General features: G+C 37.3%; 14 protein-coding genes and 1 pseudogene across 24 annotated transcripts; 5 read left to right on the forward strand and 10 right to left on the reverse strand.

The window, feature by feature from the left end:
- Positions 1 to 9,891: 9,891 nt before the first annotated feature.
- Positions 9,892 to 137,091, reverse strand: LOC129238775 (transmembrane and coiled-coil domains protein 2). Of its 4 annotated transcripts, none has more exons than XM_054873992.1 (14): positions 136,403 to 137,091; positions 53,027 to 53,069; positions 27,184 to 27,535; positions 16,518 to 17,048; positions 16,077 to 16,265; positions 14,424 to 14,488; positions 14,134 to 14,303; positions 13,887 to 14,014; positions 13,534 to 13,717; positions 13,189 to 13,309; positions 12,602 to 12,706; positions 12,410 to 12,523; positions 11,925 to 12,100; positions 9,892 to 10,142 (listed from the first exon to the last, which is right to left on the reverse strand). In XM_054873992.1, the coding sequence occupies exons 3-14, from the start codon at positions 27,377 to 27,379 to the stop codon at positions 10,016 to 10,018; spliced, it is 2,106 nt and encodes a 701-aa protein (XP_054729967.1). In that variant the 5' UTR covers positions 27,380 to 27,535; positions 53,027 to 53,069; positions 136,403 to 137,091; the 3' UTR covers positions 9,892 to 10,015. The 4 variants fall into 4 exon arrangements, with proteins under 4 accessions (XP_054729967.1, XP_054730195.1, XP_054730118.1 ...); XM_054874069.1 differs by lacking the exon at positions 9,892 to 10,142 and adding an exon at positions 10,468 to 10,664; XM_054874220.1 differs by lacking the exon at positions 16,518 to 17,048.
- A 1,376-nt stretch (positions 137,092 to 138,467) lies between these two features.
- LOC129253175 (histone-lysine N-methyltransferase, H3 lysine-79 specific) lies at positions 138,468 to 348,170 on the forward strand. Its single transcript, XM_054891448.1, has 11 exons — positions 138,468 to 139,738; positions 139,823 to 140,598; positions 236,737 to 236,862; positions 309,140 to 309,966; positions 310,891 to 312,327; positions 314,550 to 315,133; positions 319,279 to 319,454; positions 320,117 to 324,538; positions 329,214 to 329,486; positions 329,565 to 330,026; positions 342,788 to 348,170. Exons 5-11 carry the CDS (start codon positions 312,049 to 312,051, stop codon positions 344,218 to 344,220), a joined length of 7,629 nt encoding a protein of 2,542 aa, XP_054747423.1. The 5' UTR covers positions 138,468 to 139,738; positions 139,823 to 140,598; positions 236,737 to 236,862; positions 309,140 to 309,966; positions 310,891 to 312,048; the 3' UTR covers positions 344,221 to 348,170.
- A 14,104-nt stretch (positions 348,171 to 362,274) lies between these two features.
- Positions 362,275 to 446,763, forward strand: LOC129247133 (trissin-like). Of its 3 annotated transcripts, XM_054886086.1 has the most exons (4): positions 362,275 to 362,619; positions 373,166 to 373,283; positions 446,044 to 446,230; positions 446,307 to 446,763. In XM_054886086.1, the coding sequence occupies exons 2-4, from the start codon at positions 373,229 to 373,231 to the stop codon at positions 446,578 to 446,580; spliced, it is 516 nt and encodes a 171-aa protein (XP_054742061.1). In that variant the 5' UTR covers positions 362,275 to 362,619; positions 373,166 to 373,228; the 3' UTR covers positions 446,581 to 446,763. The 3 variants fall into 3 exon arrangements, with proteins under 3 accessions (XP_054742061.1, XP_054742076.1, XP_054742068.1); XM_054886101.1 differs by lacking the exon at positions 373,166 to 373,283 and having other exon boundaries at positions 362,276 to 362,619; positions 446,307 to 446,761; XM_054886093.1 differs by lacking the exons at positions 362,275 to 362,619; positions 373,166 to 373,283 and adding an exon at positions 443,795 to 444,110 and having other exon boundaries at positions 446,307 to 446,761.
- Positions 372,615 to 386,862, reverse strand: LOC129247102 (uncharacterized). The gene is made up of 5 exons (XM_054886032.1): positions 385,050 to 386,862; positions 384,871 to 384,980; positions 384,324 to 384,456; positions 383,794 to 384,259; positions 372,615 to 383,739 (listed from the first exon to the last, which is right to left on the reverse strand). The coding sequence occupies exons 1-5, from the start codon at positions 385,997 to 385,999 to the stop codon at positions 380,323 to 380,325; spliced, it is 5,076 nt and encodes a 1,691-aa protein (XP_054742007.1). The 5' UTR covers positions 386,000 to 386,862; the 3' UTR covers positions 372,615 to 380,322.
- Positions 388,001 to 390,552, reverse strand: LOC129247127 (translocating chain-associated membrane protein 1-like 1). The gene has a single exon (XM_054886075.1). It carries the CDS (start codon positions 390,380 to 390,382, stop codon positions 389,282 to 389,284), a length of 1,101 nt encoding a protein of 366 aa, XP_054742050.1. The 5' UTR covers positions 390,383 to 390,552; the 3' UTR covers positions 388,001 to 389,281.
- Positions 393,332 to 409,499, reverse strand: LOC129247094 (activating signal cointegrator 1 complex subunit 3). Its single transcript, XM_054886020.1, has 10 exons — positions 409,252 to 409,499; positions 407,485 to 409,154; positions 405,669 to 406,367; positions 404,919 to 405,607; positions 403,562 to 404,110; positions 402,619 to 403,495; positions 400,020 to 401,028; positions 394,294 to 394,744; positions 394,095 to 394,226; positions 393,332 to 393,983 (listed from the first exon to the last, which is right to left on the reverse strand). The coding sequence occupies exons 1-10, from the start codon at positions 409,362 to 409,364 to the stop codon at positions 393,651 to 393,653; spliced, it is 6,522 nt and encodes a 2,173-aa protein (XP_054741995.1). The 5' UTR covers positions 409,365 to 409,499; the 3' UTR covers positions 393,332 to 393,650.
- On the reverse strand, positions 420,823 to 426,684 carry LOC129245144 (serine protease snake-like). Its single transcript, XM_054883161.1, has 2 exons — positions 426,650 to 426,684; positions 420,823 to 421,491 (listed from the first exon to the last, which is right to left on the reverse strand). Exons 1-2 carry the CDS (start codon positions 426,682 to 426,684, stop codon positions 420,888 to 420,890), a joined length of 639 nt encoding a protein of 212 aa, XP_054739136.1. The 3' UTR covers positions 420,823 to 420,887.
- On the reverse strand, positions 429,906 to 438,729 carry LOC129247110 (serine protease snake-like). Of its 3 annotated transcripts, none has more exons than XM_054886063.1 (5): positions 438,576 to 438,729; positions 438,325 to 438,507; positions 434,353 to 434,535; positions 430,447 to 430,629; positions 429,906 to 430,386 (listed from the first exon to the last, which is right to left on the reverse strand). In XM_054886063.1, the coding sequence occupies exons 1-5, from the start codon at positions 438,667 to 438,669 to the stop codon at positions 430,181 to 430,183; spliced, it is 849 nt and encodes a 282-aa protein (XP_054742038.1). In that variant the 5' UTR covers positions 438,670 to 438,729; the 3' UTR covers positions 429,906 to 430,180. The 3 variants fall into 3 exon arrangements, with proteins under 3 accessions (XP_054742038.1, XP_054742020.1, XP_054742029.1); XM_054886045.1 differs by lacking the exons at positions 429,906 to 430,386; positions 430,447 to 430,629 and adding exons at positions 432,141 to 432,815; positions 434,091 to 434,292 and having other exon boundaries at positions 438,576 to 438,721; XM_054886054.1 differs by lacking the exons at positions 429,906 to 430,386; positions 430,447 to 430,629; positions 434,353 to 434,535 and adding exons at positions 432,141 to 432,815; positions 438,063 to 438,264 and having other exon boundaries at positions 438,576 to 438,716.
- A 24,880-nt stretch (positions 446,764 to 471,643) lies between the features above and the next one.
- LOC129235664 (uncharacterized) lies at positions 471,644 to 473,633 on the reverse strand. Its single transcript, XM_054869626.1, has 3 exons — positions 473,265 to 473,633; positions 472,309 to 473,189; positions 471,644 to 472,244 (listed from the first exon to the last, which is right to left on the reverse strand). The coding sequence occupies exons 1-2, from the start codon at positions 473,631 to 473,633 to the stop codon at positions 472,449 to 472,451; spliced, it is 1,110 nt and encodes a 369-aa protein (XP_054725601.1). The 3' UTR covers positions 471,644 to 472,244; positions 472,309 to 472,448.
- Positions 473,634 to 475,739: 2,106 nt separating this feature from the next.
- On the reverse strand, positions 475,740 to 481,295 carry LOC129247150 (serine protease persephone-like). The gene is made up of 6 exons (XM_054886114.1): positions 481,102 to 481,295; positions 480,851 to 481,033; positions 480,686 to 480,790; positions 477,963 to 478,145; positions 477,701 to 477,902; positions 475,740 to 476,418 (listed from the first exon to the last, which is right to left on the reverse strand). The coding sequence occupies exons 1-6, from the start codon at positions 481,193 to 481,195 to the stop codon at positions 475,800 to 475,802; spliced, it is 1,386 nt and encodes a 461-aa protein (XP_054742089.1). The 5' UTR covers positions 481,196 to 481,295; the 3' UTR covers positions 475,740 to 475,799.
- Positions 481,296 to 484,093: 2,798 nt separating this feature from the next.
- On the forward strand, positions 484,094 to 486,926 carry LOC129247159 (trissin-like). Its single transcript, XM_054886127.1, has 3 exons — positions 484,094 to 484,302; positions 486,239 to 486,420; positions 486,497 to 486,926. The coding sequence occupies exons 2-3, from the start codon at positions 486,314 to 486,316 to the stop codon at positions 486,768 to 486,770; spliced, it is 381 nt and encodes a 126-aa protein (XP_054742102.1). The 5' UTR covers positions 484,094 to 484,302; positions 486,239 to 486,313; the 3' UTR covers positions 486,771 to 486,926.
- A 31,039-nt stretch (positions 486,927 to 517,965) lies between these two features.
- LOC129236518 (U2 spliceosomal RNA) lies at positions 517,966 to 518,149 on the forward strand (annotated as a pseudogene).
- Positions 518,150 to 523,572: 5,423 nt separating this feature from the next.
- On the reverse strand, positions 523,573 to 528,130 carry LOC129247164 (serine protease snake-like). Of its 4 annotated transcripts, XM_054886141.1 has the most exons (5): positions 527,995 to 528,122; positions 527,744 to 527,926; positions 525,807 to 525,989; positions 525,545 to 525,746; positions 523,573 to 524,251 (listed from the first exon to the last, which is right to left on the reverse strand). In XM_054886141.1, the coding sequence occupies exons 1-5, from the start codon at positions 528,086 to 528,088 to the stop codon at positions 523,633 to 523,635; spliced, it is 1,281 nt and encodes a 426-aa protein (XP_054742116.1). In that variant the 5' UTR covers positions 528,089 to 528,122; the 3' UTR covers positions 523,573 to 523,632. The 4 variants fall into 4 exon arrangements, with proteins under 4 accessions (XP_054742116.1, XP_054742143.1, XP_054742134.1 ...); XM_054886168.1 differs by lacking the exons at positions 525,545 to 525,746; positions 525,807 to 525,989 and adding an exon at positions 527,482 to 527,683 and having other exon boundaries at positions 527,995 to 528,130; XM_054886159.1 differs by lacking the exon at positions 527,744 to 527,926 and having other exon boundaries at positions 527,995 to 528,120.
- Positions 528,131 to 537,051: 8,921 nt separating this feature from the next.
- Positions 537,052 to 545,834, forward strand: LOC129235685 (uncharacterized). Its single transcript, XM_054869670.1, is given in 5 exon segments — positions 537,052 to 537,085; positions 537,279 to 537,362; positions 539,236 to 539,311; positions 539,313 to 539,416; positions 545,548 to 545,834. Coding segments are annotated over 5 exon segments (573 nt in total). The 3' UTR covers positions 545,823 to 545,834.
- A 3,686-nt stretch (positions 545,835 to 549,520) lies between these two features.
- Positions 549,521 to 552,148, reverse strand: LOC129242822 (opsin Rh6). Its single transcript, XM_054879683.1, has 3 exons — positions 551,177 to 552,148; positions 550,380 to 550,660; positions 549,521 to 550,300 (listed from the first exon to the last, which is right to left on the reverse strand). Exons 1-3 carry the CDS (start codon positions 551,900 to 551,902, stop codon positions 550,180 to 550,182), a joined length of 1,128 nt encoding a protein of 375 aa, XP_054735658.1. The 5' UTR covers positions 551,903 to 552,148; the 3' UTR covers positions 549,521 to 550,179.
- Between the last annotated feature and the right edge of the window lie 24,568 nt (positions 552,149 to 576,716).

A 576,716-nucleotide genomic window follows, 5' to 3' on the forward strand; every position in this document is an offset into this window, starting at 1 on the left:
AACAATTTGAAGACAAAAATCCTTTAATTCGAATCATTAAAACGGTCTGGTCCGAAATTTCATTAGACTATTTGAGAATTCGTACAAATCCGTTCATCAACGTTTTCTTCCGTAAAAATTATTGCCTCTAATCATGTAAATCGGACTGTATTTAAATAATATGCCAAAATATATTATAGCATTTGATTTTTTCTTTCAAGAAAATTAATATTCACACACGAATTTATATGAAACTTCAAATATGAATAAAAATAATGAAAAAGTTGTATATTTTTACCATGATTCAATTATACAAGGTTAAGTAAAGTTTGACAACTGATTTCGGATGCTACTTAATCCATTGATGCAATTTGGAAGCAATGGAAAAAAGGGCATAAGTTTATCCCCTTTCTGAAAATGTAGTAAAAAATTGAAAAAGGTCGTTGTAAGCCATAGAATAATTTTATGTTATTTTATAAGTGGTACTTAATTATTTATATTTTTAACTTAACTATTCCCATGGATTTGTGTCATATATATACAGCTGTTGACAGCTAATTAGAAACGACACTTATTTCAGAATAAATTTTCCATTTTCCTTTTAAACACGTATTTTCATAACTTTTTGCCAATTTTATTTAAACATATGATAAACTTAAAAACTAGTGGAAAACAATTTAATCGCAATTCTTTATTAAATATATATATATTTTTTTATATTAAAGCATGTGAAATGCCCGATTTGGATAGGGCAACTAATTAGAGACAGTAATGTATTATCAGATCAACATAAAGATTATGTTAGTATTTGGTTCCATAACCCTTTTGCTTCAACACTGCCTCACATCGATTGCGCATTGATGGAATGAGATTCTGACAGCGCGCCACAGGTATTGCTTGCCATGCCGTTTTTACTTCGGCAAAAAGGACATCCATATTTGGGATATTTTTTGCACTCACGGCTTTTTTAATGTCACCCCAGAGATGCTCTATTGGGTTTAAGTCCGGACTGGATGATGGCCATTCCAAAACATTGATGGAATTTTCGTCGAAAAACTGTTTCGTCAACTTTGCCGTGTGCTTTGGATCATTATCCTTTGAAATTTCCATATAACAGGCAAATGTTCCTCAACCCACGGCAACATTACATTTTTTAGTATATCGACGTATTTCTCCTTATTTAAAATTCCATCAATCCTATGGATTGGGCCAACACCATTCCACCATCCCCACACCATGATTGATCCTCCACAATGCTTCACTACCCTTGTGAAACGTAGCGAGGATTGAATTCTTGGTTGCTTGGCCGTCGAACATACCTTTTACCATCTGGGCCTATGCGATTTATCTTGGTTTCATCGCTCCAAACGATATATTTCCATTGATTTGGAGTCCATGACCAATGGGAAGGGGCTTCTTGCGTGCTGCCTGCCATGCAGTCCAGATTCGACCAGACGCCGAGCAATTGTCCTCTTGGATATTTCGAAATTATATTGATCCTGAATTTCCCGTTGGATGTCAGTGAAAGTTTTTTTTGGGTCTCTTTTGGAGATGATTGCTATCTTGCGGTCAATTTCTGCTGAAGTTTTCCGGGGCCTTTTCTTACGTTGAACATTGTCAACAGTCTTAAAAAGTTGGATATGCTTTAAGGCGTTAAAAACCATTTTTTTGGGCATTTGACTTGTTTAGAAATTTCACTGTACGACTTTCCAGCTTTACGAAGGTCAAAAATGGAGCTGCGCAGGGCAGGTGTACAGCTGCTGCTTTTTCCCATTACACATCTTGAAGACGAATATTTTAGTTGCTTTTAAACAACCAATTTAAAATATATACACACCAAAAAGTCGATTATATTGCTTTAAAATAACACAACTTGCCGAATATGCTTCCATTGAACAACTGTTTCTAATTACTTGTCTCAGTTTATTTACCTTGAACTAAGAACCCATGCACTGCGTTGGATAATATTAACGGTACTTCAATTTCACAACTACAAAACTAGGCGCATTGGGTAGTAAATAGAGTAACAAAAGCAATGCAAATGATTTTAAGAGAAAAAATAACGGTAAATTTAAACAGTTTAATATTATGCTCATCAAGCGTTTATCAAAAGGGAGCGTTTCTAATTAGCTGACAACAGCTGTAAGATAGCAAACAATTATATATATATATATATAATTGGCGCGTACACCCTTTTTGGGTGTTTGGCCGAGCTCCTCCTCCTATTTGTGGTGTGCGTCTTGAGGGACCTACAGTTTCAAGCCGGCTCCGAACGGCAGATATTTTTATGAGGAACTTTTTCATGGCAGAAATACACTCGGAGGTTGCCATTGCCTGCCGAGGGGCGACCGCTATTAGAAAAATGTTTTTATTAATTTTGCTTTCACCGAGATTCGAACCAACGTTCTCTCTGTGAATTCCGAATGGTAAACGCGCACCAACCCATTCGGCTACGGCGGCATGCAAACAATTAGTTGAATAGTTGAATTTTTTTTTTTTTATTTAAAATATCCTCGTATACATATTTGGATTTCATGTAATCAATAATACAATACTTACAATTTCATATATAAGGACGTACGCACAAAAATAAAATATTAGCAGCAGCAAAATCAAAACACAAAATTAATTCCCAATCATCCTAGTTATTCATCTTCCTACAAAACAAATATTACTCGGAAGCGCAGTCGTGGACTATTCTTATGTATGTTATAATACGAACATGAACTGTTTACATAATTGACTAACTGGGTCTTTTTTGTTGTATTAAACGCAGCAACGGGCTCTAATCACACCTGTGTATATAAATTTTAAGCAGTTATTAAAATAAAAATCAGATTGATAATCTGCAACAAAAGACTTACCTAAATGTGGCTATATGGTAGCTATTTATCACAATGAAAAGCACAATTGTAATGTAATTTTCACAGAACTTTCAATAGAATTGAAAGATGCGAAAGTCTAAGCAAAATGGAATAGGCAAAACAGTATTGCCTGCTAACTTTTTCAGCAAAAATTTTAACTTCTACGCTTTTGAGTACTTTTTCTTTAGAATTTGCTCTGAAATAAAAAGTAGCTTTTCCAAGAGGACAACACGGATTTATTAAGTAGCTTCAAGATGGCTAACACAGGGTGAAAATTGGCTACTTACATCACCTTTAATTATTGCTTCATGTATTTTTACGTTTTACTCCGTTATCGTATTTTGAAAATGAATCACACGCACTGCAATTCTGCTTTTTCACCCAACTGGGCAAAAGTGAGGGTGAAAAAGCAGAATTGCAGTGCGAGTGATTAATTTCCAAAATACGATAACGGAGTAAAACGTAAAAATATACAACTTTTCACTATTTTTCTTTTAATGTGTCTTTTAAAGCTATTTCTACCATGAAACAAACAAATTTCCACCAAAAATATAAAAGCAAAGCTGGCAAGTGAATTTCAGTATCATGGGTACATTTTTTACGTTTTATTATTGCTAAATATATATTTTACGGATTAAAATAGTTTGAACTATTTTATAATACCAAGATTGACCTGGTTAGCTGAAAGCCATCACATATACCTATTGGTCCTTAGTGTTACCAAGTCTAGCTAGACCTTCACGTCTCTTTGTGGTAGACATCTTGTAATACGTCTGCGTCTTTTGCGAATCTAAGTAAACTCTGAAGCTCTAACCCCGAGACGCATTCTAACTTCTCATGTTGTACAGCTCCTAAACATTTCAATCTGGTTCTAGCGAAATCAGGGCAAGAACATAGAAGGTGTTATAATTATAATACTTACATAATTTGGAAATAAAATTGAGTCAAAACTGGATTACCATATAAGGGCTCTTGTGTGCTAAAGGGTTAAAAAGGTTAGAGTAGAAATTAAAAAAAATCGATGTTTTTGACAATAAAAAGTGGACAAGCGTAAAGCGATTCTCATTTCCTTCCACTTTTCTGCGCGTAAACCAGCTCCTTCTTCTTAATTGGCGCGGTAAACGCTTACGCGCTTTTGGCCGAGTTCAACAAAGCGCACCAGTCGTTTCTTTCTCGTGCTAACCGGCGCCAGTTGGAAACACCGAGTCATTCTCCGCCTGATCTTTCCAACGCAGAGGAGGCCTTCCACTTCCTCTGCTATCACCAGCTGGCACCACATCGAATACTTTTAGAGCCGGAACGTTTGTATCCATTCGGACGACATCACCCAGCCAACGTAGCCGCTGGATCTTTATTTGCTGCACTATGTCTACGTCATCGTAAAGCTCAGACAGCTCATTGTTCCGTCGCCTGGTATACTCGCCGTCTCCAACTTACAAAGGACCAAAAATCTTCCACAGAATCTTTCTCTCAAACACTCCAAGGGACGCCTCATCGGATATTGTCATCGTCCAAGCTTCTGCGCCATACTTGATGAGAGCCTGTTGGTTGTTAGTTTTGTTCGACGAAAGAGGATTGTATTACTTCACTGCCTACTTAGTCCAAAGTAGCACTTGTTGGCAAGAGAGATTCTTCGTTGCATTTCAAGGCTGACATTGTTATCGCAGCGTAAACCAACTGTCAGCATTAAAATAATGCATATTTTAAAAAGGAACCAGTTATGTGCTCACCCTTTACTGATTTTACTTACCGTAACAATTCACGTTCATCCTCTAATTGCAGTCGAAGCGCTATTTATAATCAAAATCAATAATATTCCATTGTATGTACGTTGTGTATGTATATTATTTTATCAGTTTATTTAGATTTATATATTTATTTAATATAAATTTCATAATTTTACTTCTCTCAACTTTTTTTTTTCATTCTTAACTATTTTATGTAATACAAAGAGTAATAAAAAATAATAATAAAAATGTATGCATATACATATTTTAGCGTGTAATCAAAGTCGGTATGCGATCTAGGTAGTATGGTAGATAGGTAAGATAAATCTTGTATTAAAGAGCACACATACGCATATTTTTAACATTTGCATTTAAGTTTTCGAAAATCTTAAGTTTATTTTTATTACAAAAAAAAAAAAAAAAAAGAAAAAGCCGCACTACAAATGCATTAAAAGGAATATTGCATAAAAATTTCAATTATAATACAATACGATTTTACTGTGGGCCACTTGCTTCGAAATCCAAAAATTCAAAAAAAATTTACAGTATTTCAATCCCTTAGCACACTTCACGCTTAAATACCACATACCAACGTACGTTCGCAATTTCTAGTTCGTCCCCTTAGTATAACAATAGCCTATGTGCTCATAGGCTATTATTTCTTTATTGAATTTTTGGATTCTCCATCGTCGATTTTATATGTGGTCAAAATTTTGTCAAATTCTAGTTCCACAAAGTGGGTCAAAACGTCAGTCAAAAAATAATAAATATTTACAGACATAACGAGATTTGAGTGAGAGCTACAGTCAATGTCAAAAGAAAGTGTACAAACGTGAAATGTAATAATAAGGCTTTCTTTATATGTTTGCTGGGTAATTTTAAAAAACATTTTATATTTTTTTTAAATGATATTTCATACCATAAGAATTTATGGAAAAACAAAAACAAAATTCTTACAACAAAAAAAGTTGTGAACTAAAAATCGAAAATACTTCATATATTAGGTGCCAAAAGAAAGTGTACAAATCATCGACCACGTGTTTGCCAGATAACGGACTTGGAAAAGAACCGTTACATAGTTGCGTCTACTGTGAGAGTCATCGTATACGATTCATTTAAAGTCTTTGCTTAGTCGCAATCGGTAGTTGCTTTGAAAAAAAAAAAAAAAATCGCAATGAAAAAACAAACGACTTTGGATATTCGGGAGCTTGTGATAAAATATCACAAGGAAGACAAAACCTTGCGCGAAATCGGTGGTGTTATTAACAGAAGCCATAATACTGTAAAAAAAATTATTGACAAGAAACAAAAGTATGGCAAGCTGGAAAATCGTCCAAAATCCGGCAGACCAAGGCGACTAAATGTTGCTGAAATAAGATCGGTTGTGAGAAGTGTGAAAATAAATCCGTCCGAAAGTGCTATAAAATTGTCCAAAAATATTTCACAAACGTCTGGAAAGCCGGTTAGTGCTAGCACAATTCGTCGAGCATTGTATGCGAACGGTCTCTATGGGCGAGTTCCGCGGAAAAAACCTCATATCTCGAAAACCAATCAAATAAAGCGATTAAACTTTGCTAAAAAGTACCAGTATAACGGCGTTTCATTCTGAAATAACGTACTATTTAGCGACGAGAGCAAATTTGAGGTGTTCGGCAAGAAAAAAGCAACAAAAATTTGGCGAACCAGAAATACGGCACTTGCAGAAGGTAATGTAGTATCCACTGTGAAGCATGGGGGTGGCTCGGTGATGGTGTGGGGGTGTATGGCCGCTGGCGGGGTAGGTAATTTGACATTCATAGAAAGTACTATGAATAAAATAGACTATCTCAACATATTGAAGAATAACCTGCGCCCTAGTGTCGAAAAATTGAGCTTGGATCGGTCTTGGGTATTTCAACAAGACAACGACCCTAAGCACACTGCGAAAGTTGTCAAAGAATGGATGCTATATCACGTACCCAAGCAATTAGATCACCCTCCCCAGTCACCGGACCTCAACCCCATTGAGCATCTGTGGGAGCACCTAGACAGACAAATCCGAAAAAAAACCATTACTAGTAAGGATATGCTCAAAGCCGCGATTTCTGAAGAATGGCAGAAAATTGCACCAGAAGTGACTGCAAACCTTGTTAATTCTATGCCACGACGTTTGCAAGCAGTGATAAAGGCAAATGGAAAGCATACAAAATACTGAATATGCATCCTGCTCTTCTGTACACTTTCATTTGACGCCTAAACTATGAAGTATATACGATTTTTCGTTCATAACTTTTTTCGTTGTAATAATTTTGTTTATGTTTTTGTATAAACTCGAATAGTATTAAATATGAATTAAAAAAATATAATAATATATGTCTCTTTGTATCACCCATCAAAGTATTGAATAAAGCTAATATTAATACATTCCAAGTTTGTACACTTTCTTTTGACATTGACTGTACTTTCGACAAAAAGTTTGAAATTCATTTTCTCAAAACATCAACAAGTTTATAGGCTATTTTAATACTAAGGGGACGATTTTATGCTGGTATTTAGTTTGCTTACGCTGAAAATCATGCTACAGTATTTAATCTTAACTCAATTACGCACAACTACGTCATGTCTATTACTAACCGCTATAGGCTATAGGCTATACGCTATCGGCTAAAACTATGAAAACTGCACTATTTCTGTTTTGCCTATGTAGTTGTAATTATTTAAATGTATGCATATAATAAAATAGAGTCTAATACCGCTAATTGGCGCACATTTTTCATAATTATTTATTTTCAAGGAATTTTTTCAATTAGTTATTTGCTTTTTTTTGTTTTTGCTTTAAACAGTAGCTAGTATTGTATGTATGTATGTACTCGGTATATATAAAAAAGGGAGTAAACTTATGCATTAACCTTGCCTTAAATTTGTATGTATGTATAATTTATCCCATTCTATCCATTCTTGCGTATGTGTGTGCGCGCGCGTCTTTGCGTTGAACATTCGCTGCTTCTAAGGTTTTAGCTTTAAATAAATTGTATAGCTTTACTTCCAGTTATTCTCAACAAAAATAAGCTTTTCTGTATCAGAACATTTTTATTTTTCTAATGTGAAAAAGCTTTAAAGCTTTAAGTTCCTCAATGATTTGATATAGCATTTGTGAGATATCAACTTGAGGGGCGCATTTTTCAAAGGCAAAAAGTAAATTTTCTGAAGTTTGTTGGGTTTTATGTATTTGTGTGTGTATGAGTGTTTTAAATTGATGAATTGAAGACGGTAGTTCAGCAAAAACATACTTAAAGCTTTGAAAATCTTTCGACATTAATATTTGAAAATCGAAATGGTTTCAATTGTCAATATGAGAGCTAATTTGTAAAAAATTGTATTCGAACCAACAAAAAAGGACTCTGATCTGGTATCGCTATGGACTAAAATGATCTCTGCGTGGCTTCGGCCAGCCAGTATAACTTAACCTAACCTCACTTGCTTGTGAAACGAAATGTGTAGATGAAAAGTAATTGACACGAAAATGTGTACGATAAAAAAACTGTTTATATTCATTTGTACAATAAAAAAATATAGTCAGGTCCACAAAACAATTTTGAAATCCAAAGTTCAAAGAAATACCGATTGATTTTTGAATACATGCCGCACGGCATTCCATTTGCAATGCTACATTTGATAATTCATGCTTGATTTTCTGCGGGATTGTACATTGTTTAAGCAAATGTGAGGAATTGGAGAAGCTCTAATAATAATTTGGAAATACGTTCCACATAATAAGTACATACTTTGAAATCCACATTTGCTAATAAACCTTAGCAGCACATTTTAAATGCAATTTTTACTGTTTTGACGAGTTCAAGGGACAGTTTGATTTTTATTTACGTTCCACACACAAAATTCTAATGAGGAAGCTTCAATATTATTTTTTAAAGAAAGCATTTTAATCGTGGAGCAACTTCTATCTATGTACACATTTTTTAACACGTTCCATATGAGAAATTTTCAATCCACAGTTGATAACAACCTTTCAAAGTGCCGCGAAAATTCATTTTTTCATTCGATATAAAAAAGAGATGGAGAGTTTAAAGAAAGGTTTATGTTTTCATTACATTTAAATTATGTGTATGTATGTGTGTCCTACAAAAAATCAATCTCGCACTTCATATAAAATTTTGCATTTTTCATGCTTGAGTTTAAAATACTGCGTATTTGAATTTGATTATGTTCCATTTACAAATTTTTAAAGTATTTGATAAATGACCGCTGATTTCATTTCTGAATATAAATTTTTTGAGTGCTGAAGCAGCTGCTATAAAAAATGTTAAATACTTTCGACAGAAGATCTTTGAAATCCACAATTGATAATAAACTTTAACAATTAAAATTTATTCTTCCGTAAAAAAATTAATTTGCATGTTCATAGAAAGTCTTGTACACTCTTTTAATTCAAATACATGAATGGTTCACAAAAACAAACAAAAAAAAAAAAACTCAATAGCTAAATCTCTCTCTAGTCCCTTAGGTGTGTTAAAAATTATGAATTTCGTTAGTGATTGAATCACATGAATTATACTCAAACAAGTAGGCGAAATTATACTTTCAGAATGAGTTCATGTTTTAAAAATTTAAATTGATTGGTAACGTTTAAAGTAAGTATTTTTTTTGGTGTAGGAAAACCAAGTACGCTTTATAAAATATTTCCGAGGTCTATATAACTTTTTTTGGTTGAAATATACAAATGTAAGTTCGAAAATTCTTTAAGTAAGTCTCTGATCATCCTTTAAGGGCATCTAAGAAGACATTTGCTTCTGTTAAAATTATTGCATAATCAATACCAAAGTTGTCAGCTCAGACTCAAATATATACATACATATGTACATATCCGCTGTAGGTATAAAGTAAGCAACTGAGGTATACCGTAAGCAGCATAACGCATGTGTCAGCGGCTAATCTAAAATTTCCACACAAAAGCTGAAGTCGATGAACATTAATGAAAAATTTCTTTTCGACTCAAACAAATCCAAAATCGAAATAAGCGCCGTGTATGCACAAATATGTCTACTACGCTCAAACGTGTATGCATGTACATACATACATATGTATGCGAATATTTGCCAGACGCGCACTCACATTTGCCAGTCCTAACAGTGCATCTGTACAAGACGGGTGCTTTTAAGGCTAAATGCTGGATTACTACTATTATTATTATAATTATTATTTTTTAACATTGTAATCTGTTTGTTTACTTTTCACATTTTCCTAACGCCACTAACAGCTAATAAAAAATAACAAAATTTATATAACTAATTGCTGCTACATTCACACGCATATATTATATTTCTGCTATTTATTTCTATGCATTACTGCTTCCTCTTCCAGTGTGTTTATTGCATGTATGCACGTGTGTGTCTGTATGTGTGTTTGTGTATGTTTTTGTCTCTTGTTTACAAGCGCCATTTATGTACTTCATTTAACAACCAATGATTCCTTTAAATGTCGCATAAGTCCAGCACCGATGTCCTGCACATCAGGCCATTGTCGTATCACAAATATAATGAAGAATATGAACAAGAATGTCGTCAGCACGCGCACTCTAAAAAAGGCAAATGAAAGTAAAAAAAAATATTAACAAATGCAGGAAAACATACATATATGTACATATAATATTAGGATGACCCAACATTTTTTTTTCTATCAGATTTAAAATCAATATTTATCTTATCACCCTAATGTTTAAATACATCCAGCTGGAAATATGCCTACTATCTGCATTATAGTTTACTAAAAACTTTAATAGTTCTTATGTTGAAAGAATAAACGGGCTTTTTATTTTATAAGAACTCACATAATAAAAAAATTTTTACGTAAACTAAAGCGTGTTTTTAACTGCATGAGGACTATCGATATCGATAATTATGGTTTAACAGCTAAGAATAGCAAACTGTGTTGACATTTCCGTTCAGTAAGGTAAAATCATGAATCATTTAACGCCGTAACAACAACAAAAAACTGCTCGCGAAGTGCATAGAGCACTGGCGGCATCATCGGCCCTTATTTCTTACGAAATGAGGAATAAGCTGCAGTGACGGTGAATGGCGAGCGGAGGGACAGATGCCTGTAAAATTTCGAAAGAACAATTTTTTTTTATAAAATGTTGATATAATCCTTTAAGAATCTGTCAAAAAAATTTTAGAACATAAATTTAAGTATTTCTTATATTATAGATCTTCAACCGTGACGACTCTATTCTTTGCGTTCGAGCGCTGGGAGAGGAGTTTTCATGTATTCAAACTTTAGACGCGATTTTCTCAAAACCATATTTTTCGAATTGGCGTACACGATAACTCGAAAAGTTATTGACGGATCTCCCTGAAATTTTGCACACATCTTTTCTATGATATTACTTTCTATGTGAAATTACAAAAATAATTTTTTCGAAGTAAAAATAGTAGGAAAATTCGCCCCAATATTCATTTTGCTTTTGTTTTTTTTTTAAGCATTTTATTCCGCGATTTGTTTTTTCAGTTTTGTTTAATTCATATAGAAATTATGACATTAATAAATAAAAAAAGTTTTGGTTTTTTGTATTCAGGTCCCTGACGCCGGTGCTACAATGCCCGCCGATTGAAAAGCCCCGCTGCGACCTTCCTGGAAGAATTGAGTGTACATCCGCCATTTTAAATGAATAAAATTAAAAAAAAATTTGTATAATTTTAATGTATAAATAAATTGTATGACAATTTTGAAAAAAATTTATTGACTTCTTCATTTTAAATAATTTTAATGAAAATCAGGGAAAATATGGCCGTTTACAGGTATCTGCTCCCTTAAATAATGAATTGAAAAGTCTTGATCGGTCTAGGCCACGGAAGAGGCAGCCTGCGACAGTTGTTTGCTTTCTGTCCAAGTTATAAATTTTATATAATAAAAAAATTCGAAAATTTCCTGTCATCACAGTTCTACGGTTTTTAATTAGAATTTCTAGAAACATTTTTGGTATGCAATTTTACAACTTAGTAAATTTCAGTGCGTATTAAAATTCAAATAAAGTGTAAGTTTGAAGTTGCTGAAAGTTCCCGTTGATTTTTTATAATTTTTCCCCCTGACATTGTTGCGCATTTTGTCCATTTGAAATTTAAACAACATTTACCCTACTTTGTTAGCCCTTCTTTTCATTAATACATCTTTAACTGTGGACTTCTGTGCAAGTATGTGAAACCTGTAAGGTTTAATATCACCACAAAAAATATAATGAACATTTTTCTTATTTTTGTCTTTGTAATTTCGCCACATTTTCATGATTCGATAAATTTACATACATTTTATAATAATATTTTTTTCCTCAAAGATTCCAAACATTTTATATTTAACTCACCTTGTTTTCAGGAACGGCATTATAATACCCGCGGCCGTCGCCACCAATAACAATACCACTTGTAACACCGTTAAGACGACATTAATGAGCTTGACGACGAGCGCACGTGCATTCGAATTGTCTATACCCTCGACGGTCACGTATTGCTGCTGTGATAAATGTTCCATTTTCGAAATCTAGATTAGAAAAATGCACAAATTAGCAAATTGGATTGGCAATGGAGTTAAGAGAAGAGTGAATATATATGTATGTATCTGTGTACACATCTACATGCATATATTGGTCGTTTTAGCACAAATTATGAATAAAAAAGTTATTTTCACACTTCACAACACAGCCATAGCCACATTGGGTTGGCAAAAATGACGCAATAATTAGCGCATGCAAAATGCTAAATTAGTTTATTTATGCGTGTATGTATATTTAAAAACTGCTAACACGCGTTTTCTTTAGTTAATTTAAGGCATCAAACTCGTTACACTCACCCGCGTTTGGCAATTCTCCAGTACTTCGTTAACGTCGCGCAGACGCTCATCACTTTGATATTGCACCTTTTCCTCCATATCGGCAATTGTTTGTTTCAGATTTTCAATTTCATTCTATAGCAGTAACAATAAGAAAAGTATACCATTTACAGCTAAGAATGTAAACATCCTTTTTCTGTCGTTTTTACAAACCTGATGCAGTTCGGTTAAATCGTTAATTTGCTCCTCTAAACTTTCAGCGCGGTAGCGTTCACCTTCCAGTGTTGCAGTTAAGTTATTGAATTCCTTTTGTGCAGTCTGGAGAAATATTTTAATGCAATTAAAAAAAAATGGTACTCTACTAAATTTATCAAAAAACATGTTTTTGAATGCCTAATTTCCGAAGGATCGGAAATTTATATTCCTAGCGCAGGGTTTGGGAGAAGTATATTTATGACAGCTGTCTATAAAAACAAGATATGTATATATCGGGTGTTTTTTGAGAGCTTGATAACTTAAAATGATAATATTTTGTAGTTAAGAGCCATATTTTGAATAAAAATAGTAAATCGTGAAAGAATCTAAATTTCTACATTTTTTATTTTAAAACATCTAAGCGTCACTTTTGAAATACCCTTTATAATAAGACTCATGAGTTAGATCAATCTGTAATTCCAAAAAAATAGATGAGGAAGTTGGAAACTCGGGATTGCTCCTTTTGGCAGTCAAATCGGATTGTTTTTTACATGAAAACAGACCTCGAATTAAATTGAGATAACTTCTTTAATTTCTCAACTCACCTCTAATCGTTCAACACGCTCTTTCAGTTTTTCGATTTCATCTTTACGTTCAGTCAATTCAGTTAAGAGCGATTTGAGCACAAGATGATATTGGCTCGCACCCGATTGACTCTTGCCAGAGCTGTGCATACACACACACATACACAAAGAAAACAGAAAAAATACGCCAAGTATTAAAGTAATGTAATAAATTTGTAATTAATTTGCAGACACATGTTTTAAAATACAAGTTTTTGCTTAACAAAGTAAGACAGAGAAATACCGATAAATATAGGAACATACATATAAGTATGTAGGAGTGGTTGTGCACTGTCCACTTACAATATGAAAGTACGTGGGACTTACCCTGCTGGTATACTCTCGCTGGTAACGCTGCTGCACTCACTGCCGTTATCGCTGTTAAATTTACCGCTACCCGCACCACCCGTATTACCCGAACCGGTGGAGGTGGCCGCAATGTTATTATTCGGCGTCGAACTACCAATCAATTCAGCATTGACTGGCATGTTAATGTTGTTGATTTCAGTTTCTAATGAACACAAAATATATTATTAATTAATTTGACAGACTAAAAGTACTAAACCGAAAGAAAAAAATACTAAACAATATATTTATAAAAAAATTATAAAAGTAAAGCAAATAAAAACTCATATGCGCCTAAAAGCAGACCAACTTATATGCAATACTTTCATACTCACCTGACATTTGGTTAATATTGTCAGCGCTACCGAATTTATTTTTAATTAAATGTGCGAATTCGCGCGGCTTGGACATCACCGAACCGGAAAACCCGGTTATGCCATCGCGTATATTGCCACCGACATTTCTGCACAACGAATGGTTGGGTGTGAACGAAAGCGGAAATGGAATATATGTAAGTACCAATGTTAATTGCAAATATTAAATACTTCTTTATTTAAAATTTTTATTTTTGATAGCGCTTACCTTAGCCCCTGGCCCACATCGCGCAGTACTTCTCGTGGCTGCCGATGTTGGCTCTTATTCGCAAATTGATGATTAGACAAATCTTTCGCGCGTTTCGTATAATTGTCCAGCTTTTTTTGGAGCTGCGAAATGCTGTGTGCGCTTTTCTGGTTTTTCTTCTCGAAAACAGCCTACAACAAAGGCGCAATTAGCTGTCAGTTTTTTATTTTTTTTTTATATCAAATTTTACTATTCGTCACCAATACAACACCTGTGCCGCCGTGTTTGAGTGATGAATTTACTCCACTTACCTTTATTCGCTGCAGTTGCTGCTTATCAGCACTCGCCGCCAATTTCAAATATTCATTCACGTTATCTATAAAAAAAAAAAACAAAATAAAAAAATTAAAAAAGGGGTAATGATGAAACAATACAATAACTGCGCGACTACTTTCTGTTGTTAAAGCGTAATTGGTAATCTTTTCATGCTAATTGCCATTTTTATTAATTTATTTGATATTTGATTCATCGCGTCAAGTTCATTCCCGCTGCGCTTTTAGTTTTTGACAATACTGGAATAGGCAACCTATGGAATATTTCTGTATACCTAAAATACAATTCATCAACAATATTCGATGTGAAATATTAAAATTTACTGATTTCATGGATATCAAGTAACAAATTAACTAGTAATGAAGGTCTTTAGAAAGGGACTCCTAGATGTCCGTAGTGCATAATTCATAGGCGGTACCTGGTTTTACAACGCGTTAAAATAATTCAAACTTATTATTAAAATGGTCGATCTTTAAGAGCAATTTACCGTACGAATGAGTCGACAGTTCAAAGGTTGATTAAAAGATTTCAAGAAACTGGTTCTGTCGAGAATAAAAAAACGACTGGCAGACCAAACTGAGATTTTTTGAAAAGTAAAGTTTATGTGAATAACTACGAGTTCAGAGCTGAAACACAACATTCAGAGCGAGATTGCTGGACTCAATGCGTTGATGTGAGCGCGAGACCTTGAAATTTTTAATTCTCATATGACAGACCCTATGCTCCCCTAGAAACCACGGAGAAAAAAATATGTATATATGAAGATAAGACAGCTCCAGACAAGAAGTGGCTTTTTCCATAACTGAACAAATTTCTTTGTGGAAGGAAATATAAGCAACTCAGAAAAACTTAGTTAAGAAGCTTTGAAAATTTCAAAAAAAAAAGGTGAAATCGGATGAACAAAACTTTCTGAGCTTAGTTAAGACCATCCCATGGAGTAAAACCATTAATGTGTAATGTTCTCATCCACACGGATGACAATTATTTCTGGACGACTGCCGTAACTAACATATGTGGATTTGTGCGCGGCCTCCAATCGGTGTGCTCAGCTTCAAAGCCTATTTTGGGCATGCAACATAAAATTGTATAAAAAGTTCATCTAATGCCGGTCGTTCCTCGGAGGGCAATGACAAACTTCCGATGGTATTTCTGTCATGGAAAAGCCTTTCATAAACTATCTGCTTCTGAGAGTCAGCATACAAATGTAGGCCCCTTTTTGTAGGATCAAATCAAGGCTTACAAAAAAAAATTATAAAAAGTAAACTAATTCATGCAAACTTCTTTCGAATTTATGTCAACAGTGCTGGTTACCATAGTTTTATAACATAGATCATAGAGAAGTAATTTGAAATCTACTACAGTTGTAAGCCGAAATGGCAGAAATACCTTATGGGTTTGCAATTGCATGCTGAAGGGCGACCGCTATTAGACAAAAAATTTTGGTCATTTTGGTGTTTCATTCACGGAGATTCGAACCTACGCACTCGCGAAATGTAGTCACGCACGTACCCATTCGGCTACAGCGGCCGCCTAGTTATAAAATATTTTACATCAGTTAAGAGTTCGAGAGAGAGAGAGCACACAATTTATGATTTCAAAGAAGGGAATCAAGTTAAAAATATTTCTCTCACCATCTCTGGCAGTTTGTTCCTTTCGTATGGATTCCTTTGTACATTGAATTTTCGTATTAAGCCGATCGAGCGCTTGCAAACTGGAGGTACGTTCATGGCGACGATGGTGTTTCTTGTTACCATCAACACCCACATGAGAGCCATCTTGTTCGTCGGAAGCGAACGATTGATAGCAGAGATCCTCGGTGCCTGTGCAAAGACAAGAGAAAAAATGTGATTAATAAAATGGTACTTAATATTCAAAAATATGGAAAAAATAATGAGTAATAATGAAAAATAGGAGGCTGAAAATATTAGCTACATTTTTGCTTTAAGTTACAAATACGTATTATAACTTCACACAAAAATTGTCCTTTAGAATCAACCACTTTTATCCAACATTTCCAAAAATTGCTTCTTGGAATGAAAATTAATCAAGACACTCAAATTTGTTAGTCCTACCTGATAAACGCGAATCCTCGACGCCAACACCACCCATACTCTCCATTGTGCTACCATCACCACTGCCCACAATGAAGCCACCTATGCCGCCGCTAATGCCACCGCCACTAACGCCAACTCCACCAACACCACCACCGCCACTGATGCCACCGGCGCTTAAATTACTCAGACCACTGTAGGCCAACAGTCCGCCCTGATCGGAACCATGTGTGCGCTGAAATTCACGGCGGCTGCGTTCCCGACTGCGTCGACTCGATGGCGAATGGCTGCGGAAACCGCGAAATGTGGCAACGGTGGCACCACTGCTGCCGCTCCCAATGCAACCGGTCATCGTGCTGCTACCGTAACTGCTGATACCGCCCGTCGATGTGGTTGTCGCGAGGGAGGTGCCCGATGCGCCGGCGCCACCCAGTGTGCCGATGGTGCCCACCGCCGCCGAGGCGACTGTCGCAGACGTCACTGCTGTTGCTGTTCTCTCGGCGTGACTCGCCGAGTCGGTGCTGTCACCGCGATGATTACGTTCACGTGACACTGTGGAGACAGCAATGATTTGCATTCACGCACACGCGTCCGCACGCAGACAGAAAGCGACGTCGAAGTGATGACAAGCGAAATGCAGCGGAGCGGGAGAGAGAGTAGAAGTGAAGATTCCAATTAACACGCGTAGATGTGTATTGTTGTTTTGTTGCGTAACGTTTCAAGTTTTTGTTGTAGTCGATTTGGAGAAGAATGTTTGAATTAGATTTAGATTCGAGCTGATTTGCTTTGTATGTCTATTTGCTCGTTTTGCTCAATTGACAGCTGACAGCTGACATGTGACAACAATAGATAAAACAACAATAACAATAACAATAATACTAACAACTATGACGACGAACAAGCTTGCAGTTTAAAAATATTAATATTTAATTGATGGATCATGTGTTGTTGCTTGTTCATTTTCGACGAATTCTCTATCGCTGAAATCTCGGCTAAGCAACACTCAGCGCTTTCTAGTTTTTTGTTGTAATTGAGAGTTGTTATTATCCTTGTCTCAAATGATTATTGTTGATGGTAGATTTGGCGTTGCGAAGCTAAAAAGCAAGCGAAAGGCGTGCAGGCGCATATGCTTGCGAGTGTTTTGCTGATTATTTATATTAATTGTTTATTTTCAGATTGCGTGTGTGCGTGTGAATGCGTGCGTATACTTGAGAGCGTATTTGAATGTTTTTTTTTTTAATTTTGTTGCGTATTGCCCAAAACAATATAATGAGAAGAATACAATCGAGAACGAGAAGAAGAAGCACAGTGTGTTAAAACTTACAGCAATGTACATACAAATTAAAATTTTCAAGTATTGTTTGTGTTTTTCTTTTTACTTTAAATAATTGCACATAAAAGCGGTCCAATTTTGTAGTTTTCTTAAATATTTTCATTTAATTAAAAATGCGCGAATGTGCTTTCAGAAGCTTTCAAGTAAGAGTTAAATATAACAAAGAAAAAAATTTGTGTGGAAAAATAAATTAGTAACAGGTGAACGGGCGGCCGCCGTAGCCGAATGGGTTGGTGCGTGATCACCGTTCGGAATTCACTGAGAGGTCGTTGGTTCGAATCTCGGTGAAAGCAAAATTAATAAAAACATTTTTCTAATAGCGGTCGCCCCTCGGCAGGCAATGGCAAACCTCCGAGTGTATTTCTGAAATGAAAAAGCTCCTCATAAAAATATCTGCCGTTCGGAGTCGGCTTGAAACTGTAGGCCCCTCCATTTGTGGAACAACACCAAGACGCACACCACAAATAGGAGGAGGAGCTCGGCCAAACACCTAACAGAAGTGTACGCGCCAATTATTTATTTTTTTTTTATTTTAACAGGTGAATTAAAAAAAACAATAAAATTTGTACACATGTACAAGGTGGCATAAAATTAATCATCGTTTTTGAATAACTTTTTACGGCATAAAAAAAAAACTTATTTTGAGTGATGGAAATCTTTGTTTTGCCCATTGCCGCTCGTCTGATTGATACCTTAGCTGTTTAGTTCATAAATCTATACTAATATTATAAAGAGGAAAACTTTGTTTGTTTGTTTGTAACGAATAGGCTTTTTTCACCATTCGAAAACTACATTATCCAAGAGTAAAATGGATTACATTTTATTTTGGAAAAAAATAGGGTTCCGTAAGATATTTGGATTTTTCGGACACAAACTGAAAAAAATCTTATATATAAAATAAAGTCAACTTTTTGTGTGTGTTCGCTAACCGGCCGTGTCTGCACCGAATTAAACCAAACTTACACACATTGCTAAGAAGGTATTGAAGATGGCTCGAGATATAGGTCAAAACGTGGACCCGGGTAACCTTCGGATGTGTATGTACAATATGGGTATCAAATGGAAGCTGTTGGTGAATGCTTTAGTTCAGAGTATTTTTCACGCCGCTCCGTGAGTAGGGTCTCGAGATAGAGACCAAAACGTGGACCCTAGAATGTGTTTGTACAATATGGATATCAAATTGAAGCTGTTGGTGAATGCTTTAGTACAGAGTATTTTTCATGCCGCTCCGTGACTGGGGTCTCGAGATATAGGTCAAAACGTGGACCCGGGTAACCTTTGGTTGTGTATGTACAATATGGGTATCAAATGAAAGCTGTTGATAAGTGCTTTAATACGGGGTAATTTTCATACCTATTGATGACTAGGGTCTGGAAATATATGCCAAAACGTGGACCCGCCGTGTCTTTGCACCGAATTAAACCAAACTTACACACATTGTTAAGGAGGTATTGAAGATGGTTTCCGTATAGTTTGGATACCTATTGGTAGATAGGGTCTCGAGATATAGGTCAAAACGTGGACCCGGGTAACCTTCGGATGTGTATGTACAATATGGGTATCAAATGGAAGCTGTTGGTGAATGCTTTAGTTCAGAGTATTTCCATCCGCTCCGTGACTAGGGTCTCGAGATAGAGACCAAAACGTGGACCCTAGAATGTGTTTGTACAATATGGATATCAAATGAAAGCTGTTGATAAGTGCTTTAATACGGGGTAATTTTCATGCCTATTGATGACTAGGGTCTCGAAATATATGCCAAAACGTGGACCCGCCGTGTGTTTGAACCGAATTAAACCAAACTTACACACATTGTTAAGTAGGTATTGAAGATGATTTCCGTATAGTTTGAATACCTATTGGTAGATAGGGTCTCGAGATATAGGTCAAAACGTGGACCCGGGTAACCTTCGGATGTGTTTGTACAATATGGATATCAAATAGAAGCTGTTGGTGAATGCTTTAGTACAGAGTATTTTCCATGCCGCTCGGTGACTGGGGTCTCGAGATATAGGTCAAAACGTGGACACGGGTAACCTTTGGTTGTGTATCAAATGAAAGCTGTTGATAAGTGCTTTAATACGGGGTAATTTTCATACCTATTGATGACTAGGGTCTCGAAAAGTTTGGTTGTAATTGGGAGCAGTGGCAACGGGTACAGCGTTCTTTTGAGCCAGCCATAATGTCGTTTACTTTTTTAACGCTTGGGGCGGAACTGAACTGTCAAATTGACAGTGTGAGTTACAATGTGTCAATATTTCTTTCTGATTTGGATGCCATAAGGAAAAAACGTAAGTGCAACATGTAAAAATTGTTTGTGAATTTTTTTGGAGTGGATTTTGGAACAGTGAATAATTTCTTACGAAATTTGAGAATTTAATGTGAAATCCGAATGAAATTATGTGTTCGTGGAAAAAACAATTTTTTTCGTTTTTTTTTTTTGAAAAATATAAATGGATAATGGTTAAAAAAACTCCAATGCTTAATAAAACATATAAATTGAAACGAAAAATTCATGGATGATCAGGAAAAAAGACGTTGTTTATTCATATGCGTTGATTTGAAATTTAAAAACAATCTTCTTTTCTCCTGATTTTCAATTTATATTTTATATTTACTCAAAAACAAATAGAAAAACAAAAAATATTGTTTATGCCAAAGCGCTTGAATAAAGAATAAAGAAATAAATAATATGAAAACCATATATTTTCTGTTCTAAACCATATCTATTCTATTTTAGTGTGCCCAGCGAAGGGGGCCGGGTTTGCTAGTGTCAAATATGATTGACATACGACACAATTGACAAAAATTATAAATCTTCCGATAGGGTGATTAATTTGGCGCCATCTTGTATGAGCCTATGTGTAAATAAAAAATAGTTAAAAAAAACTAAAAAACACGCTTTTATTGCTAATCGAACTAAAAAGTATAAAATATAATAAATTTTAATGACAAAGAGACCTATAATGAAGTAATAGCAAATCGAACGATCAGTCATAGTCAACTACCTCAGAACAGAATTATAACAAAATTTGAGATACAAATAGAATAATTCAAATTAGAGTTAAAAGCGTGGGATGCATTTTGCTTCACTTTCATGACCTTCTGTACATAGGTAGCTGCCAATAGAATGATTGTAATATTTACTATATCAAGCATCCCATTAAAAAATAAAAAATAATAATAAATAATATGAACATTGAATAGAGTAAATTTGTGGGTATGAGACTTGTGGTATCTACGCATGTGTAAAGACTATACAAAGTGAGAATGCAACTACCCTGAAAACTTTTTAGCCTTCTATTCGTACTGCAGTGCCGCGTGCCCGAGCAAGTTCGAATTCGAAAGAGTAAGTCGTAGACTCCCGAAATCAGTAAGAGTAACTCGGAGAGTGCAGGCATGTGCAGACCGCGCGTTAGCTCTGTCTTTCTTACTCTTTTACAGAAGATCTACTACTGTGGGCAAAAAGTAAGGTGAATTTATTTGTCAAATTTCGCGGTTATTTTTTTCTTGAGTTGGCAACACTGTTAATAACATCTGGGCCAACTTTCATGTGAATGTCATTATCAGTAATATATTTACGCTTGTGTTTACCAAACGACCAAGAGTGCATTTTTCGATTTTTACAATGTCTGATTTGATTGAGCAGAGAAGTGCCATCAAATTTTGTTTGCGGAATGAAATTTCGGCTGCGGAAACGTTTAGCATGCAGAAGGCATTTGGTGATTCGACCATGTCGCAGAAAAATGTTTATAAGTGGTACAAAGACTTCAAAGAGGGTCGAGAACGTGTTGATGACTTGGAGCGCTCCGGACGACCATCGACGTCAACAGATGACCAACACGTCAATAAAGTGAAGGAGTTAGTGCTCAAAAATTGTCGGTTGACTGTTAAAGACCTTACTGATATGATCGGAATATCAGAAGGATCTGTGAAAACCATTTGGGCCTACGAAAAGTCAAATCTCGTTTGGTACCGAAAACTCTCAATTTCTTGGAAAAAAGTCGGTCGCGTTGATGTGTATGAAACAATGTTTTCAGACTATCAGGACAAGCTCAAATGCATCATTACGGGAGATGAGACTTGGATGTATGCTTACGACCCTGAAACAACCGACCAATCAAGCGAATATCGTGCTAAAGGCGAGGCCAGACCGAAAAGAGCACGTCAAAGTCGTTCAAAAATAAAGGTCATGATGACAGTTTTTGTGGTGGGGTGCACTATGAATTCCTTCCACCTGGCCAAGCTGTTAATAAGGAATATTATTTGAACGTTATGCTTCGTTTACGTGAAGCAATTCGTCTAAAAAGACCAACATCATAGGCCAACAACTCTTGGTTTCTGCATCACGATAATGCACCGTCTCACACTGCACTCGTTCTTCGTGACCATTTCGCCAAAAATTCCACGCATATCGTTCCGCAACCACCGTATTCGCCTGATTTGGCTCCGGGTGACTTCTGGCTATTCCCAAAACTCAAGAGACCACTCCGGGGAACGCGTTTCGAGTCGATTGAGGAGATAAAAGCTGAGTCAAAGAAGGTGCTGATGGCTATACCGGAAATGGACTATTTGGCATGTTTCAGGGATTGGAAAAATCGTTGGCATAAGTGTATTTCATCGAGAGGGGATTATTTTGAAGGGGATAAAATTGATTTACAAGAATAAATAAAGATTTTTCATTTTACAATCAAATTCACCTTACTTTGCCCACAGGTAAAAAAAGAAAATATTAATCCTGGCAATCCTAATAAGGATAATGGAAAACTTTTATCAAATTATTGCATTGTCATCGGTCCTTGATAGGTGTGCAAAATTCCAAGTCGATCAGATTTTTAGAAGCCAGTGAAAATTAAGCTCAAAGATTCCGTTACATACATACATACAACCCGAGCTAATAAAAGTCTATTAAAAATTATGGCTTTAGAAAATGTGCAGCCCATTACGAAGTTAGTAGTTGATGTAGTGGATACCAAAATACTAAATATGTTTTAATATAAGACTGATTGTCAAAAATCTCCGATCGGAAATGCCTCATATTAAGCTTGGGTATTCTCTAAGATACCACAGCGCCATTTTGTGCTGGATCCGAGGACAAAATGGTAGTTCGGGAATCGAGAAAGGATTTTCCAAAGTGGGGTGGGGTCAATAAGCAAGCTGCAATATATCTCTCTATACTAACTGAACTAACACTAAGATTAACTGGAAAACAGAAAGATTTAATTCTGATCAAACTCTTTGGTTATGCAGGGTATCTTCCCTGGGGGAGTGGTAAATACATATACAAATGCAGTGCGGCATATAAAGCCTTTAGAAATAGGATTACTATTGGCATCCAACATCTCGTAGTTGTGAAGGACTTTGTCTACCTTGGAACTAGCATCAACAACAAAAATGACGTCAGGAAATCAAACGGAGAATAACTCTTGCCCACAGGTGTTGCTTTGAGAAGAATGGACGATGTCAACAGCAAAGAAAGTTTTGGGAGCCTTCGAGAGAAAAATTCTCCATAAGATCTATGGCTCCCTTCGCGTTAGTGAAGAGTTCCGTGTACGGTGGAACAGCTAACTGTATGAGTTATATAGATGGACATAGTTAAGCGTGGAAAAATACAGCGGCTATGCTAGCTTGACAATGCCACCCGTACACCCGTATGAAAGGAGACGATCCAAAAAGGCGAGTCTACGACGCGGTATCCCAAAAAGGAAGACGAGGAAGAGGAAGAACTGATCTCAGTTGAAGGATCAAGTTCTGCAGGACCTGTCAGCACTCGAGATTTCTAACTGGCACTAGCCAGGGCAGCACAGAAACCGCAGGTACGCTATTTTCCATTCGGCCGAAACCCACACACGGTGGCAGCGTCACTTAACTAAGTAATAGGATTACTAGCATAAATAGAGAAATAATATATTCTCATAGCCAGGCGATGCCATTAAATTGTCTAAAGCAGTGCCTAATTAAATTATGATCAACGTCTCAGCCAAAGATCACATCTCTTGTACAGGCGACACTAAAATGTCCTCTCAGCGTGGAGAGTCTAAAGAGAAATTTAACACTTTCTCTTACATAGAAGAGAAGGTTGCCAGGCATTGAAACTGTGGCTTAATTATAACCTAAGGAATCATGCTGCAGTATAAAACTTGCCGTAGCTGTCACCACGATCCTACCAATATCTCCTACCCGAACAGGACGTGATGTGATACGAAAACTAACGAATTTATAGCGTCTCAAAACGCTAATTGACTATGGAGTAGTCACTAAAGTTAACACACCGTTTAACTTAAAACAAGTACCACAGTTATAGAAAATTCATTCGGTGGACAGAGAACCCGAAACTTACTAAGGCTCATAAAAACCAATGCACAGCTTCTCTTAGGGTACTAAACTATTTGTTATGGGATCCGAGTTTCGTATAACGATTTCTGCAGGAGCTATAGGGCAGAGGAAGAGATTATTCTTTTTCTTCTTGATTGGCCCGATAACCGTTTAAGCGAATTTGGACGAGTTTAACAAAGCGCGCCAGTCGTTTCTTTCTCGTGTTAACCGGCGGCAGTGGGAAACACTAAGTCAAGCCAAGTCCTTCTCCTCTACGATAAGGCTTCAGATTTTTGGGGAACAGGAGACCTCTATGACCACCGAAGTCATCGCATAAATCTTACGAAAAGGTCAAAAATGAATTCGTGGATCGTCTCAAAAACGAGGAGCGTTTTCCGCACAGAATCTATTTGCTACCGGAAAACTGAGAAAAATGTGTGGCTAATGGGACAATATTTTCAAGAGGAGGTATATAAAGACTTACGAGAGGCTCGACTTCTGCACCCAGTATGAAAGCTATTGGCTCCCAGGTATGCTTTATGAGCGGAAAGCGACTACGCGCATTTATGAGACTTAATCTCTTTATGAACTCAAGGACTAATAAGGACTTAACATCAAAGGAAATTCTACTTGCTCTCGCTTTACACAAAATATTTGAAACGAAATTGTACACCCGATAATAAATATGAATAACAGCATACTTCACTACTACTTATCTTAATTGTTGCCTGCCAGGAATTCCTTCATGCAGTTATGTAGAGCACACTCCTATTAAACGGTATACAACAAGGCGGTCATAAATTTCAGAAACAAACATACATAGTTGGGCATGTTTGTACATATACGAGGGTTGCCTTTTATATTTTGGGCCTTTCCAAACTTAGGTACGATGAGTTACTATAATTCGATATTTTTATCGAAAAGTTTGATATTTTTTAGCACAAACTTATAAATAACGGTTCACAAACGAGCTTCATTTGTTCACTTCTTAGTGAGTTGAAAAATTCAGCTCGCCGAGAAGATGGAGTTAACTCGAGAAAATTTTCGTGCGACTCAACTTACATCGACTTTCCAACGCCTGAAGAAGCTGTTGAATCCTTTCAGCAGCCAGTTTTGGAGGCATCCACTTCAGAGTGGCAAAAGTGCTTTGAAAATTGACTCAAACGAATGCAGAAATGGAAGGGCGTAGAGGAAGACCATGCCTCCGAAAGAAGGACCAAGTCGAGGCAGCTCTATCATTGAAGGCGGCCTTAACCCGGTAACGGAGTGTGAACCTTGATCAGGCCATATAAGTAAGTAATAATGCAGAAATGTATTGACTTCCAAAAACCATAAAGCCATTTTCATTACTATTTTATTGTGTTTTCATATAGAGATAGCAACCCACGTAACTAAACCCACTATTTAGTTAAATGAGATATGCACAGCAATAATTTTCATACTCAATACTTTGTATATGCCTGTGTATGTACATATGTATGTGTGCAAGTAGTTGTTCAGATATCTGCGGACACACCTAGTTCTTCGCATACCGAACGGGAGCGGAAATGTCCAATTGACTTGAAGAAAAATGCGCAATAAAAGATAATAAATGGACATTGTGACTTGTGGTTGCAATTTGTGGGAGAGGTGCTCGTCAAATAAACATAATTGCATGACAAATAGGGAAAATCGGAGATGAACTGCTAAAATTAGCAACAATACAAATTTAATCACATTAAAGCGTTGCTTTTGAAAGCAAATGGTAAATTTGGTTTTCACATTAAACATGCAAATAACAAAATATTATATTTACAAAAATATGTATGTATGTACACTTTTAATTAAATACAATTGTCAATAAACAAAGAAACACAATTAAATATTGAAAAAGTAAAATTGAGAAGCAGGATTTTGCATGAAAGCTATAACTGTTCAAATACCTTTGGAGTGCTTACGATATTTAATAGATACAAGTAATAAATTTATAAATACTTAAATGAATACGGTGAATATGAAAAAATAGTATAGTACAATAAAAATACATTGTTAAATACAGGGTGGTTCATCTAGTGTTTGGAATTTAATTTAACTCTGCTATGAATAAAAGACTTATGAGGATCTTTCAAGATTTTTTTTTTTGCATTTCGCATTCAAAAGGCTTTCGTGACTTCCGGCCGCCCATTTTGTCGCCTTAATTCGTAGTACATTTTCGCGAGCTTCCGCATTCATCTCACAAGTGGCAACTTCGATTTCATGTTTAAATGCTTGAATCATCACCGGAAGGTTGGCGAAACATTCACATATAAATTTATCTTTAAAGGCGAACACAAAAAATATGTAGTTTAATAGAGGCAAATCACAGCTTCTAGGCGACCAATTAACATTACCGTTTCTGAATATTACCCGATTTTTGATAGCAGTGCGCTTAACACATTGCTGACCGGCCACGAGTTAATTCGTGTTTTTGTGGCCAAGCGTTGGTTACCAGTCACAAGTAAATTCGTGATAAACAACAGCCATCGAATCCATCTGATATGGCTCGCTGCAATTTTTTTCGGTTTGATCGACCCGAAAACCACTCCGGGAACCCGTTTTAACAGCCGAAAGGAAATAATGGGAAAAATCGAAAACGGCTCTGTGGGCTATACCGAAAATAGAGTTCCAGAAATGTTTCGAGAGCTGGATCAAACGCTGGCATAAGTGCGTTGCGGTTGAGGGGGAGTCCTTTGAAGGCGATAGTATCAGTTTGAGGAATAAAGTTATGTTTTGCATTTTCTGGATTTATTACGGGCACTTTTTGTATCAAGGCAACGAAAAATTTATAAACATGACGCGGTAACGCGCGCCATTAACATGACCGCGTTTTCGTGCTCACCTGCCAGAGCCACAAAAAATAGTTACCTCACATTCCAAATGCTAAATGAACCATTGCGTACGTGTACATAGAGCCAACAACTACAATACAACAAGTATGTACTTAAGTAATCCATCCCTAGTTACCTTCAAACACATACATAAACACAGAGTATTTAATAAAAGTTCATCCAATTTACGTACTTTGTTCGGAACTGCGTGCGTCCGATGGAGATCTACTTTTGCGCAACTGTCCGCTTCCTTCACTTTGACTTAACAACAACAGATTATGATGATCTTTGGCGGGCGACGTTGCGGCTATATTGGCTGTTGTCGAGAGTAATGACGATAATTGTGTACCACTACCACCAGCAGTACTCGTCACGTGTAATGAGTCCATACCTTTGTCAATTCATAGTCAAGTCGCTTGTTGCGTCTGCTGTTGTTGTTTTTGTGCTGGTGATTTGAGTGGCTGTTTATCCGGTAATACTTATGTGGTTGCACTTACTACGCTGCTACTGTGCAATCAGTTTCTCTAGCACTCTTGTGCGTGTAACTGTAATTAGAGATAATTTTACGAAATTTGTCTATTATTAAATGCTTTTTATAAAACTTAAGTAGAAGGTGAAGGTTACAACTATTACTATGGGTTTTACTTTTATTCTTAAACGAGATGCAGACATACAGATAAATGCAATGAGTGGATCGAAATGTCATCTTTCAAATGAACGCTGCCTTATTTTCTGCCACATTTGTCAGTTAGTTTCGAGATTCCTGCTTAGGAAATATATGAGTCGATCACTCGTACTTCAGACGAATAACAAAATGAAACGCCCAAGTACTGTCAGCATCGGCGGTTGTCAATGCAATGCAACACTGTTAATGTGTCCGTTGAGTTTCAATGAATAATCGTTATTTGATTAGGCCTTAAGTCCCACGTGCTATAAAAAACGTGATTATATGATTGAGAGTGAAAGTCAAACCGGCTGACCAATCGCGCAAGATATAAAAACCGAGTTCTGTAAAGGCACAAAATCCCCCAAATCCAGATCATTTGGATGGCTGTATAAGAATTGGAGCTCAAAAGTGTGAATTGACAACTCAAGGACTATATGGCTTGTCTACAGAGACCCACACGTCTCAGCGGATGCATGCAAGGCGGCCTTTCAAACCATCTCAATCCTAATAGAAAAATTTAAACATTAATACACACGAAACATCAAATTAAAGAAAATATTTTCAAACTTATTCTTGTAAACAAAAAAGTCTTTCAGTAGATCAGTCTTTGGGACAGCATCACATTAATGCGGCGCTCTTACCTACTCATAAATACTGCTATTGAAATTCGAAAGCTAATTATACAGTTGCGAGAAGACAAAAAAATAATAAAAGAATTTTCAGATATTGTTAAAAGGAGGTATTCAACGGTCCACGATATTATCAAGAAGTTTGAGAATGAAAATAGGGTTCATAATATTAGTAGGTCAGCGAAAAGTTTATACGAATTGTTGGAAAGGATTCATTTCCTTTGTCGGAAAGTTAAAAAGTATATTAGAAAAAGAAAAAGGGAAGAATGTTTCAGTAGAACGATTCGTCGAATCCTCAGAAACTTCGACTTATATGGTAGAGCAGTCGTAAAGAAGCCATACATATCCGACAAGAATAGAAGAAAAGGCTGGAATTCGCAAAATCCCACTTAAATAAGCGCAATGAGTTTTTGGAAAGAGTAAAAGAATTTTTATCTCGTAGTAAATTCGTAGCAAATTCAATTTAAAAGGATCTGATGGGCGCCGTTTCGTATGGCGACGTTCCAACAAACAAAACATACCAGAGCAACACTTAAACACGGTGTTGCTGGATCGGTAATACTTTGCGGATGTGCGCAAGGTATTTGAAACCCGAAAATGTGATGATTTTGTTCTTTAATTAGGTACTAAATTCGTTGTATTCGCGACAATAGAGCCAAAGCAATTAAATTTTATTGCTTTGGCTATCAGCTGTACGGACACATGTTTGCTACACTGTGTATGTGATTTTAAGACTGATTTTAAGACGACACTTGCAGCAGCATTTAGCCTGATTAGAGAAGTTGGGCATATACAGTGGCGATCAAAATTATAGCAGTTAGATGCATTTCAAAGTTTTGACAAATAATTGTTTTTGTTTTGTTTTTTTAAATAGGGTTTATACTGCAACAAATAAATAAAGCTCAAAGTTTCAAACTTTTATTTTTTTATTGTTTTATATTTATTAATTTTTTTGTTATTATTTTCTTTTTTTATTATTTATTAATTTTTTGTTTATTATTATTTTATTTTATTATTTATTAAATGAGGCTGTGTCTGTAAGACTTTTTAGTCTATTATGTCTTATGTCTCTTATGTCTCCATCTAGTAGAATGTTACAAAACTCGAAATCAATTATTTTTATACAATGCAAACTTAAAATTGACAATTTAGACAATGCTATTATTTATTTAAAAAAAAAAAGGAAAAAAAATAAAACTCAAAAAATTTGCATAAAAAATTCGAAATTTTTAGTAGGAATTTTTAGAAATATATACAGGTAGTTAGAAGGATATGCAGTTTTGTAACCCTTTCAATTATGTTGTGCAAGTTTGAAGTGGGTACAAATTTCCATTTCCAACTTTTTATTGGCGGTGTTGCGCATTTTCTTCCATACAAATAAGAAAAATGCAACAACCGTTACAGAAGAAAATGCATAAAGGTGTAAAAAAATTAAAAAAAAAAAGATATTAAAAAAACAAAAAAAAAATTGAATTAAAAAATAAAAGAAATTGCATAACTGAGCCCTTGATTGTGAAAGTCGACTAAGTCAAAATTTTTAAAAATCGAGTTTATCAGCTACTTGTTATCTAATCCTAATGAACTAACATAATCTGAAGAGATTAGCAGTATGCCATGAAAATTAACTCGTAAAATTGAGTGTATTTTTTGGTTGTTAAACAAAATACGGAAACTGTTCATTTTGATAGTCGACTGAGTCAGTTCGTTGAGAAATTTTGGAAAATAAATAATAATTTTGTAATGCCTTCAGATAACGATGCAGGTATGATCAAGTAATCATTTAAATGTAAAAACGTACTATTTATAGTTAATTGTAGACATTGTACTGCGAAGAAGTTTAAGTAATGCTCCCAAGAAATGGAAACGAATAAGAGCAATATCGTCTTCAGATGAATCAACTGATACTGTGAAAGTGAATTCGGAACCCCTACAAATGGAAGAAATCAACATGAAATCAAGAAAGAGGAGCCGAAATCAACTTAATTATGCACAAAATATAAGAAAAATGAAGAGAAATAGTGGAGAGGAATATGAAACAAAAAAGTCTAAGCTTGTGAGTGGTAAACTTTTCGAACATAAAGATTGCCGTTGTTCCAAACAATGTATAAATGAAATTGGATATGCGATAGGAAAGCAAATTTTGATTTTTTTGGAAATTAGCAAGTTTTGAAAAACAGAATTTGTTTCTGCACGGTTTGGTTCGAAAACTATCAATAAAGCAAAGACGACCCAGAAATGAAGAAGGATATATGAGAAAATGTAGTTATAAGTATCATATAAATTTTACGGAATTCAGAAGTTTCCATTTGTAGAACTTTTTTTTTGGATACTTTTAAAATATCTTACGGAAGATTAAACGGTGCCTTAAATGCCAAATCACCTGGAATGGATTTACGTAGCAAAATGCTTGGTTCATCTAGAAAAACAGATGAAGATAAAATTAAAGTGGTACGAGAACATATTCTGAGCTTTCCAGCATGTGAGAGCCATTACACGAGATCACATCACACTTCAGGTCGAAAGTATTTAAGTGCTGACTTAGATATCCGAAAAATGTATGAGCTGTATGTGAAAAAATGTGATGAAAATAATATATCACGTGTGAAGGAGTGGACTTACAGGAAAATTTTCAATACGGAGTTCAACTTAAATTTTCATACTCCTCGTAAAGACACTTGCCAAAAGTGTGATTCACTAAAACTAAAAATAGAAGCATCCAGTAACGAAGACGGGAAGTTGCATCTTATGGAAATTCGTGATTCACATCTTATCAGTGCCGAACAGGCCAGACAAAGTTTAACAGATGACATACAAAAAGCAAAAGATAACCCAAGTGAATTTACTACCCTATATCCCCCCAATTTTTCACAAACACTTTACTTCCCTAAATATGTATTAACAAATAATTTACTTTGTTACAATGAAATGAGTTTGAATAAAATGTTAATTACTAATAAAAATGTTTCCTTGGAATAAGTCATTTATAAAGTCATTCTGTTAATTTTGAAAGTCGACTAAGTCATTTGCAACCTTTCAAAAGCACATATCCAGTTAAAAATGGTTATAAATTTCACAACCATAATAAATTCTTGTTTGTTGGCACTACTTTACTGTCGAAAAATCATTTTCCATAGTGCAAAAATATTTTTTAATCCTTTAAAACGCAAAACTCTAATTATCTCGAAACAAGGAAAATATGACTTAGTCGACTTTCAAAATCAAGGGCTCAACTGTAAAAAAAAATAAATAAATAAAATTAAATTTTTAAACATAGACTACAGTAGCGGTCCAAATAATAGAAGCGCGATATATTACAAAGCTTCAACTATTTATTTATATTAATATTTTTTTTTTAATTTCTTCATAAAAATAGAATCTATAATAGAATAAAAAAACACATAGTACAAAGTTAATTAAAAAAAGTTAACACATATTAATAAAATTGTTTAAATAAAAAAAATATATATGCTATATATATAAGTAAATAAAAAAAGTAAATAAAAAATAAATAATATTTTTTTACAAGTTTTAGTATTTTTCTTTTATGTATTTATTTTCATTTTTTTTAATTTCTTTATGTTTATTTTTTTAATTTCTTTATTTATATTTTTTATTTATTTTTTAATATATTTATTTTTTTATTCATATTTATTATTTTTATTTTTTTATTCATACTTATTTTTATTTTTTTATTAATATTTATAATAAAAAGGGTCTTCTTCTTGTCTTTCTTGTTTTAAGTCTACTTGAGCAAAGACAATTCGCTTTATTTATATAATTCATATTCACGTATGCTTGATGCTACTAAAGCAGGTATGTTATTATTACATGTTTGCTTATTTTAGTATATTTCAACACTTCCCCTGAATGAGCAATCACATAATCCAAAAACAAGAAATTACTTTTCAATAATTACTTTGAATGAACAATCATAAACTAATAGGACTATGTTTAAGTTCGTGCGGTTTTTTTTCGAAATTTGAAACTTTATTGACGTAAAATGGTTACAAATTTAATATTCAAAGTATTGTCCATCGCTTGCTACTACTTTTTCCCATCTTTCTGGCAATTCACGGATTCCCTTTGTGAAAAATTCGGTCGGTTTTGCCGCAATCCACGAATCGATCCATTTTTTGACTTCATCGTAATTACGGAAGTGCTGGTCAGCCAGGCCGTGTTGCATCGATCGGAAGAGATAGTAATCGGATGGCGCAAGGTCTGGACTATATGGCGGGTGGGGTAGGACATCCCATTTGAGCGTTTCTAAGTATGTTTTGACCACTTGTGCAACATGTGGCCGAGCATTGTCATGTTGCAAAATAACTTTGTCGTGTCTACCGGCGTATTGCGGCCGTTTTTCTCGCAGTGCTCGGCTCAAACGCATCAATTGTCGTCGGTAGACATCCCCCGTAATCGTTTCATTCGGTTTCAGTAGCTCATAATACACAACACCCAGCTGGTCCCACCAGATACACAGCATAACCTTCAGGCCATGAATATTCTGCGCCGACGTCGATGTTGAAGCATGGCCAGGGTATCCATACGTTGCCCGACGTTTTGGATTGTCGTAATGGACCCACTTTTCATCGCCAGTCACAATTCGATGCAAAAAACCCTTTCTTTTGTGCCGTTGAAGCAGTTGTTCGCATGCCATAAAACGGCGTTCAACGTCTCTTGGCTTCAATTCATACGGCACCCAATGGCCTACCTTTCGGATCATTCCCATGGCTTTTAAACGTTTGGAAATGGTTGATTGATCAACTCCCAAAGTTTTTGCAACCTCTTCTTGCGTTTGAGCCGGATCTTGATCGAGCAATTCCTCCAATTCGGTATCCATGAACTTTGGCGGCGCACCCTCGCGTTCTTCGTCTTCCAAGCCAAAATCACCACTTTTAAAGCGTGCAAACCACTTCTGGCACGTTCGCTCAGCTAGAGCATGCTCACCATAAACTTCCACCAAGATACGATGACTTTCGGCTGCTTTTTTCTTCATATTAAAAAATTCCCCGCAAAAACACATTATTTGGCACGAAATTCGACATTTTCAAGTGTGGTAAAAATATTGTTGTTTACGCTTCAAATAAAAAACTTATACTGACGTTTGTGCCTTACGACAGTAGCTCTCCAATGAATGTTTGGAAATGTGGATCGATGGAATAATAATCAAGTTACGCCATCTGTTGTAAAACCGCACGAACTTATCGATAGACCTATTAAATAACTTTATCTTCACATTACAATAATATCATTAAGTTTGCAAGTCACTAGAATTCAAGGTATTAAAAAAAAACTTAGCAAAAATTTACACATCATATATAAATTCAATTTACTCCAAGACTTTTTACTAAATTTTCATGTTTTACAATAACAAGAGATTTCGTCAGGATATCAGCAAACATTTCATTTGTAGGACAATAAATAAGTTTTACATCACCACTTTTAATCTTTTCTTTTACAAATTTGCATTTTATGTCTACATGTTTTGTCCTATTAGAATATGCGTTATTACTTGCTACATGAATAGCACTTTTGTTGTCACTATATAAAATCATCGTCTTAGATACTCTTCTGGATAACTCTGCTTCTAATCGCTTAAGCCAAAGAGATTCCTGAATCGCAGCAACAATTGACATGTACTCGGCTTCTGTAGATGATAGTGCAATAGTCTTCTGCCGCTTTGTTTCATGGGCACCATTCTGATCTTCTATCATCAACATTGCTCGCCCAATCAGCATCGCAGTATCCAGCAAGCGCGTCACCATTTTTCTTATATACGATACCTTTATTTATAGTACCCTTTACGTAACGTAGCACTCGCTTAACAGCTTCCCAGTGTACTTTACCAGGATTCTGACTGAATCTGCTTAACATATTTACAGCGAAACAAATATCAGGTCTGGTAACCTGAGCTATGAAAAGTAATGCACCAACTGCTTCAATGTACGGTACATTCGCCATATATTTTTTCTCGACATCATCTTTTGCACACATATCCAGTGTTAACTTTTGATTCGGGTCAGCAGGAGTTTTTACTGGATTACAATCGATCCTACGAAATCGCCTCAGAATGTTTTCAATATACTGCGATTGATCGATTTTTATGTCACCATTCACTTTATTTCTCGTTACATGCATGCCCAAAACTGATGATACTTCGCCAATGTCTTTCATCTTAAACTTTAACTTTGCTCAACTAAAACATTATTAAGAGTTTCGTTCCATATTCTGCTTGATTGTTTTAGACCATAAATTGATTTCAAGAGTCTACATACCTTGCGAGTACCGTCTTCAAACTTACGTGGTTGTACCATATAGACCTCTTCTTCAAGTTTTCCGTTTAAAAATGCGGTGACAGCATCCATTTGGTGTATCATCAACCCATGGTTCGCAGCTAAAGCTAGTAGGAAACGAATCGATGTGTACCTGACTACCGATGAAAACGTTTCTTCATAGTCAATGCCCTTCTTTTGACTATAACCTTTGGCGACTAATCTGGCTTTGCGGCATATCACTTCACCATCAGCATTTATTTTTGTCTTGAAAACCCATTTGGATGAAATTGCCTTTTTGCCGGCTGACAAATCCGTTAATTCCCATGTTTTATTTAACAATAAGGAATCATACTCTTTCCTCATTGCTAGTTTCCACTCGTCAGCATGCACAGATGATAATGCCTGCTCCGGAATATCAGGATCTTCAGTAATTTCCATTTCTTCAACATCACATGCAAAATTCGCTTGTTTATTTCTGGTGGAACGCCGAAGTTCTAATTCTGCTATGGTGACATCTTCTTCAGGAGTATACGTAACATCATTCGCATCATCATAATCACTGATTTCATTATCAGCATTCGTTTCATCTGACTCATTTTAAGCTTCAATTTCTTCTATATTATCTTCATCCTCGTCCACTTCTATAATTGACAATTCTAAGTCTTCTTCCCTTCCTGAATTGTCTATTTTGTTTTCATTTATAACAACATTTGGGAACGATGAAGCATTTTTTTCTTTATTCAAGCACCCTTTCTCATTTTCGAAAAAAATAACATTTCGGCTTATTATTATTTTACTCGTTGCTCTGTCAAGTAAACGATATGCTTTTGATTCTTGACTATAACCCAACATTATACATTCAATCGATTTAGCATCTAATTTCAATCTTTTCTCCTTAGGCACGTGAACCATCGCCTTGCAGCCAAATACTTAAAGATGCTTCAAATTTGGCTTTCGTTTTGTCCAAATTTTTTCAGGACTTTTATTATTTTTTCTACATGGGATACGATTTAACAAATACGCAGCAGTATCAACTGCCTCTGCCCAAAAACTTTATTTAACCCAGCATCAAATAGCATACAACGAACTTTTTCAGAAATAGTGCAATTCATTCGCTCAGCTACTCTGTTTTGTTCTGGTGTGTATGGAGAAGTCTTTTGATGAAGAATACCGTGCTGAGACATATATTCTTGAAACATATTGGTCACGTATTCTTTCCCATTGTCAGTTCTTAGCATTTTGATTTTTTTACCAGTTTGTTTTTCAGCCAAATTCTTGAATTTTAAAAATTGATCAAATACTTCTGACTTTTTCTTAATTGGGAACGCGAAAATTTTCCGCGAATAGTCATCGATGAAAGTTAACAAATATCGTGCACACGAGTACGATTCAACTTCCAATGGTCCCATTACATCCGAGTGAATAAGCTCCAATAATTCACTAGCGCAATGACTACTTTTAGGGAACGGCAAACGCGTTTGTTTCCCTTTTACACATACAATGCATTTCTTATCGGTGATGTTTTTTACATTTTCTAAGCCTTTCGACGAATTTTTAACTGCAATTAAGTTTTCACGGCTTATATGGCCTAACCTTCTATGCCACAGTGCAAAGTCATCATTATATTTACATAGCATTGTACTTTCTTGGTTAATTTTACAATTTAATTGATATAAGCCATTAACCAAATTCGCGTTTGCTATCAATTTATTTTCGTCGTTAAAAATCTTGCACACATCATTTTCGAACAATACTTTATTTCCTCTCTTTGCCATTTCACTCACTGACAATAGGTTTGCACAAATATTTGGTACATAATCTATATTATGTATAGTGACGTTGTTTTTGTTAGGCATAATCACATTAGCGGTACCTGTGTATTAGGGTGGTCCAAAAAACTCAAGTTTTTTTTAGAGACCTAGGGACCCTCTCATTTTGTTACATCTAATAAAATAATAATCTATGCAAAATCTTAGCACCCTAGAACATATAGAAGGCAGTGCTCAACAACGTTTAGTTTTCATAAATTTCTATAAAAAACTCATACTTTCGGGTAATTAACGCCTTTTTTTGTTTCAGGTTTGAACTATATTTCAATCAAAATGACTGCTCTTAAGACGCGTCAGGCGGACAGTGTTTACTTAATTGGTGTTAAGGACTTAGAACCTTTAACAAAGAAGAACCAACTTCCTACAACAAACAGCGTTGAGCACTGCCTTCCAAGTGACTTATGACCTTGAAAATTTAGCTCTTTACTTCTTATATCAAATAGAAAAGAATTGGGGGGTCCCTTGGCTTTTACATCCAACTTGAGTTTTTACCATAGGATCTTGGACCACAGTGTGTATTCAACTTTCAATTTACCATTGTTTGCAAGTGAGATTTCTTTATCGCTCTTTCGCATATTAACTAATATGGTTTTGTTGTTAGTTAAATGCACAGATGCGCCTGAATCAATGTACCAATTACTGTTTGCATTTGAACGGTACTTTTCATTGTCTGCAAAGAGAGATGCAAGAAATCCGCTACCATTAGTATTGTTGTTCTTGTTAGTACTTACGTGCGTTTTTTTATTTGGACAGTTACGACTTACAAGAATAACAGCGAATTTTTTTCTAGTTGTTGTTTTTTTTTTCACATGCATTACATTATTTTCCGTATGCATGTCAAATTTAATATCTTGTAACATCAAATTTTTAACGACGTCGACGCTCAGCTGCGTTTTGGAATTTTCTACAGCTAAAACAAGCGCTCTATATTCATTTGGCAATCCAGCCAACATTAATGATGCGACAATTTCGTCACCTATCTGCAACCCAGCATTATTCACCTTCAATGCCGTCATTACCATTGCGTTGATATAATTCTGCGTAGACTCGAAATCCTCCAACTTTATGTGAACAAGTTGTTTCAGCAATTCCACTTTTCTCGTCAACCCGGTATCCTCATAAGCAGCAACAAAAGCATCCCATGCTTCCTTTGCAGTTGTTGCTGTTGCAATATGGGAAAAATTACACGATTCGATCATCATGGTGATCACCGCCAAAGCTTGCTGATCCCTTTCAATCTCCGCTGCCGTCGCATTGACACCTAGACTTTGTTCGACCGGCTTCCAGCACTTCTTGATGATTAAATGGCCAGCCGCTTCCACGTGTCGAAATTTTCTCGACCACGCAGCTTTTCAAAAACTAAAGCTGGTGCAGCCATTTTATTTAATTTCGTTGCCAAGAGATTAAAAACAAAAACAAAACGCACAAGACTCTAATAAAAGTATTATTAATTTAAAAACGCTTATTTTTTCCGTGTGTAATTTTCGCGTGTCAAGTCGCCCATAACCTAATAAAAAGGGTCTTCTTCTTGTCTTTCTTGTTTTAAGTCTACTTGAGCAAAGACAATTCGCTTTATTTATATAATTCATATTCACGTATGCTTGATGCTACTAAAGCAGGTATGTTATTATTACATGTTTGCTTATTTTAGTATATTTCAACAATTTATTAAATTTTTTATGGTATTGACTATTTTTAGCTTTTTTTTCATTTATTTATTTTTTTAATTTTTTTTTTTTTTTTTTTTGTTAATTTATTAAATTTTTTATTGTAGTATGAACTATATTTTCATAAAGATTCGAAAATAAGTGTAAATAAAAAATAGAGTAAAAATAAATAAAAGTCAAAACTTTGTAATATTTCGCGCTACTACTTTTTGGACCGCCACTGTAGACAAATAACCAAGCAAATCTATGCAGGCACAATACATTAATGCGCTAGCCCGTGCAGCCAGATATTGTAGCAGAAGCGTGTGATATGAGCGCGCGAACGCCTCTGCTCATGCAAATATAGGAGGCCAAGCTGATAAGTGCCATAAATGGCCACTGTGCAACGCAATTAATTTGTTTTTTTATTATTCTAAACTACAGTCTTTAATGTTTTTGCTTTCAGAGTTTGAGCCATACTTATTGGTTCACTTATTTGTTGTTATCATAGAAAGATAATTTTGGATTTGGATTGTATGATAATAGAAAAAGAAGAATTCTTGCCGTGAACAACCACTTTCAAATAAAAGCGGAAAACTCTAAAGGAATTCAAGACAAATTAGATTAAAGCCATGGCATAGACATGTCTGCATTATCATTTATAATTGCTTGTTTTTGTGTAAATGAATTTTATTCTTTGACTCAGTTTGGTACAACGGTACAAAATTTTTACATAGTTCTTTTTGGGAAAAATGTTAATTACTTTTCGGTATAATAAAAAGTATATTTAAAAAAAAGAGTTTGTCTGTAAAGGCGGATTACTGACGATAGTTTAACGTGACAACGTCATAAGAAAATACTGATGTAATTGTTGCAATTTTCAAAACAAAATTTTAATTTTATTTGTTTGATAGATATTTTGTATGGATATAGAGGAAAAGTTAAATGGAATTGCAATGGAATAGGTCAAGTTACATTTACACAAACGTGAAAAATGACGAAACATTTATCAAATTCATGAAAGATATGTTCAATTTCGATTGTGCTTCAAACGTTGATAAGTCAACAACACTAAGAGGCACCATTATCGATTTGCCTTTTTCAAGACACTTTACACTCGAAACACTCCCTTTCATTTCCTATTTTTTCTATCATCGTCCTATTCTCAACAGAGAAATGGTTCATTACCATGCACACAGGAAGAAGGCATATGCAAATACAAATATGTGAATTTATATATATATGCGCATATGCATACATATATAATATATGCTCACTCCAGTAGGAGAGAGCCAGATGTCGAACGTTGCCGAACGCGGGGGCCGATTGTGCTCTTTGTTGTTCGTTCCGCGCTCTCGCTTGCAGTTCAAGCAAGGTAACGACGTGTGAGCAAAATAACGACAGATTTTTTCGTGCGTGCAGCCGTCTAAATCGAATTATAAGACGTTATCACGTCAAAATACTGTATAAGTAGTTACCATACTATGCCTTTAAAATTTTTGTATGTACAAAGTTAGCAATTGAGAACGTTAAGATGGCTGACGATATACTTAGTTACGGAACGTTTACGATTACATTATGCGCTGCGTGGCATGGCATAACCGAACAGAGCCTATTCACCGTTCCGTTCGAGAGCGAGCTAATGTGATAAGGCACCTGGCTGTAGGTATAAAATGTTTTTTTTTTTTTTCAAGGCTGGAAAGAACGTGAATATTTCTGCACGAGGTAATCCATCTTTGGGAATTTCTCCCGTCGAGCAATCGGCTGCTCGGTTATCGGATGTGCAGGTCCGAAACCCACATCCCCTTATGGGCGGAACTGACACCCAAGATAGATTCTCTGCTAACGGAGATGCAGGAACTCGGATTTCATGTCTAATCATATGCGGACGATGTATGTGCGGTAACATCGGATAAATCCCTAACAAGGCTTTGTATAAAAGAAAATTCTAGATAAAATCGATGAGTCGAAGACTAGGTCTTTCCAACAATCCGAGCAAAACTACCTTAGTTTTGTTCACAAGAGAACGGAAATTGGATGGACTTAGTCTTCCAGCACTGAAAAGTGTTACAGTCAGTCTTGTTGACGAAGTTAAATATCTAGGAGAAATCTTGGATAAGAAATTAAAGAGATGTTTAAACAATGCCATATAACATTTAGCAAAATCTGTGGTCCTGTCGAAACTTTTGCTAAAAAAGTTACTAGGCAAATACTAAAATGTTGGCAAAATGGGGCATTTTAATTTAATCATGCCTCAAAAGACAAAATGAAAAGAAAACATTGGGTAAAATAGTGCGGCACTTCATTAAAAGTTGTGTAGTGAAGCCCAAGAATGTCCATCCTTTGGTTGACGTTTCTATGCAAATGAAGTAAATCATTTTTTATTTAAAAAGTGTAGTTTGTGATTGACCCATCTTAAGAAACGACATGTAAAACTGGATAAATTCAAAACCAAAATAAGTTGAAAGATCCAACCAAAACCATTTATTGGAGTTGGGGCGATAGTAGAGAAGGGAGAAATATACTATTTTTGTGAAAAACTTATGGTTTTTAAGATATAATACATGGGATGAAAAGTCCCGGGCCTAACACATACGTGGCACTAGTTTTATTGCATTCACTTCTTTGTCAGTTAATACTAACCTTAAAAAGACAAATGTTGAAATTCCATGGTATTGTATTCATTAGTTCATGAGTTATGGTGCTAAGAGGACGCTACTTTTGTTATTTTCAAAAAGAATTTCGTGTTTTAATTTTACTCTGCTTCTGGATAAGCTCCATCAGAAACAAGAATAAAACGATGGTTTGCTGACCTCAAACTCGGTCGCAGAGATATCGATGATGTACAACGCAGAATACGTCCAAATGAGGCGGTAACACCAGAAAACATCAAAAGAATCCACAAAATCGTTTTGAATGATCGAAAGTGAAATTGCGTGAGTTAGCTGACATCCTAAAGCTATCGAAAGAAAGTGTTGACTTTATATTGCCTGAGCATTTCACTACGATAAAGTTCTTTTCAAAGTGGGTGCCGCATTCGCTCAGTGCTCTCGGTCAAAAGTCAATCAAAACAATGGCAAAACTACATGAATTGAGCCTTGCTCCCGTATTCACCAGATTTGGTTCTTCGCGTCTACTGGCTGTTCGCAGACCTAAAACAGTGCTCGCCGGTAAGTAATTTCGCTCGAATGAAGAGGTTATCGCTGAACCTGAGGTCTGTTTTGAGGCAAAAGATAAATCGTTCTACAAAATTGGTATTGAAATGTTAGAGCGGAGCTGGAATGATTGCGTTGTTCTTGATGGAAATTACGTTGACGAATAAAGTGTTTTCTTTCTTCGGCTCGGGACTTTTCCGCCCATGTGTTAGGGTGTCAAAGTTTTTTTGAAACGTGCCGAAAGTTGCAGAAGTTGTTAATTGGATTTTAATTAATTAAGTTGAACATACTAAGTTTATTCATTATTCAAATTCAAAATGAAAGTATTTATGTGAGCAGCATTTGAATATGGACATCTTTTAAGCACAAAAACAAAGAAAAGATTTATTTAAATTTCTACAGCAACTTAATCCGAACATGGCTGTTGATATGAAAATGTGCCTACTCTCTTTTGAGCTCAAACGACGTGCAGTTCAATAATCGTGCTACTTGAGCTATCGGTCAAGCTAACATATTATAAGGCGAATGGTCGTTTGATCAATTCGCTTAAGCTTAAAGAGTGCAACGGGAAACTATTTATGCGTCGTAGTTGTTAACATTTGCTCAGTTGAAAAATGTAACAGAATGTAAGAAAATTCAATAAAGAGCAAACGAATTCTTTTGTTGATATTTACATATTTGCAACATTTTTTTATTTCCCGTTCTTTCGCACCCTTTCCTTCATACACTTGACTCATTTGACTCATTGAAGCAATAAAAATAAAGGGTATAATTTAATAAGCAAATATTTGTATTCGTCACAAATAAATCTAATTTCCTCTCCGCAATTGCTAATGCGACGGTCTACTGTTTGACTAATCGCGGGTTGATTGTTCAGTTTTTGTTTATATCAGATATGAGTGCACGAGTTGGCGGGTATAGGAGACGCGGTAAGGTTGATAAAAATGACTACACGCGGCAGATAAGTGTGGACATTATTGCAATCGCACTTGAGGAAACGCACAAACACACAAGAATATCGGGATACGTGGATCATATAAATGTTGATGCTTCGGGTTTTGTAAACAAAATTAATATTCTCGCACATAAATACCACCATAGGGTTGATTAATGGTATCAATTTGTGTAAATACGAGTGAGAAATATTGCATTTAAAATTCAATGGAAGTATCTGTACATAAATGCATTTATTGCGGGAATTGGTAATTTGAGTTTTGAGAAAATTCAAGGAAATGAAATGGTAATATAGTTTATTCGTAATTGAAAAATACCCATTTTGTCAAAAGAAAACAAAAAGTTTGTGGCATAAAAATGAGTAAAAAATATAAGCAATGCCTTTTTTCAGCAACGGATCGCTCCTGTCTGCAAAAGCTACTTATGACTACGAGTACTGTTGAGCATACGATTTTGCATACCACAGAAGCAATCGTCGCACGAGCGAGGTGGCTAGCTATTCCAGCCAGTAACCTGCGGTAGGTAGACCTATGTACATAACCAATTTAACGAGCACACAAATACACAATTTCGCAAGCATACATGTGTAAACTTTCACAAGAACGCTTGCGAAGTACCCTGTAGGAAAAACCTGAGTTAGCGAGAAGCAATTGAAAAATAGCTCATGTAATCGATACGATACAAAACGAACTTAGTTTTATTAAAAATGCAGTTTAAATTATCGAAGTTTAATCAATAATCACTGCGTCCATCCTGATTGTCAAGGAGTTTTTGTATTCGATTCGGCATAGGATTGATAATCCTATGGCAGGTTGCTGTGGGAGCAGAATGCCATAGTTCTTTGGTTCTTTTTTTCAATGGTTGCTTCCAGATTCGATTCTTTAAATATCCCCAAATGTTTTCAATGGGGTTTAGGTTGGGTGACTGGCTTGGCCAATCCATAACTTTAATATTAAACCATTCACGTACTAACATTAAGGAGTGGTGCGGGTCATTATCTTGCTTAAAAAGCCACCGAAATGGGATATTCTCATAAAAAATGGTAGCAACACTTCCTACTCCATATCACTGGCAGCATCCCCAAACTATTATGTTTACGTTACCGTGCTTTACAGTGTTTTTTTTGTGAACCGTAGGATGTCTGACATTTCGCCCTGCATCATTTCCAAATAAAATTAATTTTGTTCCAACACTTCAAAGTATATTATAACACTTTTTCATACCAGTCCGGTTTTGAGTAAAACTTTTCCTATTCCTTAAATTTTTTGTTTCAACAGAGGAACTTTACGAGCTATTCTGGCTGGTAGGTTCATGTTGTACAATTGACGCCGTATAGTTCATGCGGATACGAGTACTACGTTGTTGATTTAAGCTGCAATGGCCTTTGATGGCTTAAAAGAATCTCTCTTGGCAAGGTCTTAACTAAATAATCAGTCGTTTTCTTTTTTCCACCATTTCGTTCTGTGAATAAATGCGTGAAAGTTAATGAAAATATACTGTTAACATCGAATGGATTTGTAGTAATATTTTTTTGGGATTTTCGATTCGATTGTTACCTCAACATCGAAAAGAGGATGCATTCGTACAAATCGTTTGGCTACGTCTCGCAATGTCGCGTTTATTTCACTCTTTACCAGGGCTGTACAATTTTCATGTTCTTTTCTTAGCATATCCATATATATTTTTTGTACTCTCACCAAACACAAAAATGTTGAGTGCCAGCAAACGAGAATCAAACACGAAATTTCTGCAAATTAAGCCAAAATGTACACAAAAATATACATTTTTCTATTTATGAATGTGTGTGTGTATTTGCCCAGAATCGTGGAAACACGGAGTGTAATTCACACTATGCAGAGATGTACATATCGCACCCTAAATACAAAAGGGTCACAACTCAAAATTTTCCACACTCGAGCTTGACTTGTTTACAGTAGCACAGAAAACAAACTATGTGACATATCACGCTGAAATTTGCCATGTAAGCTTATAACATTCTTAGCAAAAAACAAAAAAATTATTTTTGCCATATGTCACCCGCGGACCGTTTTATTGATAACGTCTCGTTCATATTTGAGCAGAAGGAACATTTTGAGTTGTGACCCTTTTGTATTTAGGGTGCGATATGTATGTACAGCTGTTGTCAGCTAATTAGAAACGCTCTCTTTTGATAAACGCTTGATGAGCATAATATTAAACTGCTTAAATTTACCGTTATTTTTTCTCTTAAAATCATTTGCATTTTGTTACTCTATTTACCACTGCGCCTGGTTTTGTAGTTGTGTAATTGAAGTACCGTTAAAATTGTCCAATGCAGTGCATGGGTTACTTAGTTCAAGGTAAATAAACTGAGACGAGTAATTAGAAAGAGTTGTTCAATGGGAGCATATTCGGCAAGTTGTGTTATTTTAAAAGTAATATAATCGACTTTTTGGTATGTATGTATATATTTTAAATTGGTTGTTTAAAAGCAACTAAAATATTCGTCTTCAAGATGTGTAATGGGAAAAAGCAGCAGCTGTACACCTGCCCTGCGCACCTCCAATTTTGACCTTCGTAAAGCTGGAAAGTCGTACAGTGAAATTTCTAAGCAAGTCAAATGCTAAAAAAAATGGCTTTTAACGCCTCAAAGTATATCCAACTTTTTAAGACTGTTGACAATGTTCCACGTAAGAAAAGGCCCCGGAAAACTTCAGCAGAAATTGACCGCAAGATAGCAATCATCTCCAAAAGAGACCCAAAAAAGACTTCCACTGACATCCAACGGGAAATTCAGGATCAATATAATTTCGAAATATCCAAGAGGACAATTGCTCATCGTCGAATCTGGACTGCATGGCAGAGCAGCACGCAAGAAGCCCCTTCTAACCAAGATACAAAGGAGACGGCGAGTAGTCTTTGCGAGATCGCATTGGTCATGGACTCCAAATCAATGGAAATATATCGTTTGGAGCGATGAAACCGAGTAAATCGCATAGGCCCAGATGGTAGAAGGTATGTTCGACGGCCAATCAACCAAGAATTCAATCCTCGCTACGTTTCACGGGTAGTGAAGCATTGTGGAGGATCAATCATGGTGTGGGTACGTTTCTGGTGGAATGGTGTTGGCCCAATCCATAGGATTGATGGAATTTTAAATAAGGAGAAATACGTCGATATACTAAAAAATGTAATGCTGCCGTGGGCTAAGGAAAATTTGCCTGTTATATGGAAGTTTCAACAGGGTAATGATCCAAAGCACACGGCAAAGTTGACGAAACAGTTTTTCGACAAAAATTCCATCAATGTTTTGGAATGGCCATCATCCAGTCCGGACTTAAACCCAATCGAGCATCTCTGAGGTGACGTTAAAAAAGCCGTGAGTGTCAAAAATATCCCAAATATGAATGTCCTTTTTGCAGAAGTAAAAACGGCATGGCAAGCAATACCTGTGGCGCGCTGTCAGAATCTCATTACATCAATGCGCAATCGATGTGAGGCAGTGTTGAAGCAAAAGGGTTATGGAACCAAATACTAACATAATCTTTATGTTGATCTGATAATACATACTGTTTCTAATTAGTTGCCCTACCCAAATCGTGCATTTCAAATGCTTTAAAAAAAATATGGTATATATATTTAATAAACAAATGCGATTAAATTGTTTTCCACTAGTTTTTAAGTTTATCATATGTTTAAATAAAATTGGCAAAAAGTTATGAAAATACGTGTTTAAAAGGAAAATGGAAAATTTATTTTGAAATAAGTGTCGTTTCTAATTAGCTGTCAACAGCTGTAACTGTATTAGAATCTGTGTACGCTCATGTATAGATTTCATTACCTATTTTTGTAGACGCCATGAATAAGTATAATGAACTATAGATGTATGCATGTATTTGTGCATATGCGCATGTACCTATGTATTTGTGTACTCTTATGGGGGATTTAATTAATTATTTATGCAAATATTGACCGAGGAATTTTTTTTGACTGACTCATCGCTTTCGAAAATTGTTGATCGGAGGCAAGAGGTACGTACGTGTTGAGTACCGTTAAGGGTGTAATGAAACTACGATTTACCTTTTTTAATAACGTAATTTGAATACACTCAGGTAATAACCTACAATTGATGACGGCGATAATTCACTCAATAATAATTTCAAGAACTGGAGTAATATTTGTGTTGTGTTTGTTCGTGGTGCGTCTTTTTAATTGTCATGAAATTGCGATAACAGATACATACACTGAGCCACATTCAAAATGGTACACTTCATATATAAGAGCTTTTAAGGGGGTAGTATGGTATTTTTTTTTTTTCATTTTTTTTTTTTTAATTATTCTATAACATCTTAAGATTATTGTGTGAAAGTTTGAAGTGCATTGGAGTAAAATTGACAAAGACACAAAGGATTAAGTATCTACCTCTCCAACCGGATTTCACGCTGCCGAAATCTTTAAACGCGTTTTTCTCACACTTGCCTTTTTTACGGTCGGTGTCCACTGTAGATTCATATCTACTGCACCGATTCTTTTCAAATTTGGTTTTTTTGTTTCTTTACTTTATTCACGAGGTAATGACGTCGAGTTTTTTTTTTTTTTTAATTTTGTCATATTTTAAAACAACAAAGTTTTCAAGTTTTTTTTACGAAAAATCGGTGTTTTGACTTCAAAGCGCTTTAAAAAATTAAAAAAAAAAATTCGACGTTGTTACCTGCGAAACTTTATTAGCTGATGAAATCAATTTGGTTTTTTGATTTTAGTTGATCCAGTAATGAGTTCTGAGGGACACCGCAATAAAACTTTTTTATGAGACGTCCGCGAAGATTCGCTGCCACCAACTCATTTCTTCATAAAAATCAATGAAAATTTCACACAATATTCTTTAAATATGACTTTATAATGAAGTAATTTTAAAATTTTGAATAAATCAACTGTGTCGACAAAAAAAATTTCGAAAAATATGCTTGTTTTACACCGAATTAACCATACTACCCCCTTAATTTAAATAAGAATACAAATATTTTTGATTTCAATTTGTTTTTATTTATTCATGTACATTCGCATGTAGGAAGTACAATTCTTAGAATTACCTGCACTTAAATCGAAAACAATCAGAAGAATTCAATTTTGTATTCAATTATTGCCATATATCCTGCTCATAATCAAATTGGGACACCCCGTTTATAACTCGCAAAAGCAACAAATGCATAAGCATTAATATTTTGTCGATTTTCCTTTGAATTTTATTACCTCACGTAATCGCCGTGGCATACATTCAGTGAGTTTTCGGCAATAACTGCGCTCATATTTTTCCCATTCCTTCAATGCTGCTTGTTTTAAATCTGACCCTCCGCTCACGCGTCTTGTAGCAGGTCTTTTTTTGAGTTTTCCCCACAAATGTTCAATGAGGTTCATGTCGGGAGATTGAGCAGGTGTAGCCAGAACCTTTGGACAGTTGTACAGTAACCAATTCCGAGCATTCCACGGCGTGTGCTTAACAAAAAGCTTTTACGCATACCAAGTTTTGCTGCACTGCGGAGAACATTTTGTTTACCATCCAAAAACCCATCAATAACGTGTACTTTTCCATATTATTATTAAGCCGCCACCATGAAATTTGAAATTGAAATTTGAATAGGTCGAGCCAAGGAGCACCAGCAGATTTGGTGGCTCCTAAAACACTCAGGCTAAAAGCCCATTGTATTTAGAGCTCTAGAAAGAGGGTAGATAGTCAAGGAGGGAAGGAGAAAGAGAAGGAAAAAGGGAAAGAATAGATAGTTAGTCCTGTGAGAATTTTCCAGATTCTTTGGCAAATCTGTAAATATCCTCCAGTTTTAGAGAACGAATATTACTCATTCTAACGACCTTGGAACCCAAAACTCGTAGCCTTGCTCTAGCAAAGACAGGATACTCATAGAGAGTGAGTGCTCAGTGCTATCCGCCAAGCAAGACAGGTACATTGGGTCCTCAATGATTCCAATGGTGGTTATATGCTGATCCCATGGGTTGTGTCCTGTAATAATACCGACCATCAACCGAACGTCTTTCTTTCCAAGTTTTAGTAGAAAGTTTGACAGTTTTCTATTCGGACTTTTCACAAAACACTTTGCAGTTCTGCAGCGCTCTAGACTCGATCATCGCTCTTTATGTAAATTGCATACATAATCGCTGATCCAATTCATGATTCTTGCGGGACTGATTCCGATAAATGGCTCTGGCCCTTGAGGGGAACCGCTAATCCACGGTTGGCAAATTCATCGGCAATTTCGTTTCCTTGAACACAGGAGTGTCCTGGAACCCATATAAGTACAAGTCTGTTCTGTCTTGAGACAGAATTAAGCTTCTTCTTACATTCTTAAACAATCTTCGAGTTTTGCTTCGCGTTCTCCAGCGCCTTCAGTGCAGCCTGACTGCCACTGAAAACTCCAATCTGTTTCCCGTTCCATCTCCTCGCGATTATCCATTCGGCTACTTTCCAAAAATTTCCGTTTGGAAAACAGTTGCCATTTCCCCCATAGCATAGTGATACTTATTACTATCGTTTAAATGCCATCCGGCTCCAGACCCTATTTCATTCTCGGACCCATCGGTAAATAAAATATCCGTCAAACCTCCCTGAATGCATTCTGGATTGCTCCATTGCGTTACATCAAATTTCCTTCCAAATGAAATTGTGGGTATCAGGTCGTCTTTAGGTGCCAAAAACAATGGATACTGCACAGATAGCAACTTAAAGATTTCTCTATGTCCCAAAGTTCCGCTTTGGTGCTAGAAACCATATTTATGAAGTCTACACTTTGCTTTTAGTGCGTCCTGTTGTATCTTAAGATCCAAGGGGAGCGAATCAAGCATAGCATTTAGGGCATCGCCAGAGGTTGTACTCATGGCACCCGTAATGCATAAACATACGCTTCTTTGCAGCCTGTATAGTTCCGGGATGGTGGACTTAACCATGCTCACGCAAGAGATGATTGGTCTGATAAGTGATGTGTATATCCATAGAACCACAGCAGGTTTTAGTTTTTTTTTCCTGTCTTCCACCCAGCCGCCACCATACTTTACCGTTTCTGTTTTTAATATTTTTGTCCTCCAATTTTTTCCAGACATTCTCCACGCAAAACACTTGCCGTCTGATCCAAAAATATTAATTTTGTTTTCATCTGTAAATTCTGGTGAGATTTTAAATGCTATATTTTTATTTTTCAATGAATACCTTAGACCAAAAGTCTACATTCTCATGTGGGAACTTCTTTGCGAATTCTAACCTAGGCTTTTGGCTTCTTTCGAAATAAGTGACTTACGTCGAGGCACCCGTGTACAAAATTTGTTTTTTTTAAGTAGTCGGCGAATCATTTCTGTACAAACTTCTAAATTTTTTTCAATGTCGTGCAACTCATGCTTCTATTCAAAGCCACTTGACCGACAATAAAACTACAAATTACATGGCGTCGCCCACAATTTACTATGATAATTACATCTATTATGTACTTTACATACATACATATGCATATAATTACTACTTCATATAGACATATGCTCATACATATGTACTGCGGCTTGGCAGCAATTATCGTGGAATGTCAGTAAATTTTTGTAAAAAAACTTAAAAAATGAATAGAGTGGAGTTCAAAAGTCAAAGCAAATAGCATAAGAGGAAGTAAAGTCTTTAAAAATTCGAAGCGTTTTGTTTTTGTAAACTCATATCGGAAGCAATAAATTACAACAATTCAGTATTGGAATTGCAATTAATGCGATTTTTATTTCACAGCAAAAAAGAAAAAAAATTAAGACAAGAAACACTAAAGCGGCAATAAAAAAACATGCAGTGGCCGTCGATAAATTAGAGGTATTTTTGCAAACTTCAATTCTTTCATGGAGAAAAAAATTGAAAGCATTTAAGGTACTACTACACTTTAGAACTAAACAATTATTGTTTGTTTGCATTTTTCAATTTTTTGGAGTTGCTAAAGTGACCTCCTAAACTTCTTTTGAGAAGTTCGTAAATTAAAATTATGTATAGCTGAAGAAAAATGTGAAAAGCATAGGTTCGAATTTCCGTGCATGAAACACCAAAATGATAGAAACAGTTTTTTCTAATAGCGGTCGCCTCTCTGCAGGCCATGAAAAAGCCATGAAATCATAAAAAACCATCTGCCGTTCGGAGTCAGTTTAAAACTGTAGATCCCTCCATTTGAGGAGCAACGCGAAGACGAACACCACAATAGGAGGAAGAGCTCGGCCAAGCACACAGAAAGGGAGCAAGCTTCAATTAAATCAAATAAAAAAAAGGTCAAATAATAATAGTTTTAGTAATAATAATAATTAAAATAAAAAATAATGAAACCCGGTATTCGTTATATGAAGAAAACGCGTAACACCGCCAAGGCCAAAAATGATCACAAATCAACAAGAATTTCAGCCACTTCAAACTTGCACTTGGTGCACTAAAATTGAATGCTCTATGAAACTGCATACCAAAAAATTTTCTAGAGATGCTACATAAATGCAATTATGATTAATATTTAAAAATGTTGCACAAAGTTCGAAACTTAGTTTATATGGTATTTCTGATATAATGAACTGGAGTTTAAAGTCAAGAATAATAAACAATAAATTAAATTAGGTAAACTGGTCAAAAAGTTGATGGCGTGCCGAGGGCCGACCGCTATTAGAAAAAACTTTTTCTTTATTTTGGTGTTTCACCGAGACTCGAGCCTACGTTCTCTTCGAATTCCGAATGGTAGTCACGCATCAACCCATTCGGCTACGGCCGCCGGATTGCTTCATACAAATTCACAGGCGCATAAGCTCGTAAAAAAATACAGCTAATGCTAATATAACCTACCATATACTGAGATCCAGAATCTTGCGTATACAAACATGCATACATACATACGCGTATATATAATTGAGAGATTCTCAAAAGCATTCAGCGATATCACTTCATGGCATCCATTTCACATCATTTGACTGAGCTCCTATTATTTATTTAGCTTTTTTTTGTTTTGAGTCCACTGACATTTGACAATTGACAGCGCGCTTTATTTATGTGAGAATTTCCATACGTACATATATGTATTGTTTGAATGTGAAGTTACATATTATACATAAATATGGTACCCACTGTCACCAATCACTCACTTGGCTTTCCTCTACTTTTTTCCCAAATGTACTTATATATTAATTTAATTTAAATGTGAGCACTCGTGTATGATATGCATGACTAAGCGACGAAGTAAAAGTATGTGTGTGTGTACGTATACACATATATACAGGGTTGGCCATATTAAACTGACCCATGTGATTATTAAAAAAATATGGAAAAAGAAACATTTTGTTGTGTTTCATTGTGAAAAACATTTAATTTAGTTCAAGGAGATTCGTTTACATCACTTTTTGAATATGATATCGCGCAAGTGGTCGCCCTTAGCACGTATTTGGATATGTACAGGGTTGGCCATCTTAAACTGACCCATGTGATTATTAAAAAAATATGGAAAAAGAAACATTTTTTGTGTTTCATTGTGAAAAACATTTAATTTAGTTCAAGGAGATTCGTTTACATCACTTTTTGAATATGATATCGCGCAAGTGGTCGCCCTTAGCTCGTATAGCGTAATGTGCCCGTTTTTCGGCGTTTTCCATAGTTTTGGCCAGCGTCTCGGCCGATATGGCGGCTATTTCCCGTCGGATATTGGCCTTAAGTGCGCCTAGTGTCTTTGGCTTGTTGACGTAAACCTTAGATTTCAAATTACAGTAAAAAGTTATAGGGTTACTCAATGGGTCAGTTTAATATGGCCAACCCTGTATTTATATCGTATATTAGAATGTTGTATTTTGCTTATAGTAAGCGCAGTATGATCGCCACCTCCTTCATCACTCACTAAATTCCCCCAAAAAATGCTGACTAAAACAACAATAATAAAATGGTTTTTATTTGTCGTTTATTTAAGAGGTGCTAATGTGATTCAATTACTCGGAAACTATGCCCTAAGTCGAATGCGATCACGTAATTATGTCACTTCATATTTTTATAATATTCGCAATATTTTTCACGCTAAATATTTTTCGTAAATTTTTAATACAACTATAATTCATTGTATAAAAAATCTACTTAATTTAAAAAAAATTAATATTATTTATATTATAATTAACTTTTTAATCGGAATTTTATATAAAACTTTTGGGTATGAAATTTTATAAACCATTCAATTTTAGTACAATTAATTGAAAATTTGAACGCGCGCAAAACAATTTTTTTTAATTTGTTCTTAAATTTTTTTATTTATTTTTTATTTTTTTTTTTTTTTATTTGTTATTTTTTTTTATTTATTTGTTTTTTTTTTTGTTTTTTCATTTTTTTATTTTTTTTACTTTTTTTATTACATTATGTTCGTCGCATTTATTGTTAAATTCCACAAAAAAACTTGCGGAGTAATGATTTATTCTTTCTGGAGCGGGTTAGAACGGCTTATGTCTCTTACGCTGCGACACATAGAACTTTGAAAGAATTAAAAAAATCCAATTTATTTCGCTTTTGATTCTTCATCATCTTGCTAATTGTCACCGAATGAATTATATAGACAAGTACGAACTATTATCGTTAAGTATTTTTGTTGTAGTCTGTAAGAAATCATGTATTTCGCGACGTACTAAGATAATTAAATAATAATAATAATCAAGAAAGAATACAACATTTTTTTAATCTTAAATTAATGGACTTTTTTCGATCGATGTGCCCTGTAAACTAGACCTAAGGGGTCTAGTAGTACTCTCATTAGTAAAGCACGCCGCTAACCTAAATGTTTCTTCAAGATGAGCTAAGACTGTGCGATTGAGGAATAAAGTTATCCCTTTTCTTCATAACTATTAAATGTGTGCTTAGCAATAGGGTAGATAACTTACCAAATTCCGTTGTGATACATTCGCTAGTTTACAGTTTTATTGCCTGTAAAAGAAATGAGAAAATACTAAGTGAAAAATAAATAATTGCAATAAAAATGTATGAATAAATACAAAGAAACGATAATAGATTATGCCTGACTTTACTTATAGTTCATATTACAACAAATACCATTTAACGCAAAATTTCAAACTTGCACACAATTTTTCCCAAATTTCATCCAAAAACTCAACATTTAAATAATAAAATAAAATCTTAAAAAAAATTTCTGGGTATACCTATAGTCTTATAGTCCATTGTATTTCAGTAAATTCAGTGAAATGCAAGTTTCAAGTGACTACAAAAAACTACCGTTGATTTTTGACATTATTATTATTATTATTATTATTAAATTTGTATAATAACAAGTTTTACAAATATAAGGAGGCAGCAGCACAAGCAGCATGGGCCATTGGCTGTCTGATAACAAAAAATGCAAATGTACTTTAAATAAGGTGTAATGTTAAGTAATTATCATATTTAAATGCTTATAACTAAATAAAATAAACAAAGGTAAATGTTAGATCCGTCTTAACAAGTCGTTGGCTTTTAGAAATTTGTAGACAGTCAGTATATTACTTGCAGATAGTTCTTTAAGAAAGTCCAGTGCGGGAGAGGATCCAAAGAATTGTTGTCTGGAGGTGTGTAGATTTCGACAAGATTGTATAATAGAATGTGATCTAAGGTTGCGGTTTCGTCACAAAAGGGCCAATCGGCTGGCAGCGTACGTTGAAGGAGGTGTGCATGTGCGAGAATAGTGTGGCCCAGGCGTAGGCGCGAGTACGGTTTGAGAACTTTTAATGGAAGATCGGAAGGAAGTGATATCTTTGATCTAGATGGATTTAAGAAAGCGTAGTGGTGTTGGTAGTTTTTCCAGTTATCTAACATATAAATGCCCCGTTGTTTTGTAATCTCTAGGAGGATGTTACTTTTAGTGTAGCATTTATGAAGTATTGACGGTAGATTAGAAACGCTTCTAGCTGCGGCATCAGTGTTTTCATTGCCGGTAATCCCCGAATGACCTGGAACCCACATTAGCTTAATTTTGTTTGGATAGCTTATGAGAATATTTCTAATTGTATTTATATGAGTTTGATCGTGTGTTGGACAACCGATGGCATTGATGCAAGATTGACTGTCTATATGCATATAATTATTTTGCCTTTAATTTTTTGGCGTAAATGGAGGCTTCCAACAATGCCACTGTTTCTGCTGTAAAAGCAGAGCATATTGGGTGCAAAAAACCATGTTTGATCGTGTCCCCGTTTTCCTTTATGACGGCAAAAGATGTTGATGTTTGGGTTTTTGATCCATCTGTAAATATAAAATTCCATCCCTGTTTGGAGTACTTTTCTTTTTCGGATGTAAACAGTGCTTTGTAAATCTCCTTCGCTGTATGTTCTTTTAGTCGCTGCCGCGTGTTAATAGCAAATGGAATATTGAGTATCGTCCATGGAGGTTGCGTTTCAGCTGTGCAGTAGCGAATGGTACACGGCAGTTCAAGTCTTCTTTGCAAGCTCAAACATTTGGCTACAACCGACGTAATTTTAGGATGCCTTTTTCTTAAAGATGCGTTTCTGAAATCTTTAATAAGATTGACATTGTAGCTGAAAAGTAGTTTTGGTAAAAGTTTATGAGTACTGTCTTCGATCCGATCTGGAATCTTTGGCAAACCTGTTTCCGCAAACAAGTTTCGAAGTGGTGTAGTTGGGAACGCTCTACTGCTCCTGCGCATTGCAGAGTGATAAGGCGATGATATTTGGCTAATTGAGCGTTTATCTGCGTTTCCATATATAGGAAGGCCGTAATCGATTTTTGATAGGATGAGTGCTCTACATGCATGAACAAGTGAAGACGGATGTACAAAAGATTTCTTAGAAGATAGGTATTTAATTATATTTAACCGTGTCATAATACAATCTTTTATGTATTTACAATGTTTTTTAAACTTATACTTAGAGTCTATAATTACACCTAGAATTTTTATTCCTTTTACTGACATTATGGAATGGCCAAAAAATTGTGTAGGCAACCCAGAGCAACTAGATTTTTTGCAAATGTGCAAAGTTTTAGATTTTTCGAAAGAAATTGATGTGCCTGAGGTTGAGGACCATGTCATTATATGCTTTCGAAAATACGCGAGACTGAAAGAAGATTAGCATTTTTCGTGAAAAAGATAACATCGTCTGACTTTACTTATAGTTCATATTACAACAAATACCATTTAACGCAAAATTTCAAACTTGCACACAATTTTTCCCAAATTTCATCCAAAAACTCAACATTTAAATAATAAAATAAAATCTTAAAAAAAATTTCTGGGTATACCTATAGTCTTATAGTCCATTGTATTTCAGTAAATTCAGTGAAATGCAAGTTTCAAGTGACTACAAAAAACTACCGTTGATTTTTGACATTATTATTATTATTATTATTATTAAATTTGTATAATAACAAGTTTTACAAATATAAGGAGGCAGCAGCACAAGCAGCATGGGCCATTGGCTGTCTGATAACAAAAAATGCAAATGTACTTTAAATAAGGTGTAATGTTAAGTAATTATCATATTTAAATGCTTATAACTAAATAAAATAAACAAAGGTAAATGTTAGATCCGTCTTAACAAGTCGTTGGCTTTTAGAAATTTGTAGACAGTCAGTATATTACTTGCAGATAGTTCTTTAAGAAAGTCCAGTGCGGGAGAGGATCCAAAGAATTGTTGTCTGGAGGTGTGTAGATTTCGACAAGATTGTATAATAGAATGTGATCTAAGGTTGCGGTTTCGTCACAAAAGGGCCAATCGGCTGGCAGCGTACGTTGAAGGAGGTGTGCATGTGCGAGAATAGTGTGGCCCAGGCGTAGGCGCGAGTACGGTTTGAGAACTTTTAATGGAAGATCGGAAGGAAGTGATATCTTTGATCTAGATGGATTTAAGAAAGCGTAGTGGTGTTGGTAGTTTTTCCAGTTATCTAACATATAAATGCCCCGTTGTTTTGTAATCTCTAGGAGGATGTTACTTTTAGTGTAGCATTTATGAAGTATTGACGGTAGATTAGAAACGCTTCTAGCTGCGGCATCAGTGTTTTCATTGCCGGTAATCCCCGAATGACCTGGAACCCACATTAGCTTAATTTTGTTTGGATAGCTTATGAGAATATTTCTAATTGTATTTATATGAGTTTGATCGTGTGTTGGACAACCGATGGCATTGATGCAAGATTGACTGTCTATATGCATATAATTATTTTGCCTTTAATTTTTTGGCGTAAATGGAGGCTTCCAACAATGCCACTGTTTCTGCTGTAAAAGCAGAGCATATTGGGTGCAAAAAACCATGTTTGATCGTGTCCCCGTTTTCCTTTATGACGGCAAAAGATGTTGATGTTTGGGTTTTTGATCCATCTGTAAATATAAAATTCCATCCCTGTTTGGAGTACTTTTCTTTTTCGGATGTAAACAGTGCTTTGTAAATCTCCTTCGCTGTATGTTCTTTTAGTCGCTGCCGCGTGTTAATAGCAAATGGAATATTGAGTATCGTCCATGGAGGTTGCGTTTCAGCTGTGCAGTAGCGAATGGTACACGGCAGTTCAAGTCTTCTTTGCAAGCTCAAACATTTGGCTACAACCGACGTAATTTTAGGATGCCTTTTTCTTAAAGATGCGTTTCTGAAATCTTTAATAAGATTGACATTGTAGCTGAAAAGTAGTTTTGGTAAAAGTTTATGAGTACTGTCTTCGATCCGATCTGGAATCTTTGGCAAACCTGTTTCCGCAAACAAGTTTCGAAGTGGTGTAGTTGGGAACGCTCTACTGCTCCTGCGCATTGCAGAGTGATAAGGCGATGATATTTGGCTAATTGAGCGTTTATCTGCGTTTCCATATATAGGAAGGCCGTAATCGATTTTTGATAGGATGAGTGCTCTACATGCATGAACAAGTGAAGACGGATGTACAAAAGATTTCTTAGAAGATAGGTATTTAATTATATTTAACCGTGTCATAATACAATCTTTTATGTATTTACAATGTTTTTTAAACTTATACTTAGAGTCTATAATTACACCTAGAATTTTTATTCCTTTTACTGACATTATGGAATGGCCAAAAAATTGTGTAGGCAACCCAGAGCAACTAGATTTTTTGCAAATGTGCAAAGTTTTAGATTTTTCGAAAGAAATTGATGTGCCTGAGGTTGAGGACCATGTCATTATATGCTTTCGAAAATACGCGAGACTGAAAGAAGATTAGCATTTTTCGTGAAAAAGATAACATCGTCGGCGTAGAGCTGACATTCTATACTGGGATAGTTCGCTGACAGCTTGGCAATTTCATCGAAAGCTATTATTAAAAGAAGCGCGGAGAATGGAGACCCTTGTGGCGTTCCATTCTCTAGATTTACAATAATTGAGGCAAAACCATTTATTCTCACTCTGCATTTTCTGTTAGTGAGAAAACTTTAACAAAGTTTATAATTTTGGAACCAACCTTCAACTTAGTTAATTGTTTCAAAATGATATGCACTCCAATTCGGTCGAAAGCCTTCTCCTAATCGATTGCTAGAAGTGAAACATGGTTTCTTGACGAGAGTGCGTTTGTGACGACATAGTCAAGGTGCAAAAGGGCATCAATTGTGCCACTGCCTTTTTATATGCAACCTGGTTAGAACTAATAACTGTGTTGTTCTTAATATACCACATCAACCTATTTGCAACCAGTTTTTCCATTAGTTTACCCAGGCATGATAACAGAGAGATGGGCCTATAGCTTTCAACAGAAGTAGGAGGTTTATTGGGTTTCAAAATTGGTACGATATAGGAAGTTTTCCACGCTTGAGGGTAAAAGCCGTAGTTAAGAATTTGTTATACAAATTAATTAGTCTGCATTTCATGCAACTGGGTAAATTTTGAATCATAGGATAAGAAATTTGATCAAACCCAGGAGTTTTACCTTTCACGGTAGAGAGCGCGAACTCCAATTCATTAATAGTGATTTTCGATTCGATTCTCCTGGCATTAGGTGATTATTATTATTATTAGAAGGCCATTACGCACTGCGACCAGAGCTGATCTATTGTGAAAGGCCTATTTTGTAACCCTAGAGTTTTAGGCTTTTTAGAAATTTTAGCACAGTTTTGGGTTTGTTGTTCCAAAGGTTGCATGGAGATATTACGATACCATCAAGGTGGTGAAGTTTTTGTCTGCCCAACGCAGGACATTCACAAAGCACATGTTCTGAGCTTTCTATGTCCATTTCGCAAAAGCGGCAGACATTGGTCTCGGATAGACCAATATTATTTAGATGGTACCTCAGGCTGCAGTGACCTGTAAGGTATCCGGTTAAAAGACGCAGATCTACTCTGTTTAGTGAGAGAAGTTTGTCAGATATTCCTTTGTTGGGACTTAGGAATAGTTTGGCTTGACGCTGACCGGCACAGTTTAGCCAGTGTGCGGCAAGTTTTCTTTCTTCCCATTTCCTAAGGAATTCATTAATGTGGCCTTTTGTCAGTCCACCGAAAGGCTCAGGACCAGTAAGTTGCATATTTGCTCCTTGATTTGCAAGGTCGTCAGCCATTTCATTTCCCTCATGTCATTCATGTCCCGGAATCCAACATAGTGTTACTATGTTGAGGTTTCCTAACGTGTTTAGGAGGTTTAGGCAATCATTTACCAATTTAGAGGTGATAGTAGTTGATATAAGGGCTTTTAGAGCCGCTTGGCTATCTGAAAGTATGTAGATGTGCGTACCTCTAATTTTCCTTCTAAGGCATTCTCTCACACATATTTCAATGGCATGTATTTCTGCCTGGAATATTGTTGGGTAGGATCCCATTGGAATCGATTTTTTGAATTTGGGCCCATTGATTCCTGCCCCTGTTCTACCATTTTCCAATTTGGACCCATCAGTAAACCATAGCTGGGAGCCAGGTTTGAAAGTGATAGAGTTTGTTCTCCAGCCTGTTCGTTCATTGATTATAACTTGGAAGTTCCTGAAGAGTATTGGTTTGAGTGATAGTATATCATCCCTATGAAGAATGGGACTATGTAGGAAGTCTTCTAAGATATTAAAATGTCCTTTCATATCCCCACTTTTAAGTTCAGACATTAGGTGATAAATTGTTTGTAATGTTTGCTTGGTCGTTTAGACAGTTCTATTTTGCCGAGCAAAAGTTGCTTGAAAAGCTGGCGTCGTTTGAGTTAGAAGCATAGAAGGAGGCAAAATAATTGGCTATTTCGAGTGGAGAACTGATAACGCCATTTGTGGAGTTCATGTGGGCGAAAGTAGTTTGCTTACCTGAACCAGTGAGCATTTTAATATCATGCCATATTTTTCAGGGCTTAGTGTTAGGATTTATGCTAGCGGTTAACTCTTCGAACTTCTTACGCTTGGCATTTTTGGCGGCGCGCTTAAAAAGAGCATTTGCCTTTTTGTAGCTTACCAAGTTTGAAATAGTGCGAAAGCGTTTGTATTCGTGCCATTTATTCTGTTTGTTTTCACGAAGTTGGGATAATTGAGAGTTCCACCAAGGAATCCGTTTCTTGCTACTTTTTGGTGAAGTTTGTGGTATAGCGTGATGTGCTGCTGTTCGAATAATTTTTGAAATATTGGCTGCCTCTTGGTTGACGTTGCTGGAAGCACGTAAAGTTTCACACAAATTAATACATTTAGTGCTAAATTTCGCCCAATCGGCTGATTCTAGAATAAACTTAGCGTTTGACTTAAATGTGGATTGAGTTTGGGCATTTAGTTGGATGGTGATCGGATAATGATCGCTACCGTGAAGAGAGTTAGAGACTTGCCATTAGCATAGTGGTGCGATCGAAGCAGAACACAAAGTTAGATCGGCAGTAGTGAAGGAATTCCGGGTGGAGAAGTGGTTTTGTGGAAGGTTTGAGGACAATAAAACATCTTTGATACATTCGCCTCTTGAGTTGGTATACGCGGAACCCCAAATTGTACTCCAAGCATTGAAACCCCCGCCCATAATTAAATCAGAAGGAAGTTGTTTTATGTTGCCTAAGATATCACTCGAAACAATGCGATGTGTAGGGTGGATATATAGGCCGACAATACCAATTTTTTTAGACAAGTCAACTTCTAGCGCTATGGAAGATACATTTGATACGATTGATATTTGTGTGTGTGGAATATTGCGCCTTATTAGTATCGCCGTGCTTTGTTTATTTGTATTAATACTGGGCAAATTGTGAAAGTAACCAATATATTTCCTTGGTGTATGTGGTGCGTAATTGTGAGGAAGGTGAGTTTCGCTTAAGAGAATAATTGCAGGTGAGTAAGAATTGATGAGGATTTCAAGGTGAATATAGTTGTTGAAATAGCCATTGATATTTCATTGTATGATTGAGAACATAAGGATAGAAAGAAAGGAAAGTGATCTAAGTAGAGAGGAAGATTAAGCTAGACTTGACTACGTACCAAAGTTCTGCGAGGCAGAGCTGAGCGAGTCGTCTGAGAAGGTTAATCTGAGCTGACGCGTGGTGAAATGTCATTTGTCTTAGTGAGAACTGAGACAGTAGACATTTCGTCATCACAATCTGAGGTGAGCTGTGTCTGAGAAACGGAATCATAGTTGTTAGTATAAATTGGTTTAGTATTAAGAATGTTGAAAACTGTTGAATTTATATTGTTAGAGTTTGGAAATGAATACAAAGGGGGATTACCGCTCTTTGTACTTGTTTTTGCGATGGAATCAGCTGAGAAGCTGGATTTTAGAGGAGGGAGTGTTAAGGGAATGAAAGAGGTAGTAGAAACTATAGAAGTAGAAGAATGGGATGATATTGAATTTTGAGTTGCCAGCGATTCTTGAGGTGTTTGTATAATTGAATTTTTGGTTGAGAGAGCTGTGTTTGCGGTTATTTGAGAATATGTGGGATGGAAGGAATTAGTGGAGGCGGTGGCAAGAGAAGACGGGGTTGTTGTCGAATTATTGGTAGTTGTCAATTCTTTGCTTTGCATGATTGTGCTTTTTGCAGAAGAAGAAGTGTTTGTGATGATTTGAGAGAATGTTGAGGCGGAGGGTTTAGAGGTGGTGGAGGCATTATATTTTTTGCTGCTTCGCGCATACTGCATTTATTTATTGTTTTAATTTTTAGTATTTCTTTAGCTTGTACGAACTGTGGGTAGTTGCTTGCAAATGATGGGTGGTCGCCAGCGCAGTTTGCGCACATTATTCTAGAACATTCGGACCCTACCCACCACATGTAGGGTAAGCTGCATATGGCACAGGTGAGAAGATTTTTGCAGTATTTTAAAGTATGACCAAGTAATTGGCATGACTTACATCGCATTGGGTTTGGATAATATGGACGAACAGAAACTTTCCTCTAGACGACGTCGATTTTTTCTGGCAGAGAGTAGCTGTCGAATGATAGAAGTATTGCGCCAGTTGGAATTAGAGTGTCTTGTGACTTCTTTTGGAATTTGTGTGCAACGATTACGCCATGCCTTTTTAAGCCACCAACGATTTCTGAATCGGCTAGGTTGTTTAAGAACCTTGACCAGTTTAAGTTTGTTTGATAAGTTACATTAATTAAACATATACTGGGAAGAAGTTTTGAAGACATGAATTTCTCATCGATTTTTTTATTCTTAGTAGGCACTAAGAGGCTTCCATCACGCAACTCAGAAATGGAAATTAAGTCCTTGCTGATAGCTAATATAGATTTGTGAACTGCAAAGCAGGAATAATTGGATATTGGTTTTGTTTCTTCACTTGATTTTATCACAATGAGTTTAGGATCGTTCGTTTTCGCAAAAACAATTGGACGTAGTTCGGGGTATGATTCTCGCGTTTTGTTGGGTTTTTTACGCTTGCTATGAACACCAGGGGAAAGTAGAGCGAACCTATTTTCCCTAGGTGGGGATGCCCCAAGGGGCATTGTTTCACACCTATATAATAACACTAAACCCTCGGAGATCACTCGCGTAAGCAACTGTACACGGCCAATTTAAGTTGATTTATTAATGTGTTTACGTAGGTAAACGAATATGAATGCAAAGAGAGTACAACTACTACACAGCGGAAGAGATAGTGACCGCACGCAACGAATGTTAGTCGGTGACTGGTTTTTTACATTTTTTCTCGCGCAGGTGTCACACCTCTTCTTCCGTACAAGGTAAATGCTCGAATTTTTTTAAAAGTATATGGGAGAAAACAACTAGCACTATCAACAACAAAAAATTGCAAAAATGCGAAAAAACAATTTTATAATTCACATTCAAGAACAAAAATTTTTTTTAAATTCTGATTATATTTTGATCTTTGCTTTTATATAGCAGTATGAAAAATATTAAAAAAAAGTGGTGTGTTTATAATTTCGCAATAAGAGTGTACGTAATAATAGTGGTTAGGCCAATTGTATACAAGGTGGCACAAAATTAATCCTTTAATTTTATTTTGGAATAACTTGTCCTAAATACGCGTTGTGCTACTTGCTCAAGCATTACCAAACATGATAATCTATTTATAGCTGCACGTAGGAAAACAGCACATTATTATTTCAAGAAATTTTTTTAAAAACACATTTTTTTTTTAATTTTGTAATGCTTTTTTTATTAAAACAAATTATATTTTTTATACAAAAAATATTTTGTTAAATATAAAATACTATTTTTTACAAAAAAAACCAAAACAAAAAAAGAAATGTTGTATCTTTAGTAATAAATATTTTAGTAATAATTAAAAATCTGTTAATGTTTTTTTATTAAACAAATATTGTTTTATTCAAAAACAAAAAAAAATATTTTTAATATTTTGTTAATTTTTTTAATAACATTTTAGTACTATTATTTTTTAATAATATTTTAGTAAAAAATATTTATATTTAGTAATAAATATATTTTAAAAAACTTTTAATTTTTTTATTAGAAAAACGTGATTATTGTTTATACAAAAAATGAAACAAAAGAAAAATATTTTTAGTATTTTGTTAAGCATAAAATATTATATTTCATAAAAAGAATTTATTACTTTTTATACAAAACAAAAAATATATGTATATACTCGTATGTACATATAACATATAACATATTTTTAGTAAATTTGTTAAACACGGGTCATTTAACTAAGTTATTATAAACGATTAGTCACACTTGATATGTGAGAAGAAATACAATCGCAGACACCCGACGATTCGCCTTGAGTTGGCCAAATGGTTTTTCCTATACATACATTTACTCATTTTCGCCCACTTGGCTGCTCAGCTGTTTAACAGGAGTAATGGACTATTTGAAGTCAAGCATAACAGCTGTGAAGCAGAAAGAAAAGGAAGCACAAAGGCAGAAACATACTCAAATGGGCGTAAAATATGGGTGTCACTTGGCAAAGGATAGTAAATTAAATTGGGCTGGGCAAGCAGCGACCCGTCCAAGCAAGCTGGCGACCCGGCCAAGCAAGCAGGAAATATCGATTATTTGTGGCAAATTGTGCGCGAATGCAATTCAAAACGTCCAAAAAATTAGCAGTAACAGCAAATAGGCAAACAACGTCAAGCAGGCAGGGGAAGTCAGATGTACTCATTGTTTTTGTGAAAGAGCACATGCCTAGTATCCGTCATTTATAGGCCATGGCGCATCCAGTTCAATGCTTTGCAAATTAAATTGGGGTTACGAGTGTAAGATTGTAATATTCATAGGGAATGCTCAAATTTGTATGCAAACATGCTTTAGACTTTGAACTTTTATGCTGCATTTCAAGTATTCACATCAATGAAGTTCTTTTTTTTTCTATTACATTAAAATGCTATTTCTATGTTCAGCAAAATATTGTATCGTTGATTTTATTAGCTGCTAATCGCCATTCATTCTGAGTAGCCGATTTTGATAAAGCCCATCATAAACGCATTATTGGTAATCTGGTTGGTGAATAAATGTGAACTTTGAAACCTCGAAGCTTCCAGTGCCGAGCACAGCAATACAAAGCAATGAAATTAAATATGTTTTGTATCGCTAAATATTTGTTTTTGTTGGAAGCGATAAGCCTTTGATTAAAAAAAAGTTATATATTGTGGGCAATAAATGCTAATCCAATGTATGCAGAATATAAAATTGTACGATTAAATTACTTCAAGTTACGAGGGTCGATCGATAGCTACTCGTGCTAGTTAAGAAGCGGCGAGTTTTTCTAAACTTTTTGTACTTTGTAATTTCTGGGGTGCATAGAGAGTTATGAAGCCCAGGCAGCTGATAGATAAGTTAGAAGGTCTACAATAAGATGGCGAGCTCTTCTTCGCCAAGTGAAACGAAAGAGCTTAGGAATGAAAAGTCTAAATTATCTGTACTAGCATCACATAATGGCACAAGGCTAAGCGAATTATTTCCTGGAAAATTGGTTCTAAAATCCTCTGAAAGAACAAACTGGGGGGCATCAATAATCCTGCATTTTGAATGGCATCGCGGGAAAAACTTCGATTCAGCATAGTTATACATTCGCTATAACTTAATAGAGGGTTGGACCTGGACGAAACATTGGGGGAAAACGCCGGCATAAAGCGAAATTTAACTTTTAAGTAACACTACCAACCTTTTATTCGCTTAATTTTTTAAACGGTTTCATTAGCAAAATCGACCAATTTTCAAGAAATGGACCACCACAAAAGTAATAGTCAGAGACTCCCGAGCGGTACATTTTAAGGCATATCCCACAAATTTTTTTAATAATAGTATCCATATCGGGGTTTTAAAAATAAACTTTAAATTTAGAATCAACGACTTGGAAAATTCTCCAATTAGTTTTATTAATAATTTGATTCACTCTGTTTGGGCGGATAAGAAAAAATAATTGTCAAGCTGAGCTATACATAAACGACCCCAATCATTCCTAAAAAATATGATCTTAAAAACTGCAACAATTTGAAGGGCATCTGTGTGCTTCTTCCGATATCAAAGCTCATAGCCCGGATAATCTTAAACCGGCTAAAGCACCATCTAGAAGCATCAATCAGCTCCATTAATCTTGTACTGACCAAATTAACACACTCAGGATTATCATCGAGTAGTGCGTCGAATTTAATTCAAAACTAACGACTTTGAAAAAGCCTTTGATATCGTGAAGTGGGAGACCATCTGGGCTGCACTGCGTAGAAGAGGTATCCCTGAAAAACTTGTGCTACTTATAAGAGAAAACTACAATGACGTTGGTTGCTATGTCCTTTATAAAGGACCTAGGACTGTCGGATCTTTTACAAGTGCTGAGTGGTGTGTGGCATTCTGTCCTCAATCCTATTTCTCCTCATCATCGAAGACTTTCTGAGTGCGGCTTTCAGCAACAAACATAAACAGAGAGGCACTCAGCGGTAAAAAAAATAATACCTTACTTGAGTTTCTCGAGCCATGCAGGAGAAGGTGAAAACAACAACAACAAAAGTATTACAACCTAATGGCACTGTATCGGGGAGCAGCACGTTGAAAACGTTGATAGATTTTGACCGTGCAGCCAAGCTGTCATCGCAGAGGGTGGTTCTAAAGTGAATGTTGAATGTAGAATTAGCAAAGTCGGGTTTCGGCATCATCGGTTCACAATAATGTCGGTCTTCGCACAGAACACGCACTGCTTCTGTATGGCTGCACCACCTCGAATAACTGCGACGATCACAAAACGACTACAAACATTTGTCAACCGCCGCGAGCAATAACCAAAGTCGATATGTTGAGGAAAGCCTTACAGTTGAATGTAGCAACTGAAATACGATAAAGGAAATGGAAATGGATCGGCAAATCAAAAATGTTTTTAGAAATTCTAATTAATAACCGTAGAACTGTAATGGCAATTTCTGGAATTTTAATTTTTTTATAGCATATGGAAATAATAAATAATAGATATAAATAAATACAAATATGGAATAATAAAATGAAATACTCAAAGTTGAAAAAACAAATGAAAGCTTTCAACAGATGCTCCCAATACAATGAAAAATATGTTTTCCAGAATTAAATCTGATAACATAATAAACGTTCCGCAAATCAAAACAAGAAAGACCACCATTTGCGAAATTAAAAATCAAATAAAACAGCTAAGCGATAAAAAAGCTCCAGGATATGATTTAATAAATGGAAAAATTTTAAAAAAGTTACCTGAAACAGCATTGCAATTCATAAGAAATATATTCAATTGCATGTTAGAGACTGAATACTTCTCACGACTATGGAAAATTGCTCAAATTACCGCCATACCCAAACCAGGAAAAGATGCCACCAAAACTGCCTCATATCGACCCATCAGCCTATTGCCAATTCTTTCAAAAGTGTTTGAAAAAATATTGTTCGACCGACTAGAACCAATTTTGACAGCAAAAAAAGTGATACCAAGCCATCAATTCGGATTTAGACGGCAACACTCAACAATCCAACAAATCCACAGGGTTACTAACAAAATACTTAACGATATGAATGACAAAAAATATTGTGTAGCTGTATACCTAGACATTGCAAAAGCCTTTGATACAGTTTGGCATAAAGGACTTTTGCATAAGCTCAAACGAATCTTTCCACAAAACTACTTTGAACTTTTGAAGAGCTACATAACTGATCGAAAATTTTATATAAGATATGAAGACGAATATTCCGATATTCTACCAATGACAGCTGGAGTACCGCAAGGCAGTGTATTAGGTCCTCTCTTATATCTAATATACACCGCAGATGTGCCAACTCCGACAACAGATAATACAATGATAGCAACGTTCGCGGATGATACTGTATTAATGGCATCAAACAATGACGAAAAACTGGCGACCTTTACACTTCAAAAATTAATAAACAATACAGTAAATTGGTTTGACGAATGGGGTATAGAAGTTAATAAAGACAAAACTATACAAGTTATATATACAAACAAAAAGACATCAAAATATAATCTAACCTTAAAAAACAACAAAATAAAAATCTGCCCAGCAGCAAAATATCTTGGAATAACTATTGACGAAAAACTAACATGGAAGCAGCATATCATTAACAAAAGAAATCAAATCAAGAATAAATACCGGCAATTAAGTTGGCTAATAGGACGAGCATCAAAACTATCACTGTATAATAAGGTGACTATATACAAAACAATTATTACTCCTATCTGGAAATACGGAATAGAAATATGGGGAACGGCTAAAAACACAAATATTCAGCTCATACAGCGAACACAATCCAAAATATTACGAAATATAACAAATGCTGGTTGGTTTATTCCCAATGAAGCCATACATCGTGAAACAATCACAAAATGTAGCACTAAGCATATACAGCGACTGTCAGTCCACCAAAACGAAGAAATGCGGAAAATAGCACCGGCAGAAAATACCAAACGAAGATTAAAGCGACTCACACCGACTGATCTAACTATAAGATTTACAGTGTAATCACAAAAAACAATAATAATAATAACAGATTCTTCCTACATTGGTAAAAGAACTTAATAGACCCTAATTGTACAAAAATTACATATTGTTAATATATAACAGACTGTAATAAATAAAGGGAGATATAAAAAAAAAAAAAAAAAAAAAATGCTTTTCAAATTACGTATCAACCAAGAATGTGACAGGAATCGCTTGAAATTCTTTATTCATGTAAATCGCTGCTGATTCGCGTTAGCAAAGCGCACATAAAAAGCGCACCGGAAGAGAGTACAAAAAATCGTTCCGGAACGACCCGGAATTATATCCGCCTAAGGAATGTTACTCCACTATTTCCCTAATAGGGGGAATATTTACGCTGTTACAGCAACAACCGAGTGCAAACAATTCAGTTAAGTTGTCTCCCCGTTTTCAGAAGAGGAAAAATAAATATGGATGAATTTGAGAGCAGCAGTTAATCCACAAAGATGTTAGAAGAGATATAGCGGCTACGATATTCATACTACGTATGCATTCATGCAAGTACGTATATATGTATGTATAAGTGGAATGACAACAAAAAGCACTTTGGCAACAAAATTACAATCAACAAAAAATAAAGCGAAAAAGTAGGTTATAACGCACACTTAAGATGAGCTAAATATGGATTTGAGAAAATAGAAAATAAAAAGCAAAGAAAACATAAATCATAAAAATATAAAAAATTCAAAAAATATTAAAAAAGGCAGAAAATCGCTAACAGATAAGCAAAAACACAAAAACCTTAAGTTAAGTCTAAGCTAAAGTCTAATAGAAAGTCAAATGCATATAAAAGAGAGGAAAAAAGTATAAAAAAATCCAACAAAGCAGCAAAGTTGCAAAAAGAAACCGAACACAATCCCCTGAAAAAACGCGCACAAAAGAGCGTAAAGCTAGCGATGATAAAAACAAAATCACACAATAACAAAAAATGCAGCCAAGTGCACTAACCCTGAAAAAGCTTCAAAATTACTTGCTGCTCACGAGGCGTGCAGCGTCAGCGACACTTGTGTACATACGTACACACACACATATCCATACATACTTTCGGACAGACGTTCGGTTGACTGTGCTTTGCTCACTCGCATGCTTGCTTCTGTTAGTGGCGGTGCATGCATACTTGAGCTTTCTATTTTTACACCGTCGATACATACAGGCAAACACAAACACACTCAGAGAACAATAGGTTTAACAGTAGAAAACGTAAGAAAAGCGTAGAAAATAGAAAAAATGTGGCGTAAAGGGCGATTGTGGAAAAATGCCAATACAGTGGGTGGCGAAGAGAGGCGAGACGAGGAGAGGTGGTAAAAGGCAGCAGGTAGCAGTGAAGAAAACGTCAAGTTTCGAGTGGAATTAAAAGTGGCAAGCACAAATGCACAAAAAAATATACGAATTCCGTTACACAAACATTAGAACTAGAAGCAGAGGTAAACAATAAACAGATGAGAGAATTCATGCACCGATTTGTATGCGAGCACTTAGAAGGTGATGCTACCTAAGCGACATATTCGTTTTCGAATTGTTATTGACCAAATTATATTGGTAAACAATATTTTGGTAATCTATATATATAAAATTCAAATTATGTATGTATCTATAGATCGACTTGCGTCCTAAACGCATAAACCGATCGTAACCAAGTTTGAAACGCGAACTGGATACCTTACCGGGATGGTCATGGGCTAAAAAATATTTTGATATATATAGAGGGCGTAGCACCTCCCATACAAATGGAATTTTTAATAGTTCGTATTTCTGGAAGTATTTACGTTAGACTACTGAAATTTGGTAAGGGGTTATATGACATTAATCCTTACCACATCCAGAAGAACTGCGTATAACGAAAAAGGGGACGTGGCACCTCCCATACAACTGCAATTTTTTATATAGATCGACTTGCGTCCTAAACGCATAAACCGATCGTAACCAAATTTGAAACACGAACTGGATACCTTACCGGGATGGTCATGGGCTAAAAAATATTTTGATATATATAGGGGGCGTGGCACCTCCCATACAAATGGAATTTTTAACAGTCCGTATTTCTGGAAGTATTTACGTTAGACTACTGAAATTTGGTAAGAGGTTATATGACATTAATCCTTACCACATCCAGAAAAACTGCGTATAACGAAAAAGGGGACGTGGCACCTCCCATACAACTGCAATTTTTTATATAGATCGACTTGCGTCCTAAACGCATAAACCGATCGTAACCAAATTTGAAACACGAACTGGATACCTTACCGGGATGGTCATGGGCTAAAAAATATTTTGATATATATAGGGGGCGTGGCACCCCCCATACAAATGGAATTTTTAACAGTCCGTATTTCTGGAAGTATTACGTTAGACTACTGAAATTTGGTAAGGGGTTATATGACATTAATCCTTACCACATCCAGAAAAACTGCGTATAACGAAAAAGAGGGCGTGGCCCCTCCCATACAACTGGAATTTTTCATAGTCCATATCTCTGGAAGTATTTAGGCTAGACCAATGAAATTTGGGAAGGGGTTATATGAGATTAATCCCTAACACCTCCAAGAAAACTGAGAAAAACAAAAAAGGGGGCTTGGCACCTCCCATATAAATGCAATTTTTCATTGTCCATATCTCCGGAAGTATTTGGGCTAGACAACTGAAATTTGGTAAGAGATTATATAAGGTTAATACCTAACACCTGCATGAAAACTGGTGATAGCTAGAAATGGGGCGTGACACCTCCTATACAAATGGGATTTTTCATACTGCATATCACTGGACGCACTTATGGTAGAACACCAAAAATTGGTAAAAAGTTTAATGAAGTTAGTATTTAGTACTCCTACAAAAAATATGAGCTTAGAGAAAAATGGGGGTTAGACCATTTGATATAGAAACGGATTTATATTATCGAAGATAGAGGTATTGCTGAATTAAACGCATTTTCTTATTGGTAAAGCTTTATCCGTAAGTAAACAGTCCAGCAATCTAACGAACTCATGTTTTACCCATGGCCAATTATATGTAGCCTGCTCCAGAGTTGGCACACCGAAAAACCTTTTTATTTATACTCAAAATAATATAACAAAAAATGTCGTATATTCGATCGTTTTAAATAATACCTAAACTGACTTAAAAAAGTGAAAGTTGTTTTATTTACTATGCATACTTTTTGATAGAAATGTGGGGTGAAACCCACGGGTATAAGCTAGTCAAATATAAAAGTTCAAAGGTTGATACATACAATAAGAGATTAAAAAAATTACGTTTATTAGTACCCTGCAATCAATCCTACAAGTTTTAAACTACTTTATAACCATTTTGCTTGGCAGCTCAACCAGTTCGTCTTCTATTCCTTTTTTATTATTCAAATGTCTTATGAAATGCTAATTATCAGGTTATGCATCAGCAATGTACCAGCTAATTAAACAGTACATAAAAGACAAAAAGAAATTAGTTCCATTTGTGGCGAACATCAACACTTTGGAGAGTTGAAATCTTCTATACATATATATAAAAATTCAGCCGTTTTTCGCGTTGTGATGAACTTTACGGAGAATAGCTCAACCGATTTTAACCAAACTTTGCCACATTGAAGAGACACATGTGGAGAAGGTTTGTGTTTTAAAATTTTAAGAATCGGATACCAGGGTCTCGAGAAATAGGCCAAAACGTGGACCCGAGTAACCCTAGGATGTGTTTGTACAATATGGGTAGCAAATGGAAGCTGTTGATAATTTCTATAGTATAGAGTATTTTTCATACCGTTCCGTGAGTAGGGTCTCGAGATATAGGCCAAAACGTGGACCCGGGTAACCCTAGGATGTGTTTGTACAATATGGGTAGCAAATGGAAGCTGTTGATGATTTCTACAGTATAGAATATTTTCCATACCGTTCCGTTACTAGGGTCTCGAGATATAGGCCAAAACGTGGACCCGGGTAACCCTAGGATGTGTTTGTACAATATGGATATCAAATGGAAGCTGTTTGTGAATGCTTTAGTACAGAGTATTTTTCATGCCGCTCCGTGACTGGGGTCTCGAGATATAGGTCAAAACGTGGACCCGAGTAACCTTTGGTTGTGTATCAAATGAAAGCTGTTGATAAGTGCTTTAATACGGGGTAATTTTCATACCTATTGATGACTAGGATCTCGAAATATGTATATGCCAAAACGTGGACCCGCCGTGTCTTTGCACCGAATTAAACCAAACTTACACACATTGTTAAGTATTGAAAATGGGTTTCGTAAAGTTTGGTTGTAATTCGGAGCACCGGCAACGCGTAAAGCGTTCTTTTGAACCAGCCATAATGTCGTTTACTTTTTTAACGCCTGGGGCGGAACTGAACTGTCAAATTGACAGTGTGTGTTACAATGTGTCAATATTTCTTTCTGATTTGGACGCCATAAGGAGAAGACGTAAGTGCAAAGTGTAAACAGTTTTTGTGAATTTTTTTGGAGTGGATTTTGGAACAGTGAATAATTTCTTACGAAATTTGAGAATTTAATGTGAAATCCGAATGTTCAAATGAAATTATGTTTAGTGGATTTATTTTTTCGGTTCATAAGCTACGATACACCATGAGTGAAAAAAATGTTAAAAAAAAAAATGAAAAAACAAAAGAAATTGTTAAAGGATGCAAAAGAAGAGCACGAAAAATGCGTAACTTTGATGAAAAAATTAATAGTCTTATCATGCAAATTGTCAACAATTTTCAGAAGAAAAGAGATGATTTAAGAATATCACAACAAAATAATATAATCCTAACCATGTGGACTTGGGCTTTTAAACACATATGCATCGAAAATATAATCCAAAAAATTGAAAAAAAAACATGTTTTAAAATCTCAGAATACCATAATTACAATCACGTTTATTACAGTACAAATGCCAAGACAATCACGTAATCATATTGGTCGTTCGACAAATAATAATAGGCGCATGAGAAATGCCCGGAATAACGCGACATCAGAAGAACGTCAAGAACAAAATGAAGTAGTCAAATGATTGATGAATAATGTTATCCAAGCAACTATTTTAATTGGCAAATTCAAGAATGAAGACGTTCTAATACCAAGAATTCCAATGTGCCCATGTTAGATTAGTGTGACCCAATCTAAGGCGAATAAAGCATTTGTTCATGGCTGTGGTTGTAGTGGTTGGGAGTCTGACTGCAGTTCTGTTTGGGTTGTATGACTTGTAAGGGTGAGAATAATTTGCCCATTGTATAGCGCATCGTTGGTATACAAATTTAGAAATTATTTTTGCCACATCTTTCCTCGAAAAAGGCATAAAAGTTACTAATGGGGCTTTTGTAGCTAATTTGGCTGCTTTATCTGCGTGCTCATTTCCTTTAATGCCAGCGTGTCCAGGAATCCACATCGATTTTACTCTTTTGTCTAGTTGGATGATGAGCTCTTTTATGGTAGAAATTGGTTCAGATGAGTTGCTTGCTGATTTAGTGGCTTCAAATACTGAAAGACTGTCTGTGTATACAATGAATTTATCTTTTGATGATTTAACTAGAAGCAGAGCAGATAAAATGCCTTGCACTTCTGCGTCAAAAGCCGTTGCAACTGTGGGTAAGATGCCTTGCGCTAGTAGTTTACCAATGACGTCAACAACTGCGAAAGATGTACCATGAATAGATTTATATCCATCAGTGAATAACATTTGCCAACCTTGCTGTAAAAATGGATCAGTAATTTGACAGTATAATTGCCTATAGAGTACTACGTTAGTGCTTTGTTTCGCATGAAGTGTGAGATCGTTGAGGAAAGATTTGTCTTACATTAACCACGGAGGGTGCTTCCAGGTAGGAGAAGATAAAGGTGCGATGTTTGATTTAGAAACCACATCAAGTATACAAGTCAGAGCGGCTGAGAGTTTCATGCTGCGTTTCCGTCGTTTTAATAAGGTTATCTCTTTGGATAAAATTGAGTTGCTTGTTGAATAGATAACTGGAATTTGACGGCATGTAATGTAATCAATCCGATCTTCAATAGTGAGAAAACCACTTTCCGCCAACAAATTTTCGATGGGTGTAGTCCTGAACGCTCTGAGACTTGATCTTATAGCTGCTTGATAAGGACCTTTGATGAGTGATAAATGTGATTTTACGCAGTTGCCATAAATTGCGAGCCCATAGTCAATTTTTGAAATTAAGGTTAGTTGGGTTATATTGAGGAGGGCATTAGTATGTATCAGGCTTTTGTTAGAGGAAAGGTATTTTATGAGGTTAAGTCTGGCAGCTAGACTACTTCTTAAATAACTGCAATGTTCCTTAAAATTATGCTTAGAATCAAAAAATTAAACCTAGTATTTTAAGATGATTAATATTTTCTATGGAAAAGTTGTTCATGTTTATTGAGATGGGGTCCCAAAAACGTTTCCGACACACGTGTAGATGCCTGCACTTTTCAAGTGAGATTTTCGCTCCAGAGTTATCCGACCAGTTGATTATCGATGATAAAGCTTCTGTAAAGTGCTTAAGTGTATCTTTCGAGTCCCTGCTGTTGCATGTGAGGTATAAATCGTCTGCATAGAAGCAGTGGTTGATATCCTTTTGGGCGCGAAGTATTTTGCTGAGGTCGTCGAAAGCAATCAAGAATAATGTTGTTGAAAGGGGGGAGCCCTGCGGTATACCATTAGAAAGTAGATGGATAGAAGACTGTATATTGTTAACTCGGCTACATATTGACCGTGCCGTTAGAAAAGATTTAATGTAATTGTACATTTTAGGGCCTATTTTGAGTTCAAGCAGCTTATTAAGCACAATGTGTATTCCCACTCTATCGAACGCTTTCTCAAAGTCAATTGACAGTATAGAGAGATGATTTTTAGATGAAAAGTTTTTTGAAATTAAATGATCAATGTAATATAGTGGTCCCATTGTGCTTGACCCTGAACGGAAACCGAATTGATTAGGAGAAAGTGACTTTGTAGAAGTTAAAAACCAAATTAGCCTTTTGGAAACCTTTGGGGTGGAAAGTTATTGATAAATACAATACTACACTAATTAATTGTAGGTTATTGAACGATCAAGTGAAAAAAAAGGAATTTGATATTTGATTCTATGAATAAGTTTAATAATGCGTATAGCACTTAACACACGAGAAAATTATCAACCGCTCGAGCACTTTGGGAACGAGTCCGAACGGAGCGAGTGTTAGTCGATGACTATATGAACATTATATATTTACTCAAAAACAAATAGAAAAACAAAAAATATTGTTTATGCCAAAGCACTTGAATAAAGAAATAAATAATATGAAAACCATATTTTTTCTGTTCTAAACCATATCTATTCTATTTTAGTGTGCCCAGCGAAGCGGGCCGGGTTTGCTAGTATTAAATAAAAATTTATAAAAAAAAAGTTTCAAAAATATTTTATGTTATTACAATGTTGCGCCCTTTTCTGAACTGACCTCTAACTTTACAGGCCACTTCATAGAGACACTAAACGCAGTTACGTGCTCTCAAGCCCAGGGATGATAGATCTACCAGATTTGGCCATTAGCTATGGTGAAAAACAAAATTGTGCGAACAACTTCGACTGAACATCACAGGCAAGGATGATAGATTACCAGATTTGCTGTTTAGCTAAAGTGAAAAACAAAATTGTGAGGGGAACTTTGGCTGCCACGTCACTTGGAAATTCGACAGCCGAGTCCTTCACGATCATTTCACACATATTCACACACTCGTCCAAGCAGTCGTTGTTGAGAAAGCAACGAAGTGATATGAGCGAACGATATGCCGATTCGTACGTCACTAACACAATCTCAGCTTTTTTGTGAAGACACTCCCTATTTCGTCAGCCCAACAGCTGATTCTCAAATTCAAATTCGCTGAGAGCAGGTTAACGGGCATGTTTAAAGGCCAGCTGATTTGTAAGTTTTTTAAAATTTTGCAGCGAGATCCAAGATGAATCATTGCGATTAATGTGTTTTTTTTGCTTTGATTTGTTTATAAACAGCAAATTGTAATTTTCAGATAAACTACTTATGAGTTGCCGTAGTTTCTTAATTAAGTGGTGGATTGTTGAGAAAACGAAAAGAGTCAAAGTGTACTTTAAAGTGAGAGACTATTTATCGTCTCGGTTAGTAAAGAGTACTCTTCCGATAAGATGAGAAAATGGCCCTTAAAATAGTACGTAAAACTGTTTCTCATCTTTAAATTAGCTGAGTTAAAAACATAACAGCAATAAAAATAACAAAGTTCTACATTGGTTTTGCATATAGCTCTAGTGGTCATTTTGCAACTGGAACAATTTTGCTCACTTTGTAACTAGTTGACTTCTTCCTTCAAATACAACCAGTTCATGACTAGTTTGCGTTTTCACTGTATGAAGGATCTCTACTTATACATGAAAAAGTAGAAAATTTCTTGGAAGGAACATCACTAAATGCTAAGTAAATTTTAATATTTTTACTTCATTGGAAAATTTATTGTTTATAGATGGTTTGTGCGTAATACCCTTTTCAGCAGAATACTGTTACCCATTTCCAATTCAAATATAGTATAATACCATAATTTCAATCACTCAAAAACAAAAATAGATATTATTACTTAGGCAAAAGTTTTATTTGCTCTTTATTATTCAAAACAAGTTTAATGAAAAAAACTATTTTTTCAACAGCGTTTTCAATTGGAGTTACCAACTAAGATTTATTGGAAATATATTAAATATTTATTTATTAATATGAATATCATAAGTGTTTAAGAAGACTGAAATTCAAAAATATTTTCGAGTGGCGTTTCCATCTAATTTTTACAGATCTACCAGAAAGATGGGGAAAAGTAGTAGCCAGCGATGGGCAATACTTTCAATGATTCACTTGTAATCATTTTTTCAGAATAAAGTTGTATTTTCATCAAAAAAAAAAAACAAAAACAGCGAGAACTTAGTTGCGCAGCTAATATATTTGCATAATTAAATAACTAAAATAAATGGAGAAAAATGGGATGGGAAATCACTCTTAGTCCATTTTTAACCATAATTGTTTAATCGTTATTCGCACCAAATTTTTGAGAAAAAGGCCCAACGGTTCTTCCGATATCAACCTTTTTTCTGAATTTCCGCGTAATGTTCGCAATAGTTTTGAATAGTCAGGTAAACCGATGTGTTCTTTGCTCAAACTGTTACTTTTCCCAGCTTTTGAGCTTTTTTCTCTTAAGAGGCTCGGTGCTGTCATGATTTTGCAAATGGAAGACTTGTAGCATCCCACTTTTGCACTAATCTAACCTAACTAATATAATATTCAATTTCTTCTTTCACAAGTGAAAATTTACTTTAAGGGGTTATACGCAGTTATGACTTTCAAAAAAATCGATTTTTTTATTGCATTTTTGTAATGTACATATATTCAAAAGTATACGCACGAAATTTGAAGTAGATCTAAGCAATACTTTCGGAGTTATACCTAAATATGTAGAGATGCCTCGGCACGTTTTAAGGTAGGTATTGAAACTTTAAACGTGTTTTTTTTCAAAACGGCATTTTTCATGTCGGTGTACACGATATCTCGAAAACGGCTTGTTTGATCGGTCAACCGTTCTAACTCAATCTTTAAAGATACATTTTCTAGTAATTAATCGTTCCTTTTGTAAATCTGATACTTAAAAAATCGAAATCATTTCTTTTAAAAGCTGCCATTTTGTGAAAATTCACTATTTTGATTAGCCGAACGATTAATTACTAGATAATCTAATATATTAACAAAATTTGTTTGGTTTTTTGATTTCAGATAATCCAATCCTGAGTTACGATGTACACCGTAAATCGTCTTTTTTTAAAGGAGGTTCCAGAAATCGCCTGCAGCGCGCTCTATAATCAACATTTTCATAAATAAAAAATTTTGTTACGTTCTTGAAGGATGCTTTTATAACCGCCAAAAATTTTCAAATTAAAATATTCTGAAGTCTCTTCAGGATAAATCCTTGACAACCCGTCTTTTATTTGCTTCATAACTGCGTATAACCCCTTAAATGTTTAATTTTATGCTTGTGAACTACAATTATCTTTTAAGTGCGTGCCTGCAACTGTGTGTGTGAATGTGTGCAATATCTAGGTAATAAAAAGAATGCACTGACGTGAGTTTAAAGAATTTTCACAAATTTCTCGCGCTTACTTGGCTTCTGTTGAGGTAAAAATTAACAGCGAGTGAAGAGCGACATATAAGGATGCCTGCAAAAAAAGAAAATGGAAAAACGCAAAATTTCTCTGTTTCTGGACGCTAAGATTTCATAGAGTAGCCAATAATAAATTTCATAACACAAATAAATATATAAAAAATTAAAAATAAAAAACGAAAAGAGAATCTGAAATTTTGGTCGATAGTTACTAAATGGCATGATACACGCGATACATTGATGTGTCCACAAGAACTACAGTAAATATGTTTACATTGGAGAGCTCAACCCACTCTCACTCACATACACATATGCCAACATCCATATGAGTATACTCAAGTTAAAGCGTCAGAGTGCCAAAGTTCATGTAATGGGGCATTAATATAAATTGAGCTGCTTTTACTTAAGAATTCGGCGGAATGCGAGGTTTGGGTAATAGAAATATTGGGTAGTCGAAAAAGTCTTTTCGTATTTTGTCAATAGATGTCGTTGGAGTCATCTATCTCCAGTGCTACCAATCACATTGTGTCATATCATATGGTGTTAGAAAGGTGACATTTTAAGCTTCATTTAACGAAAAAAAATTAAATTCGAAGAAGTTCAAAAAAAGTTATAGCTGTTCGAAAATGAGTGAAAATAATGAAGAGCTTCATTTAACAAAAAAAATTTAATTCGAAGAAGTTGAAAAAAAGTTATAGTTGTTCAAAAATGAGTGAAAATAATGAAGAAAAATTCGCTATATTTTGAAATTTTTATATAAAAAAGGGAAGAATGCCACGCAAGCCACGAATGAAGTTTGTGAAGTTTACGGAGACGATGCTGTATCAGTTCGTGTAGCACAACAATGGTTCACTCGCTTCCGTTCTGGAAATTTCGATGTGAAAGATGCACCTCGCTTCGGTCGACCTATCGTTGAAAAAGTCGATGAAATTATGGAAAAGATTCACCAGGACCGTCACATAAGCTGCCATGATATCGCCAAGGCACTAAACATTCATCATCAAACAGTTTTGAACCATTTAAAAAAGGCTGGTTACAAAAAGAAGCTCGATGTTTGGGTACCACATGAATTGTCTGTGAAAATTTTAATGGACCGAATTAACATCTGCGATTCTTTGCTGAAACGAAATAAAATCGAACCATTTCTGAAGCGAATGGTAACAGGAGACGAAAAGTGGATCAAATACGACAATAATGTGCGAAAAATATTATGGTGCAAGGGTGGTGAAGCTCAACAAATAGTCGCAAAGCCAGGATTGACGCCTCGAAAGGTTATGCTGTGTGTTTGGTGGGATTGGGAAAGGAATCATCCACTATGAGCTGCTCCAGCCTGCTCGAACTATTAATTCTACGCTTTACTGTCAACAACTGATGAGATTGAAGCAAGAAATCGAAAAAAACGGCCAGAACTGATCAGCAGAAAGGGCGTCGTCTTCCATCAAGACAACGCTAGGCCACACACATCTTTGATGACTCGGCAAAAACTGGGAGAGCTTGGCTGGGAAGTTTTGATGCATCCACCATATAGCCCTGACCTCCCTTAATGGAGTAAAGTTGACTTCAAGAAGCCTGTGAAAATTACTTGTCGCAGTTTTGGAAGTTTGATTAGAAATACGAAAAGACTTTTTCGACTACTCAATATCAAATTATTGGCGGCGACGACACGCGATTTTTGTATGTCCATTCTTGTAGGTATTTTGGCATATGACACTTTTCATGAGAAATATCAAGGAACTCATAATAAAGATAGTGTTGTAAACAATTTCATGATTAATATTGAATTTTTGAACTCGCACAAAGTGAAAATATGAGTACTAAATGAATAATTGAATCGTTCAATTACCTCTTTAATGGATCTTAGCAATGAAAATAAAAAATTAAAGCTTTAAAATAATTGCAGCTGGCATGGACATACAACAACAACTACGTTTCGGCGACAATCGGTTCTACGTTACTGGAATGACCCGGATTTATATCCGGCCAAGGACTGGCACTCCAACAGCATGCTGCAAACAACAACAGCAACAACAACTAAAGCTTGCGTAACTCCAATAAAGGTAATAAAAACAATAAAAGTCTGCATGATTGTACGTACATCGGTATGTAAATATGGCAGTTTCCGAATGCATATAAATGCACAGGGTGTCCCACAAGTTCTTTACTCTTTTAAAAGATAGATTATAAGTTTACGCCGATTCAAGCAGAAAAACTCGTAACATAATTGTAGATGAGATGTGGAAGGTGGCGCAAAATTATTCACCCTATCGGAAGAGTTATAACTTTTGCAAATGACATTGTACGTCAATCTTACATTTGATACTTGTGAACTAAATAGCCGAAGTATTCAAACAGACACACAATGGAGCGCGTACAGGACAAATACAGATTTCCATCACTCAAAAAAAAAAAATGTTTATTTTATTTACTAAATAAGTTATTGAAAAACAAAAACGAATAATTTGTTTTGGGCCACCTTGTATGAGAAAACTAAGAAGATGGTGTAAAAATAACAATCTTTTGAAGGCAAAAATTAAAAGAATTTAAGGGAGAAGAGATTAGGAAGAAAAATTGTTGATAAAAAAGTTTAAAACAATACTCTACAATTACGTCCACTGAACAACTAATTCTGTCACATTCACTGAGTACCAAGTAGCAGTACAGCGATATGTACAACCCGCTCCCTGTTCCCTCAACAGTGGTTTAATATCAGCTAAAAGTTATAAACAATTTCTAGGACCTTTCAGGAACTTGTGCTGCTTTCATTATAATTTGCGTAAATTTACAATTTACTTTTTGTGACGGAATATCTACGGATATGAGTGCAAAGTTTAAGCTTCTAATTGAGATCAAATTCTTTAGAATTTCAGTAGCGAGTATTTGAAAAAATGAAAATTCAGTGAGGTATGCTTCAAGGCACAATAAACAGGTAGAGCAGCAGTATAGCGAAGGCAACAAGAGGAATGTATGTATTTTACTGTTGCCTTTGGTATCTAGAATGTCAAAATCTATAAACAAAAATCTAGAAACCAAATAAATGGAAAACAAAAAAATTGCAACCCTGCTGTTGCTACCCGTGTAATGTGGTAATGTTAATAGCTCATTATTTTAATAACAAATTATGCCACCCTGTGCGAAAATGTGGCAGATTAACTAAAAAATGGTATTAACAGCTCTATAAAACTAATTTTAACTGAAAAAAAAAAAAAAAAAAACATTCCACACCACAAACTATTTTTTGCGTAACTCATAAAATAATGTTCTACTGCGGACTAAGTGCTAGCTTGTTGTTGTTGTTGTACACTGTACATGTACGAGGAATGTGCTGGAGTGACAGTCCTTGGTCGGATATAAATCCGAGTCCATCCAGTAACGCTGAACCGACTGCTGCGGCAACGACGAAGAGTAAGGTCGTTAGCAATGGCGTCGCATAATTTTCTCCGACTAATCAACTGTTGATCTGTTTCCAAAGCTTAATCAACAAAATATTGTATATAAGAATGAGAAGTAACCTAAAAGAATATAAGGGTCAAGGGTAAAAGGAAGAAGGATATTCGTATTTTTTGCGCAATTTTTGTAAGTGGAAAACTTCGCATAAGCCACTAAAAAAATAAAACATTTTAAATTTGAAGAGCTGCTACTAAAAAACAAAAAAGTAGTAAAAATTATAACAAAAAATACAAATACAAGCATTTCAATTTTACAGACACTCAAATGGTGCAACAAAAAACTGCCGGATCACCCTTTAAGTGCGACACATTCATGGCTTTTCAACTAAACTGACTTTAAGTGGCGTCGTCGCTGGATGACAAAAAGCTGACGCGACTGTGAGCTGGCACCACTAATCAACAACCGAGTTATTGACCCGTATCACGCGCCATAAATTTGCCAACAAATGGGTAATGCAGACAACGAAAAATGAAAAAAAAAAAACAAAAATTATAAAAAGGTATTAATAAAAGACTTTTTTTGTGACTAAACCCACCGGCTGCCAGTTTCGAAAGTGGACTAGTGCGATTGGCCATCAAAACTTTTATTAAAATTGTAGTTACCCAGTTCATTATTAAATTCGTATTACAGCATAACGCACAACATAAACAACAATACAGCGCCATTATGTAATTATAATTAATTTTAAAAAATATGCACATGGGTATGCATGTCGGCATGCCATGCCTTTCATGTACAGCTGACGGCCATACACTTTACAAAATAAAATGTTATGAGTGGGAAAAATTTGAGTAAAGTAAAGTGGTTGGCCAGGCCAAGTCATAAGCCTCTATAAATAAAACGGGAGCGTGCGGTTGTTGCAAGTTTGTTTTTTGTACTTTATGTTATTTTGATTTATGATTTGGCCAAGATAACAGTTATTGTAGCTTTGTTTTTGTATAAAATGGTAGCTTACATAAAATAAAATAAGACATAGAATTACAAAAATAACGAAAAACTTTATGATCGCACAATGTAGGAAAATTTTGATTGGAATTTGAAGAATGATATTATATATGAGAGCTCGAAATATCAGCAAAATTGTTTTAAGTGTTCGTAAGAAGTTGCAGCGAAAACTTTTTTTTGACGCAACAATTTTTTTTTTAATAAACGAGAAAAGTATTCGTATGACGTTTTAGAGAGTATAGCCATTCTTCTCCTTCTTGATTGGCGCGATAACCGCTTACGCTATTTTGGGCGAATTTAACAAAGCGCGCCAGTCGGTTTTTTTTTCTCGTACTAACCAGCGTCAGTTGGACACACCAAGTGAAGCTAAGTCCTTTTCCATCTGATCTTTCCATTGCAGAGACGACCTTCCTCTTTCTCTGCTACCACTTGCTGGTACCGCATCGAATATTTTCAGACCCGAAGCGTGTTTACCTATTCAAACGCCCTGAACCTGCCAACGAAGCCACTGGATCTTTATTCCAGCTTTATTTAAAGCTCATACAGCTCATTCTTCCTTCGCCTACGATACTCACAGGCACCAACGTACAAAGATCTAAAAATCTTCCGCAGAAATTTTCTATCAAACACTCCAAGCGACTTCTCTTGATAAAAGTTTTGTAGAGTGTTAGTTTTACTTGTCGAGAGAGGTTTTTACGCATCCAGTCACTTAAAAACGAAACTTAGAATTTTCAATACCAGCGTAAAATCGGTCCTGCTATATGGATCTGAGACCTGGCTCATCTCTGAGCACATAAGCATACGCCTTCAAGTGTTTATCAACAGTATTTTTTGGCCAAGAGCAGTCTCCACCTGCTGACCTTGTTTTAGATCCCAATAAATCTTGAAATTAGACGATATTGGAACAGGATTAGACAAACTCTCCGTAGAGAAGACGACAATGTTGCTAAAGTGGCTTTTCAATGGAACCCACAAGCCTGCGCAGAGGACGTCCACGACAAACTTGGATGTGCACAATCCTAAATGAGAGCTCTTCCACCGACACCTGGAACGAAATTAGACATATAGCGGCTGGCGGAAATCGCTGGAGAGCCTTTGTTTCCGCCCTATGCTCCGACTAGGAGCGATAATTTATGCCGAGAGAGATATGCTTTTCTTATAGTAATTTCTTAGTTCTTCTTAAAAATGTTATCTAAAAGTATATTTAAGTATGTATTATCCGGGAATATAATATCAAGTAGACCGCCACCCGGAATGGGTTGGTGCGTGACAAAACTTCGGAGGTGCACAGGTTCGAGACTCCGTGCATGAAACACCACAGAAGTTCTTTCTAATAGCCTCTCGGCAGGCAATGGCAAATCTATGAGTGTGTTTCTGCCACGCCCTTCATAAAAAAAACCAGACGGAGACGACATAAAATTGTAAGACACTCCATTCGTTGAAAAGCATCAAAACGCATTAAGAAACGTATTTAGCTTTTGGAGCAAATGAATACAGCTTTGCTCTCGTAATTTCTTAGGTCTTTTTTTTAATTTCCTAATTATTCCTTTATTATATTATAATATTTGTGCAAAATTTTATAAGTTCCAAAGCCAAAGGTGCATAAACGGCACGAATATTTTCATTACTGAGCTTCTGCAACAAAAATTAAGTGAAGAAACAATTAGCCTTTCTTTTCTTAGGTGATTAACTTAATGCCGCTGTCAAATTATAGCCATGTGACTTTCAGAGACTGAAGAAAAGTTACATAACAATAATTAAATAAAAATCACATTGAAAAAATGAGAAAAAATAAAACAAAATACCCACAATTTCTGCGGTAATTATAGCTCCTCAAGTTAACAAGCACTGATACGAGTATGATTGCACCACACGCACAATCGAAAAGGGAGGAGACGAATCATTCTCCAACCCGGCGAGTTCTCACACATCGCCGCAAACAAGTGAATTTTTGAGTATTCAAATTATCGATTTGATGGTACATCCGCCCCCCTGTCTGATTTGGCACCCAATGATTTCTTTCCATTCTCGCAGTTGATGTGTTTAAACCACAATCTTTGGAGTTACCTTATCCGAAGTAGAAATGTCTTGAAATGAAGTTTGTTCAAACACAAAAAAAGTGTATTAATCTTCTTGGACAATATTTTGAAAATGTTTATGGGCCATTTTTGGTTATAAATATTGCGATGACTGATATTCACAAGCATGGCACAACATTTCACCACTCTCCCTGTGCCCAGATTTAACGCCTGCAAATTATCTTTTAATTTCCAAAAAAGAGAACATAGCTTTGAGGAAAACAAAATAATAATGAGGAATAAAAATGCATGCGATTTGGGAAGCGCTTTAGGCTTAAGGCGATTCAATTTTGCACCCCTTTCCATGCATTCTCGAACTTTTGGGCTGCTAATGAAAACACAGCAAAATAATAATGAAAATGGCTTTGTTGTATTTGATTTCCGAACTTTTTGACCACACCTCATACGAGGGTTGCCTTTTACATTTTTCGCCCAAAAATTTAAGTAAAATAATAATGAAAATGACTAGCGTTTTTCAAATTCTTTTCCTTGGAAGTCAATATATTTCTGTATTTGCTTTAATAAATTTTCAAAGCCCTTTTTCCACTCAAAAAGGATAACTTTAAAACGAGCTGTTTAAAAGATTCAACAGCTTCTTTAGTCGTCCAAAAACGCCCAGAAAAAAACCATTAGGTACCAAATCTTTTGAATGATCAAAAACTCTCATGTGTGAGTCGATACGTGAGATCTCGCATTGTCTTCATGATGGACGGATCCTCTTCGGCGGTTCATCATCATCATCATTAGCCTTACAGTCTTGTGCAGACTATTGTTTCTGCAACTACGGCTCTCCACTCCGATCGATCATCCACTACGCCTTTCCAATTTGTGAATTGCAACTTCTGTAGGTCAGCTGTGACCTCATCAATCCAGCGTTTACTTGGCCTCCCTCGTCCTCTTTTTTCATTTTTTGAGCTCTTGAAGCTTTATTGGCCGCGTTTGCTTGCTCGCTTCTTGCTAAAGAAATGTCAGTATTCTTACTATATATATACCTAAATATTTAAACCTATCAACTGTCTCTATGTACTCTTGATTCTTGATTTCAATATGCGCATCATCTTTCAAGGTGCATTTAGCTCGTTTTCTTCGGCGGTTGGTTTTCCTTAATTATTCGAAAACTTCTGGGAAACACATGGTTGTGTACCGCTCAGAAGGGCTGCCCACAAGGCGGTGCACTCTCTCCCCTACTTTGGTGCTTTGTTGTGGACTCTCGACTCTGTTGAGAAGGCCTCTCGAACACTAAAAGTCTTCTGGCATTGTAAGAGAACCTTTGACAAGACATGGGGTCTAAGACCGGCGATAGTACACTGGTTGTACATCGGATCAGATCCATTATCACATACGCCTCCGTAGTCTGCTGGAAAGGTACTATGGTTAATTCCAAAGTAAAACACCTAACCAGACTACAGAGAAGTGTATGGTTGGATATCACAGGTGCTATGAGTACGACATCTGGCGATGTCTTAAATGCCATCTTGCACTTTTAACCCCTAGATCTTGAAATCCGGAAGGAAGCAATGAAGGCGGCGTACAGACTCAAGACAAGCCGAGTCTGAGGAAACGAAGAAAACACTGGCCATTGTCAGATTTGCCACCAGTTGTCGGAGCGGTGGACGCTGTTCTCGATGCCAGCGGACAATCGGGTGCCTTACGTTGGCCTCGGTAGGAAGTATGACATTTTGATCCCAGATAGAGATCAATGGTTAAGTCCAGAGAACCTACTAACGGGCCATCTAACTATGCCATCTTACATGTGGCATACTGGCTAATTGACAAAAAGTGGCGGGGCAACAGTATTGGAATTTGTAGTGACAGTCAAGCCGCACTGAGAGCCTTTACTAAGCCACTCTGCTCTTCGAAATTGGTCGATGAATGTAAGACAAAGCTGAACAGTGTTGCAAAACACAACAAGGTCTGTCTTATTTGGGTGCCTTGACACTGCGGTATTATAGGGAACGAGCTGACTGATAAACTGGCTAATGAAGGCGCTGCAAGCACACCACTGGGCCTTGAACCCTTCCGAGTGGTCAATTCTGCATCGGTTCAATTATGGATTGACGACTTCACGAGGTCTACCCATAGAAGGTGTTGGTCTGAGTTGGGCTCCTGCAGAGTATCTAAGCGCTTTGTGAAAGAACCAAACAGAAAATTAGCGACCTTTTTCGACAAGCAACGTAAAGATCAAAATAAAGATTTCTGTCATTCAAAATCATTTTTTTCTATTTAGTGAAAAAGTTGTTCAAAAGCAAAATTGGTGATGAATTTTGCGTCACCTTGTACAGCTGCATAATTTTGACTTTTAGGAAACATTAATTAACGTGACAGAGACAAAGTACAGCAGTAATTAAAGACTACAAACTCCAACTGTAAACTGCTACAACAACAACTACTACTGCGAACTCCAGCCATCAAAAGAAGCAACAGTACCAGCATAATAACAGAGTTGCAAAAGTAGGAGAACTAAACAAAATTCAACGATGCATCACAGACAGCAGCAATGAGAGTACGGCCATTCGCAGAAGGCCAACAAATAAACTGGCAGATACATAATTGACGAAAACAAATGTCTGACATGCATTCTAAGACAGCAAACGGTAAAGCAAATTACAAATGAAAAGATAGAAAAATAATACAAACTCAATAGATAAAAGTAAAACAATTTCAAATCTTATCTGCGCGCTCGAAGCGGCAAAGGGAATGTTAAACAATACCGATTGTCAGTATTTAAAGTTTTGGAGTGTAAAAGATTTGGTGAAAACACAATTACACTACTTTGTTTATCTCTGCCTGTACGGACAGCAAGGTAAACAAAGTCATACACTACGCAAATTGTTTAAACCCGGCGCATGTGTGTTTGGAAGTGTTAGTCGAACAGGATAGAACAATTATTTGATAATTCAATAAGTTTTGCGGTTCGATAAGAAAAACACAACGAGATTCCAATTTATTCATCACGTTCCATCCGTGAAGTGAGAATCTGGAAGGGCTGCAAGATACGCTTGTGTAGCTGTTTTGACTCCGTCATTTGATGAAAAATGCTTCCCACGCATGAATTCTCTTACGTCTGGAAACTAATGGAAGTCGCTAGGGGCCAAATCTGGTGAATTCGGTGGATTCTCCAACAATTTGGACTGCTTTCTTTGTTGCCTTCAATTGCCTCCTAATAGGAGCTGGGTATCTTTCAACTATCTTTAATTTTAGTGTAATTGTATGGATTTGCTTTTCTGGGTACCGCATTTGCTATACTATACTGACATAAAGCAAGGTCGGGCTTAAATAATTCAGTGAGCAAGCGCAAAAAACGATTTTCAAACGACAGATTTACCCTGAATGCTCTTCTCGCGCCAATATTTGACTAAGCCGGTTTTATATGCTTAACATTTTTTTATACGAAAGCAAGACTTGCTCGAATGCACGAAGCTTTCGAAAGTATAAATAACGACACTTTAACGGAGTTGACTTTAATGTCTTTTATTCGTTATAATATTCATTGTGAAAAGTTAAGTATAAATTATAAGTTATTTTAAAGTTAAATGATTTGGAAATGGCGTGGGTTTTTTATATCTTTACGCACCACGTACGCGTCGGCAACTGAACTCAAAAGACACGCTTCAGTCAATTCAAAGACGTTTGCATTTTAGGCACGGTTGATTTTTGGTAGAAATATAACGAAACCATTTTTCGGCATTCCCATCACTGTTGACAGATAGGCGTTTGAAGTTGTAAGAGACTTTGTTTATCTAGGAACCAGCATTAAGGGGTAACACCACTGTAGAAATTTCAAAAAATTGTTTTTTTTATAAGCTTAAAAAATTCTTTGAACCTTTTAAAATACAGAACAAAAAGTTTTATACGTTACCGAAGTCTATTTCATAAATATTTTAAGCTTTTAACCAAGCGTTAGTGACTGCTACCTAACGACTTCTCCAAATTTCCAAACTTTAAACGCGTTTTTCTCAAAACACGTTTTCTGAAATTGGCACGCAGCATAACTCAAACAATTTTAAATATTTTTAATCAGGTTTTTCACTACGTCTGTATAATAACCTTCTTAAGAGAAGAGCGTAGGAGATTTTCGATAGATTAATTTAAACGATTGTTATAATTATTTAAGTGCCGTTTTTTTAGTCAAAAATAGAGTTTTTTCCTTCAAATGCTTGCTAATTCCACAAAAATAAATATTTTTTAAATCCCCTACGTGTTTCTCTAGCTATTCTTATCTAGATTAAGAAAAAAAATGTTTCTTTGTTCCAGATTAAAATTTGCACCCTCTGTGCTGCGTGCCGCGGAGCTCCTTCAAGAGAAACCACATTACAAAAATGTCCTCAATGCCGCCATTTTGTAAAATTTTTCGATCAAACTTTGTAGTTTTGTATTTTAGTATATAAGTAACTAGCAAACTCGGCCCCCTTCGCTGGGCACACTAAAATAGAATAGAGATGGTTAAGAACAGAAAATATATCATTTTTATATTATTTATTTCTTTATTCTTTATTCAAGCGCTTTGGCATAAACAATATTTTTTGTTTTTCTATTTGTTTTTGAGTAAATATATTATAAAATATAAATTGAAAATCAGGAGAAAAGAAGATTGTTTTTAAATTTCAAATCAACGCATATGAATAAACAACGTCTTTTTTCCTGATCATCCATGAATTTTTCGTTTCAATTTATATGTTTTATTAAGCATTGGAGCTTTTTTAACCATTATCCATTTATATTTTTCAAAAAAAAAAAAACGAAAAAAATTGTTTTTTCCACGAACACATAATTTCATTCGGATTTCACATTAAGTTCTCAAATTTCGTAAGAAATTATTCACTGTTCCAAAATCCACTCCAAAAAAATTCACAAACAATTTTTACATGTTGCACTCACGTTTTTTCCTTATGGCATCCAAATCAGAAAGAAATATTGACACATTGTAACTCACACTGTCAATTTGACAGTTCAGTTCCGCCCCAAGCGTTAAAAAAGTGAGCGACATTATGGCTGGCTCAAAAGAACGCTGTACCCGTTGCCACTGCTCCGAATTACAACCAAACTTTACGAAACCCATTTTCAATACTTACTTAACAATGTGCATAAGTTTGGTTTAATTTGGTGCAAAGACACGGCGGGTCCATGTTTTGGCATATATTTCGAGACCCTAGTCATCAATAGGTATGAAAATTACCCCGTATTAAAGCACTTATCAACAGCTTTCATTTGATACCCATATTGTACATACACAACCAAAGGTTACCCGGGTCCATGTTTTGACCTATATCTCGAGACCCCAGTCACGTAGCGGCATGAAAAATAATCTGTACTAAGGCATTCACCAACAGCTTCAATTTGATATCCATATTGTACAAACACATTCTAGGCTCCACGTTTTGGTCTCTATCTCGAGACCCTAGTCACGGAGCGGCATGAAAAATACTCTGAACTAAAGCATTCACCAACAGCTTCCATTTGATACCCATATTGTACATACACGTCCGAAGGTTACCCGGGTCCACGTTTTGACCTATATCTCGAGACCCTATCTACCAATAGGTATTCAAACTATACGGAAATCATCTTCAATACCTACTTAACAATGTGTGTAAGTTTGGTTTAATTCGGTTCAAAGACACGGCGGGTCCACGTTTTGGCATATATTTCGAGACCCTAGTCATCAATAGGTATGAAAATTACCCCGTATTAAAGCACTTATCAACAGCTTTCATTTGATATCCATATTGTACAAACACATTCTAGGGTCCACGTTTTGGTCTCTATCTCGAGACCCTAGTCACGGAGCGGATGGAAATACTCTGAACTAAAGCATTCACCAACAGCTTCCATTTGATACCCATATTGTACATACACATCCGAAGGTTACCCGGGTCCACGTTTTGACCTATATCTCGAAACCCTATCTACCAATAGGTATCCAAACTATACGGAAAACATCTTCAATACCTCCTTAGCAATGTGTGTAAGTTTGGTTTAATTCGGTGCAAAGACACGGCGGGTCCATGTTTTGGCATATATTTCCAGACCCTAGTCATCAATAGGTATGAAAATTACCCCGTATTAAAGCACTTATCAACAGCTTTCATTTGATACCCATATTGTACATACACAACCAAAGGTTACCCGGGTCCATGTTTTGACCTATATCTCGAGACCCCAGTCACGGAGCGGCATGAAAAATACTCTGTACTAAAGCATTCACCAACAGCTTCAATTTGATACCCATATTGTACATACACATCCGAAGGTTACCCGGGTCCACGTTTTGACCTATATCTCGAGCCCTATCCACCAATAGGTATCCAAGCTATACGGAAACCATCTTCAATACCTTCTTAACAATGTGTGTAAGTTTGGTTTAATTCGGTGCAGACACGGCCGGTTAGCGAACACACACAAAAAGTTGACTTTATTTTATATATAAGATTTTTTTCAGTTTGTGTCCGAAAAATCCAAATATCTTACGGAACCCTATTTTTTTCCAAAATAAAATGTAATCCATGTTACTCGTGGATAATCGAATGGTGAAAGAATTTTTAAAATCGGTCCAGTAGTTTTTGAGCCTATTCGTTACAAACAAACAAACAAACAAACAAACAAACAAACAAACAAACAAACAAACAAACAAACAAAGTTTTCCTCTTTATAATATTAGTATAGATAACTTCCCAAATCAGAGTGATTGTTTCCCCTTTCCTTCTATACAAAAAAAATTCTTTAAAAATCGTGTTTATTTTACGCGTGTACAGTGGTGTTACCCCTTAACATCGTTAACAATGTCAGCCTGGAAATCCAACGTAGAATCTCTCTTGCCAACAAGTGCTACTTTGGACTAAGTCGGCAATTGAGTAGTAAAGTCCTCTCTCGACGAACAAAACTAACACTCTATAAGGCTCTCATCATGCCCGTCCTAACGTATGGCGCAGAAGCTTGCACGATAACAATGTCCGTAAGGCTTCGCTTGGGGTATTTGATGAAAAGATTCTGCGGAAGATTTTTGGACCTTTGCACCTTGGCGACGGTGAGTATCGCAGGCGATGGAACACTGAGCTGTATGAATTTTACGACGGCAGTGGTACCAGCTGCAATTATAAAGAAGATTACTCTCTTCTTCAAGTTTGGGACATGTGCCTACAGTTTTTTCGAAAAGATAAGTATATGTGCAATAACAATTTTAATATAACAGTAATGATTTAATCGGTTTTTAACTTAAATATTGTATAATAATAGAGTAGGGTCTTACCAAATTTGTTAAAAATCTTTAATTCTCAAATTTTACTCAGAACTGTTCGTACGTGACTATAAAATTTTAAACGCATTTTTCTCATAATCTTTTAAACGGTGCAAACAGATTACTTGCAATTCGGTTGAGTTTCAGAAATATCAAGCGTTCCCACAACAATAAAGTCAACTCAAATAGCTGATTTCGTCTTCCATTTGATGTTTGCTGTCAACAGATAATTACGAGAGCTGTTTATATTTTTATGTAAACAGGGCCATCAACAAGTCTCATATTTTTTTGTGTACGAAAATTCTACTACACAATACCTAATCAAATATCTCTCATTTTCGTACAACCGCAACGCTGTTAGGTCAGTAAAGTTGACCATTCGAAGTAAATTTCTTACTGATTATGATTATCTGTAGTGAAGTGTGAACTTCAGTTAAGTCTACAGTCTAAGACTCGATGCTAATGCCATATTAATCGTTGATTTATATTTTTGTAGCCACTCCAAATTACTATTTATAAGAAGTGGCGGCTTGCTGAGTTCTTTCATTTTCAAATTTGATCGCAATTTTATAGGCCAAATGCCATTGCCAGCCTAATTTTAATTTAACATTTTTTTTTTTTTTTCAAATTATCCATCTCTCAGCCAGGCGAGCAGACAAGACTAAATCAATTACTCTCATCATTATCAGAAGACCTACTAGTGCACAAACATATTGCCACATCTATCTCGATACACTTAAACCGTCACAAACAACTGCTATGTGACAAAATCATAATACTCTAGTGCAGTTGTGTGCGCAGGTATAAAAACTGGACTGATTGTGTCAGATGAGTGCGACTGCAGCGCGAAGGGCCTTGAGTATCTAAACAAATTGTTGATGAGTCACTATTGTAAAGCAGGTAAATCTGGTCGTCATATCACAGCTTGAGTTGAGTGAATCACCAGCGTCATACACGAGCACAAATAGCGAGTTAGACACCTTCAACCACAAAGAAAGCAAAGCACACAACAGATGAGCAATAAAAATAAAATATGGAGAAATTAATTAAATAAGTAGGTGTGATGTGAGAAATTTATTGGTATGCATTTCAGTATGAGCCCAAAACCAGTTAAAGCGTTTTTCTTTCATGCAGTAAAATAACCACATTTCAAGCGCAAAGTTTAACGCACGAACTAAACACATGTTTTAATATTCAATGTCAATGTCGCAAAACGTTAAGTAAACATTTAACTAACAAATTTTACCCAGTAAAATGGAATGTAAGCAACCATTTAAGGCTTGGGAAGCCAGATGAGATGTAATAAAATTAAGTCAACTTTTTTATTTTATTTTGTTTTATATAATTTTAACTGATATACATCTACAGAAATATTTCCATCACTCAAAATTATTTTTTGTCTTTTTGTTTAGTAAAAAACGTTATTCAAAAACAAAATTATATTAATTTTGCGCCACCTTGTATTTCAATAAAATGTCAGGAAAAATATCTAGTGGATGTGGTTCAAGTAACTAACTAACCTATAAATCAGATAAACCATAAATGACTCCTACCGAGTGATGTGAAGTGACAGTGACTAATGGCAGCGGTTGATTTTTCGAGCGTTAATGATTCATATAAAAATAAACTGCTAAAGTAGCTGTCAGCTGCCACTGATCAAAGTTAGGTAGTAATTTTTAAGCACTTATTCAACATGAAAAGAGTTGTGGTTGAAAAACAGTTTCCAATCAATTAAAGTTAACTTGGAAATCGATCTTCATTTCGTGAGCACACAGTTTAAGATGGTTTGCAAGCTGCCACCATATATAGACCCAGAACCAAGCGTTCCGTGCGGATGCGTAGTTTTCCAAGCCTCTTTCAAGCTATGTGCAGAGATCAACTTAGATAGGAATTTCCGGAATAAGAGAATGAATTAGATAGGCATCCGGCTAAATTTGGTCCCAACACACAGCTGTATAACGGTTCTAACGAAACGCATAGTCCTTCCCAAGGATAAAATGAGAATGTTCACGGGCATTCTCACAGACCATTTCAGTCTGCGCAGTCTCAGAAAACCCTAATGCACCTTCTCCTTGAATGCAGCGCTATAGCACGGAAAAGATTGAGACATCTCGGCCAATTGCAGTCAGCAGAAAGGCACATACGCTCAGTCGAACACATTTTGAATTTAATAGATGCCACTGTGATGCGTAGAGGGCACAAAAGTCCATGAGGTCGAAGTGCAAATCTCTAATTAATCTAATCTAAGCTACCACTACTACTTTTCAAATCATGCTAAAGTTAACATTACAGTCAATGAATCTCTAATTTATCTAACCATTCTACTGTCCTGATTTAAGATGATGCAGATACCTCATTTTTCTTCAAAAATGAATTATTCACATCCTTGAAGACCTCTGGAAAATACAAACTAGCAGAGCCAGCGAGCAACAGACATAAACTTAATGACTTCATTAATAATATGACTTGACAACCGTTGACACTGCAGTACAAAGTCACGCCGTTTTTGAAAACTACTCTTGATAGGCTTGTTTTCAACAGCTGGCTCGAGTTTCACAATGCAACTAAAAACATGAAATGTTTATCAATTGCAGTGTCATTCGTAACAACAAAAGAGGTCCAACATTTTGTTTCGAAAATATGCAATAACAAATACAACAAAGAATTCTATTAGTAGACAGATTAAGAATGAGCAAGTGCCATATATTAACCCAAGAGAAATTGAGTTCTGCGAAATTTTGAATTGTGCCTTTTTTTGAAGAGGGTGTGCGATATGTGAAACTGTGCGCATCGCGTAACGCGGCTCATCGACTTCCAAAGGAATTATCGTCCTTCGAAAATGTTGTGTTGAGCATTTATACCGTCAAGAATTCATTCGTTTGAAGAGAACATGAAAAACCTTAGCTACGACAGCCGGTTCTACGTTATCGCAACGATTCGGATTTTTAACCTAACATTTATCGGAAAGTTATATGCTGTTACAACTACAATAATAAAACAAAAACAACCACAGTAAAACAACAACAATAAGAAAAATAACCACAATTCCAACAACAACAACAATTCCCTATAACAACAACTCCAACAACAATAATAGTAATACTACCAAAAACAACAACAAATGTTTTGATACTCAAGTTGGAGTTAAGAGAAAAAAAAATTTGATAAAATATTAAAATTTTAATAAATTTTTAAATATAATAATATATAATTATAAATAAAATTATAATGAAAATAGCTTAATTATTAGTTTAATCCCTTTAATCCCAATAATAACAAAAACAACCACAGTAAAACAACAACAATAAGAAAAATAACCACAATTCCAACAACAACAACAATTCCCTATAACAACAACTCCAACAACAATAATAGTAATACTACCAAAAACAACAACAAATGTTTTGATACTCAAGTTGGAGTTAAGAGAAAAAAAAAATTTTATAAAATATTAAAATTTTAATAAATTTTTAAATATAATAATATATAATTATAAATAAAATTATAATGAAAATAGCTTAATTATTAGTTTAATCCCTTTGAATGGCTTGCCAACGATTCGAAATCTTTTTCTACGGTGCCTTCCTTTTATTATTTTATAAATGAATGAAACTCGAATTGGAAACCTCCATTATTTATAAATACCTTTTTTAAAAACTGCAAAGTGAAAGTTTCACGTAAATTAATTTTATTAAAATAGTTGTTCCTAAATTACTGTCTGGCCGTAGCGAAGACTCAAATCAGCGACATCTGTTAGTTTATATTTATGTGATTGCATAAAGTCACAGCAGCAAAATTTATTGCCGCAAAATATTGACATTTTAGAAGAAGACTGTTACCAAAACGAAACAAAGCAAGTCACGTCAACCGATTGAGACCTACCCAAAGATGGCTGTGAATATTTTGCGCACATTCAGTGGAACGCTAACAATAATAAAAGGGGCAGTTACAAACAAAACAAAAACAATGAAAATAACAAATGCACATGCATGAAGAGACCAAACAGCAAACCGGAAAGCGAATACTTAATTAAGTTGTGTTTTAGTTGGACTTGGACTTGTTGGCGTAGCAAAACAATTTTCTATAAATTGCTGACTCCGATTGTTTACATGCACATAGGTGTACATATGTATATGTGTAGCCATTTGCCTAATGCGTAAGACTGTGAGGGATATGTATATTATTACTCGTACACACATTTGAACGTAGTATTAGTCGGTATATCATTGCATGGCAGCGATTCGGTTAGTCATCAGCATGTTGAGTAACTCTTGATGAATTTTACACGCAAAGGCGGCAAGTAATCAAAATATTACACAAAACAATAGAATTTAAAGAGCAGGAAATAAATAGCACACTCAACTGAATTAAAGGAGAATAATGCCAATTTTAGTGTTCTGATACTTCTTGGTAATTTTTTTTTTTGCGAATTGTGGTTTTAATTGCGGCTCTGCGACTTCTGTTTTCCGCTAAAGAGATTGCAATTAATACGTATTTATTTTCAACATGTCCTTAAGATTGAACGTCTCATGTGACGGATGTTTTGTATAATTTTTTGGTTTTTTGTAGTGTTTATGCAAAATAGTACGTTTAAAACAAAAAACATTAACAAAAAAAAAAACATTAACAAAAAAAAAAAAACATTAACAAAAAAAAAATTAACAAAAAACAAAAAGAGAAAAAAAAAATAAAACCAAATTGTTTACAAAAAAAAATTTGTTTAAATAAATAACTCTGCTAAACTGAAATTAAATTACAACCAAGAATTTAATTTGTGGTCCCAGCAGTTTCAAAATGTGTACAAAATTTTTAGCTAGAGAGCTAAATAAATAAACTAAGCTCATCAAAACATGATGGGAATCGAAAATACAGCGTAAGAAACAGTGCATTAGAAGGTTCCTAATATTGAAAAAAGACGACAACTCTGTTACAATATATTCACGAGATATTTTTTTAAATGCCTTTCGAGTTTCACTCATATTGTAAAGTTTCACTGTGAACTTTGATTACAATTTTTGTATTGAATTTGGGTGGCAACCATGGTCAAATTAAATATTTATGACAATCGCTTGACAATGATGTTTTTATGCATTGTTTTAACTTTTGAACGAGTTAATCAAACCGATTGGTCAAATTAATTTATCAAATTAATTTGATTAACAAAAATAGATAGCAATTCTTCTCCAAAATATTTTCACCTGGTGTAGTGACCCGGCTCATGCTTGTGAGTATTATTTGAATGACCGGAACGACCTGGATTTATATACGGCTAAGGAGTCTTTCTCCAAACATTTATGGTGAATGTTTATGCTATTACAACAACAACAACAATACCGTTAAAACACTTTCTGTACTTCCTGCTAATTTCTTAACTCCAAAGAGTTTTATGCTTTTTAAAAATTAAGAACGAAAAATTAGAACAATTTTGGATAAAAAAACGTACGCGCTTAGATTTAGAGGAATATTTATTAGGAGTGGGATTATTTTCGAATAATATTCGAATAAAACGAGTAATACTATTCGTTTCAAATAATTCGAATAGTTCATTATTCGAATACCTTACCTTCTTCTGAATCATCTGTAGCACGGCTGCTCGAAGGTTTCGGTTCATTATCAACTCCATAACTGAGTTTATGCTTAAAGTTATAATGGTTCCATAAACATGTGGTGGATCCCATACGTTTCAGCATATCACCACAATAATTGCAGGAGGCCTCACCGGTATTTTCCACGATTGTAAAATGTTGCCAAACTTTGCTTCTGGGCATTATTATTATTTTTTCTATTTGTCTTGATTGATGATTAGATTGGCTGAACGTTCTTGCTTAAGGTTCTTGATTGTTAATGAGTGATCTAAGCGCGGGATTTAAAAAAATACAAAGGAAATACAGGGTTGGCCATATTAAACTGACCCATTGAGTAACCCTATAACTTTTTACTGTAATTTGAAATCTAAGGTTTACGTCAACAAGCCAAAGACACTAGGCGCACTTAAGGCCAATATCCGACGGGAAATAGCCGCCATATCGGCCGAGACGCTGGCCAAAACTATGGAAAACGCCGAAAAACGGGCACATTACGCTATACGAGCTAAGGGCGACCACTTGCGCGATATCATATTCAAAAAGTGATGTAAACGAATCTCCTTGAACTAAATTAAATGTTTTTCACAATGAAACACAAAAAAATGTTTCTTTTTCCATATTTTTTTAATAATCACATGGGTCAGTTTAAGATGGCCAACCCTGTACATATCCAAATACGTGCTAAGGGCGACCACTTGCGCGATATCATATTCAAAAAGTGATGTAAACGAATCTCCTTGAACTAAATTAAATGTTTTTCACAATGAAACACAAAAAAATGTTTCTTTTTCCATATTTTTTTAAAAATCACATGGGTCAGTTTAATATGGCCAACCCTGTATGTATACATAAGCGATCGAAATTCCCCCAACTAAACTCAACCCAAAGAAAAGTTTGCCTGAAATGTCCATCTATATATTTCTCATCGCCAGTTACCTAAGCGTATCCACGGTCGTAGGACTGTCTGCACTCGTTTATCGGGCTTAGGTCAGTCAGTAGCAGGTAGAGTATATGAGTATATGTATGTGCATATAATAGTACTGCGAAAAGCAAAAAACCTAAAAGAAAATAATTTCACGCCTCAAGCAAGAGTAGTCCGCTAATTTAAGTAAATATTTACCAGAATATGAAACAAAAACAAAGCGCCGACACAATAAAAAGTAGGTAGTATTTTCATTTAATATAAGCCTTTGCGTGGTTTTTGAATTTGCATACATAGCTACATGCACTTGTACAGAAACCGATTACTAGTCCGCTAATCTAAGTAAATATTTACCAAAAATATTCGAATAGTGAGGTATTCAAATAGCATTATTCGAATAAACGAATAAAAAATTCGAATAAATATTATTCGAATTACGAATACCTCTCGAATAAAAGATTTTATTATTCGAATAATTTTTATTCGAATAGTCCCACCACTAATATTTATAAATGGTGATCAAATTGGAGGAACTTTTTTCAATAGGTTTTTTTTGAGAGATCACGCGTGACTACTGTTAAACTAAATACATACTTTTTTCAGTATTCATTGACATTTCATCATGGAAACACGGAAATTGAAGCCTGGGATCTCCACAACAACGCGGCGCTGGTTCCAACAAGACAGCGTAACTTGCCATATAGCCTGCAGCCCGTGAAACAATGGATTTGCTGCGTCGTCGTTTCGATGAACAATTTATCTCTCGTCGCGGACCAGTTGATTGGTAGATTGGCCACGAAGATCGTGTGATATCACACCTTTGGACTTTTATTTGTGAGGGTATGTAAAGTCTAAATGCTTTGTGGATGAACCAACTTCGATTAAGGCATTGGAAGCCAACGTTACTAAAGTTATTCACGAGATACGACCGAAGTCCTACAGAGAGTCATTTAAAATTTGTGTTGTGTGTGTTGCGAACAACATTTGAAAGAGATTATCTTAAAAAAATAAATGTCATGAATAGTTCTACACAAAAATATTAAAGATTGCCCAATCAATTTAAATTTTCGGTGTTTTATTTTAATTTAAAATCCGAAACCTCTAAATTCCTCACCCTTTACAATGTAGCTTTAAATATTGAATAGAACGCATTCGTTCGTTATTATGATCGCTACCTTTGTGATCCCAATTGAAAAACAGGTCTACTGAGAAGGTTTTTACTATCTGGTCCACTCACTGAAAGGAGATAAAAGAAACATTGATTAATTCCATATTCTGTTTATTTAATAATGTATAAAATGTTTTTTCATGCTAAAAAAATTTAATATAGGACAGTAAATTTATATATTTATACGCACAGATCGCCCCACACTTATCATCGAGGACAAAATATCCTGCATATGAAAATATAAAAAATGTATCCACACTTTTAAGTTTCATTGTCAATTTTCCTCGTTTTTCTCGAGAAAAATATATCTGACAAATATTTACGACAAAAATGATATAATTCAGCTGTGTGTGATTCACTTATGAGAATTTACCCATGTAAAGGGTGGTCAAGTTTCAAGGGCCGATGTTGAATGTGAACCACACCTAAACGTCAAGTTTTTTTCTGCATTTCATTTGACATTTTTCAATTTCAGACTAACTCAATTTCAACCAGAATGGTGGCAGAAAATGGCAACAGTATTTCACATTTTCAGACCTAAAATAAAAATAAAAAAAACCAAGGAAAAAACTCTACAACGAGCTTTAGATTCAAACCACAACACGAGCAGGGAAAACTATTTGCGGTTGACACAGAATTATTTGCAAGTGGGCATTCTGATGAATTTATAATTTGGTATGAAAAAAATACTTCCTACGCACTTTTGGGTTTGGTAGGTATTTTCATGTAAACTATACATACTTTGGATATGAATAAAACGGTTATTAAAAATGGAAATGTGGTGGGCAGCTTATCTCACTGAAATGGTGTAAATATAACCATAACGGCCGACAAGCAGTCAGTAGTGGGCTGGTCAGTCTATCATAAAGTAATTTAAAAATGCAAAAGGGCGGACAATAAGTCAATTGGCCATTTCACTAAATAACCAACCAAGCGCGAGCCCAGTCATGCCCTAAATACTGTAGTATTGAGTATGGGAATAAGTTTAAACAAAGAAATAATAGATGATATTATGTGAAGTGTGTGCATTGGAAGCTACAACTTTACTCCATCTTTCAGGCAGCATACGGATTCCTCTGACGAAAAATTCGGGTTCTTTTGACTTATCCATTCATTGAGCCAGTTTCTGATGCTCTCGTAAGAAGTGAACCGCTCTCCAATAAGGGCTGACTGCATTGATCGGAACAAATGGTAATCCGAAGGTGCATTGTCTGGGGAATACGATGGGTGGGGCACGATATCCCAAAGCAGTATCTCTAAATATTTCTGGACCAATTTAGCAACGTGTGGCCTGGCGTAGTCATGCAGCAAAATCAGTCCCACTCCGGGCGCTTTCTTTGAGAGCTCGATTCAAATGCATTAGCTGCAGTCGGTAACGATCGCTGGTAATGGTTTCAGATGGTTTAAAGAGTTCATAATAGATCCCACCTGATGCAGAAAGAAAAACGAATACTTTTTAAAGGAGATATAATTAATAAAGTCAAAAATAGAGCAGATAAGTTAAGATTAAAAGTTCAACTTCGTCCAACTCCGTCAAACTTCCACTTTCATCTTCACTCTGATCATTTGATTTTTGTTAAACATTTTTTTTTTTTATTAAAAATTTGAAAAGTAGTGAATTACAATCACAACGATTTTAAAGCATTAGCGGCTAGGCCATCAGCTTTACGTATCATAAGTATTTATATAAGTATATTAATATTCGTGTATCATTTATATTTCAAAGTACATATTAATTTTGCAAATAAAGTGTATACAACTTTTAATATTTTCTGCGTTTACTTCGGACAGGAGTTCTTCTATTGTGTATATATTTATTTGAAAGTAATAAAAAGTAAATAAAATTCCGTTAACAAAGTGACACAGCTGTTTACAATTTAGATGACCATTCACAAAAAGGATGGTAGATTTACCAGTTTCTTTCAGTTCTTTAATTATGGTGAAAAAGAAAATTGTGAGGGGAACTTTGGCTGCCACGCCACTTGGGGATTCCGCAGCCGATTCTGCACGATCGTTTCACATGTATTCACACACTCGTCCAATCAGTCGTTGTTCAGACAGCAACGAAGTGCCATTGGTTGATTTTTTTCGTATATCACCAACACGATCTTAGTTTATTTGTAAACTCACCCCAAGTGACGACGGTGTATGTTTGATATGCTTCTCGATCGCGTGAAGCGGTTATAGAGTCTGAGGGGAACTATTTTGAATAAAACAAATAAAATTGGCCAAAATCTTTGCGACAAATTTTGAATTCGTAATTTACGTGCGCATGAAAAAAAGTGGGTGCATGTTGTTGCCGTTTTCATTTTTAATGGCTCTAAAGGTAAGCTGTTTTACATATATTTAATTATAAAATTATACTTATAATTACTGTTTTGTATGCTCCAAGCAATCAAAATATAATTTATCACCTCAATTTTCATAGATATTTCTTTCATTTACTATATCGGGGTTATTAATTTGAATTCAACTGACACTCACAACCAACTTAATAGCGGCTGCTTCGAATTGCTCCGCAATGAATATAAAGCACAGTAATCGAAGAACTGCAATATCATAAATAACAACTCCATTTTTATGAAATTCAAAGGTAAGTTCGCAGCCGCTGTTAATAAAAATTCCAAACGCCAATTAAAAAATTGTATAGAATTGATTACATCTCTGGTTTGTTTTTTGTTGCCTATTTCCGCACCCGCTGAGTGAAGTTTCATTAAAATTTTGCTAGCTTCTAAGCGCTTAACTAATAAAAAAATCAACTTGAATTATTGTATGAATATTGAATTAAAAACAAAAAACTTGTCCAATTATTTACGAACTCACGCACTCATACATACATACATATGTACATATATATGCCTTGCGGGGTCAATGGCGTCTCTTCATCTATGTATTAACACTACTTTCTCTCGGCGAATTTGACAGAAGAAGCGACGTCAGTGCAGTGACGAAGTGAATATTTTCATTTTTAAATTAACAAGATAATACAAATGAAGTGCCGCCTATCAAATTGTGAAAACGCGAATGATAACAAAGCCTCCAAATGTAGATTTTATCCTTTCTTTCGCATATTTTTTCTCTTATTTCGTTTGTTGTCTCTTTGTGGGCGTCAGAGCCTGGGATGGCGCTATCTTATATTATATTGTTCATGCTCAGTGTTACTCCGTCTCTAATCATTCATCTCTCAGACTACGAATTAAAAACCAAGTAATTTTTATATTTTCTTTTTTATTTCAAACAAATGAGTGTAATTATTATATTATTTCTATTCAATTATTTATGAAAATTCTGTTATGTGAAATATGTCGAATTCGCACAACTGCAGACGTGCGTAGTCTATTAGACGAATGTTTAGTGATCCAGGGTTAATGAGTGGAAAAAAACACGAGTGTAGGCGCGAGTACTCGATTCGCATGCATGAGCTTAGTGCTTCTCGTTGAAAGAGCTCGTAATACATGAATTTTTCGCGCGATAAGTGTTATTAATCAATAAAACAAGTAACAAAAAGAAAACAAATTAATGGGGGTTATCGGTTATCATTTCAATATGGAATTTTGGAATTACTGTTATCGTAAAGCTACTATAGAAAATGAGGCAACATACAATGCGACAATGTAGAGCATAAGCAGAAAAAATATGTTGATAACCGCCGGGTGATTAACCAGCTATTGTGAAGTGAGCTCGAAAAAGTCAAGTGGAAATGAGGTTATGGAACAAAAAATAAAAAAGGGAGATAATGTGCGATGAAAAAAGTTAACAACAAATATGGGCTTGTGTGGAAATATGTACATTGACAAATAACCCGAAATGAGTAAATGGAGGGCTACTTAGCATTATGAAGAATAGGAAAATGTATACGAAATTAATTGATTTCAACCATCCATAAAACATATGGCCGTTATGTGTTTCTATTGATTAAGAATCAATGTTTAAATAATAAAATGCCCATTTCGAGTTCAAACATCAAATGCGCATTAAGTCCACGAAGACATTTCAAGCTGAATCTATTAAAGGTGGTATCGTTAAACCGGCTGATTTTTTTTTTTTCGTGAAAAAACATGTAACTCAAATACCCTTTAAGTTGAGGGAATGCCGCATTTTGCCCCCGTATAATTCGAAAATCGTACAACTCAAGTACCTTGTATCTCGAGGGATACCTGTATTTATTATATACTATAAGACCATTCAATAAAGTTTTCAATAAGAATAACCTCCTCCATCAGGGTCTGGAAACGATTGCATGCCCGAATCAAATGCTGCTATTCTTATTGACCATAACGGTATTAATTGTAGTGTAGTATGATTATAAGTTGAACATGCCTCATGTAGTATACTCAGTTGTTTTTAATTTAATTAATTCATGCTTCATACTTCAAAGGTTCATTGCATAAGCTGCACAAGCTGACACAAGCATTTTTCGGCATGTGCCTAAATTGTTTGTCCGCACACTCAGTGGAATTACATTTCACTTTGTTGCTAAAATTTGTTAAATAAACGTTAAGTAAACATGTGTTATAGAATATGTAGAAATAAGTATAAAAGCTCGACCATATCTTAATGATCAATCAATAAATATTTGACAATACAACCTGCCGGTTATCCGGCATTGGTTATCAAACAGAAAATTGGCTTTTATTTATTACATGGCGACCCTGCCAGCTTGATTTGTCTAAGCTGTTAAATGCAAGTTTCTTGCACAACCAAAGTGCAAAATGTTGCATGAGTGCTTACCATATCTGCATCAAAATTGCAATATATTTGCAAGTGCCCTAAAAAGCACCAAAAATTCACAAAATATTAAGTCCTGACGTGATCAGCCAAAACGATCCGTCAGCTGCGGAAGGAAGAACCTGGTTAAGCCAATACAACCAGAAGAAAAATAGATGTCCAACCCAGCTCAAGGGCCGCAACCAATCTCCTTGAAGACGGAACGGCCTTAACAAAAAACCAACAGAAGTTTCCATCCCAAAGGTGATCAAACCAAAAAGAAGAGGAGGCTACACCACCAGAATAAAGAGGGAAATAAGCTTACTTATCAGGGAGGTAAACCAGCAACCACCACCATCCTGGGAGAAATCTAGCGCAATCTGAGAGCGCATAACCCAACTAGAATTCCTGCTCCAGCAGAGAAAAATCAAGTCAATGTATATCTTTTAAATAAAACACTGTGCATGATTGAATGCAGACAGTTAGAGCCTGTAAGCGTTTTCCAACAAAATTTTTTCCTATTAATATGGAAACAATTAAAAAAAAAAATTATATAAAATTAAAACTTTCGACATTTGGCAAAGCTAATAATAAATATATCAAAATGTTTTTAAAATAAATTAAATATAAAATAATGAATAAAAATTATTTTTAATTAAATTGTTTATATAATTATATAAGGCTTCCCATAATAATTCATATATGGGTAAAAGACTAAACATTTCGAAATAGTAGTTGACACTATGGAAATTTTTGTATTCTGGACATTCCAATACTAATTTTAAAGACATATCCAAATATGGGACTTTTGGATGTAAAGACAGACTCAACAGCAAACGTTATTAACAAGGTAGACGTTACTTCACCGGACTTAGAAATAATCACAATTTTATTAATTATAATGGAAGCTTTAGTGAGTGCAAACATTTGCATAAAAATTTATAGAATGCACAACAAGTGCTTAAAGAAAAAATATAGTAATAGCATAGCAAACAACTTAGAACAAGTCTAAAAACTATAATATTTAAAAAAAAAAAAAATTAACAGATGGACAAATGGTTAATTATACAAAAAAAATTTACATTTACAAAGGGGCAACTTTAAAAAAGCATATAAATGCATAAGTCAGAATAGATATATTAAGCCAGATACGGTTAGAAAACATTTAGAAATCTAGTTAATACATTAGAATCAATTAGAGAAATTATCCAAGAGAATTATAGCAAATTTACTAATATATTATTCATAAAAAAGAAACACGTGACTTATTTTGGCAATTAAGAGACTTATTGGTAAAAATAATAGCCAATTATAACATTAAACAAGATATATCTCATTCACTAAGTAAACTAATAACACTTAACTTTTTTTGTTAACGACCACATTAGAAGCAGTTTCAGAAGAAACAACAGATTCCGATACAGACATAGATTCTGATCAAGAAGTCGAAATGACAAAAAACAAAAAAAGGAGAATTTCTAAACATAGCCGCAAGGCTAGTGACTGATTTCGACGGAAAGTCAGAAAATTTACGTTCATTTCTAGATGCTCTAGCACTTCTAGATACAATAAAAGGTGAACACGAAACCACAGCTATATCACTTATTAAGACAAAGTTAAAAGGAAACGCGAGAAACCTTATTACAGCGGAAACCACTATTGCAGCAGTTATTGCCATACTTCACAGGACAGTCAATGGTGAATCTGTTGAAGTAATATCGGCCAAAATAATGAATATAAGGCAAAACAGTAAGCCGGCTAACATTTACTGTAACGAGATCGAGACTCTTACAAAATCGTTAGAAAATGCTTATATTACGGATGGATTATCTACTGAATTAGCCAGCAGATATTCTACTCAAATAGCCGTAAAAGCAATGACCAAAAATTGCAGCCTTGAAAAGTGAAATTGATTATGGAAGCAGGTCAATTCAATAACATGAATGAGGCAATAAGTAAATTTATAGGAAGTTGTACCGAAACTACTGGTCAACAAAATACAATATTACATTTTGGCCAAAGACCATTTAATAATTCTAACAATCGATTTCCAAGAAACGCCAGATTTCAGAGAAGAAACAATTTCTCAAATAATCAAAATAGAGCAAAATATAATGGCAACTACAGTAATAACAGTTTTGGCAATAGTAACCAGAACTACGGAAATAGCAATAGAGGTCGCTTCAGACCAAATAGACAAAATCAAAACCGGAACGTAACAAACAATGTCAGATGTACTCAGTCCGAAGAAATTAATCCGGACAATTCAAAATATCAGCCTCAAATACAGTTATAACATTATTAGTAGACACAGGAGCTGATATATCCTTATTAAAATATAATAAATCCACTTTTCAAAAAATCAATACTGGACAAATAACAAACTTAAGCGGTATAGGACAAGGCAAAATTACATCCATTGGTACGATATTTTTTGATTTAAAATTCAGAAACTACCTAATACCTCATGAATTTCACGTTATACATGACAATTTTCCAATACCTTGCGATGGCATAATAGGCATGGATTTTATAAAAAAATTCAATTGCATATTGAACTTTACACAAAACCATGATATCCTAATATTAAGACCGGATAATTTGTGACATAACAAAGAAATACCGATATCAACAACGTATAACGACGAAATAACCATACCATCACGGTCAGAAGTAATACGCAAAATTAATCTTCCATATTCTCTAGAAGACACACTAGTCCCAAACCAAGAACCACAACCGGGTATTTTTATAACAAATACCCTGGTAAAAACAAACAATGCCTATATCCGTGTAATGAATACCACTCGCAACACAATCTCTTTAAAACAGAACGAAATCCTTACAGAAAATGTTTCTGATTACGACATAATAACTGATAGCACAAATGACAGACATAGAAAATCGGAAATTCTTAAAAAATTGACAAAAAATTTTCCAAAACCACATGAGAAACAGTTAACAAAACTTTACTCCGAATACAGCGACATTTTTGGGTTAGACACCGAACCAGTTACAACTAATAATTTTTACAAACAAAAATTAACGGTTAGAGACACACAACCGGGATACATAAAAAATTACCGTATACCCCACACACAAAAGGAGGAGATCGAAAAACATGTGAACAAACTCATAGAAGACAAAATAGTTGAACCATCATTTTCTGAGTACAATAGTCCAATCCTACTAGTACCAAAAAAGTCACTACCAAATTCAGTTGAGAAAAGGTGGAGACTAGTAATCGATTATAGACAAATAAACAAAAAGTTAATAGCAGATAAATTCCCATTACCAAGAATGGACGATATTTTGGATCAACTCGGAAGAGCTAAATACTTTTCCTGTTTAGACTTAATGACCGGATTTCATCAAATAGAACTTGAGACAAAATCTAGGGATATAACATCTTTTTCAACCAACAATGGTTCATATAGATTCACTAGATTACCGTATGGTCTAAAAATAGCCCCTAATTCATTCCAAAGAACGATGACGATTGCTTTCAGCGGTTTAAAACCTCAGCAAGCCTTCTTATATATGGATGATTTAGTAGTCCTTGGTTGCTCTGAACAACATATGCTTTCGAATTTAAAAGACGTTTTCAATTTATGTCGAAAACATAATCTAAAATTACACCCAGAAAAATGTTCATTTTTTATGCACGAAGTAACTTACCTCGGACATAAATGTACAAATAAGGGCATACTTCCAGACGATAACAAGTACTCTGTAATTAAAAATTATCCAACACTCACAGACGGAGATAGTGCAAAAAGATTTGTAGCATTTTGCAATTACTGCCGAAGATTCATTAAAAACTTCGCAGAATATTCAAGACACCTGACAAAATTGTCAAAAAAGGGATTTGTCTTCGAATGGACAAAAGAATGCAATGATGCATTTGAATATCTAAAAAAGGCACTAATAAGTCCTATACTATTGCAATATTGAAAAACCGTTTTGCTTAACAACAGACGCAAGCAAACACGCCTGTGGCGCAGTACTAACTCAGGAGTATGAAGGAAAGCATTTACCAATAGCATATGCCTCCAGAAATTTGACAAAAGGGGAAAGCAACAAATCGACTATAGAACAAGAATTAGCCGCCATACATAGGGCAATAACATATTTCAGACCCTATATCTGCGGTACAAAATTTTTCGTAAGGTCTGATCATAGACCACTGTCTTACCTATTTGCTATGAAAAGTCCAAGTTCTAAATTAACACGAATGAGACTAGACTTAGAAGAGTACGATTTTATAGTTGAGTATCTTAGAGGAAAAGACAATCACATTGCGGACGCTCTGTCGCGCATAACAATAACAGATTTAAAACAAATAAATGAGAACAATAACAAGATATATAAAATAGTGACAAGATCAATGTCTAATAAAAACGCTAGTCCAAATGTTGTGTATAATCATAATAATGATAAGCCCAGTATATATGTTCCTATAAACAACACTGACGTCAGGAAATTTTTTAAATCAAAGATTACTCCCACGAGATGCTACATCAAACGGGGAAAATCTATAAAAGCATATATACCAATTAATGACTTGTTTGTTAACGGAAAAATGTCTTTCACTTGACACTTTTTTCTAGGCTCGATAAAGTTGCCGACATAACTTCTGCTCAAATATGAACAAGACGTTATCAATAAAACGGTCCGCGGATGACATATGGCAAAAATAAATTTTTTGTTTTTTGGTAGGAATTCTCTTTTATGACTTCAATTGTCTCAAAATGTTTTCCACGGAGCGGCAACTTGAGCTTGGGAAACAGGAAAATGTCACATGGAGCCATATCAGGCGAATACGGTGCTTGCGGAACGATATTAACATTATTTTTGTTCAAATAATCGCGAACAAGACGTGATGTGTGAGCTGGTGCATTATCGTGATGCAAGAACCATGACTTGTTGTCCCACAATTCCTTCCTTTTAAGACGAATGTTCTCGCGCAAACGCTTTAAAACATCTAAATAATATTCAGCGTTAACCGATCGGCCTTGCGGAAGGAACTCCGAGTGCACTACACCTTCGTAATCGAAAAAAACAGTCAGCATAACCTTAATTTTTGAGCGATTTTGGAGTGGTTTTTTGGGTTGATGTACGGCCCTCTTTGAACGATTTGTACCACTGGAAAACACGTGCAAGCACAAGGGCAGAGTCCCCATAGGTTGTCTGCAACATTTTTAATGCGTCTGAAGCCGAAATTTTGTTGGAATAACAAAATTTCAAACAAATTCTTTGTTCAACTTGAATTTCCATCGTTAAATTCGAAGAATACACTCGAGCGTGACTTGTTTACAGTAGCACAGAAAACAAACTATGTGACGTATCACGCTGAAATTTGCCATGTAAGCTTATAACAGTCCTACCAAAAAACAAAAAATTTATTTTTGCCATATGTCATCCGCGGACCGTTTTATTGATAACGTCTCGTTCATATTTGAGTAGAAGGTACATGGAAATAAAAATTTGCAAGTGGCACCACGCGAGAAAATTTTCGAATTTATCTCGGTAAATGATTTTAAAAATAAGGGCATTGAAATATTAATTAAAGTAAAAGTAGCGCTACTAAACGAGGTGAACCACATTAAAGACACTAAAGCTGTAAATAATATTCTAAGACAATATCACGACGATCCAATTCTTGGAGGACACTGCGGAATCTTAAGAACAGTCATGAAAATAAAAAGGCATTACTTTTGGAAGGGTATGGCAAAAGATATTACTAAATACGTAAAGACTTGTGACAAATACCAGAAAACAAAAATAACAAAGCACCAAAAAAGTCCAATGACTCTAACACCAACACCGTTAAGTGCATTTGACTCAGTTTTGGTTGACACAATTGGTCCCTTACCTACCTCAATAAATGGAAATGTTTATGCAGTCACGATAATATGCGACAAAGTATTTGGTCACAATACCAATACAAAACAAAAACCCAAAAACGGTTGCAAAAGTAATCTTTGAACATTTTATTCTTACCTACGGTCCAATGAAGACGTTCATTTCAGACATGGGTACAGAATATAAAAATTCAATCCTAACGGAACTGTGCGAACTGCTAAGAATTGACAAATTAACCTCAACCGCATACAGACATCAGTAAATAGGCGTTGTCGAGCTGGTCCATAAAGTGTTCAATTCATACGTAAGATCCTACTTATCAATTGACAAAGACGATTGGGATGAATGGTTACAATATTTCACATACTGTTTCAACACAACACCTTCGACAGTACAAAATTATTGTCCATACGAATTAGTTTTCGGAAAAATACCCAACAGATTTCGTCAATTCAAAGATATAGACAAAATAACACCACTCTATAACATAGACAATTACGGTAAGGAAGTTAAATTTAAATTAGAAATAGCACATAGGAGGGCTAAAATTATGTTAGAACAATCTAAACTTAAGCAAAAAACTAATTATGATAGGAATACATTAGATTACAACTTTAGTATAGGAGACCTAGTTTTACTTAGAAATGAAGCGGCCCATAAACTAGAACCCCAATATGGTGGGCCTTATAAAACTAAAACAATAGATAATAATAATCATAATGTAAGCATAGTTGATAAGAAATCCCTAAAAGAACAAAAAGTTCACAAAAATAGACTTAAGATATACCAACAATAATTATATATACACATAGTACCGCGCGGTCCTCAACAAATAAATAATATAATGTTAATTTTAAAATAATTATAAATCTTTTATAAAAACACTTAAACTTAAATTTGTACATAATATTAATCATTTTTATAAACGAATGTTCATACAATACAGTTGTATGAGCATTCTTCTAAAGAAGGGAGGTGTAGTATGATTATAAGTTGAACATGCCTAATGTAGTATACTCAGTTGTTTTTAATTTAATTAATGCATGCTTCATATTCACACTATTCCACCGGATACCTCCAAAAACCGGATAGGAGTTGAACTATTTCGGGTGACGAAACTCTGAAGTTGCTAGTGGCCACACACTTTCCAAGCAACGAATCATCTAACGTATTAATCAACAATAGTACACAAAGACCAAACTCTGACATTGAAGAAATAATCGCTGAATCCAGGATAACCTGGGCAGAGAACACGTTTAAACCATTTAAATCACCGGGTCCAGATGGATTATTCCCGGCCCAAATACAACATTCACTCAATTAAATCATGGAGTGGTTAACGGCCATATTGAAGGCTGCTCTGAAACTTAAAAGTGTCCCATCAGTATGGAAAGAGGTAAAAGTGGCCTTTATTCCTAAAGCGGGGAAAAGTTCACATACAACACCGATTTCAGGCCAATCAGCCTATCCTCCTTTTTGCTAAAAACATTAGAAATAATTTTAGAAGAGCATATTAGGGCTAACATCAGCCCTAATAAGCTTAGTATCTCACAACATGCCTATTGTAAAGGGAAATCTACTGAAACAGCACTTAACTCACTTGTTACAGAAATCGAGAAGTCAATGCACAATAAAGAATTCACACTGTTAGCTTTTCTAGATATAGAGGGCGCGTTCAACAACATCCTACCGGATACCATAATAAAGGCACTGACGGATTTCGGGATCTCTGGCGCTCTGGTTGAGTTCATCAAAAACATGCTCTTGAGCAGATTTGTGATCGCAACCCTAGGGGCCTCAGAGATCAAGAAAAAAGTTAGCAGAGGAACACCTCAAGGCGGTGTGCTGTCCCCTCTCCTATGGGTGCTGGCACTAAACTCGTTGCTAAAAAACCTAGAGGAGAGAGGACAACACGTCGTAGCATATGCGGACGATGTTCCAATGGTAGTAGGAGGGAAATTTTCCAATACACTTAGAGAAGTCATGCAAGATTTACTAAACATGGTTGAAAACTGGTCAAAAGCAAATGGGCTAAGCGTCAACCCCAATAAAACTGAACTCATACTATTTACCAGGAAACACAAAATTCCAAATATAGCTCCTCCGACTCTACGTGGAACGGCACTGTCATTTAGTGATGAGGCCCGCTACTTAGGTCTAATACTAGACCGAAAGCTAACTTGGAAGGCAAATGTCGAAGATAGAGTAAAAAAGGCGACAATAGCACTATACTCTTGTAAACAGCTGATAGGACTAAGTTGGGGTCTCTCCCCATCTATCGTATACTGGCTTTACACGGCAATTGTCAGACCAATCCTAACATACGGCATATTAGTATGGTGGCCAGCTCTAGATAAATTGTACATTAAAAGAACCATGGCACACGTACAAAGAATGGCCAGTCTTTGCATCTGCGGGGCCCTCAGAACCACACCCACAGATGCACTAAACATTATGCTTAACATTTTACCAATAGAGCAATACGGTAAGCAAACAGCTGCCAAAGCAACTCTCAGACTAAGAGAAATCGGCCTACTCAGAACGAACCAAAGAGGACACTCTTCAATTTTAGAACAATTCCCCTGCATTCCCAGCACAACAGATTTCTGTAAGACCAAGGACATCAATTTTAATAATTCCTTTGCCACAGTATTTCCTTCCAAAGAGGAATGGGATAACGGGCTTATTGTTAAGAAAAATTACTTAAACATCTACACAGATGGCTCAAAACTGGACAACAAAGTAGGTGGAGGGGTCTACTCCGATAAATTCGGAGTATGCCAATCATTTCGCTTACCTGATCATTGCAGTGTATTTCAGGCGGAAGTCACTGCCATAAAAGAGGGACTTGAAGAAATAAAAACGAGAGTATTATTCACAAATGAAACCTCCATTTACTCGGACAGTCAAGCAGCAATAAAAGCGCTTGAATCAAAAACGCACTCGTCAAAAACAGTTCTAGAATGTTTTAAGCTACTAGAGGACGTACCTAAGTGCTACACGGTGCACCTTATCTGGGTACCAGGCCACAGGAACATTGCAGGAAACTGTAAGGCAGATGAACTTGCACGAGCTGGTACAATGCTCGATCTCAAACCGGATAAGGCGCTGATACCCATGCCCATAGCCACTTGTAAATTACTTATAGACAGGGAAACCATCAAAAAGGTAAATACAGTTCTAGAATGTTTTAAGCTACTAGAGGACGTACCTAAGTGCTACACGGTGCACCTTATCTGGGTACCAGGCCACAGGAACATTGCAGGAAACTGTAAGGCAGATGAACTTGCACGAGCTGGTACAATGCTCGATCTCAAACCGGATAAGGCGCTGATACCCATGCCCATAGCCACTTGTAAATTACTTATAGACAGGGAAACCATCAAAAAGGTAAATACAAGCTGGCAAAACCTCACAACATGCGAACTAAGCAGACAGACATGGCCGAACTGGAACAGCGGTCGATCGAAGATCTTGCTAAGATTCAACAGAGAATCTATAAGAAAAATGATAGGTGTATTAACTGATCATTGTTTAATAGGCAGCCACGCTAGAAGGTTAGGACTCCCGTACTTCGATTTCTGTAGAAGCTGTCTTAATACAGAAGAAGAGGAAACAGTCAGACACCTTTTATGTGAGTGTGAAAGCTTAGCTATGAGAAGGCTGTGCACTCTTGATACAGCATTTCTAACCGATGTAGCGGACATAGCCCATCTAAAACTAACGAAGCTCTGCTCGTTTATTAAAGCTACCGGATCGTTTGAAAAGGAACACGTAGAGTAAGGATAAGCGCCAGTGGTATCACAATGGACCTGCGGAAGGTCTAAGTGTGTCTTATGACAACCACCCTACCTACCTACCATGCTTCATATTTCAAAGGTTCATTGCATGAGCTGCACAAGCTGACACAAGCATTTTTCGGCATGTGCCTAAATTGTTTATCCGCACACTCAGTGGAATCAAATTACATTTCTCTTTGTTGCTAAAATTTGTTAAATAAACGTTAAGTAAACATGTGTTATAGAATATGTAGAAATAAGTATAAAAGCTCGACCATACCTTAATGATCAATCAATAAATATTTGACAATACAACCTGCCGGTTATCGGGCATTGGTTATAAAACAGAAAATCGGCTTTTATTTATTACAGTTGTCTTCAGAGAAGAAATGGTGTTATGAGGATGCTTATTGGCTCCACGCTCAACTATGCCCCATACATGGTCATCCAGGGGATTTAAATTTGGAGAGTTAGACGGCCATAAGTCCGATGTTATGTGGTCATGAAAATATGCAGAAATCTAGTCTTGTGTCGCCTTCACTTTGTGTGAAGGAGCAGAGTCTTGCTGTATGATGTATGGGCTGTAACCGCGTACACTATCAGTCCAGGATTTCACTACTCTCTCTAGAGCCTGCTGCAAAATTCGCTCGAAATCCTTGAGAAAAGAAGTGTGGTGGATGACAACAGAAATCTTTATGTGCATGACAACATGAATATCTGTAGGATTGGAACATAGCAATCTGTTATTTCAGCAGTTGGTCTTTTGGTCTTAGTCAACATTTGTTCGTCAGAAAGAAAAATCATTACATCTCAGGCGAGTCAGGGTATTTAATATTGTTTAGAAGGTTTGTTGATGTTGTAGTTGTTTTTATATCAGTATAAACATTCCCCAAACACATGCGGGGATGCTGCTGGAGTTACAGTGCATGCCCGGATATAAATTCGGGTTATTCCGGTAACGTAGAATCGATTATCGTGGTAACCCAGCCGTTCTGATCAGACAACTCACTGCTCATCGCATAAGACCCTCACAAACATTAAGGGTCCTCGTTAACGATCGCTTGCACTTGTTGAATAAGTTCTGCAGATCGCACAGTGACAGCACTTCCTCGTACTGTTTGCAACACTTAAGAAAATTAGAGATTTCTAAATCGGTGTGACTTGCAAATATATAGCAACGATAACTGCATGTCGCTTCATTTATTGAGTTAAGTTGCAGTCCTCTTCAAGAAGTTATAGCCATATATATGCATACTTTATATTAGATAAAAAATGAATGGTACAATGGATCAATATAGCCGTTCTCTGAAACGTTGTTGTAACATAACCTAACCTAATAAAATATTGATTTATTTACGAAATACACATCATTCGCAAAAAAAGAAATACCAATGCAAACAAATTTAAAGACAGTGAGCGCAAGGAATTAGCAATGAGGGAAGCTTGAAGGTAAACCATCAACTGACTACATTAAATGACTATGTTGACAATACATTTAGCTTCAGCTAACAAATGCATAAACAACAGACGGTCGAATGAACGAAGGTGCGTGAATTTAAGTATCAGCAAATTTAAAGAACAAAAAGGAATACTTTGAATAGTTTCAGCGACGCGACGCCGTGCCAGCAGAAAAACATTAAATGCAATTTATTGTTGCTGCATTTTGCTGCATGCCATGAATAGAACAAATAATTTAATTAAGTAAAATGCCATAATATAAGAAAAAAAAAACATCGCGTAGACGAAATCACAGACAATTACAATGCCAAGCACGCGAATTTAACGAGTACGTATCTCACACGAGCATCCGTAATTACGAATGTAAATGAGGCAGGAAGAGAGTGCGCCTAATACATGCACGTCGAAGAAAATTGAGAATGAACAAAAATTGTCAATTAATAACTCGTCTTAGCCGCGCATAAGTATTGCAAGCACACACAACTGAAAACACATATAAGCATACATGCGCACGAAAAGCCACAAGGCGCGGTAGATAATAACGAGCAAAAAAAAAAAAAAACTTACGAAAAACAAAGCGATTGACAAGTACATACATATATGTACGTATGCATATATATGTAATATATTGAGAATAATTTGCGCTGTCAATAAAAAGTGCAAAAAGCAAAGATACTAAGTACTAATTGCAATCGTGACATTACTAAAAAGTGCAAAATAAAAAAGCAGACGACGCTACGCTTTGAGTGCTTATTGTTGCGTCATTTGTGCGACTTTACTTTGAAAACGTGTTGCTTTAATTACCTACTTAAGTAGTTAGTCTGCGGAGTTAGATATCTACATATGTATGTTCAAAATGTAAGTTCTGGTGCCTAATAACTGCTGTTTTAGTGCAAGTGTACCGGCTTTTGGTTGTATGAGACATCGAAGAATTATGCCACAACAAAATAAATATATACAACCAGTGCTATTATAATTTTGAGAAAAGGGGAATAAAGCTAAAGAAAAGACACTTGCAGCATTTAATAAAACTTTTTCGCGTGGCAGCGATTACCGGAAAAGATGGAATAGTGATTCGATAATTCATTATAAAGTAATAACTATCAATTACAAAAAGTGTAGGTTGTTGTTGTTGTTGCTGTTGTTGCAGCAGAAAAATTACTTTTTATTTCTATACAACTTTTGAGGTTATGAACCTGGCGAAAGTCAGCGCTAAATAAATTGAAACCTTAATTCGCCAATACTTTTCTTTCTGTCTTATCTTAGCGTGCATTCGTAAGCATGCGAGTTGTTATCATAGACGATTAGATATTTTGACGCCACTGTGGAGACGGTAGCAACTGTCGTGTGCATATATGTACATATATACAATATGAAGGCGTCACAATAATATACGCAGATACAGATGTATAAAAATATGGATAAATTTATATGATTCTTAATGCTTATGAATGTTTTAGGGTAGGGATTACTTAGGAGTCCAAGTTGACTTAAGTTTTTCACTTTTACTAAGGAAAAATACCAAATTGTGAAATATTGCCGTATATAATGGGGTAGCAGCAGAATTACAAACGAGTGTTAATTATTACTAACTCTTTATATTAAGTAAATATGGTTGAAAAATAAAAATATAAAAATATTTCCAATATTAAAAATACTCGAACAGAGCAGAAATTACATTCCTTGCAGCGATGCATTTATATATGTAGATATATATCGACAGAAGTTTGCACTTCGACTTAATACCGTTTCGTATCTAATTTAAGAATCGGTTGCATATTAACAAACAAATATTTAAGTAAAAAAATTTCATTTGAGGTTCTTACACAGAAGCCGGAAAAAATCTTAACCCTTTGAATAGCGCTACTATAAAATTAAAGCCTGCAAGATTTTAATTTCTTTTCATTAAGAAACTTTAACATTCAAAAATCTTTAAACTGTTTAACCTTTTTTTTGTATTACATAATTTTTTATTATATATACGTTTTGACATAAAAAGACTTTTCTGAAAATGCAGATCTTTGTATCAAATTAATTTCGTTTTGTAACCGATGGAGGACTTCGGTCGGTATCTCGTGAATAATTTTAGAAATTTTGGCTTCCAATGTCTCAATCAAAGCTGGTTTATCCACAAACATTTATACTTTACATAGCCCCACCACAAATAAAAGTCCAAAGGTGTGATATTAAACGATCTTGGTAGGCGATCCGAAACAACGACGCAGTAAAACCATTGTTTCACAGGCTGTATGGCAAGTAGCGCCGTCTTGTTGGAACCAAATGTTGTGGATATCATGAGCATCGATTTCTGGCATCAAAAAGTCGTTTATCATAGCGCGATACCTTTCGCCATTCACTGTTACAATGGCGTTAGCTTCGTTTTTGAAGATGTATGGGCCCATGATTCCCCCAGCTCATAGTAGCAAAAGTACCTCCAATCTGATCATCGTTCAGTAGCAGTAAAGTAGCTGATTTGATTTTTTTTATTTCCTAGATTTCTAAATTGTAACTTTTTTTGTTTAGAGTAAAATCAATTATAGGGTCTCAAAGGGTTAAAGCGATAACTATGCTTTACAACGAAGCCACAGGAAAATCTGCAGAAAAACCATGCCTCGAATGGGAAATTTCTAAAGGTGCTATACAATAGGAAAAATATGGAAATGGCAAAGCGGCACTGAAAAAAAGTTCAATAAATGAATATACAAAAATTTATTATGCATAAAATATCTAGGCAAAAACGTAAGAACTAGAAGCAATACATGCAAAAACTTCAACGGACTTTAAACATTAAACAAAGTACAATCAGCCTGGGCAAAAAATCATAAAACCCGCAAAGCCACAAAAAGTTCATAAACAAAAGTGGTTTATATAAAAACTCACATTTAAAGCAAAGGTATAAAATCCTGGCTACTTCAGATGTGGCGCTAAGAGGGTTTGTCGTTGCTGACGAACAGCAGCAGTAAGTTGCGATCCTATTTCTCATTTTATAGTACAGCTGAACTGAAGCACATACATAAAGAAAAGCATACATATGTACGAGTACAACCAACGACAATTCAATGCCGGGATTTCGGAATGTCAATATGCCAATCACGCTATCCTGGAATTTAGAAATTATTATTTTTTTTTTAAATACTTAACTCGTAAAAAAACACTCAACACTGTTTAAGAAGGTCTCCGTATTGTGCAGGACGAAACCTACACCTTCATTATTTATTGTTCAAAATTTATTTTAGTTATTTATATACATACCTCAAGTGGATGTCCGTTCACTCATTTTAATTTTATTACACCACCCGAATATTAATATTTCAGTCATTGGACGAGTTTATCAGTCAACACCAAAAACCAAGAGTTTTTTTGCTATAAAAAAGCATTTTCTATCTCCTTTTCATATTATAATAAAAAAAAAACGGAATTCCGGAAAGCCGGCTTTGACATCCCTAGTATATACATACATATGCACACAGGTAAAATCGGCTGTGGCATCCAACTTTCTTATTAAATTCGCTCGGTAGATCGTTTCAGTATTGAGAGGAGACGAGCGTTGTGAATGCTTCGTGAAATTGGGTGGCAGTGCAAAATAGTCTAAAAGTATTTATGTATGCACACAGATGCCAGCATGTGTTCATTTTTTGTTTTTCTTTTCAGTTTTTGCATTAGTAGACTTATAGATGTTCGACAAGTGTGGCCATAATCGCTCTGACTCTCAGTGTCAGTGCCAAAGACAAATGCTCGAAAAGAAAAATGTAACATTATGAATTATGCATGCACAAGCAACAGTATTAATGAGTAAAAAATTTTAAGAATGTGGCAGTCTGCGTGTAATATCAATAGTAAATAAGCCGCTTAAAGAGTTGATAGACTACATTATTGGAAGAAAAAGTACTCAGTTGATATTTTTTACCTTAATTGTTAAATGAACGGCATACTTACTTATGTATGCATATGTGTATATACATTTTTTATATTTAATTTTTTTTTTTGTTTATTTATTTAAATATGTATATATGTACATATATATACTTTTTCATTTTATTTATTTATTTATTTAAGTTAGCGTGGAGGGTATATAAATAAAATTACGATTAGATTTGCAGACGAGTCGTCAGCTGAAGCACTACACACATGAATGCCAACATAGCCACTGTCACAGTGGTTAAGACTTTAAAGGTATCTAAATAGTTGGCAAAGCTACAACAACGTCAAAATGTCAACGTCATCACAGTCAGCAGCGTCAATAAAACACATGCATACATACAACTGCCTACCTATTCGAAAAAATTGATATCTGTATGTGCATATTCATATCATGTACATATATATATGTATATATATCCATTCATATATGAACATAAACGTATTCACAAAGCCTTGCAAATTTGTGAGTGAGCAAACAGATATTGGGATGCCCGTAGGTGACAGCAGCGCTCACTAAATAAGCAGCTTAAGTGTGGACGCTTCCGTTGGCAGACTCCATATATACAATGCAAACAGATGTATAAACATAAAAGCATTAGCAACACCAAATGGCAAAATTAAGTAACAGAAAAGTACCTAATGAAAACACTGAAAAATACATAATTTGGGAGGTAATAAAAACACACAAAAACAAAAATTAACGTGAACATTTCATGTCAAAAATCAACAAATGAAATCTATCACCAATTTCATCTTTTCCAATGTTAAATTATTGCTTTATTTCATGCATTTTCTGCATCTTCATGTACAAATATCTGTATGTATTTACTAAAATTATTTAGTGTATTTATTTTATTCGCCAAGCTGTGCTATTTTTGTGTCACCGCCTGCAGGCTTCAACCACCAGCCTGCCAGCTGAATGTTTTCCAACTGCACGCCGCCTGGGGAGAGGAGCAGTACGAGTGCTGTCGCTGCCGTCGACGCCACTGTAACCGCAGCCTCCTCCATTGCTTGTGCTGCGTACGAGCCAGAAGCTGGTGGCTGGTTGCTAGCGGTCATTGTGCGAGTAGAAAAACTCGAGGCGATTGCAGGGGCCGTAATAGCAACAAAAATGTTGATCATAGAAACTGAATGAGTGCAGTGATTTATCGCTTGAAATAAAAAGGAAACAGATACCCAACAAACCAGGCAAACTTGTAAAATTGTTTGCATTGTTGTTTGTATTTGCACTTGTAATTTTCCCCAACTCGTCAGCGTTGAATGTTCAACTTTATATGAGTGATTTGTTGTGTATTCATTTAATTTCGTTTCGCTTTGCAAATTAAAATGAATTTAATTCAATTGCGCCGACCACAGTATAAGCAGCGCGTTGTTGATACCGCCATTCTTAACACCATCACCACTTTTACAGCGCGAAAGTCGTATTGATGGTGACTAGTGAGCTGGAAACTATCGGTTTGCCAGTCAAGCGGCTGTCGTTCAGGCCGGTGCTGAAACTATTCACGTACGGCTGGGCATGATGGGTATTTTTTTAACGGCCAGCATCAACGCCAAGATGCACAAATTACAGAGAGTTGTCTCACTGCTGAAGATAGCGGCGTCTGTTACACATGATTGCCTGTAATTGATTTGGAATTGTAAGCTTTCAACTCGACTTTCTTTTTGTATGCAGCATAAATTGATTTTAATTGAATTTATTATTATATTGTTTATGTATGTTTACTCCTAAAAGCATTTCTTCGTGCATCTGCAGCGCTGAAAACAGAATTAACTTTCATTAACGGCAACACATTGGCCCTTACACACAAATATTTATATGTAAGTATAGTGGAGCGCCTGGGGGTTTTGACCTAGGATCTCATAGGGATTGAATGAATTGCCATGTAACCAACAGGATTTTCTTTTGTATGCTCTAAATTGTAACTTCTACCAATATTATATTGTGCAATTAATTTTTTCATTGTTTAAACAAAAAAATATGAAAAATTAATATATTGGAGCATATTATTTAGTTGGAAATAATTTTTTTTTACTTCTACGCTAAATTTTACTTAAATAGGTAAAGACAAAAAACTTCCCAACGTTCCATTTTATTTGAAGGGTCGAAGAGACCTTGAGCAGGTAGTCAACCTTGTTTGGTATTGCAAGTGATCAGACTATTGAGCAGACTTTAATGAAAGGAATGAGCGTCGAAGGGGGTCCGTTTAAACGAGGTGCCACTGAAAGTGTAGTTTATAAATGGATCAGAGGAGTTATTTATAGTAAAGTTATTATTGAAAGCATAGAAAATTTTTGTGACATATCTTTATTGAAAGACAGTGATTCTACAGATGCTAGAATAGAAAGGGATAGTATCGATGTAAAAAGATTGGTAGACTTTTTCAAAGAACACAGTCCTTTTCCTGATACAGATGCGATTATGTCAATTGCCACTGGAATTACCGGTGATAAAAGTATAAATTGTTACAATGCTTGTGAAGAAGGTTTAAAAGTTATGAAGAAAATCGAAGGGAAAAATGTACGCGAATTGAAGTTATTAAGGAAAGATAAAATAAATTCTTTATTGGCTAAAAATAATAAAATAAAAAAGAGGTTGTCTGCAAAGTCGGTTTACTGACGATAGTTTAACGTGATAACGTCATAAGAAAATACTGATTGAATGGTTGCATTTTTCAAAAGAAAATTTTAATTTTATTTGTTTGATACATATTTTGTATGGATATAGAGAATGAGTTAACATTAACATAACATATACTTTAACATAGCATAACATAACATAACATAACATAACAAATTACCCCGTATTAAAGCACTTATCAACAGCTTTCATTTGATACCCATATTGTACATACAAAACCAAAGGTTACCCGGGTCCACGTTTTGACCTATATCTCGAGACCCCAGTCACGGAGCGGCATGAAAAATACTCTGTACTAAGGCATTCACCAACAGCTTCCATTTGATACCCATATTGTACATACACATCCGAAGGTTACCCGGGTCAACGTTTTGACGTATATCTCGAGACCCTATCTACCAATAGGTATTCAAACTATACGGAAATCATCTTCAATACCTACTTAACAATGTGCGTAAGTTTGGTTTAATTCGGTTCAAAGACACGGCGGGTCCACGTTTTGGCATATATTTCGACACCCTAGTCATCAATAGGTATGAAAATTACCCCGTATTAAAGCACTTATCAACAGCTTTCATTTGATATCCATATTGTATAAACACATTCTAGGGTCCACGTTTTGGTCTCTATCTCGAGACCCTAGTCACGGAGCGGATGGAAATACTCTGAACTAAAGCATTCACCAACAGCTTCCATTTGATACCCATATTGTACATACACATCCGAAGGTTACCCGGGTCCACGTTTTGACCTATATCTCGAGACCATATCTACCAATATGTACCCAAACAATACGGAAACCATCTTCAATACCTCCTTAACAATGTGTGTAAGTTTGGTTTAATTCGGTGCAAAGACACGGCGGGTCCACGTTTTGGCATATATTTCCAGACCCTAGTCATCAATAGGTATGAAAATTACCCCCTATTAAAGCACTTATCAACAGCTTTCATTTGATATCCATATTGTACAAACACATTCTAGGGTCCACGTTTTGGTCTCTATCTCGAGATCCTAGTCAGGGAGCGGATGGAAATACTCTGAACTAAAGCATTCACCAACAGCTTCCATTTGATACCCATATCGTACATACACATCCGAAGGTTACCCGGGTCAACGTTTTGACCTATATCTCGAGATCCTATCTACCAATAGGTATTCAAACTATACGGAAATCATATTCAATACCTACTTAACAATGTGTGTAAGTTTGGTTTAATTCGGTTCAAAGACACGGCGGGCCCATGTTTTGGCATATATTTCGAGACCCTAGTCATCAATAGGTATGAAAATTACCCCGTATTAAAGCACTTATCAACAGCTTTCATTTGATATCCATATTGTACAAACACATTCTAGGGTCCACGTTTTGGTCTCTATCTCGAGACCCTAGTCACGGAGCGGATGGAAATACTCTGAACTAAAGCATTCACCAACAGCTTCCATTTGATACCCATATTGTACATACACATCCGAAGGTTACCCGGGTCAACATTTTGACCTATATCTCGAGACCATATCTACCAATAGGTATTCAAACTATACGGAAATCATCTTCAATACCTACTTAACAATGTGTGTAAGTTTGGTTTAATTCGGTGCAAAGACACGGCGGGTCCACGTTTTGGCATATATTTCCAGACCCTAGTCATCAATAGGTATGAAAATTACCCCGTATTAAAGCACTTATCAACAGCTTTCATTTGATACCCATATTGTACATACACATCCGAAGGTTACCCGGGTCCACGTTTTGACCTATATCTCGAGCCCTATTTCCAAAATAAAATATAATCCATGTTACTCGTGATGTAGCTTTCGAATGGTGAAAGAATTTTTAATAGTTTTTGAGCCTATTCATTACAACCAAACAAACAAAGTTTACCTCTTTATAATATTAGTATAGATATGGTAAATATTACCATACATTTTTTCCTTCAGATATAATAAAAAAAATAATAATAATAACATTAAAACAACAGGTATTATTAACAAACTTGGTTTTATTTTAAATTCTTCAAGTAAATCAAATTAATAATAATCAATAAGAAGGCATATGCCAATACAAATACGTGAATTTATATATGTACATATGCGCATATACATACATATATACGCTCACTTAAGTAGGGGAGAGCAAGATGTCGAACGTTGCCGTTCGTTTGCTTTGTTTGCTTTGTCGTTCCTTCCACGCTTTCGCTTGCAGTTCATTCAATGCAATGAGCAAGGTAACTACATATGAGCAAGGTAACACTAAAGAGCAAGGTAACACTAATGATCAAGGTAACTACATATGAGCAAGGTAACGACACATTTTTTCGTGCGTGCAGCCTGTTAAATCGAATTATAAGACGTTATCACGTCAAAAATTCATAACAATGTTATTCCCGTTGATCCATTGTTGCTGTTTCAACGTATTTGTGTGTTGAAAAAAACAGATGATGAACTAAAAACTTATATGAATTATGAACTGGCACCATATCCACTTGCTCTGTTTGAAGATGGCCAACTGCGAAAGACAAAAAAATCAACTTTCTACGAATTATTCCCAGAAATTCATATTAATTTGAAAAGCTTAGAGAATGTTCATTATGTTATTGATGGAGGCATGTTGTTATATCGTTGGCAATTAAATGAAACATTCAAAATGATATGCGAACATTACGTAAGATATTTGAGGAATAATTATAATAACGCATACGTGGTATTTGATGGATATAAGAAGGACGGTATTAAATCTGCTGAAAGGAATCGTCGCGCACTAAAAAATATAAGTACAGATATTGAATTTGATGAAAATATGCCGTTAAAAATCGCTCAAGATAAATAAATAACGATTAAAAAAAATAAATCTCGGCAAATCGAAATGTTAAGAATAAAATTAGCTGATAACAATATTGTTCAAGTTATTTCTGGCAACACTATGCGTGTCATCTGTCATTACTTTTTATATGTTTCTAATTTTTATTCTTCCTGTTTCTGTGACCGTATCAATATCAACTTATAAATTTCCAAATTAAATTATTCAAATAAATCAACTGCAATCTCAATAGGTTATGAGCCCAGTTACCCAAAATAATTCTGCTGACATAATTTCAATTGCGCGTACTGAGTAAAACCGACGAAAAGGCGATTCCAAAAGAAGATTCCAAAAGAAGAAATTATCCAACAGACACGTGGATCGACTCTTGATACTGCATCTAAGATGGCTGTGAATTTAGTATCTAGCTCATCCAGAATTGAACTTTTGTCCAAGGAGAATTTTGACACTTGGAGTATGCAGGTGGAGGCGTTGCTGATTAAAAATGATTTGTGGGATTATGTCAATGGTACGTGTGCTATGCCAACAGAATGTGATGCTGCTGCTAAAGCCTTGTGGTTGAAAAATGACAAAAAGGCTAAGGCAGATTTAGTTCTTTCAATTCAACCATCAGAATTGAAGCAAGTTCGTGGCTGCGACACTTCGCGGGACGTGTGGCTCAAATTAGAGTCAATTTATGCATCAAAAGGACCGGCGCGCAAGGCAACTCTTTTGAAACAGCTAATGCTACACAAATTAGATGAGGGCGGTAATATTAAAGAGCATATTGCTACGTTCTTCGATGCAGTTGACAAGTTGGAAAGCATGTGTGTGCCAATAAATGGCGATTTATTGTCAATAATGCTGCTGTATAGTTTGCCATCGTCGTACGAAAACTTTCGTTGTGCTATTGAGTCAAGAGACGAACTACCCAAGGCTGATATATTGAAGGTAAAAATTATTGAAGAGAGCGAGGCACGTAAACAAGCTTCGGGAAGTGCGGTTATTGCAATGGCCGCTGGGGAGCGTATGCATGCTCATAAGAAATTTACAAAGTGTAAAGATAAGTTCACTCCTAAGCACAACTTTAAATGTTTTAAGTGTGGTGCATTTGGGCACAAGGCAAGTGCTTGTAAAGCACGAAAAGGTGATAGTGCGAATCGCGGAAAACAACAAGATCAAGAAGTAAACGAATCGTATGCAGCTTGTTATACTGCTGCTGAGCACACTTGGAGAAGTGAGCATAGTTTCAGGTCGAAGCATGATTGGATTCTTGACAGTGGATGTACGGCGCATTTATGTGGCGATATTTCAAATTTTTCGTCTATTGACAAATCAACAAAGGTTAAACTGAATCTCGCTAGTCAAGCTTGTGCAGAAGTCAAAGGCAAGGGTAAAGTTAAGCTGGCAGTTGCTGGTTGTGGTGGCGAACAACTCATTGAGTTCAACAATACATTATTTGTGCCGGACTTGCGCACAAACTTGATATCTGTTGCAAAGATCACCAACAAAGGGCATACAGTAACATTTGTCAAGAATGGAGCATATGTTAGTGATGAGAATGGCAAAACAATTTTAGTCGCTGATCGTAAAGGTGATTTGTTCTTTGTACGTGAAGGCAAGGAATGCGCGACTGCTGAAGTCAGATGCTCTGAGTTATTTAAATGGCATTGTCGTCTAGGTCATCTTAACTCCAAAGACTTAGTAAGATTAGTTAGTCAGGGGGCACTTCCTAAAATGGATGTTAGCGAGAGTAGAGAACTTTCAAACTGTGAAACTTGTTTGAAGAGCAAAATGACGGCTTTATCGTTTGATAAAAGCCGTGAGCATTGCAAAGAATTGCTAAAGATCGTGCACTCCGACGTCGTTGGCCCTTTCAGGGAAGAATCAATTGGCCGTGCCAGGTACTTCGTCACGTTTATAGATGACAGTTCACGTTGGTGTGAAGTTTATTTCTTACGGCAAAAATCAGACGTTTTCACCGCTTTCAAACTTTATCAAACTTGTATCGAGAGGCAGACAGGACAGAAAATAAAGTGTCTACAATCAGACAATGGTCGTGAGTACTGCAATAACATTTTTGATCAGTATCTTTCAGATAACGGTATTTTGAGGAGACTAAGTATTCCCAATACTCCTGAGCAGAATGGGCTCGCCGAAAGGATGAATCGGACATTATTGGACATGTCTAGGTGTCTTTTATCACAATCTGGCTTAGATAAGTCATTTTGGGCGGAAGCTGTTGCAACCTCTGCATATATTCGCAACAGGTGCCCATCGAGTAGTATAAATTGGAAAACACCCTACGAAAAGGTAAATGGCGACCAACCACTGCTCAATCACATGAAAGTATTTGGATCAAAAGTAATGGTGCTCGATAAGAATCCAGGTAAAAATAAACTTGCTCCTAGAGCCATAGAAGGTATATTTGTAGGATACCCACGAGACAGAAAGGGTTATCGTATATGGGTCCCCAATACTCATCAAATAGTCTATGCTCGAGATGTTAAATTTTTAGAGATGAATCTACCACGGTCACCACATACGGTGGTTGTTGATGAGTTGTTGTTGTCTGACAAAGAAGAAAACGTCGATAATGATGAGCGAGGGATCGTTGAATTTTCTCCTCCGAAGATGCAGGGAGATAATTCAGCAAATACTGAAGGCGATTCTGTGAAAAATGTTACCCCTGTGAATGATATTAAACAGGTTGGAAATAGGGCACCTGGAAGGCCACGACTCCTCCGCGGGTATAGAGGGCGTCCACGAAAGTTATTCCATTCTCGAAATTTAGAAGAAGCCTCACAAGATTCCGATCCTCCAGATGTTCACGCTGACGAACTTAGTGATGACGTATTTACTGGAATAGCCGAAATTGAAACTCGAAGTGCTTTGAAAGGTCCCGATCGTGATGAATGGAAAGATGCTATTGAGAGTGAAGTTATTAGTATTCTTAAAAATGACACCTTTAAGATCGTGAAGACCGGCGATAACAAAAACATTATTGGCTGTCGATTTGTGCTTACTAACAAGTATGGAAACGAAGGAAAAATTGAGCGGCGTAAAGCACGACTTGTAGCTAAGGGTTATAGTCAAAAATACCGTGTGAATTACAATGAGACGTTTGCTCCTGTTGCGAGGTTGGAGACAGTCCGACTGATGTTGGCATTGGCCATTCATTTTAACTTTAAAATTTGGCAATTTGACGTCGTTACAGCTTATCTCAATGGCCCTTTAGATGAAGACGTATTCATGAAGGTTCCAGACATGTTACCTGAGATACTGAAGCGTATTGTGTCAAAACGGAGCGATAATTGTCCTATTAGTATATGTGCTGGAAATATGCTCACAAATTTACATAATGATGGTAACGCGTGTAAGCTTAATAAGGCTTTATATGGCCTCAAGCAATCTGGTCGCCAGTGGTATATTAAACTTCGAACAAAGCTATTTGAAATGGGATTGGAGCCATTGAAAAATGAACCCTGTTTGTTTTCTGGTATAATCTGTGATGAGCTTTGCTTGTTATTGGTGTACGTCGACGATTTATTAGTTTCAGCGAAAAGTTTGAAATGCATTGAATACGTAAAGAAGCAGCTCTTGCAGGAATTTGAGATCAAAGATATGGGTCAAGCGAAATATTGTTTGGGACTTGAAATAAGTCAATCTGCAGATTATATCACTTTGCGACAAACAGGTTATGTAATGAATTTGTTGAAGCAATATGGTATGGAAGATTGCAATCCTGTAATGACGCCATCCGAAGTGAATGTTAAGTTTCCAGATTCGAAAAAGCTGTCTGAAATAAATCATTATAGAGAATTAATTGGAAGTTTGATGTATTTGTCAGTGGCAACGAGACCTGACATAGCTAATACTGTATCGCGTTTAGCACAGTATGTAACTAACCCATCTATGTGCCATTGGTTGGCTGCGAAGAGAGTTCTGAGATATCTTGCTGGCTCGGCACATAGGGGATTAGTGTTTCGTAAGACGAATGACCCACTGATTGGCTACGCGGATGCTGATTGGGGAGGTTGTACCGTAGATCGTCGTTCATATACCGGTTATGTATTTTTAATTAGCGGCGCTGCGATTACCTGGAAGTCGCAAAAGCAGCGAACGGTCGCACTATCTTCAACGGAAGCGGAGTATATTAGCTTGGCAGAAGCAGCGAAAGAAGCAATCTATTTACGAAGTTTGTTAACTGAGCTTGGTCTACGAGAGTTTATCGACATAACAATTTTTGTTGATAATAAAGGAGCTCAATGTTTGGCTGGTGATCCTGTTTTTCATGCTCGCACGAAGCACATCGACATTAAACATCATTTCATTCGAGAAACAGTCGCCGCTGGCCATTTGAAGCTACAACACATATCAACGCAAAATATGGTTGCAGATGTTATGACGAAATCACTCTCAAAAGTTAATCACGAAAGATGTCGTACTGGACTTGGTTTAACTACATAGATGATCCGCATATTGAGAGGGCGTGTTCAAGTTATTTCTGGCAACACTATGCGTGTCATCTGTCATTACTTTTTATATGTTTCTAATTTTTATTCTTCCTGTTTCTGTGACCGTATCAATATCAACTTATAAATTTCCAAATTAAATTATTCAAATAAATCAACTGCAATCTCAATAAATATTTTTACATGCCAAGCGGAAAGCGATGCAGATAAATTAATTGTTGATACAGCAATTAGTTTAGAATCTCAAAATATTGTTGTAATTTCTGAAGACATTGACGTCTTGGTTGTGTTAATGGCATTGGCGCCTACTGATCGTGAAATATATTTTTTAAAACCATCCCGAGGCAAAGTTAACCAACAAACATTTTCATCGAAAAGTTTAGAAAAATCTCTACCAGCATGTAAAGAACATGTTCTATTTTTACATACTTTCACGGGCTGTGATACTACTTCTGCGTTTTACAATAAAGGAACAATTAAGTTTATCAAAAATTTTGAGAAGCGGAATGATCTACATGACTCAGCAGCAGTATTTAAAAATGTACATGAAGATGCAAATAATATATTTCAAGCTGGTATTACATGTATTTTGGGATTGTATGGTGCTTCGGCAAAAATGACAGATTTGAATACATTCAGGTTCAATTCTTTCATCAAAGCAACTGCCACATCTGATGTAGCATTTGAACACTTAAAACGCGTTTACCTACAAATCCAGATGTGGTTAGGGAATGATTTAATCATCGAAAATTGGGGATGGAACTATTCCAATAATACCTATCATCCAATATTTACGAATCAATTACCTGCTGCGGAAAATTTATTAAAAATGTTATTTTGCAATCGCAAAAAAGGATGTGGAGCTGCATGCGGATGCCGAAAAAGTGGATTATACTGCAGTGAAGCATGCCTACAGTGCAACGACGACAGCTGTCTAAATGTAGCGCCTATGATTAACATCAGTAAAATTGAAGATGATATTTGAAAAAAAGTAAATTTTTCAATAGACACATTTTTTTGTTAATTATTTTTTTTCTTTTAAATAGTCATAATTTTTTTGTTTTGAATAATTAATTCGATTTTACTTTTATGCTAATATATAATAACAGAAAACAATTTTTTATTTATTTTTTGTATGCATATTATTTAAATAAACAGTTTACATAATATTTTTTTTAACATTTAATTATCCATAATCTATTTATTTTTTCAGTTGCTTCCACTTCTGTTACAAAAAAAATAAATTCTACAACGTTATTTGCTTTATAGCACATAAGTTATTGCAATCATAAATTTTTGCTATTTAAAAATCAAATGTACAACTTTTAAATAGGTAGAGATTATTATTTATGTTATTCACAACACATTTTCGCAAAGATAATTTAATTTCATCTAGTCCCTAAGACAACCTAGGTTTTAATGTTTTTAACGCTCCAGACGCTCCACTAGTATATCGACGACAGATAGAGAGGCATTCGCATAAGGAGAAATGCAAATTTCCATGCTCAGGATAGAATCACTAAGGGGCGTTTATAAATCTTACAAGCATCGAATCCGGTACACCGTTTAATAATCTTATAAACATTTTTTAATAAAATTAAAATTTTAAAAGTCGAGCATTCAATTAAACCGTTCAAATACAACGAGTAGTGTTGGTTGACTTTTGACATATTCCTTTCTCTTTCTCTTTCTTGTGCATTCATACCACAGCTGCAATACTTCACACGGCTTCGTTGGAATTTCACGATTAATTGATGCATGCATAAGTGTTTGCGCGCCGAAGGAATATGCGCGCAAGTACAGAGAACATTATTTGAATATTCGCTGTTAAGAAGGTAAAATCTATAGCGCTCACTTAGTTGACTGGGACAGCCTTTGTTATTGAGAGTTGAATTTTGCTCCTTATAGACAATTAAAAATCTTAAAAATCATTTGTGTGTGTCATAGAAATCTCAGATAGCAGTTAGCGCAGACTTTTATATTTGGAATAACAAAAGTACGTTAAGTTGTGCAAAATACGACATGCAATTCAAAGGCTGCGATGCGAGTACTAGTGTTCTGACTAACCTAATATAGGGGGGCCATGTAAAATTTGCTTTTTGAATCGGCTATAAAAAAAATAATCAATATTTTTTCAAACTTTTTCTTTATTTTGAAGATTGAACATTGCCATTTATGAATGAAAAATAATATCGTTCAAATGACTGCCACGTCTGGCTTTACAGTAGGCCATTCGATCAACCCAATTTTTAAGCACATTTTCGATTGTTTGGGCTCCAATTTCATGAATGGCAACTTCGATTTCGTGTTTTAAAGCATCAATCGTCTCTGGATGGTTCGCATAGCATTTGTCCTTAACGGCTCCCCACAAAAAATAGTCCAACGGGCTTAAATCACAGCTCCGAGGCGGTCAATTGATATCGGAATTTCGGCTGATTATTCGGTTTTCAAAAAGGTAGCCAAAAGTTCGAGTGTAACTTTGGCAGTGTGACAAGTTGCACCGTCCTGTTGAAACCAAATGTCGTCCATGTCATCCTCTTCAATTTTTGGAAACAACTCGTTGAGCATGTCACGGTAACGCTCGCCATTTACTGTAACCGCGGCTCCTCGCTCATTTTCGAAAAAAATGGCCCGATGATGCCGCCAAACCAAAAACAGCATCAAACAGTGACTCGTGGTGGATGCATTTGCTTCTCTACAGTAACGTGTGGATTTTCTGAGCCCCAAATCCGACAATTTTGCTTATTGACGTAGCCACCGATGTGAAAATCAGAAAAGAAGAAGACTCACCACTTTGGAAATAGGTTTTCAATATTTCCCAATTTTGTTCAAGCGTATAGCGTCCCATTTCGTAAATGTCAAACCTTTAAGTAAATTATGAACACATTTGACATGTCATTTGTGTTACCATTCTCAAAAAAATAGGTGGTTCAAAAAGCAAACGCTATATGGCCCACCCTGTAAAAGGAAAACAAAATACGTATAGGCTTTATACAAAACGAAAACCACACGCCAATAATATATCACATATTCAGAAGAGCGAACAATAAAATAATCACATCAAAAACACTTAATGCAAATAATAAACGTTTTGATACATACTACTGTGGGCAAAAAGTAAGGTGAATTTATTTGTCAAACTTCGCGGGATTAAAATTTCGCTCTAGTTATTTTTTTCATGAGTTGGCAGCACTGTGCCAACTTTCATGTGAATGTCATTATCAGTAATATATTTTCGCTTGTGTTTACCAAACGACCAAGAGTGCATTTTTCGATTTTTACAATGTCTGATTTGATTGAGCAGAGAAGTGCCATCAAATTTTGTTTGCGGAATGAAATTTCGGCTGCGGAAATATTTAGAATGTTGCAGAAGGCATTTGATGATTCGACCATGTCGCAGAAAAATGTTTATAAGTGGTACAAAGACTTCAAAGAGGGTCGAGAACGTGTTGATGACTTGGAGCGCTCCGGACGACCATCGACGTCAACAGATGACCAACACGTCAATGAAGTGAAGGAGTTAGTGCTCAAAAATCATCGGTTGACTGTTAAAGACCTTACTGATATGATCGGAATATCAGTAGGATCTGTGAAAACCATTTTGAAAGACCATTTGGGCCTACGAAAAGTCAAATCTCGTTTGGTACCGAAAACTCTCAATTTTTTGGAAAAAAGTCGTCGCGTTGATGTGTGTGAAACAATGCTTTCAGACTATCAGGACAAGCTCAAATGCATCATTACGGGAGATGAGACTTGGATTTATGCTTACGACCCTGAAACAACCGACCAATCAAGCGAATATCGTGCTAGAGGCCAGACCGAAAGGAGCACGTCAAAAATAAAGGTCATGATGACAGTTTTTTTCGATTTTCGTGGTGTGGTGCACTATGAATTCCTTCCACCTGGCCAAACTGTTAATAAGGAATATTATTTGAGCGTTATGCGTCGTTTACGTGAAGCAACTCGTCTAAAACGACCAGTATTATGGGCCAACAACTCTTGGTTTTTGCATCACGATAATGCACCGTTTCACACTCCACTCTTTCTTCGTGACCATTTCGCCAAAAATTCCACGCATATCGTTCTGCAACCACCGTATTCGCCTGATTTGGCTCCGTGTGAGTTCTGGCTATTCCTAAAACTCAAGAGACCACACCGGGGAACGCGTTTCGAGTCGATTGAGGAGATAAAAGCTGAATCGAAGAAGGTGCTGATGGCTATACCGGAAATGCACTATTTGGCATGTTTCGGGGATTGGAAAAATCGTTGACATAAGTGTATTCCATCGAGAGGGGATTATTTTGAAGGGGATGAAATTGATTTACAAGAATAAATAAAGATATTTCATTTTACAACCAAATTCACCTTACTTTTTGCCCACAGTAGTATATTTCAAGCTGCGACAAAATCGAATCCACCCTTACCATTAAAAACTGTTGGTGGTTAACAAATGACACGCAACACTAACTCATACCACCTTTCTAGTCTGACTACCTTCTTTTACTACTTTTAAGCCTTTTATTATAAACAATAATCTATGCATCGTTTTTGTTCCCTTTTTCCCTGCATCAAAGATATAAAATATTTAATAACTTCTAAGTTAAAACAAAATTAATTTCAATACTAAGGAAAAGTTACTCGACACCAGATAATATACGTACTTGAGAGCTCGTCTAGAGACATTGTACGACACATCATTACTATACTAATACTATTGTTTATTGTAGTACTTAATAATATTAGTTGAAAATAAATAAACAAAAAAAAAAAAAACGTTAGTAACAAACAATTTCCAGGATTTCCAAACTATTGTAAAACCAAATTGATTATTGTAAATAAAAGCAGCAGAGACTATCCCTATGCGAGACTAACCATAAGGGGCAAAACAATAGAGGGAGTAAAAAGTTTCAGGAGTATGGCTGAATGCCCAATGGGACCATGATCATGAGATTGGAGGCACAATAGAGATGGCTAGAGCGGCCTTCATGAAGATTAAAAATACATATACCGGCGTGTCAGGACATACCAATTGGGTTAAAATCCAGATTTTTAAAGTGTTATGTATAGTCAACACTCTTATATGGATGCGAGGCCGGAACGTTGAAAACCATAAGCATACATCAACTAGAATTTTTCGAAATGTGGTGCTATAGAAAAATAGAATGCAAACCTCTAGGAACATGCTAACGGACATAAAAAGAAGAAAATTCGCTTATTTCGGACAAATAAGAAAAAAAAAAGCGGAATCGGTAGGAACAAAATGACGTGGCTAGACAACATCAAACAGTGGTCAGGTATCAAAACAATCAAACTATCAGTGGCAGCGAGAAGCAGACAAAAATTTAACGACGTCATTAATAATATGACCTGACAACCGTCCACTAAAATCAGAGTGACGTTTGTATGTAATCGCGAACATCCAGCATGGATACGCCGATTAAGAAGTAGTTTACGAAATAAAACACAAGTAATTTAGAGTGATGGAAAATCACAATCATATTAACACAGGGTGGAGCAAAATTAATCACCCAATTTTGTTTTAAAATAACTTTTTTACTAAAAAAACAAAAATAAAAATATTTTGTGTAATGGAAATCTTTATTTTGAGCCTTACGCGCTCCATTGCGTGTCTGTTTGTATGCTGCAACTGCCATTTGCACAATTATACATCTTCCGATAGGGTGATAATTTTGCGCCACTTTTTTTATGATTTATGACCAGAGTTATTCGTGAAATTCCTCTGAAAAACTCAACCATTGACCATTTGTTTATAAAGATAAATACAACGCAAACACAGATAATTTTTTTTTAATGTGCCCAATTAACTTTTTTTAATACCGGCTGATGAGCGCTAACGTATTATTGACACACCCTTAAACTACAAAAAAAAGCATGTGTGTTTTTTGTTTCTTTTCTTCCTGCTAATTTACCAATATGAATTTACCATAAAATGAAATTAGTTGGTCAGATAATGTAATTAAACAGCCGATTGCTTATGTGGCTGAGCTTTCCTTTTCTACCACGATATATTTGCTTATAATGTCTAAGTTCGTGGACCGAATTTAAAAATTATAACACGCAAATGTAGTCACTATATCAGCCTTTTGATTTATATTACTTTTTATAAATTAAAATTAAGAATTAATAGCAATATTTAACGTTAAAAATGCACCTTTTTTGCATAAGCTTGAAAAAATGCCCTATTACAGACGCTTATTTCACTTAAATACAAACACAGAAAAGTAACGAATTCACTTATAAACACTCTTTATTAATTGAAGAATTGATTTAAAGCTATTTTCACTAAATAATACTACAAATTCTATTAGAATTTTATTATTACAAATGTTCTTCTAAACGTTTGTAATGCCGTGCAGAATAAATGTGAGGAGCGAACTGTCAAACGAACGATGAGAGAGAGAAGAACAAAGCGAAATGAGAAAAACCCAGTCAACATAAAGGGAATAACTCTTATATTATTATCGCGCGATTTTTAGTCCAAATTTTCGCCTGCGGCGCTTTTTTGCTTTCAAATATACATATATATTACAAAAACAAATATTTTTACAAATACTGAAAATTTGGAATAAAAATCGCGCGATTTTTAGTCCAAATTTTCGCCTGCGGCGCTTTTTTGCTTTCAAATATACATATATATTACAAAAACAAATATTTTTACAAACACTGAAAATTTGGAATAAAAATCGCGCGATTTTTAGTCCAAATTTTCGCCTGCGGCGCTTTTTTGCTTTCAAATATACATATATATTACAAAAACAAATATTTTTACAAATACTGAAAATTTGGAATAAAAATCGCGCGATTTTTAGTCCAAATTTTCGCCTGCGGCGCTTTTTTGCTTTCAAATATACATATATATTACAAAAACAAATATTTTTACAAAAGCTGAAAATTTGAAATAAAAATCGCCTAAATTTTCGCCATCGGCACTCATAACTTTTAAGATAAAACAACATTTTCATAAATGCTATGAATTATAAAACCTAAGTTAAATGCTTGCTGGGTTGTCGACTGCTGTATTCTCTTCTCTTCAACTGTATTTCAGTACAAACTGCAAATGTGGTCGGAAAAAACCTAATTTTTAAACTTCTCCTGGGGGTTCTATAGGGACCCTAGGAGGTTGGGACTTTCACAGTTATAATGGTGTGACCTTGTTCTTTCTAATGGGCGTGGTGGGTGGTGCCACGCCCCCTCCCCCTCCGCCCCCCATTCAAATATATCGTGGTAGTAAAGGAAAGTTTTTCCGCTTATGTCGCTAGTGAGTAAACACATCGTTTAGGTTTAAATCATACAATAAATAAATAAATAAAAATACATAATACAATAAACCTCTGCTTCTGGTTTCTAACGTTTTGTAATCACAGACTTAATAAAACAAAATTAAATACAGTGGAAAAGGAGCAACAAATCGGTGGAATGTGTATGCTGCTGCAACAACAACCAAACATTTGCAATTGGAACGCAAAGCGCTGACGTAATCAATTTTTCATTTTTTAATATCCTTTGTTGTTCTTATTGGTTTCCGCTTAATATACCCACTGTGCTGTCTACCTTTGCACTTTGTTTTGAGTTCAAATTCTACATCTCTGCGACAGCGGAAGCAGCAGCAGCAGCGCAAAATGTGAATAGCCGACTGTGGCAGCAGCTAGCGCGACTGTCCTGCGCTTCAATTTATTTACATCACAGCTATGTCTTTTCGTATCCCTTTTAAAGCATAGTTTCCCTTGATGCTTATAAACTACAGGCATTTCTTAAATATAGTTTATGCAATAATTTTTGCTCACTTTCTTACCCTTTTTTGTTTGTCATTTATTCCTTTTTGTTGCGATGCATTTTTGTGTTGCTTTTGTTAACACTTTGTCCCAGCAACATAAGCAGGCACTCCTTTCTAATGGACGCTTCGCTTTTTTGATACTTTACATTTCAACACACCACATAATTCAATTTAATTCAATAATTTGTGTGTATTTCACACTTTTTATACAAACATACACACTTGGCTGGCAAATTTTCGCTAGCTCTCTTTCCTTCTCACGGGTGATGAAAAATAAACTAACCGCTCAATTTTCTTATTTTTTCCTTGCACTATTTTCCGCTTTAACTAAATCATGCATGTTAGTTTTTCGAAGCGCTAACGCCACGCGTTGGATTTCTATTTTAATCTTAACACTGAAAACTGCACAAATCAATCACAAAACTAGGCTGTTGCAAGTTAAACGAAAAAGTGAAATATCTAATAAACGCTGCGGGATACCGAACGCTTATACGAAATGAAGCGAATGAATAAAAATTTAGAAAAAAACTGTGAACGTGGCTCCTGTTTTATAGTTTTAACGCTGCAAGATTTCGCAGTTGATAACATTTGTATTATATTTATTTATACAACACTTTGTTTTATTTTTACTTTGCTAAATTAAATGGCTTTCCAATTCGACACTACGGAAATTTACGCCTCCTAATCGGATTGACTCAACCGCAACTCTGTTCGTACAAATCCACAACAAAATCAAGTTTGCAGCAGTGAACAGTGTTGCTTTGCCCCGTTAAATGTACGCCAAAGAGGGCGTTACCAAATTAAATTGTAAGGGAAGCGCGTTATTGCATTTTAGGATCTCTAAAAGTTTGTAAAAGAATTCAGTAATCGTTTTCAGTATACTTAAGCTATACAAAATATTTATTAAGTGATATTTTTGCATTTTTAATTCATAAGAAACGTATAGCTGTGCCCGTTTGGCGACAAAAAGTAGCAATACTGAAATCGGCTGATGCTGCCATTTCGAATGCAATACGCGTCATCTAGCGGTGAATAGTTTCATTCGGTAATTTTTTACGGGCCCACTGAAAATTGTTCTTCTATTCCAATCAATAGGAAATAACAAGCATAATATTTAAATTCAAAGCGTTTTATCTGAGAGTGCCTCCTCATGCGGACTTATTTCGAAATGAAACCAATGCAATTAAAAATATTAAACTTAGACTATTGAGCTCAGCTATTTTCACAAGGAGGCAAAAATTGTGCAGCATCGCACATTTGTTTTACGAAATTAAAAACGTACGACTGATTTCCACAATATACATACATATATGCATTATAAGTGGAGACTACCGAGCTATTCGGAGTCGGCTTAGAACTATGGGTCCCTCGAATTATGGAACAAAATAAAGACGCACGCCACAACTACGAGAAGGGGCTCGGGCAAATATTTAACATAAGTGTATACGCCAATTATTTTTATTCTAAGAGGATTCCACCAAACTTTTTATATTTAAAAGCAGCTTCGTTCAAATTATTTTTAACGCAATAATTTTAGTTAAAATTCTTATTTAATAAGTTTTAATTTTTATGAAACCTTTGTATGCTACAAACCCATCCGCACAACATCATTCTCATTAATAACAAGAAAACAGCGGTGTGTTATCATTGTTATGAAATGAGAAATATTTACTCTAAACGACGTGTAACTATTTGAGGGTTGTTGTACATATAACGAATTGAACGGTACTTTCCTGCTTTCAGTGTATTATTAAGTAAATGCGGTATTTCTTTCCTATTTAAATAATATTTATTCATTCCTTTTTCTAATTATTTCCCTTTAACAACTTTTTTGCATGTGACAAAATCCCAAAATCATTTGCATTCTACAAAATTCCTCTATGCTTTGCCAACGCCCATAAGAGAAATGCCCATTAAATCCCAACGTTGAACTGAACGTTCGGTAAGTTTATTGTCGTTTTGACAGCAATTTCAAAATGGCCGACACCCAATTCAGCGTCGCCATGACGCCAATTCAGCGCACGGTGGTCAGCATAGGGACGTTGGGAATAGTGAAACAGTCGGGTGGCTGCTGAGAACGTGAAAAAATTCATTTATTCAGTTCCTTCTTCAATTGCCAGTTAGCCAGACGATTAAATTAAAAAGGGGGGAAATGGCGCAAACTGTTAACAGAACGCGTGGAGGATTTAATTAAGCAATAAAATTGACCAAAGCAGTGGAAAATAATTAATTGTAGATAAATTGGAAGTGTTTTAAAAGTGCTCCGCTCGAGAGGGGGAGTTCACAAGCAACAATAAAGTGAAAGGAAGTGCGGTAAAGAAACGAGAAAAGCATCGATTGAAATGGACAGACGAAAAAAAGTATGAATGAAAAATCGAATGTGTTAAGTTAGCAGAATTAGTGAACGGATGATGATCATGATGATGCTAATGAGAAAAGTGTATAAGCAAAAGATGGATAAGATCAAAGTAAAAATTGAATAATATAGGAAAAAATTAAATGTGCAGAGTGTAAGCCAGAAAGAATGAAATAGTATTGAACTGGATAATGGTATGCAATGGAAGAGCAGAAAAGGCGAAAAGTGCAAAACGTATATGAGAAGAATACAAAAGTTGAAAAAAATCAGCAGTCTGAAAAAACAATAATAATAAAAACAACCAACAGCAGTAGAAGCACCAGTTAAAACTAAAAGTAAAAATTCAATCAATTATGTGAAATAACAGCAAACAACAACCGCCATGAAGTCGACGGACGGACTACGGATACGTTGACTGAGAGCACACTGTGCGACAGACGGTGCGACTGGACGCGACAAGAGTAAAGTTGATAGCGGCAGTCTTCCGAAGTACATACAAAAATTGTTGAAGAAGGCTGAAAATAGAATTTTGAATGAGAGAATAGGTGAAATGAGGGAGGAGAAGAAATTTATTTGAAAAGTGCCAGAAGAAGCAGATAAAGTGGAAACAGCGACAAAGCAATCAACCAAGCTGTTTTTTCTATTAATTTTTACACCAAGTTTATTGTGCACATATGATTGTGTATGTACACGTGTGGGAAAAATGAAAAAAAAAGTCATAGAAATAGGAAAACCACAAAAAGCTAGTTGACGGGCGAACGTATGTACATACCTATATGAAATAAATAGACGAAAGGTACTATATTGACAACAACGACGGATGAGGAGTGGAATGTGCATGTGCGATTTGTTATACAATAAATGACGAAAAGAGATTGAGAGCGGAGTGCGTTAATAAGAAATGGCTGTTGTGTGTATACAAAGTGCGATAGAGCGTTTTCATACGTACTATATTTAATTTAGTTTACCATAAAAGAAGATTATGAAGATGAAGTAAGGTTTGTTAAAATTACAGCTTTCGAAATACGATAGTAAATGCGAGATAACATGTAATCATAGTTTTTTTTTTGTAATAAATACAGAGGTTCGCTGTGCAAGTTAAAAGCAATTGTAAAATAGGGGCAAACATAAAGCCGAATAACATGTATGAGTAAAAAACCAAAGTTAATTCAAAGTTGTAAATGAAACGCGAATTCAAGGCGTTTTCTTTGCCTTCGCGAGGCAATTTATGAGTACGTGCGCGAATGCGATGTAATGGAGGAGGGCATTGATAAAGTATAAATGAAAGATAAATGCACGAAAAAAACAAGAAATAGAAATAAAACATACGAATGTGCACAATAAAGTAAAGAGTTAAATTTGACTGTTAAGCATATTGTAGAAAAAGATCATTGTGTTAACTAATAAAAATGGCACCACGAGTTCAGCTGTGTATTAAATTTAACTTAAAATGAATTCGTTCAGTAAATGCCAACGGGATATCTTGGTACGAAAAACTTACGGTTTCATGCAAACGCAAAACTATATATGAAATGGAACAGGAAGTAAATTATATGTATATGTATGTCTTCCCTAAAAACAATAAAACAACCAAAGCTAAAAGCCACGCAATAGTGTATTACTGACACTGACACGCGCATTGCACACGAGACAGCTTGTTTATAGCAACAACGAATAAATATTTAACATTGAAACGAATAATTCTTGCTATTTTTATTGCAAATTAAACATTTATAATTAGAGTGAAAGCGTGTGAAATTGTGTAAACGCCGGTACTGAGCTAAAAAAATACGAACGTGTAAAGTGGGAAAAACGCTAACGCGGTCGTCAAACTGGAAGTTTAAACTAAACAAGCAAGGTGTGCATTAATTATATTATAATCTTTTAATAAGAATGTGTTAATTGGCTTTCTGTTTTTTTTTATACAACTTTTATTTCTTCTTAATAACATTTTAATGAAGTGCTATTTATTCTCTTAAAATTTAGCGTGAATTTCAAGACAATTTTTAGTTGTACTTTAATTTACGCCGGAATAATCTGCCATTTGTAGCAGATTCATTTCAATTATTTATCAGAGGATTTGTGGACTTTATCTATGACCCCATTATAACGTCAATAAATTTTTAATATACCCTATGATCAGAAAGCACCGGGAATGTTTAAATAAAATTGAATTAAGGCAAATTTATTTTATCTCCTTCAAAATATGACCGGTCTGAAACAACACACATGTGCCAACGTTTAACCCAGTCCCCATGCACCCCTGGTAGGGCGACGAAGGGATGGCATTCGTCGCATTCTCTATCGACTGAAATCTCCTTGCACGAAGTGGTAACTTCAAATTGGGAAACAAAAACAAAGCGCATGGGGCTACATCAGGTGAATACTGTGCTTGCCCGATGGTATTTACTTGGTATTAAATAATCTAGCACAATTTGGGCTCAGTGCGATGGTGCGTTATCATCATGCAAAATAAAAGATTTATTTGCCACATTTCCGGCCGTTTGCGACTTACAGCATCTCTCAAACGCTTCATAACGGATAAATAATATTCTTTATTGACTGTCTGGCCCGATGGAAGGTACTCATGGTGCACTACGCCTTGGCAATCGTCAACTTCACGGTACTTTTTGATCATAGGGTGTGCTAAATATTATACTACCTGATTTACTTTTTTTCTTTTGTGTCCACGTTTGGAGCGCCTTAAGTTCTGTGGGCAGTTAAAATCAGCAGATTTCTTGCTAGATATGATATGATGTTCTCTAGACACGACTAGTTTACTGATGCTAGCATTCATTTATTTCATATTATTTATCATATATACTCCTAGATTATATAATATTTCAGCAATTTAGGCAATTAATATTACAAACTGTGTAAGAAACATGACATAAATACATATAATAATAGGCGACTTCAATGCAAAAGTAGGAAAAGAGGAAACAACAAATGGGAAGGAAAATTCGGTCTAGGAGACAGAAATGAAAGAGGAAATAGACTAGTGCAATTTTGTCAAGAAGAGGATTCATAATCGGTAACACGTATTATAAATTACCAGAGAGACGGCTGTACACATGGAAATCACCACAAGATGGAATGAGAAATAAAAACCGTAATCAAATTGACTACATCTTGATTAACAAAAGATTTAAATCATCTATGATACGGCCAAAACACTACCAGGCGCAGACGTTCCTTCTGATCATAACTTATTGCTGGCAACGATGCGATCTCGATTAACATCACGGAAAACAAAACAGAAAAAATCCTATATCGATATATTGTACAAAAACTGGAAAACGACGATATTAGAAATGACGTACAAAACAAGCTAAATGAATTATTAAAAAGTTGCAATACTGGTGAAAATCCGATTGAATGATGGAATAATACTGGTGACAAGATAAGAATACTGAAAACGAATACACTAGGAACAAAAATTAATGTAGCAAAAGAAAAATGGATGAATGGTGAAATTCTGAACTTGATGAATGAGAGAAGGAAATATCGGAACATAAACATTGACGAATATAAACGTAGAAACAAGGAAATCAGAGACAAAGAAAGAAGAGAGAATTCCAAGTCAAAACTTAATATGGAGAAACAGTTTTTGATTTGTGACTAATGTATCTCTCCATATTCCCTACAAGACAGTTGACTATCACATAAGTACTCATAGTGTCATCATCACTAATTACAAAAGTGCTCAACGTTTCAAATACAGTCGGTTCTACGTTACCGAAACGACCCGGATTTATATCCGGCCAAGGACTGTCACTCCACCAGCATTCACCGTATGTAAGTATGGGGAATGTTTATGCTGTTACAACAACAAAAGTGCTCAGTATACTACTAATTTTTGTAGTAGAAATAAAATATATAAATATGCTAATCCTTTTTAGTGACGTGGAATGTACATAATAATTTCTTCAGCACGGAAAAATGACTTAACTATGTATTCTTAAATCTGTTGCCACAAGCTATAACGGCTTAAGCGTTTTAAGCAATAACTGGGCTAGATATTTGCTACATAACAAAATTCCGTATTTATTTTTTTAATGATTAAATCTAAAAAAAAAATATACAAATATGTGTCGGGACAAAGCTAAAGTATTTTTCTTCGATACCATGACTTTCTTAATGTCTTTAAGCTTTGATTGCGAAGATATAATTGGTAAATAAGAGGATTCAAATAAGCAGCGATCAATTTTGAACAATTATCAATTAGAAGCTTTTTGTAAGACCTCCTGAACTGAAGAAAAAATATGGATATATGTGCCATTGTACATATGTATATATAATAATAAATATTCACATATATATTGTATGTGTATGTGTAGTATTTATAACAATCAGTTCGATTCTAAAAAGCAAAGCCGAGCAGAAAACAGCTAAAACCAAGAGCCGTACTAAGTTTCAGCACCAAGTAAATATTGCTAGCACAACAACAACTTTCAACTATAGCAATCATGCAAACAATTTCTGTGTATCTACAGCAGACACAACAGACGGCAGAGTGCAGCACAACTTATTGTTGTGCAGCCAGCGATTGCCGACAGCTGCAGCGAGCGACACATGCTATCTGACTGACTGTGTCTCTCTGTCTGTCTGTCTTCATGTCTGTATGTGTACATGTTCATGCGTCGTCCGTTCGTCCGCCACTTCTAAGCAGTGCAATACAACAAATTTTAGTAGTGAATTTCATTTCAAAGAAATACATATCGCCACAAATGTCTGTGCATTACTGTCTGCCGGTCGCTCCATTTGTCTGTCCGATTACTTCGTTCGCCTCTACGTTATTTTTAAAAAGCTTAATCGTCGTCGTCGTCATCGTCATCGCACGGCCTCTATCACTTTGCTCTGCAACCTCTGCGCTACGTCTCGTGCTGCACACACTCACACAGGCGCAAGAACTTTGCTGCCTTCCTTAACGTTGTGTGCTTGGGCTGTGTGCCCAGTGTAGTTTTTGTTTTCCTTATTGTTTTTGTCTCTTCCGCTGCTCTGTTTGTGCCGACGCCGACACTTTACTTCGTTCATTCGCGTTTTACCTCAATTTCTATAGCTGTTTCTACTTAGCCTCACTATATTTTCGTTTGTACGTCCGTCTGTCCGTCCGTATATATATATTTGTATATTCTCTGCTTTGCTATCTATCTCTGCGTTTTTCTGTCAATTTAAGTTTCCTTTTCGTACAGCATACTTGTCTGTAAATGTTTTTAGATTTTAAACCAGTTTCGTGGCGCAGCTGCCGCCCGCCTCAACTCTCACACTCCTCGTGCTCTACTAACCATTTGCGTTTCCACCTGCCTTTCCACCCGCCTTCGCTCCATCTTCAGTTTTTTCACTGCATGCTGCCAGCTCCAATGTTATTGCTGTAGCTGGAGTTATGCTGCTGCGCTGTTTATCGCTGTAATGCTTTTTGGCTCTTGCCTTCTTGCGTGGCCTGCAGCTGGTCATAACAGTCAGCATTGTTTTTGTTAGTTTTATATTTCTCACTTCTTTTGTCTCCTGCAATTGCCACATTTCTTTTCTCACTTTTCCACTGCTACCATTTACTTACTTTTTTCTAATTTCGGCTGTGCTTTTACACATGCATATGTATGTGTGTATCTGTATGGCTTTGTGTATGCATTCCATTCTTTGTTTCTCTGCTTTTTTCCAGTGTGGAATCACTTGAACTCTTGCGCCAAGTATGAAATGGTAGTTCGTTCGATTTATTAGTCTGATGTTCTTGGTAATAACTCAAAGCCTCTAAATTAGTGCAATTTATTTCCAATATATGTATAAATCCATATTTCGAGAGGAGTTTTACTACTGATATTTGTTATTATCACTTGATACTTCTAATTGGAGATATTTTGTACGCACTTTGTGGAGAAAGTAAATTTTTTGGAATTTTTCAGACACTGAGCTGTTTCAACTCTCATTTTCTAGTGTGTCATTTCAACTGTGCAGGTGCGCTTGCTCTCTCCCAGTTTGCCTTGTACTTCATAGAATGCGCCTCATATTTCTGCGAAATCACCTCTTCATGTACATAGATATATATGTGGTTTTGACACATTGGGTTTTTTATAAAGTAATAAATTGCAAGCCTGCCTACATAGCTTCTAATTGCTTTTCCGTTGAGTGAAGAAACTTTTCTATGCCGTATGTGCATAGAATTTTCTGTAGTTCTTCCAATATTGCAGTTTATAATTCGGCTTTTTTTTTGCCGCTCTTCACACTTCTTTGCCATTCTTCAAAATCTCTGTTACTTTTCAAAAAAATGTTTCTTTTAATTTAATTTTACAAACAAAATCATGACAATTAAATTATTTCTCCTTGTAAAAACACTTAATGATAGACTACAAAATTTGAAAATATACAGTGGCGGTCATACAAATTTTTAAACCTGAAACAAAAACTTTCCCATGAGTTCTGCAGTAGATAAAAAATACTGTTTTTGTTTATAAAGTAATATTAGATTTTGTTTTCTATTATTTTTATTACCAAAAAAATTAAGAATAAAATAAAAAAGTTGCCATTCTGTGGCGATGACACGCGGATAATGCTATTGATGCAGTTCTTCTAATGAAGGAATTATATAATTCTCCAAAATATTATTTGAAACACTACACTGTGTTAGATAAAACATCATTCGAGTGCTTTCTGGCCTAATGCTTTTTTATATGGAATTCTCTGAAACATGTTCTGCTCGTCATGCATGCCGTTCCATCGGTTCCAAACACATTTAATTTTGATTCATCAGAGAAAATTATATTTCAGAAGTCATATGTCTACACTTGAATTCTGCTGTCTTCCTTTAAAGATTCGTGTGCTCAATTTTTCTTCTTCCACAAAATCTCTTCTACAATTCTCCGCAGTTTGCAGTCGTTCTCGTAGCCACATTATTTTTAGCAAGCGATCTTAATAAGTGATGGTCGTTTCCACCACAGCCGGTTTTACGTTAGCGGAATATATATATTATGGGGAATATTTATGCTGTTACAACACCAAAAAAAGATTGACTTTAGCAATTATGCTATGAAGCTGGTCCCCACGATAAAAAGTTCAACGTTAACAGAACTGCTATGATTTTGATCCAACCAAGGACTCTCACTTCAGTAGCAGTCCTCAAAACATTTATGGGGAATGTTTTGTGTTGCTAAAAGTAGCATAAAAAGCCTTTACGTTTTTTGCTTTGTGTACATTTCTTAAACCTACCTTTATTGCTGATATTCCTCAGATTTAAATTTGTCGCACATAGTGTAAGAATGTTCGTCTTACCGCTTTCTGTAATTTGTTTACTGGATTCAATTCGAAATCGAATAGTAAGATCTCTATATGTACATATCTATAACACTAACAGTTAACTTTTTTTATATCCGCCACTGTATTCTTCTCTCTACACAGCACTGTAATTTCCTTATCAATTGCGGGCTTGCCAAAAAAAATATGGTTTAAATGAGACGTACGACGTTGGTGAATTGAGTCATTGCTTTTACAGTATAAAAATAAATATAAATAAATAAATGCGACAAGGAGAGCATAAAGGCCGATTTTTGTAAGAATACATTCGCGTTAAAAATAAAGTCGACACTCTACCGATGATGAATTGGCGCTTAAGCAGCGACAGCAGCACCAGCAATGTAATGTTGCACATCAACGCCTTTGAGCTCTGCAACATCGTTGTGAACTACATGCACACATACATATATATATATGCATATGCAGATATTCATTTATAAATAATGTTGCTAGCGACACGAGCGGGGTGATGCTGCTGCTTGCTGTAATTGTTTTCTTTTTCGATTCTTGTTCTGCTTTTCTTACAACATAGACACCAACAACAACAGCTAAGCAAGAAAAATACAGCGCTTGATGTAATTTGTAAATGTACGCAACTATTTTTGGCAAGGCAACACTGCCACATCATCCTTTAACATTACAATCCGGCTGGTTTCCCGTATTTGTGGATCTATGCAATTTATTGCCGTTTAGATGTTGCATTTTAATGAAAAAAAGCTCAACCCCAAGGGTATTTCTTGAAATTGTTTAAAGTGCGCTAAAATTGGAAAACAAATATGAATTCAAAAACATACATACATATGTGTGTGTTTACTCTGTGGCTACGTTTGTTGTGTGTGTGTTTATGTGCTTACTCTGTACGCCAAAAGAATGCGGACAAATCCAAACAATTTTGTTCATATTATGTTTATTACAATGAAGTAATTGGTAAATTAACAGCCGACGTAGATTCGGTAGGGTTCAGGTCGAAACCCACTAAGCATGAAACACCAACTGATTGAAAAGTTGTTTTCCTAATAGCGTTGAACCCTCAGCAGGCAATGACAAACCTCCGAGTGTATTTCGGTCTTGAAAAAGCTTCTTATAAAAAACCTGTGACGTTCGGAGGCGTCATAGAACTGTAGTTCCTCCCTCAAATTGAAGGGTGAAATCGGCCAAACACCTAATAAATAAGTGAGCAAAAGAGGAGGTTATACTGAAAAATCGCTCATTTGTACATATCAAAGAGATAAACAAAGGCAAGGATTCGCAAGAAAAGCAGTTTTGTTTCATTAAAAGTCGCTTTAAAAGAATTAAAAAAAATTCTCTCTGCTTTCAAAATATTCTATCCTGCATAGAAAACTCGAATGCTACGAATTAAAGATTAGTAAATCAACAATTTAAAGATGAAAAGTCGAGGTTAACTTATTTTTGACGCGCTCAGTGTGTACATTGTAGCCATGCATGGTGCATTGTCGCAGTTGTGAAAAAATCGAAATATAAATTATAAGAAAAAAATGCTAACGTCTTGGCCAAGAACAGACACCGCATTTAAATACTTAGTAAAAAGTAAAAAAAGAAACAGTTAAAGCCTTAAAAGCAAAGTCAATTGCAGCCTCAGCAGCAGCTAAACACACATAAAACGTAAACGTAGCTGTTCTGGTTTGGTTAGCACTGCCTAAAACCCTCTCAACGTCTTCACCTCTTTGTTTTCTTGTTGCCTATGACTTGCTATTGCCATCGTTTCAAATGCTATTTTCTTTTGGCTTCTTGCATTTGTCTTCTTGCCGGACTGGCTGTTGACGATTGCCTCCCTACCTCCGAATTTGCCTGCTGCTTCCCAACGACGATGATGACGACCTACGCCATGACGAATTTAAAATCTGTTTTTGCGTATTTCTGTGGTGTTTCCGTTGTTGTTACTTTTAATTTAATTTTTTTTTTGGCAGTTGAATGAACTCATTCCCTTTTCCAACACACATATATTGCATATGCATGTACATTCTCCTCTCCACACGGTCGGCATGCGCGATTACGAGTATGACGACTACCCAATTCGGCATGTTTAGATACACGAGTCAAGCAACTAACCGGTCGAGTTAGCAGTTTTTCAACTCGTTCATGAATTATTTGATTTTTTTTATTATAATTTTTTTCTTTTTGAATCTCTATCGTATACGTTGGCAGCAGAACATAATAATAGTGTATGTAGCGTTAAGAGATGAGAAGAGCAAGAAGCGGCGGAATACGATGTTTGTGAAGATCGTTGTTGAAGAAGAGATAGATAATCGAATTTCTGTTCGTCGATGTTGCGTGAAATATTGACAACAATGTTGCGATGTTTTTCATTGTCAAACTATTTGCTACGGGGATGAGCACTCGGAATTTCTGTTTTAAAGAATTGGCGCTTATGATAGTTGTAATATTTTTTTATTTTACACGTCTTTCGAATTTTTTTGCTTTCCCATTTAACAGATGTTTAGTAGGAAAGCTATAATTTACTAAAATAAGTTTGATTTCTTCTGAAAATAATTAAAATCACTTACTTGCCCGATGAAAAAAATCAACTTCTCAAATTAATCTCATTTTCATTTGAGTGAGTACGTTAACAAATAAATTACAAGTATTTCGGCATTGGAAATGCTACAGCAACATGTTGAGAACCTTGATTGCTAGAACCGATTGTTATTTCGAGATTTGTTAACATTCATTTTTTGGCCTATTGTTAAAAGTATAGATATTGTCGATGGTTACTTCTGCGAAGAGTCTGTCTGAAATGTTTTGTGCTCAAACAAAATGTTAATGATTGCCTACGGAGACACGACAATATTGAGAACAGAAACACGAAACATGGTAGAGGGTTTAAACCGGGACGCCCTGTGTTTGCTAATTCGTCTGGGTCTGGGTGCTTAGGCACTTTTTTGACTAACGAAAACAATAAAAAATGTAAGAAAGTTTTACTCGAGAATCATCGTGTGAGTATCAGGGCTGCAAACGATATTGGTGTTTCGCTCGGATCAAAGCTGAGTGTTACGGCAAGCATTCTCTGCCCAAATATTCAACGGTTGTTGGGGAAAGGTAATTTTTTTGAAGACCCTCGAAGTATGCCTTGCCTGACAAGGAGCGATCGTTGTTAGACAATACTTTTTGATAATATATACATATATGGCCACAGTGACAATTGAATCCAGTGCGGAATTTCGATGGATGGTTTCGGTATTATTTACATAAAAAATTTGTTTCTGACTTATTTTTGATCTCTGATGTGGACATGGTGGTACCTCGTTAATCAACTTTTTTTGCTCGCACGAGTGTAACAGAGAAATAAGAAATATCAAATTGTATATGTGTGTTTGTTGATAATTTATAAAAGTTTGTATATTTTTTAACTATTTTTAAGTTCATAATTTTAATATTTTTACATATTTAATATTTTTGACAGCGGAAAATGGGTGAATCTTCAAAGATTTTAATAAATTGTCAATTTTGTTTATATACTAAAAGTCAAGCGTTTGCGTTTTAAACACGTGTTTTGAAGCAAAGTCTGCACTTTAACGAGGAAATTAGTTGTAGGTGCATAGAAACGCCTTCCAGCGATCGGACGGTCACGTGTCGGAGTGGATAGGCCTTCCCAATTATTGAACAAGCCATTCAGGCCTTCGACTGGTTTGCAGACTAACCTTTTTAATATTTGGTTGTAAAGTAAAGGGTTACGGTGTGGCCCTTCAGCACTGCGACCATATAGATCTATTGTGCACCCTACGCTGTATATTGACTGTTAAGTATGCTTATAAATTGTACCAGCTCCTTCTGAGGGAGTGATTGAAGGTCTTCATCTGTAAGCATGAACTTGTTTAAAAACCTTTTCCTTCTATGCGTCAACCCCGGACATTCGATAATGAGATGTTCTATAGACTCCTCATCTTCGCAGCAGAATCTGCAGGTGCTGGTGTTAGTTATGCCTAATTTATGTAAGTGTGAAGTGACCCGTGAGGGCGCCTGTGAGAGTGCGAATGCTCTTTTTGTTTAACGTGAGGGCCATGTTAGCTCTTTTAGCGTTGAAACTTAGGAACTTTTTGGATTGCTAAGACCCTCTACATTGTTCCAATGCTAATTTAATAGAGTTTTGGCCCAGTATTTTACTTTTTGTTTTCGGTTGTTTTTGTTGAATCCGAACATAGGACTAGGTCCGATGAAGTTTTCATCTGCCCCTTTTTTGGCTTGAAAGTCTGCCTTTTCGTTGCCGTCATATCCCTCATGTCCCGGCACCCAAATTAATGAAACATTGTTTTTGGATGCCAGATTATTGAGTGCCTTGTGGCATTCTAAGAGGGTTTTTGAGTTGTAGGTATAGCTATCTAAAGCTTTTAGAACTGATTGGCTGTCCGAGAGTATTTTGATCTTTACTCTCTTGTGGTTTCTACGTTGCATGATGTTTACTGCTTCCATTATTGCGTATAGTTCCGCTTGGAAGATAGTGGTGCCCCTGGTGAGAGTGTATGATTTGTGGATTCTGGGCCCCACTACTCCTGCTCCTACACCATAAGGTGTTTTTGATCCATCAGTCTACCATTTTTGTGAATCATCATTCATCCATTTCGGGTTTGTTTTCCACTTGATCCTCTCAGGAAAGGTAACTGTGTATCCTTTTGTGAAACAGAGGGTTGGGTCAATGTGGTCTGAAACTTGAGCCATGCTTATGGTATTTTTGATTTTATTTAGGATATTTAGGTGACCGGTGAGGTTGCCCAATTTGAAATTTTCCTTCATGTGTAGCATGAGTGCTTGCGTAGCTGCTTCCTCTTGGATTGCTATATGAAGTGGTGGGAGATTAAGGAGTGCTTTCATGCCAGCTGTTGGGGTAGTTCTCATAGCCCCTGTGATGCATAGGCAAGCAAGCCTTTGTACTTTTCCCAGTTTGGCTATCGCTGTTTGTTGGATAGATTTGCTCCACCATACTAGTGCCCCATACAGTATGATTGGTCTAACCATTTGGGTGTATATCCAGAGGGCCATACTAGGGCTGAGGCCCCAGGATCTCCCTAGTAATTGTTTGGTTGTCCACAAGGACTTCGTGGCTTTTTTTGTTATATTATTTATATGTGATTCCCAAGTGAGTTTTTTTATCTAAGGTTAAACCTAGATATTTGACCTCTTCCTTTAGTTCTATCACTGTTTCATTTATTTTCAATGCAGGAAACTCTAACTTTCTTTTTCTTGTGAAGGGGATTATTGTGGTTTTGTTAGGGTTGATCGACAGCGCCTCTTTTTTACACCATTCCCATGTTGCGTTCAAGGCATTTTGCATTAAGTCTGTTAGTGTCCTTTCATGGTTGCCTTTTATTATAACAGATATGTCATCTGCATAACCAATGGTTATAAATCCCTTATTGTTTAGGTGCTGCACCAAGTCATCAACTAGTAGGGACCATAGCAGTGGAGAAAGAACTCCTCCTTGCGGACATCCCTTTACTGTTGTGACATTAAGTTCAGCTTGGCCTAACAAGGCTTTAATAATCCTCTGATTAAGCATTTGGCTTATCCAATGTGTTAATATTGGGTTTGCACCTCTTTTTTCGAGTGCTGTTTCCATGGATTTGTAATTTGCGTTGTCGAAGGCTCCCTCTATGTCCATAAAGGAACATAGGGCTGTTTCTTTTTGATTTAGAGCCTTTTCTATATTGACAACGAGTGTGTGCAGTGCTGTGACTGTGGATTTCCCTTTTTGATAAGCAAATTGCAGCTTATGAAGGGGTTTTTTGAAGATTACTTCTTCTCTTAGATGGTATTCGAGTAGTTTTTCCATTGTCTTTAACATGAACGACGATAGACTGATTGGTCTGTAAGAGTTTGGAGAATCAGGGGGTTTGTTACCTCCCTTAGGAATAAATATTACCTTCACTTTCCTCCATATCTTTGGAATGTATTCCAATATTAGACTAGCTCTGAAGATTTTCACCATGACTCGGATCAGTTCCACAGTGCCTTTGGATAGAAGTGCTGGGAATATTCCATCCGGCCCTGGTGATTTAAAGGGTTTAATGGGTCATGACTTTTACAATCTGGGAAGTGAGTCTTTAGAAGAAGCTCTAGTGTTTCTACGAATGTGTTGGTAATAGTTCTGTTTGGACCTTTTAGTGTGCCTATGGGACTTGAGTCACCTTTGGAAAGTGATTTTTGGATTCTAGCTGTTGCTGGAGTATCTTTTAGATCCTCGCAGAAGTTTTTCCAAGAGTTTCGTTTGGATTTCCTTAGTTCTTTGTTATAGTTAGTTAGGGATTTCCTATATTCGTCCCATTTGTTTGTTCTCTTTGCAGTGTTGAATAGTTTTCTCGTTGCTTTCCGAAGTTTGTCAAGTTTGTTGTTCCACCAGGGAACCCTCTTCGTGGAGGATTTCATTTTTAGTGGACAACAGTCTTGATATGAGGCCATGATTGAGTCAGTCATTTCTGTTACTGCCTCTTCTAGTTCCTCTGTTGATGTTATTTTGCTTACGCTGTTATTAAGCTTAGCTGAAAGACATCCATTGTATCTTTTCCAGTTTGCTGTTTTTGGGCTTCTGTAAAATGTGGAGAACTTTATCACCCCATTTAGGTCAAAGAGTATGTGTTTGTGGTCAAACATTGAGTCCTCATCCGAGACTCTCCAGTTACTGATCATATTCAAAGATTTGTTAGTAATTAGAGTTAAATCGAGTACCTCTTGTCGTATTGCGTTTACAAAAGTGGGTTTATTACCCCTGTTTACTATTGTTATATTACTAAGTAATAAAAATTCAAGGAGTGACTCACCTCTGTTGTTTGTATTCGTGCCACATTGTGGGAGTTGGCGTCGCATCCAATTACGAGGGTTAGATTGTGGGTTTGGCAATACTCCACTATGCCTCTGATTTTCTCTGGTGGTACTATGTCGGCGTCTCCGGGGAAATAAGCTGAGGCGATTACGACCTCTCTCTTGCTTCCACCAGACTCCGCTTCGACCAGTATTGTTGATGTGTCGCCATCCATGAATTCTGTGAATGGCAAGAATTTAATATTGGTATCTATGATTATCGCAGCCCTAGGTTTGACAGAGCTTTTGTCATAAATTACATGTGTGTTTTGGACATTGAGGCCTTGAGGACGGCCTCTGTAGATCCAGGGCTCTTGGATCAGCCCTATGTTGATACCTCCGGCAAGTCTTCTGCTAAGCTCAGTGGTAGCAGCCTTAGCATGGTGAAGATTTGCCTGGAGGCACCTCATTTCGTTGGTTGGTTTTCGGAGTCTTTGGGAGGACTTTCATCCTCTTCTTGTAACTCCACTGCCTCCATTTGGTCAACTAACCCTCGGTCGTTATGTTTTCAGATTTCAGCCTGAGGGTCACTTGTATGAAACGGTAGTTTACTGTACCATTGTACTCCTTCAGGCTGGCGGCTGATTTTTGGTCTACCGCTACGACTAGCGTTACGTTGGAGCCTCTTTCGGCTTTTTTAGCAGGCGCCAGGAATCAACATTGAGGCCTTTATTCTGCTCCTGCACAAAGTCCAGTATCTTGGCTGTCTCGACTTTGACTGAGTTGGGAAAGTACCCCAATGCGATCCGAGAGTGAGGAATTTTGGATTCCTCTGTGGCCCACAGTGTTGCACCCTCCCACGGCGACGCATTTGAAATGGCCGCCTTGACCCATTCCGCCGATGTGCTCTCCTTACAATGCAGGACAAGGTATCCTGCTTTGTAAGTAGTGCCCAAGAACGCTGGTTTTGTGGCCATGTTTTTCCCCGCCAGTATTTTGTCTAACAGGAGTTGTTGGATGGAGTCCATTTGTTCGGTTGTCAGTACCGTGTTGGGGTAGTCCCTAGCCAGTACTGCCAACCTGACTCCTGTTGTTACGTCTTTGTATGTGGCAGTGGGCTGCCACTTTTTGCTCTTTAGAGCTGCGTCTTTCGATGTGGACGGACCATCATCTTTAGGCCGCTTTTTTGCTGTTGCTTCGGGTGGTGTGTCCTCAACCGTGTTCCTGTGTTTTTGCTCATGGGCTCCAGCGCCTTAGCATATGCTTCTTCTCTGGTTAGCCCTTTTTTTAGGAAGTGTGCAAGTCTTCTCCTGCCCGCACCACTGAGCATTTTTGGCTGTTCCGTTGTCGGCCCTTCGCCATCGGTGTTTGGAGTCGTCTCACGCCTTCAACTGCGGACCGTTCCTCCTTATTAGTTTGAGGCTTGGTGGCCTCTTCCTGTTGAGGTGTGACCGCTTCTGTTTTTTGAGGTTTTTTGTTAGCCTCTTGGTTGAAGCCTTCTTGGCCGCTTCCGCCATTTTTTTGTTTTTGTTTGCTGGTATTCATTTTTGTTCCCACGAGTAAAGGGGTATATCGGTCACCTGCGCCAGTGCCCCGGTAGCGCAGGAAGGCATTTTTGAAATGGGGCCTCGCCAGGGCGCCCCAAGTCCGCATACTAGCGACTAGATCCCCCTCTAGCCAAGCATCCCTCGGCGTATGCTGTTCCACCTTGGATTGGGGATTTATACTTACCCAAGGAAGTTTACTCTTCCCGCCCGACTGTATTAGCCAGGACCCCAACAGAGACATGACCGTGCTGAGGTAACCTGTTTCCAGTGGCCACCACGGGGAGGAATAGTCGCACTTCTGACAGTCTTGCAGTTACGGCACAAAGTCCACGAAGGCCTTTGCGTTGTTCCCCCTACAAAGACTGCCAGCAATATTTGTTCGTCCACCTGTTTATCTGATCTCCCCCTCTCTGTTTTTGTTTTTTTATTTAAAGCAAGATCGAATCAATATTTGCCTTTCGATAACTCAAAGATAATATTTTCAAAACCAAGAAATTTGATTCTGAGCAAGTTTTGAACTGCACTTGATTCTATATTCCATCATTTTCATGTTACTTTCCCCAGCTACTTCGGGGTAGCACTCGATAAATACAAAAAATGAAAATACTAAGGTCGGTAGTTTTAGATTCGGATGCTCCACACAAAATTTCATAGTCGATTTTTAAACCAGAATAATTTTATAATTTGATATTTTCTAAGAACGCTTCGTTTTCCACTTTCTTTTCTAGTACTGTGCTGAAATCCCAATGCTGAAAACGGAATGATTAAAATAGTTTTACTAAAATTTTCTTCTTATCAAATATTTTATGCATAATATTACTTTTTAAATTCTTACATAAAAAACCTCTGAAGTACACTCCTTCCACCACACACTGCCCGAATGATGTCGCCACATAGGCAAAATTCTCTGCAAGTCACTTAATGGTTTTTACACACAGCATCACTTCTTGTATGAAGCTGATTTGAACTTATTTTTCCACTACACCACTTACCCTGCATCCTCAGTGCACCTCCCATACCTGAAGCAACCTCACTTGTATACCCATTCATGCGATGGTTTCACACAGAAATGCCACGGCACTCAGGCAAATACCACAATATGTATGTATGAAGTAGCAGGTATCAATAGAAGCATGTGTGTGTGTGTGTGCTTGATTCGTCACCGCAGCGAATAATGCAACATTGAGTTCATGTACGTGTGTTCGTAAATATGTATGAAAATGTGTGCGAATAGTTCGCAACATTTTCTAACTAAAACCAAACAGATGCGATGAAAAAAAGCGTATGAAAAACTGAGAATCAGAAAAAAAAACAAATATTCACTTTAATCAGCAGAAACAAAATGCAAAAAAAGATGTGTCCTCATTTCAATTCGCAATACAATGTGAATATGAATACGAATGCGAATGCTGTTGAATGAGTGACTGAGCAAAATGCAAAAGTAAAGGAAAACATATACTATAAATATGTATATGTACGTATGTATGTATGTATTATAAATATATGAACGTGTGCATGAGTGACAAATAGTTGCAGAAAACCAACCAAAACAAAAGCGACAAAATAGAGATGCAAGACGCAAAGTAATGAGCGAATAAAAAGCCGCAATGAAGCACAAAAAAAGTGAGGAAAATTCCGGAAAGGGGGTAAGAGGTGGAGAGCGAGTGCTTTTGGAATGTATGTAATTTAACATAGCTTCTGGATAATATGCACTGGTAGATATGGTGGAGAAAAAGGGTGAGTTAAGGACTTGCAAAACATTAATGTGCATTTAGTATGCCACAGCCGTAGCGGTCCCACGATGCAGAGGTTGCACTGAGCCGAGAAACCTAGCTGCACAAACAACTAATAAAGTAGCCAAGGTAGCAACAAAGCGTAGCGTATTTACACTTTAATTTACGCGCTAGGCTCCAGTTTGCAAGAAATATTTGTTGGTGCATTGGCACAGGCGGCCCAAACACTTGCTTCGCTAACTTTCCACTACATCGCCGTACTCCCCCCAATATATGCTCGGCATAAAAGTGTTATGATGAGCGGTGAAATGAGGAGGAGGCGACTGGTGCGAAAAAAATATGCAACTGAGATCTCGAGGCTTAAGTAAATGTCGCATACTTTTACAGTCGCTTTTTTCACATGCATACACACACACACAGTTGAGCTACACTAATTTGTAGTGGGGTTTGTGTAGTTTTCCATTACTGTTCTAATTTTCCATTTCACCGTTACGCTCGTCGATTCCTGCGTTACAGCAGCTACCAGCAGAGATGGCGAATCTGTCGCGTTGCTGGAAGTTGAGCGGCTCTACGACTACCCACCACCCAAATGCGCCAGTTATACTAGGTTGTCAAACTAAATTCACTGTCTGTTCCGCAGCCGGTCTTCCTCTCCCTCTCTCTCACACACACTGTTATTACTCTATCTCTCGATTTCTCTCTTACTCTGCTACAAACTATCAGTTGGCGTTGTGCTCGTCACTCGGCTGCGTTTCGGTTTCCCTTTTCAAGCATCTGCCTCAGCCTCAGCGCACTTAAATAAAATATTGGAATACAGCGTTGCCTATTCAAGTTTTGAAGGCAGTGGGTGTATTGTGGAGTTCTACCAGGCTTCTTTTATATACAACACCAACTCAGCTGCGAAGTGTCTTTTCAAGAAATCCTCCTTCCACATGACGCCCGCAAGAGATATTAAAAATAGAAAAATGGCGCAAGCGAAATAGTTCACAACAAACTAATATTTTTTCGTTTTTTTTTACTATGGGTCTTGTCACACGAGCGCATCTATGCATTACATACTTACATATTTTATGTGATACGGTGGATGTGGGTACTAGTGTGTCTAAAGGGCTCAAGAACAGACATTTCACCTATAAATCATATAATATTACAACGTCTTTGCGTTCTCACGATAGTCGATTTTACGTTACTTGAAGCAACGGGATTTCTATCGCGCCAAGGACCGCCACTCCAGCAGCATTCCCCAAACATTTATGGGAAATATTTATGCTGTTACAACAACAAGAACAAGGTCTTTGTTAGTAATATGAAGAAATCCGTAAAAGTAGCCACAATTCATGCGCTGCTTCGGAGGGGGAAACTCAAAGGCGCTCAAGAAAAAACAAGCAACCAGAAAAATTATGCATGTATGTACGTTTTAAAATTTAAAATTAAAGGCATTCATCAACAATGTAAACATTTTTTAAGAAATTCAAACAAAATGTTACTTTAATTCTAAAATATTTGTAAATAAAATATGAATATCTTATATATAAAATTCTCGTGTCACGGTGTTCGAACTTGAACTCCTCCGAAACGGCTCGACCGATTTTTGTGATCCTTAGCGTGATTGTCGGCCAGGGTGGAGAATCGGCCAACATCTATTTTTCATCCCCCTAAATGTTAAGGGTAGTCCACCCCTATGTGGGCCCGGGTAACCTTCGGATGTGTATGTACAATATGGGTATCAAATGGAAGCTGTTGGTGAATGCTTTAGTTCAGAGTATTTTTCATGCCGCTCCGTGACTAGGGTCTCGAGATAGAGACCAAAACATGGAGCCTAGAATGTGTTTGTACAATATGGATATCAAACTGAAGCTGTTGGTGAATGCTTTAGTTCAGAGTATTTTTCATGCCGCTCCGTGACTAGGGTCCCGAGATTGAGAGCAACACGTGGACCCTAGAATGTGTTTGTACAATATGGATATCAATTGAAAGCTGTTGGTGAATGCTTTAGTACAGAGTATTTCTCATGCCGCTTCGTGACTGGGGTCTCGAGATATAGGTCAAAACGTGGGCCCGGGTAACCTTCGGATGTGTATATACAATATGGGTATCAAATGGAAGCTGTTGGTGAATGCTTTAGTTCAGAGTATTTTTCATGCCGCTCCGTGACTAGGGTCTCGGGATAGAGAGCAACACGTGGACCCTAGAATGTGTTTGTACAATATGGATATCAATTGAAAGCTGTTGGTGAATGCTTTAGTACAGAGTATTTTTCATGCCGCCCCGTGACTAGGGTCTCGGGATAAAGGTCAAAACGTGGGCCCGGGTAACCTTCGGATGTGTATGTACAATATAGGTATCAAATGAAAGCTGTGTGTGAATGCTTTAGTTCAGAGTATTTTTCGTGCCGCTCCGTAACTAGGGTCTCCAGATAGAGACCAAAACGTGGACCCTAGAATGTGTTTGTACAATATGGATATCAAATGGAAGCTGTTGGTGAATGCTTTAGTTCAGAGTATTTTTCGTGCCGCTCCGTGACTAGGGTCTCCAGATAGAGACCAAAACGTGGACCCCAGAATGTGTTTGTACAATATGGATATCAAATTGAAGCTGTTGGTGAATGCTTTAGTACAGAGTATTTTTCATGCCGCCCCGTGACTAGGGCCTCGAGATATAGGTCAAAACGTGGGCCCGGGTAACCTTCGGATGCGTATGTACAATAGGGTATCAAATGGAAGCTGTTGGTGAATGCTTTAGTTCAGAGTATTTTCAATGCCGCTCCGTGACTAAGGTCTCGAGATAGAAAGCAACACGTGGACCCTAGAATGTGTTTGTACAATATGGATATCAAATGGAAGCTGTTGGTGAATGCTTTAGTTCAGAGTATTTTTCGTGCAGCTCCGTGACTAGGGTCTCCAGATAGAGACCAAAACGTGGACCCTAGAATGTGTTTGTACAATATGGATATCAAATGGAAGCTGTTGGTGAATGCTTTAGTTCAGAGTATTTTTCGTGCCGCTCCGTGACTAGGGTCTCCAGATAGAGACCAAAACGTGGACCCCAGAATGTGTTTGTACAATATGGATAGCAAATTGAAGCTGTTGGTGAATGCTTTAGTACAGAGTATTTTTCATGCCGCCCCGTGACTAGGGTCTCGAGATATAGGTCAAAACGTGGGCCCGGGTAACCTTCGGATGTGTATGTACAATATAGGTATCAAATGGAAGCTGTTAGTGAATGCTTTAGTTCAGAGTATTTTTCGTGCCGCTCCGTGACTGGGGTCTCGAGATAGAGACAAAAACGTGGTATGAATAAAGAAATAAATAATGTGAGAATAAAGACATACATAATATGAAAACCATATCTTTTCTGTTCTAAACCATATCTATTCTATTTAAGTGTGCCCAGCGAAGCGGGCCGGGTTTGCTAGTAATAATATAATATTTCAGTACAGAAACATTGTACAATTAATAAAATATAAAAAATATTAAACATTATGTATGACCGTCTCATAGTTTCTAGATGAAACATACGAGGGGTGCCTTTTATGTGTCGGGATTTGGCAACCCTGGTGTTGCAATCTGGCAACTGACAGCTGTATCGCAAAGTTTGACATTTTTTGGCTTTTACGTACTCAGAACGTTTTGAAATACCAGCGCTATTTGTGTTGTTTACAGTAACTTAAAAGATTCATCTCGGTCCAAAAATGGAATTAAATCGTGAACATTTTCGTGCGATTATTTGTTCCAACTTTCGACGTGGATTAACTCAGCAACATTGCATGGATGAACTTAATTTATTTTTTGGCGATGAAGCTCCATCAAGGACCAGTGTTTATCGATGGTATGGTGAATTCAATCGTGGTCGTAGTTCACTCCAAGATAATTTCGTGAAGGTCGTCCAAAATCAGTTGTTGTTCCGAAAACCATTGATGCTGTGCGCGAACTGATATTGCAAGATCGTCATGTGACCTTTCGTGAGATTGAGACAATCTTAGGCATTAGTGGGACCAGCATACATTCAATATTGCATAAACATTTGACTGTCAAAAAAATTTGTTCGCGTTGGATCCCACAAAATTTGTTAATCGCTCAAAAAAAGGCTCGTGTCGATTGGTCGAAGGAAATGCTCAGAAAATACGATCGCGGGGCTTCGAAACACGTCTATGACATCGTGACAGGTGATGAATCATGGATTTACGCGTATGAGCCCGAAAGTAAACAGCAGTCGACTGTATGGGTGTTTCAAGATGAGCCAAATCCAACAAAAGTTGTTCGCGCACGAAGCACTTCCAAGCAAATGGTCGCCTGTTTTCTCGGAAAAATTGGACATGTCGCAACCGTACCACTAGAACAACGCAGAACAGTAAATTCTGAGTGGTACACAACCATTTGTTTGCCAGTTGTCTTCCAAGAAATTAGGAAAATCAATCGCCAAAGACGGATCACTCTTCACCAGGACAATGCGAGGTCTCACACATCGGCTCAAACAACTGCATTTTTGAGCACCCAAAACATCGAATTAATGTAGGTACCTCATTCAGAGTGGCAAAAGTGCTTCGACAATTGGTTCAAACGCATGCAAAAGTGTATAGATCTTCATGGAGAATATTTTGAAAAACAATAAAGTGATTTTCGATGATTAAATTTTGTTTTTGTTCTCTAATCTCGACATATACAAGGCACCCCTAGTAGACTTTTCAGACTTTTTTTCTGGCATTCTCTTAACAAGATTTTCCAAGATTTTGATACTTATTAAAGAGTCGGTAATATGCATTTTCCTTTGAGCTAACATCTTTCTTTTTAACGTCCATAAATGCTCCATGTTGTCGTCCTGGAGCGCCTGCACACATTTTCCTTGTATGCCCCAAATTTGCTGAGAATAAATTTGTTTTGCACCACAACTACGCGTCGGCTTATTTCAACAGTTTTCAAAGAGTTTCTATGCAAGAGTTTCTGCAAAAAAGGCATTTGGACGTTACCGCACTTATCCTATAGCTCTGATGTTAATTTTTCCTATTTCCCAAGATGAAGTCTCAGCTCAAGGAAACTCATAATCAAGTACCGTAACATCAGTACTGAAAATAAACAAACAAAAGGAGGGAGAGAATAAGCGAAAATCAGTGGAAAGTCAAGAAGATAGAATAATCGTGCATACGTTGGACACAGAGGTTTGTTTATTTTCTGTACTGACGTAACTCAATTGTCGTATTTCCAAAAAAAGAAGCTGTTTTCGGAAGGTGCCATCTTCTTTATTCTTTTCATCCTATCGACTGAAAGGTGGAAAAAAGTCATGGAAGTAATTGTAAGAAAAATCGGTTTAGCTTAAAAAGAGAAAAATAAAAGTCGTAAATACAAAAGCAAAATTACATATACACGATTATATCAGTAGATCTCCTGATTGGTTTTTTCTTGCGATTTGATATTTTGAATGCCAAAGTCATTAGGTGTTTTGTTGTCGTTTTTTTTGTTGTCTACATTCCGACTGAAATTTCGACTTCGAAAATACCAAATTGCAGAAATAAAATAATTCCTCCACCTTGTGTGAACTCATCTTATGCAAATGCAAAACTTCACATCATTTACTCTCTCCCCTCTCTCCCTTCTTTCTCAACGATCAATACATCTCCAACGAAACAATAGAATCGGCACTTTCGACATTCCAATCAGTAAATCGCAAGAAAAAATAAACAAATCAGCTAATTTGCGTTTTGTTGTGAACCGTTCAATACCACGTGCAAGTTTTTCAAGTTTCATCAGTTTTATAAGAGCCTGAGATTTTTCACATGATGAAATTTATCACTTTTCCTCAAAAATAGATTTTGCTTTAGATTATTAGAAATAATGCATAGCTCATTGTCTAACAAAAATCATATAAGTCCAATTTTTATATTTTATGCAAAAATTAGAAAAAATCCACAAGCTTTCATCCCAATTCCACGGCTTTTAATTAGAATTTCGATTCAAAAGTTTGAAATTTTTGAGAAAACTTTCATAATTTTTTAACAAAGTTTGAAAAAGCGATTTATATGGCTTTGTGATGTAATGAGTTAAACTTTTATGAAAAATGAATAGATATTAATAAAAAAAATTAAAATTGCCAAAGACAGTCAAAATGATGCACATTTATATAATTAAACATCTGAGTCCAGTTTTGTTCGCCTTGCAACATCAGCAGTTGTATCCTTCTATTTTCCTTTTTATACATTTTTTTGTTTAATTTAAAATGTTATTTGTTGCGTTTTTTATTCAAAGCACAAAAGTTTTGTGACAATTTTAAAGCACTGTGATATTAAAAGAAAAATAGTTTCTACGTTTCTTTGATTTTTTTTATTTAATTTTTTTTAATTTTTTTTTCGATTTAAATTTTGTTTATATTTTTACGGTTTCAATTTTTTTTAAGTTTTTTTATTTACATTTTTTTGTTTTATTCCTACGTTTTTTCATTAAATTTTTTTATTAATTCTTTTTTATTAATATTTTTTTATTAATGTTTTTTATTAATTTTTTTTTTTATTATAATGTTTTGCTTTTAATTTTAAATGTTCTTTGTTCTTTTGTATTGTTTGTAATTTTTATAAATTGCGTCTTCTATTCAAAGCAAAAAAAAATTGTAACTATTTTAATGATTTGATATATAGTTTTTTAATTTTTCATATATGTATATTAATTGACTAATTTCTATGATTATTAAAAAAAAATTGTTCTTGCGGTCGGACTGCTCCGATGTATTGTGTCTGTAATTTATTGTTTTTAAATTAAATTTTTTTTGTAATTTTTTATGATTTTAAATTTTTATTTATTTTTTATGATTTAAATTTTTTTATTTTACATTTTTTCAACTAATTTTTTTTTTTTGCTTTCATTTGAAGTGTTTTTTATTAATTTGTTATTAATTTTAACGTTTTGTTTTTAATTAAACATTTTTTTTTTATTAATTTTTAATTAAAATTTTTTGTTTGTTTTCAATTAACGGTCGTATATTTTACTGTCGTTTATGTTTTAATTTCCTTTTTTTATTTTTTTATGATTTACATTTTTATTTGTTTATTAGTTACATTTTTGTTTTATTTGCCTGCTATATTTGATACGCCGTTTTGAATCTTGAAAAACCAACTTCAGATTCGTACTAAGCGACCTCAAAAATTGCTCTATGCGAAGTTACCATAAAATCGACCTGTAGTTTGTTATTTTCGCCACTCGTCCCAAGTTGTACTGGATATTTTCCCAATTAAATTAGCTGTAATTTTTTTGTTCTATTTATAGTCCATATATTCTTCAGAAAAAAAACGTGGTTGAATGTATGTATGCACATATGTACGAGTATGTATACCATTTAATTTTAATTAAAATTATATTATATTTAATAGGTAACAAACAAGCAAAAAGATACTGTCGGCCAACTGCAATCTAGTGCTGCATTTAATTTTTAGCAATTGAAAAAGATTTGATTTTAAATTCTTCATTGGACGGATGTGTATGTATGTATGTACATATATACGTATAATTTTAAATTTCAACGATTTATGTTTTCTCTACATTTAGCATTTTTATATGTACATATGTACATATATATACAGTGTTGGAAAAAATGATAGAAACGATGTGAATTTTTCTTTCTTTTGGGTATATTTCTTGCAAAATAATTTTTGCTGTTGAAGTTCATATCTTTTTATAAAGAAACAGTTTTATATATAGAGGTACTCAACTCTTGCTACATTTTTGTAAAAAAGAAATCATGAAGTTCATTTTATTGTCCCTGGAAAAAATAATAGAAACGACGTCCTTAAAGCTAATAAACATATAGTAAGTATTTTTCTTTAAGATAATTAAACAAAACTTTTATATTAAAATTGTAAACAAATTAATATTTGGTTGTTGCAATGACTGCGGTGCAACGCGGGCTCATTGAGTCCACTAACTTGGCACAAACTGATTGGTTTATACTAAACCATTCTGCCTGGACTTTTTCCCACAAATCTGCTTTATTTTTTGCCTTATAGGCGGCAATTCTCTTCTTCAGAATGCCCCAAAGGTGCTCTATTGGATTCAAGTCCGGGGATTGTGAAGGCCATTCTACTAACTTAACATTGTTATCCTGGAACCATTTCTTCGCCAGTTTAGAGGAGTGTTTTGGGTCGTTATCTTGTTGAAACTCTCAAAGCAATGGCATTTCTTCTTTGGCATATGGAAGCAGAACATTATTTAAAATATTTACGTAGTCCGCAGCGCACATCTTATCTTTAATCCAGAATAAAGGACCAACTCCTGCCGACGAAAAACATCCCCAAAGTAGTATATTACCACCTCCATGCTTCACGGTCTTCAACGTGTGCTTTGGATCGTATGCAGAGTTTTTAGGTCGTCTTACATGTACCTTGCCATTAGACCCAAACAAATTAATCTTTGTTTCATCTGACCATAATACGTTTTTCCAATTTGCACGCAGTAGATGTTTCTTTGCAAACGATAATCTGCAGGTTACGTTTTTTCTGCTAAGGTATGGTACTTTTCTTGCACTATAGGCCTTTAATCCCCCAGATATTAATCTATTTCGGATTGTTCGACTGCTTACTGGCGCTTATAAAACATTTTTCAATTTTTCTGAGGATAAAAATGGTTTTTTTTCGATTCTCGTATAAGCAGTTGGCCAAACTTCTTTGATGATGCGCGCTTTCGTCCTCGTTTTTCCTCTGTAATTTTAAAATTAATCGCAGAAAACACCTTTTTTTTGAGCATTTCATTAAATCGGCAATCCGTGACATAGAAAGGCCATCACTTTTTAGTTTTTTTATAATTTCTCTTTCATTAACAGTACAGTGTTTACTACGTCCCATTCTGAATGCAGTATTCATAAGATAAGAAATATTTTATGAACAAGACAATAATAAATATAATTTTTTACATACTTTTCCAACAAAATATCAAACAGTTTAAAAATAACAGTATATTATTAATTTTAACTGTAGCTATTCAAATTTTTCCGAAACGTTTCTATTTTTTTCCAACTAAAACACGCGGTTCTGCACCAAAAAGAATACTGAATTTGCGATTATGCACATAAAAACAAGACAAAATAAAGTACCGTTATCAAACAGTATTACACAGTGTGTATCTGCATAAATAGGTACATACTTACAAACTAAACATTTTATATGAAATATGTAGTGATTGTCGTTTCTATTATTTTTTCCAACACTGTATGTATGTATGTATACTTTTTTACTTAGCAACACGGCACGCACCCTCACATTCGTACACTTTCCAGATCCAATGAATTTATTGAATGCGTTGGCCCAAGTTAAGTGCCGCTATTGTTCTTTTTGACTGGCCATAGTTTTGCTGTAACGAATTGAAATTGTCCAATAAAAAAATAAAATAGCTGAAAATCATGCTATGATGCTTTTATTCCCTTTATGTGAGAGGCGAAAGCAAATTATGGTTGCGGCATTTTTTACACTGTACAACATTTCCTCTCTTTAAAAAGGGCCCGAAACTTGCACCTTGAAATTTTGTCATTTGACTTTAATCTATTACTTTATTTTTTTTAAATGTATTTTGAACTTAAACTTTTATTTTTCTAATTATTATTCTTTTCTTATAATTTCAGGTATGTAATCCTTAGGAGACCCTTTATGTGAAAGGATTATTGCTATGTGTAAGTGCTAAATTTTCAACGCTTTTCATTAATTCGTAGTAGGAGAATGTCGAGCGCCGTCTGAAGTTTTCATTATAAAGTTTCACATACGAGGGGTGCCTTTTATATGTCGGGATTAGAGAACAAAAACAAATTTTAATCATCGAAAATCACTTTATTGTTTTTCAAAATATTCTCCATGAAGATCTATACACTTTTGCATGCGTTTGAACCAATTGTCGAAGCACTTTTGCCACTCTGAATGAGGTACCTCCAAAACATGCATTCTGAATGCCGCAACCGCTTCTTCAGGTGTCGAAAAACGTTAACCTCTCAGTTTGTTTTTTACGTACGGGAATAAAAAGAAGTTATTTGGTGCGAAGTCAGACTATACGATGACCCATTAATTCAATGTTTTGGGTGCTCAAAAATGCAGTTGTTTGAGCCGATGTGTGAGACCTCGCATTGTCCTGGTGAAGAGTGATCCGTCTTTGGCGATTGGTTTTTATAATTTCTTGGAAGACAACTGGCAAACAAATGGTTGTGTACCACTCAGAATTTACTGTTCTGTGTTGTTCTAATGGTATGGTTGCGAAATATCCAGTTTTTCGAGAAAACAGGCGACCATTTGCTTGGAAGTGCTTCGTGCGCGAACAACTTTTGTTGGATTTGGCTCATCTTGAAACACCCATACAGTCGACTGCTGTTTACTTTCGGGCTCATACGCGTAAATCCATGATTCATCACCTGTCACGATGTCATAGACGTGTTTCGAAGCCCCGCGATCGTATTTTCTGAGCATTTCCTTCGACCAATCGACACGAACCTTTTTTTGAGCGATTAACAAATTGTGTGGGATCCAACGCGAACAAATTTTTTTGACAGTCAAATGTTTATGCAATATTGAATGTATGCTGGTCCCACTAATGCCTAAGATTGTCTCAATCTCACGAAAGGTCACATGACGATCTTGCAATATCAGTTCGCGCACAGCATCAATGGTTTTCGGAACAACAACTGATTTTGGACGACCTTCACGAAATTATCTTGGAGTGAACTATGACCACGATTGAATTCACCATACCATCGATAAACACTGGTCCTTGATGGAGCTTCATCGCCAAAAAATAAATTAAGTTCATCCATGCAATGTTGCTGAGTTAATCCACGTCGAAAGTTGTAAAACATAATCGCACGAAAATGTTCACGATTTAATTCCATTTTTGGACCGAGATGAATCTTTTAAGTTACTGTAAACAACACAAATAGCGCTGGTATTTCAAAACGTTCTGAGTACGTAAAAGCCAAAAAATGTCAAACTTTGCGATACAGCTGTCAGTTGCCAGATTGCAACACCAGGGTTGCCAAATCCCGACATATAAAAGGCACCCCTCGTATTTTACCATAAACGCACTCAGGGTGTTATGATGTGTGAGCCACATTAGTGTTGTTGGCAGTGGCTTTAAAAAAAATCATCTCTGGAAGAAAATGGATCTAAATCCTAAACGTTTTCGTGCGATTATTTATCACAATTTTTGAAGTAGGTTAAGAAGACAAGAATGCATTGATGAACTAAAATAATTATACGGCAAGCAAGCACCGTCTTTTATCTCTGAAACTAAATGATACACAGGGACCTGAAAGATTTTTTGGGCGAAACACTGCCATTCTGCACGCAAGAGAACAAAAGCGAGATCCAAAATCTGTGTATGGATGTTTGGACAAACGTTTCTCTACCAACAGCACCTAGAGAGCTAATAAAGTAGGTATAGTGGAAAGAATAATTGAGAATAAGTTGTTGTTACTCGGTAGTAAGTTGTAGTTGTAAGTTACTCGGTAGTTCTGTAGGTCATGTAATGGGCTCAGAGTAAATATAAAAATCCTATTATTCGGAAGCGATCAACAAACTAGGGCGTTGGCCGAAGTTTATAAGAGTAAAAGTAGACTACATATGTCGAAAAATAAAAAAGTTCTACTTCAAACAGTTAAGTAGTTTTTATTTTTCCTCGGATTTTACAAACGACATTCGTATGCAGACCTAAGTTTAACAGGTACATTTTTCGGTCAGAGAGTAAAAGGGTTAACTTTTTTTTGTCATTCCTTGCCTAGATTTCTCTGGTTTATTAAAGATTAAGGTAGGTTTGGAGTGGAGTAAATAAACGAAATCTTCTTTTTCAATTTTTCCCACCTCTCTATTCTCTCTTAGGTCTTAAGTACAATAGGCAAGTATTAGAAAATCGTCTTTTTTTCAGGTCTACTCAAATCCCTTCATCCATTGACCTTTATCGCGTGTAGGGAACACCAGCTTTACAAGTCCAAGGATGATAGATTACCAGGTTTGGCCATCCGCGGCAAAATTGAGAGAGTAACTGCGTTGATTTTTTCTTATATCACCAACAGAATCTCAATTTTGTCAAACAAAGCTCTGACTCCGGTTACGTCAGCAAATCAACTTATTCTTTCAAAATCGCTAAGAGTTGTTGGTCACTCCTCTGCATTCTGTACATCGTGTTACAAGTGTAAGCAGTCTTTTTCTTCAATTTTAATTTCACCCTGTAAATACGAGTCAGTTTTACTCTTCAAAGTTTACATATTTTTAAAGTCGTGTGACTTTCATGAAAGCTCTTGTTCGTGGCCAAAAGCAATCCTTGGCCTGTCTTGACTGTCCAGGCTACAACTCGATCAGAAAAAGCCGAGTTGGTATTTTGGTTTAACCCGCCGTTGGGAACCCGGATCTGGCCAGACTTTGGACGTGAATTTAACCTATTTATAGCAAACGACTTGAGCTTCCAAGGAGCTTCCTAAAATTTAATTTTCTATCGATTTATGGATATCAACTTTTAAAAAGGATCCTCGAACAGGTCGAAAAAAGGCCAGACCATAAACCCCTTCGGCTACGGCTGCATAATTTGCATCAAATAAATTCCATTAAAGTTTCAGACAATTCTGTGCCATTTTCCGTTGCATAACCGCACATCACTTAACGACCCCATTCTTCATGCTCCCATTATACCAAACATTAGTCGCTGACAATTTATTAAATTCCCTTTCGGTATATAATATTTAAATAAAATTATCTAAATTAAGCCACAAATTTAACTAATTTACGAAAATTCGCCTGACCTAACAACAACAATAACAATACTCGCAGCGCAAGTGCTGAACATGAATAAAAATAATAACAACGACCCAAACAACGTTCAACTTGAATGGCCCAGCATTAAAGCATAATTTTCTTTTGCCTTCAATTTAATTTGCTATAAATACTGTGCAGTCAGGCAGCAGGCACACCCAACCAGCAAGGAGATACATAGAGAAAATATCTACACACACACACACATATGCATTTATGTATGCAATTTGTGGAAGTATATAAAACTAAATATATAAAAATGGCGCAGCCAACACTAATAAAAATAAAATGCATGGGCAAAACCTAAGGGAATATAAATAAAATACATAACTAAATAAAACGTGATGAGTGGGGAAAAGGAAGGAAAAGAAAAAATGGAGCTCTGGTGATGAAATAAAAATAGGCACAAAATTACTTTTCAGCGCGGCAGTGCTTAGTTGTTGGCAGCAGCGGTGTAAGATATATAAAAATATATACATGCAAACTCACACACACACACACATGCACAATCCCAAAGTTATGCCGACATTTTTTGTGTTAGTAAGGATCTCCATAGGATAACAAATTTGTTGCAACTGTGTAGTTTTGTTAGTGTTTTAGATGGTTGTGCCGAGGCCTAACTTTGCTGCTACTGCTGTCGGTCGCTGCCACTACCACTTTTGCTGATGCTGGTCTCCGCCAACAGCTGCTGGCTATGGGACAGGGAGGCTGATAAGATGCCTTCCTGTACGTGTTAACTTGTATGGCGTGACGGGTAGGTGGGTATGTTGGTTTTTGCACAAATTATTGTATTTCCATGTTAAAAGGCAGTACTACTGACACATGACGGCGACAACAGCAACGGCAATAATGACAACCATGTCGTCGTTACCGTTGCCAGTATTTGCACTGTTTTCCGTTTCCTGTAATGTTTTCCAAGAAGCACTGCCGCTATCACCACCACCTCTCTCCTACTGGATACAATTCCACCACCCACTTCAAAGTGTACGTCGTCGTCGCCAGCTTTTGCCGCTTCCTTTTCAATGGTTTTTGTTTTTATCTTCTAACTGTTTTCCTCTGCATGTGCTGGTATGTGGCTAGCACACATTCATAAACGCATTCCTTGGTTTTGCTATGTACAGAAATAATTTATATCAAGGTATGTAACAGCTGCATAAATACATGTCAGATAAGCTATGCCATAATGATAATATATATATATATATATATGTGTGTATGTGTATGCGTATGTGTATCTGAGGATATATCTCATGATTATGATTAAAAGTTGCCAGATATGTAGTTAGAACTACGCACAGAAAAAAAGTATGTTGCCATAAAATTAGAGTAGCACAGCATGCGAGTGGCCTCTCTGTAACCAGTTTGGCTAACACAACAAAACTTATCTATTTAGCTGGCCAATAAGTACCGGTTAAAGTTATTTTTGGTGAATTAACTATCACTCTCAAAGATGATAGATCGCAAAGTTTGTCTCTCTGAAGCAAAATTCAGAGAGTAACTTCGGCTGCTACGTCACCAGAATTCTGCCCGTTCATTTCACACGTATTCACACACTCGTCCAATCAGTCGTTGTTCAGATGGCAACGAGATAACACAAGCGTAGATTATAGATAACAGAATCTCGGTTTTTCGTAAAGCAATCGTAAACCCGGTTACGTCAGCCAATCGGCTGATTCCTTCGAAATTGCTGAGAGCCCGTTAACGGTCTGATCTTGGCCACACCTCTAAAACTCTTTTCACCATGAACAAAAACAAAGTCTTGGTATTCAAGTTTTCTCACGAATCCCATCCTTAAACCTTTTCTCTCCTTTGCCCGAACACTGCATCGTTTTTCAGGCTGAAATGGCACGCATCCTTGCAGCTTTAGAGAGTTTTTCTTATTGTTGTAACAGCATAGAAAATTCAACGACCCACTGAGGTTAAAGCTATTGGCCAGACATAAATCCGAATCTTTCCAGCAGGTTAGGCTAACCCGGCTGGCATTAATCCAGGCATATACCTTTTGCTCCCTAGCGATACCAGATGGAGACTGCCTCTATTAAGGTTTAAAGTAAACATCACGTAGGATGTCAACGATTTTAGCAAACCTAAGCAGTGATGGAGGCTCTATTTTTCAAATATCTTCCCGATCCCCAAACTGTGTGGCTCCAAGGTATTCCGAGCGCGTTTTTGATAATCTTTCTGGTAACGTTGAACCGATTTTGGGGGCAATTTTTTCACATTTCGTGATAGTCAAGTCGTAATTAATGTTCTGGGCTCCTTCAGTTTGGCTCCGATCTTATTACGTATTTATTTGTTTCTTTGTTCACTTCGCTCGGGAGCAGAGGGCGACGACAAGAGTCTTCCATCGTGCACACTTCTGGGCTGTTGTTTTTGCGTCGTGCCATGCGATGTCGGTATCTGTTAGCTCGCGCGACATCGACCCTCTCTGTTCCCTTGCGGGTTCCAGTCCAGACATTGTTTACACATTGCATTGTTGTTAATATCCATGTGCACCTTGTGGTGCTTGCATATGTTGTTGCATAAGGTAGGATCAGACACGACCGCAAATACTGAATCGGATAGCATACAGACAGACATTAAACGACATTCATTGGGAGCCGCTTACCACCTTCTTAAATTCTCGACCCCTGAATGCTGTCATGGGAACCCAACAACTACCCATTGTAGACGAAGAGCTTCTGCTGCCTTGTGAGACCGGCGTAACTTTGGCTCCATTATGTGCTGGGTATTATAGCACGTAAAACTCCCACTTTTCCAGAATCGAACCTGATATATCCAACCAATCGATACTGTATGTTTTCTAGGACTACCATTAGATGAGATAGCTCATCTCTTTCTTTACAATCGCTGATAAAAAAACTGCTTCGATAGAGCAAGGAAACTCATTTTTCCATATATTTTCTTTCTGTCCGCCCCTCCACTTTCTGGGTTCCAGTATAAGCAATCGCTCTTCTATTAAACCCTATACAACATGTTACACTATTTATCTGGCCATATACTGTAGGTGTATGGCAGGTGTATATGTAATTACAGCTGTGCTGTTGAATATAAAAATGTTAGGTCTTCTTCTTCCTGTGCAACTTTTGCCGCTTTATGCTATCTAATAATACACAAAATGCTGACAGCAACATTAAAAGCAACAACAAAAAATAAAATAAGACATACAAACATGCAACGACAGACGCCAACAAAAGTAGTAGTGAAAATAAAAATAATAGCTTCAGCAACATTTGCGAGTAATGCAAAATATAAACAACAGTAAAGGCTAGCAAAGTTCCATTAAATACTCTTTGCCGTGCTACCCGCTCGTTCAATGTACATATTCATGCATACATATATAAGTACATAGGTATGTGTGCTTCTCTACTAACGCTTATCCTCACTTGCAACACGCTTCAAATATTCCGACATCGCTGCTGCCGCTGCACAGAAAACCAGAAAATCGATATTAACAGCTATGCTGGCTTTGATATCCATGCGCGTTTGTATGTACTTAAAAATGTATACAGAATGTATGTATGTATGTATGTATGTATGCATGTATGTGGGTATATAAAAGTATATATGTACATGCATAATTTATATGTCTGTCCAGAGCTATGTATTTCAACATTTGGCTGTTTGTGCTCTCATCTAAATTTATTCATGTTCATGCAAACATACATACATTCATACATACATACATACACATATATATGTACATATATACTTGCGCGTTTGTTTATGTCGTCAGCAGTATGTGTATGTACTATGTATGCATATAATACCGTTAGCTATGGCGTACATGCTTTCATTTTTTCGACTCGCACCCGCCCTTCCCTCCACAGTTGTTGTACACCACCAAGCAACATGCATACATACATATGTATACCCCAGCTTTGTCGGTTTATTATTTATTCGTTCGGCTGTTGCCACCCACCGAATCACCGGTGTTAACGGCATGTCAGCCAGTGTTGCCACAACAAAGGTATTCTTTAGAAAGAATTCGATAAGAAAGAATTTGAAAACTTTTTAGACAATATTTTATTTTTCTTTTTGATTTTAATTACTTACATAAAGTTTTCTACCATGCGAGAAATTCCTTTATCAGTTTTGGCGGAACCCTGACCTCTTGAGCCCTTTGTGTTTTAAAATCATATCTCGCGATTTCTGCTTCCGCTATGAGGTATCCTATTCAGTTTCTAGTTTGTCTGCAGGTTCGAATCTTCGTGAAGGGAGCACCAATTGATAGAACAAGTTTCGTCTAATAGCGGTCGCTCCTCGACAGACAATGGCAAACCTCCGAGTGTATTTCTGCCATGAAAAAACTCCTCTCATAAAAAGAATTGTGTGGCGTTCGGACAAATAGGAGGCCTGCAAGCACCAGGTTCTGACAAAACATCATCTGTTTTGCTAGTAGTGGGTGGATGTCAAAAGTTGGTTCAGCTAATACGGCTTATAAGCATGCACGAAGTGACCAAACCTATTATAAATAATATATAAATATATTGGCGCTTACACCCTTTTTGGGTTTTTGGCCGAGCTCCTCCTATTTCTGGTGTGCGTCTAATGGTTTTTTACGAGAAGCTTCTTTATGGTAGAAATACACAGCCTTTGATTAGAGTGCACTTGAAATCGTCTGGCAAGCTCGATACATATGCGATGTTTCTTAGTCCTGTTGAGAATTGGAGTCCAATACTAAGTAAATGAAATTCTAAAGGCACCACAGCGCATTAGTGCCTTCCGATGTCGCCTGAAAACCATCTTCATATAGAGACACTTATGCTTTCCGCTAATGCAGAATATAATGTCCGTTGGGACAATCGAAGCGGTCACCTTCTTTAACTAAAAGGAGAGTTTGAGCAGTACGTATGCTAACCGCTGAAGTCGATGGACTACATAGAGGCAACCAACGACATTAATCGGGAAGCAGTTAAAACCTTGCTCAACTCTCGACCGATTACTGCCTTTCTCGGAGGCGAATCCGTACACGATAAAAAGCTCGAGTAGCCTTGTGAGACCCCCGCAATGCTGTTACAATAACGATTTGAATTTTATACCTTCGCCTAAAATTTGTCGAGAATTCTAAGGGTAGGTTGATCATATCACTGTTAGGCGAACCACCCAACACGCCTGGCACTATAGTTAGATGAGTTAGACGATCACGACTACTCTACCCTGGCAGGGTTTATTAAACTGCTACAACAACATTAATAAATATCGCGTTCCCATGACAGTCGGTTTTACGGGACCGAAACAACCCAGATTTATATCCGGCCAAAGACGCACTCCAGCAGCAGTCGTGGTCCAGATCGCATAATATGTAAAAACTTTGAAATCTGGATTACGATCCGTTGATCAAGCGATAAGTATTGAATGCAGAAAGCGAATTTCTTCAGCCTTCGGTGTGGATGATGACTTACGACCAAATTTAGTTGAAGTATTTTTTTTAGCATTTCCGACTTGGTATGCGTCTGAGACCGGGAACACAACAATGTGTGATATATACCCCAGGTATTTATCAATAACCGATCTCTGGGCATTATCTAACCAAATACTCGTCCGACGGCGAAAGTGGAAATGGATCGACCAACCACATGGAGATATAATAAAAGCAGACCTAGACTGGAACCCGCAAGGCAGTCGGAGATATAGTAGGCTATCTCACACGTGGAGCTTTAACTAACTTGTTTATTGGGGCCCTTGTTCCACCTAGGAACTACGTGAAAATACATATAAATCGCATAATGAATGAAAACTGAAAAAAGAAGCGAAAAATAAAATCTTTACATAAATTATTGTAATCCATTAAAGCGACAACTCTGAATATCTCTGCATGCTCCTACTCACCGCGTTTCGTTCTAAAGCTCTACAAATATTATCATATATCTTCTCAATATAAGCTGCGCTACTCGTTGTTAGTTGGTTCGCCATTACTGTTTTTTTTCTTTTTCTCTTGATTGCCATTCCACCCCACGGCTGACTGTCAGCAGTCAGCAGCCCACATTCCCAGCTTTTTTGCCGTCACCAACATTTGCTTGACGACCCCATTCAGCGGCTTAGCAGCGCAGTTGCAGTCAACGCCGTCGGTTGTTCATTGTTGCGGTAGTGCTTTTGGATGAGCGGCAGCAGCAGCGGTAGCTATATTTATTGCTGCGGGCCTTCCACCTTCATCCGGCGCCTCTCTTGCAAGTATGTAGAAAGTTTTTTACCTCTATAAGCCCGCCACAGTCGTTGAATTGCCAGCATTGTTGCGTCGCTGCTACGGCCGGCATTGTATTGACGCTTCTGCGTCAGGTCAGTGGGTGGTTGATGGGCTGTAGATCTTTTGATGTTGATAACAATGACGTTGCGTGTATGGTGGGCGGATGGGGGAGTAGGGTTGGTTGTTTTAATGTTGCATGCCTCTTATAACACGTACTGCCCCCAGTTGTTCTTCGCCGCCGCCTACTGCCTGCTGGGTCTCTATTATATTATATTTATATGTACATCTACATATCTATGCTGTGCTTGTTTATTTTCCTCGCCTCTACTGCTGGCTTGGCTTGGCTTGCATTGCCTTGTGCTTTTATTCTATGCTTTGCTTTGCTTGCTGCGTCTTGCCTTTCCATCAACTTCTCCACTGTCATACATTTTGTGTTTAACTTGAGCGCTTGTGTGAGAAACCGGGTCGGCGCGGCTCGGGTTGCAGGCTGCGGGTATATGCATAAAAATCAACAGTAGTTGTATATAAATACTAATGTGCATATACTAAGTGCACTCATACATTGTCATATTTTACCTATATATATGTATATATGTGTGTGCTGTTTTTTGCCGCTTGTATCCCCTTTCATACAACCCAACTCCGAATGAACCATTTTCCACCATCACCCCCTTTTGTGCCATTATTACTTTTCACAAAACTTTCGTCGCACTGTCGTTGCTGCTGTTAATTGTATTGAGTTTCAGTGGAAAGCCTCCATTTTCACTGGCATTCATTTCACGCCGCATCACATCACATCGCATTGCATTGCGTCCCATTTCGTTTGTTATGAAGCCAACGAAATATGGTCCCTACCTCATTTTTCATTGTGCCTTAAATTTGAAGCAAAATAATTTCTCGCAAAATGAAACTGTTATTATATTTTGGTTTGTTGCCACCCAGTCGTGAAATTGCTACTGCTGCTGGACTTTAATATTTCAGAAATAAATTCTATCAAATTTAAAACTGGGACGAAATGCATGAAGATGGTTTTGAGAGGGTGTTGTTGTCTGGCAGGTGAAGCCTGATTGAGAATTGCGAAGCTAATGAGTTGCATTTGCGGCCCTTTCTACAAAAATCTCAAAAACTTTTAAAACCTACAACTGAAGCTAAACCTTTTTAATACATGCCTGCATATTTTCTCAGCAATCAATCATTTTTTGAAGGGTCAGATCAGTTAAGAACTTCTCGAAAGGGGTATAAGTATATTGAAGATACTTACAATTTCCATCATACCGTTCCTTGTTCCTTGATAGTTCTTTCTGCAAAATAAAGTAAGTTCTTCAAAAAGAAATTCGTCCGCTAGGCAGGTTAATATAAACTATAAATAATTCTTCAATTTCTTCCTTATTGGCGCGATAACCGTTTACGCGATTTTGGTCGAGTTTAACAAGCGCGCCAGTTGGACACACCAAGTGTAGACTAGTGCTCCTCCACCTGACCTTTCCAATGCAGACGAGGTCTTTCTGCTCCTCTGCTACCAACAGCTGGTACCGTATCGAATAGTCTTCGAACCGGAACGTTTGCATCCATTCGGACGGCTTGACCCAGCCAATGAAATCAGTGGATCTATATTCACTGCGCTTTGGCTTTGTCGTCGTAAAACTCATTGTTCCATCGCCTACGATACTCTCCCTCGCCAACGTGCAAAGCTCAAAAAATCTTCCGCAGAATCTTTCTCGTTCACTCCAAGGATGACCTTGTAGATTTTTAGTTTTGATCGTCGAGAGAGGATTTTACTACTCAATTGCCTACTTAGTCCAAAGTAGCACTTGTTGGCGTGAGAGATTCTATGTAGAATTTCAAAGTTGACATTGTTATTAGTGTTAATGCTGGTTCTTAGACGAAGTCTCTTACAACATCGAAATCATAACTGTCAACAGTGACGTCGGCGGCGATACGCGAGTGCGCCGACTGTTTGTTTGATGACAGGCGGTACTTCGTTTTGCCTCGTTCAGACCCATTTACTTTGCTTCTTCATACATGTTTGGAAAAGGCAGAACTAACAGCGCGGTGTTAACTAACTGAAACTACTCTTATTCCCAGTCGAGTTTAATTGAGATCTGATTTCACCAATCCAGTGAGCCCAAGTTGTGAGTTTGGCCGCTGTTCTGGAATCTCAAAGTAGGCCTCAATAGCTCTGTATGCGTTTAAAAAGATGCTCAGATGCACATGGCGCCTCCTGTGCTATCGACGAGACTTCTGTGACAATTATAGTATAAAGAAAATTTTGTTCCAAGGCCTATATTCTTTCCATTATTACAAAACGGTTACCACGAGGCTCTGCATTCTCGGTAACTGCTGACTCCGCGGCCTTGATTCGAAAATAGAAAAGTTGGTGAAAGGCGGGTATGGTTTTTTTGAAAGTTTGAGTAGGCGGGTATGGTTTTATATTGACGTCGAACTGCTTGTTGATAATTCGGATCTGAGGCACATGAGTTGTGTATTCCTGACACTTCGTAGGCTGCGTCTTGGGTAAAAGACAGCTAAGGGCTCTGAAGGTTACTATCTACGGAAGACCAAAGGGGTTACTCCGGTCTACCAAAGGGGCAATAATGTGATGCAATATCAATGCAGATATTCACGCTAGAGTAGAGATTAATTAATTTCGGGCAGTTTCTCTAAACATGCCTGTTCAACCTAACCTATCCATGTTTTCAGAGATGTAGCTTTTAGTGAAGTGAAACTCTGTTAACGAAATGTGTGCCTAAATTGAACTTTTATGACTATCTGTGGGAGAAATCGATACATTTTGAGAAATAAATGGTCTGCCAGTAACTAAGTTGTGAATATGTCTTCTTGTCTATTATGAATCCATGGAAGAAAGGTCTTTGGGCCATTCCGATAGTCAGTTAGGAGTTGGCTTTTACTCTTTGGTCACTCGTTAAAACATCAAAATCTGTTGTTCAAACAAAGGTGGTTATGTAGCGTCGAGAAACAGCGAACAGCCTTTCGCTTCTCAAGTTTACCATCTCTGTGAGTTGGCCCTCCACCCTCAATGCCAATGTCGAAAGGAATCAACAAACAATCAACAACAATTTTATCGAGAACTTGCTTCGATCTTTTCTACTACTAACGAATGGGAAAGTTCTTAATACTTATCCTAAGAAATTAGTTTTAAATGCAGTAATAAAGTGTGATTCTTTAAATCAGAATGTAATATTGTTTTCTTTGTTTATTTATTCTAATTTAAATTCTATGAAGAAGTCCACGGGCATTCATTGGTCAAGGTCCCATCGGAATTAAGTTAATAAACTAGCGCTTTAGTTCCAATGCGGGCAAAGAAGGGAAATCGTTTAGTCGCTTTCAGCGCCGCGTTCTATTGCCACTAAGAGCGCCAACTCAAAATTCGCATATTTTTTAAGCTGCTTAAGAGAATTGACGAAATGAGGCACTTTGAGTTCATTCGCTTGTGTTCAGAAATCGAAGTGATTTCTCTAATACTAACAAATGAAATGCCACACCCAATCGCAGTTCACTACCGTGGCTGAAAAGTTGGAAACAATTTTTTTTTGCATTCTCGGGTCAAATTAGTTTGCCCCACTTGAAATCTCAGAACTCTTCAAAACTTTGTTGAGTATATCATTTCGCTTTACTTGGTTTGATGATCCATTTGTATATAAACTGCCAACTGCTACATTATTTTCTGCTTTTCCATGTAATTTAATTTCAACATGCAGAATTATTTAAAATTTATTTATATTTACATACACATAAAAACATTGTACGTGAAGTCTGTAACCTTTCATTCTCAGCTTCTCATTACTTTTCTGCTTAAAAGCCATTATTCTCTGCCATTGAGGATGCTCGACGCATGGCGCTCTATCTCACAGGTCTCCAGAGTGCTGCATGTGTGAGTATGAGCGTTTGAGAGCATTTCCATGAGGGTTAGCATGTATGTGTGTATATGTGTGCAGGTCTCTGTCTTGAATAAATTTCGACAAACGTGTCTCGCATACCGAAAATTGAAAATGGCATTCCAGCAGATGAGGATGACAGAAGAGCGTGACGACGGCGCAAGGGGCGTTGAATGATGACACTGTCGTCACTGCCGATGCCACTTTTGCTTTGCATGGAGTCGAAACAAATTTTCGGTTAGGTGGCTTTCAAGTAAGATTGTTAGCTTTATGGCAAAGTTTTTTGGGGTGATGGGCTGGTGGTGGTGTTGGTGGTGTATGAAGGACGGCTGTGGTGACGCGGCAGCAGCGACATTCTGATTTGATTATAATGCTATATTCGTGTGTTTTTGTTGTTGCGGTTACAGCTGCCTACTGTTATTGGTGCTGTTGCTACTTTAATTTCTGCTACTGCTGCTGTGTATTTTTTGCTATTGTTGCGCTCTATATCATCTACTCTTGTGCATAGAGAGCAGACAAGTACATAGCTTTTTACTTAAATGGAAATGCCAACATATCTTCCATTTATATGTATGTAATTTTGTGTTTATATATGCTTGTGTGTCTAATATATTAAAGCTTTGTCTGAAATGTGAAGATATGTATGTATATGCATATGTGTGTGTATCGATGTTTGTGTGCACAGTACGTTTCATAAGTAGAGCATAGGGATTTATAGACAGGTTTTGACAATTTATTTGTTTCTTATTTAATTTTAATAATTCGGTTTTGAAAATATTAGTTACTAAAAAATCATATAAATTAAAGTTTCAAACTTTGTGCGAATTTAAAAATGCAATGCAACAGATTTTCATTCAAATTTAAATTGTTTTGCTGGTGATCTTGTGGATTTTCTTCATTTAAGGGGGTCTCTTATCAGTGGCTTCAAAAAAAGGTGTTTTTTCTCAATTTTTTTTTCGAGGCGAAAAAAGCGACAGACAGGAATAGTCTTTTGCGTTTATTTGAAGGCATGATTGAAGAGTAATAAACAATTTTTTAACATAATAAAAAAAAAAATGGCGGTCATATGAGGGATCTCGCACTGCTTCTCGTTGCGCGCTAGTAAAACGGCGTGTAAGATTGCGGTCGTAGTTTTCACCTAACGCACAAAAGAAAAATATAGTCTTATTCAGCAGGCTTTCCCGCATATAAAGCGTTTTTCAGTAAGAGCGCTTCAACTTTTTTTTTGAATAAAACACAAACGGTTTGACTTTTTTAACTAATTTTTTTTTTATTATAGAGTTTGAACATATACATTTAAGTATGAAATTCGATTTCTTTTGCATGACCACCGCGTGCACGTTTTACGAAGTCCAATCGTTGAACCCAATTTTCGACCACTCTTTTGCATAAATCGGCCGAAATTCCAGCAATTTCGCGTTCAATATTCGCTCTGAGCTCACAAATCGTCGCCGGCTTGTTACTGTAGACCAATGACTTTACATAACCCCAAAGAAAATAGTCTAGAGGCGTCAAATCACACGAGCGCGGCGGCCATTCGACCGGTCCATTTCTGGAAATAATGCGCTCATCGAACTTACTCTTCAACAAATCAATTGTAGCGTGTGCTGTGTGGCTTGTGGCCCCGTCCTGTTGAAACCACATGTCGTCTAAGTCCATACCATTCAATTGCGGCCAAAAATAATCGTTTATCATGTCGCGGTATCGATTTCCATTCACAGTAACGTGGCGATCGTTCTCGTCAACGAAAAAATATGGGCCAATTACACCGCCGGCATGTAAACCACACCAAACAGTGATTTTTTCGGGATGCAACGGTGCCTCATGAATCACGTGTGGATTGCTTTCTGCCCAGTAACGCATATTTTGCTTGTTGACAAAGCCATTGAGCCAAAAATGAGCTTCATCACTGAAGATGATTTTTTGGAAAAAATCTGGATTACAGTAGGACAACAGAACGATTATTTTCATAAAAAATATGCACGATTTGCAATCGTTCCTCAAGTGTGTAGCGTTCCATGATGAAATGTATACTAATGAAGTTTACAAATGACAAGCGAAAAATAAAAAATATTGCGTCGTTCACCCTCCCTATCGGAAAAAAGTTGAACCGCACCTATTGAAAAACGCTGTAATAAATATGAAAAAATGAACACACAATTAATTATTAAAAAAATGTTTTTTTCGCTATTTTTTTCCAAGAAAGGTGTCAAATGACATTAAAAAATGAATTTTTTTTTGTATTTTGTTAGTTAATTAGTTGCGCATTTTAATTATCTTTATATAGATTATCGGTTTGAAACGATAACTTTCGTCGTTTTTTTTTTAATCTTACACGCCATTTTCAAAAACATGGTTTTGAGAAAACGTGTTTCAAAGTTTTCAGAAGGTAGACAGTATACTCACACGAGGCCTGTAACTCCGAAATCACTTTGAATTCCGCTATAAAATTTTGAGGGCATATTCTCCTATAATATTATATATCTATCGATTCCGGTAAAAAAAATTGATGCATTCTCTAAGTGTGACACTTTAGTTAAATAGTTTTGTTGCTGGTGGGTTTGTGCATTTGAATTCTATGACAATTCTATACCAAAAATTCAATGGGCTACAAAACTCCATACTCGAAAATTTTCTAGAAATTCTTTTTAAAAAGTTTGAAATTTTAATGAACATTTATTGATTTTTTTTTAATTTCAAACCTGAACTGATATGATTTTTTGATGCTTTATAATTTAATATTAAGGTTGAAAATAGGTGGAATCGGGAAATAAAAATACGTCTATTTAGTTCCTAATTACAACATTTTTGTAGTAGAACGAACTACATTCAAAAATATTTAAATTGAACGAGAAACAAATAATTTGTCAAAACTTGCCAATAAGTCCCAGTGCTATACTTAGAGAATGCACTGTATATAGTTTGCCTCACTTTAAGCTCGATAATTCATTCGTTGAAATTCTCGTTGTCGTTGTCGCTCATTACAGCACAACAACTGCACAAATTTACATGAGGTACAACATCTGCCGCTTGTATGTGGATGCTATTGCTCGTTTTGCATTATTCACAGTTGCGCGTCAAGTCTCCTTATTTAACTCACTTATGAAATGCGGTCGCTAAGCTCGTCCACCATCCTTACCTCCTTTAATTATTTTCATTATAGCTCTTTTTCGCTCACTTTCTTATTGGCGTATTGATCAAAACTCCCATCAATTTAGTAATTTGTGGTGGGTTTTAGGCTCTGAGATGCTATTTTTAATGCCTAAAGAACATTTTTTTTTTCTTGAGAAGTTCTGGTAGAAGTTTCAGGGTAAAAGGTGGAGAAATTTCTCAGCCTGTAATGGATTTGCCAATAAAGGGTGGCCAAAATAAAAATTATAATTATATGACTTTTACTTTATTTTTATATGAAAAGGATACAAATTCCATTTATTTATATGATCCGCTGTCCCACAACTGGGATGAGGCAACCATCTTAGGGAAGCGCCAGAAAATATATTAGAGGGTTCATGAATTCCTAGACATTATATGCTGCAAATACCCCAGCCGAAAGAGCGCAGGAATCACCCCAGCAGACATTTGCTAGAGCCTGAGCCACCTACCAGGCGAGTCAGTAGGCATCTTTTCGACTACACCGACGCGATTCAGGACCAAACTCGACTGCAACTACTTGATCGGTTAGTATACACACATACATTAAACGACATTCATCGGGAGTCGCTTATCACCTTCTTAGACTCCCGACCTCCTAATTCCGCCATCGGACTAGAATCACCACCCAGGACGAAGAGCTTCAGTGTAACTTTGCCGCAATTATGATATGAATATTGTAGCAGGTTCAACTCCTACTCATAAAGAATCGACCCCGATATGCGAACAGCTATAACTACTACAACAACAATAATAAAGGAGCGTTGAGCTGTAGGAGCCGACTCTCACGGTAGTCTCTGAGCTCTAATGGTTGCAGAAAGCTTATTTCTTGTATCGATCTGCCTTCTGCAGTAAAGAACCTTGGGCTAACAACTCATTGTACCCGAAAAAACTTGTTAATGCCATTGCAAAAGAAGATAAGAAATGAAACCGAATACTCTCAACGTCTTTTGGCATGAAATACAGGTCACGAACAGGAAAAATTACAAGGGAGTTAGAACGACTAGGTATTTAGTATTCTTCTTCTTGATTGGCGCGATAACCGCTGGGATGGGAGTCTCGCACAAATCATTTAGGTTTCAGTGTATTATTTGTTTCTATTTTATTTTTTATATTGCATTCCATATTTTGTTTTTTAGTTTTATTTTTACAATTCCAAATTAATTTTAAAAATTACCACCTTAAAGCTTTAAATAGCACGACTCATGTCTGCCTAACTCAGCGTCTGTATTCATTGTACTCAATGTTGTTGCTGCACTTACATTACTGCGACTGTGGCCGACGTTAAGTAACACTTTTGAGAGAACTTTCACAAAGCCAGCAAAGAAATGAATTCATTGTTTGACATTTCAAATTAATTAAAATGCTACAGTACATTGCAATAACGAAGGAGCGTCACAAAACCAAAGTAAGAACAAATGCAAGAATAGCTATAAAAAAATAAAATAAAACAAAATAATAACGGAAAAATGAAAAAAACTAAAACAAACAAAAACACACCGCCACCCATTCAACGACTCATGACCATGCGCCCACTCGAATTCGGACTATTGTTTGAGTAGTAAAATATTCAAAGAGCAACAAAAAATGCGCCGGTTAAACAGCGAGGCCACCAGACTGCGTGGCACACCCTGGCGCTAATCGCTATGTACTCATACACACATACATACGTATAGCTAGCGGTGGAACGAACGTCATTTCCTCATAAAAATATTTTACAAATATCACTCACTCAGAATAAACACATTTGTGCTCGAGCAACCCAACGGCCATCATGTTCTAAGGCGACGTAGTATGTACATATGTAGGTATGTATATTATGTAGGTAAGACTTGACTGCTTGCATAATGTGCTTATTTAATTTTTTTAATTCAATTTAGTTTCGTTGTTATTGTTTTCATTGCACACTTTCTTATTTTTCGCTTTTTATGCGGCAATCTAAATATGAAATGAGGCAAACAGAAAATATATGAAAAAAGATGAAAGCGAGTAGCTTAATAATGCATGAGAAGGGATAGAAAATACTTTAATTTCATTAAATTACAAATATTGTGCCAACCCCTGCTGCCCCAAATGCTATGCAATGGCCTCTACATCGACGACATACGTGCATATATACTGCCAAATATAAGCCGACCCGAAACACTTATGCAGCTCAGCCCATTTGTTGAAGAAAATATCAAATGGCTGGGAGGCGAAGAGACATGAGATTTATAGACATGGAAAGTAAAATAAATTTCCACTGAATGAAATTGAACAAAAAGGAGGGAATACAGGACTAAAAGCGAGTACATAGCCGGTCGCACATAGAAAGAAATCCTCTTCACCTAAAAAAAGAACAAAAAAAGGACTAATAGGGCGCATCAGTAATGCGAAAAATGAAAAAAAAAATCAGAAACTATCCAACTCAATAAACCAACCAAAGATAAGACCATTAGTTTCCAAAATGATATCATCTCAACTTCTCGTACTGCTCTCAACCAACTAAAGGGTGATCAATTTAGAGGTATCGGATCTTAAATTGAAATAAAACAACGGAAATTCAAATCGATTGAGTAATCTTATTATTTAGTGTAGAACCATTCATGACATTTATGTTTTAAAGATAATCCCTTTCAAATGTTGGCTGCAACTGCGCCTTAATTCGGCCATCCGTAAACACAAATTTTAAATGACTCGCTAGAGGCCTGCGGTAGGTATCTCTTGAATAACTTAGTAATGTTGGCTTGCAATACCTCAATCGAAATTGATTTATCAACGCAGTTTTTAGACTTTACTTACGCCCACAAATAAATATCACATGATTTTGGTGGCCAATCCACCAATCCACTAGGGCGAGACGAGAGATACATTGTTCACCGCAAGGACAACGCATTAAATCCATTATTTCACGGGCTGCCGGCTGTATGTATTGTTTGGAACCAAATGTTGTGGATATCACGTGCTTCAATTTCCGACATAAAAAGTCGTTTATCATGGCACGATAGCGTTCGCCATTCACTGTTACAATGGCGCCAACCTCGTCTTTGAAGAAATATGGGCTCATGATTCCCCCAGCCCAAAGGCCACACGAAACGGTTGTTTTCAATGGAGTTCTTGAATGGCTTCGGGTTGCAATTGGTCGGCAATTTTGATTTTTGACGTAGCCATTAAGCCAAAAATGGGCCTTATCGCTGAATAACTATAAGTTGGCCTGAGCGCGCGGTGATCACTTTTCACAAGGCGTCGATTTTCGTAATAAAATTGTAGGATTTTGTAAACGTTGGTGAGACGTACATATATCTTCACATAATGAAATGTCCCTATTAGAAAAAGTATCCCCAATCTGATCACCCTTTAGCTACAAATTTGTGTGCCACTATTGCTGGAAAAAGGCAATGTAGTGTTGACACAAACTGTACTCCGCTTCCTTGCGTCCAATCAACTACCTTTTTTTTTTACTTTACTTCATCTTCTGTTGCCACTCCTTCGTACACACACTACTTCTTATCGACTAACGGTTCACTTTTGTTCTGATTGTCTTGTATGCTTTTGGCCTCCAACTTGGCCCACTCGTCAAGCCACAACATCCTTACATCGTAAATTCGTTTCCACATCCTTGCGAGTACTCATCTTTTTTTGCCTCGTTGTAGTATCCTATCAGCAGGGAATCCGTCTGCACTGCATTTTTTATGCACACTTTCACAAATCACAATATAACACTTATCAGCCAAAGCATAGTTGACTGTACGTCCATAGTTGACTGCCATTACGCTCGATGTAGTTCGGTAGCAGCTTCAATAACTTTAGCTGAAAGCTGTGCCGTCAGCTGAATGGGTGTAATAACTTTCCCAAATACTTTCATTGCCGCGTTTTATTATTATTTACTTGGGTAGTGGGTGCGTGTGCCTTTTCTTAATTTTGGGTTGCTTGGACTGTTTCACACTACAGTGGGACTTTTTTTGTGTGAGTTTTTTTTTGAACTAGAGCTTAAATTGTCTAAAGCCTAGTTAAATATAAAATGGGTAGAAAAGTCGCCTCTAAGTTTATATTTGGATTACAACAGTAAATCCAAATGTTGTCTGGGAAGGTTGTTTAGATTGCCATCAATGAGAATATGAGAGCTCTGGTACTAAAGGTTCTTCACTCCCTTATCTTGATTTGTCTTACGCCAAAAATGTGGTAATAATCCGTGAGTTTCATCAGCAAAAATTTGGTAGTCAGGAGGTTAGATATTGAAGGTAACAGCTTCTTAATTTGGCCTCGAGCTGACACAACTCAAACTCTCTAGTTAAAATTGGTATAAAAAGTCTAAGTAACGGGTTATTCAATAGGTGCGCTTCAACTTTTTTCCGATAGGGAGGGCGAACGACGCAATATTTTTTATTTTTGGCTTGTCATTTGTAAACTTCATTAGTATACATTTCATCATGGAACGCTACACACTTGAGCAACGATTGCAAATCGTGCAAATTTTTTATGAAAATAATCGTTCTGTTGCTGCTACTTTAAGAGCATTACGGCCATTTTACGGTCCATTTAACAAGCCGTCCCGTTTTGGGGTTATGTGAAGTCATTGGTGTACAGTAACAAGCCGGCGACGATTTGTGAGCTCAGAGCCAATATTGAACGCGAAATTGCTGGAATTTCGGCCGATTTATGCAAAAGAGTGGTCGAAAATTGGGTTCAACGATTGGACTTCGTAAAACGTGCACGCGGTGGTCATGCAAAAGAAATCGAATTTCATACTTAAATGTATATGTTCAAACTCTATAATAAAAAAAAAATTAGTTAAAAAAGTCAAACCGTTTGTGTTTTATTCAAAAAAGTTCAAAAGTTGAAGCGCTCTTACTGAAAAACCCATTACTTCCGAACTAGTCACATCTTTTCCGAGCTCCCGAGTTAATATCCTCACTAGGCACATGCAGATTTTCATGATATATGACCGTTTTCAAAATGTTTCATTGTCAACTTCTCTCTATCGGTTTTCAATCCCCGTTTTCCATCTCGACTAGTTTAAAAACGATTGTTCAGGAAGTTTCTAATGTCAATTTGTTAAAACCCAGCGGTATTTGGCTATTCTTTAGTTCAATTAATCCGAGAATGCATGTATCGGCTTTAAGCCCAAAGGTTAATACTTTTCTTTTATTTGCGGTTTTGTTCTTTATAGCCACGCTCTTAAGTGGTTGTTGTTATAGCAGAATAAAAATTCGCCATTCAATTCAACTGGGAATGCTGGTAGAGTGACAGTCGTTGGCCGGATATAAATCCGGGTCGTTCCGGTTATGTAGAACCTACGTTCTTAAGTGGTATAGGGTGGGCCATGTAAAATTTGCTTTTTGAATCGGCTATAAAAAAAAACTAATCAATATATTTTCAAACTTTTTTTTTTATTTTGAAGATTGAACATTATCATTTATGAATGAAAAATAATATCAACCCAATTTTTAAGCACATTTTCGATTGTTTGGGCTCCAATTTCATGAATGGCAACTTCGATTTCGTGTTTTAAAGCATCAATCGTCTCTGGATGGTTCGCATAGCATTTGTCCTTAACGGCTCCCCACAAAAAATAGTCCAACGGGCTTAAATCACAGCTCCGAGGCGGCCAATTGATATCGGAATTTCGGCTAATTATTCGGTTTTCAAAAACGGTAACCAAAAGTTCGAGTGTAACTTTGGCAGTGACTCGTTGAGCATGTCACGGTAACGCTCGCTTTGCTTATTGACGTAGCCACCGATGTGAAAATCAGAAAAGAAGAAGAAGACTCACCACTTTGGAAATAGGTTTTCAATGTTTCCCAATTTTGTTCAAGCGTATAGCGTCCCATTTCGTAAATGTCAAACCTTGAAGTAAATTATGAACACATTTGACATGTCGCTATATCACCCTGTATTTTGATTTCATGCGGTATATCTTTTATGGACATCCTTTCAATAATTAAATACTTTTCCTCTTATTCGTATTTTTTTCGTCATTTACTTTTGTTGTTATTTCATTGTTATCTTTTCTCACTTTTTCTTTCTTCGAATCCATTAGCATTCTTGATCCTCAGCGGCTGCTGGTTGATATTCTCATTTCCTTTGGTTTCTGTCTTTTACATTCCTTCCATTTCGATCCTTTCACTTGATTTTCCTTAATTTGTTCTTCATTTATTTTTCTTTCCTTTATTTTTTCCTCTCACTTGTTTTTATTTTGTCCTTTTATTATTTTTCCTGTCCTCTTCTTTTTAATTTCCTTTCCCTTCTCCCTCCATTTGTTCTTCCTTTCGTTTCGTTTTTCCCTTTATCTTCATTTCTTCTTTATTTTCATTTCATTTTTATTTACTTTCCTTTCTTTTCCTTCAGCTAAGCTAATTTTTGCTATCATTTTATTCGTATCCTTTCATTTTTTTTTTTCTTCCCGTCCCATTCTGCCCTCCCCTTCCTTTATTTTTAACTTATTTCCTCGGTTTTCTTTCCTGTCCTTTCCTTTCCTTTCCTTTCCTTTCCTTTCCTTTCCTTTCCTTTCCTTTCCTTTCCTTTCCTTTCCTTTCCTTTCCTTTCCTTTCCTTTCCTTTCCTTTCCTTTCCTTTCCTTTCCTTTCCGTTCCTTTCCGTTCCTTTCCTTTCTTTTTATTTTTCTTCCGTTTCTTTCACTTCATTCGTTTCTGGCCACTGGGTAATGGGCCTCCTCTTCGCTAACATCTACATCTATGCTGCAACTAATCCGTTTGTATACATTTTCGGGATTTATTGCCATTAACACTAACATTTCATCCATTCATACTTCCAACTAACCCTTCAAAACTACCTATAGCCACCCTACTCACAACCCATTCACGTTATTGCTGCAGGCACAATCCGACATATCAGACTTTTTCGCATTCAGTTAGGTTACTACCAGCGTTTGAGCCTGAGCATGGGCCAAAACCTTCCTGTCGCAGACTACTCTGAAATTCGCACTGAATGCTCTTCTATATAGGCAGCTAAGTGAACTCGACTTATACACACATCTCATTTTTCTGCACTTGCTTTTCACCATAACACAATAAATAAAAGCACCTCGTGCCAAAGCTACTAACTGAGATCGTCTGCACCGACGGACGCACCCTATCCACTTCTAAGCACAGTCACTATGCGGCCAAAAGAGCCCAAGACAATTTGTGCACTACTTCAGTCAGTGGTGGGCAGTGGAAAAAAACTGGACTCACACCCTTTTGAGTAGCTCCAGCGCCGCTCATGTAATTATTACTGCAAACATTATAGTTGTTATATTTGTTACTTTTGTTGCCTTTGCTTTGCTTTGCATTCATTGTCTGCCCTTGATTTTATCGATTTTCCTCTCTCAAAATACGTAACTTTACTTCCGCTGCTGCCTGTCAGCCCACTGAACGTTCGCACACACTTTCTCACCAACGCACTCTCTCGCGCCAGTATTCTCCCTCGACGGCTACGATACTTGTTTGCAGTTTTTGCCGTTTCGCCAGCAACATATATGACGTTGTATGTGCACCGAAATTCAGTTTCCCCTCACCTTGCCCCTCCCACCCGTCCATTTGTATAATGTTCTTATTTCAGTCGTCAGTTGCAGCATCTGACAACAATTTCTCTGACAGTGTAATGCTCAAAAAAGACCTCCTGAAAACCCCGCGACTCGAACCCGAACCGAAACAACCCGACTGCCGGCCGGTCTTTGTATCAACATTCCATTCTCTATATAAAGCTTAGTATATACCTACTTATTTATTACGGCTCCAAACATTGTGTATAACTATGCTGTACATAAAAGTTTATTTGTTTGTTGTTATATACGCGTACATCGATAGCAGTCACACCCTAACAGACCTTTGGCGCCCAGGATTCGGCTGAGGGTACCGAGGTACCATTAGCAATTTAAGAGTAAATAAGTTTCAATGCACATACAAACTTGCAAAAGCATATATATATGTGTCTGTATACCATGTATTTATGTATTATTGTAGTTGGAGTACATAGTGCTCGGCTATAAAACGCACATTTTGCATTTTCTGTATACCCAATTCGCTTTGATTCGAACCGACTCGACTTCGCTCGCTCCAGTCATTGTTGTTTGTTGTTGGGGGTGTTTGGTTGCTACGGGCATATTTTGGGTGGTTCGAGTTTTACTGTTGCTGTTGCTCCTACTGCTGCTGTTCGCTTTAAGTTATTTTCGATTTAAGCAAAGTGCTGTAAATTTCAGTTTCATTTCTTTAAATTTGGTGTAAGTTTTAAGTTGGCGATTTTTTAGGGCATTTTAGAGTTTTTTAGCTTGAAAGCTATTGGAATGGGCATTTTACTAAAATATTATCAAGCTTAAGATAGTGACGCAATGAGGTAGTCCAAATAATTTTTAAAGACTTTCGCTATGTGTTCCAACCCAACTTTAATGACCTGATGGCGGTTAGAAGAGCCCGTTAAAGGTTCATATTAGAATTTCGTTGCTCATTTAAAAGCAAAAAAGGGGCTTTAAAGGAATTAACTTAGTTTTCTAAGCGATGTGCTCCATTTTATTGTAGTTCTGCATAGAAATGAATTAAATTTGATTATTACAAAAGCGAATATCTTGAATTAGGAAGATTTATTAAACAGAAGTTTCTTCTTCTTCTTGATTGGGGCGATAACCGCTTCCGCGATTTTGGCCCGTTTTTCATTGGCGAAGGATTTTTACGTGGTGGGTCCTAAACCCAACGCATAACGAGATATCCAGGGTTGATTCGCCTTCTCACATTAGCTCGCTCTCAAACGGATGTTCGGAAGAAATTGCCGAGCCAAGAGGCATAAGAGGTACAGCTATAAATGAAGAGGGTTGTAGAGGCTATATTGGAATTACGCTTGCAAGCGTTAGCAATCGCCTCCTGTTTAGCGTGAAACCCTCTAAATTCAAAAGAAGTGCCTCTTGTTTCTGCAAACAAATCAGTATTGGAAAAATGTTAGCCTGTGGAAGTAGTGTCTAAATTCTCACTCTGAGTAACCACAAAAATACAAAAATGACTCATTGAATGTTATTGAAAGTGATCCAAGCCGATTGGAAATGATCATTACATTTTCACTCGAGGAGCTCAACTTCACTAGGAGCCAAAAAAGCTCGAATGAGCAAATCCATATATATGTTTTTCGTAAATCGTGGAACTGTGAACGCTCGCTGTTTTCCTATAGGCCAAAATCCGTCAAAGAATAAAAAGAAAATACTTTGAAATGTGGAGGGACAAGTCCCTGGAAGATCCAAGACAATGCGCCTGATGTATTGGCTTACGACGCATTATCCGGGAAGAGGTTTCTAGCCTCTCACAGGCTCATCAGGTGTTAAACCATCGGCCTTTTCGCCAAGTATTCCACCATACGACTTCAAATCTATTTCTTAAAGTAATATTTGCATTAAAATGGAAAAATGAAGTAGCATATGCCCTGAAGAAGCCGACAGAAGAACTACCCCACTCACCTAACACTCCTATTTCTCCGGACCCAGCCTATCGAAATAGCCCGTTTTCTGGGGTCACAATTAGATGAGTTAGACTATGACGATCAGTGACTGCAGGAGGAATTCATTGCATTTTTAATTTCGATGGTAAAAATTTAGTATGGGTAGTGAAAGCTTGAGGTCTATGACACCTACATGAATGGATACAAGCAGAGCAGTAGCAGATCTTTTCTGTTACTTTTAAGGTTTTCTCTCTTAAGTGAGCCTCTTAAGATTTGTCCTGGCTTGCCAATGCTGATGGATACACCCACTGGAAATACAACCTACTTACTGCTCATGTGAAATTTTATATTAATTGGATTCAAGGTGTAAACCATAAAAGGTCTTGCATTAAAAACTGTTGAACGTGGCTAAGAAATGATGGTAGGTAGGTGAAGTGGTTGAAGTACCAGTCTAGTACTCCTCAAGCAACACTAAACGGCCGTTTTGATACCATTATTAGACCTTCAACGGGCAGATACCTTCAATCAACCAGAGCTATGGACGTAACCGAGACGATGAATGGGACTTAGGTTGGAGCACTGCCCCAGGCTGTCTAAGAAAGGAACACGCAGTGGCTTTGATCGTTTAGCTGCCAAACACGAACATTTACAGAGAAAGTGCTCAACAGTCTCCTTCTCTGAAAGGTCCCCATAGCTTCTGCAATGGGCCGATAGGCCAATGACAGCTACGAGTTTGGAAAGCTACGAGCGGGGAACCCCCTAACCTTTCTGCGTCTTGCGTCTGTTGTACTGGCACCCAAGGGTTTTCGAAATAGCACCCGATGAAATGAAACTCCTCCAAGAATTTAACCACAGTTAAAAGCTCTATTAGGTTTCAGCTACAGTAACCGTCTCCACCGCTCTAGAGTTAAGCTAACCAGCTGATATTTGCTGAGAGCAGAACTGCCTGTATTTATATTGTGAAATCTTGTGTGATGAGCGCAAGTTTCTGGTTTTTGGTGTAATGAAATTTGTGTGTAATTTGCTTGAATTAAAAAATTTGTGAAATAACTATTACTGTTAAGGGGGTCTTCTACCGTCGCGCCTTAATCTCGGGCCTATTTTTGGGAATTAATTACAAAGCAACCACTTGAGATAATGAAATCAGATTTTTTTTATTTAATTTGCACAAGTTTGCACTATTTAAAAATATATTTTTCAAATCGAATTCTTTGGCCCTGTGTCCTTGAACCGTCCTCGAGGTTGCCCTTGTAAAAATGTCCTAGGCGACTTTGTGGCACGCGATCGACCATTTTACTTATCTGAAATCAAAAAAATTTTTTTTTTATCATAAAGTGTAGCGTTGGCTATGTTTTCCCAGTGGCGATTTTAAATATTTTGAAATTTGTAAAAAATGCGTGATTTTAAAAAAAAAGTTTGAAAATTTCCTCTTTTTTTTACACTTTAGAGGCCCGCAAAATTAAACTAATCAAAAATTTAAAAAAGTGGTCTGGGAAAACATAGCGAGATGTTCACTGAATAACTGGAAAAAAGATGGAATGAATTCGACAAATATTTATAGTAGATGTGTGACCAGAAAGTTGAAAAAAGTCAATTTTCGGGAAAAGGCGTTTAAAGATAAAGTTTGGTATAACACATGATTGCAGCATGCATGTATTCTCCCCGAAATGCTCATGAAGGAACATGTTTTTCATAAAACCCTCTTTATAGCATACTCTTAACATTAGTAGCTTTTAAAAAATCTAAAAAAAAAAAAATCGATTTTTTCAAACCGTGACGGTAGAAGACCCCCTTAACTTAACATTTTCTGTTAGGTTAGCAAAAGAGAAATATGTAAGTTCTTTCTGAAAGTGAGCTATCATTTATTAGCAAGTGAGCATTTAGGTTTACCAGAAAATATGAAGAAGGCCTTTAAATAGTTCACGCATTTTTTAATTTTTCATATAAAGGTTATGCTTCTAATATAGTTACGAGTTATTAATATTTTTGACTTGGAGAATAAAAATCTTAAAATTAATCGGATTTGTCATGGATTCACAATAAAGCTGAATGCCACTTCGCAGCACCTTTGATGGTGATCTTTAAAAACAATTCAAAACTTCTTTCTTCTCCATTAACATTTTTCCATTACCCACCCATCTGTGTTGTAGGTCAGTCACTTGATACGAGTATTTTTTATTGACTTTGCACTTTGTAAGTTTATTTTTCAATACTTACCTCACTGGTATACTTCAAAGTGCGTATTTACCTCATGTTTACTTGGGCAAACTTGGCGAAACTTGAGCACCATTTTGAACACACTTTCAAGTTTCCCCATTTTTGTTCTTTGCGATATCTTTCTTTATTTCACAAATTTGGCTAAGACAAATGAAAAGTTTTTAAAACTTTATACATGCCGATTTGTACATATACGAAATTAGGTATCTGTATACTAATGTGCTATTTATGTATGTGTATCCTGGTGCACGTGTGCGCTATTTTGTTTGCTTATTTGTCAGCGTAAATTAACTTTTCTATAACTTCGGGTGCTTTTCTGTGGGCACATGAGGGTGACCAAATGGAAAGACGACTTCATCGTCCTGACTTCTAAAACATACATAAAATGTGCCTTAAATATGGCCCACCAAAAATATCTGACTAGTACTAGTCCTTTGTAATACACCTTAAGATTTAAGGTTAATTAGGTTAAATTTGCGCATAGAAGAAAAATTTCGCAGCTGACTTTAAGTGCACTTCTAGTAGCTGGAAGGTGATAGATTACCAGGTTTGGCCCTCAGCTTTAGAGAAAAATTAATTCTTACGTTCGTCCAATTAGTCGTTGTTCAGACGGCAACGAAGCAACACGAAGATTGTTTTGAGTTTTTTTTTTCCAACACAATCTCAGGTTTTTCGTAAACAACCCGCTATCATGACCCCCGTCCGCCAATCAGCTGATTCTTTCAAATTCGCTGAGAGCCGGTTAACGGTCGGATGTTGGCCAAACTTTCTAAATTTTTTTCACTATGATCCCGTTAGTATATTTTTGTTGTTGTAGTTGCAGTAGTTTTGCTGTTGTTTTTGTTGGTGTAGTTTTCTTGTTGTTGTAGGTATTTTGTTGTTGATGTTGTGTTTGGTGTCGTTATTAATGTTTTTCGTTGTGTAACAAAAACCAAATGAACCAAATTTGAAATTTTATGCAAAAATTAGAAAAATCTAACAAACTTTTCACCACAATTCGTCGGTTTTTAATTGGAATTTCTAGAAAAAAATTTGGTATACTGTTCTAGAGCTTATCAAATTTTAGCGTAATAAAGTGCAAGTTTGAAGTTGCTAAAAATTTCCGTTGTTTTTTTATTATTTCTACAGCTGACGGTGTCATATTTTTTGTATGCACAAAGTATTTTTTTTATATGGGATATCGTTTGTCGCGGACTCTAGCTGAGAAAATGCTGAGATGATTGCGCCGCATAAGACATCTAGGTTAGGTTAGGTTGATATTTTTGCCCAGGGAATGGGCACACTTGGACGAAGAAGGATTCGCCCTTTGTGATGCCATTATGGAGGGGTGATGCGGGAGAGAAAGACTGATGGGTTGCAGGGAGAGGGCGGGGAGAGGTGGTACTTTAGGAATTACTGACGGTTCCGCCTGTATTCCGCTACCTATCAAAGGTGGATTCCCACCTTTTACCCCCCGATTAATATTGAAAGTCGGTTCCGACTTTCCCTCGATGTCTCCCTTGGTTACTACCTTACGAATCGATTCCGATGCATTACCCCCACTAGAGACTGCCCCCCGGGCCAAAAATTTTCTAGGAGGCGATTTCGCTCCTCCTGTCTTGAGGGAGTTGGTTTTGGGACTCGGTTCCGAGTTCCCGCCACCATCTGAGGCTTTGTTGGGGTTTATTGTTTTGTTAGTTGTGTTGTTGTTTATTGTTGTTGTTTTATTGTTCATTATTGTACTGAGTGGGTCCCCACTCGATGCCGCTATCCAAACCCGTAGTGTGTAGTCGTCCTTAAAGGGTCCCATGGTTGTCTGTGCCGAAGCAGGGAGGCCATGCGAGGGTTGACGCATGTCCTTATGGGGCATGCGTTCAGAGCCAGACCGGACACAAAGACGGGAGTCGTCTCAACCGCACCTACACCGCCAACCCAATGGCTACGGGTTTGGAACGTACTTCGAGGCCTGCCAAGGTTTTAGCGGGACGAGGACAGTCACGTCATTAGCCCACCAGCCATTTCTGCTGAGTTTCACCTCAGCATACTCAGGTGGCAGAATGCCGCGACTACCAGCACAGGGGTCAGAAAAAGTCTAAAAAGTGTTGAAAAAAAGAAATAAGTCCAAATCAGAAAGCAGGGGGGTTCGTCATCGTTCAGGAAGGCCGTTGACCGCAGATCATTTCGCGCTACCCAGGGTGCATCACGCGGAGGCGATCTGCTCTACACATCTAACATGAACTAGGAAAGTCTGGAAAGCATCGTTGATTGGCTTTGGTGCATCTCTGACCAGGGGAACCGTGGTACAGGTATTGGCGTGCGCCCAGTTCGATTGCTAAGTCGAATTGAGACCTATTTATCCAAAAGCAGTTCGCAGGTAGCCAAAGATTGAACCTTTATACAGTAGGTTCTGTTTTTATGCGGCTTTTTTTATGCGGTTTTGAAATAGTGCGGTTTTTTTTTATATTACAAAATGCATGTCGACCTATCGGGAATTGTACATATAAACAAGATTCTAAACCAGCTAAGAAAAACTCATCACAGATTACATCAGAAATGCTAACCCTACCCTGCATCACCATCTAGATCAGACGTGTACATTTCCTCAAGTGACGAAAGTGATTTTACGCCAAATCCTAAACGAACGCGCAACATGTGGGTATTGTCTGATTCTATTTCTGACTTAAATTTATTTTTCCATTCTGACGTTTCTTAAATAAAGATATAATTTTCAAAAATACAATATTTTGTTTATCCGATTTTATTTAATTATTTCAGATTTATGCGGTCTATGGAACGTATCTATAGTTATAATATGGGACTAGTGCCCTTTTTTAAGCGATTTTATTACATTATTTCAGATTTATGCGGTTTTAGCATTTGAAACGTATCTATAGTTTTACTATAGAACTAGTAGCTTTTTTTATGCTGTTTTTTTGTATGCTGTTTCTTGCGGAACGTATCTACCGCATAAAAACAGAACCTACTGTACTCTCTTTTTCTCGAAGAAACCATATCGGTGGTGCTCTCAGTTCTCTACGATTTCGCTGCTATATTCAAATTTGTAAAGTGTTACCGATTTCTGCTGTTAGAGATCTAAAAGTTCAAGCAATGCCTTAACTTACATCGGATTCGCAAAAATTACAGAAACTAAATAGCTTTAAGGAATTTAAAGTTAAACTTAATTGAATACGAACTATTTCGGCATAACTACACCCATACCTACCCAAGTGTGAATGTCTGTATTTAATGGAATCGAAAGGAAATCCAATAAAATCCGTTACTGAAATATTCAACACACATAAATTGTCTACATTATTACAACGATAACCGTAAATTCTGATGGTTTCTCGCAGCTGAAGCTTCGCAGCTCTTTTTTCGGGATAAGTTAAGTGAATTGAGAACTAAAAGTAAAACAAAATACCAAAAAAAAATTCAGAAAAAACCATTGTGATATAAAAAAGTAAGCGCATAGTCGAAAGCAAGTAAAACAAAAAACCAATTCGCATACCGAACCAAGAACAAATAAAATCCTTTCAGAGAGAATACTTAAGTATTTGGCTAAAAGCAACAAAAACAAAACAATAAAAGCGAAAAAAGAAGTTAAGATAAAAGCAACGAAAAAAGGACGAGTGAGCCGAGCCATACATTAAATAAATAGACAATCCACTTGGGTGGAGTACCAAAATAACGAAATAAATAAAAGCATGGCAAATAGTTTCTCGTCAGGCCACACTGATACTGATTGCCATTATTCACATATTTCGAAAAGGCTAATATCGACAGCGCCTTTAAGTGCCTTTGAATGTCATGTTCAAAATTGAAATACGCATTTCAATTTCCACTTGATTGGTGGAGGAAAAGTTGACATTTAATAGGAGGGGTTCCCACCTACGGCTGTGAAACATGGGTCCTTGCAGTTAATGCCTTGATGCGACTTGAAGAAAGCTTCTCAGATTACGGTGGTATGGACGCGTCCTAAGAATGAGCATCGAAAGAGCGACCAAAAAAGTTATTGAAGCAAATCCTTAAGGAGCTTCGAATTGGTGCTCTTTATTCAAAGTTCTATATTAAGGCTTTTCTGATCCAATCCTTTTTGTATATATGAGCTCCTTTCAAGTTCAGAAATGTTTAGTAATAAGCTCAGTCTCGTCTCGTGAACACAATAAAATTCCTGTTGTTGTTGTTGTAGCAGTATCTTCGCCCTGTCAGTGTAGTGTAATTACCGGTCGTCTTCGTCTAGCTCATCTAACGGTAGGCCCAGGAAACTGGCTGTTTCGACGGGTTGGGTCCAGAGGGAGAGAGGTGTTAGATGAGTGGGTTTGATGGGGCATGTGAAAAGGTGGTTAGTGTCGTGCGGGGTGCCTTCACATGCTGGACATATGTTTAGTATGTCGGGGTCGATTCTGGATAGGTAGGAGTTTAACCTGCTACAGTATCCAGAACGTAATTGTGCTAAAGTTACGCGGTTTTCTCCCCTGATGAGCGCACCAATATCAGGGAGATATCCTGCCGGGCAGCAGGTGACAGGGGGTATGTAAATATTATGTATTTCGAGCTCGGCATCGCCTGACCGGACAGCTATACCTTGACGTTCTAAGGTGCTGTCCCTGCGGTCGATGCCTTCACCAATAAGACGATACTGCACTGAATGGTGTACTATGAACGCTAGGCCACCACCGTTGTCTCGCTCGCGGTCCTTTCGGTGCACATTGTAGCCGTCCTTGGTAATCAGGGGGGAGCTAGCGTGCAGTTTTGTCTCCTGGACCGCAGCTATCTTGATTCCGAACCGACTCCACTCACGGGTGATGTGCGGGCCGGAGCACCTCCGAAAATGGCACCAGCCACTGCGGGAATTGCATTGGACAGTTGGGCCGCCTGTGAGCGGGAGCAACACGTGGCCACATACCTTGTGGACCACTCCCTGTGTGTCTTAAGGCCTGAGCAGGTCTTAAGATGGCACCACCCGTTGTGCTGGTTACACCTAACCGAGGTGGAGTTCGGGTGGAGCCGTTTGTGGCAAATGCAGCAGTAGAATACTTCTGGTCCGGGGTTGGGCTCGACGCCAGCCCGGAAGAGAAGTATTTGGAGCAAACTAGCTGCAATGAATTGCTCCTGTGACGAAAGATTGGGGGTAAAATACGGTACACTAGACAGGGCTAGTATACTGGGGCGGCAGCCCTTGGTCGGGAAAAACCCGAGTCATTCCGGTAACGTAGAACCAGCGGCCTTGGGAATGCTCGTGATTGACACTATCTCTTATCTGAAATGCAACACGCCATACTTAACTTTTTTCTATGCCCACTGAAAGCTACTGAATGGTCTTATTGCTCTTATACTCGTTGGTGCGTGATTACCATTTGGATGTGCGTAGGTGCATGAAATACCAAATGGCAGAAAAAGTGTTTTCTAATAGCGAAAGCCCTTCGACATACACTGGAAACCTCCGAGACTATGTCTGCCATGAAAAACCTTCTCATAAAAGGCCATTCGGAGGCGGCATAAAACTGCTGGTCTCTCAATTTGTGGATCAATATCAGGCCCACACCATAAATAAGAGGAGGAACTCGGCCAAACACCCAATGGAGGGTGTGGGCTGCAATTATATGTATTAGATTTGGGAATAAGTTCGTTGCGTTTTTACCGAAGACTTTTCTTTAAACAAAAAACAATAATTATATAAATAAGTTAATCAATTAAGGATGAAGATCCAGCTTGACTCTCGGCTTTGGCGTATCTCCCGGAGCCACCGACTCTTTTCTTTGCGTCATATTGCTGTATAGGCACCATTTCTCATCTCCCGTGAGGATTCGGTACAAAAAGCGCTGTTTATGACCGCGTGTTGCTCGATGGCGAGCGGAGATGCTGAAAAGTAATTTGAAGGCGACTTTCTTTGTTTTTTTCATTGAGCTCGTGAGGCACCCAGTCTCCCAATTTTTCGGTAAATCCCATTGAATGAAGGTGATTGAGAATGGTTTTACGATCCCAGTTCATTTTTTCCGTCAATTCACGAGTGTTTTGGCGACGGTTCTCCTTCTAAAGTGATTTGAGACGTTCTTCGTCGGATTCAGAAGGCCTTCCGCTTCGGGACGTGTCCTCGACGTCAAAATTGTCATTGTTGAATATTGTAAACCATTTCCGTGCTGTAGACTCGCCTATGACACCTTCTATATACCCGTCGTAAATGTCCCGGGCTCTTTCGGCAGCTTTTTGACCTCGATGAAAAGCAGGTGTCGAAAATGTACATAGATTTTTGCCTCCTAGATATTCCATTTCTGAGCCTCAAAACTAATAAAAAACTAAATAACTCAAAAATACAATTAACATAGTTTAGTAGAGCAGAAAGAGTTCTATCGAATGATAGCCAAATAGCAAATAAATCGTTGTAATACAAAAGAAAATATTAAAACACTATGAACTTATTCCCCAACCCAATATATAAAAAATTGGGTATTTCAGCCCAGAGTTTTTCAGCGCTAGATAAAAACTCCATCTTCTTTGCATCGAGTCTCCCAATTGCAGAGCAGCACTTAATTTCCTACTACAATGCAATTAAAAAAAACACAAAAATCTTCTTGATGAGTGATTTTTCACAAAAAGGAAAAATACTTTTTCCACAAATTTTCTGAGAAATCGTTGAAAATGTATAGCTGGCAACTACCATTACTCTGAATAAAATGTGTTCCACCATTTTCGAATATTGCGTTTGTATCTGTTTTTATTAAAAAATTCCATCAAATCAACCTCACCTGAAGCGAAAAACTCCTCCTCGCGCGATCTACTTTCTAGTAATTTTTGCTGTTCATAGTTTATTTCTAATTAAAATTATTCCTAATATATTTCGAAAATATTCAATTTAAAGCGTTCTGTACTCAATTACATATTTTTTGTTTCTTCTTCTTTCAGGTAAATATTGGAAGCAAATTGATACAATAACAAAAAGGATAATTAAAGCACATTTCCGCTCTTAACTTCCACTTGGTCGGAAGTTTGTCAGAGTTTAACGCTTGCGAAAGGTATTCAATTACTTAAACTTACACATACTATACATACATATGAATACATATTTTTGATATACGCTTCCGCGTCGGAAGACCAGCTTGTACGCCATTAGATTTTCCGTATTAGCAAAACTTTAGGAAGGTGATGGGGATGGGAATGGATTTTCCTACAACGCCTTATTATGCTTGAGTTTGCTTGGCTTGCCTAGCACACAAATCGATATACACGTGTTTGTGTGTATATACACTCAGCTTCCTATATTTTTATATACCTACATATATATACGTGGCTAGAGGTGCTGGGGGCTGGCCGACTGGCTGACTGGTCTGTGTGCTATATCCGGCAGCAAGTTGTATATAGTTAAATCACAATCCGCTGTGTTTCTACATTTACATTACTCGAGCGGAGTTCCCTCTCCACCCCGCTGTAAAGAATTTACCCCTCACCACACTCCTGTAAAACCAGCTGTGGTCTATTCTACTGTTGGTGTATTTGCCTTTCGAAAAGCATTAACCTAGTTTCTGTGTGGTGAGTGGACATATTAACAATTGCTGACACAATGTGGCCAAACATGCACATATACACACACACAAATATATATTCATATGTATGTGTGTAGGTGTATGCATGGCTGCGTTGACCCATAAAACTAGGGCAGCAAGCGGCCAGGCATGCCAAGTTACTGGGCACCACTACTGGGTGGCAATTGCGTTTAAAGGCCGCTAAAGTGACCTATGCCGTATTTGTTGTTTCTGCTGTTGCTGCAACTGCTACATAGCTTGTTTGTTTAAATCGTTTAATTTGCAATGCGCCAAAGTAGTCTGCATATTTTGACCCTTATGCCCGACCGAGTGAGTGACAAGTGGTGCGTGTGGCATGTTGTGATTTTGGCCCATTTTCAGTGACCTGCTGCATCTAGTAACCAAACCCGTCCAGTCCACTCCCTTTCAAAAAAAAACTAGTGCACCAGACTCGCCAATAGATTTCTCCCGACTGCCTGACTTTGGACATTAAGTTCAGCCATACGTAGCACGCGGCCGGCCGTCTGATAAATGCCAGAATTGCGTGCCGAGGAAATGATTGTGATCGCTGACTGGTGCACGTGCACATGTGGCACATATTAAAGCGCTCGCTGAGGTTTTAAATTTGTTTATGAAGTATGCCAGGCACGCATTTAAGTGATTTATTTCCCAGTCCCAAGGGCGAGGGGCGTGATTTTAAGACAAGCGAAAGTATTAAATATATAATTTAGTTGAACTGCATTCTGCCTCAAGTGCGTGAATATGTCTAGGTGGCCCATTTATATTACTTTTGTTTCTCTTTATTACCATTTCTCAAATCAATAATATCCAGCTTAAAGATCATGCAGTAAGCCAGCAGTCTTTAAAAATAATACCCTTTCTCATTGTCTTTTTGTTTTAGAGAGAAATAGAGAGTAAAAGATATGCGAATTAACTAAACTGCTAGCTGCTAAGGGCACTAGTTATCATACGACTCTCTCTCTATTAAGCAACCTGCCGTTTAATACAAGGTGGTGGAAGATTAATCAACCTATCGAAATGTTTACTTACTCTTGCCAAAAATTCTGTGACAAATTTTACAATATATACAGCGAGAACAGATTTACAGAAAAAAGTTCCGTTATTTTTGCTTTTGTTCGTATGCATTGTCAACTCATAAAATATGCTCAGTTTCGTGGCTAACAATAGAGTGGGGAGCTAAAGAAAATCCCATTGCAGTGATTGCTTTACATAAGTGCAATGAAAGGGCAAGTGAGAATTACGAATTGCTGAGAAAACTTAATATTTCGAGAATGTTTGTTTACCGCACGATCAATCGTTTTTCCTAAATGTCTGAAGTGACAGAGAGAAGGGGTCGTCCTCGTGTAGTTAAAACCGGTGTAGCCATAAAATCCATTCGAGAAAGAATTCGCAGAAATACTCTTAGAAAGTAGATAATCATTTCCAGGGAAGTAAATGTATCGACCAGATCCATGTAAAGACTTATTAGAGATGATCTTCACATGAAAGGCTTGCGTCGCTCAACTGGGCATCTTATGACAACGCGTTTGAAGAAAATTAGACTCGACAGAAGCAAGCAGCTTCTTCGGTGGCACGCGGTCAACAGCCATGAAAATATTCTTTTCACAGATGAGAAAATCTTCACTGTTGAAGAAGCTTTTAATAAGTAAAAGGACAAAATCTATGCTAAAACTTCTAAAGACGGAAAAAATGTTGTTCCAAGGGCTCAGTGTGGCCACCATCCAGCCTCCGTAATGGTCTGGTAGAGAGTGTCTTCTAAAAGCGTGACATCTCTTCATTCCTGCGAAAAAGGGGTTAAGACCGGAGCAAAAGTGTACCAGAAGAATGTCTTAGAAGGCGTGGGGAAGTAGTTCAGCTGTACTTTCGTTAATGGAGAACGTTGGACCTTCCAGCAAGATTCCGCTCCAGCCCATATTATTATTTTTATTCTTTATTTTATTTAATTTTAATTTTTTTTATTTTATTTTTAAATCTTTATTTTATTTTATATATTTTTAAATTTCATTTTTTATTTTTATTTTATTTGTATATTTTCACATGTTATTTTATGTTACATATATGTATATTTTATATATATATATATTTTATATATATATATATATATATTTTTTTTTATTTTTTGTGTTTATTGTTTTATTGAAATTTTTGTTTTTTCATTTTTTAAGTTTTGTAATATTTTTTCAAACAGTTTTTTTTACTATTTTTTATTTTATTTTATTTTATTTTATTATTTTTATTACATTTATGGCTTTTATTATTATTTGTTTGTTTTTAATCATCTCATTTCAATGGTTTATCGATATTATGACAACCTTTGCAGTTCCCTGATGCATGCTTCTGGTGTGGTGTCGATTACACATTAACAAATACAAAAATATGTGTATGTACGCGTGCCTTTTTGCATACTTTTTTCCCACACATACTTATTTTGTCTGCGGTATTGTGTGTAACGGTAACAGGCACATCACGATGTTTATTTAATCAACAGCGAGGAAACCACATAAAGTCAATGAAGAGAATGCCTATGTAAAATGAGAGGGAATATTGTACATATGTATGTCCAATAGACTGTCAGACACTCCTGAATGCCGTAGGAAAAACATGAAAAATCCATTTAAGTTCGTGCGAAGAGTAGAAAAAGGAGCGAGATACCAACAGGTCATCAACCAATTCATTAAGTCCAGTCATTCAATTTTAGTTCGACTTTTTCACATTACCAAGGCAATTTAATTGTGCGAACGCTCAGCCAGTCAAGCGTTGTGATGTATGTATGTCTATAAATTATTCTTTCAATTTACGTACGCATATTCACTCGTTAAGCTGAAGAGGAAGAATACTTCGAATTTAAAACTTAAATGTGACATAAACAAACACTTCACGGCGAGTGAATGCTGTTAGCAGTCCCGGCTGGCAACATTTAAGTCAAGTTCTTTTGAAGTCTCATCAGATTTGGTTTCTGTATTTGCTCCCTCTCCACTATTCGATCCAAAAAGCACTTCACATATTTTATAACTACTCAATTGGAACGACTACCGGAGCTGTGCTTGTTTACATTCACCCAACGGTCAGCCATTTGAAGCGGCATACCACCCTGCTGACTCACACACACATGCCCACACACATACTCGTAAGATTCCCCTGCAGTGAACATGGCTGGTTCTGAACTAACGATTTCACTAAACGCCGGTGTTCGTCACTAGTCCCGCGTCAATCTACTTTCTTTCTAATCAACTGATACTTTTCTCCTTTCCTCCTTGACTATCTTTGACTTTCCAGAGCTTTAAATACAATGGGCTTTTTAGCCTGAGTGTTTTAGGAGCCACTAAATCTCTTAGTGCTCAAATTCAAATTTTAATTTCAATCAACTAACGAATTTATCGTGAATGTGTCTTAATAGGAAGTTAATTGCTCACCCACTGCATTACCATTCGTCAACCACGTCGCAGGGACTGGTAAGCTAACTATTTCATTAGTGCTTTCGTACTAACCACGTAGATGGTAATGATATATCATGCTACCAAATTAACAAGTATGATACTATTGGACTGTACAGTTTCCTAGATCTTATAAATTAACCAAATACTTTGCTAGTTCAAATAAAAGATTTAGATTTCAAGTCCTAGATTTTATATAGGTAATACAATTTCTAATAAAACTTGTGGGTTCTGCAGACAGGAAGATGAAAGCTTTAAAAGCGTTGTGACAAAGAGGTACTCAGCACCGATCTGTTAGCGGGGCAAACACCTGAGTAAACATATTTTACCCGAGGAGGAAATAAAACTAAATAAAATAGGGCAAATACTAAAGTGTATTGGGCTAGTGTATTTCTCTGAATCCTTGAGGGGGCACAATCGATTTTTCAGGTCTCATAACAATAATAATAATTGAATTCAATGTTTAACAAAATGGAGGACAGCCACCCTCAAAATCCTTTTTAACAACATACTCTAATGAACCGGGCACGAGGACGTTCACGGTTAACCTGGCTCGACCTGAAAAAGCTACGAGTTAGGAGTTGGCAGTCCATTACTATGAACCGTGCAGATAGAAGAGAATTGTGGACGAAGCTAAAGCTCACCCTGAGCTGTAATCGCTACGTGATGTTGATGACGATGGTTGAACAAAATTGACAAAAATAAAATTTCAATTTCACTATAAACAACTTACACAGATTACTATTAAAAATAATATTTACATATATTACAGTAATGTGCATATTTGTGGGTAGACTTTCATAAAAATATAAGTACACTTGTGCATGAGTCATTTTTTTTTATAAAAGTATAGTTCTTTGTAGCAAAAATCGTATAAATGAAAATTCAAAAATTTACACAAAAATTGCAAATTTTTAACAGGTTTCAGAAAACGTACATCAATATTTTCAAATTTGTATTCAGTATATTCAGAAGCCTTCTGGGTATGCATTTTTCTAACCCCTTAAATTTTTAATGTAAGAAAGTATAAGTTTGGGGCCTGAAAATTGCGTTTTTGTTTTTTTTTTTATGCATACATGTTGAGCATTTTCTTCCATATAAAATACTACTGAACAGTACTTTGTGGAAAGTGGTTTTTGACTGGTCATAGTGTAACCGTTTGAGAAAAGAACGCGCGCCCCTTCGAATACATTGAGAAAAGAACACGAATATTTGAGTCTTTTTGCAGGACACATAAATGCAACATTAGTACGAGAGAAGAAAGCACCGTTATTTGTTTTAATTCCCTATTTTCTATTGCTACACTTTCTGTACCTACTTTATGAACTTTTTCGATTTTTTATAAGGGGTTGTTTCCCTGTACCATATTGCCTCCTTATTGTTATATATTTTAAGTATATGTATTATTTGATGCTATTTAAAGTTTGTTCACGCACACTTCACTTTCACTTATATCAAGAGTGCGACAACTAGCAGCTGGAGCATAAAAAATACATGTCTGCGGTAATAGTACGAAATCACTTAAACTACCCACACCTTACCTTACCTTGGGTTATAAATGCGATTAGTTGCTCTGTTCGCTAGTTCCATCTGGCGGGTCGCAATTTATTCATGTATGCAAGCATAGCCCTTTCATATTATATTTTCCGTGATTCGCAGCTACTCCAATTGAGTTACTAATATGACGGCCAGTGGTGCCTTTCTAACTCACTACCACTACTATTCTCCTTCGGTTTGCCATCGTTTCTATGTGTCTGTGAGTGCTACCTTGGCCATTCGTCACACAACTGATGGCGTCTGACTCACATACATATGTCAGACAGTTTGTTTGTTTCTGTTTATGTTCTTGGTTTTTTTTATGCTGTTGATTTTTATTTAATTTTAAAAGCCATAAAAAAGGTCGTTGCCCACTAATGACAGCCGCAGCCACAGAGAAGTGGAAATAACAGAGGTAGGAGAAAAAAACTGCTACAGCAGAAAATATGAAAATGAACAAATAAACAAATACTTCAGAGAACTCATAAAAGTAGTTAGACTGTAAAGTATGATTTCTGCTTTTCAAGGTTGCCCTCAACCAACTAGTGCTTAAAATAGGTTTTGTTTGAAATTTTACTGTTCAAGATACTGTGGGATATGTATTTAGTTAAAAAAAACTGTTAGATTTTCAATATTTTTCTTCGTTCTTTGCCTTTCTATATATATAAAAATTCAGCCGTTTTTCGCGTTGTGATGAACTTTACGGAGAATGGCTCAACCGATTTTAACCAAACTTTGCCACATTGAAGAGGCACATGTGGAGAAGGTTTGTAACTATGTTTGGTTAAAATCTCCTTTACTTCTTCGTCAATACACAGTATACACGAGGCAGCGTTCTTTTTACGCGTGTGGTTGTTATTGTAAACGGTTGCATGGAGCGTACATTTTACTCACATATGTACAAGTTAACGCAGCGGTATTTATGCCTAAATTTTCATTCCATTACATACATTTCAATGGAATGCAAACATACGTACATATACATATATTCATACAGCAGGCACAGCTGTAGCTGACGTCCTGCAATAATTGATCGTAACACAATGCTGCTGTGACTAACTTAACACTTTGCTTAAATACTTCTTTACACCCACAGTTCGGGATAACCGAAGCAAAACCATTAGCTCAACGAACCTGAACAGGTCGTCGCTAAAAAAGTACTGAGGCAAGGCCGTTTTCTTAGAAGATTACCAAAAGTTATCAGTAATAGTGCATAGTGACAGTAAGTGTTAAAACTAACAATAAAGTGTTTTATTTGGTAAAGTGTTTAAGTCAAGCAGTTTCCAGGCATCAACCAAAGAGATAAAAAAAGTGCGTCAGAAATATTTAAGAGAAAAGATTGTTTTCACATTTTCCAACGATATTTTCACGACAAAATTTACAAAATATATATTAATTTTTGCAAATGATTGATAACAAGTGAAACAGTGAATAAATGGTGTGAAAAATACACACAACAGAAATCGGCAAAAATAATTAATATTTTAGAAGTTTTTACTTAAGATAAGAAAAGCGATTGTTTTCACATTTTCCGTAGATATTTTCAAGAAAAATTTCAAAAATATATATTATTTTTGCTGATCATTTCCCATTTCTGTTCTGTGTAATTTTCATTTCAACGCGTGCTCACAGTTCAATTATATTTATAAAAGATGGCGCTAACAGTATGTTAATTTGAATTCCAGTTTAAAAACAAGAAAAGTAGCAATCAAGAGCTCTGAGTGACATAAAGAAAACCACTTTGATTCGGTAAAAGAAATGCCAAGAGGTAGAAGACATGCTAACATGTGAGGAAAATCATGCTGAGAGATTAAGTCAACAAAGAGATCGTACTAGGTCACGTTCTCAAAATCGGCCAATAAATATCAATTCTGTAAATGTGAATGGTGCAGCATTTCAATATAATCCACAACTTGATTATTCATCTCACAAATACGTTGTCATTGGAAGTATGGATAAAATTTGCGGATTTTGTCAAGCATTGAAATTCAAAACTGAAACACCAGGCATGTGTTGCGCTGCAGGAAAAGTTCGTTTACCAGACATACAATATCCGCCCGAACCATTAGCTACATTATTATCGGAAACATCACCCGATTCCAAACATTTTCTTTAACAAATTTCCACATATAATTCATGTTTTCAAATGACATCTTTTGGTGCTGGAAAAATTATAACCGATAACTTCATGCCAACGTTCAAGGTAATACATAAACTTCAACGTTCAACAACATTCGCTGACACATCTAATGAATCATTAGATTTTATGGACACAAATTCTGGCTTTTTTCAGATTCAAGGGCAAGCATATCACTTAATAGGTTCATTACTACCACTACCCGATCAAGAGTCAAAATTTTTGCAAATTTATTTCATTAATGACAACGATGATGAACTTGAAGCACGGTGTGCATTTTCCAGAAATATAAACAGAGTCATTATGAGAGAGTTACAAGATTTATTGCACACACACAATGTTTTGGTGCAAAGTTTTAAAACAACAATCGAAAGATTGTCATCTGATAATCATAAAATTAAAATTGATGCAAATAAAACGCCTGTCGGCGAACATCGTGAAAGATACAATCAACCAACTTCAAGCAACGAGGTTGCAATTGTTATATCTGGAGATGAATTTCAACCAAGAGATATTGTTTTGCAAAGAAGAAATGATACACTGCAACGTGTTAGGCTGTGTTCGTAAATGCAACATGACGCGCAAACTACAATTGCATAACAAACAGAACGTTCAGAAATGCCAATATGGCAGCACTGCAATAATCAAGCATTCAAAAAGACAACAATTCTATCAGTTGTCACTCATAATTTCTATTAAAAAATTGTTTACTGCATTTAACTACGATGTCTGATGAAAAGTAAGTGCAAAACTGTTTTATTTTAATTTTTGTATTGAAATTTAGTTAAATTATGTTAATAATAATTGTAATTGTAATGCGGAGACACAGTTATTGCTGAGATTACGGTTGAATATGTAGGACGAGTTTAAATCGGGTAGAAGGAAAAAATGTATTGTGGAAGAAAGTTGTGACCGAAGTTAAAAATGTAAATCCCAAGATGCAAGACTGGACAGCACCACAGCGCAGAGTAAATTCTTAAATCTCTTGGTAACGTACAAGCGCATGAAGAAAATAAATAATTCTTCCCGTAGAGAAGCTACATCCTGGAGGTATTTTGAGGACTTCGACGAAGTTTATGGTACAAGGCAGTCAATGACTCCTCCAACAGCAAATTTGCAAGCCTCTTTGGATTTGGTACTGTCAACGTCGTCCACATCTTCAAGTGAAATAAATAATGAGTAGCCAAATTCTCCACCGACTAGCACTGAAACGGCCGCCAGTACTCGAACGACTTCGAATAACGAGCCACAACAACAGCAGCAGCCACCAGATTCTCCACCGACTAGCAGTCAGAGAGCCACTCGTCCTCGAGCGACGTCTAACAAAAACAAGGGTTTCTTATGTAAACGCGTTGGATTGTTATTGTAAAAAGAAAAAAAAATTGCTTCGTGCTTTTACTTACGACTAGTTAAGACTAGTAATCAATATTGCTGAGAGTTATAAGTGTAAAAAAAATTTAACAATACGAGTAGAAGACTTAAATCGTAACTACTGCGATTAAAAAAAGAATATCTACTCTAATTCAGTCCATGGAGAATAATGCGCGGTTTCAAGAGAGACTATTGGGACCAACATGTCCATATGATTTTCAGTAAAATCATCTGCTCGTTCGTTCAGATCTAGCCACTCTAAGCCGTTGACGCATGCGCACACTAACTCATTAGCTCGTCTTGCGACAATCCGTGAGGGTCGCACTTTGCGGTACATACGCGCTTGCTTAGCTGGTGCAATGTGAGCTGCTCGCCTGTGCTCTGCAGCTCTTGTGATAGATGCGAAGTAAATACCGCATGTACTGCAGCATATTTTCTCTAAATCATCACGTATACTTGGGCAATAGAGATCATAAGGCGTGCTGATAAAGGTATTCAGCGGTTGAATCGGTAGGCGTATTAGAAATGGAGCAAATGACTTTCCGTCATGTTCTTTAAAGTCCGGAATTATCAAACGTCAATCAACCTAAGTGATAGGGTATGGAGGTGGCAGAAAACGGTCGTGAAGAATCATATGCAGATCACTCCGGCGTGGGCTGCAGCACTTCTGATCATCGCATTTCACAACTAAAAAAAATATTAAACAAAATTTCCCTTTGTAACTCTTAATAAAAATTTGTTGACATTCGCGCTCGTTAAAAAACTAAAAAAAAAAAAGAAATAAAATAGGCACGCATTAAAATTTGATATGAATCAACTGCAATGTACCTGGAGTAAATATTGGCTCTCTCTAAACAAAGAAGATTGGAACCTGTCCGTATGTCGCTGCCACTCAGCTCGTACGCTCTTGTTCATCGAGTCGCGCGTTCGGCTGATAGTGGCGCGAAAACAAACGACGGGCTACACTGTACCGTAAATTCAGATTAAATTGAGCTATTTGGTATAAAACAAATATGGTGGTTTGACAGCAGTAATGTATAACGTCGAAGTATGAATGAAATTATTTTCTTTCGAACGAACTAGTGAATGATCTTAATCATACTACGACTACGCTTAAGATTAAATCTTAAGCATGTACAATCTGGATAATGGACCAAAATAGTATAATTTTTTTTGTTTCAATCAGAAAAAAAATTGCTTGATATTTGCCGAGACCGCCCCCCTCTCTCCAACGTAAGATTTGATGAGATTTGACTCGACCCCCTCCCCCCTTAAACATCTCACGTAATTTATGGACGCCCTCAAATGGGATGATATTAAGAATCATTTATATACTGGGCAATCAGCTACTGATAGGCATGACATTACTGCAAGAGTGTTTAGACGAAAGCTACAGTCTCTAATGGATTTCATTGTAAAACATAAAGTTTACGGAGATGTACAATGTTTCATGTATTCTGTAGAATGGCAAAAAGAGGATTGCCTCATGCGCATATTTTGATTTGGTTAAAACAAAAACTAACCACAGCTAAAATTGATCATATTATATGTGCTGAAATTCCAGATATAAATGAAGATCCAGAATTACATACTACTGTAACCAAAAACATGATTCAAAGAAATAATCGCCAAGATATTTAGCACGGCTTCTTTGGAGTACAGGACATTCACAGAGGAGGTGTTGTACCGACTCGACTTCTTCTTCATTTCCACAACTCCTGCCGAAGTCATTGTGAGGTACGGCCTTTCCACTGGCTAGGATGCCAATAGTGCACTGACTACGACGACGCTGGTAGTAGATTTGTTGAATCCAAGCAGACATTTTATCCTTTTAAGATTCAGTTTTGGTTAGAGCGCTTTGGAGACCTTGCAGTTAGTAGTCAGAAGCCACCTTTATTGGTTTCCGCGATTACGCTCCAGTAAATCGCAGTGTACAGTTCGTTTAGAGGAATGCTAATGTCCTCTACCACTCGCTGAAGGCCAAGCTCAGAGCCATTCCTTGCACACTCATCCACTCTTAGCCGGGCACCCAACAAAGCGTGATGATGTGGATAAGCCAGAGCGACCTCCTGCATTCTTTAATACATCTTGATTGCTGTTTTACTGTCAACAAAAATGGTAAGGTTTTCCGAAAGTAATAAAACGATCAGAATGTAGTATACCCAAAGTGATTAAGTAAACAGTGTAGTTAAGGCCTTAGCTTCCAGATGCTAACTCAACTTCCCGAGTGACGCTAACTCATCATCTAGTGTGGATATTGCTATGTTATGTCATCGTCATTTTGAAAATGCCGTGAAGTAAGCCAGTACTTTGTGCCCGCGTTCTTGATTCTTTGATTTATACGATAAAGTTGAAGGGAAGACGCCGAGATTCTGGGTGAATCTTTGTTTGCAAAGAAGAGAAACACACAGCTTGGAAAACTAAAATGATCAAAGATGCTGTCAATGTGACCGTCACAAAAAATATCAAATGGCTGTCACACATTCAAACTCATTACTTCACAGCTGTTGGCAATATGTGATTTTAAATATAATATTTCATAACATGGGTTGCTAACATCATTCAATCTGCTGTCTCTGTTGGCAATTTTATTGAAAGTAATCAAAAATTTTGTGTCGAGACTTTATGTTAGGGGTGCCTTTTTCTTGTTCGTTCATAACCTCATCGTAACCAGTATATATATAGGTTGCAGGTATTACTACTCTTCGAATATATTTTATTTCTTCTACGTATTTACAATACCGAACCTCACACTTTAAGGCAACTGCTTGAGTTGGTTGCAAAAATAAGAGGTTAAACATAAAAGCGAATTTTTAGTACCTGTCTGCAGTAGTAGCTTTAAATAGGACATACAGACAGGTAGACAGGCACAGATATACATACATGTGTAGGTATGTAATGTTTAGACAGATATAAGGTATGTAGACAGAGACAAAACAAAAATACCAAAACTGCGCTAAAAATATGCGTGCAACAAAATGGTAGCAACACGAAAACTAATAAAAAATCATGGGAGTGAGGGTAGTCATCAGCCCAGTGTTTACTGTTGCACGAGACGAGTTGTGTCGAGTCGGCTTGTAGAGGCCGATAAACCCTCATTTTGGCACAAACCACAAAGTCATGCCACACAGACACGCAATGCAGCAATGCGGCATTAAAACCGGGAACAGATGCAGACTTGTTTTTATTACTACCTTTTCTTTTTACTGTTTTCGAGTGCCACATGTTATATTAAATTTATAGAAATACGGAGTGGTAATAAAGAATGTGTGTATGTAGGTATGCACGCATGTTTGCGCTATAACAAACGAAATAAAGTTTATTTTAAAGCGCATTGTTGTTTGGGTTTTCATCAAGCAGAAAGTAGAAATAAAAAAATAGTCATGCGTACAAAAAACGTAAAACAATTTGCTGCAGAAACTTGAATTATAACTTCATTAAATATTAAAGTTCTATAGCAGCGTGTTCACATATATACATACATACATACATATGCACATAGCCTTGCTCAGGGCTCGACCGCGCACCGCTGCACCTCTTTTTGGTTTTGTATTTTTAAGGTTTTTGTGTTTCCCAAAGGCTTACCGCCCTTCCAGTTCAGTTTGTAGCCAAAATATGTTTATGTTTTTGCTTTGTTTCTTAACTTTTTTTACAGTTCATTTTTCGTTTTATTTGATTTTTTCCGCCTATGTTGTTCTCATTCTTTTTTGTGGGTTTTTTTCTTTAGGCGTTTTTTTAATTTTCAGTTCTTTATTTTATTCTTTCATTTGTTTGTTTTTAAGTTTTGTTTTTTCGTTTTGTGGAACACCCACTCAATTCTCCCGCTTATAGGTGCACTTATACATTTCCATATACATATGCATGTGTACACACACACATACATATGTATACACATGCTCCTTCAACTCCCGCTTCCTCTATTCCCTTTTTTGGCTATAAATTTTTTGAATTGTTGCTTGTTTAGTCAGCCGACTGTCAGTTCGCTTTTATGTTATTTTACAGTTACTTTTATGTTTATTGCTGTGACATAAATGCTACAACTGGCATTCACCGTAATTTTTGGATAATTTTTAGTGGAGTTGTGCAGTGTTGTTTTCTAAGCGGTTTCTTACATTGTGTGTCTGCCTCCGCCTCTTCTTTATTGTCTGAACGTGTTTTGCAGTTGCTGTTTTTGATGTTTTTTGGTTGTTTTTCGCTTTTTATGAGCTCTTTGGGGAATTGTTTAAAAAGTGCCACATAAGTTTTGGATTTAATTTTAGTCGTTTTGAAGTTATTTGCAACAGCTGTTTCAATGCGTATTTTTTTCTTTTCTTTAAATCTACAGGTTATTGGCACGCGATGACGTTTTTAAATGGCGTTTACTTCTGCTTCCTCGATGATTTGTTCCTCAAAAGATTCCAACATATGGGCTATTTTCTATTTTTATCTAATGCTAGACGTTGCCCGGTAAGAGTTTTTCATTTAGCATAGCGCGGCCGCAGGCAATATATTTTTTTATCTGTCCGGTTGGGTGAGGTTTTGGAGGTACTCGGTCTATACGACCAACTCACTTAAATGCTACAGGTCCGATGTGATACCACTGTGCGAGACGCGAACCTCATTCATTTTTTTTCGTGGAACCATTTTATTGCTCTTATGAAGCGCAGGAGAGGTCTCATCCCCACGCCAGACCTAGAGAATTAAAAATCTGTTGTCAGTTTTATTTATTTTGAAGCGGCTACAGTTCGCCTACAATAAATATAGTTTCCAGGGTGTACTACGAGGAGACTTCAATGCTATTTTTTAATGCTTTTTTTTTTAATATTTTATTATTTTTTTTTTAATATTATATTTTTTTTAATATTTTTTTTTTTAATAATTGGTTTAAATTTTATAATTTTGTTTTACAGTTCTTTAATTTTTATAAATTTTATGATTATTTTTTAAAGTTAATACATTTTTTTATGGTTTTGTAGGTATTTGATATTTGGTCTTCCTTTTAAGATTAATACATACGTTTATATTGTTTTTGTTTTTAATTCCTTTTACTTGTTATAAATTTTAAAAATTTGTAGATATTTGAGTTTTATAAATTTTTTTACTGTTTTATATTGTTTTTAATTTTTTGGCAATTTTTGTATATTTGTTTTTTATGTTTTATAATTTGAGTTTGTTTTGGTTGCTTTAATATATTATTTTATGTTAATATTTTTGTTTTTGGTTTTTTTTGTATTTGATGTTCGTCTACTTTGCAAAGTTTAAGAAATATTTTTAACTGTTTTTTAATTTTTTATTTATTGTTTTTGAATTTTGTAATTTTTTTTGTAAATTTTTTTTTTGTTTGATTGTTTTAATATATTTTATAATAATAGTTTACCGTCTTCTTTTAGAATTTTATAAATTGTTTTACTGTTTCTTAATTGTTTTTGATATTTTTAATTTTTTTTTTTTTTTTTTTTTTTTTTTTTTTTTTTTTTTTAAACTGCATTTAACTGCAATCGCCACTTTCACGAGGCGAACTTTTAGCCATAGAGACCTCTAGCTAGCCATAGGCTGATTATATTTAAAGTCGTTCGCCATATTGGATGTGCCATTTCGAATTTGGAAAAACTACAGATTCCTTATTAGCGACACCGAAATATTCTCTATGCGAAGTTTCATTAAAACCGACCGAAAACTTGATATTTTCGCCACTTTTTAGGGGTTCCTGGCCCATAGTGTAGGGGCAACCAACTCTTTTCGCCTGATTTACCTACTGAGGAAATACTAATCATTATTTTTTTACCTCATTGGCCATAATTGGGCGTCCTAGGTCCTGTACTGTCACCTCAGACGCAATAACTCCGCTTCCATTCCTTCAAATGGTATAATATCAGTCAGTGAGCTGGGTTGGCGCATAGGGCTTTGCCAGGAACAGCTGTATTATTCACTATGGAAATCACCTTGTATTTAGAGCAAGGAAAGATGTGCATTAGGAATTAAATAAAATGATATTTTCGACTCCAGATACATGCCACTGGCAACACAATGGATCTTAGGGGTGTAAGTGAGATCTTTTTACAGGTCAGCCGGCACTTCCTAATCTAACCTAGAGCACTTTTCGGATCAGTTGAAAACAAAAACACAATCACGTTCGTTTGAAGAAAATATGTTGCATGAATCGCTGAGGTCGTTGCCTAATTTTTATTTCTTCTCCTCTCTATTTTCTATTTTCCAAACAACACTTTCACGATTCGTAGTAATTTTCTTTTTTTCCATTTTTCTTTTTCTTCTTAGTGCACTTACTTTATTTTCTTATTATTATTATAATTTTTTTTATGATAAACTGCGGAAATACAGTTTTTGCTGCTGTTTGCCTTGCCATTAACACCATTTCAACTTGATATCGTGCACTTGGTATCATCGCAATAACAACAACAAAAGAAGTAGCAAACAGCAAAAAAAAAAAAAAAATAAATAAATAAATAATAAAACAAGTTGCAACAACTTGCACTCAGATTGCGGCGCCAGCTGAGCAACGGTGTTTCGTGACGTGTCGCGAACACGCCAAAAACAGTAAGAAAATGTGCAAAAGTTAATAAAAAAACAAAGAAAAAAAGAATATCAATATCGCCAACGAAGGGAGTTGGTTTTTTGTTGTTTGTAGACTGACGTTTTGCCGGCCTGTGCAGCAGGTTGCTGACTTCTTGGCTACTTGGCCGCTTGCCCGCCAGCGCGACGTTGATTGCATGAACGGGAGAGGGCGTAACCCAGCTTTGCTGAAAGTGGCAATAAATTCCAAAAATAAATTTACAATAACAATAAGAAAAAAGTGACATTTATACCGTGACAACTAGCAGCAGCAGGCGCGTGCTGCTTGCACTTTGTTTCATGCTTTCATTCATTCACGCCAACAAACTTTTCACTCATTTATTGAACTCGATCACCGAGTTGTTGCTGGGGTTTTGGATTACGCCATAAACGGCATTCGAACGCTTGGTATTTAGACACAATGACGTATTGCTACAGAAATAAAAATCCAATCAAAAGGGAATGAAATTAATAAACGAGTAAATGCCGCAACAATTTGGCGCTTCATTTAAGTAGGCGTGGCTGGCAGCAGCCTGCTTGATACATTGATGATTTAGAGGGACACTTAACGCTTGTTTATATGGAATGTTTCTTTTTGCGCTACTTGTTTGCACACCTCTTTGGTGCTGTTATTGCTATTTTTTATTGTTTCTCTTTTTGCCTTCGCGCATCCATAAATTTATGACACTTTGACACGCGAAAATGAATGAGACAAGCCAAATGCCAACCAACTTAAGGCAAGTCGACTCGAGCCCAGCCAAGTCAACTCGAATGGAGTCAGTCAGGCGAGTCAGCGAAATTTGTGATAAACAGACAGAAAGGCAGACAAGCCCGCTAGTCAGTCGGTTCTACATTCAACGATATAAACAGTTAGTCATATAAATAACCACACAGTGACTTTAGCTAGTCAAGCGATAAGAGACTAAAAATCCCCCCTTCTGAGCTCTGAGCTTGTGTTGTTGGGTAACTATTTTTTTTATTTTTTTATTTTTTTTTTGCTATTTTCACCGTAAGCAATGCTCACAAAGCAACACTTAAATTTCATTATATTTCACCGTTAAAGCCATAAATTTCAACTGGAAATTATATATTTACAATAAATTCAGCACTTTGCGATTATAACCGATGATAAATTGTATTTGTTGGCACGAATGTTGTACAAGCGTAAATGTAGTGGTAAATTGATATTACCTTGCCCTACCTGTCGGCACACTTGTGACATTACGACACACCCATTTTCGTTTCATTATTTTTAATTTCGCAATTTATCATACAAATTTGTCATAGCGCAATAATAATATTAACTATGAATATAATAATGTCAATTAACGGAAACAAATGTGCAGCAAAAGGTACAGGACCGATTGACGGCGGGCGAGTCAGACAGTGTTAGAGAGTTCGTGAGTGAGGTGATGCGCGAAAAATTGGTAAATGAGTGGAAATTGTTAATTACATTTTCATATATAGCAATTATAAAAAATTAATGAACAGTTTTTAGGGAAAAATGCCAAATGAAAAGCAAGGGAAGACAGCAAGTCAAAGTACAGAAAGAGATCAAGAATGATAAGAAATTTGAGAAATCGCTTTAGCCATAAGATTTGGGGGCTGAGTGAAGCCCAGAACGCCTGGTATGGAACTCTGGCTTTTGCTCTTTGAACTTCTTCCGTTTGATGGGCACTTTAACAACCTCTTAGGCATTTTCGCCTTGATCAAAGAAAAACTGTAAAATGCACTGAATTTGTTGACTTGCACTGTTAACACCCTGTAACTCACAAATGAATAGAACAAACAAAAAACATCAAAATAATTTGTTAAGTATGAAATACCCCTTGACAACGAGCATAAACTTTAAATTGCTTGATTGGTACTTCATGAGATATCGATCACTACAGCCATCTATTGAGAAAATAATGGATTAACTAACGCATATTAACAGAGGCAGTTCTGTTTTATTTTTAAGAATAAAACCATTGAATAACAAGCTTTTGACGGCACGCATTGCCGGTATTTTAATACCCTGAGCGGTGCTTTAACGCCTTTATGTCCCCCGCCCAAGTCCACAAGATCTTTTTATCATCATAAATGAACAGCCTTTGGAGATTCCTAAAAATTACTAGAGACACTCGGTGCATCAGTGATCGTAACTGTAAGCCATTTAAGCAATTTGGAATAACTGCCCAACCTATAACATTCCTCTTTCATTTCAGTGAAACAGTGCCCGAAGTACAGGAAATATCGTAGCCGTAAGTGCTTCAGTTCAAAATGTGCAAGTCAGTCGATTCCTTGCCGTTCGCTGGAATAGAAAATCTCACAGTTCGAATTGTGGTCGCTTGGCTGAAAACAACTATAAAGTAAATCATGGGCAATTGCCTTATAAATCTTATATTATTTTGACATTGTAAGCTATTTATGGCTGGGCGGCTGCCGTAACCGAATGGCTTGGTGCGTGACTGCCATTCGGAAGTGCGTAAGGTTGAATATCCGGACATAAAACCCCAAAATGATGAGAAAGCAGTTTTTCCCAAAAGCGGTCGCCCCTCGGCGGGAAAGGACCAATACGCTCGCCATGAAAATTTTCCTCATAAAAATATCTGACGTTCGTAGTCGGCTTTTAGCTACTTATATAGCAAAATAAATAGCTGTTTTAGATAAGCTACTTGTAAGCGCTTAAAAAACTGACTCGATATCCTATCCTCGTGGTACGAAATGCATCACTTTAAGCGTAAACAACTTTCGAAACTTATTCGAGAACTCACTTCCAGTGTGGATTTTTTTTTCCTACAATATATCACCAACACAATCTGATATTATTCGTAAACAAACTGCTGTCATGACCCCAGTTACGTCAGCCAACTAGCTGATTTATTCAAATCTCTGGTCTGATATTGGCCATACTTTCTGAATTTTTGTTCCTTGATGTATTGCAAAAATATTTGCTGAAGAAATGATGAAGGACTCAAAAAGTATTTGCCTCGTTGTTATTCATCACTAATTTCAGAAGGGATTGTTTTAAATAATATTGAACTGCCGTAAACGCCCAAAGTAGCTGTACTAAACGTATCAAATAACCTTTCTTACGTTAGTTGGTCCGGGTTCGATGAGTTTCAGTTTCCAAGAAATATAATTAGCGTTCGCTTTCTATTGAAGAAATTATGCTCCCTCTCGGCATTTTGAAGAAACTCCTTTATCAGCGGCTTTATTTGGCCTTAATTTTTTTGAAAATTGAAAATTTCTTTGCTGTGAAGTATTTATTATACGACTGCCTCCGAAGCGAAGTTTCGCCAAAGAGTTAATATTTTAGTCGGTATTTTATCGTAGGTCATGGTTTAGAGGTAAGTCAATGCATATTTTTGTATACTATACATCTCCGTACAAAAGCAAATCTACCTTCGTAAATACAACTTCATGGGCATAGCCCAACAACAATGAAACCGCGATGCAAGTACAATAACAAATTTATATACTTATATAGCTGGATTTCCGGTCCAAGCCTTGTTTAACTATCTACAACGATATTTTGTGATTGTATGCACCCATTTACAGTAGCACGTATTAAAAATGCAACTTTTCTGAACGATGTACCGAAAAAAACGGTGTTTCCAGTATTGGTATATTTTTATTTACTTCTTCTGTTCTTTCTTTCGGGGCGGTAGTGAAAATCGAAGACATCGCGAACGTTAAAGTTTTTCTTGAGAACCACAGCAACATATTCGGAAACATATCACTTAGCATGTGCTTCTTAAGATTACGAGTACAATTATGCCTGTAGAATTTACAGTAAAGCTATGTTAGGTTAGGCCAGGCTGGCGTCGAACTTTCGTGGGTAGAACTCCAAGGTATGCGTATAGATCGATAAATAGATATATTTGAGGTTTGCTCATCGTTTTGTGGTCTCTACTCATAGTTCCCTTATTAAATTTGAGATACAGCTGGGTTAGGCTGAGCGTATGTGCCTTTTTTCTGGCTGCAATCGGTCGAGATGTCTGAACCTTCTCCGCGCATTGGTCATTCTCTGCATTGGTCTGTGAGAATGCCCGTGAGTATTCTCAGCGTATGAGTTTGCTAAACCTCGTATGATTGTACCCCCTAGTAAGGGTTTAGCTCCATAGTTTGGTGACATCTAACCTTCCTTAGCCTTAGCTCTTCACTTCTATGCTTCTCCTTAATGGTTTGTTGTACTATTGTTAAAAAGGACTCGGGTCCTATTGGTAACGAGGCCTAAGCCTATCTGGGACTAAAATTAGCCGGATGCGATTTTGCATTCTTCACAAATTCAGTTTCTCGATACACTCAAGGACCCGTGTGGACTTAACCTGAAAGTGCCTTGAGCGCCGTCTGACTGCCGCACAAAATGGCTATCCGCTCATTCCAGAGATTTCTGTCAAAATTGATCTGAGACAGATGGCATACACGCCCGCTTGTAAGATGCATGGAAAACTATGTATACATCAGCTCAGAACGGTATGGGTGTGCCCTGAAAGCTATTGCTAAATAGATACTGCAGAGATTTGCGCTCTAAAGTTCCTTTTCCTAATTAAAACTGGAAAAAAGAATTACTCTTAGTCGTTTTCATTTCCTCTGCAGTTACCAGTTTAGGTTTCTGACTTTGACGCCTAGAAGCCAGTGATTGGGGGTTTTCGTAATGAATTGTGCCTTCTATTGAGATCCCAGTGGTGCCATGTGTGTTCGACTGTTCTGCAGCTTGATACAGTTATCTATAATTCGATTGCTGATGGTTATTGGCCCAATTGTGGCTGAGGTCTTATACCCATTTTAGACGATCCAAGATGCTTTTGGCTACATCATTCGCGACTTCATTTCTGGGGAAACTAATTCTACCGCGAAGTAGGGCCTCCGGTGTTTTTCTAGCACGCGCGTGGGTCTCCGTGAACGAAACACCAAATGATAGAAAAATATTTTTCTAATAGTGGTCTCCCCTAGGCGAGCAATGGCAACCTCTAAGTATTTCTGCCATGAAAAAGCTCCACTTAAAAAACCATTGCCGTTCGGAGTCGGCTTAAAACTGTAGGTCCCTCCATTTGTAGAACAACATCAAGAGCTTGGCCAAACACCCTATAAAAGGAGCCAATTATTTAAGTTGCATTTATTATGCATGTCACTGTATATGTTCACATGAATGCACATATCTCGTTCGCTGTGTTTTCTACTGCCCTTCCACCCATTCGCAATATTATGATAACTTTAGTATTGCAACACAAATGCGACTCTGCTAAATGCTAGCATATGCTGCTTCTTCTTCTCTGATTGCCGTCATGACAGGTCTGCCGCGCTATCGCTGCCGCTGCTGTTGTGGTGGCCGTCAAGGCAAGCCATGTATTACGCGTCATTGCGCTGGTGAGTTTTGTGTTGGAGTTGGTGTTGGTGTTCAAAGTGGAGTTTGTTTGGTTGTATATGTGTGGTTGTATACATGTTGTTGCTGCTGTATATACTACAGATTGCAACGCTGCTTGTGGAGTTTTATGACCTTTTCACTGTACTTTTGTAGCTGACATTTCGTTTTGCTGCCACTGTTGTTGTTTTTTTGTCGTTTTTGCTGTTGTCACTGTCACTGTCACACATGCCCGGGGAATACGAATTTAAATACATTTGTATAGACATATGTATATGTACATATAACTGTGTGATGACTACAGGTGTTGGAAAACATTCCCATGTATGCAGGCATGTGGAAATCCTCCTGCATATATTCACATATGTACATATGTGTGAGTGTATTTGTTTGGGCTGAGCAAATGCATAAAACTTGTTGAAGTTGTGGCAAATGTGACTTTTCAACTCAACCAAACAGCCAACGGTACTTTTGGTGGAACCAGCCGTCAATAACAAAACCAACAACTACAACTACAACTTAATGGAGTTTAATGAGTGATTCAATTGGTGAGTGCTAAGGTGGAGTTGGTGTCATCAGCCAGACAATTTAACTCATTTCTAGTTGGACAGGCTAGATTGGTAGACAGGCGGCTAGATTGGTAGACAGTTCACAGCAAAAAATATTTATAAAAATACATACATACAAATATTTGTATCTGTACGAAAATACAGGTACATACTTGCACAAATAGACATAATTGTGCAGGGTTGCTTGGGCAACAATAAAACCATTACCACTCTATACATTTGCATGCCACTTGTATCTTCAGAATGAAAAATGCTCATGAGTGTCTTGCAAGGGAACAATCTGGCTGAAAATAGAGAAAATTGTTTTCTTGAAAAAGTATTAGATTTAATTAAATTATTAAAGAGTTTCATCCTGAGCCTAAAATAAAACCATATTTTTTACTCTCGATAAAAAAAAACCTTATAATACCTGCATGTAGTTAAAGGGGGATTTTTAAATTGAAATATAAAATTCATCTGCTAATGAAATGAGATTATTTTTAGGAGTTCATGAGGTTAATGATCGAAATATGACCACTGTTATAACATCTAAGAAACGTCATTGTAGCGCATTCTAGGTCTTCGAGCATTTGAGGTTATATATAAAGGATGGTGCGCTATATATTGGTTCCCTTGGATGCTATAATTATTGTATTAGATTGGATTGCAGTAGCTGTAGAAGTAGAGAACCTCCTAGAGACCTCTTCACATGCTCATTTATCTAATACCGCGTCAGCGTTTAGTTCCCTTCAACTAGAAACGACATTCTTCCTGGATCTATGTTTAGATGACTCCAATGACAAAACTTAGTGAATCAATTTGGCCTCTACTGTAAGAAGCCAAAAGTAAGCGTTTCGGTTCGTCTTTCTAATAGCTGTAGCGGTTTTCAGGCTGGAGCTCTCGCCACTAATGAGGTAGAAATGGTAGGTTATGGAAAATGTGACTACCTTTAGAGAAAACTATATTATATTTATATGCCGATCGTCAAGCGGCTATTAAATCTCTTGGTTTGGTTGTCACTAATTCCATCATTGGTCGCAAATGCCGATCATCTCTTAACAAGATGGAGGAATATTTCCGCATCCAATTGACATAGGTGCAAGGGCACAGTGACTTACAAGAGAATTATAAGTCAGACAAATTAGCGAGAGAGAGCACTACCACACGCCTCACTCGTGATATAGAGATTGTAGGCATACCCCTGTCAACCAACAAACTGCGTGGTGTAAGCAGCATTGTCACTTCAGCCCTTCATTTGCAAGGGTCTCGTGGTTGTTGCGGTTATTTTCCCTGTTGGTCAACCGTATAGGAGGATGGATTTCATATTAGTGTTAAATATGCGCTATTTGGTATGAAGGCTGATGCTATTATTTTGCCACAAAGGTACGAGGATGCCAAAATATGAAATAACTTCGCTAATCATACACTTAACTTTTACTTCAGAGCCGCCTTCGGAGGTGATCGTGCAGCCAAGGTAGCAAAATTTCTCTACACTTTCATACTGTTAGGCGTCCACTGCAACTGGCTGCTCTGATGTGACCTCATTGAGATACAGTGCTTTCGTTTTTCCAGCGTTGTCCTGCGGCCGGTGCCTTGCCCGCTACTATATTTAGAATTCCTCTACATTCTATGAGGCACAGCTCCATTTAATGGCTTGCACGCTTAAGGCTGAAAAACATAGTTTCGTTAACCAGAACGTACTCGTATTTCTTGTTTGTTTTTCAAAGCAGCGATACTTAAGAGTTAATATTTAAGGTTCAAAGCGAAGTCATCCACTCTCATTTCCACTTATTACGTCCGTTTTGAAGGATTTAATATTTATATTTTATTATATTAAAGACCACTGGATTTGCTACGCAATCATTTGAAAGAGTCTTACAGCGCTTCTCCCCACCTTGTAATATGCTATACGCACTTGGACTTTTCGAAGTATCCTTTAAATGCATTTCAAGTGCTTATTCCACGCTCTGCCCAAACCTTAATTTCATATCTTAAGCATGGAATGAATCGTTTGCACCCACTTACCTTAAATGCCTGTGTTCTCCTTCTAGTGTATAGGAAGGTCATCGCACTACACATGCATATATATGTATGTATGTATGTATGTGTGTAGGTATACGAGTATATGAATGATTTAATGTATTGTATATAAGTTCACACACAAATACACGCGCATTTATTCAACCGCCAAGTGAGTGAAATGCCATTCAAGTCTGTGGGAATGCAAACGCCTTGCAAACATTCAATTTGCATTCACTATGAGCCCATATAATTGGTTGTAAATAATTTACAAACACATTGTAGGCGTTGCAGACGCCCACCCCCCATCACTCCACCACCAAAAACCACCTCAAATGGCAACAAATAACCGCAACCTTGCAAACGACAGCTGTTGTCTGTTATTTTGCCTACAGGCAAGACTACCAGTTTGGCATTTAGATTTTATTCATAAACAGTTTTGGCGGGTTTTAAATTTCAACTTCTCAGACCTTTCATTATTTTTTTAAGGGCTGATAAATAATAAGTTGTCTTGTTTTGTTGGCCGTAATAAGACCTGAGGCCTACAATTAAAATGTAATAAGTAGCGCAATTACACTCCCATACAAATTAGAAATTAGAGCCTCAAAGTGGGTGGAACAGGGCCGGAACTATTATACGCATCTTCTAGAAACATTTGTCAATACGAAAATCCGAATACTTAAAAATGTAGTTTTACTTTAAGCTACAGGTGATATTTTTTTATTTAATTACTTCTAAGGTTTGCCCAGAGTTGCATTTTATATTTTGCACTTTACAACCCTATGTGTGATGAGTTGTAACCCGATATTTTTATCGAAAATATTGGTATTTTTTAGCATAGACTTACGTGTTCATTTTCACTTATGAACTTCATTTGTTCTCTTTACAGTGAGTTGGAAAATTCTTCTTTAGTTGGTTTATCGAGACTGAAGTACATTGATCAATTTACTTCCACTTTTGGCGTTGAAGCACCACACTTGGCCACTGTGAAACGCTCGCACAACGAGTTCCAACTTGGCCGTCGATCCTTGCAAGATGAATTTCGTGAAGCCCGTTCAGAAACGGTTGTTGTGCCATAAGCAATCAATGCTGTGCGTCCATTTCTAACGCAAGATCGTCACACATACAAGACATATCGCGTGATAGATGCATCCTTGTTTATTAGTGGGACCAGCATACATTCAATATTTTATGTGAATTTGGTTGACAAGAAGATTTGTTCTCATTGAATGCCGCATCGTCGGAAAGGTTTACGAGTTTGTCTATGCCCGCTAGATGTCGCTGGAGTAGAGTGTTTTTAGAAATTGTACTTACGGTCTGATGTGGTTTATGCTCAGAATGCGTGTTTACTGCTAAACGCTAATAAAAAAATTGTCTCGTTAGACATCGTAGGATTGCAAACATGTTTACGGATGGCTCGAAGTTGGAGGGAAGAGTTAGTGACGGAGTATTCTGCGAGGAGCTCCCCATCAAGCTCAAATTTAGGCTTCCGGACCGCTGCAGTGTTTTCCAGGCGGAGGTAGCTGCATTAAGGAAGCAGTGGATTGGTTGCTTACTTCTATGATTACTGTAAAGGATATAAATATCTACTCCGACAGCCTAGCGGCAATTAGGGTCTTGGGCTCGTTGTTTGTGCGTTCGAAATTAGTCTGGGATTACTTGATTGTATTCGAATGCTTCGATATTAGCCTCATTTGGATTCCCGGTCACATCAGCATAGAGGGAAATTGCTGGACTGATGAGCTGGTTAGACAGGGGACCCTAAAGATGGCTTTATCGCAAATTGAGAGAATTAGAGTTCCCTTGAGAATCTGTGGTCTGCTCTTGGAAAGGTGCGCCTCGCGTCAACTCCTTCTGGCCACGTGTAGACCGCAGTTCTCGGGTAGGTATCCTTTCTGCAGAAGCTGTATGGATGACGAGATGAAATCGTCTCAGCACAAATATTGGGCAAAGATTTGAACCTTTGGGCTTTCACTTTTGGTGAAATTCATCAGTAGGTAGAAGCGGCTGATCCGAACGTAAATAGCCACTGTTGGGCGTCATCCTCTAATCCAAAGCTTCTTCTTCCTTTTTTCCACCTGTATGGTTCCTTTCCTTCTCTTTTACGCTTCTGTATGCCCATATTTATATCGATTTATTTAGGCTGTTCCAAACAACCGTTATTCGAAAAAAATGTTACTACCCCTGATCAAAAGTGCGTGCGGGTATAAAAATATTTCTTTAAGTTGAAATCGAATTACCAAGAAGTCTAATAAAATATCAAAAGTTTAAAATTAAAATTACGGAGTGGCAGTTAATCATAAATTTTTCCAATGCCAATATAGGTATGTGCACACATACATATGTAACTATGCTAGCGTTTTGTTTGTCGATTCCAGTAGGAAACAGTTCAATGCTGCTTGTTTGCTCAAATTGCTAACGAATAAATAGATAATTAGTAATTATCGCTAATAGTAATTACATAAAACCTGCCAGTTAACATTGAACTATGATTTTTCAGTAAACAAGTGCGAAGAGTAAACTGAGTGAGTGATGAAAGAAGAAAAACGCAAATAGGAAACACGAATAGCAAACACTAACGCTCGTGTGTGTCTATTGTTGTAAACCTGTGCAAACGCTGCGATTTGCTTGCAATTTCATTTCAAGTTCAAATTTATTACGAAATTGCAACTAATAGCGCCAACAAACCAAATAAAATAAAAATAACTAGTGCTGCCACCTACAACTATAAATGGAAATAGCGACAAAAGCACGTAAACTGCAATGCTCGTACATTTGAATGTGGCACTCTTAAGTGGAGGAAAAACTCACGTAGCCGTGAATGTAAGACATTTGATAGATTTAGTTATAAATGCGGGTTACTTAGGCAGCAAATATTTATTTCATACCGCATGAGCATATTTTATTGTATTTGAGTGAATTTTTTATATATGAACATATTCCACATACATATCTATGTATGTACAGCCGTGGAAAAATACTTAAGAACGATACCGAGTTCTATCCATTTGAGAACTTTTGCAATGCATATTAGGCTTTATTTTATAAATTAGAATGTTTTCAATATGCGCTGCATCCCTAAATAAAATATAATGCCACTGATTTTGAGTCCAGGATATGTGTTCTCGAGCAAACTCAATTCGGTGTTGTTGTTGCGATGCTGTTACCAATGGCTTCTCCCACGCGAGTCGACCGTGAATCCCTGCTGCTGCCAATCAAAGACTGTCGATTTGGCGAGTAGTCTTTCGCACTTTCGTTTTTCTGGAAACGTTTCCTGCTGTTTTATACTTAGAAAAATATTTCAAAGCATTAAAAACCATAGTTTTTCAAATGTTTAATTGTGTTGGTCCGGTCGTTTGTAACTCTTTGATTGCTTTTCGAAAAGTGCAAATTGAATTTAATGAAAATGAGGTTTGAAACTCATTGTCTTTTGTGCCCTCTATTCATCACAGTACTTCATCCAAACTCAGTTTTGTTAATAGATCTGATAGAGCTGTGTTGGGCTGAGCGTATGTGTCTTTCTTCCGGTCGCTTCCGACCGAGATATCTTATCCTTTTTCGCGTTATTGCATTACATTCGTGAAGAAGATGAATTGGAGTTTCCGGCGATTGGTCGCAGAAACGACAGCAGTCAGTGAATTACATATGTGTCAATCCTGTGGTTTCGCAATCTGCAGTGACCTGTAAGACTGTCCGTGAGCACTCTCTGTTTGCATGGACCTCTTTTAAATCAAGTTTTCTGAAATCACGAAATTTAATGAAACCCATAACATTTATCGTTCTTGATTGGCGGTCACTGCAAATAAGATTATAAATTTGCTATACATACATGACTACACCTAGTAATGCACAGCTGGCCCAATGTGGAGCCAATGCTCCCACATTCTTCTACATTTTTTTGTATTTATCTATAGTGTAAAGGTGCTCGCTCCAATCGCTCTTATATTCGTATGCGTAGGTATCAGGCACTCAGCGTGTTACCTCATCTAACGGCCGGCCGAGCGCGCGAGCTTACCAAGGTTCTGCTATACCACTTTCCGAACCGCGTATGCATTCGAGTGGCGTACGCTTCTCCGCTGTCAGCACCCTTCAGCAGATTCAACACCTGTGTTCTATTAGTTCTATTATTATTGGCCGCAGCCTTGGCGCTTTCGCGGTGCTCGCTCATTATTTTTCATTTGTGCCTAGCTGTCGCATTTTTTATTAGTATTTTAATGTTACTTTATCTGTTCGTACGTGTGTGTGCTTTTTTTCCTTTTATTGCTTTTGTACTTACATGTGATGTATGTATGTACTTTTATTAAAGTGCTTAGTTACATACGTACAAACATCCAAAATTTATGTAATTCATTTACGGAGGAAGATTTACACTAGGCAAGAAAAATCCGCATAGAACCTAAAGGGGAAAAGTCGCGGGTCTGACAAAGAAAACACTTTTTTTGTTCAAAATTTGCTTTATTCATGAACTCAATCACTTAAGCGCCGCTCTAAGATTTCCATACTATTTTTGTAGAACGATTTATCTTTTGTCTCAAAATAGGCCTCAGTTTCAGCGCTAACCTCTTCATTCAAGCTAAATTTTTTAAGGTCTGCGAACAGCCAGTATTCGCTGGGAGCCAATCTGGCGAATACAGTGGATGTGGAGCCATTCGAAGTTTAATTGAAGAAGTTTTGCCATTGTTTTGATTGACTTGTGGCACGGTGCGTTGTCTTGATGAACAGTCAACAGTGAGCAAACGCGGTACCTTCCTTGAACAGATATTTCTCATAGTCAAATGCTCATGCAATGTAAAGCCAACAGTTCTTTTCGATATCTTTACGATGTCAGCTAACTCACGCAATTTCACTTTTCGATATTTCAAAACCATTTTGGGAATTTGTTTTGTTTTCTGGTGCTACCGCCTCATTTGGACGTCCACTACTTTGTGCATCATCGGTGTCTCTACGACCACATTTGAAACCATCCAAACCAAAAGAAAACCATCGTTTTATTGTTGTTTATGATGGAGCGGAGTTTCCGTAACACTTTCGAAGCCATTGCTTCGCTTGAACTGTATTTTTCCCCATCAAGAAGCAGTGTAAAAGTAAAACACGAAATTCTTTTTGATCCTTTTTTTTGAAAATGACGAAAGTAGTGTCACTCTTAGCACAATAGCTCACGAACTAATGAATAGAATTAACAGCTGTCTTTTTAAGGTTAGTACTAACTGGAAAAGAGGTGAATGCAATAAAACTAGTGCCATCTACATATGTGTTAGACCCGGCACATTTCAACCCATGTGTTCTTTATCATGTGCTTCTTGATGTTCCACAAGCTTAGAAACTGCTTTTTATGTTTAGGAGTATTCTAGAGTATACGCAATAAGAACCTCAGCGAACCTCCATATAATCCTGCATTTCTCAGTTCTTTTTTGCAGTGAGCTCAGGTTTTTCTTATTTTGATTATATGGGCATTTCCACAGAAATGTCAACCGAAGCCAAAATATTCAAAGTCTATAAAATTATGTTGTTTTAACAGATTTTTATAGGGAATGTATCAAATGTAACTAATTTTAAAAATTTTTACATTTGTACATACCACATTTTGAAATATTCGAATGCAAAGTCGAACCAGTGCAAAAGTTCCGTTTTAAACATTTCTGTTGCATGTTTTGTTTCGATTAATGATTTTGATGAGATATATTATGCCGTGACATTTGCTTTTTTAAATCTCGGTTTATATGTAAAGAATGTAAGAAAAATGTAAAAGGAACGATGCGATTGCCAATTACGGCACATTTTTTCTTTGATTTACTGTATAACTCGATGTCGCGTGCGACATTGAAAAAGAACATTTGTTATCAGTGAGTCGAAGGTATTTGTACAATTTGCATCAAATATTAGTAACAAATAGATATTTTTATTGCTAATTAAATAAACAAAACTTTGCTGGAAAATAATCAGCGCTTTGCTCTTTTTACTTATTTAAAGCTTGTAGCGTGCGACATCGTAAGTGTAAAATGTACAGATTCAAAATAAATTTTCGTTCGAAAATATCTTTATTAGTATATGTAAATACAAAATATAAAATTTTTGAATGTAGATGAGTAAAAACGGCGGCGAGAAAAATAAGGCGAACTGTAAACGGTGGAGAGAAAGGTTAAAGGATGATGAAACAAATATACAAAACTATAAATTAAGAAACAAGGAAAGAATGCAGAAAGCTAGACAGACGTGGAGAGCACTGGCTGAAGGCAAAGAAGATATATACATATATACACGACAACTAGAGAGGCGCCAAAAACTCTTAGAAAATGGAATGTCATATGCACGTCAAAGCCAAAACGCATCTTACGAATGTAGACAAACCTTGGCGAAAGCTGTTAAAAAAGTGGAGAAAGCGATGCCAAAAGACATGCACAGAAGGCTAAAAGTTCTTGAAGTCCTGGTAAAAAAAATATAAGCAGTTTGAAGAAAAGAAAAACGTTAACCAATCCAGCAGAACCGTGCCAGAAAGCCTAATTAATGCCATCAATGCTTTTTATCAGAATGATAATATTAGTTTGCAAGCTTCGGGAAAGAAAGACACCATTATAATTGAAGGCAAATTAGTAGCTAAGCGCTTTATGTTAATGACGGTGTCTGAATCATATGAGTTGTTTGTTATAAGTTGGACGAAAAATGGAAGGAAGTGAAAAATATTCCAGGTATTGTATATCCCAGTTGCATTCGTTTTGGTGCGATGGCCAACAGTTAGAAGCAGCTGGACTGCATATTCCATTAAAAGAACTTTATTTGACATTAGTAATACTATTCTCAGTTAAGTTAGTTTCCGTTCTTTGTTTTTACATAGTATATAAGATTAATATACTTATTTTTGTTTTTCTTTATTGAAGATATTTTGTTAAGTTTATAATTATTGAATATATTAAAAATCATTTATAATCATCTTTTGCATGTCTAATTACATAAAAAGTAAAAAAAGAAACATAAAAAGTATGATGGAACAAAATGTCGCATGCGACATGTCGCGTGCGACAGTGATTAAAATTAAATAAAAAATAAACTACTTAACATTTTTGAATAAAATAAAAAGCATTATTAAGATACATCAATGCATAACATTTAAAAATTAGTCGCATTAATATATTTCTTCAGGTTTCGCTGAAAAAAGTGTTTGATTTTTTTGCTTTGAAAGCGACTTCTGTTTTTGTCGCATGCGAATGGCTTGTTTTTTTTTGTAATTATCTTGAAAACGAACAATTTCCCAAAATCAACCTTAGCACCAATCATAGTGCTAATCAAGTGCTATAGCTTTCGCCTTTTGTCAAAATAAAATAATGTTTTGGTATATGTTTTTTTTTCACTTTGCGTACGAATGTCGTATTCGACATTGGAGAAATGCCGATATAATCTTCATATTATGTGCCCACTGATGGAATATTGTTGTGAATGCTCTAAGAAGAAATTCACGAAATTTTTAATAATAACAAATTATTTGAGCAACAAAAACGTAAGTTTCTATTTCAAGAAGTCCTCTTAACACTAAGATAATTAAATCGTCTGCCAGAGCAGTGCTGACTGAAAAAAAATTGTCGTTTAAGGGGTTGAAAATGTTACATTGAATGACACTTTCTTGAGGCCAATTTGGAAGAACAAGGGGCTGCTAACTTGTACTGTCGAGTGTACATACATATAAGTTGCTGCATAGGTTGTTAATCCGGATCGCCTGCGGCTAGGCGTATGCTTGAACATTGCCGTTCTTTTAGACAAAGTTTTGGTAAGGTACTTTTCATAAACACAGTTTCATTCACTCCCTCTCCTCAATATCCATTTGTATTGAATTTATAGATTTTGTGTATATGTACATATGTATGTCGCGCATATTTGAGTTCACTCGTGCGTTAATACAGCATCTAATGTTTTGTATGCGATCCGCTTTGCGTTGAGTTGCCAGAAGCAAACTGGTTTTCCCAACAGCTAATATTGTTCTCTCATCTTTAGCTGATCGCTTCAACTTTGTTACTTTACCATATATGTATGTACACATAGTAGAAAAAGTCTGCGTTCACCTATGCAAATATTCTTTGCATTAGAAAAAGTTCAAAACAATAAATATTTCAGAAATTTTTTTTAATGAGTTTTATTCAGTTCACTTAAACGTAACTATCACACATATTTCGCTACCAATAACAAAATCAAATTTAAAATGAGATCACATAAAGTTAAAAAGGCCATTCAAACTAAACGGAAAAAGTTTGCGTTCACTTCAATAATAATAAAATAAAAGGCTTAAGATCATAGAAATGTTTTAAAATGAATAGCTAGTTGGATATCCACGCCTTTTTATGACTTCTAGAAAGTGTCTTTTCATTGATCCAACTAGTTTGGCTGTTATTTCTGGACTTATGGCTTCCCATTCCTCTTAAAGCGCGTTCTTAAGCATTTATTGTATGCTCTCGTATTTTTTTTTTCTAAAAAGTCCCATAAGTGCTCAATGGGGTTAAGGTCAGGTGATTGTGGGGGTGTGCGAAGTTGTTTTGGAACATTATACAACAACCACAACCTAACAATATCTGCTGTGTGTTTCGTGTCGTTGTCCTGTTGGAAAACAAATCTTTCACCGAGCCCCAGTTTGATTGCACTTTCTCTCCAATTCGTTTTTAAAATATCGGGATAATCATGTCTGTTCATTATCGACTCAATAAACTGTATATTTCCAACGCCCGAACTAGCCATACACCCCATATCATGTCACCTCCTCCCCCATGCTTTACCGTAGGTACCAGATTTTGCTTTCCAAGTGCCGTTCCGTTTTTCCTCCAAATAATTTTACGACCTTTTATCCCGAAAATGCAAAACTTGCTCTCATCTGAAAAAATCACACTATTCCAAAACTCAGGTGCCTTGTTTACGTATTCCTTGGCGAAAGCCATCCGCTTAAATCGATTTACTCGCGATATGAAGGGTTTTTTTCGGGCCACTCTGCCGTGAAATCCGATTCTTTTTAGAATTTTTCTTACTGTATCTGGATGTACTTTCTTTTGGTATTTTACTTCTATGTCTTTTGAAATTTGGCTTGCTGTTAGTCGTGGATTACACTTCACAAGAATAGTTATGTAGCGTTCTTCTCTTTCCGTTAGTTTTTTTGGACGCCCAGAACGAGGCTTAGACTCCAAACAATTCGTTTGCTTGAAGTTGTTTATCACTCTTTGGACCGAGGAGTATTGCCTCCCAACAATTTTCGCGATTTCCCGATAGCTCTTACTATTTTGCCACAAACTTACAATGATTTTCCTTTCACCAATATCTACTTCTTTTCGCCGTTGGTCCATAGTAACAAAACATGTATTTCTAATATCAATTTTTCCCTCTTTAGATTTGTTCTTAACCGCGTCAACTACATGAATGATTTAAAATTAAATTTAACGTAATTGCCATGCAAATAATCGTCACTATTCGAAATGAACGCACACTTTTTCTGCTCAGCCTATTTAAGTAACTGTACTACAATCCCGTTATCTGAACACGACGCAGCTCAAACTCCAAAAAATTTTGTTCATACCCTCTACGAATAATTTTCTTTGAAATAAGTGAAAAGAAATAACTGAGAGTTTTAAGATAAACACGTTAAATTATTTTAATACTTTATAACAGTGGGTGAACGCAGACTTTTTCTACCATGTGTATGTATATGTACATATGTATGTATTTAATGTAGTCGACAATAGTGCTTCTTGATGGCGCAGCATCTCTTCAAGCTTCAATATATGAAAATTTTCATGTTGTATTCATGTGTATGCTAGCATTATTTTTCTTCTTCACCTAAACCCCTCGTCTTCAAAGGCAGCCAAACAGGTGATTCGTCTGCCTCTTTGCAGCTTAGAAATTTTAGCCGCGCACTTCTCTTCTAAGTCCACTTTTATTGTGGCTTAGCGTTGAGAAATTGGTAAAACAAGTTTATTTTTCTTAATTTTCCATCAGCATATCGTTTTTTTCTTCTTTTTTTTATTTCATTTTAGTTTTGTGTGCGTTGTCTTCCAAAGGCTGCTTAACATGTTTGACCGCTACGTTCCGAACATTTGTAGCCTAAGCAATATTCGTCGTACATGAGTATATTCTATTGCTGGTTGGTTGTTCGGTTTGCATCATAGCTAGGCAGGCAAGTGTCAGGTGCCTACTGTATGTTCATCCACCTTCCTTGCAGAGGAATTTAAGTGAAGTTTTTTGGTAGTAGAAAAAAGTGGAATAGCGGCATGCGTTGCTCATTTATACATTACTCATCCGAAGGTACTGTTATAAGCATTAGTTCGCTTTGCACTTGCTTATCATTGCATAGTCGGAGTTTAGCTTGTCGATGTCCAACGAACGAATGACGAACTTCAAAGCCTTTTCAAGTAGCGTATGTTGACTTACGCCAATAGTAATTATCAGCACTTCATCAATATGTGAAAGAATATATGAATGCAACTTTCTAAAAAATTAGTATCCAGATAATCTTATAGAAAATCCTTCGTTTTGGTAGTAAAATTTGGGAAAGTATGATCAGCTATGCTATGATGAGAATATAATCTATAATAAACAAAACAAATAAAAGAAAATTTATATGTTGTCATTGATTTCAATTTTTCATGGCCTGTTAGTGGATTAGGCGGTCGTGGTGGCCAAATGGGTTTGTGCGTAACTACCATTCGGTAGAGCCCGAGCTCGAAAGCATGGCATGAAACACCAAATGCTAGAAAAGTCGTCTTGGGCAGATAATGGCAATTCTCCGAGTGTATTTATGCCTTTTTGCCATGAAAAAACTCCTCACAAAAACCAAATCATCTGCCCTTCGGAGGTGACATAAAATTGTAATATAGGTCCCTCCATTTGTGGAAATACATCAAGACCACACACCACAAATAAGAGAAGGCGCTCGGCTAAACTCCCAACGAAAGGGGTTAGCGCCTATTATATTACATATTTATTTATTTATTTATTTATAAATTTATAAATGGGTGAAAAAACCAAAATTGCTTAATTGTTTGGAAAAAACCTTCTCTCTTCCGAATAATAGGATTCGACCAAGTCTGAAAAATAGCCACTCATTTCTGCAATCTCCTCGTTTGAGTACAATCTTTTCCCCGCCAGTTGTTTCTTCCAATTGGAGAACAAATAATAGTCTGGAGGACAGGGGGATGTGAAACGAGTTGGAACCTTATTTTGCGACCACAACTGCTGAGGCGTGAGCCGGTGGGTTGTCTTGATGGAAGAGGACTTTCTTTCACTCGACTTCCTCCATTCAAACGAATCCCAAACATAAAGAAATAGACCGATCTGGCTGAAACTTGGTGTGTGTTCTTCCAAGAGATGCTACTAACTAAACGTAATCTCTATACGTGCCAGTAGTGCAATCTACGGGATTTGCACGAACTTTCATTCATATATTTATAGTATATAATAGTCGGTGGATCCAGCGAAGTTTCATAAAAGTTGTTCATCTTCTTTGTCAACTTTTAGTGTGATGAATCAGTAGATTTCTTTAGAGTAAATACGTCTTTCTTAACAACGATGAAATCACTAAGAGGCATTACATTTTTCTTTCTGATTTGTACCTCTGAAAGGTGAGAAAGTCACTGCTCTAAATACACAAGACATTCTTCTTCGCATTGCCTTATGATTTGTGAATTGGTGATAGGTGACTTTAAAGCTGAAAAAATATACACTTCCGATAGTTGTTGTGGATGGTTTCTAATAATCCTGCAAGTTTCTCTTATGCCGAGAACTTCTGCTTCTCTTTCCCCAGGCGAAAGGACTTGGAAGTTTCGAAGACTTCCGAACATATACCGGCGCCGACGCCGCAATCCATCTTGGATTCGTCAGTGCAGTTTTATTATCTTTGATCACAGAAATCAAATCTCATTCCTTTCGCGTAGGGAATTTTACCCTAAACTCTATTCTAAAGTCTAGGGCAGTGGTAGTAAAATCTGATGAGTTGCTGGTAAGCCTTTGGCTGTCTAGACCACTATGCACTAGATCACAGACTGCACAATGACCAAACATCCAAGCATTCCAAAAACCGCATTCTTTTATTCTGAAGGCGGTATTCATTAGCATTACTTTAAGTACCTCTGCTGGACACGATAATAGCGCCAGTTATTCCTGCACAGGCTGCTCGCATAAAAGCCGAGCTTTTTCAACATTTTTTTTTTTAATTTTGGTTTTTTTTTTTTTTTTTGGATTATGACGTTCAGCCACCAAACACATGTTAGTAAACAGAGTGTGCATCCCCATTCAAAGAATGCGGGATGTCAGTAAAGAGATTATAAATCCCCATTCAAAAAATGTGTAAAAACAAAAGGAAGTCGTATTTTCAATAAGTCTTTGTAATACACTGTTGCCAAATTTCCTCCCGCCAAAATATAAAGAAGCTATTTAAACTTTCATTTCAAAACAAGCAAAACTTTTCAATCATGTTTTCAGCATCGTAAACAAATCTCACTTTGTGGCGCTTTCAATATCTGTATTATTATCGCTTATTGCTACTCAAATATCTTTATCTCTTATTGAACTATGAACACTTCATTCAAATTCATTTATCTCGCTTACTTTTTTGAACATACACATTTATGGATCTCTCTTTTCTTTGCAGGTGCTTCGAACACTTTCCGTGCTCGGCTCGCGTATTTCGCCGTTATGTTGTACCGTCTTTGTGCACTCGTTTACATACAAAAGTTCCCTTAATTGATCATGCTGCAGTTTTCGAATTTATTTTTAGGTATGTAACACATGCACATTTTTATGAATACGAAAATTGTATATAAAACGAATGGTGTGTAGTAGCTAAGTATATTTTTTTTCTGTTTTTTTTTTTTTGACTAAAGTTTTTTTCTTCTAAATTTTTCGTTTTTGCTTGCTCATTGCTTCATTTCCCTCTATACATCGGCAACTGTTTTCTTTAAACCACAGTGCTGAATTTTTAGTGATGTGTTAATCAAAACTTGTTTAGCTCTGAGATCTTATACTTTTTCTGTTATTTTTACATGTTTTTGTTTCTTTTTATGTATTTTTTCTTATGTCTTGTGTGTGCACGGGTAGTCTGGTGAGTGAATTTTTAATGATGATGGGAACTACATATGTATGGATGGATGTATGTGCGATGTGTATGTGTGCGTGTATATGTGCATGCCTGAAACTGGTTTGCTGTGCGGTAATGTTCAGTGACCTTTGTTATTAATTTACTGAGCGTTTTTTGTGCGTATTATTTGATTTTTTCTTTTATTACATTTTATAAGCTAGTTTTTTCTCCTTTTTGTGCAGTTCTCACTCTCTCTAAACAATTTAAAAAATCTTGGTATTTTCAGTTAGTTATCTCTTGGTTTAATTGATTTTTTTTTTAATTTGTGCATTTTTTAATTTTTGACTCATATTCCTGAATATTTTACTTGCATTTTTTTCACATATTTTCTTTTTCGCTCTTTTATTCAAAACTTGATTTAATTGTGAAAGAAATCATTTAAAAGTGAAATGTAATAAATTATCGCACTGACGAAAATAGGCAACCAAGCGAGTGTCATTAATCGGTCAATCGAATTACTGTTGCCGAGTTTTCTTCGCTCATTGACTTCAATGAATGATAATGTGTGTGTGTTTTTTTGTAATAAAATATGTATTTATGCGTTTAAGGAGTACAACTAGTGTGATACTTTAAAAAAATATATTTTTTTTATATTTTTCGTCATTCATTATCACTACTTTTATAATAAATTAATAATGTTCCATATAGAAGCAAATAATATTTTTAACTTTAAATACGTTTTTTCTTTTCAAAATGACATTTATCAAAATTTACTGCTGTTCTAACTTGGCAACAAATCGATTTAAATATTTTTTCAGTCTGTTTGGTAATTGTTAATAGTTCCGAGTCTAGGCAATGGTTGCATACAAATGGACACCACAGTTTTTTTTAGGACACAGTTTGAATTTGAATTAAAATAAATACAGTTTTTCGAAATGTCTCGAGTTCGGCGTCACCTAGAAGGCCAATTTTTCAACTACGATTTTTCGAAAGACTCGTCGTACCTGAGAAGTCCTCGCGAGTTTTTACAAGCCGTTCAGCCTTATGTTGATCCTAGGCACATTTGTCGAGCCCTACAGAGAGCAGGACAGTGGCGAAGTAGGTACTCCAAAGTATCCCTAGCATTCGATTCGTTGCATGCGTTACACGCATCGCTCTGGAATAATCCCATTTTGTCCCGGCAGTTTTGTACGAGGTTGAGTGTTACCATATCGATTGAGTTTCCTAGCTCATTTAGCTCCGTTATCAGAAAGGAGAGTGATGGGTATACTGTGAGCGTCAAAATAAAGTGTACAAAGCATTTTGTTATAATATGGATTTTATTTCAGTCTTTTAGAACAGAAAAATATATTTTAATTTCATGTTTTTTAAATTAGTATTTGATTCTCTACTAATTACTAGAAAACAACAAAAGTTGTAAGACAAAAACAAAATTTAGTGCATATTTTACGCGTCAAAATAAAGTGTACAGCGTACATCAGTAGCATTTTAGCAATGTTGTACCGTAAAAAATACCGTTACATTTGGTTGTTTACTTCCTTTTTCGAAGCATTGAAACTTTTTTCATATTGCATTTTAATTGGTTGCGATCGGCAGAGTGAAAAGTTTTTTCTACAGTAAATTAAATTCTATTATATATTTTTTTTTAATACTGGGTAAACAAACTTCGTCTGATGTTAGAGAACTGGTACTAAAGCTTCGCAATGAAGGCAAAACCTTTCGTGAAATTGGCTCTATTGTCAACAGAAGCCATAATACTGTGAAAAAAATAGTTGACAAATACAAAAAGTTAAGCAAAGTAGAAAATCGCCCAGGTGCAGGCCGTTCAAAAATTTTAAATGAGACTGAAGTGCGGTCAAAATATCACAAGAAGTTGCAACTGCATCAGATACTAGCGTAAGTGCCAGTACAATACGTCGAGCGTTGCACGCAAATGGGTTACGGGATGTTTCTTTCTGGAATAATGTCCCGTTTACCGATGAAAGTAAGTTCGAGGTACTTGGGCAGAAAAAACCGGTTAAAGTCTGGAGAACTAAAAATAAAGAGTATGCCGACCAAAATTTGATTACCTCAGTTAAGCACGGTGGGGGTTCGGTGATGGTGTGGGGATGTATGGCGGCAAGCGGAGTTGGTAATTTGGTTTTTATTGAAAGTACCATGAACAAAACAGATTATCTGAATACTTTACAAAATTTTACTAACCAGTGTGCAGAAATTAGACTTGCAGGGATCTTGGATCTTTCAACAAGATAATGATCCCAAGCACACAGCAAAAATAGTAAAAGAATGTCTGCTTTATCGTACTCCTAAGACATTGGATCATCCTCCACATTCACCGAACTTAAACCCTATTGAACATTTGTGGGAGCATTCAGACCACCAAATCCGGAAAAGGACAATCACCAATATGGATATGCTGAAACTCGCTATAAAGGAAGAGTGACGTGACAAAAAAAACTAATTGAGCCGATGCCCCGAAAACTGTCTTCCATTATCAAAGCAAAAGGGAAATCAACAAAATACTGAATCGATATCATTTTTGTAAAATATATATATCTCTGTACACTTTATTTTGACGCGTAAAATATGCACTAAATTCTGTTTTTGTCTTACAACTTTTGTTGTTGTAATTTATTTTTTTTTTTGTTTTTTTTCTAGTAATTAGTAATAAACATGAAATTAAAATATATCCTGGTATCCAGTAAATAATGACCTGCCCATTTCCGCAGAATTCATCCATTTTGGATCTACTCTGTTGAACACATTCCGAATTAGTGCAAGGAGCCATAATTGCTTTAATAGCTACTTGGCTATCAATGAAAATGTTTGTCCGAGTATTAAGAGGAGTTAATTCCAAAGCTAATTTAGCTGCTTTTGTTGCGGCATATAGTATATTTCAGTTTGAAATATACGAGTACTAAAGTAATTAAGGATTCTGAAAGACTTTTGGAGATCAAAATACCAAAGATTATTGAAAAATGATATGAAACCAGCTCGGATCGAATATTTTGGTTTCTCCTTCTTCTTGTTATGGGGTGGTACCTCCTTTTGTCGGTTTGAGTTAAGCCCAATAAGCCTTTTAATACTTGTACATTTCTTATCAAATACCTACTGAAACTAAACTAGCTCCTATTAGCGGTCCCACTGCATGTGGTTCTACGCTACCGGAATTACCCGGATTTATATCCGTCCAAGGATTGTCACTCCAGCAGCATTTCCCGTACTTGTCTGGGAAATACTTATGAATCAACAAAAACAAAAACAAGCCCCTGTTAGCATAGTTATTTTTCACTTGGTGTCAAAACTGATATTATTGGTGATGTTTAAAGCGGTTCCTAGTTTCTTTCACAACTTTAATGCTGTAACTGTCTAGAGAGGCTTGTATTCCGAAATGTTGCGACTTTTCCGTTTATTGCGAGTTACTATTTTGTTTTACCTTAGATCAGCCACTTCGAATTCATTTTTCCCGCTGGTGAAAGTCGGGCTCATAACGAAACCAGAGGAGTGCTACGATATTCTTTAGTTTCTGGTAAGGCGAAACGCTCTAATGCTGTTTTGGTTATCTGGCCTTGGCTGGCACTATGGGATTTCAGAAATCGTGGTCGCTGACTATTTTGCAGGAAGTGGCGTTCGTTATTCTACATTTTATAGTCTTAGCTGACCTCCTTCTAGGACGCTAATAAATTAGTGGATATATTCAAAATGGAGTAAATACTAGACTTGGACTTAGCTGGCTTAGATGAGAGGGTCTAAAATTCTAAAATGCTTAATGCGTCATCAAAACCGCCGTTGCGGCAATGCTATGTATGTCCGGAGACCAAAATCTCCCCCTCGTTTGGGACCCTGAAACCGCTTTCGCATTACTTCAGAGAGGCGTTCCATCCTCCTCATTACAAGGCCCCTATGCTTGTATGCGTGCGTCCAGGTCTCACTTTTTCGTACGAAGAATTCTTTCCGCGAAACCACTGATGATTTCCGCTTACATTTTCAGTGGTTATGTGACCGACTGCATTTTCCAACAATCGACATTCTCGTTCCCAACGCCTGCATTGGAAAACGGCTTTCGCAGGCAATTAAATAAACTGGTTGGGTAGGGTGGGTAGGGTTGACTCGAGGTTGCTCGCAGAAGGTTACCTTACCTGCGCTCGCCTCTGAAATGGATGGGTTTCTGTGCTGAGACAGATTGCCGGCGATGTCTTTAAAATGATAGACGTATCAGCAAGTGAATGCCTCACTTTGGCCGTGCTTTTTTTATTGGCAGGAATTTTGTTACGGAAAACTGTTTAGCTTGGGATATGATGCACTTGTATAAAATACTTTCTAGGTCATGTATGTATGTATATGTATACATTCACCAACTCAATAATCTGTACTAAAATCAACGCTTACCGGGGAATATAAGGCTGAAGCTGGTAAACGAAAATCTATCGCTTCAAATTTTTGTGCGTTTTTCTTGCTCACTTCAATACCTTCATTGCCTTGCCCTTCATCAATGCCTTGTGTCGTGACATTGTTCCTTAAGCTCCTTTGTTTGTGCCCTTAATATCGTTTTTCGTTACCATCCATTACTTGCGCAAAACATTTTTGCTTTATTTTCAATTGAATTCTCTCCTTAACAATTGTTTTGCACATTTCTCTACTCGTTTGCCCATCAATAAAGCAACCAACGAACAACAAAAAACAACCTGCTGCTTGGCTATTGGATTCTTAACCCTAACCCTCAATTGAATCACCCGTTGGGATGCCAATCATGCGAGAATAACAAATAACAATAAAATATAATAAATATTATATACGTACGGGTGTTTATAAAGGAAATGTAGGAATAATGGCATTACCGGAGCGGCGTGAGGGATGTTTTCTCGGTGTATTGAATAAAGCTTTAGTGAATGCGAATAAGGATAACAGGCTGTGTGTGTGTTTGTATGTTGGTGCGCGCTAATCCTTTGACAATGAAGCGGGGCGTTTTTTTCCACTCGCAATGTAATGAAATGGAGAATTCCATGAAGAATAAATTTTTTGTTATTGAAAAAAAAAAAACTAAAAAATAAAACAACACGTGCAATTATATATGAATCGGTGATATAATGCTATACACCAGTTGCCTCCACTTTCGCTTCGGTGAGCAGTGGTGCACACACCCTTCTACTTTGCGGAATATATACGAGGGGACTAGCAAAAGCTCGGTAAATTGAATCGAAAAAAGGACACATTTATTTTTAATCTTCATTATTTTTATCATCCCCACATAATCACCATTAATTTCTCTAAATCCACTGTTGAAAACAGTTCTCAAAATCGCGTTTTTGCAACTCTTGAGTTCAGCATGAACCGCAAAGTAAATTTTGAAAAACTATCAATTTTCAGGATACCATTTGGCAGTTGCTGTCTGAGAAGAATCCCGCGGAATAGTAGCAACAATTTTTTCTCTGGTGAAGGTAACCGAGATCACAAATTGTCTTAAGAGATGGATTGTCCGTTTTGTATGCAATTTGAAACTAATTGAAAATTTCCACAGGCTTGACTTGACGTCGAAAGCCTTAAAGTATTGAGTTACGAATTTCCTGCTGCGTCGCTACTGACATTCCATCAATTATTTCACGTTTTCTCGTCTCTATTCTAACCGATTTTTCTGAAATTTTAAATAAAAAATCGTAAGACTATAATAAAACTAATGACATTTAAAATTTTTTCAAAAAAATAAGAAATACCATCGACTTGCGAACTTTTGTTAGTCCCCTCGTACATATGGAGTTATATATGTGCAGTGCAATGCAAGTGTCCTTTTGGATTTTTCCTTTTCCAAGTTCCTTATTTTTCAATTTTCAAATTCACATTGGTTACTTTCCTTATTATACATTTGTATGTATGTATAGTATATCTACAGCCATGGACAGAGAAATAGCACACAAGACTAACTTCACCTCTAACTTCATTTTCTTCATTATAGAACATATAAATAACATTTTATTCTTTGCAAAAACAATCATATTATTTATAAAATAAAATTTAATTTTAAAAAACAAATGTTTGTCCGTCCGCTTATTCCTTTCTAATCAATGTTGTTGCAATGCCTCTATATCAGATGGACACCGAAATAGCACACGCTATAATTATATTGAAATTTTAATTTAAAATTTATAGAATCGCATCAGATTCATAAGTTACCTCAATATTTAGTTGATTGGCTACAACTTTTTATAGTTGCATCACATCTTCGGGACCTACTCTCCACTAATGTGCTGCATCTGCTCACCGGTATCGAATTCCACTCTTTTTTGATTCCTTCCCATAATTCATCGGCATTTTTGAAAATTTTTCCCCCGATCTTAACCTTTACATCATTCCAAAGGTTTTCTATAGGATTAAGATCGGGGCTTTGAGCCGGCCAACTCAAAACTTCTACACGTTCTTTATTGAACCACTCTTTCACCACCTTTGATGATTGTTTAGGATCATTATCTTGCATGAATATCCAATTTACAGGCATATTTTCAAAAGCAAATGGCTCCATTGTACTTTTAAGAATATCTAAATAAATATGTTTGTCCATTTTGCCAATAATTCGCACCAATGGACCAACGCCATGCCACGAAAACGTACCCCAAGCCATAACACTTCCTCCACCATGCTTAACTATTTTCTTAGTGTACGCCAAGAGAGTATTGATATGACTAACAACACATTACCAAATAATTAATCTACACCTTTGTATAAAAACATTACAGTAATAAACATTTTAAAATTAGAAGTGTGCTATTTCTCTGTCCATGGCTGTAGATTATTATGTATATATATAGTATGCACGTACAATATTAATTAAATTTAGCGCGAAACTGTTGATGGTGGTTTGCTTTTGCTACCTTCGAAAACACGTTGAGTGATACTGAAATGTGTTTCAACACACGTTCCCAACACGCGCCTATGATTATATGTTCCTGCTTAGTAGCCGATTTCATCCTTCTACCCTTACGCTCTCTTTTTTTTAATTTAATTTTTAGTTTTTGTTGAGGTCTCACTGCTTTGTGTCACAGCCAAGCCTAACGAGGCGTTGATTGTATGCCGTTTTGCGACAGCCTTTCGTCATTAAACGCTTTCATTACTATTCCGAATTTACAGCTTGATTTTAAACGGATGATGCAAAAGTTCTTAAAGTTTTATTATTTTTAGCTAAGACTAAAAATTACGCTCATCCGGCTGTGTCACGTGGGTAGAATTTTAATTCTATTAACAGCTGGGGAAATCCTCTTAAAATTAAATTAATTAATTGCCCAATAATTGTTGCTACTTGTAAGTTTTTTTTTCATTTTTTTGGTCCATTCGATGAGTCCAATTTTTAACTACTTTTTCTAATAAATCTGGTCATATGACGTCATTGGTGGCTTGAGTATTGCAATAAATCTATGGCAAGTTGCACCGTGTTGCTGGAACCAAATGTCGTCGATGTTTAGCTGATTAATTTTTGAAAGCAAAAGTTCAGTCAGCATGCCTCGATAGCGCTCGTGTTGCACCGTAATAGAACGGCGTTAACGACCCGCATCTGAATTCGGATAAGAATTGCTACTTCAGTAGTGGTGTTTCCTAAACTTATGGGGAAGTGCTTATGCTGTTACTACAACAACATTAAAGTTTTTGATGGCCATGCAATCGGCATAACACAATTTTTGTTATGAAAGCCAGACATACATTTATTATGTTAGTTTAAGTTGAACTAACCTTTAGCTGAAAGTAGTGAAAATTTGAAAATTTACAAAAGTTTTAACCAAAAAATGCGAATTGCCGCCTGTTTTAGGTTTTGTTTTTTTTATTTGATTTTTTGTTATGTTTTTATTATAATTTTTATTGCTTTGTTTTTTAATTTTTATTTTTTTTTTGTTTATTCTTATTTTTTATGTTTTTGTGTTATTTTTGTTTAATTTTTTTATTTATGTTTTATTTTATTTATTAAAATTTTTTTTGTTTTAATTTTTATTTTACTTGTTGTTTTTTGCATTATTTTCGTGTTATATTTTTGTTTTACTTTTTATTTATGTTTTGTTTTAAGTTTTTAATTTTTTTGTGTTGATTTCTTTTTTATTTACATTTTCATCTTTTTGTTGTTTATTTATTTTTATTTGTTTTATTCTATGTTATTCCATTTTCTATATTTGGGTTTTTGTTTTCGTTGCTTTATTATTTTATCTTTTTTAGTTAAATGCACGACTATTGGGAAAAAAAAGAAATAGGAAAAATGGCGAACCGCCTCAAACCTGTACCAAAAAAATCCTTCTTCGCTTGAAAACTATTTGCTAATATTCTTCAGCTACTCACTTGCCAATTATATGAAAAATAAATTTGTTGAAATGTGGTCCCTTTAACTTCTTTCGGGGTTTCCTATTTTATATGAAAGTCTTTGATGACTAGACGAAATTCTTCTTCCATTTCCACAAAAAGCTAAAATTTATTTTGTGCACATAATTACAATAACAGAATGGGGCCATCAATATGGCTCAAACTTTTGGCGGCTTGTATATGAAACAATGTATTATAGTCTATGATAAAAATAAGATATGCACTTATTTCTATTAATTGCATGCGTTACGGCGGCCGCCGGAGCCGAATGCGTTTGTGTGTGAGTACCATTCGGAATTCAGAGAGAGAACGTAGGTTCGAATCTCGGTGAAACAACAAAATTAAGAAAAACATTTTTCTAATAGCGGTCGCCCTCGGCAGGCAATGGCAAACCTCCGAGTGTATTTCTGCCATGAAAAAGCTCCTCATAAAAAATATCTGCCGTTCGGAGTCGGTTTGAAACTGTAGGTCCCTCCATTTGTGGAACAACATCAACATGCACACAACAAATAGGAGGAGGAGCTCGGTCAAACACCCAAAAAGGATGTACCCGCCAATTATATATATATATAATACATTTATCGACTCACCCTCGAAGCTCTAAAGATTTGCTAAGATTAATTTTGAGTCGACTTTCGATTTCGTACTGGCTTGCCTATTTCTAAGGAGATATTATTTTTGCATAATTATCACTTATTACAATATGATTTCAGAATAGAAAACAATCATTGGTTTACGGAGACCCTGTAATTTCTTAACTGCAAAATTTGCTCTCGCAACAAACTCGACTCCTCCTCACCTCTCGTTAGCAAGCTTAGATTATCAAAATATTTCTCCTTCTCTCCTTCTACGGTTGACTTCAGAGCATTATTCTTTCACTACTTACGATATACATATTCTCTACAACCACTTCCGCTTTAATTTCAAGCACGCACTTTACTGAACTTTTTTTTTTGGTTTTTTTTGCTTGCCTTCTTGCTTGTTTTGTGATGGAACATGCTCTAATATTCCTTGCAAACTACACTGAATATCTCACTTTTAGCTGCCACATAACCTTTTGTAAATAATAGATGCCGATAATGTAATTTTCCCATTTCTCAATTCCAGACAATTTCGTTGCGATCTTAATCATAAAAGTGAATGGTTGAGCAATCGTAGGCAAGAGGTGGTCAGGCATACATACAGTATGTCAATAAATTGTTTGCAAAATGAAAAAAATTCTATAAGCTCATATTTAGGCTTACGCTTTATCATCTAAAATGTCTTTTCTTAGACAATTTTTTTACAATATTAATAAAGGCAATATTCGTTACCCGTTTTACGTACAACATATACAAAAACCAAAATATAACAGTAAAATAAACAAGCAGCATTACAATTCGGCAAATATTGCGTTGTCAATTAATTCTTTGCAAAATGCAAACACAACTTGAAATTAAACTGAAGCTAGCTAACGGTACTTTTATTTTGAACGCAAATAAACGCGTGTCGTAGTCGTTCATTGTTAGCACACATTTAGAATGACTTATGCTTTTAAAAAGTGAACATTTTAATCAGTTAAGCAATGCCGGGCAAACGAATTAATGAAATTGTGACTAACTAAGTTTATTTTAACTATTATAAGGGGAAGTCGGCTAAAGAGTTGGCGGAAATGTTTTCAATTAAGCTCAGAACTATTTATAATATTATTGAACGCGCAGAAAAAGAAAACAGGCTTGAATTAAAGCACTCAGGAGGCAGACCACCAAAGCTCTCTAGACGAGATCACTCAAAAATTTTAAAAAAGATCAGCGAATCTCCTCAAACGAGTCTGAGGCAGTTGGCTTCTGATATAAAAAATGACTGTGGAAAAACTGTAAGTCATGAGACTGTCCGGAATGTTTTAAGACTGCACAAATATTCTTCGCAAATAGCCAGAAAAAAACCATTACTGTCCGCAGTTAATATAGAAAAGCGGCTTAGTTTTTCTGTTGCCCATATAGACAAGCCATTGGAATATTGGGATGACGTAATTTTTTGTGACGAGACAAAAATTATGCTGTATAGTCATGATGGACCCAATAAAGTTTGGAGAAAGCCAAGCACAGCTCTGCAACAAAAAAATATAATACCCACAGTAAAATTTGGCAAACTTTCAGTGATGGTATGGGGTTGCATCTCGTCGAATGGTGTGGGTGAGCTGCGAATTTTTAATGATATAATGGCAAAGCAGTATTACCTTGACATTCTCAAAAATGAGTTGACAAGAAGCGCGATGAAGTTTGGATTTGTTGACCCAGAAAACCCTAATAAACTAAAATACAAGTTATACCAGCATAACGACCCTAAACACAAGTCGTTGCTTTGCAGGACCTGGCTACTTTATAATTGCAGTAAAGTCATTGATACTCCAGCCCAGAGTCCCGACTTGTACCCAATAGAGAATTTGTGGGCCTACTTAAAGAAGAAAGTGAGCAAACACGGCCCATCTAATAAAACCGCTCTCATCAACGCAATTCAGGTTGAATGGCAGAAAATACCAGAGACTTACGACCTGAAGAACCTTATACATTCCATGCCCCGTCGTCTGCATTTTGTAATGGAAGCTGAAGGCCGTCACACTAAATATTAAAATCACACACCTTTATTTTCCTCACAAAAGTCACATAATATTTGAAAATGTAAACAATTAATTGACAGCACAGAATGAACCTTTTTACAGATTTTTATGTGTTTTTTTACTTATTGTCCTGAAGTTTTGAGTTTTGCTGCCATAAATATGTTAAAAATAAAAGTTACTAAAATAATGTGTATTTAAAATTTCGAAAATGTTATTTAAGTTGGTAAAATAAAGTTATTAAAATATATTTAAGAAGCTTTTATCATGTTGCAAACAATTAATTGACATACTGTAGCTTTGTAACTATAAAATGTCCACTGTATTTGTTTTACCGCTCGCATCAGTATATAAATATTTTTTTTTTTTTTGTTGTATTTTTTGTTTTTCTTTTTGTGCGCCCTTTAATTTCGTGCACTTTCCGCCTCTAATCTTTTCATGCTTTAAGCAGCGTTAGACGCGCCTTAAGTTGCTGGCAAACACGGAAATTGTTCTCTTCTTGCTTACATTTGAGAGTAAGTAACATGGTAAGAATGGCGGTTGAGGTGAACGCTTGAAGCCGTTGGCATTCAATAGCCTTAGCTCCGGATTTTTCCAGCCAACATCCTTTTTCACGCTCATCTATTTGCACATTTCTTGTGACCGTTCATTGTATAGGAGTGCTCCTGGTACGGGCATTTAACAATATTTATGCGCTTTACTCATTTACTCGCTTTTTTCCTCCATTTTATTTTATGTGCTAACATACACAGACGCATTTATTTTGATCTTCCGTACATAACTTGTTATTTGAAACTATTCTTTGGGGCCTCCACACCATACTCCTTCCGCATGTGGGTATTTATGTATGCGCTTGTATCCTTTTTCTTCATCCTACCTGTTTTCTGGCTATTCACTTACTTACATTCTTCATCATCATGGTTGCATTGTTTGTTTTTGTTTTTTTGTTTCTGTATAAATTACCTACTTCATGGCTCCACAAAAGTTTTCCACACTTTCAACGAAAGCACTTAACCAAACAGCCGAGCAGTCGACCAGCCATTCCGACAGTCACACAGCCGCACCGCCATTTCAGTCAGTTAGTCGTTGAGTTCACAGTCGCCTTGGTGCTCTATCCAGGGATAAACGTTAGCTCGTCGCCATGCATTGTTGTTGCTACGCTGCACCATTCCACGTACAATAGTTGTTGTTTATTTAATGTGTGCGATGGTGCGTTTGCCTCTATTCTGTCTGTTCTTCCAACGAAATACCAGGAAGAAGATTTCTGTTTTATTCATTGCATTCCGTCTCTCACTGCACTTTCGTCATTCCTCCCACAAATACCGATTGCTTCTCCAAATAGCAATTTATTGTGTTAGTATTAGCGTTGCCGCTGGTGGAGCTGCTGCTGTTGTTGGCTATTGACTACCGCCCGTGCCACCCGCCTGCTGTACGTTCTGCTCGAAATGTGGCAACATCGCTTTTGCCACGACACTGTTGCCACACTTCGCGACCTGCAGCCAAATGTTGCACGTTGTTTTTGTTGTTTTGGTTTTTTTTCTGTAATTTGCCGCCAGCGTCTCGTTATGGTGGGTGTGTCTGTAGCGCAGCACGCGCTATAACGGCAGCGAGTGCCATTATGTATACACACTTTTATATGTGTGTGTATGTGTTTCCCATTGTGTGTTTCCACACTTTCGTCTGCCTCGCACCCACCACCCTCTGCACGCACAAGTCGTTTGTTTGTTTGTCTGGTGCTGTCGTTGTTACTGCCACCATAATCGCTCGCCTCTACTACCGTACTTGTTTTTGTTTTTGTATCTATCGTCTGTCGATCTATTCGACTGACTTGACTTGCTTGCCGAGCTGTCTGCACTTCTTTTTCAAGCATAAAATGTTGTTGACTGCAAGTTTGCTTTTGTACGTGTGTTTATCCGTTGTGTTGTTGTTGTTATTGTTATTAATATTTTTCTTGTGCACTATTTTTGCTGGCATTGCTGTTTTGGAAATTCTCGCTAACACACGACATACATGCATACATATACTTAACTATGTGTGTGTGAGTGTTGGTATGCATGCAGGAGTACATACAGCGGCGGGCAAAAGAATTCAGACACTTAAAAATCACGATTTTGGGCGCTTTTATCGTTCAAGCTTTCGGGCGGCCGCCGTAGCCGAATGGGTTGGTGCGTGATTACCATTCGGAATTCACAGAGAGATCGTTGGTTCGAATGTCGGTGAAAGCAAAATTAATAAAAAAAAACATTTCCCTAATAGCGGTCGCCCTCGGCAGGCAATGGCAAACCTCCGAGTGTATTTCTGCCATGAAAAAGCTCCTCATAAACATGTGGTACATTTGTGGAACAACATCAAGACGCACACCACAAATAGGAGGAGGAGCTCGGCCAAACACCTAACAGAAGTGTACGCGCCAATTATTTATTTATTTTTTTTTTCGGGCATGAGCTTGAATTTTAAATACATAAAATTCGATACAAAGCTTTTTTTACAATTAGCAGCGCGTCTTAACAGTGAAATAAAATTAGAAAACAAACAAAAAATGGAAACAAATTCTTCAAATGTAGAGGAATTTTATTCCTCTTTATTTTCATTTTATTCCTCTGATTTAAACGCTTTTACAGAGTTTAAAGTGGCCTAAATCGATGCTATTCATTAAGAAAACCCATATACCCAACTTAAATCTTCCAAAATTAAACGTAGTTTGGTTGGTTTATTCAGACCTTCTGTTTTTTTACAGAAAACGAAACGCACGATTTTTTGTATAAATTGAATAAATTGACTGTTTCGCTTAAACGCTGAAACTTCATGACTTCGCGCTTCGACAAGTTTGTTCCTTTCGCCTACTGCAGTTGTGCTAATCACATCTCCCTGACAGCAATCTTCCTCGAGCGTCAAAAACTCACATTTTTCTCATTTGAAAAGGCGCAGTTTTCTTATTCAAAAACTGCTGACTTTACACTCATTTTCAATCTGCGCTCTTTTCATAGGCCTGGAAGTTTTATTTTGTCATATTTGGTATTTTTTGTTTATTCAGACTTAACTCTACATTTTTTTTACAGGAAACCCAACGCAAGATTTTTGGTATAAATTTAATCAATTTAACTGTTCCGTTTTACCTTATTCCCGCGGACCACTGTTGTCATCCAAACGTAAACTGGTCTAACTGCCATCATTTTTATGTACCTCACTGTATCTGTATCTGCAGCTGTAAAGAATGTTTTTTTTGTTTTTGTTTTATTTCCTCATCTTGTTTTCCACATGTTTTGTTTTGGTAGTTGTTTCTTCGTGCTATCCGCTGCACATTACTACGCAAGGATTGAACGTAGTTTGTATTATACCGATATACATACACACATACATATTCATATTTGTAACTTGCTGTGGTAATCTTTGGATTTTTCGCTCATAACTTCCAATTCGGCTGCTAGCAATCCCGTTTTTTTCCTCGCCTCTTGAATGCTGGCTGTAGACAGTTTTTCTCTTGTTTTGGTTTTGTACGTGACTTTGTGCACCACTGATTTTCCGGTTTTCATTTTCATTTTTCCTTTTCCAAAGCAACTTCAAATTCTGCTCTATCTGCAAGCTCATACCCGATGCGATTGCAGCTTTCAGCCAATTGCGAAATGTTGCTTGGCTTTTTCATTATTTTTACCTTTACTCGCTCGAAAATCTATTTAAGTAGCTTGTACGTAAAATTTTGTAAATTAATTAATGTCTTTAAATTTATTGTGAATAACTTCCGTTCTCACTTTTATTTATTTTTTATACCGTTGATTGTAGTGAATGCTTCTGCTTCATTTATTAAGGAGTTCGGTTGATTTACAGCTGTCAGTTGAATCCTCTGTATTTGTTGAAATTTATGAATGCAGTGATTCTTCTGTTTATTCTCAGTTTATTCCTTCCTACCGACTGCGAAAATGGGCTTCCTAAACTTTGGTTTTGAAAATGGTTTATTTTTTCATTTCTATTCTTCAAAAGCTCTCAAATGAATAGCCCTAGAAATTGAATCAGTTTGTGTTGTGGTTGTAAATTTTTCCTGTCAAAGGCGCCATACTCTAGTCGGTCCATCGTTGTTTCGTTGGAAAACATAACATCGTTCCATTAAACTTCTGGTTCGGAAATGTGGTTCAATGCAAAATACAGACGGGCTGATCTCGATGAATATTTGTTATACACTACGGCTTGACGTACTGCTTTATTGCCAAACTCCTCGTTAAGCTCCTTTGCAAGTGTTCTCAAGGAAATTCTCGGGTTTGATCCAATTTTCGGAACATCGAGCGTCCTGCACGTCCAGTAATTTTAGTTTTACAATCACCTGCACGCTTTCGCTCTAATCTACCGTCTTTTTCCGCTCGATTTTTAATATTATAAACTGTCTTACGTGTTATCGAAAACATTTTAAACAATTCCTCAACACTTTACCCAAGTGGTGATTATAATAGGTATAATAATTACGTAATATCAAAGGATAATCTTTTGCCAGTCATTTGAAAACTCAGTATTTAAATTTGAATAAAACAAAAATTTTTCACTGAATTGTAAAACGAAAGCATCAAAGTGATCATTGCAAAGCATAGATAACGGTAAATCGAAGTTAATCGCCCAACACATTCGAAAGAAATTGCAAAATGTAAAAACAGTTTATTGACAGTGTCGAAGTACTGTTTTGTTTGTTTTTGTTGCTTTAGTTGTTGTTTTTCCTAAAAATTTTCAGCTTTTTTTATTAATTTCCTTTTAATGCAGTGAATAACTATGAATCAGTGCAAAAAAGAAGTCAAGGGAAAATAGTTTTTGCTATTGAAGTCGAAAAATCAAATTTATTTTCTATGTCAATAGTCATTCTTGATATTTTTTCTTTGTTGTCGGGACAAACCTGTCTACAACACTCAGACAACATTAAGTCCATTGTACTGCACCTGGGTTCCCTTTTTAATTTTCTTTAAATCTCCCCAACCTCTGAAGAAATCTGAGTAGATTTTGTGGTGCTAAGGAGCCAAGGTTGTCGCTTCTTAACACATCAGTTGCAAAGACCTCAAGCTTGGTTTTAGCGAAGGCGGGGCAGATGCACAGAATGTGGACCGCCGTCTCATCCTCCTCTTCAGATGCTGAGCAGAGTGCACTGTCTAAGATGCCTACCTTTTCCATGGGTTTGGCCATCGAAAGTGGCCCGTAATGAATCCAAACATTTGTCTAAAGCTCCTTCTGCTTAATCACAGGATCTGCGACAGTCCGTCGGACATGACAGGTAACATCAGTTCTGTCCATCTGCAGCATCTCTTGGCCTGCCAAGCCCGCTTGTGTATGTTAAAGTAACCCGTTTGCTAACGAGTTCTGCAGAAGGGAGTGGCAGAACGCCCTCCCAAGAATTTGGCCTCAGAGCTCATCGTAGGTAAAGAGTCAGAGATCTCGTTACCTGCGATAGCCACGTGTCCCGAAACCCATGTTAGCATCAGGATATTATGTCTACCGATATAGTTCAGCCTGGATTTACAGGACTCAACTACCGTTGAAGTGGTTGGAGCGCAGCTTTTCTGTCGCTGCAGACAAATACAGATCTGCCTCTCCACCTGTTTTCCACAATAAAGTTCATTGCTTCTTGAATAGCATACACCTCCGCTTGAAACGCAGATGCGTAAATCCAAGAGCAAAGTATAGTTTTGTCCTGCTGGATTCCACGTAAACACCAGAGCCCGACCGTGCTCGGTCCGGGAGCCATCCGTGAAAATGCGAAAACAGTGTTTGCCGCGCTCACACTGTATCAAATACCACTCCTGATGGCATGGACTCAAGGGGCACGGAGATTATCGTTGGACCGGAGTTCATGCTTTCTCTGTTGTTCAATGCCGGACAGGTGCCGTACCAATTCCCATTATCTTTCAGCCTGCAGAAGGCCTTCAAGGCCTCTCCTTGGATGAAAACACCAAGTGGTGGTAGACTCACCAGAGCATCTAATGCCGGGCCGGAAGTAGTCGGAAAAGCTCACAGTGCGTTCTTGACATAATGTATAGGTCTCTGGGTCATTCCAATCAGCCAGATCATGAGTTAAAGTCAGATAAAGTTTTTCAGAAGTACTTTAAAAACTTCAAATGAAGTCGAGGCGATTGAAATCGCAAGTTCGTTACTGAACATTCATCAAATAATACAATATATCAATAATAAAAGCGTCCTTATTAGTCCCTTTAAGCATAATATTAATAATTTAACCAATTGAATTTCACTAATGCAGTTTTTTGGAAAAATCTAATTAAAGAATTAGCCAATTTCTACCGAAATTGCCGAAAAATTCTTCACCCTGAAGTTAAAGTCAAATCATTGATTGCTTAAATTGTACTGCACAATATACACACATCATGTATGCCTGTAAGTATGTATTTCACCCCACCCGCCACCACCTGCTCCTAGTCGTATTGTATCTGTGAGCAAAAACTGTGCTGAGCTGCATGACAGCATAATTTCCAGTACAATAAATTGCTAGCAGCTTGTACTGTGCATTGGGTCGACACCGCCCAGTGTAACGAGCAGTAGCAGTGAGAGTACGGGCTGAAAAGGGGAAAGAAAATATACTAAAAGCGAGCGATATTGCTGACTGCAGTGGTTTCAGGGCGAATTGGGCTACTCGCTGGCTGGATGGCAGACTGGCGAACTGGCTGAATGACTGACAAATTGACTGTACGGTCGAACGGTCGGTCGGTCGGTCGGTTGAGCAAGGGTTCATTCCAGAGCGTAGTATGAGGTATTTGTCTGTTGCCTACTGCCTTCTCCATCTTCCTCTCTCTCTCTAACAAGCACTTGTATGCAGGTTTGTTGGGTTTTCGCCTTGTTTGGGGTGGCGCGCTTGCTGCTAGAGTACGGTGATGATTTGGGTGGTGGGATGAGATGTTGTTATGGTTGCGCTGATGTTGACGTTGCTACCAGCTGCAGTTTGTGCTGCGTTGGCGTTGCTCTCGCATTAATTGCTTTATCGATTTTTTAGCTTTCAAGATTGGTGCCCACTTTTCCCTTGTTATTTTGAAATGTTTCTTCTGCTGCCTTTACTCATTTTCGCTTGTAACAAGCGCTTTTCATATAAGTAGGAGGCTTTTATGCCTTTTTTAGCACAAGGACGAAACTCGTTGTGGCAAAAATATTAAACAAATCAAAAAAGAAAAGTAAGAAAAAAAGAAATCCATAAAAAAGTCGCTGAAATGAAATGTTGAATTTGTAATTTGAAATGGAAAATGTTGAAAATCCCAGCAGGAAACAAGTGCACTGTCTATTTCTCATTTTCTTGCTCAGTCTGTAGGGTTGCTCTAATTGCTTTTGTTTTGTTTTTGTTTTCTTTTTTACAGGCTTTGGATAGATATGTTTTAAGGCATTCGCGGATTTTCTTGTATTTTTACATTTTTTCACCCTCTCCTTTGAGGGTTGAAAAGTTATCACGTATTTGTGTCATCAATTTCAGGCTGCATGGGAGGGGTGCCGAATAGTCGCACGTGTACGAGCTCAATTTATTTTTATTTTTTGCATTCATAGCAGTTGGGGGAATGAGATGAATTCGTGAAAAATACGACTTTTGAAACCAGAAAAATAAGTTTGAATGCGTTTTTGTTTTTCGTATTGAAAGCTGACTGATGAAAATTGACATCCAATATCAGCGAAATATCTGGTATTAAAATTTCTCTTTGGGTTGGTCGAAATTCTTGAAAACCTTCTAATTAAACTTTTTATTGAAAAATTAAGTGTTTTATGGCACAATAATTATTTAGCTGTTAGGTTGAGTTAGGTGCTTCTAAACTTTTTTCTTTTAAGTACCAGAGTTACACTGGTAAAAAAGGGATAGATTTATTCAAGTTCTTACAGTTGTGGTCCAACAGTATCTGTAGGATGCCAATCGAGCACCTCTAAAGGTAATTCAATGCTAATACTGCGGGATTTGTTCCCTAACAAGCTGATAAGTCGTTTCGTTGACATATCCTGGCCACCCAGTTCGTCCAATATAACCCCTATGGACTTTTTTCTGTGGAGATACCTCAAAATTAAAGTCTATGAAACAAACTCAGGGTCCATCTGAGCAGTAAAGAAAAATATCGTTTCCGAAGAAAATATAATTCGAGAGTAAAATATTCAGCGAGTGACACGACGGAGGCCAGATTCTACGAGAGTATTCGACGTTACGGTCAACATTTAGAAGGAATAATTTAAAAAAACCAAAAAAACAAATCCGAACTAGTCTTTTTTGTAATAGTTTATCATTAATAATTCTTTTTTTAATTTAGCCTTTAATTCCTAATTCTGTCACCGGACACCCTATAATTTCCCCTCTTTGCGAGCTGACCTCCTATTATTGACACCCATTTAGACGTGAGTAAATCATTCTTTCGAACTGGTTCATAAAATGAATCGGAGAATAAAAGATTAAGCTCTGCGTTTTCAGATTACGAATTTTTAACCAAGCTGATAACTCAGTGTCATTGTAATTCTTGCTTGAACCCACCAGCTGGGTTGCCATGACGCTCCCGGCCATGTGTCAGGATCAAATGCCACGAACTGTTTTGTGTTTTGAAAAAAAAAAAACAAAAAAAAGAATATTTTTCTAGAAGGTCTCAGAAACTAAGATCATATGATTTCATATTCGGGAATCCAGTTCAATTAAGTTTGGAATTTTTACCACCATTACGAGTTTTCAAAATCTGAATTTAGTTTCGCAATCAGCAACCTTGAAAGTTTACATTCTCGGCAAAAGTAATGGCTTTTCCAAAAAAATATCGCCATTTCGAATTACAATTCATTGACCTCTAAAAATTATATTATTTTACATATTATATATATGTACATATCAAGGTGGCGCAAAATTAATCACCCGATCTGAATATTTATAATTTTTGCAAATGGCGGCATGTGCCAATTATATTTGACATTTGAGAATTGGACATTTACCAACAGACTAGCGCGAAAAATTCCAATTAAAGGTTTCCATCACTCAATTGTTCTTAATTTAATAAAAAAGTTATTACAAAAGGAAAAGGAAAGATTAATTTTGCCACCTTGTAGTGGATTTTTTCCAGCAGTCAACATCATTGCTGTTATTAATAGGTCTATCGATAAGTTCGTGCGGTTTTACAACAGATGGCGTAACTTGATTATTATTCCATCGATCCACATTTCCAAACATTCATTGGAGAGCTACTGTCGTAAGGCACAAACGTCAGTATAAGTTTTTTATTTGAAGCGTAAACAACAATATTTTTACCACACTTGAAAATGTCGAATTTCGTGCCAAATAATGTGTTTTTGCGGGGAATTTTTTAATATGAAGAAAAAAGCAGCCGAAAGTCATCGTATCTTGGTGGAAGTTTATGGTGAGCATGCTCTAGCTGAGCGAACGTGCCAGAAGTGGTTTGCACGCTTTAAAAGTGGTGATTTTGGCTTGGAAGACGAAGAACGCGAGGGTGCGCCGCCAAAGTTCATGGATACCGAATTGGAGGAATTGCTCGATCAAGATCCGGAATCCAAAACGTCGGGCAACGTATGGATACCCTGGGCATGCTTCAACATCGACGTCGGCGCAGAATATTCATGGCCTGAAGGTTATGCTGTGTATCTGGTGGGACCAGCTGGGTGTTGTGTATTATGAGCTACTGAAACCGAATGAAACGATTACGGGGGATGTCTACCGACGACAATTGATGCGTTTGAGCCGAGCACTGCGAGAAAAACGGCCGCAATACGCCGATAGACACGACAAAGTTATTTTGCAACATGACAATGCTCGGCCACATGTTGCACAAGTGGTCAAAACATACTTAGAAACGCTCAAATGGGATGTCCTACCCCACCCGCTGTATAGTCCAGACCTTGCGCCATCCGATTACTATCTCTTCCGATCGATGCAACATGGCCTGGCTGACCAGCACTTCCGTAATTACGATGAAGTCAAAAAATGGATCGATTCGTGGATTGCGGCAAAACCGACCGAATTTTTCACAAAGGGAATCCGTGAATTGCCAGAAAGATGGGAAAAAGTAGTAGTAAGCGATGGACAATACTTTGAATATTAAATTTGTAACCATTTTACGTCAATAAAGTTTCAAATTTCGAAAAAAAAAACCGCACGAACGTAAACATAGTCCTATTAGAAAAAATTTAATGAATAGTTTTGTGCCACTTTTTAGTAGATTTCCATCACTCAAAATCATTAATGTTTTATTTAGTAAAAAGTTCTCAAAAAACAAAATGGGATGATTAATTTTGCGCCACCTTTTAGTATATTTCCATCACTCAGAATCATTTTTGTTCCGTAATTTAGTATAAAAGTTATTAAAAAAAATTACAAAAAAAAAAATTAAATGGTTAATTTTGCGGCACCTTGTAGATTTCCATCGCTCAAAATCATTTATATTTTATTTAGAAAAAAATTATTGAAAAACAAAATTAAATGATTAATTTTGCGCCACCTTGTAGCAGATTTCCATCGCTCAAAATCATTTATATTTTATTTAATAAAAAAGTTATTCAAAAACTGAATTAGATGATTCATTTTGCGCCACCTTGTAGTAGATTTTCACCACTCAAAATCGTTTCTATTTTATTTGGTAAAAAAGTTATTAAACAAAAAAAACAAATTGGGGGGATTATTTTGCGCCACCTTGTAAAAAATAAATAGACCACAGAAAATTAAAGCAAAGGAAACGTTAATAAAAAACAAATAAACAAACAATGTAATGGTTGCTAACAAATAAAATGGGGAATGGAAATAAATAATGTCTTAACATCCATTAACGTCATACAGACAAACATACATACATACACATTAGATACATATATTCTTGCATTTATATACAAAAATATTATATATAAAATAAGCACTGCCCTGCAATAAGTCTGTGCAAAGCCTAAAAGTAAAGAGGAAAAAAAGGAAAAAGACAAATAAAACATGAAAAAATTGTAAAAAACGAAAAAGTAGAACAAGCAGCAAAGTGCAGAAAATGAGGTCAACTACACGCACATACGCGCGTACACGCAGGCACTCAGCTGAGCATAATGTAAACAACGAGGCCTACATACATACCTACATACGTATGTGATAGATACAAAGGTGAAAAATATACATATATACATATATCCATATATATGTTTCACATACTAACGTACCTATGTGCAAACAGCGGGTGCCATATAATTAGTAACGACCTTCTTAACATGTTGACTGACTGCCATGGTAATTTTCAGGATATCTACTGTTTTAAAGGGTCATATCAGAATAAAAATATGATAACTGGTGGTTTCCGTGGGAAGTTGTAGAATCTGTTCAGCATACTCTGGCTTCCACCCGCACAACCATAATACCACCTTGATCCAAAAATTTGCCGGAATATATGCAGAAAAGGAGAACATAAGTGTATTCCTCAAAAGTGATATTATCGCCATCAAACTGCTCCCCATCAACTGCAACGCACATATGCCAGCGTTTGACTCAGTTCTTGAAACATTTGTGGAACTCTATTTTCGGCATAGTCATCAGAACTGACTTCGATGTTCCATTCCTTTCGGCTATTAAAATTCGTTCCCCATAGTGATTTTTTGACTGGATATCAGATGAACTCGATGGTTAAGTTGGATAGTATTCCTTTCGCTCGTGGTGCAAAATCCACGAATTGTTTTCCCATAACTCCTTTTTTTTGGCGAATTGCTTCACGTAAATGTCTCATAGCAACCAAACAATTAATAAAAATAATTAACTGTCTGACGTTTTGGCAAAAATTTGTGGTGTAACCCATAAAAACCGTGAACAACGCTTTCTGTTTTGATTGAACATGACGTGATTTTTCGGTCTTGGTTCAGTCGAAGCTCTCCACTCACTCGCCTGATATCTGGATTGCGTGTGGTACTCATATTTGGGTCGAATTTAGCCTTGGAAATCATGTCTTTGGCGATATCAACGCAGTTCCTTTTTTGCATGAAATTCAGAATTACCTACGAAATTCAAATCATTAACTACAATGTTCTGAACGCAGATCCATAAGCAATGTTCGAGTTCTCTGTCAACTCTTTGATGATTAATTTGCGGTTATTGATCAACTTTTCCTTCACTTTATTGATGTTTTCATCAGGTTTCGATGCGACGGCCAGTCACTACGTTCTAAACAGAATCAAATCAGTCGACTTAGAATGTCACCTGGCGGTTGCTCCGGAAACTTTTTGACCAAGTTGATACATTGTGTAAAATAAGTACCCGGAATTTATAATTTAAACTCTCCCGGGAATACCTGACACTTCAAATTTGGTTTTTTCATGTTGGTACACATGTCTTTGAATGCACAAGCAATGGTCTATGGATAAGTTCGTGCGGTTTTACAACAGATGGCGTAACTTGATTATTATTCCATCGATCCACATTTCCAAACATTCATTGAAGAGCTACTGTCGTAAGGCACAAACGTCAGTATAAGTTTTTTATTTGAAGCGTAAACAACAATATTTTTACCACACTTGAAAATGTCGAATTTCGTGCCAAATAATGTGTTTTTGCGGGGAATTCTTTAATATGAAGAAAAAAGCAGCCGAAAGTCATCGTATCTTGGTGGAAGTTTATGGTAAGCATGCTCTAGCTGAGCGAACGTGCCAGAAGTGGTTTGCACGCTTTAAAAGTGGTGATTTTGGGCGCGCCGCCAAAGTTCATGGATACCGAATTGGAGGAATTGCTCGATCAAGATCCGGCTCAAACGCAAGAAGAGGTTGCAAAAACTTTGGGAGTTGATCAATCAACCATTTCCAAACGTTTAAAAGCCATGGGAATGATCCGAAATTCAAATTTCGAAAAAAAACCGCACGAACTTATTCATAGAACGGGATCTATTACTTAGTGTGTTTTATTCTGCAGTCAAAGTGAGTTGATCTTTTGTTTACTTGGCGAATTTTACTATGGATAAACTTGTGGAGCAGAGGGTTTGCATTAAATTTTGCGTTGCGAACAAAATTACGTGTGCCAATACATTAAATATGTTGCGGGAAGCCTATGGTGACTCGTGTTTATCCAAAACACAAACCTACGAGTGGTACAAGACGTTCAAAGAGGGCCGTGAAGTGGTAGAAGATTTGCCTCGCTCCGGACGACCATCGATCGTTACGACCGACGAAAACGTCGAAGAAATTAAGAAAATTATATTTGAAAATCGTCGGTTGAGTACCAGAGAGATCGGTCGTGAGCTTAACATCTCTCACATGACCGCTCAGAACATTTTGACTGGTGTGTTGGGCATGCGCCGCGTCGCCGCTCGACTTGTTCCGAAAGAGCTCAATTTTTTGCAAAAAGAGCATCGGAAGGAGGTCTCTGAAGACATGGTTTCCCGAGCTAATACGGACCCTACGTTCATGAAACGCATAATAACTGGTGATGAGACATGGGTCTACGAGTACGATATGCAAACCAGTCAGCAATCGTCTTCGGGGAAGGCGTTTTGAGTCGATTGAAGACATTAAAAAAAATTCGCTAAAGGAGCTGAAGGCCATCCCTGCGCCGGCCTACCAGCGGGCCATGGATGACTGGGTTGTTCGTTGGAATATTTGTATCGGCTCAAAAGGAGCCTATTTTGAAGGCGATCCAACAAATAATGATGAATAATATGAAAAAAATGTGTTTTTTTTTTAATTCCGGGTACTTATTTTACACAATGTATGTTGTGAAAATTTATTTCACAATCGAAGAAGTTTCGGTGCTTCAAATGGTGATGAAGCTTCACTGCTTGAGCTAAATTGAAAACCCGTCTACTTATACGCCACACAGTGTTTGGAGTCAACACTTTATTGGGCAAAGAGATTCTAATTTAATGACAACATAAATAATATGACCTGACAACCGTATGGCTAAGATCAAAATACTGTTTGTGTGTAAGCGCGAACATTAAAAGGAGAAGAATGAACGACCAAGAAGAAGAAGAATGGAAAATGGAAAATCAGAATTTGTTTGTGTTGTTTATTGTTTTTTTTTATATTTTTTGTTGTTTATGTTTTTTTTGTAAATTTTTTTTTTGTTTTTTTTTGTTTTGCTTATTTTTCATATTTTTTTTATTTTTTTGCTTATTTTCTTATTTTTATTTGTTTTTTTTTTAATTTCGTTATATTTATTTATTTTTTTAATTTTATTTGTTATTTGTTCCAATTTAATTGTTTTTTTTTTTAACTTTATTTTTTTTCTGTTGTTTATTGTTTATTTTGTGTTTTGCTTGTTGCTTTTTTCGTCTTTTTCTTTTACTGTTTTATTGTTTTTTTTGTTTATTTTTTATTATTATTATTTTTTATTTTTATTTTTTTATTTTAATGTTTGTTTTCTTTTTTGTTTTGTTTTGTTTTCTCTTTCGTTTTACTTTTTCGTTTCGTTTTACTTTTTCGTTTCGTTTTACAGTTCTATAGAACGGAGTGCTCAGAATTATGAGATGGGGCAAAATCGGAAGATTTATAGTTTTTGCAAATGGCATCGTACTACCATCATATTCGATACTTGTGAACTAAACAATTACAGTAAATAAACAGAGTAGCGATGAAGCGCGTAAAGATCAAAATAGAGATTACCATCAGTCAAATCATTTTTTATCTTAAAAAAAAATTTTCAAAAACAAAATTTAACCTCAAAGAAGTATTACTGCATTCTTTTACACACTTAGCACTCTCCTTCGCATATCCTTATTTGTTTGCGTAAAACCTATATTTTTATCCTTCGCTATATTTTGCATTTGGCTTACCGGGCGGACAAGGCTAATTTTATGTTTTTTATTTATATAGGTATATTTATATATATATATTTTTTTGATATTTTTTATAAGTACTTTTTAATTTTCATATGATTTTCATTTTTATTTTTGTTTCTATTACAAAACGAACTTTTTCCATTAGGTCCATGGTCCATATTCATATGTTTGAAGTCTGCTCGCGGCTTACAATTTCATACGATTTCTTCACTCATACATACACACAATAATATTCAAATGAGAAACCTGCATTCGAGTTTTAGCAAACTAATTGCAATTGAAATGTAGTCAGATAAAAGTTAGAAAAAAAATATATATAAGTATTCCATCATATGTCGTATTCCATCGTATGTATTTATATATTGTATTTAAATTGTTCACTGCCCTATTTTATGTACACACGCATGTGTGTGCGTATGTGAAGAACTAGTGCCCGGGGGCGTGCGTGCAGAAAAGTGCATTTGCAAATTAGGTGATTAAAAAAGCAAGTAAAAGAAGAAAAAAAAACAGAAAAAAAACATTTTCCTTTTTTTAGAAACAATTGAAGAGTTTTGCTATGGGAGAAGCCAAATTTTATATATTCGGCGCCCGTCTTAACTTCCAATGAACCGTATTTGTTTGGCACATATCAAAGCATTTCCATACATTGCTTTAAGTGAAAAAAATAAAATAAAATAAATAAAATTATTTCAAGTTATCGATCACTATAGCCGTCTACAAAGAAAAATAGAATTTACAATATATGTTAGAAAAATGCTTTATTTGAACGATAAAATGATAATATTTACGCTTAGCCGATTTATTTGGCAAACTTTTGCGCAATTTAAAGGCAATTTCTCTTAATTCCGCGATTAAACAGGCGATTACTTAAAAAATTTCGTTTCAAACTTAACTTAAGCGGCTCATTTTCACAAGCCCGTTTTGTACACTGAAAACAGTTTTGCAAAAAATATTTGGTGCCAGGTCTGAAGTATACGGCGGAAGCGACAAAATCTGCTTTTGAAGTTCTCGGAGCTTTTGGAATGCGTTTCGTCTGTTATTGTCTTCACGGGACACAAAGCCCTTCCCTCTCGCCAAGTCTGGTCGTTGTTTTTGTAACAGCATATACATGCATGTTTGGGGAATGCTGCTGGAGCGAGAGACTGTCCTTGGCCGGATATAAATCCGGTAACCTAGAACCGACTGTCGATATACAGCAAAACCTTCTCGGCACTTAAATCGAGTTTGGCGCTTATTTGAGTTGGCTTACTGCGATTAAAGCGCAATATTTTTCGGTTGTTGTTTTCGCTCGTGACGCAGTTTTCAAAAGCAGTTAGAAAATTAGTAGCTCAGAAAATTAGCCGACTTCGTTACGTTGCAGCAAAGAATTGCAGGCTTTAATTTGGTCCAAAATATTACTTTGCATTAACTTAAGGGCTATCCATATATCGAGTTTCTTCTTGATTTTATTGAGTTTTCTTCTGTGACTATGAATATGATTCCAATAGGTTTGCTGGTTACATGCCAGTATCTGTTCGATAGAATAAATGTTGATATGCCGGTCTTACTACACAATTTCTATGATTTTATCATCAGTTTCTACCATTAGTTTGGCCTACGAGAGTGTGGTGGCTCATCTTCAGCGCCCATATATCAGAAAATGAATAACTGGTACCAAGGATAAAAGAAGACCAGGTTTGGCTATTCGAAGCAAAATTATGAGAGTAACTCCGTGGCATTTGAACAACTATCAGTTGTTGTTCAGTCGGCAACGGCGTCACCTGAGCAGATATTGTTTTTATTTTTTTTTTATCAACAATACAATTTGAGGTTTTTGCCAAACAAACCGCTGTCATAACCTGATTACGTCAGAAAATCAGCTGATTGTTCTGAAATCGCGGAGAGCTGGTTAACGGTCTGATGTTGACCTCTGTATTCTGTAACCATTACAAGGATTTCGTCTAGCGTAGCACCATAGTTTGGTGGGAGCAAACCTCCCTTAGCTTTAGCTCTTTATAGGGACCATAAACAGCACACTTCTTTTTGGCATTTGCTAACTTAGATTTTTACCTTAGTTCTAGATAAGCTTAATGCCCGCTCTGAACGTCGGCATACCATGACCCGATACGAGGGATACCTATATCATGCGATAAGGCTTACTGAAGACATTTAGCGGAAAAGGCTTTGAAATTTTTATTTCACCTAATATTTATTAAAACTCAATTCAAGTAAAAAAAAATAAACAAATTCAATTTTAGTAAATTTTCTACGTTAGATAAATAAATATCGCATGTTTGGAAAATTTAATTGATAGTCAGCTTTAAACGGAATGTGGTCAAATGATTTCTTATGCGAACCTTTTTCCTTCCTGAAATATACTCAGAAGAACTTTTTTGATGTTTAATGTCTACAGCGAACATTGAACCCTGGACCCATGGCCGGCCTAGTAAGTTCGTGCGTAACACACGGGATCCGCCTCTTGACTGGTTTCCATTAATTAGAACATTTTCAGCATTTTGAAGTGAAATTAGTGAAACAAAGAAGTCTTAAATTCGAACTTTAATAGCTACTTTTTAGACAACTTTGAACTTAAGAATAAACTGTGATGAAAATAAATTTTAACAATGAAGTCAAAGCCATTGAAAAACTGTCAACGCAGGCAATCAAAACGTATATACTAAGTACATATAATATTTTCTATTCACTCACACATACACACATTCGAGTATGCTATATGAGTGTGAGTGCATGAACAAGTAGCCAAATTACGCACAAACGTCTGAAAGCAGCTTAAATCGATTTCAAATTAGCATAAAAGGCGGACAAAAGAAAACGAGCAAAAGAGGACGGGCAAAAAATGGCAGCAGCTCAGGGGGAAATGAAGAGATGGGTAGGAGCAAAGTTAGCTGAGTCCAGTAGAAGAGAAGTATCAGAGTTTTGCAGGTTCGTTTTGCTCTATTTTCGTTTGAAAGAAAAGGGCTGCTGCCGTTGGCGCTTCACGAGGGGTAAAAGGGCATGCGAAACGTACAAAGTTCATGAAGTTTAGAAACATTCATTACATTTTCGTTACATATGTATATACACGCACGCATACTCAACGCTAAAACTTTTCGTTATGTATTACAATTTGAATTGTTTTTCGTGAGAATGTAAATAAAGTAAAATGTATGTAGGTGTATTTATACGAGTACAAATTGCGTACACACAAAAACACGTACACCTGCGACTACTTTAAGGGGGGGGGGTAGGGTCACAAAATCGAAATTTTTTTTCTTCACTCATCTTATAGTAAATCATTTCAAGAATGTTGTGTCAAAATTTTAAGTGGATCGGAGCAGAACTCTCAAAGTTATAGCCTTGGTAGGCACTCTACCTCGAATGCGGAGCATCGATAATTTCTCAGAGTCATTTTTTCAAACGCGTTTTTCCCGAAACGACTTCTTAAAAGTCGGTGCCAATCACAACTCCGAAACTATTCAACCGATTATTTTCAAATTTGGCACACGTTTTCTAAATCAAAAATACTTCCCCCCTACACTGTTTTTTTTTATTTTTTGTTTTTTAAGGTTGTTTTTCACTTACAAATATGGCGAAATTTTTCGCCAAAAATGCTCGTTTTACGTTTTTTTGCCACCAAAACTACAAAAATAAAAAAATTAAAATTTTATTAATGTAGGGGGGAGCATTACGTCATACTTTAACTGAAAAATTCGACTTTTTTAGTTTCAGATGATTCTACGACGAATGCCGATTGGCACCGCAGAGCACCTCTCGAAAAACATATCTCCAAAAAAACTCTGTCATGGGCTTATTTGTCAAAATTTTATTATTAATATTTTTTAAAAACTTATTGAAAAGATGTACAATAACATGTAACTGATTTTATTAAAGTATCTTAAGCCATATTTCTGTAAAAAATTCACAAAAAAAGTGTTTTTTTTTTAGCGCTAAACCCTACCTCCCCCTTAAAGCCAATAGAAACATTCATGACGGCGCGCATAATAGCTGCGAACAAATACATTCATACATATATGTATGTACATATACACGCTCGCTCATTTTAATATACATATATATATACATATATATGTATGTATCACCCACCACCCACCGCCCACATCTTGCTTCTGTATGTAAGCAGCTCAATAAGACCAACATCAACTATTCGGTACCCACCCAGTTTTTTTTTTGTCGCTGACTACCACAGAACGGCAGGCTAAAAGTAATAAGGGAACAGTAAAACCCAAAAACAAAAAAAAAAATATTCACCAAGCTATCAAGCGAAAATTGAAACGAAACGAGCACGACGCGTGCTCCCATTTTTAAAGGAAGGAAAATAGACGTTGGCAGCAGCGACCACCAGCAGCAGATGCTCGCTTCAAAAGTGGGTGGTTTATATGCGACATGTAAGTAGTATAGGCTGCTTCTTGTTTTTTTTCTTTCCATTTTGAATTCCACTACTTGTATTCGGGCATGTTGTAAATGTTCCGAGTATTTGATGCCCTCCAAGAATGTAGTTTTCTACTCAATCCCAACTAAAGAGGAGCTGGGTTGTTTGTGAAGCTTAACGTTCGCTCACGCCTTTGTTGGCATACGCATCATGTGCTTTCCAGCAACTACTGCTATGCGCGTCTCCAAAGCTCGACCCAAAGCGCTTGTCAGCCGCAGCGCGAAACATAGCTGAACCTTTTAGAAAAAGGAAAAGAAAGAATATTCAAAAAAGTACAAAAAAAGCAAATTGTTACCCACCCACCGCATGGTACACCATGTGGGTTAGTGAGTGAGAGGAGTCTCTGGAAATGTCATTAAAATTGTTTGGAAATGGCAGTTGTGAAAGGCGTCGTAGAAAAGATGCCAGCGCAATGAAGACGATGACAGCGACGAGCACAATAGAGTACGAAATGTCTGGTGGGCGAAAGGGATTTTTAATGAAAGAGACGAAGAAATGTCGAAACCAACTAAGACAGTATTAAAGAGTAGCAGATAGTGGCAGAGGCCTTTTTTTAGGGACAAGTGCAAATAAGACCAGACGAAAGTAATAAATGAGGAATTCGAGTTGAGGCGGCGGCTAGTGCGCTTAAAAATACCGCAGCCAAAGAAGGACGAACGAGAAAAATAAAATGAGTAAAGAACTCAGCTCTAGGTGGAATTGCGGCGCGAAGATAAGAGTTGAAGAATAGTCAATTGAAGGAAAGGATTCGTTGCAGAGCGTTGAATGAGGAAGGTAGAAGGGCACGCAGTATAGGAAGGCGAAGGAATTTAATATTTGGTTAAGGATCAATGGAAGTACTGAAAGGATTTAACCAACAAAGAGTGTCTGTAGTAGGGTAGTTTTTCTTTTTAAAGAATACCTCAATCATCTAGACTGGATATAAGTATGAGTAGTATGAAACCGAAAATGTAATGGGAACGCGTATACGACTATATAGGGAGAATAGGGAGAAGATTAAATGTTTACATTACATTTACATGTGCAAGACCAACAACAGCACTTGATCGAAAGACCATCGAATAAATAGCTCGCTAATGGGTGAGGTCTATGAACAACTTTTTGTTTCTTGATTTGAGGGAGTCGAATTATCCAGCCAGTACTTTGTGGGGTTGAAGCCTTGAGTCCCGAGTACGACTAAGCCGTGCGAGGCCGACAACAAAACAATTCGTTATACAAGTAAAAAAAAAAAATGCTAGGATATAGAAAAAAGAACGGTAGAATAGAAACTGAAGAAAAGGTAGTGAAGAATGTAAAGGTGATCAGTTTAGAGGCGTCGGATTTTAATTTAAATAAAAAAAATAAAAAAAGGCTCTGACGACGTAGTCGGCAGATTCAGACTAGTTTACTCCTGTGAGTATGAGATCAAATCTCTTGAGTGTGCAGGTAACATTTTTCTGATCTGGATTCCAGGACATAAGAATATAAAGGGAAATGAAATTGCTGATGAGCTTGCTAGGAAGGGAACTTAATTGGTCTCAGAGATCTCTTACACGGTTATCAGCATCTCCCTGACTGTTTTTAAAGGAGAATTTCACAACTTATATCTCAGGAGAGCTCAGAAAAGATGGAGCTTCATTTCTTCATGTGCTATTTCGAAAACCCTTTAACCCCAGTACAATAGACGCCGGATTCAGAAAGTCCTGGGAACTTCACATCATTCAATTTCCGAACTCATAACTATGTTTGTCGGTCATTGGACGATCGGCACACACGCGGAAAAGCTGGGTTTACCATTAAACCCCCATTGCAGAAGCTGTGGGGCTCCAGAAGGAGACTTGAGCACTTTCTCTGTACATGTCCGTGCTTGGCAACTAGAATTGAGCGTTGAATTTGGCTTAACATATAATACAGTACACATTTCTAGTCAGATGTATTTTTAATTCTTCAACGCCTATGATAACAAATTTACTTAATATCCGCATAAGGGATTTGAAGAAGACGCATGTAATTGTCCAGAAGACGTGGTGTATTGTTCATTTGGTTCGGTGGCCAATGATAGACCCATTGTTTGTTTGTTGGGAAAATGTCGCTGGAGACGCCTTTTCTTTACCAATCTTTTGTGGACTGAAATTGATGCTCGCTAGTTTAAGCAGGTTGCGAACAATGTCACACAGCCCATCAAAAGAATGTATCTCTTGGGCTCGAAGTTCAATAATCGTGTCTGCCGTTTTGGCAATGGGAATAGGCCACTTTGCAGTTACGATTTAAGATCGATAAATTTTTTTGAGTAATTAAAACAGTTCAACTTTTTGAGAAGAGATCGATGTAATACGGATAATCCAGAAAAGATTCAGGCCTTTAAGGTGACTCTCGTCCTAACTATTCTTTAGATGGACCCAAAATCTGTTAATCAAGTCGGGTACAATTTATTGGGAAGAATGCATTACTGGAAATTCGGCTGAGGTGGCACATAAATGAGTTCGTATTCCACAATTAGAAGAAACTGAGTTTTTTTTCATTTTTAAAACTATATTAGTATTTGGACCACCCTTCAACTTTTCACTCTACGCTAGCGATAAGCTGAGAAAGTTTGAGTAGAAGTTTATGAATGACCGCCCGTCCGATGTTGCGCACACTCGCCACAAAAACATAGGTCGCTTCCGCGGTGATCCGTGTCCGTGTGATGGTGTGATTGCCCTGCTTTTCGGTTACTTTTGTTGGGAATAGAATCGAAGTGCCACCACCCCCACTAGAAGTGCTTTTGGCAAGAATATTCGAGTTGATGTGTTTTCTGCCGATCTGGGGTCGCTATGGCATTAGTAGTTTTTGTGCCTGTGGGTAAAAAAACAAAAATATAAAAAGCAAACGCACATCAGCCATTTTTTTGCAATGGAAATAACTTCAGATTGCCGAGCAGAGAAAAAATGTCATTCAAGTGCCTCAATATTATAACGTAAATGAAATAGGCAGGCTACTATTTACATTCCCTAATATAATACTTATACATGTACGAAGTCCTAACATGACACCAAGGGTTTGATGTTTGTTGTTTTTATAATTTAGTGTTTGCATGTAACACCAACCGCTGCTTGGTGGGTTGTATCCGCCTTAGTGCTTGTGACAGCGTGGAAGGACTGTAGCTAACAAAATGATGGAAAATGCTGACAACGAACACAGCACATTTTTCTTTCTTTTTTTGTTGTTATTATGATGGTAATAAGAATTGTCTCCTTCCTCTATTCGTTTGCCACCACCCAATCGTGTGATGCAATCTCGCTGGGTGTTCTGTCAATATTTAATCCTTAATGGCCAACACGTGTAGGAGAAATATTCATACATTTGCTGGCTTCAGCTGTGTACCAGAAATTGGCGCTTCTGTGAGCTTAATGCTTTATGCCAGATGGGAAGAGATTAAAGCATTAAATTTTATGTCTGTGCAAGCTGAAAATGACTTTAATTTTAAAAAGTGGGTTTATAAGTTTCCTAAATCATTAATTAACTGAAGGTAGGCAAAGTTGACTGGAAATTGGCGTGTGGCGTAACTTTGTAAATTTCTGATTTTTTGGAAATCAGGTTTGAATGAAACCGCAATTTACTCAAATTTTTAGAACTTTTAATGTTAACCGGCTCTTATTCGATTACAAAAATTTGTGGAGGGAAATGGCTGTTCTTTACATCAGCTAAAAGGCATAAAATAAAGTGTATAAAATACATATTTGCACTTATAAGCACATAAATCGATTCGCGTCCCAGTTAGAATAGGGCAGTCAGTTCAATGTTTATCAAAACTACCTCAGGTAAATGGAAGACTCTCGTCAAGCAATGGAAAATGCTCAAAGCGTATTTCTGCAAAAACAGCTCCTCATAAAAACCATTTGCCGTTCGGAGTCGGCTTAAAACTGTAGGTCCCTTCATTTGTGAAGCAATGTCAAGGCGCAAGCCACAAATAGGAGGAGGAGCTCGGCGAAACACCTAGCAGAAGTGTGGGCGCCAAGTATTTATTTTATTTTTATAAATGAAAAACTCGCGCGGGATTTTCGTGAGGCAATCAATTAGATAATGCATAAAATTATGACTTTAGTTTAAGGACCGATTGTGGAATGATAGCATAATTAGTTAATTTTCATCTTGGCGATGGCGATTACCCGCTAAACTTTTGCGTGAGTTGTCGTTGAAAACTTCTGTTATATGAATAATCCAGAAACAACCCAGATTTGTAGGACAAATATTGACCGATCCATTCGAGAGTTAGAGCAAGAAACCTGCAGCTTGGCCTTCGAAAATTGGGCTGGTACGACGGGTTATTGCAGAGCCAGCTAGGGAGGCATTTGAATGAATCAATACAATATTCCACAATTTGTCGGAAGGAGTACTGCTTTAGAAGAAGAATATGTACATAGTTCCATGCAGTGACTTCTTTTCAGAACTTCTAAAAATTAACAAAAATTCATCTTTGTCGCTATCTTATTGGCTTTTTCGAAAGAGCAAACATACCCAGCATTTATGGAACAGGATTTCTTTTATGTGGGCCCCTCTGTAGGCTTCGCAGCATAATTCCAACTCTTCACGGTACTCTACAAAAAAAGTATAACGGCTCCTCAATCACATATTCGATATGCCCAATTGACAACTACCGAGACGTCAGATAACCCGATTACCGAGCTTTACGTTTTCAACGCAGTCGGTTCTACTTTAACGGAACCACCCGGATTAATATCCGACCACGGACTGTCAATCTACCCGCATTCCCAGTGTAAAGAATGGGAAATGATTATGTTGCTATAATAACAAAAACTGTCGTACTTTGCGCGCAAAAGATGAACTGTAATATGTATGGACTCTATGGCATGGTGCGCCATTCTTCTGAAATCAAAAACCAGGCAAGTGCATGTCTTCAATTTCCGACCACAAAAAATCGTTTATCAAGTCTTTATAGCGCTCACCGTTGAAGGAAATGGAGTTTCCAGTAGTATTTTCAAAGACTGCTGGATGGTCTTCTGTCGATTTACCGATCTCCAGATGAGTCAGTTTTACTTGTTAACATAGTCTCCGAGATGAAAATGCGTTTTGCCAGAAAACATGGTTTTGAATTTCTTTCAATAAATCATTTAGACACGGCATGCAATGCCAAATCTCCGATTGTGTTTATGCCATGGAAAAGGTTCTCATAAAAAATGTCTGCCGTTCGGAGTCGGTTTGAAACTGTAGATCCCTCCATTTGTCGAACAACATCAACACGCACGCCTCAAATAGTAGGAGGAGCTCGGCCAAACACCAAACAGAACACCAATTATTTATGTTTTAAAGCGTTTGGACTACACAACATTGACTGTGGAAATAAGGTTATAATAGTTTCCAATGATGTTCAAGTGTAAAGTGATTCAATTCGTTCCTCGGAGATATGATTCTGACTTTCTGTCAAGACTTCCAGCAGGAAAGAGCTGCCACTGTCAAAATAACCTCCTTCGAAGGAGGTGGTGGCGTTGGCAGTGGTGGTGGCGATCTACGCGGTCGCAGCCTAAGCTTTCACGAAGCTTTTGAAGTCTTGACACACTTATGAAAGCTTTTATGTACCTACAAATGCAGGTTAGGTTATACAGACAGCAGCATTAAACCTAAATATTCTTTAACCACAAGTAAGCTACGCATACATATTAACATACATACATATATGCCTCTCCCTATTTACTTTTTAATACAAACTGAAGCTCGTTCAATGCATTTCCAGTTTTTGGACCAACTCTAACAGCTTCACCAGATAATCATCAGCTAACTGCAGTTCTGACAGGCCAAGTCTCACCAGGAGCTGAAGCGCTTGACAGGCAAAACTAGCAAATTTAAGTTGCACTCTTTCGCTCCTATTATCATGAAGGCTATAAATTACATTCCATATTATCGATTTTTATTATTTAAGGGCGCTTTTCGTACATGAAATATCGTTCAAACTGTCATTAGCCTGTCAATTCTGCATATGCTGTGGACCTTCGATTCAGTTTCAGGCATTCGAATGAACAAAAGCAAACAATAAGCAGAGCAGTAGCAAAATATGCCTTATTTTTGAAATTTCCATAGTCCATTTAGTACTGGTGGCAACACCGAAGTCCGCACCTATTTGTGAGTTCTTATAACCGCAATGAAGGTCGGAAAAGAGAAAAAGTCAAAAGCGAGTTGCTGGCACGATCGCTGATCAACAGATGGTGCAGCCGTTTGCGTATGGTTTTTGGACAGTTACCTTATAGCGAGCTTCGTCGTGGGGTGAATAACTAATTCAGAGGCAAAAATAAAGCAATGAATAGGATAATAAAAACGTTAAAAGTAACCCTTTGCGACTCCTTTCACTGAAGCCACTTGCGCGGCGAACAGCTACGAAGCAAGAGAATGTAGGCGAAGGGAGGGCTCTACGCCATAGTCCTTACTCAGCTGTTGCTTTGCTTCGTATTTTTGGTACTGTTTTACTTGTTGCATGCGGTCAGTGGTTCAATATTTATGAGCCCATTTGATTTGATTGTATGGAGGGAGAGAGGCTTGCCCATTTGGCTCGTGCGGTTATAATGGAGCTGGTGCTTTCTTCTCTTTTTCACTTCTCGGCTACTTTATTTCTTTTTTGGCTCTTCAAACTCAACTCCCGCTTACGGTGCGCTGATCTGATCGTACTTGTCTCTTGCCTCGTGTTCGCGTTGCAGGTGTTTGACTGGCTGCCGTAAAAAGTTTTTTTTTTATAGCTACCAGTTGTTGCTTGTGTGGCACATGCCACATGACACATGGTTCTTCAGTATACTGCAGGGAAATGCATTTTAAATATGCGATTTTATTGCATTTTTGCTTGCTACTTGCAGCAAATAACTGTGCTGCTGTGTTTACTTACCTAAACTGAAGGGGAGCTTCAGGTTTAATTCAATCGTATTTTAAGTTGGCAGTTGCAGGTTTGGGTTGCCTGGTTGCCCTTACTTGCCCTTTCTCATATCTTTAATGGTTGATAGTTTTTTCTCTTTTTATTATGTTCATTAAATTTTCAAACATTTACTGCTCCTCCTGTCACTTTAAAACACTGTAGTCAACCAACATTCCCACACGTTTTGTTATTTTTACTACTCGGTGTTCATTGGCGCTTATTTCATTTACTGCTCGCCGCCACATTCTTTTTTCATTTCATTATTTTATTGTTTTTGTCAAAGCTTTATTTAGGCCACTGTGATGATTAGCAATAATTCCCATAGACACATTAAAACGTGTCTGGTCTGCACGCTTCAAGCTCCTCGCATGCACACGCACTGCCATGAGGCACCTAATTTTTTTTTTCACGCTCGAATCTCTTGGCTCTAACTACACGCGTCTGTTTTATTTTTATTTATTCTTTGTTTAGTGTCCCCTTCCTTATTTATACATATTTCTGCAAATACAGGGTGGCTGATGAATTTTGCTACATTAAGAAACTCAAATAACTTTTTTTTTAGTGTATGGAATTCATTTATTTTTTTTCAAGTTGAAGGTCATTAAATTTTATTAAATGTAGCTTAACTAGTTTTAAAAATAATTGAATTTAAATGCCCCCCATGCTCGTTGACACAAGTGCGGCATCTTAGTAAAAAGTTGTTCATTGCTGCTTTGAGAGTTGCGATAGGAATAGCCGCAATTGTTGCCCGAATGGATTGTTTTAGTTCATCCAAATTTGTTGGCTTTATTTTATAAACTTCTTGTTTACATAAACCCCACAAGAAAAAGTCAGGTGCAGTAAGGTCAGGCGACCTGGGGGGCCAACGAAATTCGGAGTTTCTTGAAATCAGGTTATTGGGAAATTTTCGTCGCAACTCTGTCATAACAGTCTGGGCTATGTGAGACGTTGCCCCATCTTGTTGAAACCACACAGAGTTGAAAGGAATTTTCTTTCGGCGTAGTTCTGGATAGAAAAATTTTTTCAGCATTTTCAAATAACGGTCTCCAGTAACCGTAACGGTGTGACCATTTTCTTCAAAAAAAATAAGGCCCGACAATACAGCGTGAAGAAACCGCACACCACACTGTCACGCGAAGAGGATGCAATTCCGTCTCGTGGAGTATCTGTGGGTTAGAAGTACTCCATATTCGACAATTTTGTTTGTTCACATTGCCGTTTAAATCGAAATGGGCCTCATCAGACATGAAAAGGCAGTTTAACATGTTTTGGTCTTCTTCCACCATTTGCAGGATCTTCTGGCAAAATTCCAAGCGAATCGGCAAGTCTGCTGCATTCAGTTTTTTAACCATTTGAATTTTGTAGGGAAATAAGTCTAAATCTTTGTGCATTATTGTTTGCAAAGACTGTCGGCTGACACCAAGTTGAGCAGATAAGCTTCTTGTTGAAACCCTTGGATTGCTTTGTATAGCTGCAGCTACAGCAGCGATCGTTTCCTCCGTCCGAACTGGTGGGTTTCGATGATAAGGCCTTCTTGCGACTGTTCCTTGCTCAGCAAAATTATTCACCAGTCTCATTATGGTCCATCTGCTCGGGGGATCGCCGCCAAACATCCGCCTGTACTCTCTCTGTACCAAAACTACGGACTCCAGTGCGTGATAGCGGCGGACTATCCAAATTCTTGTTTGCGTGTCCCAGTTATCCATTTTAATAAATTTTAAAGATCAATCTGCAAATTAAAACAAAAATGGAACAGATAACTTAAAAAGAAAAAAAGTTATTCAATTTTTTTTTGGTAGCGGCTTTCATCAGCCGCCCTGTACTTAATTATATTAGACGTGTTTGTTTTTTCGATAAGCTTTGGTGAGGGCTCCGGTGTGTGTTTTTGTGTGACAAACTGAGTGCGACCTTCTCTGTTGAGATTAGATACGGCATATTGAATTTGTTACAATTTTATTGTAGTCGAGTCATTTACAGTCCAGAAAGTGTTTCGAGCGAACGTGCAAAACCCACTTCTATTCCCTAAGCTTTATTCTGGCGGTGCTGAAGATGAATAATTTCAGGTTTCAATATTGTGAAAATGTGAAAAAGTCAGTAATAAAACTAAGAAAAGCGACCAAGAGGTAAATAATACAATGGTTGTTCGATTAAAGACATATTCAAGTGTCGTCCTGGGAGAGGAACATGCATTAAAACAAGAAATTTCACTTAAAAGACTTTAAAATGCTCACTTCTTATTAGAGCAAGACCTGACACTAAAATAAGATATTTCACTGATAGTAAAAAGTGCACAAGAAAAAAGCTTTCACATCAATTTGTTCTTCGCGCCAACTTTAAGATATAGGTATCAGATGTTCACTTTTTATTTAAAAAAAAAGAGGTTTAATTCGGCAAATCTCTGCATTAAAACAAGAAAATCCACTTAAAAAAGTCATGAGAGCGCAATTTCTACTAAAACAAGAACTTTCGCTGAATGTAAAAATTTTCGCTACTGAATAAGGAAGTTTCACTAGAAAAAGCGCTTCTAGATTACGTTGTTCTTTAGGCTAATCTTAATGCTGCTTAAAAAAGGCTTTCACTAGAAATGAAGACATCACTACTGAAAAGGCTTTCACTAAAAAAAATAAACTTTTATTAGATAAAAGCTTTCACTTGCAAAAAGGCTTCTGCTAGCAAAAAGGATTTAACTAGAAAAAAAGCATTGAATAGGAAAAAGATTTCACTCGAAAAAATCTGCCACTAGAAAAAAAAACTTTCACTAGAAAAATGACTTCCACTAGAGAAAAGGCTTTCGCTAGAAAAATGGCTTCCACTAGAAAAAAGGTTTTCACTACAAAAAAGAATTTGACTAGAAAAAAGGCTTTCGCTAGAAAAAAAAACTTTCGCTCAAAAAATACTATAATGTACTTCCACCAAAAGCTTTCACCTCATTAAAAGCTTTCACTTTAATAAAAGCTATTTCGTTAAATTGCTAAATACTGCGCGTATCAAACATTTGTCAAAGTTTTTTATTTTCAAGTTCCAATTTTCTTTTTCTGGACCGCCATTATCAATAGGATATGAAGTGTCTACGAGAAAATCACGATTCGCTTCACCTATGATTCCTCCTTAGAGAGATTCGAAACTATTTAAGCAATAAGAAATGATGATGAACCCATTAAGTCAGCTAATTACGGAATAATGCGAATAAAAATAAAAATATAAAAAATTATAGAATAGCTACCTAGAATGAAAATCCATTATCAATAGAGTAAGAAGATTGTATGAGATTTTTTCACAGTTCGCAATTATTTGAGTAATAGCGGATGATGATGAAGTCTAATAGCCATACAGGCATTCAGATTACTGCAGTATTTTTCAAAGCATCATTTATGTTATAACTGAACTAACCATTTTTAACTCTGCTTAACTCATATTTGAATCTCCTTTGCTAGCACCCAAACTAATCTGGTGCACATAAAGGGGACCACTAATTTTGAAATCTTCGCCGAAATGTTCCAATTTATTTCATAAATTGCAAGACATTCGCCTGTTGTGAAATTATTCCTAAACGAATTTTTCTTAAAATATTTCTACCTAATATTCAATGTACGTTGCGATTACTCATGAATGCTCTGCGTATTACAAAATCATTCCTTATACATCGCTGTGCATTACAACACGCTTTGTGATTACAATATAGCGATGATGCAACATTATTTACAACAACAATGAAACAAAAGTACAGTAGCGGGCGATAACTGGGGGCGGTGATTATGAATGCAACACAGATTCCTTAAGTAGGTGCGTATATAGAAATTTGCAACAAAAAAAAAAAAACATGGCGCAAAACAGTGGTAGAAAAAGTGCCACTACCTACAAAAGAACAAAAACAAAAAGGAACATATCGTATGTGTGTGCATGGGAGAGTGCGTGCATGAGGGCTAAACCTAATGTGCATACGTACATACATACATATGTACATGCATAGGTACTTGAATTATAGTAACCACAAAGTTTATTTTTGCTTCGGTGAAAAACAAAAAGAAATTAATAAATAAAAATAAAGTTTCATACCGGAAAGTGCTTGAGCAAGAAACATGAGCCAGATGTGCATCGATTGTACATTAGTATGTAAACAAAAAAGATTATACAAGAGTTGAAAAGAATCATACATAAGCTGCTAATATAGGGTTTTTCAGTAAGAGCGCTTCAACTTTTGAACTTTTTTGAATAAAACACAAACGGTTTGACTTTTTTAACTAATTTTTGAAGTGAAAACTTCTTTAGAATCGTTGGGAGTGATTTGGGAAAAAGTGAAACGAAAAAAGCGACCAACTTGGCTACGAAGCGTTATATTATATGTTGATATAAACGTAGCGACGAACTAAATAAAAATAACTTTTTCTTGTGATTCGAACCAAGGATTTTGGATCGGAAGCTCACATTGCTAGTCGCTCGGCTACCGCGTCATGCTGTAGGTGCTGGCCTAAAAGTTATTTAGTTACGAAGCGTTATATTATATGTTGATATAAACGTAGCGACGAACTAAATAACTTTTAGGCCAGCGCCGACAGCATGGCGCGGTAGCCGAGCGACTAGCAATGTGAGCTTCCGATCCAAAATCCTTTGTTCGAATCACAAGAAAAAAAATTTTTTTTTTCAGATATTTTATTTTATTTTATGATAATATATGTTTATGAGGAGCTTTTTTCATGGCAGAAATACACTCGGTGTTTTGCCATTGCCTGCTGAGGGGTGAGCGCTATTAGAAAAATAGTTTTCCTTAATTTTGGTGTTTTCACCGAGATTCGAACTGACGTTCTCTCTGTGAATTCTGAATAGTAGTCACGCACCAACCCATTCGTCTACGGCGTTTGTTTAATTTTACTGATGCAAAAATGAGGGAAAATATTTGAATAAAGTTTGCTTACTGTTTACACATTTTCCAAAGGTGACGGAGAACCAAAAAAAAAAGTCGATTTTCAAACAAATACGAGTGCATATGTGTAATTGTGTTAGAGTTTCGGTCACGCCCCAGCAAAACCTGCGTGCATATGTGTTTGTAACATTCAAAAAAATGTAATTGTGTTAGAGTTTCGGTCACGCAGGTTTTGCTGGGGACGCTCATAATAGCAACCGCGTGTGTATTTTTATATTCGTAAATATTTTCATTTTTAAATATTTACCGCAATTATGACGAAAAACAATGCAGAAAAGTGTCGTGAATATCGACAGAAAAAAAAATCAATAAATAGCATCACGGAATTCATTCACGAAAATTTAATAAAGTATACACCAGAAGTATCGCGGATACTAAAGATTACGATAAAGTTCCAATGATTTTAAGTGGCGATTTTAACGTAAATTTTGCATTAGACACAGCGGTTCCTTCAATTGACTTTCTCAATACAACATTCAATTTAAAAATGTGTAACAATCGCACTGAACCGACAACACGATCAAAAACAACAATTGACGCGGTATTTCAAAGATATGTTGACAACATCGAAACCAAAGCATTTGTATGATATTTTAGCTATCATAAGCCACTCGTATCATTTGTTGAAATTGAAAACATTGAGGATGAATAATAATAAAATGAAGAAAATAAAATATGAACTTTATAGCAATATTATAATGAACCTATAATTATCCCGCCCCTAATGCTGCTTTCGTCTCATTCTCTCTCAGTTTGTCTTACGGAAGGTTTCACTTCTATCCCGTCTAACCGTTAGACTGGTATTTTTTTTTTTTTTTTATTATCGAGTTTGAACATATACATTTAAGTATGAAATTCGATTTCTTTTGCATGACCACCGCGTGCACGTTTTACGAAGTCCAATCGTTGAACCCAATTTTCGACCACTCTTTTGCATAAATCGGCCGAAATTTCAGCAATTTCGCGTTCAATATTGGCTCTGAGCTCACAAATCGTCGCCGGCTTGTTACTGTACACCAATGACTTCACATAACCCCAAAACGGGACGGCTTGTTAAATGGACCGTAAAATGGCCGTAATGCTCTTAAAGTAGCAGCAACAGAACGATTATTTTCATAAAAAATTTGCACGATTTGCAATCGTTGCTCAAGTGTGTAGCGTTCCATGATGAAATGTATACTAATGAAGTTTACAAATGACAAGCGAAAAATAAAAAATATTGCGTCGTTCGCCCTTCCTATCGGAAAAAAGTTGAAGCACACCTATTGAATAACCCTATACAATACATTCTCGTGCAAAATTTGCTTAAAAAAGCGCATTGATAACAATTAAACAAAACTTAAAAAAAAATCTTTTTAAATAACATAAAAAAATTAAAAAATAACGTTAAAAACAAAACAAACAAAAAAAAATAAAAATTAATGTAAAAATAATTAAATTAAATTTTTTTTAATTAAAACAAAAATTAAAAAAAAAAAAAAAAAAAAAAAAAAACAATTTGGAAAAAAATTAAAAAAATTATTTCTGATTACCTGCCGCCGAAAGTAGTCAGTTAGTTTTTAGCCTTTCTCTTTATATGAAATGTTAAAAGTTTAAATAATTTACTGATTTACAAAACCTCGCCACCAACGATAGTTAGTTTTTTTCTAAATAAATACACAATTACGAGATTATGCGAGTAAAAATAAAAATATAAGTCTTTATGGAATAGCTAAAAATTAAATCCATATCGAAAGAGTTAAGCTACTGAAAACTTGCAAAGTGGACTCTCGAGTTCGATCTGTTGTTAAGTCCATTACGCTTAGGTTAAGAGTTCTGACATGAGCAAATCTGACTAAAAGTCAAAGCTATTCAAAAGATTCCCGATGGCCAATTCTTCAGCAGAAATACTCTGGCGTAGCTACTCTTGTTAGTCTTTGAATTGTGTACCAGATCTGAGTTCTGCTGGAAGACCCAGCGCATTTCATTTAATACATTATAACAAAAGTTCTTCACCGCGCCTTCCAAGATATTTCGTTCACAAAATTTTGCCACAATTTTTCCACATTATTCACAAAAACTCACAAAAAATCCTAGGAAAAGTAAGTCAAATTCAATTTTTTTTTATTTAAAGAGTTAGGTTAACAACCAGATACCGCATTGTCGGAAGTTAAAAGGCGCGCAAAAGTTAAAAAGTTGTGGTGATACCGCGGTCATTACTGCAAGACCAAAGCAAATCACCATTAAATTAGTAGTTAGTGGCGTGGGTGTGAATGCGGAGTCACAGTATCGCACTGACGACAGCGCGAATTTGCTATTCATACCAGCGGCTTCACTGACTTTTCTAGCACTGATGTTTTTTTTGTTTTTGTATTTTTATTATTTTGTTTTTTTGGTTTGCTGTTGTTGGTTTGCTTAATATTACTTAGTTGACGCTTGGCACGGTCTAAAAATTATGCGCCTAATTGCAAGCGTACAAATGCCATTGCCACAGTACGTACAATAATAACAAGAGAAACAAGAGAATAAAATAATGTTAAAAGAAAAACATGAAATTGCAATAGTTGTGGAACGAAATACATTTATTTTTGCGCCCACTTTTTCTGCGCATGTATGTATGTCTAGTTCACGCGCTCGGCGGTCGGCACTACTTGCGGTTTTTTAGTTGCACGGATGCTAATATCTGTGGAAATGTTGATAAGTGGTGGGAATGCGCGATCAGTAAATACCCTGAAGGAATGAATAAGAGTCAGAAATCTTAAGGCAACTGGGTTCTTGGATACCACACATTTGGTAGGATACTTGATCCACGTGGTATCACAATACATTCGTGCTAGCTTCCACTTCAACTTTTTTTTACTAGAGTGTCTCAAAACTTGCTATCCAGTTTCCACTTGGCTTAAATGTTTGAAAAGGTTAAAAGCAATAAATTAAAAATGTAAAAGAATTTTTTTTTTTCATTTTATAGGTGTTTTATTTTTATTTTATAGATATTTTTTTCCTTTTATTGATATTTTTTATTTAATAGTTTTTTTTTATTTAATAGTTTTTTTTTTATTTTATAGAAAGGTTTGTATTCTTTCTGGATATTTTTTTTATTTTATTTATTTATTTTTTTTTTTTTTTGTATACATTTTTTTTTATTTTATAAGCTTTTTTCTATTTTATAGATATTTTTATATTTTTTTTATTTTATACATTTTTTGTTTTCATTTTATTGATATTGTTTTTTATTTTAAATATCGTTTTTATTTAGATATAGATACGTTTGTTATTTTATAGAATTTTTTTATTTTATAGGTATTTTTTATTTTACATATTTTTTTATTATTACTTTTATATATTTTTATATCTGTTATGCTATTTATAATTATTTAATATTTTATAGTTTTTTTATTTATTTTATTCAAATTCTTTTTTCGTTTTGTTAAGATTGTTTATATTATGTCATGTCATGTTATGTTATGTTATGTTATGTTGTATTGTGTCATGTTATTTTATTTTGTGCTATGTGTATGTACATACATATGCATATTATCTAATGCAATGCTATTTTAGTTTTTTATCATTCGATATTTTTTTAGTTTTTATCTGAGTTGTTTTATTATGATTCAAATCGAAATAATTTTCTTTTAATTCGTCTTTATTCTACCTTTTAATGCTAACGTCTTGTTTTTTTTTGTTTCTTTTTTTTTAGATTTTAGATTTAATTTTCCTCTTCAGTTATTTATCATTTATTTTCCCCTTTTATTGTTTGTTTTGATTTGGCGATCCACAGAAATAATTGCCGTTTTTATTTATGAGTATTTTCGCATTTCCCTTGCGTATTCCGAAATGTTTAATTCATTGCAATTGTTGTTGATTATTTGTTTGTTGTGTTTTTTTTTCACTTGTCCACTTCACCATCGTGACTTTTGTTGTTGGTTCTATAGTCGCTTGTTGATTTTCATTTTCAACGCTGCACAGCGTTTCTGTGTCAAGGTCGGTATTTGAAAACGAAGAAACAATCTACGAACAACAAACAACAATTGCAACAACAATAATAATATAAACAGCACAATACACAGCAACTAGAAGTACCCGCAATTAGTTGATGTCATGTGTGTATGTATGCAACTATCAATTGCTATAATATGTAGATGCATACTCGTTGCACCTAAAAATAACTGAAAAATAACTGCGATATTTGCCACAACAACAGCAACAACAACACCAACCTAGAACTTTGCGTTGTCGAGGCAAAATAATTAGCACAAATATTGCCGACTGTAGTGCTACTTAAATATTTGCTATAGTTTTTATTGTGTTGTTACTGTTGTTTCTGTTGTTGTTTTAGTAGTCGTGCTTTCCTTGCATACTTGTTGAATAATCTAGCCGAAATAGAATAGCAATACCAACGACAACAACAGCAACAAAAGCAGCACTTCAACGTCAATTGCTATAAAAAGAATTGTTGATTGCCGACAACAACTTCCATAAGCTCGTTGAGTAATACGCATAACACCCACAGCAAAAACTACAACGATATGAATAAACAAACTGAATGCATTGGCATTCAGGCGGTTTGGAATTTGTATGCTCTATTCTGCATTGTTGCTGCGTTCGAATGTAAATAGTAATTAATATTTGTTGTTGGTGTTGTTATGATTATTTACATATGTATGTATGTTGTTTTTGCATTTACGTTTTTTGCTGTCTATTTGCTACTTGCGGCGAACCAAAAGAAATCTGGTCGATTTTTGCTACTTGGAGGCGTAAATATTTACTTAAGAATAAGTATAGAGATCAAGAATGATAGAAAGAAGATTGCGCCCATCAGAGCGTACGTCATGTTTGCTGAGTTGTGCAGTATTGCCAACCATTTGCTCTCCGCAATAAATTTAGTGCTGCTTTATACCGAAAATGCGAAAATTTTGAAGTTTCGTGTTTGTTTCTTTTTTTTTAATTTAAAGCTACCGAAACTTTAGGTTAAAAAACAAACTATATTATTAAACAAAAAAAAGGTTAAAAAAGGTCACTCTGAGAAGATTTTAGTGCTAATGAAAATTAGTTGATTCTTATAAAATTTGATAATTTGAAAGTGCAAATTAATTTTTGACTCCATTTAAGGTTATGCAAAAATATTAAATGCCCCTCTCTCAACTCTTCTTAAGATTGAAAACCTTTTTACACATTTTAAAAAGCCTTTGAATTTATTGAATGCGAATTAAAACCATAGAGGTGTAATCGTTTCTTCCGGTCATCAATCCTTAGTGAGACATAGGACATTAAGAGTTACATATATTCATTGTAAAAATAAACAACAAAATACCAGAAAATACTTACGAAACCATACTGACATTTTTACAAAAAGAGTACCTTATCTAGTTACATAACTTCAAATATAGCAAAAAAGTCGTTCCCTTAACAAAAGAGTCTCGCTTAACAAAAAAAAAAACTCATAAATTAAATTGTACATAAGCATAACACATTTATTTAAAAATACTCACATTTTAAAGACAATTTGTCACACATACAAAGTTCTCTAAGTGATTCAATAAAAATTTGTTGTGTTATTTTCTTTAAATGGGCATTTAAGTGCGTTTTTATATCCAAAGCTAGGCAACTCTGCAGTAGCGAGAGAGAGATTTGACTGACGAAAGCAGAAAAACACCAACAACACCGGCAATCGCGGGCAATGCCACCAGATGCTAAAAAAAAGTAAAGCTAAATAAAACTGAGTGAATTATTTAACTAATTCTTAAAAAATGTATATTTTACAAAATTATAAACATGACATTTTAATTAGAACAGCTAGAAAAATGTCATGAAGAAAGAACTAAAACTCCGAGACAAAAAATAATAAAAATAACAAAAAAAAAAATGCTAAATCAAGTTACGAAAATGGTAATCTGGCCATACTGGAGCTAAAATCACGTAACTAGTTGTCAAATTCGCTGAGCGCAAAGTAACGGGACCACGATAGGCGCCATCTCATTATTCTTTCCATTATGTATAGAGATGAGCGCAAGTGATCGAAGAAAAGCATTCAAAACTGAACCGCCCTCGTACAAAGGAACACGCAATAGAGCTCTTAAAGGTTAATATAAAGATTTCCGCCATTCAAATTCCGTTTATTTTAGTAAAAAAAGTTAAAAGTTAATTATTAAATGACTAATTTTGTGCCACCGTGTAAATATTTTTGCTTACAATATGATTGATAACATGTCGCTAATTTACTTCCATAGTGCCATAATCCAAAAACCCAAACGCTGGGAAAATGGCCTTAAGGTTCTCAATTTTCTGTGCCTCCCTAGGTAAAAGTAAATTCACACATATTTTCATCTCATGAGATAGCGTTAGTTGTTATCACCATGAATTTTTTGCATCGCATAGCGCCTATTTTCGTATACTTATCTATCTAAACGTTCTCTGTGGGAGATGGCGCTCAGATTTGTAAATCATGAAAGTCAGCCATTTTTGAGAAAATAAAAATGTATTTTACACTATGAAAAACGGAATAATTATGGAAGATAAGAAATTTTTTCTGAATTGCACGGAGTATATACAAGGTGGCGCAAAATTAATCACTCTTGCATCTTATGAATTAAACAGCTGTAGCATAGAAACAGGCAAGCAATGGAGCGCATTTTGTATTTTTGTTTGCATAACTTTCACTGTATATGAGTTTGGTGTCATGTGTATGAGTTTTATTGATTCTAAAAATTATCAGCCAGCCAGCCAACCTGCATTAAATTTTCTTAAAATATGTATGCGTATGTACGTAAAGTAAGGTCCGGATGGAATTTAGCCATCGTTGTTAAATATTCGTCTTTTTTTTTAACACCTCAACTAAAGGCCATCCTGCGCTCTCCGTTTCAAACCTTTATTGCTTTTTTATTTATTTTTAAGCAGTTTTTGACTTATCCAGATGGAGGTAATTTGGCTCGCTTTAGCCAGTCCGGCGCCGTATGGAGTGCCATAAATTTTCTGCTTAACAACTGCAAAACGTGCTCTAGTTGATTTTTCTTCGTTTGCTTTGTTATTTTTTGTATTTTGCTATTTTTTCCAATTTTCATTGCCTCGGCACTCATATTACTAATGTGCAGTATTTTGTTCGGATAAAGTAAAAAAGGGGCACGTCGTCCATTCGACTTGAACTCGACTTATTAACAAAATAATTAACTGCAAAGCGTCCGCACAGTCATTACAAAATAGTTTGCTGATTTCACATGAGCGTATGCAAATCATAAAAATATCATTCATACATACATTTACATGGCAAATGCTTGCGCATATTTCCATATTTTAAATGATTGCCGTCGCCTCGGACTCGCCTTATTATTATTAATATATATACATATATGTATGTATGTATGTATGTATGTATGTAATTATATTTTCGTTTGCATTTTTCTCGTTCAGCTATTCCAAGGTCTTTTGTTGTTGTTTTAATGTCAAGTTCAATGCCAGATCATTGGTGGGAATTAAAATTTGTATACTGGGTTTTCATATGACTCACTGTGGCCGGAGGTGTTGTAATGATGATTGCATCGGTTTTTTGCACGTTGCCATGCAAGGGAAGATCGCGCAAAAATAGTAAATATAGCAGTTTTCTGATCTCACCTGTAGATGTACTTTCTGTGGAAAATACTTCGGGTTTCCCTCTACAATTTTAAAATGAAAATCAATTGTTTTTTTTTTGTATTTTGTTAAAAAAAAGTGTGTTTTATGCTGAACATGAAAAAGGTTTTCATTTATTTGTATTTTTAAACGGAAGCGACATTTAATGATCGTAGGGGTCTTTCAAGTTAAAGCTTCTTTTCTTTCTTTCTAAATACGAATTTCGGTTATTGTTGTTGTAACAGTATAAACATTTCCTATGCATGTACCGGAAATGCTACTTGAGTGACTATCCATGGCCAGATACAAATCCGAGTTGTTCCGCTAACGTAGAACTGACTGTTGTGGGAACGAATCTCGGTAGTTTTCACTGTTTCATTTCGTACGTATTTGCTTATAACTCGAAAAGTTATGGGAATCGCATTTGAAACTTGCAAGGATTACTGAGCTTAATCCAGGGTATTATTACAAAAATTTAATTTAAAAAAATGGCTAGATATTTTTTTCGGACATTTTTGAAAGAAAAAATTTAATTTTTCTCAAATATGGGAGTGGTGCGGTATACAAAGTTGCAAACTTTTCTTAACGGTTTAAAGCTATAGCCCTTTATAATAGGGTACGGATATCTTTATTAGGTGTTCCTTTCAATTTTTAAGTTTTACTCATCCCGCAGCGCCCGCCCAACAATTTTATGTCAAGCCAGTTGGCTTTTATGGGCTGCTTTCTCCTGGCATGAAAACATTTGGGCTTTGTTATTGCATGCCGAGGGTCAACCATCATAATTACGTTTCATTTCCCCAAGCGGAATCGAATCAAGTGGCTATTGCCATTGCCTACTAATGAATCAAACCATATTCGATCATCTTTTGAGGATGCCGGAAATTACATCGATCTTTCAAAGTAGCCTACAAAGATTGAATCGGAGCTCTCACATAATTCAATTAACAGAGCCAAGTTGGCTGATAGCGAAATACCCACAACCACACTTGGCGAGCAAAAGATTTGTGGACCGCATTTTGCTAGCAGCAGTTCCGAGCGACAGAAGAATAAGAAGTACACGCTCTTATTTCAAGGCTATCCAAAAGACGTTATTACTACTGCGCTTATATATTTAGTACGTGAAGCTGCAATTTTCAATAGATATATAAAAACTTTCACAATTAGATTTCTTTTTCACTACAAGCCAAATTTACTGTGGCCTGCAAAAGTAAGCTACATTTCTAGGCTTTGCAAGTGCGTGAATGTTTTTTCTGCCGGAAAATTTACAAAATCGATAACAATCCCTAATCAGCTGTTGGACACGCAAAGTCATGCAATGGTATCCAAAGAAGCAATCCACATATTTCCTTATATACAACATATTCATGTGTAAACGCACATGAAAAGCGCTGAGGGTGGAAACGACGCGCCCAGGCTATCGCCAAACTATGGTGCATGCAAGTTATGCAAGAGTATTCCAGTCCTTACAAATTGAAGCATGAAAAATTTATTAAAGAGTGAAATAAATATAAAATGACACTGGCAATGTAGTTAATATCAGCAGCTTTAATATTTCTTATATGAGGAATTTGCAATTTTTCAGCCTTCCTTCCCTGTCTGCCTCATTGCTTATGCTGGACACGCTTGCTTCTTTGTTGGCGGCGCGATAAAAAATGCTTTCGTACGTTCGGTTTTGTGTTTAAGAATTTAATAACGCATTATTTATGTGCATACAGTCAACGTTAAAAGAAAATCTACACTAAAGTCTAAAAAGTTTTGACTATTTATTTACTTATTTACTTTTTAATTTCAATTATTCTTTTATAAAAACACAGTTCATACTACACCAAAAACCATATAAAGCAAAGTTTCAAAATTTGTAAGAGTTCTGAATTTCTGAAAAAAATTCAAGTATAAAATTTTACAGCTCAGTAAATCTTTGTATAGTAAAGTGCAAGTAGATCAAAAATTACACTGATTTTTGGGATTTTTGATTTTCCGTCGCCGTCTTGTGCATTCTCTCCATTTAATGTCCACTCTACACATTTTTTTCATGGAAGAAAAACCCCAACACCGCCAGCAGAAAAAAATTACAAAAAATCAATGCGATTTTTGAACTACTTGAAACTTGCAGTTTATTATACCAAAATTCAATGATCTGCATAACCGAAAGTTTTCTAAAATTTCTGAGTGAAATGTTTGAAATTTAGACGAAAATTTGCCAAATTTTACCAAATTTTATACAAAGTTCGAAAATTTGCTTTATATATGTTGCAGTATGAACTATATTTTTATAAAAAAAAAAAAATTGAAATTACAATATAAATAAATTAGTAGTCAAAATTTATCAATATGCGGTGTCCACTTTCTTTTGACGCTGATGCTATATTTAAGTGTATGAGACCACATTACTGTGACCTTACACGTCGACTGTTTGCAGAAAATAAATAAATAATAATATTAAAATTCAAAAAAGTGGACAAAGGGTGCCCATAAAATAGCCACATACCACAAGGCATGAGGCAAACCACTGTTTTTTTTTTCTTTTTTTCTCTTCCTTTATTATTGAAAGAAAATCTCTCTTGTGTATAATTTATTAGTTTTAGTAAGTCAGTTGGGGGTTGAGACGGAGAAATATTGGATAGAGAAAACAATCTTTTCTACTTAGCTAACACCACAACCACAAACATTTGACGGTTTTTGGTAAAAAAAAATACCACCAGCTGCTTTCGGAAATTATTTTGGTTATTTATTCTAATTGCGTGCATATCCTTCGGAAGTTAGTCTTTTCTTTGTATTAAAATTAATTTTATGCTAAAAGCTTATGCGTATGATAAGAAATACGAAAATATTGGCCAAATATCCATTAAAATTTGCTTCTGCCAGATGCTTTTGGTCTAAATTGATTTGCAACTTTTTTTAACTTGGTGTGAATTTCCTTTTTAGCTTAAGCTGAACAAAATTGAACAAGTTTTAGTCTTCATTTTGTTATATTTTTTTTGGACTAAGCTTTAAAAGATGTATTGGTCAAGCATCTCCTACACTTTTTTGTTATGCGTCTTGGCGTTAGTTGATTTATTTTATTTGGTTAAATTAATAAACTATGACTGCCACTTAAGTTTTTGGCATGCCATTTGGTGTTTTGTCTTTTTGTGTGTGTGTGGCTTTCTACACAAGGCGTCAATGCTAAAGTCGAGTACTGGCTTTGTTATCAGGAAATTTAATTTTTGTGGTTTTCGTTGCGATAATAGCATAGAAGGCTCAGTAAAAACTGGCTGGATGTAAAAAGTTTCTCAATAGAGTAGAATGTAATATAACAGTTTCCGCGCCTGATGAGAGAATTTTGAAACTTGAGATGGTCAAGCGCCTACACTTTTTGATTTCATTTGTACTTCTGAGAGCGTTTATTATTTTATGTTTATTTTCTTTTTTATATTAATTTAGTATTTTATGCTTATTTATTATTCTATATAAATTTATTACTTTATATTTATTTACTATTTTATATTTATTTATTATTTTATGGTTACTTATTATTTTATATTTATGTATTATTTTATATGTATTTTAATTCTTCGGTTAAAAATAGTTATTTTTTATATTCGTATTTAATTTTCCTCTTAACTTTTGATTTTATTTATTTAATCATTTCTCTTTCGTCATGAAAACAGCACAGAAAACTCGTAAAATTGCCAATTGATTATTGTTAAAAGAGGTCAAAATCATCAAATACACGCTTGATGCAGTTCGCAAATTCATATATTTGTATTTTGCCCCATCTAGGTGTGAATCCCGGTTTCATACTGGCACAACTGGCAGATAACTATAAATCGAATTTTTTAGTTTAAAAAAATTATAAAACTCATTTATTCACACAGGTATTTTCCCAAATATTTCTAAAGAAAATCTACCCATTTGATTTCAATATCAATTTGTATTTGACTTGGAAACGGACAACAAAGCCATCAATAACGGTACTGAAATCTTATTGTTTGTATTTCTATTACATAAAAGCGCTCGTCTCCATATTTATGTATGTATACAGGTACATGCACATTTAGCTACTAGTATTTTGAGTTGCTATTCGTTTTTCATTGATTGTCAGGGCGGGGAATGTAAATTTCAATTGAAATGTATTTTGAATGCATTTGAATTTCAGGTATGATGTGTGTTGTGTGGCAGAGAGCTTCAATATTTTCAAGGCTCCAAACACAAATATAAATGTGTGTTTATCTGGCACACCTGTGTGCACAATAATAGCAGCCCGACTTATTGGAAGGTTTTATTATTTTATTTTTTTGCTAATGACACGCCAATCATATTTAACACTTGTGAACTAGACAGATGCAGAATTGAAACAGAGAAGTAATGGAGCGAATAGTTATAAAAAAAGATAGATGCTTACTTTGTGCCACCTTGTATACGCCTCAGCATCAGTTTCATGACATTTCATTTTAAGATTTTTAATTTAAAAAAATGTTTAAATGTTAGATCATTTATTAAATATTCCGACTGTCTGGAAAATAAGATCTTATAAATTTGCAATCATCACGAATAATAACATTTTATGAGAACTAAGTTAAGGCTCCTTGGGCCAATAATAGCTTACCGGTATTATCAGCTTGTTAGCGGCACCGTCTATCGGTATAAAGTTAACTTGCAGTAGTGTATAATTGTTCACCAGCTACACTCTATGGAGGAGCGGAATATATTTCAAAGCAATTTAGAAAAATTGAATTTCATACCTTTATTCCAAAAATGTTACTAAAACTCAAAGTCAAAATAATGAAATGTCCGACAAACTTCGACTCCTTTTTGACCGAACAGAAAGTTTGCGGCCGAACATGGCCGAAGCCGAAGTTCGGTCGTTCTCTACGAATTCTTCAATCATTTGTATATGGAGAAAACTCCTAACACTGCCAGTAAAAAAACAAAAAAGTCATTGAGCTATAAAACTGCATACTCTAAAAATTCTGATTACAAAATCTCGAATTTTGCTGAAAATTTGTTGAATGTATTTTTTCAAATTTTGTACAAAATATAAAACTTTAAAATTATATGGGGTTTCTTGGAGTTTATTAAGTATATTTTTATAAATAAAAAACAAAACAATTAAAAACAAATAAAAATGAACTAAAGAAACTAAAAAAAAACTGATGAAAAGAAATAAATAGTCAAAACAAAATAAATAGTCAAAACTTTACTAATATTATTGGGCACACAGGTGTAGATTTCTCCACAGGTGTTTTGTTGTAGTTTATTAACTATATATACATATATGTTTTTTTTTAAATATGAAAAAAAATAAAAAAATTAAATTATAAAATAATAATACAAAAATGAAAAAAAAAATACAATAATATTATATTAGAAAACTGAAATAAAAAATTAAATAAAAGAATAAAAATGAAATATAAATAAAAACAAATAAAAATAACCGGTGTAGATTTCTCCACAGGTGCTTTCTTATAGTTTATCTATACTAATATTATAAAGAGGAAAACTTTGTTTGTTTGTTTGTTACGAATAGGCTCAAAAACTACTGGACCGATTTTAAAAATTCTTTCACCATTCGAAAGCTACATCATCCACGAGTAACATGGATCATATTTTATTTTGGAAATAGGGCTCGAAATATAGGTCAAAACGTGGACCCGGGTAACCTTCGGATGTGTATGTACAATATGGGTATCAAATGGAAGCTGTTTTTGAATGCATTAGTCCAGAGTATCTTTCATGCCGCTCCGTGACTAGGGTCTCGAGATAGAGACCAAAACGTGGACCCTAGAATGTGTTTGTACAATATGGATATCAAATTGAAGCTGTTGGTGAATGCTTTAGTACAGAGTATTTTTCATGCCGCTCCGTGACTAGGGTCTCGAGATATAGGTCAAAACGTGGACCCGGGTAACCTTTGGTTGTGTATGTACAATATGGGTATCAAATGAAAGCTGTTGATAAGTGCTTTATTACGCGGTAATTTTCATACCTATTGATGACTAGGGTCTCGAAATATATGCCAAAACGTGGACCCGCCGTGTCTTTGCACCGAATTAAACCAAATTTACACACATTGTTAAGGAGGTATTGAAGATGGTTTCCGTATAGTTTGGATACCTATTGGTAGATAGGGTCTCGAGATATAGGTCAAAACGTGGACCCGGGTAACCTTCGGATGTGTATGTACAATATGGGTATCAAATGGAAGCTGTTGGTGAATGCTTTAGTTCAGAGTATTTCCATCCGCTCCGTGACTAGGGTCTCGAGATAGAGACCAAAACGTGGACCCTAGAATGTGTTTGTACAATATGGATATCAAATTGAAGCTGTTGGTGAATGCTTTAGTACAGAGTATTTTTCATGCCGCCCCGTGACTAGGGTCTCGAGATATAGGTCAAAACGTTGACCCGGGTAACCTTTGGTTGTGTATGTACAATATGGGTATCAAATGAAAGCTGTTGATAAGTGCTTTAATACGGGGTAATTTTCATACCTATTGATGACTAGGGTCTGGAAATATATGCCAAAACGTGGACCCGCCGTGTGTTTGCACCGAATTAAACCAAATTTACACACATTGTTAAGGAGGTAATGAAGATGGTTTCCGTATAGTTTGGATACCTATTGGTAGATAGGGTCTCGAGATATAGGTCACAACGTGGACCCGGGTAACCTTTGGATGTGTATGTACAATATGGGTATCAAATGGAAGCTGTTGGTGAATGCTTTAGTTCAGAGTATTTCCATCCGCTCCGTGACTAGGGTCTCGAGATAGAGACCAAAACGTGGACCCTAGAATGTGTTTGTACAATATGGATATCAAATGAAAGCTGTTGATAAGTGCTTTAATACGGGGTAATTTTCATACCTATTGATGACTAGGGTCTCGAAATATATGCCAAAACGTGGACCCGCCGTGTCTTTGCACCGAATTAAACCAAACTTACACACATTGTTAAGTAAGTATTGAAAATGGGTTTCGTAAAGTTTGGTTGTAATTCGGAGCAGTGGCAACGGGTACATCGTTCTTTTGAGCCAGCCATAATGTCGCTTACTTTTCTAACGCTTGGGGCGGAACTGAACTGTCAAATTGACAGTGTGGGTTACAATGTGTCAATATTTCTTTCTGATTTGGATGCCATAAGGAAAAAACGTAAGTGCAACATGTAAAAATTGTTTGTGAATTTTTTTGGAGTGGATTTTGGAACAGTGAATAATTTCTTACGAAATTTGAGAATTTAATGTGAAATCCGAATGAAATTATGTGTTCGTGGAAAAAAGATTTTTTTTCGTTTTTTTTTTTTTGAAAAATATAAATGGATAATGGTTAAAAAAGCTCCAATGCTTAATAAAACATATAAATTGAAACGAAAAATTCATGGATGATCAGGAAAAAAGACGATTGTTTATTCATATGCGTTGATTTGAAATTTAAAAACAATCTTCTTTTTTCCTGATTTTCAATTTATATTTTATATTTACTCAAAAACAAATAGAAAAACAAAAAATATTGTTTATGCCAAAGCGCTTGAATAAAGAATAAAGAAATAAATAATATGAAAACCATATATTTTCTGTTCTAAACCATATCTATTCTATTTTAGTGTGCCCAGCGAAGGGGGCCGGGTTTGCTAGTTAACTATATATATTTACGGCGGCCGCCGTAGCCAAATGGGTTGGTGCGTGACTACCATTCGGAATTCACGGAGGGAACGTAGGCTCGAATCTCCGTGAAGCAGCAAAATTAAAAAAAAAAACATTTTTCTAATAGCGGTCGCCCCTCGGCAGGTAATGGCAAACCTCCGAGTGTATTTCTGCCAAAATAAATATTCGCGGGTTGACTTGTCAGTCGTCACTCCAAATTGAGTCTAACTTTATTTAATTATACAATTCTTAATCTAACCTAAGCTGCTGTCGGTTGCTGTCGCTGCCACTGCAGTTTGAGGAATCTATTTTATTTTGTTTTATTTCCATAATGTATTTGATACTGCTGCCGGTTATTGTAACTCGTTGTCTGTTGTGCTATTGCTTTGTCATGATAATAATTATTCCAGAGAATTTGATATTTAAGACATTTGTGCATCTGCCCCAGATGTGACATCATTTGAATAGCTAAGATTATCAGTGTCAGCAGTTTCGGTAGGAAAGCGTTTGCATTCCTTAACTCCCCCCTTTGTTAGATGAATTGTCCCGATTCAAAGATGAATAGTAATTGATCCTTTCCATCGTTTGATCAATGGACATTGCTGGTTTTTGCATCGGAATTTGTTCGATTTTAACTTTGGTTTTCTTATTTTCTCGACATTTACAAATTATTAATATTGCTATTATTATTATAACTTATAATAACTATTAGACTGTAATTCATTAATTTCTAAAATGCATATCTTCCATACTTAAATTCTTCATGAATGTTATATTAATTAATCTGACTGAGTTTGGTAAAAGTTGTACTGCGAGAGGTTAACGATGTTTATAAGTTACTTTATCAATTTCAATATTAGTCTTCAAATCGTATCAAATAATTTCCGTTAATAGTAAAATTGTTAGAACTACAGTTGTGATATATAGTTTGATTCTTTGCATTGGTTTGTATCCATTTCAATTACTTTTGATTGGTTATTAATCCCATATTTACAGTGCATTTTACTGTTAAATAAATTTTCGATACATTCATTTTTATATTCTTCTAATTCTTTCTTGAAGGAAGTCTTTTTATATATAACACCATTTAGAGCTAAGATTTCATTTTCTTGGACATAAATTTCTGCTTGATTAACATTGGGTATAGGTTGAACATAGATTAATTGATAGGTTTCTTTAGTAAAACAGGGAATTTCAACTAATATTACAATATTTCCGTTATGAGTGACAATCACAATTTTGATCTTACTTAATTTTTCAAAAGTTATATTAAAGTTTAAACTGTCATCATTTGTGATAATATCCCTGCTCAGAAGGTTGTTTTGACTTGTCATTAGGATTTCTTTGATTCTTATGATGTTAGTCTCAATATACATTAGATTTTCTAACAGTTTGTTAGTCCACTTTTCTTTTGATAATTTGTTTAATTCTGTGTTAACTTCATTAATATTTTGAAACAATTCCTCGTAATGATGGTTTAGATTAGCAGTGCTAGTTTTATTTTCATGGTTAAATTTCTCATTAATATTTTTCTGAAGATTGATTTGTTCAATTGCATTATGTGCGTTCACTGTGTTTACTTCTAATTTTCCTTCTATTTATTGACGATCTTCATCATCCATTGCGCCATAAATATATTTCAATCCTGTTCCCATAAAATTAAATAATCCTCTTTTCTGAATCCTATTATGTGGAGTAAGTGTGTCTATCTGATTTCGAATATGCTTTATTTTAGCCATCATAAGTAGATTAGGTTCTATTTCTTTAAGTACTAGTGCTTCTAAATTGTCAACTTGTTGTTTATACATTATTGTGTTAATTAAATAGGTAATTCTATCGTACCTTTCAATTAATTTTACTTTGTCTAGCTTCAGAAGTGAATATCCATTTCCGTGATTAAGATCTATGATTTCGATTTGTGCTCTGATCAAAGGGATCGCCATACAAATTAGGAAGAGGTGGAACATTGTGAACTTAAAAGATTTTAAGATTTTATATTATCTTTATGTATTATCCTGTTTTTATTTCTGATCATTATTTTATTTCCTAAATCTTCTTTGGCCATTTGTTTTTTATACCTAGGTTTTAGTTTACTTTGATATTGATTATCTTTTTCGAATATTATTTCATTTTCATTAAATGTCCGCATTTGTCTATTTTTATTTCTACTACTCAATGTCGTTATTTGTGCGTCTTTTAGCTTGTTAGGCAAATCGTCATGCTTAACTTTATTATAAAGAATTTCGAAAGGCTTTTTGTCTGTTACTGAGTGTACTGTTTGATTATAGGATTGGGCTGCTCTAATTATTACTTCTATATAATTTACTATTTCAAACTCCTCCCTAATGCATTTTGCAATTTCTATTATTGTGGAGTGGACTCTTTCTATTTGTCCATTAGTTGTTGAATGCTCAGGGTCGCAAAAGTTAGTTTGTATTTTCATTCGTTCTGCAAAAGATTAAAATTGTGCTGAACTAAATCCCGGTTCGTTATCGCAAGTTATCCTCTTTTCCGCTGGGAAGCTTTGTAAAGCTTGTAATACTTTATCTTGTAGTTTAGTTTTATCATCAATGTGTTTAATCACCAAAAATTTTGAGTATGCGTCTATTGAAGTTAAGAATTTTAAGTTTAGCGCAAAGAATATGTCAATGTGAATCTGTTCTCCCTCCTTGTTTGGGATTGGTGCCTCGCCAAATGGAATTTTTTTAGGGTGTCTATCGTATTTATTTTTATTGCAGATATCGTAGTTTCTAATAAATTGTTTAAATTGTTTTTTCCTTTCAGGCCAGTAGTAGTCCTTAAAAATCTGTTTGATATTTTCCTTATAATTTCTGTGCGCCCTAGTGTGAGTTTGTCTCACAATCTTCTCCTGGTCCTCTTCGTTAATTACATCCATTGCTATTACGTCTGTATGAAAAATTTTCTTTGCTATTCTATTCCTTAAAATTTGTTTTACTTCATATAAGTCTTCCATATTACAATGAATTCCTGTTAGCAGATTCTTATTCAATCGTTCTCCTATAATTTTTTTTAAAAACTCCAAGTCTTTATATTTTATACTAGCAAACCCGGCCCCCTTCGCTGGGCACACTAAAATAGAATAGATATGGTTTAGAACAGAAAATATACGGTTTTCATATTATTTATTTCTTTATTCTTTATTCAAGCGCTTTGGCATAAACAATATTTTTTGTTTTTCTATTTGTTTTTGAGTAAATATAAAATATAAATTGAAAATCAGGAAAAAAGAAGATTGTTTTTAAATTTCAAATCAACGCATATGAATAAACAATCGTCTTTTTTCCTGATCATCCATGAATTTTTCGTTTCAATTTATATGTTTTATTAAGCATTGGAGCTTTTTTAACCATTAACCATTTATATTTTTCAACAAAAAAAAAACGAAAAAAATTGTTTTTTCCACGAACACATAATTTCATTCGGATTTCACATTAAATTCTCAAATTTCGTAAGAAATTATTCACTGTTCCAAAATCCACTCCAAAAAAATTCACAAACAATTTTTACATGTTGCACTTACGTTTTTTCCTTATGGCATCCAAATCAGAAAGAAATATTGACACATTGTAACCCACACTGTCAATTTGACAGTTCAGTTCCGCCCCAAGCGTTAGAAAAGTAAGCGACATTATGGCTGGCTCAAAAGAACGATGTACCCGTTGCCACTGCTCCGAATTACAACCAAACTTTACGAAACCCATTTTCAATACTTACTTAACAATGTGTGTAAGTTTGGTTTAATTCGGTGCAAAGACACGGCGGGTCCACGTTTTGGCATATATTTCGAGACCCTAGTCATCAATAGGTATGAAAATTACCCCGTATTAAAGCACTTATCAACAGCTTTCATTTGATATCCATATTGTACAAACACATTCTAGGGTCCACGTTTTGGTCTCTATCTCGAGACCCTAGTCACGGAGCGGATGGAAATACTCTGAACTAAAGCATTCACCAACAGCTTCCATTTGATACCCATATTGTACATACACATCCGAAGGTTACCCGGGTCCACGTTTTGACCTATATCTCGAGACCCTATCTACCAATAGGTATCCAAACTATACGGAAACCATCTTCAATACCTCCTTAACAATGTGTGTAAATTTGGTTTAATTCGGTGCAAAGACACGGCGGGTCCACGTTTTGGCATATATTTCGAGACCCTAGTCATCAATAGGTATGAAAATTACCGCGTAATAAAGCACTTATCAACAGCTTTCATTTGATACCCATATTGTACATACACAACCAAAGGTTACCCGGGTCCACGTTTTGACCTATATCTCGAGACCCTAGTCACGGAGCGGCATGAAAAATACTCTGTACTAAAGCATTCACCAACAGCTTCAATTTGATATCCATATTGTACAAACACATTCTAGGGTCCACGTTTTGGTCTCTATCTCGAGACCCTAGTCACGGAGCGGCATGAAAGATACTCTGGACTAATGCATTCAAAAACAGCTTCCATTTGATACCCATATTGTACATACACATCCGAAGGTTACCCGGGTCCACGTTTTGACCTATATCTCGAGCCCTATTTCCAAAATAAAATATGATCCATGTTACTCGTGGATGATGTAGCTTTCGAATGGTGAAAGAATTTTTAAAATCGGTCCAGTAGTTTTTGAGCCTATTCGTAACAAACAAACAAACAAAGTTTTCCTCTTTATAATATTAGTATAGATGATGTCGAAACGAATTAAAATTTTTCGTTCTAAAATGGTCATTCGTACTCTCCTTGTTTAATACTCTTTGCTGTGGAAAGGAGTTTAGAGGTTTCTGAATTGTTTTAATGTGAAAAATATCTAAACTTTCTGCTGAATGTACAGTTTCTGTTAGGTCGTCGTTGCCATTTTCTAAATTATTATTGTTTAAAAACTGCTATATGATTGGTATTCCCTGGTTTATATTATATATAATTTTAGGTACATATTCCTCTATCAAGGCGAGCCACCTTTTCATTTTAGAATTGGGGTTTCTTGCCGATACTGCGAAAGTTAGAGGTTGGTGGTCTGTGTGAATTTCTAAATCCGCTACTCCGTAAAAGTAGTTTCTTAGACTCTTTAACGCCCATACGATTGCGTATAACTCCTTTTCGTTTGTCGCATAATTTCGTTCAGTTTTGTTTAGGGTTTTTGAAATGAACGTAATGGGCTTATTATCTTGTGCTAGTACGGCTCCAATTGCTTCATTGGATGAGTTTGTTGTTAGTATAAATTTCTTGCTAAAATTTGGTTGTGTCAATTCTACTTGTTGAATTAATTCGTTTTTTAGTTTGTCTACTGCGTTTAATGCCTCTTTATCTAATTGAATTATAACTTTTTTTGACTGATTTTGAGAAACTCTTCCGTTTTCTCCTGCTAAATACTTTGTTAATGGCTTTGTTATGTGTGCATACTTGTACACAAACTTCCTATAATACCCTGTCATTCCTAAGAAGCTTCTTAATTGCCTTAGCGTTCTTGGTACACGATAATTCCTTATTGTTTCGATTTTTTTTTTTCGTCCGTTTTAATAACATTATGAGCTACTTGGTAGCCCAAAAATTCTACGTTTGACTTGAAAAATTCTGATTTCTCAAGTGATATTTTCATATGTGCTTTTTGCAGTGTATTTATTATTTTAACTAAATGTTCATACTGATTGGACCTTATCAGTGTGGCTTCAGACCTGGAAAGTCTACCATCGACCAAATATTCACAATACGCCAAATCTTGGAAAAGACCCATGAAAGAAGAATCGACACGCACCATCTTTTCGTCGACTTCAAAGCTGCATTCGACAGTACGGAAAGGAGTTACCTGTATGCCGCGATGTCTGAATTTGGTATCCCCGCAAAACTAATACGGCTATGTAGGATGACGTTGCTCAACACCAGCAGCGCCGTCAGAATTGGGAAGGACCTCTCCGAGCCGTTTGATACCAAACGAGGTTTCAGACAGGGTGACTCGCTGTCGTGTGACTTCTTTAACCTGATGTTGGAGAGCATCGTACGAGCCGCAGAACTTAATCGCTCAGGCACAATTTTTTATAAGAGCGTACAATTGTTGGCGTATGCCGATGATATTGACATCATCGGCCTTAACAACCGCGCTGTTAGTTCTGCCTTCTCCAAACTGGATAAAGAGGCAAAGCGAATGGGTTTGGTGGTGAACGAGGACAAAACGAAGTACCTCCTGTCTTCAAACAAACAGTCGGCGCACTCGCGTATCGGCACCCACGTCACTGTAGACAGTTATAATTTCGAGGTTGTAAAAGACTTCGTCTATTTAGGAACCAGCATTAACACCGATAACAATGTCAGCCTTGAAATCCAACGTAGAATCTCTCTTGCCAACAAGTGCTACTTTGGACTAAGTAGGCAACTGAGCAGTAAAGTCCTCTCTCGTCGAACAAAACTAACACTCTACAAGACTCTCATCATGCCCGTCCTTACGTATGGCGCAGAAGCTTGGACGATGACAACATCCGATGAAGCGACGCTTGGAGTGTTTGAGAGAAAGATTCTGCGCAAGATTTTTGGACCTTTGCACGTTGGCAACGGCGAATATCGCAGACGATGGAACGATGAGCTGTATGAGCTTTACGACGACATAGACATAGCACAGCGAATAAAGATCCAGCGGCTACGTTGGCTGGGTCATGTCGTCCGAATGGATACAAACGCTCCGGCACTGAAAGTATTCGATGCGGTACCAGCTGGTGGTAGTAGAGGAAGAGGAAGGCCTCCTCTGCGTTGGAAAGATCAGGTGGAGAAGGACTTGGCTTCACTTGGTGTGTCCAATTGGCGCCGGTTAGCACGAGAAAGAAACGACTGGCGCGCTTTGTTAAACTCGGCCAAAATCGCGTAAGCGGTTATAGCGCCAATTAAGAAGAAGAAATGTTCATAGTGCTCGTCAGCGTTGCTAGAGTAAACTATGATATCGTCTATATAGACGTGACAAAATTTTCCTACGTATTGACGAAGTATATTATCCATAGCTCGTTGGAATATTGGAGGATCATTCCGTAATCCAAAGGCATTCGAATATATTCGTATTTGCCGTTGTTCACGGAAAATGCTGTTTTTTCAATATCTTCTGGTTTCATTAATATTTGATGGAAACCCGATTCTAAATCGATTGTAGAGAAAACTTTCGCTTTCCCTAAATTGGAAAGTATTACATTGCAATCTGGGATGGGATACTTGTCTGCTATCGTTTTCTCGTTTAACTTTTTGTAATCAATAACCATCCTCATTTTTGGAGTACCGTCTTCATTGGTACCTTTCTTGGGAACCACCCATATGGATGAATTATAGGGTCTCTTGCTTTCTCTTATAATATTTTGTTTTATCATTTTTCCTATTTCTTCATTAACAAATTCATTGGCTGATAGCGGGTAAGGATATTGCTTACTCCAAATAGGACTGTCTGTAATAGTCCTGATTTCTGCGTTTACGTCCGTTTTAAAAGGTAGCGACGTATCTATTTTCCCATGTTCATTTAAAATCATACTTTTTATTTCCCCTATTTTATGCTCGTTCTTTTGTTTTAAGTTATTTATTTGTCCTAGCTCGATTTCGTCAAGGGTGTAAAATTTCTCTTTTTTCCATTTGTTAAGAGTGTATTATCTTCAAAATTTAATTGTATTTTCAATTTGCTTAGCAAATTCATTCCTGTTAGTATATCGCTTTCTAAATGTTTAACTTCATAAAATCGTGTTGAGTGGTTAAAGATGTATGCATTATAACAATGCGTAATTGTTGTATAACCATTTATCGTTCTTACGCGTTTTGCAATTTCTAATTGCTCTCTATTAGGTAGAATGTTTGGTTTACAGAAGCAATTTGTTGCTCCTGTGTCTATCAATACTTTTAATTTTCTGTTTGTGTCTCGCAGTTGTCTGAATATGTAAGGCAAGGGGTTGCTTCGTCTAAAAAAGCATTCTCCTGTATATTGTTAATTCTTTGTTTTTTCGGTTGGGGTTGATGACTATTACCTGACCCGAAACTTCTTTTTGGCGTTCGCTCTTCCGGGTTATTATTAGATTGGTAGTTAGGCTTATAAGTATTCTGCCTTGGTTGAGAGTTGGTTTGTTGTTTAAATTGGCCTGAACTATCCACTTCCATCGGTTCTGGCTTAGGTTGATTTTGCCAATCAAAATTTCTATAACTGTTGTTCTGTTGACCGGCACGTTGGTCAAAACGTAAACTATTCGAAATTCGAATGTTGATTATAACTATTTGGTTTAGGGAAATTCTTATTATTATTGTTAGAATTCCTATTTCTGTTCATTTGACTGTTCATTGGCATTTGGTTAGACTCCATTTCCTGGGCCTTAGCTAATGCATTGGGTAGATCTGTGGGGTTAATGGCCATTAAAATATTATTTAAAGGATAATTTAATCGTGTTATAAAAACTCTCAGTGCATCTAACCGATGTATTTTGTTGTATTCTTTAGTTATCTCTGATCTATTCCCGTAGGTCATAATAGTTTCATTAATCATTAATGTCAATTGCGAATTCACTTTGTTATAATAATCTACTAAGTTCAAATTCGTTTGCTGTATTAGATTCAATTCTTGTTCTAATATATGCAGAGGACGTTTATCTGCATAAGCAAAGTCTAGTCGGCTTATTAGGGCCTCAAAATTAAGAACTGTGCCATGATTTGTTAGAGTATCGTTGGCTTTTTGTGTAATTTTATTCCTGAGAATAGTTAGTGCAGCAAAATATTTCCTACTTCCTTTAACGTGCAATGAAATAGTGTTATGAGCTGCTTCTCTCCAGCGCACGTAGCCCTTACCATTGAATTCGGGTAATGATTTTATGATATCTAAAGTCTCATTACATTGAATTGTTTCTGCAATGCTTTGTGTCTCGAATTTTGTCACATTATGTGTGCTTGTCAAATTTCTTAATTGAAGTCTTAATTGCTCTTTTTCAATTTTTAAATCGTGTGTCTGAGCGGCAATAAGTTGTGCTAAAATTTCACTATCCGTACTCATTTTGTCCCTTTATTAATTTATTCACTTAAAATTAATTTGTTTACTCTTCTCCGGTGGTAGGATACTTGATTGCTGTGATTTCTGCCAGAGCTCCTTCATCCTTTGGAGGTCCTTAATGTCCAGATATCTTTGATAACTTGATTGATGAGTCTCAAACTACGTCAATTTAAGTTAGTTGATTGTGGGCACAGAAAATAAAAATTAACAGTTATTGCTTTATTTCTCCTTTTTTTTATCCCAAGGATACTTTTTATAGCAATATTGAAAACTTTGATCTTAAGGATTGTCCGAAGTCCTTTTCCGATCAATAATTAATTTTTATATTCTTATGGCCACACGTTGGCCATTTTTCATAATGTATTTGGTACTGTTTTATTTCCATAATGTATTTGGTACTGCTGCCGGTTATTGTAACTCGTTGTCTGTTGTGCTATTGCTTTGTCATGATAATAATTATTCCAGAGAATTTGATATTTAAGACATTTGTGCAGCTGCCCCAGATGTGACATCATTTGAATAGCTAAGATTATCAGTGTCAGCAGTTTTGGTAGAAAAGCGGTTGCATTCCTTAACTTGCCATGAAAATGCTCCTCATAAAAAAATATCTGCCGTTCGGAGTCGGTTTGAAATTGTAGGTCCCTGCGTTTGTGGAACAATATCAAGACGCACACCACAAATAGGAGGAGGAGCTCGGCCAAACACCCAAAAAGTACAAAATAAAAACTTTACAATATGTCGCCCTGCTACTATTGTGCACACAGGTGTAGGTATACCTGTAGAATAGAGAAAACTTTATTATCACATTCATTATGCAAGCATATGTCATGCAAATTTCATATACATCCACAAATCGTAAACTCGAAATTGCATTTATGCAAATTTGCTTATAAACATTCGTTTATTTAATATTGCATACACACACACAGTTCTGTACCAAGCCAATCAATAGAATTAAATATTTATATAATATTATATATTTACTCGTGTAAGCACATACCAACCATATGCACAATCTTACATAAGTAACTCATACCCACAAGCTTTTGCATCTGTGTGTGTCAGAGAATATATTTTATGCATAAATTGGCCTGCATCTATTTAAGCTTTTTTAAATTGGCTCTTTTCTGCGGTGGCATTGCTCCCATTAAATTGCTCTCCATCGGCATTGTATTTATGCCACTTAAATACACCAATACACACACGCATACACATACGTCCATATGCACGTGAATATATTACATAGTACAAAACATTTTCTATTTTCATTTCCCAAAAACTTCCACATTTCATGCAGTGGGATGTGTGTGCGTGTGTGCACGCTGTCCTGGCCTCACAGCAGCAATTCATAAAATTTTCCTTGACATTTGTGCTCGGTCATTCATTCATTCATTTGTTGGTTTATTGCTAATTTATTTGTCTCATGTCTGGCGGGCGCATACATTTTGATGAAGTGTGCAGTTAAGGACTCTAAACAACAACATGGCTGGCTAATAAACATTTAAGTGCTGTGTGAGAGATTTACATCCGATTTCACAAATTTTGGTCGAACTAAATTAGGCTTAAATTCTTGAAGCGTAGCGTTGAATGTAGTTTGATGGTAAATTTGACCCGAAAACCCATTGACGCTTTTATGAAATTAAAAAATTTATTTTTGTTAAAAAAATTGTTTTCTACAAATATATTTATGTTCTGGCCGTGAGCACTTTTTTCGCACTCAGGCATTTTATGATAGCAGTTTAACAAAGCTCCCATAGACTAAAGTATATAGCAGTAGAACAGATTGGGCTGTGTTTAATGATGTTGCGAAAATTGGTGTGTATGGGTTTTGAGTGTTGAGTTCGTACGTTAGTTTATTTTTCCGCTTTTCTAAACTTCAAATCTTGTTGGCATTGCTTGTTTATCAGCACTGCTTACTGTGCAATTTTTAATGTTTTAAATATTTTTTGTTTTAATTTTTTTTTTTTCGTTGTTCATGTTTTCACTTTTCTTAAAATTGTTTTGTAAGACTTTTTTATACATATTTTTTTTTAATATTTTTTTTATTTTTTAAATAGTTTTTTTTTGCCTTTTGTAAAATTTTTATTTGTTTTATAATTAGAATTTTTTTATTTTAATTTAAATTTTTTATAAAATTTTTGTCTTTTTTTAGGTTTTTTTTCATACAATTTTAGTTTTTTTATTATATATATTCTTTTAATAATTTCTAAATTTCGCATTTTTAAAATTCGCATTAAAGTCCATTGGTGGTTGTCATTGCTTATTTAATTTTTAACTATTTTCTGATATCTTCCTTAAATTATTTAATTTTTGAATTTTTTTTTTTATTTCATTGTGCATTTTCCACTTTTCTTTCATTTTTTTTAAACTTTTATTTTTGTAAAATTTAAATATTTTTTATAAAACTTAATATTTTTTTGTAAAATTTTATTTGTTTGATCTTTTTTTTAGTATTTTTGTTATTTAATTTTTATATTTTGTACACAATTTTTTATTTCCTCATATTTTTTATATTTGTTTTAACCCTTTTTTAAATACTTCCTAAATTTCGTTTTTTTAAATGCGCAATAAAGTCCATTTAGGTTGTCATTGCTTACTTGTAGCACAGTTAAAAATTTAGTTTTTTAATTTTAATTTATTTAACCGTTTTTCATCGACTCTCATTTTTGTACTTGATTTGTTTTGTAAGAAATTTAAAATTTTTTTGGTTTAAACCTATTTATATCGTTTTTCAGCAATTTTTATTTTTCTGTTTTTTTTTTGTTTTTATAAGATTTTTAGCTTTGTTATATTCGTTTTATTATACTTTTTTTCTACTATTTTTATTTTAATTTTCTTATAATGTTTTTTTAATACTTTTTGAATTACGTATTTTTTATTTTTCAATTTACTCAAAGTATTGCGCTGTTTATCTTGATTCATAAAATTTTGTATTTCCATTTTTCAATAACCTTTATTTGTAATTACAAATTTTTTTTTAATAATATATTTTTGCACATTTTTTTAATTGTTTTTAAAAAAGTTTATTTATGTTTTAAATTTCTTTTGAAATTTAGAAATATATTATTTAAATTTAGAATTTTTTAATTTTTAGTTTAAATAAAAATTTTGTTTCGACTTAATATATATATATTTTTATCTTAATTTTAAAAAAGGTGTATATCTTTTTTTGAATATTTTTTAAATTTAGAATTTTTTAATTTTTAGTATACATAAAACATCTTGTTGTTTTATCTTAATTTATAAACAACATTATTTCTTTATTTTTATTGTTTTTAAATTCAAAATGTTTTTTCACTTAACATAAAATATGGACAAAAACAAGCAAAGAAAAAGCCGATACCCTAGCCAAACACTTCTTAGACACATTTACAAGTGAAATGGATAGTCAAAACATCAACATTAAATCTGATAACATAATAAACGTTCCGCAAATTAAAACAAGAAAGACCACCGTAAGCGAAATTAAAAATCAAATAAGACAGCTAAACGATAAAAAAGCTCTAATAAATGGAAACATTTTAAAAGAGTTACCTGAAATAGCATTGCAATTCATAAGAAATATATTTAATTGCATGTTAGAGACTAAATCCTTCTCACGACTATAGAAAATTCCTCAAATTACCGCCTTACCCAAACCAGGAAAATGCCACCAGCTTATTGCCAATACTTTCAAAGGTGTTTGAAAAAATATTGTTCAACCGATTAGAACCAATTATGACAGCAAAAAAAGTGATACCAAGCCATCAATTCGGATTTAGACGGCAACACTCAACAGTCCAACAAATCCACAGGGTTGCTAACAAAATACTTAACGATATGAATGACAAAAAATATTGTGTAGCTGTATACATGGACATTGCAAAAGCCTTTGATAAAGTTTGGCATAAAGGACTTTTGCATAAGCTCAAACGAAACAAAACTACTTTGAAATTTTGAATAGCTACATAACTGATCGAAAATTTTATATAAGATATGAAGACGAATATTCCGATATTCTATCAATGACAGCTGAAGTACCGCAAGGCAGTGTATTAGGTCCTCTTTTATATCTAAGATAGCAACGTTTGCGGATGATACTGTATTAATGGCATCAAACAATGACGAAAAACTGGCGACCTTTACACTTCAAATATTAATAAATAATACAGTAAATTGGTTTGACGAATGGGGTATAGAAGTTAATAAAGACAAAACTATGGAAGTTATATATACAAACAAAAAGACATCAAAATATAATCTATTGACGAGAAACTAACATGGAAACAGCATATCATTAACAAAAGAAATCAAATTAAGAATAAGTACCGGCAATTAAGTTGGCTAATCGGACGAGCATCAAAACTGTCACTTTATAATAAGGTGACTATATACAAAACAATTATTACTCTCATCTGGAAATACGGAATAGAAATATGGTGAACGGCTAAAAACAATAATCTTCAGCTCATACAGCGAACACTATCCAAAATATTACGAAATATAACAAATGCTGGTTGGTTTATTTCCAATGAAGCCATACATCGTACTTAAACATAGACACTATCCAAGAAACAATCACAAAATGTAGCACTAAGCATATCCAGCGACTGTCAGTCCACCAAAACGAACAAATGCGTAAAATAGTACCGACAGAAAATATCAAACAAAGATTAAAGCGACTCACACCGACTGATATATCTATAAGATTTACAGTGTAATTACAAAAAACAAAAAAAAAAATTATAACAGATTCTTCTTACATTGGTAAAAGAACATAATAGATCCCAATTGTACAAAACTTACATATTGTTAATATATAACAGACTGTAATAAATAAAGGGGTGATATAAATAAAAAATAATAATAAAAATAAAAAAAAACATAAAATATATATATATTTTCAATTTAATTGATATAATATCCTGTTTTATCTTAATTTGTTCAACATTGTATCTCTTTTTTTTAATTTTTCAAATTTAGAATGTTTTAATTTTCAATTTACATAACTTATTGTTTTATATTAATTTATAAAAATTTTTATTTCGTTAGAATTTTTTAATTTTCAATTCACATAAAATATTTCATTGTTTCATCTGAAGTTACAACATTTATGATTGTTTTTTTATATTTTTTAAATTTAATTTTTTTATTTGTTTTTGTTGTAGTTTAGAAGTTTTTGGTTTTCAATTTATATAAAATTTCGTGATGTTTTATCTTAATTTATAATTTTTTTATTTCTTTCTTATCTTAATTAATAAAAAATTTTATTTATATTTTCTATTTAATTTTCAAAATTTTCCTCACTTCATTCTTAATATTTTTCTTTCTATTTTTCTTAATATTTTTTTAAGTATTTAAAAAAAAAATCGTAAATTCCTGTTTATGTGCATAATAACAAAATTAAGAATCACAGCTCTCTATATCTTAAATATAATAAGCACTATATTCTCTTACTTATACATTTATTTACCTTTAGATTATATATAGTCACGTGCTGAAAACATATAAAATATACTTGTTACTATTTACATACGTATATGAAGTTATTACTATTGTAATTGTTTTTTAATTTCAAGTATTTTGGGGAAAAAATTAAATTTATAAAAACTTTCATCTGATTTTCCATAACCCTTTCATATGATTTATTGTATTTCATTTAAATTTTTTAAAACTATTTTCTTCTTATGTTGTATCCTTTTTCGCATTGCCTTATTAGCTCCTCATAATATAATTGCGCTCTCATTTATATGCGCTAGTACTCGCTCTTCATGGCTAAATATTTATTCATATTGATATTCACATATCGTATTCATACATGCAGCATTCATATTTATATTTCCTATGAATTATTTTATACCTTATTTATTTATGTTTACCCTTTCTGTTTCTTTCTTTTACAGACTACTTTGCAATTACTCGTACTTCTCGTTGAAAAAAAACCAAACAAAAATAAAAACTATAGAGAACAAACAATTAATAAAATAACGTAAAATAAAACAGTTCGTTAAAATCTGATACTCGTAATTCGTTCATTGCGCGCAAAAAAAATTGTAACGCACGTACATACGCAACCAAAAACACATATAAATTTATTGTGAAATGAACACTAATATAAAATAATAATAACAATTTGTTCGCGTAAAAATTATTTAATTTTTATGCTAAAAGAAAGATCGCAGAACTCTTTTTTCAAAACAAAAAAGATTAAAAAAAAAAAAAAATACTCGCTCATGCGCATGCGCTCCTCCATATTCCACCAAAATCATCATTTTCGAAAATCGGTTTATTTAAACAATGCGTATCATATAAAAAACCAGACAACTGACCAACAATTGACTAACAGATAACTGCATAGGTGTAAAGAAAACAAAGCAAATGGTAGAAAGTGAATTAAATATGTTCGAGCGCAAGAAACTGCCACAATCGTTGTCACAAGCTTTGATGGATGTTTCGCAGATTTCGATCTCTGCCTAAAAAATGAATAGTAGTCATGAATGAATATATGAATGAAATATGAATCAGTACCAGCTAACTGATCGTTACATGCTCTAATTTTAGCATTTCTGCTACAGAATGCCAAGCCACTATTTATGTATGCCTTCTGTGTACTTTCAAGACAAATCTTTCAAATAATAAGCATAACATTGTAATATCTCTGTGCTCTCTGTGTTTCATTCCCAAAATAAAGAATTATTACAATTGCATAGGCAACCATACATAAAGAACAGTAAGCCAAGGGTTTTTTCATTATTTAGCACTGAAAGTAATACTTAATTCCATTGAAACGTGACAGTTTCGGGCAGAGTACAAAATTCTCTTCACTGCGTAACTCATTCGAAGTAGTCGCAATATTGCAGTTTTAGATTAGTTTCATGCAATAAATGATATCTTTTATTAATTTTTAAGAATTTCAATGAAATATCATTCACAACCGATTGGTCACCGGCCAAGAAATTATGCGGCATATTTAATGATATTAAAACAACAACAACACTAACAATATTTGGTCGGTAATCGCTGTCAATGTACAATTTTAACTCTGCAGTATAAATTTCTTTAGAGAGCTGAGCGAAATTGCCCATCGTCCACTAAGTTATGATAAACATTCGCAGTTACTTATCGACAGTAACTTATCTTGAGGAAAGCAGTTTGCATACTCCGACTAATGTATGTAATCGGATATTTATGTGTTATCTGTTTAGTTGAATCTGAAATCGCGTTCATCCCTTAGGTGTTCAGTTTGAACTTGACAGTGAGAGTAACTTGAGATGCACTAAAATTGCACATTTCATTCGGCTGTTGTATAAAATTACAATTCTAGCTGTGACAGCACTTTGTTAAACATTTTGAAATAACGATTTTCATCACTCGAAATCTACGATTCCTTCCGCCATTCACCAAACATAGCCGCTCGATATTCGCGTCAGGCAAAAACATCACCAGCGTCAGAGCGCTTACTTTCACTTACCTCAACTCACACAACAATCTAACTTACAGTACATAAAATGTGGTTGTTGTTGTTATTTCTCTGCAAAATTGTTTCTTTTATATTTAGTTAGATACAAAGATATTCGTGTCTTTGTTTATTTATTTATTTTTGTTTTCTTTCAAACATTTAACCTGTTTTATTTTCTACTCTCGTAATCATTAGCAAGCGAAGCAGATTCTCAGTATCACCACCAATCACTCGTTTCCATAAATTATTAAATGACACCCACACACATACCTACATAATTGAGTTGAACATAAGACACCTAAATGAAAAAAATTTAATAAAAATAAAAATATATATATCGAAGTAAAAGAAATAAAATATTAGGTTTAAAAAGTGTAATAAGTAAAAAGTTGGAAAAAGTACAAATTACAACAATAAGTTCATCAAAAATCAGCACAACACCCACGAAAAACAAGCAGCGCGCAGTAAAAGCAACAGTAACCGCAGCCCACAGTACGAAAGTGGCAGAAAAGCATTTTGACATTGAGAGAGAAAGAGAGTGAGAGGAAGGAAAAGAGAGCGACATAGAGAGAAAGATCGCGCGCCATTTCCACCAAACGCACAAAAGCGCTAAGCGTCGGCATACAATCAATCTACCTAACATCACTTCGTCTGGCTCGGAGCAAATTCTCCAATAAAATCCATGCGCATCCTGAAAATTGAATCCTCTGCGCGCTGTTAGGTGGTGAATCCGTGAAACAGCTTAAAAGCCTTGTGCGTTACTCGAAGCCAAAGTGCATACACCGAGCGATTGGTTTTGCGCTGACACTTTGGTAACTCTTATAACGTTACGTAACACGAATCGCCGGCAACGCCATTGTGTCGTTGGTGGTGTTGGTGGCGGTGTGTCGTCGGTATTGTTGTTGGTGGTGTTGGGTGTCGGTCGTCGTAGCCGGTGCAGTTGTCGGAAAGTCGAAAAATTATCGTCATAGCTGAGTGGAGTAAAGTTTCAGGCACCGTCGACTGACACGCGCCAACCGCTGTACCAACGCACCCGTACGCCCAACCACCCAACCACCCGCCCGTCCGCTCGCCTACACGCTCGCACCACTCACTCTCCGCACGCATCGCAACGCTGCATCATTACACACATCGTAGTCCTTAAAGCGAAACAACAAAGAACAACATCAAAAAAGCAAAAGCAAAAACAAAAATTTATTAAATCATAGCAACCACTGCCAATTGGCTGCCTGCTGCTTGTTTGACTGATTTACTGACTGGCTGATTGGCCGGCTCGCTTGCTGAGCATATGTAAAATAGAACGGCGGTCGCCATTATCAACGTCAACATTGCAGCGCCAAATAGACACACAATATGGCAACACCACAAGTCAAAGATTTGGTGTTGCGTTCTCCTGCTGGCTCCTCTGAAGTGGTCACTTTCGCGTGGCCCCTACAAGTTGGCAGCGGTCAGGACAAACACGACAATGGCATCGATATTATCGACACGATCAAGTTCGTGTGCGAAGAATTGCCGAGCATCTCATCCGCATTCGAAGAGATTAATCTCCATCAAATTGACACTGCCTGCTACAAGACTATGACAAATCTTGTCGATCGATTCAACAAGGCTGTAGACAGTATTGTTGCATTGGTAAGTATTGCATACTTTCGATCTTAATTTTAAATTTTGTAAATCATATTCAAATACTGGCAAACTGCACATAAAGCCTGGTAAAATTTTAGGTCTTAAACATGCCAGAGGAGGGGTAACTAGCTCATATTAAGAAGAATAAGAAGAGAACATTTAGGCTGCCCGATTACTGTAGTGTATTGCAGGTATCAAAAACGTCCACATTTATTCCGCTAGCTAGGCATAAATCAAAGCTGTAGTCTATTGAGAGTTCACTTAAAATTAATTGTGGGGCTACTTTATTGGTCTCAGCGGCATTGCAGAAAAAAAAACTCCTCGATCAAAGATGGTATTCTCTCGCTGTCTCTGAGCCTTAAGTCATACTATCAAATGCTGTTTGAACACCATGAAGCTTTCGAAGCTCATCCTGTCGCAATTTGCATTAGTGATGTGGTCTGCACTAAACACTGTCTGATGTAATACTCGTATACGAGGGTCGTTTGAAAAGTCCGTGCAAAGTCAGAGAGATGGCATTACCGGCGCGTATCGAAGTTATGTTTAGTTAGTTGCATCTCGTGGAAGAACACACACCCAGTTTCAGCGAGATCGGTCTGTTTATTTATGTTTGGCACTCATCTGAATCAAGGAAGTCGAGTGATTTTCCTTTTCCATCAAGACAACTCACCAGCTCACGCTTCAGCAGTTGTGGTCACAAAATGAATGGAAATAGGGTTCCAACTCATTTCACATCGCTCCTATTCTCCAAATTTGGCTCTCTCACATCTCTCTAACTACTATTTGTTCCCCAAGTTGAAGAAATGGCTTGTAGAAAACATATTTGGACAATCCTATTATTCGGAAGGGATCAACAAAGTAGAACAGCGTTGGACGAAGTGTAGAAGTCTAAAAGGAGACTATGTCGAAAAATAAAAAAGGTTTACCCCAAACAATTAAGTAGTTTTTACTTTTGCACAGACTTTTCAAACAAATACGGTCAAACTCAACATTATTTCTAGTCCCAATTGTAGTTACTGTTTCATAGTCGACGAGGTAAATATAATATATTGGACAGGTAATGTTTCCCTAAAGAATATATTATATCGGAACTGTTCAAGATCTCCTTTCTTAGCTTCCAATTCTCTTTTATACGTTAACGAGTAGTACTGCAACGGGCTATTCTTCGCTGTATGTTTAAGTGTGTGGATAGGCACCTTATCCTATCCTAACCCAACCTAAGTCCGCCCAGTTGTACCGCAATTACCATAGTAATAATCTTCTAATCTCTTCCGGTCTTCTAATAACAAAACTCACAACGTCGAGGAGACAGTATTAACCTTATTGTAAAACATTGAATGTTCTCTGCAAACTCTCAGCTAAGCGGTTTCAAAAGTAAGCTACTGTATCCCGACAAAGTCATGTGTGGGGCCCAAACGAAGCACAATTGACTGCCAATCGGCCTATGGATCTGAGAACAATTCTGGGTTTAGCGAATCCTCTTTGCAACTCTTATATACTTCATAAAGACGGACTTGTACTGATCCATCGTCTTCAAAGAATGTCAGTCTCCATACAAATACATTTTTGAGCATATATCCGCGATCTGTAATCTAACAACAGAATTCCTGAAAGCTACTCAGAACACGAAATTTATTGATACAAAGTAATGTCTTATTTCGTGGTCTATTTACAGATGGCTTTACCTTCCCTATTACTGGGGGTTCCAAAATACCAGCAACTTATGAATTACTACTTTACTGAGATAATCTGATCATAGCTTAGGGATCTCTTCAGAAAAGTTTGAATCGAAAAGAAATCGTTGAGTGCATTCAAGTGGTCACGTGGTTGCTTTAAATTAAGCTCTAAGAGCACTTCTTTGTTTCCATTATTTAAATTAACAAAAAAAACCTCATCTGTTAAAGCTTGAATCCACTAGTGCATCTTCCATTTATCAAGCTTCATAACTCCAAGAAATGCGTCATTGATAGGCCACCTTCCCTTAAACTTCACGTACAATGAAAGTGTCAGGTACAATCTACGCTGTTATATGCCTTGATTTCAATCAATAGAAAACTAATTTCGAGAAAATATCAGATAAATTTCAGTATTAGAATTTTTTGTGAGAAGTTCTTCCGCGACTGAGAATTTCATTTAATATCTATGACAAAATTCACAAAATTATAATAATAAAATGAATACTAATCTAAATATTTCTTTCCCTCCCTATCTCTCTATTCCTCCCTTAGGAAAAAGGAACTTCACTGCCCGCTGAGCGTCTGAATAAATTCGCTCATCCCAGCTTACTCAGACATATACTGCAATTAGTCTATAATGCTGCCGTACTCGATCCGGATAAACTCAACAATTACGAACCCTTCTCGCCCGAGGTCTATGGTGAAACATCATACGAACTCGTCCAACAGATGATCAAACATGTGAATGTCACAAACGATGATACATTCATTGATTTGGGTTCCGGCGTCGGTCAAGTCGTATTACAAATGGCTGGCTCGTTTCCGCTTAAGGCATGCGTGGGCATCGAAAAGGCGGATACGCCGGCCCGTTATGCCGAACGTATGGATATGTATTTTCGGCAATTTATGGCTTGGTTCGGGAAACGTTATTGCGATTATAAATTAATTAAAGGCGATTTTTTAGTCGATGAACATCGTGAGAAAATTACTTCATCTTCGTTGGTTTTCGTAAATAACTTTGCATTCGGGCCGAATGTAGATCATCAGCTGAAGGAACGTTTCGCAGATTTGCGTGACGGTGCACGTATTGTATCGTCGAAATCATTTTGTCCGCTGAATTTTCGCATAACTGATAGGTAAGTGAAAGTGTTGCAATATATTTTTTTGGATGAAATAGAATTTCAGATTTTGACAAATAGAAACTTTCATCGTTTTAATAAGAATTTAAACCAAAGGTGAGTCGTTAAAAGAATAGAAAATTATTTTTGGATTGCGTTTTTAGGTATAGAACAATTTCTAAAGTTGATTCATTAATATTATCAATGTTGCGAAATTTGTTGCTTTCAAAAATAACTATAAAACCGATTATGACACGAACTGTTACGATCCAATGCTGATCAAAAAAGCTGATCAAGTCTTTATAATCACAGTAAAGATTTATTTAATAGTTGCCGGCCACGCCATAAAGTCATTTGTATTACAATCTCAAGAAGTAATGACAAATCGCGGTTCCTATGCTGTTGACACAATTGTCACTATTTTTTTTCCTCGAATGAGTTTTATGATTATAAAACTTAATTTTATATGAGTACTTCCTATTGAACTCTTTTTATGGGTTTCAGTAGTGATCTGCTTCTGGGATCTCGACTGTTGTGGGAGCTTAACAAAACCCATCTGGGTCAGTTCGTTGATCAGTTATTGTCATCGATATCATCCAACCTTAGGCCCAAGAAATGAGCCTCTTCGAAGTCGGGTTAATAGGACAATTTAATAGATGGTTAGTTTCATGCGGATTATACAACAGGTTGATAGGTCGAGGTCGATTTTGTGTCATAAAAACAAAACATCAGTTCATGGCTCATGAAAGCGCTATCTGCTAGCTGGTCCTCAGAGCCCACTGCTACACGATTGGGTCTTCGAAAATCATAGTAAGAGATGCGTGAACTACCAACAAAATCTATTACGTGGACGAGCTGTTTGATTTGTTTGCTGAAATGGCGGTTTGCCAAGGGCTAACATCCTCGCCTTCCGTAGGGCAGTTTTGAATTTTTAGCCAACAGCCAGTATAGCTGTCTGAATTTGTTTTTGATTTCATTTCGTTTGTTTTCTATATGTCGTTTCTAATTTAGTTTTTCATCTATGGTTATGCCAAGGTACTTTGCACTAGGAAGGATTTTTATTTCATGTTAATTGTTAGCCTAAGAAACACGGCTTTCTATTTGTATATTTATCTACTTGTACCGTTTTATCTTTGTTGACTTCTATTCCCCATTTATCGTAGCTTTTTTCTATTTTATCTGATGCAATTAAAACCTTGTTATCCGCAAATGTGGCTATAATGCAATTTTTTGTTTTCGGGATCGGTATATCTGTTGTAAATATCAGGTACAATAGAGCCCCTAGGACACTACGTTGAGGTAAACCTGCTGTCATTTGCATTATGCATGAGCATTCGTTTTCGAACTTAATAAAAAAATTTCGGTTTTCCAGGTAACTTTTGAGAATGGTGAAGTGATTCCGTGGTAATATTTCGCTTAGCTTATGCAGTAGTCCTTTATGCCACACCCTGTCAAAAGCTTTTGCAATATACAGGTAGACAGCTATGCACACACATACATAATTGGCGCGTACACCCTTTTTTGGGTGTTTGGCCAATCTCCTCCTCCTATTTGTGGTGTGCGTCTTGATGTTGTTCCATAAATGGAGGGACCTACAGTTTCAAGCCGACTCCGAACGGCAGATATTTTTTATGAGGAGCTTTTTCATTTCAAAAATACACTAGAAGATTTGCCATTGCCTGCCGAGGGGCGGCCGCTATTAGAAAAAACTTTTTCTTAATTTTTGATCTTTCATCGAGATTCGAACCGACGTTCTTTCTCTGTTTATACTCTGTGGGCTTGTTGCACAGTTGAATGCTGTCGTCTAAATCCAAATTGATGGTTTGGTATTATATTTTTTTAATCGGAATTTTGTCTAATCTGGCAAAGAGAATTTTTTCAAAAACTTTTGAAAGATTACACATTGATTAGCAGTATATGTTGGATAAACCAGAAGCCAGTTATTACCGCGGTGGGTTTGCAGGCATCCCCACGTTTCATATACGCCAATGTTGGGTCATAAAGTTTGGTTGACTTTACAGGTTGTCCGATCCCTCCATCTGCAATTCGCAATTCGTAGATATTTTGAGAAGATTATATTCTTGATTGCATCCAGTGGGGTAAATACCGATTCTGCAAGAACTATTTTTTCATAGTGATTCAAGACAGATTACTAATTGGTTAATCAATCCAACGAGAGTCGGGTTACTTGAACGACCCTAATTCAACTCATCGCGGCTGCTTCTAGAAATATTTGTCCCTTGTGTATATAGAATTCCTTTCATATCAATCAGAACTTCTAAAACTCTGAGCACGCAGCAGTGAGAATGAGCTCCATGCGTTTGCTAGGTTATGTTGGGCTTGGCTGATTCCGTAGATCACACACAGTTTAAATAATTTAAGATGGCTGCTAATTTTTCGATCTGCCACGTTTTCTAAGGTTGAAAATGATGCAAAACCCAAGCAGTTTATTCGTGTTTTGCTCAGGGCAGGGCAGTGGTTGGTATTTCAGAGTTCCTCTTGCGTTGACTTCGTTACATATTGTACATGTATAGTTCTGCACTAACTTCAGTTTGGCCGCGTGCGACGGAGTGAGACAATATCCCCACTACAAGTTTACACTCTTTCCTGGGAAGAGAATATAGTTTGTAAACCTGACATTTTGCCCGCGTATCATGATTTTCCTTCAATTCCCTTGGGTCCTGGTCAAAAATCACCGTGAATTTTGAGCCAGTTCAAACTTTCTTATACAGTCTGTCTAAAGAAGCGTGACCGTCATAACTTGAAACGAGGAATCATTTTCCCACTTAGATTCTCACAAACGGCATTATACGGACTTATAATATTTATAATACGCAATGCATTCAATGAAATGTATAGTCACCACCATTAGCTGTAATAGCTTCACATCTTTGAGTCATACTTTGTGTTGACTTCTGCCCCAGTTGTAGAGCTCCAAATCAGCTGAATTTGCTTTTTTTTTGTTTTTTGTGGATGGAGGTCTAAAAGGTGTAATGCATCATTAGAGCTGCCGTCGCAGGAATGGTTTGTCCGGAGAGCAAAAAACTCCCCCTCGTTTGCACCCGTTTAACCGGAAACATAATTCGCCCTGATACCTGCTTGAAGGTCCATAAATTTGAGTTTTTGTTTGAATATTGCCCAAACATTTTGAATAAGGTTGGCATCAGGCGACTGTGAAAACCAATCCAACATTTCAATCCCATTTGCTGTTTCCACTCGACACACCTTCGGCTTCGATACTTGGGATCGTAAAATCCAAAGTTAGCTAGTTCTTCCAAACATCTTCGCAGCTGACGGCAACAATGGTTTTTGGTAAATGACTTTGATGAATAAAAACAGCATTCAAATTGGCGGTAAACACAACTAAACGACCAAATTCGTTTTTGGAGAGGTAGTCCCAAACATTACCCTAACTGGATACTTATGATACCTGTTCGTTGAAGTTGTCGATTATTAAAAGTGTATTCCATTCGGAATTTGCCGACGCCTGTGCAAGTCTTCAATGTGTGATAATGACAGCAGCCGTTTTATTCAATGTGCTTCGGAATTTGTGGTCTTCTGCATGTAAACATATTGGAATCGTGTTTTTGGCTACATTAACACCACTTCACTGCTTCAATGATACGCAACGATAAGTTCGAATTTGTCACAATCAAATCAATGATCTTCTGATCTTGCTTTGGAAATTTGTATTTTTTTTAGCCTTTTTCGGGGAAGTCGTCAAGGTTTTTGACTTCGGTATATCGTTGCACCCAATTCTTTATGAACGTCTTCGAGTTCTTCAGATACAATTTTTTGATGCAGATGCACTTGAAATTTTTGGACCTTTAGTGTGTAAAGTACATAGGAACACTGCCTCAAATCGTTTTTCATACGCGGAACTCATTTTGTAAAAACAGGGTATGCTTACTTTCTAAATTTCTCACAAAAGTAACAAATTTGTTAGTTTTCTAAGAACTCTAATTTTGTATTTTGTCAGCTATACCCAGAATTGTCCAAGATATTGTGATAAACAAGTTTGAAATTTGGATGAAAATATGTCGAACTTTTATAAAGTTTGCGAAAAGTTTGAAAGTTTGCATTATATAATATATCTTTTGTTGTAATGTTTATGTTTACATACTTTTTAAATAATATTTTTTTCCCTATTTTCTCGTTCACAGAAATCTCAGCGACATCGGCACAATAATGCATGTCAGCGAAATACCACCACTCAAGGGTTCGGTCTCGTGGACTTGCAAACCAGTATCGTATTATTTGCATACGATTGATCGTACGATATTGGAGCGTTATTTTCAACGCTTGAAAACTCAAAAAGGTGCTGAAAATGATCATGTCGGTAAGTACAAAAAAATCGAAACAAAAGCGACAAATTTCACAGTATAGCTGGCTGGCTGCCACTACTTCAGTCAACGATTGTGGGGAAAAAATAAAAAAAAAAAAAAAAACAAAAAAAAAATTAAAAAACAAAAAAGAAAAAAGGAAAATTAAAAAACAAAGTGATGAAATGCAAAATTTGGAACTAAAAGATGAGATGGCAAAAAAAACTGTAGATACAGAGGAATGAAAACTTCGCATTATTCGAATTATTGATGGTCCACCGGTTTGAGCTGCGTTTAAAAACAAATTGTTTGTAAAACAAATTTTACAACTAAAAAACAAAAAAAAAAAAATACACAATGCAAGCCACCGAGAAAATCCTACACAGTCACCACACAAAAAAAGAAAAAACAAAACAAGGAATCAAATTCAATTCAGTACAAAATCATGAAAGGCATCCGCTCATTTTTTTTTTAAGTTTCTTCCAGCATTTTCGTTAGATTTTTTAATTTACAAATTTTTTGTATTATCTCTATGTAATCCTAAAAACGAAATCACCCTTTGATGTCGTGTACCGGTTTTGTATAAAATTTCATAGGCGCTTTCTTCAGCTATCACCTGGTTCCTGATAAATACTTTGCTAATGAAGTGTCTATTTTTTGCTTGGTTCTTTTCTTACAGGCTCCACACGTACCACACGCGATCGTGCCAAACGGGAGGCTAATAATCACGCACTCAACAATCACCATCATCACCACCACCACAATAACCATAACAACAGCAATAGCAACAACAACGCACACTCAAATTCCACACACTCGAACTCCTCCGCTGCCAACTCGTCATCCTCGAACTCCTCCAGCAATAATAATAACACGCAACGTACCAATTCGCCTGCAGCGCATGTCAACAACAACCATCAGTCAACATCAACGACAACAACGACGACGACGACAACGTCGACAACGACAGCGTCCAAGTCCACTAGAAATCAGCAGCAACGCGAACAACAGCAAGCACAATCTCAAGCGCAACGGAACAACATGGACGTGGATACGTCTACGGAGAGCGATGGCGAAGCGGCGAATGGCAGCACAACTGGCGGCAACGCCAATGGTCCGACCACACGCAAAATCTGGTCTGACTGGTGCAGCAGCTCGAAGGGCAAGTCGTCGCAGTCCGATGATGAGGAGAACAATAATAATTTTAGTAGCGCTACCACAACGACGGCGCGAAATGCACGCACTGTCACTCAGAAGAAGCGTAAGAAGCTTACGCGGAAGGCGGCGATTGCCAGCAAGAGCGCTGCTGCTGCGGCGGCACAGCGTGAAGCAGCTGCTGCTGCACGTGAGGCGGCGGCACAGGCTGCCGCCATCGCAGCCGCCGCAGCGAATAGCAAAGATTCCTCCTCGAAAGAGGATGGTGGCGCTGGCAGTGGTGGTGGCGGTATACGCGGTCGCAAGGGTCGTATGAAGAAGGGGGCACGCGGTCGCAAATCGTTGAAGATCGCCGGTCTGGATGTGCTGCACAAGCAAACGCTGTTGAGCACATCACACGAGGTGCTAAGCAAGAAATTGCCAGCCGCACCGGGCTGCGTTGATCAACAGCTGACTTCGCTGCTGACGCGAAATATGTCACACGCAGAATTGGAAATACCAGAGGCGCCGCAGGATACGCCGTATGCGTTGCAAATTTTATTGGACGTCTTCCGCACGCAATACATGGCAATGATCGAACAGATGAGGGCAAAAGCGTTCGTACCGAATATTAAGCGTCAGATACAACTGGAGCAGGAGCGCAAACAACGCATTAAGAATCGCGCCAGCCAGCTGGACAAGCAGATTAAAGTGCTAATCGATGATAGCGTGATGTTGCTGAAGGCGCGCATGAATGAGCTGGGAATCAATGTGACCTCACCGAATGATTTGATCACTAAGGCGAAAGAGATCGTGGGTCGACACAAGGAATTGCAGGGAATTGCCAAGAAGATACAATCACAGGTTACTGCTTGTGAGCTGGAACAGAAACGTCTTTTGAAGAAGCACCTGCAACACCTGCCGGAATATCAAAAAACCTGCGGCACTAATGGGCGAACCAAGCTGGAACTGCCTAGTGGCAGTGGGAATGAACTGAGCGAAACCGCTGCGCACGAGTTGGTGCTGAAAGAGATCGCCAACACGTTAGCGCAACGCAAGAAGTTGTATGCTCAGGTGTCGAGTATTGAAAAGGAAGCCGCACTTTTAGAAAAAGCCGCCGAAGAGCGCCGCACTGCAGCGGCTTTGCTTGCACAGGGCACCAACATGACACTGGCAAATGCATCGACCGCAGCAAGTGGTGCGCCGGCTATGCTGCCTGCTACGCTGATAGCAGCAAACATGATTGGCGTGGCACAACCGCTGCAACTGACGACGATGATGGCAGCAAATGCCGCAAGCACTGCTTGCTCTGTATCGAATAGCGCGCCTTCTACGCCCAGCAAGTCGGCGGGACATTCGGCTTCCAAGGGCACGCGCCGCAGTCGCGATCATCGTACGCGCTCGCAGGAGTGGCCCGATGTGCCGGATGTTGGCAAAATCGAAGAGAGTAATCCCGAGGTGCTGGCACAAAAGATACTGGAGACAGGACGCCAGATTGAGGCGGGTAAATTTTCAGCGACTACTGGCACAAGTAGTACGTACAATAATGCTGTGGTTGGTGCTGGCGCTGTTGGCGGCAAGCAACTGTTGCCGCCGCAAGCAACACAAATGCACCACCATCACCACAACAATAACAATTTGGCGCAATATCATGAGGATGCCGTAACGGCGACTCCATCTAAGAAAAAGCAGCATGGGCGTAGCTCCAGCAGTGAGCATTTACCATCGGTTTCCATATATGTGGCCGATAGCAATTTGATGCCAGCACCCATAGCGGCAGGTAAACAGCAGCAGCAGTCCCCTTCCGCAACTGGTAACGGTTTGCGTGGCACTGCTGGCCTTCTGCCAAAATGTGAGCTGCCCGGCGTAGCGCGAAAATCCGCAATGTCTGCTGCAGCGGGCGGCAGCATACAGGAATCACCCAAAGTGGCCAACTTCGAGGATCGTCTTAAGAGCATCATCACCTCAGCGCTGAATGAGGACCAAGAGCATCGCAAAGCGGCCGCGCATCAATTGCCAGCAGCCCACATGCATGATTTGAGTGTGCACGTGTCACCACAGTCGACAGCTGCACAACAGCCAGGTTCACTTCAGTCGTCGCCTGCGCCGAAGCGTAGCAAGCATTCGGCATCAGCTGCTGCAGCGGCTGCTATGAACAACATGAACCAGCAGCAGCAACATCCGCATCAACAAATGCAAATACATCATCAGCAGCATCCACACCACAACCATTTGCCGTCGCTACCACCACAACCATTGCCACCAAACAATCTGAGTAACCTCATCACCGTTGCCACTCAGGGGCCAACACATTTGAATGCTACCACGACCATATCACCGATCACCCCACCACCGTCCGCAGGGAATAGCCAATATAGCAGCGGCGGTGTAGGGGCCAGCAAATATGGCGGCGGCAAGCAACAGTCTTCCGCTGCAGCAGGCGGCCAGAAAGGCAGCGCTGCAAAATATCAGCAACAGCAGCACAATGTACACCTACAGCAGCAGCAACAACAGCACTTAGCACACTTGCAGCAACATCAACAGCAGCAACACGCACACTTCGGCCCATCTGCGACCGCTGGCAACTCAGCAGCCGACTTGGCCTTCCATCATCGCCGTCGCAGTTCAGTGAGCGCGGCTAGTTTTGAGCACTATGCTGCTCAGCAGCAGCAACAACAACAGCAAGTAATGATGATGGCCGCCGCAGCAGCTGCTGCTGGTGGTGCGCCACCTCAACATCATTCTGGTGTCAGTCATCAACATCTAATGCCGCAACTCGAATTCAAAGCGCCCACCGTCACCGCGGAAAATCTCGTATTGAATGCATCGCAACGTTCAAATAGCCGCGAACAACTCGTCGAGGAAGTGGTCGTCGCACCACGCTCCAGTTCGGCCAACTCGGATTCGGCTATTATGTATTACCCACCGACGCGCGATCGCCTTATGTCATTAGAGCGCAGCAATAGCCGCGAATCTGCGGTCTCACAACCTCTGCCACCACATCAGAACAGTTGCGGCAGCGGCGGTAGTCAACAATCGTTGCTACAACCCAGTCGTCCAAGCTCAAACTCATCACAACCAGATTACACACAGGTATCTCCAGCAAAAATGGCACTGCGTCGCCATCTTTCGCAAGAGAAACTCAATCAGCAAATGCCGTCTGCTGGTGCAGCTGCTGGTTTGCCACTCTCAACGAAAACCATTGGTGATCTGGTGAATGGTGAAATTGAGCGCACGCTAGAAATATCGCATCAGAGCATCATTAATGCGGCGGTAAATATGAGCACTGTAGGTGCGCCGCCCAGTACAGGTGGTAGCACCGGTGGTGGCACCGCCAACAATTATATGGACCGCGTTACGCACGAACGTTTGCTGATCAATCCGAACGCGCAACGTCCCGAACGTGTGCACGTGCGTGTTTTCGATGAGCAAACACCACTAACACATGTGCAAGGCAGCGCCACAGACGTCTCGCCGCGCACTATGGGTAATAGCAGTGGTCGCAAGTCGCCGCCTCCGACACAAGCCACACACAATTTAGTTACGCTGGCACATGTCGCCTATAATCATAAGACAGCGACTGGTAGTGCAGCAGCAACATCATCAGCTGGTAGCCGCGCCAACAACAGTAACTACAATGTTGCGCGTGACATGCAGAATCCATCGCTTTATCAGCAAATGACTATGGGTGGGGTTGGTGGCAATAATAGGGAGACGACTGCCCGTCATGCTGCTAGCGGTAATGCTACTGGTGCCGGAAGCGGTTTACGTGGTCGCGACTATCAGCCGGTTAGCTTGCCACGCGCCGAAATGAAAGGCTGCATCGAAGCGTATTTCAACGAGGAGCAACATCATCAGCAACAGATCCAGCACCATAACCAGCAATCGCACTCTCATAAGTCAAGCGCTAAGGAACGTAATAATGGAAGAGGAAATCGTTTGAATGGTAGCAATCCGCCGTTGGAAGGTGAGTTAAGAGGATAGAGAGAGAGAGAGAGGGAGAGAGAGAGAGAGAGAGAGAGAGAGAGAGAGAGAGAAAGAGAGAGAGAGAGAGAGAGAGAGAGAAGGAGACTGTACATAAACACATATCGAAGTAGACGCCAATTTCATTTGAGAAATTTTATCGGAGTAAAATTCACTAACTTACAAAATTTAACAAGTAACTCAATCAAAGACAGATTTATACTTATAATGAATTACAGTCTTTAGTGATACCCATGACAATAAGAGAGAAAAAAGGACATGAAATTCGAAAATGAACAGTAAAGAATGGAGGATTACTTAGGAAATAGCTGTTACAGTTAAGAAAATTGTCTGATAGATTCTCATGTAAGAAATGCACGACATTTTGGTTATACGGAGAAAATATGAAAATACATCAGAGGAACAACTTATCTAAAATCAATAAAATTTTGAGCCACTTCAACTTAATTTTTCTTATAAGAAAATTTAATGGACCATAAAACTGGCTATATTTTTTTAAGTATCAAAAATCGATTTTTGTTACACAACAAATTATCAAAAATTAATGACAATTCGGAGCCACTTCAACTAAATTTTTTTTTTCTGCTTAAAAAGTTTGAAGTTTTGATAAAAAATTTTAAAATTTTTATAAATCTTTTACAAAAAACGAAAATTGGATTATTATGGTATTTGTTGTATAATTTTGCAACGGGGTATATACCATACATAAGTACGCAAGACAGTTCTATATGAAATTGATATACATAGAAGGGTTCTTCTTCTTCTTACTTTTCGGGCTCTATCTATAGGGAATTCTTCTTCTTACCTTTCGGGCTCTATCTATAAGGAATTCTTCTTCTTTCCTTTCGTCATTACAGAAAATGTTGAATTGTGACTCGCTGTTGCTACTACGGCTAGCTTTAACCCGGCTGCCGTAGGACTCGTCCCTGAAAATATGATACCATTTTACCAATCCACCGCTTAATGATTTTGAAGAACAGCGTTCGCGTGCGGTGGGCACGCGTTTTGACTGACGTGGCGTGTGAAACGTACCGTAGTGCCAACGCACCACCCCGATTGCTGCTGGCAGGTTTTGACATGCCTATAATACATACGACACATAAACGAATCGTGCTTGCCAATGGCTAGTAGTAATTTGTTTTTTTTTTAACAATATAAACTTTTTAAATACAAAATAAAAATAAAAAATCTGATCTTTTTATATTATGAATTATTTTGCGAAAATAATAATCCCGAGCGTCAAGTTGTTAAGTTGAGCTAAGTTTAAGAATTGTATCGCTCAAAACAAACAATTTTCAAGCGTGAGCTTTCGATGAAACGTTGAACATTTAATATTAAAAACAACACTCGCCCAACGTTTTGTGTGACCTTTCTAATGTGTTGGTCACTTTTAAAACGATTCTGTGAGCTGTACACCAGCACCCGTTAAGCAGGTCGCTTTCACAGTTGCTGCGTCTCTTTTCTCTTATGAGGACCGCTCCTCCCTTGATTATGCGCAAAATCTCGGGTGACAGGTTTGCTGAATTATAACTTTGCACCAATCTCCATTTGATCCTTTCGTAAAGACAAAATGTTAGCCATTTTCAACATTTTGCCGCAACCACTGAATTAGAGTTGGAAACTAGAAATTCCTCCTACGTTTTCTATACGTTGAGAGTTTTAGCGTTTTATTCAGCTGTAAGATATGTTAGCTGAACAAATCCAATCCAATGAAAGTTTAGTTTTAGTTTATTTATTAATAAATTAATTGATAAAATCAAGAGCTATTTTGGATAAAGTAGACAATTGAGTAGTAAAGTCCTCTCTTGACGAAAAAAACTAACGCTTTATAAAGCTCTCACCTTTTCATCTTTTCCGTCCTAATGTATGTCTCAGAAGCTTGGACGATGACAACATCTGTCTCTAGGAGTGTTGGAGAGAAAGATTCTGCGGAGGAATTTTGATCTTTGCAGGGTGGTGACGGCGAGTGGAACAATAAGCTTTACGACGCAGCGAATAACGATCCAGTGGCTTCGTTGGTTGGGTCATGTCGCCGAATGAATGCAAACGCTCCGGTTCTGAAAGTTTTCGATGCGGTACCAGCTGGTGATAGCAGACTTGACTTCACTTGGTGTTAGCCGGTTAGCACGAGAAAGAAACGAATGACGCGCTTTGTTAAACTCGGCCAAAATCGCGTAAGCGGTTATCGCGCCAATCAAGAAGAAGAAGAAGATAATTAATAACTTAAAAATAAGAAGAAAGGCTCTTACTTACAGATTAGCTAAACAATTTAAATAAATTCAAATTGAGTTAAATGCATTTAAACTAAAACATAGAATTTGCATAAAAATTCTAACCTGCCTCAATTAAGGGGGAAGCCTGGTTTATGAGGTCTAAAAATTGCATCTCTTTGCGATTTTTGTTTTTAAGGAAAAAATTAATTTAGCACTGCACAGTTTTTTCTATCTTTTAATGAACATTTAAAGTATAAAAAATGTTTGTACTGATATTAGTAGAGCGCTGCAATGCTGGAGTTTCCAACTGGCGTACAAGATACAGCTCGTAATTATTATCTAAAGCAAAAGATTCAAATGGATTTCTAATTATCATGATTTTTTCTTCTAGATGAACTAAGAAAACTGAGGGAAATTCCAAAATTTCAACTTTTTGGAGGTTTTAAAGAAAAAAATGCCTTTCTATAAAAAAAAAAATTCACTTCAACTTGGTATAAAAATCTTAAAATTTTTTTTAATCTATTTTGTTAGTTCAAATAGAAGAGAATTTAATACTGAAGGGAACAAGCTATGATTAATTTCAAAAGGTTCATTAGTTTTTTTTTCATTCATGTACGCTAATTCAAAGAAATCATAAAAATGAAAAGTCGAGAAAAGAAGATAAAGTTTGTACTATAGCTGTCCGGTCACAGCGTAACTACCTAACGCTCGCCTACCTTTGGTTTTGTATCTACGGAAATATTGAGAATTAGGCTCTGTAACTTTGCGTGAATATTCTGAAATATATTAGGAATGGCTTAAAACGAAAAAAAAAATTTACGACAATGGAGGTATATCAAATCCTAAATTTCACTGCAGTCTATTAAAGCATTGTGCACATTAGGTAAAAACATTATTGAAAAGTAACTTCTTCTATCAGATAAGCCCTGCAATCTTACCTTGTACAGTAGGCGCCTACCCACAAAATCGGCACAATTGACATTAGGCTAATGAAGTTTGCATAATACAAACTTAGTGAAAACTCTTTGCGATCTTTCTGTACGAGTTTCATAACAAGGGTTCCTATTTATGCAACAATAATCTTGATGACTGCGCTCCCACGGTACACATAGCGCTTTTAAAGTCATTGGACCAGAGAAATCCTGGGAGTTCCTACGCATAAACCCAATCGTTAAAGATGCTTTAGACACAATATAGTCCACATCCACCACAAAAGTTCGTTTCGAATCGAAAATCAGCCCAGTCATCTATATATATAAAAAGAAGTTACATTTCCTTGGTAATCTTATAACTCAAGAACCGCCGAACCGATTAACACAAAAATTTCAGAGTTCTTTTCTATCTTTGAGGAGGTGGTTTGTGTGAAGTTTGATTGAAATCGGTGCAGCCGTTCCTGAGTTATGACATTTTATGTAAGTAATGGTTTCCTCTCATACGAAATGCCTGTATGGGAAAAACAACAACAAATACACAGCCGCTTATGAGCGTTTCTGTTGTACTGTTGTGGTTGTAAGTGTATTATGTTAATATTAAGAAAGTACATCTTTAGAAAGTATGTTGAATGAAAAAAATCAACTAATTCAACTGTTTAAACATTTTACGAGTTCTATAAAGAAAACTTAATATGAAAAATTTCTTGCGATATAAAAAAACATTTTATGTACGGTGGTGCGAAGCCCACTGGGAAATGCTAGTTATTATTATTTTTCAATATCTTGCCATCCAGATTGAAAATATAAGGGCTAGTCCTCCTAGAATATGACATAACACAAATTTTTAACATTTAGATGTGCACCAGGGTGAACATTTTCAAGGCCAATTTGAATATTACTTCGGTCAGTCGTGTTACGGGTTCGAAAAATCAACTTCACATCAACCGCGAACATTAAACGTTTTGCTTTAACCCTCTGTTGGGCACCCGGGTTTGGCTAGACTGGCTTTTTCGGCTTTGGACGTGAATTTAACATATTTCTATTATAGCTAACGACTTGAGCTGCCAGGCAGCTTCCTAAAATTTAATTTTCTATCGATTTATAGATATAAACTTTTAGAGTTGATCTTCGAACAGGACGAAAGGAGATCAGACCCGGGTGCCCAACCGAAGGTTTTAAAAATGGTGTCCAACGGCGGGTTAAGAAAATGAATTCGCAGATCAGTCTGTCCCCTGAGTGGGGTTTGATCTTGAAATGCATTGATAATTTTATGGGAAATTAACGTAAGATCGGTGCAAGTCGATTTTAGTGGCATAAAATCATGCTGGCATTTCGATATTGAGGAATATACCTGATTAAACAGTTTTGTTTTATGATTAGTTATTCGATCGCTTTGTGAAAATTTTCCCTAAAATTTAATTCGGGCTCTCTTATATTTTATTGTAATGAAATTGATATACTTATTTTTTTTTCTCTTATTCTCATAAATTTCAATAAATATTTTACTTCGCAGGTTTGGCTGCTTCGCTGCAGGATCATGTCATGGCTTCACGCAAATACAAGGAGGAGCACGAGGAACGTCAACGCCGTGCCGCTGCAGTTTCCACAAACAATAACAATAGCGATTTACATAATCAACACCATCATCAGCAACAGCAGCAGCAGCAACAACATCACCATCACCACCACCAACAACAACAACAGCAATATGGGCACAGTCAATCGCATCATTACGAAATGCAAAAGACATCTGGCCACAATAATGCCACGCCCAACAAAGTGGAAAGTAAGTCATTTTGCTTCACACCACTTCCAAACCATTTTTATTAATTGCCAATATCTCACTTTTATTCCAAAACAATAGTCGGTGTGAAACGCGCTTCACCTATGGCAAACAACCAACAGCCACGACCCGCTAAAATGGCGCACTACAATGATAGTGTCGCTGCGCACAACCAGCAGCAACAGCAGCATCAGCAACACCAACAACATTTAAGCAACAATAATCATTATTCGAATATGAATGGAGTTAGCAGCAGCAGCAACAGCGCATCCTCATCGGGTGTAAGCGCACCAATACAGTCACAGCCTACATCGCTATCGCCATCGTGCCGACGTAATGTAAAATTGCCACTCGAACCATTACTAATGAGTCCTGAAATCAATTCGATAATGAGCGGTGGTAGTGGCGGTGGCGGTGCTGGTAGTGATGAACGGCCGTTGCAGTTATCAGCGACAGCAATGTCACGTCAGCAACACCACGAGCAGCAGCAGCGCACGGCGACGACGATGACGCCGATTGTGGGTGGACGCGCCGGTGATGATGGTAAGAATTGATTGATTGTTTGCAACACAATTATTACCAAAACAGCACCAACCGCCACGAACCACCTACCTACCGTTACCGTTAGCGATAGCGATAGTCACCAGCACAACAAATAACGTACCGTATGCACCCTAATCACAAATTGTATAGAAACAGAAACTATGTATAGTCTAACCTAACCAAAAAAAAAAAAAAAAATTTATCGAAATAGCTCGGTATGCAAACATTTGTACCTGAAAAAAAAACTTGAAAACTAAACTGGTGCAAATTATAGTAAATGCAATAGTAAAACAATATTGGACGACAATTAAAAAAACACAGCCATCACCACCACGAAATATTCCACCACCACTTATACTCATAATCATAAGAACAAACAATTGCAATGCCAACAATCCTAGCTACATAACGCAGATTCACTACAAAATTACTACTAATTGCACTTTCGACGGTACTAAATACTACTAAACAGTGCTGTTGCTTACTGTTCGGCTGTTCTGCCCGCTATTTGTGTAACTGTTATTGTTGTTGTTTCGAGTGCTATATGGCATTTTTACTGATGATACATTTTTATGGTTTTCAAAATGTTTAACCAATTTTAAGCTAAATTTGTAATATTTTAATTTTTTTAGGAAAATTTCTTCAAATCAATGAGTTTTTATTTTATTAGATCACTTAAAAAAAACAAACACAAAATGGCTAAGCATCATTTTTACTAATAAGTTTATTGTTAATTTTTTAGTTTTGAATTCATTACTTACGAAAACAATGCCTTTAATTAGTTATTAAGTTTTTCAGTGCAAAGATAAAATTATTCTTCTGATATTTCTTTACTTTGCGCTTTCCTACATATTTGGTTTAAGTAAATTTCAAAATTTTTGTATGCATTAAAATTTAATCAATGTTTTTTTATGTGAACGCACACAAATGCTTTTTTATTTTTCCTTTTTCGCCTTATTTCTTTGGTGTTTCGGTCATTGGGTTCCACTGTCAGGGTGTTTGGGTTTCTTTTATTAACTTTTACATTAATTTTGTTCTTATTACATTCATTGTTTTATTAACCCTCTGCGCATATTCAAAATCATTTCAGTATAAACAAATCGTGGTTCAAAATTATCCCAAGGATGATAGATTTACCAGGTTTAGCCATTAGCTATGTGAAAAACAAAATTGTGCCACTACTTCGGTTGCCGCGTCACCAAGTACTCGACAATCAAATTCTGCCCAAAGATGATAGTTTTCAAGATTTGCATAGCTATCAACTACGGTGGAAAAAAATTTTGTTGAGCGGAACTTGGCTGCCACGTCACTTGGGATATGTTTAACAAAATTTAGCTTGTGTTAGTGATATACGAAAAAAATCAACACAGCCAATGCTCATGGCATGGCATTCGTAGCTACACAAGCTAAATTTTGTTAAACACATCCCAAGTGACGTGAGCCCATCAGCCGATTCTGTCAAATTCGCTGAGAGCCCAATAACGGTCTGCTACATAGACCACCTCTAAAAATCTTTTCGCCATGAAATTACCCCGTAGAAAAATAAATGCATATATGTATGCCCTTGGTTCGTAGGGGGAAAATAGAGCCTGCAATAGATACCAAACCAATTGTATTCCATGTTTTTGCTAAAAATTCAAAATTTATTGTTTTCCTAATTTTTAAAAGGCGTCTCGGAAAATTTGACGGCATATTTTTTACATTTCTCATAAAGTTTTAAGTGCTTGCTGAATTTTTCGGTATGTGGGAAAAGAACTACTTTATATTTCTATTTCGTCTTTGGCTTTATGGTTTATAACTATCCAAGACCGCCTGCTATATCAGCTTTCTGAATTTTCAGCAAAACTAAACCTGTTGAGAGCTTAAAAGTACTCGTATTTAGTTGTTCTTGTAAACTAGCTTCATTGACAATGCTTGGCCGGATATGACGTAGAACCGCCTGTTGTGGGCACCATCAAACCAACAAAAAACCAAAGGCATTATTTTTCTGCTCGGAAGTCTAAATGAATAATTCTGTGCAGATTTCCTTCATTTTTGAGTGCTTTTGCCGCAATTTATGCAGAAGGGTTAATACAAATACAGTAAAGTCAGATTAATCACATTTTTCCATGGGCTACTATGGACAATCTCATATAAGTGCATTGAGTCATTTATAACTTTTTCACATTCCCTTCATTTTACTCATAAATATTTGACAGAAGATATGCCATTTGAACAGTATCTACATTTTTATATTAAGCTCCAAACAAAAATCACTAACATTTTATATTTTTGACTGAATTTACGAGTTAAAGGCCTTTTATTAATGACACAGATTTAAAACCAGCAAAAAAGTTGTTTTAGGTATTGTCTTTTTTCGGAAGCAGTTCAAAGAAAATCAATGGAAGTTTTTGAGAAATGTAGTCTGTTTTATTGTCTATTTTAACTTTATTGGGTAACCCATATTTATTTTAAATATGATCATATAAGATAAAAAAATAAAAAATAAGAAATTTTTAAATAAGTAAATTAAAAAAATAGGCAATTTTTGGATTTAATGGATTTAATATAATATATCAAATTTTCAATTTACAATAAATTTTCAAATTGCAATAATTTTTTTTATTTAATTTTTGTAAAATTTCTTTAGATATTTTATGCCGTGATTTTAACGGAATGTGGCGAAGTAGTATTTGTATATCCTCAACAATTTCCACAATAAACATTTAGACCTTTACTTTAAATGGAGTTGAAACCTAAGGTATTTCCATAAATCTCCAAAGTTTTTCTCAAAATTTTTAACTCTACTTTTCAACTCAATTCGAATCAAGGCTTTTTCAATATAATGCCCAAAATGGTGTTTCTCAACTTGAGAAAAATCTAGTTCTGAACTTGGTCTTGAAGATAATTCCCCAGTTGGTTTCAACCCAATAATCCAAAATACCAAAAATACATTGGAAATAACTAAATTTTTGTTTTGTTTTTGATTTTGCTTTATAAAATAATATGATAATAAAATAAATGCATTTTAGAAGTAATCAATCATCATATAATAGTACCTACAAGCACTAAGTAAGCAAACCAATTAGCTTGCTATGACAGAACTCTGGTAAAAATTTTGAGCGCATTCGAAACGCATCGACTGTTTCACTCTGAATGCACAGTTAGATAGATACAGCCCATAAAAACAAAAATATAACACTTCAACATTTTGACAAGTTCTGATTATTTATTTATTAATTTTTTAATTTCAATTATTTTTTATAAAAACATATTTGACTCTATTTAAAGACCATATTAAGTTTCAAGCTTTGTACAAGCCTTATAAAAATTCGACAGATTTTCATAAACATTTCAAACACATTTTTATTAGGAATTTTTGAAAAAAAATTTGGTACGCAGCTTTACAGTCCATTAAATTTCGTATAACAAGCAGCAAGTTTGAATAGGCACAAAATTTAAATTCTCGTTGATTTTTGATATATTTTCTTTCTAGATTTATTATTTGGAGAAAGTGAGAAAAAATCACTTTATTGTGGCGCAAAAATAATCGCCCCTCACTTGCTACTCATATTTTTGTATTCTAATTATCGTTCATATATGTGGCAATTTTAATTTTTACTTTTTACGAAGGTGGCAACTCTATTTTCAAATTTTTCTGCTTAAAGTGTTCTAAAATAACTTGGCTTGACTTATAGTGCCGTTTTTCAGTTCACTTACAAATGTATTTAAATAAAAAATTTTGGATAGGTGGTAACACTATTTCAAAATATACCTATTAAAACGTGATCATAAAGTTTTCTTTGATACTATTATAAATATAAATAAGTAAAAATAAATGCGTAGGTGGCAGCCCTGTTTAAAAGAATTTTAAAAGTGTTTCAATAGCTGAACTTCTTACTCATATTGTAGTATTCTGATTATCTTATAAGCATGTTTTCTTCCTTGACCTCTCCTTCTTCTCTTCTTCTTAATTGGCGCCATAACCGCTTACCCGATTTTGGTCGAGTTTAACAAAGCGCGCCAGTCGTTTCTTTCTCGTGCTAACCGGCGCCAATTGGACACATCAAGTGAAGCCAAGTCCTTCTCCATCTGATCTTTCCAACGCAGAGGAGGCCTCCCGCTTTCTCTGCTACCACGAGCTGGTATCGTATCGAATACTTTCAGAGCCGGAGCGTTTGTATCCATTCGGACGACATGACCCAGTCAACGTAGCCGCTGGATCTTTATTCGCTGTGCTATGTCTATGTCGTCGTAAAGCTCATACAGCTTATCGTTCCATCGTCTGCGACATTCGCCGTTGCCAACGTGCAAAGGTCCAAAAATCTTACGCAGAATCTTTCTCTCGAACACTCCAAGCGTCGCTTCATCGGATGTTACCATCGTCCAAACTTCTGCGCCATACGTTAGGACGGGCATGATGAGAGTCTTGTAGAGTGTTAGTTTTGTTCGTCGAGAGAGGACTTTACTGCTCAGTTGCCTACTTAGCCCAAAGCAGCACTTGTTGGCAAGAGAGATTCTACGTTGGATTTCAAGGCTGACATTGTTATCGGTTTTAATGCTAGTTCCTAAATAAACGAAGTCTTTTACAACCTCGAAATTATAACTGTCTACAGTGACGTGGGTGCCGATACGCGAGTGCGCCGACTGTTTGTTTGAAGACAGGAGGTACCTCGTTTTGTCCTCGTTCACCACCAAACCCATTGGCTTTGCCTCTTTATCCAGTTTGGAGACCTCTCCTTCCATTTGATATTAATACTGCATCCATCTTTAATAGATATCCATGGTATGGTCTTAACTTCCTACAAATATCACAAAGAAAAACGCACTCATTTTTCCCATTCATTCTCTGCATTCTCTATTTTCTCATTTTTTCGGGCAACTTTTTAGATTTTTCATTCAACAAAAACATTGCCAGTTTTGCGTTTATCACTGAATAGCATTTCTATAAGGGGCGCAAAATTAATCACCCTTTCGGAAGATTTATAATTTTTGCAATTTTTGGATCTACATATACATGGTTTTTTTTTGTTAGATATTCAGCTGAGCTTTTATCATATAAACAAAAAAAATATTGAACACTACAAAAAAACACAAAAAGAAAAATAGTGAAAACTGATGAAAATGTTAAGGTGTTATATCTTTTCGAGGGCTGTAGATCGAAAAAATGGGTGTAGCAGAAAACGAAGAAGTGCTGCGACTTAGAAGTTAATAAATGCACGTAATACTTCGCCGACCCTGGAAACTCATGAAATCTGAAGGCTGAAGGCTGACTTCATACTGAATGCTAAAGTTATTTGGTAGATGAATTTCTAAATCTTAGTGGTAGGTAGTTGAGGTATTTCAATGCCCATGTGGTCAAGTCCAGAGATTTCCAGAAAATATACTCGACCATCTCATCATCTTTAAGCCAAAGTCGTCAATCTGACTCAATAGACAGGCCTAGCCGATAGTGGATAATGGAATATACACTAGACCTTTGAATACATATATACATAAAGATAGAATATGGGCTTGGTCGAGCTGCATTCAGAACCAATGTGTTGCACCATTTTTTAAGTACAGTGCACTCTCTCCTAACGGACACCTCTCTTAAGCGAACACTTTTTTCAGTACATGCCATAAATCCTTAAGAATTGTTTAAAGATTTTTTCTTTTGAGCGGGCAACCCACCCACAACATACTCGTATTATTAACTTTTTTTACACTTTTCTCATAAGCGGACACATTTTTCAGTCCCTTAGATGCCAGTTTAAGTACATTGTATTTCGTGGTTGAAATTCTGGGAAATTTGGCAACAGTGTAGCATTCAAACTGTCGTGAACTTGGTCACTGTTGCGCGTAAAGTCTTCTAAATCGGCATAAGAGAAGAAAACAAACGTAAGAATAAAACATTTAAACTGATTTATTTCAGCCTTTTATTGTAAAACTTGAATAATTTTCAAGCGCGTGAAAGGAAATAAATGTTTGGGGCCAAACTAATATTATATTAAATCTTAAGAAAATGATGTAAAATAATATAATTTTGGGGTAAACGAAATCCAATATTTTCTCGGTAGATGGCTGTAGTGATCGTTATATCGTAAAGTATCGATCAAACAGTTTAAAGTTTTATGCTCATTGTCAAGGTGATATTTTACACTGAAAAATTTTTTTCCTGTTTTTTGTTTGCTTCATTCAGTTGTGAGTTGCAGGGTGTTAACAATAGCTTGTTTTCGTTGCTTATATGCCCTCCGTTATTTTGTAACTGATATTAGTCGTCGTGGAATTTATGAGTAACTGAAGGACACTAAAGTCGATTTTGGCCCATTCCTTTGGGATATGTTTTTTTAAGGTGCAATAGGCTATTTATAAACTTACTTGCTAAGAATACTTCAAAGGCTCTAAATTGCATTTAGATCTGGACTAATTGCGGGCCATTGCAGCACAGGAATATTTTTCGACGCGAAAAACTCCTTTGTACGCTTAGCGCTGTGAATTACGGCCTTGTCCTGTTGGTACGTCTAAGATTCATCGTGAAATTCTTCGGCAAAATTAAATAAAACATTATTCAAGACGTCTACGTAATTTTCTGCGTTCATCTTATGCGAACTAAAACAAATTGTTGCTAGGGTAGTTAATCATTCCAGGTCATAAGGGAGTCAGTGTGGAAGATTCGGGAGTGACGCATTGGTCGTCCCCTAATACTTCAGACAAAACCATCAGGCCCATCGAGATTAAATTTTGTTTCATCACTAAAAATAATGGATTGCCATACATCATCTCAGAACGTATAATTTTCGGCGAATTCGAGTCTAGAAGCCTTGTGGCGTGGCTGACGCTTACGGTTTTGTCAGTTTATTTTAATATTTTGAATTCCAATTTTCACTCAAAATTTGATGTATTTTTCTTTTTGTAACGTTGAGAGAAAGCTCGCATCTACTTTGGTTAAAAATAAATAATTGGCGCGTACACTTTTGTTAGGTGATTGATCGAGGACCTCCTTCTATTTGCGGGGTGCATTTTGATGTTGTTCCACAAATAGAGGGACATAGTTTTAAGCCGCATCCGAACGCCAAATGGTTTTTTATGAGGTCCTTTTTCTCTCATCATTTGTATCTACTTTGGTTAGGGCTGATGTTTTTATTGACAGCCAACCGTCTTATCTGGCTCTTAATTCTCAGTTCTTTTAATTTCCACTTCCACCATGATTTTTCAAAAAGTGATGGATGACATTTTTATTTCGATTTACTCTTAGTGACGTTTTGCAAACAGGGACTCCCGATTCAAAATTGGTTTGTCGCATAAAGCTATTTCGCATAGTGTACATCACCACGCACATTGTAGATTCTTTAAGAATTAGAGAAGCAACTTATTTGGTTCATTAAATGAAGGCTTCACTATACTTACATCTGAAATGAAAATCGAGATCATCCTGCTACCATGACATTTGCACACATACTACTACACGCATTGCTAGTGCCTGTGAATTAAAATATTTCCTTCTACAATTTGTACCTTTCAATTCTTATTTAATTTTACTTCCTCATTTATATTTTCCTACACATTACATTCCAGTTTCCAACAATTCCTCCCATACCATATTAGCTCCATAGCGCAGCTATGGCCATAACAAAGTCAAAACTTAGCTGCTGAAATTGGGTTTACAAACTTTTTTCACACCCACACCCCATTTTATATTAAAACATTTGCGATAATTGGTAAGTGTCTGCAAAATAGTTATTGGTTGCTTTTCCTTAGCTTCTGGGTTGGCTTAGTTAAAATTAATGTATTTATAATTAGCTGAACTGCATGCGTCCTGTTGGCAACACTAATAGTTTTTTGAAATAAAATAGAGTAGCGCACGAGTTGTTACTAACAAAGAGCTCGCGAATATTAAAAAGGCATAACATTAGTGGATCAATTGTTTTACATGAAATTGAGAGCCGATTTGTCAGCGCACATCCTTTGTCGGGTCTTTGGTCGAGCGGCTCCACCAATTTGGGGTATGCGGCTTGATGTTGTGGCACAAATGAAGGAAACTACAGTTTTATGCCGCCTTCGAACGACATGTGGTTTTTTATGAGGAGCTTTTTCATATTTCATGACAGAAATACACTCGGAGATGGCAAACCGAAGGGCGACGCTTTTCTATCATTTGATGCTTCATGCCGAGAATGGGACTTGAACCAGAGTGCTTCTTCTTCTTGATTGGCGCCATAACCGCTTACGCGATTTTGGCCAAGTTTAACAAAGCGTAACAGTCGTTTCTTTCTCGTGCTAACCGACGGCATTGGACACACCAAGTGAAGCCAAGTCCTTCTCCACTTGATCTTTCCAACGCAGAGGAGGCCTCCCGCTTTCTCTGCTACCACGAGCTGGTATCGTATCGAATACTTTCAGAGCCGGAGCGTTTGTATCCAACGAAGGCTCCTGGATCTTTATATGCTGCGCAATGTCTATGTTCCCGTAATGCTCATACAGCTCATTGTTCCATTGTACTCGCCGCCACCAACGTGCAAAGGTCCAAAAATCTTCCGCAGAATCTTTTTCTCAAACACTCATCGGTTGTAGTCATCGTCAAGCTTCTGCGCCATACGTTAGGACAGCCATGATGAGAGCCTCATAGAGCGTTAGTTTTATTCGGCGAGAAAGGACTTTACCTCTGAATTGTCTACTTAGGGGGCGTCCATAAATTACGTGAGGTGTTTTTTTTAATTTTCTGTACCTCCCTCCCCCCCTGGTGAGATGTCGTGAGATTTTATTCAACCCCCTCCCCCATCCCCCAATCTCACGTGAGATTTTTCAAAATGTGGGTTTCTTATGTAAACGCGTTGGATTGTTATTGTAAAAAGAAAAAAAATTGCTTCGTGCTTTTACTTACGACTAGTTAAGACTAGTAATCAATATTGCTGAGAGTTATAAGTGTTATAAAGTTAACAATAGAAGACTTAAATCGTAAGTACTGCGATTAAAAAAAAGAATATCTACTCTAAATCAGTCCATGGAGAATCATGCGCGGTTTCCAGAGAGACTATTGGGACCAACATGTCCATATGATTTTCAGTAAAATCATCTGCTCCTTCAACTTCGTTCTGATCTAGCCATTCTATGCCGTTGACGCTTGCTCATTAGCTCGTCTTGTGACAATCCGTGAGGGTCGCACTTTGCGGAACATACGCGCTTGCTTAGCTGGTGCAATGTGAGCTGCTCGCCTGTGCTCTGCAGCTCTTGTAATAGATGCGAAGTAAATACCGCATGTACTGCAGCATCTTTTCTCTAAATCATCACGTATACTTGGGCAATAGAGATCATAAGGCGTGCTGATGAAGGCAATCAGCGGTTGAATCGGTAGGCGTATTAGAAATGGAGCAAATGACTTTCCGTCATGTTCTTTAAAGTCCGGAATTGTCAAACGTCCATCAACCTGAGTGATAGGGTATGGAGGTGGCAGAAAACGGTCGTGAAGAATCATATTCAGATTACTCCGGCGTGGGCTGCAGCACTTCTGGTCATCGCATTTCACAACCTAAAAAAAATTAAAAACAATTTCCCTTTGTAACTCTTAATAAAAATTTGTTGACATTCGCGCTCGTTAAAAAACTAAAAAAAAAAAAAATTAAATAGGCACGCATACAAATTTGATATGAATCAACTGCAATGTAAATGGAGTAAATATTGGCTCTCTCTAACGTGCTCAGTGTACCATTCTTCGGCTGGCAGGTCTGGAACGCTGGAAGTGTCATTATTCGGGTCTATATATTTAGCGACTACTTCGTGTCCGTCAATGCACACTGCAGACCATATTTCAGCCAAAATATCCCCTGCCTTTTTGAAATTATCCTTTTCCAGACTTTCGTCTAATGTTCTGCCGCTGGAGTCAAGATGTGTCCCAAAAGAATCATGGGGAAGAACAACGCCTGTTAGCTCTCGACTGAGTGGAGCCATGCGTCTCTCTACTCTGTTGAATGCGCTCCTGCTAGGGGCATTAGTCACAATAAATACTGCGTCCAAATCATATTGTTTAAAATGCTCTATGGCGTGTGTGATCACTTTTCGATATCGCGGATTCTCGTCAGGCCCACCGTCACTTGAAATTATAAGAACAGGCTTAACTTTGCCGTCTATATTCTTTATAAATTTGGAAAAAGACTCAATTGTTAAAAGAGTGTCCAAGTCTTGAGCGTGACTAGTTGCAGTTGACGAAGAGTGCTTGCCACTTCGTATTGCTATATAAGTTGGTCCACTATATGAAACAGCTTCTGGTCGTCCCATCTCATTAGGTTTCCCTTCACACAAAGCATACACGCTTGGAATTAATTTGTGCCCCGAAGCAATCACAAAGTCGTGATCTGGTAACGACACTTTATATTGAACATGCATTAATAATGGCGCCTGCTTGTTTGCTGCTGTCAGACCGATGGAAACGCGGGCTTTGTCATCCTGAGATAAAAAAGTTACGGAGTCAGGACCAAGTATTGAGGCTATCGTTTCCAGCGACCTTATGGAGGCTACAGAAAAGTATTGGTCTTGGTGTGCCTTATGATGGTCAGCTTCAGGACGACTCAGCTTCACCGGCACAGTCACTACATGGCGCGTAGCTTCTCGTGTATTTGCCCGTCTAGGCAACAGTCGAATATAAGTAGCACTTCGTGAAATATTAAATCCCAGCTCGCTTAATTTATTTGTAAGTTCTGAAAGCGTATGGACCGTGCGAACTATCTCCCAACGACGTCGCTCTTCAGCAGAAGCACCAAATAGGGCTAAATCACTTATTGTTTTTAGCAATTCAGACTGTTCTTCTTCTAAACGTGGGCGTCCAGGGCCAGCACGAGGCGTCAACGACTTAGCTGCATCGGGATTCTTTGAACATAATTCAATTATTTTTTGTTTTTTATTTTTTCTGTGCGTCATAGAGTACACTCTCTGCTTTTCTTTAAGCTTGAGTTTCTTCTCACAAATGTCAATTTCTCGTCGCAAATTACATATTTTATCAAATTCAGTGCCGTCAGCTACAAGAGACCCTTTGCGCCTTTCCGTTAGGTCAAGCTCCATATGCAGCTTAGCAATCTTTTTCTTCATAGTATCTTGTGCTGGAGTGGGACGTACGTTAGATGGTGTAGTGTTCGACATAGCTTCATCCTCATCATCGCTGATCACAAGAAGCTGATTTTTCCGTTTCGAAGCGCCTTTGAAATGCAAAAAACTTTTATTTAGAATAGGACAAAATGAAGAAAACGTCACCTATAGAAAGAAAGACGAATACTAACCTGCCGGTTGAGGGCCAACGTCCAAATCTTGATCGTCTGACTGCTGGTCATTAATTTCATCCTGAACCGCAGATTCCGCGTGTTGAATATTATGATCGTTGATCTGAACCTGACCTGCACATTCCACGTTTAGAACACTCTCAGTGCTTATACCAGCCTGAATCGAAGAACTGTTAGAGATCTTAGTGTTAGTCTAAAATCAAAACATCATAATAAAGAAATGAATCTAATAAATTAAAAAGATAACAATAAACTTTATATAAAAAAAGTATTTTCATAAAAAAATATATTTAACCTACCTTTTGAAAGAATGGTAAAGTAGACCGAACTTTTCTCTCAGTGGATTCCCTGAGAAGCCGTTCAATCTCATGTTTAATGTGATGTATTAACTCTTCTTTCTTCGGGAATTTTTGCTTCGCAGTATTCCATAATTTTATCACATCGTCCTGGCAGGACTTCTTCGTCCTATAGACGTATTTTTTGACGTATACGTTATAAAAATCTTGATAACTCATTTTAAATTAGTAAGAGCATGAACTGAGTCGAGTAAAACATTTACAAGAATAAACAAAGAAGGTTGGAACCTGTCCGTGTGTCGCTGCTACTCAGCTCGTACGCTCTTGTTCATCGAGTCGCGCTTTCGGCTGATAGTGGCGCGAAAACAAAGGATGGGCTACACTGTACCGTTAATTCAGATTAAATTGAGCTATTTGGTATAAAACAAATATGGTAGTTTGACAGTAGTAATGTATAACGTCGAAGTATGAATGAAGTTATTTTCTTTCGAACGAATTAGTGAATGATCTTAATCATACTACGATTACGCTTAAGATTAAATCTTAAGCATTTACAATCTGGATAATGGACCAAAATAGTATAATTATTTTTTCTTTTAATCAGAAAAAAAATTGCGTGATATTTGCCGAGACCCCCCTCTCTCCTCCGTAAGATTAGATGAGATTTGACTCGACCCCCTCCCCCCCTTAAACATCTCACGTAATTTATGGACGCCCCCTTAGTTCAACCGGGGTCCTACCACAAACCGGGCTCCTTAAGCACAAACCTACTCGACTGCGGGGGCCACTGTTCAAAAGTTTTCAGATTCTCAAAAAATTCGATATTATTAAAAATTACCGGTATATTGTCCACAATATATTGAAATTTAAAATTAAAAAGAAAACAAAATATTTCTTGTAAATTCAATACCAGCGGGTGTCCTTCAACAGCAATTGCTTTGGCGTTCAGCTTTACATGCCGACACATTTTTTTCTAATTTTATTTTAATCTTTGCAAATTTTAGGGGGTATACATGTACATACGTACGTTAATATGAAATCATAACTTGGACCGCTTTACTCACACTGAAAAGTGAAAACCCAAAAAAAACTTCATAAACACCTTTCAACGCTTTTATCCCTCTTGCACTCATACTTTTACAGTTCCAAATCTAACTTTTTAATTAATAACAATTAAAATGTAGTAAAAATTTAACGAATTTCTTTTAACATTTCTTTACCGCTGTTGCTCATTTAGATGATGTCATTGCTGACGATGAAACCCATTGGCAACATCGCGTGAGTTCCGGTTTCGATCGTCTGGTCGCATTTGCTTCCACTGAATTAGATAAGACGCGTCGCTCGATAGACACCGACATAGTACCATCTTCGATTAGCTGCAATACATCGCCGGATTCTGGTATAACGCACAGCAGCAGCAATTCGGATGCGGCACGCACCTTCCTCTCCACATCGTCCACATCCTCCCAATTGGATATGCCCATTGGCAGTGGCAGCAGCAGTGCTGGCAGCACTAGCAGTTCAAGTGGCGGCAGTGTGAGCAGCGTCAGCGGCGCCAGCGCCAGCTCTGGCGGCAGTGGTGTCAATAGCTACATGCATGGTCATCTTCATCACCACCACCACCATCATTCTCTGCTGCTGCATCAACATAGTGGCGTCGGCGTTGGCGGTGGCAGTGGTAGTGGTAGCAGTCACGCTTCATCATCGGATCATCTCAGCGATAGTAGCATGAAGTCATCACACTCAGATGTCTCCTCTATGCCGCCCATAACGTTGCTGAAGACGAGCGCCTCATCGCCAGTCGATGCGAGCGCCATTGAAAGTCCACCACTCTCTGATATTGGACTACCGCGCACACCTAGCCCGAATGCGGCAGTGCCGACACCACCTTTGGCCGCGGCTCTGGCTGCCGCACACAGCGTCACCCCTACGCCCACACCCACACCGACGCCGACACCAACACCACCAGCCGCAGGATCTGGTGGTGCAGTCAACGCTACTGCTGATCCCTATGGTAACAATACACTCAAAATACCATTAAAATATCAACGCAAATCGAAATCCTCATCGGAGAAACATTACAAGAAGAAATTCTGTGAACGCAATTGGGAGTACGATTGCGATGATTTGTTGATGCCGTATGCGAATAATAGTAATGATGCTACCAATACGGCGAATGCGACGGATGAGCCAACAGTCGCCGACGCGGCAGGCAAGGTAACAAGCTCAATATCGAATATTCCGACGTCATTTAACAAAACCAGTGGCGGTGAATCGAGAAAATCTGCGACGAGCGTCGAAAAGTCACCCAAATATCAGCAGCAGCAACAACAGCAGCATGCCGTAGAGTCCAACGTTAAATCCGCTGATACGCTGAGTCATAATCATAACAACAACAACGCTTCAGCGAATGCGTCGTCAACAACGCATAATCTGTCGAATCACCACCATCATCACAAGTCGTCGAAATTCCGGCCGAAGGGCAAGGATTGGGATTGGTCCATGGATAGCAGCAATAGCAGCAGCGCGTTAAACATTAGCAACAACAGCAAAGGTGGCGGAGGAAGCGGAGTAGGAGGAGGTAACAGCAATGGCAAGAAATGCAAATCGGACGTTAGTGCTGCGCCGTCAGCGACCACAGCCACGCCCACTACAACCAACGTTAGTTAAGTCGAAAGTGTTGCATGAGTTTAGTTTCTTTTTTATAGCATATTTACATTTTTTCTGGCGACACACCTTGAAGTGAGTACCCCGCCTACTACCCTCCTCGCCTAGTAGCCACTTGGCAACAACAATTGGCAAAACTGTAACGTAATATCAACATTAACTAATATTTATTTGTAATTTAAGCGAGAAATGGTTGAATTGTGTAATAATTTCGTTATATTTTCGCTAAAATCTATCGCGTTATTTTCAATTAACTTTAAGTTTAAAATTTATCACAGTTACTATACTAATTATTTTAGTTTAGTTGAAAACTTATTTTATAATATTTTTTTAATTATGAAATTTGAAAAAAAAAAATATTTATTTCGTGACAGAAACTGGAAAGTTGGCCTCAAAGTAGTTGAAAATTTTTGGATAATGTAAATGTTTCAAAATTTGTATTCAAAACCATTTTTTATTTTAGAATTGGCTTGAGCTTTCAAACAGCTAATTTCCAATTTTTTAATGAGACGAAATGTGTTGAAAGAATTGTAAGAAGTTAGTGATCAGCTGTGTCAGAGAGTAGGCTCATATATCACAAAAAACAAAAAGAGAAGAAACTACTAACCTGCATACATAATTACCATTAGCTAGTTTTGCGTTCAGAATCCATCGCGGTCGTGGCACAATAAATGTTGGAAAGAGTTACATTTTCTGTTCGTAGTTAAAAGTGAATTTTAATCTCTGTGCATTCAAAACTGCAAGTGGTAGTGAACTGAATAAATTCTGAGGAAACTTGCACTAATTATTTACATTTTACAAATTTAATATCGGTTTTGTTACTACTCGGTAGAACAGCTGGCAATTTGATAGTCTTCACTCCCACAGGGTGTTGTCAAGCGCGAGACAAATGCAATTTACTCTCAAAATAACTGTCAAAAGCCTGAGAAGAATCACTTAAAGTAACTATCAAATGCCTGAGAATTGAAAAATTGACAATCAAATGAATCGAGAATCGCTTCTGTAGCTGGACTGTAAAGACGCTGACCTAACAGTAACTCTATACATTTTTTTTTTTTCAGTAAAAAGTTGCCGCCATAGCCAAATGGCTTGGTGCGTGACTACCATTCGAAATACGGAGAGAACGTAGGTTCGAATCTCGGTGCAACGCCAAAATAAAGAAAACGTTTTTTCTAATAGCGGTCGCCCCTTGACAGGCAATGGCAAACCTCCGAGTGTACTTTCGCCAGGAAAAAGCTCCTGATACAAAAATTTCCGTTTGGAGTCAGATTAGGACTCACGACGCTCACCGCAAATAGGAGAAGGAGAAGGAGCTCGGCCAAACCCCCAAAAAGGGTGTAAGCGCCAATTATATATATATACATATAAGTTGCCAGTAACTGAATTTCTACTTATTTCACAGCATTCGCTCTGGGAGAATAAAATATCCGAAAGAGGACAAAACAAGCTAGGTTTTCATGACGCACTATTCAAAGGAGTAAAAAAATTAATAGTAGCAAATTATGCCTTCCGCTAAGCATAGCTGCGCGCTTTTATATAAATCAAATCAGAATAAAAATTTACATTAAATTAAAATAACAATCAAACAAATAAAATAACATAAAAATCAATAAAAAAATATTAAAAGATGAAATAACAGTGTAGCATACACATAACATAACATAAAGCAACATAATGAAGTTAAATGAAGAAACAAACAAAAATTACAAATTTTTCAAAATTCAGCTTACCTATGTAAAATTATTTTTATTTAAACTTTTTCACTGCAAATCTTTCAATCTTGTTGCAAGTAAAAATTGATCCAGTAGAAACTTGCAACTTCACCTCAACATAAATATTATTTTACTTTCTCATTTACTCCCTTCCTCCCTTTTCGGGTTAAAAAACAACCCAAGTAAAAAACTAGAGAGTGAAATAAACAACAAAACAGCTGTCTACAGACAGCTGATTTTAATTTATACCGTAAAAGTTGAAAGCAATAAAACCAGTCAAGTCAAGTCTCTTCAATAAATTGTGCCAGAAGAACTTTCAGGTTTCTCATATTTTCCATTTAAGACATTTGAATGAAAGCAATAAGACAATCACTGTCCACTGAAACTTGCAAGGACTCAATAGAATGACGCATAAAGCCTTAACCTTTGTGTAGGCTGAGCTGTTCCTCCAATTTTTTGTATATTTCCCCCCCCCCTACAAAAGCATTAATTCCTTCACTTTTAGGTTTTGTGCTTGCTGCGAGAACCGAGTTCAGAACTTTTTCTTGGTATGCTACAGAAATATACTCAGGAGGCACTGCTTATATAATAGTTTACAGTAATGCTATTTCGTTTGAATCCTTGACACAAAATTTCAGATGTACTTTTTTGATGAACTTCCTTCTGCCACCTACTGCACTTACTCGTACTGTTAACACCTTTTCAAAGTATGTTTTAACTACCGATTGGAGCTTCGCAATTGCCTGCCATGAAGTTTTGAAGTTAGGTATTTTCAGTCCGAAATATTGCAGAAATGTAAGACATTCGAATTATTAGTCGCCATTCACCAGAGGCACAATAGGCTTTGTAATCTATTATTAATATATCTACAATACGCCCTGCTTTTAGCTCCTTATAAACCCCTCTGCACTGTATCCAAGCACTGAAAAAGCGTTGTACTGAATACATTTTTGACTTAACGTACATTTGTCCGAAAGGTTAATGCTTTACTCTACTATAAAATTTAAATCAATCAAAATATTTAGTAAACATTTTTTTTTATATTGATTAAAAATAATATGTCGTAGGCATCGAGTGGCGGTGCTGGTGTGGCCCCTAAACGTTCGAAGTGAAGGACATGAGGTCTCCCGCGCCTGCCACTCCCTTGGAGATTTAATCCAGTTCAGCTCTTGTGATGTCGCTCTGGGGTTTATGCAGTGTATGGCCGATCCACTTCTATTTGCGACGCCGTATTTCGAGGAGTATGGGTATTTGTTTGGTAATAGCCCATAGGTCAGGTCAGTATCACTTATGGTTTTAGGTCAGAATATCCGCAGGGTTTTGCTTAGGCAACGATTACGTAGTAACTGCTCTCTTTCGCAGCTGAGAACTCAAACAACACTTCAACTTCTAAAAAAAGTATTGAAATGAAAATATTCTTCTTTATTATTGTTTTATATTTTATTTCATAATACAAATAATATATATATTTAAATAAATTAAAAATTTTGTAAATACCATGGAATTGTGCGAATTTCGTTTGTGCGCGAATTATTTCTTTCTCTTTTCTTCAATGCGGGCTGAAACGGAATATATGATAGATATGTATGTTTTCCTTTAACTCCTAGTGGAGTCTAGGCTGTCCGACGTTTCGTTAGCAACTTAGATTCGAATAAGTAGGTTGCTAGCCCACTTATCCTAGCTTGGTGTTAGATGAAAACTACCTACACCTCAAGCAGGTCTTGCTCGTTTTGGTGCGCGAGTGGTATTTTATTTCCCCAACTACTCTGCATACATAGCTGCCGAGCGTTCCCATATCCGACCGATGGGAGACAGGCAACTTCCCACGGCAAGTTTGTTCAGTTTTGTATGCAAGTAAATAAAAAAATAAAAATAATAAAAATTTTTTTTGTTTAATTTTATAATATATATATTTTTGTAACTTTATTATATTTTTTTGTTTTTTAATAATATATTTAAACATAAATGTAGTTCATTTGATACCTTACTATGCGCTACAGCTCGTTAGAAAATCTTTCTCAAGCTTTGCAAAAATAAGTTCTTTTCTTTCTTTCAAAAAACAAGCAGCAATTTTTAATTTCCAATTTTTCAATTGGAATATGAAAATTACACAAACGACACGCCGTTTACTTCGTACATGGTAAGGTAACTGAACGACTTTGTTTTTCAAATATTTTATACTTTTGCTATAAGCGCAAATTGGAAATTTCTGGTATACAAAAAACAAAAAAAAAATGAAAACATTTAATATTTTTTATTGTTATTTGCAACAGCGGAACCTATTTAGCTGGCATGAGACAGCATTTCAATGGTTAATTACAATTATTTTAGTCTGTTGTTAATATTAAAACAATTTTATTATGACAATTTTGTCTCGTTTTCTTTATAATTTTACTTTTTGTTAAACATTAAAAGAAATTGTTTAGTATTGACACCCAGTTTTTTGCACAGTTTAAGTAAGTAACGGTTAGTTGCCTATTTAATTTTAAATTTAGTGTTTGATTCACTTAGTAGTTTATCTTAAAAAAAAATCTGGTATAAAAAAAAATGTCATATATAACTAAATTAAGTTCAAATGCTACAACTTCGCTGCTGTACTGATTTATTTGAAATTGTGCGTATTTAAAAATAAATAATATTTTATAATTAGCGAAAATTTGAGGTTAAACCTGAAACTGTTAAATAAAAATTGAATACAACGGAAATGAACGAAATTGAAACGAAGCTACTGCAGTAACAAGATGTGTAACGAAAAAATTGTAACACAAAAAAAATTTTTTTTCCTTAAATTAAGTTAACATAATATTTTGTGGCAACGCTGCTAAGCAAAAGAAAAGCAAAAAACCTCTTATCTAATTTTAGATTTTAATAAACAAAATTTTAGCATGAAATTGAGAAAGGAAGTGAAGAGAAAATTCATTATAAAAAAATACAAAAACGGTTGAGCAACACAAGCAATGCAACGGCAAATTGACAAATTTAATTGTTAACGGTTTAAGCAAAAAACAACAATAATAAATCAATAACCAGGCGAGACTAAATAACGCAAAAAAGTAAGGGGAATAAGAAATAAAGAAATAAGCAAAAAAATCTGCAAAAATTGTAATACAATAAATAAAAAAGTAGGGAAGAAAGTATGCAATTTAGCTAAAAAAATATTTACTAATTAAATATTTATAATTAAATAATGTAAATGCTATCGGAAAAATAAACATTTAATGAAAAAAAAATAATTTAATAAATAATTTAATGCAATTACTTATTTATGGAATACTGAAAAAATAATAAAAATATTATATTACAAAAAATACTTTAGATTAAGTGCAACCAGCAAACAATTCACGTTCAGGAAAAAATGTAATAGTTGATTAATTTAAATTGCAGTATCAAATGACAGTTTATAAAAGAACAACAGCAAAATGTATAACAAATTTAAATATAAAATTATTACACCGCATGTAACAGTTGTTTCGAACAATGCAATGTATGTATGTATGTATGTGTGAATAAAAACAGTAACAACAACAAATAATGATGGCATTTAATTAATTTAATTGATAAGTAAAAAAGCGTACAGAATATAATGAATAAATAAAGCAAACAATAAAAGAAAAGAAAAGAAAAGAAAACAGAAATGAAATTAAGTAAATATACGTAAAAAGTAAAAGCTTGAATATTTGAATGGGAAAAGAAAGTTAAAATGAACGAAATGAGTTTCCCAAAAAGTGTTAAGCGAAAAGCAACATAATTTAATAATTTGGGTATATTCAATAACGCATTATAATGCGCAACGTACTTTTGCAGTGTTGGCAATGCGTTCAGAAATGCAAATATGGCAGTACTGCAAATGCATCGCGTTCCAAAACGCCATTTTTGTATCAAACGTCGCGCATTATTTGCAGGAAAAATTTTAATACTGCCAATCTATCAATTGCAACACTTGTCACATTGGCAGTGCTGCCAGCGCTGCAATTACTGCGCATTTATAATGCGTTTCTGAATATACCCTTTAATGGATATCTAAAACCATAACTGACAGGGTCTAGCGCTGCCTTATGAAGATAAGCGCATTTGGCTTGACGATGTGAAAAAGTGTGACTGCAGTCAAAAATGAACGAGGTATTTGAAAAACAGAGCTCAGAATTTTTAATTGCAAAAAGGGCGATGCATATGTTAGGGTGGCGAATATGAAATTTCAGGAAAATAATTTACGTATATCTGTTTTTTTTTTGTTTTTGTTTTTACTAATCAAACACACAACCATAAGTTGTTTGAGCTCAATTTAAAAACCTTAAAATTAACATTAAAAATACAGTTGCTTAGGGGAAAAGATTTGTCAAGGGAAATAGTGGCCTGTAAAAAGTGGAAGTAGGAGAAGAAAAACAAGAAATCATTAGAAGTACTTATAGGTGTACGTGCATATTCAGCTCTACCATAGAATTCGTCGTAGGAAACCTGCGAATACGAAAAAATTGTAATCGTGGGTTCCATGTGAACTCGAAAAAAGTGCTGCCAAACTCAAATGTCACATTTTGATATTTCTACAATACAACAGCAGGTTCCATGTAAACAAGAAAATTTAGCAAAGAATCTTGAGGTTTTTCATCAAATCAGCTGAATTTCCAAATTAAAATGTACTCGATGACATGTGCGATTATGTTAATGGAGGAGGAAAGTGAGACGCGAACGGACGTTCAGAATTGAGCGAAAATATTGAGAGATGCAAGCAACCAACCCTCTCTAAAGCAGTCAGTCTGATGACTTCTTCTTCCATTTCATTGAAATAGGGCTGCTTATTTCGGCCACCGCCAATTGCTGCTTGCTCTCCCTTGTTTTCGGACTACTTTCCTTTTAAGAGAACAGATACCTGTAAACGGCCATATTTTACCTGATTTTCATTAAAATTATTTAAAATGAAGAAGTCAATATATTTTTTTCAAAATTGGCATACAGTTTATTTATACATTAAAATAATAATTTTTTTTTTATTTTAATCATTTAAAATGACGGATTTACACTCAATTCTTCCAGGAAGGTCGCAGTGGGGCTTCTCAATCGGCGGGCATTGTAGCATCGGCGTCAATAAATGAAAAAAAGTCGCGGAATAAAATGCTTTAATAAAAATGAATTTTGGGGCGAATTTTCCTCCTATTTTTGCTTCGAAAAAATTATTTTTTCGAAAAATTTTCGGAAACTTTTAAATTCACATAGAAAGTAATATCATAAAAAGGATGTGCGCAAAATTTCAGGGAGATCGGTCAATAACTTTTCGATTTATCGTGTACGCCATTTCGAAAAATATAGTTTTGAGAAAAACGCGTCTAAAGTTTGAATACGTAACTATACCTCTCCCACCGCTCGAACACAAAGAATAGAGTCATCAAGGTTGACGATATGTATATAATATAAGAAATACTTAAATTTCGTTCTAAAAGTTTTTTCATATATTCTTAAAGGATTATTTTAAAATTTTATGAAAAAAAAAATTTTTTTTGAAATTTTACAGGTATCTGTCCCCTTAAGCCTTCCAATCTAACCACACCTGAACTAAAAATATGTTCTGCGATCGGATAAAGTATACATCCTTCCTTCGCCACATTTTGCCAAAACTCGATTACCTTTGCGTATTTTGAGAAAGCCTGAGCAATTCCTGGTTTTTCTGCTGTTTTAGCTGGTTTCTGCTGTATTATTAATGCTGGCGTGTTCTTACAACTTTACACCCGGGGAAGTCACATAAAAGTACATATACTTAAACATTTCTTTTTATTTATAGTTTAGTTAATATTGGTAATATAATACAGTTTCTTTATTTTTTGCTTTTAAATCCTCTTTTTATTAGTCGTTCTAATTTTGGCCCTTTAGCCAAACGTCGTCGTAGAAAAATTTGACAAAATTCTCAGATTTGACATTCCGAGTGTATTCAGTGAATACTACTCTAGGAATTTCGAATGTACCGTTCGGAGCTGTTCGAATTTTATGATTACAATTTCTTAGTTTCTACAAAAGCAGTCTACGATGAATTGCCTGATAATGCTGATAGGGCAAAATAATGTATGATTTCATTTTTAAAGCGTAATGTACTTCAAATAATTTTCATCTTTTGTGATAGAGCGTTCCAAAGACGAACGAAGATAATTTATATATACATATAAAGGGTGATTTTTTTAAGAGCTATAGAAAAGTTTTTCAGAAAAACACACGTAAAATTCAGAAAAATCCATGAAGTTTTTATATTTATTTGGATCGATAGTACAGTCCATATAATTTAATGTTTGAAGATTATTTCATGCAAATGTTGACCGCGACTGCGCTTCAAATGGTCCATCCGCTTAGTCCAATTTTGGCATACTCTTTCCAATGTTTCGGCCGGTATCTCACATATAAATGCTTTAATGTTGTCTTCCAATGCGTTAATTGAAGCAGGCTTGTCCGAATAGACATGAGCTTTAACATAATCTAAAGGCGTTATATCGCACGATCTGGGTGGCCAATTGACAGGTCCCGAACGTGAAATAAAATGTTCACCGAGCTCGCCTCTTAACATGTCCATTGTTACGCGTGCTGTGTGGCATGTGGCCCCGTCTTGCTGAAACCACATGTCATGCAAGTCAAGCCCTCGCATTTTTGGCAAAAAAAAGTTGGATATCATTTCACGGTAGCGCTCACCATTCACAGTTACGTTACGATTCGCAGCATCTTTGAAGAAGTACGGTCCAATGATACGTCCAGCCCATAAACCGCACCAAACTGTGACCTTTTCTGTATACATTGGTAGCTCTTGCAATTCTTCTGGCTGATCTTCACTCCAAAATCGACAATTCTGCTTATTTACGTACCCATTGATCCAAAAATGAGCTTCGTCGCTGAACACAATTTTCCCCATTCACCAAAAATTCTGCGTTGCGGTGGGTCGTTCGGCTTCAATTCTTGCACCAGCTGTATTTTGAAAGGCTTCATACCTAAATCCTTTCGCAAAATTTTCCACGTTGTTGAGGAACAGAGGCCCAATTGCTGCGAACGGCGACGAATCGATAATTGATGGTCATCATTAACACTGGCCGATACAGCTGCGATATTTTCTTCAGTTCGCACTCTACGTAAGCGTGTTGGTGGTTTGATGTCCAATAATGTAAACTTGGTTCTAAATTTAGTCACAATAGCTCGAATAGCCGCTTCAGTGGGTCGATTAAACTGAGCATAAAATAGAAGAAGCGCGCGATAAACTTTCTTAACAGAACACGCATTTTTATAATGAAATTCAATAATTTGCAAACGTTGTTCATTTGTAAGACGATTCATGGTTAAATTATAGACCAAACTGAAGATGTTTGACAGTGAAACAAAACACGAAACGTGCGTCAGCTGTTTAAACCAACTGTTTAAAAATAGAATAGCTAAAAAATCACCCGTTATAATTGGCGCGTACACCCTTTTTGGGTGTTTGACCGAGCTCCTCGTCCTACTCGGTGGCGTGCGTCTTGACGTTGTTCCACAAATAGAGGGACATACAGGTCTTCATTTTGGTCTTTCACCGAGGTTCGAACCTACGTTCTCTCTGAATTCCGAATGGTAGTCACGCACCAACACATTCGGCTATGGCAGCAGCATCTGTGAAAAATTATAATACATAATTTAAATGTCTACTATGAGCTCAGCACGTCTACAGGTAAAATCCGCCTAACGTCGAGATATTGATGTTAAATGTTGTTCAGTAACACTTTGCGCTACAGCGGCAATATTCTAAACAGAACGTCCAGTTTTCGGTCTGCCTGTCCTTTTTCTACGCTCGACATAACTTTGCAATTTTTCCACCAACCTTTGAATTGTCGTCTCATTCGGATGATTATTTCCACCAAACAAATCATGAATTTTGTGTTATGTTTTTCTTAATAATTTCATAATAAGTTTCAATAATTTTTACGCGTTGTTCTATTTTGGAAAATTGCACATCTGTCTTCTTGACAAGTGTCAAAAATGGCATAGAAAGGAGGTAGCGTCTAGGAATTTTCCACTACATTTTGAAAGTCCCTTTATTTATCCTTTTTTATTGCGTTACAAGAACAAATTCTTTTTGAGCATAGCAACGGGGCTGCTAATGTCGGATATATTCGTTTGAAGAATGTAGCCTCACAGCAAAAGCGCTCTTTAAAAACCGCTTAAAATCTTTTCCAAAAAACTCTTAAATCTTTTGGTTGCTTCAGAATTTGGAGAACCTGTAGCGTCATTAGTACTTTTCGTTGCTAGTTTTTGTATTTCATTTTTAATCCTTTCTCCTGTGACTGGTTTGAAAAACCTCTGCATAAGCGTAGGACTGATGGCAAATAAATTGCGTAGGTGGATATGGCAAATAAATTGCCATTTGTGCGTTGACGGGTTTCAGAAACGATGTGCAGAATGCAACATCAGACCTGGCTTAGCTGGCTCTCAGCGATTTTGAAGGAATCAGCTGATTGGCTGATGTAACCGCAGTCATGACAGCGGTTTTTGTACGAAAAAACTGAGATTGTGATGGTGATATACGTAAAAAATTAACGTAGTATCCGCTCGTGTTATTTCGTTGTCGTCCGAACAACGTCTGATTGAACGAGTGTGTGAATACGTGTAAAATGAGCGGGCAGAATTCTGCTGCCGAATCACCTATGACGTGTCAGCCGAAGTTACTCTTACAAATTTTGCTTCGGATAGCCAAACTTGGTATGTCTCAGATTTTGCTAAGTAGCTGAAATTCTGTTGGTTAATTAGGGCCCACAATCTCTTGTCGCGTCCAACTTGCACAACATCGCATTCGTAATTAATCACAGCGAATGTGAATGTTAAAATTATTTGAAAGCTCCACTTTTGCAAATGTGAAACAGTTTTTTCCTTATATGTTCGACGTTTTGAATATCTTCGCGAGGTAGTTAATCGTCACCATCCTTTCTTTTCAAGCTCTTTCAAGTCTTTCATTTAGCGCTCTTACGCTTAGACTTTCAACAACAATTGAAAAATGAATAACTGTCTTTTTTCAACCCTGGCCATAATGCTCCTACCTAAATAGCTGGAAAATTAAGTTTAGGAATTTTTTTAGTTACTTTGTGAGAAGGGCACATGTGTCTGAGTCGTATAAGCGAATCACTTAGAGCTTAGTTACCTTCTTAAAAGATCTAAGAGGTTTAAACAACTTAGTTAAGGAATGTAAATCAAATGTAGATATCACAATGGGCTTTAGGGAAACCGAGTGTCTTGCCTTAGACAAGCAACCTGCGAAACCTAACCTAGCCTAGAGCTCAGGAGAGATAATTTGAAGGATGCCTGCTTAGCTACGTCTACACAGTTTATCTTTATTTTACTAACTATTATTAAATTAACAAAATTAATAATTTTACACGACTATACTATTTATACAATATGCTTTTGACTACCACAAATGAAAAGGAAGAATTTACTCAGCATTTTTTTTTTGCTTTCGATGATTTCTAATGCGCAACTGGAAATAAACTCTAATTCAAATGAATTTAGATTTTTCTCGATTTGTTGGTAAAAATGTATTCGAGAAATAAATTAATTAAGGAATATGAAAGATTAGTTCAGTTAAATCAATTAACTTTAAATTTCAGTACAACTTTGAGAATTCGCTCTTAAAGAGAAAAATTAAAAAAAAAAATTACTTGAACGCAAAACCAGTAACAATTTGCAAGTTTTACCAGCAGCTGATTAAATTATTGGCTGTAAAAGTCGCAAATATTAAATTTTTTCAGTTGAGCTACCTCGTGTTGAATAAAAACAAAGCAAATAAAATGCAAAATAACGAATTTAGCATCACATGATTTTATTTTGCTCACAATAATTTGTTCCATTTCTTTATCGCTGCTAGATGAAGAACATTCCATTAGCAATTGGATTGTAGTGGCAATCACGGCTTTCTTCCTATGTTCCTTGCTTTGATGATTTTTTTTTTTTTGATTTTGCAAAAAGTGTGAAACATTAAATTATATGGTTTTTATACAAAAAAATTTACAAAAATTAAAAAAAAATAAAAATTTAAAAATTAATAAATAGTCAAAACTTTGCAAAATTTCGCAGGGCTATTATCGTGAGCATCTCTGTATATACTTGAAAATACTAAAAATATATTTTTTTCGGCCAATACAACCTTCTATAACAATTTCTGTACCATTTTCTGTTTTTTCTTTCACTGCCTCTACTTCCCACCTTTTTTTGTTTTTTTGTGTAATTGAACTGTTGCGCCTGAGAGTTTGTCCGAAACGGAGGCTTCACTTCTCCAAACCCAACTTTCTAATAAGGTGTTTTGGTACAATAATGTCAGCACTACCATCGTCACCAAGCCGTTTAACCTCTTCGCCGTCTACACCTGTTCCGCTCAGACTATTAGTGTTGAGTTTATGATCATAGTCAACCAGCTGATGAGTGGATTCTAGTTGCCTCGCACCACAGTCATCCGTTTCGCTTAACTTGCTGGGGGATATTTACTTAAGGGGTCCCCGGTGGTCTAGAATTTCCAAAAATCGATTTTTTTTGATATTTCGAAAGTATAGGCTTTTAAGAATATACTGTGAAATTTTTGGAAGGATACGCCCAGTATTTTCGATTCTACAGCAATTTTAGCAGGTAGAGTCGGACTCGTCTCGCGGTCACTCTCAAAACTTGAAACTCAATTATGTATGTCAAAACCACTTTTTTCGGTCTGGTGTTGTAAAAAAAAAACTATTCAACCGAATCGTCTGAAATTTTAATACGTTGCTCACAACATCAATGGCTATCGCCCGTACTAGAATCATATTATTATTTCAATTATTTCGAATTTTTTTATTAAAAACTGAAAAAAGCGATTTTTTGAGTGTAAAATTCAAAACCTCGCCATTATGTCAAATTTTATTATGTTCTAGTAGGGTCATAGCTGATTAATAATTTTTTTGGTTTTTAAGTTTCAGATAAATAGAAGAGCCAAATTGGACAACACCGTCTAGGTCCAATTTTTCGGGAGGGTCAACTTCAGCGCCATATTTTAAATTATTCAAATAAAATTTGTTTTTTTTTTTCATTTTTGTATATGTATGTATAAAAACAGATAAAAAGCCTAAAAAATTTAAATATCGCTTTTTATTTTTCATTGTAAAAAAAAATTCCTGAAAATACCATAAATTATCGAGCTCTAGCCCACCCTACATTTAGCAGATTGTCATTGACACGTTTTTTATTTTATTCAGTGAACTTTATACGTAGAGTACGAATCGTTGAAAATTTTAATATATCAAAGCGTACTTAGTTAAATGTATAAGGCATAAGGCGTAAGGTTACTTTAAAGCTTATCATTAAAATTTCATAACATTGAGGTTCTACTGAGGAAGTAAATGAAGAGCGAAATTTTCAGAACACTTTTTATGCTGCTGAAATGAAGAAGTCATGAGCATATTTATCTATTATATTTGCCGCCAGCCAAGAAAGCAAAGCTTATTCAAATCGCCAGCTAAGTGCACTTCCTGCACAAGTCTACAACTACAACGTTGAACAGTCGCTATTAGAAAGTTAGCAGCAACAAATTTTCAGTTTACAGTCTTTCAGCGAAATAGTAGTAACTTACTTAGCACATACACGACCAACATACTCGTACATATGTTTGTTCAAACTCCAAACCATGGGCATATATTTTACATATGTATATGTATGTATATGATATTTAATCGAAAAACACAAGCGTTACAGTTCCGGCAGTTTCGATAGAAATTTGTATTGGAAACCTTATAAAGTATTGGCATTCCTACTCAGGGTGAATAACAAACACACATAACATATACTTCGCGAATTATACAAGTAATTAATAAAACACAAAAAAAAACAAATATTTTAAAATTAAAACTTATAAACGAAATGTTTCAAGTGTCAACTCACAAACCAATGAACCTTTTCTCCATGAAGCTAGTAATAAATTTTCCACAGACAAAATACATATAAATAAAAGCAAAAACAATAAAATAGTAAATAAAATGAAAAAAGCTGCTAATTGTTAACAAAGACAAAAAACAACTTAAAAAGACTCCCGAAACTCAAGCACGCCTACCTAAAATGATTACTTTTGAAGAAATAAAACAAAAATGGTAAAGCAACAAAAAACAAAAAACACAAAACCATGTAAACAAGAACACCAAATTATAATGCAGAGAAAATTTAAATTCTAACGGAAAGTTTGTAGTAATATTTCACATAAAAGTTTATAGGAAATTTAAAGAATTTTTCCACCTCAGCGAATTAAATGTATGAGAACAAATATCTAATGACACGAAATATATGAAAATACTGTTAATACATTAAACAAAGCCCATAGAGTGGCAGCAACAAAGGAAACTTTCTCAATTTCGATATCTTTTTTCTCCTTTTGTATGATAAATGTTTCCTAATGCTAAATAAAAAGAAACATAAAGCATAATTCAGAAAAGCCAAAAACACAAAAAAAAAACAGTAAAAGTATTAAAAAAATAGTTTAACAAAAGGGATAAGAGAATTATAAAAATAGTATTGAAATTAAATATTAATAAAAACATGCATCATAGCGAAACTTAGCACCGAATGTAATGATTACATATGTACGTACTCATATAATAATAAAATAAAGGCAAGTGAGATACTTAAAAGTTATGTATGTATTTCACAGCACTGTAACAGTAAATTGTTTTTTTTAAATGCCTAATGCATCATCATAGCTGCCGTCACAGCAATGGTATGTCCTGGCACTAAAAACTACCCTTGTTTAATTAAAAATATTATAATAAAAATAAAAATAATAATAATAGTTACAAAAAAAGTAATAATAATAATAAATCATAACTATAAAAAGTAAAGTTAGAAAACTAATAATGATACAAAAAAATAAAAAATAATAATTATTATAAGAATCAAAATTAGAAAAATAACAGTTATAAAAAAAAATAATAATAATAGTGGAATAACTTTTTTACTAATATAAATAAAAACCATGATTTTGAGTGATGGAAATCTCTACTTTAACCTTTGGGCACTTCATTGCTTGTCTGTTTGTATACTGCTCCTTTGCAACGCTATTTGCAAGAATTATAAATCTTCCGATAGTATTTGCATTGAGGCCCTCGTTGTTGTCAGCCTTCAAAAAATGGTTTCTTGTTCAGTATGAATGCCGTTATCCAAAAAGTTCCTAAGTTTCAACGCTAAAAGAGCTAACATGGCCCTCACGTTAAACAAAAATAGTATTCGCAATCTCACAGGTGCCCTCACGGGTCACTTCACCTGCAACAAACACTTACATAAATTAGGCATAACTAACACCAGCACCTGCAGATTTTGCTGCGAAGGTGAGGAGTCTATAGAACATCTCATCATCGAATGTCCGGGGTTGACGCATAGAAGGAAAAGGTTTTTAAACAAGTTCATGCTTACAGATGAAGACCTTCAATCACTCTCTCAGAAGGAGCTGGTACAATTCATAAGCATACTTAACAGTCAATAGACAACATAGGGTGCACAATAGATCAATATGGTCGCAGTGCTAAAGGCCCATACCTTAACCCTTTAGTACCATTAACCATTAACCATTATCGTGTGAACTACGATCTTAAAAAAAAATTAAATTTGACAAAATGGCCAACGTTCAAAGATGACCCTTTTTTACAATTTTTCAAAACAATTTTTTTCTGAATGATCGTAGTTCGCACGATAAAGACATCAATTCCACGTCATTTAAATTTTATTTCATCAAAATCCGTTCAGTAGAACCGGCTGTATCTATTATCTCGTAAAACATGGTTTCGAGAACCGTATAACCATCACTAACAAACTAAATTACGCGTTCTTTCTTGAATTCGAACAACTGGTTTTGTAAAGATTTCAACCCCTAAATTTAAGCACATTATGTACCTGGCAACTATTTTTGCAGTTTTTCTTCCACAAACTAAACTACAGTTTTGTGTATAAATATCAATTTATGCTTTGTTTTGCCTGAAAACTATTATAAGTTTGAAGTTTTGCCGTAGTGGTTGTATCACTAAAATGGCTATATCTCCGGAAATATTCGGAATTTCGAAAAATCGTTTGGGGACGATATTTTCGAATATTCAGTCTACATAAATAAGCGAAAACAAAAAATTGAAATTTTTTTTCAAACGAGGCTAGGGCCTTGAACACTTTAGCTGCAGACCAAAATCGAGGTCTATCCGCCATCATTAATTGATGTATTACTGTAAATACATATTTGGTAAATACTTGAGATAAATGGTGGGCATTCCGCAATAATTTCAATAAAAAAAAAATCGCTATAAAAAAAATAGTCTAGAATAAACAAAAAACCAATGATGAAAATCTAGCTCCACAATTTCAGTTTGAAATGGTATTGTAGTACTTGAGGCTGCCGCGAGTGTCGCAGTGAGACAATAATAGGCCTCTTCTATTCGCCATTTTCCCCGCTCGCTATCTATATGCTCGATAGAGAGTTATCGAGCAAGATTCGCCGCTAGCGAATATTGTTATACTTCATAAAACTGGTATAACTCGTTGATTTACAAACAATGCAATTTTAGGCAGCTCTATTCCAGCGCTGCCAAGATATGTTTATTTGTACCAGTTGCTTCATCTATTCGCCACTTAAAGTAGGCATGCATGGTCAAAGTTCCGTTAATTTCTCTGCTATATGTGGCAGAGGAAAATTATTTTTCCAACTTGCAGTTTGTGTACCTTTGGGAGTAAAAGAGGTAGACGGCGGGTTAAGAGAAGTGAAATGCAATGCAACAAACGTTAGTTATCAATTTTCTCAGAATTTACACCACTTATTAATTTTTGCGCACAAGTGGAGAAAAAAGACATTCTATATTAGATCGCTAATTATTTCGAAATTAATAATAAAATTTAGCAGAGAGAGTAAAAATTTAAAGAGAAGAAGGAAATAAATAAACCAAATGAAGTACACGCATAACAAATAAACAAATAATATAACCTAAAAAGCAATTTAAAAAAATTCTACAAATTTAATAGTACTGTGTTACATAACATCACAAGCATAATATAACATAACAAAACATAATAAATTGAAATGAAGAAGCAAACACAAATCAGAGTAAAAAAAATGTTAGACAACATAACATAACATAACAAACAAACAAATAAAATAACATAATATAATCTGCGTGACATAATATAACAAAGCATAGCATAACAAACAAACTAATGAAATAACTTAAAACCAAATCAAAAAAATGTAAAAGATGACATAACACAGTGTAGCATAATACCATAAGGCATAACTTAATAACATAATAAATTAAAATGAAGAAGCAAACACAAATCAGAAAAAATAATATAGCATAATATAACGAAATAGAATTAACATAATATAACATAGCGTAACATAACATAGCATAACATACAAAAAAAATTAGCTACAAAACATAATATAACAAAATAAATTAAAATGAAGAAACAAACAGAAATCAGAAAAAACAAAAACATAATACAACGCAGCAGAATTATCATAATATCTAAGTATATATAATTGGCGTTTACACTCTTTTTGGGTGTTTGGCCGATTTCCTTCTCCTATTGTTGCACAAATCGAAGGAGCAACAGTTTAAAGCTGACTTCGAACGGATATTTTTTATGAGGAGTTTTTTTCTGGCGGAAGTGTATTTGGAGGGTTGCCATTGTCTGCCGAGGGACGACCGTAATTGAAAAAACTGTTTCTATCATTTGATGTTTCATGCGCGGAGATTCGAACCTACGCACTTCCGAATGGTAGTCACACACCAACTTTTCCGGCTACGGCGGCCGAAGAGTGACATCACTTAGCACAATATAAATGAAATAAAATAAAGCAAAATAAAATAAAATGAGAAAAATACATGAATAAAATAAAATAATAATAAAATAAAAAATTAATAAAAATTATATATAAAAAAAAAATTATTAAATTCAATTAAGCGAAATAAAATATATTAATATAAAAAAAATGTATATAAAATTTTTTTTTTAATTATAATTAAAAGATATAAAATAATATGAAATAAAAAGTTAACAACAATTAGATAAAATATAAAAAAATGTTTATAAAAAAATGTATGAAATAAAATGAAAAAAATGTTAGACATCTTATATATATTATAAAAAAATTAATGAAACATATTAAAGATATAAAATTAAATAAGATAATATTAAATGTAATGAAATAAAAAATATGAAATAAAAGAATTAAATAAAAATAAAATAAACTAAATTAAATAAGTTACAATAAAATAAGATAAAAGTAACATAAAACAAACGAAATTTTAAAATAATATAACTGTAAAATAAATATAAAATTCAATAAAACAATATAATATGAAGTAAAAGTACGTAAAAAAAAATAAATATTTAATATAAAAGAAATCTGTATAATAGGTAAATAGTGAGAATTTACATAGCAATTCAGGCAATGCAAAGATATTAAATTTACTAAACGATTAACAAATAGCTGAACCATAATAACTAAAATAGATTAATTGGGAAACCCTAAATCGAATAGACCAATAAGCAAACCACACACGAGCAGCCAACTGAAGTGCATGTTTATTTGGAAAAAAAGTTATAAAATATGTATAAGAAAAATGAGAAATAACTCAACTAAAATTGGTAGAGCAACATTTTTAGTGTCTGCCGAACATCAAATGGGATTCGAAAGGTGTTCAATAAATTGAAGGTGTGTGAATACGTAGTAACAAATTTGAATTTTAAGGAAAGTAAAATATTTTAAAACCTTAGCGTGCTGTATAATCGTGGTAATGAACACATAAGTAGGTGAGTGCATACACCTGCATACAAATATTTCGATGTGTGTGTGTTGAAATCTCAGCTGTCTTTTCTTCGCACACGACTTTTACTTTTCTTTTCTTCTTCGACTTTTATACTAAATGTGACACGATAATTTAGAATAAAACAAATTCTCTTCACCAAAACCACGGAAAGTGCGCTTTAGTTTTTATAAGAAAAAGTTAATACGACTACTCGTACACAATTGATATAATAAACGAAGTGTACATAGATGTAAAGAAAAAACAAAAAATGATAAAATGCATTAATTTATATGTAAGTATACAGGTATGTATATATGAATGCACATAAATAATTTGTTTTGTTTCTGTATTTTCCAACCACACACAGTCTTTTGCGTGTTTGTGAAAAACTTTGTGCGCGTTACTGTAAATTTTCAGTGCGCTAAATAGTTCAATTGCAGTCTTTAGAATATAAAATGAAAACTAAAAAAAATATTACATGTAAAAAAGTTTAAAATAATTAACAAAAACGCAAAAAAAAATACTTGCCAAATACACACAACCGAGCTCGTAATAAATACACATAAACACACACACATACTCAATAAGTATATTTATAGTACGAGTAATTAAATTTATAGAATGCATACATAAACACATATACATACATAGCATATACTTACATAAATACGATTCTACTGGTTTTTATTATAATAATTATTACAATTATTATTATTAAAAGGAAGCAAAAACAAAATATTACAATTCGATTTAAGTATTTGGAATTTGCAATGTTCGAATGCAAGTTAGGTAACAGCAACAAAGAAATTACGGTAAATGACAATTTGATTAAATTAACTTTGTAAAAATATACAATACATATGCATACATAAACTCATATATAATATGTATATATATATATATATATATATATAGATATAATTGCATATATTATACATACATGCTATACATACCTAAATATTAATATATTATATAAAAAAAAATTAAAGGATAAATGCAAAATATTATAATAAACAAATATTATACATACTTACATTTACGGCAATTATTTTAATGGTTCAAAAATAAGAAATAAATTATATGAATTATTAATTATGAAAATAATAAACAAATGAAAAAAAAACATACAAAACCATTATACAAAAGAAAAATTAACAACAAAAAATTAATTTCTGTTTCATTTGGGGTTTTGTGACCAGTGAAAACGTGGTGAAACGTGGTGAAAACAGGAAGTTGGAAGTAATAATGAAAATAAAGTCAAATAAAATAATGAATCCCCTCAGCGACATATTTAAGAAAACGGGCTATGGATATGCATTAAAATACTTGTTTGCAATACCTTTAATTTCGTATAGTTTCGGCATAGTAAAATGGTCAACAACTGAACTGAAGAACTTGGAACGCATGATGCGGACAATAATGAATAAACATAAATGGCATCATCCTAAAAGCTCTGTGTTGAGATTTGCACTGTCTAGGAAAGAAGGAAGTAGAGGCGTAATTGACGATGGAGCACTGCACGACAAGTTGATCCTGAAACTTGGAAATTACTTATATGGAAACCCCGGAAACTTTGCACTTCACCATGCAGTCAGCGTAGCTGATGACAAATTTACACCTCTCAGAATGATGCACGAGTTTAACAGCAGGAACACTACAACAAAAATGTACAAAGTTGAACAATGGTCACGAATGCCCATACATGGCGTTTATTACATCGTTGCGTTTGTCATAGAGATTGGCATCCCATTGAACAAAAATATTCATAAAACGTACACAGAGAAAATCAGCAAATACTCCGAGTTGGGGATTGACATCAAGCGGCGGTGGAAACTCAGAAAGGTCTTTATATTGTTACTGATCATATCGGCCCACGGACTCGTTCAGGTAAATCTGAGGAAAACCTCAAGAAGCTCAAATTGGAGAAGCACCTCATCTATGACCTTCAAAAAGCGGCTTTGCTGAATTCTTGCCACATCATAAGACATTTTCTTCAGTAAGTTAAGTACGATAGTATAAGAACTTATTAAAACAGTGTAAACATTTGACTGCCGCCAAGTTGTGTAAGTACCTCCCAAAGAACGGGATGTTTGAACAAAAACATAAAATAAAATATATATAAAATAAATTTGTATTTATTGTATTTTATATGTGAACCAAAGGCAATATTGGAAAGTGCAAATTTTAAACTGTACTGGGACAGATTTATATTCTCAGATCAAACAGTAGCTGCCAACAAACCTGACATCATCTTGTTCGGCAAGGCAAATAAAAAAACGAAGTGTTTGATATAGCGGTGCCTCTTAATCGCAACATCCAAAGCACATACTCCACTAAAATATCAAAATATGCCGCTTTGTCAGTAGAATTAAAACGAATGTATAAAGCGAGCGAAGTGAATATAATTCCAATAATTATATCTTCCACTGGATTAGTGCCTAAGCATCTAATAAAAAACTTGAAGAAGTATGACTGCCAATGAAGTCATTTTAGAAGACATGCAGAAGTCGACCATACGAACACATGTGCAATAGTTCGAAGATTTTTAAATATTTAAGGGAGGAAACCGGTTTAGGAGGCCGAAGTTTTTGGTGTTATTCGTGAATTTTTTGAGCAAGGAAGGAATAATCAGAAACTGTTTAATCTTGGAGGGTATTTTACTCATATTTTTAAGTACACTTTCAAATTTTTTCAAGCCATTTCCGCCAATTTCATTTTTCGTTAACAACATGTTTCCTAAGAATATGAACCTAACTTTGATAAAATAATATTGAAAATTGCGCCTTTTTGAGACGCTTGAACACAATGTCATCTTTTCATACCATATTTTTTCATCTATTTTGCTTAAAAAAAGTCGTTTCGAGAAAAACGCCGTTCTAACTACCGTACGCTACGGTGCCGAACCGACGGGCGGTCACTTAAGTAGTCATAGAATCAGAAATAATCCGAATTTCGCTTTAAAATTTTTACCACATATTCTTGAGTAGTTATACTAACAATTTATGCAATAAAAAATTGGATTTTTTGATAAGTCTATACTGGTACTTTTTATTTAATAAATTCAACTTTGCAGATTAATATTTTTTTTTATTGTTTTTGGCGCAAAATTAAGTCCAAATGAAACGAAGTTCTTGGTACATATTTCTATGTTCTCAAACAACACGTTCGGCGCGAAGTAGTTTCCAAGGATGATAGATTACCAGGTTTGGCCTGCAGCTATGGTGAAAAGCGAAATTGAGTGAGTAACACGTCACCAGGTACTCGGCCACCGAATTCTGCGCGCTCATTATACTTGTATTTACACACTCATTGTTCAGACGTCAACTCCAGCCAATCAGCTGACTCCTTCAAATTCGCTGAGAGCCGGTGAACGGTGCGATCTTGGACAGCGCTCTAAAATATTTTCACCATGACCAATAGCGACTTCGCTTTCATATTTCATCACTTGAATCGTCGTCTCTGGATGGGTGGCGTAACATTTGTCCTTAATTGTATATAAATATTATTACTAATTAATTTAGTACAATTATTTAATCAAAATAAAAATGAAAATAAAAATGTACGTATTTAATGTATGTATAATTATATGAATGAAGTCAAATCGCAGCTTCTAGGCGGGCAAATAATATCGCCGTTTTGGCTGATTATTCGATGTTCAAAGACTGTGCGCCGAAATCGACGGATGCAAGAAATACCTGCGTTCTTAGTGGTGGGGTGCAGGGAAAAATAGTGTTGGCTGTGCATGAAAATCCAGACCATCTGTATTCTATTATCCTTAATCCTGCGCAATAAAAATCTTGTAACACGGCGCCTTCTTGCTGATTTTCAAAAAAACGTCCAAGAGTGCCACTCGATCAAAATACTCACTGTGAATGCATCGGCTTCCCAATGACGACGTAAAGAAATCCCGCACTTCAAATACAATTCAATTGGCGCCGAGGGAAAAGGAGCTTAATCAGAGCAGATTTTTTGGGAAAAATGTTCATCTTCAACCAATCGCTCTTCAGTCAATTCGGCGAACTTTGTAAATGTCTAACCATAAACTTAATTTTTTACACATTATGGATCATATTTTAGCTGTGAAAGTCAAAAACATTGATAGTTTAAACTCTAACTATTAAAACCCACAATACTCGTTATTCATTTAAATTTATTGCATCGCCCTCAAAGTAGGTGGGTTTCGAAATAATGCACTTGTGCTAAAAAGCCGATCTAACATTAAAGCATTTTTCGCACTCTTTTCTGAACCACATTAACCTAACCTAACTTTGTTTAAAAGTCCTCGCTATTTTGGCACTCTATCTCTCTCAAACGGAGGATGGTTCCATGTGTAGAAGTCCACGCAAGTGGGGAAAGTTACTGATCGCCATTCACTTGGGAATGGCCAGGACGATTCTTCTGCATATGGATCAAGCAGCTCACAACGGCCGGGATTAGCCCACGTATCCTCTGGGTAGCTTCCGAACATCCGTTCGGGAGTGAGCTAACGTGAGAAGGCGAAACATTCCAGCATAGCTGGTTGTGCGTTGGGTTTGGGACCCGCCACTTAAAAATCGCCCCCAATGAAAAGTGTAAAAAAGCCTCGGATGAGACCTCCCTATACTGATGACGACCCCTGCAAACGAACTAAGGATTATGATTTGAGGGCATGCACCTGGAATGTCCGGTCCCTTAATGGGGAAGGTGCCTCTGCCCGGCTGGTTGATGCCCTCGTGAGAGTAAAGGCTGACATCGCTGCCATCCAAGAGATGCGATGGACGGGGCAAGGTAAGAAAACCATAGGACCTTGCGACGTCTACTACAGCTGCCATGTAAAGGAGCGCAAATTCGGTGTCGGATTTGCTGTGGGAGAGAGACTTCGTCGCCAAGTACTGTCGTTCACTCCGGTGGACGAGCGTCTCGCAACAATCCGCATCAAAGCCCGTTTTTTCAACATATCGCTAATTTGCGCCCACGCCCCGACGGAAGAGAAGGACGATGCGACCAAAGATTCCTTCTATGAGCGCCTGGAACGTTCCTATGAGCGCTGCCCCCGCCACGACATAAAAGTCGTGCTTGGCGACTTCAACGCCAGGGTGGGCAAGGAGGGAATTTTTGGTCCCACAGTCGGAAAATTCAGCCTGCACAACGAAACATCCGGTAACGGACAGAGGCTGATCGACTTCGCCGGGGCCCGAAACATGGTAGTCTGCAGCACCAGATTCCAGCATAAAAAGATACACCAAGCTACCTGGATGTCTCCTGATCGAAAAACGCGAAACCAGATCGATCATGTTGTGATAGATGGAAGACACGCTTCTAGTGTATTAGATGTACGCACGATCCGAGGACCCAACATCGACTCGGATCATTACCTTGTTGCAGCCAAGCTGCGCACCCGCCTCTGTGCAGCAAAAAACGTACATCTACCTACGCAAAGAATGTTCGACATCGAAAAGCTGCAATCACAACAGACAGCCAGAAGATTCGCCACTCGACTCTCACTCCTGCTCTCCGAAAGCACTGCCCAACAAATCGGCATGCGCGAGCAATGGAGCAACATTTCTCGTTCCCTACGTACCGCCGCCGAAGAAGAAATCGGATTCCGGCGAGCCCGAAAAAACAATTGGTACGACGAGGAATGTCATGCTGCCGCAGAAAGAAAAGATGCCGCTTATAGAGCCACGCTGCTATCGGGCGCAACGCGAGCCATGTGGGATCGCTACAGAGAGCTGAAAAAGGAAGAGAGACGTATTATCCGAAAGAAGAAACGAGAGGCCGAAATACGTGAGTGCGAAGAGCTTGAGATGCTGGCCAACAGGAACAACGCCCGAAAATTCTACCAGAAAATTCGGCGGCTTACAGAAGGTTTCAAGACCGGGGCGTTTTCCTATAAGAACAAAGACGGCGAACTGGTGACTGACGTACAGAGCAATCTTAAATTATGGAGGGAACACTTCTCGAACCTATTAAACAGTGACAGCTGCGCATGTCACAGAGAAAGTGAAGATCCCGATACCCCAATCGTTGACGACGGAATTGTCGTTCCGCTACCCGATCATGACGAGGTGAGAATAGCGATAACGCGGCTAAAGAACAACAAAGCCGCGGGCGCCGACGGACTGCCGGCTGAGCTATTCAAACATGGCGGCGAGGAGCTGGTAAGGTGCATGCATCAGCTCCTATGCAGAATATGGTCGGATGAAAGCATGCCTGCCGATTGGAATTTAAGTGTGCTCTGCCCAATCCATAAGAAGGGTGATCCTGCAATTTGTGCCAATTACCGCGGGATTAGTCTTCTAAATATCGCCTATAAGGTTCTAGCGAGCGTATTGTGTGAAAGGCTGAAGCCCACCGTCAACCAACTGATTGGACCTTATCAGTGTGGCTTCAGACCTGGAAAGTCCACCATCGACCAAATATTCTCAATACGCCAAATCTTGGAAAAGACCCATGAAAGGAGAATCGACACACACCATCTTTTCGTCGACTTCAAAGCTGCATTCGACAGTACGGAAAGGAGTTACCTGTATGCCGCGATGTCTGAATTTGGTATCCCCGCAAAACTAATACGGCTATGCAAGATGACGTTGCTCAACACCAGCAGCGCCGTCAGAATTGGGAAGGACCTCTCCGAGCCGTTTGATACCAAACGAGGTTTCAGACAGGGTGACTCGCTGTCGTGTGACTTCTTTAACCTGATGTTGGAGAGCATTGTACGAGCCGCAGAACTTAATCGCTCAGGCACAATATTTTATAAGAGCGTACAATTATTGGCGTATGCCGATGATATTGACATCATTGGCCTTAACAACCGCGCTGTTAGTTCTGCCTTCTCCAAACTGGATAAAGAGGCAAAGCGAATGGGTTTGGTGGTGAACGAGGGCAAAACGAAGTACCTCCTGTCTTCAAACAAACAGTCGGCGCACTCGCGTATCGGCACCCACGTCACTGTTGACAGTTATAATTTTGAGGTTGTAAAGGACTTCGTATACTTAGGAACCAGCATTAACACCGATAACAATGTCAGCCTTGAAATCCAACGTAGAATCTCTCTTGCCAACAAGTGCTACTTTGGACTAAGTAGGCAACTGAGCAGTAAAGTTCTCTCTCGACGAACAAAACTAACACTCTACAAGACTCTCATCATGCCCGTCCTAACGTATGGCGCAGAAGCTTGGACGATGACAACATCCGATGAAGCGACGCTTGGAGTGTTCGAGAGAAAGATTCTGCGGAAGATTTTTGGACCTTTGCACGTTGGCAACGGCGAATATCGCAGACGATGGAACGATGAGCTGTATGAGCTTTACGACGACATAGACATAGCGCAGCGAATAAAGATCCAGCGGCTACGTTGGCTGGGTCATGTCGTCCGAATGGATACAAACGCTCCGGCTTTGAAAGTATTCGATGCGGTACCAGCTGGTGGTAGCAGAGGAAGAGGGCGGCCTCCTCTGCGTTGGAAAGATCAGGTGGAGAAGGACTTGGCTTCACTTGGTGTGTCCAACTGGCGCCGGTTAGCACGAGAAAGAAACGACTGGCGCGCTTTGTTAAACTCGGCCAAAATCGCGTAAGCGGTTATAGCGCCAATTAAGAAGAAGAAGAAGATCTCTCTCAAACTTGTTTTACACACTTCATCTAGAATTAAGTCACGGCAAAGTTATTCTTATTTTTCTCGTAATCTTTGTTCCATCACTCTTGAGCCCGTGGATTGCTCGAGGGTATTTCTTGAGTTCTTACTCAGAAATTCGTTCACAAAGATAACCTTGTGAGTATGCCCGTTATCAAGTCAGTTATTCGCTTCAAAAGCCAGTTGAAAATAGTGGACTGAAACTCTGGCTTAATGTACCATTTATTTATTAACGCGAGCCCTCCGCATCGAAACTACATCGAAGGTTGGCGGAAGTCCAAATGTTGGGGATATTTACGAGAAACAAGTTGGCTCCTATGGTAAAAACTACAAAGGCAGAACTGCGATGGTTTTAACACCGGAGGAAGCCCGCCAATCCTTAGGATTGCATCAAATTCCGCCCTTTCAACGGCAAACATTAATGAAATGGCAAATATTGCAGCCGGCAAATCCACTCTTCTAAAATCGCCACATCTGAATTGAATATATTTCGTAAAGAAGATTGCCTCGATTTTGCAAGAGACCACATGGCTTGGAGTTCTGTTGCAAATAACAATCATAGTGAATTCAAAAAATAGTATTTAGTATTCAATCTGGATGGACTGGATGGATACAATTACTATCATATTTCCCTGACTTAAGAAAGGAAGGTGGCGTTCCTCTCCTACCACCAGCTGGTACCGCACCGAATACTTTCAGTGCCGGAGCGTTTGTATCCATTCGGACGACATGACTCAGCCAACGAAGCCGCTGGATCTTTATTCGCTGCGCTATGCCCATGTCGTCGTAAAGCTCATACAGCTCATCGTTCCATCGTCTGCGATATTCGCCATTGCCAACGTGCAAAGGTCCAAAAATCTTACGCAGAATCTTTCTCTCAACACTACACTACTATACTTTCTTCTTCTTAATTGGCGCTATAACCGCTTACGCGATTTTGGCCGAGTTTAACAAAGCGCGCCAGTCGTTTCTTTCTCGTGCTAACCGGCGCCAGTTGGACACATCAAGTGAAGCCAAGTCCTTCTCCACCTGATCTTTCCAACGCAGAGGAGGCCGCCCTCTTCCTCTGCTACCACCAGCTGGTACCGCATCGAATACTTTCAGTGCCGGAGCGTTTGTATCCATTCGGACGACATGACTCAGCCAACGAAGCCGCTGGATCTTTATTCGTTGCGCAATGTCTATGCCATCGTAAAGCCCATACAGCTCATTGTTCCATCGGCTATGATATTCGCCGTCACCAACGTGTAATGGTCCAAAAATCTTCCGAGGAATCTTTCTCTCAACACTACACTACTATACTTTAACGTTTAAAAATACGCATTTGACTTAGCTTCCAAAACCTATTAATAACTAACTACTCAAAATTGAACTACTCAACTACTACTGACAGACGGCGGCGTTAATCGGGATTACTGGCGCAGTTAATTCTTATTAAAATTGCACAAAAATACAAGTAAAAACACTCTTCTTCCTATTTTTCGAGTCAAGTGTATGCCAAATTAGAATTTTCAAAAAAAAAAAAAGAAATACACAAAATAATCTCTTTGACTTGGAAAATTTATAATAACAAATATTTTTAATATATTTTAACTATAATGCTTTTTATTGAGAAATATCTGAATTTTTACGCCATTTTTTAGACTTTTTGATACGATTTTATATGAAATTTAATTGTTTTTCATCAACTGTGGGCATTTTTTGACAACCAGCTAAGTGTTTTTACTTATGGATCTGTAAAATGAGTTGTTACGCGCATTAGTGAACAGCTGATTTGCTTATTGGATAGCAAATTTTGGGCATTAGCTGCTCTGATACTAAGAAATAATTATTTACGTTAAAAAAAATCTTAAACTGCTAGTTTTCAAGCTGCTTCGAAATATAAAAACAATGTAATTTCGAATGAGTTAGTGCCAAGTAGCATTGAATCCAATTTTTTTTGTTCTTCTCTTTAAAAGTCTCATTATTTTTATTCACGCCGATATTTTCCGGCAATGTTGCAATTGAAAATTCCACTAATCCGCTTAAATTATGCGAATTGGCTCTGGTTGTCAATACCCATCAGCTGCATTCTTTCCTGAGATAATTCTGAATTAAGCCGTTAATCCCGAATAACACCGCCGTCTATCTGGGCTATTACTGCAATCCCAACGCAGTTTGCCATTCTCAGCTGCCATAGTTCTCAGCATCATAGCTATCGATGTCGATAGCTCTTATGCAGCTAAGAAAACAAAACCGATATAGTAGAAGAAGTAAACAATAATGCGTATAACAATAATAAAATGTGAAACGTTTTTGTTTTTTTAATTTTATTAATTTTTTATTTCCTTTGGGCTTAAGAATCTTACTTCATTCACGTTGTTTTGTTTTTATCAAAAAGAAGTTCCATTTATGTGTATATATATATTTATATTAGTTACGCACTATGTACTTCTATATAATATGTGTGTATGTGTATGGAGACGCGTACTAAATTTGTATGCACGTCGTGTGGTTTTACATGCTATTACACTCATGACATTTCTTCACTGCTTACGTGCATATAATTTGCTTGTATTCCCTTTATTGGTAAATCAAGATGCATTCTTATTAACTTATTTGAGGGGTTTGGGTATTGATTCTTTTGTGTTTGCTATGAATTGTAACTTAATTAACGCTTCTACGCCTGCGATTGCGGTATATAAGCTATGTACTATTATATGTGTATGTATATGTATATGTATGTCTAGTTGCCTATATTGATATTGTTGAGTTAAGGTAAACAAAAAAAAATTGCAGCCAACATATTTTCTACATACTGAATTTTGGGTTTTTTCTTTTTTTTCATTATTTGTTTATAGTTTTGTGGGCTTAGTGTAAAACCCTATCAGGCGGCTTCTGAATGTCCATATACGTATGTATGTATGTATATAAGAGTGCAGTGCAAGCTTGCTACTATTACTATTTTCTTAGCGGCTGGTAAGTTTTATTGTTAAAATTGTTTTTTTTTTTCTTAATTTTCGAGATTTTCAAAATTTTTCATTTTGGCGCATATTTAACCTGCTGAGTTTTATTTTATTATTAAAAATCCATTCATTTGCGTGTTGTAACTCTGTGTTTGCCACAAGTTACTTCAATACATCTCTTTTCATTTTTCATTCTTCGTTTTTTGTGTTTTTGTTGTGTTGAGAAATTTGTTAGCTATGCGATTACAACATCGCCGATGCGACGGCGAATTTGACGATTGCGCATTTCGGTTTGTAATTTGTTCGTAGATTTTGTTTGTTGTTTGTTTTTGTAAATGGTAAATATATGTATGTATGTATAAATTTTTTAATTTTTTTATTTTTTCATTCAATATTTCTTTTTGTATAAGCAATGTATACTTAGTTTTATATAACGGTATATGCATGTATATGGTTACAAGAATAGTCATTTAATATAATTCATTTTGCTTTTCGTTTTGCGTTTTATTCTCTTTTTTTCAATTTATTCTCTTCACAAATAAGCCTGAGGCACAAACACATAACTTCTTTTCACATACATATTTTTTATTATTTATTTCCTTCCATTTTAAGACTATTTTACTCATTGGTTGTGTTTGTTGTTGTTGCAATAATTAAATAAATCATTACTTAAGTTTAGTGCTGCTTCGGAGAATTAAATATTTTATACATAAATTAACGCGCATGTTTAAGGAAATGTTGGTGGAAAAGCTTGGTTTAGCATAAATATTTCATTTAAACATTTTTCACAATAAAATACCACTTAACATACATAGATGTATTTGTGTGCTTGTATTTAATACAAAGAACACATTTTATAACAGGAAATTAAGCCCAGTTTTTTCATTTTTTTTTTACAAATAACAACAAATAATTGACTGAAATAAGTATTCACTCAATAATTACATTTTATTTAACATAATTATTTTTTTCTGTTACATAATAGTTAAAAAACAAAGTTTTTATTTGCGTAAACAGTTCGCAAGAGGGTGTGGGTTTTACCATAATAACCTAAAGCTTACATTTATGTATATATTTTGTATTCATAGGTGGCCTACATAGAGAAAAGAAGCAAAAGAAGGCAAAAAAGAAAAAAAAGAAGAAAAAAAAAACACAAAAAGTCTCTTCCCCTAATCCTAAATAAAAATTATTAAATAGGGAATTTCAAAAACTATTAACACTAAAAGCAAATATTTACACATATTTAAACATATTAAAGCGCTGTAGACTAAAGACCAGCAAATTGCCTAATAACTATTGTAATACATATGTACATAGAAGTAAAAGACGCATATCTGTCTATTTTTGATAAAACAACATAAATCAAGTTAGTGCTTTCTACTGAATATATCGGTTAAGAGTATAAATAAGGTTGCGTATATCGTGGTATTGTTATCGGTATATCAGTCATCTGGGAACTTTACAGGAACAGTTTACAATACATTCACATTGAATTGGTTGTGTTTACAAATAACTGCTCTCCCCATTTTTTCTTTAGGACTAAAGCTGCAATTAGTGTTGCCGTAGCCATTACGCCATAGCCGTAACCATAACTATAGCCGCAGCAGCACTTGGTGATTAGTCAACCGTAACCATAAACAGCTGATATTGAAGTAGAAGTAATGACAATTAATTTCTTAATTTTCAATTAAGTCTATTGATTTTTCGTCGTTTATTTCTTATATTCAAATTTTTAACGCAAATATCAAAACAAATGTAAAGTATATTGCAGCTGCTTACGGTTACGACGAAAAACCCAAATTCAATAGAAACATACGGCTACGGTTATGATTATGGCGCTATGGTCCGGCACTTATTATCGTTTATAGTGATACCTATATGTTTGATCAGAACAGTTGATGGCTATAGTTACGATTATAGCTAAGGTAGGGCACCACTAATTGCAGCTTAACACTTTTCTCATTTCATTTTCACTCTCTTCGAGCTTTACAAAAACCTAACCTAACTTTTCATAGACTGTTTTTTGGAGCGGACTCGTTGCTCTCGCACACCTTCTCTAAAATGACCGCACACTATGAAAATTTTTCAATTTGCGCAATCTTGTAAATCTTGCATTCTTTCATTTTAAGCAAAATTCGAACTGTTCGATCGACTTTCGCTCGTTTTGATATTCAAATTTTGAATCGAATTGAATTTCATAGATGGAGAGTGAAGTCATTATTGATGGTTTCAAAAACCTGCAGATATGTTATAAAATTTAAGAACTTGTGGATAAAGTAAATTAAAAAGTGTAGCCCGTTCGTGTCGAGTGACCAGAGCGTTAAAAAGAATCTTTGAAATAAAGAGGTTTGGATTTTCAAACCGTAGCAACCGATTTTTTTTATTAATTTGTAAGTGTTTTACACAAAATTCAAGTATTGCAGCAGTGAAATTCTGACCTTTGGAAACTTTTCTAGAAAGGAATTTAAAACATTTTAAAGGGCGAAAAATTACAGAGCACCAAAAGGCGCTTAAATTACGCTGAGCTTTTAAGACGCATCATACGAATTTGTCAATGTGAACGTTTTTATTTACTGATATTTGAAAATTAAATCTATGCTTTTAGCGATACATTCACAAAATTGAATAATTAAATTTTAAATTTTAATTTAAATTTAATCACTTTCTAATTTAACAATCAAAGTATGCAATAAAAGCTCAAGTATACTCCGTTTCTTGAGAAAAAAACACATAATCAAGGAAGAAAGGATTGGAGAACTTATAGCTTTTCGCAAAGCGCTCAGACTACACTAAACTTTTGGAGCTACGAAGTAAAGATTTTTTGGTGGTCTTTTATTGTATGATTTTCTAGGCATTTTCCCAAAACATCATAAATATAAAAAAAATATAATTTTCTTAAAAGCATGCAATAGAAGTTTTTCAAACCTATATAGGCTTATTTACAATTAATTGGCTTGCAAAATGACTTAGCTGTGCAATGGAGAGTCTGAACCTGGAGAGAAACACAAAAAACGGTAAACACGGAGAAATGAGTTTTTTTAATAGCCGAAGCTTCAAATTGTCAAACATTTTTTATACGCATACTTTAAGTGCTTCAACTTTGTAAAAGCTTTTTAAAGGCACAATTTTTATGTAACTAATCAAAACTACAGACACAAAAACCTTCTAAATAACATTAGAGAATAACAGAACACAAAGAATAACATTTTTAAGTTTACCAGACAATGAAAAGAAGAAAAAAGCTTTCTTTGATAAGATACATCCTGGAAATAAGACATCTGCAGCTGGTCTAAAAACTCATCTGTCAGAATTCAGAGTGTTAAAGCAGAAGGCTAATTTGATCCTGAGGAAGAAGAAGATTTTGAAGAAAACTCCTGAGCAAACAAGTGTATGTTGTCAGTGTGATATTGACCCTTGTGTTTGTCCATCCACATCACAAATTTTAGTGAGTTCCACAGCATCCATTTCTGAGTCAAGTAGTCAAAGTTTATCATCCCTATCTATAGATTCAAGAAAAATCAAAGTTACAAAAATGGAACAAGGAGGAAATGGTTTTAATCTGGGTGAGGAGATCTCATCTGCTATGACAACTAGACCTTCTACTTTTGACATTTAAGTATTGGAAGCAGAAGCACCTGAAACTGACGACTTTATTTCAATGATGATAACATATCTATCAATCGATGACGTAATGCAAAGCATGATAAATGCAGTCTCCTATCAAGGTTTCGATCCAGTGTTCATAGGAAAGCTTATGTCCAAACTTCAGCCCAATGCTGAAGCTCGTAAGAAACAAATATCATTTCTCATAGTATTGATGCTTTCACGAGGTAAATTTCGAGAAAATAAACAAAACTTTGCTCGTTTAAAACACGTTAGTTGTTCAAAGTGGAAGTTGACTTTCAACTCTGCTTACCCTAATAACACATACATATGTACATTGAATTTCGGGATTTAAGTTTAAAAATTATTGAACAATTTATTTTAAAAAAATTAGAAAGCTTATTAAAATAAAATAACTAACTTATTTAAAAACAAAATTTTATAATTTTTTTTAAATAAGCAAATCATTAATTTTTGTAAATTGAATTGTAGGGCGCAGTAACTTTTCATAACGAAGTACAATAAAAATTCAGGGTGCACTTGAAAAATGTGTTTTATAAATTTGTTTTTAAATAATTTTTGTTTTTTTTTTGTAACAGCAATGCTAAGTAGCTATTTAATAAGGACAAAGTAATTATGATAAACATAATCGGTGAAACATACCTACACAAAATGTCGTTATGTTACACGCAAGGCGCTTATGAAATTTTTACAAAATATTTTTTTTGTACGCATATAAAATGTGCATACATACATAACAAAATTTGCTTATAGATATTATTTACATTATTAAAAGTTGATATTGATAAATTGAAATAAAAATTAAGTATCAATTTTACAATAAAAGCTCACATTTTTTTTGCATTCTATGTAGTATTTAAAAAATTTTGATCATATGGGGCGGTCTAAAATTTCATTACCAATATATTACAAATATACAAAAAATTTATTTTCTTTAGTTTTTGTTAAATTATTTTTATTTAATTTATGTTTGTTTTTCTTTTCGATTCCTTCGGTGACTACGGAAGCTTGGAGCTTTCAAAATTACTCCGAACTATCGAACTTTCAATTAATGTTAAGAAATTTAACTGCTAGCAATATATGTACGTATGTAGGTATCGAATTCGCAAAGTGTTTTAAAATGTTTTTTTAATAAAAAGATAGTACCGATTTTATTTTATTTTCTTAATTTTCCGGCGATACGAGTACGGTATGATAAGGCAATCGCTCAAATGAAACCCTCAATAAGTTCGATAATTTGTTTTTGTTAATATTTCTCCGCTTTAAGCAAATTAAAACAGGTTTTCTTTTTAATTTCGATAAAAATGCAACTCTGTAATCGTTCACCAACAATATTATTATTTTTTTGCTTTGCTTTAACCCGAATGCTATACATTCTTCAACTGAAAATGGGTCTACAAATTGAAATTATAGGTTGAAAAACGTTTTACAAATTTATTTTGGATTATTATAATTTCGCGCTGTATAAAAAATTCCCTATATGAAATGTACTTCTCATACATATACTACAACGCAGACATACATACATACATGTATAAATGTAGACGTATGTATGTACAGCTTTTTAGTGTGTAATTACATATTAAATACAATCAATACATTACACATACATATATAAATAAATATACATACATGTATAAAAATACATGCTCCAACATTTTACAATCAATTTATTTCTCAAAAAACAGCGAGTTTTGAATGGAGATAACAAATAAAAATAATACCTAATAAAGAATCAGTTTACATTGATGTTTGGAGTGTCATAAAATTAAATAGTTAATTAAAGACAAAAAAAAAGAAAAATGTATTTGGTATTCCTAATGTAAATAGGAGAAATTAGAAAATTAAAGTAATAAAAAAAGGGGCAATTTTCACTTTTGGGCGCGGTGACGGTTGAAGAGAAAGCTTTGTTGGCTCTCGAGTCCTAAACACATTTGCCAAAGTAAAACTGTACTGTCAAAATGGCTTGTAAAAGAGACCTTTATACAGCATCCCAGCAAGAGGAAAATCCCCACATTTTTTTGGTTCTCCAGTTCAATATATTTAAGCTTATTACTGCCTCCAAGGTTGCAACTGACTTTATACTACTGTAAAATCTTTAAAAGCTTCAGAAACTTCTTGAACATGATAAAAACACTTGAGCTTTTTTAAATTGAAACTACTTCCAAAGAAGTGAAAGCACTACTCATAATGAAAGCGCTTACATGTTATGAAAGCTTTTTATATAACTCTGGCTCTCAGACTGGCTTCACTACTCGAATGCGTCGGTACGCTACGCATGACCTGCTGGTAATCAAAGGTAAAGCAACTATTATTATTATTTTGCTTTTCTACTTCAGCGAAATTAATAATGACACAAATAGTTTAAAAACCATACAACTGAAATATGTTAGGCCAAAACATATGTTACGCGGAACAAATCTGATTTAAGCTCTGGTAATGCAATTTTGCAGGGAATAATAATTTTTAGTTTTGTTTACTTTTTTCTCGGGACCGTTTTAGGACACGCGTTTTTTCCGTGCGAAATAAATAGTGGATCAAGCCTTAAAGCCAAGTATTAAACATTTCGTTACGTTACGTTCAGTTAAACGTTGAAGACTTCGATATTATTTCACGTGTTATATAAGCAAAAATGCACTTCGGAAGGTTCCTTTCAGAATCCATGGTAAAAATAGTTGTCCACTTGCGTGAGGAAGGTAAAAAATAGGGAAATTGCTGAAATAAGTGAAACTACTTTGGTAAAGATTTTTAAACATCCCACAGATTACTTAAAACAAGGAAAGCGTGGCCGTCCTTCTATTGTTGATGAGCGATCAAAGCGTCTTATTACGCATTTCGCAAAAACATTTAGGCTTTTCAAAAACTCGTATTTCATTGTTTCAGTAAGCTACACTTCTGACTCAGCTTATAATTTCCTTTGCTTCTTTAACGTTTGAATACCTTCGGCTATTTTGACCGACAGTCGTCTTTTCTCTGGCTACTCCCAAAGTAATTAATGTTGTTATGAATTTAAAGCATAAAATATTCTCCAAAGTCAATTAGCTCCTCCACCTCCTATTGTACAAACTCAAGATTTTGCATAAAGTCAGTTATACACTTGCAACCTCTTTCCCCTTCAATCCAATCATTAACCTATATTCTTCCCTTACAAGGCTTTTGGCAAATATGTGTGTGTGTGGTAAGATATAAGAACTACGAAGGCAATAAACTGTTTAAAGCTTACCGACCTGCTCCAACAACAGTCCAACAACAATACTCGCAGGCACCACTTCTTGCACATCCTCTTCATCAGCGGCCAGCCGTTGCATAACCACTGATCGTGGCGCATCAGACGTTTCTGACTTTACGGGTTGTGTATTGTTACTGTTTCTGTTCTTGCTGTTGTTGCCGTTGCTATTAATCAACTCCACTTCCCCTTCATGCAAATTCTACAAATTTCCCAGCAGCTCGATAGATTCAGCCATCATTGATTCAGCGTCGGCAACAGTGTGGTTGACGAATGCATCCGTGGATAGACCACAACTGTCATCAATAAGAGCATCGTTGTTGCCGGTGAGCCCTGTGAGGGCGGCACTTAGGCCCTCGCTGGGCGCCCCAGCATCGGTAAGACTGCCGGCGTTTGCGCTGCCGCTTATGAGGCTGTCGATGGTATTGGTATTGCCATTACTAAGAAATTCGCGTGTAAACTCTGTTGGACTATAGCGAAAACGTGGTGTTGCTGTGGGCGTCGTTGGCATGGAGCGTGACATGTCGTAGTTGTTGTTGACGCTGCCCCCGCCACCTTCTACTGAACCATCGCCATTGTTGCCATATTTGAAAACAGTAGTAGTGAACGTGCCGCCCACAGTTTTGCCAGGTGTTGTGAGCGATGGAGAGAGATGTACCTCCTCTTCGAGACGTCGGCGTCCGCCATAAAAGTATGATGCAAATGGGCTCTGTTGTTGATGCGGCAGCGGCGTGGATGGTACCGAACGGGACATTGTATTGCCGGTGCTGCCGAGTAAGCTATTGGCGCCGGTACCTGATATTAGCGCAGCACTGCCAAAGGTCGTGCAAGCGCTGCTGCTGTACCCTGACGAGGAACCCGCTGAGGAACAAGTGGTTGTTGCGGCGTTACTCTGTACATTATTTGGAAATTTCATGCGCAAAAAATCTGCGGGAAACATTTCAGCTACGTCTAAGTTATCAAGCATTGCGGCTGTATCAGTCGCTAATAGGGCGGCCTCGTCGTCCAGTAATTTAGCAGCTACCACTTGCGCACTATGCCTGCCATTCATGCCACCGCTAGCGCCGCCACTGGTCTCGCTACAGCTGTTCTCGGAGAAAAGCGTTGATGAGTCGGCAAATTCGTGTGGCACTGGCGTTTGCGCAACGGACGTGCATGCAGAATAAGGCGCATTTATAAAGCTACGATTAAACGCCGGTGAATGTATGCGCTGCAGCTGTGAAAGCGGTACCGATTGCGAACGTTGCATTTCATTAAGTGGCGTTGTAAGTTCATCCAGTGCCAACTCATCATATTCCATAGCTCTGCCCGCAGAAGCGCTAAACATATCCAAATCCAGCGAGTTTTGGTCAGCCGCCAATATATCGGCCGCGTTTACAGTAGTGTTACTATTGAGCTGATTATAGGCCGCACCACCTGCAGAATTGTTGCTGCATTGCTGCTGAGTCATGGTATCGTTAAAGAAACCAGCACCATAGAACTGCTGTTGTTGTTGTAAAACAGATGGACTCGGCGGTGCAGAGGCCGAGGTTAGCGGTATGAGCGAATTACTGCCGCCGGATATGACAAGATTGGCATAGCTTCGGCGTCGGCGGCTGGCACCGATCATCGGATCGCTGGAATCATGATCCAAGGACAGCTGCTTACCCAGCGCGAACGTTGGCTTGGGACGTACCCGATGCGCACTTTGCCCAGGACTGACAAAGAATGAGCCACCACCACCATTACCGTTATTGGAGTTGGACATGTTTGCGGTATTTAACGATGCATTGCTACCATTAAATTTGTTGTTTGCGTTGTTGCCAATATTTTTTGTGCCACTTCTGCCACCACTTCCCGTATTGCTGTTAGGTGATATGGGAAAGAAAATGCAATTCTTACGCGTCGCCATTACTTCGGCGGCATTTAGTGTTGGCCCACTTAAACTAATTTTGCGTTTGTTGTTGTTAATGTGGCTTGTTGCAAGAGTTTGCTGCGTAGCTCCTTTTCTGGTCTGTGAATGCATTTGCTGTTGATGGTGTTGTTGTTGTTGATGCTTCTGTGACATAAAGGTGAGAGACGCTGAGGCTGATCCAACAGCCATTGTTGTCGTGGGGTTTGCCGCTTTTGTCGCTGTCGTGCCTAATGCCATGTGTTTTTTGTTGCTGGCAGAGGCAGTGAAACCACCATTTGACAATTGTGATGCATAACTGTAGCCATCTGTGGCAACTATTTGTGCACTTTGCTGCCTGCCAACGTCTTTGGCTATTTGAGGCGTTGATTTCGTCACCAACGTTGCCGTTTTTGCAAGCGCCGTTGACACCACTACTGTCGACATTGTTGTTGCTGGCATTGTTGTAATCGCTGCCTGCGTCAAGGCTGTTGGATGCCTACTGGATTTTATAGCATCTAAGGAATTCCATTTTTCCTCAGCGTCTCTCGTCTGAAAATATTGAAGCAGTTCGGTTTCTTGATCCTCCGGTTCTTCCTCCACTTCATCAGCTACGAAGTAATCGTCCAATTCGTGTTTGTCCATGTTACATATGCTTATGACACGTTCACGCGGCAATCCCAAATTTGCTGGTAGATCACTCGCATCGCCGTCGGGTAGGTTGTTATTCGCATTTGCAGCCGCTTCGGCTGTTAGAGCAGCGATTATTTGCTGACGCTTAGCGCGCATCTGTAGCATATTCCGTGACAAGACCTTAGGCGATGCAGCAGTTGGGGGTTGAGGTGTGGTCCCACTACTGTCCGCGCCTAATATTGAGTTTGAGGGACTGACGGATGGGTTGCCGCCAATTTGTGCGGGCGGACCCATCAAATCGGTTGGTGTAAGCCCTGCATCTTGATTACATGCCGAAGAATGGCTAGAAGACATGGTAGACGTTGCAATAACTGAAGTTGCAACAGCCGCCAATGATGTTGACAAAGCCACTACTTCACTAGCCGGTGCTGTTGTAGTAATAGTAGGCACGACCACACTGCTCGAAACGGAGGTGGGCGAATTGGCCCAAAATCCCTTCGTTTGTTGTGCTTTGCGTACTTTCTTGCAAAATATATTCGGATTATACTCATCTAAAAATTCTTCTTCCTTGATAACTGTGGTTGGCTCATGTACAGCGTTAGCTGGCCCTGCAGCTGATGTGGATGCACCCAGTTCAATGATTTTCGGAGTTAGATTCTTGACGGCTGTTGTACTAGAGGGTACGCCAACTAAGGCAGTGCGTATTGGTTGTCGTTGTTGTGACGTTTGAGGTTGTGGCTGGACGACTCCAAAGGCACTGGCGGAAGGTGGTGCGCGTGCCAACACAGTTCGCTGCTCAGTTACCAAATTCATAGGCAACATTTGCTGCTGTTGCTGTTGTTGCAAAAAGTTGTCTGTGACTGTGGCCATTTGTGGTAGCTGCGGCGCAGCAGCTGGTAAATGTTGTACCCGCTGCATTGTGGGCGACTCTAGTATTTCTTGTTTGATTTGTACCAGCTCAGCTTTTATAGCTGGTTTTACATCGACTGCTTGCTCATCGACCGCCGACGTGGTAGAATGTTGCTGCGTCTGTGCTTGTGGTTGACTACAAGTGGACTCTGACGATGAGGAGCCTTTGCGTTTTCTCTTGCGCCGTTTCTTCAGCGGACCCATATCCTAAAAAAAACAAAATTGGTAAATTTTAATTAGATTTAATGCACAAAAAGTTACCGCCATCAAACGTTTCTCTTTCGGTTCACGCGGTGTGTATTTTTTATGCACAGCACCACCGGCCGTCCGCGCATTCGTTGCTGTTAATTCATTGCCTCCGCTAACAGTGTTTTTGATGCATGACGCAAGCTCCTGCGCGCTATCAACCTTCACATGCAACACATTTTCTGCCCAGCTACGTATTATTTCCCAGGTTTCTTTACCAGCAATGCCCTCACCCGAGTCATTCTGCAGGCCAGCGCTACTTGTACTACTAATAATTGACGACTCATTGGCGGCAACAGTGTCAAGTAGTGGCAGTTGCGGTGCATCCAATTTTGTAGTTTTACGCATAGCTGCGTAGCAATAACGTGAATGGCCGCGCGTGCCCAATCGACGTGGTCGTATGCCGGGGAACACCTGTTTCATTACTTTGCCGAAATCTGCTGTGGAAAGCGGTTTGATGTCGAGCCGATCGCAATATGCGCTGCAGTAAGAAATATTTATATCTGCCTATTAAGTTGCCGAATAAAAATAAATTTATTACTTACATATAATCATTATACACGTCCTGTTTTGGTATGGACACTTTGGGATCATGTTCCAGATGTGAGCGTACCCAATTGATGGTGTGATTTATTTCAGAACGTGTGCCCAATGGGTTTTGCGGATGGCGCAGCGGATCTAAAAGCATATAAAGACCACAAAAATTGTCTTAATTATCTTCATTATACAGGCTACAGCCCAATAAATGCTAAGCGATTCACATTTCGGCAATTCAATTTGCTGCACATACGACTTTTTCCTATTCTGTGCGCTTATGGTATTTCACTAGTTGTCAAATATCCAAATATATATTTCTAATACGAAGATTCTCATAGCCGACGCGCTATGTACACTTTGGTGTATTCCAGCGTATTTTTCAAACAAAGAATGCCATAGCGGCAGCATTGAACTCGGAAAATCTAGGCAGATCGTGAAGGTGTTCTACATGAATTACTGGAAGCTCAACTCTTATTACCAACGTTGGTTTTGTAACAATACGTATAAAACTGAATCAAAGTTGTCATGAATTCATCATTCAACATTTTTTAATACCTGTTTCGGGTGTCTCTCCGGGCAAACGCAAATAAAGCAACAACTTTTCCACCGGCTTCAGTGTTGCGATGCGATCGGCGATTTGCTCTATTTGCTGCTTCGCTAACTCGCTTCAGAGAAGTTAATAGAGAAGCATATATTAATTTGTATATATATAACTAAAATCGCACGTTACTTACCTAAGACCCGTCTCAACTACCCCCTGTATATGTTGTAATCGTTCATCATCTGGTATCCTTACACCAATACCCGTCAAACGTCCATGCACGGCGGGTACACTGGAACTAACACTGCTATTTGGGGTCGCGCTTATCGCGTTTAAAACATTCTCAGCAATTGTGCTACTAATAGCACCAGACATAGCGCCAATTCCATCGCCACAGCTGCTGCTGCTAGTACCAACACTAGTCATTGGCACATCGGTTGTAATGTGCCGTGTTGCTTGCCGCTGACTGGCTAAGTTGCCTGCATTATTGCCTCCTACCCCTGCTGTACAAACTGCGCTAACCTGTGTGTTCATCGCATTAATGATTTTATTCAACTCTAATTGCTGTTGTAAATTCAAATGTGAGGTAAGATGATCCAACTGTTGTGTGACTGCGAATGGATTTGGCGTTAAAACTGACGTTGCGGCAGCGGTCACAGCACCAGCTGAACCTGGCAGTAATGGTGGCGGCACAAAGCCACTTTGTACAGGTACATTAGGCGAAGCGGCTGCTGGCGCTGTTAGCACTGTAGCTGGTGCATGCGTTGGTGATGGTTGATGCTGTAGGTGTGGCGGTTGACGTTGGGAATGCTGGTGCGCGATAGTATGTGATACGTTTGTTGCATCTATTGTTGACTGTTGAGTTGGTATTGGTGGTGGATGAAAGCGCGCACTTGCGTAAGTTGCTATACCGTCTGGATGTGCTGGATGCCCGAGTGTGGCACCAACACCTGCTCCAAAAATGCTGCTATGGGCTGGCATTAACGCTGCTGGGTCGTATAGGCGTTGCTGATGCTGATGCAGTTGCTGTATGCAGGAGTTAAGTTGCTTTTCTTGTTCTGCGGCAAGAGCAGCTTTTTGTGACTCCAATGTTTTCGACCACTGCGTTCCATTGTCACCAGCATTCTTGTCGGTCATGTCCATGTAAAGGGTTCGTTGTGTTGTTCACAGAAATGTCGCGGCTGCTGTTGCGATATCCAGCTTTTGGCGTAAGGCCGCGCGACAAAATATGTCGCTACGTACGGCGCCGTGTTAACTTTCGTTGATACGAATGTGCGAAATATAACGATTCTGCTTAACTTAGTCTAAACTACAACAACAAATAAATATCATATCGACTGACCTTCGACGGCCGGCACTATTCACCAACGACAGTCTCGTACGTTGACTGTGCTATTGCGGGCACAATAAGCAGCCCACTGGCGTCAGGGCTCACTTTGGAGCGCTGATAAGACAAACAACCGACCTCCACTTCCACCCGCTAATCTACGCCGCACAAGCAAACAAAAACGCATACACACACAGGTACACCCTTGCGGAAGGTGTACTGCGGCTGCTGCGGTTTGACGACCACTGCGTAACGCTTTTTAGATTACCCCTTCGCCTTCGGCTTGTTTTTTGAAGTTCCAATACACACAATGGTATGCTGCCTCACTGGAAGTGGACTATGCAATACGTTGTTGTTTATGAAAGGGCGATAATGGTGATAATAAATGCTGCGGCAGAGAAACACGATAATTAAACATTTTCTTGTGTCCGAAAGCACCAAACGTCACTACGCTTAATTTGCTGCTATGGTTTTGCGCTGAACTTTTTTCCTCTTCATATAAGCACTGTAAAATAGTTTTAACACAGCATCTATTTAATTTGTTTGCACTTGTTGCATAAAAGCAATTGACAAAAGTACTTTTTGACTTTACTTGCGCGTTTGAATAGGAAAATTACATTTTCTTATATTTTGCAACACGAAAAATATTAACTTTTATCTGCGCTCTAAAACGCGTTCATGGTATTGCCAGACGTTTAATGCACAGAATTTATGTTTAGGTTGGCAGCGATGATGAGGAATTTATTTGAGAACGCGGAACGGAAAAACGGAATACGTTCTTACAACTTTTAATATTGAATGTACATTCATATCAAAAAAAGGAAAATATTATTATTATTATTTATAGGAAATAAATACAATATAACCCTAACTTAATTAGCAACACAAAACGGAAAATAAAAAAAAACGTTTTACGCCACCTCTGAATGTGGAATGTGTTTTTATGAGGAGTTTTACAAGCGCAGAAATATACTCAGAGGTTAGCCACACTCTGCCGAGGAGCGACCGCTATAGGAAACCACTTTTTCTATCAATTCATGCTTTCCAGTGTTTCGAACCTGTGCACTTCGGAATAATAGTCACGCGCCAGCCATTCGGCTACGGCGGCCACTGCACACACATAAAATACGTCATAATAGAATTATTGTTTAAAAAAGTTGCCCAGACTATAAAATGGAGCCTAAATAGAAATTAAAATCAACAAAAGGATTTAAAATAAGTTACAATATAACAATTGTATTTTACCACACTGGTGAAAAACACAAAAGAGATTTTTTAGTTCTTTTAGAACTGTCTAATGGTTCTTTAAATGGGTTGTTGTTGTTGTAGCAGCATAAACATTCGCCATACATGGACGGGGAATGCTGCTGGAGTGACAGTCCTTGGCCGGATATAAATTCGGGTCGTTCCGGTAACATAGAACCGACTATCATGCTAAAATCTTGTTGTTGTTGTTGTTATAGCAGCATAAACATTCCCCGTGCAAATACGAGGAATGCTGCTGGAGTGACAGTCCTTGGCCGGATATAAATTCGGGTCGTTCCGGTAACATAGAACCGACTATCATGCTAAAATCTTGTTGTTGTTGTTATTATAGCAGCATAAACATTCCCCGTGCAAATACGAGGAATGATGCTGAAGTGACAGTCCTTGGCCGGATATAAATTCGGGTCGTTCCGGTTACGTAGAACCGACTGTCGTGGGAACGATTCGGGTCGTCCCGGTTACGTAGAAATCTTGTTCCTCATACCTGCTGTTCTAGGATTATGGCAGAACCAGCTTAATACATAATCAACAAAAAAAAAAATGCCTTTACATATATTTTGATTCTCTTCATTTTTCAAAGTAAATTTTATTGAACTTGGTAGCTTTACAATGTACACCCCTAGGTTTGCACGATGTATTTTCATCAGCTGTGTGTTATTGTTAAATTCATATAGAAAGTAATCAAAAATTGAGAAAAAACAACTCTCAAATATGGAATATTATTTCATTCAGTTTTCACTTGGTATTGGTTTTACGATTTTTTTTTTGTTTTGCGCATAATTCATACAAAAATATTGAAGCACGCTTACAATCTCTTAAAAACTATTTCATTATTCTTCTCTTGCAGTTCTTACACTAAGTGTTCATGCATACCTGTTTCAAAAGTTTTCAGAATATTTTTTGTTGCTTTTCTATTTATGTTTTTTATTTTATATATTTTTTGATACTTTTATAAATCGTACTTATGCTATTACCTTTGCCATGGTTCAGTGTTTTTATCGCAATCTTAGTGGAATTCGCAAGTTGAGCTTATCTCAGTCTCAGACGTACATATGTATATGTATATAATTTTTAGCGGAGTGTATCTTGAAGTTTTAATTTTTGTATTTTTTTACTTTTGATATTTTTTATATTTAAATAATTAATTTTCATTTTTTAATTCTAAGTAGATTTCATATCTTTTATTAGAAAAATATCTGTGTAAATTTAAACAAATCTTAAATTCAAATGGTTAGTCGAAAAGGAGCAGCAGTGGCTACATTGCACTAGTAACGATAATTTTTTTTTTAATTTTTTTATGTTTTGTTATTATTTTGTTTACTATAGAAACGAATTTGTAGAAAAAAGTTCTTATAAACAGTACAAAAATAAAGTGAAAATAACTAATTTTTAATTATATTAAAAAAATATGCCTTAGATGCAGCAACAGCAGCAGTAACGGCAGCGGCTTAGATAAGCTTTAAATTTTTTTGTTTAGATTGTTGTTGTGTTTATTGTTAGTACACAATCTAGGTTTGAGTTGTGACGAAATTTTTGTATGTATGCAAATGCCATCGTAGCTTTCCCTTCCCACTGCCAACTCAATAACAATGCATACAATTTTTTATCAATTAGGTTTGTGCTTATGTAAATGTGTGTTTTTGTGTATGGCTGTGGTGTGCGGGAAACCTAAAATGCAGCACCAAGGGTGCTTCAACACGAAAACTTCGAAGTTTTATATAAATGAGCTGGCAATTATAGAAAGATGCTCATTCACATAGTCGCTAATGAAGTTATTGTTTATATTGTTGCTGTTGGTGGACGTAGTTGGTTTGACATTCGCCATGGAATGCTTACTTAGTCTTCGACTTGACGGGACTGGGACTCTGATCAGCTTCGGGAAGATCACTTTCCTTCTTTTTTTTCGCCTTCTCCTTCGCCGCCTTCGATTTCTTCACCTGCTGTTGCTGTTGTTGTTTCGCTTCACGTTTAGCTTCGCGTGTCGCGCGCAGCTCTTCAGTAATGAAGGAATATATTAGATAGCCCTGTAGCACCATTAAGCCAACGAGCACCGTATATGCGCGCAGCGCATTTTCTGCAGCCACTCCATAGTATAACGTTAACACACCAATCACCATTGTTGCAAAGCGAACGAACACAAAAGTCACATTATTGACGAAACGGACACTGGCGAGTTTTTCATCACGATCTAGGACACCAATAAATTGAAATATATGCGACACTATTTCACCAAGATAGTGCAGTGTCAGCAACACTAACGCTATACGTTGGAAGCTCAATGTGTATGCCAAACAGATGATGGAGAAGCCGCAAATGGAATGCACAATTTTACTCTGTTGATCCTCCTTCTTCACCTTCTGGAAGTAAAGCTCGGGAAGCATATGCAAGTAATAAGCCATTTGAATGATGAAAAAAAGCTTATGTAGGAATGACATGGGATGATTAGGGAATTGTTCCCACAACAGCGAGAACTTGCTAAAGTAGCCCTCACGCAATATCACATTGGCGCCCATGAAAAACGAGAACACATAGAAAACAATTAACTGGCCAGATTCGTTGAACAGCGATAACTTGAATTTGGAAAGATGCAGCTTTTTCGATACTTTGTCTAATACATACTCTTGTATGATGGCGTGCATAATAATACAAGTTAGCGTATAAAAGAAGATTGCACAGTAATCCTTGATGCCTGCCACGTAGCTAAATGGCTTACCCAGTGGATTTTCTCGGCTGGGCTCCTCTCCAGTGACATTGTGATGCAGTGAGATAAAGGCACTGGCAAACGGTGATGTCGATTCATCCATTAGGGCAACAACGAATACCATTGCCACGCAGGATATGATGTCCGCATGATTTTGAATAACAAATTCATGACTCAAAATCGGTGGATTTTTACTACTCGATTTACGTCCCATGCCTGGTTTTATCGCCATTGTGATACCACTAAACAATTGCCTGCAGTTGCACCGTACAAATATTTTTGTGATGGATTCACCCCAACGCTATTTAGTAGTTGCTGATGTGGCTGCGACCGCTGTTCCTCAACAAATTTGACATTCGCATTCGTTGACGTTGATGTTGTCGTCGTTTTTTTACTCGACGCATTCACGTTGTCAAACGAAAATTGTTTGGATTACTTTTGCTGTCAATTCATTAAAATTGATAGTCCCGAAATTGAACGATAGTGTTGTCTTTTCAGCACACAATAATTAGCGAAAGAATAACCGGGTATACATTCCGGATGGCGTGATGCAATTGTAAATAATATTTGCTTTACCATAAATAGTAATTCCTTTTTGATAATGCATTGACATATTTGCGTACTTATCGACAGATTATAAAATAAGATTAATAATCATTGGAGTTTTTAAATAAATAGAATCTAATTCACTTATTCGATATATTAACATCACAGTAGTTATAAAAGTCAAGCTTAACGGTTTTACAAAAAAAAATTCCTGATAAGGGGTTAAATGTAACGATCCTTTCAGATTTTCGATTAAGGATGTGGTACTTGCCTAAACAATTGAATATATGTATTAAATTTTGTCACCAGCATTGAAAAATTCGATTTGCAAAGTCGCAAAATAGCTTCTCACTAAGAAGGTCGCATAAACCTACCTGTTAAAAAATAATAAAAAAGAAAATAATTAATAATTCAACTCAATTCAAAATATAACACTAAAAATAAAAATTATGAGCTACCGTAGTAACGGTACAGACAAGTACAGTTCCTAGTCGAAATTCACTGTTCGTCGGACTATATGAACTCAAATAGGAAGAAGGTGCCGTAATAACGGAACAGACGAGTACAGGTTTATGATGAAAAAATAAAGAAAGAAGGGAATGCCCTGGCATTTTTTGGATTTTCATCCCGTCATTTAAATCATAGTTAAAAAAATACTTTTGCCATCTTGGTCATCTAACGGCAAGCCCAGGAAAAGTGGTTTTACGACTGCCTCGATTCAAAGATAAAGGGCTTTTGTTGCTGTGATTTCACAAACTTCTTCCTCTACGTTTTTTGGGATTGCTGCTAAAGTGGCAGTTATAAATCTGGGTCGTTTCCAGTAACGTAGGCTGTCGTCGAACCGGAAAAGGGGTATTACATGAGTAGAACTAAATAGGAAATTGTAGAGATAATTAGATAAGAATAAGTTTGGTATTTGGCGCCCGCCGTAGCCGAATGGGTTGGTGCGTGATTACCATTCGGAATTCACAGAGAATCTCGGTGAAAGCAAAATTAATAAAAACAATTTTCTAATAGCGGTCGCCCCTCGGCAGGCAATGGCAAACCTCCAAGTGTATTTCTGCCATGAAAAAGCTCCTCATAAAAATATCTACCGTTCGGAATCGGCTTGAAACTGTAGGCCCCTCCATTTGTGGAACAACATCAAGACGCACACCACAAATAGGAGGAGGAGCTCGGCCAAACACCTAACAGAAGTGTACGCGCCAATTATTTTTTTTTTTTTTAAGTTTGGTATGCCGAGGTCAATTCTGGAAAGAAAGAACTTAATTCTACTAAATGTACAAGAGTGCGATTTGTTAGAGGCGGCTTGAAATCTCAAATTGAGTCGGCATTCACGGGATGAGAGTTTGTGAATGCTTCTCTACACAGGTCTGAACTCGTGCCTCCTTCTTTTTCTTCTTGAAGTGCACCAGTCGTTACTTGCCCGTGATAACCGGCGAAGCCAAGCCTTTTTCCGTTTGATATGAGGAGGCCTTCCATCGCTCATTGTTCCATCGTCTACGATACGCGCCGTCACCAACGTGCAAAGGTTAAAAAATCTTCCGCAGAATCTTGTATGAGTCTTTTCATTGACTTGGCGTACTGTGAGTATTCTCGTCTCCTAAATCTTATAAATTTCTGGCGACCAAAGTTAACACTGCGCAGTTTATAACCGGGAGACGAAACTTTGTTGTTGTTATAACAGCAAAAAAATTCTGGTTATACAGAACCAACTGTTGGAGTCACCGTCGAGCGAAGAGGGAAATTCTCCTGTTTGATGCCAACATTGTTTCGTTGTTGTCACAGAAAGTTCTGCTATCTAGCGATTTGAAGACTTTGATACGGTTCTGTACTTTGGCTCTGGCTGCATGCGGGAAACGGAAGGTGTTGTAAGTAACACCTAAAATGCATCTGTTTGACATACTGCCATTATTCTTAGATAACTTTGATAGGGATTTTACGGTGAACCAGAGTTTGCTTATACCGCAAGTAAAGTTACCTCTGTCAGGAAGTCAGTGGGCCGGATCCCCGTGATTCAACCAGCCGAAAAGAATAGCATAGAAACAGCAAAATTCACCTTGCGTTATTGACATGGTTAGCTGGACTCGGCGCCAGCTCCAACTGGTAGAACATAGATAAATCCTGCCGCAAAGCACTGGTCCTGTGATTTTCACTTTACCATAATGAGCTAGAAAACTTCAGCCATTCCAGTTCATCGAACTGGCTATCGTGGTAATGAGGAACGTTACTGCGATTTTGAACGGCGTTCGTAAAGCAAGCGCAAGTTTCAGGGTGTCTATCTTAGCTATAAAGTTTATAAGTCTTCATATGGAGGAAGAAAAAATACTACATATTGAACAACATACTCGTATAAATAAATTCTCCCTGTCTGAATATCGAGACCACGTTTTCTAACAGCGGTCGCCCCTTGGCAGGCAATGGCAAACCTCCGAGTGTATTTCTGCCATGAAAAAGCTCCTCATAAAAACCATTTGCCGTTCGGAGCCAGCTTAAAACTGTAGATCCCTCCATTTGTGGAGCAACATCAAGGCGCACACCACAAAAAGGGGAGGAGCTCTGCTAAGCAAAGAAGTGTACGCGTAAATTTTTTTTTTGTGATAAATAAATACTCATGTTTGTTTATTTTTGCTGTTTCATATTATTTTTAAATTACAAAAATATAAAGATATACCTATTTATGAATAAGTTATGGGGGATAATTATAAATTAAAAAGGCATATTTTACGTTTGCCTTAATATTCGTTAGTTAAAGCTACATACATTACAGTAACATTTAGACGTAGATGTACTTTAAAGTTTGCGTTTACTTACAGTAACGCTACAACTATTTGTTATTTGTAAAGATATAGTGAAAACTAAAAAGCGGTGGCTTCGAAATAATGTTTCAGTCTCCAGCTGGCACGCTCCTCAACTATTCGAGAGTTCAACTGTGTCCCAATTCGTTTAAATCTTTAAGATTTCGCATCGACGACATCGAATTGTAATTCGAATTGCTGATCTATGCCAATTAGACAGTCGGACATAAGGTACAGCGTTAATACCACACGTCCACGGCGTGGCATTGATTGGAAGCAAATGTGATTAGTGGCTCGTTGACCGCGCACACTCACACGTTTCATAGCGAGCAATTCGCCGTTGGCTTGAGAGCCAAGCGTTAGGAACCAGGCTTCATTCTTGCCCTTCGGATATTTCGGACAATGTATACCAATAGGATTGCCATGCTGGGCACGTTGTCCACGAGCATTCCAATTCACACGTTTCATTTCCACATTGAGCACATAGTCCTGTTTGTGGCGAAAGGAGAAGAAGGGGATATGATTAATTTCATAATTTTTTTCTTATTTGAGTAAAATAAACCAAATTAAATATAACGAAAGACAGCGCTAAATTGTTACCTCATTTGGATGTATCTGCGTCCAAATGTCTGACGACGGCACTACGGGCAACATACGCACTGCTTCCATATCCTCATAATGTCTGCCCTGAACGGAGATGTTCACGCTTATTTCTGGCACAGCTTGCACGACCTTAGTAAATAAGAAAAGATATTTGTCTTTGTTCTTGTGCGTGAAAAATTTAGCATTAACCGCTTACCCTATACATTTGCTCGATTTCTTGCTCTTCGAAAACATCTCTTAGTGGTTCAGCTAGGCGCTCATAATCCTGTTTGCACAACTCTTTCAGCGCAGGCAAATTTAGGTATTCGTAATTGTGTTCTATATTATAGAAGACGGAAACGTTGGCGGCGGTCACATGTGGCAGTGTTAAAAATTCCGATTCATCAAACCAACGCGCTTGTATGACGCTTTGCATAAGTTGTTGCAAGCGTAGCGTCGTGGTAAGCCAGCCACGTTCGGCGGTATAATCAACCATGGCTTGCATGACGCGCGTAGCATTGTCCAGCGCGGATTTCGTGTCGGTTAAAAAATCTGAATTTGGCAGTGAGAGGCGCGAAAAATGTGCTTGCAGCAGCAAAAATGTCTTTGTGTATGGTGATTCCCAGGTGGGAGCGGGCGGACGGTAGCGACACGATTCGGCTAGTTCCCTGTTGGTAGAATAAAGTATTAGTACACATTTTTACTTTGCTCTAGGCTGAGCAGCATATGAGTTCCTAAATGCATGTGCAGTGTAAATTCAGAATGGATGAGACTTGGAGCCATTTTCCCCAGTTCTACTGTAAATGTGGCGAATTTTGAAGCTAAGTTTAACATTGCAATTTTAACTATCAATTGATTAAAGGAATTTTATAAGCAGGATTCGACTGATTTTTGATTTGATTTTCATTTGCGTCTCCTCTTTGCTGTCGACCAACTGGCCGATCCTAGATATTATATATAGTAGGGTACATCGCATATATGTTAGGTTAGGTTTTTGTGGCAGTCGGTTTAGAATAGCCAACTCACTAAGGTCATGCATGTCCGTTGTATGTAACACGGAAATCTCAGTGTTTATTCATCATAGAACTTATTAAAAGCTCTTATGAAGCGTAGGATATGTTTTATCCCACAACCGGATAGTTCCGCAGGTAGGCTGTCGCAATAACACACTTAGAGCTGTCGTAGATCCATTGTGATCCATAGCTCCGTAAGAGAGTCAACAGAGTATTTTCCCAACAACTTTGCTCTACTCCGAGCTAAGGCTGGAAATTACAGAGCAAGTGTTCTACTGTTTCTTCGCCTTCCGCGTCTCTACAACTTCTGCAGTATTCATGAGAAAATATTCCTAGCCTACCTAACAGCCAATGCGGTGACACAAGCTACGACCTTCAAATTGTTTTCTCTTGAGAGGTTGAGCAATTCTCCTGATCTTTTTTATCTATTTGCGGCCAAAGTAGCTTGGTTGTAACACAAGTATTTTCTTCTCTCCTTGACCTATTGGCCTCTTGGAAAATATTATTTTGTATCCTTAATTTGCAGATTGCAGATGTAGGAATTCCAATATTGCCTCTGTTTTCAAGAAGTAGAAGTATCCTATCTGGCTAGCTCATCGGCCTTGCAATTTCCTTCAATATCTCTATGTCCCGGAACCCATATAAGACTGACTTTGAAGACGTAGCCCATAGCCTACTTTATTTCCTAGCTTGGATCCATCCGAGTAAAAATTTATCTCCCCTCTTCTCCATGGTCTTTGAGTTTACCACTCTCTTCTTGACGGGATGTTAGTCTTGAAGAGCTTGTTGAAAGTGGGTTTAGGGGAAGAGTAGTCGATTTCTTTATTATAACTACTCATAGTTTGTAGTATAGAAGCGTGGCCGAACCGCCGGGTCTTCCATAGCGTCATACTATTAAGTCTGAGCGCTGAAGCGGCGGCCACGTGGAGAGGCAAGTTGACATTCCCATGGCAGCCGGTTCTGCGCTACCGGAATGACTCAGGTTTTTCCCGACCAAGGGCTGCCGCCCCAGTATACTAGCCCTGTCTAGAAAACCGTATATCACCCCACCCCTTACGTCACAGGAGCAAATCCTCGCAGCAATCCTGCTCCAAATGCTTCTCCTCAGGGCTGGAATCGAATCCAACCCTGGACCGTCTGGCACAAACGGCTTCACCCGAACTCCACCTCGGTTAGGTGTAACAAGTGCAACGGGTGGAGCCACCTTAAGACCTGTTCAGGCCTTAAGTGACACAGGGAGTGGTCCACACTGTATGTGGCCACGTGTTGCTCCCGCCAGCAGGCGTCTGATGCCTCCACGGCTACTACTCCTCCTGATAGGCCGGCACTACCAACCGCCACCAAAACCCACACCTCCACGGTGAGGAGCCTATCGGAGCAACACAACTCCCCTCCCCTTCCTTCCTGCTTCAACCCCAGTGCGGGGACAAACCAGCAGCTCCTGGTCCCCCGCACAGTCTGTTCCGTGTGTCAGACCGTAATGCCTCGGAATCGGGTATCATCCCATGCAATTCTTGCAATGGCTGGTGCCATTTTCGGAGATGTTCCGGCATGAGCACCACCCGTGAGTGGATAACTGCCTACGTTGCCCCCTGCTGCAGAGCTCTGCACCCGCTACCGCCCCCGGAGGCGCGGCCGCCCACCACCATCAGGCCGCAACAACCACAGTGGATTGCGCAGCAGGTCCAACGTAGACAACCCCACGCGTCCCTCACCCCCCGAGTTACACAGATTTCACCAAGAAGCTTCAAGCTTCTACAATTTAACTGCAACGGACTCTCGAGTAAGGTCGACGAGATAGTTGACTTTATGAGCCGGCACAGTATTAAAATAGCTGCGGTCCAAGAAATCAAGCTGCACGCTAGGTCATCTCTGATCACCAGGGATGGCTATAACGTGCACAGACACGATCGCGAGCGAGACAATGGTGGTGGCCTGGCGTTTATAGTCCACCACACAGTGCAGTATCGTCTCATCGATGAAGGAATCGACCGCAGGGACAGCACCTTAGAATGTCAAGGCATAGCTGTCCGGACAGGCGATTCCGAGCTCGAAATATTCAACGCTTATATATACCCCCTGTCACCTGCTGCCCGGCAGGATATCACCCTGATATAGGTGAAAACCGATTGGTTGTAGGTGACTTCAATGCGCATCACGATCTTTGGCATTTAAACCTGCCAAATGATCGTAGGGGACAGCAACTGGCAGAGCAGATAGACGATTCGACATTCAGCACTGTGAACGACGACGCCCCCATCAGGGTAGTGAGCAATTGCAGCAGCTCGCCTGACCTAACAATAGCAAGCGCGGGTCTGATAAATAGCATAACGTGGCGACCTATACTATCGCTTGCATCAGACCACTTGCCCATTATCGTCTCGATTGAGAAACCTGCCGACTTCCGCGAATCACCGGTCCTACTTTAACTTTAAAAAAGCTAATTGGGCCGGCTTCACGGAATTCACCGAGGACACCATCGCCGCTCTTCCCATCCCCACTGATGTGCGCATTCCGCAAGGTACTCACAGCTGCTGCGGCTCGCTTCATTCCAGCTGGAAGTTTTAAGGACATTCGTCCCCATTTCCCAGCCGAAGCAGCCAGCTTAGCAAACGAGCGTGACCACCTACGCCAGGCCGATCCCGGGGATCCCCGCATAAGGGATCTCAATTTGGAGATCCGGCAACTGGTAAATCAACATAAGCAGACCAAGTGGGTTGAGCACCTGAAGACCTGTAACCTCACCTCTGGGGTGAGTAAGCTGTGGTCCACCGTTACGTCCCTGTCGATCCCGACGAAGTACAACGACAAGGTGGCTATCACCTTCAACGGTTGCACTTCGTCGGACCCGAAGAGATGCGCGAGCTATTTTAGCCGGCTTTTTATACTGTATCTTCCGGTCGATAGAACCAAACGTTGTGCTACCAGAAGGCTGCACAAACTGACGAACGACAGTGCGCCACTTACTCTCTCCGGTGATGAAGTTCAGGGGGCCATCAACAAATCGAAATCATCAAAAGCCATTGGCCCTGACGGATTAAACGCGCTGATTCTGAATCATCTGGGACCTCTGGGAGTAGGATGCCTCACAAGGGTCTTCAATCTGCCCCTGGGCCACTCTCATCATCCCTGACAAGTGGAAAGCAGGGAGAGTGGTCCCACTACAGAAACCTGAGAAACCCGCCAACCAAGGGGAATCTTATCGGCCGATAACTCTCCTTTCCCCAGTAGTGAAGACACTTGAAGCCCTCCTACTCCCACTCTTCACGAAACACCTGGCCTCAGCCCCACATCAGCACGGATTTTGCACTCACCGCCATAAACGCCCAGATAAACCGCGGGCTTAACCAAAACCGCCCCTGCGAGAGGACTGTCCTAGTAGCGTTGGACCTGAAGAAGGCTTTCGATACAGTCAGCCATTCCACGCTACTAGATGATATTTATCAGTCGACACTCCCGCCAGGGCTGAAGAGGTGGTCCGCAAACTACCTGAGCGGTCGGCACTCGTCAGTGATTTTTCGAGATCAAACATCAAAGCAGAGGAAGATTAAGCAAGGTGTACCGAAGGGTGGTGTCCTTTCTCCCTTGCTGTCCAACTTTTACATCTCGAAGCTCCCCCAACCACCAGCGGGAGTTTCCCTGACCTCATACGCTGACAACTGCACGATAATGGCGTCGGGCAATGACATTGATGGCCTGTGTTCCTTCTCTGCGCACACAACCGCAATTGCCACTAAAGTCCAAAATCGCAACAAGGTCCTCAAATCGCTTGCCGGCAGCACTTGGGGCAAAGACAAAGAACTGTTGCTTTAGACATTTAAGGCAATTGGTCGGCCGGTTCTGAACTATGCTGCGCCTGTCTGGTCGCCTGGAACTAGTGATACGCAGTGGGTAAAGGTACAGACATGTCAAAATACCGCCATTCGGACAGCGACCGGTTGCCTCCTGATGTCTCCCATTCAACACCTGCATAACGAGGCACAAATGCTCCCAGTAGTGGAGCACAACAAACTGCTCAGCAAGCAGTTACTGCTTGGATGTTACCGCAGGTTTCACCCCTGCAGACACCTGCTTGACCCTGAGCCGCCTCCCAGGCACGTCGGGAGACACCTTTTAGACTACGCTGACGAAATCCAGGACAAAACTGATCGCAACCTACTGCACCGGACAGTATTTAGACAGTCAATAAACGACATCCACCGGGAGACGTCACCACCTTCATGAACTCCCGTCCTGTGAATGCCGTAATCGGAGTCCAACCACCACCTATTGTAGACGAAGAGCTCCAGCTTCCCCGTGAGACTCGTGTAACACTGGCATAACTACGTTCTGGATACTGTAGCAGGTTAAACTCCTACATATCCAGAATCGACCCCGACATTCCAAAGACATGTCCGGTATGTGAAGGTACCCCGCACGACACTAACCACCTCTTCATATGCCCCCTAAAACTGACTCATCTAACACCCCTCTCCCTCTGAACCCAACTTGTCGAAACAGCATGTTCCCCGGGCCTACCCCTAGATGAGCTAGACGAAGATGACCGGTGATATGCCCTACACTGACAGGGCTACCATTACTGTTAAAACAACAACAAGAGGCAAGTTGACTAGCACCGCGAGCACTTTTTTCAGGTAGTACTTAAAGCGCCGGTAATGCATAGAAACGCCGTTCTTTGGACTTTGTTCAGCAGTTTCATATAAATTGCCTTTTGAGCTGATGGCCACCACACAAGTGTTCCACATAGCAAAAAAGCCCGAGCTACCGAAGTGTAAAGCCAACGTGTAATACGAGGTGTCAATCCCCATTTAATTTCGACGGCTTAAATAAATAATAACCTTTACACAATATAGGTGTTTTGATCCGAATGGCATTTCAATAAATTAGATTTTCCAAGTTCTATCGAAAGCTCCAGATTTAAAATACTCACTCATTGTATTTATCCTCATTGTGACGCACCGGCTGCTGATCAAATTCATACGAGTCGGCGATGGCCACTAACACTTCACTTGTACTCATACCATCTGTCAAATCGTCAAGAAAGTGTTTCATTGTGCGATGCGATAGATAATAGAAGGAGGCGATTCGTCCAAGGAACGTTGGTATAAGCATTCCTTCGCGTTGCAGCACGCAAGCAGCCGATTCCAATTCGTAAATAACGCGTTCAATCAACGAAGAAAGGAACGAATTCAGTTGCTCCGGTTCTAAGCCATCCAAGTTATAGTAAGTTGGATTGCGCAGCAGACGCCGGAAAAAGTATGTCCACGTAAGATAGTCTAGTGCGGCCTGTTTGGTTTGTACAGTGCCCGAAACAATTTCCGCATTTATATGCTCTGCCAAGACACCTAACAAGCTCGACTCAACGGGGAATGGATCATAGAGGAATTTTTTGTAGAAATTCTTTTTTTCATCGTGCACCAGCACAACCGCAACACCTTCGTTATCGAATTGTGGTCGACCAGCACGACCCATCATCTGCAGCACATCGGTGATGGGCATGTCTACATATTTCTTCACTTTGCCATCGAAATACTCAGTACCCTTGATGACGACCAAATGTGCGGGCAAGTTCACACCCCAAGCCAATGTGGCAGTAGCGATGAGTACTTGTATTTTGCGATTGAGGAAGAGCTCTTCAACAGTTTTGCGATCTTGTTCTTGCAGGCCAGCGTGATGAAGACCAATGCCAAATGCAAGACAGAATTTCAAGTTGGAATCTTTGATTTGTTGCAGTATTTGATGCATTTCGTGTTCGGGTAGGTGCAGGAACTGTTTCGGGTTATCATCACCAGCGACAAAGGTGATTAAATCGAGCGCAGTCAGACGTGTCTGACGACGTGACGAGACGAAAACGATGGCCGGTTCGCATGGAGAGTAGGTGCGAATAGCCTGGAATGTGGGACGATTCATGGTAGCCATGCGCGGACAGTAGTGCTTGCCTACAAAAAGTAAGAAAACAAGTGAAAGATGTTAAATGGAAAATAAAAAAGTAGATAAAAAGAGATTCACAAAAAAAAAAAAAAATTAAAAACCAAAAATTAAAAAAATGAAATAAAAAATTAATCAATAAAAAAAAAAAATAAATAGAAAAAAGAAAAAAAGAAATAACTAAAAAAGGGGGAAAGAATAGAATAAAAAAATTGTATCAAACTAAAAAACTAAAATTAGATAAAAAATTAAAAAATTTGTTTTAGGAAAATTAAAATAAAAAAATTTAAGAAAAAATGTAAAAGGAAATTTTATAAAAATTAAAAAAAAAAATAACAAAGTTAACTAAAAAAACAAAATCAAATAAAAAAATAAATAAATAGAAAAAAAGAAAAAATAGACAACAAAACGGAAAAACATAAAAAAATTAAAAAAAAAACTAACACATTTGAATAAAAAATTAAAAAAAAAACTAACACATTTGAATAAAAAATTAAAAAAGAAAGAAATTAAAATAATTACAAAAATAACAATGTTAACAAAAATGTAAATAAAAATTGAAAAGAAAATTTAAATAAAAATTTTAAAAAATATTAAAAACAAATTTAAGTAAAATAATAAAAAATAAATGAAAAAAAATAATAGAAATAAAGAAAAAAAAACAAAAAAGACAAAACAAAAAATAAGAAAAATAACAAATTTAAATTAAAAAAAAAAAATGAAAAAGAAAGAAATTAAAAAAAAAATTAAATTAAAAAATGAAAAAAGAAAGATATTAAAAAAATATATAAAAAATAAATGTAGACATATTAAAAACAAATTGAAATAAAAAAAAATAAAAAAAAGAAAAAAAAATAAAAACACGAAACAAAAATAAATAGAATAAATGTACGCAAGAAGAAATTAAAAAAAAAAAATTAAAAAAGAAAGAACTACACCAAATTTAGAAAAATTTTATTTTTTTTTATAAAGGTTTACATAACAATAAAATTATTATACAAACTGAAAGTAAATAAAAATTGAAAAGAAAATTTAAAAAAATATTCAAAACAAATTTAAAAAAATAGAAAAATAAATAAAAAAAAATAATAAAAAAAAAATTAGAAAAATATTAATAACAAATTTAAATAAAAACAAAATTAAATAAAAAAGAAAGAAATTAAAAAAAATTAAATTAAATTAAAGAAGAAAGAAATTTAAAAAAAGTTTCAGAAAAATAAATAGAATAAATGAGGGCAAAAAAAAAAAAAATAGAAACAAAAAGAAGTTAAAAAAAATTAAAAATTAGAAAAGAAAGAACTAAACCAAATTTAGAAAAAAAAACAAATGTAAATAAATATAAATGTAAATAAATATAATAAAAAAAAATTTAACAAAAATTAAAAAAACAAAAAATGTAAAAATGTATAATTTTTTTTTAAATATATAAATCCTTAAAAAATATATTTGGTTTTCAAAATCATGTAAATAAAAAGTTCTAAAATATTTGAAAATTGGATATCCCTAGTATGAAAGTGATTTAATGAACAAATTTCTAAAGCACCCAACCCGCTTTTAAATGGAAGTAACTGTAAATTGTTGCATATATCGCGTGCTCTTACCAGAAAATCCATTAATGTGCACCTGTAGGGGCACAGGCCGCACTGATGGCTTAAAGTTGTACAATCCCATCTTTTTAATGCCCAGCCAATTGGCCAAGTCTTGCGCATTGGCCAACGCTGTGGACAAACCGACGACGCGTATGGTGTGTCCGGTGTGCGAAGTGATAAAATTCGTACGCGAAACAATCACCTCAATAACCGGCCCACGATCTTCGCCCAGCAAATGTATCTCATCAATCACAATTAATACCACATCCTGTACATATTCGCGAGTCTGCCACGAACGACTAATACCGTCCCATTTTTCCGGTGTTGTGACAATAACTTTACTCTCGCGTATAGCCTGCATGTCAGGCGCCGTGTCACCGGTCAGCTCCACCACCTTCCAACACAACGGCGGTCCTTCAAAGCGCTTTTTCCAATCGTTAATACGCTCCTTAACCAGTGCCTTCAGTGGTGCAATGTATACAATTTTGGCATGTGGATGCTTATTGAAAGCACGGAAAATTGCAATTTCAGCAACAATGGTTTTGCCAGAGCCAGTTGGTGCGCCGAGAAGCACGTTATTGTCGGTATGATAGAGACAGTGAAAGATTTGCGTTTGTATCGGATTGAAGTGTGTGAAGTTGTAGAGTGATTCGTATAGCGGATTTTTGAGGCTTGAGACGGATAACGGATGCAAAGGCAACAATTCAGTGAGTGGTGGGTGGTGCTCGGGCAACACAAGGTGTTTGAACGATAGCGCTGTCCAGGTGGCGCTGCCCAGCCAAGTGTCGCTTGCAATACGCACATAATACTGCGGTGGTAATGGTTCCTTCAATGGTATGGTCATTACCAGTTGTTGTGGTTTGCCGCCATACACAAACTTGCGAGTAGCCTGTTTAGCGTAAAAGCAAATTTCCAACATAGATAAATCTTAGAAAATATCATTTGAATAGCTCACCTGAAATTGCTCGGAATGGTAGATGAAATTCGATTCCGGATCTTCAATCCAGAGCCAAAAAAGCTCACTCACTTTGCCATGCACACGATCGTTCCAATTGAAATTGGCCCAAAGGTCAATCTTTATACGCAGCACAGTGCGAGTTATGGGCTGCAGCGTTGCTTCGACATCGAGCATGGGCACCTCGCGCACCGAACGTAACACCAATTCGGCATACCGCGAATTGCGCAATAAATCCTTTAATTCATTTTGTTCCATCTCACGTAGCGTATATAGGCTGATGCCTCGCTGTTCCAGCTTGTCAATGGTTTCAGCGTTGATAGCAGTAAATTGGCGTAACGGAGTTTCGAATTCCCATTGCTGCCGTTCGAACATTTTGCAAATCTGCAGAAGCCGTGTAGCCAGTATAGCATTGTTGCCTCGAAGCACGATGGAAAATAGAGCGCGCGTAATACGCACTATATTTTGGACTATGTAGGCCATATCGGAGATAAGTGAGAAGGATCTGACATAGCCGTGTGAGAGGTATGTCTGCATGAGGATGTTAACCTGTAGAACGAAAAAGAAGTCTTAATTGCAATTATATAACAAATAACTTTAATGAAATATAAACTACACTGCATTTAACAGGCTTGCGTGAGAAATGAACTGGTGATCTGTTACGATTTGTATCAGTAGTTATGCAGTGCCAATTTTCCTATATTAATTAATCCCTGCACAATTAATCCATGCACACTACGCTAGGGTCGTTGGACGTCCGTATGAAAAAGGATTCCCTTGAAACAAAAGATATAACTCAGGGATTGCATGGAAACCTTAATGATCTCGACTTCCTCTTCTTCTTATGTGGCGCTACGACCGTGTGTTGGTTTTAACTGAATTCAAAATAGCGCGCCAGCTGTTACTGTACTGCGCTCCTTGGTGCCAGTAGCAAATCTTGAGTGATAACAGGTCCTGCAGCTAACGACTTGAGCTTTCAGGTAGCTTCCTAGAATCTAATTTTCTATCGCGATTTGGATATAACCTTTTAAAAAGGATCCTCGAAAAAGACGAAAAAATGCTAGAACCGGGTGCCCACCGAAGATTTTAAAAAAGGTGTCGAACGGAGCGTTAAGGACATGGGTGCTCCTTTCTTCGACAGCCTGGGGCAGTGTGCCAACCTAAATCCCCTCAATCTTCTTCATTCCCTGGCTGTAGATATCTGCAGGTATTGGAGGTCTTATAATGGTATCAAAACGGCGCTTTAGTGCTACTTTGAGTAGTACTTCAAACATTTTACTTACCTACTTACTATTTATTGACTAAAGAAATAAATTTTCCTCACAATTTTTTCGCTCCGCCATTTATATCAACTCACCTTGCCGCTGACATTCTCACTTCCGCCGACCGCTTTAACTTTGCAGTAGTATGTGCGTAATTCATCCAACTCCTCCAACTCGTCGTCGCGTACTTTGAGTTGTTGAAATTCTTGAGCCTGCGAAATCATTGCAAAAATCTCTGCTTCATTCATAAAAGGCTTCAGCAGTTCATTAAAAATTTCAACTGTGTCATATTTAATATAAAAATGCGATGCTGTGCGTCCCAAGTCAGTAATGTTGAAATCCATTGTGCGTTGGTTGAAGCGGATCATGCGTGCTTTGTCCAAACTCAAAGCTGCAGACATGATAAGGCCGCGCCGCTTAGCCTCCAATGAAGGATCTTTCTGTAAATCAGTATATTCGATGCCATAGACATGTGGATTAATGCGCATGCGCACAAAGAGGTACGTGTAACTCAGCCATTCAATCGCCTCCTCAACGTTAGAAATGGTGCCTAAAGTTATTTCCGCGTTTAGATTATCGGCGAGACATTGTATGAAATTCGATTCTATGGGGAATTGATTGGTGAGCAACGATAGGTAGTGATTTAGCTTATCGTGGGTGGTAATGATGGTGCCCACACCTTTTTTGTCGAACTGTGGACGGCCGGCACGACCGAAAATTTGCAACACATCCAAAATGCCGAGGTCAATAAATGAGCCGTGCTTCGAATCATAAATATCAGTGCCTATAATATAAAAATTTATTGCCATTCCTTTTTTATAATTAAAACTTTCTTATTTACATACCTTTTATAATAACAGCATGCGCTGGCAGATTAACACCCCAAGCCAATGTCGCCGTACAAACCAGCACTTTAATATGACCTTCGCCAAAATACTTTTCTACCATCTGACGATCGGAACGCAGCATACCCGCATGATGTACGCCCAAGCCACACGAAAATAGCTCAACCAACTGCTTGTTGCGGCTTTTTTGTATGGCTCGCAGTGCCAAATTGTAGCTGTTAGATGCCTCGTTGGGCTGGAAGAACGCAGAGGTTTTGTGCTGCTGCGCCAATTCACGCAAGGTCGTAGCGGTGCGCACGGTAGCGTTTCGGGCATGAACAAATACCATAACCTGATGGTCTTCCTTCACCATTTCCAAGCACTTTTGATAGCAAACCTGATCCATATCGGTGAGCTGTTGGAGCGGTTTTACCGCTTTCACGCCAATAAAATTGGTGTCCAACGGCACGGGACGGAAACGTGAGTCGAAATAGAAGAGACCTTTCATTGGATTGACTCGCAGGAAGTGGGCGACATCGATGTAATTAGGTAGAGTAGCTGAGAGTCCCACAATACGTATCATACTCTGAGAGGATTCCACGAGACGTAGTGTGCGGGCGACGAGCGCCTCCACAACGGGCCCGCGTTCACCGTGCAACAAATGTACCTCATCGATGATGAGTAACTTCACCAGACTAATGAGTGCCACATCACCAGCGCCTTTTAGCAAGAAGAGGAAAAAATAAAGAAACAAAATATTAAGGCAGTAGTCTGCTTTAGAAGCCGAAAAAAAGCGTTTTTTTAGCAATTTTTTTTGAAAGGGAAGGAAATGATTGCGGTAAACGGAATTTTAAGACGATAGTGTACTATATTTAAGGTTTAAAAAACAATATTTATTTTTAAAAAATATTGAAATTTTTTAAAGTTGTAAGTATTTTTCTGGAGCGCCTGGAGTCTGCACTTGTAAATCGGTGCCGGTGATGGAGGTCGTGCGATGCATCTGAAACAGTCGAACCAAATTTTTTTTTAATTTTTATAAATTTCTTTTCTTTATGAACTAAAAAAATACCGAAGAAGTTATAAAATTCCAAATTTTTTCGAAGTTTGAAAAAAAATTCACTTTTTTAAGAAAAAAAAATTGACTTTAAGTTGCAAAACAAGTAGTTTAAATAATACTTTTGTCCAACTTTTTTAGTTCAAATAGAAGATAATTTAATACTGAAGCTAGATCACTTTGGTTTTTTTCGATCGGACACATATTCTTTTTGCTATCGCCGGCACCGTTTTCTAACACTTGTGAAAATGAAAACTCGAGAAAACGCGCTTTAAAGTTCTGCCTGAGCATTCGCACTTGCTCGACGCTCGGCCACCAAAACTGCTCTAGCTTCGAAAATATGTCGAATTGGCCTCTGGAATTTTAAAGACATATTCTTGGATAGTTTTGGAAGAGATTTAAAACAAAACAAAAAAATCGATTTTTTGAAGCCTGTAAAGCAGACTACTGCCTTAAGAAAAAAATAATGCACAAAAATTATTAAATAAAGAAAAAAAAGTAAAAAAATTACAAAACAAACAAAAAAATTTAGAAACATAAGATTTAAAAAAAAGGAACAAAAAAAAAATTAAAAAAGAAAATTACAAAATAATAAAACAAATTACAAAAAAATAAAACAAAAAACAAAATTAAATCAAAGAAAAAAAATTAAGAAAAAATAATGTAAAAAGTCACGAAAACAATTAAGCAAAAAAGAAAACAAAAAAATTTAAAAAAATATATTTATATAATAGTCATAAAATTAAATAGAAATATTATCTGTATAAAATCGTTTTCACTCACCTTTCCTAGTGACCACATCCCATTTTTCCGGGGTGGTCACCAGCACTTGTGTCTGTGTCATTTCCGTTTTCGATAGCTGCATATCGCCGGTCAACTCTCTAACAATAATATTCAAAGATTTTAGACGTTTGCTAAAATTCTCAACCATTTCGGCAGCCAAAGCCTTCATCGGAGCTATATAAACAATCTTGAACTGGTCGCGATTGATAACGCCTCCTTCGAGATATGCACGTATTGTGTGCACCATTGTGAGCATAGCAACATTAGTTTTACCAGCACCCGTGGGAGCACACACCAACATATTCTCGTTGCTGTGATATGCTACCGGATAAACCACCGATTGTATACGATTAAGTTGTGTGCAATTCTCAAATGCCAGTTTGCCAATGTCATCGAGGTCGGTAATTTGTATGCGATTGTTACCAATATTAAGTGGTGGTGGCTCCTGAGCTGGTATTTTCACCTCCTCATACTGTTTGCTATCTACACGCTCTGCATGCTCCGGTAGGCTTATACGATTGCCGCCTATAAAACCGGCATGCTGTTTGGCGATCAATTGACTATCGAAAACATATGGGTATTGTATTGCGTTGCTGCTGTAGCTGACGGCTGCGCGCATTTCTTGTAAACGTTGCGTAGTCTTTAACACTGGCTGTTGTTGCACATTTTCGAGCAGTTTACGTTGTTGTTGAAGGCGCAATTGTGTCGGGTTCAGTGCACGTGCGGCATCCTCACCATCGTCATCGTTGTTGCGATTCATACTTTGTATCATGCGGTGCAGTTTCTTCTCCTCCCGCCGATTTTGTTTACTTAACTCTTTTTCCAGTGCAGATTGCACAACCACCGTTTTGGCAACTGTCGGACGCATTTCATTGCTGCCAGCGTTTCGTTGTTGATGTGCCAATTTGGTAAGTTGCAAGCGTTGTTCACGCTTTTCATGTTGCTCCAGCAGAGCAGCAATGGTGGAGCGCTGATACAGTAATCGCTCTACTAAATCAAATCGTTCAAAGCCTAAAAGTTCGATGAGTTCATTTTGCAATTCGATATTGCTGCGCTTTGAGCTAAGCTGCTCGTTTACTTTCGCTACGAGCTTCGGATCGCCAGATGTAACTGACAATTCCAGTAGTTGCGAGAGTTCATTCTCTTTCTCTACACTGTGTTGTTGTTCCGATTCCTTGGTCCATTGCATAGAAAAATTAATGGCCGCATTTTTTACCAATTGTGCAGTGGGAGAAAGATCTTGCAATTGTTGTAAGTCACTCAATAAGGGTCCTTTCAATCGAACTCGTATATTAGTGCCCCAGCTTTTTTGGTCCAAGGCGTATCGATTTGATTTGCGATTCCACTGCTTTAGATCCTCAATTTGGTAATCATCCAGTAGTATACGCAGATCGTTCACACAGTTTAGTATTATTGTGAACTTTGTTTCGAAAATACTACCAAACATGGTACGCACACGCATCTTTGACGCTACCGTCACGACACGCTGTTCCAACAGCAGCCAGAACAGAAAAAGTGCCGCATGCTCCACCACCTGTGGCTGTTCTTCGTAACCCATGCATTCTTGCACCAGGCTGCGTAGCTTCTGAAGATGTGCCTTTGCTTGCGATTGCGTTTCGGCCGGCAATTGCTCGAGCACCTGATTCAACGTTTGTCGGTCCGCAAATTCTCTTAAATATAAATAGAGGAAAAACATAAGTAAGAGCCTTTGTAGTATGGATCTGACGTGTGCAAATTGTGAAATTTGGTAAACAGCAGGGCACTTACTCTTGTTGTTGCAATTTTCGTTGATCTTTTTGTGTCGCACCTGTTTGAGGTAACTTCGCTTCTAAATCAGTATTCGCACGCAGTGCTGAAGAAAAGCGTGGGAACTCCTTCATCCTCCAATCAATCTCAGGTAATCTCAGTTATTTTCTGAATTTTGTCTGCTTTTATAAGCAATTAATCTCATTACTTTTATCTATTTCGTGCCCATAAGAAATTCGATTCAGAAATCAGCTGATACAGGGTTGCATTCAAGTTTACTTAAAAGCAATCCAGCCGTCCCTAAAATTTTAAGGTTTAACCCGAAGGTGGAATACAAGAACTGCTTAAAAGTACGTTCACATAAGCATTAATTAGAAATATTATAAATCCATAAAATTAATCTACCCGTTCACATATGGCAGATTACCTCAGTGATGGTAAATGTAGGGAAAATTCCCTACATGTAGGGATTTTTGTCGAAAAATGTGGGTGTAGGGAAAAGAAGGACAGATTTTTTTAAATTCTGTAAATGTAGGGAATTTTCAAGAAGAACAGAAAAAATTTTAAAATTGCGGAAAAAATTAAAAAAGTTCACTTAAAATAGAAATCCGCAGTAAGATTTCATGCCAGACTTTTTTCCTTATGGCAGCATACTTTTAAAAGCGTTAATATGGCAGCATTGCCACTTTTTTCTTCGTTAACGCTAACGGAATTTTTTCTTCGCGCGATAATTGTTAGTTGTCCTACGTTTTCTGCTGCTTTTCACTTTTTTTGAATAAAACGGGTGATTTCGTGTGAAATATACAAATATACAAATTATTTCAACAACTTTTAAGGTAAGTTTGCAATTATTTTAGTTTTAGCTATTTTTATATTTAAAATTCATATATTTTACAGAAATGAGCTCCTTCTCTTCGACTGACTCTTCGGAGGAACACCAAGAACAACAATGCAAATATAGAAAACAAAAATTCAATAACAAATGGCTTGACGACGACAATTTCAGTGGCTGGCTGGAAGCTGTGGATAACGATGTATATAAATGCAAATTATTATTTTGAGTATCTATATAAGTAGGCGAAGAGGGAGCATTCTCGTTTTATTAAATTTTTCAAATATAGGAAATTGAATTAAAATTAAATTAAAAAATGAGTAAAACGACGAAAAGCAATACGAGTACAAATACTCATAAAAGCAACCACAACTACAACGATTTAGATGCTAACAATGATATGTCGGATGAATTGAGCGCGTACAGCTCGGAGGAAGACGAGGTGACATCACGAAAATCGCGAAAAATACTGCAAACTGATGCTGCGGATTACGAGGATGGGGGCAGAATGTAAAAATGTAAATTAATTTGTGTGGAAGTAAATTACAAGTGATATGTTCATATTTGAGCCGTAAGCCCTGGCAGCTAGTGCTCCTTTTTTTATTGTAAAATAATAATTTATTGTTATTTTCCATATATTAAATTAAATTAAATTAAATGCAAATGCGCTGCGTGCGACAAAATTTTGAACTGCGGTAAGTCTGATTTGCAGAAGCACGCTGAAACAAAAATGCACAAAAAAAATATAAAGGCAACAAAAAAGACGCCTAAAATAAACAGTTTCTTTAAGAAAAATCCGTGTAAACCAAATGGTTCAAAAAATTTCGAAATAAGACTTAGCATGTTCTTCGCTGAGCATAATGTCGCGTTGCAAGTGGTGGACCATTTAATCCCCCTATTAAAAGAAATCGTGCCGGATTCGGAAATTATAAAAAACTGAGAGCTCGGAAGAAAAAAGTGCACCAGCATAGTAAAAAATGTGTTGGCAAAAGTGGATAAAGACAATCTAGTTCAAAAATTAAAAGTAAAAAAATTTTCCGTAATGATCGATGAGAGCACAGACATCGGATTGAATAAGCATATGTGTCTCCTGGTGAGATTTTTCGACGAGGAAAGCGAGCGGGTTGTGGTTAAGCTGCTGGATCTAATTCCAATAAGAACAGATTGCACTGCAGAAGCTCTGTACGGAATTTTTAAAGAATCCATTTTAGCTCTTGGAATACCATTCAACAACATAATAGGCAATTAAAATACATTTTTTCAGCATATGCAAACATTTCTAATGAAATATTTTATTACATTTAAGGTATGTGCAGCGATGGTGCCAGTGTAATGATCGGACAGCATAATTCCTTTGCATCAAGATTAATTGGGGACATACCAAACGCTATAGTTGTAAAGTGCATCTGTCATTCTGCAGCAATTATTGCAAGTAAGGCTTGTTTAGCGCTACCCAGAGGACCTGAGGACCTTTTGCGGCAAATCGGTTCGTACGTTTCGGGAAGTTCCAAAAGATGCGCGCAATTAGAAGCTCTGCAGGAAATGCTAAACGAGAAGAAAAAGAAAATCCTTCGGACTTGTACAACCAGGTGGCTCTCTCATCACAAATGCGTCGAAAGTGTATTAGAAAACTGGGATGTGTTATTGGCATTTTTCAACCAAGCTGTCACGCAGGACAAATTAAAATCAACAGAGGCGATTTTATTGGAGCTCAACAACCAATGCAATAAGATTTATTTATTTTTTCTCAAGTATGTACTCAATTACTTCAATACTCTAAACGCACTTTTTCAGTCGAAAGCACCTTTAATACAGGTACTCCAACGAGAATCAATCAAAATATTTTTAAGCTTAGGTCAAAATTTTATTAAAAAGTCTGAGCTTAACATTACTTGTGCTGTTAGATCGCCACATATTTCTCTACCGCTTGAGGAAGTTTTTCTCGGATTTGAATGTAACGAGCTCCTAAAAACTGTTCCAAAAACGGCTGCAAACAAAATTAGAAGAGATTGTCTACAGTTTTATATTACTGCTTTGGAAGAGATACAAAGGAGATTACCGCTCAAAACTGAGCTATTCAAAGTAATTGAGTTTTTAAATCCAGAAGTTGCAATGGCAGTAAAGGGAAACAAAAATGATCTCACATTTGAGAACATTTGTAAAATAGTATGTGTGGATGCCAACTCTCTCCTACGAGAGTGGAGAACGTTTGAGTTCAATTTCTCTGAAGACGAAAAATCTAACCTTTTAAAGATGGGAGTTGAAAAGTTTTGGAGCGAAGTCTGTAAACTTAAAAATTTCAATGACAATTTTGTTTTTCCTATTTTGGCTAAAGTAGCGAAGTTCGTTTTATCTTTACCTCATGATAATGCAGACTCCGAGAGAATTTTTTCTATCGTAACAGATGTTCGCACCAAAAAAAGGAATAAGCTCAGTCATGAAGTTTTAACTTCGGTTTGCATTATTCGTTCTTTTTTGCAAGACGAAAGTCAAGATTGCTGCAAATTTCAATGCAATGAATCTCATTTCAAGAAAATGGTATCTGCAGAACTCTATGATCACGTGCACTAACTCAGAAATTCTTAATATTGACACTATGTTCCTTAGCCAAACGCAAATGAGTACAAAATACAAACCTTTGTATTGTTTTTATTAGTAACTTAGCTTTAGAAAATGAACTGAAAGTAATTTTTGTGATCTTAGTTTAAAAACTCTGTTATGTTTTCTTTTTAAGTTTTTCTTATTTTAAACAGAACTAAATGTAATGAAAAAGTCTAATTTTTAGTGTTTTTGCTGAATTTTTTTTATATGTATATGTGTTTATAATATATTGTAATAAATATGTGTATTTATATTATATTTGAATTAGAATTTGTTTTTATTATAAAGAGGCAAATCAGCACCAAGTCCAAAACTTATGCAAATAATTCAATTTTGACGTTGCAAGTGTCTGATTATAGTGTAAACACAAGAGAAAAAAATGTAGGGAATTTTGTAGGGAAAATTTTTTGTAAGCGTAGGGAAAAGTAGGGAATTTTTTTGGGCTGTGTAGGGATTTTTCAAAAAATCATTTACCATCACTGGATTACCTGCAAAATTGACAATCAGCTGTCAATACTGTTGTGAAAGGCTTCTCTTCATAGAAATTATATTGGTGGAAAATTTCGGTGATTTTGGTTTGTTTAATTATTATTAACGATATGACGAAAAGACAAGGAGAAGGAATAGCTAATTTAGGCCCTTATTATGAGCAACATTCGATCTTCGACTGTAGTCGAAAGTGCTGATCGAACGAATTTTCATTTGGTATTATGGTGCTCATTCGTTGAAGAATAGGACTATTGTGAATTTCGATCGCTCGACGCATTTACAATAGATAATTTTTTCTCAGCTGATACAGCAAATCAAAATAAAAAAAAAACCGATTGTGTTGAAATTCTATACTAACAACATTTTTAAAAGTTAAAAAAAGTATTTTTTGTGAAAATGAGTACAACGGAGTTGTGGTGCGACGATTCATCGGACGATGAAAGATTAGTGGAACTAGCTAGAAGTAGAAAATAGTTGAGGGGCGTATCCAACCCACTAGAAATGGCTTCCACTGAGTACGTTTAGAATTTTCAAAATGTGTTGACGTACTTAATATTACAGAAATTTCCTTACAGATTTTTAAAGAACTTTAGATTATCTAAAGAGGCGTTTATGAACCTACTGTCCAGTACAGAAAACCAGTTGCAGCAGTGCAATCGAGCCAAATCCATTCCAAATATGTTAAAGTTAGCCACAGTTCTGCGATTTTGTGCTCAGGGATCGTACCAATTGAGTATTGGTAATGAAGGTATGCTAGGACTTGCTCAACCCACTGTATACGATGATGCTGAAGATATTGAAGTGGAGTCAAATAACGGAGAAGTAGAAAACATAAGAAATGAAATTTTGAGAATATTATAGAAAAATCTAAAAAGTATTAAATAGAAACCTTTACGCCACAGTTTCTGTTTTATTTTTGTTATAAATTTTCTTTATTCAATTATTCGAACAAAATATGTATTTCAGTTCCTCTACGTATTTCAGCCCATACCTACCAAGGGAAAAAATGTATTTCTATAAACATCACAAAAACAAAACCATTATTAAGCTTAATCCATTTTGTTGCCGTTCTCACTGGTGATCCCAAGCAATTCAGCTCCGTTGTAAATTCCTCCCATTTTTTTGCTGCTTGAACTTTGGTACAAATCCCTTTTGCGAATTGTGGATTCGCTTTTCTAATTATTGTTTGGTACTCACGACTTTCGACCTGCATAAAATTAACAAAATTAGTATATATTTATTATTTGGTTACTATAAAACCATAAATAATCGCAAATAACTTACACTTTAACAAGTTTTCCCACAATACGCTACACGATCGAAAGCAAAATTGCATTCGACTCTAAATTCGGTAAACAACGAAAATTTCGATAGGGTTGCACCGCTCATAATACCAAATTGACATTCTATTTTCGATCTTCGACAACCAACGAATATCGAAGATCGAATGCAACTCATAATAGGGGCCAATAAGAGGATACACGTTTTTCTTCTGTTATATGAATGCATAGTTATAAAATCTTTACAAAAATATTTTTAGAATTATGTCGGCAAACCTGTTTTCTTTCCCGGCATCTATTTTATTTAGGTTTTACTTTGACGTTTTTCTTTACACTCGTAAAAATAATGATCTATTACACAGAAAACACAGGGTTGTATGCCACAAAGTATGGTTATTATCTAGGATTATTTTATAATCTCAGATTTTGGGAGAGAAATTTTGGATTAGAAATCTCGCTTTTTAATTACGGATTGGGAGTTAAGCACGAAAAAGTAGAACATCTACTTATATGTGAACGTATTATAAGATTATTAAACGTTGATTAAATCAAAATAAGTTAAATTTTAATAATGAAAGCTGAAACAGATATTGCGAAAAAAATTATTATGTTAAGGTAGTTGCTGAACATCTCAAGAAATGGAAGGGAGACCTACTTGCCTTCTGAGGAACTGTTTCACCTCCATGTGGGGTGATTGCAGTTTCCAGGAACTCTGAAGTTTTGGAAGAAATTAGGCTATGTAGGTTAGATGCAGTGGCTGTCATCCGACACACTTAGGCCTGAATAGGCAGACCCATTGTGATATCACTGCAGCTAGTCCTTTTCACCCCTGAAACTTCTCTGAACCAACTACTGGTCTTTAGGTTAGGTTAGGTTGAAGCGGTTGTCCTGTGGGACACACTCAGGCTCATAGCCCGTTGTGATGCCGCGTGGGGAGCTTGTCCCTATCTCTCCTAAAACCAGTGTGTGTTTCTAAAAAATTTTAAAATATCTCAGATTTCTATAGAACTGAGGTCTTCTAACTCATTACAAAATTGTCTACCCAGAATAGTAAACCTGCGTCAGGATAGAGCAGGGCAGTGGCACAGTAGGTGCGAGATTGTCTCTTCCTCGTCCTCATCTAGACAACTTCTACAGAAGTCATGTGTTTGCACACCCATCCTTTGGGCGTGTCTACTTATTAGGCAGTGCCCCGTTATGACTGAGTTCAATGTGCTAAGACTGTGTTTATTTTGGCTTAGCAGAGATTCTGTGCGTTTAGCATTTAGAGTCGGCCATAGTTGACGGGCGATTTTGCAGGTTGCTTCATTTCGCCATCTTTCGTTTGCTTTCTTTACAATTTCTTCAAGGATGTGTAGCTTACAAGTTTGTAAGGGTATCCCTATGTCATTATCTATGTGCTCGTCAGACAATTTAGTGCCGAGTCTTGCTAGTTCATCGGCTCTACAGTTACCCTCAATGTCGCGATGGCCAGGAACCCATGTTACCTTTAGGTGAAATGACTCAGCCATCTCATTAAGAGATGTGCGGCATTTCATGGCTACCTTGGAGGTTGTCGACTGTTTTGTGAGGGATTTTATCGCCGCTTGGCTATCAGTGAAAATGTAGATATCATTTCCGGATATCGCATCACACTGTATCAGTGTCGCGGCTTTTATTATTGCCATCAGTTCAGCCTGAAAGACACTACAGTAGTTGGGGAGCCGAAAACTGAAGGAGATCCCCAGATGTTCAGAATATACACCTCCGCCTACCCTGCCCTCGAGCTTTGAGCCATCTGTGTATACATGGATGAACTCGCCCTGTCTCACGTCGTCCCGCTCCCACTCTTCCCTTGAGGGTAGGAGGGTCGTAAACGATGTAATGGCAAGTGTAGGCGGGAGTGCATAGTCCACCAGTCCGGGAAGCCCCAAAGTGCCAGCCAGGATTTTACCGTGGCCATAATCCGTGTTTGACCACTTGTTTAGAGTGTTCAGCCTTATTGCCGCACTGCCTGCGTTATATATTGCCTGCAGATCTACCGGAAGGAGGTTTAATGTCGCATATAATGCTTTCGATGGTGTGGTTGACATGGCGCCGGTTATCAGAACAGATGCTAATCTTTGCACCTTGTCAAGTTTCTTGATGTTCACACCCTTCTGAAGGGCATCCCACCATATTACAATACCGTAGTAGAGAATTGGCCTAACCACTGCTGTGTAGAGCCAATGTATCATTCTGGGTTCCAATCCCCATTTCTTCCCAATAAGCCTACCGCAGGAGTACATTGCGGTCATAGCTTTACGTGCTCTGTTTGCGACTGTGAGCCCCCAATTTAGCTTCCTATCTAGTATAAGTCCTAGATATTTTGCCCTTTCTATTACTCTAAGTGGTTTCCCTCCTAGGAATATTTGTTGAAGAGTAGGTGTTTTGTGTTTCCTTCTAAAAACTATCAGATCTTTTACACCAAAGTGATAGTCTGTTGAGAGATCTTTGTTGGAGGTCACATAATGTTGGAAGGTGTTTCCCCGAGATTGCTATTACAATATCGTCGGCATATGATATTATTTTACCTCCAATTTTTTCAAGTTCTTGTAGAAGATTATTGACAGTTAGGTTCCACAGAAGTGGAGAAATTACCGCACCTTGGGGTGTACCACTGATCGGAAATTTTTTAACAAATGTGTCACAAAAGTTACAAAAGTAAGGGTATCACCTATGTTACCAATATAAAGATTGTTACACATAATGAATTCAAAGATGTACTCACCACGTGCGTTTGTGTTTGAACTGCCCCAGACATGATGATGTGCATTAGCATCTGCTCCCAATATGAATGGGGTGCCACATCTCGATGCTTCATGTACTGCGTCTCTTATGAGTTGTGATGGAGGTGGCTGCTCCGCATCGTGTGCCATATAAGATGAGGCAACCCATATCGTCCTTCCGCAGGACTCCACTGCCGTGATTACGTTATCCGCATCGCTAAATTGTATTAGTAAATATACATTAATACATTTCTTTGCTAGTATGCACGACCTGGGTTTACCTTTGTCAGTGACATAAACCGATTTGTACTCTCTGCTGCTCAAACCGCAAACCCGATCTTTTACGACCCATGGTTCTTGGATGAGCACGATATCCTCTTCTCTTTCTGCGAGACGGAGAATGAGTGCGGTTGAGGCCGCCTTACTGTGGTGAAGATTGATTTGTACAATCCTCCCCATCGCTTTTGTAGGTTATTGAAGGGCAGCCAACCACGGTTTGGTCTGCGTTCTCTTCATCGGATGTACGGGGGAGAGACTCCTCATCCTCCATAGCAGAGAGATCGGAGTATTCCCCCTCCATGTCCCCTAAGGTAACCCTTTCGAAGAGTTCGCCTACCATGCCGGAGTTGGAAACCACCTCATCGTTGTCTGTGACAACCTCGTTCGCTTCCGCAGATGAAGTTATATTTTCTGCGGAGGTGCTCTTGCTAGCTACATCCTGTCTGTAGACATGGAGAGTCAGCGTTTGGAAGCCGTAGTTGATCTTCCATTTCCTGTTGGCAAGTGGGTCCAAAGATTCCTCATTGAGGATTATCACGGCCAGTCTCCTCTTACCGTCCATTTCACCAATCTTTGCTACCTTCCAGTCGCTGGTAGGTAGTTCGGGGTTACCTAGCTTTATCAGGTCCAGGACTTCCTCTGGATCAGAATGGAAGTCTGGTATCCAGGCTCCAGATCTTGGCCAGTTGGGAATGTCTTCTCGGCGGACCACATCAAGGCGGGCCCCCACAAGGTTCCCTTATGCGATTAATCGCTAGGGTGTATAGGTCCACGGAACGTTGTTCACCGCACCTTATTAATTTGACGCGGGATTGAAACCATCCCGCATCCGAGCAACTGGGTGGAGGTCCTAGATTTTCTTTCAGGATGTCCCTATACACCTTCCAGAGGCTCCTATTGATTAAGTCCCAATTTGCTTGAGAGATCGCACCATCATGGGAACTGCGATCAATCACCGCCCGTACATGGCTTCCTTTCGCTACTTCCGCGAAAGACCTCTTCGGCGTGATTTTAGTCATTTGAGTGGCGGACACCTTGGTTCGTTTGGCTTCAGCCGTTGTCCCTTCACCCGATCGCTTCCGCTTGCCTTGTGCGGAGTCTATTTTGGCCTCCTCTTGGTGTTCAGTAATGAAGGCTTCAGCCCACGCCTTGGAGTCTGACTGCTCCTCCGTCAGATCCTCTTCTCTAGTGTCCTTCAGTCAGATTCTGAAGGCCGATCGCCTGGTTCGATAGTACCTTTCTGACGCACTTATATGCTTCCGGGAGTGGGTACTACCCGGGGCAGTGATAGTGCCAGAAGGGCAGACATCAGAAGCCATTGTCTTAGCCATGTAGTCCGATGCTGCCGATGTTGATGGGGGTGTTTCTCCTTTCGGAGTTCCCGTGCCACCTGGAGTGACAGGGACAGCAAGGTCTGCTTGTCTTTTGACAGGGCAGCTCTTGCTTCCCAAGGATTTTATTGCGAGGGGGGGTCTATTGCTGGCACCAGACGTAGATGGTGTGTCATCCTCAACTTGTCTTAAGACAGGGTTGGGATTGTTGCCAGTGAGAGGTCTCGCTGCCGTAGAGACAGTCCCTGAAGCGACGGAGCGGGAGTTAGGCCCTGGCTTGGCCACAGGCTTCACTCCGCTTCCATTAATGGCCTTTCTTATTGAAAGACCTGACCTTCCTGAGGGATTTGGCCTTGATTTGTGGGTGCCTTGGTTGTCCGAGGCTAGGTTTTTTTGGTGTTCATTTTCATTTTATAATCGTCCGCACTGCTCGACGTGGCGAGCGCGGCGGACTATGATTTTTTAGGGGGGAAAGGGGAGGTGTCGAGCATGGCAGTCCCCTCTACCATGGCAAGGTCATTCTACCTCCTGAGGTGACCCAGTTTCAGAAGGGCGCCGTTAAAATACAGCCGGATACCCCTGGCTGCAAACCATCCATTGGGCACGGTGACGCGTAACACCCTGGATTAAGGGGGTACAGGAGAGGAGATGATAGGATACCAGGTTAAAGATAACAGTGGGGAGGTCGTTGGTACGGTACTCTCCGCATGGTGATTGACTGGCCTCCGCCGTTCTCCGGATGGTTGGCCAGCCAATACCCATGTGGAGCTTTCCTCTTAGTTCGTTGTGGGTTAACCCTCATGATATGGGGGCTGAATCAGCACTTAAGCCTCATCCCCGCGGCAAGGAGACCAACTTGATGAGGTACTGGGCTTTATGAATTTTATTAATTCCGGCACCTTATTTGTGAGACCCCTCAATGCTGTCAAGAAAGGCCAATCCGAGCGTGGAAAGCCTTTTTCTGTATAGAGCAATGCAAGTACCTCTTCTTCAATATCGTGACAGCTTTGACAAAAGTCAATATGTGGTACCCCAGTCCATTTGCATGCCTTCCAATTAGACAACGCCCTTTTAGTATGTTTCTCGTTTTTCTCGTATCCTGTCTCCTAAGATTCATTTGCAATTTTGTGTGGCGGTGGCTCCATTCTGGTCAAGTTTGCCTGCTTGTCATGATAGAGTGTCTGCATGTAGCTAAGGGAATTGGTATTAGTAACTATATTATCTGCATGAATGTTTAGTGTTGTACCTTTCCTTGTAAGCTCATCTGCTTTGCAATTACCTTCTATATTTCTATGGCCTCGCACCCAGATCGGGTTTATTCTAAACTATTGCGATACTTCGCATATATAATAATTTGTGGCATTCAACTATAGTTTTTGATGAGTGTTTTCTGACTCTAACGATTTCAGAGCTGCTTCACTATCCGAGTAGACATATACTTCCCTCGTAGTTAGAGGTCACTTTAAGACCAGCAAGCCTTCTCTTATGGCGATGAATTTCGCCTAAAATACACCACAGGGATTAGGCAAGCGAAAGGATGATGCTGATGTTTAGCCTCTCAGAGTAAAGTCCTCTTCCTGCCTGTATACTAGGCTTAGATTTGTCAGTAAATACACTGACTCTATTTTATTAACTACCGTACCACTTCTCCGGCCTAGTCTTCTCTTGAAGGGAATATTGTGATAAAGAGATAAAGATGGAATAATATTTGAATGAATTTTTATTTTCGATCAAAGTGCAATCTTATTATTTAGATCAAATTTAAATGCTTTAATAAGCCCGATACTGGGAATAATTCATATTGCCCGAGCTAATCTATAAGTACAGTTCATCGGTTATATTCGATCTGCTTACAAAATTTATATATTATTCCACTACGTATGGTGCCATCTCTTACTAGAGACCGTGCCTACTGCGTTGTAAAATAAAAATAAGTTAGGAATAGGCCGAGGAAAGATATTCTATGTCCAGAAATGTACTCAAAAATTGCTATTGCTGTTGAGGTCATTGGAAAAATAAATAAAAAATCCAACTTCAATTGTCTCACACGAGCTTATATATTCTTTTATGCTTTTAATTGTATTAGCATTTGTTCAATTTATTGTTGTAATAATTTTTTGGGCCAAACGAAACTTTCAATAAATCTCACAAATGTTGTAACGTTCGTAATCACACTGGGCAAATCTTCAACGCCACAATGCTCTTGGCCCTTTGATACTATGCCGGCTACCATGTACATACACCGATACTCCACCTGACTATGGGGAAATGGTATGAGTAATGGGCCCGAGTCGCCATTGCAAGTATCGTAGGTTTTGCCATCAGCGCAAAATTTTATACGCTCGAGCAGATCCCGTTTCAAATAATACATTTCAATTGCAATCTCATTACAGACCGTTTGATGCTTCAATTCAAATCGTCGCAGCTGTGTTGAAAAAACTTCGGTATCATCAATACGGCCCCAACCAACGGCCCAATATTGTCCTGTTTCCATCATAGATGGAGTGAGTAGGCAGGCAGGTAGAACATATTTGGAGAAAGTACCGGTGCCATTCAATTTCAATAACATAATATCGAAGTAGCGGTCTAATGTAAAATGGTCATGGCGTTTGAAACTGAGTATGGAAAACTCTTGGAGTCCAACATCATCAAGGGTTGAATTATAATCCAAATCGCCAAGTCGCACATTGGAATTATTTGGCCTTCCGTGTTATTGGACAATACACCATCAAGGATTAAAGAGTTAAGGCTAAGGAGGATGCCAGACGAAACCACAACGGTGAAAGGCATAAGAAGAACCAAAACAGGCGCTCTTTTACTTGAGTTAGAAAAGGGGAAAACAGTTAAGGCTGATTTTTGAAAGAACTAGAGGAAACCGTAAAAGCGGTCGGTTCCATTACAACCCTCAGACCAACTTCAACTGTAGAGATCAGAGACTTGTATGCCGTCACGGAGAAGAAGGAAGTTGATGACGCTGTGAGAAAAATGCTAGCTGGCACTAATGAAAATATCGATGTTAGGATCACAAAACCTAATCAACGACAACAAGTACGGGCTTATGTTACTCTCGCTATTGAAAGCGCAGAAAAGCTGCTCAAGCAAACGAATATCAAAATCGGATGGGTTAGTGCAAGGATGGGAGCTAGCACATCTCTGAAGCGCTGCTACCGGTGCTTCGGTGTCGGACACCTTCAATCAAACTGTAAAGGACCAGACAGAAGCGGAAAAGGTATATGCATCCGATGTGGAGAAGCTGGGCACAAAATGAAAGAGTGCACCAAAGAGCCCAACTGCTGCCTATGCACTGATGCCAATCGCAACGAGACAAAGCATATGCCAGGCTCGGGCAAATGCCCGATGACAAAAGAACATGCCAAGACAAGATAAAATATGATTATACTTCAAGCAAATATGCACAGGAATAAAAACGCAGACCTGCTAATGGAGCAGATGGTCTTAGAAAAAGGAGTTCAAGCAGTATTGATAAGCGAACAATACGCTCAATTCGAGAAAGCTTGGATCGAAGACGAGTCGGGAACTGCCGCCATCTGGCTGCCTAGGGGCACAAATTTCGTAATAATCGCGAAAGGATCAGGCGATGGTTTCGTCTACGTTCAAAACAGCCAATTCACAATGATAAGCTGTTATCTTACACCGAACGACAATATAGATGATTTCACCCGGAAACTGGAAAGTATTGAAGACAAAGCTCTTAGTTTAGAGGGACGACTAATAATAGCGGGAGACTTCAACTCAAAAGCAACCGGATGGGGCTCGGCGACAACGAACTCAAGAGGTAGACGAGTGCTGGACATGGCAGCCAGACTAGGTTTAGTGGTACTCAACACAGGAACGACTACGTTTTTTTATCAAAGTTTTATCGATTCGGTGCAGACGTGCTTTTATTAGCTCTTGCTTTGTGAAAGTTTCGTAGTGAATCTACCAATCGTACAATAGATTTGATATACTCTCTCTTGATGATGAAAAAGAAAAAGGAACGCAAAACAGTGGGACAAACAACACTAATGAGCAGCAAAAATCCAAAACTCCAAAACCACCACCTATATTTGTACAGAACGTTGAATACATCAAATATTTAACCGACGCGCTAAACAAACTTCCGAATTGCGTTTTTGAAATGAAAGTCCTGCAAAACAATGAAGTAAAAATTCAACCCAAAGAGTCATACCACTATACACAAATTTCTAAACTATTAAAAGAAAAAAATACTCAGTATTATACATATAAGCCCAAAGAGCAAAGGGGATTTAAAGTGATACTGAGGAACTTGCACAACTCCACAGATAAAGGAGAAATTGTAAAAGAATTAGGTGAACTTGGGCATGAGGTTACAAATATTCATAACATCTTACACGCTACTACCAAATCACCTTTGCCACTGTTTATACTAGAATTAAAAACCAAGCCCAACAACAAAGATATATACACTATCACACATCTACTACATTGCAAAATTAAATTTGAGCCTCCACATCAAAAACGCACTTTGCCTCAATGCACAAACTGCCAAAAATACGGTCATACAAAAAATTTTTGTTTTAAAACACCTGTGTGTGTCAAATGTGCTGGAAGTCATAAAGCCATAGAATGTCCAGTCAAGGACATTAACGAAATAAAATGTGCTCTCTGTGGTAAAAACCACACAGCTAATTACAAGGGATGCATGATTTATAAATCATTAAAAATACAGCAATTTCCAAGTCTCAGACACAAAAATCCCACCACAATTACAAACACACAAGAAAAAGTTGCATCACAAACTACACTAGACAATGTGACAACCCAACACAGTACTACAACACCAAATTTATCTTACGCTCAAGTAACAGCCATAAACACTAAAAATGATGCTCAATCTATTGCAGCAACTATAACGGAAAACAAAGAAATTTCAGAATTGAAAGATATGATGAAACAATTAATCTCACAAATGTCTGCAATGATAAACATGATCACGTTACTTTGCGCTAAATTTAATGAACGAACAAGATAAATTAAGAATTGTCCTTTGGAACGCTAACGGTCTAAGCCAACATGCACTGGAACTAAAAACATTCCTAAAAAACAATAACATAGACGCAGCTCTAATATCTGAAACACATTTCACAGATAGAAATTATTTAAACATTCCTAACTATACTGTTTATCACACCAATCACCCTGATGACAAGGCACATGGTGGAACGGCAGTAATTATAAACAAAGACATTAAATGCATTGATGTGAACCATTATAGACAGGACTACTTGCAAGCGACATCTATACAAATTGAGGACTTTAGTGGTCATTTAACCCTTTCTGCCATATACTGCCCCCCTAAACATAAAAATTCTAAGACACTATACTTTGACTTTCTTAAAACTCTTGGAGGCCGTTTTATTGCAGGCGGAGACTTCAATGCAAAGAATACCTTATGGGGATCCAGAATAACAAACACGAAAGGAAAAAATCTTTACGATGCAATAATAGAAAATAAAAGTGACTTTTTAAGCTCTGGAGAACCAACTTACTGGCCAACTGATATGCGGAAGCGACCTGATTTAATTGACTTTTATATTACGAAAGATATTAAAAGTGAGCAACTGGAAATAAATCCAAGCTTTGACCTCTCATCTGACCACTCTCCAATATTCTTAAGCTATGAAACCAGTCCTATCCTAAACTACAAGACACATAAATTTTACAATAATTATACGAACTGGAACTATTTTCGTGAAATTATGGAGCAAAGCCTTAACATAAAAGTCCCCCTAAAGAGCGAAAAAGAAATAGACTCCGCAATCGCATACTTCAATGACAGTATAGTGTATGCAACAACAACTTCCACACCTATAATCAAGATGAGTAACAACAAACACAAATTGCCCCATAAAATCTTGGAAAAAATCAGAGAAAAACGAAAACTAAGGCAACAATGGCAATCTACACGCTCACCAGATATCAAAAAAAGGCTGAATACAGCAACAAAAGAAATTAAAGATATATTAAAAGTGGACAAGGACGAAAAATTTGAAAAATATATCGCATCACTGGGAGCTACTAGAGCTACAAACTATACACTATGGAAGGCCTGCAAAAAAATCGAAAACGCAGTTATGCACCAACCCCCTCTAAGGACAAGTACAAATTCTTGGGCGCAAACACCAAAAGAAAAAGCAAATATACTCGCTGATCATTTTAAAAAAACATTTACAAATCAACATAACAACCAAGACATTGACAATTCTGAATTTCATGCCCACCTCACAAATAACATAAACATACCAATCAAGAAAATAACTTCAAAAGAAATTCGTATAGCAATTGAGACAAAAATTGACGTAAATAAATCCCCAGGATATGACGGAATCACAGGAAGGATTCTAAAGGAGTTACCTGACAAAGCAACTCTGTACTTAAGAAATGTATTTAACTCAGCATTACGAATGAAGTATTTTCCACTGCCTTGGAAGGTTGCTGAAATCATCGCAATACCCAAACCCAATAAAGATGCCTCTGAAGCTTCTTCATACAGACCAATTAGTTTATTACCATCATTATCTAAACTTTTTGAGAAGCTTATACTTGACCGCCTTGACCCCATTCTACAGGCGCGAAACTTATTTCCCTCACACCAATTTGGATTTCGTAAAAAACACTCAACAATAGAACAGGTACATAGAGTAACAAATAAAATATTATCAGAAATTGACAAAAGAAATACATGTGTTGCTGTGTATCTTGATGTAGCGAAAGCTTTCGACAGCGTGTGGCACAAGGGTTTAATATTTAAACTTAAACAGTATCTTCCACTCGACTACTATTTGTTAATGAAAAGCTACTTAGCAAACAGATTCTTTTATGTGAAATATAGAGACAAATACTCTAATATTCAACTCATGGAAGCTGGTGTACCTCAGGGCAGTGTACTAGGGCCTGTACTATATGTGCTGTACACAGCTGATATTCCCCTGCCTGCAAGTATCGACATGATAGCAACTTTTGCAGATGACACTGTCCTATTGGCAACTCATAAAACCTTAGAAGCAGCAACAAACAAGTTACAACAAATTTTGAACAAAACACTAACATGGTTTAATGCTTGGGGTATACAAATCAATAGCGGCAAAACAATTCATGTAGTTTATTCCAACAAGAAAGTAAGACACAAGAATCTGACAATAAACCACTCACAAATCCCAATAGACACCAAAGCAAAATACCTTGGAATGACTATTGACTCCAAACTTCTCTGGAAAGAACATATTACGATGAAAAGAAATGAGGTAAAAAACAGATTCCGACAACTATATTGGCTACTTGGCAGGCGTTCGAAACTGTCATTGCTGAATAAAATACTTATATACAAAACTGTGATTGTGCCAATCTGGGCATACGGCATAGAAATCTGGGGTACTGCAAGCAAAAGTAACATTAACATTATTCAACGACTACAATCAAAAATACTCAGAACTATAACCAATGCACCTTGGTACATCCCAAACGAAGACATTCATCGCGATCTCAACATCGAAACAATAGCAGAAATCATCCGCAAACGCAGCACAAATCATATTGTCCGTTTAATGAACCATTCCAATAATGACATGCGACAACTCCCAACAGCAGAAAGGGCAAACTCTAGGCGGCTCAAACGACCAACCCCAACTCAGCTGATAACTAGAATAATTTAAAGCTATGCACATACCTACACTTGTAAACTCACACAACAACTTAACCCAAATGTAATATTGATAATGATTAATGTTATAAAATCCAAGCTGCAGAAAGAATTACTTAGTGTCATACGACAGGTGTAATTAATAAAGGAGGCAAAAAAAAAAAAAAAAAACTACGTACCGAAAGCCAGGTTGTGAAGGCACAACACCCGACATAACCCTAGCATCGGAAAGCATAGTCTCCTTTACTAAAGACTGGAGAGTCCTGGAAGATTACAATGGGAGTGACCATCAATACATCACGTTTTGCATTGAAATGGAAAACCAAAGAGTGCGTGAAAATCGAAATAAAAGTACACGCAAATGGCACATAAACAAGCTAAACCCAGCGACGCTCCTTGCAACTATTGACGAAAATAAAACGACGATCTGTACGAATAGTACAGCAAAAACACTAGTCAAGACCACAATGCAATGCATTACGATAGGTTGCAACGTATCTATGCCTAAAATAGATAAGAACAAAAAAAGAAATGCTGTATACTGGTGGACACATGAGATCGCAGAACTTAGATATATGTGCATCCATAAGCGTAGAAAGTATACTAGAGCCAGAAGATTGGGCCCGGCGATACAAGAATACAAAAAGAGCAGAAAAAAATTGAGGAAAGCCATAAGCCAAAGCAAAAAAGACAAATGGGAAGAGCTGCGAAACGATCTAAACAATAACCCATGGGGGCTGGGCTACAAAATCGTTATGAAAAAGCTAGGAGCCAAATCCCCTGCTGCTGATATGGAAACCGAAGTGGTAAGCAAAATAGTCGACACACTCTTCCCAACACACTGTGCTGAGAGGGAAGAACTCGAGCATGAAGCAACGGAACCTGTCCCATTCACAGAAGAAGAACTAATAGATGCTGCAAATGCAATGAAATGCAATAAAGCGCCAGGACCTGATGGCATAGTTGCAGAAATATTGAAACTATTGGCAATCGAACGCCCTCTTTTGCTGCTAAACATGTACAACGCATGCCTAAAAGAAGGAATTTTTCCAGAAATATGGAAAAAACAAAAACTGGTACTAATCAGTAAGGGGAAGGGAGACCCAACATTAGCGTCCTCTTATAGACCGTTATGTATGCTGGATAGCGCAGGAAAACTCTTTGAGAAACTGATAAAGCATAGGCTTAGTGAAGCCGTAGAGAACAGTGGCGGCCTCTCCGACAGGCAGCATGGTTTTAGAAGTGGCAGATCCACCTTAGGAGCCATCCAAGATGTAATAGCTAGCGTAGAACATGCCCAGGCGGGTAATCGATACTCCAAACGCTTAGTATTACTAGCCACACTGGATATTAGAAATGCTTTCAACAGTTTAAGCTGGAACGACGTAATTGAAGCCTTAAAGGTAACATTCAAGATCCCGAATAATCTATTGAAGATTATTCGTAGCTATCTCAGCAATCGCGTGCTCTTATACGACACGCGAGAAGGGTGTAAGACTAAACAAATAACAGCAGGTGCGGCTCAAGGATCAATACTTGGACCTGAACTCTGGAATATAAGCTACGATGAAATCCTTCGAATAGAGATGCCTGAGGATGTGCATTTAGTGGGATACGCAGATGACATTGCAGCTGTAATAATCGCCCGAAACACCGACGAAGCCAAAAGAAAGTTAAATCAGGTGATGATCCGAGTCCAGACATGGCTAGAAGACCATGGATTAAAGCTGGCCACAGAGAAAACAGAGCTAATCCTTCTAACGAACAGACGTAGCCCATTAGAACTAGACATACAAGTACTTGATGCCACTTTATCCACAAAAAGAGTGGTCAAGTACCTAGGAGTGCAATTAGACACAAGGCTAACCTACTGGGCGCATATAAACCATGCTGCCACAAGAGCTGCCAAGGTAAGCGGCATGTTAAATAAGCTCATGGCAAACCTTGGAGGTCCAACGCAGAACAAGCGCAAATTTTTAATGGACACGATGAACTCGATTCTCTTATACGGATGCGAAATATGGGCAGATTCGCTTAAGGTGCAATGCCGGCGGAAAATTCTGCAATCTGTGCAACGTACCTGGGCTCTCAGAGTAGCTTCGTCATACAGAACAGTATCTGAAGCAGTGGTGTTAGTTATCAGCGAAACCATCCCTATAAATATTCTAGCACAAGAGCGTAAACGGAGATGGGAAGTAAAAAACACAGGAATTCCAGTACCATACTTCTCCGATAATAGAGTTCAAACACTCACACTTTGGCAGGCAAGATGGACCTCTGAAAGGTATGGTAGATGGACAGCGAGACTAATACCCGATCTAAAAAAGTGGGCAGAAAGAAAGCACGGTGAGGTTAACTATTACCTCACACAGTTTCTGTCCGGACATGGGTCCTTTCGTAAGTATCTGTGGCGAATGGGAAAAGTGAGCCAACCAAACTGCATATATGGAGATACTTAGTATGATGATGCGGAACACACCTTCTTTAAATGCGAGAGGTGGAACATAGAGAGAACAGGTCTGAAGCGAGCTATTGGTGTATTTACAACTGAAGAAATTATCGAGAAAATGATGATAGACGAAGAAAAATGGAATGCCGTCGCAAATTTTGTGGAGGATATTATCCGAAAAAAGAAGCGCGAAATGGAAAGCTATGCTGAATGCTCTGAGCATAGGCTTCTCAAAATAGGCGACCCTGGACGCAGGGTGAGTAAGTAAGTGTCTTTCTTAGGACGCTGTCTTGGCCCTTTACCTCGAAGCAATGCGGAAGCAGTCCCGGGGTGGAGGGAAAAATCCAAGAGAAGAGGAGGGATATTTTTAGTGGAATCACCACACACGTAGCGATGGTAACTATATGGTGCGAAGGCATTTTAAACCCAACCTCACCGCCAAACAAAAAAAAAAACAAAAGGCTAAGGAGGATAGGTGGTACCAAGCCTTGCGGTTACGTCAGACAAAACCCCTATCGGGTGATTTATCCTCAGCGAATAAACTGAGAGTGCTCACTGGTATTCTCACAGGCCACTGTGAACTACACAGTCATCTGCATATGATCGGGATATGGTACACTCATTCTTGTAATTTCTGCGATCAATCGCAGGTGACTCCAGGACACCTTCTCTTTGAATGCAGCGCTATAGCGGAAAGAAAGTTGAGACATCTCATTTGTAGCTAGAAGAAAGGCACACACGCACAGTCCAAAACAACTCTACCTTAAGTTTAATAAGGGATGGGTCTTTATACGGTACTGTGATGAGTAAAGGGCACAAAAGACCATGAGGTCAAAGTGCAAACCTCAAATTGATCTGAATCTTAACCTAACTCTGTAGTTTTACTCGTTTTTATCTTTCCTTATACTTGCTTGAGGTGCCGCTGCTCGGCTTTGAGTAAATGTGACATAATTAGATGCAGAGCTGGAGTTACTGTAGGGAATTCCTTATAATTTCTTGTTTGCAAAGAACTGTTTTCTTTCCTGTGTCTTCCTTAATTATATAGAACTTACAAATTACGACATTTGACAATTCTAATTCTCTCACATATCTCATCTTGGCATAAAATTTCAAAATTTAAAAAGTGTCTCATATAATGACTCGCACGGCTTTCACGAAATTTGTCCGAATTTGTCAGAATTTTGAGAGTAGTTTTGCCGTGACATAATCGCGCTGAGAGTAAAGTCTGAAGTATAAATAGTATCCCTCGTATGTAATGTACCTACTTGAGAGTGCAATGACTTGCAGTCAGAACGAAGCGTTCACTGATAAGCGTTCCGCCACATATCCAATCAGTTACATTAGACGTTGAATTAAAAATACCTATCAAAGCTGCGGATGGAAATTCACCAATTTTAGCCAATTCGCCACCGGCTATAGAGGGCTGTGGACATTTTCCTGGCGCATGCTTTGTGAATTCGTGACAGGCTGAGGGAATTTCCATGATTGTATCAATATTCGCTTTCTAAAACTTATTTATTTACTTACCAACTTCAGCTGGTGATGTTAGCTGACAGTTTTCAGGCTCCAGTGGATCTTCAGGACAGCATACAATACCTTTTACTCGATTACAAAATGTCATCTTTGCCACTGGCAAGTTGTGTAAGATATCACATTTGGACCATACTTGGCAACTGCAGTCTTCCGCCTGACAGGGACCACAAACATCACCTTTATATAATTGAACAAAGCATCATTAAGCATTTTTATCCCGTTAAACGAATTTATTAAAATCAAACCGGCATTCAATTTTATCCTTTGTGCAGTTATAGTTGATGTAAATATTAGTAAGAACGCAAGCATATTCGAATATTTTACCATCGACTCTTCCATTGCGAAGTCTATTTGCGAAATGTCTCAAGCTTTGTCTCATTTATTAGCTCTCTGTGCTGGCTTTTAATCAAAGCCAGAGTTTAAGAAGTGCATACCGCACATTTGTGATAACCTCACATGACGTGCACGGTCGTGCTTTAGTTAATACAGGGTGCTTCAAAGCAGGTATATGGTGGTCGAAAAATGTCTAAAAATTATATCTACGGTCTAATTCAGCTATATTCAAAACATATTGGTTATTGGCTATGTACAAAAAAAAAACAAAAGAATCTAACAAAATTGGACCACTAGGTTGCACTCCGATCGAAATTGGTTGGAAATGCTAAACTCAGCACTGATATAAAGCTTTGCCTAAAATAAGTGTACACATTGCATAGTGGCTCCATAGAAGAAAATCCTTTCTCTCAAAAAGGCTTGTCAGTACTCTTAAAAGATCAGTGTGTGCCCTCCTTAGTATAAGCGGAACTTTCTCCACCTATATTCCATCAAGAGAGTAGTGGAGCAGGGGCAACACTTGGGGACAGGGCCTGGTTGTACCTTTCCTTGTAAGCTCATCTTCTTTCCAATTACCTTCTATATTTCTATGGCCTCGCACCCAGATCGGGTTTATTTTAAACTATTGCGATACTTCGTATATATAATAATTTGTGGCATTCAACTATAGTTTTTGATGAGTGTTTTCTGACTCTAACGATTTCAGAGCTGCTTCACTATGCGAGTAGACATATACTTCCCTCGTAGTTAGAGGTCACTTTAAGACCAGCAAGCCTTCTCTTATGGCGATGAATTTCGCCTGAAAGACACCACAGGGATTAGGCAAGCGAAAGGATGATGCTGATGTTTAGCCTCTCAGAGTAAAGTCCTCTACCTGCCTGTATACTAAGCTTAGATTTGTCAGTAAATACACTGACTCTATTTTATTAACTACCGTACCACTTCTCCGGCCCAGTCTTCTCTTGAAGGGAATATTGTGGTAAAGAGTTCATTAAAATGAGTCCCGAAATTAGATGGAATAATATTTGAATGAATTTTTATTTTTGATCAAAGTGCAATCTTATTATTTAGATCAAAATTGAATGCTTTAATAAGCCCGACACTGGGAATAATTCATATTGCCCGAGCTAATCTATAAGTATAGTTCATCGGTTATATTCGATCTGCTTACAAAATTTATATAATATATTATTCCACTACGTATGGTGCCATCTCTTACTAGAGACCGTGTCTACTGCGTTGTAAAATAAAAATAAGTTAGGAATAGGCCGAGGAAAGATATTCTATGTCCAGAAATGTATTCAAAAATTGCTATTGCTGTTGAGGTCATTGGAAAAATAAATAAAAAATCCAACTTCAATTGTCTCACACGAGCTTATATATTCTTTTATGCTTTTAATTGTATTAGCATTTGTTCAATTTATTGTTGTAATAATTTTTTGGGCCAAACGAAACTTTCAATAAATCTCACAAATGTTGTAACGTTCGTAATCACACTAGGCAAATCTTCAACGCCACAATGCTCTTGGCCCTTTGATACTATGCCGGCTACCATGTACATACACCGATACTCCACCTGACTATGGGGAAATGGTATGAGTAATGGGCCCGAGTCGCCATTGCAAGTATCGTAGGTTTTGCCATCAGCGCAAAATTTTATACGCTCGAGCAGATCCCGTTTCAAATAATACATTTCAATTGCACTCTCATTACAGACCGTTTGATGCTTCAATTCAAATCGTCGCAGCTGTGTTGAAAAAACTTCGGTATCATCAATACGGCCCCAACCAACGGCCCAATATTGTCCTGTTTCGAATTTCATCATAGATGGAGTGAGTAGGCAAGCAGGTAGAACATATTTGGAGAAAGTAACGGTGCCATTCAATTCCAATAACATAATATCGAAGTAGCGATAAAATGAAAAATGGTCGTAGGGTTTGAAACTGAGTATGGAAAACTCTTGGAGTCCAACATCATCAAGGGTTGAATTATAATCCAAATCGCCAAGTCGCACTTTATTCGGTACTCCACTGTAAAAAAAAATCCATTAATTAAGAGATTTTGTCGAGGATTATCTCATAAACATACGAGAGTTTCTATTTATATTTGTTACTTTTAGGAAATAGCATTACATTTAGACACAAATTTCCGGAATGAGCGAATTGTCATTTTGAGCGACAGCCAGGCGGCACCAAGGTTTTGCCATCCTGTGAGATTAAGTCCTTACCTGTGAGATTAAGTCCTCACTGGTCCTTGAGTGTATCGAGAAACTGAATCTGTAGGAACGTGCAAACGCACCCGACTAATTTGGGTTGCAGGACACAGGGGTATAGCTGAGAGCGAAGTAGCGGATGCATTGGAATTATTTGGCCTTCCGTGCTATTGGACAATACACCATCAAGGATTGAAGAGTTAAGGCTAAGGAGGATAGGTGGTACCAAGCCTTGCGGTTACGTCAGACAAAACCCCTATTGGGTGATTTATCCTCCGCTAGAATAAACTGAGAGTGCTCACTGGTATTCTCACAGGCCACTGTGAACTACACAGTCATCTGCATATGATCGGGATATGGTACACTCATTCTTGTAATTTCTGCGATCAATCGCAGGTAACTCCAGGACACCTTCTCTTTGAATGCAGCGCTATAGCGGAAAGAAAGTTGAGACATCTCATTTGTAGCTAGAAGAAAGGCACACACGCACAGTCCAACACAACTCCACCTTAAGTTTAATAAGGGATGGGTCTTTATACGGCACTGTGATGAGTAAAGGGCACAAAAGACCATGAGGTCAAAGTGCAAACCTCAAATTGATCTGAATCTTAACCTAACTCTGTAGTTTTACTCGTTTTTATCTTTCCTTATACTTGCTTGAGGTGCCGCTGCTCGGCTTTGAGTAAATGTGACATAATTAGATGCAGTTCTGGAGTTACTGTAGGGAATTCCTTATAATTTCTTGTTTGCAATGAACTGTTTTCTTTCCTGTGTCTTCCTTAATTATATAGAACTTACAAATTACGACATTTGACAATTCTAATTCTCTCACATATCTCATCTTGGCATAAAATTTCAAAATTTAAAAAGTGTCTCATATAATGACTCGCACCGCTTTCACGAAATTTGTCCGAATTTGTCAGAATTTTGAGAGTAATTTTGCCGTGACATAATCGCGAGAGAAAAGTCTGAAACGAGCAAAACCTTCTATGCACGCTTAAATAAAAAAAAGTCAAACTTTATACAGCATCTGTCTAATTTGACATTCCAATACAAAAAGTATAAATAGTATCCCTCGTATGTATGTACCTACTTGAGAGTGCAATGACTTGCAGTCAGAACGAAGCGTTCACTGATAAGCGTTCCACCACATATCCAATCAGTTACATTAGACGTTGAATTAAAAATACCTATCAAAGCTGCGGATGGAAATTCACCAATTTTAGCCAATTCGCCACCGGCTATAGAGGGCTGTGGACATTTTCCTGGCGCATGCTTTGTGAATTCGTGACAGGCTGAGGGAATTTCCATGATTGTATCAATATTCGCTTTCTAAAACTTATTTATTTACTTACCAACTTCAGCTGGTGATGTTAGCTGACAGTTTTCAGGCTCTGGTGGCTCTTCAGGACAGCATACAATACCTTTTACTCGATTACAAAATGTTATATTTGCCACTGGCAAGTTTTGTACGATATCACATTTGGACCATACTTGGCAACTGCAGTCTTCCGCCTGACAGGGACCGCAAACATCACCTTTATATAATTGAACAAAGCATCACTAAGCATTTTTATCCCGTTAAAAGAATTTATTAAAATCAAATCGGCATTCAATTTTATCCTTTGTGCAGTTATAGTTGATGTAAATATTAGTAAGAACGCAAGCATATTCGAATATTTTACCATCGACTCTTCCATTGCGAAGTCTATTTGCGAAATGTCTCAAGCTTTGTCTCATTTATTAGCTCTCTGTGCTGGCTTTTAATCAAAGCCAGAGTTTAAGAAGTGCATACCGCACATTTGCGATAACCTCACATGACGTGCAAGGTCGTGCTTTAGTTAATACAGGGTGCTTCAAAGCAGGTATATGCTGGTCGAAAAATGTCTAAAAATTATATCTATGGTCTTATTCGGCTATATTCAAAACATATTGGTTATTGGCTATGTACAAAAAAAAAAAAGAATCTAACAAAATTGGACCACTAGGTTGCACTCCGATCGAAATTGGTTGGAAATGCTAAACTCAGCAGTGATATAAAGCTTTGCCTAAAATAAGTGTACACATCTCATAGTGGCTCTATAGAAGAAAATCCTCTCAAAAAGGCTTGTCAGTACACTTAAAAGATCAGTGTGTACCCTCCTTAGTATAAGCGGAACTTTCTCCACCTATATTCCATCAAGAGAGGAGTGGAGTAGGGGCAACACTTGGGGACAGGGCCTGGTTGTACCTTTCCTTGTAAGCTCATCTGATTTGCAATTTCTATGGCCTCGCACCCAGATCGGGTTTATTTTAAACTATTGCGATACTTCGTGTATATAATAATGTGTGACATTCAACTATAGTTTTTGATGAGTGTTTTCGGACTCTAACGATTTCAGAGCTGCTTCACTATCCGAGTAGTCATATACTTCCCTCGTAGTTAGAGGTCACTTTAAGACCAGCAAGCCTTCTCTTATGGCGATGAATTTCGCCTGAAAGACACCACAGCGATTAGACAAGCGAAAGGATGATGCTGATGTTTAGCCTCTCAGAGTAAACTCCTCTACCTGCCTGTATACTAAGCTTAGATTTGTCAGTAAATACACTGACTCTATTTTATTAACTACCGTACCACTTCTCCGGCCCAGTCTTCTCTTGAAGGGAATATTGTGATAAAGAGTTTATTAAAATTAGTCCCGAAATTAGATGGAATAATATTTGAATGAATTTTTATTTTCGATCAAAGTGCAGTCTTATTATTTAGATCAAATTTGAATGCTTTAATAAGCCCGACACTGGGAACAATTCATATTGCCCGAGCTAATCTATAAGTACAGTTCATCGGTTATATTCGATCTGCTTACAAAATTTATATATTATTCCACTACGTATGGTGCCATGTTTTTGAAAACATGATCGCATCTCTTGCTAGAGACCGTGTCTACTGCGTTGTAAAATAAGAATAAAGGCAGAGTTTAAGAAGTGCATATCGCACATTTGTGATAACCTTACATGACGTGCACGGTCATGCTTTAGTTAATACAGGGTGCTTCAAAGCAGGTATATGCTGGTCGAAAAATGTCTAAAAATTATATCTATGGTCTCATTCGGCTATATTCAAAACATATTGGTTATTGGCTATGTACAAAAAAAAAAGAATCTAAAAAAATTCGACCACTAGGTTGCACTCCGATCGAAATTGGTTGGAAATGCTAAACTCAGCAATGATATAAAGCTTTGCCTAAAATAAGTGTACACATTGCATAGTGGCTCTATAGAAGAAAATCCTTTCTCTCAAAAAGGCTTGTCAGTACTCTTAAAAGATCAGTGTGTGCCCTAATTAGTATAAGCGGAACTTTCTCCACCTATATTCCATCAAGAGAGGAGTGGAGCAGTGGAGCAGGGGCAACACTTGGGGACAGGGCCTGGTTAACCTGTTCGCGGGTGGGCCGAAGTTGGACGGTAGGGTTGGAGGAAGAGTATTCTGCAAAGAGCTCCCCATCAGACTCAAATTCAGGTTAGCGGATCACTGCAGTGTGTTCCAAGCAGAGGTGGCCGCAATCAAGGAAGCAGCTGACTGGCTACTTACTTGCATAATAACTGCTAAGAAGGTAAATACTCGTATTTACGTCGACAGCCAAGCGAATTAGGGCCCTAGGCTCTATTATGGCGCGTTCGAAACTGGTCAAGGAATGCCTGGTCTCTCGTGCATCAGAATTCTTCAACATAAGGATAGTTTGGGTACCTGGTCATAGTGACATTGCTGGAAACTGCGAAGCCAACGAGCTGGCCAGACAAGGGACCTGTGAGGTAGTGTGCCCGCGAGAGGAGAGGATCGCGATCCCCTTGACAACCTGCGCTCTACTCCTGGAAGGATGGGCTTTGCACCAACTCAGCGAGTGCTGGGCAAGTACACGAACGTGTAAGGTCGCGAAGTTTTTCTGGCCACGTTTGGAAAAGAGGCGTTCGAGGGATATTCTGAGGATGACAAAATCTCATCTCTCAAATTTCGTGGGCATCCTCACGGGGCACTGTCCGCGGGGTATACATGTCGTGAAACTCGGAATTACTTCGAGTCCTTTTTGCCTCAGCTGTCCAGCTCTCGCGGGACTAAAATTCAAGCATCGTGGTTCTCACTTCTTTTCTGCGCCTGCTGATGTAGCAGGTCTTGATATCAAAAATCTGATGAACAATCTCGGCACGTTGTTTCACTTAAAGCGGCATCTCCATAAACTTTTTGTAGCTCTCGATATGCTTCAGCCGCCGTTTTTTTTTCGAATGAAAGAAGAAAATCAACACTTCCCTTAAATGACGATTATTCGGCACGAAATCAGACATTTTCACAAAACAAAAGTAGGTACCAAAAAAAAATCACTAATGTGTTGAAGTAGTTTGCTTACCATATGTCTTAGTTTAGTTTATGACGTTTAGGTTATGTTAGAATCGACTAGACACACTGCTGGCGGCATCTATTGACAAACAGCGGGAACTTAGTTGCGCACCTAAGAGTTCGATTCCCACGCACAGTGCCCGTTGCGAAGTATCCATTCCAGTGCAAGCAACACATTAACTATCTGAATCTTAACCTAACTCTGTAGTTTTACTCGTTTTTATCTTTCCTTATACTTGCTTGAGGTGCCGCTGCTCGGCTTTGAGTAAATTTGACATAATTAGATGCAGAGCTGGAGTTACTGTAGGGAATTCCTTATAATTTCTTGTTTGCAAAGAACTGTTTTCTTTCCTGTGTCTTCCTTAATTATATAGAACTTACAAATTACGACATTTGACAATTCTAATTCTCTCACATATCTCATCTTGGAATAAAATTTCAAAATTTAAAAAGTGTCAATCTCGCAAAGTCTCATATAATGACTCGCACGGCTTTCACGAAATTTGTCCTAATTTATCAGAATTTTGAGAGTAATTTTGCCGTGACATAATCGCTTTGAGAGAAAAGTCTGAAACGAGCAAAACCTTCTATGCACGCTTAAATTAAAAAAAGTCAAACTTTATACAGCATCTGTCTAATTTGACATTCCAATACTAAAAGTATAAATAGTATCCCTCGTATGTATGTACCTACTTGAGACTGCAATGAGCTGCGGTCAGAACGAAGCGTTCACTGATAAGCGTTCCGCCACATATCCAATCAGTTACATTAGACTTTGAATTAAAAATACCTATCAAAGCTGCGGATGGAAATTCACCAATTTTAGCCAATTCGCCACCGGCTATAGAGGGCTGTGGACATTTTCCTGGCGCATGCTTTGTGAATTCGTGACAGGCTGAGGGAATTTCCATGATTGTATCAATATTCGCTTTCTAAAACTTATTTATTTACTTACCAACTTCAGCTGGTGATGTTAGCTGACAGTTTTCAGGCTCTGGTGGCTCTTCAGGACAGCATACAATACCTTTTACTCGATTACAAAATGTTATATTTGCCACTGGCAAGTTTTGTACGATATCACATTTGGACCATACTTGGCAACTGCAGTCTTCCGCCTGACAGGGACCGCAAACATCACCTTTATATAATTGAACAAAGCATCACTAAGCATTTTTATCCCGTTAAACGAATTTATTAAAATCAAACCGGCATTCAATTTTATCCTTTGTGCAGTTATAGTTGATGTAAATATTAGTAAGAACGCAAGCATATTCGAATATTTTACCATCGACTCTTCCATTGCGAAGTCTATTTGCGAAATGTCTCCAGCTTTGCCTCATTTATTAGCTCTCTGTGCTGGCTTTTAATCAAAGCCAGAGTTTAAGAAGTGCATACCGCACATTTGTGATAACCTCACATGACGTGCACGGTCGTGCTTTAGTTAATACAGGGTGCTTCAAAGCAGGTATGTATATGTTGGTCGAAAAATGTCTAAAAATTATATCTATGGTCTCATTCGGCTATATTCAAAACATATTGGTTATTGGCTATGTACAAAAAAAAAAAAGAATCTAACAAAATTGGATCACTAGGTTGCACTCCGATCGAAATTGGTTGGAAATGCTAAACTCAGCACTGATATAAAGCTTTGCCTAAAATAAGTGTACACATTGCATAGTGGCTCTATAGAAGAAAATCCTTTCTCTCAAAAAGGCTTGTCAGTACTCTTAAAAGATCAGTGTGTGCCCTCCTTAGTATAAGCGGAACTTTCTCCACCTATATTCCATCAAGAGAGGAGTGGAGTAGGGGCAACACTTGGGGACAGGGCCTGGTTGTACCATTCCTTGTAAGCTCATCTGATTTGCAATTTCTATGGCCTCGCACCCAGATCGGGTTTATTTTAAACTATTGCGATACTTCGCATATATAATAATTTGTGGCATTCAACTATAGTTTTTGATGAGTGTTTTCTGACTCTAACGATTTCAGAGCTGCTTCACTATCCGAGTAGTCATATACTTCCCTCGTAGTTAGAGGTCACTTTAAGACCAGCAAGCCTTCTCTTATGGCGATGAATTTCGCCTGAAAGACACCACAGGGATTAGGCAAGCGAAAGGATGATGCTGATGTTTAGCCTCTCAGAGTAAACTCCTCTACCTGCCTGTATACTAAGCTTAGATTTATCAGTAAATACACTGACTCTATTTTATTAACTACCGTACCACTTCTCCGGCCCAGTCTTCTCTTGAAGGGAATATTGTGATAAAGAGTTTATTAAAATTAGTCCCGAAATTAGATGGAATAATATTTGAATGAATTTTTATTTTCGATCAAAGTGCAATCTTATTATTTAGATCAAATTTGAATGCTTTAATAAGCCCGACACTGGGAACAATTCATATTGCCCGAGCTAATCTATAAGTACAGTTCATCGGTTATATTCGATCTGCTTACAAAATTTATATATTATTCCACTACGTATGGTGCCATGTTTTTGAAAACATGATCGCATCTCTTGCTAGAGACCGTGTCTACTGCGTTGTAAAATAAGAATAAAGGCAGAGTTTAAGAAGTGCATATCGCACATTTGTGATAACCTCACATGACGTTTAGTTAATACAGGGTGCTTCAAAGCAGGTATATGCTGGTCGAAAAATGTCTAAAAATTATACCTATGGTCTCATTCGGCTATATTCAAAACATATTGGTTATTGGCTATGTACAAAAAAAAAAGAATCTAACAAAATTGGACCACTAGGTTGCACTCCGATCGAAATTGGTTGGAAATGCTAAACTCAGCAGTGATATAAAGCTTTGCCTAAAATAAGTGTACACATTGCATAGTGGCTCTATAGAAGAAAATCCTTTCTCTCAAAAAGGCTTGTCAGTACTCTTAAAAGATCAGTGTGTGCCCTCCTTAGTATGTATAAGCGGAACTTTCTCCACCTATATTCCATCAAGAGAGGAGCGGAGCAGTGGAGCAGGGGCAACACTTGGGGACAGGGCCTGGTTAACCTGTTCGCGGGTGGGCCGAAGTTGGACGGTAGGGTTGGAGGAAGAGTATTCTGCAAAGAGCTCCCCATCAAACTCAAATTCAGGTTAGCGGATCACTGCAGTGTGTTCCAAGCAGAGGTGGCCGCAATCAAGGAAGCAGCTGACTGGCTACTTTCTTGCATAATAACTGCTAAGAAGGTAAATACTCGTATTTACTCCGACAGCCAAGCGAATTAGGGCCCTGGACTCTATTATGGCGCGTTCGAAAGTGGTCAAGGAATGCCTGGTATCTCTCTCGTGCATCAGAATTCTTCAACATAAGGATAGTTTGGGTACCTGGTCATAGTGACATTGCTGGAAACTGCGAAGCCAACGAGCTGGCCAGACAAGGGACCTGTGAGGTAGTGTGCCCGCGAAAGGAGAGGATCGCGATCCCCTTGACAACCTGCGCTCTACTCCTGGAAGGATGGGCTTTGCACCAACTCAGCGAGTGCTGGGCAAGTACACGAACGTGTAAGGTCGCGAAGTTTTTCTGGCCACGTTTGGAAAAGAGGCGTTCGAGGGATATTCTGAGAATGACAAAATCTCATCTCTCAAATTTCGTGGGCATCCTAACGGGGCACTGTCCGCGGGGTATACATGTCGTGAAACTCGGAATTACTTCGAGTCCTTTTTGCCTCAGCTGTCCAGCTCTCGCGGGACTAAGATTCAAGCATCGTGGTTCTCACTTCTTTTCTGCGCCTGCTGATGTAGCAGGTCTTGATATCAAAAATCTGATGAACAATCTCGGCACGTTGTTTCACTTAAAGCGGCATCTCCATAAACTTTTTGTAGCTCTCGATGTGCTTCAGCCGCCGTTTTTTTTTCGAATGAAAAAAGAAAATCAACACTTCCCTTAAATGACGATTATTCGGCACGAAATCAGACATTTTCACAAAACAAAAGTAGGTACCAAAATAAAATCACTAATGTGTCGAAGCAGTTTGCTTACCATATGTCTAAGTTTAGTTTATGACGTTTAGGTTATGTTAGAATCGACTAGACACACTGCTGGCGGCATCTATTGACAAACAGCGGGAACTTAGTTGCGCACCTAAGAGTTCGATTCCCACGCACAGTGCCCGTTGCGAAGTATCCATTCCAGCGCTAGCAACACATCAACTTATAACTGGTAAAAAAGTTATCAAACGTTACATTGTGGTTCTCGGGACTTTTAAGATGGCACAATAATTGAAGAATACGTCTTTCAAATTCTGTAATCATTCATGAATTTGGCAGCTGCACCAGTGTAAAACATTGCATTGGCAAAAGTGTGCTGTTATTCTAAGAATTTTATTTATTCTCAGAACTCAAATCTGCCGGATAGGTATTTAAATACTCCCTGAAAATCTCGGTTAAGGTAACACAACTTGCAATTCGTCAACACCACTTCCATGACTTATGCACTTACATATAAAGGGTTTTCCAATAACAGGTGTTATTGTTGAATGGATTGCGCTATCGAGAGATGATTAACGATTTTTATGGCCGGAATTGGGCGGTATTGATCTGGGCAACGTTTATTTCCAACAAGACGGCACTACGTGCCACACAAGCAACGAAACCATTGATCTTTTACGGGAAAAGTTTCCGGACCGTGTTATCACAATTGGCCACCGAGATCTTGTGATTTAGCACTTTGTGACTTTTTCTTTGGGGCCACGTGAAAGAGAAGGTCTACGCCAACAGCCCAGGGTCGATTCCAGACCACAAAGATGGAATGAGGCTATCGAGGACATAGGGCAGCCACTGTGCAACTCGGTTATGGAAAATTTCATGAAAAGAATATTGCCCTGTAAGTGTGGTCGTGGTGGTCATTGCCTGATTTTATTTTCTGCTATTAACGGCATACCTTCCTCTTTATAATAAAATAAACATCCGATCATTTATAATTAAAAAAAACATTTTTCTTAATATATCCAAATAACAACTCTTATTGGAAACCCCTTTATATACAGGGTTGCCCATATTCGACGGAACCATCTGGTAACGCTGTATCTTTTGACAGAGACGTGAGATCGCTTAATGACATACCGCGTCGGAAGCGACAGTCCGAGAAGATTTTTACCATGGAACAGTACATGCTACGCGAGCGCTCCCAAATTGTTGAAATTTACATTCAACAAAAGAAGTCAAAAGAAGAAGAACAAAATCATCATGTCCGATACCTCTTTACGACGAAAAAGTCACTGTTTGGTGCTGCGTTAGTGCGAAAACGATTATAGAGCCGTTTTTCTTCGAAAATGAAGATGGTCAAGCTGTTACCGTCAATCAGGAGCGTTATCGCGATATGATCACCACTTTTGTGATGCCAATTATTCGTCGAAAGCGTATGAGGCAGTTGTGGTTTCAACAAGACGGCGTTCCACCACACATAGCTCGTACCACAATCGATTTTTTGAAGAAATTGTTTCCTCGTCGTTTGATGTCGAAAAATGGCGATTTTGACTGGCCACCGCGTTCGCCCGATTTAACGCCACCTGACTTCTTCTTGTGGGGATATTTAAAATTAAAGGTTTATATTAATAAGGCAAAGGCCATAGAAGAGCTCAAGAAGAACATCCGTGAGGAAATAGCCGCTATTCCAGCCGAAATGTTAGCTAAAACTATGGAAAATGCTGCAAAACGGACACAATACGCCGTACAGGCTCAAGACGGCCATTTGAGAGATATCATATTCAAAAAGGATGGGCCAACAAATCTACTTGAACCAAATAAAATGATTATTATCGTCAAAATCAAAAAAATTGTGTTTCTCTTTGATTTAAAAAAAAAAATATGGGCAACTCTGTAAACACTCTGACAAAATTTTAATAAATGGATTAAACCTTTGAATAGAATGCTTTACAGAAATGTCCAGCTGGTTTCATGGATATTCCTACGGAAAGTACTATAGGTTTAACATAACACCCGCTATATTCTTAATCTATATGAATTTCTGTTTGATAGCCTAAGCTAAACACTCACTTTGCATAGTCTTCAGTTTAATTTACTTTAAAAAGGCTGTTTAGATTCCCTTACATAATTAAAAATATCAACACATCTCTTTTCACTCTTTCGCCCACCTACACAATTCACACAAATACTTCTGCATTAGCTCACACCCACCATAGTCCATACGTTTTTGTTGCATAAAAATATATGCATACCTTCTACAGATTATCGGGTATTCTTATTGTAGGTATAAAATTATACCTATGTACATCGATTATGTATTCCATGCAAGTCATGTTTGTGCTTTGAAAACTTGCAACAAGTTGGCTAGTGTCTCCGCTTCAATTAATGCTCAAATTATATGCATCGCTGAATTTTGAATTGGAAACTGTCAAGTTTTCTTCTTTCATCCAATATTGCCCATTATTTGCTGTTTTTGTTTTTGCTATTTTCATTCATTTACATGTTTATTTCCCTTCAGTTGCTGTATTGGTCAAGTGAGCTGTTGGCCAGTTTGAGGATATATAAGACGCTGAGTGTTAGGAAGCGGCCTTTCAACCGTGGCCGTTGCAAGCTAACGGAAGTGTTTTGTCCGAAATTGAAGTGCGTCATTGAAATATTACGAAAAAAACTGTTCCTGGAAACTGGAAATTTTGCTAATAATAATTACATGCCGGTGCATTTCACCAGAATATTTGTGCTTCCATGAGATCTCTAAACGGGAGTTGAAGTTGAAAATGCGTTATAAGTTGCAATGCTCATTAATTTTTCTGTGTAAGTGTCAAAAATTGTGTTGTGAGTTGATAAAAAAAAGAAAAAAAAAGAAATCAAATACGCTTGCTGAAGTTTCTCACGGCTTTTACTTACATGTAGAAGATTGACAAAATGCCTCAATCGTATATAACACCCTGAAAAATTACTAGCTGGCAACAAAAAAAAAAATCAAGTACGCTGCAGTTCCATCAGTTCAAGGAAAGAAGAAATCTTGCTAGATCTTCTTAATTCGAGAGTACCCATTGGCTTAGCTCATTTGCGACATCTGGAGTTCTCTAAGGCTTTCTGAACGAGATATTAAAATGGTGACTGCGGTGGTCAAAGGAGAGTTTACTTCAACTGGTTGGTATATCCTTGGCTGGGCCAATGATGGGCTAACGTTCAAGGGCGTGGAAAAGGAGGTGTTTAAATTGTAGCCACTAGCAATTTAATGCCCCTCTAAAGTCCATGCTAGTTGGTTGGTTATAGTGGTAATTCATCTAGTGTTCAACTGGCGTTTCCGCACCATTTTGTTGTCATATCCTCGCTATCAACTTGTTTAACGGTCATTTAGAGCATGACTATATCCAGTCTGTACGGTTTAAGAACCTTATTAGGTTGTTGACTTTTAAGCCAGGCAATTGTTCGACACTCTCGGACTGTAGTTTACCCAGGGTTGACATTCTCTCGTTCCATAAGGCAGGGCATTCAAAGAAGAAATGGAAAACCGTTTTCTTTTTCTCTGGTTGTTTACAAATGTCTCAGTGTGCGTTGTGAGGGCTCATTTTGGCTGCTTGTTCGCCGATAGACCAAAAGCCAGTTGTGACTGCCGTGAGTCGCCAGGCGTCCCGTTGTTTCATAGGATTCCTGTCAACTAATAACTATTTTTTTTGAGCTCGATAGTGGTTGTCATAGCCACAAACCCTCTGTAATATAGAATATTAAGTTAAAGTTATTGATGCCCGTTAAAACTGAGCTGAAAATACTTCGCACGATCTAGAAGGATGAAAAAACTCCCAACTATTATGAAAGGCCAAGTTCACCAAGAACTCAGTGTTTTCTAAAGATAATAAAATAATTCAATAATAAAATAATTTTTGTGAGGGACATTAACTTGAGATAAGAGAAAACCCGATACGATACACTTTCAGGAAGTAATTATTTGATCATCGAGTTTGAAGTTTGTTCTATTGACTCGGTCGAGGGCGCTACATGTATATAGCATTCTTTCTTCTTCCGGTTGAGACTAAACCTACATCCATTCAATGTGGGACAACGCGAGTCAGAGGAGCGGCGAGCTACTAAAGCTTGTGCAACATAACGTCTTTATTCAAGACCCAGTTGCAAAAGGAGACCTGAGGCCGCATCTGATGCCAAGCAAAGAGTGACTGGACCTCTGTGCCGCGTCTCACTAATTACATCGATAAATCCAAAATAGATAGAGGAACCGATCTGGTTTCTACTGCGGGTAATAAAAATTTGGGAGCGCGCCAGTGGTTTCTTTCTCTGTGCTGTTTTAAAATTTCCATGGTCAAGTTTAGATAAGAGTTTTTACAGGAGACATTATTATGCATTGTCCTAGTGTACAAATGTTCCAACGGAGACAAATTTCCTCTACATAAATTGTCAAAAGGAAAAAAATTGGGTGTTGGTTTCACACTTCTTTGCCAATATTTACGGATGTAGTCGAAGCGAATCATCCAACGGAGAAATATGATAAAGTATACTTACTCAATTTCCTCGGGTGTGGTACAGTAGTTTGATAATTTTTAGCACTTGGACTTCTTTCTAGCACTCATAGAGACATTCGTAATGGACAATTACGCCGCCGAGTGAAAGTAAAACATTTTCTCATATACGCCGGCTCAACCGAATATATCTGCCCCTAGTGCTGTTTTTTTTAATTTTTTAACTTCTTTCCGTTAACTTCACTGTTATTATCATCCCTCAACAGGCATCTTCATTATTTTTACGCACACACCGATGACGACACGGGCCTTGCGCTCAACTAAACTAAATACGCTGATCGATGATCCGCTCTATGACATGGACGAGCTGGTGCCATTTGAAAGTAAGCGCTCGATGCCATGCGATTCATGTGGGAATGAGTGTACGAGTGCGTGTGGCACGAAAAATTTTCGGTAAGTTTCCATACTAAATTTATTAAATATTTCATTTATATATTTCTGTACACATAACAATCCCTAAATTTCTCAGCACCTGTTGCTTCAATTATCTGCGCAAACGAAATGATCCAAATGCCATGAAATCCTTCAGCAATAAGCGTCTCATCGATTTCATACTCCTACAAGGACGTGCCGCAATGTACACCTTGGACGAGCACCACCGCAATGGTAACGTTGGCGATGATGAAAGGGAGGAAAGCGGTGGTGGTGGAAGTTCCGGTATTGTCGGGGATGAGAACACCTTTGCAGACATTGGCAATGGTCATCGAATTAGAAGCGCTCATTTTCATCACAGAATCGTGTAAGAGGCACATCAGCGGTGAAGTTTCGCACATTTCCAGTTTGGGAGTGTGCACCTTTTTTTTGGATGTTTAAGTTCTAGTTATAGCTGGAAAGTTAAAAAGTTCTATTGCATAAAAAATATGTCTGCGGTTTGAAATGTTGTTTTTATAATGAATAAATAGCAATTGCTTTCTAAAAAGCTTAAAAAGCAAGAAAAATGCATTTCCTTATTATTTTAAAGGGTGGTCCAACTGCGAATTTCTTAAGAAGAAGACACTACAGATTTCCTTAGAAAGAGCAAACATTTCATTATTCATATGTAGTTCCTTGAGTGCAGGTGGCTTTACAGTAGCCTGTCTGTGTTGTCAATATCGCTCTTACTAAAACATTTACCTTTCGAAAATGACGCGTACACTTTTGTTAGGTGTTTGGCCAAGCTCCTCCTCTTCTTTGTGGCACGAATCTTGATATCTTTCCACAAAAAGAGATATCTACAGTTTTAAATCGACTCCGAATGGCAAATGGAGGTTTGCCAGTGCCTGCCGAGAGGCGATCGCTGTTAGAAAAAACTTGTTCCTTTTGCTGTTTCATACACGGAGATTCGAAACTACGCATTCCCGAATGGTAATCACACACCAACCCATTCGGTTTTGAAAAGGTAAACTCCATCGTTTGGTACAAGTATCTATATCAGAACTGTGCATATCTGTCTAATGTTCTTGGAACACCCTAGAGAAGGAGGACTGGTTGGGAGCTCGGCAATGTCTAATATGCACATCTCAAAATATACATACCTCAATGATGACGTTATCAAATGCTTGATTTTTCTTCAATACGCCCTATAATGCCATAGTTCTAGGAAGGAACTGCTGTGGAGTGAAAATATCTCTTAAGAATTCTAGGTTTCTAAGATGGATCCGAGCTGGAGGATGGAGTACATTCTGACCAAAGTTCTTGAAAAGCCCGCCAATGAGTTCTTATCCAACTATACTTATTTCCGGTGGAGGTTTTCGTAATCGAAATCTGTCTTGTAATGGGCATTTGCGCATTAGTGAGAAAGAAGGTCACGATAAACTGTAAGAACTCTACAAAGGCATAGACATAGAACAGTGTAATCCAATAGCTCCACTGGATAGATCAAGTCGTAATGGTGTCATACTAGTGGTGGCAGAGGTATAGGAGGCATACCTCCTCTGCGTTGAAAAGTCTAGGTGGAGAAGAGCTTGGGTTTTGCTTGGTGTTATTAATGGCAGAATTGCTCTCAATTCTTTCAAATATGGATTACCGGAGCCTGTTAGGAGTATTATTGTGAGCAGGAATCCGAAAAATTTAAAAGACGCGTATGATATAATAAAATCCAATGGGTATCTGAAATATAACAAGAAAAAATATTGTGATCATGTTACACATATAACATGCAGCCATTCAAATTTTCAACAAAATAATAATAAAAATAGTATTAGACAAAATTTCAACAACAATAATGATAGACAATTTCGTAATAGTAGTAGGCAAAACTACAACAGTAATGACAGTAAATCTTACTACAACAAATATAATGGGCAACATTTTAGCAAGAACAACAGTGGACAACCTTACAACAACAATACAACATTCCAGCAGCGTCATGCAAACGATAGTCAAAATTTTTCATCACAGCCGATGCTTAGTAATAGGTATAGCAGACAAACAGGCCGGCAACCAGAAAACAATTTTCAAACAACAAATTATATTGATACAAATTGGAATCCTATAGTAACCAAAATTATGAAAATACATCAGTTGAACCAATGGAGTTAGGTGTTAACGAGAGTTTTCAAAATTTTCAATATCCCGGGAAAAGAAATTACCCTATATAGTGATTGAAACGCATATTAGAAAGCTTAGGTTTATAATTGATACAGGGGCGGAGTATAGCATAATAAATCCTGAAGTATGCAACCCTAAGTATGCTGTTAAGCCAATCATTCGCGTATTAAAAGTTTTGGGAAGAACTGTCTATACGAGTAAGCAATACTTTATACCTTTATTTAAAGAATTTAAAATACTCAATACTTGTGTGAGCTTTCTAGAATACTCATTTCATAAATATTTCGATGGTATTATAGGAAACAATATTTAACTTTTTTGAACACAATAATCGATTATGAAAATAGAAAACTAAAAACCGATGAAGCAACTATACCTATATATTTTAATAAAGAAGAAGAGATTTTAGAAAATGAATATTTAAAAAATGGAAACTTAGAAATACTTACTTGTGAAGATAGAATAGATAAATCCTCCAATGATATTTTTGCTAAACACTTAAATATAAGAGACAAGGAAATACTAAGTACACTTTTAAATTAATATCAGGATATATTTTACAAAGAAGGAGAAAGCTTGCCCTTTACCAAAGAAATTCAACACAGAATAATAACAAACACTGATATCCCAGTGTACAGTAAACTTTATAGGTATCCGGTAATACATCGATCGGAAGTAGATCGGAAAATTCGTGATATGCTAGCTCAAAAAATAATTGTACCAAGTAAAGGCCCATATAATTCACCTTTATGGGTTGTACCCAAAAAGGCGAATAGAGATGGGACACCGCAATGGCGAGTTGTCATTGATTATCGGAAGCTCAATGATCAAACAGTCGATGATAAGTTCCCAATTCCGAATATGCAAGACGTATTCGACAAATTGGGAAAATGTTGCTACTTCAGCACAATTGACCTAGCAAAGGGATTTCACCAAATTGAAGTACACCCTAATGATAGAGCAAAAACCGCTTTCTCAACGGCAGACGGCCATTATGAATTCACCCGTATGCCCTTTGGCCTTAAGACAGCACCTGCCACCTTTCAAAGGTTAATTAATTATATTTTAAGGGAATATATAAATAAAATTTGTTTTGTCTACTTAGACGACATACTTATATTTTGAACTAGTTTTGACGAGCATATAGTCTCAATTAAGAAAATATTTAATACTCTACGAGCGTCAAATTTAAAAATTCAATTTAACAAATGTCAATTTGCTGACTTCACAACAAAATTTCTGGGACACATTGTATCTGGAGGCGGTATAAAACCGGATCCTTCGAAAATAACGGCGATTAATAATATGAAACCCCCAACTAGTGTAAAAGAAATAAAACAATTCCTTGGTAAGACAGGATATTATAGAAAATTTATACGGGACTACGCAAAAGTAGCTTACCCAATGGTTCGATTTCTGAAGAAAAACGCAATATTGGATTTTAAAAATGTAGATTTTTTAAAAGCTTTTAATACATTATAAATCTAATTACTAATGAACCTGTCTTACAGCCACCAGACTTTGGTAAAAAATTTGTGCTCACAACTGATGCATCTCAATTCGCTATTGGCGCGGTACTAAGCCAAAAAAATCACCCTATATGCTATGCATCTCGCACTTTATGTGATCATGAGATAAGATATTGCACTATAGAGAAAGAAGCTCTGGCTATGGTATGGGCTGTAAAGCATTTTAGAACTTATTTATATGGACGAAAGTTCATCATCCAAACGGATCATAAACCGCTTATTTGGCTTCACAATCTAAAGGAGCCTAATATGAAATTACAAAGATGGAAAATACTTCTAAATGAATACGATTTTGAAATAACGTATATTAAGGGAAAAGATAATAACGTTGCAGATACATTAAGCAGATATTTTGAGCAGTATAATAAAAATAGTGAAGTAGCTAATTTGTACAATAATATTGAAGGCAGTAAAATGGAAATTGATGATGAAAAGTGTGATAATTTGGATACAATGTCTATAGAAACATCACACAGTGCTCTTGAGGATAATTTAAAATATATATTTACTAGTATGTAACCCCCGAAAATCGGGTGGGCTTTTTTCCCATGGAAAGTAAAGAGCATATGTGACACTTTTATATATTAAAAGTTATGATGATTAGAAAAGTGTATATTTTTATTCATATGTAATATGTTAGAACTTATGCATATCACATTTTTAAAATTTTTTTCAGTTAAAACAGTAATTTATTTTTTTAAATTACTTCATTGTAAACTACATTCAACGTCAAGTTTTCGTTATTGCCCATTTGAACTCGTATATTTTCCCAGGATCTAACCCGGCTTAACGCAACATAAAGTTGGCCGTGAGCAAAGCAATCATCCTTTAAATGAAACCCCACCCTTGATAATGTTTGCCCCTGGGCCTTATTTATTGTTATGGCGAAGGCTATTATAATGGGAAATTGGCGGCGCTTCAACGTAAAAGGAAGTGTGGTTTCGTTCGGCTGCAAATTTATACGAGGCAATAGAAATCACCTTCCCTGAGCCTCTCCGCATAATACTTCCGCGTGCAAACAATTCGGATGCATTTGTTTTATGATAAGTCGTGTGCCATTCACCAACACAATTATACATTTTTTTTTGCCATTCGTAAAATTTCTTGGATTTGCAAAAGTAAAAGTTTTGTTTTCACAGATCTTTACGTTTTACAAAATTTTAAGAAGCATGGTAAAAAAAAATGTTCAAAGTTCATATTCATATATGATTTGATAATGGCTGCATACATAAAAATATACATGTTCACACACAGAATACAATACAAAGAAAGAAAAACACTTAAAAATGTATATCTGTGTCAAAAAGTTCGTCGATTTGATGGGTAATAGTGTTCTTTTAAATGATGTTGGGCATCGTCTATTACTATAAAATTTGTCTGAGAATAGCCCAAATACAGTTTACCTTTGAAATAGTATCAAATAAATAACTAATTTGTCTCTCTCTCCTCATTTTTTAAAACTATTTAAAATTTTGAGTTTTGCAATATATTGTAGTTCAATTGTACCATATATGAACGAAAACAAAAGCGGATGCTTCTACCAATCATATCCAATACGTGACGTTTCAAACATTTATCACTTACTTACCTGCTCTATTCCTCCACTTAAAGTAGGAACTCTTCTACGAACTCTTCTTGGTCGTCCTCTAGGCATATTTTAAAATTAAATATGGATGTACTTTTTTCTTAAAATAAATTCTATTTCGCATCTGTCCAAAACTCTTTCTAATTTGCACTGTTACCGTTGTTTCAAGTCAATTATCAATTCATACCAATTATTGCCATCACAACAAAATTTTGAAAAAAATTCGCAGCACCCGTTGGGACTATGTTCATGAATACATATTTATTAGTAAAGAGAAAAAAAAACAAAACAATTATTGAGAATCCAAATGTATACAATGCTGTGCTCATTACAAAGAGAGCTAAACAAAGCAAATGTACTCATATATGTATATGCGTATATTTGTGTGTCATCCCGCTTTGCATAGACATCGCTGTTATCAATATGAAAATTTTTATAACTTTACACGCAAATATTTCATGAACAAATTATATTAACCAATTTTAATTTTTATAATTTTCCGGAAATATCCTCATCAAAACCTTTCTTTTGATATATAATAAATATATTTCATATCTGTACATATTGTAGTTTAGTCAGAATAAGCGCCATGTTTTAAAATAATACTATAGATAACAGAAAAAAGCATTAATTATTACAAATATCAGATATATCTCAGTTACGATCAAAGTGAACAGTTTTTTATAAAAATCGTTAACAAAAAGTGTCAGACTCATACAGTAGTAACGAAAAACTCGAATTTAAAAGATATCATGGAAAAAGTCTTGATAAACAAGGGAATTATGTGCATTTTTTGTGATGATAGTGAACTATTTATAAAGTTCCAGTATATATACGTAAATTTTTTTGAGAATAATAATCTTACTTTGTACAAATCAAACGTTGTTTTAAAAGAAATTACAGACAAAAATGAAATATTAACAATAATAGAGAATGAACATTTGCGTAATAATCACAGAGGTATTCAAGAAGTTTTTTTGGAGCTAAAAAGCAAGTACTTTTACCCCAAGTTGTATAAAGTAATAACTTACGTAGTTAATAACTGTTCAGTTTGTCAAATCGCAAAATATGATAGGAGTCCAGCTAAAGTTCCGTACCAAATCACTGAAAATCCGACCCATTTTAATGATATAGTGCATATCGATATTTGGTTTCCATACAGAAATGTTATGTATTTAACTACAATTGATAAATTTTCAAAATATACTACATTTCATAAGTTGAACGATAGAAATTGGGTGGCAATATTAGAAGCTATAAAACAACGCATACTATATCTAGGAAAAATGAATAAGCTAGTATTTGACAACGATCGATGTATATTGCACAGTGCAGTACGTTTATTTTTGAAAGAACAAAATATCGATACACATACAACTACAGCATATTTCAAAACTGGAAATTCAGTCATTGAACGCCTTAATGGGACATTAAACGAACATTTAAGACTCTTAGAAGCAGAAAAAGAACATAAAAACGTACAATTAGATGAAAAACTTTTTAAAATTTTTGTCTGTTACAATAATACAATACATTCTACAACAAAACCTATTGATTTTATTATAAAAAATTTTGATAAAGAGTATATTGAAATCCTCTGTAAAACCTACGAAACAGAGAAAAAGGAAAGAATTGAGAAATTAAATCAAAAAAGTGATCCTAAGCCGACCGGGCATGTAGAAAATATTGTATGTAATAGAGACATAGGTAAAAATAAACCTAAATACAAAAAACTTGTTACATATAGTAAGAATGGAAATTATGTAACTGATACATCAAATAATCGCAAAACTAAATATTATAAAGCTCAATGTAAACGACGTTACAAGTTTCAAAAGTAATAGTTTATAAAAAGAAATTAATAACCAATTCACTGTTTTATCATAGATTTAATTTTAATTTACGAGGTCGTAAATATCTTATGGGGGGAGGAGTCACATACTAATGCTCCCACTACCAACAACACACACTTCTTTACTCATTATCTCCTTACCTGTCGTACTTATATTCTCACATCTCTTCTTCACGTTTCTTAATTTGCTCCCTTATTAACTGATCTTTAACATTATCTAAACCAATCTCTTCTTACGTAACAACAACAACATTTTGCACTCTCTCCCACCATTAGTTTTAAGCTCTTCCTTGCTAACTTAGTTGTAAGAATTGTAGAATATTTGAATGAATTAATAAAGTTACCGTCAAAAGGAACGGATCATTATTATATTACATTTTATAATAAATAATAAGAGGGTACACGTTTATGGATACACGTTTTTCTTCTGTTATATGAATGCATAGTTATAAAATTTTTACAAAAATTTTTTTAGAATTATGTCGGCAAACCTGTTTTCTTTCCCGGCATCTATTTTATTTAGGTTTTACTTTGACGTTTTTCTTTACACTCGTAAAAATAATGATCTATTACACAGAAAACACAGGGTTGTATGCCATAAAGTATGGTTATTATCTAGGATTATTTTATAATCTCAGATTTTGGGAGAGAAATTTTGGATTAGAAATCTTGCTTTTTAATTACGGATTGGGAGTTAAGCACGAAAAAGTAGATCATCTACTTATATGTGAACGTATTATAAGATTATTAAACGTTGATTAAATCAAAATAAGTTAGATTTTAATAATGAAAGCTGAAACAGATATTGTGAAAAAAATTATTATGTTAAGGTAGTTGCTGAACATCTCAATAATTGGAAGAGAGACCAACTTGCCTTCTGAGGAACTGTTTCACCTCCATGTGGGGTGATTGCAGTTTCCAGGAACTCTGAAGTTTTGGAAGAAATTAGGCTATGTAGGTTAGATGCAGTGGCTGTCATCCGACACACTTAGGCCTGAATAGGCAGACCCATTGTGATATCACTGGAGCTAGTCCTTTACACCCCTGAAACTTCTCTGAACCAACTACTGGTCTTTAGGTTAGGTTAGGTTGAAGCGGTTGTCCTGTGGGACACACTCAGGCTCATAGCCCGTTGTGATGCCGCGTGGGGAGCTTGTCCCTATCTCTCCTAAAACCAGTGTGTGTTTTTCAAAAATTTTAAAATATCTCTGATTTCTATAGAACTGAGGTCTTCTAACTCATTAAAAAATTGTCTACCCAGAATATTAAACCTGCGTCTGGATAGAGCAGGGCAGTGGCACAGTAGGTGCGAGATTGTCTCTTCCTCGTCCTCATCTAGACAACTTCTACAGAAGTCATGTGTTTGCACACCCATCCTTTGGGCGTGTCTACCTATTAGGCAGTGCCCTGTTATGACTGAGATCAATATGCTAAGACTGTGCGTTTAGCATTTAGAGCCGGCCATAGTTGACGGGCGATTTTGCAGGTTGCTTCATTTCGCCATCTTTCGTTTGCTTTCTTTACAATTTCTTCAAGGATGTGTAGCTTACAAGTTTGTAAGGGTATCCCTATGTCATTATCTATATGCTCGTCAGACAATTTAGTGCCGAGTCTTGCTAGTTCATCGGCTCTACAATTACTCTCAATGTCGCGATGGCCAGGAACCCATGTTACCTTTAGGTGAAATGACTCAGCCATCTCATTAAGAGATGTGCGGCATTTCATGGCTACCTTGGAGGTTGTCGACTGTTTTGTGAGGGATTTTATCGCCGCTTGGCTATCAGTGAAAATGTAGATATCATTTCCGGATATCGCATCACACTGTATCAGTGTCGCGGCTTTTATTATTGCCATCAGTTCAGCCTGAAAGACACTACAGTAGTCAGTAGTCGGGAAGCCGAAAACTGAAGGAGATCCCCAGATGTTCAGGATATTCACCTCCGCTCACCCTGCCCTCGAGCTTTGAGCCATCTGTGTACACATGGATGGACTCGCCCTGTCTCACGTCGTCCCATTCCCATTCTTCCCTTGAGGGTAGGAGGGTCGTAAACGATGTAATGGCAAGTATAGGCGGGACTGCATAGTCCACCAGTCCGGACCATAATCCGTGTTTGACCACTTGTTTAGAGTGTTCAGCCTTATTGCCGCACTGTCTGCGTTATATATTGCCTGCAGATCTACCGGAAGGAGGTTTAATGTCGCATATAATGCTTTCGATGGTGTGGTTGACATGGCGCCGGTTATCAGAAAAGATGCTAATCTTTGCACCTTGTTAAGCCTTCCGCAGGAGTACATTGCGGTCATAGCTTTACGTGCTCTGTCTGCGACTGTGAGCCCCCAATTTAGCTTCCTATCTAGTATAAGTCCTAGATATTTTGGTTTCCTTCTAAAAACTATCAGATCTTTTACACCAAAGTGATAGTCTGTTGAGAGATCTTTGTTGGAGGTCACATAATGTTGGAAGGTGTTTCCCCGAGATTGCTATTACAATATCATCGGCATATGATATTATTTTACCTCCAATTTTTTCAAGTTCTTGTAGAAGATTATTGACAGTTAGGTTCCACAGAAGTGGAGAAATTACCCCACCTTGGGGTGTACCCCTGATCGGAAATTTTTTAACAAATGTGTCACCCAAATTTGCGCTTATCGTTCGCCCAGTTAGCATTCGTTCTATAAACGAGACTATTGCATTGCTTACGAAGTGGTAATTGCTTCCGGATATATGTTATTGAAAGCACCCTCGAAGTCTAGAAAGGCAGCGAGTGTAAATTCTTTGTAGTGAAGTGATTTCTCGACTGTGTGAACTAGCTCATGGAGCGCTGTTTCTACTGATTTGCCTTTGCTGTATGCATGTTGGGAAGGTGATAGTTTGTCGCTAATCCTTCCTTTGATATGCACATCTAGCAACCGCTCTAAGGATTTTAACAAAAAGGATGATAGGTTAATTGGCCTGAAGTCCTTCGGTTTCGTATGTGTGGTTTTCCCTCCTTTGGGAATGAATACCACTTTTACTTCAGCCCATTTCTTGGGGATATAGTTAAGACGTATCGCTGCCTCAAAAATTAAGGCGAGTGTAGGTGCAATCATATCTTTTGTGTGTTGCAAATCAGCGGGAATGATTCCATCAGGTCCCGGTGATTTGTAAGGTTTGAAGCTGCCAATGGCAAATTTTATGTTGTCCTCCGTTATGAAATCTATTGGGGGATTCTCGTTTTGAACTATAGGGTGGGTTCCACTGTCTTCGTTGTAGAGACAACCTGGAAAGTGCGTCTGCATTAGTAATTCTAGTGTTTCTTCACTGCTGGTTGCCCAATTGCCATTCTCTTTTATGAGGTAGCTAGAGTTACTGGGACTTGTTGATACTCGTTTCCGAAGCCTACTGGTCTCCGAAACACTTTCTATTGTATCTTTTGACAGCAGTCTCTTCAAGACGCCGTTTTTGCTGCCCTTATGGCATACTTAAATCTACGCTGGCATTCTTTGTATCTGTCCCACGAGTTGGTTCTCTTTGCTTCGTTATACATAGTTCTGCATTCCCTTCTGAGGTTGGCTATATCAGAGCTTGAAACTTGCTTGCTTTCGGAGCTTGTTGAAATGCTGAAGTCAGCTTATCAACCACTGAGTCGAGCTGTGGCTCGGAGTTAATTGTGTATGTCGCTGCTGGGAGATTGCTGGATAACGTGGTTTCAAACATCCCCCAGTTTGTGCGTCTGCGGTTTATAACCGGCTTGAACTGTTTGGTGTGTTTTTTTTTTTTTTGTTGTATTACAAACATTTAACTATATATAGGTATACAATGTTTGTTAACGCTACAACTAGTTTAAGGGAAACTAACAAGCAGTATGATTTTAACAATTATGTGGGGTTTTTATGAAGAGAATTTTAAAATCTCTTCTTTACATTAACTACCGATAAGATCATATGGTTTTTTTCGCTGGAGTCGTCGGGTTAGGCCTGCGGTGTTGAGAAGTTTGCTGGCTTCCTCGTTAATGTGCCTCTGGAGCCTCATAGAGTGGGCTTCTGCTTGTATTTTAATAACTTCAGCGACCGTAGGAATGCAGAGGTCACGATGAATATCTGCAGTGCGAACGTACCAAGGTGCGTTGACAATATTTTTGATAATTTTATTTTGAAATCGTTGAATTATGTTAATATTACTTTGACTGGAAATATTACTTTGAATTCCGTCCAATGAGGCAGTTCATTTTTAATATTTTCAAATTAAGTTCGCTTCGTTTTATTTTTATATGCTCCTTCCAACGTAGCTTAGCATCGAGGGTTATACCAAGATATTTGGCAGTATTTGCGTATGGAATTGGAGTGCCTAGTAGCATTATTGGGTGATGTTTTACTTTTTTATTGGTAAAGGTCACTTGAATTGATTTGTTACTATTTAATTTTATTCGCCAAATTTTCGTCCATTCTTCTACTGCGTCTATAGCGGTTTGAAGTTTAGTTGCAGCTACTTCGGCGGTTTTTCCTGTTGCGAGGATTGCTGTGTCGTCAGCAAAGGTGGCGATCATAGTGCTTGGAGGTATTGGTATATCTTTCGTATATATAAGGTAAAGAAGGGGTCCAAGGATACTTCCTTGCGGAACGCCAGCGTTTATTTTCTGCAATTTGGAATACTCATTTCCTCGTTTTACGCGAAAATACCGTTCAGTTATATACGATTTCATAAATGCACTATATTGAAGTGGCAGGCATGAGTTCAATTTGTTGATAAGGCCTTCATGCCAAACCTTGTCAAATGCTTGCGCGACGTCCAGGAAGACTGCTGAGCATATGTTTTTCTCTTCGAACGATTTTTCTATTTCAGCTGTAATTCTGTGCACCTGATCTATGGTGGAGTGTTTACAGCGGAATCCAAACTGATGTGAAGGTATCAGGTTGTGAAATTCAATTATTGGTTTTAAGCGATTTAGAATGAGCTTTTCTAGTAGTTTGGAAATTTGTGGCAACAAGGAGATTGGGCGGTATGAAGAAACAATATCTGGATCCTTTCCTGGTTTGGCAATCATAATCATCTCTGCAACTTTCCACAGGCTTGGAACATACTGGAGTCGGATCGACGAATTGAATAGATTGGCTAATTTTACTAGACTTTTGTCGGGTAGTTGTTTTAATACTTCCGCTGTGATTAAATCAAATCCAGGTGCCTTTTTGTCTTTTAGTTGCTTGATTTCTCTTTTCAGTTCGCTCACAGTTATATGTGGGATTAGAGTTGTTTCTTGATCTAAGGAGGGATATAAGTCATCGGATTGGCTCTCGTTCGGTTGAAAGGTGTTGGATAGATGATTTGCAAATGTTATAGCTTTATCTTTATCACTTCTCGTCCAGGTGTCATTTGCATTTTTTACAGGTGGAATGTGACAGTTTGGTCTTTTTAAATATTTTGTGCATTTCCAAAGAGAGTAGAAGAAGTGACTTTTATCAGCTGTCAACTCAGATAAATATCGACTCATTGACTCATTTTTTAAATTATTTATTTCTCGTCTTAGTTCCTGAGAAGCTTTGTTAAGAGCGGCCTTATCTCCAGGGAATCGTGTGTGTTGACATTTTCGCCGGAGTTGTCTTTTCCTTGCTATGAGTTGCTTTATTTCTTTGGGATAGTTGGATCCGATTACTTTCTTTTTTAAAAAAGGTGTGCTACTCCACGCTGCTTGTTGGATATCTTGTGTAAACTTGAAAACTTCTACTTCTAGTTGTTCAGCTGTTGTGATCGAGGAATTATTGCATGTATTGCCTTCGATGACTTTTTTAAAGAATTTCCAATTTGTGTGTTTATTGTATAGAGTTGGTGGTTGGTCTTTTTCGACAATTGCTTCGCTGATTGTTAGATATATTGGGGAATGATCTGAGTTAAGATCAGTTCACTCACTGATTTGAACATAGTTGTGTGATATTTTTTTTACTATGAAAAAGTCGATCAAGTCTGGGGTTTTGTTGACATCTGTTGGCCAGTAAGTTGGTTTAGCTGTTGATAGAAACTCACAGCCCGTTTCTTGTGCTGCTTTATATAGTTTCCGTCCTTTTGTCGTAGTTAAGCGCGACCCCCAGATGGTATTTTTCGCGTTGAAGTCTCCACCCATTATAAACTTAAATTTATGCATATTTATAAGTTCTTTAAATTTGTCTGAGGAGATAGAGTATCTCGGTGGGCAGTATATAGCCGTGATTGAGAGAGGCTGGTTTTTTGTTTTAATTGTGATTGTGGTAGCTTGAAAAATATCAGCACTTATATTGAGTTCCTCGTATTGATCAATGTTTTTCTTTACAATTATGGCACTACCACCTCTTGCACAATTACTCGGGTGGACGGTATGATAAACGTTGTAGTATTTAAATTCTATATGGGATTGTCTAGTGAAGTGTGTCTCAGATATTAGACAAATGTCAATTTTTTCTAAATCTAATAGTACTTGTAGCTCATTTTGGTGTTTTTTTAAACCGTTCGCATTCCATGCCATAATTCTTAACATGCCAACCATTATTTAATACTGAGATTTGATTTGTTGTTCAAGTTCACTCAGCCGTTTTTGAAGGGTTTCGTTGAATTCTTCCTGCTTACTTAATTTACTAAGTATCTGAGCTAGAATTTCATCATTACTTGCCTTGACATTTGGTTTTATTCTTTTTATAGTTTCTTTTGTTACTTCAGCGAAAGATAGTTTCTTTGCCTTCAAAGTATTGGCTCCATTGCTTTGGGTAACACCATTTGTAGTGCCAGTACTTTCAGCACGGTTATTTTGTATTGTTGGTTTAAAGTTCTTCTTATCGCGAATTTTTTGCAGTTCTTTAGCAACAACACATCCCCGATAATTTGCAGGGTGGTCTTGACCGCAATTGCAACATTTTGGTTTTTGGTCTGACAGTTTCTTGCAGTCTATTGTACTATGCTTTCCACTACATTTTACACATCTTGGCTCTTTATCGCAATAGTTTTTCGTATGCCCAAATGCTTGACAAATTTTACACTGTGGGATTAGGTTTGACAGTTTGACTCGCTCAACCTTAACAATTGAATGGAGGATATGCTTAATGTTGTATATTTTTTTGACGTCTTCTTTTGGATCAAATGTAACCAGAAACATATTCAATGGCTCCTTAGTTTTCCATTTCAATTTGTTACAGGCGTTTATGGCGTCAAGACCTTGATTTTTTAAATCAGCGATGATTGACTTGGGGTCACACGAATAGTGTAAGTTCTTTACCATTACTTTGATTGGACGTGTTTGTTTGTTTTCATAAGAATACCAAGGTGTTCCAGATTCGGTTAACATTTTTGTTATTGACCTATAGTCATCACTTTGAATTACGTTAATTTTGTAAATGTCATTATTTAATAATTTAAGAGTAAATTGATTTTTTGCCAGCTCTTTGATTGCGCCGCTTAGCTTTTGATAATTTTTAGCATTTGATATCATAATTGGCGGAGGACGAGGCTTATATTTCTGGGTATTATTATCTGATGTTGATTTTCCTTGATTGAGCGATTTTTAGCGCTCAGTTCGACTATAACCGGCTCAGGTGAACCGTCAGCTTTTCGTTTTTTGCTTGGTCGCTTATTATTTTTTTTTTAGAATCCAATTGGTTTCTAATGCTAGTTCTTCTTCATCTGTCTCATAGTGTATTTTTTCGATTTCATTTTCATTATTTTTAGAGGCTTTATAATTAGCAACACTTTTATTTTCGAGTTTGAGTTTTTCATTTTCTTCTTTGAGTTGACGGCAAAAAGTTTCTAGTTCACTTAATCTTTTTTTTAGTTCTGATATTTCAGAGTCCTTATTTATAAGAAAATTAGGGATCGTTCCACCGCCCGGAGGAGGAAAGCGGCTAGAATCCATTTATTTATTTGCAAATATTTTACGCTATGGCAACTCTATAACGATTAGCTACTGGAGCATAAAAAGTTAGCATAGTTTTAGGCCGAGCTTATTTTCAGCTGGCTGAGTTGAGCTCAGTTAGATGACTTTACTCTTTTTTTCTTCTTTGTTTTGTTTGATTAGCACTATTCACTGCTCAGAATTTGAGCGCCGATGTTTTATTAAAGCAATACTTGCTTTATTAGCCGTAAAATTGGGTTGTTTTTATACACTTCCGATAGAGAAAACTTTCTTCTATCGAATTAACACTGATTTGTAAAATATTTTCACAATAATCACTGAATATTCGATAACTGTTTAGTTGGCAATGAAATGGTGTACACTAAGTACCTATGATCTGAGAAGGAGTTGTCTGTACACTCTCCAGTCCTTTAAAATTTGGGCCCCTCGTTCATTGACACACGAGTTAAGTATCCTTAAGGATCTTATTATAAAAAAAATAATAATTTATTATTTTTTTTGGAGCTTAAGCTCTTTATTCTTTCAAGTTATTATTCTAACTGACTGCAATTCTTTAAAATGCAATTTATATTTGTTGACAATTAAAAGTGCTTATTCTACTTTACATATTAAGTTGGTTTCTAAAAATGCTTATTGCTTACTTAAAGTTTCTATACCTTTTCAACTTCAAATTGGGACTAAACACATTCAAATTGGGACTAAACAACTTCAAATTGGGAATAAACACATTCAAATTGGGACTAAACAATTTCAAATTGGGAATAAACAATTTCAACTTTAGTAATAAGAATTTTAAGTTGGAATTTAGCATTTTAAGTAGAAATTAAGCATTTTTAAATTGATGCAAATTTAAAGTTATTTATTGTAACATACTAAACATTATAAATCATCATAACAAATAACACAACTAATAATTGAAAAGGTATATATATATAATAACACAACAAATTAAATTGATTAATACAAATAATTATTACATATGATTAAAAAGACATGCCATTCATATTTAACGCATCTGGTATAAATCTTTTGACATGGGCGACATATTTGGCACAAGTAGTTACATTTAATTTGGCGATGTTCGGTTGTATTACATTTTCTAGCCGTTGCAGGGGATACTCAGTTTGAGTCATATCTACTCTATTTTCGCCAGCCAAAATTTGTGGCAGTTCAATTGCCAGCTCACGTTTTACACCAGCTTTCAGGGTTGACCAGGCAAGCTCAATTGGGTTGAGCATTGGGCTGTATGGACTTAATCTCAGCAGGCGGTGATCAACAAATTCGTTTTCTGCAAAGACATCCTCAATGGAAGTATGCCAAGGTGCATTATCTATTACCAATATTGTGATTGGTAAATATTTCGAGCATTACGAAGACAACGACGAACAAACTCATTAGCTTCTGCTTTTTTAAATGCACCTCTTCTTACTTCATGATGAATTAAACCCAGATTTCCTATACATCCAATTAGGTGAATATTAGCTCCACGACTTCCAGCTGAAATAAACGTACAACGGCTTCCTTTTTTGGACCGGCCTCGTTTTCTGGATATAAATAAGTTAAAATTGGTTTCATCCATATAAATAATAGGTTTATTCTCCGATTGATATTCTAAAAGTTTCTGAACATACACACATCTTTTTCTTTTATTTTCTTCATTATTTGCTCTTTCAGGTTCGTTTCGAATCTCTTTCAATGTATAGATTAAATTATCTAAATGTTTGCGGAAACATTCTGTAGAGGCATTAACGTGATGATGGTGCTGGAATTTTTCTTTAAGTTGTTTTAGTGTTATTTTTGGATTTTCTTCAATATATTGTTCCATTAAAAAATGATGTTCATTTGTTATTTTATTTTTCCTTTTTCCTCCACGTTGTTTTTCACTTTGTGGGTTTTCCTTAACCCACCTATATGCAGTAGACTTTTTTACTCCTAATGTGTTTGATAGTGGTCTCCAATCTTCATTCTTGTTGTACATTGCTTGAATTTGTTTTTTAATATTATCAACTTCAATTTTTTTAATGTAAGCCATTTCACGGTGTCATATTAATTAATAAAATATGAATAAAATAAGAAAAACAAAATTCAATAAAAATATCGGTTTTATGCACAGCATTCTTTATTTATTTAATTACAATCCTTATGACTAAAGTTTAAAAGACATTCAAATTGTTTATTCCCAATTTGAATGTGTTTATTCCCAATTTGAATGTGTTTATTCCCAATTTGAAGTTGTTTAGTTCCAATTTGAAGTTGTTTAGTCCCAATTTGAAGTTGTTTAGTCCCAATTTGAAGTTGTTTAGTCCCAATTTGAATGTGTTTAGTCCCAATTTGAAGTTGAAAAGGTATAGTTACAGTTTGTCGTTGACAAATGGTTCATTGGCTTTATTACTTACTTAAGGTCTCTAGTTACAATTTGTCAACGAAAAATAGTTCATTGGCTTTTGTTAGTTTTAAGAATGTGTCGATTGCACAACTTTAGTTGGGTAATCGACCTTTTATTATTTTTGCTAATTAATATTTATTTTTGGTGAAGTCGGAGCTGCCTCTGACGTAACTCCTTCCCCCCTTGTAATAAAATTCTCCTGAATTTTTTCTTTTAGTTTTCTTTGAATTTTTACCATATAGCCAATGATCATTGTGAACAACAAAAGTAGCACAGTTATAATTATAAGTATGGTGAGAATTGACTTATTGCTATATTTTTTATGATATTTTAATTCCTCTATTTCTTTAACATTTTCAATTTCACTTAAAACTATTTCATCGAATGTAGGTTCTATAACATCAAATTCGATTTGTTTCTTTGATGGTATGATGAAATGATCTTTGTACGTTTTGTCTGAATTAACAAATGTTTCATTATCAATATTTATTTTACAATCATGAAATGTAAATAGATAGTTTTTGCTAACTGAAAGATTTCTTTCGTCACAATTACTTGTAACAATGCTTCCATTTGAATTTTTTAAAAGGATTAAGCCTGGTTCTATTTCAATAATTTCTTTTTTGTACTCTCTTATTTTCTTACAATTATTTTTATAAATGCACAAATTAGATTTTTTTGTTTCTTTTATGTTAGGGTTTTGCTTATATTCATAAACTTCTCCATTATAGTGTATAACTTCTTGTGGTTTAAAGTTTAACTGTGTGAAATTTGTGTCTGGGATTGGTGTAATGAGGGATCTCTTAACAGTAAATGTATCTTTTGGAAATTTTATGACAAATATTATCTTGTCCTCTTTGTACTTTGCGACTCCTAGTTGCATGTACTGAAGTTCATAAAAATCTATTTTAAAATCGTTAATTTCTTTGTTCGTTAAAATGTTGCTAGTCATTACGTTAATTTTTGCGGAAACTATTGTATATTATTTTGAATGTGTTCTAAATTGTCCGATAGAATCTTTAATTTGAGCAAAATGTCTAAGTGATTTACCTGATTCAGTATTTCGTCGTTGTGTTTCCTTATCGTATTAAAGTGCTCTGAAATAGTTTTTCTGTCTACGTCTATTGTTGATTTAAGTCTGTTTAATGTCTGATTAAAGAAGTCATTTATGTATATATGTTTATTTAGGTTGTTTATTGTCTTGTGATTATTTTCGTCTATCAGTTTTAGATGTTCCTCAATATCTATTGTTCCTGCAATCCACTTTAGTCCTGAGCCTATTACATTAAATAATCCTCTTTTATTCCTGTTGTTATGTAAAGTTTGTGCCCTTGCTTTAATTTTTTCTAGCTCATGTTCGAGAAGTATTTTGTTTTTAATAGGGTGCAATTGTTTTATCTCTGTTTCTAAATTATTAACTATTTCCATTATTTCTTTAATATCAATTATATGAATAATTTTGTTATAATTTAATATTATTTGTGTTTCATCTAATTTAATTTCTGCGAAGCCATTAGAATTGCTAATTGGTTGGATTGTCAAGGATGCCATTGTCATTGGTAGTAAAATCGTTAGTATAATTTCTACGTTTAATATTTGTAGGGTGTACGTCTGCTAATTTTAACCTACGATAACGAGGCTCGTATTTATGTCTTATTGTTTTGTAGTTTTTAACAAAACCTTCCTCATCTGTCCTTTCGTAATATAATTTTCCCTGTTTTCATTTCTCTTAGTAATTATACGCTGTTTTGCCTCTTTTATTCTGTGTTCTATTACACTTTTGTCTATTCTTCCTTCTACGATACTCTATCGGTTTTTCTTTAACCACAGAGTGAATAGACTTGTTATACCATTCCACACATTTAAAAATTCGTTCTTGTGTTGTCTGAAATTGTACTGTGTAATCTTTCTATATCCGCGTTTCCAGTGTGATTGTTAGGCTTAGTGAAATTTCGGTTTTATAGGTTTACGATCGTATTTTGATTTATTACAAGTATCACAATTGTTAATATATTTGTGAACCAAGGTTTTCAAATTTTTAAAATAAATCTTCTTTTTTAGTCGTTCATAGTTTTCTGTTATACCACCGTGACCTGTTTCAAGTTTATGGTATTTAGCGATTTGTTTATATGTCTCATCTTCGTTAGCCATATCTTTTGCATGATAGCTACACCTGTAAAACTGTATACTGTTGCCAAAAAGGTCAATCAGTTTTAGTTGTACTTTATTATAATTTTCGTCAGATAATTCAGAAAAAATTCCTACTTTACCATTTTTTAAGAATCTTCTAAAAATGTCGGTCATGAAGTTTGACTCGATATCGTCCCTACTGACAAAAATTTTCCTTTTTCCGTGAATAATTTCTATTTCCTTTGTTTTGTATTCTGTTAATATTATTTGAGTCATAAACCTGTTTACGACCGTATCTAAAATTGGGAAATGGTCATTTTGTTCTTCTTGTTGCGAATGGATTGTCGCTGTTGTACTCATATTGTCCTCGTCGTTAACTGCATAGATTTCTCCTGTATTAGAATCAATTCGGCTCAAAAAGTCTGCAATTTTATTCTCTTTGCCTTTAATGTGGTTCATGTTTATGTTATATTCGCCTAATTCCATTAACCATCTTTGTAGTCTGGGGTTGATATCTTTTCCTTTATGTTTAGTATGTAGCCAAACTAAAGGCTGATGATCAGTTAAAAGTTCAAAAGGCCTTCCGTAAATATATGGCCTATAATACTTTGTGGCCCAAACAATTGCCAAAAGTTATTTTTCGACCGCAGCATATTTCCTTTCGTGCTCGTTGAGGGTCCTGCTGGCATAGCTAATAGGATGCTCACCCTGCATAAGCACTGCACCTATCGCATAATCGCTGGCATCAGTTACCAATTTAAAATTTTTTGAATAATCTGGGTATTTTAGGATTGGTGGGTTTACTAATAGTCTTTTTAGTTTTTGGAATGCGTCGATGTACTGAGGATCATTTTTATTCACTTTAGCGTTTTTCTCTAAATACTTTGTCATACCCTGTGCTATTTTCGCATAATCCTTTATAAATTTTCGGTAATAGCCGGTAGCTCCCAAGAAGGATTTAATTTGTTTCTGTGTCTCAGGGAGCTTTAGTGTTTGAATACTTTCTATTTTTGAGGGGTTCGGTTTGACGCCTTCTGTGGTTAGAATATGACCTAAATATTCTGTTTCTTTCGAAAAGAACTTACATTTGTCTACCCGGATTTTGAGGTTAAGTTCCCTTAGTCTTTCAAATACTTTTCGAATGTTTGTTTCATGCTCTTCCAAGCTTGTACTAAAAATAAGGATATCATCTAAGTAAACTAAGCATATTTGGTTTATTAGCCCTCTTAGCACTGAGTTTATTAGTCGTTGGAATGTAGATGGTGCGTTTTTTAGTCCAAAAGGCAAACGAATAAATTCGTCGTAGTGGCCTAATGGGGTGGAAAATTCCGTCTTTTTTCTGCCCTCTTTTTTTATTTGGATCTGGTGGAAGCCTTTCGCCAAATCAAGGGTAGTAAAGTATTGTGATTTCCCCAATTTGTCCAATATACCTTCGATATTGGGTATTGGGAACTTGTCGTCTATTGTTATTTCGTTAAGTTTGCGGTAGTCTATGACTATACGCCACTTTTCTTTCCTGAATAGTCCATATTTTTTGGAACTATCCAAATTGGTGAGTTGAAGGGAGAGCTACTTTCTTTTATAATATTTTTTTGAAGCATCTCCTTCATCTGTCTGTTGATCTCCTCTTCATGGACTTGAGGGTATCTCTATATTTTAGAATATACAGGATTGTTGGTTTTTGTAATAATTTCGTGTTGGACTTCATGAGCATGACTTAGTGTCGTACCTTCTTGAAAAAAGAGGTTGTCTGTAAAGTCGGTTTACTGACGATAGTTTAACGTGATAACGTCATAAGAAAATACTGATTGAATGGTTGCATTTTTCAAAAGAAAATTTTAATTTTATTTGTTTGATAGATATTTTGTATGGATATAGAGAATGAGTTAACATTAACATAACATAATATAACATAACATAACATAACATAACATAACATAACATAACATAACATAACATAACATAACATAACATAACATAACATAACATAACATAACATAACATAACATAACATAACATAACATAACATAACATAACATAACATAACATAACATAACATAACATAACATAACATAACATAACATAACATAACATAACATAACATAACATAACATAACATAACATAACATAACATAACATAACATAACATAACATAACATAACATAACATAACATAACATAACATAACATAACATAACATAACATAACATAACATAACATAACATAACATAACATAACATAACATAACATAACATAACATAACATAACATAACATAACATAACATAACATAACATAACATAACATAACATAACATAGCGTAACATAACATAACATAGCGTAACATAACATAACATATCATAACATAACATAACATAACATAACATAACATAACATAACATAACATAACATAACATAACATAACATAACATAACATAACATAACATAACATAACATAACATAACATAACATAACATAACATAACATAACATAACATAACATAACATAACATAACATAACATAACATAACATAACATAACATAACATAACATAACATAACATAACATAACATAACATAACATAACATAACATAACATAACATAACATAACATAACATAACATAACATAACATAACATAACATAACATAACATAACATAACATAACATAACATAACATAACATAACATAACATAACATAACATATCATAACATAACATAACATAACATAACATATCATAAAGCATTCACCAACAGCTTTCATTTGATACCCATATTGTACATACACGTCCGAAGGTTACCCGGGTCCACGTTTTGACCTATATCTCGAGACCCTATCTACCAATAGGTATCCAAACTATACGGAAACCATCTTCAATACCTCCTTAACAATGTGTGTAAGTTTGGTTTAATTCGGTGCAAAGACACGGCGGGTCCACGTTTTGGCATATATTTCGAGACCCTAGTCATCAATAGGTATGAAAATTACCCCGTATTAAAGCACTTATCAACAGCTTTCATTTGATATCCATATTGTACAAACACATTCTAGGGTCCACGTTTTGTTCTATATCTCGAGACCCCAGTCACGGAGCGGCATGAAAAATACTCTGTACTAAAGCATTCACCAACAGCTTCAATTTGATATCCATATTGTACAAACACATTCTAGGGTCCACGTTTTGGTCTCTATCTCGAGACCCTAGTCACGGAGCGGCATGAAAAATACTCTGGACTAAAGCATTCACCAACAGCTTCCATTTGATACCCATATTGTATATACACATCCGAAGGTTACCCGGGTCCACGTTTTGACCTATATCTCGAGCCCTATTTCCAAAATAAAATATAATCCATGTTACTCGTGGATGATGTAGCTTTCGAATGGTGAAAGAATTTTTAAAATCGGTCCAGTAGTTTTGAGCCTATTCATTACAAACAAACAAAGTTTTCCTCTTTATAATATTAGTATAGACAACATATCTTATAAGGTATATGGTAAATATTAAAATACATTTTTTCCTTCATATATAATAAAAAAATTAATAATTATAACATTAAAACAACAGGTATTATTAACAAACTTGGTTTTATTTTAAATTCTTCAAGTGAATCAAATTAATAATAATCAATAAGAAGGCATATGCAAATACAAATACGTGAATTTATATATGTACATTTGCGCATATACATACATACATATATACGCTCACTTAAGTAGGAGAGAGCAAGATGTCGAACGTTGCCGTTCGTTCCGTGCTTTCGCTTGCAGTTCATTCAATGCAATGAGCAAGGTAACTACATATGAGCAAGGTAACACTAATGAGCAAGGTAACACTAATGAGAAAGGTAACACTAAAGAGCAAGGTAACACTAATGAGCAAGGTAACACTAAAGAGCAAGGTAACACTAAAGAGCAAGGTAACACTAATGAGCAAGGTAACACTAAAGAGCAAGGTAACACTAAAGAGCAAGGTAACACTAATGAACAAGGTAATTACATATGAGCAAGGTAACACTAATGAGCAAGGTAATTACATATGAGCAAGGAAACACTAAAGAGCAAGGTAACACTAAAGAGCAAGGTAACACTAATGAGCAAGGTAACTACATATGAGCAAGGTAACACTAATGAGCAAGGTAACGACACATTTTTTCGTGCGTGCAGCCTGTTAAATCGAATTATAAGACGTTATCACGTCAAAAACAAATCTTTGTTTGCTTCGAGTAGGGTTTCTAATTTCCTACTTTCTTCTTTGTTCAAGTTATCTCTTGAGAGTTAATTGATTGTTTCTTCAATTCTTGAACATTCTAAGGTATGAATATTTTCATATTCATATGGGCAAGTATTGCAAAATTTTATTATATTTCCGTTTACTTCAACATGTTCCTCACCTATATTAATGTTTACTTTTAGTATCTTAAGAATATTTTGTCCCATGAGGCCATCGAATGGTTTATTTTTGAAATTGGTCACCTTCCAACACATTAAGTTGTCGTCATTAAATTCTTTTGGAATACCCGTAATTATTTCATATTCTACTTTAATTTGTCCGTTTAATGTTTTGAACAGTAAGGGCTTATCTAATCTTTTACGTTTATATTCTGGAAGTAGGTTTTCGTTTAACAAAGTGGTTGACGATCCGGTATCTATTAAACACCTGATTTTAATATTTGGAATGGTTAATTCTACTATCGGTAAGTTTGTTTTGAGACTTGTGACTGAAAATTTCATTCGATATGATCAACGTCCATTGGTTCTACATGATTATAAGAATTTTTTCTGAATGGATTTTGCATCCGTCCTGATGTCTGTCCGTGTTGTTCGAATCTAGATGGGTTTGAGTGACGGAATTGTCCTGAACTGTTTGTCTGTCTAAATTGATCTAAGTTATTTTTATTTATCTGTCTGAACTGTATTGAATTATTAGTTTTTTTGAACTGCCCGGAATTATTTGCTTGTCTGTTTTGTGTGTTTTGTTTTATATACATATGTAGTTACATTCTCTGTATTCCATATGTCTGGTATTCTGTCTTATTATTCCTGTTTCTTCTAAGGTATGGTATGCTAATCTGATATTATGAATATCCCTACTGTGTATAATACTCGACATGTAAGGTGGAATGTTATTTAAAAAAGTTTTTAAAATCATAGACTCATTTTTTCTACGTCTTGCTCATATTTTTCATTTAATTTGCTTAAAATGTTACTTAAATTAAAATAATATTGACTTACATTGTAATTTTTTGTTGAAAGTGGTATGGTAAGATGGTATAGTTGGTAGTAAGTTTCCCTAATGCCAAAGTTCGCGATTAACTCCTTTTTGATTTGTAGCCAGGATGGATCGGGTCCCAGTGTTCGTATGACGTCTAATGCTGCTCCTTGAATTTTGTTAACAATACACCGTTGAAATACATATTCTTGTAGCCTGGTGTTTTCAAATATTGGGATGAAAAGTTCGACTTCTCTTATGAATGATGATAGTGCATATCCCTTGTTTCCTGTGTACTCCTTTATCCTCGATGCTTCCTTTAAAACTTCGGATATGGCTATTGGTGACTCATTAACTGCTGATTCGTTAGCTGAACTATTTATTGGAGTTCGGTCCCTTGAGTTTGCTGTTTCCATTGTTGTTTAATTAAAATTATATTTGTTTAAATTAAAAATTGTTTTTTTTTTTTATAATATTTTTCTTCTGTAGGTTTTGTTTTCACTTTTATTTTAGATTTTTTGAATGTTCTTTTTATTGTAGATCTATTTTTGCATTCGATCTAGTCCTTCGGGGTAGATCCTACCGTCGACTGCGCCAGTTAAGTATCCTTAAGGATCTTATTATAAAAAAAAATAATAATTTATTATTTTTTTTTGAGCTTAAGCTCTTTATTCTTTCAAGTTATTATTCTAACTGTCTGCAATTCTTTAAAATGCAATTTATATTTGTTGACAATTAAAAGTGCTTATTCTACTTTACATATTAAGTTGGTTTCTAAAAATGCTTATTGCTTACTTAAAGTTTCTAGTTACAGTTTGTCGTTAACAAATGGTTCATTGGCTTTATTGCTTACTTAAGGTCTCTAGTTACAATTTGTCAACGAAAAATAGTTCATTGGCTTTTGTTAGTTTTAAGAATGTGTCGATTGCACAACTTTAGTTGGGTAATCGACCTTTTATTATTTTTGCCAATTAATATTTATTTTTGGTGAAGTCGGAGCTGCCTCTGACGTAACTCACGTGATGTCTAGAACTTCACTTCTCGTAGTTGTTACAAAAGTAGGGTTATCACCTATGTTACTAATATAAAGATTGTTACACATAATGAATTCAAAGATGTACTCAGCACGTGCGTTTGTGTTTGAACTTCCCCAGACATGATGATGTGCATTAGCATCTGCTCCCAATATGAATGGGGTGCCACATCTCGATGCTTCATGAACTGCGTCTCTTATGAGTTGTAAGGAGGTGGTTGCTCCGCGTCGTGTGCCATATAAGATGAGGCAAGCCATATCGTCCTTCCGCAGGACTCCACTGCCGTGATTACGTTATCCGCATCGCTAAATTGTATTAGTAAATATACATTAATACATTTCTTTGCTAGTATGCACAACCTGGGTTTACCTTTGTCAGTTACATAAACCAATTTATACTCTCTGCTGCTCAAACCGCAAACTCGATCTTTTACGACCCATGGTTCTTGGATGAGCACGATATCCTCTTCTCTTTCTGCGAGACGGAGGATGAGTGCGGCTGAGGCCGCCTTACTGTGGTGAAGATTGATTTGTACAATCCTCACCATCGCTTTTGTAGGTTATTGAAGGGCAGCCAACCACGGTTTGGTCTGCGTTCTCTTCATCGGATGTAGGGGGGAGAGACTCCTCATCCTCCATAGCAGAGAGATCGGAGTATTCCCCCTCCATGTCCTCTAAGGTAACCCTTTCGAAGAGTTCGCCTACCATGCCGGAGTTGGAAACCACCTCATCGTTGTCTGAGACAACCTCGTTCGCTTCCGCAGATGAAGTTATATTTTCTGCGGAGGTGCTCTTGGTAGCTACATCCTGTCTGTAGACATGGAGAGTCAGCGTTTGGAAGCCGTAGTTGATCTTCCATTTCCTGTTGGCAAGTGGGTCCAAAGATTCCACATTGAGGATTATCACGGCCAGTCTCCTCTTGCCGTCCACTTCGCCAATCTTTGCTACCTTCCAGTCGCTGGTAGGTAGTTTGGCGTTGCCTAGCTTTATCAGGTCCAGGACTTCCTCTGGATCAGAATGGAAGTCTGGTATCCAGACTCTAGATCTTGGCCAGTTGGGAATGTCTTCTCGGCGGACCACATCAAGGCGGGCTCCCGGCCAAGGTTCCCCTATGCGATTAATCGCTAGGGTGTATAGGGCCACGGAACGTTGTTCAGCGCACCTTATTAATTTGACGCGGGATTGAAACCATCCCGCATCCGAGCAACTGGGTGGAGGTCCTGGATTTTCTTTCAGGATGTCCCTATACACCTTCTAGAGGCTCCTATTGATTAAGTCCCAGTTTGCTTGAAAGATCGCACCATCATGGGAACTGCGATCAATCACCGCCCGTACATAGCTTCCTTTCGCTACTTCCGCGAAAGACCTCTTCGTCGTGACTTTAGTCATTTGAGTGGCGAACAGCTTGGTTCGTTTGGCTTCAGCCGATGTCCCTTCACTCGATTGCTTCCGCTTGCCTTGTGCGGAGTCTATTTTGGCCTTCTCCCAGTGTTCGATAATGAAGGCTTCAGCCCACGCCTTGGAGTCTGACTGTTCCTCCGTCAGATCCTCTTCTCTAGTGTCCTTCAGTCTCTCCAGGATTCTGAAAGCCGATCGCCTGGTACGATAGTACCTTTCTGACGCACTTATATGCTTCCGGGGGTGGGTACTACCCGGGGTAGTGATAGTGCCAGAAGGGCAGACATCAGAAGCCATTGTCTTAGCCATGTGGTCCGATGCTGCCGACGTTGATGGGGGTGTTTCTCCTTTCGGAGTTCCCGTGCCACCTGGAGTGACAGGGACAGCAAGGTCTGCTTGTCTTTTGACAGGGCAGCTCTTGCTTCCCAAGGATTTTGTTGCGAGGGGGGGTCTATTGCTGGCACCAGACGTAGATGGTGTGTCATCCTCAACTTGTCTTAAGACAGGGTTGGGATTGTTGCCAGTGAGAGGTCTCGCTGCCGTAGAGGCAGACCCTGAGGGGACGGAGCGGGAGTTAGGCCATGGCTTGGCCACAGGCTTCACTTTGCTTACATTAATGGTCTTCCTTATTGAAAGACCTGACCTTCCTGAGGGTTTTGGTCTTGATTTGTGGGTGCCTTGGTTGTCCGAGGCTAGGTTTTTTTGGTGTTCATTTTCATTTCATAATCGTCCGCACTGCTCGACGTGGCGAGCGTGGCGGACTAGGATTTTTTAGGGGGGAAAGGGGAGGTGTCGACCATGGCAGTCCCCTATCATGGCAAGGTCATTCTACCTCCTGAGGTCACCCAGTTTCAGAAGAGCGCCGTTAAAATACAGCCGGATACCCCTGGCTGCAAACCATCCATTGGGCACGGTGACGCGTAACACCCTGGATTAGGGGGGTACAGGAGAAGAGATGATAGGATACCAGGTTAGGGATAACAGTGGGGAGGTCGTCGGTACGGTACTCTCCGCATGGTGATTGACTGGCCTCCGCCGTTCTCCGGATGGTTGGCCAGCCAATACCCATGTGGAGCTTCCCTCTTAGTTCGTTGTGGGTTAACCCTCATGATATGGGAGCTAAACCAGCACTTAAGCCTCATCCCCGCGGCAAGGAGACCAACTTGATGAGGTACTGGGCTTTATGAATTTTATTAATTCCGGCACCTTATTTGTGAGACCCCTCAATGCTGTCAAGAAAGGCCAATCCGAGCGTGAAAGCCTTTTTCTGTATAGAGCAATGCAAGTACCCAACCTAACCTACCTAAGTACCTCTTCTTCAATATCGTGACAGCTTTGACAAAAGTCAATATGTGGTACCCCAGTCCATTTGCATGCCTTTCAATTAGACAACGCCCTTTTAGTATGTCTCTCGTTTTTCTCGTATCCTGTCTCCTAAGATTCATTTGCAATTTTGTGTGGCGGTGGCTCCATTCTGGTCAAGTTTGCCTGCTTGTCATGATAGAGTGTCTGCATGTAGCTAAGGGAATTGGTATTAGTATATTATCTGGGTGAATGTTTAGTGTTGTACCTTTCCTTGTAAGCTCATCTGCTTTGCAATTACCTTCTATATTTCTATGGCCTCGCACCCAGATCGGGTTTAATTTAAACTATTGCGATACTTCGCATATATAATAATTTGTGGCATTCAACTATAGTTTTTGATGAGTGTTTTCTGACTCTAACGATTTCAGAGCTGCTTCACTATCCGAGTAGACATATACTTCCCTCGTAGTTAGAAGTCACTTTAAGACCAGCAAGCCTTCTCTTATGGCGATGAATTTCGCCTGAAAGACACCACAGGGATTAGGCAAGCGAAAGGATGATGCTGATTTTAGCCTCTCAGAGTAAACTCCTCTACCTGCCTGTATACTAGGCTTAGATTTGTCAGTAAATACACTGACTCTATTTTATTAACTACCGTACCACTTCTCCGGCCCAGTCTTCTCTTGAAGGGAATATTGTGATAAAGAGTTTATTAAAATTAGTCCCGAAATTAGATGGAATAATATTTGAATGAATTTTTATTTTCGACCAAAATGCAATCTTATTATTTAGATCAAATTTGAATGCTTTAATAAGCCCGACACTGGGAATAATTCATATTGCCCGAGCTAATCTATAAGTACAGTTCATCGGTTATATTCGATCTGCTTACAAAATTTATATATTATTCCACTACGTATGGTGCCATGTTTTTGAAAATATGATCGCATCTCTTGCTAGAGACCGTGTCTACTGCGTTGTAAAATAAGAATAAGTTAGGAATAGGCCGAGGAAAGATATTCTATGTCCAGAAATGTACTCAAAAATTGCTATTGCTGTTGAGGTCATTGGAAAAATAAATAAAAACCTTAGTACAACTTCAATTGTCTCACACGAGCTTATATATTCTTTTATGCTTTTTATTGTATTAGCATTTGTTCAATTTATTGTTGTAATAATTTTTTGAGGCCAAACGAAACTTTCAATAAATCTCACAAATGCTGTAACGTTCGTATTCACACTAGGCAAATCTTCAGCGCCACAATGCGCTTGGCCCTTTGATACTATGCCGGCTACCATGTACATACACCGATACTCCACCTGGCTATGGGGAAATGGTATGAGTAATGGGCCACCCGAGTCGCCATTGCAAGTATCGTAGGTTTTGCCATCAGCGCAAAATTGTATACGCTCGAGCAGACCCCGTTCCAAATCATAAATTATACTTGCATTCTTATTACAGACCGTTTGATGCTTCAATTCAACTCGTCGCAGCTGTCTTGAAAAAACTTCGGTATCATTAATACGGCCCCAACCAACGGCCCAATAGTGTCCTGTTTGGAATTTCATTTTACATGGAGTGAGTAGGCAGGCAGGTAGAACATATTTGGAGAAAGTAACGGTGCCATTCAATTCCAATAACATAATATCGAAGTAGCGGAGTAATGTAAAATGGTCATGGATTTTGAAACTGAGTACGGAAAACTCTTGGAGTCCAACATCATCAAGGGTTGAATTATAATCCAAATCGCCAAGTCGCACTTTATTCGGTACTCCACTGTAAAAAAAAAATCCATTAATTAAAAGATTTTGTCGAGGATTATCTCATAAACATACGAGGGTTTCTATTTATATTTGTTACTTTTAGGAAATAGCATTACATTTAGACACAAATTTCCGGAATGAGCGAATTGTCATTTTGAGCGACAGCCAGGCGGCACCAAGGTTTTGCCATCCTGTGAGATTAAGTCCTCACTGGTTCTTGAGTGTATCGAGAAACTGAATCTGTAGGAACGCGCAAACGCACCCGACTAATTTGGGTTGCAGGACACAGGGGTATAGCTGAGAGCGAAGTAACGGATGCATTGGAATTATTTGGCCTTCCGTGCTATTGGACAATACACCATCAAGGATTGAAGAGTTAAGGCTAAGGAGGATAGGTGGTACCAAGCCTTGCGGTTACGTCAGACAAAACCCCTATTGGGTGATTTATCCTTCGCTAGAATAAACTGAGAGTGCTCTCTGGTATTCTCACAGGCCACTGTGGACTACACAGTCATCTGCATATGATCGGGATATGGTACACTCATTCTTGTCATTTCTGCGATCAATCGAAGGTGACTCCAGGACACCTTCTCTTTGAATGCAGCGCTATAGCGGAAAGAAAGTTGAGACATCTCATTTGTAGCTAGAAGAAAGGCACACACGCACAGTCCAACACAACTCTACCTTAAGTTTAATAAGGGATGGGTCTTTATACGGTACTGTGATGAGTAAAGGGCACAAAAGACCATGAGGTCGAAGTGCGAACCTCAAATTGATCTGAATCTTAACCTAACTCTGTAGTTTTACTCGTTTTTATCTTTCCTTATACTTGCTTGAGGTGCCGCTGCTCGGCTTTGAGTAAATTTGACATAATTAGATGCAGAGCTGGAGTTACTGTAGGGAATTCCTTATAATTTCTTGTTTGCAAAGAACTGTTTTCTTTCCTGTGTCTTCCTTAATTATATAGAACTTACAAATTACGACATTTGACAATTCTAATTCTCTCACATATCTCATCATGGAATAAAATTTAAAAATTTAAAAAGTGTCAATCTCTCAATCTCTCTCAAGTCTCATATAATGACTCGCACGGCTTTCACGAAATTTGTCCTAATTTATCAGAATTTTGAGAGTAATTTTGCCGTGACATAATCGCGCTGAGAGAAAAGTCTGAAACGAGCAAAACCTTCTATGCACGCTTAAATTAAAAAAGTCAAACTTTATGCAGCATCTCTCTAATTTGACATTCCAATACTAAAAGTATAAATAGTATCCCTCGTATGTAATGTACCTACTTGAGAGTGCAATGAGCTGCGGTCAGAACGAAGCGTTCACTGATAAGCGTTCCGCCACATATCCAATCAGTTACATTAGACGTTGAATTAAAAATACCTATCAAAGCTGCGGATGGAAATTCACCAATTTTAGCCAATTCGCCACCGGCTATAAAGTGCTGTGGACATTCTGCTGGCGCACGCTTTGTGAATTCGTGACAGGCTGAGGAAATTTCCATGATTGTATCAATATTCGCTTTCTAAAACTTATTTATTTACTTACCAACTTCAGCTGGTGATGTTAGCTGGCAGTTTTCAGGCGGCGGTGGCTCTTGAGGACAGCATACAATACCTTTTACTCGATTACAAAATGTTATATTTGCCTCTGGCAAGTCTTGTAAGACCTCACATTTGGACCATAGTTGGCAACTGCAGTCTTCCGCCTGACAGGGACCACAAACATTACCTTTATATAATTGAACAAAGTATCACTAAGCATTTTTATCCCGTTAGACGAATTTATTAAAATCAAACCGGCATTCAATTTTATCCTCTGTGCAGTTATAGTTGATGTAAATATTAATAAGAACGCAAGCATATTCGAATATTTTACCATCGACTCTTCCATTGCGAAGTCTATTTGCGAAATGTCTCAAGCTTTGTCTCATTTATTAGCTCTCTGTGCTGGCTTTTAATCAAAGCCAGAGTTTAAGAAGTGCATACCGCACATTTGTGATAACCTCACATGATGTGCACGGTCGTGCTTTAGTTAATACAGGGTGTTTAAAAGCAGGTATATGCTGGTCGAAATATGTCTAAAAATTATATCTATGGTCTCATTCGGCAATATTCAAAAAAAAGAATCTATCAAAATTGGACCACTAGGTTGCACTCCGATCGAAATTGGTTGGAAATGCTAAACTCAGCAGTGATCTAAAGCTTTGCCTAAAATAAGTGTACACATTGCATAGTGGCTCTATAGAGGAAAATCCTTTCTCTCAAAAAGGCTTGTCAGTACTCTTAAAAGATCAGTGTGTGCCCTAATTAGTATAAGCGGAACTTTCTCCACCTATATTCCATCAAAAGAGGAGTGGAGCAGGGGCAACACTTGGGGTCAGGGCCTGGTTAACCTGTTCGCGGGTGGACCGAAGTTGGACGGTAGGGTTGGAGGAAGAGTATTCTGCAAAGAGCTCCCCATCAAACTCAAATTCAGGTTAGCGGATCACTGCAGTGTGTTCCAAGCAGAGGTGGCTACTTACTTGCATAATTACTGTTAAGAAGGTAAATACTCGTATTTACTTCGACAGCCAAGCGAATTAGGTCCCTAGACTCAATTATGGCGCGTTCGAAACTGGTCAAGGAATGCCTGGTCTCTCTTTCGTGCATCAGAATTCTTCAACCTAAGGATAGTTTGGGTACCTGGTCATAGTGACATTGCTGGAAACTGCGAAGCCAACGAGCTGGCCAGACAAGGGACCTGTGAGGTAGTATGCCCGCGAAAGGAGAGGATCGCGATCCCCTTGACAACCTGCGCTCTACTCCTGGAAGGATGGGCTTTGCACCAACTCAGCGAGTGCTGGGCAAGTACACGAACGTGTAAGGTCGCGAAGTTTTTCTGGTCACGTTTGGATAGGAGGCGTTCGAGGGATATTCTGAGATGACAAAATCTCATCTCTCAAATTTCGTGGGCATCCTCACGGGGCACTGTCCGCGGGGTATACATATCGTGAAACTCCGAATTTATCAGAATTTTGAGAGTAATTTTGCCGTGACATAATCGCGCTGAGAGAAAATACTGAAATGAGCAAAACCTTCTATGCACGCTTAAATTAAAACATGTCAAACTTTATACAGCATCTGTCTAATTTGACATTCCAATACTAAAAGTATAAATAGTATCCCTCGTATGTAATGTACCTACTTGAGAGGGCAATGACTTGCAGTCAGAACGAAGCGTTCACTGATAAGCGTTCCGTCACATATCCAATCAGTTACATTAGACGGTGCATTAAAAATACCTATCAAAGCTGCGGATGGAAATTCACCAATTTTAGCCAATTCGCTCTCGATGTCCTTCAGCCGCCGTTGTTTTCGAATGAAAAAAGAAAATCAACACTTCCCGTAAATGACGATTATTCGGCACGAAATCAGACATTTTCACAAAGCAAAAGTAGGTACCAAAATAAAATCACTAATGTGTCGAAGCAGTTTGCTTACCATATGCCTAAGTTTAGTTTATGACGTTTAGGTTATGTTAGAATCGACTAGACACACTGCTGGCGGCATCTATTGACAAACAGCGGGAACTTAGTTGCGCACCTAAGAGTTCGATTCTCACGCACAGTGCCCGTTTCGAAGTATCCATTCCAGTGCAAGCAACACATTAACTATCTGAATCTTAACCTAACTCTGTAGTTTTACTCGTTTTTATCTTTTCTTATACTTGCTTGAGGTGCCGCTGCTCGGCTTTGAGTAAATTTGACATAATTAAATGCAGAGCTGGAGTTACTGTAGGGAATGCCTTATAATTTCTTGTTTGCAAAGAACTGTTTTCTGTCCTGTGTCTTCCTTAATTATATAGACCCAATATTTGTTTACAAATTACGACATTTGACAATTCTAATTCCCTCACATATCATCATGGAATAAAATTTCAAAATTTAAAAAGTGTCAATCTCGCGAAGTCTCATATAATGACTCGCACGGCTTTCACGAAATTTGTCCTAATTTATCAGAATTTTGAGAGTAATTTTGCCGTGACATAATCGCGCTGAGAGAAAAGTCTGAAACGAGCAAAACCTTCTATGCACGCTTAAATTAAAAAAAGTCAAACTTTATACAGCATCTGTCTAATTTGACATTCCAATACTAAAAGTATAAATAGTATCCCTCGTATGTAATGTACCTACTTGAGAGTGCAATGACTTGCAGTCAGAACGAAGCGTTCACTGATAAGCGTTCCGCCACATATCCTATCAGTTACATTAGGCTTTGAATTAAAAATACCTATCAAAGCTGCGGATGGAAATTCATCAATTTTAGCCAATTCGCCACCGGCTATAAAGTGCTGTGAACATTCTGCTGGCGCATCCTTTGTGAATTCGTGACAGGCTGAGGGAATTTCAGTGATTGTATCAATATTCGCTTTCTAAAACTTATTTATTTACTTACCAACTTCAGCTGGTGGTGTTAGCTGACGGTTTTCACGCTCCGGTGGCTCTTCAGGACAGCATACAATACCTTTTACTCGATTACAAAATGTTATATTTGCCTCTGGCAAGTCTTGTAAGACCTCACATTTGGACCATAGTTGGCAACTGCAGTCTTCCGCCTGACAGGGACCACAAACATCACCTTTATATAATTGAACACAGTATCACTAAGCATTTTTATCCCGTTAAACGAATTTATTAAAATCAAACCGGCATTCAATTTTATCCTTTGTGCAGTTATAGTTGATGTAAATATTAGTAAGAACGCAAGCATATTCGAATATTTTACCATCGACTCTTCCATTGCGAAGTCTATTTGCGAAATGTCTCAAGCTTTGTCTCATTTATTAGCTCTCTGTGCTGGCTTTTAATCAAAGCCAGAGTTTAAGAAGTGCATACCGCACATTTGTGATAACCTCACATGACGTGCACGGTCGTGCCTTAGTTAATACAGGGTGCTTCAAAGCAGGTATATGCTGGTCGAAATATGTCTAAAAATTATATCTACGGTCTCATTCGGCTATATTCAAAACATGTTGGTTATTGGCTATGTACAAAAAAAAAAGAATCTAACAAAATTGGACCACTAGGTTGCACTCCGATCGAAATTGGTTGGAAATGCTAAACTCAGCAATGATATAAAGTTTTGCCTAAAATAAGTGTACACATTGCATAGTGGCTCTCTAGAAGAAAATCCTTTCTCTCAAAAAGGCTTGTCAGTACTCTTAAAAGATCAGTGTGTGCCCTCCTTAGTATAAGCGGAACTTTCTCCACCTATATTCCATCAAAAGAGGAGTGGAGCAGGGGCAACACTTGGGGACAGGGCCTGGTTAACCTGTTCGCGGGTGGGCCGAAGTTGGACGGTAGGGTTGGAGGAAGAGTATTTTGCAAAGAGCTCCCCATCAAACTCAAATTCAGGTTAGCGGATCACTGCAGTGTGTTCCAAGCAGAGGTGGCCGCAATCAAAGAAGCAGCTGACTGGCTACTTACTTGCATAATAACTGTTAAGAAGGTAAATACTCGTATTTACTTCGACAGCCAAGCGAATTAGGGCCCTAGGCTCTATTATGGCGCGTTCGAAACTGGTCAAGGAATGCCTGGTCTCTCTCTCGTGCATCAGAATTCTTCAACATAAGGATAGTTTGGGTACCTGGTCATAGTGACATTGCTGGAAACTGCGAAGCCAACGAGCTGGCTAGACAAGGGACCTGTGAGGTAGTGTGCCCGCGAAAGGAGAGGATCGCGATCCCCTTGACAACCTGCGCTCTACTCCTGGAAGGATGGGCTTTGCACCAACTCAGCGAGTGCTGGGCAAGTACACGAACGTGTAAGGTCGCGAAGTTTTTCTGGCCACGTTTGGATAGGAGGCGTTCGAGGGATATTCTGAGATGACAAAATCTCATCTCTCAAATTTCGTGGGCATCCTCACGGGGCACTGTCCGCGGGGTATACATATCGTGAAACTCCGAATTTATCAGAATTTTGACATAATCGCGCTGAGAGAAAATACTGAAACGAGCAAAACATTCTATGCACGCTTAAATTAAAACAAGTCAAACTTTATACAGCATCTGTCTAATTTGACATTCCAATACTAAAAGTATAAATAGTATCCCTCGTATGTAATGTACCTACTTGAGAAAAGAGAAAAGAAAATCAACACTTCCCGTAAATGACGATTATTCGGCACGAAATCAGACATTCTCACAAAGCAAAAGTAGGTACCAAAATAAAATCACTAATGTGTCGAAGCAGTTTGCTTACCATATGTCTAAGTTTAGTTTATGACGTTTAGGTTATGTTAGAATCGACTAGACACACTGCTGGCGGCATCTATTGGCAAACAGCGGGAACTTAGTTGCGCACCTAAGAGTTCGATTCTCACGCACAGTGCCCGTTGCGAAGTATCCATTCCAGCGCAAGCAACACATCAACTTATAACTGGTAAAAAAGTTATCAAACGTTACATTGTGGTTCTCGGGACTTTCAAGATGGCACAATAATTGAAGAATACGTCTTTTAAAGGCTGTAATCATTAATGAATTTGGCAACTGCTCCAGTGTAAGACATTGCATTGGCAAAAGTGTGCTGTTATTCTAAGAATTTTATTTATTCTCAGAACTCAAATCTGCCGGATAGGTATTTAAATACTCCCTGAAAATCTCGGTTAAGGTAACACAACTTGCAATTCGTCAACACAACTTCCATGACTTATGCACTTACCTGTAAAAGGGTTTTCCAATAACAGGTGTTATTGTTGAATGGATTGCGCTACCGAGAGATGATTAACGATTTTTATGGCCGATTTTATTGGGCGGTATTGATCTGGACAACGTTTATTTACAACAAGACGGCACTACGTGCCACACAAGCAACGAAACCATTGATCTTTTATTACATATGAGGCAGTTCTGGTTTCAACAAGACGGCGTTCCACCACACATCTTTGAATTAAAAAAAAAACACATGGGTCCGTCGAATATGGGCAACCCTGTAAACACTCTGACAAAATTTTAATAAATGGATTAAACCTTTGAATAGAATGCTTCACAGAAATGTCCAGCTGGTTTCATGGATATTCCTACGGAAAGTACTATAGGTTTAACATAACACCCGCTATATTCTTAATCTATATGAATTTCTGTTTGATAGCCCGAGCTAAACACTCACTTTGCATAGTCTTCAGTTCAATTTACTTTAAAAAGGCTGTTTAGATTCCCTTACATAATTAAAAATATCAACACATCTCTTTTCACTCTTTCGCCCACCTACACAATTCATACAAATACTTCTGCATTAGCTCACACCCACCATAGTCCATACGTTTTTGTTGCATAAAAATATATGCATACCTTCTACAGATTATCGGGTATTCTTATTGTAGGTATAAAATTATACCTATGTACATCGATTATGTATTCCATGCAAGTCATGTTTGTGCTTTGAAAACTTGCAACAAGTTGGCTAGTGTCTCCGCTTCAATTAATGCTCAAATTTTATGCATCGCTGAATTTTGAATTGGAAACTGTCAAGTTTTCTTCTTTCATCCAATATTGCCCATTATTTGCTGTTTTTGTTTTTGTTTTTGTTTTTTTCATTCATTTACATGTTTATTTCCCTTCAGTTGCTGTATTGGTCAAGTGAGCTGTTGGCCAGTTTGAGGATATATAAGACGCTGAGTGTTAGGAAGCGGCCTTTCAACCGTGGCCGTTGCAAGCTAACGGAAGTGTTTTGTCCGAAATTGAAGTGCGTCATTGAAATATTACAAAAAAAACTGTTCCTTGGAAATTTTGCTAATAATAATTACATGCCGGTGCATTTCACCAGAATATTTGTGCTTCCATGAGATCTCCAAACGGGAGTTCAAGTTGAAAATGCGTTATAAGTTGCAATGCTCATTAATTTTTCTGTGTAAGTGTCAAAAATTGTGTTGTGAGTTGATAAAAAAAAGAAAAAAAAAAGAAATCAAATACGTTTGCTGAAGTTTCTCACGGTCTTTACTTACATGTAGAAGATTGACAAAATGCCTCAATCGTATATAACACCCTGAAAAATTACTAGCTGGCAACAAAAAAAAAAATCAAGTACGCTGCAGTTCCATCAGTTCAAGGAAAGAAGTAATCTTGCTAGATCTTCTTAATTCGAGAGTACCCATTGGCTTAGCTCATTTGCGACATCTGGAGTTCTCTAAGGCTTTCTGAACGAGATATTAAAATGGTGACTGCGGTGGTCAAAGGAGAGTTTACTTCAACTGGTTGGTATATCCTTGGCTGGGCCAATGATGGGCTAACGTTCAAGGGCGTGGAAAAGGAGGTGTTTAAATTGTAGCCACTAGCAATTTAATGCCCCTCTAAAGTCCATGCTAGTTGGTTGGTTATAGTGGTAATTCATCTAGTGTTCAACTAGCGTTTCCGCACCATTTTGTTGTCATATCCTCGCTATCAACTTGTTTAACGGTCATTTAGAGCATGACTATATCCAGTCTGCACGGTTTAAGAACCTTATTAGGTTGTTGACTTTTAAGCCAGGCAATTGTTCGACACTCTCGGACTGTAGTTTACCCAGGGTTGACATTCTCTCGTTCCATAAGGCAGGGCATTCAAAGAAGAAATGGAAAACCGTTTTCTTTTTCTCTGGTTGTTTACAAATGTCTCAGTGTGCGTTGTGAGGGCTCATTTTGGCTGCTTGTTCGCCGATAGACCAAAAGCCAGTTGTGACTGCCGTGAGGCGCCAGGCGTCCCGTTGTTTCATAGGATTCCTGTCAACTAATAACTATTTTTTTTGAGCCCGATAGTGGTTGTCATAGCCACAAACCCTCTGTAATATAGAATATTAAGTTAAAGTTATTGATGCCCGTTAAAACTGAGCTGAAAATACTTCGCACGATCTAGAAGGATGAAAAAACTCCCAACTATTATGAAAGGCCAAGTTCACCAAGAACTCAGTGTTTTCTAAAGATAATAAAATAATTCAATAATAAAATAATTTTTGTGAGGGACATTAACTTGAGATAAGAGAAAACCCGATACGATACACTTTCAGGAAGTAATTATTTGATCATCGAGTTTGAAGTTTGTTCTATTGACTCGGTCGAGGCCGCTACCTGTATATAGCACTCTTTCTTCTTCCGGTTGAGACTAAACCTACTTCCATTCAATGTGGGACAACGCGAGTCAGAGGAGCGGCGAGCTACTAAAGCTTGTGCAACATAACGTCTTTATTCAAGACCCAGTTGCAAAAGGAGACCTGAGGCCGCATCTGATGCCAAGCAAAGAGTGACTGGACCTCTGTGCCGCGTGGTCTCACTAATTACACCGATAAATCCAAAATAGATAGAGGAACCGATCTGGTTTCTACTGCGGGTAATAAAAATTTGGGAGCGCGCCAGTGGTTTCTTTCTCTGTGCTGTTTTAAAATTTCCATGGTCAAGTTTAGATAAGAGTTCCTACAGGAGACATTATTATGCATTGTCCTAGTGTACAAATGTTCCAACGGAGACAAATTCCCTCTACATAAATTGTCAAAAGGAAAAAAATTGGGTGTTGGTTTCACACTTCTTTGCCAATATTTACGGATGTAGTCGAAGCGAATTAACCAACGGAGAAATATAATAAAGTATACTTACTCAATTTCCTCGGGTGTGGTACAGTAGTTTGATAATTTTTAGCACTTGGACTTCTTTCTAGCACTCATAGAGACATTCGTAATGGACAATTACGCCGCCGAGTGAAAGTAAAACATTTTCTCATATACGCCGGCTCAACCGAATATATCTGCCCCTAGTGCTTTTTTTTTAATTCTTTAACTTCTTTCCGTTAACTTCACAGTTATTATCATCCCTCAACAGGCATCTTCATTATTTTTACGCACACACCGATGACGACACGGGCCTTGCGCTCAACTAAACTAAATACGCTGATCGATGCTCTATGACATAGACGAGCTGGTGCCATTTGAAAGTAAGCGCTCGATGCCATGCGATTCATGTGGGAATGAGTGTACGAGTGTATGTGGCACGAAAAATTTTCGGTAAGTTTCCATACTAAATTTGTTAAATATTTCATTTATATATTTCTGTACACATAACAATCCCTAAATTTCTCAGCACCTGTTGCTTCAATTATCTGCGCAAACGAAATGATCCAAATGCCATGAAATCCTTCAGCAATAAGCGTCTCATCGATTTCATACTCCTACAAGGACGTGCCGCGATGTACACCTTGGACGAGCACCACCGCAATGGTAACGTTGGCGATGATGAAAGGGAGGAAAGCGGTGGTGGTGGAAGTTCCGGTATTGTCGGGGATGAGAAGACCTTTGCAGACATTGGCAATGGTCATCGAATTAGAAGCGCTCATTTTCATCACAGAATCGTGTAAGAGGCACATCAGCGGTGAAGTTTCGCACATTTCCAGTTTGGGAGTGTGAACCTTTTTTTTGGATGTTTAAGTTCTAGTTATAGCTGGAAAGTTAAAAAGTTCTATTGCATAAAAAATATGTCTGCTGTTTGAAATGTTGTTTTTATAATGAATAAATAGCAATTGCTTTCTAAAAAGCTTAAAAAGCCAGAAAAATGCATTTTCTTATTATTTTAAAGGGTGGTCCAACTGCGAATTTCTTAAGAAGAAGACACTACAGATTTCCTTAAAAAGAGCAAACATTTCATTATTCATGTGTAGTTCCTTGAGTGCAGGTGGCTTTACAGTAGCCTGTCTGTGTTGTCAATATCGCTCTTACTAAAACATTTACCTTTCGAAAATGACGCGTACACTTTTGTTAGGTGTTTGGCCAAGCTCCTCCTCTTCTTCGTGGCACGAATCTTGATATCTTTCCACAAAAAGAGATATCTACAGTTTTAAATCGACTACGAATGGCAAATGGAGGTTTGCCAGTGCCTGCCGAGAGGCGATCGCTGTTAGAAAAAACTTGTTCCTTTTGCTGTTTCGTACATGGAGATTCGAAACTACGCATTCCCGAATGGTAATCACACACCAACCCATTCGGTTTTGAAAAGGTAAACTCCATCGTTTGGTACAAGTATCTATATCAGAACTGTGCATATCTGTCTAATGTTCTTGGAACACCCTAGAGAAGGAGGACTGGTTGGGAGCTCGGCAATGTCTAATATGCACATCTCAAAATATACATACCTCAATGATGACGTTATCAAATGCTTGATTTTTCTTCAATACGCCCTATATTGTCATAGTTCTAGGAAGGAACTGCTGTGGAGTGAAAATATCTCTTAAGAATTCTAGGTTTTTAAGATGGATCCGAGCTGGAGGATGGGGTACATTCTGACCAAAGTTCTTGAAAAGCCCGCCAATGAGTTCTTATCCAACTATACTTATTTCCGGTGGAGGTTTTCGTAATCGAAATCTGTCTTGTAATGGGCATTTGCGCATTAGTGAGATAGAAGGTTACGATAAACTGTAAGAACTCTACAAAGGCATAGACATAGAACAGTGTAATCCAATAGCTCCACTGGACAGATCAAGTCGTAAAAATGGTGTCATACTAGTGGTGGCAGAGGTATAGGAAGCATACCTCCTCTGCGTTGAAAAGTCTAGGTGGAGAAGAGCTTGGGTTTTGCTTGGTGTTATTAATGGCAGAATTGCTCTCAATTCTTTCAAATATGGATTACCGAAGCCTGTTAGGAGTATTATTGTGAGCAGGAATCCGAAAAATTTAAAAGACGCGTATGATATAATAAAATCCAATGGGTATCTGAAATATAACAAGAAAAAATATTGTGATCATGTTACACATATAACATGCAGCCATTCAAATTTTCAACAAAATAATAATAAAAATAGTATTAGACAAAATTTCAACAACAATAATGATAGATAATTTCGTAATAGTAGTAGGCAAAACTGCAACAGTAATGACAGTAAATCTTACTACAACAAATATAATGGGCAATATTTTAGCAAGAACAACAGTGGACAACCTTACAACAACAATACAACATTCCAGCAGCGTCATGCAAACGATAGTCAAAATTTTTCATCACAGCCGATGCTTACTAATAGGTATAGCGGACAAACAGGCCGGCAACCAGAAAACAATTTTCAAACAACAAATTATATTGATACAAATTGGAATCCTATAGTAACCAAAATTATGAAAATACATCAGTTGAACCAATGGAGTTAGGTGTTAACGAGAGTTTTCAAAATTTTCAATATCCCGGGAAAAGAAATTACCCTATATAGTGATTGAAACGCATATTAGAAAGCTTAGGTTTATAATTGATACAGGGGCGGAGTATAGCATAATAAATCCTGAAGTATGCAACCCTAAGTATGCTGTTAAGCCAATCATTCGCGTATTAAAAGTTTTGGGAAGAACTGTCTATACGAGTAAGCAATACTTTATACCTTTATTTAAAGAATTTAAAATACTCAATACTTGTGTGAGCTTTCTGGTATACTCATTTCATAAATATTTCGATGGTATTATAGGAAACAATATTTAACTTTTTTTGAATACAATAATCGATTATGAAAATAGAAAACTAAAAACCGATGAAGCAACTATACCTATATATTTTAATAAAGAAGAAGAGATTTTAGAAAATGAATATTTAAAAAATGGAAACTTAGAAATACTTACTTGTGAAGATAGAATAGATAAATCCTCCAATGATATTTTTGCTAAGCACTTAAATATAAGAGACAAGCAAATACTAAGTACACTTTTAAATGAATATCAGGATATATTTTACAAAGAAGGAGAAAGCTTGCCCTTTACCAAAGAAATTCAACACAGAATAATAACAAAAACTGATATCCCAGTGTACAGTAAACTTTATAGGTATCCGGTAATACATCGATCGGAAGTAGATCGGCAAATTCGTGATATGCTAGCTCAAAAAATAATTGTACCAAGTAAAAGCCCATATAATTCACCTTTATGGGTTGTACCCAAAAAGGCGAATAGAGATGGGACACCGCAATGGCGAGTTGTCATTGATTACCGGAAGCTCAATGATCAAACAGTAGATGATAAGTTCCCAATTCCGAATATGCAAGACGTATTCGACAAATTGGGAAAATGTTGCTACTTCAGCACAATTGACCTAGCAAAGGGATTTCACCAAATTGAAGTACACCCTAATGATAGAGCAAAAACCGCTTTCTCAACGGCAGACAGCCATTATGAATTCACCCGTATGCCCTTTGGCCTTAAGACAGCACTTGCCACCTTTCAAAGGTTAATTAATTATATTTTAAGGGAATATATAAATAAAATTTGTTTTGTCTACTTAGATGACATACTTATATTTTCAACTAGTTTTCAACTAGTTTTGACGAGCATATAGTCTCAATTAAGAAAATATTTAATACTCTACGAGCGTCGAATTTAAAAATTCAATTTAACAAATGTCAATTTGCTGACTTCACAACAAAATTTCTGGGACACATTGTATCTGGAGGAGGTATAAAACCGGATCCTTCGAAAATAACGGCGATTAATAACATGAAACCCCCAACTAGTGTAAAAGAAATAAAACAATTCCTTGGTAAGACAGGATATTATTGAAAATTTATACGGGACTACGCAAAAGTAGCTTACCCAATGGTTCGATTTCTGAAGAAAAACGCAATATTGGATTTTAAAAATGTAGATTTTTTAAAAACTTTTAATACATTAAAAATCTAATTATTAATGAACCTGTCTTACAGCCACCAGACTTTGGTAAAAAATTTGTGCTCACAACTGATGCATCTCAATTCGCTATTGGCGCGGTACTAAGCCAAAAAAATCACCCTATATGCTATGCATCTCGCACTTTATGTGATCATGAGATAAGATATTGCACTATAGAGAAAGAAGCTCTGGCTATGGTATGGACTGTAAAGCATTTTAGAACTTATTTATATGGACGAAAGTTCATCATCCAAACGGATCATAAACCGCTTATTTGGCTTCACAATCTAAAGGAGCCTAATATGAAATTACAAAGATGGAAAATACTTCTAAATGAATACGATTTTGAAATAACGTATATTAAGGGAAAAGATAATAAAGTTGAAGATACATTAAGCAGATATTTTGAGCAGTATAATAAAAATAGTGAAGTAGCTAATTTGTACAATAATATTGAAGGCAGTAAAATGAAAATTGATGATGAATAGTGTGATAATTTGGATACAATGTCTATAGAAACATCACACAGTGCTCTTGAGGATAATTTAAAATATATATTTACTTGTATGTAACCCCCGAAAATCGGGTGGGCTTTTTTCCCACGGAAAGTAAACAGCATATGTGACACTTTTATATATTAAAAGTTATGATGATTAGAAAAGTGTATATTTTTATATTCATATGTAATATGTTAGAACTTATGCATATAACATTTTTAAAAGTTTTTTCAGTTAAATCAGTAATTTTTTTTTTATTTAATTACTTCATTGTAAACTACATTCAACGTCAAGTTTTCGTTATTGCCCATTTGAACTCGTATATTTTCCCAGGATCTAACCCGGCTTAACGCAACATAAAGTTGGCCGTGAGCAAAGCAATCATCCTTTAAATGAAACCCCACCCTTGATAATGTTTGCCCCTGGGCCTTATTTATTGTTATGGCGAAGGCTATTATAATGGGAAATTGGCGGCGCTTCAACGTAAAAGGAAGTGTGGTTTCGTTCGGCTGCAAATTTATACGAGGCAATAGAAATCACCTTCCCTGAGCCTCTCCGCATAATACTTCCGCGTGCAGACAATTCGGATGCATTTGTTTTATGATAAGTCGTGTGCCATTCACCAACACAATTATACATTTTTTTTTGCCATTCGTAAAATTTCTTGGATTTGCAAAAGTAAACATTTTTTTTTCACATATCTTTACGTTTTAAAAAATTTTAAGAAGAATGGTAAAAAAATTTTCAAAGTTTATATTCATATATGATTTGATAATGGCTGCATACATAAAAATATACATACATGTACACACATAAAGTACCATACAAAGAAAAAAAAAAACACTTAAAAATGTATATCTGTGTCCAAAAGTTCGTCGATTTCATGGGTAATAGTGTTCTTTTAAATGATGTTGGGCATGGTCTATTACTATAAAATTTGTCTGAGAATAGCCCAAATACAGTTTACCTTTGAAATAGTATCAAATAAATAACTAATTTGTCTCTCTCTCCTCATTTTTTAAAACTATTTAAAATTTTGAGTTTTGCAATATATTGTACTTCAATTATACCATATATGAACGAAAACAAAAGCGGATGCTTCTACCAATCATATCCAATACGTGACGTTTCAAACATTTATCACTTACTTACCTGCTCTATTCCTCCACTTAAAGTAGGAACTCTTCTACGAACTCTTCTTGGTCGTCCTCTAGGCATATTTTAAAATTAAATATGGATGTACTTTTTTCTTAAAATAAATTCTATTTCGCATCTGTCCAAAACTCTTTCTAATTTGCACTGTTACCGTTGTTTCAAGTCAATTATCAATTCATACCAATTATTGCCATCACAACAAAATTTTGAAAAAAATTCGCAGCACCCGTTGGGACTATGTTCATGAATACATATTTATTAGTAAAGAGAAAAAAAACAAAACAATTATTGAGAATCCAAATGTATACAATGCTGTGCTCATTACAAAGAGAGCTAAACAAAGCAAATGTACTCATATATGTATATGCGTATATTTGTGTGTCATCCCGCTTTGCATAGACATCGCTGTTATCAATATGAAAATTTTTATAACTTTACACGCAAATATTTCATGAACAAATTATATTAACCAATTTTAATTTTTATAATTTTCCGGAAATATCCTCATCAAAACCTTTCTTTTGATATATAATATATTTCATATCTGTACATATTGTAGTTTAGTCAGAATAAGCGCCATGTTTTAAAATAATACTATAGATAACAGAAAAAAGCATTAATTATTACAAATATCAGATATATCTCAGTTACGATCAAAGTGAACAGTTTTTTATAAAAATTGTTAACAAAAAGTGTCAGACTCATACAGTAGTAACGAAAAACTCGAATTTAAAAGATATCATGGAAAAAGTCTTGATAAACAAGGGAATTATGTGCATTTTTTGTGATGATAGTGAACTATTTATAAAGTTCCAGTATATATACGTAAATTTTTTGAGAATAATAATCTTACTTTGTACAAATCAAACGTTGTTTTAAAAGAAATTACAGACAAAAATGAAATATTAACAATAATAGAGAATGAACATTTGCATAATAATCACAGAGGTATTCAAGAAGTTTTTTTGGAGTTAAAAAGCAGGTACTTTTACCCCAAGTTGTAAAAAGTAATAACTTACGTAGTTAATAACTGTTCAGTTTGTCAAATCGCAAAATATGATAGGAGTCCAGCTAAAGTTCCGTACCAAATCACTGAAAATCCGACCCATTTTAATGATATAGTGCATATCGATATTTGGTTTCCATACAGAAATGTTATGTATTTAACTACAATTGATAAATTTTCAAAATATACTACATTTCATAAGTTGAACGATAGAAATTGGGTGGCAATATTAGAAGCTATAAAACAACGCATACTATATCTAGGAAAAATGAATAAGCTAGTATTTGACAACGATCGATGTATATTGCACAGTGCAGTACGTTTATTTTTGAAAGAACAAAATATCGATACACATACAACTACAGCATATTTCAAAACTGGAAATTCAGTCATTGAACGCCTTAATGGGACATTAAACGAACATTTAAGACTCTTAGAAGCAGAAAAAGAACATAAAAACGTACAATTAGATGAAAAACTTTTTAAAATTTTTGTCTGTTACAATAATACAATACATTCTACAACAAAACCTATTGATTTTATTATAAAAAATTTTGATAAAGAGTATATTGAAATCCTCTGTAAAACCTACGAAACAGAGAAAAAGGAAAGAATTGAAAAATTAAATCAAAAAAGTGATCCTAAGCCGACCGAGCATGTAGAAAATATTGTATGTAATAGAGACATAGGTAAAAATAAACCTAAATACAAAAAACTTGTTACATATAGTAAGAATGGAAATTATGTAACTGATACATCAAATAATCGCAAAACTAAATATTATAAAGCTCAATGTAAACGACGTTACAAGTTTCAAAAGTAATAGTTTATAAAAAGAAATTAATAACCAATTCACTGTTTTATCATAGATTTAATTTTAATTTACGAGGTCGTAAATATCTTATGGGGGGAGGAGTCACATACTAATGCTCCCACTACCAACAACACACACTTCTTTACTCATTATCTCCTTACCTGTCGTACTTATATTCTCACATCTCTTCTTCACGTTTCTTAATTTGCCCCCTTATTAACTGATCTTTAACATTATCTAAACCCATCTCTTCTTACGTAACAACAACAACATTTTGCACTCTCTCCCACCATTAGTTTTAAGCTCTTCCTTGCTAACTTAGTTGTAAGAATTGTAGAATATTTGAATGAATTAATAAAGTTACCGTCAAAAGGAACGGATCATTATTATATTACATTTTATAATAAATAATAAGAGGGTACACGTTTATGGATACACGTTTTTCTTCTGTTATATGAATGCATAGTTATAAAATTTTTACAAAAATTTTTTTAGAATTATGTCGGCAAACCTGTTTTCTTTCCCGGCATCTATTTTATTTAGGTTTTACTTTGACGTTTTTCTTTACACTCGTAAAAATAATGATCTATTACACAGAAAACACAGGGTTGTATGCCATTTTTTGTTTTTTTTTTTTTTTTTTTTTGGCGGTGAGGTAGGGTTCAAAATGCCTTCGCACTTACAGTAACCGTCGTCTACTGCGTCGAATGGTGTAGCGACTAAAACAATCCCTCCCCATTCCTTCCCGGATGTTTCCTCTGCCCCGGGACTCCGGTAGTATTTCATCGTAGGCAGAGGAGATCCAAGTAGGCGTTCTGTTCAGAAAGAAGCCTTTTCTACTCCCCCTGCGTCCAGGGTCGCCAATTTTGGAGCCAGCATCACGCTATCGGCTCATCTTCTACTCAGGTAGGATGGATGTATGTATATTGATCATCTCTATCCATGTCAAATTTCTTGGCACGTAGGATGCGCTCCACGTACGTGTCAATAAGTTGCCAGCTTTCTGCACTTTCGACCATTTTTTGGATGATGTTGTCTGCTTTTAAGGGGCCTAGCCTATCTTCTATTGCTTTGCGCTCTGCTGTCCACCTCTCACATTTGAAAAATGTGTGATCAGCATCGTCAATGGGTGCATCTCCGTAGGTGCATTCAGCAGTTTCTGCTTTCCCTATTTTGTTGAGGTATTTATAAAAGTACCCATGCCCAGATAGCATCTGGGTGATGTAATAGTTCACCTCACCGAATTTCCTGTCATACCATTTATCTATGTTTGGTATCAGTCTCTTTGTCCATTTTCCTTTCGCCTCTGACGCCCAGCGCTCTTGCCATATTTGGAGTGTGCGTGCTCGAGCTTGTTGCCTTCTGGTATTTGTGCGGTCGCGTGTGTGGTCGTCTGTGTCATTTGTCTCGCGCTTTTTGAGGTCCCATAGTTCTTTTCGTTCCCTCGCTAGGAGATCTATGGGTATCGTACCGCTGATGATAAGTACTGCTGCTTCCGATACCGTGCGGTAAGCTGAGGCAACACGGAGGGCAGCAGTTCTTTGGGCCCTGGCAAGAGTCTTCCGACGACATTCTGATTTGAGTGTGTCCGCCCATACTTCACAGCCGTATAACAAGGTGGATATCGTTGTGTCCATGAGCAGCTTCCGCCTGCTTGCGATGGGGCCTCCGATATTAGCCATTAATCGTGATAAGTTTGCGATTATTTTGGCAGATTTTTCAGCAGCGTGTTGGATTTGTGCCCAGTAAGTCAGCTTGTTGTCAAGTCTGATGCCCAGGTATTTCACCACTTTTGAAGTCCTTATATTCTCCGTGTAGACCGGCATTATTACTTCTAGAGGTATGCGCGCCCTCGTAAGTAGAATTAGTTCCGTCTTTTCCGGAGCCAAGCTAAGGTTGTGCGAGTCGAGCCATGTCTTGATTCTTATCAGCGTCTGTGAGAGTTTCCGTCTTGCCGCGTCTAAATCGCGTGCGGTAATTACTGCCGCAACATCATCCGCATATCCTACTAGATAACACTCGTCGGGCATATCGATGTTGAAAATGCCGTCGTAGCTGACGTTCCAGAGATCAGGGCCTAAGATTGAACCTTGGGCCGCACCTGCAGTTAGCACTTTTGTCCGTTGTCCTCTACTTGTGTCGTAAATGAGTACACGATCTTTGAGGTAGCTACGGATCATCTTCATCAGATATTGAGGTATTTTGTAACGCTTCTCAAGTGCGTCAATCATATCCTCCCATCTTGCGCTGTTGAAGGCGTTTCTTACGTCAATCGTGGCTAAGAGCACGATCGGTCGGGAGAAGTGATTTCTGCTCCGTGCTTTTTCTACACTCTTCACTACATCCTCAATTGCTCCGGTTGTCGACCTGCGTTGCCTAAAACCGTGTTGCCTATCTGAGAGGCCACCCGATTTGCTTATCGCTGCTGCTATTCGTGGCTTCAACAGTCTTTCTAACAGTTTCCCTGTCGTGTCGAGCATGCACAAGGGGCGGTACGCTGATGGGGCTTCCGTGTCTCCTTTACCTTTGCTTATGAGAACTAGCTTTTGCCTCTTCCAGATTTTTGGGAAGATTCCTTCACATAAGCAGGCATTATACATGTTTAGCAGTACTTGCGGACGTTCGTTTGCGATGACTTTCAGCACCTCCGATGGGATTCCGTCAGGACCTGGCGCTTTGTTATTTTTGAGGGTTGCTGCTGCTGCCTTCAATTCCTCTACCGTGAAAGACGGTGGCAAGTCGTTTTCTTCTATGTATTCCCTATCTGCTCTGAGGTCGTGCGTAGCGAAGAGTGTATTCACTATGTTTTCCATAGTGGCTTCGCTAAGTTCAGGAGGGCGCTGCCTTGCCCCTAGCTTATTTAGCACAATTTTGTATCCTAGTCCCCAGGGGTTTTGGTTTATATCGCGTCTTAGCTCCTCCCATTTTTCTTTCTTGCTCTTCTGGATGGCCGTCTTTAAGATGCGTTTTGCATCTTTGTATTCGGCGTGCTCTTCTGTGGCGAGACCTGTTCTACGTGCTCTTGTGTACTTCCTCCTTTTTTTGATGCATATTTGCCTCAGCCCGCAGATTTCATCTGTCCACCAGTACACGGACTTCTTCGGGTGTGCGCCTTTTATCCTGGGCATTGCTGCTGAGCACGCTTGCGTTATCCTTCTCAGGGTTATCTGTATTTTTAGTCTGGCGCTATTTGGCTCTTCATGGTTTGACTCGTTTTCGTCAATTTTGGCGATGAGCTTTGGTCTATCGAGCTTTCTTGCGTTCCACTTTCGTGAGCTTTTGTTGTATTTCGTTGCGCTTGTATGTGTCTCTCCAACACAGTAGGTGATGTACTGGTGATCACTGCCATTGTAGTCCTCAAGAACTGTCCATTCACGTATATTACTAGCGTAACTCTCAGACACTAGAGTTATGTCCGGTATTGTGCCTTCACAGCCAGGTCTTCGAAAGGTTGCTTTGTTGCCCACGTTTGCAACGACGAGCCCTAGTCTTGCGGCCATGTCTAATATTCGTTGGCCTCTCGAATTTGTTGTTCGACTACCCCATTCCATGGCCTTGGAGTTAAAGTCTCCGGCGATGATGAGATTTCCGCTTATTTGGCGAGCTAAATCTTCAATATTTTCCAGTTTAGCTTGGAAACCCGCAATAGTATCACTTGGCGTAAGGTAGCAGCTTATGATTGTGAGGCGATGGCTCGCTATCCAGACGTATCCATTTCCTGCTCCGCTATTCGTCACATGGAGCTTGGAATTATCCTTGCACCATATTGCTGCTGTAGAAGAGAGGTCTTCTATAAACCAGCCAGCACTTGGAGAGGCGTACTGTTCGCTTAGTACTGCTATGTCTACTTCATGTTCCAGCATGATTTGTGGTAGGAGTAAATCTGCGGTAGTGCATCTGTGCATGTTGCCTTGAAGAATTTTTATCATTTCGACATATTTTCACTGTATGCTAGGCATCTAGCTGACCCTAGAATGTGGTCAGTGTAGGCAAGACCTTTATCGCGGCATATACAACAGTCTGGTGGGTTGCTGCATTCCTTGATTTTGTGCCCTGGCTTCCCGCATCGTATACACAGGCCTTTACCTTTTCTATCAGGCCCCTTACACTCCCATTGTAAGTGTCCGGTTTCAAAGCATCGGTAGCATTTCTTTTTGTCAATGCAGAGCCTCATTTTGCAATTGATCCATCCGATCTTTATTCGTTCCTTCTGGAGAATTTTGCCCGCGTTTTCAGAGGTTAACGTCACGTACGCTCTTAGCTGTTCTCGGCTGTTTGGTGCTGATAGCTTAACCATGGTTTCCACATTGGTTTCGTCTAGTATTCGGTTTACTGCTGTTACAACTTCGTCTGCTGTAGTCAGCGAGTCTAGATCTCGTATTTCTATTGTTGATTTATTCTTCAACTCGTTCACGGAGGCTATGTCTCTCATCTTGCCCCTCAAAGTTTCATGGAATTCTGGGCCGGCTTTTGCGCCTTTGTCAAGTTCAAGGAGAAGCGCGCCCGTTTTCGTTTTCCTTATTGCTCGAACTTCCACCCGGTTTTCATCTGACTTAACATACTGCCGAAGGTTTTGCAAAACTTCAGCGTAGCTTCGTCCTTCTACTGGTTTGAAGAGTACCGCTTCTGACCGTCTTTTAATTTTCCTTTCGCCTTTTCTTGTCTGGGGTCTCTGCTTGGTTTTTGTTTCTACGTCTTGTTTCTTCGTCTTCTTTCTTGTCACGGTTTGCCACTCCGTCTTACCAGTCTCGCATACCTTTTTCTTCGCCCCTTGCTCTACCGGGCTGGATGCCCTCCGCTTTGATGATGCAGCAGTCGGGGTCATCAGGTCGCTTGTCGCAGTTTGTGCTTCTGGTGGTTTCGCCGCCCTTGATTTCTCGGCCTCTTCTTCCGCTTTTGTCCAATTTCGTCGTAGACTTTTGATAATGTCGAAGAGCTCGTCTAACTCGGATACTCCGGACTTTACATCGCTGCTTATATTTTTCTGTTTTTGCATTGCCAGCTTCATTTTCTTAAGAGTGAGGCGGCACTTCGCGAGAGCTTCTTCTTCACCTATCCTCATCTTCGCTATGAACTCCTGTTTCGGTGAGTTTTTTCCGGGATGTAGGCCTTGTTCACCTGTGGGAGTGTCAAGCGCTTGTCGTTCACTTGCTTCAGGTAAGGACGGTGTCAGAAAGACGTCAGCCCTCTCGTTGGGTCTGCTTTTTTCCCCAAAAGTCCGTGGGGGCGAATGTTGGATCTTGCTTTTCCTTCGGAAAGCTTCCAGGCCTTCGTATCCAGGTGATCTACTTTGCTGTATTGACATCATTTGCTTAATTGTCTGTTGAGTTTTTGTATTCATCGTATTTGGGTCCCCGCTTCAAGCCGCTATCTCCGCTCGATGTACAGTTGCCGTGTTATCCCCGCGGTTATCTATGCTATGCAGGGAGGCCGCGCAAGGGTTGACACAAAGCCTTATGAGCTGTTGCGTTCAGAGCCAGGATGGCATAAGTCAGGAATTTCTCATCTGAGCCTGTACCGCCAACTTAATGGCGACGTAGCTTTGAACGTACTTGAAGACCCGCCACGGGTTTAACAGGACGGAGGCGGTCTACAACATTAACCTGAGAGCCGTTTCTACAGGATTTCACTCCTGTGTACTAAGGTAACAGACTGTTGTATCCGTCAGCCCGAAGTGTTCTAATCCAATTCGTTTGTCAAAATCTATATCCGTTTCGTTGCCATTTCCGCTTGTTACATCACACTCCGTGTGTGATGGTGTGAATACAGCCGCTCCAACTAGGAGAACAGACGCTGACCAGAAAGCCGCTCACTGTGAGTCAGACGCTTCTGGGTTTTTGTATGTTCACCATGCCCACGCATGATGAAGGGGACACATAGTTATTGAAGGGCGGTGTCTATTCGCCTTTGTCACTGAGACCTCATTGGACTAGCTAGCTTTTGTACCGCGCCCTCTGTTTCAGCCGCTCCCTGTCGGGGATTGCTTATTCGTTAAAAACTTATTCGCAACTACCCTGCTACTGCAGGCCTTCCGGCGATCCGCAACCTGCCGACCCCCCCGGTAGCTTAGAGCTCAGCTTAGCCGTCCGATCCCTAAGGAACGTAGGCCTCCAGGGGGTTGTATGCCATAAAGTATGGTTATTATCTAGGATTATTTTATAACCTCAGATTTTGGGAGAGAAATTTTGGATTAGAAATCTTGCTTTTTAATTACGGATTGGGAGTTAAGCACGAAAAAGTAGATCATCTACTTATATGTGAACGTATTATAAGATTATTAAACGTTGATTAAATCAAAATAAGTTAGATTTTAATAATGAAAGCTGAAACAGATATTGTGAAAAAAATTATTATGTTAAGGTAGTTGCTGAACATCTCAATAATTGGAAAAGAGACCAACTTGCCTTCTGAGGAACTGTTTCACCTCCATGTGGGGTGATTGCAGTTTCCAGGAACTCTGAAGTTTTGGAAGAAATTAGGCTATGTAGGTTAGATGCAGTGGCTGTCATCCGACACACTTAGGCCTGAATAGGCAGACCCATTGTGATATCACTGGAGCTAGTCCTTTACACCCCTGAAACTTCTCTGAACCAACTACTGGTCTTTAGGTTAGGTTAGGTTGAAGCGGTTGTCCTGTGGGACACACTCAGGCTCATAGCCCGTTGTGATGCCGCGTGGGGAGCTTGTCCCTATCTCTCCTAAAACCAGCAAAAATTTTAAAATATCTCAGATTTCTATAGAACTGAGGTCTTCTAACTCATTAAAAAATTGTCTACCCAGAATATTAAACCTGCGTCTGGATAGAGCAGGGCAGTGGCACAGTAGGTGCGAGATTGTCTCTTCCTCGTCCTCATCTAGACAACTTCTACAGAAGTCATGTGTTTGCACACCCATCCTTTGGGCGTGTCTACCTATTAGGCAGTGCCCTGTTATGACTGAGATCAATATGCTAAGACTGTGCGTTTAGCATTTAGAGCCGGCCATAGTTGACGGGCGATTTTGCAGGTTGCTTCATTTCGCCATCTTTCGTTTGCTTTCTTTACAATTTCTTCAAGGATGTGTAGCTTACATGTTTGTAAGGATATCCCTATGTCATTATCTATATGCTCGTCAGACAATTTAGTGCCGAGTCTTGCTAGTTCATCGGCTCTACAATTACCCTCAATGTCGCGATGGCCAGGAACCCATGTTACCTTTAGGTGAAATGACTCAGCCATCTCGTTAAGAGATGTGCGGCATTTCATGGCTACCTTGGAGGTTGTCGACTGTTTTGTGAGGGATTTTATCGCCGCTTGGCTATCAGTGAAAATGTAGATATCATTTCCGGATATCGCATCACACTGTATCAGTGTCGCGGCTTTTATTATTGCCATCAGTTCAGCCTGAAAGACACTACAGTAGTCAGTAGTCGGGGAGCCGAAAACTGAAGGAGATCCCCAGATGTTCAGGATATTCACCTCCGCTCACCCTGCCCTCGAGCTTTGAGCCATCTGTGTACACATGGATGGACTCGCCCTGTCTCACGTCGTCCCATTCCCGCTCTTCCCTTGAGGGTAGGAGGGTCGTAAACGATGTAATGGCAAGTATAGGCGGGACTGCATAGTCCACCAGTCCGGACCATAATCCGTGTTTGACCACTTGTTTAGAGTGTTCAGCCTTATTGCCGCACTGCCTGCGTTATATATTGCCTGCAGATCTACCGGAAGGAGGTTTAATGTCGCATATAATGCTTTCGATGGTGTGGTTGACATGGCGCCGGTTATCAGAACAGATGCTAATCTTTGCACCTTGTCAAGTTTCTTGATGTTCACACCCTTCTGAAGGGCATCCCACCATATTACAATACCGTAGTAGAGAATTGGCCTAACCACTGCTGTGTAGAGCCAATGTATCATTCTGGGTTCCAATCCCTATTTCTTCCCAATAAACCTTTTGCAGGAGTACATTGCGGTCATAGCTTTACGTGCTCTGCCTGGGACTGTGAGCCCCCAATTTAGCTTCCTATCTAGTAAAAGTCCTAGATATTTTGCCCTTTCTATTACTCTAAGTGGTTTCCCTCCTAGGAATATTTGTTGAAGAGTAGGTGTTTTGTGTTTCCTTCTAAAAACTATCAGATCTTTTACACCAAAGTGATAGTCTGTTGAGAGATCTTTGTTGGAGGTCACATAATGTTGGAAGGTATTTCCCCGAGATTGCTATTACAATATCATCGGCATATGATATTATTTTACCTCCAATTTTTTCAAGTTCTTGTAGAAGATTATTGACAGTTAGGTTCCACAGAAGTGGAGAAATTACCCCACCTTGGGGTGTACCCCTGATCGGAAATTTTTTAACAAATGTGTCACCCAAATTTGCGCTTATCGTTCGCCCAGTTAGCATTCGTTCTATAAACGAGACTATTGCATTGCTTACGAAGTGGTAATTGCTTCCGGATATATGTTATTGAAAGCACCCTCGATGTCTAGAAAGGCAGCGAGTGTAAATTCTTTGTAGTGAAGTGATTTCTCGACTGTGTGAACTAGCTCATGGAGCGCTGTTTCTACTGATTTGCCTTTGCTGTATGCATGTTGGGAAGGTGATAGTTTGTCGCTAATCCTTCCTTTGATATGCACATCTAGCAACCGCTCTAAGGATTTTAACAAAAAGGATGATAGGTTAATTTGCCTGAAGTCCTTCGGTTTCGTATGTGTGGTTTTCCCTCCTTTGGGAATGAATACCACTTTTACTTCAGCCCATAGGTGCAATCATATCTTTTGTGTGTTGCAAATCAGCGGGAATGATTCCATCAGGTCCCGGTGATTTGTAAGGTTTGAAGCTGCCAATGGCAAATTTTATGTTGTCCTCCGTTATGAAATCTATTGAGGGATTCTCGTTGTGAACTATAGGGTAGGTTCCACTGTCTTCGTTGCAGAGACAACCTGGAAAGTGCGTCTGCATTAGTAATTCTAGTGTTTCTTCACTGCTGGTTGTCCAATTGCCATTCTCTTTTATGAGGTAGCTAGAATTACTGGGACTTGTTGATACTCGTTTCCGGAGTCTACTGGTCTCCGAAACACTTTCTATTGTATCTTTTGACAGAAGTCTCTTCAAGACGCCGTTTTTGCTGCCCTTATGGCATACTTAAATCTACGCTGGCATTCTTTGTATCTGTCCCACGAGTTGGTTCTCTTCGCTTCGTTATACATAGTTCTGCATTCCCTTCTGAGGTTTGCTATATCAGAGCTTGAAACTTGGTTGCTTTCGGAGCTTGTTGAAATGCTGAAGTCAGCTTATCAACCACTGAGTCGAGCTGTGGCTCGGAGTTAATTGTGTATGTCGCTGCTGGGAGATTGCTGGATAACGTGGTTTCAAACATCCCCCAGTTTGTGCGTCTGCGGTTTATAACCGGCTTGAACTGTTTGGTGTGTTTTTTTTTTTGTTTTTTGTATTACAAACATTTAACTATATATAGGTATACAATGTTTGTTGACACTACAACTAGTTTAAGGGAAACTAACAAGCAGTATGATTTTAACAATTATGTGGGGTTTTTTATGAAGAGAATTTTAAAATCTCTTCTTTACATTAACTACCGATAAGATCATATGTTTTTTTTCGCTGGAGTCATCGGGTTAGGCCTGCGGTGTTGAGAAGTTTGCTGGCTTCCTCGTTAATGTGCCTCTGGAGCCTCATAGAGTGGGCTTCTGCTTGTATTTTAATAACTTCAGCGACCGTAGGAATGCAGAGGTCACGATGAATATCTGCAGTGCGAACGTACCAAGGTGCGTTGACAATATTTTTGATAATTTTATTTTGAAATCGTTGAATTATGTTAATATTACTTTGACTGGCACAGCCCCAAATTTGAGCGCCATAAGACCACACGGGTTTGATAATTTGATTGTATATCATTATTTTGTTATATATGGAGAGTTTTGAATTCCGTCCAATGAGCCAGTTCATTTTTAATATTTTCAAATTAAGTTCGCTTCGTTTTATTTTTATATGCTCCTTCCAACGTAGCTTAGCATCGCGGGTTATACCAAGATATTTGGCAGTATTTGCGTATGGAATTGGAGCGCCTAGTAGCATTATTGGGTGATGGTTTACTTTTTTATTGGTAAAGGTCACATGAATTGATTTGTTACTATTTAATTTTATTCGCCAAATTTTCGTCCATTTTTCTACTGCGTCTATAGCGGTTTGAAGTTTAGTTGCAGCTACTTCGGCGGTTTTTCCTGTTGCGAGGATTGCTGTGTCGTCAGCAAAGGTGGCGATCATAGTGCTTGGAGGTATTGGTATATCTTTCGTATATATAAGGTAAAGAAGGGGTCCAAGGATACTTCCTTGCGGAACGCCAGCGTTTATTTTCTGCAATTTGGAATACTCATTTCCTTGTTTTACGTGAAAATACCATTCAGTTATATACGAGTTCATAAATGCACTATATTGAAGTGGCAGGCATGAGTTCAATTTGTTGATAAGGCCTTCATGCCAAACCTTGTCAAATGCTTGCGCGACGTCCAGGAAGACTGCTGAGCATATGTTGTTCTCTTCGAACGATTTTTCTATTTCAGCTGTAATTCTGTGCACCTGATCTATGGTGGAGTGTTTACAGCGGAATCCAAACTGGTGTGAAGGTATCAGGTTGCGAAATTCAATTATTGGTTTTAAGCGATTTAGAATGAGCTTTTCTAGTAGTTTGGAAATTTGTGGCAACAAGGAGATTGGGCGGTATGAAGAAACAATATGTGGATCCTTTCCTGGTTTGGCAATCATAATCATCTCTGCAACTTTCCACAGGCTTGGAACATACTGGAGTCGGATCGACGAATTGAATAGATTGGCTAATTTTACTAGACTTTTGTCGGGTAGTTGCTTTAATACTTCCGCTGTGATTAAATCAAATCCAGGTGCCTTTTTGTCTTTTAGTTGCTTGATTTCTCTTTTCAGTTCGCTCACAGTTATATGTGGGATTAGAGTTGTTTCTTGATCTAAGGAGGGATATAAGTCATCGGATTGGCTCTCGTTCGGTTGAAAGGTGTTGGATAGATGATTTGCAAATGTTATAGCTTTATCTTTATCACTTCTCGTCCAGGTGTCATTTGCATTTTTTACAGGTGGAATGTGACAGTTTGGTCTTTTTAAATATTTTGTGCATTTCCAAAGAGAGTAGAAGAAGTGACTTTTATCAGCTGTCAACTCAGATAAATATCGACTCATTGACTCATTTTTTAAATTATTTATTTCTCGTCTTAGTTCCTGAGAAGCTTTGTTAAGAGCGGCCTTATCTCCAGGGAATCGTGTGTGTTGACATTTTCGCCGGAGTTGTCTTTTCCTTGCTATGAGTTGCTTTATTTCTTTGGGATAGTTGGATCCGATTACTTTCTTTTTTAAAAAAGGTGTGCTACTCCACCCTGCTTGTTGGATATCTTGTGTAAACTTGAAAACTTCTACTTCTAGTTGTTCAGCTGTTGTGATCGAGGAATTATTGCATGTATTGCCTTGGATGACTTTTTTAAAGAATTTCCAATTTGTGTGTTTATTGTATAGAGTTGGTGGTTGGTCTTTTTCGACAATTGCTTCGCTGATTGTTAGATATATTGGGGAATGATCTGAGTTAAGATCAGTTCACTCACTGATTTGAACATAGTTGTGTGATATTTTTTTACTATGAAAAAGTCGATCAAGTCTGGGGTTTTGTTGACATCTGTTGGCCAGTAAGTTGGTTTAGCTGTTGATAGAAACTGCCCGTTTCTTGTGCTGCTTTATATAGTTTCCGTCCTTTTGTCGTAGTTAAGCGCGACCCCCAGATGGTATTTTTCGCGTTGAAGTCTCCACCCATTATAAACTTAAATTTATGCATATTTATAAGTTCTTTAAATTTGTCTGAGGAGATAGAGTATCTCGGTGGGCAGTACTATATATAGCCGTGATTGAGAGAGGCTGGTTTTTTGTTTTAATTGTGATTGTGGTAGCTTGAAAAATATCAGCACTTATATTGGGTTCCTCGTATTGATCAATGTTTTTCTTTACAATTATGGCACTCCCACCTCTTGCACAATTACTCGGGTGGACGGTATGATAAACGTTGTAGTATTTAAATTCTATATGGGATTGTCTAGTGAAGTGTGTCTCAGATATTAGACAAATGTCAATTTTTTCTAAATCTAATAGTACTTGTAGCTCATTTTGGTGTTTTCTTAAACCGTTCGCATTCCATGCCATAATTCTTAACATGCCAACCATTATTTAATACTGAGATTTGATTTGTTGTCCAAGTTCACTCAGCCGTTTTTGAAGTTTTTTGTTGAATTCTTCCTGCTTATTTAATTTACTAAGTATCTGAGCTAGAATTTCATCATTACTTGCCTTGACATTTGGTTTTATTCTTTTTATAGTTTCTTTTGTTACTTCAGCGAAAGATAGTTTCTTTGCCTTCAAAGTATTGGCTCCATTGCTTTGGGTAACACCATTTGTAGTGCCAGTACTTTCAGCACGGTTATTTTGTATTGTTGGTTTAAAGTTCTTCTTATCGCGAATTTTTTGCAGTTCTTTAGCAACAACACATCCCCGATAATTTGCAGGGTGGTCTTGACCGCAATTGCAACATTTTGGTTTTTGGTCTGACAGTTTCTTGCAGTCTATTGTACTATGCTTTCCACTACATTTTACATATCTTGGCTCTTTACCGCAATAGTTTTTCGTATGCCCAAATGCTTGATAAATTTTACACTGTGGGATTAGGTTTGACAGTTTGACTCGCTCAACCATAACAATTGAATGGAGGATATGCTTAATGTTGTATACTTTTTTGTCGTCTTCTTTTGGATCAAATGTAACCAGAAACATATTCAATGGCTCCTTAGTTTTCCATTTCAATTTGTTACAGGCGTTTATGGCGTCAAGACCTTGAGTTTTTAAATCAGCGATGATTGACTTGGGGTCACACAAATAGTGTAAGTTCTTTACCAATACTTTGATTGGACGTGTTTGTTTGTTTTCATAAGAATACCAAGGTGTTCCGGATTTGGTTAACATTTTTTTTATTGACCTATAGTCATCACACTTCTCGAACCTGTTAAACAGTGACAGCTGCGCATGTCATAGAGAATGTGAAGATCCCGATACCCCAATCGATGACGACGGAATTGTAGTTCCGTTACCCGACCATGACGAGGTGAGAATAGCAATAGCACGGCTAAAGAACAACAAAGCCGCGGGCGCCGACGGACTGCCGGCTGAGCTATTCAAACATGGCGGCGAGGAGCTGGTAAGGTGCATGCATCAGCTCCTATGCAGAATATGGTCGGATGAAAGCATGCCTGCCGATTGGAATTTAAGTGTGCTCTGCCCAATCCATAAGAAGGGCGATCCTGCAATTTGTGCCAATTACCGCGGGATTAGTCTTCTAAATATCGCCTATAAGGTTCTAGCGAGCGTATTGTGTGAAAGGCTGAAGCCCACCGTCAACCAACTGATTGGACCTTATCAGTGTGGCTTCAGACCTGGAAAGTCTACCATCGACCAAATATTCACAATACGCCAAATCTTGGAAAAGACCCATGAAAGGAGAATCGACACACACCATCTTTTCGTCGACTTCAAAGCTGCATTCGACAGTACGGAAAGGAGTTACCTGTATGCCGCTATGTCTGAATTTGGTATCCCCGCAAAACTAATACGGCTATGTAAGATGACGTTGCTCAACACCAGCAGCGCCGTCGGAATTGGGAAGGACCTCTCCGAGCCGTTTGATACCAAACGAGGTTTCAGACAGGGTGACTCACTGTCGTGTGACTTCTTTAACCTGATGTTGGAGAGCATCGTACGAGCCGCAGAACTTAATCGCTCAGGCACAATATTTTATAAGAGCGTACAATTGTTGGCGTATGCCGATGATATTGATATCATCGGCCTTAACAACCGCGCTGTTAGTTCTGCCTTCTCCAAACTGGATAAAGAGGCAAAGCGAATGGGTTTGGTGGTGAACGAGGACAAAACGAAGTACTTCCTGTCTTCAAACAAACAGTCGGCGCACTCGCGTATCGGCACCCACGTCACTGTAGACAGTTATAATTTCGAGGTTGTAAAAGACTTCGTTTATTTAGGAACCAGCATTAACACCGATAACAATGTCAGCCTTGAAATCCAACGTAGAATCTCTCTTGCCAACAAGTGCTACTTTGGACTAAGTAGGCAACTGAGCAGTAAAGTCCTCTCTCGACGAACAAAACTAACACTCTACAAGACTCTCATCATGCCCGTCCTAACGTATGGCGCAGAAGCTTGGACGATGACAACATCCGATGAAGCGACGCTTGGAGTGTTCGAGAGAAAGATTCTGCGTAAGATTTTTGGACCTTTGCACGTTGGCAATGGCGAATATCGCAGGCGATGGAACGATGAGCTGTATGAGCTTTACGGCGACATAGACATAGCGCAGCGAATAAAGATCCAGCGGCTTCGTTGGCTGGGTCATGTCGTCCGAATGGATACAAACGCTCCGGCTTTGAAAGTATTCGATGCGGTACCAGCTGGTGGTAGCAGAGGAAGAGGAAGGCCTCCTCTGCGTTGGAAAGATCAGGTGGAGAAGGACTTGGCTTCACTTGGTGTGTCCAACTGGCGCCGGTTAGCACGAGAAAGAAACGACTGGCGCGCTTTGTTAAACTCGGCCAAAATCGCGTAAGCGGTTATCGCGCCAATTAAGAAGAAGATAGTCATCACTTTGAATTACGTTAATTTTGTAAATGCCATTATTTAATAATTTAATAGTAAATTGATTTTTTGCCAGCTCTTTGATTGCGCCGCTTAGCTTTTGATAATTTTTAGCATTTGATATCATAATTGGCGGAGGACGAGGCTCATATTTCTGGGTATTATTATCTGATGTTGATTTTCCTTGATTGAGCGATTTTTTAGCGCTCAGTTCGACTATAACCGGCTCAGGTGAACCGTCAGCTTTTCGTTTTTTGCTTGGTCGCTTATTATTTTTTTTTAGAATCCAATTGGTTTCTAATGCTAGTTCTTCTTCATCTGTCTCATGGTGTATTTTTTCGATTTCATTTTCATTATTTTTAGAGGCTTTATAATTAGCAACACTTTTATTTTCGAGTTTGAGTTTTTCATTTGCTTCTTTGAGTTGACGGCAAAAAGTTTCTAGTTCACTTAATCTTTTTTTTAGTTCTGATATTTCAGAGTCCTTATTTATAAGAAAATTAGGGATCGTTCCACCGCCCGGAGGAGGAAAGCGGCTAGAATCCATTTATTTATTTGCAAATATTTTACGCTATGGCAACTCTATAACGATTAGCTACTGGAACATAAAAAGTTAGCATAGCTTTAGGCCGAGCTTATTTTCAGCTGGCTGAGTTGAGCTCAGTTAGATGACTTTACTCTTTTTTTTCTTCTTTGTTTTGTTTGATTAGCACTATTCACTGCTCAGAATTTGAGCGCCGATGTCTTATATATATAGAGAAAACTTTCTTCTATCGACTTAACACTGATTTGTAAAATATTCTCACAATAATCACTGAATATTCGATAATAATTAATTCGCGGTTAATCTTTTCACTTTCCTTTAGTTCAAGGGTTGCCAACTAAACAGTGTACAGTGCCAACAAATGGTGTACATTAAGTACCTATGATCTGAGAAGGAGTTGTCTGTACACTCTCCAGTCCTTTAAAATTTGGGACCCTCGTTCATTGACACACGAGTTAAGTATCCTTAAGGATCTTATTATAAAAAAAAATAATAATTTATTATTTTTTTTGGAGCTTAAGCTCTTTATTCTTTCAAGTTATTATTCTAACTGACTGCAATTCTTTAAAATGCAATTTATATTTGTTGACAATTAAAAGTGCTTATTCTACTTTACATATTAAGTTGGTTTCTAAAAATGCTTATTGCTTACTTAAAGTTTCTAGTTACAGTTTGTCGTTGACAAATGGTTCATTGGCTTTATTGCTTACTTAAGGTCTCTAGTTACAATTTGTCAACGAAAAATAGTTCATTGGCTTTTGTTAGTTTTAAGAATGTGTCGATTGCACAATTTTAGTTGGGTAATCGACCTTTTATTATTTTTGCTAATTAATATTTATTTTTGGTGAAGTCGGAGCTGCCTCTGACGTAACTCCTTCCCCCCTTGTAATAAAATTCTCCTGAATTTTTTCTTTTAGTTTTCTTTGAATTTTTACCATATAGCCAATGATCATTGTGAACAACAAAAGTAGCACAGTTATAATTATAAGTATGGTGAGAATTGACTTATTGCTATATTTTTTATGATATTTTAATTCCTCTATTTCTTTAACATTTTCAATTTCACTTAAAACTATTTCATCGAATGTAGGTTCTATAACATCAAATTCGATTTGTTTCTTTGATGGTATGATAAAATGATCTTTGTACGTTTTGTCTGAATTAACAAATGTTTCATTATCAATATTTATTTTACAATCATGAAATGTAAATAGATAGTTTTTGCTAACTGAAAGATTTCTTTCGTCACAATTACTTGTAACAATGCTTCCATTTGAATTTTTTAAAAGGATTAAGCCTGGTTCTATTTCAATAATTTCTTTTTTGTACTCTCTTATTTTCTTACAATTATTTTTATAAATGCACAAATTAGATTTTTTTGTTTCTTTTATGTTAGGGTTTTGCTTATATTCATAAACTTCTCCATTATAGTGTATAACTTCTTGTGGTTTAAAGTTTAACTGTGTGAAATTTGTGTCTGGGATTGGTGTAATGAGGGATCTCTTAACAGTAAATGTATCTTTTGGAAATTTTATGACAAATATTATCTTGTCCTCTTTGTACTTTGCGACTCCTAGTTGCATGTACTGAAGTTCATAAAAATCTATTTTAAAATCGTTAATTTCTTTGTTCGTTAAAATGTTGCTAGTCATTACGTTAATTTTTGCGGAAACTATTGTATATTATTTTGAATGTGTTCTAAATTGTCCGATAGAATCTTTAATTTGAGCAAAATGTCTAAGTGATTTACCTGATTCAGTATTTCGTCGTTGTGTTTCCTTATCGTATTAAAGTGCTCTGAAATAGTTTTTCTGTCTACGTCTATTGTTGATTTAAGTATGTTTAATGTCTGATTAAAGAAGTCATTTATGTATATATGTTTATTTAGGTTGTTTATTGTCTTGTGATTATTTTCGTCTATCAGTTTTAGATGTTCCTCAATATCTATTGTTCCTGCAATCCACTTTAGTCCTGAGCCTATTACATTAAATAATCCTCTTTTATTCCTGTTGTTATGTAAAGTTTGTGCCCTTGCTTTAATTTTTTCTAGCTCATGTTCGAGAAGTATTTTGTTTTTAATAGGGTGCAATTGTTTTATCTCTGTTTCTAAATTATTAACTATTTCCATTATTTCTTTAATATCAATTATATGAATAATTTTGTTATAATTTAATATTATTTGTGTTTCATCTAATTTAATTTCTGCGAAGCCATTAGAATTGCTAATTGGTTGGATTGTCAAGGATGCCATTGTCATTGGTAGTAAAATCGTTAGTATAATTTCTACGTTTAATATTTGTAGGGTGTACGTCTGCTAATTTTAACCTACGATAACGAGGCTCGTATTTATGTCTTATTGTTTTGTAGTTTTTAACAAAACCTTCCTCATCTGTCCTTTCGTAATATAATTTTCCCTGTTTTCATTTCTCTTATTAATTATACGCTGTTTTGCCTCTTTTATTCTGTGTTCTATTACACTTTTGTCTATTCTTCCTTCTACGATACTCTATCGGTTTTTCTTTAACCACAGAGTGAATAGACTTTTTATACCATTCCACACATTTAAAAATTCGTTCTTGTGTTGAAAGTGAAGAATTGTCAGATTCTAACCCCCTATATTTTTCTGAAATTGTACTGTGTAATCTTTCTATATCCGCGTTTCCAGTGTGATTGTTAGGCTTAGTGAAATTTCGGTTTTATAGGTTTACGATCGTATTTTGATTTATTACAAGTATCACAATTGTTAATATATTTGTGAACCAAGGTTTTCAAATTTTTAAAATAAATCTTCTTTTTTAGTCGTTCATAGTTTTCTGTTATACCACCGTGACCTGTTTCAAGTTTATGGTATTTAGCGATTTGTTTATATGTCTCATCTTCGTTAGCCATATCTTTTGCATGATAGCTACACCTGTAAAACTGTATACTGTTGCCAAAAAGGTCAATCAGTTTTAGTTGTACTTTATTATAATTTTCGTCAGATAATTCAGAAAAAATTCCTACTTTACCATTTTTTAAGAATCTTCTAAAAATGTCGGTCATGAAGTTTGACTCGATATCGTCCCTACTGACAAAAATTTTCCTTTTTCCGTGAATAATTTCTATTTCCTTTGGTTTGTATTCTGTTAATATTATTTGAGTCATAAACCTGTTTACGACCGTATCTAAAATTGGGAAATGGTCATTTTGTTCTTCTTGTTGCGAATGGATTGTCGCTGTTGTACTCATATTGTCCTCGTCGTTAACTGCATAGATTTCTCCTGTATTAGAATCAATTCGGCTCAAAAAGGCTGAATTTTTATTCTCTTTGCCTTTAATGTGGCTCATGTTTATGTTATATTCGCCTAGTTCCATTAACCATCTTTGTAGTCTGGGGTTGATATCTTTTCCTTTATGTTTAGTATGTAGCCAAACTAAAGGCTGATGATCAGTTAAAAGTTCAAAAGGCCTTCTGTAAATATATGGCCTATAATACTTTGTGGCCCAAACAATTGCCAAAAGTTATTTTTCGACCGCAGCATATTTCCTTTCGTGCTCGTTGAGGGTCCTGCTGGCATAGCTAATAGGATGCTCACCCCGCATAAGCACTGCACCTGTCGCATAATCGCTGGCATCAGTTACCAATTTAAAATTTTTTGAATAATCTGGGTATTTTAGGATTGGTGGGTTTACTAATAGTCTTTTTAGTTTTTGGAATGCGTCGATGTACTGAGGATCATTTTTATTCACTTTAGCGTTTTTCTTTAAATACTTTGTCATACCCTATGCTATTTTCACATAATCCTTTATAAATTTTCGGTAATAGCCGGTAGCTCCCAAGAAGGATTTAATTTGTTTCTGTGTCTCAGGGAGCTTTAGTGTTTGAATACTTTCTATTTTTGAGGGGTTCGGTTTGACGCCTTCTGTGGTTAGAATATGACCTAAATATTCTGTTTCTTTCGAAAAGAACTTACATTTGTCTACCTGGATTTTGAGGTTATGTTCCCTTAGTCTTTCAAATACTTTACGAATGTTTGTTTCATGCTCTTCCAAGCTTGTACTAAAAATAAGGATATCATCTAAGTAAACTACGCATATTTGGTTTATTAGCCCTCTTAGCACTGAGTTTATTAGTCGTTGGAATGTAGATGGTGCGTTTTTTAGTCCAAAAGGCATACGAATAAATTCGTCGTAGTGGCCTAATGGGGTGGAAAATGCCGTCTTTTTTCTGTCCTCTTTTTTTATTTGGATCTGGTGGAAGCCTTTCGCCAAATCAAGGGTAGTAAAGTATTGTGATTTCCCCAATTTGTTCAATATACCTTCGATATTTGGTATTGGGAACTTGTCGTCTATTGTTATTTCGTTAAGTTTGCGGTAGTCTATGACTATACGCCACTTTTTCTTTCCTGAATAGTCCATTTCTTTTGGAACTATCCAAATTGGTGAGTTGAAGGGAGAGCTACTTTCTTTTATAATATTTTTTTGAAGCATCTCCTTCATCTGTCTGTTGATCTCCTTTTCATGGACTTGAGGGTATCTGTATATTCTAGAATATACAGGATTGTTGGTTTTTGTAATAATTTCGTGTTGGACTTCATGAGCATGACTTAGTGTCATACCTTCTTGAAAAAACAAATCTTTGTTTGCTTCGAGTAGGGTTTCTAATTTCCTACTTTCTTCTTTGTTCAAGCTATCTCTTGAGAGTTTATTGATTGTTTCTTCAATTCTTGAACATTCTAAGGTATGAATATTTTCATATTCATATGGGCAAGTATTGCAAAATTTTATTATATTTCCGTTTACTTCAACATGTTCCTCACCTATATTAATGTTTACTTTTAGTATCTTAAGAATATTTTGTCCCATGAGGCCATCGAATGGTTTATTTTTGAAATTGGTCACCTTCCAACACATTAAGTTGTCGTCATTAAATTCTTTTGGAATACCCGTAATTATTTCATATTCTACTTTAATTTGTCCGTTTAATGTTTTGAACAGTAAGGGCTTATCTAATGTTTTACGTTTATATTCTGGAAGTAGGTTTTCGTTTAAGAAAGTGGTTGACGATCCGGTATCTATTAAACACCTGATTTTAATATTTGGAATGGTTAATTCTACTATCGGTAAGTTTGTTTTGAGACTTGTGACTGAAAATTTGATTCTATATGATCAACGTCCATTGGTTCTACATGATTATAAGAATTTTTTCTGAATGGATTTTGCATCCGTCCTGATGTCTGTCCGTGTTGTTCGAATCTAGATGGGTTTGAGTGACGGAATTGTCCTGAACTGTTTGTCTGTCTAAATTGATCTAAGTTATTTGTATTTATCTGTCTGAACTGTATTGAATTATTAGTTTTTTTGAACTGTCCGAAATTATTTGCTTGTCTGTTTTGTGTGTTTTGTTTTATATAGTTAGATTCTCTGTATTCCATGTGTCTATTGCTGGTATTCTGTCTTATTATTCCTGTTTCTTCTAAGGTATGGTATGCTAATCTGATATTATGAATATCCCTACTGTGTATAATACTCGACATGTAAGGTGGAATGTTATTTAAAAAAGTTTTTAAAATCATAGACTCATTTATTTTTGGATTAAATTCACTAGGTTTTTCTACGACTTGCTCATATTTTTCATTTAATTTGCTTAAAATGTTACTTAAATTAAAATAATATTGACTTACATTGTAATTTTTTGTTGAAAGTGGTATGGTAAGATGGTATAGTTGGTAGTAAGTTTCCCTAATGCCAAAGTTCGCGATTAACTCCTTTTTGATTTGTAGCCAGGATGGATCGGGTCCCAGTGTTCGTATGACGTCTAATGCTGCTCCTTGAATTTTGTTAACAATACACCGTTGAAATACATATTCTTGTAGCCTGGTGTTCTCAAATATTGGGATGAAAAGTTCGACTTCTCTTATGAATGATGATAGTGCATATCCCTTGTTTCCCGTGTACTCCTTTATCCTCGATGCTTCCTATAAAACTTCGGATATGACTATTGGTGACTCATTAACTGCTGATTCGTTAGCTGAACTATTTATTGGAGTTCGGTCCCTTGAGTTTGCTGTTTCCATTGTTGTTTAATTAAAATTTTATTTGTTTAAATTAAAAATTGTTTTTTTTTTTTTATAATATTTTTCTTCTGTAGGTTTTGTTTTCACTTTTATTTTAGATTTTTTGAATGTTCTTTTTATTGTAGATTTATTTTTGCGTTCGATCTAATCCTTCGGGGTAGATCCTACCGTCGACTGCGCCAGTTAAGTATCCTTAAGGATCTTATTATAAAAAAATAATAATTTATTTATTTTAATAATTTATTTTTTTTTTTGGAGCTTAAGCTCTTTATTCTTTCAAGTTATTATTCTAACTGACTGCAATTCTTTAAAATGCAATTTATATTTGTTGACAATTAAAAGTGCTTATTCTACTTTACATATTAAGTTGGTTTCTAAAAATGCTTATTGCTTACATAAAGTTTCTAGTTACAGTTTGTCGTTGACAAATGGTTCATTGGCTTTATTGCTTACTTAAGGTCTCTAGTTACAATTTGTCAACGAAAAATAGTTCATTGGCTTTTGTTAGTTTTAAGAATGTGTCGATTGCACAACTTTAGTTGGGTAATCGACCTTTTATTATTTTTGCCAATTAATATTTATTTTTGGTGAAGTCGGAGCTGCCTCTGACGTAACTCACGTGATGTCTAGAACTTCACTTCTCGTAGTTGTTACAAAAGTAGGGTTACCTATGTTACTAATATAAAGATTGTTACACATAATGAATTCAAAGATGTACTCAGTACGTGCGTTTGTGTTTGAACTGCCCCAGACATGATGATGTGCATTAGCATCTGCTCCCAATATGAATGGGGTGCCACATCTCGATGCTTCATGAACTGCGTCTCTTATGAGTTGTAATGGAGGTGGTTGCTCCGCGTCGTGTGCCATATAAGATGAGGCAAGCCATATCGTCCTTCCGCACGACTCCACTGCCGTGATTACGTTATCCGCATCGCTAAATTGTATTAGTAAATATACATTAATACATTTCTTTGCTAGTATGCACAACCTGGGTTTACCTTTGTCAGTGACATAAACCAATTTATACTCTCTGCTGCTCAAAACGCAAACCCGATCTTTTGCGACCCATGGTTCTTGGATGAGCACGATATCCTCTTCTCTTTCTGCGAGACGGAGGATGAGTGCGGCTGAGGCCGCCTTACTGTGGTGAAGATTGATTTGTACAATCCTCACCATCGCTTTTGTAGGTTATTGAAGGGCAGCCAACCACGGTTTGGTCTGCGTTCTCTTCATCGGATGTAGGGGGGAGAGACTCCTCATCCTCCATAGCAGAGAGATCGGAGTATTCCCCTCCATGTCCTCTAAGGTAACCCTTTCGAAGAGTTCGCCTACCATGCCGGAGTTGGAAACCACCTCATCGTTGTCTGAGACAACCCCGTTCGCTTCCGCAGATTTTTTTTTTTTTTTTTTTAACTTTTTATTTGTTTATTGAATCTGCCTTTTCAAAGGCCTCACAATAAGTATTCAAATCTTAGAACTAAAAAGAAAAATTTTATTTTATCTCATTTTCTACAATAAATAATTATCAAATGGCCCTCTACTCATCGGGGTGGTAGGTCATTTCTTCGAAGCCTGGTCGTATGTTGCGTACTCAGGAGTTGACGTGCGAACGGGTTCGGGTGATCTTGCAATTTTAACTGATAGTTTTCACGAACTTTTTTGAATACTTCCTTCACCATCGGTACATCTAGGTCCCTATGGATGTTGTCGTTTCTTATATACCACGGCGCTCCAGTTATGGTTCTTAAAATTTTCGACTGTGCTCTCTGTATAAGATCGATACTGGAACTGCTGGCCGTTCCCCACAATTGGATTCCATAAGTCCAAATTGGTTTCAAAATTGCCTTGTACAAGAGGACTTTACAGTCAAGGCTCAATCTTGATTGCTCATTTATTAGCCAGTGAAGGTTTGAAGCTTTGATTCTCATATTAAGCCGCTTTGCCTCGATGTGGCGTCTCCATGTTAAACGCCTATCTAGGTGAACGCCAAGGTATGTGACGTGATCAGACTGTGGTATGCATACGTTGTTAAGGGTAACCGAGGGACAGTCTCCTCTTCTAAGCGAAAATGTGACATGTTTACTTTTTATTTCGTTCACTTTTATTCTCCATTTTTTCAGCCACTCTTCTAAAAGTTTGAGATATTTATTTAGCTCTCTAGATGCCAGAGACGGATCATTTTGAGAACTAAGCACAGCGGTGTCGTCAGCGAATGTAGATATAGTCAAACTATCGCACTCGGGCAGATCAGAAGTATAAATTAAATACAAAATTGGGCCTAGTACACTGCCTTGAGGGACACCAGCTTCAATTTCATATTCATGAGTCACATAATCGTTGCATTTTACTCTGAATTGTCTGTTTGTTAAGTACGATTCCAGAACTTTGTGTGTAATAGGTGGCAAACAGCGTTTTATTTTATGTATGAGACCCTCATGCCAAACTTTGTCAAATGCCTGTGCCACATCTATAAAAATTGCTGAACAGTATTTTTTAAGTTCAAAACATTTTCTTATTTCCGCAGTTAAGCGATTTACTTGCTCGATTGTCCCATGTTGTTCTCGAAAACCAAACTGATGTGGAGGGATTATATTACGTTCGTTTAAAAACGGCATCATTTTGTTTCTCAAAACTTTTTCAAATAATTTTGACAAACACGGCAACAAACTGATTGGTCGATAGGACGATGGCACATTTAAGTCTTTGCCCGGCTTAGGAATCATTATTATTAAAGACGTTTTCCAGCTCTTTGGAAAAATGCCTACCTCGATGATTGCATTAAATATTACAGACAGCACAATTATAGCGACTTGCGGTAGATTTTTGAAGTGAAAACTTCTTTAGAATCGTTGGGAGTGATTTGAGGAAAAGTGAAACGAAAAAAGCGACCAACTTGGCTACGAAGCGTTATATGTATTATATGTTGATATAAAAGTAGCGACGAAATAAATAAAAATAACTTTTATTTTTTCTTGTGATTTGAACCAAGGATTTTGGATCGGAAGCTCACATTGCTAGTCGCTCGGCTACCGCGCCATGCTGTCGTCGCTGGCCTAAACGTTATTTAGTTACGAAGCGTTATATTATATGTTGATATAAATAATTTTTGTGAGCGTGTAATTCTCAAAAGTTTTATTAGGTTTATTATTTAAAATGTATTGACTAGGTAGTGTGGTTATCAGCTTAACATCTGATAGATCCTCCATCGGAGGACAACAAATGTTAAACTAATTTTTGGAAATGGGCGGAGTGTTTTAGGGGCTTGCTCCTTCTCTGCCACGGGTTGACCCGGTATTGCAGTACCGCCGGGATTTCGGCTTTGAATAAATACAAGAAAAAATATACTAATACATTTAGTTTTGGTGGGAAGAGCCATAAATTTTTATATGAATACATGTAGACGAAAATGGAATTTTTTTTTTGAAATTTACATTGTAGGACATTTCTGATTATTTATTGAACAGTTTTTTGGTTTAGATACTGAAAGTCAGTTTAAGTGAATCGGTATAAATATTTCGTACATTAATTTTTGAAGTGAAAACTTCTTTAGAATCGTTGGGAGTGATTTGGGAAAAAGTGAAACGAATTACATATAAACGTAGCGACGAACTAAATAACTTTTAGGCCAACACCGACAGTATGGCGCGATTGCCGAGCGGCTAGCAATGTGAGCTTCCGATCCAAAATTCTTGGTTCGAATCACAAGAAATAAAATTTTTTTTTTTTTTTGAAATTTGCATTGTAGGACATTTCTGATTATTTATTGAAAACAGTTTTTTGGATTTCAGCCTTGAATAAATACAAGAAAAAATATACTAATACATTTAGCTTTGGTGGGAAGAGACATAAATTTTTATATGAATACAAGTAGACGAAAATGGAAGAAATTTGTAAGTCTGTTTCTTCGGTCCGTTTGGGTATTTTTTTTGACAACATCGAAACCAAAGCATTTGTATCATATTTTATCTATCATAAACCACTCGTATCATTTGTTGAAATTGAAAACATTGAGGATGAATAATGATAAAATGAAGAAAATAAAATATGAACTTTATAGCAATATTATAATGAACCTATAATTATCCCGCTCCTAATGCTGCTTTCGTCTTATTCTCTCTCAGTTTGTTTTACGGAAGGTTTCACTTCTATCAAGTCTAACCGTTAGACTGGTATTTTTTTTTTTTTATCATTAATGGTGTTATTGCGTCATAACCTGGCGCCTTTTTCACCTTAAGATTCTTGTTAATAACTGCCTGAATATCTTCAGGAGCTATGTTGATTGGTTCTGAGTTTATCGATGCGTTGCCACTACTTTCTTCTAGCATTTGTTCATTTGCAGAAGAATTTGGTTGGAAAACATTACTCAGATGATCGGCGAATATCGACGCTTTATCTTCAGCGCTACGAGCCCATGTACCATCAGGTTTTCTTAGGGGGCTTTGTACTTCTACTGGCGTCTTAATGGTCTTAGCTGCTTTCCATATAGAAAAATTTGTGTGCTTTGTATTGGATAAGCTCTCAATATAGTTTTTGTTTTTACGATCTTCGTCCAAGTGAAGTGCACTTCGCAGTTTTCTATTTGCAGCAGACAGCCTTTGCTTAGCACCAGGGGATCTGTTTTGTTGCCATTCTCTTCTTAACCTTCTTTTTTCCAGTAGTAGTCCTTCAATTTCAGAGTTGGAGACATTTGTGGCAAATTTTGGACTTAATTGGTATTTAGAGTGCTCTAAAGCTGATGTCATCACAAACGTGAAGTCATCAACAGATTTTTCAATTTCAGCCTCGCTATGAACTACAGGATTTGTGTTAATGTGGCTGCTAATAAATTTTTTGTACTTCAACCAGTTTGTTTTATATTTAGAGTCAATTGCAGAGCCAGGTATATTAGCGTAATAGGTTAATATTACTGGGGAATGATCTGATGATAAATCATACGACGTTTCTGTAGTGACTGAGTTTCGATTTATATTTCTCGATATAGCAAAATCTATGAGGTCAGGAACTTTTTTAGGATCAGAGGGCCAATAGGTGGGATGTCCAGGAGATATGACATCCAATTCGTTTTTTCGATCAACTAAAGTCTTATATAACTGCCTACCTTTGGGATTCACTAATCGAGAGCCCCAATACGTGTGTTTTGCATTATAGTCTCCACAAGCTAGAAAATGTTTCCCCAATCTGCTAAAATATTCTTCAAACTGCTCTTTTGTAACAGCAAATCTTGGTGGACAATAAACTGAGCTAATTGTTAAATCACCATATCCGACCTCAAGGTGAATGGATATTGCCTGCAGATAGTCTTTTGCAAATGCATCTAAAACGTAGTGCCGTATTCTATTCTTTATTAGGATGCCTGTACCGCCATGTGCTTTACCAACGGGGTGATTTGTAAAATGGAACATATATCCAGGAATATTAAAATTATATCTATTTGTGAGATGAGTCTCAGATATCAACATTATGTCAATACAATTTTTTTGTAAAAAATGGCAAACTTCTATTTTATTTTGGTTTAAACCATTTGCGTTCCAAAAAGCCATTTTTAAATAACTCATTTCTTTGCCAATAGTATTTGAAGCATTTGGTTCTGCGTTCTCGCAAGCTCTTGAAGAGTATTTTGCATGGAAGACATAATGCTGGTAATATTCTGGTTAAAAGCGTTCATATTTTGGGTAAGTTTATACATTATACCCTCCAAACCTCCAAAATTCTGGGGAGCACTAGCTTGTTCCGCAGATGAAGTTATATTTTCTGCGGAGGTGCTCTTGGTAGCTACATCCTGTCTGTAGACATGGAGAGTCAGCGTTTGGAAGCAGTAGTTGATCTTCCATTTCCTGTTGGCAAGTGGGTCCAAAGATTACTCATTGAGGATTATCACGGCAGTCTCCTCTTGCCGTCCACTTCGCCAATCTTTGCTACCTTCCAGTCGCTGGTAGGTAGTTCGGCGTTGCCTAGCTTTATCAGGTCCAGGACTTCCTCTGGATCAGAATGGAAGTCTGGTATCCAGACTCTAGATCTTGGCCAGTTGGGAATGTCTTCTCGGCGGACCACATCAAGGCGGGCTCCCGGCCAAGGTTCCCCTATGCGATTAATCGCTAGGGTGTATAGGGCCACGGAACGTTGTTCAGCGCACCTTATTAATTTGACGCGGGATTGAAACCATCCCGCATCCGAGCAACTGGGTGGAGGTCCTAGATTTTCTTTCAGGATGTCCCTATACACCTTCCAGAGGCTCCTATTGATTAAGTCCCAATTTGCTTGAGAGATCGCACCATCATGGGAACTGCGATCAATCACCGCCCGTACATGGCTTCCTTTCGCTACTTCCGCGAAAGACCTCTTCGGCGTGATTTTAGTCATTTGAGTGGCGGACACCTTGGTTCGTTTGGCTTCAGCCGATGTCCCTTCACTCGATTGCTTCCGCTTGCCTTGTGCGGAGTCTATTTTGGCCTTCTCCCAGTGTTCGATAATGAAGGCTTCAGCCCACGCCTTGGAGTCTGACTGTTCCTCCGTCAGATCCTCTTCTCTAGTGTCCTTCAGTCTCTCCAGGATTCTGAAAGCCGATCGCCTGGTACGATAGTACCTTTCTGACGCACTTATATGCTTCCGGGGGTGGGTACTACCCGGGGTAGTGATAGTGCCAGAAGGGCAGACATCAGAAGCCATTGTCTTAGCCATGTGGTCCGATGCTGCCGACGTTGATGGGGGTGTTTCTCCTTTCGGAGTTCCCGTGCCACCTGGAGTGACAGGGACAGCAAGGTCTGCTTGTCTTTTGACAGGGCAGCTCTTGCTTCCCAAGGATTTTGTTGCGAGGGGGGGTCTATTGCTGGCACCAGACGTAGATGGTGTGTCATCCTCAACTTGTCTTAAGACAGGGTTGGGATTGTTGCCAGTGAGAGGTCTCGCTGCCGTAGAGGCAGACCCTGAGGGGACGGAGCGGGAGTTAGGCCATGGCTTGGCCACAGGCTTCACTTTGCTTACATTAATGGTCTTCCTTATTGAAAGACCTGACCTTCCTGAGGGTTTTGGTCTTGATTTGTGGGTGCCTTGGTTGTCCGAGGCTAGGTTTTTTTGGTGTTCATTTTCATTTCATAATCGTCCGCACTGCTCGACGTGGCGAGTGTGGCGGACTAGGATTTTTTGGGGGGAAAGGGGAGGTGCCGACCATGGCAGTCCCCTCTACCATGGCAAGGTCATTCTATCTCCTGAGGTGACCCAGTTTCAGAAGAGCGCCGTTAAAATACAGCCGGATACCCCTGGCTGCAAACCATCCATTGGGCACGGTGACGCGTAACACCCTGGATTAGGGGGGTACAGGAGAGGAGATGATAGGATACCAGGTTAGGGATAACAGTGGGGAGGTCGTCGGTACGGTACTCTCCGCATGGTGATTGACTGGCCTCCGCCGTTCTCCGGATGGTTGGCCAGCCAATACCCATGTGGAGCTTCCCTCTTAGTTCGTTGTGGGTTAACCCTCATGATATGGGGGCTAAACCAGCACTTAAGCCTCATCCCCGCGGCAAGGAGACCAACTTGATGAGGTACTGGGCTTTATGAATTTTATTAATTCCGGCACCTTATTTGTGAGACCCCTCAATGCTGTCAAGAAAGGCCAATCCGAGCGTGAAAGCCTTTTTCTGTATAGAGCAATACAAGTACCTCTTCTTCAATATCGTGACAGCTTTGACAAATACAATATGTGGTACCCCAGTCCATTTGCATGCCTTCGAATTAGACAACGCCCTTTTAGTATGTCTCTCGTTTTTCTCGTATCCTGTCTCCTAAGATTCATTTGTAATTTTGTGTGGCGGTGGCTCCATTCTGGTCAAGTTTGCCTGCTTGTCATGATAGAGTGTCTGCATGTAGCTAAGGGAATGAGTATTAGTATATTATCTGGGTGAATGTTTAGTGTTGCACCTTTCCTTGTAAGCTCATCTGCTTTGCAATTACCTTCTATATTTCTATGGCCTCGCACCCAGATCGGGTTTATTTTAAACTATTGCGATACTTCGCATATATAATAATTTGTGGCATTCAACTATAGTTTTTGATGAGTGTTTTCTGACTCTAACGATTTCAGAGCTGCTTCACTATCCGAGTAGACATATACTTCCCTCGTAGTTAGAGGTCACTTTAAGACCAGCAAGCCTTCTCTTATGGCGATGAATTTCGCCTGAAAGACACCACAGGGATTAGGTAAGCGAAAGGATGACGCTGATGTTTAGCCTCTCAGAGTAAACTCCTCTACCTGCCTGTATACTAAGCTTAGATTTGTCAGTAAATACACTGACTCTATTTTATTATCTACCGTACCACTTCTCCGGCCCAGTCTTCTCTTGAAGGGAATATTGTGATAAAGAGTTTATTAAAATTAGTCCCGAAATTAGATGGAATAATATTTGAATGAATTTTTATTTTCGATAAAAGTGCAGTCTTATTATTTAGATCACTTTGAATGTTTTAACAAGCCCGACACTGGGAACAATTCATATTGCCCGAGCTAATCTATAAGTACAGTTCATCGGTTATATTCGATCTGCTTACAAAATTTATATATTATTCCACTACGTATGGTGCCATGTTTTTGAAAATATGATCGCATCTCTTGCTAGAGACCATGTCTTATGCGTTGTAAAATAAGAATAAGTTAGGAATAGGCCGAGGAAAGATATTCTATGTCCAGAAATGTACTCAAAAATTGCTATTGCTGTTGAGGTCATTGGGAAAATAAATAAAAACTTTAGTACAACTTCAATTGTCTCACACGAGCTTATATATTCTTTTATGCTTTTTATTGTATTAGCATTTGTTCAATTTATTGTTGTATTAATTTTTTGAGGCCAAACGAAACTTTCAATAAATCTCACAAATGCTGTAACGTTCGTATTCACAATAGGCAAATCTTCAACGCCACAATGCTCTTGGCCCTTTGATACTATGCCGGCTACCATGTACATACACCGATACTCCACCTGGCTATGGGGAAATGGTATGAGTAATGGGCCACCTGAGTAGCCATTGCAAGTATGGTAGGTTTTGCCATCAGTGCAAAATTGTATAGGCTCGAGCAGACCCCGTTCCAAATCATAAATTAAAGTTGCAGTCTCATTACAGACCGTTTGATGCTTCAATTCAACTCGTCGCAGCTGTGTTGAAAACACTTCGGTATCATCAATACGGCCCCAACCAACGGCCCAATAGTGTCCTGTTTGGAATTTCATCATATATGGAGTGAGTAGGCAGGCAGGTAGAACATATTTGGAGAAAGTAACGGTGCCATTCAATTCCAATAACATAATATCGAAGTAGCGGTCTAATGTAAAATTGTCATGGAGTTTGACACTGAGTACGGAAAACTCTTGGAGTCCAACATCATCAAGGGTTGAATTATAATCCAAATCGCCAAGTCGCACTTTATTCGGTACTCCACTGTAAAAAAAAATCCATTAATTAAAAGATTTTGTCGAGGATTATCTCATAAACATACGAGAGTTTCTATTTATATTTGTTACTTTTAGGAAATAGCATTACATTTAGACACAAATTTCCGGAATGAGCGAATTGTCATTTTGAGCGACAGCCAGGCGGCACCAAGGTTTTGCCATCCTGTGAGATTAAGTCCTTACCTGTGAGATTAAGTCCTCACTGGTCCTTGAGTGTATCGAGAAACTGAATCTGTAGGAACGCGTAAGCGCACCCGACTAATTTGGGTTGCAGGACACAGGGGTATAGCTGAGCGCGAAGTAGCGGATGCATTGGAATTATTTGGCCTTCCGTGCTATTGGACAATACACCATCAAGGATTGAAGAGTTAAGGCCAAGGAGGATAGGTGGTACCAAGCCTTGCGGTTACGTCAGACAAAACCCCTATTGGGTGATTTATCCTCCGCTAGAATAAACTGAGAGTGCTCACTGGTATTCTCACAGGCCACTGTGAACTACACAGTCATCTGCATATGATCGGGATATGGTACACTCATTCTTGTAATTTCTGCGATCAATCGCAGGTGACTCCAGGACACCTTCTCTTTGAATTCAGCGCTATAGCGGAAAGAAAGTTGAGACATCTCATTTGTAGCTAGAAGAAAGGCACACACGCACAGTCCAACACAACTCTACCTTAAGTTTAATAAGGGATGGGTCTTTATACGGTACTGTGATGAGTAAAGGGCACAAAAGACCGTGAGGTCGAAGTGCAAACCTCAAATTGATCTGAATCTTAACCTAACTCTGTAGTTTTACTCGTTTTTATCTTTCCTTATACTTGCTTGAGGTGCCGCTGCTCGGCTTTGAGTAAATTTGACATAATTAGATGCAGAGCTGGAGTTACTGTAGGGAATTCCTTATAATTTCTTGTTTGCAAAGAACTGTTTTCTTTCCTGTGTCTTCCTAAATTATATAGAACTTACAAATTACGACATTTGACAATTCTAATTCTCTCACATATCTCATCTTGGAATAAAATTTCAAAATTTATAAAGTGTCAATCTCGCAAAGTCTCATATAATGACTCGCACGGCTTTCACGAAATTTGTCCGAATTTATCAGAATTTTGAGAGTAATTTTGCCGTGACATAATCGCGCTGAGAGAAAAGTCTGAAACGAGCAAAACCTTCTATGCACGCTTAAATTAAAAAAAGTCAAACTTTATACAGCATCTGTCTAATTTGACATTCCAATACAAAAAGTATAAATAGTATCCCTCGTATGTAATGTACCTACTTGAGAGTGCAATGAGCTGCGGTCAGAACGAAGCGTTCACTGATAAGCGTTCCGCCACATATCCAATCAGTTACATTAGACGTTGAATTAAAAATACCTATCAAAGCTGCGGATGGAAATTCACCAATTTTAGCCAATTCGCCACCGGCTATAAAGTGCTCTGGACATTCTGCTGGCGCATGCTTTGTGAATTCGTGACAGGCTGAGGAAATTTCCATGATTGTATCAATATTCGCTTTCTAAAACTTATTTATTTACTTACCAACTTCAGCTGGTGATGTTGGGAGACAGATTTCACGCTCCAGTGGCTCTTCAGGACAGCATACAATACCTTTTTCTCGATTACAAAATGTTATATTTGCCACTGGTAAGTTTTGTAAGACATCACATTTGGACCATACTTGGCAACTGCAGTCTTCCGCCTGACAGGGACCACAAACATCACCTTTATATAATTAAACAAAGCATCACTAAGCATTTTTATCCCGTTAATCGAATTTATTAAAATCAAACCGGCATTCAATTTTATCCTTTGTACAGTTATAGTTGATGTAAATATTAGTAAGAACGCAAGCATATTCGAATATTTTACCATCGACTCTTCCATTGCGAAGTCTATTTGCGAAATGTCTCAAGCTTTGTTTCATTTATTAGCTCTCTGTGCTGCTTTTAATCAAAGCCAGAGTTTAAGAAGTGCATACCGCTTTTGTGATAACCTCACATGACGTGCACGGTCGTGCTTTAGTTAATACAGGGTGCTTCAAAGCAGGTATATGCTGGTCGAAAAATGTCTAAAAGATACATCTATGGTCTCATTCGGCTATATTCAAAACATATTGGTTATTGGCTATGTACAAAAAAAAAAAGAATCTAACAAAATTGGACCACTAGGTTGCACTCCGATCGAAATCGGTTGGATATGCTAAACTCAGCAATGATATAAAGCTTTGCCTAAAATAAGTGTACACATTGCATAGTGGCTCTATAGAAGAAAATCCTTTCTCTCAAAAAGGCTTGTCAGTACTCTTAAAAGATCAGTGTGTGCCCTCCTTAGTATAAGCGGAACTTTCTCCACCTATATTCCATCAAGAGAGGAGTGGAGTAGGGGCAACACTTGGGGACAGGGCCTGGTTAACCTGTTCGCGGGTGGGCCGAAGTTGGACGGTAGGGTTGGAGGAAGAGTATTCTGCAAAGAGCTCCTCATCAAACTCAAATTCAGGTTAGCTGATCACTGCAGTGTGTTCCAAGCAGAGGTGGTCGCAATCAAGGAAGCAGCTGACTGGCTACTTACTTGCATAATAACTGTTAAGAAGGTAAATACTCGTATTTACTCCGACAGCCAAGCGAATTAGGGCCCTAGGCTCTATTATGGCGCGTTCGAAACTGGTCAAGGAATGCCTGGTCTCTCTCTCGTGCATCAGAATTCTTCAACATAAGGATAGTTTGGGTACCTGGTCATAGTGACATTGCTGGAAACTGCGAAGCCAACGAGCTGGCCAGACAAGGGACCTGTGAGGTAGTGTGCCCGCGAAAGGAGAGGATCGCGATCCCCTTGACAACCTGCGCTCTACTCCTGGAAGGATGGGCTTTGCACCAACTCAGCGAGTGCTGGGCAAGTACACGAAGTTTTTCTGGCCACGTTTGGAAAAGAGGCGTTCGAGGGATATCCTGAGATGACAAAATCTCATCTCTCAAATTTCGTGGGCATCCTCACGGGGCACTGTCCGCGGGGAATACATGTCGTGAAACTCCGAATTTATCAGAATTTTGAGAGTAATTTTGCCGTGACATAATCGCGCTGAGAGAAAATACTGAAATGAGCAAAACCTTCTATGCACGCTTAAATTAAAAAAAGTCAAACTTTATACAGCATCTGTCTAATTTGACATTCCAATACTAAAAGTATAAATAGTATCCCTCGTATGTAATGTACCTACTTGAGAGTGCAATGACTTGCAGTCAGAACGAAGCGTTCACTGATAAGCGTTCCGCCACATATCCAATCAGTTACATTAGACGTTGAATTAAAAATACCTATCAAAGCTGCGGATGGAAATTCACCAATTTTAGCCAATTCGCCACCGGCTATAAAGGGCTGTGGACATTTTGCTGGCGCATGCTTTGTGAATTCGTGACAGGCTGAGGGTATTTCCATGATTCTATCAATATTCGCTTTCTAAAACTTATTTATTTACTTACCAACTTCAGCTGGTGATGTTAGCTGACAGTTTTCAGGCGGCGGTGGCTCTTGAGGACAGCATACAATACCTTTTACTCGATTACAAAATGTTATATTTGCCTCTGGCAAGTTTTGTAAGATATCGCATTTGGACCATACTTGGCAACTGCAGTCTTCCGCCTGACAGGGACCACACACATCACCTTTATATAATTGAACAAAGTATCACTAAGCATTTTTATCCCGTTAAACGAATTTATTAAAATCAAACCGGCATTCAATTTTATCCTTTGTGCAGTTATAGTTGATGTAAATATTAGTAAGAACGCAAGCATATTCGAATATTTTACCATCGACTCTTCCATTGCGAAGTCTATTTGCGAAATGTCTCCAGCTTTGTCTCATTTATTAGCTCTCTGTGCTGGCTTTTAATCAAAGCCAGAGTTTAAGAAGTGCATATCGCACATTTGTGATAACCTCACATGACGTGCACGGTCGTGCTTTAGTTAATACAGGGTGCTTCAAAGCAGGTATATGCTGGTCGAAAAATGTCTAAAAATTATATCTATGGTCTCATTCGGCTATATTCAAAACATATTGGTTATTTTCTATGTACAAAAAAATAACAAAAGAATCTAACAAAATTGGACCACTAGGTTGCACTCCGATCGAAATTGGTTGGAAATGCTAAACTCAGCAGTGATATAAAGCTTTGCCTAAAATAAGTGTACACATCTCATAGTGGCTCTATAGAAGAAAATCCTCTCAAAAAGGCTTGTCAGTACACTTAAAAGATCAGTGTGTACCCTCCTTAGTATAAGCGGAACTTTCTCCACCTATATTCCATCAAGAGAGGAGTGGAGTAGGGGCAACACTTGGGGACAGGGCCTGGTTGTACCTTTCCTTGTAAGCTCATCTGCTTTGCAATTTCTATGGCCTCGCACCCAGATCGGGTTTATTTTAAACTATTGCGATACTTCGTGTATATAATAATGTGTGACATTCAACTATAGTTTTTGATGAGTGTTTTCGGACTCTAACGATTTCAGAGCTGCTTCACTATCCGAGTAGTCATATACTTCCCTCGTAGTTAGAGGTCACTTTAAGACCAGCAAGCCTTCTCTTATGGCGATGAATTTCGCCTGAAAGACACCACAGGGATTAGGCAAGCGAAAGGATGATGCTGATGTTTAGCCTCTCAGAGTAAACTCCTCTACCTGCCTGTATACTAAGCTTAGATTTATCAGTAAATACACTGACTCTATTTTATTAACTACCGTACCACTTCTCCGGCCCAGTCTTCTCTTGAAGGGAATATTGTGGTAAAGAGTTTATTAAAATTAGTCCCGAAATTAGATGGAATAATATTTGAATGAATTTTTATTTTCGATCAAAGTGCAGTCTTATTATTTAGATCAAATTTGAATGCTTTAATAAGCCCGACACTGGGAACAATTCATATTGCCCGAGCTAATCTATAAGTACAGTTCATCGGTTATATTCGATCTGCTTACAAAATTTATATATTATTCCACTACGTATGGTGCCATGTTTTTGAAAATATGATCGCATCTCTTGCTAGAGACCGTGTCTACTGCGTTGTAAAATAAGAATAAAGGCAGAGTTTAAGAAGTGCATATCGCACATTTGTGATAACCTCACATGACGTGCACGGTCGTGCTTTAGTTAATACAGGGTGCTTCAAAGCAGGTATATGCTGGTCGAAAAATGTCTAAAAATTATATCTATGGTCTCATTCGGCTATATTCAAAACATATTGGTTATTGGCTATGTACAAAAAAAAAAAAAGAATCTAACAAAATTGGACCACTAGGTTGCACTCCGATCGAAATTGGTTGGAACTGCTAAACTCAGCACTGATGTAAAGCTTTGCCTAAAATAAGTGTACACATTGCATAGTGGCTCTATAGAAGAAAATCCTTTCTCTCAAAAAGGCTTGTCAGTACTCTTAAAAGATCAGTGTGTGCCCTCCTTAGTATAAGCGGAACTTTCTCCACCTATATTCCATCAAGAGAGGAGTGGAGCAGGGGCAACACTTGGGGACAGGGCCTGGTTAACCTGTTCGCGGGTGGGCCGAAGTTGGACGGTAGGGTTGGAGGAAGATTATTCTGCAAAGAGCTCCTCATCAAACTCTAATTCAGGTTAGCGGATCACTGCAGTGTGTTCCAAGCAGAGGTGGTCGCAATCAAAGAAGCAGCTGACTGGTTACTTACTTGCATAATAACTGTTAAGAAGGTAAATACTCGTATTTACTCCGACAGCCAAGCGAATTAGGGCCCTATGCTCTATTATGGCGCGAAACTGGTCAAGGAATGCCTGGTCTCTCTCTCGAGCATCAGAATTCTTCAACATAAGGATAGTTTGGGTACCTGGTCATAGTGACATTGCTGGAAACTGCGAAGCCAACGAGCTGGCCAGACAAGGGACCTGTGAGGTAGTGTGCCCGCGAAAGGAGTGGATCGCGATCCCCTTGACAACCTGCGCTCTACTTCTGGAAAAATGGGCTTTGCACCAACTCAGCGAGCGCTGGGCAAGTACACGAACGTGTAAGGTCGCGAAGTTTTTCTGGCCACGTTTGGATAGGCCTTCGAGGGATATTCTGAGGATGACAAAATCTCATCTCCCAAATTTCGTGGGCATCCTCACGGGGCACTGTCCGCGGGGTATACATGTCTCACTTCTTTTCTGCGCCTGCTGATTGTTAATGGTTAATGGTTGTAAAGGGTTAAGGTATGGCCCTTTAGCACTGCGACCATATTGATCTATTGTGCACCCTATGTTGTCTATTGACTGTTAAGTATGCTTATGAATTGTACCAGGTCCTTCTGAGGGAGTGATTGAAGGTCTTCATCTGTAAGCATGGACTTGTTTAGAAACCTTTTCCTTCTATGCGTCAACCCCGGACATTCGATAATGAGATGTTCTATAGACTCCTCATCTTCGCAGCAAAATCTGCATGTGCTGGTGTTAGTTATGCCTAATTTATGTAAGTGTTTGTTGCAGGTAAAGTGACCCGTGAGGACGCCTGTGAGAGTGCGAATGCTCTTTTTGATTAACGTAAGGGCCATGTTAGCTCTTTTAGCGTTGAAACTTAGGAACTTTTTGGAGTGTCTAAGACCCTCTACGTTGTTCCAATGCTGATTTAATAGAGTTTTGGCCCAGTATTTTACTTTTTGTTTCAGGTTGTTTTTGTTGAATCCGAACATAGGACTAGGTCCGATCAAGTTTTCATCTGCCCCTTTTTTGGCTTGAAAGTCTGCCTTTTAGTTGCCGTCATATCCCTCATATCCCGGTACCGAAATTAATGAAACATTGTTTTTGGATGCCAGGTTATTGAGTGCCTTGTGGCATTCTAAGAGGGTTTTTGAGTTGTAGGTATAGCTATCTAAAGCTTTTAGAACTGATTGGCTGTCCGAGAGTATTTTGATCATTACTCTCATGTGGTTTCTACGTTGCATGATGTTTGCTGCTTCTATTATTGCATATATTGTAGTTCCGCTTGGAAGATAGTGGTGACTCTGGTGAGAGTGTATGATTTGTGGATTCTGGGCCCCACTACTCCTGCTCCTACACCATAAGGTGTTTTTGATCCATCAGTGTACCATTTTTGTGAATCATCATTCATCCATTTCGGGTTTGTTTTCCACTCGATCCTCTCAGGAAAAGTAACTGTGTATCCTTTTGTGAAACAGAGGGTTGGGTCAATGTGGTCTGAAACTTGAGCCATGCTTATGGTGTTTTTGATTTTATTTAGGATATTTAGGTGACCGGTGAGGTTGCCCAATTTGAAATTTTCTTTCATGTGTAGCATGAGTGCTTGCGTAGCTGCTTCCTCTTGGATTGCTATATGAAGTGGTGGGAGATTAAGGAGTGCTTTCATGCCAGCTGTTGGGGTAGTTCTCATAGCCCCTGTGATGCATAGGCAAGCAAGCCTTTGTACTTTTCCCAGTTTGGTTATCGCTGTTTGTTGGATAGATTTGCTCCACCATACCAGTGCCCCATACAGTATGATTGGTCTAACCATTTGGGTGTACATCCAGAGGGCCATACTAGGGCTGAGGCCGCAGGATCTCCCTAGTAATTGTTTGGTTGTCCACAAGGATTTCGTGGCTTTTTTTGTTATGTTATTTATATGTGATTCCCAAGTGAGTTTTTTATCTAAGGTTAAACCTAGATATTTGACCTCTTCCTTTAGTTCTATCACTGCTTCATTTATTTTCAATGCAGGAAACTCTAACTTTCTTTTTCTTGTGAAGGGGATTATTGTGGTTTTGTTAGGGTTGATCGACAGCCCCTCCTTTTTACACCATTCCCATGTTGCGTTCAAGGCATTTTGCATTAAGTCTGTTAGTGTCCTTTCATGGTTGCCTTTTATTATAACAGATATGTCATCTGCATAACCAATGGTTATAAATCCGTTATTGTTTAGGTGCTGCCCCAAGTCATCAACTAGTAGGGACCATATCAGTGGAGAAAGAACTCCTCCTTGCGGACATCCCTTTACTGTTGTGACATTAAGTTCAGCTTGGCCTAACGAGGCTTTAATAATCCTCTGATTAAGCATTTGGCTTATCCAATGTGTTAATATTGGGTTTGCACCTCTTTTCTCGAGTGCTGTTTCCATGGATTTGTAATTTGCGTTGTCGAAGGCTCCCTCTATGTCCATAAAGGAACATAGGGCTATTTCTTTTTGATTTAGAGCCTTTTCTATATTGACAACGAGTGTGTGCAGTGCTGTGACTGTGGATTTCCCTTTTTGGTAAGCAAATTGCAGCTTATGAAGGGGTTTTTTGAAGATTACTTCTTCTCTTAGATGGTATTCAAGTAGTTTTTCCATTGTCTTTAACATGAATGACGATAGACTGATTGGTCTGTAAGATTTTGGAGAATCAGGGGGTTTGTTATCTCTCTTAGGAATAAATATTACCTTCATATCTTTCCTCCATATCTTTGGAATGTATTCTAATATTAGACTAGCTCTGAAGATTTTCACCATGACTCGGATCAGTTCCACAGTGCCTTTGGATAGAAGTGCTGGGAATATTCCATCCAGCCCTGGTGATTTAAAGGGTTTAAAGGAGTTAATTGCCCACTCTACCCTTTCGAAATTTATGATTTTATTGACAAATGAGGCCGTCGATCTCCGTTGATGGTGAGTTACCATGTCTAGACTATTGTCGATTGATGGGTCATGTCTTTTATTATACAATCTGGGAAGTGAGTCTTTAGAAGAAGCTCTAGTGTTTCTACGAATGTGTTGGTAATAGTTCCTTTTAGTGTGCCTATGGAACTTGAGTCACCTTTGGAAAGTGATTTTTGGATTCTAGCTGTTGCTGGAGTATCTTTTAGATCCTCGCAGAAGTTTTTCCAAGAGTTTCGTTTGGATTTCCTTAGTTCTTTGTTATAGTTAGTTTGGGATTTCCTATATTCGTCCCATTTGTTTGTTTTCTTTGCAGTGTTGAATAGTTTTCTCGTTGCTTTCCGAAGTTTGTCAAGTTCGTTGTTCCACCAGGGAACCCTCTTCGTGGAGGATTTCATTTTTAGTGGACAACAGTCTTGATATGAGGCCATGATTGAGTCAGTCATGTCTGTTACTGCCTCTTCTAGCTCCTCTGTTGATGTTATTTTGCTTACGCTGTTATTAAGCTTAGCTGAAAGACATTCATTGTATCTTTTCCAGTTTGCTGTTTTTGGGCTTCTGTAAAATGTGGAGAACTTTACCACCCCATTTAGGTCAAATAGTATGTGTTTGTGGTCAGACATTGAGTCCTCATCCGAGACTCTCCAGTTACTGATCATATTCAAAGATTTGTTAGTAATTAGAGTTAAATCGAGTATCTCTTGTCGTATTGCGTTTACAAAAGTGGGTTTATTACCCCTGTTTACTACTGTTACATTACTAAGTAATAAAAATTCAAGGAGTGACTCACCTCTGCTGTTTGTATTCGTGCCATGCCACATTGTGGGAGTTTGCGTCGCATCCAATTATGAGGGTTTGATTGGGGGTTTGGCAATACTCCACTAGACCTTTGATTTTCTCTGGCGGTACTATGTCCGCGTCTTCGGGGAAATAAGCTGAGGCGATTACGACATCTCTCTTGCTTCCACCGAACTCCGCTTCGACCAGTATTGTTGATGTGTCGCCATCCATGAATTCTGTGAATGGCAAGAATTGAATATTGGTATCTATGATTATCGCAGCCCTAGGTTTGACAGCGCTTTTGTCATAAATTACCTGTGTGTTTTGGACATTGAGGCCTTGAAGACAGCCTCTGTAGATCCAGGGCTCTTGGATCAGCCCTATGTTGATACCTCCGGCAAGTCTTTTGCTAAGCTTAGTGGTAGCAGCCTTAGCATGGTGAAGATTTGCCTTGAGGCACCTCATTTTGTTGGTTGGTTTTCGGAGTCTTTGGGAGGACTTGCATCCTCTTCTTGTAACTCCACTGCCTCCATTTGGTCAAATAACTCTTCGGTCGTTATGTTTTCAGCTTTCAACCTGAGGGTCACTTGGATGAAACGGTAGTTTACTCTACCATTGTACTCCTTCAGGCTGGCGGCTGATTTTTGATCTACCGCTACGACTAGCGTTACGTTGGTGCCTCTTTCGGCTCTTTTTAGCAGGCGCCAGGAATCAACATTGAGGCCTTTATTCTGCCCCTGTACAGAGTCCAGTATCTTGGCTGTCTCGACTTTGACTGAGTTGGGAAAGTACCCCACTGTGATCCGAGAGTGAGGAATGTTTGATTCCTCTGTGGCCCACAGTGTTGCACCCTCCCACGGCGACGCATTTGAAATGGCCGCCTTGACCCATTCCGAATATGTGCTCTCCTTACAATGCAGGACAAGGTATCCTGCCTTGTAAGTAGTGCCCAAGAACGCTGGTTTTGTGGCCATGTTTTTCCCCGCCAGTATTTTGTCTAACAGAAGTTGTTGGATGGAGTCCATTTGTTCGGTTGTCAGTACCGTATTGGGGTAGTCCCTAGCAAATACTGCCAACCTGACTGCTGTTGCTTTTTGCTCCTTAGAGCTGCGTATTTCGATGTGGATGAATCATCACCTTTAGGCCGCTTTTTTGCTGTTGCTTCGGGTGGTGTATCCTCAACCGACCTTAGGCCTCGACGTTGTTCTTCCGGTGTTTTTGGTCATGGGCTCCAGCGCCTTAGCATATGCTTCTTCTCTGGTTAGCCCTTTTTTTTAGGAAGTGTGCAAGTCTTCTCCTGCCCGCACCACTGAGCTTTTTTGGCTGTTCCGTTGTCGGCCCTTCGCCATCGGTGTTTGGAGTCGTCTCGGCAGTTTTCACGCCTTCAACTGCGGACCGTTCCTCCTTATTAGTTTGAGGCATGGTGGCCTCTTCCTGTTGAGGTGTGACCGGTTTTTTGTTAGCCTCTTGGTTGAAGCCTTCTTGGCCGCTTCCGCCATTTTTTGTTTTTTCTTTGCTGGTATTCATTTTGTTCCGACGAGTAAAGGGGTATATCGGTAACCTGTGCCAGTGCCCCGGTAGCGCAGGAAGGCATTTTTGAAATGGGGCCTCGCCAGGGCGCCCCAAGTCCGCATACTAGCGACTAGATCCCCCTCTAGCCAAGCATCTCTCGGCGTGTGCTGTTCCACCTTGGATTGGGGATTTATACTTACCCAAGGAAGTTTACTCTTCCCGCCCGACTATATTAGCCAGGACCCCAACAGAGACATCACCGTGCTGGGGTATCCTGTTTCCAGTGGCCACCACGGGGAGGTATAGTCGCACTTCCGACAGTCTTGCAGTTACGGCACAAAGTCCACGAAGGCCTTTGCGTTGTTCCCCCTACAAAGACTGCCAGCAATGACCACCTGCGCCTGCTGATGTAGCAGGTCTTGATATCAAAAATCTGATGAACAATCTCGGCACGTTGTTTCACTTAAAGCGGCATCTCCATAAACTTTTTGTAGCTCTCGATGTGCTTCAGCCGCCGTTTTTTTTTTTCGAATGAAAGAAGAAAATCAACACTTCCCGTAAATGACGATTATTCGGCACGAAATCAGACATTTTCACAAAACAAAAGTAGGTACCAAAATAAAATCACTAATGTGTCGAAGCAGTTTGCTTACCATATGTCTAAGTTTAGTTTATGACGTTTTTATTGACAAACAGCGGGAACTTAGTTGCGCACCTAAGAGTTCCATTCTCACGCACAGTGCCCGTTGCGAAGTATCCATTCCAGCGCAAGCAACATATCAACTTATAACTGGTAAAAAAGTTATCAAACGTTACATTGTGGTTCTCGGGACTTTCAAGATGCACAATAATTGAAGAATACGTCTTTCAAAGGCTGTAATCATTAATGAATTTGGCAGCTGCACCAGTGTAAGACATTGCATTGGCAAAAGTGTGCTGTTATTCTAATTTTATTTATTCTCAGAACTCAAATCTGCCGGATAGGTATTTAAATACTCCCTGAAAATCTCGGTTAAGGTAACACAACTTGCAATTTGTCAACACAACTTCCATGACTTATGCACTTACCTGTAAAAGGGTTTTCCAATAACAGGTGTTATTGTTGAATGGATTGCGCTATCGAGAGATGATTAACGATTTTTATGGCCGGAATTGGGCGGTATTGATCTGGGCAACGTTTATTTCCAACAAGACGGCACTACGTGCCACACAAGCAACGAAACCATTGATCTTTTACGGGAAAAGTTTCCGGACCGTGTTATCACAATTGGCCACCGAGATCTTGTGATTTAGCACTTTGTGACTTTTTTCTTTGGGGCCACGTGAAAGAGAAGGTCCACGCCAACAGCTCAGGGTCGATTCCAGACCTCAAAGATGGAATGAGGCTATCGAGGACATAGGGCAGCCACTTTGCAATTCGGTTATGGAAAATTTCATGAAAAGAATATTGCCCTGTAAGTGTGGTCGTGGTGGTCATTGCCTGAAGGCATACCTTCCTCTTTATAATAAAATAAACATCCGATCATTTATAATTAAAAAAAACATTTTTCTTTATATTATGTATCCAAATAACACTTCTTATGGGAAACCTCTTTATATACAGAGTTGCCCATATTCGACTGACCCATCTGGCAACCCTGTATCTTTTGACAGAGACGAGAGATCGCTTAATGACATATCGCGTTGGAAGCGACAGTCCGAGAAGATTTTTACCATGGAACAGTACATGCTACGCGAGCGCTCCCAAATTGTTGAAATTTACATTCAACAAACGAAGTCAAAAGAAGAAGAACAAAATCATCATGTCCGATACCTCTTTACGAAGAAAAAGTCACTGCCCATTATTTGCTGTTTTTGTTTTTTTCATTCATTTACATGTTTATTTCCATTCAGTTGCTGTATTGGTCAAGTGAGCTGTTGGCCAGTTTGAGGATATATAAGACGCTGAGTGTTAGGAAGCGGCCTTTCAACCGTGGCCGTTGCAAGCTAACGGAAGTGTTTTGTCCGAAATTGAAGTGCGTCATTGAAATATTACGAAAAAAACTGTTCCTGGAAACTGGAAATTTTGCTAATAATAATTACATGCCGGTGCATTTCACCAGAATATTTGTGCTTCCATGAGATCTCCAAACGGGAGTTGAAGTTGAAAATGCGTTATAAGTTGCAATGCTCATTAATTTTTCTGTGTAAGTGTCAAAAATTGTGTTGTGAGTTGATAAAAAAAAGAAAAAAAAAAGAAATCAAATACGCTTGCTGAAGTTTCTCACGGTCTTTACTTACATGTAGAAGATTGACAAAATGCCTCAATCGTATATAACACCCTGAAAAATTACTAGCTGGCAACAAAAAAAAAAATCAAGTACGCTGCAGTTCCATCAGTTCAAGGAAAGAAGTAATCTTGCTAGATCTTCTTAATTCGAGAGTACCCATTGGCTTAGCTCATTTGCGACATCTGGAGTTCTCTAAGGCTTTCTGAACGAGATATTAAAATGGTGACTGCGGTGGTCAAAGGAGAGTTTACTTCAACTGGTTGGTATATCCTTGGCTGGGCCAATGATGGGCTAACGTTCAAGGGCGTGGAAAAGGAGGTGTTTAAATTGTAGCCACTAGCAATTTAATGCCCCTCTAAAGTCCATGCTAGTTGGTTGGTTATAGTGGTAATTCATCTAGTGTTCAACTAGCGTTTCCGCACCATTTTGTTGTCATATCCTCGCTATCAACTTGTTTAACGGTCATTTAGAGCATGACTATATCCAGTCTGCACGGTTTAAGAACCTTATTAGGTTGTTGACTTTTAAGCCAGGCAATTGTTCGACACTCTCGGACTGTAGTTTACCCAGGGTTGACATTCTCTCGTTCCATAAGGCAGGGCATTCAAAGAAGAAATGGAAAACCGTTTTCTTTTTCTCTGGTTGTTTACAAATGTCTCAGTGTGCGTTGTGAGGGCTCATTTTGGCTGCTTGTTCGCCGATAGACCAAAAGCCAGTTGTGACTGCCGTGAGGCGCCAGGCGTCCCGTTGTTTCATAGGATTCCTGTCAACTAACAACTATTTTTTTTGAGCCCGATAGTTGTTTTCATAGCCACAAACCCTCTGTAATATAGAATATTAAGTTAAAGTTATTGATGCCCGTTAAAACTGAGCTGAAAATACTTCGCACGATCTAGAAGGATGAAAAAACTCCCAACTATTATGAAAGGCCAAGTTCACTAAGAACGCAGTGTTTTCTAAAGATAATAAAATAATTCAATAATAAAATAATTTTGTGAGGGACATTAACTTGAGATAAGAGAACACCCGATACGATACACTTTCAGGAAGTAGTTATTTGATCATCGAGTTTAAAGTTTGTTCTATTGACTCGGTCGAGACCTCTACAGGTATATAGCACTCTTTCTCCTTCCGGTTGAAACTAAACTTACTTCCATTCAATGTGGGACAACGCGAGTCAGAGGAGCGGCGAGCTACTAAAGCTTGTGCAACATAACGTCTTTATTCAAGACCCAGTTGCAAAAGGAGACCTGAGGCCGCATCTGATGCCAAGCAAAGACTGACTGGACCTCTGTGCCGCGTGGTCTCACTAATTACACCGATACTGCAGGTAATAAAAATTTGGGAGCGCGCCAGTGGTTTCTTTCTCTGTGCTGTTTTAAAATTTCCATGGTCAAGTTTAGACAAGATTTCTTACAGGAGACATTATTTTGCATTGTCCTAGTGTACAAATGTTCCAACGGGGACAAATTTCCTCTACAGAAATTGTCAAAAGGAAAAAAATTGGGTGTTGGTTTCACACTTCTTTGCCAATATTTACGGATGTAGTCGAAGCGAATCATCCAACGGAGAAATATAATAAAGTATACTTACTCAATTTCCTCGGGTGTGGTACAGTAGTTTGATAATTTTTAGCACTTGGACTTCTTTCTAGCACTCATAGAGACAGTAAAGTAAAACATTTTCTCATATACGCCGGCTCAACCGAATATATCTGCCCCTAGTGCTGTTTTTTTTAATTTTTTAACTTCTTTCCGTTAACTTCACCGTTATTATCATCCCTCAACAGGCATCTTCATTATTTTTACGCATACACCGATGACGACACGGGCCTTGCGCTCAACCAAACTAAATACGCTGATCGATGCTCTATGACATGGACGAGCTGGGGCCATTTGAAAGTAAGCGCTCGATGCCATGCGATTCATGTGGGAATGAGTGTACGAGTGCATGTGGCACGAAAAATTTTCCTTAAGTTTCCATACTAAATTTATTAAATACTATCAACCCGCCCAGCTTCGCACGGGTATAAAATATATACCCTATGTCACTCACTGAAAAAATGATTAAAATCGATCCAGTAGTTTTGGGTTATTCATTACTGGCCGTGGCCCGCACGCGTTAAATTTGGAGTAAAACAATTCCCCTTTCTTTATAGCATGAAGATTTCCTGCTATCTTTGGGATATCTAAATTCATACCCTACATTTTTGCATATTAACTTTTTGCATTTTTACATATGTATTTATTTTATTTTTATAACAATTACTATATTACAGAATGTCTTTATATACAACGTTCATAGCCTTCTTGTCATTAGATAATACAAACATGTTTTCTCTAGAGGTTACTCTTGAAAGAGCGACATACAGTTGGCCATGTGAAAAACAGTCAAAACTTAAATCTAAGCCTGCAACGTTGAAGGTTTGACCCTGAGATTTATTAATGGTCATTGCAAAAGATGTCTTTACCGGAAATTGTAAGCGTTTAATTTGGAATGGTAGATCCGATGGTATCAGAGGGATTCGGGGAATCAATACATCTTCTCCGGTACCACATCCTGTGAGTATTGTGCACTCTATTATGAAAGTTTTCAGTGATTTTACCAGCAAACGCGTGCCATTGCAAAGTTTAGGTGGACTTAGGTTTCTTAATAAAATAACAGGACAACCTATTTTCAGCTCCATTTTGTGAGGAGGGAGTCCAGACGGGTTCAAAGAATTTAAAAATTCTGTAGGAAATTGAACAGCTTCTTCCAAATCGAGAACAGTATCGACCGAGTAGTATATTTTCGTCGGCGCATCAATCTTTGAAATAATCAAGTTATTTACTTTATCTACTTGTTCGTTAGTTGGTGACAGAATAGCTCTTTCTTTAAACCAAGATATTGTCTTATAACTTATGTTATCAATGTCAGGATAGACATTGTTGACTAACTCTTGGATGTTGTTTATCAAAACACAAAGGTTTTCTAGGTTAATCCTTCCCTCACTTTGTGTTAATTCTCTATTCCCAACTTTTAGCAGCATCTCTGGAAATAGCCTGTTCTCACGTGAAGATGACGAAACCCTCATATTAGTTTTAAGATCTAATTTATTGACATGCGACCAAAGGTGGGACCTTTTTAGCGAAGCATTTATTTCGTCAGCACGTGTTCCTCGAGTCACAACTGGTAGGATTTGACGGAAATCTCCTGAGAACAGAATTGTACATCCACCCATAGGTGCATTTTTGTTGCGCAAATCGCGCATAGTCCTATCCAGTGCTTCCACAGACGTCTTGTTTGACATGGTAGCTTCGTCCCAGACTATTAATGAACAGTGACGCATCAATTTTCCTGTATTGCTCTGTCTAGAAACACTACAGACGCTGTTATCATCATCGGTGGCGATTTTCAGCGGGAGCTTGAATGTAGAGTGTGCGGTTCGGCCTCCTGCCAAAAGAGTAGCGGCAATGCCGGATGACGCAACAGCTAACGCAATTTTTCCGGTAGATCTCACTTTTTTTAAAAGCAGATTGATTAAAAATGTTTTTCCTGTGCCTCCTGAGGCATCAAGGAAAAACAATTTCCCTTCATTGTTATCAATTGTTGATAGTAATGCAGTGAATACTTTTTTCTGATCGATGTTTAATCGTGGCTCATCTTGAGCTATACTTTGTAAAAGTCTTGTTTGATCGTATGATGTTTCTCTTGTGTATTCGGCACTGTTAGTTAAATCATAGTTAGTAGTATTAGCTGGCATCGGCAGCCCAAAATCCTTTATCGTTTTACCCGAAAGTAATTGCACTATTTTGTTTAATTCAAATAATCCTTCGTCAAATATGTTTTGGTCATATTGTACATCAACAGAGTTTGACTCTTGCCGTCGCCGAATCAGAATATCACTGGCCATATTTTCTTGAAATTTATTCCATAGACTAACAGAATCAGTTACTTGACAAAACACTACAATGACGGCAAATAAATATTTTAATGATGTAGCTGAACTACAAACAGCTGCTTCTGATAATGTATTTTCCCAGTGAGAATCGTCTTCCAAGAGCCCCATAGCTTTGCATGCTGCTTGATAAGTATTGTAAACAACACCTTGTAAAGTTCTTAGGTGAGCAAAGGATGTCGGGCTTTTACAATATGAAGTAACATTCTCAGATAAAAGCATTCGCTGTTGTTGGGATGAATCACATAGACTCTGCCAAGAGCATCCGTTTTTTTTACTCCGGGGAAACCATCAACCGCAGTACCTTGTTTTCGCCGTTGAAAAGCTTTAGACCTCTGGTTCCATGTATAGTTACTTGGAACTCTGTCATATGTCAGTGTTTTCGCGAAATCATCTTGAGCACATAACTTGAAGAATGCTGTCAATGTTGTGTCCGGCGGGTTATTGATAACTTCTTGTATATTGTTCTCAGTGAAATATACCCTTTGTCCATTTTCTAAATGAACTGCAAGGTGGACAATTGTGGGAGACCGGTCGTGCACTTCGAATGATAAAATCCTCCATACAGCTTCAGAGCTGCAGATGTAACGTCCAGACTGATATATTTCCACTTCATTTGGTGATTGTATGCTGAAAGTGGCTTGATCACTGCCTTTATTAATGTACTTAGTAACATATTGGATTGACTTTATTGAATTGCACAACTCCACGTTGATGTGGGCATCAAAAATTTTCAAAAGGAGCGGATTATAGGGAACGATCCATCGGTTATCAATATCAATGTTTCGGACGGTAGCAATTTGCCCATCCCCTTCTGGCGATCGTCGACGATATTTGGGGTATCCATCATCGCTAGTAATTGTTTGAGTTTGGAACGACTTCGGAAATTTTTTGCTGCATTTAGAATTTCGCATGCATGGAGAATTCGGGTTTAAAGTCCCGCAAGGGCCGTGTACCATATGTTTCTTTACGATTTCGTATAGGATAGGATCTTCATCTTTATCCGGTAATTCAGCTGAAATAACCCTGTCAATTTGGTTTGGTCTAATTTTGTTCACTAACCACACCAGCAGGTGCACATGTAGCAAGCCACGCTTCTGCCATTCTATTTTGTACATATGACAGTGCGGCGGACCGAATATATGAGACTTGTTAATGAGGTGCAGAATTTTCTGTACTTTTAAATGGAAGACTCTGTTAACTATATCGTACCTGTCTTGTGGTGAATTGGTGTTAATATTTCTCTGATTTCCGACCAATTTGGGTTACATGTTGCAGTTATAAATAAATCAGGTTTGCCGTACTTTCTGACGTAAGCCATGGCGTCTTGCGATTTTTCGTGTAAATATCGAGGTCCACCTGTGAATGATGAAGGTAGTATAACCAACTGCCCAATGCCGTTGTGGTGTTCATTCGCCTGTAAAGCATCCTTTTCGGCTCTCAATTTAGTTTGATTATTACGGATGTAGGCCAATCTCTCAGGTTCAATTTTAGCATATTGATCTACCAAGTACTGGTTTGTTAACATTCCATATCTAAGCAAAGTGTTGAAATCATTACGTCTTGTCATTATATGGTAGCAATAGTAGTTCATACATGACACTGTTTTACGCAGAGGTGTACCACCGACTGGGTCAACTTGAGAAATATTAATAGCATAACCATTTTCTCCACGACATAACATCAAAGGATATTGTAAGCTGTCATAAGATTTGTGTAACTCTGTAATTTTTTGTTAATTATCATCACGACTATGCAATACAATATCTCTTTTGTCAAATTGCTGTCCGGCTATCACCACTGCTACTTCACTCGTGGAAGGCGCATTGTATCGTCCTCTGTGTTCTCCAACAGGAACTTTATTTGCATGGATTACGACATTAAAGTCAGGAGTATCTGCTGGAACACTCTCAATCGCAGTTTTGAAAGACTGTATGTAGCAATTATGAGAATGTAACATATCTTGGAGAGATCTAATCAAATCTCTATCAATTGGCCGTGCAACACTTGAACACCTCGTAGATGCTTGTGTATTTGGATCTGCAATAAAATATATTTGCAGGAATTTGTGATCATTGGGTCGAAGTGGTAGCAAGCTCCCAGCTAAGTGGTATACTTGCCCTTGAATTTTAAATGTAGGCATAAAGCCACGCTCAACGACTTGCTTACTCTTAAAAGAGGTCATTTGAAATGCGTTATTGTAATGGCGTATATAGCGCATGATTAGATTTCTGATGATCACCCGTAAGGAGAGAGTGAAGTGGTTCAGGTGGAGGTAGAATTTCTTCTAATTTGACTTTTCCTTGTAAACAACACATACCTTTCGATTCGTCCTTGAATTTCAATGCGAAGCAATGTTCACACACTACTGACATAGTACCTATTGATACTATTCGATCGTCCTTGTAAGAAATCGAAGGATCATAATTCATGGCCGAATTTTCTTTACTCACCCATGAATTAGTAACTCGTGCTGACAATTCTCTGGCTCTCTTTATTCGATGTCTGTCCTTATCTCGGGTGCGGCGAAGCTCACGCTCTCTTGAAGATTCTCTCTCTCTCTCTGAGCTCTATATCTATCCCGAAGCTGACTGAGTCGAGCCTCACGCTCTGCTGACGATTCTCTGTCCCTCTGAACCGTATGCCTATCTCGATCCCGGCTGCAACGAGCCTGACGCTCTACTGAAGATTCCCTCTCTCTCTCAGCTCTATATCTATCCCGAATCTGACTGCGGCGAGCCTCACGTTCCGTTGACGATTCTTCATCTCTTACTGAACGTAGTCTTCTGGCATCCACTGTACTACGACCTATGTTCGAACGGCGACGCCTTCCAGCCATGACTTTATAATTTCTGTGAAAATTTACTCAGTTCTATATGTATGATTACCTATCCACAAATTGTCATATTATTAGTATGTGCCGCAGTTAAAAATATGTAAATACTTACCATTTAGAAACAAAAGATAATCACTTCGAAAATAAGCTATTAGTTGTCTTATGGAATCGATAGCAAACTTAACGCGCTCCGTATTCAAAAACTGTATTTTAATTATTATTCCAGTCAAAAGAGACAAAAAAAAAAAACAGCCAACTAAGTAATTTTAGGAGTATGCGAGTTTATGGTTTTATTATACAAATTCTGTAGGAAAATGAACAGCTTCTTCCAAATCGAGAACAGTATCGACCGAGTAGTATATTTTCGTCGGCGCATCAATCTTTGAAATAATCAAGTTATTTACTTTATCTACTTGTTCGTTAGTTGGTGACAGAATAGCTCTTTCTTTAAACCAAGATATTGTCTTATAACTTATGTTATCAATGTCAGGATAGACATTGTTGACTAACTCTTGGATGTTGTTTATCAAAACACAAAGGTTTTCTAGGTTCATCCTTCCCTCACTTTGTGTTAATTCTCCATTGCCAACTTTTAGCAGCATCTCTGGAAATAGCCTGTTCTCACGTGAAGATGACGAAACCCTCATATTAGTTTTAAGATCTAATTTATTGACATGCGACCAAAGGTGGGACCTTTTTAGCGAAGCATTTATTTCGTCAGCACGTGTTCCTCGAGTCACAACTGGTAGGATTTGACGGAAATCTCCTGAAAACAGAATTGTACATCCACCCATAGGTGCATTTTTGTTGCGCAAATCGCGCATTGTCCTATCCAGTGCTTCCACAGACGTCTTGTTTGACATGGTAGCTTCGTCCCAGACTATTAATGAACAGTGACGCATCAATTTTCCTGTATTGCTCTGTCTAGAAACACTACAGACGCTGTTATCATCATCGGTGGCGATTTTCAGCGGGGGCTTGATTGTAGAGTGTGTGGTTCGGCCTCTTTCCAAAAGAGTCAAGAAAGTTCCATTTTAATTGGTTGATTCGTTTATGATTTATGGCCGTGAAAACAAAAAATTTATGTTTTTTGCCACATTTTGACCGATTGCCACGCCCCCTTTATACATTTCTTCACATTATATAGATATAAACCTTCCTCTTCAATCAATCTATCTTTAAAGAGACACCGCATCAAAATCCGTTGCGTAGTTTTAAAGATTTAAGCGTATAAGGGGACATAGGGACAGAAAAAGCGACTTTGTTTTATAATATGTAATGATTTCATTTATATATTTCTGTACACATAACAATCCCTAAATTTCTCAGCACCTGTTGCTTCAATTATCTGCGCAAACGAAATAACCCAAATGTCATGAAATCCTTCAGCAATAAGCGTCTCATCGATTTCATACTCCTACAAGGACGTGCCGTAATGCACACCTTGGACGAGCACCACCGCAGTGGTAACGTTGGCGATGATGAAAGGGAGGAAAGCAGTGGTGGTGGAAGTTCCGGTATTGTCGGGGATGAGAAGACCTTTGCAGACATTGGCAATGGTCATCGAATTAGAAGCGCTCATTTTCATCACAGAATCGTGTAAGAGGCACATCAGCGGTGAAGTTTCGCACATTTCCAGTTTGGGAGTGTGAACCTTTTCTTTGGATGTTTAAGTTCTAGTTATAACTGGAAAGTTACAAAGTTCTGTTGCATAAAAAATATGTTTGCGGTTTGAACTGTTGTTTTTATAATGAACTAGCGAAAACCCGCCCGTTCCGCTGGTCGTCTTTAAAAAAATCTAGATTAATTAATTTAATTAAGCCGAAAAATACTGTGTGTATTTTATAAAAATTCTCGCGCATGAATAGTAATGAAAGAAGTTTTAAATAGTAGTAGCAATTAAAAAACGTTTGATGTGATTTACTTTATTACTTTTTTTATTGTAATGCTTTTGGTATACAATATTCTTCGTTTTTCCATGCGTTGTTGAATAAATGAACAATACTGATGGCTTACCAACTCTTGAGCATGAAACATAAAGTTGGCCATGAGAAAAACATGGGTATTCTAAATCAATACCACAAATTGATAAAGTTTGGCCTTGTGACTTATTAATAGTAATCGCGAATGCAAGACGAGCAGGAAATTGAAGACGTTTGAATGCAAACGGCATATCCGATGGTATCATTGGTATTCGCGGTATTAAAACGTCTTCACCAGAGTATTTTCCATTCAAAATTGTTGCTTCAACGTTATTCATCAATCTCTTAACTGTTAATCGAGTGCCATTACATAGTGGTGGTTGATTTATGTTTCTCAACATAATAATCGGTGCTCCTATTTTCAAGTTTAGTATGTGTGGCGGTAATCCAGGTAAATCAAGGGAGTTCAAAAATTCAGTGGGATAATTTACAATATTATCTTGATTTGTAACAGTGTCAACGAATCGATATGTTTGTTCTGGACTTGGTATGTTAGCCAAAATAGCCGCATTCATTTCATTCACATCTTTATTTTTGGCGGCCATGATGGCTCGTTCACTAAGCCAATCATGATTTTTGTAATTTTGAGGCAAATTTGGGAAAATACTTTGAATTAACTGTTCTTTCGTTTGACTTATTTGACAAAAGTTTGGTTGTAAAGTTATTAAGCCAGTTAAATTATCGACAGGAACTTTGCCATTTCCAATATCCAATAATTGCTGTGAAAATTCAGCAGCTGATGGATCATTTTGCACTAGAACACGTACATTTGTAGTTAGTTTGAGTGTTTGAACATGTCTCCACAAATATGATGATTTAAAACTTGCAGCCAATTCATCTGCTACAGTTGCTCGAGGAGTAACAGGCAGTGTTTGTCTAAAATCACCTGCCAGCAGCACTAAGGTACGACAAAACCTTTCATTTTTACTACGTAAATCTCGTAATGTCCTATCAAGCGCTTCCAGTGACTTTTTATGTGCCATCGTGTACTCATCCCATACAATTACGTGTGCGAAAAAGCGGAGAAGGAGAAGAGAACTGTTCTATTCCCCCCGCTTTAACCCAGCTATGTGTTCAGGTGCAAATGACTTTTTTGCGTGAAGTCTGATATAAAATAAGTTCTATTTACTCTTCTTAAATTTATATAAACTTTTCCAGGCGAAGTAAAAAAACTGACATATGTTTGCTTCAACCGTATATTTGTGAGTACACAGATAATACGTAGATATATGAATGATATAGGTAATATCTCATATTAGCATAACCTTTCTGCAAAAAATTAAGGAAACGATCACCAATCACACCGGCAATGATACAATGAATTTTTCACTATAACTGACTTCAGATTAACGTTTAGATAATAAGCGTATATGTAACATTTTAAAATTTGTTTACAATTTTTTTTTAATTGTTAATAATAAGTGGTCTTCCTCTTCCTCTTCCTCTTCCTGTAGCTATTCCTTTTCCTCTTCCATCTCCAGCTCCATCTCCTTTCTTTATCCAGGAAACGGGCAGTAAAAATTACTTCACTTAAAAGCTTTCATCAACAGCTTCCATCTGATACCCATATTGTACAAACACATCCAAGGGTACCTTGGTCCACCTTTTCGGCTATATCTCGAGACCCTGGTAACTCAGAGATCTAAAAAATACTCTGTATTAAAGCACTCATCAGTAGCTTTGATTTGATACCCACAATGTAAAAACACATCCTAGGGTTACCCGGGTCCTCGTTTTGGCTTTCGGCAGCGCCACCTGGTGGTGAGTGGAATCCATAAACATATTATACTAACCTTCACCGTGGAAAAATATATATATATACCAAATTTCATAATAATCGGTCCAGACACACACGACCAAAATGTATTCAATTCTAATGAATGCTATGTGCGGTACAAAAAATACGTGCGGCAAATAGCAAAAACACACTCACTTAACTGGCGCACCGCACACACACGCGTTATCGGATTTCAACCAAACTTCACAAAAACCTTTGCCAAAGCAACACCAACAATGTGTGAAACTTTCATTGTTTTCCTTACACGCGTTTACCGGAGACAAATGCACACTTTTTTTCGGCTTAATTTTTATATAATATATAGAGATAAATAGCAATTGCTTTCTAAAAAGCTTAAAAAGCCAGAAAAATGCATTTCCTTATTATTTTAAAGGGTGGTCCAACTGCGAATTTCTTAAGAAGAAGACACTACAGATTTCCTTAGAAAGAGCAAACATTTCATTATTCATGTGTAGTTCCTTGAGTGCAGGTGGCTTTACAGTAGCCTGTCTGTGTTGTCAATATCGCTCTTACTAAAACATTTACCTTTCGAAAATGACGCGTACACTTTTGTTAGGTGTTTGGCCAAGCTCCTCTTCTTTGTGGCACGAATCTTGATATCTTTCCACAAAAAGAGATATCTACAGTTTTAAATCGACTACGAATGGCAAATGGAGGTTTGCCAGTGCCTGCCGAGAGGCGATCGCTGTTAGAAAAAACTTGTTCCTTTTGCTGTTTCATATATGGAGATTCGAAACTACGCATTCCCGAATGGTAATCACACACCAATCCATTCGGTTTTGAAAAGGTAAACTCCATCGTTTGGTACAAGTATCTATATCAGAACTGTGCATATCTGTCTAATGTTCTTGGAACACCCTAGAGAAGGAGGACTGGTTGGGAGCTCGGCAATGTCTAATATGCACATCTCAAAATATACATACCTCAATGATGACGTTATCAAATGCTTGATTTTTCTTCAATACGCCCTATAATGTCATAGTTCTAGGAAGGAACTGCTGTGGAGTGAAAATATCTCTTAAGAATTCTAGGTTTCTAATATGGATCCGAGCTGGAGGATGGGGTACATTCTGACCAAAGTTCTTGAAAAGCCCCCTCAATGAGTTCTTATCCAACTATACTTATTTCCGGTGGAGGTTTTCGTAATCGAAATCTGTCTTGTAATGGGCATTTGCGCATTAGTGAGAAAGAAGGTTACGATAAACTGTAAGAACTCTACAAAGGCATAGACATAGAACAGTGTAATCCAATAGCTCCACTGGATAGATCAAGTCGTAAAAATGGTGTCATACTAGTGGTGGCAGAGGTGTAGGCATACCTTCGCTGCGTTGAAAAGTCTAGGTGGAGAAGAGCTTGGGTTTGCTTGGTGTTATTAATTGGCGTCAGCTGGTATGGAAAAACAGAAGCTACTTGTGAACTATTTTTGAACTCGATTAAAAGCAAGACGAAGATGAAGAAAGAAAACTGGAAGTACTTCTTTTTTTCTAAACGTTCTTTTTCTCACTAGCAACAATTTCTTCATTTCTGATTTTGTATCAATTGCTTAGTTTTATTTTCATTTGATTTATTTATTTTTTTATTATTTTTTATGTTGCAGTTCCTTTAAATATTACAATTGTTTTAAATAGCTACTTTGAATTCCCGAAACCGTGTGAGCCTCAAAGAATATTAAAATAAATAAAATAGTGAAGAGAGAGAGAGAGGAATTACTTGAGTACATATTTAGCAGCTTAAAAGAAATTTTAGCGGAGAGAGAAGTTTTGAAAACTTTTAGAGCAAAAGAGAACTGAGACTATAATTACCACAAATATAAAATTCAAATACTTTTCGGACCCACTTTGAAAAATCTTCACTAATTCTCTTAGTACACTCTTCTCACCGCTAAAATTCTTTTCTATATTACATGTCTTTTTTCGATTTTTTTTATTCGATTCTTTTTGTATTTATTTCGTCGTTATTTTTCTCGTTGCAGTTAAACTTGATCGGTTGTTTTGTTATTGCTTGACGTTTTGTTCATTTCATGGCAACCCATATGACACTCATGGGTATCTAAACTAAACTATACTCATGACCTCATCGGTCTACCATAGCCGCGGTATATAGCATCGTAAGTGTAATTTTCCAGTTGCAGCATATTGAACTTATTATTGTACTTTCGGTTCCACAATTGAGTTGCGCATTTAAGCCGCTGATTCGCTGATCTCTGCCGTCGCTTGGGTGCGTACTTCAGATGCCATGTCGTCTTTGCCGCAGGCGAGGCAGGGAATCTTCTCGCGCAGTACTTGCCTGTATTTGGGATGACTGAAGGACGAGCAGAGATGTAGGAAGTATAAAGAAAATAGATTTGTGTAGATTTTTCTATTGATAAAATTAATCTTACCTAAGTCCATAGACAATTGGATTACAGACGGAATTCGCCTTCGCAAACACCGAACCACAAATGGTGCTCAGCGGCGAGAGATTCATTGAACCGAAAACGCCCGCATAGTTGATGATCGTGTAGGGGGTCCAAGCGAGGAACCACAACGATATTGTCACCAGCGCTACCTTTGCCAATTTTATTTCAACCGATTTACCCTTATCCGCTTCGCTGTTACGCAGTGAGGCTACGTTCATTTTCTTAGCTTGATCGCGCATAGCTTTTTCGTGAGCCCAGACGGCCTAATTTGGTGGGAAAATAGAAAGGAATTACATATGCATATGAATACAGGATTTTGGGAGGAAATTAGCAATGAACTAGGTAACGCTAAGATTTTAAGGGCACTGATGTCATTTTGTGAAGATTAGACGCTTCGAATGTTTATTTCTTTCATAGGTTCCGAAAAAGTCGTTTGTTTCATTTTAGTGGTGGCCTGGGACTCTGTGACTGATTTCGCACTTAACAACTCGTTGGCAGACGGACTGGATTCGGCAAAATATTGAGTAGATTTTGTAAAAATATTTTGTGGGCATTATGTAAGACCACTACGGCCAGCGAGTAAGCTGTTCTCCTAACCTAACCCCGCTTAGCTTGAAAAGCCTTACTATAGAAACGAAGTTAGACTTTACTTTGCAGCGAAACATATTTCAGTTGTAATCTAAGCACTGAAAAATTTAAAAAATAATTTTGTACATATTGCATCCCTTTACGTTCTATTCTTTAATCCCTCAAGTTTTTCTTTCCTCGTCCTCACTCACCTTCATAATGTGATAGTACGAGAAGACAATGGTCGTTAATGGTGTGGCGTACACCCACATCGAGTAAACGATTATGTACGAGCGATTGAACCAGTCCTTGGCAAAGTAGTCTGTACCACATGCGGTCATATTTCCCTCAGGTACATAACGATTCCAACCGATCATTGGCAATATGGCCCATGTGCCGCAAATACACCACACAAACACCAAACGTACTACAGCCACTGTTGTGGTGAGTGGCTTACGCGACAAACCCTTCACGATCACACAATACCGATCATAAGCGATCAGAGTCATTGACCAAATTGATACACAACCGAAAAGCGAACCAGCCAAACCGTAGAGTTCGCACAGGAACGGACCCATTATCCAAGTACCGTAGAAGCCATTTAACACGACTGGCGGGAACATGGTGAACATCATCATGAAGTCGGAAAAAGCCAAATTCACCACAAAAATATTAGATGGTGTACGCAATGAACGCGTTGAGGTGAATATATACATGACAATGAAGTTGCCTGACAGCGACATCACACCCAAAACGGTTATAATAAAACCAATGATCTGAAACCAAATCTGATCCATGGGCTGCCATTTGTACCAGTAGGGGTCGACCATGTGGAAAATATCAGCGGGGACACTATCGGCTAGGCTGATGTTGCGCCCATCGCGTAAATACTGGAAACTCGCTTGCGGTACCACTGACAAAGCTTCACTCAAATCCATTGTGTGAGTGATTTCCGGAAGTGGGTGGATAATGTTGGTGTAGTTAAGGCTTTGTCTCGGTACAACGAAAACACACACGAAATAATCTAAGCAATTGCGTCGTTGGCTTGTTGATTAGATAATTTTTAGGAAAATTAGTTTTGAGAAATAGTTGAATTAAAATTATTACGGCGCTCCCATAGCTTCGTAGCAACTTGTTTATGGTTGGCTATTGGAAACGCGCTAACGCCTTTACACCGAAACTTGTCGCACTGCTCTGTGAAGGGTCCATCTATGGGCTATGGCTTTTATAACGAAGCTCTGTGGCAGTTGTGCGCAAGGAAGCCGTTACATTGATCCAATTAGTGCGCGCACAATTTTCGGCGTTCGATTGGCAATGCGCAATTGAAAAGTGGGATTAACGCGTACACACAGGCACACGCACAGATACTCATATGAAAATACATACATACATCCCTACCAGGAAAGTGGATATAAGCATTTGCATTTTGGATTTGTATAGGCTCTAGCGCTAACAGACTTTGGTCAGGCCGCAGGTGAGAAGGTCAAGTTTATGACTGGCAAAGTGTAAGTCATATGTGTATGTGTGTAAGTGCATGTGTAAAAGTATGCATCAGTAGGTTTCGTGCTTATGCTCTGAAGAAAATAAATAAGAAGCGATTGTAAGAACTTGCCTGAAATCGGATTAAGACAATTGCATGCCGCTTGAGTAGAGTGCAGTGAGAAAGCAAATTGTCTAAAATAAACTAGAAAGTAGGATTAATTGTTTATCTATCAGAAAATATACAAATACGTGAGTTTGTAGTGGATTTGTTTGTTTCCCTCTCGATATTTTTAGATTCAAGGACAATGAAGAAGAAGAGTTATTAAATTTATTTAATTACCAGCAGCACTGCCCATAATGTGGAAAGCGCAGCCCATCTGAGTATCCAAATGGCTTCATTTGTAAATGAGTGCGTAGGTCAGTGTGTGCGCGTATTTTTAGTACATTCACCCCACACATGATTTTTACATTCCATGCGAAAGTTTTTCATTAAAAGATTTTAAAATTATTTGAAGTCCAAAATTCGTTAAGATAAGTAACTCATAGCTTCAGGAAAATTCATGAAAAAAGCTTAGAAAGTTTAATAAAATCAACAACAAAAAGATTGAATGACGAAGCCCATTTTACTGCAGAAAAAAATTTGCTGCCTACAAGCACATTTGGATCGATAGCACTGCGAGCCGAGCAGGTTCGTTACCAGGAGTTGAGAAAGAAAGTGGGGCGCATTATACTAATGAAAAAGTGATTGAATGAAACTTAACATGCTCGAAAATCCTACTAAAGAATTCATAAGATGTCAAGTCATGAAACGAGAATCGACACATAAAACATTTTTGTTGACTTTAAAGCTGCTTTCGATAATAATTCACGCCAAATTATATTTTATAATTCATTTAATCTGGTCACTCACATCGCCGTCGAAAGCTTTTGAAAGCTCTTCATTGAACATACTGAACAGGTTTAAGTATTTGTTACGATGTGTATGCAGAGTGTCGAAGAGCAAGGGCTCTGTAGGAAAGTCTAATCTAGTAAGATAAAAATTGTGATTAGGACTAGTACCATTTTGCAAATTGATGACCACTGTGCTTATTCTGTCGCAATTAGTGACACCTGTCTTCAGAGAGGGATATTTCTAAAGCCACGCTCTTTTCGTACAGCCCACTAAGCGATATAAGCGCAAATAGGCAGGCGATTCAAAGGAAAAACAGTGCATCCCTCAAATTTCTACATCTGTTGATCTGTTATTGTTGTACTCTAATTTCGTACTAATGCCGAAATATCAATATGGGACACATAATGGAAAATGGATACTTCATAGGACATTATCGTGTAAAACTCAGCAACGGCGTGAACTATTTATTGACCGTTCCCCGCTTTAGTACTGCTGAATTTTCCTACAGGGAATGTTCTCATTTACGTGTACACATGTGGTGCGCTTGCCGGCTTTTAATTGGTAAAGTGATATTAGGAGTGGGTGGAGAAGAAGAGCACGTTTAGACTTTTCTCCGAAACAAGCAGAGGGTGGCGGTATGAACGAAGATTTTTTCGTGCGTTAGCAACGCCAAGTTTTTGACGCAATCGCCGCATATGCCACAATATAAAGATAATTAGGAGTGTATGCAGACATAATGTTTGCAAATAAGAGAAGCGCTGATAAGATAGATAGATATCGTCGCTAGTTGCAGGAATATGTCAGCAAATGACATTGGCGGGGCTATCGGGGTACGAGTGTAAATATTACAAGTTACTCTTTTTCGGGATGTGACAAGTTTTACGTCTCTTTCACAGAGATATTTGCACTGACAGTAAGGCAAAATATTGATTTAGTAAAAATCGTTTGTTAAGCTGATTCACGAAAAACAAAGAAAAAAACAAGATGAGTAACCGCAAGGACTGAATATTTAGATCGTCAGAAAATAGAAAAGTGTTAGTGATCACAGGTAAAGCCTGTGAAAACTGTTGAAAATGTACCAAAATTTAATATAATAATAATAATTGGGGCTAACATCCTTTGTTGGGTATTTGGCCGAACTCCTCCTCCTATTTACGGTGTGCGTCTTGATGTTGTTCCATAAATGGAGGAACCTACACTTTTATGACGCTTCCGAACAGCAGATGGTTTTTTATGAGTATCTTTTTTCATAGCAGAAATACACCCGGAGGTTTGCTCTTGTCTTCTGAGGGGCGATCGCTATTAAGAGCCACTTTTTCTATCAGTTGGTATTTCATGCCCGGAGTTTTGAATGCTGTCAAGCGTTAACTTACTCAACTACGGCAGCAGCCGAGATAGAGAACTTCATTATAATCTCACGACGAAACTCAAGAACCAAACCAGCTCCGATTATTTTCCTCCGGCACTTAACGGCCTTATAGTCCTTAGCTTTTCTGTAAATTTTTATCGGCACTGCAACAAGCAAGTTTTTTCTTAAACTCTTGGATTCACCTGTTAACTCTCGCTATAGTTTATAGTTTTTGGAATTGCTCCTGGTTTTTTTGCACTTTATGTATCCACAGACGCGCAGTTCGACAATTTCCAGATAAGTCAGCTTTTGTTACCCCGCATGTCATATCAATCTTGCACCCACCCTGGTTCAAGCTCCATCGGTTTCTTAACATGTCGCTCCCTGTTACTCCAGAATATGTTTCTGTCAACCACCATACCACCTTGATTACAAATTTCCCGGAAGATATTCCGAAAATTTAAAATACAAGTTTATATCTAAAAGTGACCGCCTTCAAAGTACTCCTTCAAACACTTATGCCAGCGTTCGATCCAACTCTCGAAATATTTCTGGAACTCTATTTTCGGCATACCCATTAGAGCCGTCTTCAATTATTCCATTACTTCCTTACGTACTTTAAAATGCGTTCCCCCTAGCAGGTTTTTGACTCGATCAAACAAAAAAGAATCGAAGCGAGCCATATCAGAAGGATTCGATGGGTGTTGGATGACATTTGTTTCATTTTTGATTAAAAATTCTCGAATAATGATGGCAATGTGCGACGGTGCGTCATCAAGGTGCAAAATCCACGAATTCTTTTCCTACAAATCTTTTCTTTTCTTTCACTTTATTGATGTTTTCTCAGTTCAACTCGAATCAAAAGACTTAGAGCGTTACTTGGCGGTTGTTCCGGGAACTTTTTCATTAAGGTGGTATTTCTTAACTTATCCTTTTCCGCATGATTTATATTGCTAAGACCTGCTATTTGAATACCGTCAGAATATTATTGAAAGCATAGTTCGAACTTAAATTTACCTCTAGATGTCAGCCAGCACCACTTCAATTATCCATGTTGAAGTACTTACGGCTGTATGCTGAAGCTAAGTTTTAGAAGAGTGTTTGTATATTTTTACTACTTAGACTAGGATTTTTCAATAAAACATCACGATAGCTCCGAGTGCAAAAGTATTCATGCGTTTCTAATATTTGCCACTAAACTTTGACTGGTCCGAAATTAAAAGTTCAAATCCGGGACAAGTACCACAGGTAACAATCAAACTCCCGTCTGAAAATATGCTGATTGGGCGAATGTAAGTTCTGATGGGTAGAACTCCAATGAAAATATCAAACAAATCATCTATCGCTTCCTAGGAATACATACTTCAAGCTTTGTAATCGGAGAAGGTTAGATGATTAAGTGCACGAGCTCTGTTTTGTGTGGAGAAAGACCTAATATTAAAAACAACATTGCATACTTGGATCTTCCATCTGTGGAATGACAACGAACTCAAGAGCGTACGGGATCGCAATAGAAGAACAGAGCTCGGCAGGGCCTGTCTGCCCTTGTGATGAGTAATTTCTTATTTTCGGAAAGAAGGTAGTCTACTGGCTAAGTTCTTTGATTTCGACCCAAATTGGCAAGCGGTTACATGTGCACATATTTGTTTGACTCAGTTCTACAAAAATAGTTCCAAAAATTTTCTCTGTCCCCTAAAATATGTATGCGGCCAGTTGCAGCTCAGCAAACTCACTTGATTAATTAGCTCTCGAATGGAATTACATCGACCAAAGGCGAACAACCAGGCATGCGATCACAGGGCAATGCACATAAAGAGCGGGAGGGAAAAATAAGATTAAATAAACAAACATAATAGGCTACAACAGTGCAGACTTGCAATATTGCAACACAACCATATTGCGTGATGGGGCAACTCACGTCAGAACAGGCAGCATAAAAATAAACACGCACACAAACAGAGGTTACTTGCAGGGACATCGTGTACTAGTGGAAGAAAGTTTAAAACCTGCAGCTTTTGCTACTACTCCAAATGCGCAGTAGTCTGGAAGTAATTACATTTTAGCCAGTTGGTCCGCAGCATCGAAAAAGGAATGCAGCTGTGGGAAAACTCATACTTGCTCAGGTAACTTTGTGCAAAATTGGTTAGATTTTATAGATCGAAACAACTCTTGGCAAACAGTATTCCAAGCGCAGCTTGTGCAGGTATTATTGGAAACCTTCATTCAGTCCTACGAACGTCAACTGCTGATAAATCTTCGCGTTATTTATTCTTAGCGAAAAAATCAGATTTCCTCCTTGACTTGGGCCTGAAAAAAGCAGGGTTAATGGGGAGAATTTCATTGCCATCTTACGTATAGTTCCAAAATGAATATATCACATGGACAGTAGTTCTCTTTGAAGTAAAACATGCTATCTCTCTCGTTTCGACTACCTAACTCCGCCAGCATCTTCCTAGCGGAAGTATTATAGGCTGTGAGGTCCTGTAGATCTATAGATCTATAGAGATGCCTCTCTCTCTACGACTACCGAATACTGCTGGTAAGTGGATGCATTATGGATTGAGAGGTCCTATAGTATATAGTAAACAAATGCAGAGGAGTCAAAAACATGCGTTTCTTCAGGCAACCAAGCAGTACTCTTGTCGCTGACATGATCAATGACAAATTTCATAGTCAGTAATTCTAAGACGTTGTTAAGCTTGGAGGCCGAACCAGTACACATCTAACTTGTATGGATTCCCAGATAAAGGGACACACACTGAGGTGGTCTACTCGGAGTAATCAAGAGAGAAATATACTTAAAATTCATAGGAATCTCCCCGCATCTACAAAATTTCAAAGCAGATTTGGCTTAACTACAACAAGATAGAAAGAGCAACAAGCCTAAAGCTTTCTATGAAGGTCAAGGAGGAATATTTAAGTTGCAATTGCACACAGTCGGGTTGCAAAACCTACCCACTCCTAGCCTCCTAGAAGTACCCATGGACGTGTATCTCGTGAGAACGAGGAAGCAACGCGTAGTAGTCAAATCATTATCGGATGAGAGAGGTGACCTGGTGTGTTTCCGAGTCAACCTTGTCGTGGAATGGTAGCAGATGAGCATTTATTTTTGAGTAGAGCATATGATTGCAGCCACATCGCCAGTCAGCGTGGGAATCTCGAACTAGACAGCGTCAGTTTATCATCTAGGTGCGGCTGTCCGCGGGTGTATGTACTTGAAGCAAGCTGCTCGCTATATAAATGTATCTCAAATGGCACTACCTACTGGATGTCTTAAGATTCTTCAATCTCCACTCTTTAGCACAACTGTGATCTGAACGCTCACCACTATCTCGGCGTCTCAGGAGGATAAAAAAAAACCACTTCGCAGTGATGTGCTACGTTTTCCTTCGCGAGAGGTTAGATTATTGGGCTAATAACCCACATCTACAAAAAGGAAGCTGCTGCCAAGCATCAATGATCAAATGATTAAATGATGATGATGACGATTATACTTGCTGAACATGCGGCTGAATATTGCCTTCTGCGGGCGGGACTGTTACCAGTCAGAAACGAGAAAGATATAGTGAATAATCTCTTCCGTTGTCCAGTCTTGGCCCAGAACACACACTAGAAACTTTTTAAATCAGCATCCAGAGGAGGTCCGCAAGATTCTCTTGACTGATTTTAGTTGATTTATCGACAAGCCCAAGTGGTTGTAGATAAAAGTGACCCATAGCTTAGGACGATAATAGAGAACCCAGAAAATGTCTGTAAAAATAGAGCTTCACGTGTTGATAAGGCCAGACACTCAAGTGGCGCTACTACCTTTTAAGATTTTCCTACAGAATTCAATGCAATGATTAGTCCAATATGGAACTGGTTCCGAAAGCAGGGTAGGTAAGGTTCCGCAAGCAGTGTATTTCTCTTCAGGGCATTCTTCCATTGCCAACGACGAGACAGCGAGTGATGGGCACATGAATTTTTGGTATTGCCGCTAATGTTTATTGCTATTTTTGTTGCAAGTACAAGTATTTGTACATGGATAGATCATTGCAATCTTGCCGCCTGTTGCTGTTGCAACTTTTTGACGGCTGCAGCTGGCAGCTGTTTGTCATTTATTTGTTGTTGTGTGCTTTTTTTTTGCTCTTGTCGAGTCTTCAACACAGCGTGGGGGTTTTTCTTTTTCTTTTGTTTATATTCTATTTACAAGCAGAAGCATAAAATAACTATACGTATGGATGTGTGCGTCTGTGTGTGCAAGGCAGAAGGCATTGAGGAGTGCTTGAACTCGCTATGGTGGGTGTCTGGAATTTATATCTTCTTTTTGTTTGCCAAACTTACGGAATGTGTTGCAATGGTGATGGCTGGTGTTTTATGTTGCGGTTCTTAGTAATCACCGCAAACAGGTCTGCATTTTCTATTTGGCTCTCTGCGTTTCTTTACTTCCTAAATACTGCCACTTGTGCCGTTTCGTGTACACACGTCGCCCTCATCTAACATGCTTATGAGCTCCGCGTGGTTCAAAGCCGTTATGCCGCGATGCCATTGCTGGTGGAATATTTCAGATTTCGTAATTTTGTTGGTAACTTTCTTTGTGCTAAAATTTTTTGGTTCTGCAGTTAGTGCCACTTCATCCAAACTCATTCTTTGTAAATCATATTTCTTCATTGAATTCTTGTGAGCGATTTCCTCTTGACGATAAACACCGACGTTTTGGGTGTTAGATTTCTTAATTGAAAAGAATTTAGAAACTATAGGTAGAATTGCAATGAAAATAGGGAAACATTTACAAACGCAAATAAAATGAAACTTCTATTGAAGTGTCTTTCATGTCTTTCATATTCAGATCAATACCCAATCATTTTTTGGCGCTCCCCAAGTAAAATATTTTAAATACAAACTTTACAAGAGAAATTTGAAAGAGTGCGCAAGGGGAAGGGCCAAAATGTCATTAATTCCAAAGGGAAAATGTAAATTAGGCGTTCAACTCTCTTTTTGCTACATTCATTAGGGTGGTCAAGTGTAGCACATTTAAATAAAATCGATATAGAAATTTTACTCTGGGGGCACAAATTCAACTACATCAACTCAGGCTGTTAAGTGTCTCGACCGAATAATTCTTATTTTTATCTCAAATAAAAATTTTTCATATGCGAACACCCAGTGCTATGTAAATTCGGTGCCAAGGTTATTCTAGAATAGAATAGAATCGGCCGATGAAGTTTGTAAGGCCATAAAAGCCTCAAATTTCGTTAACGGAGGGAGCCTTAATGGGACCATTAACGATCAATATCTAAGCGGTGAGAGCCAACATAACTGGTGAGGTGTAATAATGCCTGCCAGCATCTTCTTTCAGCTGCTCTCTCTCGAGGCTAAGATTCAGATTACTTGGCTCTAAATTTTGAAATATGCCTTCGAAGCTATTGTACTATATACTTATATATATTCAGGGTCCGGCCCTCGAAATGTAACTTAATTGGCCATAAATTTAGTTTAGAAAATTATTTTTCTTCAATTCAAAGTTAAAAATTAAGAATCAATTTACTTTTGCTCGATATGATAACCTTTAGACTTGACTATGGGCTTGAGACGATCCCGAAACGAATCGCAAGTTGCCCGAATGTGACTTGCAGGTACTTTGGCCTACTCGCGGACAATGGCTTTTTTCTGCGCTTCGAGACTGGTGAATCTTTTTGTTCGGACCTTGCTCTCCAAAATGGTTCAAAAAGAATAATCCATTGTATTCGCGTCTGGGGAATTTGTGTGGACGTTATGAAGTTTGGAACGTTGTTTTTTTAGCCTTTCTTGGTTCACATGAGCTTTGTGAGATGGTGCCGAATCCTGTTGAAACTTCTATGGTCTGCCACTGAAATGTTTGTCTGCCCACGGCTTCAAAGAAACCTCCAGAATACTTTTTCGACAATATTTCGCATTAACTAACAAACTATTACCTTTGGCGGATGCCGCCTCGTGGTGGCCAATCGATGACTCAGATTCTCGGTTAAATAAACCCTATCCTTTTGGGAGTTTACGAATTGCTCAATTTGAAAAATTTTCTTGTCAGAAAACACAATGTTCGGAAATTGACCGCTTTCGGCCAAGTGAAGCAACTACTTCGTTCTTTCAAGTCTGACTTGCTGCTGCTTTGGTGTGAGATCATGCGCCTTGTGGATCTTGTAAGGCTTGACTTTGAGATCATTTTTCAGTATGCGGCAGATTCTACCGTCAGATATTTTCAGTTCTTTCGCTTATTGATTGGAATTCGTCGGGGACTTCGCTCAAGTCGCTTCTTCACTTTTTCAACCATTTGACGTGACGTCTTTTGGTCCTCCATGACGTTTTACGATGCTACCAATATCATTGTAACGAGGAACGGTGCGATAAACAAAAACTTTATTTACTTTAACAATCGATGGTTGTGATTTTCCAGCCAAACATAATGCAATTATATTATTACGTTTGAAATCCATTACTGATTTTCTTTTTTCGCGTTTACTCTCAGAAAAATGCTTCCGCGCGCTTGTAAACAGTACTCTGGACTGTCATTTAGCCAACTAACAGACAGCGGATGCCCGTGTATCAGCTGCGCGAGCGGTCTGACGTTGGTTACACTTCGAGTGCCGAACCCTGTATATTAATATGCTTCGCAGAAGCTGCTGTGTTGTTAGCAGAAAACGAAGACGACCTGTAGAGATTATCGTTTAAATTTGAGAAAGTGACTTTATCCTAAAACATGCAGGTATTGGTGGAAAACACCAAGGCAATGGAAATATCCAAACAGCTAAAAAGATGCAAGCTGGCGGTTAACAATACTTGGGTTCACACACTACTAGCAGTAAGGATCTAAGGAAAGAAGTGAAGACTGCGGCAAACAAAGCACCAACACTATTTGACTGCTCAAGATCGGCGATATGGAATCGAAAATCCACGCTCTGTTAAAAGTGTTTATCGCGCGTCCAGGCCAACCTAATGTGTTCAGGGAGAGGCCCATTTCTGGCTTAATGACTATGTCAATAAGCAAATTTGCCATATTTGGGCTGAAGAGCAACCCGAAGCCATTCCATCCATTGAATACAACTGTTTGGTGTAGCCTATGGGCTGGAGAAATCATCGGCCCATATTTCTCCACAATATTTGGTTCCAACAAGACGGCGCTACTTGCCACACAGCCCGTTTCGGGTGGGCAATTTATCTTTCGTTTCAGACCAGTGGATTCGCCTCCAAGATCGTGTGATATGGATATTAATTTGGAGGGGTAAGCCAGCTTCGACTAGTTATTGGAAGCCAAATGGAAGGGCCCGCTGTTTTATGACGCTTCCGAACGGCAGATGGTTTTTTGTGAGGAGCTTTTTCATGGCAGAAATAAACACGGAGGTTTCCCTTTGCCTATTCTTAATGACAAGCAGCGTTTCTTCATCTATAATTCTTAATCGTCAACATTCGTTTACATTATTTGTCCCTTATTGATTTTATTCCCTTTTCCCTGGTGCCGTATTACCTGCCCAAGTGAGTACCCGTGTTTTCAGGGTACCATCTCACCCAATATAGCTCGGATTCTTGAGATTAACTATTATCTCTAATTTCGTTAGCAAGTCAAATATCAGTTAAGTAGGGCAGGCAGGCTAATGGTCCTAGATGGATGATAGAACTCCATCAGCACCTCAAAGCAGATGTTTTGCTTGTTTTGGTTCTCTATTTTTTCCCATACCCTCTATAGCCGCAAATAAATAAGAAGAAGACAAAGGAACTGCTTAGCCTCCCTCCGCGAGGGCAGGCACCTTGCTGTGGTGCGGAGGCTTAGTCGAATCATTAATCAGGCCTTCTCATTGGATGACAGTGGGTTCGTTTACATGCATTCCAGTAATAAACGAGTTCACTCCACTCCTCTGGTTTGGACTGTCTTTTTGAACGATGACCAAGTTCTGCCAACTGGGTTGGAACAAAGTGTAACACGACCCGTGCCGAGATTCAGCCTGGCTGGGGACCCAGATCAAAAATAGCCCAGCCGTGAAGGGAGTGCTTCGGATACCTGGCGACCTCCGGTTCTATCTAGCCTTACCTGTGCTCACGGACCTCTGTGCAGGCGGACCTCCCTTATCCGACACTCGGGGAACTAAAAAATGGAGAAAAATTTAAAGAAACATAATTCTAACAAGGAGGACGGTCCTCCCAAAAAAACCGACGGAGGTGAACTCGACTGCTGCCACAGCTGCGAGCAAGGTAGTGGTCAGACCGCCAGTAATAGGAGACAGAGGGGGCTTGAGCGATAGGGCTGGTCCTAGTACGAGTACTGCAGGAGGCAACGGGGGACGAGGAGGCTTGGGAAAACCGGTCTCCAAGCGACCAACACCAGGAGTTACGGGATCAACTCCGCTTAGGGCGAGCAATCCCCATTTCACCTCAACCTCTTTCAGGGGACGGGGGTCGGCACCTGCTTCCAGGTTTAACCGGCAGGTTGCCATAGAAGGGCCTAGTACCTCTAGGCGAAGTACTATTGTGGGGCAGGGGGGACAGGCTAAACATGTCCGTCCCTCTAAGCAAAGCTACTACGAGCAAAAGGCGGCCAGTAGGGTCTTATTTAAACTAGGAGAAGTAGCAACACCTAACAGAAGAACAGGTCAAATCGCTGGAATGGGCAAAGGGGGTAATATCCGACTAGGGTAAACCGGCGGGTGCTACTCCTAAAAGGTAACGTTCTGCAGAGAACGTAGAAGAAAAGGTCGCCAAAAAGCTAAAAACAGGTGGCCATAAATACCCAACATTCAGTGAGGTCGTAAATGGCGGCGGTGAGATACTGGCCGTCATTGACAAAGGAGAGGAGGAAGGGAACATTCCTAAGGAAAAATGGTGGTGAATTGAGGAGGCTATCGCCGAAGTTTACCTACAGATCCTAGAGGAACACCCCGGACCCCCTCCCCTTTGCCATGACGCAGGCTGGTATCAAGGTAGAGCAAAGCTCATCGCCTGCGAGGACGTTAGGTCAGCCACGCTCTACAGGTTGGCCGTAGCCAGGATGGGAGAGGTTTGGCCGGGAGCCAAACTCGAAGCGGTCAGTAAGGAAGAAATTCCAAGCAGACTTTGAACTGGGATTTGGATTCCGGCCAAGCCGGCAGAGCCAGACAAAATCGAGCAAATGTTCAAAACATGTAACAGGTCGCTGCCAACTCACAACTGGAAGGTAGGGAAAGTAGAAGAGCCAATAGAGGGAAGAAGACAGGTGATGCTCATCCTCAATCGGGTTCGTTGACGCAACCATTCGGATCTATCGCAGCGACGAACCGGCTTTGGACTCAGTTGAGGGTGACAAAGCCGGTTTGCGTAGCGATACGGAAGAAGGGTTGGTCTGCAGCCAGAGCTCAACCGATTCTGAGAGGCTGACCGGTGTGGGGCCGCTTTTCAACGAAGAGGATCTCCTTGCCGACACTGAAGGGGGGGGGGGGGGGGAATCTCGGAGGAGGACGTTGATGTCACGATGGTGGAGACGAAACGGACAGATTCACATGAAGCTGATCCAAATTAATCTCCACCACTCTAAACTTGCGTCCGCGCACCTTTCCGTCCGCTTGGCTGCCGGTTGACTTGACGTAGCCCTCATTCAAGAGCCATGGATATGCGGCAACAAAATCTGTGGACTCGGAGGGAAGGCCTTCAAACTAATCGCCATACAAAACACAGGAAAGATCAGCAGTTGCATTCTAGCTAGAAATAATATCAATATTTTCTTGCTTCCACAGCTCAGTAGCGGCGACTTGGTGGCGGCAAGCATCGAGCTTGGGAAAACCGGCTTTTGGCTTGCCTCCGCCTATATGACCCACGAAAAGGACGCCCCGCCGGAAGAGGTTCGGGTGCTCGTAAAAGAGGCAGCTCTGAAGAAGAAACACCTGGTTGTCTCCTGCGACGCGAATGCACATAACACCCTGTGGGGGAGTAGCGACACTAACGCTAGAGGTGAGTCTTTACTTGACTTTATCTTAGAAAGCAAAATTAGTGTGTTGAATTTAGGCTCAGAGCCGACCTTTGTCACAATGAATGGAGAGGAAGTTCTGGATATCACTCTGGCTTCCGACATGTTTTCCAACTACGTTAAGAGATGGCGCATTTCAAACGAAAACTCATTCTTAGACCATCGATACATCGAATTTGAAATTGACATTAGATCCCCTCAAGTCGGTAAGTTTAGAAATATACGAAAAACCGACTGGAGAGCTTACAATAATAAACTAAAAACTTTATTGCCAAAGATAGCCCCCAAAGACCCCACTACAAGTGGGAAGCTGGATAAATTGGTTAATCAGGTAACTAAAGCAATGAATATCTCTTTAGCAGCTAGTTGCCCGGCTGTCAGACTCAGAGGAAAGTCCAAACTACCTTGGTGGACCAAGCAACTAACCTCGCTACAAAAACACCATAGAACGTTATTCAACCTCGCCAAGGCCACGAGAAGGTCAGAGGACTGGCAAGCCTATAAGACTGAACTGAAAAAGTATAAGAAAGCAGTCAGAACTGCGCAACGTGAATCCTGGCAAAATTATTGCAAAGGAGTTGAGGAAACTTCAGAAGCGGCCAGATTAAGAAAAATTCTTTCAAAGCCCCATGTAACCTAGGCTATCTACAAGGACAAGGGAATACATGGACTACGTCAAGTGAGGAATCATTAGGTCTTCTACTAGATACACACTTCCCAGAAAACAAGCCGGTGGAACAAAATGATTCTGCTAATCATGAAAGGCAATCCAACTTAGGAAGTCTATTAGTCACAAACGCAAAGATTAAATAGGCAATCAACACTTCTGGCCTTTATAAACCACCTGGACTAGATGGTATATATCCTGTGGAGCTCAGAAATGACGGGATATTGCCTCACCGTTCATTAAAATCATCATTAGAAGTTGTCTTAACATGGGCTACATTCCGCTAGGATGGAGAGAGACAAAAGTCTCTTTCATACCCAAGGCAGGCAGGTCCTCACACACTAACCCCAAAGACTTCAGACCAATTAGTCTTACGTCTTTCCTCCTCAAAATTCTAGAGAGGATAGTGGACGAGTACATACGGGGCGCTATAGCAACAAATAAATTCTCCCCAGCATGCCTATACTAAGGCGAAATCTACAGAAACCACCTTACACTCGCTTGTCGGGTTGGTGGAAAAATGTTTATCAGATAAAGAGTTTGCCATGGTTGCCTTCGTAGATATAGAAGGCGCCTTCAACAATATAAAGGCGAGCGCTATAGTAGATGCTTTAGAAGACTTTGGAGTTGAACCACACGTTGTTGCCCTGATAGAAGCAATACTCGTCAGAAGGAAGGTGACGGCAAACTTAGGCAGCACTACCCTAAGCAGACAGGTCTGCAGAGGCACACCTCAGGGTGGTGTCCTCTCCCCTCTCCTCTGGATTTTGGCGTTAAACTCGCTATTGCTGACCCTGGAGAGAGGAGGTTGCCACGTCACTGCATACGCAGATGACCTAGCAATTGCTGTTAAAGGCAGATATCGTAACACCCTCATGGACATTCTGCGCTCTAACATGGCTACGCTTAGGAGCTGGACTGAGAGTATGGGACTCTGACTGAAATAATTCTCTTCACAAGAAAACATAGGCTTCCTATAATCTCCCCGCTCGTCTTCAAGGGTGTAGAGATTCCTTTATGAGAGAATGTCAAGTACTTAGGACTTATATTAGATAGGAAACTCACATGGAAACCTAATATTGAGGAAAGAGTAAAAAAGGCCAACGTTCCATTATATACTTGCAAAAGAGCGGTCGGTATTAAATGAGGGTTAACACCTCGCGTTATTCATTTGCTACATACTTCGGTAGTTAGACCAATCTTAATATATGGAATTCTTGTATGGTGGCCATCTACTCTAAAGGCGAGTTACGCTAAAATCATGAGTAAGGTCCAAAGAACAGCTCTTTTATGCATCTCTGGTGCTTTAAGGACTACCCCAAACAAAGAGCTAGAAGTGCTAATCAATTTGCCTGCACTAAATCTCGTAGGGAAAAACGTGGCCGCCGCCTCGGCGCTTAGACTCAAAAGTATGGCGCTATGGAAAGAACGGCGGTTTGGCCACGCCTGTATTTTGCACACTCTGACCAGTCACAAACAAGAAATAGACTATTCTACTCCTAGACTTACCTTCGACAAGCTCTTCAAGACAAGTATACCGTCAAGAAGGGAGTGGCAAACACCAAGGCCATGGAGAAGAGGGGAATTAAATTTTTATACAGATGGCTCCAAGCTAGACGATAACGTTGGCTATGTAGTATTTTCGAAAGAATTAGGACTGGAACTATCCGTTCGACTACCATACTACTGCAGTGTCTATCAGGCAGAGGTTCTAGCTATAAAAGAAGTGGCTACATACCTAAATTTGCATGCCGTAACAAAAACGACTATAAACATATTCTCGGATAGCCAAGCGGCTATTAAATCAATAAATGCGGCTATACTAAGATCAAAGGTTGCACAGGAATGCCGAGCAGCCCTAAATGATATTAGCGTCGTATTCAAGGTCAGCCTTATTTGGGTTCCGGGACACAGAGATATTGAGGGAAACTGTAAAGCTGATGAGCTAGCCAAAAAAGGTACTGCTCTTCAACTGCTCAGTGATAAAAGTACCATTGGAATACCTTTGGCCGCGAGTAAATTAATAGTAAAAAAGAACATTATCCAAGAGGCCAATAGGTCATGGGAAGACGAAGATACATGCGTAACAGCCAGGCTACTATGGCCGCAAATAAACAAGAAAAGAAAACAAACAAAGGAATTGCTTAGCCTCTCAAGAGAAGATATCTCGAAGGTCGTGGCTTGTGTCACCGTCCACTGGCTATTTGGAACGCATTCTTTGAGACTAGGAGTATTCTCCCATGAATATTATAGAAGCTGCAGAGATGAGGAGGAGGAAGAAACAGTAGAGCACTTCCTTTGCAATTGTCCAGCCTTAGTTAAAATCAGAGCAGGTTGTCTAGGTAAACACTTTTTCAATTCTCTTACAGAACTATCTGGCGCGGGGATTGGACCAATCCTGCGTTTCATAAGAGCCTCAAAATGGTTTCACGAAAGTAAATAAACAAGGTTCCCGTGTCGCACAGTGGTATCACAACGGACCTGTGAGGTCTAAGTGAGTTGGTCATACGGACCGACTGCCACCACAACCTAACATAACCTAACTGCTTAGCCTTCCAAGAGAGGATATTTCGAAGATTATTGGCTATAGGGCTGTTCCTTGAAACTAGGAGTTTTCTCCCATGAGGTTTGCAGAAGCTTTAGAGATGAGGAAAAAGCAATTGAGCGCTTCTAGCAGGTTTTCTAGGTAAATATTTCTTCAATTCTCTTACAGAACTGTCTGACGTGGCTATGGGACCATTGCTACACTTCATAAGAGTCACAAAATTGTTCCACGATGAAAAATAAATGAGGCTCCCGTGACGCACAGTGGTATCACAATGGACCTGAAAGATCGAAGCGAGTTAGTCGGACTGATTGACTACCACCATAATTTAACCCAACCTAACCTGTATAACTGCCGAGCATTCCGACCCGCCACCTGGGACGCGACCAATGCCCTATGCCCCAAATAAGAGTTAAAAAGGGATGTAATATTCCTTTACTTATTTTTAGATATTTTATTTTATTTATTCCTCGTAGAAGAAAAATTGTGCCATATGAACCAAAAAATTATGAAGCCATAATTCACAGTGAATTTTATTCATTTAAATATTAATTTAATTAATCGCACTAAATGGTCAGCCAGACGTTGAGAAAACTCGCCAAAAATGTCTGAAAAAATAAATGAGCAGAGATACATACATATGACATTTCATATGAGTAGTAAACTAAGAAAAAACTACATAAGGAAATTGCTGGTGGTCCATCCATTCGATCTACATAAAGAAACTAGAGTAGCCATAATACTCGTACACACTCACATACTTGTATGCACGTAGGTGAAGTAGCAAGCATCAGTTTTGTTGCTACCTCCTACATAAGTACTTTAGGCGCACATTTTTTGCCGTTTTATATTGATGTGTATGTGTGTGTTTGTTGGACGTAGTGGCCTCCTCTCACGGCACTCATCTTTTGCTACGCTTGCCTTCTTATCCCACTTAATAGATGCACGCTTCTGAAATGCCAACGTTTGTGTGTATTTAGGAGGCAGAAACGGCAAGGCAACAGCAACAAGCACTAGCAACAATACCAAAATCGTTTCACGGGCATTAAATTAACTGTTTATTGGCTTTGTGTCGGTTTTCAATGTCCAAAATTATTGAAAATGGCCATTCATTCAACCAATATGACCGCGGCGACGTTGATGGCAGCGCTGTGGAGGTATGTGTTGAGGAGTGCGCGAAGTCGAGGGCGCTAAAGTTTGGTCATGCTTGGTTACGCTTCCGCCGTATTAATCAGCATAGAGCTGGCACGTACGGCCACTCTGCTACGCCAACCCCCTTTGCCAAGCCAAGCATGCCACCACCGCCCCTTTAATGTCTGTACAATATTTAGTTTTTCTTCTCTTCTTTTCTCTTCCTTTCTTTTTTGTTTGGTGACTACTGCGTGGGTGCGAGAGTTCAATTGCTTTTGCTTCCAATTAAGCAAAGTGAGCAACCATGGCAGCTGGCTTTATTAAACTGCATGTTGGCGCTGGTGTTTTTGCTACTTTTTTCTATTGTACCTCCGCGTATTTTGAATTTTTGTGGTTGAAGAAGAATTCGCTTCGCCTGTCAAAGTTTGTACATTTGACACTTTCTGCAAATTATGATTTGTTGCGTTGTGTAGTTTTTTTTAATTTTTTGTTGTCTAAATACATTTTTTTGTAGTTTTTATTTTACATACATATTTTGTACTCGAACACTCATTGCCAGCACTCAGGCATTCCTTAAGCGCTACTCAGCGCGCATGCGCGTTGTTAAAGATTTTGTCGATATAATTACGGCGATTGACAGCGATTATAATCAATACCAAGCTGTTGATGTGTGAAGTGGTGTGTGAGACAAAATTTGTGATTTCAGTTTTAGAAATCGCAACTTGGTAGAAATCTCACTGAGTATTTGCTTAGGTTTACCAAGTTTAATGGAAGATTTTGGTATCGGGATTTCGGGATAATTTTAAAGTATTCGCTGGATTCCGGGATTCATTCGGGGACATATCTTTTCCAATATAAGGAAAATGCAATAAAGGAATGCATTCAAACCTAAAACTGATTTTAAAAATCATTATAAAAAATAAATGATACAAATTTTCGACCTCAAGCCATTTGAAGACCCCTATCACGACTATTAAACATATTTCAACTTGTTTTAGGAGCGCGTAGGATAAATTATGAACCTTTTGATTGAAGGAAGAGTCTTCCTTGCTGAGATCTGTACTATAGACAAAGTAGCAAAAGCGATAAGACTAATGGACTTACCTCCGGCAAACCTTACCATTTTAGTTGATAGTCAAGCAGCGATCAAGGCACTGACCTCAGCGCATATCGATTCAAGGTGTGGTAAAGAATGCAGAAGGTTACTCTCGCTTATTAAACAACACAACACCATACTTTGTCGGGTTCGCAGCTACTCTGGAGTGGAGGCAAATGCAAGAGCGGATGAGTGTGCAAGGAAAGGCTCCGGCTTGACATTCAGCAAGTGGTAGAGGACATAAGAATTTTTCTAAACGAACTGTACACTGCGGTTGACTTGAGTGTAATCGCGGAAACCAATAGAAGGTGGTCTCTGACTACTGACTGCAGGGCCTCCAAAGCGCTCTGGCCAAAATTGAATCTTGAAAGGACAAAATGTCTGCTTAGATTCAACTGATCAACAACCAGTATTCTCACAGGTGTTATAACGGGTCACTACACTATTGACACCCTAGTCAGTAGAATGGGTGTACCTCACTATGAATTCTGCAGGAGTTGTGGATATGAAGAAGAAATTGAGTCTGTAATGTTGTGTGAATGTCCTGTACTTCAAGGAAGTCGTGCCAAATGTCTTGACGATTATTTCTTTGAAGACCTGGGTTATTTGCAAAATGTCTGACTGGAGGGATTAGTTACCTTCTCAAAAAGACCCAAGAAATTTAGTTAGGGGATGAAAATCTAATGCAGGTATCACAATGGGCCTTAGAGCCACCGAGTGTCTTGTCTTACCCGAGAAACCTGGCTTAACCTAAGGAAATTTGTGTAGATTGATTTAGTAAATTATGCAACCTTTCCTTCTCGGGATTACTGGGACTTCCTTTCTGCAGGTGCACATACTATTCCTGAGAGGGGAGCTGGTATAAAATTTCTCTCAGCTTGTCGACAAAGGAGACACAGTGAAGCCATGATGCCTGGACTTCATTCCCAAAATCTGCTTCCTCATTTTATTAAACACCACCACGCCCAGAGACTTTGTATGGAGGGAGGCTATATTATCGGAGATGCATTAGGAGATTTTGACATTTTGCGCCACATTAAGGATAATACGGAGCAAGCCATTCCTGAGAGAGAGTCAGACGCCTTCTGTAAAGTCGTAGAAAACTGGGTTAACAGGATGCGCTATTGCGAAGCCAGAATATTGATGATTTTCGAAAGTCAAGAAGTGCATCTCTTCATCAAAGTTTTGTGAAAAAATAAATAATTTTAGTAAATACATACCCTTGCACTTTTGCCACACAAGGTGGCGAATTTCAAATTTCAATTTCTTAATATAAAGTCATAAAACACTTAGTTGGCTGGTTCCAGAAACGTAATTCAATGCAAGCGATTTAGGCGACTTTTTTTCGAACATATCCAACAATTCATTTCCCCATTCAACTCAATTCAGTACTTATATTGTGTGTGTGTATGTGTGTGGACAGTGCAGTTACATATGTATGGCATAATAAATATTATGCATTTGCATTCCATTGATTGTTAGCAAGAAATAAATATGACAGGCTGTCAGCCGGGTTGGTGGGCAAAATTTATACTCAATGCAAGAAATTAATAATTGAAAACGTAATCAAAACACAATCAAAATATGAAAATGAATCAAAACTTGCATGTGTGACACCAACAATTGGTTTAATTTAATGCTGAGCCTAGCAAAATGACAAAATAATAAAATAATGATAAAAAATACACACAGAAATATAATAGAAAAAGAGAAATAAAAAATGAAAACCAAGTTTGTAGTTATGGGAAAAAGGAGGCCAAATTGTTTGCACTGGCAGTGGTTACGGCTGTAAGTAATGCAATTCGCAAGCGCACTGATATTGATACTGAATTTATTTTAATGTAGGCATAGAAACTTGTGTATTTACACATTTGTATGCAAGTACCCGGTGGTACAAGTGCAGCTAGCTTTTTGAATGAAAGGTTCTTTTGATACGGATAGTTGTTTTCCGTTCAGAATCTTGGCTGTCAAGCTGAGTCAAACTTCTGCTTAATGAAATGGAAATGAGCGTAGGGTCACTCAATAGGGGCACAACATACATTTTGCAGAGTTGGACGCTTTCAATGGTCAAGAGGCTACAATTCTGGAGTTAATTTGATCTTTTATGGCTGTATGCCAATATCTTAGTGTAAGACCACTTGTCTGTATAGGGTGAAGATTGTGATACTCTCTATTCCTGCAAATGGCAGTAAATCGATTGTTTTAGTTCAGGCCAAGGTTTGAAACCTCGAGGATGAAACACCAAAAGCTAGAAAAAGTTTCGTTGCTCTTCGGCAGGTAATGCCAAGCCTTTGACTGTATTTTTGTCATGACAAAACTCCTCATAAAAGAACATCTGCTGCTCGGAGGCTATACTCTTTGTGTGGAACTAGACAATCAGCTGATAGATATATTACTTTCATGATTCAGACTATTAAGGCGGATATAGTCAAAACCACTCGAAAGCTAGATCTAAAAACTCCGATTGAAGTCTTAGAGAATTGAGCTGACACGAATTAGGTTGCTGCTACAAAGCCCACCATATGGGCAAACATTAATCATCAATTCTTTTTGTTCCGAATGAAACATAGGACCTCAGGTTTCAGTTGTAGAACTATTTTCATATAAACACAGCAGTTGGATTCTCCAACTTTCTGTGGGTAGCACTTGGAGACTGTATTCTCGCGGGTTTCATGTTTTTATATTTGTATAATAGCTCGAAAAACGGGGAGTACATCCATAAGTTACAAGGTATATCTGGTGAGCTCCACGGGCAAGATGATCAGATACTCAATGTCGTGAAGCCGCTTTCAATTTGAAGAACAGACATCTTTTGCAGCCGCTCGCTCCGAGACGCACGCTGCGATCTTCGGGAAGTCTTTAAATTGTACACGTCAAAGTGATCCCTCCGAAGCGTTCCTCTCGTTAACTCTTATCATACCTTCCACGACGTCGCTCAGTTTATCAGGGTGTACCATGTGGACGTGAGAGTAGGAATTGAAGTAAGGAGATTATACCCCTTTATACCCATTTTAAAACTCCCTTACACACCAGACGAACAGTGAGAATATTTGTTCTTTCGTACAAAGCCTAGTGTAACAAATTTCATTTCTGTACAGATATCTGTATTTCGACTACCCGGTATTTTACAATCATGTTGCATGTTCAGCGGGGCGGCCCAATTGTCCGATATTCGTTAATCGTTCGACATGTAACTGTGGCGTGATACAATTACTGCTTCTCGGGTTTACTCGTACATATGAACATTACGAAATGTATGCATTTATGTAGAGGTAAAGGTTTCAAAGTTATTTACTTCGAGTGTACAGCCCGGATTTTGATTCCTTAAAACAGCCAGTTCGTTAGACTTCTCTTTACGGTATACGTCTTTTTATCTAGGCATTCAGATATTTGGGATGTACATATACTGATCGACCGTCGAGCTCTGGAATTTGTCGTTGGTGATGCCGGCAACATGAGAGCTGCTTGCTTATTTGCATGGATTTCGTTTCCAAATATTTTATAGGCTGCCATATTTCCTATTATTTCAACTTGGAAGATGCTAGCTAAGCTAGGCATTCTGAATAAGAGGGATAAGTAATAAGATATTATGAAATAGATACTTCAGAGAAAAGTCCCTTTCCCTTTGTACCATTACCTCCTTTGAATTAGAACAATTTTTAAAAAGGGCTTGAAAGAATAGGAGTAAATATGTAGGTACGGATGGCAACGGAACTATTTACAGTTACTCTGATTCTGTCAAACCCTTTCGAAAAGAAAATCTGAGATCCAACAAAAAAGGGTATAATCTGCTCCTTCTTTTATCCTAGAAGCTTGGATCTAATATGACCACTGATTCCAGCCGCTAGACTCTCAGAACTGGATTATGGAGTTACCTGTAGAGTGCAATGTGGAGTTCTATGCAGTTGACATAATTGAAATAATTTCATTTAAGCAGAAAGGTGTGACAATTAATTGTATGAGCCTTAGTTATAATGTTTGTGATGATGCGTTGACAAAAAAGTCTTTGCATTCATCACTCATGAACGAATAGTGAAAGAAAAGTTGCCCGCAATAACAATAAAACCACCAATCATAAAAGAACTGGGCCGCACTAGAGTGGGGAGTAGGGAGCAGTCATTCTGCTGATACTTAACAGCACTTTCTTTCCCTGCTTCATGTTTTCTCACTTATTTGAGTATTATTTGAAACCTGGAGAAAACAGATAGAAACAGGTGGAACCACCTAGATTCCACAAAGTTGGGACTACTTTATGGATCTTATTTACTGAACTCAGATAGGTGGTAATATCAAATACTTACCAGACAGATGGATGGCAGATTTTCTTGCAGTCTCAGAGAGTTGCAAACACCTTAGCCCATCGCTGTTCTTTTTTTGTTTTGCTAAACGGCTTTAGTGAGAGAAGCGTTTGAATCTGCCATTTTCCTGAACACCGTTTAATAGACGTGGCATATTGCGTCACACGGCCCTTCTATGGAAATTTTAGTTTTCTGAGGACATTTCATATAAAACTCCTTGCTTGAAATTGGTTTTATTTAGGTGATACATCCTTGTTGGGACTTTATTTCACGGAATCGTCGAAAGTAGGTCCTCAACTTTCTAATTAATTATTTTACTAATATTACTTTATTTATAAAGGGTGATCAAATTGGAGGTAGTTGTTCCAATAGGGTTGCTTTTGCCGTTTGGTGCGGCCTATGGGCTGGCTATGTAACAGTAAATGGCGAACACTATCGCGCCACGATAAACGACTTTTTGATGTCGCAACATTTGGTTCCAACAAGACGGCGCTATTTGCCATACACCCGGTGAAATAATGGATTTACTACGTCGTCGTTTCGTTGAGAAATTATCTGTCATCTCGGACCAGTGGATTGGCCACCTTTGGACTTTTATTTGTGGAGGCATGTAAAGTCTAAATGATTTGGGGATAAACCAGCTTCGATTGAGGCATTATTACTAAAGTTATTCAGGAGGTACCGACCGAAGTGCTCCAGCGAGTTATTCAAAATTGGTGTTTACAGATGGCCGAATTATGGTGCAGTTGCGTCTAACATTTGAAAGGGATTATCTCTAAAAAATAAATGTCAGGAATGGTTCTACACAAAAATAATAAAGATTGCCAAATCAACTTGAATTTTTGTTGTTTTTTTTTTCATTTTAAGATCCGATACCTCTCAGTCGATCTCCATTTAAAATAAGTCAAGATCCTTGCTCTTTTCATCTGAGTGGTTTCGGAACTTCTACTAACAAGGCCTGGAAAAAAACCCTCTAACCACGTCAAGAAGTATCATTAATTGTTATTCAATCAAGTAAACGATTCATTCGCTGAACGGTTTCATGCAAATTTTATGTAACCAAACTTTCATTTACTTGCCTTTTGCAAATCTAGTACGTACATACATATGTACACACGCCTTCCTAATTGGCGGCCAGGCGAAATGGTAAAAAAATAGAAATGAAAAGAACAGAATTGAAAAATGACTTCAAGTGGCAGATGTTGCTTGTTTGCAAGAAATGAATGTTTAACAATTTGTATACATAAAAATCCATGTCTGTCTGTATGTCTATAAGTATGTGTATGCACATTTTTATTGATAGCTTTTTATACCTACACATCTACATTTCTGCGCACACTTGCATACAATTATTTAATGATTAATGCAGCAATCAAAGGAAACATCGATTAAAAAAATGAAACGAGAGAAAAGTTGTTGTGGAAAAAACTAAAGAAATGGTGCAGCTGCTATGAAATATCGGGAAATGATGGAACAGTGTTTGTTTGCTATACAAAACCGTTAGCTGTCTTGTTGATGTATTAAATGCATCGGTCTTAGGATTTTTGGAGATTTTTTCTAATTTTTCATGCCGTATATTATAAATGTTTTTTATGGTAAAGTTATACGTAGTTGCGTACCTTAATAGCAAAAAGAAAAAAAGAAAAAAAAAAAGAAAAAGTTATCTCAGTAATTGCAGGTGTGGCTCTTAAAGATTTTATACATAGTTTCAAATTCAATATGCACCTTAAAAAACTTTTTTCTTCTACGTACGGCCAACTCTTTGAAAACTACCATTTAAGGTTGATAGATTACCAGGTTTGGCCTTCAGCTATTGTGAAAAGCGAAATTGAGCAAGTAAGTAAATTCTATCATTTTATGTGAGAGCTTGCCCAGGAAATCGTTTGAGTACTTTGAAGCACGGCCATTCCATGAGCTGATGACGAAATGGCGCGCTCCCAGAAATAAAGCACCAAAAGTAGTTGCCGAAAACAGTTCGTTTTTGCGTCAGTGCCGTGATATACATATTTTTCCGGAGTTTATATTTAAATAAGAGAGACAATTGTATGCCGTATCTTCTGGCCGAGAACAATCTCCAGTATGGACCTTCTTCTGCTTACTAAAAGCTACCCAATTAATTCCAAAATAAAAAGACGATATTGGATTGGATACTCTCCGTAGAGAAGATAGTGTTGCCAAAATGTCTTTTCAATGGAATCCGCAAGGAAGTTGACGCAGAGGTCGCCCACGTTAAACTTGAATATCCCACAAGAGTCCTTTCACCTACCACCTGGACTCAATTCAGCCACATAGTGGCTGGCAGAAGTCGTTGGAAAACATTTGTTTCCACCCTATGTTCCGACTAGGA

The sequence above is a fragment of the Anastrepha obliqua genome, chromosome 1 (genome assembly GCF_027943255.1).
Source record: "Anastrepha obliqua isolate idAnaObli1 chromosome 1, idAnaObli1_1.0, whole genome shotgun sequence".
In the NCBI taxonomy this organism is placed as follows: Eukaryota; Metazoa; Arthropoda; class Insecta; order Diptera; family Tephritidae; genus Anastrepha; species Anastrepha obliqua.

Coding starts and splice junctions, on each gene's coding strand:
- LOC129238775 (XM_054873992.1), bottom strand. CDS start 27,379: ATGGACTCATTACACGTGACGAGTACTGCTGGTGGTAGTGGTACACAA. Junction 14,015..14,133: donor GATGTGGGCCAGGGGCTAAG/GTAAGCGCTATC, acceptor TTCGTTGTGCAG/AAATGTCGGTGGCAATATAC. Junction 10,143..11,924: donor ATGCCGTTCCTGAAAACAAG/GTGAGTTAAATA, acceptor TGCCTTTTTTAG/AGTGCGCGTGCTGACGACAT.
- LOC129253175 (XM_054891448.1), top strand. CDS start 312,049: ATGGCAACACCACAAGTCAAAGATTTGGTGTTGCGTTCTCCTGCTGGC. Junction 312,328..314,549: donor TAGACAGTATTGTTGCATTG/GTAAGTATTGCA, acceptor TTCCTCCCTTAG/GAAAAAGGAACTTCACTGCC. Junction 315,134..319,278: donor AATTTTCGCATAACTGATAG/GTAAGTGAAAGT, acceptor TCTCGTTCACAG/AAATCTCAGCGACATCGGCA.
- LOC129247133 (XM_054886086.1), top strand. CDS start 373,229: ATGTATATAAGAGTGCAGTGCAAGCTTGCTACTATTACTATTTTCTTA. Junction 373,284..446,043: donor TACTATTTTCTTAGCGGCTG/GTAAGTTTTATT, acceptor ATCCCTCAACAG/GCATCTTCATTATTTTTACG. Junction 446,231..446,306: donor TGTGGCACGAAAAATTTTCG/GTAAGTTTCCAT, acceptor TAAATTTCTCAG/CACCTGTTGCTTCAATTATC.
- LOC129247102 (XM_054886032.1), bottom strand. CDS start 385,999: ATGGACATGACCGACAAGAATGCTGGTGACAATGGAACGCAGTGGTCG. Junction 384,260..384,323: donor GACGTGTATAATGATTATAT/GTAAGTAATAAA, acceptor TTCTTACTGCAG/CGCATATTGCGATCGGCTCG. Junction 383,740..383,793: donor AAGAGAAACGTTTGATGGCG/GTAACTTTTTGT, acceptor TGTTTTTTTTAG/GATATGGGTCCGCTGAAGAA.
- LOC129247127 (XM_054886075.1), bottom strand. CDS start 390,382: ATGGCGATAAAACCAGGCATGGGACGTAAATCGAGTAGTAAAAATCCA.
- LOC129247094 (XM_054886020.1), bottom strand. CDS start 409,364: ATGAAGGAGTTCCCACGCTTTTCTTCAGCACTGCGTGCGAATACTGAT. Junction 406,368..407,484: donor GGATGTGGTCACTAGGAAAG/GTGAGTGAAAAC, acceptor TCTTGCTAAAAG/GCGCTGGTGATGTGGCACTC. Junction 404,111..404,918: donor GTGAGAATGTCAGCGGCAAG/GTGAGTTGATAT, acceptor TTCGTTCTACAG/GTTAACATCCTCATGCAGAC.
- LOC129245144 (XM_054883161.1), bottom strand. CDS start 426,684: ATGTCGGGTGTTGTGCCTTCACAACCTGGCTTTCG. Junction 421,492..426,649: donor CCTTCACAACCTGGCTTTCG/GTACGTAGTTTT, acceptor ATAACACGGAAG/GCCAAATAATTCCAATGTGC.
- LOC129247110 (XM_054886045.1), bottom strand. CDS start 438,669: ATGGAAGAGTCGATGGTAAAATATTCGAATATGCTTGCGTTCTTACTA. Junction 434,536..438,324: donor AACATCACCAGCTGAAGTTG/GTAAGTAAATAA, acceptor AATTATATAAAG/GTGATGTTTGCGGTCCCTGT. Junction 434,293..434,352: donor AACATCACCAGCTGAAGTTG/GTAAGTAAATAA, acceptor AAATTCCCTCAG/CCTGTCACGAATTCACAAAG.
- LOC129235664 (XM_054869626.1), bottom strand. CDS start 473,633: ATGGCTTCTGATGTCTGCCCTTCTGGCACTATCACTACCCCGGGTAGT. Junction 473,190..473,264: donor AAGGAAGCTATGTACGGGCG/GTGATTGATCGC, acceptor AGCCTCTAGAAG/GTGTATAGGGACATCCTGAA.
- LOC129247150 (XM_054886114.1), bottom strand. CDS start 481,195: ATGGAAGAGTCGATGGTAAAATATTCGAATATGCTTGCGTTCTTACTA. Junction 481,034..481,101: donor AAGGATAAAATTGAATGCCG/GTTTGATTTTAA, acceptor AATTATATAAAG/GTGATGTTTGTGGTCCCTGT. Junction 480,791..480,850: donor AACACCACCAGCTGAAGTTG/GTAAGTAAATAA, acceptor AAATTCCCTCAG/CCTGTCACGAATTCACAAAG.
- LOC129247159 (XM_054886127.1), top strand. CDS start 486,314: ATGCTCTATGACATAGACGAGCTGGTGCCATTTGAAAGTAAGCGCTCG. Junction 486,421..486,496: donor TGTGGCACGAAAAATTTTCG/GTAAGTTTCCAT, acceptor TAAATTTCTCAG/CACCTGTTGCTTCAATTATC.
- LOC129247164 (XM_054886141.1), bottom strand. CDS start 528,088: ATGGAAGAGTCGATGGTAAAATATTCGAATATGCTTGCGTTCTTACTA. Junction 525,990..527,743: donor AACATCACCAGCTGAAGTTG/GTAAGTAAATAA, acceptor AATTATATAAAG/GTGATGTTTGTGGTCCCTGT. Junction 525,747..525,806: donor AACATCACCAGCTGAAGTTG/GTAAGTAAATAA, acceptor AAATTTCCTCAG/CCTGTCACGAATTCACAAAG.
- LOC129242822 (XM_054879683.1), bottom strand. CDS start 551,902: ATGGATTTGAGTGAAGCTTTGTCAGTGGTACCGCAAGCGAGTTTCCAG. Junction 550,661..551,176: donor CGTACTATCACATTATGAAG/GTGAGTGAGGAC, acceptor CCACCAAATTAG/GCCGTCTGGGCTCACGAAAA. Junction 550,301..550,379: donor CCAATTGTCTATGGACTTAG/GTAAGATTAATT, acceptor CTCGTCCTTCAG/TCATCCCAAATACAGGCAAG.